Raw genomic sequence first — 576,716 nt, 5'->3', positions numbered from 1 at the left:
CTGCTTTTGTTTGTGTTTACTGTTTTTCTAACACAGTCTGTTAACTTGATCTTTATTCGCTGGCAAAGTTTTTTTTTTTCTTTTTTTTTCTTCCTCCCCCAGATCAGAAGGTTGCACTCCCTTGGTGACTAGTGATTAACCATTTCGGATTTGTGTTTATAGCGCAGGCAGCCTTGTCATCATCCTGTGCTCTCGCTGTCAAAGCCTTTGCTATCATTTGGTGTTTGTACTTTAGGGAGACTTGCGTCCCAAAAATCCTCTGGTTTTCTTGTTTACTCTCACATGACAAAAATAATGATCTGTTAGAAGACACACATGCATAAAGCAACATGTAGATATAGTACTCTGGTAATGATTTGCAATCCATATCTCCTAGTTATAGCAGCTTCACTGCTATTTTATCAAGAGTACTTTGAAACAACAGTATGTAGGCCTATCCATCTGCTGAATCACCAAATTAAGCAGCTGTTGAATTTACCAGTTAATTCTCTTGTTCTGCACACTTTCTTTTTCAGGTTAAATTCCATCCAAGATCCATTTCCTCATTCTGCAGCCTGAAAAAAATATTTTTTGCCAAAATAACTAAGGGGGGGGGGGGGGGTGAAGGAATGATTAATTGTGGGGATAGGAATGAGGGAGAACAGACTTTACTCAAACCGTACAGCAATTAAAGGTAATGCACATGCTTCCTTTAAACATCCAGTCTGATCTCCCACACCTCTTCTCTGGTGTTTATTGGAGTAGAGAATGAAGTTTCAAGAATGGGGAAAGGGGGAGGGGAGGGCAAACAAATGTAGGAAAGTTTCCTCTCAGTCACAGAAAACTGTAGGAAACTGCAAGAGAAATGCAAGGTGAAAAGCAGAAGATTTCATTCTAAGACTGAAGGGTCCTAAGAAAAGTTGCAAGCTTCAGGAGAAGTTAGAGATGTATTAATTTATAGGAAAACTATCTGAAACAGTGAGGAAAGCCATGGAAAATAAATTATTGGGTTTTATTTTTTCCAATGGTGAGAGGATCATCTGTTTGGGTGTTTTTGTTTGCTTGTATGGTTGGTTTTGTTGTTATTGTTGTTTGTTTCTTTTTGTCTAGGTATGTCTATTTCTTTATGCTACTAGGTATTATGTGCCGTGTTCTATATATATTGCTTTCTGTTACGCAGTGAATATAAAGAACACGTGGAACAGAAATCCTGTGTGTTATAAGAAATAAGGGCATCATTGGTCTTAGAGGCCTAAAACAGTTTTGAACTGCTTACCTGTGAAATATTAAATCACAGAATCACAGAATCAATAAGGTTGGAAAAGACCTCAAGGATCATCAAGTCCAACCTGTCACCCAAGATCTCATGACTACTAAACCATGGCACCAAGTGCCATGTCCAGTCCCCTCTTGAACACCTCCAGGGATGGTGACTCCACCACCTCCCTGGGCAGCACATTCCAATGGCTAACAACTCTGTCCATGAAGAATTTTTTCCTCACCTCAAGCCTAAATTTCCCCTGGCTCAGCTTGAGACTTTGTCTTCTTGTTCTGGTGCTGGTTGCCTGGGAGAAGAGACCAACCCCCTCCTGGCTACAACCTCCCTTCAGGTAGTTGTACAGCAATGAGGTCACCCCTGAGCCTTCTCTTCTCCAGGCTAAACAATTCCAATTAATAGGCAGATACCACAACCAGGAAATATTCCAAGAGACTCAGGGACTGAACAGTGGGACAGCTTAATGTGGAATCTTGTGTGCTACAGAACAGCTTTGGACTTGGAGGTATAGCTTCAGACATTATAGCCTCAGACTAAATCATGGGTGTGCAACCTGAACTAAGTAGTATCACTGGCAGCAAGACCACTCTCAGCAGTACTTAAAGATGGCATCACATTGTGTCCTGGCTGTTGTCGTGGAATTCACGTGAGAGTTGAACTACAGTTGACAGTGAGACGTACAGATAATGCCTGCAATTCACACACAGGTCAGCAGCTATGTGGATTAAGAGGCCCAGAAAGTAAGAGCACTGCAGAGTAATAGCTCATCCAACTTTTAGAGCTAACTTCAAACCTCTAAAAGATGGTCTAGCTCTTTGTGTTAGAGGATATAAAGAGATTGGTTCTGCTCAATACTTTTCTTCCAGATTGTGCAAACTCAGGTGCTAATATGGCTGCAATAGTTGCAACTGAACTGTATTTTCAAGAAGCTCTACAAGGTTTTTATTGGTAACCAAGGGACATTTAAACATTTGAGGGATAGATTTTAGGGTTTCTTTTTTTTTTTTTTTCTTTTTGTGTTCTCTTTGCGAAAGCAAAAGGATTTGGGGCGTTCTTTGATATTTGTCTAAGCTGAATTATTTTCTAAAATTTGCTCCTACACCAAAGTGTTAACTGTGTGTGAGATGGCTCATTTCTAGCAGCTTGACTTGAGTTGTGAACAGAACTTCTGCCCCCTGCTCTCTGCTTTGAACCTCAATTACACTAGTGGGCATGGGTTACAATATGAAGACCTGACATTATAGCTTTCTTTCTATGTAGCAAGATTATAAAGAAGTCCTGTGACTATGATAGAATACTGTTGTGAGGGAAAAAATATGTAAAAGGGATATGTAAAAAGGTTTTGTAGAAGAATTTACTGAAGTTTGAAAACAAAAGTTTTTGGTTTTGGTTTTTGTTTTGGTTTGGTTTGTTTTTTTCCCAGAAATTTTGATTAACTGATGTGAAATGGAACTTAGTACTATTTTTTGTGCTCTCTCAGGTTTTAAAGTGCATCACACATTTGTGGCAGAACCCGTAACTGAAACTCAAATTTCCTGGCATATTTAGGACCTAATTAGTGGCCTTGGTTTCAAGTGGATGCATGTGGGTAGATCAATACACATGTATTAATCTCTATAAAGCAAAACAGAACTGAGCTGAGTATTTACATTTGCAATTACAGGAACAGGTTCTAAATTAACTTTTATTTTCTCAAATATACAACAGCCACTGAGAACAGGAGAGGCAATGGAATGCAATTAACCTGTCATTGTGTTAATTATATATGGTGTAAGGTTGGTATAGTAACAACACCTCATCAGTTTTGTTTCAAACATAAGACTTTCAGGGAAGTGAGGATTTAGTAAATTTTAATTCTGTCACACATGCTGAGCCTAAGCTCAGTTGGAAGAACTTTATCCCTGAAATTTGTAGTCAAAGTTTAATCACTTGATTAACTTTCTGAAACTAGAGAATTGACCTCAAATCCTCGGTCTCAATGAGAACTTTGGAGTGGGTAAGATTCAGTAGAAAACATTTCTCTATCTGCAGAAAAGCCTTTCTTTACATTATTTAATGAAATTGGAAGAATGCAGTTAGCCTTCCATTATCAAGTCAAGCTACCCTGAAGTGTAAACTTCTTGGCTGGTGCTATGGAAGTTGCAGTCTACTTGCTATTTGACTTTTACAGTATTTATACTTTTTCTCAGTGTAAAAATATAATCACTTGTTTACCACTTAATGCTGCCTATATCAATTCATTTAAAGGGAGACAGCATATACAGTGCTGTTAGTCATTAGTTTCTTGTTGAGGCAGATAACGTTGTCACTAAGTTTTTTGTGGTGGGTTAGGATATCCATCTTGACTAAGCATTGGGACATTTTTGGTAAAAAAAGAGATAAAAACAATAAATAATCCACTATCAGAAAAAAATGTCTAAATATAATGATTTCAGCTCAGATTGTGTATTGTTGTTTCTCAGCTGAACTGGTTCTTAAGGGTCAGATTTATTCAGCTAGGGCTTTTTCAAACTTGATAGTGTGCCTTGGGATACTCATTCAGACTGAGATTTGCAGAGCAGACAGATGGATTTCATTTACCACTCTGGTAAATTGTTGTTACTTCAACATTGTTCCTTACAGAAAAGCAGAAGTGTAGCTTGACTAAGTTGTAAGTGTTTTGTAATAATTATCTAGATTTTCCCTATCCTTTAACCTTGTTTTGTTATTTTTTCCAGAATATTCCTGCTTTTGCCTCTTCTATCCAAAATGAAAATTTGTCCTTAAAAGTACTTATCTTACAATTGATTTTAAAGGTATTTATTTTCTCTTAGTTTATCTTCTTCCCCACCCCCTACAAAGCTTTCACTAAATCTTTCAGATTTGATGATATGTTACTGCTGAAAAGGGGAAAGGAATAGAAAGATTTTTTTTGCCTTTGTTTACTTGTTGTTCTTTGGAGTTACCCTGGCAGCTTTATCATATCATCCATTTCAATATAGTGTAACATTTGGGATTATCAAAAATTCCTAGCTGTTAGGTACTTGGATTCTACTTAATTACAGTGAGATTTGTATTCCTAAATCACTTAGTACGGATTGCCATATTCCCAAGTGTTAACCAAAAGCATTCAGCATACCTGAAGAGCATCTACTGGGCAAGAAATTGGACTTTTTCCAGCCAATTACCAAATGCTAATTAGAAGTTGAAGTAGGTCAAATGAGAACGAATAACTTCCCTTGCTTGTCTTTGCTCAAATCCTTTAGCAGGCTCCCAGGCAATGCTTGGGAGAGATCACAACTTTCATGGGCAGATGTTTTATGTGCCCTGGCTCACTTCACTATGACTCTTTTATACTGTGTGTTTCCTATCACTAGGGCTCATTTAATCTTTGTGTGATTGATAATTCTCCCTGAAGTCCCTTAACTCACACCTCTTTTTTGTAGTACTGGTAATTCTGTAAGATAAAGCACTCCTAAAACAAAACAAAAAAAAAAAAAAAAAAGAAAAATTGTGAGACTGGAACTGGTATCAGAAGCCAAATTCAGAGTCAGTATAAAAGACCAGGCAGATGGAGCACCTCTGCTACAAAGACAGGCTGAGGGAGCTGGGGTTGGACAGCCTGGAAAAGAGGAGGCTATGGGGAGACCTAATAGCAGCATTCCAGTACCTGATGGGGGCCTAAAACAAGGATGAAGAGAGACTGTTTGTAGTGATAGAATGGGGAACAATGGCTTCTAGCTAGAGAAGAGCAGATTTAGATTGGATGTTAGGAACAAGTTCTTTACCATGAGGGTAGTGGAAACCTGGAACAGGTTACCCAAGGAGGTGGCTGGGGACACATTCCTTGCGATATTCAAAATGAGGCTCAGCAGGACTCTGGGCAACCTGATCTAGTTGAGGATACCCCTGCTTACTGCAGAGGGGGTTGGGCTAGATGACCTTCAGAGGTCCCTTCCAACCCAGAGCATTCTATGGTTCTATGATGATGCAAATGTGGTAGTAAACTGGACAAGGAATATGCTTCCGTGGTTTGTGAGCCATGGATATTTTTGGTGAAAGCTTCTCAGTACATCCAGTGAATGATACTCAACAGTAAAATTTGGAGCATTTAATATCAAAGTTGATAAAGAATTTTATCAAATTCAAAACATTTTGATGTTTATCTTTGGTCTAGTGGTACAAAAAAAGTTTGAATTGCAGCTACCTATATTTAAGGAGTGAAAGAGTGCAGAAGATGCTGAGTTTCTTCAAAAAGAGATTTTTGAGAAGTTGCCTGAATGGTGTGATGAAAGAATTAGAGTACATTTTAAAGGTTTTGTCTACATTTCAGTTTGCAATTTTTATTTTTAGTGATACTAAAGTGGTTGCTATCTGCTAATTTCTACTTACATACTGCCCCTCCAATAAATTACACAATTTCTACAGTGTTTTCCCCCTTTTTATTTATGGTAACTATTTATGGTCCATGGAGAGGCCAAGACCTGTCCCTCCCAGAAAGAGCAGAGAAATGTGGATTCTTTCTTTCCTCTTCTGCTGCCCTTAAACCTTGACCTTACAGATTCTTTTGGGGCTTGTTTGGGATTGATGATTTCATTCAATCCAGCAGTTCTAACTAATGAATTTAAACTTGATTAAGTTTATAGAAATATTTGAAGAGAATGGTTTTGAAGAGAAAATGAAACAGCCACGAATACATCAGGCAGGTTTCAAAAATTAGATAATTTGGCTTTGATTTGTTTTGAAGAGAAAGAATGACATCTGCTAACTGCCTGAAGTTAGAAGGAAATTTCCCCTTGAGGCTTTATTATGTCTTCTGAAGCACCTCATACTGTCAGTGTCACAGATGGAGCATCCTGATAGACTACTTATGCTGTAACTTTTATATTTTATCTATAAAGTACAACTCTAAAGGAATCATGGCAGGAGAAACAAAGCACATCTTGAAATACAATGAGCTCATCAGTGAGTAAGGCTTTAATGAGATTATAAACATGCATAAATATCTACCTGAATAAGGTCCATAGTATGAAAAGTAATGCAAAAATACATATTGTTCAGACCCTTCCAGCACGGACAGTATGAAAATATGGGGGTTTTAGGGCTTTACATTTTATACTTTTCTTAACACTTTTGAAATATGTGTTTATTTTTGTTTGTTTTTAATTTGGACTCTTTTTAAAGGGTGGTATTTTGGACTGATTTCAAATCCCTGTAAAGTGGGTGGGGAAATCGTTCTTCCTGGAATGTCTGTCAGAAAAAAAGTTATAGCTTTTGCTTCTGGAAGTCTAAACCCAAGGACTGAAGCTTTCAGTCTTTTCTATGATGAAAGGCAAATGAGTCATTATTCTAATCATACATTTAAAATATCAATAGAAGTATCCAGTAAGTAGCAATAACATCTCTATATAATTTTCCTGTTATATTGATTGTATCTCATATAATAGCACATTACCTGATTGCTGTTGATTGACAAAATGAAATAATATTATATTTACTATTTTCCAGTGTTTGGTCTCATAATTTTTTAAGGTAAATGTGAGAGGCAGGAAAGTAATCGTTGCTGTATTTATATCAATTATTCTTTATTTTTATTATAAACATATTTTAAAAATATTCTTAAAATATGTGGAATAAGTGACCAGTGTATTATTGTGCACTCCAAATACAAGAAATGTTTTAGGCTTTAAAAAAAAAAAAAGGCAATTTTAACCACCTACAGTTCTACAGCTCTCTTATATTGCTGTATAGTTTAAATTTTCCTATGCCAGGAAACAAATATTAAGACTGATAACACAGCTGCTGTGTATATGTATAATCATTGACCCTGGTGACACTCTAGTTTTGCATTGATGATGTCAGATAGAAGGTCATTGTGCTAATTTCCTTCATGGACAAAGCATAAACTAACTCTGAGCTTTCTCAACTACTTTATTAGCAAGTTGATGTGCAGAAGAGTCTCTGTTCCCTTGATAGGTCAATTTTGCTGTTCTGCTAAACCTGTTTTATGTGCCAGCTCTGTCCTTACAGTCTGCAGATATTCTTATGTTACTCTCACCTCTATCACCTGAATGTCAACAGTCAAATTGCCAGAATAGCCTGTTGTCCAGGCATTGAACTCAAAATATTAAAATATTTTGTTGACTTTTTATATTTGGATTGTATTCAAATGTCTTTTGACCGGCAAAATGAAAATACATGACTAAGCAATAGTGAATTTATCTTGTGATTTCAGTGTTATGCACTCATCCTTGTCTGATGTATCAAAAGTCCTTTTGTGTACTGTGAATTATCATATTAATAACATTTCTCAGAGCAGAAAGCAGTGACTAGGTCTACACTGTCCTCTGAGCTGCATCTGAAGTTTCCCCTTCACAGTGTGCACTAAACCTGTTATTTCTGTCTCTTTTGCAAGCTCTTAGGGTATCTGTGGGCTGTTCCTGTCAGGAGTCACAGAATCACAGAAAGCATCTGGTTGGAAGAAACCTCACAGATCATCCAGTCAAATCTTTGACCCAGTTTAGAGTCAATCATACACTCCAAAGGCTTTCTCTGAAGGATGCTGGGCAGAGAGGAGGTGGGTGGGGTGACAATGGGCAGGGCTGTGCCTGGGAGGCACATCACCCCGATGTCACAATGCCATCACCTGGCAATGGCAACACAGCAGTGACAGTGCCCCAGGACAGTATAAAAGGGAGCATCCTCCTGTGTCTCCTGCCAGACATTGGCCTAGGAGCAGCCCAGAGACATCCCAGAGGAGGCCCTTGAGGAGCCAGTGGAAGTAGTTGGTGAGGGCAGAGGGAGGAAGGCCAGAAGCTAGACTAGTCTGCTGATGATGAGAAGAACCACCAGTTTCTGGAGGTGCTGAGGGAATCAGGATTGTTCAGCTTTGAGGAGCACTGCAGAGCATCCTTCGTGGAGCCAGTAGCTGTAACAAATGGGCTGCAGAGATGTTGCTAGGGTATCCAGTGCTTTGGAGCACCCATTGGCGTCCTGCAAGGCACAGGAAAAGATTCATGCCCCTGAAGTTGAGCAGGCCAGGGCTGTTTGACCACTCTTATAATCCCTGAGAGGGGTCCAGGTTGAGGGAGAGTAGGGCTTGGGTATCTCATGGGAGGCATGACCAGCCTGTGGGAGGAGGAACCAGGTCTTGCTCACATGCTCAGGGAGTAGCCGATCGCCACTGCTGGGGTCAGGAAGGAATTTTTCCCCCCGGGGTGGATTGGCACTGGTCCCCAGGGGTTTTTTGCCTTTCTCTGCAGCGCTGAGCATGAGCACTTGTCAAGTTTCCTCTGGTCACTTTTGGCTTGGTTACTGCCTGCTGCTCATGCACCACGAAGATGGCCTCTCATGCCCTGCAGCTGGGGGGGAGGAAGGCTTTTTTTTTCCCCAAGTGGGCTAGCAAATGCCTACAGGGTTTTTTTTTCCTTCCTCTGCTGCACTGAACATGGCCCCTTGCCAGGCCTCCTTTGGGCCATTTTGGCCAGGTGCCTGCTTTGTGATTCCATGAAAGTGACCCTTGTGCCCCACATCTGGGGGGAGGAAGCTTTCTAGAATCCCAGGTTGGGGAAGCTTTCTTGGGTTCCCCAGGAGCTGCTTCTTTTGCTCTGTAGCATTGAGCACAGCCCCTTGTCAGGCCTCCTCTGGTCCCTTTTGGCTCAGTTCTTGCTGCTGCTCATGTACCATGGAGATGACCTCTTGGGCTCCACATCTCAGGGAGAGGAAACTTCCTAGACTCCCAGGTCAAGGAAGCTTTCTTGGGTTCCTCAGGAGCTGCTTCTTTTCCTCTGTAGCATTGAGCACAGCCATTTGTCAGTGCTCCTTCGTGCCCTTTTGGCTTGGTTCTTGCTGCTACTGCTGATGCACCATAAAGATGGCCTCCCATGCCCCACATCTGCGAGGAGGAAACTTTCTAGACTCCCAGGACAGGGAAGCTTTTTTGCTTCCTTTCCTCTGTAGCACTGAGCACAGCCCTTTGTCAGGGCTTCTCTGCGCCCTTTTGGCTAGGTTCTTGCTGCTGCTCTTGCACCTCCAGGCACCACTTGAGCCCAGGCTCTCTCAGGCTCTCAAATTTTGGAAGGCAAAAATCTGCTGCTTGTCATCATTGCATGTCTTACCTTGGAAAATACCCCATGGTACCATAACCACCTCTTCTTTTGTGTGTGGCGGATACCAATTTTCATTCTTCAAGTTCTTACTCTTCAGGAAGCAGGGAGTTCTTGGCCTCTGTTTGTGCTGCTACTTTCTGTGGCTTTCCTTTGCCAGATTGTAAAGAATGTTTTTCCCAACTGAACTGAGAACACATCAGCCTGCTTCTGGCTACACAATGGGCTTTGTGTTAGTGAAAAGCAGCTCTGAAATAAGTTCAAGAAAACAAAAATAAAATCCTCTTTCCACTTGTAACCTTTGTGTTGTGTTTCCTTGAAAGAGCGTTTGAAGCTGAACACCTCCTGACATTTCAGGCAAATGGCAGTCTTATATTTGCCCAATTCATGGTGAGTACAGGGAGTGGAATGGAGTGAGGAACTCTGACACAGGTCCAAGGAGAGCAGCTCTCTGCAGTGTACGTCCCAGCCCCATCCAGGAGACAGAGGCAGGGTCCGGCACACCTACAACATCCTTCAGATGGGCACTGAAGGCCCCATGCTGATCTGAGAGGCTGCTCTCAGCCACTAAGACCTATAAGCGTGTCGGGACTTTGGCAAAAGTAGACCTTCTTTCTCATTGCTTTGGTGTCTGAACCAAAGCCAGATTTTTTAGAGTGAAGCAAAGGAACAATCTCTGATGGCTACATGGATTGCCTGATTGACAACACCTGAAGTTCAGGAGTGGCACTGTCCTACTGGTCTTGGGTGGACATGTCTAAGATGTTAATCATGATACATTACCTTAAGTGGCATGAGACTGACCTACTTGAGGATTTGTTATCTCTTAGCACCAATGCTGTCATAGCTGCTGACAACTAGAGTCCTTCAAAGCAGGAAGAGGATAGGTGGTGGTGTATTCTCACCGAGCACATGAAGATTCACATTTGCTTCCAGCATGCTCCAAAATAACCTGTTTTTGGCAACACTGTTGGTTTGCTGCAGGGGACATGCAGCTGAGAAGTGTTCTGCCAAGGGATGCCAGTGTGCTTATCAACAACAGTGGAATGGAAAATGTCTCTGACTGGCTAACTTGCTATATGAATCATATTAAGAGTTTCATTGTTTTGCCAGAGTATCTGCAGTTCTATTAGAGAGGTTTCTAATTCTCTTAAATTTGAATTAAACACCTAGAGGCTAACAAAATGAAACTTTCTTCATTACTTACAATACCATAATAGCACTTCTGGAGAAGATAGTTAAGGACAGACATTCACATCTGCACTTACATTCACACCGACACTTACACAGGTATATCAGATCTGTTGCATTTTGGGTTTGATTGCTTTCCCTTGGGAAGCTGGTCAGAGAAAGGTCTCCAAGGTATAAATTAAGATTGCAAATTTGACCTCAAGCTTTCAAAAGAAATTACTTCCAAGTTGTGTGGATATAGCTGCAAAAAAACCTCTCACTGTGTAAGTGTTCAGAGCGCAAATTGTGGTTTTGCAACAAATAAGCACATCTAGATTTAGACAAACTGCCTGGACTCAAACTCCCCCTTTAGAGTGGTGGGATTCATGCAGAAATGACCAATATGGCTGAGTTTGATTGTTTGATCTCACCAGAGAAAATGTTGTGCAACACACAAGCATGAGATGAGAGGAGTGTCTCAACTCTTAAAGCTGCAAGGAATAATTTATGAACTGAGATGTCCATTTCTCAAAGCATAAGGCTCAGTACACATTGTCTGAAAAGTTCTATAGTAAGAACAAAATACAACATTGTGAAACATAAAGAATTTTATCTACAACACCGTGGAAAGGTTCAGCTGTTGCAGATAAACATTGTGGCTTTTAATTGTCATTTACCTCAATATTCCCCCTAAAAGCAGCAAGCTAGAACACTACTTTTCACTGTTAATCCCATGTAAATACAACTGCAGAGCAATGGAGGTTAGAAGGGACCTCTCCAGGTCATGTGGTCCAAAGCACCAATAACACTACCACACAAGGGCCAACTCCAACATTAGGTACCACAAAAGTAAAAGCTACTTTTCAACTAAGGTCATTGTCAGTATATACAAAAGGAAGTAGATTGGTTGGCTTATTTGGAAACAGTTCCAAGGGAGAAAGTTTTGATTTAGTGCTTTAAATGACTTCACTCTAGCAAAGCTATGTAGTCAATATAGCTCTTTGAGATACTTTTTTTTCCAAGTCTTACTAAAGTAGCTGAATAATCACACACTAATTCAGTCATTTGTGATTTTATGATACACAATGCTTCATCTCACTGAAATTCCAGTATCCTTTCCTACCATGAAAATAGAAGCATCAAGAAAATCCCTTTGTAGAAGCAAAATGGCTTATATTGATGGACAGAAATTAAATTAGGGAAATTGCAATTTAATTGCAAAGTATTTCTGCTCTACAATGACAAATACATTCACCAGAGTAGATCAGATGTTCACAGGCTTGCAAATCATTAATTTCTATAAACCAAGTTTGCTATGCAGAACAGTCTATGTAAGGAGGAATAAATTGTTATTATATACTGGTGCTAATTCCTCTTAAGCCTTTACTGATGTTTACTGGCTCTGTTACTGTGATGCCACTGCATTAGCTCAAACAACCAGAGACCATGTCAGTAATGAAAAAGTAGAAAATAAAGACAACACTGATTTTGTACTTCAAATTTAACGTTTATAATTAAGAATTTCAGGAAGGACAGGTTCAGTGACCTATTTTCACATTAATTTGTTTCTTGTCTCTGAAGTACACAACAGAAAACAACCTGAGGTAACAGAGCTTCCTGTGCCACTTACCTTGACCTCACAGTCTGCACTTGGGGATCACCAAATCAGCATGTTTCAGACAAGCAACAGTCTGCATCCCATGCACTGTCAATTCTTTACCAAGTTACTTGTTTCTTAGAGGCATTTGTGCTGGCTCACCAACTAGAAGTGAGTAGCTGTGCCAAGGTACACACCAAGGTCTGAGTTAGCCTGAGGAAGTTTTGTGGTTAGTGGTAACACAAATAATCCAACCTGACTCAATCTAGGAATTAAAAAGAAAAGAAAAATCCCATTTGTTGTAAATTATGACAACACTTACTCAAGCTTCAGCCATTTTTGAAGATTTCCAGTGCTGCCACAGAAATTACAAGAACTTTAGAGAAGGCTGGACACACCTAGATCACATCAGAAGGCCAATTAGCACCACAAACAATGTGACATGAGCACTCAAGATAACAAGAGAGGCTGCAAACCTGTGAGACAACTGTTTAGATCTGGTGCCCTCACTCTTTGCTCCTAAGTGACCCCCTTATTTTCACCCCTTTTTTTACACTCTCCATTTTTAAGACTTTCCCATCAGCATAAGTTCATGCATTACTTGTTCTGCCACTGACTTGCTCTTGTCCTTAGGAATTAAAAAGAAAAGAAAAATCCCATCTGTTGTAAGTTATGACAACACTTACCCAAGCTTCAGCCATTTTGGAAGATTTCCACTGCTGCCACAGAAATTACAAGAACTTTGTAGATGTTGTGGCCAGAATCCCAAAGAACATTGTGCCCAGCTGGGATAGGGCTGTTGCTTAAATACTTTTTTATCTAATTTCCCCAAGTTGAGTGGTGTTAATGGTCATCTGTCTAGTGTATCTGCAGGCACTGAGGATCTCTTGGTATCATCTATGAGATGTGTGTGATCCACCATAGAGAATGCTGTAAAACCTTAGTGCTTCACAATGTGTTAGAGAAGGATAAGGAACCTTTCCTGTTGCAAGAGGATGGGTATTGAGGAGGAATCTCATCCAGTGACAGCCTTGGGCACTGCATTAATATGTATGGCTTCCTGCAGGAAGGAATAGCATAGTTTCTTAGGTAACAAGATGAGTGTCTCCTTGAGACTTTGAAATCCCAGTTGCAACCTTGAAAATTCCATTCCCATAAAGGATGTCTCATATTTCATCACCATCCCATTTCCTCCCTGCATACAGCAGAATTCTCCTTTTGTTATTTAACAGCGACTAGAAGGTTGGTTGTGTTGTCAAGATTATCTCAAATTTCTCAGGATTGCTTCATAAATTTCCTTAAGTGAAAAGAACTTGTTCTTTCTTCTGTGCTTCAACCAGGTAACTGCAATGGAAATCGTTTTGCTCCACTTAGGGTGCTAGCTGTCGTTTCTTCCCCTTCCTCATCACCCTTCTCCACTATTGCAGAAAAGGCAGTCTTCAACCTGCCATCTGTGTGCCTGTCTGTGATACTTGGCAGTAGCTTTTATGAGGCTTCCTTCATAAAGACTCATGCCGAGATGAAAACGCTGTTTTACAGCTCCCAAATACAAACTTACCTCCCTCTCCTGATATTTTTCATTAGCAGTCTTTCAGTCTTGGCTCTTAGTCTCTGAGAAGCAGTGCGAAAGCTGACTGCTTTGTAACCTTCTCCTGATTTACCACTTGTGACGATCATGGTGAGACCCAAAACATTCTTCTGGACAGACAATTTGTATGATCAGAAACTTTTTTCTTTCTTGATATTCCCAAGGAGACTGAAAAAAAAACATTACCTAGTGTTTTCTACCTGTAGTATCCAAAGTGAAATCAGTAAGTAATAATTAAATGTACATATATTTATAAGTAAAAATTACATTGATAGTAGGTATTTTCACTTATTTTTCTGAAACACAATAAGGTATTGTAAATTCAAAGTATCTTTAAAGATACTATGCTGTTGCCTATCTTATTGTGTCTGCTTTAATTTATAATAATAGTTAATAATAATAGCAGCATGTATGGTGGATTCTCTTATAGTTCCTTTGTTTAGGAGGAAATGTTCAGAAACAGGACTTTTGATTCATTATAATTCATTCCTTCACATTTTCAGAAGAAGGTTGCTTTAGTGTTTTAGATTCAAGAGAACATTGGTTTTCTTCATACCATTTCTGTAACGAAAGAAGAACTTGAGGAAGAAGAAAACTTTGCAGTGTTTACACTGAAGTTTTGCCGGCTAATTTTGCCTGAAGTCCTTCAAAACCTTGAGGGAAGAGCTAAATATGATGACTAAACAATCTATATAATGTCCAAAAAGCTTGAGAAAGTGTCACTTTCTAAACTTCGTATTTACCAGGACTGAAGGAAGGCAGAGAAATAATCCTTCTTGTTAGTGTAACTCTTACCTAATTAGCCAGTGAAAATTAAATGGTCCAGATAAACACAGATTAGCAAGGCCTAAAGTGTTTCCATATTACAGGAAGTGTATGCTCTAAAAACTTCAGAAGGCCAGGCTAAAGAAACCAATAGAAAATAAAAACAGAATTAAATTCAATAGTCTCAAAGCTTTGGCAGCCAATCCTGCTTTTTTGTTTGCCTTAGACTCTCATTCTTGCAGATATTAACACTTTGCTCTTCAGTACAAGACTAGGAATAGCATGAATAAAATGAATGAATGAAATTAAAATCTCTGGGGGTAAAATGTTGATTTCTGTGTATTACAGTCAATCATAGCATTGTTGCAATGCCTCTTTCTGTAAGCATCAGTAAGACCTACTTCTAAGGTGTGTATCCAAAGCTTTGCTACTATAGTTCATACATAGCACACCTTATCTTTCAGATCCTAGTGGTTTGGATTCAACAGGCAACAGCTGAGCTCCCATTTATCCAGACTTTCTCTATCTGATCCAAAAAGATAAGTGCAAAAGGGTTTCATGTAAGTGCACTGATATGGTGCAAATATTTGCCAGCTACTCCTCAACCCTAAGATCATTTGAACAAAGTGTGATCAATGGTTATGATAAGGAATGCAAAAAAAAATGCAAAACCACTGTTAACAAAATTCTTTACTTGTACATTCTTACAATGTGTTTAATGTTTTCTATTTAATTTTACTAAAAATAGCAGTGACCTTCAGTTGTATGCAATGGTGAAGCAAAATTGCTGTATTTCACAGTGCCTGTACCTTTCCGACAAACTAAACAAACAAATAAACTATTACTTATGTTGAAGTAACACTTATATTGGTGGCAGCCAAAGGTAAATGTAGTTTTATGTCAACTCTATGAAATCCCTTTCTGTGGGAACAGTAATGCACAATGGTATGTAATGGGAATTTCTTACAAATCCTTCCCTGCAGGGATTTACATTGTAAGTAGTTTCCAACATATAATATGACTTAATTGAAAGAGAGTCTCAGTCAGGGTTTTTTCTCATAGTTATACAATACCATTGTTCTATATGCTGTGCACAGTATTTTGTGTGTGTGTATCAAATCAGAAAATGAAGTTGGGTTTTGGTGTTTCTTTTTCATCTTTTTCTTTTCATCAAGAGTAAGTATGTTTTGTTACTTCATAATCACTAGTTTTCATACCAATAGTTTGTTTCCTGTAGTGTAGTGGGATTCTAATATAGAGACAGTTATAACATCAAAATCAGGCTGCCTGGAGAAAAGGAATGGACCATCACATAGGTAATTTTTAGTAAACTGTGAGTCAAGCTCATTTGTAATGCATTTATCTATGGCAGAAAATGATATTTAAAAGCAACTGAGCTAATAATTGTATTTATTAATTGGACTGAATTATATATATTGAGAGATGGTAAAGGTGCCTAGAAAACTGGGTAAAGCCAAATGAAAATTAGAACTACAAGGAAAAAGTAGGGAAGCTGGAAACCTTGTTTCCAAAGTTATTTCATTGGCCACAAAGATGAAAGTTTTGTATTGGTCTATCTAAGCAACATAATCTTGCACCTTTATTAACACATACTGAAAACTGAATTACTGATAGGTCACATGCCCATTTGGTTTGTCATAAGTAATTTCCCTTAACAGATTTTTTTCCTGTTGCTTAAACTCCAAGATAATGTGAAATTTGGTTAGCCTCTAAGCAGGAAGTGAATCTGAATAAGGCAGTCGACATTCATCTGAACACAAAATTCTGATACCCAAGCACTAGGAAGACATCCCTAGTAAGATGCAATGATCTGCAAGTGCTCAAATTTGGAGGACACACATTATAACTGACCTGCAGGAACATGACGTAGGCAGATGCTCCACAGCTATAGGCAAAACCACAGGTGTCATATATGACGTTTGCATTTGGCTTCAGCCGAGTCAATGCTTTCTCAACAGCTGAGTAAGGAGAGGTGATGTAGACCTGATTGCTATTTGGTGTGAGGCAGCTAAATGAGATGAGGTAGAAGAAGAGATGCAGAAGACCTGAGCAGAGATCTGAAGTTTTGATCTCAGCATTTTAATGCAACAATCGCTAACAACAAAAGGCCAGATCTTGCATTTTCACGAGGCTGGTCAATAAAAGGTGTAGGTAATAGTAAATGAAAGAAAATTCTCTGATGTCTGAGCAGTCTTTGCCTTCCTTTCTGGGCTACTTATAACCTTAGTGTTCAATCAAGAGTTTCATCTGATGTGGCAAATTGTTAGCTTTCTGCTAGATAGCCCAGTGTGATCCTCTGACACAGCTCTAATTGTGTGATGTGCAAAGTGAAGGATGGTAGATGAACATTACAAAGGTAAAACTGATTTTCTAGTTAAGTTTGCTAATAGTCACTATCAACATATACCTAATTTTAATATGTGCTCTAAAAATAAAATTAAAAAAATCAACCAAACCCTTATGAAACTGGAAAGGTGGCAGAAAAGAGTTATAGTTTATTTCAGGAATGGAAGTTTGTTCAGCGCTGCAGGGTAAAGAAATTCTATATGCATAGTTTATCTCTTTTATACTAATTGTGCTGTGTATTCTGTGATGCTGTCCATGTAGACTGCAGTTGTTTCCCCTGGTTCTAAGTTTTCTGGAATTTTTACTTTACTCAAAAGGACCTCAGGACAGAAAGGAAAGTTTGTATGTAAACACCAAGGGGACTTTCTTGACTTTTAGGGTGAGCTTTGTCATGTGGACAGAAATTGCTTGTTGAAGACTGAGTGGAGATGCCTATAATGGTATTGATGAGAGAACTTTGGAGTAAGAAACGTGCTTTTGATTTCTGCTTTGCAGACAACATGTCTGCATTCTAGATATGCAGTATAAATTGTATAAAAAATGGACTACTTATATTGAGTGATGCTGACATATATCATCCAACAATCAGAAAAGTCATGTGTTTTTCTTCCCAGGAAAAATGGCATTTACAAGCATATTGCTGATTTTCTGTTGCCTTTTTTGTTTATTTAAGAAAAAAAAATTATTCTGCACTTTTGTGGAAAAAAAAAAAAAGTACCAGAGGAAAGTTATATGCCTGGTATATTTATGACACCACTTGAAATCTCCTGAATAATAATTCCAGGAGAAATGCAAGGCTAACAGAGAGCTGATGGCTGCAATGTCTGCTCAGTCATTCCTCATTTACTTGACTTGCCTTCTGTAAAACTGTACCGTTTACCCTTAATAGCAAAGCTTCATCTTTTGCACTTTTTTTTTTTTTTCCCCATCAGTGTCTAGGCTGATACTGCTAACTTGTGCTGGACTGTCCAGGGAGGTGGTGGAGTTACTGTCCCTGGAAGTGTTTAAGGGAAGATTGGATGTGGGACTTAGTGACATGGTCTAGTCTGTGTGGTGGTGTCAGGTCATAGGCTGGACTTGATGATCTCAGAGGTCTATTCCAGCCCCAATAATTCTGTGTGATTCTGTGATTCTTAATGTCAGGAACAGCCAAATTATATGTGCAGAAGGCCTTTCCATTTCCCACCACTCACCCCCAGATTGCTGGTGGTTTAGGGCCAGGTTAATATGGTGCCATGCCAGGCAGTCAGCAAGAAAACAGTAGATAATGGAAACAACCTTGAATATACCCATACCTTTGGGATGTGCAGCACAGCCCAGCATGCAAGTCATCATATGGACCCAGCTTGTTAGTGCTGGCTCCCTTCCAAATTGATAGGAATGCAGGCTGGCTCCTTCTGGCTCAGTCCTCTCTTCCTCAGTGTTTTGGATCCAGAAGGGACTTATTAACTCAAGTGCATCACCTTACAGGGCCAGGTTTTGCCTGGGATTAAGTGGAGGCTAATAGGAACTCGAAGCTCCCTGGAGTCAGCTGAAGAGTTGCCACAAGCAGCTGCACTGCTGACCTGGCTCAGAAATCTGTACATGGTTCTGCTAAAGCATCCTGCATGAACAAACCACCAGGTCTAATACCTCAGCATCTGTGGTGCACTTTATCTACCCCCCAGATAAACTATTTATAGGTACGTCAGAGCTAAATGTGTTTGCAAAGAATTGATTCACAAATAACTGATCTCCGACTCTTCTGTGCCTTCCCCTTTCTCCCTGTTCGCAGCTTGCTGGTTCACTAAAAGGGCAGTGATGGTTGAGCTGACAGCAAGCATGTGCTGACTAGGAGGCTATTAACAAATTAGTTAATAGTTTTCTACAGGCCTGTCTCTAGTTGTGTGTGCTGTGTGTTGCTTAGTTGTGTTTGAAGCATTTTGAAAGCCTGAAATGTCTAAAATTCCTGTTTGAGCTAGATATTGTCACGAGCCGTCAGCTGAGCTGTGTGATCCAAACTATTTGAAAATCGGTAAAGTCTATTCCTGTGGGGTTTGCTAAATCTGTAATGGGTAAGAATTAAAATATTCACATATTTTTTCGGATACATTTTAGTAATTTAATTACTTCAGCATCTATGATTTAGAAATTGTTCATTTAGTTAAATGAACAATCTAGTTTGTCATTTTGGTAATCTGGTAAACTGTCATGTTTTGAAATCAAATTAGAGTGTCGACAGAGAAGAGCAAACAAGAGTATTATATTACTTTCTTCAGTAATGAATAAGTGACAAAACTAGATTCTTCCATTCCTTTAATGATTTGAACTCCTCCTGTCATGTCATCATAATATAATAAAATATATTATTATAAGCATATAAAACATATAGCATGTGTTGGAGAAGAATAAAAGTGCTTATAGTTATCTTTTAAAAATTACATCCTTTTTAAAACACCATGAAAATCAGCTGGAACTTACAAGTTAATAAGTACAAAGAAAAATTTGTACTCTCTTTCTCAATACTCTTCCAGACAGTTTTCCTTTTGCCATAGGGAACATCATCTATGAAAGTGATGTGCTCATCTTTTTCTGTTCTTTCTGTACTTTTCAGGGGTTCCATGAGAGACTGAACATGGAGTTGATCATAGCAGTTTACAGTATAACTATAGTTACAGTTATACCTATAGTTCATGTCGTCTTGCTGAATCTGCTTGTGGCCTGCGCTTTCACATTTGGATGATTTTTAAGCTTTTGTAATATTAGATATTTTATACCAAAGAATATATACAATCAAAATATAATAGATGTATTTTGTAAATTAATAATGCAGATTACCTTAACTATTCCAGTAGACTCTATATATCTATTTCCTCAAAAGACATTTAAATTTTCAAAAGCATGTCTAAAAAGTATATTGAAGGTACTGAGACATTATGTTACTTTGATGATTTGATTTGCTCTGTACAATTTCTGCTTCTAGACACAGCCACGAGTTTCTTAAAAAATATAATCAATTTCAGAGAAGATGGCAAAAAATGAAAGTCAAGATTTGAGTGGGTTTTTTTTTTAATGTTCGGTCACATTTGTTGTTTGTTTGTTTGTTTTTAAACTCCAGTACAATTCTCATTAGCAGACTTTCAAACTGTTTTCCTTTTTTTTTTTTTTTTTTTGTGGATCCTTTAACTTCTAGCTGTCATTAATCATGTTTTTGAATAGAGTGTTTTGAAAGGAAGGGAGGAAAATTCAATTATATTTTAAAATACGACTCATATCCTGGTAGTATATTTTTGGTGTTTTTTTTTTTTTAGTTATGTTTAATACCATCCCATGTTGCACATTTAATATAATGCCTGTTGCTGCTTCATTCTATTTTCCCGTTCTTCCATTTTTTATGTTCTAGTCTACTTCTGTGAACATAAATTTGTCTTTCTGCAAAGCGACTTCTGTCAAAACACTTTCTTCTAGCCCCTTATCTATAGTGAGATTCTATTAGAATCCAAGGGATTGCTCTTTTAAGAATCTCATTAAGGTCTGAATAAACAATATGAAATGAAAAATCCTTCCCCAAGGCACAAAGAATGTAGAGAGTCCTGCATTACAAAGCTAGCTAGGTGGGGTAATATTAGACAGGCGGTAATGAAAACATCAGAAAGATTTAATAGCTAAAAATGTGCAACAATTAAGGTCAAGAAAATTATTTTAAATATCAAATATAATTCACAGGTGAAAAAACATAAATACATAAAATCTTTCATCATAAGTCATTGATCAGAGCATTTCTTTTTCATGGACTTTGCATCGATCTATTGAAAAATCTTACAGTAAAGACCAGACTTTAATGATCCCCACCAAAAATATACCAAATGTTGGGTTTTAATAGCTTGTTACTAAAGAAAAGCAGGTCAAACAACAACAACTTTAAACTAAGCTTTAAAACACAGCATTGAAGCTCACATGCTATAAATACTTTCAAGAAATTTACTAGTACTCATTTTACTGCCTGAAACTTGGACATACTGTAAGAAAATATTGCCAGTCATTAATCTTTGGGTAACTTCTGTAAATATTAGTATTCAAACACATGAAGATCTTGAAACAGACTGGTCTATAATTTGGTGTTTTATAAAGTTTTATCTGTGGCCAGGGCTTGCTTACTTTATTTTTTTTCCTCTCAAAATTTGTATTGCTCAGCAGATTTTATAGTGGTTCAGCAGTTTGTTGCTGGACATCTCTCCTGAGAAGTGCTTGAAAGCTCGTATGCCTGAAAAGGAGAAGGAATTACAGAGATGCCTCAAGATGGTAAAAAAGAGTATTCTCAAGAAGAGGCTCTTTAAAAATTGTTGTATCCTCTTGGTGGAGAAACTTTCAGTTGTCAAGGTCTTGAGATTCATGTATTCCTCTGGGTGGCCAAAGGCTGGTACTCTTTGGAGCAGATAGACTTGTGGTTTGTGCAAATTTTTTTCTGTTTGTTTTTCATGGAAGGCTTAGTATTTTTCTTCTTGATGCAGACCTCATTACAACTATTCGTTGCCTCTGTCACCTCCATTTAGAATCTGCTCTTCTTTCTGTACTGCATATTTGCCATAAAGACCCTGAGGGAAAACAATCTAATTTAATAGAGACTGTCCCTGAATTAAAGCTTGTAGAAAAGGTAATTAATGTTAACAAAATCCATAGCTTGTAAATAAAGATATACAGTAACTTGCTTTTGTGTGGTTTGGACAGTTAGGATTTGAATTTTAGGGTGTATTGCTGTTTGTCTACTGCCTGACAGTAACGTTAGACTTGTTACTGACTACTTAGTTCGTCTCTCAGTTATATTTTTAAGAGAAAGTTTGTTTGTTTGTGCTTGGGCTGTAACAAAGCCAAGTTAAACTGTAATGTCTTGTTAGATGTAGATGTTATTATGAACACTTGATTAGGAACACACAAAGAAGAACAAATACAAAATTCTACTTATTCTGTTAAGTATATAGTTTTGTCATAAACCTGTTTCAGGAACATTACTCTGTATTTCATGGACTGTATAATACTGGACTGTTTGCATGGCATACAGAATATCTGGATTTTTCTTAACAAGACAGAAAGCCTGCGGTCTGTATCAACAGATCACCCCTGATTTAAACGGGTGAATTAAAAAAAATAAAACATGTAGAATGATCTGTCTCTTTAGGTATATTTTTATGCCTTATAATACAGTACAGTATCAATATATTTGATTTCCAGTTAGGATGAGATGTGCTTCGTGTTTAGATCAGTCTATAACATATATGTCTTTTTCATCATACTGTACTGTTTACTGTGTGAAGTTGAGTTGCATGAATTAAATGTAAAGTGGATCCAAGAGCATGCCAAACCAAACCTATTTGTGGCATCTGACTTCCTTTTGTAATTTGTGCTTGAATTTCTGTTCTAGAAAGATAGCAAAATAGGTTTAATTTGGTTGAACTATAGAAACATCTGAAACTGAACGGTACCACACATAGAATAACAGAGAAATATAGTTGTGTGTACTTGTGAGTGAGATTTGTGAGGCTACTATGTAAAGTTTTCTACACATTTTAAGGGCTTTTCCTGTGTTTGGGAGGAACCTAATTCTGATCCTAATTCTGGAGAAGACAAAACGAGAGCCTTGTTACTAAATAAACATTCACACTGATAATTAAGTGTAATGGGCAATGTGACACTATTGTGTTACACTGAGCCACCCTAGTCCTTTCTCAGTTTTGTTGGATATATTGAAAGAGGGTTCTTGAAGTCTCATGCCAATAACTGGCCTCCATTAACAGTACTTAATTTTCATCTTTTTTTTGACATACCAAGTGGTTTCTTCCTCCACTTTAATTTTTTATTTATTAATATTACCATATTGTGATTTTGGATATAACTTGAGTACCTCATCAATGTTTTGTTTTTAAAATTAAAACCTTAGTCAGACAAATCTCATTAGGCATTATCTACGTCATTAATTTATAAACAAAATACTGCCTGTATTAAAAATAATTTTTAGTTAATGTTTAGCATAACTAAAATTATTGATAACTGTTCTATTAGTCATTTCAAAACTCTTCCTCCTTGGAAAACTCAACAGCTGATGTGGCAGAACACTGTGTAAAGATGCAGTATCTATCAGATGTTACCGAGGATGCTACACAACAGTGACAAAAACATTTGTGAAAAAAACATCGTCTCTCTTTCTGCTCCAGCAAAGCAGGCAAATATCTGTGCACTCCTTTCAGTGTACTTATTTAGGTATGTGTGAGAGCACAGTGTTTTGCACATGGCTAAATAGGAATACATTTAGTATTCAGGCGAAACAGATGAATCTTGGACTGAAATTTAGTAGCAAACATTTTGATCGAGAAGTATGCACATGACAGGGAAAACAATCCTATTCTATAATCGTAGCTAAATAATTCACTCTGCAAAGTATAAATTCAGTTCAGATTGAAGCTAATAGATATGTAGTAAACCTTTTTTCTTACAGGCTGTAGTTCATTAGTAATATGTAAAATATTTCATATCCTGTCCTTTTTATGTAACCCCTTGAATTGTTCCAAATGTCTGTGTGTTCCTTTGATTAGACTCTGTTCGGTAGGTCATTGTCAAGTTGTTTTAAATGTCAGCACTGACTCCCATGGTCCAAGTGACATCTTCTGTCTCCCTTTCAGAGATAAAACATTGCTCCAGTCACTCGCTTGGAACCAGGAGATTGCCTGCTGCAAAAAACAGGGTATCAGCATTTATTAGTACGATGTTTCTCACATGTTTAAGACAAATGAAACATTTAAAAGGAATGGGGATGGTTTGTTTGGTTGTTTCCCTTTCTTCTAAGAGACAGGAGAGTGTTTTTCTCTTTGACCCACACATACATAGACACACAGAGGTATATGCACACAGAATGTGTAAGACTTAATATTTATAAATTGGGTTTTGTCTTTAGGTTTTATTGTTGCTGGATTTTACTCAGAAATATTAGGCATAACACTGTGAAGTTGGCCATGGTTTTGAAATTAATAGTGAGTAATTTTTGGGCAGGAAGCAAAGTGACTTTATTGCTTTAGTTACAGTGTAATGTTCATATTAAATACATTTATATTTTAAAATTCTGGTTTTAAGGAGATTTTAATAGAAGCTGGAGCTGATGAGGCAAAGCAATGCAAAAAGGCTGTTCCAGATGGCATATATCCAGAGGGAGACATTTATGTATTGATAACAGTGAAAATATATGAAAAAATAAATAAGTAACAAGTATGAGACTAGTGAAGAGAATCCAGGTAAGAATACTTCAGAACTCAATTTGTTGCTTTAAGGAAGGGAGAAGCAGTACTCTCTATATGCTATAATCTGATTGCAGGGAAAGATACTGAAAATGGTAAGTGCTTCAGTCAGGTGATAGAGGAATGCAAGAATGAGTCATCAGGGCAGTTAGAGATGAAAATGCAAAGCAATATGAGAATTTTGCAAACATTGGAGAAAAGTGAGAAGATTAATTTATAATGGAAGTTAGTCTTGAGGTGATAGATATGCAAAGGTAGTTTCTACGAATCAAAACCAGAAAGGACTACAATGTGTGAGGCTTTAGTTACTGTCATGGGTAATTTGGTAGACCACTGGCATAATGGTGATTCTTCCATATGTAGGAGGGTATTTTTCTTCTCCAAGAAAAGCAAAATGTTTACATTTGACTAACTGTATTTAAAATTAATTAAAAGAAATAAGGAAAATGCTATTTAGTGTTAAAAAACTTTCCCATTCCCTTGTAATGTTGTTTCAAGTGGCAACACCAGTTTTATGAATACCTTGTAACTAGCTCAGGCAAAGGTTATAGCTAAATACTGTGTCAAGGAAAGTAGGCTCTTTAGTTAAAAGCAAATAGCAGCTGCTACCTTAGATTGTAGAAGGGGAGTTGTCTTGCAAAATGCCTAATTATAGTGCTGTGTGTTTGCTCTCCCTTCAGCATGATGCAACTTCTGTTCAAACTCTTTACTCTGAAGTTTCTTTTCATTTTGTTATTTACTTTTTATACCAGTAATATTTGATATTTTGGTTTAGGACTTTTTTCCCTCTATCCTATAGAGAGTCTACAGTGTCATGCCATCGGCACAGTGCACCAAGGGGGACTTTATTTTTAGCCAGAAAAGCCTCTCTGGGAGTACTCCTGTGAGCATGGAGGGTTTCATAAATTGCAGATTAATTAAAAATACCCTGCTTGGGAATATAGATGCACTACCTTGTACTTTGCAATTTTCATCAGCCTCATCCTACCCAGCATTGCAGCACCCTCATGCTGACTCTGCTGACCAGAGTATTGGCCATTGTTGGGCCGACTGATTCTCCTTTGAAATTCAAAATTAGAGGTAGCACGGAATTTCTGTAACCATAGTTTGAAAGCAACAGATTAATTTTGTTCTGCAGTGGGAAGTAGGTTCACTTTGTAATGTTACAAATTTTCAAGAAAAAAATATCCTGAATTAAAGTAGGCTGATTATAACTTAGAGCTTAAAAAATGCAGAAAGAGTAACAATTTTGCTTTTCATGAAGTTAAAACAAGTCTACTTTTGTAAGGAAAATTATTATGAGATGGTAGAGACATGGTTCAGTGGCTGTATCATTGCCGTCTTATCAATTTTCTGAAAGTGGTATCCATCTGTCAACTGATTTATTTTCCCTTATTAAAATCACACATGATGTAAAAATGCACCAACATATATCTCAAATTTAGACCTTTAAAAACATTTCTAGTGTATTTGCTCTCTCTCTGCAGTTAGAAAATGTTATCTTTGTGTTACCTTAGTGTACTGTGTAGGATACATTATATAGTATATCAATATTTAAGCATATTTTGTTTATCTTAATGATAAACATGAAATGCAACAAAGTTTAGTTGCTGTAGTCTCTACAGAAAATGAATAATTTGAAAAACCCTTCTGAACAGTAGGGCAACAAGCTGACTTAATACTTGTGGGATTTTGAAATGAAATTTTTTGAAGGACATGAATAGAAGCAATGTGCCTGAGTGATGCTGCAGTTGACAACTCTATCTGCACTGGAGATGGCTAAGTTGCCCAGGGTGCGCTGTCCTCTCTGACTGAGCTGTCTGGACAGGAAATGGGGCTCTGCTCTGCTTGGGAGCTACTTCTGGAGCAGCCACAGTGAGCAGGTAGGGAAAGAAAAAAGTAGAATAATAAACAAAAGCAGCATGGAATATCTTAGATTTTTTTCTTCCCCTCCCCCCCCCTCCCCCCCCCTCTATGTTTTGTGATTGTTTACTTAAATAGAGCTGGTTTCTAGAGGATATCTTCATTATCAAGGTGTGTTGGATATGGCTTTCAGTTTACAGTAATAGAAGCTGCAGGGTCTAAATTATTATGCTTCATTGTCTGACAAAGATGATGCAACCCTCTGAAAAGAACTTGGTAATGTAGGCTTGTAATTTCAGATTTTCACACATTTTTCACTCTGTATTTTAGTAGAAATCTAATCTACCCACTCATTGCTTTAGGGTAATAGCTTGTAATACAGTATGGTGTCAAAAATGTCAGACTTAATGAAAAAAAGGGGGTAAATCATAAGTGTTCACTGAAATAACTTGTTTCAATATTTTTTTTTTCCACAAATCTGTGAATTCTCTGTGGTAGGCTTTGTGGAATACATATTCATTAAATCTGAAATAAACAGGGAAAACTGTACTGGCATGGAACTCTTCAATATCTAATGTATGTATTAAAACTATAAATCCATGAAATCCATATTTTTAAGAAATTATTAACATATAATCTAAAAGCAAAAATAGAGTTTTACACTATACATGTATCTATCTTGCTATAGCTTTTTGAGACCTCTACTTGAGCTTTTTTAAAATAAAAAACTGAAAACTTTTGCAATCTATTGGACAAAGTGGTCAAATTCTTTAATTTAAAATTTCTGTTCTGAAGTTAAAAGGAGAAAAGCAAATTCTACAGTATTCATGCTATCTAATTGCAACAAATAGTTTAATTACCTGACTCACTCATGTATGACAACCGCTGAAATCTCATAGGTAATTTGATAGTACATACAAGATGAAACACCTGCATGTCAATACTTTGGTCCATTTGCATAACTCCCTCAAACAGGGAGGCAATGGAAAATCTGCAACAATAATTTAACATATCTTTATGTGTTCACTGCAGCCCTTCCATCTCTTCCATTAGTATTTGTTTTGTTTTTCTCCTTCATGCTACAGCAGTAATGCTGATGATGCAACCCCAGATAGTCATTTCTATGTAATAGCTTTGGGCATGAAATGCTTGATTTGCATTCCTGAGCTGGCTTTGCTCCCCAGGTCTGCATGTGTGAAATGTGTAGTTTTCTTAAACTTTAAGGATGTTGGTAATGCCCAGAGTTAAAAAGGAATCAGTAGTGCAGACATAGTGGAATTGAAGGCAGGAGTAAGAAACTTTTTGCTCAAAAGAACAGATGCATTTGATACAGTTCTTGGATGTTTGCTTTAGTAAAAGGGCAAGAGCATAAAACAAGAAAAGAAACGGAATATTCTTAGTCTATCCTACCATATAAAAAGCCATTACAAAAACTGTACACAATAATAAAGAACACATTTTTCCTCTTGACAAAGACTGTCTGAACCCATGATATCTTTCTTCTTAGTTATTTGGGGAGTAAATGTAGGAGAAGGAAATGCAGAAGGAAAAAGGTAGAAGGAAAAATGGTTATATGCCAGTGTAGTTTAAGCCTATCTAGCCAGCAACAAAGCAACCATGCAGCTGCTTGCTCACTCCTACCCTCCTCCAGGGGGATGAGAGGATATAAAAAACAACCAACCAACAAACAAAACCCACAAACTCCCCCCCCCCCCCCAAAAAAAAAACCCAAAACAAAACGCTACAACAAAACCCCAAAACAAAACGCTACAACAACCAACCAAACAACCCCCCCCAAAAAAAAAACCCAAACCCCCAACAAAACAACAAAAGGCTTGAGGGCTGAGACCAAGGGCAGGGAAGGCTCACTCACCAGTGACGGGCATGAGCAAAAGACAGACTTGACTTAGAGAAACAAAATTGATTTAATTTAAATAAAACCACCACCAGTTTACCAATTGAAGTAAGACAGTGATAAATACAACCGGATCTTAAGTCCACCTTTCTCTCACCCTTCCCTTCTTTCCAGACCCAGCTCTGCTACCTTTTTCCTGCTAGTGGTGCATGGAGACAGGGAATAGGGTTTGTGGTCAGTCCATCCATGTTGTTTCTACTCCTATTTCCTAAATGAGGGGAATCTCACAGTCTTCTCCTGCTGCAATGTGGTGTTCCTCCCACAGAAAACAGTCTTCCATGAACTGCTCCTTCCAGTGTGGGACCCTTCCATGGGTTGTAGTCCTAATAAAGGAGTGCTCCAGCACAAGCTTCTCTCAATAGGGCCGAGTACAGGGACGCTATCACTTCCCCACTCCTGGTCACACCATTCCCGATACAGGCCAGGACGCTGTTGGCCTTCTTGGACACCTGAAAGGAATGCTGACTCATGTTCAGCTGACTAACAACCAACACCCCCAGATCCTTTTAGCCAGGCAACTTTCCAGCCACTCTGCCCCAGGCCTGTAGCACTGAATGGGGTTGTTTTGACCCAAGTGCAGGACCCAGCACTTGGCCTTGTTAAACACCATACAGTTGACCCCAGCCCATCAATCCAGCCTGTCCAGGTCTCTTTGCAAAGCCTTCCTACCCTCAAGCAGATCAACAATTCCACCCAGTTTAGTGTCATCTGCAAACTTACTGAGGCTGCACTTAATTCCTTTGTCCAGATCATTGATAAAGATATTAAAGAGAACTGGCCCCAATGCTGAGCCCTGTGGAATACCACTAGTGACTGGCCACCAACTGTGTTTAACTTCATCACCAGTCTTTGAGCCCAAATATCCAGCCAGCTCTTAACACAGCAAGTCATCCACCCATCAAATGTTAAGATGGAATTTTTGTGCTTTAACTATTTTGTTGTTCAGAAGAAATCTGAAATTAAGTTGGCAGGGGTACAAGTATTCAAAACCTGAGGTAATAACTGATTTTTCGTCCTTAAAAGAAAAAAAGAACACAACAGCAATAACAACAACAAAAACTCAAACCAAAAAACTCAAACAAAACCAACATGCAATCAACTAGAAGGAATCAAGAAAATTGGTATTATGTTTGTATACTAAATAAGTTTCCTTTAAAATGTGGAATCAAATGCAAATTGATGATGTGGTGTCCCCAAGGGATCAGTGTCGGGCCCCATCCTGTTTAATATCTTTATTGATGATCTGGATGAGGAGATAAAGTCTGCCATTAGTAAGTTTGCAGACAACACCAAGTTGGGAGCAGCTGTCAATCTGTTGGAGGGTAGGAGGACTTTGCAGAGGGACCTTGACAGGCTGGATAGATGGGCACAGTTCAACATGATGGCATTTAACAAGTCCAAGTGCTGGGTTCTGCGCTTTGGCCACAGCAACCCCATGCAGTGCTACAGGCTGGAGTCGGAATGTCTGGAGAGCAGTCAGGCAGAGAGGGATCTGGGGGTTGACAGCTGGCTGAACATGAGCCAGCAGTGTGCCCAGGTGGCCAAGAAGGCCAATGGCATCCTGGCCTGCATCAGAAATAGAGTGGTCAGCAAGAGCAGGGAAGTCATTGTTCCCCTATACTCAACATTGGTTAGACCACACCTTGAGTACTGTGTCCAGTTCCGGGCTCCTCAATTGAAGAAGGACATTGAAATATTTGAATGTGCCCAGAGAAAGACAGCAAGGCTGGTGAGAGGTCTCGAGCACAAGCCCTGTGAGGAGAGGTTGAGGCAGCTGGGGTTGTTTAGCCTGGAGGAGGCTCAGGGGAGATCTTATTGCTGAAAGGAGGTTGTAGCCAGGTGGGGGTTGGTCTCTTCTCCCAGGCAACCAGTGGCAGAACAAGAAGACACAGTCTCAAGCTGCACCAGGGAAGTTTAGGCTCAAGGTGAGAAGAAAGTTCTTCACAGAAAGAGTAAATGGTCATTGGAATGGGCTGCCCAGGGAGGCGGTGGAGTCACTGTCCCTGCAGGTGTTCAAAAAAGATTGGATGTGGCACTTGGAGCCATGGTTTAGTTGTCAGGAGGTGTTAGGTAATAGGTAATAGGTTTGACTTGATGATCTCTGAGGTCTTTTCCAACCTGATTGATGCTGTGATACTGTAATGCCGTTCTCTCATATTTCTGAAATGCCTCTTTGAATGGCATAGATGTTTTCTATTGATAATAATGTTAAAAATATATTTTAGAGTTAATTTCTTGCAGAGGGCTAGGGTTTGTTGTTAGATTTTAATTACAGTTTTTGGATGAAAAGGAGGGTTATTTTGCTTTCTAATGTATAAAATAAATATCCAAGGAGAATGTAGGCTCAGTTTTTAAAATTAAATTATATGAAATGGTTCAACTTTATATATAGTCATGTCTACAAGATGTCATTTAAGGCTACTTAGAATGCACTTTAGGAATACTAATGTACTACACAGAACTGCCTGATTTCAAACACAGTGGCTCCTAAATGCTGTGTTCTTTTCACTATGCACAGCGCATAAAATGCTGAATTTTAAAATTATAATGAATACATTTTGAGTATTAAATATACTCTTCTAGCATATTAATATTATGCTGTGGATATGTTCTGGAGGATAACAGTTAAATATTTGAATTTTTAATTTGGTTCAATGGTAATCACTGAGTGGAAGATTTTTGAGGCGAATATAAAATGTTGAGATGCCTTTGTGTATTCTGCGATGCTGGAGGCTTTGTCAGGGTATTCTCTTACACCAGCACTTCCTATCAGTTTCCTCCTGCAAATGTGTAGGCCTTTAGGACATCTTGTGATGGCAGAAGATAGTTTTAAAGATAGGCTGTCTGAGAGATGTTACATGAAACTTTGAGAAATGTTACCACTAATTAAATCAATAATTAAATCTAGTGTTTTTTTTTTTTTAATTAGTTTTCTCCTAATAATTTCCAGGATACTGCTCATTTACCAAATTAAAACAAAACAAACCAAACCCAAAACCAACCCAACACCCCCCCCAAAAAAAAAAAAAAAAACAAAACCACAAACCCAAACAAACCACAGACATACTCAGGTGCTTTTCACTTTCAAGGATAAATGGCTTTGTAACTTGTGGGATAAAGGCCAAAATTCCTTTCTCTTTCTCAAGTCATCACTTGTCTCATCTAGAAGAAAAAAAAGCTATCCTACCTGTGAAGAAACATAGTGCTAATCAGTAATTTCTCTGTTCCATTATAACCATTTCATATATTTTCTTAAATTGTGTTTAAATTTAATTTTTTGACTAGGCAAATATACATAGCTCTTAAAAACTTCTATTTTTAAAGTGCTTGGGGTTTTATTCTAGAACATATCTATATCTATATATCTATATCATATCTATATCTATCTATATCTATCTATATCTGTATCTATATCTATATATAAGGAGTCTTACTCTGTAACACATCTATGAACACAAATAGACAGAACTTCACTCAGAGGATGTTTTTTTTTCCCCCACCATATTTTGTATGGATTTTCATTCTCTGTGACCCATGCATACTGGTTAACAAGGATTTGGCTGAGATAAAAAAAATGAAAGGTATTAGAAGAATGTATACAGGACAAGGGTTATAGCGAAACCTCTTTAAACTTCTGAAGGATTAAGAATGAAGAAGAAATACAAATCCTAAGAAGATTTCATCCCAACTTTTCCTTTCTATGAGACCATTGTAGAAGAATTTCAAAGTGATGCTTCAGTCTTATGGCTGCCCTCTAATCTCCTAAACATTAATCTTGAACATTTATGTCTCTTTCTAAAATGAAGTATTGGTGCTATTTTGCTTAATAAAGAAATTGTTTGGATGTTTTCTTCTGGTTTTAGATAATTTAGAAATAGCATGTTCTAGCTCCTCTCTTCCTGTCCTTAAGTCTGCATAAAAATAAAAGCAGAGCAATTTTAAATTGAAAACTCTTGAACATGTTGGCTTTTTTTAATATTTATTTTCTCTGTCCAATCTACTATCCTTTTTCTCTTTTGTCTTTTCATTCTTTTCCTCTTTCATATCCTACAGGTCAAGGTACATTAGAATGTCTACTGTTTACTTGCTTAGAAGCATCACTGAGAAAATCCTGAATACTTGTTGAGTCAGATTAAAGATTGTTTTAGTGAGGCTACAGTAGCCTGAGGTCAGCTCCTGCCAATGAGATATATGGGGTAGCTCTTCTGAGTTGACTGCATACTCTCATTAAACCTGCTGTGCTGACACAGTGTCAGGGACAGAATCTAAATGTGGATGTGTGAGAGCCACCACAGCTGTTTTTTGTCTGAACATTCACAATTCAGCTAACCCCTGGGTTTCTCTCCTACACTCATGAAGAGTCTGGGCTGCATTCACAGAGCACTGCAGAGAAGGTGTGAGGCATTGCAGTTATTAGGCGAATAGTTCCTTGCTTGGGGTCCTGTACGGAAAAGCTTCACATTGTACACTTTCTTGTGTTAGCTAGCAGGTTTCTCTGTTCTTACATAATCAGAGTAATTAATCAGCTACCCACTTCAGAGTTTTAAGTATCTCTCCTGTGGTTTAGACATATTTAAAAAAATCAGAACTACCATAGGAACAAAGTGCCAAGAACAAATAAGTGTCACATCAGTAGTCATCATCATCATCATCATCATCATCTACAAATAAACAGTTTCAAAATTTTGTGAAAGCATTTTTGAGGGGGGTACTAAAGTCAATAGCATGTGACCGACGGTAAGAGATGACTCTAACAGAAGGACATAGAATTATACATCTCATTTTACCAGTAATAATATCTGTGAGAGAATTCATCCAAAATGTTGTATTCTATGTTTTGGATTCAGTCTGGAATAGCCATTTTGTAGAATTAGCATGGTGTACAGAGAATACAGTTACTTCAAAGAAAAGTCCCTTTTTAATAGCAGTCCTCAAAATCAAACTCAGTACTTGAACCACTTAAGTTTCAAACTACACTCACTCTCCCTCCCCTTCCCCCCCTGCAATTAATAGTTTTCTGGGGTTTTTGGTTGGGTTTATTTGGGAGGAGGGATGTGTGTTTGGATTTTTTTTTCTTTTTTGGAAGGGGGAGAGGAGGGGAGGCTTAGAGAGAAGTCTTGAATTGGCTTTGTGTAGGAAGGAAATTATAACCCTTGATATAGTTAAGCCAACTGTCTGTCTGGCATTCATACCAACGATTAACATTTCTATTTGCTACAAAATAATTGTGCTACTTGTAGTAAACAAAATTTTTGCTGGGTACATCTCCAAACTAAGTGCAATAGATATTATAGTGGAAAGCTGCATTTATTTTGCATTCCCAAATTTGACATGAGAAGTATTTATAATAGTTAAACATCAAAATGATTACTGAAGCTGCACGTTCTAATCTTGTTTTTCCCCATAGACTTGTATCAATAGAAAATCCCATGGATATCTATCAAAATAAAACTTTCAAGGACATAACTCATTATCAACCAAGAGTGTTTATAGCCTTTGGATAGTTTACAGTCATTTGGATCTGCAGTATTAATTCTGCATTACCCAACATCATACATATATTATTTAATATATACCAATCAGCTCTCAAAGAGAATTCTTTGTTCTCCCCAGCTTCTCATTTTCTCTGAAAATAAAGCTTTGCAGAGAAAGTCTTTGAGATAAAACAAAACAATTATTTAAGAAAACTGTTGCCAGGTAGGGTCAAAAATGTCTTCAGGCTAACAATATTGATTAGTGGTTTTAAAGTTTGATAGGGGATAGTTTAGCTTTTTTTTTTTCCCCTTCAGGATTTGAGAATTTTTTTGCAAAATGCTTCAGTTTAACATGACAGCCACATTATTAATTAAGATAAATTGGAAAGAGTGACTTCAACTGACTGCTAGATGCGTAATTTATTAATTTATATACAGTATAAATACTTCTGAGTTTATGCTGAAGGAATTAATAATCATAGGAACAATATCACTGAACTTTCATATCAAGGAGACATGGTAATACTTTATTACATTTGAATTAATGTGCAAATTTCACATCCTTATTCTGTTCTATGCTTATTACAAGTCAGAGAGAAAACTGATAGCATTACAGAATTAGAAGCAGGAGAGTACAAATCTGAAAAAAAATTACACACCATCTACAAAGATCACCTTTCAGTTTTTGGTTGTGGAATATGAGCAGTAGAAGGAAACCTAACATTATTATCTTTGGTTGGATGCCTGATGATTAAAAATGAAAAACAAAACAAAACCACCAAACCCAAATGTTCCATGAATGGGCAATATTTATACTTTTTTGAGCACCTACATCTCACATACTTTTCTGTGTATAGAGGAGGAAATTAATATTTTGACACACATGCTCAGTTGATAATGATAATGGGGAAAATTAGCATCATTTTTGTTATGTTTTGCATTCTCAGATATTCGACTCTGTAGTCGTTGAATATTCTAATGAATTCTAGTTGTTAATTTCTACTGTCCAGATTTCAATAAATGACTTTTACTTTGCCCATCTATTGATTACTTCTCCAGCTCGATCTTATGTAGATACAGAACATATTGAAGGCAGACATCACCTGGGCTTCTGTTCTGTATTTTGTTATGTTACTATTTTTCTCACCTTTGATGTCACACAACTTTTTACGTGCTGATTTTGTGTATTGTGCCTCTAGGCTTTCAAATATAGTCACGCTGGTGCTGCGTGATACACCCATGGCCACACGCTGTTCACTGAAGTCACTAATGACTACCAGAACATTCCTAAGAGTTATGAATTGTTAGTGATCAGAAAGAATTAAATACATAGTGGTATGCTGAAAGTCTGCTTTTCAAGGGTGATATGTGTATTATTTCTCCAACTGTTTTATGATGGATGGATGGATTTTGTATCAGGACTTCCATATCAAGTTCCTTAAATCCCCATTGTGAGGAATCTGTATGCAATCTTTATCATTGCAAAAGACTGAAAAATGCTCCCTTTGTCATCCTATCAGGTGGATTTTTCTTACTAAATACCCTTTCTGCTCTAGAATATGACTTTTACTTTTCTTCCTATTGTACTATGATTTTATTCTGCTTCCATACATAGTGATCTTTCTCTGTAGACCCAGTACTTGTATTCCAACCATGTTCAGTATTGTATTTTAGCTATCCTGCTTGTTTAGTATTAATGAAGTCCTTGCATGGAGTGTAATTACAACAGTTTTATGTGAAGTATGTGAGTCTTCAAGAACAGCAAATACAAATGTTTGTTACTTGTTCATATCTTAATTTTCCTCAGATTTACAGTATTATAACTTACACAGAAATCAAGAGTTCAAAAATTTTAAAGATAATTTTAAAAATACAAAGTTGTTAATAAAGAATAAGGTATGGGATTTTTTGTTGTTGTGGGATTTTTTTTTAGTTATTTGTTTCTTCGGTTGTTTTTTTTTTTCCCCTTTAAATTAATGTAAGTTTGAAGGGAAAAAAAGTCTATTAAAAAATTCTAAAAAATAATAGAAGTCTTTAGATGACACAAGAACAATTTTTTTTTTTAAAGTAAACTTAATTCCTGACACAAGTCCAAGTTCAGTCATGTCATGTTATGGAAAGAAAGAATAAAAACAATTTTATAACAGACTCCTGTAGATTTATATTATTATAAATTGCACACAGTGGGGAAAAAGCTAGTTACGTGAGCAAGAATTCAATGAATACAGTTTAATATTTTTCTCCCATTCTGTGCTTATGAACAAAACAAACAAAAGGTAAAAAAAAAAAAAAATCAAACCTCTGAGCAAAGCAAAATACTCCATGCATATCAACTGGCATGAATCATGCTGAACTAGGTAAGATGAGACTGAAAATTCAGGAACTCTGACTTCTACTCATATCTGACAATCTGCTTGTTTCACCTGATCCTCAGGTTCAAGGGTCTGTTACAAAAGCTCATATAAAGCCAAGAAAGAAGTAGAAGCATTGAGATGGCAGCAGTCAATTGCAGTCAGCCAAGTTAAGGAGCCAGGAGATGTGCACAGGATGATGTTGTTGCATGACTCACTCAATCCTAACTTTCTTAAATCATGAATGTCTATGGAATTAAAAAGAAAAAAACAACAAACAAAAGCATCTAATAGACCTTTCAACCCTCATCTAGTATCAACAATGCTTGACATTTTATGGTACTTCAACTCTTCCTATCTTCTTCTTATGATAGGTTCATTCTCCTTATTCTTTCTACTAATCATAGAATACCAGGCTAGAAGGGACATCAAGGATCACCCCGTCCAAACTTTCTTGGGAAAAGCACTGTCTAGACAAGATGGCCCAGCACCCTGTCCAGATGAATCATAAAACTGTCCAACGTTGGGGACCCCAGCACTTCCCTGGGGAGATTTTTCTAATGGCTGATTGTTCTCACTGTGAACAATTTTCCTGTAGTGTCCAACCAGAATCTCCGCAGGAATATCTTGTGCCTATTACCCTTCCTCTCTTCCATGTGATTCCTTTCAAAAAAGGAGTCTTCATCTTGCAGCCACCCTTTAAATACTGGAATGTGGCAATAAGGTCTTCTCTAAGCCTTCTTTACTCAAGGTTTTGCTCTTCACAGTCATTTGATCATCTTTGTGATTATGTTATTATTGTTGTGATAGTACTATTTTATAATGACAAAGGGGATGGTTTTATTTTTTGTTTAGATCCATAGTTTTGACTGAGTCTTCAGCAAAATGGTATAAAAACTTTCTGTTGGTTTATGTTGTATTAGAATTACTCATTTTGTTCTGCTGAATATATTGAAGCTGTGGCCATCAGATTTATATGAGATTATTGAAATAAAGTTTATAATTTCTAAATAAGAGCAAATGGAAAGGAAATTATTTTTATTTGTTGTCTGCAGTACCACTTTAGTCTTATATTTGAGAGCCTATATTTCTGAAGAACAAATATGTTAAAACTTCAAACTAAATGCCAAATGCCAAGAAAAATACCACTTGGGGAAAGAGCAAAAAAAAAATTTAAAGGACCTTCTAGATGCCTTCCGATAGGGATCCTACAAGAAGGCTGGAGAAGGACATTACATAAGGTGTGCAGCAATAAGATGAGGGGGAAAGGTTTTAAGATGAGGAAGAGTAGGTTTAGACTGGATCTTAGCAAGGAGTTCTTCAGTACAAGTGTTGTGAGACTCTGGAATAAGTTGCCCAGCGAGGTGGTGGATGCCTCCTCCCTGGGAATGTTCAAGGCCAGGTTGGATGAGGCCTTGGGCAGCTGAGACTAGTAGAGAAGCATCCCTGCCCATTGCAGGGAGGTTGGAGTAGATGACATCTAAGGTCCCTTCCAACCTAAGCCATTCTATGATTCTATGCTTATAAGAGCACTTTAAAAGAAAAATGAAAACAAAACACAAAGAAATATCACAAGTCTTCTCCATTTCTTAATAGAGAGATACAATGATAAAATATGTTCCTAAAATTTCTATAACACACAAGACAGTTTTTGTATTAAAATTTTTAGAATTATTTCATATTTTGGAGTTTATCTTTAATTCTTTTTTTCAGTTGTAAAGGATTTGAAATTATAGCCTAAACTTCTAATTCTTCTTCAATAAGTTCTGTATTACTTTTAGATAGGTAATCACAGGAGCAATTAAGGGTGTTGTGCTGAGGTTCCTTTATTGCAGATGCGAAGTTCTGATTGCTGTTTTGTAATTACTGCATAATTCTAACCACCCAGATAAGTTGTATGGTGTGCTTCAAAGAAGTGAAAACCCCTTTCAAGTTCAAATAAGTAATTAATAATTCAGATTGCTTTGTTATTTAGTCTCAGATCTATTCCTTGTTATGTTGCCTTTTTTGTGAAGCTAATGGAGAATTTGTCGTGTCATACAATTGGTTAAATTGTTACAGAAAATTGGATAACAGTGCTGATTAAAACATTGGAACTAGAATTCATTGAAATATGCAAAAAGCTTTAAATGATTACAGTGGCAATGCCAACTTCAGGATTTTTGTTTTTGAAGTCTTTCAAGTCTGACTTTGCAGAACAGATTGTGAATCCCTGGCCCATTACACACCTGCAGAGATTTTGGTGTTTTATTTCTCTTGGGTGAAACAGCAGAAGCCCAAACCATGTTAATCACTGTCAGAACCAGTTGTATAAAATGCCAAAATGCAATGAACCAGGAATTTTATAATAAATATGACAATACAGTTTCAAGTGTTCTTTTGTTAGGCTTGCAATTTGTTGTAATTTATCACTTATGACGGTACTGGAGGGGAAAAATATCTGGAACCTCCAAGTGATCTTTTCACTTGGAAGAAATAGTCCTGTATTTGTATACTGTTTTAAAGATGAAAGAGCAGAAAGAGAGGGGCTGCTGTGAGATGTACGACACGTGCATTTTAAGTATGTGCAATTAAACCACACTACAATTTGCTGTTAATATCTACTTTATTATACTTTATTCATGGAAACTACTTGAGACAAAATAGAATTAGTTACATCTTGTTTATAGGAAGGGGCCTATATTCTATTATCTTTCCACACAATATTCTTAGTTTTAGTGTATGAGAATACTGAACATGTATATTATAGAAATTACACTAATAAAAGTTGAAAAAATAAATACCTCTCAGCTAGGTAAACAAAATCTGCTGTGTTTTGTTGTTTCCATATTCATACTGCTCTCTATGAGTGATTTTTAATTTTTTTTAAATTTTTTTTACTCAAGTGTGATCTCTTTAGTTTTCAAGCAGATTTGCAGCACTTTTTGTTCAGATGTCTTTTCTGGAAAAGAAGCTGCTCTATTTCAGCTGCTTGTAGCAATGCTCTTCCAGAACAGTATTGCTTTTCCACTATATGGCCTTTTATGCAAGTACAGTTCTTATCCTCTAGATCAGTGAATTCCGAAGTTACTGCTTCACTTATCCAGGACTGACTGGTTCCTCTCAAGTAGATATAAATGAAAATACAGATACAGAATTCTAACAAAATTTAAAGATTCAGGTTCTGAACTTTAAGCTGCACATATTTACAGGTAATTAACTTTTAGCACAAGAGTAAGGTAGTTTACTCCACTGAAGCTATATCTGAAATTAAACACCTAAGTAATGCTTTGAAGAATTGAATTTCTAATCTACTTCTTCCCATGTCTTTGCCATTGTTTGTTTGCAACAGATTTCAGAGGTACCTTGTAGGCAGCTGTTGAAGGTTCTTGCTTTGTACCTACAGGAAATTTTCACTGCTTCAAGCATAGTGTTAGTGGAACTGCTGACCACAGAAAAATTGCCTCTGACTATGTCTTTGTTTGTTCTTCCTCCTGCTCTTGACAGTTTTTTCCATCACCTAGCTGTATTATATTCTGACAGAATCCTTCTGATGGTTAGACACTGAACCAGATTATTTGCAATTTAAATGCAAGGGTATAACAGTATTTCAAAGGTAGTTGTAGCTCCTGTTCTCAAAGAGGTGATCACTTATACGTTTTCTAAAATAATAATAATAATAAAAATCAGTTGAGAATATTGAAGGAATTATAATAGGGTACAAATATGCCTTAGAGTACACTTGATCTCCTTGGAAGGGGATCAGAAGAAGAAAAAAATCCTCAAATACAGCCCTAAAAGATATTATCAAGTTGGATCATTTTCTCGATATTTTTTTCTAGGATCCTCTTCCCAGTCTGTAGTACAACAGCTGATGTATTTCTCTGCAAGACCAATAAAAAGAGGTTTGGTATTTGTTCAAACTAACTACAATTTGTCAAACTGTTCATTTCCACACACAATATCCCAAACACAACTTTGAAATGGATATAGATGATTTCCTGCATCCTGAGATGACTGAGAAGAATATGGTCTCTTGGTAGGGTGGTAGAATAAGTGCCCATATCTATCATAATTCCCAGTGGATCTGTGTAGCAATATAGTAGGATGCATCACTCTTCAAAAACTCAGAAAAGTCTTTCATATGAAACCATAATATTATTGGCGGTACAGAATTTCTTGCAGGAAATCATCTGAAATCACTGATGACTATATCGGCAAGAGTATGCATTGTGAACTTTTCTGCCAAGTCCAAACTCTGAAATTTAAATCAATAAGCAATGTAGGTTGATCTTAGAAGCACCTTTTTAGCCTCAGTTGCTGTATTGGATATGTACAACTTCTAAAAGTATTTCTTTGTATTAGAATACTCCATTTGGATTACTTTCTAACAACCCTATTTTGTAATACAACAGAGTGACAAGAAATGTATGTCACACTCTGTTCTTGAGAAATTTTCTACTCATTAAAAGATAGCACTCCTGGACTTCAGTTTCCCAAACTTGTTTTCCAGAGTTTTGAATTTTTCTAATTTCTGAACTTCCTCAAGGGATAGAAGCAGATTCTTCTTGAGAAATTGGAGTTAAGTGCTTAACTTCTCTACCTCACATCCTAGAGGAACCAGTCTCTGTTCACTAAGGAAAGAACCACGAAAGGCCCACCATTGCTAAGGATCTGTCTCTCACTTTCAAGTAGAGGCACATTATTTTCATCCAGTTGACCCTTTCAGTCTGACCAAATATTATGGCTTTTGAATATCTTTGTGAGAGACAAGTACTCTCTAAGCCTATAAGTTATTACCAAATGTATCTGTATTTGCTCAAAACAAGCAACGTTTTGATTTTAGGAAGCTCTCACATACAAAAACATTTCCTCTACTCCTTTATCCTACAACAGTGAGACCTGCTCATCAAACCAGTGAAAGTAAATTGCTTCAGTGTTGCTTCACTGGAAATGTTCTGTCCTAACAGAATAATAAGGTTGTCCTTTCAATTATTACATGACTATATGTTTTAGTAGGGCAGCTTTTATGTGATTTCTTCTATAGCTCAAGATTTTTCTCTGAAGTAGATATCTGCTGAATGAACTCATATATATACTAAACCAATTTTTCAGGTAGTTAAAGCAGTTTCCACAAAGCAAACATTTCATTTATTTGTTTTTAAAGCTCCCAATAGGACTTGAAGTCTGAAAGGAAACAGAGCAAGGATAGGTAAAATAAATGTGAAACTTCTGCAGTAAATATGTTTTCATCTTATGTTGCAGATGAGCCTGGTCTCTTGATAATGAAGTCCTGCCATTTCTTCTCTTAACACCTCTGAAGACTTCCCATTCAGTAGCAATCTGTGATGCTGGTGAGACAGGGCATGCTTAATTTCGATACCAGTGTCAAGGCTGCTTTGTGTTCCCAGCTTGCCAATAGTATGTTGGTAACAAATAATTCCAAAGTGTAGATAAATTAAGCCTTTATGTATAAAAAGGTCACTTGTTTACAATACATTATATAAAAATAGAATTGATTTAATTTATTCTGAGTGAAATAAGGAATGAGTCACCCAACTGAAGATCAATTTGAATATATCCCTAATTGTATTAGCATTTTAAGAATTCCGACTATTTAATATGATATTAAAGTGATTATTAAAATACCATTTTTCATTTTAACCACATATCTTAACTACTGTTAATGTTCAGTTTTCTCATATGCACTTGAGTTTGGGGTTATATACCTAAAAGAGTATTACTGAGCCATGACAAAAGGACTCTGGTGCCCTTCACAGGCCACTCGCTTCTGATAGTCTCACTTTATCTTCAGTGCTTATGTACAAAGAAAGATCACATAAATGTGGTACTATTGACAGATGCTTTGGCTATTGTGAAGGAATGTTTGGGCCTAGGTTGGTACTGCAGCAGACAGGAGGGGAAGATTCCTATTTAATGAGGGCTGAGACGCATGACTCTCTTTACTTTTTCTGAGGTGATTATTTTACTTTGGCTTTCTTCTCACAAACCCAAATAACTTTACATACATGGCCTCACTTCTATAATTAATTACTACTTTTTGAACCAGCCTGTGCAACCTTTCTTCAGTAATAATGGTGGAGTGTCTGGTTATGCTAATCTTACATTGTTTTTCTTCTTTCAAGAGAGTTCATAACATGCAGAGTTGTAGCCCAGGGTTTGATACAGAGAGTGCCTTACTGGTTGCTGTCAAGCAAAGGCAAGGTGGGAGCATCTTGCCAAGATATAATCAAGGCACTAGGGTAACTGAAGTGAAAAAAAATGTAAGTAGAAAGCCTTTGAACTAATTGACCACAATATATTTAGGTTAGGTATGTATCATCTAGCATTATATGAGAGACTGGACTTCAGATGTGCTTACTTTTTGTCGCTGCTAATCCTTCACCACGCATTTGTTTTAATAAATACGTTCTTGGTGTAGATAAATTGCAAAACCTAACTATACATCTGCATAGACACTGGGGCACTGTTGGCAGCTCAAGTCTACCCAGTTTTGGTGTTTTTAAGGAATACTCGGCAGTGCATGGTAAGGATAATTTCATCTGGTTTTGGGTGAAAAAATGGAAACCATCATTACGGCTTCGTGATCAAGAAGAAACAGGAATGTATTAAATATACCCTCAAGACACTTTATAATTAGAAATAAAAAGTAAATAATAAAATTAAATAAATAAAAGGAGAAAAGAAGTGGTTAATGCAAAGCAAAACCAAACTTTGCCTGTCAGGTTCTGGGTAAAGCAAAAACTGAACAATATACATAGGTTATAAAATAGATGATATAAACAACTTACAACCTTGAGCTAAAAGTAGAGCAAGCAAAAATCCCTATTCTTTAGATATTAAGTGTTGAGTAGATAATATATTAAAGCTATCAATCAGGGATTTTTTTTTAATGTATTTTCTCCCTTACGCCCCCTTGACACTCTATAATAATGAACAACTTAGTTAATGAAGAAAGCATCTTGTATTTAAAGATCTACATATTAATGTGACCTTCCTTTGTTCATAGCTGTTAATATTTATTGCTTTTTCTTGTTGAGGTTTTATTTGGTGTTCTGTGACAAACAAGAGTATGATTAGTGAAGCTGTAAAGTTCTCATGGTGGCTGCCTGTGTTCCCAAGATAGCAGCATTATTGTCTGCAGAAGCAGTTAATGCTGTTTATCATTAGTGACAGAGCCTGGGAAGGACCTTCCATGGCTTTTATCTTTCACCTTGCCAACAGAAGTTGATGAGCTTTGTGATTTAAATGCATAGTTGATATTGTAATATTTATATTCATTTCACATAGACAAGTGCACAGGTAAACTAATCTTGTTGACTGAGATTAATTAAAACCATGTTACTTTAGAACTGGATGGGCTATGAATGGATATACTTGGGGAAAAATAGCTATCAGCACTCTGTTTACTTTATGATTAAACTAACATTTTCAGAATTTGTACAACAGAAGTGTAAGTTAGTATTTTATAACTGGTTTTCCACTTGATTATTTTAGCTGTAATTACAGTTAATTTTAAGGTTTCTTTAGGAAGTTTTGAGCTTAGATTATGCATCCATAATTTGGCATTAAAGAATTTAAACTACTTCTTGATTTTGAAAACAGAGAAAATGACTTGTAAAATTATGTGCTTTTGTATGTATGTGCCTTTTGTATGTATGTGTTTGTATATGTTTGTGCATCTCCTCCACTTCCATCTCCATACAGCATGTTTCAGCATTCATCTTGTCCAATATTTAACTGTTTAAATAAGCATAACTGGAACTGTCATGCCAAAGGCTCACCCCACAATTCTAATTATGGAAAGTGTTAAAATTTTGTGTGCCTCATATGTGAGTAACAAAAATATCAGTACATTTGTAGATATGTTCATGTAGACCTCTTAATCTTTTAGCTGTTTAAAAAATGCTTATTTTGAGAGCAGTCTTTCATGACCAGTGTCCAAAGGAGGGCCAGACTTTTCCCCCATGATCTTTTTTTAAATAGTGGGAAAATTAAGATACTTCTAAGGATATTTTCACTATAGTGAATGTCAAAAGAGAAAAGGTGGTATGGCTGAAATGAACTTACAGGAAATGTTCTGAGCTGAGCTCCTTATCAATAACTAAGAGCCATTGCCACACAACCTTTTTGAACTTAACGCTGTTAGAGGGAATAAGCTTATGACACTACAACTTAAACAGCAACGTGGGTACAAAACATATGGGACCTTTTATATCAGCTCAGAGATAAGTGCCCAGGTGTGAGATTCCCCTTTGTACAATGTATATTTTTATGATAATAGTTAGCTCTTATTTTTAGTTGAACTGAACTGTTTTAAATTATTGATGATTTACAAGTATTTGTAGTCTGCTAATTATAATGCACCAGAATATATTCTGTGTCCTTTTTCCTAATTATTTTAAACTGATTGCAGATATATTCTTTAACAAAGTAGGTAATGCATAGTTATCCATAAAATTTTTGTCTCTTGCTAGCTGTAGCTTCTTCAATGGTCAAGGGGAAAAGAATAGAAAAGATTAATGAGGGTGGAGGATTTTCTGGTGTATGAAGTGCACCTACATAACAATGAAGATCAATTTTAATGTTTCATGCATTATTACAATATTTCTAAGGGTAGAGGGGGAAAAAGACTTTAATTTCTTTGACTTTAATTTGTTTCTTAAAATGGAAAAGTTTAAGATTTATTTCTTAATGTACTTTAATGTTGTATGCCTTTCTAGTTGGATTTCTTCCACTGAGGGATCTCTGATATTTTTTCATCTGAATTTGGTTGAAGGGCAATCTTTAAAGACTGAATATAAATTCTCATAGCAGATCAGGTTAACTAGGCAAAATATAGTGAAATAGTATTGTAAAAGGAAGGTGTGGGATAAAATACACACACAAATATGCTTGCTTACATATTATTGCAGATGTTGTTTTATATTTGTTTGTTCTTATGAATGCAAGAGCACTTCAGTTTTAAAGGGTTAGGAGTTAACATTTTAACTGCTTGTTGTATGATGATTTTCATACACTAGAAATAAGGCTGAGTTATCTTCCATTACTGTGGTGTTTTCTTACATCAAATACCAGCTGCAGACACTTGACATCTGTGAACCATAATCTAATCTTTACTTAGACAACATAATTTTAATGTTTTTTGGGAAAAAAATGTTCTTTATTTTGCTCCCTGTGCTAACATTTTCAAATCTACACATTCTTTCAAGATTTACATTATTTCTAAAACTGGCTCTAAGAAAATAGAAGAGTATATTTCCAGAGGCTGATTTCCTCTAACAATGACACTTCTTGCACTCTTTTTGCAGTCAGTGGTTAGACAAAACTTTCTCCACTGAGTTACTCAGAATATCTGAGTTATGCCATCACATGGACATTGCTTGGGTTTTTTCTCTTTGATAAAGAGAGTTCAGGAAACCTGTCACTGCATACAAGACTCTCAGAATTGTTTGGGCTGGAAAAGGCCTTCAAGATCATCAAGTCTAACCATCAACTTAACACCACATGGGCATTAAACTGTGTCCCGAAGTGCCGTATCCACACGTTTCTTGAACTCATCCTGGGATGGTGACTCCACCACCTCCCTGGGCAGCCTATCCTAATTCTAATCTAAACCTCCCCTGGAACAATTTGAGAATATTTCCTCTTGTTCTATTACTTGACACTAGGGAGAAGAGACCAACACCTACTTCACTACAACTTCTTTCAGGTGGCTGTAGAGCGTGTGTCTCCTCTCAGTTTCCTCTTCTGTCTAAACAACCCCAGCTCCCTCAGCTGCTCCTCCTAAGACTTTCTCTTCAGGCCCTTCACCAGCTTTATTGCCTATCTCTGGTGGACACATTTCAGCAACTCAATGTCTTTCCTGTACTGAGGGACCCAAAAGGAACATGGTATTCAAGGTGCAGTCTTACCAGTGCATATGAAACTTAAGAAGAAGAGCAAAAGTAGGGAAAATTGCACTTATCGCCTTAAATATGTTGATACACTATGTAAAATCTGTTAAATTAGTAAAATGAGTAAATGAGTAAAACATAAAGAGTGCAGTTAGGGTAATAATATGCAATCTATCACTACAAATGAAATCAGAAAGAATAGAAACTTTATAATTCAAACTTTGAATGTTACCTGAAAGGTTATCATCAGATGGCCATTCTGTTTGAAGTAATACCAAACTCATCTGTACTGATTCACTAAATTGGGAAGAGAGTCTTACAGTATTTGCAGATGGGATCCTTTGTTTCAAACTGTATATGATGCAGGAGAAACAGAATATCAAAGGAAAGCCTATTTTTATTATCTTATCATTAATATAACATTGTCTTAGTTTCATATGCAAAGCAACCAAACATTGCTAATAAAAACTTTTAATATGAGCCATTTACAATCGGTTTGACTCGATCAGGTTTGCCTATAAAAAGTTCCAGTTTGATTGCATTTTGATTATTTCTATTTGATTTTTTTTTTTTTTAGCCAAGCTATCTTCTGCATTTCTTTCAATCTCTTTCTGGTGTTTTATGCAGTCTAATAAACCAAGTATAAACAGGTTAAGAAAATTTGATGCTCTTCTGCAGTTAAGATTTTTACTCTGAATTTTCTTCTGGCCAGAGGGTGAATGGGAAGTCTCAGGGAGATGCACTTAGCCTTTTGTTGGGTACTCCCACTCATAGACATGTACTGGCATGGATCTAATGCCTACAGCAGAAATTTCTTTCCAGGCTATTTTGTTACATAAAAAGGACAGTTTTGACTGAGATTGTTTTGTGCTTTGTTAATATAGAGAGGACTGAGGATTCCTAAAGGATAAGAATTAAAAGACTGTTGCATTCATTTCTTGAGCTTTGATGACTAGTGAATGAAAAAAAATTAGTTTTCAAGTTTAGAAAATGGTTGAAGTGACTGAGAATAAGCAAACTTAATAAATTTACTGCATAACTAATATATGTTTACTAACTCCATGGAAAAGATTCCCCTGATGTCTAAGTCATGTGTCTGTTTTCCCTAATAAGCTTTGCAAACAGGATGAGGTTATGAGAATATAATGGCTGTTATATGTTTTTTAACAATAATAATCATTTGGGTATGACAAGATATTTCAGTCTATGTAGAATTAAAAACCTCACTGATGTCCTTGGCAGTCTTTTGTAAGAACAGGCAACCTGAGGTGCTCCAACAGGAGAGGAAGGTTGTTTTTTCAGGACAATACTAAGACCTGATAAAATACCCATCCACAAGAAAAATTAGCATGCTCTTGTTTCAATTTCTCAAAAATCTTTTTTCATTAAGCAGAAGAGAAAAGGTTTGAACCCGTTTGTCACGCTACATTTATTCTTCAAAGATTTCAGGTACTCTACTATCCAGAGCACAGGCAAATCAAAGTAAGCATTTCTCTCAAGTCTCAAAAATCCTTTCCCTATTTGTAACCATTTGCTTTTTTCAGTAACAATGAACTGGATTAATAAGGGTAATTATTTAATAAACCATTTCCACAGTGTGTGTTGTATTTCACATCCACAACAATCTTTGTTTCTTTCACTGCTGCAGAGTAAGAAACCACATAAATTGCTACCGATGAAGCACAGAATAGGACTTCTAAACTTAGCTCATTCATATGACTGAAGGTTTTATGGAAAAAAGTTCATAATTTGGTTTTCAATTAGATCTCTTAAATCTTTTATATTCCATTACTATAATGTGAATTTAAGCTCTTCAATTATATAAGCTTTTTTGATTATGTTACCTTTACTCTACCTTAATAGACTTTATGTGGTAGCTGGGAGATTCTTAGATAACAATTAGTCTAGGTAACTTAATGGTAAGGGGAATTCATTAAGGTCAGTGCTAATACTGTATTAGTTATGCCTGAATTGAAGTGCATAAGGAAAACACTGAGTTAGATGAAATTTTAATCAGTCACTACCAGTAATTGATTATTATTGCATGCTTAATACCAGTAACAGGAAACAGCAGAAAACTCTGGTGTAAAATTATTTAATGTAAATTAATATTTCAGCAGGCTGCATTTGGCTATGGCTTATTTGTACAGACTATCTTTAAAAACAAGCAAACAAAAATAACCAATTCTTAAGGAACCAAGGAGAATGGAGAGAGTTGATCCATTAGCTTCTGGATAATACATTTATTTAACCATTTTTATACAATTAGAATTACAAACAATCTTTCAAAGAGAAACTTAAAAGTAGTGTCAAAATTACTCTTGGAAGTGAAAGAGGAAGTGATTGCCAATTGGAATGGGCTGCCCAGGGAGGTGGTGGAGTCACCAACCCTGGAGATATTCAAGAGAAGACTGGATGAGGCACTTGATGCCATGGTCTGGTTGATTGGATAGGGATGGGTGACAGGTTGGACTGGATGATCTCAGAGGTGTCTTCCAACCTGGTTGATTCTATGATTCTATGTAATGCTCTTAGGTGATTTTTAAGTTTTACTTATAATGGCCTTCCTTGTTTCTCAAAAAAAAAAAAAAAAAAAAAAAAAGAAAGAAAGACAACAATAAACCCCCAAACAAACAAAGAAAGTAAAAAAACAACACCAAGTGGCTTTATTTGAAAATATTTCTTCATCTGCTGAAAACTTTGGGAGTAAATTTTAGGATGAATGTAACCTTTCTGTTCTTATTAATTTACCTCTGTTTCGTGATGGTACTTTTAGTGCATTTTCTACTGAATGAGATATTATAAATTCCATGCTACTCTTCCTTAGTTTTATTGCGGAAGCCTCTATGGAAACCTGCAACCATCTAATCTAGAAGAGCTTGTACCCATTTTCATTTTTCACTTCAATTGGTCACCAACCCATTGTGGAATAGATGGAAAACTACTATGTCCTAATAAGCCAGTATTGATATAAATTATTTTCTACATAAAAGGCAGAATTTTCCTAGCAACAGAGAGTCAAGGACAGGTATTCTACAAGCTATTTGTGGGACTAGTGTCTAAGAAACTTAAACATTTCTTAGTTGATTTTATAATTTTTTCCACTCCTGTTTTCATAGGAGATAACTAAAGCACTTTTTATGGAATTGAGGAGAAAAAAGGAAAAGAATCATCATTCTTCAGATTTATTTTTCATATTCTTAAAGCACAAACGTGAGTGAAAAATAATATACCAATAAAAATACGTTATATATGTGAATGAGCAAAACAATTATTGTATTGTTGCCATTTATTGTAGGATGTATTCTCTTTAGAAGGACGTGTTCTTCCATGTTGAAACAATATCTTACATTTTTCTGGTTATTCTCCCCTGCATAATCTTGGAACAGTGCCAAAGTTCACTTTTCTGTTAAATATTTTGAACATTCTCATTTGTGCACAGGATAAGCAGAATGCCAATTAGAAAGAGTTCTTCACTGGGAGGTGTTGTTTTTTTTTTTTTTTTTAACTCTGTCTCATTTTAAACCTATAATTTTCAACGTAAATATTTTTGTTTAAAAAAATTTCTAAAACTGACAATCAACAACAGTCTGATTCTGATTAAAGAATACTCCTGGTCTTTATGACAGGGTTTTATTTCTTCTGTCTGTTTGAATAGTAGATATTAGCAGCAGAGAGCAATTGTAGATGCTGATTTTTGTTTATAAATGATTTACTTCAATAACAAGTACTTTTAAATTGAGTTACAGCTGAAAGAAAGTTTTATGGTAGCAGTGATTCAATTAAACAACTCTAGCTATACTCATATTTAATGTAGCTATTTATTTGACTTTATCACAAGTAAAAACTTTTCAGAACCAAATGAACCACTCGAAGATAAAAGCCAGCAGAATTGGGTGTAAGGTGAAAACTTCAAAATGATTGAAATATTCTCTTCTATATTTAGCATAACTCTTTTTAGGCATGAGACTATTTTGGGAGTGGCAATAATAGATACAGAGCCAAAGCTGACACATCAATTTATAATTTGGAACTGAAACAAATCTTCAGTAATGCACAGTTCTTCAAAAGTTGATACCAACACCTTGTACTGATGTTTTGTGCAAGTAATGATTATTCTGTCAGATTATAGAACAATATCAGTTGGACAGGACCTCAAGGAGTCTCCATTTTAACCTCCTGCTTAAGAAATGTCAGCTACACGGTCAGACTGGGTTGTTCAGGGCTTTCTTCAGTCGAGTCTTGAAAATCTCTGAGGCTGGAGGTTGCACAACCTCTCTGGGCAAGCTGCTGCTCTGCCTGACAGTCCTCATGAGGGATTTTAATTTTTTTTTTCTGATGGAATTTCTCTATTAAACTTATCCTTATGAAAACAACCCCCAAAACATAGGCATCTTATAAAAATCTCATGCTGGACATGTTTCTCTTTAATATAGAAGTGAAGAAAGCAGGGTTAAATTCTGGAATCTATGTTGTTTTATCATCCAGAGCTGTCTATGGTAACAACTTGCAGACTTTGGCTACAAATCACAGTATATCAGAGGCTGGAAGGGACCTCAAGAGATCATCAGGTCTAGCTCCCCTGCCAAAGTGGGATCACTTAGGGTAGTCCGCACAGGAATGCATTGTGGTGGGTTTTGAAAGTCTCCAGAGAAGGAGACTCCACAACCTCCCTGGGCAACCTGTTCCAGTGCTCTGTCACCCTCACTGAAAAGAAGTTTCTCCTCATGTTGAGGTGAAATCTTCTATGTTCCAATTTGAACCCATTGTTCCTTACCACTGTGAACCACTGAAAAGAGCCTGGCCCCCCTCCACTTGACACTCACCCCTCAGATGTTTATATACATTGATGAGATCCCCTCTCAGTCTTCTCTTCTCAAGGCTAGGTAGGCCCAGGGATCTCAGTCTCTCTTCATAGTGGAGATGCTCAAGTTCCCTAATCATCCTCATGGCTCTCCATTGGATTATCTCCAGCAGTTTTCTGTCTTTCTTGAACTGGGGAGCCCAGTTGTGTAGAAAAAGGAGTAGCTCCTACCTGCTATAATTTAATGTTTTCATGGAACAGTTTCTGGCAGTTTCTAGCATTGTTAGCAACAGTGGATTGCTTACTTGTTTGTTCAGTAATAAAGATTATATACTCTGTCATATTCAGCATTAAAAAAGCTTTCAAAAATAAATTAAAAGCTACGTTAAGCATACCAAATTTTGAAATGAATAGGCCTCTATCAGGTGAAATGTAAAGAAATTATGTTTGATTTTTTTAGAAAAACTAATTTTCTAGTTGAACATTATTATACATTGTTTTTAGACAAAGGTGATCTCAGAAACAAAACAAAACAAAAAAAAAAGCAAAAAAGTGATTAACTGCAAGCTGACAACTGTTATTTATGTGAAAATCATATTTGTATTTAAGAGTGGCATCATCTTTTATTATTCCTAGGAGAAGTGCTGCTTCAGCAGGACTAGGCAAATGAGAATTTCCACTACTCTGCAAATTACTGAATATATACTGTGGTGATTGTGGGTTTGTTTCTGCTTGCTCCAACTATTTAATTAAACAAATTTTGTATTTGGCACAGGATGAGATCCTGTACCCTGTCAGTTTCAGAACTCTAGGTAATGGATGGTAATTCCTAAAGCAATAGTAGCTTGCTTGCCTTTGATCCATAACCTTTGTTTCCCCAACTGCCATAATCCTTGCAACTTCAGACCTGTATTGACAACTCATCTCTTGCAATAAAATCAGTTTGCCTTTCCCTGTTCATCTGTAGGTCCTCATGACCATGTGAAAAAAAAGTTTAACAGATCTAATTTTTCCTTCTGCACTTAAATGCTTCTGAAGCTTTAGCTGAAAAAAAACCTCCTTGAAAGACAGTCTTACGTATTAGGAAGAAAATATATTTTTGAGAAAACATTTCTTTAAAAAGCAACTTCCAAAAACCAAGGAGACCCAAACTATTCTTGTATAGGCACCAACACCTTAGAGAGCTAACTTGCTCCACATAAAGACTAGAGAAATTGAAATCCAGGGATACGGAAGTATCTAGATATCTAATATAACTACAATTAATAAATCTCTCACCTAATGAAGTCTTTTTACAAAGCTTTTTAAATGCTCTTCTAGGTTATCTTGCCTCTTTTCTGAAAACTCACAAACATACCCTTGGAAAGGTCACTCTCTTTCCTTCACAGGGATTGGTGTACTTGAAGTTTTCCTGATCCTTATGCTTTCAACCTCACAAAACAGTTAACAGTTTAATGTATAGCTTAGGAAAATGGAGTTGTCTTTCAAGTCTATGCTTGTCAATTCTTTTCTAGAAAGAGGTGGTGATGTCTTCCTGAGCAGAATACATTCATTTTAAGAATTATAGGCATGTGGTGAGTGTTCCATGAGCTTTAGCAGCCGAACCTATAAACACCAAAAATGTTTGTGCCTCATCATAGTCCTATAGTTGTCTCGTAGACTACATTCATAAAATTGTTGCATTTTGGGATTCATAATGTTATTACATAGAATTTCCATATCCACTATGTTAGTATATAATATCACTTAAAGAATCCTGTTCTTAGTATCAATGAAGATGCTTTTAACATTTCTGCTAGAAATATGAAGGTAAACTAAATTATTAGAGTCCTTTGTTATAGGCAGTAGAGGCCTATCACAGGCTGGTATGGATGTGTCAAAGGGTAGTAGATGTCTGTACTTTAGACAGCTGAATTCCAGCTCTAGTGTGCTTCAGAGTGTTTATCAGCAATTAAGCTCGAGAGTGTTGCCTGTAAAGAGATATTTTTTCATGCCAATGTTTACAGCACAGCAAATCTGTCCCATTTTAATTCAGTGTCGTTACTCATTTGTAACAGCTGTATCAGGTTACTTGTGTAAATTTTCACCAAGCAAAAAGAGGTTGTCATGTTTATATAATCATAATAGCTTGTAAATGTGTGGGCTCAATTTTACAAATGCCTTATCAATTTTAAATATCACATTTGTTCTTTATAGAATAATGTAGTAATTTTGTTCTACCTTAATTAACTGTGTTTTTATCTGACTGTTAGGATTTAAAGCAAGAAGGAAAGACTTAGCTAAGCCTAGGCTTTATGAAAAGACATGTAGACTTAATAAATTCTAAGCTAAAATATTTGGAATTCTTTTGTGATAGGGACCACCTCTGACTGACTCAGTGATTTAATGGACAAATTACAGTAATCTAATCCTGGGGCAAAGAAGAGAACTTGCAGTGTCAGTTCATGTTGAAATGAACGTCAAAAGAAGTAATGGGAAGGTTTGTTTCATGATAGCTGTTTAGCACGGAACATAAGATTTTTCTAAGCATGTCTCATTGTATGAACCATGGTTGCTGAGTACACTTTCAGACTCTCTAAAAATAGTAGCAGCTATTGCTAAGTATACATCCAGAACTGGATCATAAAAACATTGAACCTGAAAAGCAGGTAGACTGTATTTCATGATTTCTTGTTTCTATGCCTCCAGAGTCCTTAAAAATAAAAACAGTGCAGAATTCTTAGATGAGTTGAAACTGATAGTGCTATCCATACTGATTTTTCTCCTGAAGCCTAGTTCATGTGAACTACAGAAGTTCAGAATGACCCTGCAGTTTTATGAGTTTAGAAATTTGTAAAATCACTGCAGAACGCTTTCATTTTAACTCAGAACTTCACATCAGTAATGTAAAGGTTCTTCGACTCTCAGGACATCAGAATTGAATTAAAGTTTTCATAGACTCATAGACTCAATAAGGTTGGAAAAGACCTCAGAGATCATCAAGTCCAACCTATCACCCAGCACCTCATGACTAACTCAACTATGGCTTCAAGTGCCACATTCAATCCTTTCCTGAACACCTCCAGGGACAGTGACTCCACCACCTCCCTGGGCAGCATTATCCAATGGCAGATCACTCTCTCTGTAAAGAACTTTCTCCTCACCTCGTGCCTAAACTTCCCCTGGTGCAGCTTGAGACTGTGTCCTCTTGTTCTGTTGCTGGTTGCCTGGGAGAGGAGACCAACCCCCACCTGTCTACAACCTCCTTTCAGGTAGTTGTAGAGAGCAATGAGGTCACCCCTGAGCCTCCTCTTCTCCAGCCTAAACAACCCCAGCTCCTTCAGCCTCTCCTCATAGGGTTTGTGTTCGAGGCCTCTCACCAGCCTCGTTGCCCTTCTCTGGGCACGTTCAAGTATCTCAATATCCTTCTTAAATTGAGGGCCCCAGAACTGGACACAGTACTCAAGGTGTGGCCTAACCAGAGCTGAGTACAGGGACAGAATGACTTTCCTGCTCCTGCTGGCCACACTATTTCTGATACAAGCCAGGATGCCATTGGCCTTCTTGGATCAGACTGTTGTTGCTTTTTGTCCTGCTTCATCACTGGTGGGACAGAGGTTACCATCATCCTTCTGTCATTAAAGCAGTGCTGATAAACAGGGTACTCTGCAAGCAGAGGTCTCCATTAGTCTCTAGGGACTGAGTTTGTGGGAAGGTTTCACTGGTAAAATTAACTGCATACATTAATATTCTCTTCATTTAACTTTTTTAGAAGGTGTGAAACTGAAACACTGAAATTCATTCGTTAGTGAAGCTAAATAGAAGAAATGAAGCATAAACTGGACCAGTTTCTGAATTTGAAAGAATTCAGAAACAGAAAAAACCAATATTATTTATTGTAACTAAGTACATTGTGTGTCTGCAATGATGTGAATGCACATTCACTTAAGATGATCATAACAAACATTGTTGCTTTTTAATTTTTTTAAAATTTTCTCTTTAGATTCGCTGTCACTGTGACATTTAGTAGCACAGGGAAGTTCAAATAAAGTTTAAAATCAAAGTTTCTGTAAATATATAAAGCTAGATACTAGAGGATTGCATGAAGGCATGTAACTCTTTCCTGTCTGGAGTTTGTTGCTCTCGTTGTGATTCTATGTGACTATAACATATGCCCCATTCAGGAGATTAAAAAAAAAAAAGTATGCCTTTATGTATATAAACAGAAGTTATCATTAGCATCACTGCCACCACAATTTACTTTGCCCTCTAATTGTTGGGCATGAAGGCTTGTTGTGTTACAAGAGGGAGTTCTGAGAGCAAGAGAGGATTATCATCTTTCTCACTGCTGCTGGTTGTGTGAAGCGTGCCACTCTCCCCTGTTCAAATAGCTTTGATTCCTTTTCCGATTTGGCATGCATCATCTTCAGGTTTCTCCTCTGTGCTGCAAGGTTGCTCTCATCCTACACAGTGGTCTTGAGTGGAAGCTGTGGCATGACCAACTTTTAATCCTGCAAGTTTATCTCCTCTCAGTTGCTGTAGTTTGAGTCTGAGCTGTCGCCAGGCTCTCTACATGCTACACTTGCAGCATTTCTGCCACTCTTTTTGCTTTGGCACACACCATGCCTGAGCCTCTTGGAAACAATACATTTGTGGACTTGGTTTTATGTTTTTAGTTTTTTTTTTGGGGGGGGGGGGCGGGGGAGGTGGGTTGATCAGTTGGTTTTGGTTTGGGTTTGGTTTGGTTGTTTTTTCCAAGAGCAGATGTGTAATTCTGTGCAACAATTGCACTTTAGGGATTTTACTTTCTTTGCTTTTCTGATAGTTTAGATGAGGACATTTTTGTGCTAGTGGTTCTTGCTGTGCTGAACCAGCAAGAAGCCAAAGGAAGGTAAGGTTTCATTTATGGAATTTGATTATTTCTGCAAAATTGTCATGCTTCTATTCAGAAATTCCACTTCAGTGACCAAAAATTTTTCTGACATGTCATTTTTAAGGAAATAGTGTTAGTATTCTCCTTATAATTGGTAATCTCTTCTTGTCTTTCTCAGAAATCTACTCTTAACAGATCATTTGAAGACACCTTTACATTATTCAGGTGCTGCTTTGAAACTGAGAGCAGGAAAACATTCAGATGTAGTTGCGATAGGAATTAATTTCATTTTGTCAGGAAAACAAACCTTTGAAAATAATACAGTACAAGAGGCATACTTATGAATTCACAAATTGATGAATTATTGATTATACTTATCAATGCAGAAAACAAATTAAAAGAAGGGGAAAAGATTAATGTAAATCTGTGTTCATTCAAAATACATTATAATTATGATATAAAAACAGAAAAGCTGAAGTATTTTAAAAGGCAAGACAGTCATATTGGTTCTGATCATCTTTTTTTTCAGTTAAGACAGCTGCTATACAGGAAAATGCATGTTTTTCTTGAAATGGTGTCTGGATATTGAATAGAAAGCAGTGGCTTAATGTCCATATACAAAATACAAGAATATGAGTGTACGAAGTTAAATAAAAGCAAGAAGGTGGTTATTTCTAAACAGGCAGGCGTGAGAACAAAATGTATTTGAAGCATTCGATCCCCAAAGAATTTGGGTATAAGAAGAGGCAGACTGTGAACATTTGAAAAGTGCACTCTGAAAGTGATTCAACTATTCAGTGCAATGTTATGATTCCTACTTGGGAGTAAAATAATTGCATGAGGAAACTATGCTAGTCCAAAGAAAAATAACCTGTTCTTATCTATTATTCAAAATAAAGTACCATCATCAACATTTTTAGGAATTTTTACTAACTTAATTGAGTATATCTGGCATAAACATGATTTATTTCTGTGCTGTCTGGAAATATGTTTAAAACACACCCTTTTTTTTAAAGATCTTTAAGTGCTTTTAACTTTGTCCATTTAGCTTCAATTGCTTTTTAAACAATCTCAAGTAAATTAATTTGAAAGCTTGTGGAAAAGAAAAAAAGCTTTTTAAATTTTGTTCTGTATTTCTTTAGTGCAATTCTATTTAAGCAGAAGTTGCTAGACCATATGACAGTTTAAAGGGTGTGCATATTATAGCTCTGCACACATCTGTCTGGCATAGACACACACCAAGTTATGTGTAAAATCCATCCCTAATTAGCAGTCTTAATATGTCTCTGAAGTATAAATGAATTATTAAATATTGGTTCAAGACTGATGAGAAATGACTGAAGAGAAAGAATTACTGCTTTAGCCATTATGGATAAAGATCAGAAAAAATTATGCTATGTTTAAAAATAAAGTATTTTTTTTTAAAAAGGAAAAGTATAGATCAGTTTGATTTGCTTGATTTCTGCCTACATTCTCCAAATGAATCATACTCCTCTGTTTTTTTCCTTTTTTTTATTTTTTTTAATAGTTCTTTGATAGTTCTGTCAGAAGACAGCAGTAAGACTGCAGAATTCTGAGTTAATCTTGTAGCAGTCAAACTCATTGGTACATATTTCCTCTTTATTAAACAAACTGGTGGCTTTTTCAGGTACAAAAATTTCATAATCTTTCAGGTACAAGTCATCATTTGGCCTCCAGTACCTTCCTTGTGCATTTTTGAGAGGAAAAAAACTACAAAAAACTCCAGAGCTTTGGATTTCATCTCTATGTTTGTTCTTTGTGCAAAGTTGTACTCCAGATTGTATGCTTACTTGGTCACAGAAGTATGTGTTTTTTTCAACAAAATGCTGAAGTCTCTGATATAAAATGGCTAGCATATTTTTATTAAATATTTGAAATGAAAATCCAGACTATGGTAGTGAAACAGTGCCAGAACAAATAGTGACTTCACACTTTAAGCCTGGTATCTCACCAGAGGTCCTTATAAGGACCAGATCTGTCTTAAAATACACATCATCTTTATACACACCGTCTTTGAAGTAATGCCTCCCGACATCTGTTCTTGTACTAGTAGCTTTGATCAAAATCTCTAAATCTTTTTGTCACCATATTGTGTGTGAAACAATCTATCTCAGTCCCTGGAGATGTGATCTTTGTGAAGAAACTGTTTCACCAGGAGTCAATTGAGTTGTAGATCTGTTTCAAATGGATGGTTGTCTAGGGCAAAGAAAAGAGTTCACCCTATAAAATGTATCCATGCTGAAAAATGTGTTGTGTAATATAAAAACACCTTAGGAGGCATAATTTCAGCATTGTTACAATTTCAGATAAAGGCTATTATTTTATTTTTTTTTTAAAAACTATAGGTGTAAGTGGCACCACATGTTTAGTATAGTACCCTTTTTCTTTCTAAACTTGCTTGATACTTAACAGTGGTTTAACACTTAATCATACCTTTAGTCTGAGTCTTTGTCCTATTTCTTACTACTGCTAACATATTATTGTCTTTAAGAGGAAGCACTGGAGACTGCACAGTTCCTCTAAAGTGATTATTATTTTTGTACATCATAAGAAATTCGGAGCCTTTTTTTCCCAAATCTTTTCTTTCACATATGGCTACTCTCTAAGACTGACCCAGAATGTTCTAAATAATTGAACAAAAATAACTTAAACTTATGGCTGAGGGAAAACATATGATTTCATTTTCATACCAACATAAAATTTGTAGCTGATGAAATTGGTAGCTAAATAGATCTTATTTTAAATAGAGTGTTTTAAATGAGAAAAACAAATAAGAAAATATAATTTCTGACTAATGCCAAGTTCTTTGGATGCTGGTTTCTTTGAACCTTGTAATAGTCTTGCTCCCACATTATCTGACCTTTATACTTTTATAAAAAGTAAAATGCATTTGAGATGCTTATTTCATTTTCTAATCCTACCATTACCTTGTTCCCTCTTTTCAGAGCATTTGCTCCCTCTTGACTCTGTGCCTCTGTACAAGCATGGGATTTGTGCATGTTATTTTTTTTTTTTAATCTCCTGCAGAGTCAGGTCATCTTCCATTGTGTGGATAACATCTATAGCCTTTAGAAAACATTTATTATTAATACTGTAGTTTCACACAGGACACTTGAAACTAATGAAACTAAAGCAGTCTTTTGTCCTCAAAATCAATATGTACCTCACTTCTTTTTTCTGTATGAGATGTCAGTCTCAAAAAAACCCTCCCAAAAATACCAAAGGAGGCAACCCCACACACACTTTCCGACTTTTTAATGCAAAAATTGAAACAGAAGTCAGCAAATTAGCCTGAAATTATTTTTCTTTCCCATCTTATCTGAAGAAAATGTTTTCTTAGCAAAACAAAATAGAAATGCATAAATGCATGGCAGCCATTTCTGTTTAAACTTACATGTAAACAATGTGTGAACGATGTTCACTGCATTAAATATAGATCAGCTTAGGATGATTGGAAATCATTGTTCTTGAAACTTGCAGAGTTTTTTTGCTTATTTAATCATGAGGATACTAGAATTTTTGAAGGGTGTCAATATAAATTGCAATTTTTTCATCTTGGGTTAAATGTTCTTAATTTGAAAGAAAAAATAATCCATTATAAAATACATTTTAACAACTCTTTAAAGGTACATGACACCTCTGAATAATAATGTAGAAAATGTAAATCACTTATTTCTGATCAGTTCTGTCATAATCAACATGAATCAGTAATAGTCATGAAATAGCACTTAAGCAGCAAAACTGTGAGTTAAGAACATTTTCTTTAATGCAAATGCACTATAGCTGTCAAAACAATCTTTGTGCTGAACTTAACTTTGTAAATTAGAACTTTTTTATTAGCCTTTTTTTAATTTTTTTTGTCCTTTTCCCCATTTTCCTTTCTAATAAATCTAGAAAGTAGGTTAAAAGTGATTTAGTTTGAGCTCTTATATTAGTTAAGGACTTTCAGTGCAATCTTTTTTTTTAAAGGTCATTCATTCTGGCAAACATTTACCTTTCATAAAATTGTAATAACTATTAAGTATACAGTCATATCATGATAGATATTTATTTAAAACATCAAATATTAACTAAATTTCAGGGTACTTTAGGGTCTTTTTGTAATTATATTTGTTTTTAGCTTTTTGCTTTCTATTAATACAAGTTGTATTACCCAGATGTTATTCTTTCCATCTGGCAGGAGATTATAGTTTTCTCTTAAATTCACAGAAAATAGTAAACATTATCAGCTAGAAACCCTTATATATTTTCTACTAGGAGTTCAAATGAATTGTTGTCATGAGGTTTTTCTACCCTTAAGTGAATAACTGGATGCTCTGACATTCAGAAGCTTTAACTGATATTGATACTGCACCAGCCTGTTTTGTCATCCCCTGACCTAATGTCTGGAAAGAAAATACAGGAGCACAGCAATGCAATTTTTTCCCCCAGTAGTGCAGCATAGTTGCTGTTATATCAACAGAGTTAAGTATTTTGTCAATCCTTAGCAAATGCATCTCTTAAAGACACATAGGCTGCTTGCTTTCCTGCTCCAGCCCACACAAGTAAAGTGCTACATCCTCTATGGACCAGCAATTTGCTAACCTCTGTTTACTTTCAGTAGGGAAATCAACTAACAGCTCTCCTGGAGCAATCTAATCACTTAACTTATTGATCTCTTCATTCACATCAGGAGTAAACTAGACCTGCAGCAACTTATGATCAGCTGTGAAATGGGGAAAAGAGTTTTGCTTGAGGAAATCCTTCCCTTTCTGTGCTTATTAGTTTATCTCTGGATTTCTTCAGCAGACCCTGCCTTTGCCTACAGCCACCTCTCAATTTAGGTCATTCAACTGAAAGTGTGCTTCTCCAAGAATTTGTGAATTACACTGGGAAAGAGAAAGCTATCATAAAAGAAAATACTCAAGAAAAATAAAGATATCTGAAATAAAAAGTAAGAAGAACAGGAAAAAAAAAAAGCCCTGTACATAGTTTCTGAACATATCCTATGATAATTTTATACAACAGTCACACTAAAAATGGTTAGAGTAATTTTGTGGCTCATGGATACTTTCCATTGGAAATAGTGTAATGAATATGAAAAGGTTTATGTGCCATAGCAGTACAAATTCTATCTGCAGTGGGAATTTATGATACAGCTGTTAAGCCTCAAACTTCCTTGAAAATTTCCCTCTGAAAAGAGGATTATTTTATGTGGTGTTAGTTATGTCATCCCAATACAAGCAATAATTTGGTAATTTAGTTTGTGTAGCCTTGCACAAAAGATTAAAAAATGTTTACAATACCATCATACTGCAGAATTTACGTTTTCTCAACCAGTTGTAAAGTTCCAGAAAGCAAAGTAATGACAAAGCAAAATAAGTTCTCCAATTATCTGCTTAGTTTCAGTGTAACAGTTTCAGTACTGTGGGACAAATCAGTTTTCTGCAAGAAAGAAGTTCTGATTTGAACCAGTGCTTAGTGTGATATTATGTTCAGACCATTGGTGTGAACAATGAGTAGGAACTCTGATAGAGCAGATTTTAAAGGTGCTAAGTTTGGACCTTTTTCAGGGATAAAAATCTGTTAAGTTTTGATTTCTTGGGGGCAAATCATCAGATGGCATGAAATCTTTGTTATTTTGAATTTGGTGGAGCTATAAGGATATATACCTGTTCAAGATCTTGTTTCCTTCTCTGTATTTTCACCAATAAACCTCTGCTAAAGAGGTGAGCAATTCCTTCTTACTCCTCTCTTGATTTGGATAAAATCTGGCACTTCAATGAATTTATTAGATTTTCAGTGTCCTTTGTGTGTGTATTACTGGATTAAATTTAACCTGAGATTAATATTGTCAAGCCAGTGTTGTCTGTTGTTAGACAACTGTTGAGAACTGAAAAGTCCTCATATAACCTCCAATTTAGGAAATAAGAAATAGTGTATAAAGAATTGGGTCAAAAATAAAGCCTGTTTTGACAACAAATTATTCCTAATTGCAAGACTGTTAGGAAAAAAATTCTCAATACTGCAAAATATATTGGCAGTTAAAAATACTGTAATGGGTCAAAATCAGACAACAAATTAACCTTTACAGTAGCAGAAGAAAAAAACATACATGGTATGTTTAAGTACAAAATAATCTGGTTTTAAGGCAGCAGATGATAAATGTTTATATAGTCCCCCAGAAGTGGGAAAAACATTGCAGAATTTCTTTTTGGCAACATCTATTTAATACAGTTGCTTAAAGTTAGATATCCAGTTCTATCTAAGACACCTTAATATACACAAGAGATCTGCAAAGGGTTGACAGACATGACATAAAACTGGTGGGAGGCCTGAGACTGGATTAACAGGTGGACAGCAGGTAAAATACACTCCAGTCTGTCATACAGCACAGGATCACTATGTTTGGCCAATAGAACCATGTTCTGAATAATTCAACAGCTGTGTCCTGGCTCCTTTTTTGGTTCATCACCATCATCATCATTTTCATCATCATCACCATCATCATCATCACCATCATCATCATCACCATCAATTTTTATAGATCTATTATTTTAATTATAAATTTTGAAGCTGAAAATCATCAAATGAGAAAGGAGCCTTTGTATAATTATCTGCTATATAATTCCCAGAATATTAAATAATGTCTTGTATATTTTTCATGAGTACTGTTTTCAATATGTCATTCTAACATTCACTATAAGGTAGTCCTACAGTTAGTTTTAAAATTTTTTTTATGTTTTTTCACTTCTCAGGAAACAGGGGTGTAGGCTGAGCTATTTTGACAAAGGAAAACAAAAAAATGGAAATCATTATATCAGGATAGAAAGGCATGTCAAGCAGTGTACCAAAACTGAACGAGCAGAGAGTATTGCTCTCTGGAATGGGGATGATTTATTTATTCATAAGATTCAGATCAGTCTTCAGATGTTCACTTCTGCTATCAGAGAGCAGTTCAAGAATGCAGAGGGACCTTGACCAGCTGCACAGATGGGCAGAGTCCAACAGGATGGCATTCAACAAATCCAAGTGCCGGGTGCTCCACTTTGGCCACAACAACCCCATGCAGAGCTACAGGCTGGGGACAGAGTGGCTGGAGAGCAGCCAGGCAGAAAGGGACCTGGGGGTACTGGTTGACAGGCGCCTGAACATGAGCCAGCAGTGTGCCCAGGTGGCCAAGACAGCCAATGGCATCCTGGCCTGCATCAGGAATAGTGTGGCCAGCAGGAGCAGGGAGGTCATTGTACCCCTGTACACAGCACTGGTTAGGCCACACCTTGAGTACTGTGTCCAGTTCTGGCCCCTCAGTTTAGGAAAGATGTTGAATTGCTGGAGCATGTCCAGAGAAGGGCAACGAGGCTGGTGAGAGGCCTTGAGCACAAGCCCTATGAGGAGAGGCTGAGGGAGTTGGGACTGTTTAGCCTGGAGAAGAAGAGGCTCAGGGGTGACCTCATTGCTGTCTACAACTACCTGAAGGGAGGTTGTAGCCAGGAGGGGGTTGGTCTCTTCTCCCAGGCAACCAACACCAGAACAAGAGGACACAGGCTCATGCTGCGCCAGGGGAGGTTTAGGCTGGAGGTGAGGAGAAAGTTCTTCACAGAGAGAGTGGTTGGCCATTGGAATTGGCTGCCCAGGGAGGTGGTGGAGTCACTGCCCCTGGAGGTGTTCAAGAGGGGATTGGACGTGGCACTAGGTGCCATGGTTTAGATAGTCATGAGGTTTAGGGTGACAGGTTGGACTCGATGATCCTTGAGGTCTCTTCCAGCCTTCTTGATTCTATGATTCTATGATTCTATGATTCTATGATTGCTGTCTACAACTACCTGAAGGGAGGTTGTATCCAGGAGGGGGTTGGTCTCTTCTCCCAGGTGACCAGCACCAGAACAAGAGGACAGAGTCTCAAGCTGTGCCAGGGGAAGTTTAGGCTCGAGGTGAGAAGAAAGTTCTTCTTGGAGAGAGTTGTTAGACGCTGAAATGTGCTGCCCAGGGAGGTGGTGGAGTCACCATCCCTGGAGGTGTTCAAGAAGGGATTGGAAGTGGCACTTGGTGACATGGTTTAGTAGTTATGAGGTCTTGAGTGACAGGTTGGACTTGATGATCCTTGATGTCTTTTCCAACCTTATTGATTCTGTGAATATCTCTGTGAAGATACAGCTTTTCAAAGAGTCATAAGCCACTTTACAAACTTGGGTTCTGCAGGCAATTTTTTTGTTGCCTAAATGATGATGTTGATTCATTAACAGTATGAAAACCAAACTATTGTTTTTTTTGCAAGTATGACATCCTCTGAGTAATATTTCTCTATTACCTAATGCTTTTGATGTCCTAGAAGCATTTAAAAATGTATTTGGCAGTTAAGATATATGAAAAGTATATATTTGTGCGAGAAGTGACACATCATCTGAATTAGCTCTAGTGAGGCAAGAGCAATAAGCAAAAACGTTGATAGGAGACTGTCAGAGCGCATGAACATTGGGCTATTGCAAAGGGAGGTACATGAATCATAGTTGTTCGATGACCTGTAATTGAATTTGGACGAGTATTTTGAAGGCTATCATATTCTAAATATCAAGTACTCTCTGTCTTCTGTAAGAGAAGTTCTACTACTAATCAGACATTCTTGCCTCAAAGCTTTGTAATGTGGTACCCCAACCCCCCCATTTACAGGTAATGTATTACTACTCTAAATCAGTTTTTCAGTTCCACAAAGCATAACATGTATGAAAATTTTGGCTTTTCCCCCCCTAAAACATTTTCTTCTTAGTCACTGTTCTCCTTCTTACAACAGTCATTTATGTCTCATGTAAAATTAAAATATTAAGCAACTTTACCCTTTATATTGTATTAAAATATTGATGAAATAGTATTCATTGGAAGTCTAATTTTTCTTCTTGTAATAGTTTTAAGTTTTCGTTTTAAATAGAATTTACTCTGTCCTCCCCTAGTATTTTATTATTTCCAGATGAGAGAAATAAGGCTTAAGTCTCATTTGAAGTAACACTACAGAGTACATGAATTATGACTCTTCTAATTTGTTTTAAAATGTAATGCTAAATGATCTCTCCATTTTCTTGGGTGTAAAGAAACCTATGAATTTGTGTATCTATGTGTAAATGTATGTCTCCATGTGAGTCACTGTGTACATGAATCATTTTGGGTACTCTCTTTGCCCTGATATCATCTGACAAATGATTCTTCATTCATCATGTGCACTCAAAGAAGGGAACTTAATTAACCAGATAACTATAGAGAGTAATTATAACAGAAAGCTATATTTTTTATTCTTTAATTACTGCTTTGCACCATTTACCACACCTCTAATAAGCATTTTTATTTTCTATTTTAATTTCAAATGTAATCTTTCTGCAGAAAGTTTTCAAACCATCTCATGTGTAGCCATTGATGCCCCCCTGTATTTTACTCCTTTTCTCCTTCCTGCCTGAACAGGGAGATTCCAAGAAAAAATTTCCCTTTTTATTTTCTTCTATGAAAGCCTTCACTCTGCTTCATGCCCAGTTGCAAATTTTAAAGTGTCTCTTGCAGATATTATATTGTACTTTGGTTTGATTTTATTTTTTTATATACCAGAATTGTTCCAGATTATTATAGAATAAATCTAATAAATTATCAATTCTGCGTATTGAAGTGGAAAACATTTGAGTGGAAAACATAATAGATTCCTCATGCAGAATGGAAACATGGAGAGAATAAATTATTGTTTCTGACACCTTCAAATATCTGTTTAGAAAGTTCAAGTCTAGAAGAGTGGTAGGTTGTCTGAGCATCAATCTCGGGAATCCACTGAGACACAGCAAAGAATGCAAACTCAAGGGAATGACAGAGCCTATCCATCCCTGAGTGACTAATATTTCAGAAATGAAGATTCTATCCCTGCTTGGCAACTTTAGTCAAACTAATGCAAATTGTCTATGAACAAAAGATTGTACATCTATGTAAAGGCTTAGGAAAATGTGCACCCCGCCTTTTATTTTTATTATATGGACTGTGCAGTCCACAGAGTAGGGAAAAAATCATTCTTAGTATTTCCTTAAAATGCCTTCAACTTTAATGTCTAACAAAAACTTTTTCTTATTTCTATAGAAATAATAAAGAAATTTATGAAAACCTTTCTGCTTGATAGCACTCTTCACAGAATCACTAGTTTTCAGGTTGTTCCATAGGGCCATTTCTTGGTATTTTTACCTTCTTTTCATAAACTGTTACTTTGATTCTTATATCATTTAAAAAGAATATATTCTTATCATCAATAACATACATATCAATACTCCCTCTGTCACTTTAGCCATAGAAGCATCTGTGCCAAAGATCTGTAGTCCAAAATCGAACAATTTTTTTCTGGCTTCAGGTGCATAAACACCTCAGGTACAGATATATAACTGTGGTGTGGAAATTTTGGAGAGCACCACAGAAATAATTTCATATGAATTATGCTCCAAAGAGGTTCCCTGGGCTTTACTGTTGTTTACAAAGTAAATTGTGTTCATAGCTAAAATAAACTATCAAAAGGATAAATATTTTGGGGGTGTAAGGGGCAGTTTTCAGAAAAAGACCATCTCAGACTGTAAGTCTAGTAAAGTCTATCTCTCTCCTCAGCCTGAAGAAAGGCTATTTTAATGACAGAAAGGAAACCATGTTCCATGTCTCTGTCAGCTGTGACAGAGGAGGGCTCAATGATGATTTGATGGGTCTTGGAGTAGCTGATGCATTAGATGCAGATCACTTTCCAGATCAGGCTTTGGAGTTCTCCAGAAGTAGGCAATGCTTTATGAAGGAGCCTTCATAGGTCAGAATTCAGGTCAAAACTAAATCAACCAGAATGACTTTTAAACCTTTGAAAGAAAAATACTATAGAGAACACTCCCAAGGGTGCTCAGAAATCTCAAGGGTGTGAGCTTCTTCTTGTCAAAGGCAATTCAAAATTATTCTGCTACTTAAGGAATTTGGAAAATGGATTTATTGGGGAAATTGAAAAGTAAGCATAACACTGTGTGTTAAACAGGGGGAAGGCTTTATCAACACCTTCAAAACTGAGGCAATATGTATAAGTTTCACCTGGGTAATTAATACAGATCATTTCTAACCATTATGGACAACTGAATTTAAGTGAGTGAATGAAGTGAATTTAAAATTGTCTCCAACAAAGCAAATGAAACAGTCTTTGAAGCCTAACCCTAGGCTTCAGATTGTTACAATGCTAAACAGAGATTCCAGCTGTGGGAAGCTTTCAGTGAATACATTTTCTTTAAACTGAGCTTCCAGAAAACTGGAGTGAGAATAGTTTCAATCATCAATTATTAGGACAAAATTATGACCTTTATTGCTTGTATGCATAGCATTGTTTTGTTAAAGTGAGCAGACTTGAAAGAAATTAGGTCATTTTGATACCAGCATTCCAGTAGTGGTGCAGACTGTCTTGCTGTGCATAGCAGTGAGCTGAAGAGGTTAACATGAAAAACAAATCACTGTGCTTTTCTGCAGTCTTCATTAATGATGTACTTCACCAGAGAAAGAAAAAGACAACAAATGGGAATGGAACCCGCTTTGCAGGCTGAATTGGTATTCTGCTGTGCACAGTTTGTTTTACTCGCTGGCAGCAAGATGACTTGTTTTTTCCAATTTTTGATGGTAAAGGGTCAGGAAACAGTATTAACTAAGGCAAGCAATTAGAAAGAATTAAATTGAAAACTTTTCTCTGCCCAGCAGAAGTCAACTTTGAAACCAACTTATATTGGTTAACAGTGATTTATCATTTCACCCTTAAGTGATTTTCTCCACTCTCCCACCCCCACAAAGATAAATCCAAATGAAAAAGATATAATTTAATCCTCAGAGTTCTTGCTTTTTATTAAGGTAGGAAGATATTTCTCAAAGCACATTTGGGAATCTTTCAGCTGCTGGTTTCATATGTGAAATAAGCCTAAGTTTTTAAGGAATGGTTTAGATAACCAGGAATGATGAAATCACAGAATCACAGAATGTTAGGGGTTAGAAGAGACCTCAAAAGATCATCTAGTCCAAGCAATCCAATCATAATTGTGTAATTGTTTAAAAAAAAAAAATAAAATTTGCTTGTCCACTTACTATAGGTTTTAGGGCTATTTTTCTATTTAGCAAACATATTAATGTGAAAACATTGATGTACTTCCAAAATTTATGGCTATTAATTAATGAATATGCTTTTTCCTCATTAGTTTTCCTGTATAATTGACCAGAAGTTGAATTGAATAGATGGTTTTATCAAAATTTGTTCAAGGAAACCTTTTTTCCTGTCTGCTACGTATAAGTCTATGTAAAATTATTTATACATTCTTTAGAAAATAAGATAGTAACTTGTTACCTTCTCTTTTATTCCTTTTTTTGGCACAGATCAGTCTTTAGGAAAAAAGAGAAACCATGAAGTGTTTTACTGACTCATTTATTTATCAATACATTGCTATAGATAATTAAAACTGACTTGCAATACGTATCACAACTCTGATACTGTAGTTATAATATGAAGGAAAGTGAAAACAAATTCCGGCTTGTATTGGTATAAAAAAGGATAATTCCTTTCCTCCGTTTCTTGTTTGTTTGTTTTGTGGTTTGGGGTTTGTTTTTTTTTTTTTTTTTTTTTTTTGTCTTTTTTTTTAATTGGCTTTTCTTTTTGGACAACTGCTATACACCACTCTATCTATTTAACCTAAATATATAATGATAGTCATACTATTTGTCACTTCTTAAAGCTCTTTATATAGTATTTCTTTTTTCATTATATTGTAGCTGCACATTGTAGTACCTGCAAATATTTACATATTTTCTTGCTTTTTAATCTAATGGTTTAAAATTAGACAACAATTTGCATTCTGAAAAATAGGAAGTATCCCTCTCAGTTAAGTAGCAGCAGTTGTTTGCCTTTAATTCGGTACACTTTTGTGTGCTCATAGAAACAAACTAAATCTTCCTTCATGGATGTCTTTTATGGCACTTGTATGAATGTGTGTGACACTGCACATAATAATACATTTCTATCCTTTTTTTTATTATTCATTTTTTAAATTATCTATTCTTTTGCCACATGAAAATGGAACTTGGTTTCTCTGACTCCTCTCTCTGCCTACCGATCTCCCTTCCTCAATGATGTAATTTTATACTTCAAGAATGTCAATGACAGTCTAGTTCTTTAACTCTAAATTAAAGCAAAAGAGCAAAAGTACTTGTTTATGTAAGTCATTACATAGAATTATCTCACAGTGTGGTTTTAGGGTAAATTCATTATTATTCATGAAATGTTTAGATACACTTAGGTAGGAGGAAATGCAAAATTCAAAAACAATGAGTTAGATATTTATTAGTAGTTTCTTACCTTGCAATTTCTTTCTGGATTTTTCTAAAGATAATATTTCAAAATACTAAATTCTAATATACTTATCATGGTAGGACAAAAAATAATTACAGATCTTCATTAGGCTTTATATGTCTTTTAAACTTTTTTTAAAGAAGTGTTTATTTATAGGACCATTTTTATATATTAGGTTTGTACAATGAATTACTTAAAATATCTTGGGAGTGAATGAAAGGGCATTCAACTGAAAATTAGTCAATTTTTGTGAGAAATAAGAGGAAATAGATCTCTTTTGGATCTCTTGGAGGGAAAAACAACAACCAAACAACCAACCTAACAAAACCCCCACTAGTTTCTCCTCTAAGTCTATTTTCATTTCTGTCATTTATGTCTTCTTTCTAGAGTTTTTGGCTTTTGGAGATTTTATTGTGGAGCTTTTTTTTCTCTCTCTTTTTTTTCTTTCTTTTTTTTTTTTTTTTAATTGCATCATGCAATTCTAATCTTTTGGGTTGTTTGAGTATCTTAACAGTGGTTAGTAGAGATGTTTCTGTTCCCTAATATAGAAAAATTAATTCCTTCTCCCACCTTTCCCCTGACACAACTATTTGACCTTTCTTTGAGAAAAAGTCTTGAAGTCAGAAATAACTAAGGACCTTCATCTTCTAACTTCTGTTTTATCAGAAGATATAAACTCTAACTGGTTTCAGATAAATACAGCATTTCAGGCAGCCCATGTCACCTCATGGGTAAGGTCTGTTGCACTACCTCATAGCAGACCTTAATGCTACTAATGAAAACGTGACTTGCTTTATTCAGTATTTATACTTTGCATTGATATTCAGTGTTACTTACTAAAGAGTTCCCAAGCACCCTATGGGCACAAATATATATAAGTAAATAGATAGAGGAATTCTAATTTGTTAACACAAAATTCCATTTAAATGATTTCCACTTGTTAAAATTAGAACCAGGTAGTAAAATAAATTCAGCAGAGTCCTTCTGGAGCATTGCACCTTGCAATTAAACTCTGAGATTTGTTGTAACTTGCAAATATAATTTATTTTCTTTTAGTTTCACATATTAAGGAGTTTCCTATTATATCACGCTTATTAATTAAGCCATTTGACACATTTCTAGTAACAAGCTACATATTTTAGCTAGATGTTACCTTCTCTGTGCATGCTTAAACAATTACCTCTGAATAGGAAAAGTTCAAAAGAGAATGCTGGACTCAAATTTCATAGATTTTCCTCTATTTCTCTTGAGACCCCTAATGACTGTTCTCGGATGCTTAATCCATTTTTCTTTTTCTGTGTTGCCCTATAAAAAAAATAATTAAAGTAACCTTGCACAGTCCATACAGACATGCAATTTAAACTTAGGATTATATTTTTCTTATCCAACATTTTTTACTTTAATAGAATTATCTGCTGAGTGCTTTCCTGAGAAAATTAAATTCTGGGAAGGCTTCCAGTTCTTGTCACCTTTTACTTGTGGTGGCTACCATTATTGAGAAGAAGATAACATTACTAACTTTGCGATGGTCTTGGCAAGCTTCCATTAGTTCTAATGTAGTCATGATATTCTTCTGGATACATAAGCTATTTTTCACTACTCAACTTTCTTTAGTCCTTCCCCTCCAGCTTTGTTCTCATTATTTCTTTCAATCTTTCTTTCACATTTCTGTCTTTCTAATTCTCCATTATCCTCCTTTTCTGTTTTTTATTTTACATTAGGCTGTATATTTCTAATCTACTGTGAACCTTAGCTCAAAGTATCACTCCATGGGAAGGGTATGGTAGGTTTTGATTGCCTACACAGTCCTTTGCATGCTCAGGAGGTATCTGAATTTCTGGACCATCAGGGGAATTCAGTAATGCTTTAAAGATCACTGTGTTTTGCCTTTTAAATTGAGAACACAGAAAAAGTTTATTTATTTTAATTGTATTTATTTTAATATAAGATAAAATTGAGAAGAAAGTCACAAATTTAGTCTCCATTTTTGTCACCTCTGTTTTAGTACACCTTTAAGTAATAACGGTGCAAATTATAGCTGTTACGATATTCAAGCTGATGACTATGTATATTAAACAGTTTCATTCAAAACGATCTCATAAAAAATCCTGCACATTAAAATTTACATGATTTATTTCAACAAACAGATTTACTCATTATGGAAGTAGATTATTTCTAGACTACATTATTTAAAGTTGTTAAGATACAAGAGATTTTTCATGTTTTCTTTGATATGCAAGTTTTCATTCATGAGTCATGGATGCAGATAAAATTAGCAAATTAAGTAATTTCTCAGCTATATATTCATTACAAACAATAATTCCTTCTTGTGGCTAGGCATTCTTGTTTTCCATAAGTTCTCATAGGAGAGCATCATAGAATCACAGGATTGTTTCTGTTGGAAAAGACATTTAAAATCCTTGAGTCAAACCATTATCTAACTCTACCAAGTGTGCTGCTAATCCATGTCCCTTAGCATTGCATCTGGGTCTTTTAAACAGCTCCAGGGATGGTGATTCAACCACCTCCCTGGGGCGCCTGTTCCAGTGTTCAGTAACCCTTTCAGTGAAGAAGTTTCTTCTAATATCCAGTCTAACCCTCTCCTGGTGCAACTTGAGGCTATTTCCCCTGATCATTTGTTACTAGGGAAAAGAGACCAACACCTGCTTCACTACAACCTTTCAGGTATCTGTAGAAAACAATGAGTTATCTCTCAGCCTCCTTTTCTCCAGTCTAAACAATCCATGTTCCCTCAGCTGCTCCTCATAACACTTGTTCTCTAGGCCCTTCACCAGCTTTGTTACCCATCTTTGGACCAGCTCAAGCACCTCAATGTCTTTCTTGTAGTGAGGGCTCCAAAACTGAACACAGTACTCAAGGTGTGGCCTCACTAGAGCTGAGTGTAGGGGGACAATCACCTCCCAACTCCTGCTGGCCACACTTCCTGATACAGGCCAGGATGCTATTGGCCTTCTTTACTATCTGAACACACTGATGGCTCATGTTCAGACAGCTGTCAGCCAACACTGCAGGTCCTTTTCTGATGGACAGGTTTTCAGCCATGCTCCCCCAAGCCTGCATCATTGCATGGGGTTTGTTGTGACCCAGATGCAGGACTTGGTCTTGTTAAATCTCATACAACTGGACTTAGCCCATCAATCCAGCCTGTCCAGATCTCTTTGCAGAGCCTTCCTACCCGCAAAGAAGATCAGCGCTCCCACCCAGCTCAGTGTCATCTGCAAACGTACTGAGGGTGCACTCAATCCCCTCATCCAGATTGTTGATAAAGATACAAAAAAGGACTGGCCTCTGTACTGAGCCTTGGGGAATGCCACTTGTGACTGGCAGTCAGCTGGTCTTAAGTCCATTCACGACCACTCTTGGGGCCTAGCCACCCAGCAAGTTTTTTACTCAGCAAAGTGTCCATGCATCCAAGCCATGAGCAGCCAGTATCTCCAGGAGGATGCTGTGGCAGATAGAATCAGATACTTCACTGAAGCCCAAGTAAACAATATCCACTGCCTTTTCCTCATCCACTGTATGAGTCACCTTGTCATAGAAGGAGATCAGGTTTGTCAGCCAGGACCTGTCCTTCATGCTGTCCTTCAGGCTGACTGGGCCTGATTACTTAAGTTGTCTTGCATGTGATGATAGAACACAGGATGATCTGCTCCATGACCTTCCTTGGCACTGAAACTCTGTCTCCTGTCAGCTACTTACTCTGTCTTATGAAACTACTTCTTTTTCACTCTTCACACTTGTCATTATATTGACTACTCTCTTAGTATTTATAGATGTCTTCATAGATCACCAGAATTGTTGCCCTAAGTGAAGCACGTCTCCATATAGAGGTGACAGGAAAAAAAAAAAAACAATAAAAAACCCAACCAAACACAAAAAATGCAGACCAGAAAAAAAAAAAAATGTTGCTCTTTTTGTTATGGAATACAGATCTGCCAAAATGAAATACAAATTATTTTCTAAACTTACAGTGTGCAAAGAATTTCCTGCAGATAATCTCAAATAAAGGTGATTCGTGGTTTTTTTGTTGTTGTTGTTACGCTCTTAGGAAAAAGCATTGCACAGGCATCCTTCTGGAAGGAAAAGTACAGTACTGTTTAATGAGACTTTTGAATACAGACAGAACATTAAAATAAAATAGAAAGGCTGTTAGCATTCCCTGTTTTGCTTAAGAGGTGGAATAATGTTACACTTCAAGCCATCATCAAATGCACATTTTCTGCTTGACAGCTGGAGATTGTATAGATCGGTGAGGTGCATTTGGGAATGGTTTGTCTGAAGGTAGTAGTCATATTTGTCACAGCCAAGGGAGGTTTATAACTGGAGAAGGAAGGGAATGAAGGACAGCATCAACAGCATGGTGAGCAGGCAGGTGGGGTAGATGGGGGGATTACTCAACAGCACAATGCAAGAGTGATTGCAAAGTAGGAGGAGAAGAAGGAATGCACTGGGGCTAGCAAAGGAAGTTAGAAGAGGAAGAAACAAATACCAGTGATGGTAAAATTCATACACCATGAAAAGCTGTTGCAAAAAGAGCAGATGAAAAGTGGATGCTATCACTGGAAGTTCTAAAATATTCAAATGACAAAATTTTCGGAGACATTTATAGTAACAAATGCAATGTTTTAACATTCTGGAATTAAATTACAGTCTTGTTTGTGGAACTTAATTATGTCATGTAATTTTGTTTTGGTTCAATGTTTCCATACACTTTCCAACAAGAATTGACTAGCAAAGAAGATAAAACTCTATCTGTACTTCAGCTGATTCTCTTGGAATTTAACTTATTTTCTCCTTCAGAGTCCACTGGGGTTCTCAGTAACCCTCATATTTGTAGACTTTTTTCCCGTTTAAGGGATATATAAGACTTTTTTGAGGAGAGTTATGGGAGAAGTGAAAGAGGTGATTGGGTACAATCAGCATGGCTTCACCAAGGGCAAATCCTGCCTGACTGTGATGGTTTGAAACTGTCTTTTTAATTTTTCCTTGCAAAGTTCAGAACAGAGAAAGTGAAAGAATGTAAATAAGTCACTATTGGGTGTAAGAAAGCAAAATAACGATTGTTCTAAACACTTCCATTGGATAGATAGAAATGTTTAAGAACTATTACCCAAAACAAAGTAGGCACTCTGCACATTCTGCGTTCGGCAGTGGGGGCAGTTGCTGGGCTGTCTGGCTGCTGTTTCTTCTTCTCTTCTGGCTGAAGATAACACGTACTGACCTTGGCAGCTAAGTTAACAACTTTCTGCTTAACTAACTCTGCTTCTCTGTCCAGGGGGGTCTGGGGGGGAAGCTCCTGGGAGAGAGAGGCCCCTTTGGGAGGGTCCCCTTGGGGGGAAGCAAAGGGAGATCGATTGTGCTCTTTCTGTTGATTGTATATATTTGTGAATGTGGTGAATTTTGTATATTTGTACATATTCATTGCATTTCATTGTAGATTTTAGACTCTGCTTGTAAATACAGCTTTTCATTTGCTTCCAGACTGGGCTAGCCTGGTTATTGTTGGTGGGGGGGGAATTTCAGCTCACACCGACACACTTTTTATTTTTGGCACTCCAACTCGGGGCTCGATTGCTTGTTTGATTTATTTCTGCTCAGATTAGGAAGCAAAATGAAGCTGTTTTGGATTCTGAGTCATTCTATTTCATCTATTATCGGTGCAATTGTCTACAGATGGGCCATTTCTTGCATGATAGACAAGATTGTGAGATATGTGGCATATAAGTCATTTCTTTGGGTTAAGAACAAGTTACTGAATGTTGGTGAATTCTGTTGTGGTCTTATTGGGCTAAGAAGCTATGGTAACTCAACTATGGATCTGCTAGCAGACACATATGAGTTTGTTACTCCTCTTACAACTACAGAGGGTCCTTGGAACCAGTGGTACACTAGATATCTTGTGCTTGCCTTAATTTTGTTGCTTCTTGGAATAATCATATGGCTACTGATAGCACTGTATCAAGAAAGACATAAGGCTACTTGCTCTTCCAACTCTGTTGTAAATGTGAAAACCAAGCCAGTAAATTTGGTGGCCACTGTAACCAGAAAGCGTAAAGGAGCTGCAGGAGGAGATGCAGATGCTGCAGGAGATGGTGCAGATGGAGATGAGGGTCCTTCTACTCAGGGTCCCTCTCTTAAGAAAGATCCTTCTGGTGAGGAAGAGAGGGTTAGCCTTAAAACTCTGGTAGACCTCTTGAGACCCCACATGGATGATGGAGATGTAGGTCAGGATGTAGACCCTGGTAGATTAGCAACTGCTGGTAGTGCCTCTGAACTCAAAGAAATTCAACGGAGGATTAAAATAGGATTATGGGGACAGCGACCTCAGGATGATGATGATGATGATGATGAGGATGACATACAGTCAGCTAATGCACCCAGACAGGAAATTAGACATGTGAGGAAGGATTACATCAGAGGAGATAATGAGCCAGTCCTGTCTTGGCTAGCCAGGTGTTTTGATATGGGAGCCCCAGCATTGGTGGTAGGCGACAAGTCGGCCTCTCAGTTGGGGATGCTCTCAAAGGATACAGGCATAGACAGGCACCTAGGCAAGTGCATTGGTAAAGTTTCTCTGTGGGCACGCCTCCTACTGGCAGTCTCGCTGAGGTACCCCAGCAGAGATGATTTACCATGGAACCCTAAGCCTTGGACCACAATAGCTGAGGGAATCAAGCGTCTGAGAGAGTTTGCTGTGAGAGAAGTAATGTATGGAGATCATAAGACCCTGAATCCTGATGAAATTCCTGTTGGAACAGGCCTTGCCAAAAAGCTCATTAAGCTTGCTCCTCCTAATTATGCTACTATTCTGGCAAGCAGGATTGTGGCAAGAAATTATGGTGGAGTGCCTCCTACTGTTGGCCATTTCACTGACCAAATGAGGCAGTTGGAGGATAGTCTTGCACGTACTTCTTTGGTTTCAGCCATTGAAACTCTGTCTGGAAAGATGGAGAATTGCATGAAAGAGCTGAAGGAGGAACTTAAAACCTCCATATCCAACTTGATGAAGGGGGATGATTCTAATTCCTCTTCCTCCAGATGGATACAAGTTTCAGGTGTTAGGAACAGACGTGCTCCAAGAAGGCCATTCCAGAATAGGTCAAACCAAAACAGACAGCAGAGGCAATCACGTGGCAGTTTCTGGATAACTCTGCGTGATCAGTTTGGTGAGAACATGAACAGATGGGATGGTCAACCAACTTCTGATCTTTTCAAGAGGTTACGGGAGCTGCAGAGGGGCAGATCCCGAGGTAGCAATACCAGGAGGGTAGCTGTCGCTTCCTCAGTTTCCCAGAACAACTCTGATAGCTCCAACAGTGATCCTAATTCTGATGCTGGACGTTGTGCCAGCTGTACATGTGGATGTAATCCCCACCATTAGGGGTGCCCTGCCTTCCGCCAGGGGGAGGTAAGGGATAATGGAGATAACAGAATCTATTGGGATGTGTACATCCAGTGGCCTGGCACTTCAAAATTTCAGAAGTACAGGGCCTTGGTTGACACAGGAGCTCAGTGCACCATCATACCATCAAATTATCAAGGGGGAGAATCTATAACTATTCAGGGAGTCACTGGTGGATCTCAAGAGTTGTTTAAGATAGAGGTTGATATAAGTTTAACTGGGAAGCAGTGGAAGAAACATACTATTGTAACAGGTCCTAATGCACCTTGTATTTTGGGAATTGACTTTCTGAGAGAAGGGCGTTTTAAAGACCCTAAGGGTTACAAATGGGCTTTTGGAATAGCAACTGTAGAAATTGATGGAGGAAAATTGAAGTTGTCCATTAGACCTGAGCTTTCAGATGAATCTGCAGTTGTGGGACAACATGAGATAGAGGATGTAAAGCTGCCGGTTGCTTCTCAAACTGTGCATCACAGACAATACAGAACCAACCGTGACTCTTTGGTGCCCATTCAAAACTTGATTCGTCAGTTGGAGAGTCAGAAGGTCATCAGCAAAACTCATTCACCTTTCAACAGTCCAATCTGGCCTGTGCGAAAGCAGAATGGAGAGTGGCGTCTGACAGTTGATTTCCGTGCCTTGAATGAAGTAACTCCACCCATGAGTGCAGCTGTGCCAGACATGATGGAACTCCAATATGAGCTGGAATCCAAGCAGGCCAAATGGTATGCTACCATAGACATTGCTAATGCTTTCTTCTCTATTCCCATAGCAGAGGAATGCAGGCCTCAGTTTGGTTTCACCTGGAGAGGCATTCAGTACACATTCAATCGTTTGCCCCAGGGGTGGATTCACAGTTCAACCATCTGCCATGCAGTGATCCATGATGCTTTGGAGAAAGGTGGAGCTCCAGAACACATTCAGTTCATCGATGACATCATCGTCTGGGGTGAGACTGCTGAAGAAGTCTTTGAGAATGGTAACAAAATCCTTGACATTTTCTTGCAAGCTGGTTTCGCTATCAAGCGAGACAAGGTGAAAGGACCTGCCAGAGAAATCCAGTTTCTGGGAGTGCGGTGGCAAGACGGTCGCCGTCACATCCCAATGGATGTGATAAACAGAGTCTCCACCATGGCAAATCCCATCAACAAGAAAGAAACTCTGCGTTTCTTAGGCATAGTGGGATTTTGGAGACTGCACATTCCTGGATACAGTCAGATTGTGAAACCTCTATATGATGTGACTCGAAAGAGAAACAGTTTCCAATGGGGTCCTGAGCAACAAGCAGCCTTTGACCAGATCAAGCGAGAGGTAGTCCAAGCGATGGGTCTGGGACCTGTCCGAACTGGTCCAGACATTAAGAACATTCTGTACACGGCCGCGAGTGACAATGGTCCAACCTGGTGCTTATGGCAAAGAGCTCCAGGGGAGACACGAGGACGTCCTCTTGGTTTCTGGGGTCGTGGCTACAGAGGCTCAGAGGCAAACTACACTCCAACAGAGAAAGAGATTTTAGCTGCTTATGAAGGAGTGAAAGCTGCTTCTGAAGTGATTGGAACTGAGTCACAACTTCTTCTAGCTCCTAGATTGCCAGTTCTGAATTGGATGTTCAAAGGCAAAGGTTCTTCACCACATCATGCAACATATGCTACCTGGTCTAAGTGGATGGCTCTGATAACACAGCGAGCTCGAATGGGAAATCTCGAAAGGCCTGGTTTGGTGGAGGTGATCACAAACTGGCCAGAAGGCACAAGCTGTGCTAAACCTCCAGAGGAGAGAGTAGCTCGTGCTGAGGAAGCTCCTCCTTACAGTGATCTGTCTGATGATGAAAAGAGATATGCTTTGTTCACAGACGGTTCCTGTCGTCTTGTTGGGAACAAGCGGAGGTGGAAATCTGCAGTGTGGAGCCCAACGCGCAGAGTTGCAGAAGCGAGAGATGGAGAAGGAGAATCCAGTCAATTCGCAGAGGTAAAAGCTGTGCAGCTAGCTCTTAACATAGCTGAACGTGAGAGATGGCCAAAGCTTTATCTCTACACTGACTCGTGGATGGTAGCCAATGCCTTGTGGGGTTGGCTGAAAGACTGGAAGAAGAATGGCTGGCAGAGGAAAGGAAAGCCAATCTGGGCTGCAGATCTGTGGCAAGACATTGCTGCTCGCATTGAGAGAATCCCAGTGAAAGTGAGACACATCGATGCTCACATTCCTAAGAGCAAAGCTAGTGAGGAACAACAACACAACCATCAGGCAGATCTAGCTGCAAGAGTTTCCCAGGTGGACACAAACTCTGGTCCTGATCCTGATCTTGACTGGAAACACCGAGGTGAGCTGTTCTTAGCTCGGTGGGCCCATGACTCGTCAGGACATCAAGGCAGAGATGCAACCTACCGATGGGCTCGTGACAGATCCATTGACATTTCCATGGATGCTATCACACAAGTCATCCATGACTGTGACATTTGTGCAGCTATTAAGCAGGCAAAGCGGATCAAGCCCTTGTGGTACGGTGACCGATGGTCCAAGTACAAGTATGGTGAAGCCTGGCAGATTGACTACATCACTCTACCTCGTTCTCGATCTGGTAAGCAGTATGTGCTGACTATGGTAGAGGCAAGCACTGGATGGCTGGAAACTTATCCAGTTCCTCATGCAACTGCACGTAACACCATTCTTGGCCTGGAGAGACAAATCCTGTGGAGACACGGAACTCCAGAGAGGATTGAGTCAGACAATGGAACTCATTTCAAGAACAATCTTGTAAAAAACTGGGCCAAAGAGCATGGCATCGAGTGGATATTCCACATTCCCTACTATGCACCAGCTGCAGGGAAGATCGAACGCTACAACGGTTTGCTGAAAACCACTCTCAAAGCCATGGGGGGTGGATCTTTGAAAAACTGGGAGAAACATTTAGCACAAGCAACCTGGTTGGTGAATAGTAGAGGTTCAGTGAATCGAGCTGGACCTGCCCAATGAGATTTGTTGCGAAAGGAGGAAGGTGATAGAGTTCCTGTTATCAGAGAAAAGAATCTGTTAGGCAAAACTGTTTGGGTATTTTCTCCTTCAGGAGAGGCCAAACCTGTCCGAGGGGTGGTTTCTGCTGAAGGTCCTGGTCACACCTATTGGGTGATGCAAGAAAATAGTGAAATTCAGTGTATTCCACAAAGAAATCTAACTTTGGCTGAGAGAGGTTAAATTCAGAGTGTTGCGCAGACACAGCATCGCGCCCAAGAGGAGAGTCCATGAGATCTACGGTGCACGAACCCTGAGAGCCCTGAGTCCCTGAGTCGCCTGAGAGTCCCTGTTCCTTCCTTTGCTCCATCTGCAAGGAAACAAGCTGTTTGCTGTTTTTCCTGTGATTTGACTCTTTTGAATCATCTACATCTGAAATAGCCGGAATGGACTATGGTCTTTATTCACCTATTGTTGTAGATATTATTTTAGATTAGATAAATGATAGTAGCAGCCAATGGAATTGTTTAGAAGGGGTGGACTGTGATGGTTTGAAACTGTCTTTTTAATTTTTCCTTGCAAAGTTCAGAACAGAGAAAGTGAAAGAATGTAAATAAGTCACTATTGGGTGTAAGAAAGCAAAATAACGATTGTTCTAAACACTTCCATTGGATAGATAGAAATGTTTAAGAACTATTACCCAAAACAAAGTAGGCACTCTGCACATTCTGTGTTCGGCAGTGGGGGCAGTTGCTGGGCTGTCTGGCTGCTGTTTCTTCTTCTCTTCTGGCTGAAGATAACACGTACTGACCTTGGCAGCTAAGTTAACAACTTTCTGCTTAACTAACTCTGCTTCTCTGTCCAGGGGGGTCTGGGGGGGAAGCTCCTGGGAGAGAGAGGCCCCTTTGGGAGGGTCCCCTTGGGGGGAAGCAAAGGGAGATCGATTGTGCTCTTTCTGTTGATTGTATATATTTGTGAATGTTGTGAATTTTGTATATTTGTACATATTCATTGCATTTCATTGTAGATTTTAGACTCTGCTTGTAAATACAGCTTTTCATTTGCTTCCAGACTGGGCTAGCCTGGTTATTGTTGGTGGGGGGGGAATTTCAGCTCACACCGACACACTGACCAACCAGGTGGCCTTATATGACAAGGTCACAATATCAATAGATGAAGGTCGAGCAACGGATGTCATTTACCTGGACCTGAGCAAAGCCTTTGACACTGTCCTGCACAACATCCTGGTCTCCAAGCTGGTACAGTCTGGGCTTGATGGATGGACACTAGGTGAATAAAGAATTGGCTTGATGGCCGCACCCATAAGGTGGCTGTGAATGGGTCCATGACCAAATGGAGGCCACTGACAAGCAGAGGCCAAGTGAAGGATCACTACTGGGACCAGTCTTGTTCAACATCTTTGTTGATGACATGGACAGTGGCACTGAGTGCACCCTCAGCAAGTTTGCTGACAACACCAAGCTGTATGTTGTGGCAGACATGGTGGAGGGAAGGGATGGAATCCAGAGGGACCTCAACAGTCTAGAGAGGTAGGCCATGGTAGCTCATGAGGTTCAACAAGACCAAACGCAAGGTCCTGCATCTGGGTCGGGCAATCCCAAGTACCGATATAGGCTGGGCAGCAACTGACTTGAGAGCAGCCCTGAAGAAAAGGACTTGGGGGTGCTGGTGGATGAGAAGCTCAACATGAACCACCAGTGTGCACTTGCAGCCCAGAAAGCCAATCACATCCTGGGCTGCATCAAGAGAAGCATAGCCAGCAGGTCGAGGGAGGTGATTCTCCCCCTCTACTCCTCTCTGGTGGGACCCCACCTGGAGTACTGTGTCAGGTTCTGGAGCCGTTATTACAGAAAGGATCTGGACATGATGGAATGTGTCCAGAGAAGGCCAGAGGGTGTTTAGACGGCTGGAGCACTTCTCCTATGAGGACAGACACAGAGAGTTGGGACTATTCAGTCTGGAGAAGAGAAGGCTCTGAGAAGACCTTATTTTAAGGGGGCCTACAAGAAAGCTGGGGAGGGACTTTTTAGGGTGTTAGGTAATGATAGGACTAGGGGGAATGGAACAAAATTAGAAGTGGGTAGATTAAGACTGGATGTTAGGAAGAAGTTCTTCACCGTGAGGGTAGTGAGACACTGGAACAGGTTGCCCAGGGAGGTGGTAGAAGCCCCATCCCTGGAGGTTTTTAAGGTCAGGCTTGACGGGGCTCTAGGCAACCTAGTGCAAGGTGTCCCTGCCCAAGGCAGAGGGGTTGGAACTAGATGATCCTTGAGTTCCCTTCCAACCCTAACAATTCTATGATTCTATGATTCTAGAATATTTCCAATTTATTATCCTCAGTCACACTCAGGTACAACTGTCTGAAATAATCAGTCTCTGATCTGATTCCCGCAATTTTTGTGTACAATAGTAAATTACCTGTAGATGCCTCTCTTTTAAAATGTCATATGAATAATGTTATTTGTGGCATGACAAAATAATAGGTTACAATGTATAAGTTAAAACAAAGTTTTGTCACAGATTAAAACTTGTGACTGACAGTATGGCAGAGTTGCCTTTTTTGCCCTTTTTGCATATAATATAGCTAAACTATGTTATGCAGTGTATCAGTGTGAGAGCTGAAATCCCCCCCACCCTGAAATCCCCCCCACCGACAACAATCAGGATAGCTCAGTCTGGAAAGCAAATGAAAGCTGTATTTACAAGCAAATCTACAATCTATGATGAAATGCAATGAATATGTACAAATATATTTTATTCACAACATTTACAAATATATACAATCAACAGAAAAGTACAACCAAGCTCCCTTTGCTTCCCCTGAGGGGACCTCCCAAGGAGCCTCCCCCCTAGACCCCACTAGCAGAAAGCAGAGAGTTAAAAAGCAGAGAGGCTGTTAACTTAGCTCACCAAAGTCAGTGTGTTATCTTCAGCCAGAAGAGAAGAAGGAGCAGCAGCCAGACAGCCCAGCAAGGAAGCTGAGAACCCAGACCCCGCCTGCCCCAACTTTGTTTTAAGTAGTGGTTCTTAAACATTTCTATCTATCCAATGGGAGTGTTTAGAACAATCATTATTTTGCTCTCTTACACCCAATAGTGGCTTATTTACATTCCTTAGCTTTCTCTGCTTGAACTTTGAGAAGAAAAATTAAAAAGACAGTTTTAAACCATCACATGCAGTTACTGACTTAGCAAATGGTATAAGATAAAGATCATCATAAATGCTTCTGCTTCTGCAAAACTTTAATGTTTGCACCCAATGCCAATTGTTTATAAATTCAGCAAAAATAATTTAATACATAATGAATTCACTATAATTAACTGGCTACTAGCCAATGATGAAAGCAAGAGATCGCATTGCTTACAATGTTTCAGTTTTATTTTATATGAGTTAATAACTTTAATGAACAAGTATTTTACACATCCATTTAAAACTCAAAATCCTTCTTTTATTTTTGTGCTTGGCAGCTTAATTAGGGATTCATAATGTTTCTTCCTTTCTTCAAGAAAGCAGCTGCTCTGCTGGTACTCTTTTCCATACACTTCCAAAATGTGGAATTTTTCAAGTCCCGTGTGTAACAGTTTTGATGTAATTGCATCCTTTACTGAACATGTACTCCCTTGAGAGTTAGCTTTATTTGGGACTTTAATTGGCATTAAAGGAACTGCATTAGTTAAATGGTCAAATGAATTGTCGCATACTCTTGATATAGTCTGTTTACTGGCACCAAAACCTGGTGCTGGCAAACAAGGTCCTGATGATAAAGCATGAAATAAGAAAGTATGGAAATATAATTATCCATTTGTGACTCTGAACTGGCTGTTGTTGCCAGTGAAGCAGGAGATCATTGCATGTACATTATCATTTGTCTTGGAGTGTTTTCTGGAAGTTACAGTCATGAAATTGCAAAAGTGCTTCAATGATCAAAGCTTTTTTAGCAGCAAAAATTAGATTTTGTTTACTGTTAGACACAATAAAGAACTGTTTTTACTGACTGAGAAACTGGGATATTTGTGAGCTCAAAATCATAGAATCGCAGAATTGTAGGGGTCAGAAGGGATCTCTGGAGACCATCTCTGGACACCTCTGCAGTCCATCCCTGCTGCTAACGCAGGTATGCCTAGAGTAGATTGCACAGGAACTCATCCAGGTGGGTTTTGAAAGTTTCCAGAAGAGACTCCCCAGCCTCTCTGGGAAGCCTGTTCCAGTGCTCCATCACCCTCAAAGTAAAGAAGTTTCTCCTTAAATTCAAGTGAAACCTCCTGTGTTCAAGGTTGTACCTGTTGCTCCATGTCCTATCACTGGCCACCACTGAGAAGAGCCAGCCCCATTCTCATGACCTACACTCTTTAGAAATTTATATGCATTTATAAGATCCCCTCTCAGTCTTTTCCAAGCTAAAAAGCACCCCCCACAGGCTTCTCTTTGTCCCCTAGTCATCCTTGTGGCCTTTTGCTGGACTCTTTCCATTAGTTCTATGTCATCTAACAATGGGTGGCATGAATATATACCTTGCAAGTAACTGTCATCTTCTGTATCAGCTATCACTGTCTGTTGCTTAAGTAGATGCTTCAGCAGCAGTGGTTTTTAATCTGCCTGTTACTCCTTGTGGCACTTTCTACAGCTACAGCAAGAACAAGCAGAATTGAATTGTTCCTTTGTTCTTCCTCTTGTTGTAGCCTCTAAATCAAATGTCTGGGGTAATGCCCGCTTGCTTTCCTTTGTTACTAAAGAATCTCTCCTGTGGGAGATCTTGTTTTGCTTATACAGTACCTTGTTAAGGCAAGCAATGTGCAAACTAAACCCCCTCCTACTTTTGTTTCAAACCTGAAAGTTACTAACAAGGTATTTCTCAGCAAGTCTTCTCATCCATACATGTTACTCAAGGACAAAATATTCTCTGGAGTATGCTTCCCATCATTTTGCATTTCTACAAAATTTCCTAAAAGGAAAATGAGACTTTATTACCAGGGAAAAAAAAACAACCCTTTAATGCAGCAACGTCTACAGGTGTTTGTTTTAATTACATGGTGTCATGGAAAAATGAGTAGTCCTAATGAAATGCAAGGATCCAAAACATGAAATCAGCCCCACATTAAATTTCAGTTATGCCAATTCTGTTTTCAGTACCTCTGTTAGAACCCTGGAATGAGTTTTCAGAAGTCCCAATCCAAGCAGGTTGCAGGATGCATAGGCATGATTGTGACAAAAGCCTTGTGACCTCTTCTGACAAACCCTTTGCAAATTCCCTATAAAGAAGTCCTACCATAGCCTAACTGGTCATGGAGATCTAACATTGATAGACCAAACGACAGACTACACTTATCAGTTCTGTTATCAAGAGATTGTTTTCCCAACACCCTTCTAAGTTCCTCCTGTTTCATCTAAATTAAAATAAATTAATTTCCTTAAATATTCAAGTAATCAGAATACCAGAATACTCTGGAAGTCTGAGCTTTTGCTTTACCTTCAGATTAATAAAAGAGCGACCTTGAAAGGAAATAAATCTGCCTAATCTTTCCTCAGTATTCCAGAAACATGTGAAGGAATAAAATGACTGTCACAGTTCCAAGATTCTACCAGAGATATTAAATGCACATATAAAACTGGAAAGAAGGTTTTGCTGCTTTGCTCTACTCTGCCTCCTTCTCTTTTTGAGAGAATAAGGGGACTGTTTTTAACCTTGTTCCACTCTGCAGAATGGTTCAATATTGAATCGTACTCATCATTTCAGTTCCTTTACTGTGATAATCTTGCCTATATAAAAGGAGGGTATTAAAAAAAAAAAACAAACCAACAATAGAAACAATAGTATTTACATGGTTTAAATATTAAGTTTTTACTCTGGTGTACATTTGAAATGATTAATGTTACTTACCTGTGGATCTCTGCATAATGGGATGAATACAGAATCAGTTAGGATGTGAATTTAAAGTGCAAGAGCTCATCTACTTTTACAAAGTAGATTAACCCAACCAGACAAGGTACTTCTGAGTCAGAGTAAGAGCTCTGAGTCATAAGCTCTACCAATTCCTGCTGGGCAGCAGCAGATCTGGTTGGTGTTCATCCTCCTTGTCTCTGCTGAAAAGCTTCTGCCTCAGGAGTGAGGAGCCACAGATGTATGCATTAACATAAACCAAAGGTCATTTCAGTTTATTTTAGTGTGTGAGATGACGAGCTATGGCACTTGAGAGAGCTGATTCACAGTCCCTGCTGCAGAATTTACCTGCAGCAACTGAAAAAAATTAAGTCCTGCAAACTGACAGTTTATTTCAAGTGTCAAACTGGGGAGTAGGAGGATGACAGTAACCTCTTCAGCTGCTGCAACTTGATCAACCAAGGATCATGAATGAGACCCACAGAGATGAGATTTAGCAAAGTGGGATTAATTTACATTCTTGGTTTTTCTGCCCTGAGTTCCTGTTTTACTTAAGTCTCCCGACAGTCTTAACACCATTGGGTTGACTTGGCCCAGCTCCATAGTACAGAGCCACTGCCTCAGGAGGCAGTAGCCTCCTCATGAAGTAAAATTTGTTAGCCTTTCACCCATGCCGCATCCCAGTCCATGGACACAGCTTGTACCAGCTTCAGTCAAAGGGGAGCAGGCACATAGTGTGATTTGGACGGTGTGTTGATTCCATAGTTTTGAATGCTCTAGGTTCTCATGGAGGAACGGTGGATGAAATGTGTAAAAGGTGGCTGTGTAATTAACTGACTAAAGAGCTACTTTATACTCTCAAAACTGAAGTGCTTCAAAAACGTACTTTGAGAATCCTGAAAAATTATTTTTTATCATACAACCAGTTAAGCCTACAAAGTGATTCACTTTTACGCTGTCCATGCATGCTGAAGTGTCTTTGCCTCAAAAATATTTATATGAGGAGAAAGCTTTGCTTTCTTTCTCACCATAAGCTTCACAATTAAGAGGGTTTTTGTTGTTGTTGGTTTTGTTTCATTGGTTTGTTTGTTTTCTTGTATTGCACAAAGAGAATATGAAGACTTACATGTGGTAAATTTCACATCATATGATTTTGAGTTTCTTTTCCATATCATGTGATTTATTTTATTTTATTTTACTTTTTATTTTATTTTATTTTATTTTATTTTATTTTATTTTATTTTATTTTATTTTATTTTATTTTATTTTTCTGCATGTTAGTAGCTGAATTCTTAACATGGCATTTAGGAAATGTCAAATATCTATTCTTAGTTTATAAGTCATTATTTAACAACTTCAAAGGTTTGATAACTACAAAGAAATTAAGTGGAAACACCTAGGTATTGATTTTGTCTTTTGCTTTGTATCTACACCATTAAATTCCACTGATATTGATGACTGCTGCATTTTTCAAAATACTGTGAGCTTTTAGTCTTAAAGGACAGCTTTATTTAATTTTCCACACCTTTTTTCCTTCTAAAATTTTTGTGTCACTTTACTATTACCACAGTCTTAAGAAGAACTGTTTGAAATTAAATCTATTGAAGTTTATCCTTTACTTATGTTCACACTGAAAGATAATGCTATGGTAATATGTCAGTGATCGATTTATGGGCACATGCTATCAATGGATTTCCAATATTAGATTGAGTTACCCATTGTGAAGACTAATAATCAGTTATAAAACTGATGACACAAAAATACGCTTTTACTTAATCAAAAATAATTAGAGCAATTTGTACATTGCTAGCTGGGAATAAATTTAGTTTCAAAATGAAGGAACTTGAAGAAATATCCCTTTCCTCTCAGTGGAAGTCAGGATGACCACTTGAAAATGGAAAACAGAGAACACTTCTATATTGCTGTACCCAGTTCTAAAAGGATGATTACCGAGTGCAAAATTCAGTACTTTTTTTTTTCACACAAAGCATCTGGAAAAATAGCTAGCCTCAGCTTGATGCTAATGCAATGTTCTCATTGGTATACAACATCTTGATTTTTAATCTTTGAAATCTGGGAGAAGTTTTAATCTTCCTTAACTTTGCTGGCAGTGTGTGACCTAACCCTGTTTTGTCCTGGTCTTCATGGAAGGGCAGTATATAAACGGACTAGGAAAAACAGAAGGTTCACTCCAGTCTCTATGGGAGATTAACCCTCAGCTGATGAAGAGTCAACAGAGCTGGCAAACAGTTTTAGCCTGAACCTTGGGGTAAGCCCTCAACAGTGTGGTTTAGTTTGAGTACTTTGATTCAACTGGTTTATACTTTTGCATAACTCTCCAAAGAATGTCTGCACTACAACATAAAAACATAAAACAGGCAAGGAACAATCCTAGGCCTTAGGGCTAATGGCACAAACAGGGCTATGTTTATAATAATGGTTCATAATAGTTCCCTCTGGGGCACACTGGCCAAGGCCACGTTTACAAGTCACTTTTCTCTGGGTCGTTTCCATCCCTTGAGTTCACAGGCATAACTTTTTGTCTTAAGTTCAAACTGCATAAATACTGGGGCTCTTTTGCACTGACTGACTTGTTATATGAACATGAAAGTACGTGTTGCTCTGTGCTGTGACTGGGATATGCCTGAGGAAGCAAAATGTGCCAAGATAGTATTGAAAGACTGTCTTGTGTGATGGGAGGCAGTTGTGTGTAATGCCATCTATACTGTGTCTTTTGCACAGATCTAGGAGTAAATTATCTCCAAAGATGGACAGAGGTTTTATTTTGGGAAGAGCTGATTTTTTCACTCCAAAAGAGTCTAGGATCAAAGTAACAAACAATGTAGATGATCAGGGATGATTCAGTGCTCAATGTCACTTCTAGACGTCTTCTATGTTCGGCATAGATGTATTGTTGGGGACATTTACAGGCAACTTTAATATGAAGGAACCCAAAGATTTGTACTGGTTTGAGGCCAGACAGATCCTCTCTTGCCCCGAGAGAGACAAAAGAATGACACTCACACAAACGGGTTGGAGAGTGATGGAAAGTTTAAATGGAAAAGCAATTGGTGAAGATACAAAACCACAAGCATAGCGCCAAAGATATCCCAAAGCGTACAGAGTCCCTTACACAACACCCAAAGGCCTTCCAACTCTTCCCTTCTCCCACCTGAGGGTATACCCAAAACCCCAGGGCTCTTTCTTCCCCCCACCACTGCTAGGCTGGTCTCAGGCTGGCCAGGTCTGGGACTGCCCCCCCCTCCCCTCCATTCTCCTCCTGGCATTAGGCCTAGACAGGCCTAAGAGGCCTTGAGATACTCCCCCACCATTACCTGATGGGGAAGCATCTCCCATGGGAGCAGGGAGGGAAGAAAGAGGAAGAGAATGACTTTGCAGATGGATTGATAGGGCACAGGATTTATGGGTAGCAATACACCGTTTCCTGTGTCCACCTGGTTGGGTTGGACACTCAGGACACCGGGAGGTGTAGACTATGTGGCAGTAACAGGAGGCACCCAGCCTGAACTGCCACAAGATTGCTGACAACTATTGATAAAACAGTTAAGACTAGCTTGAAAGTCTGGGAGCTGTGGTTGTCTTATTCCTTCAATTTTAGGGAAAACAAGAGAGAGTGTGTCACTAAACATGTGTCTTGTATAACACACGTTATTTCACAAACTTTGACCTTTATAAAACATGCAACCACACAACTTTCTCACTGAATTGTTCTCACAGTGTCTACCTTTAGAATGAGGAATATGTTGCAGACCAAGGAGTAAGCCCAGAGATTTCTTGTTCTGAGAAGGAAGGAGAGGTGTGAGATGCATGTTAAGATGAGCAAAAAGTAATATTTCTTCTTGGGGGAGGAGGGGGGAGAAGAAAAAAATACTAAGAGGTGGTATTTGCAGGTGGTATTCTAACTGCAAGTTCAAGAACTGTCTCCAGTTTTAATTTGTTTTGTTTAATTTCTCCAGCCCTGGAGATACTGTAAATCATCTTTCCCTAGTTTTGTAAATATAGACCTTCACTGCCTTTACCTTATAATTTTTCACATTTAATTTCATATCACCTGGAACATATTAGGAAAGCTAAGCCTTTACTTTGGAAAAGCAAGCTAGGATGAGAAGGAAAAAGGAACTTTTGAAACTCAGTTTGATCCAGTCAAAAAATTTAATTGAAGTTTTTGGTTCAGTTGCAGATAAAACAGTATTAAGTAGAGACCTTCTTAAAGCTGTAGCTTCGAAATTACTTCAAAGCTTCTTTTTGTTCAGGACTTAGTTGTTCCTTATGAATTTTATTGGTCTGGCTTTCTAGGTGGCAGAAATGGAACCACTGAGGAAACAGTGTAGAATGGTAGTGTAAAATATATTATAAATGACTGAATGATTTGTAAGAATTATTTTTGTAATAGCAATATATAAGTGCAATAGGTAACCACTGAATTTCAGCCAAGCAATGAATGTATTTGACCAGGATGTACAAGCTGTAAACAATGTAACCATTGCCACTGCTTTTGCTAAAGTTTCAGTGACAGGCTGAATAAATAAACAGGAAATGCATTTTTTAACCGTGCTTTACCTGTGATCCAGCCAAAGTGAAACAAAAGGAATGTAAGGAAGAATAGAATGTCTCTTAGCATATGCACTTGCATAATGAAGACACTTAAAAAAGAAGATCTGATTTGTACGTTTTTAAGAAAATGGATATCATATTCCAGTTCCTTGAACTTTTTTCAGAATAATCCATAAAAGCTTATTATATTTCATGGCAGAACTTTCTGGCAGCAAACTTGTATTGGTTATTGATGTGTTGAAAGAATTTTGAAATGTTTCTAGTAATTTAAGACATAGACATTTCCATGAGGATTTTATTAGATCAATTTGGGGGATACAAATAGTTTTAGATATAACTGAAGTGATTAACTTCTCTTTCAGATGTTTGTGGTTGATTTCTTAAAGCAGATATGAAATTGTGATAATAGTTAACAATGAAGTTACTGGCATTTGTGGCTATATAGAGAGTTATATAAAATGTTTTTTAAATTGAATCTTTAATTTTAGAGGAGAATCTGAGAGGTACAAAAGTATCACTTAAGCAAGAAATAGATTTAAGGACACAAAATTTCTAGAGATATAATTTGGGGGGGGTTGTTTATTATTTTAATTATTTTTCAATTTAATATTTTATAAGTTGACAAAATATACATTGGATATTGATGACAAAAAGTAAGATGTCACATCTTTCTCATGGCCTTTAAGAAAGTATCATTGTTCTGCATTCCAGACAGAAAGTTTAAGATGGTAAACAGAAAATTGAAACCTGCACCAGAAATCACTTAGAGTAACACAAGGATTTAGGTTGGAAAACACCTTTAAGATCATGAAGTCAAATCCTTAACCCAAATTATATTTTGTGTTTTCAGGTAGTTAATTTGAAACTAGCCTGTAAGAATCAAATTCTGTCTCATCCCAATTTAGAGATGTTGTCATACTGGTTGACAGATTAAGGGCTGGTTGTTTCAGGAAGCAGGTAGGAAGAGTTTAACACTAACTTTTTAGAGAAATGAGTTTAGAATAGCTCACAGTAGCTTGGCCAAATGGATAGGCAATTCTGTGTTCATCCGACCTGAGTTACTGCTTTCTGCTGACATCTTTAGCTCTTTCCTGTATCTCAGTATTGGGGAAATGCAGAATTTATTCACAAGCAATAAGTCACATGCAACTGGCTCTTTAAGCAAATTTCTTCCAGCATTTAGTTTTTAGGAACCTAGGGGACAGTTACAAATACATGGCTCACCATCAAGTCCACACATCACTTTGTAGACTACCTCATCCTCAGGAGCTTTTGCTGCTGTTTCGTCTCATCTTAGACCCAAAATCCAAATCTGCAACAGGACTTATTTCAGTTCCTTTAAAACCTGCAGCTTTGAACTTGTTTCTTTATCATAACATGTTACAAATAAGGGGAAAAAAAGAGAGAGAGAGAAGCTTTCTTCACCTTAAACAATTTTATTCTAAATGGATAACATTATTTTCTGCATATGAAGTCTGAAAAAGTAACAAATGTCACTGTGCTTTATTTTGGTATTATAAGAATTCATTTAAATGCCTTTAAGAATCACAAAGCCATTCAAAATATCAACCTCTATTTTAATTTTTATAGTCCTCATTCAGTTTTCTAGTAGAGAAGGCATCCAAGCATTATTACAGGAGAGTCAATAAATCCACGCTGGGAAGCTAAAGGGTCATTCAGTTTCAGAGTCAAGGGGTCTTGACAGCGAATGCCCTTCTGGGAGGTCCCACTTCACTAAACTGACAGAGCTGTAGCACAAATTTTTTTGCAGAACAATCATACAACAGAGAAAATGTCTCTCAAGTACCCTTTTAAGTACCCTTTTTCCAGTCATTTAAAGGTCAGAACTAACTGCTTTGGTTCTATTTTAATGCCCACAGGTGTGTTAAGTGTGTTAGGTTACAAAGTTAATGACTGATAAACTTGATTGTGCATGACAGAAGGAATACAGAGATTTCTCAATAAAGGTTTAGTTTGTTATCTCTATTGCTAGTTGCTATTTTAACTTCTAGTAATTACATGGCAGCAGTCCAAATTTACTAAAAGATGTGTGGAAGCAAAATAACTTCACACACTTAAGACTTGAATGTTGAAACAAGGTGGGGAGGAAGGATTAGAGAAAGAGATTCCATTTTCATTCTAGCTATGAATAGGTGTCATACACAGTTGCACAATATAGAAAGTTTTCTTCTGCTTCATCTGTACTTCTCCATTTTTTTCTCATGAATGGATTGCCACAGGGCCACTCTGCATGGTTTTCTTTTAAAGTTTTATTTTAAAGAAAAAAATCAAACCACAAATCTGTTTGGTTTAGAATCTGAGGAGAAAGGGGGAAAGTTGAGGGAGAGGAGAAAAGACTTGTGTGAAAATTAAGTGATTCCCAGCTCCTGACTGGCCCAATGAGGCTGTTGGGAGATCTGGGAATCTCACCTGGCATTCCTCCCTTATCTGTAAGTGTTTGCATTGTATTTGTTTGGAGCTTGGGAGCTGACAGTTTCTACTATTGGAAGGGAATGGGGGATTTTTTTAGGAGATGAAATTCCTCAGAGTCTGGATAGTCATAATGTCAATGAACCAGAGAGGAAAACTGTTAGGAATGGCCCACCACTATATTTAATTTTGACAGCTGAAGTACCTTGGGTCAGTTGTCTTAGCCCTGCAGTTTGGTGGGGAAAACAGAGTAAACAATAGGTGGAAAGTGGTCCCCACTTGAAGGTGGTAAATCTGCAAAATCTTTCTCTCTGGTTACAGTAGCTCTGTAGATCCAGTCAAGAAAGTTAAGGCCTCATTAAAATGCTCTCAACCACTGCTAGGCAGGAAGGATATGGAAAAATTCCACTAAATAAGCAAGAACAGCAGTTCACTTTTTAATCTGGATTATGATTGAAGACAAGGTAGCGTAAAACAAAAAAAAGGAAAAAAAGGGGGAGAAGATGCCTACTGAATAGATAAGAACAAGAGGGGAAAAGGACTTACTCTGTCAGGAAAAAACAGGAAGATAATCAGAAGGATTCAGTGAGCATAAAGGAAAGCCTAGCTGCTGTCAGGCAGGGAATCTGAGTCCTGCCCTCTGGTCTGTTTTTGTTGTTCTAAAAAAATATTTCTTTGGCCATTAAAAGTGGTTAGCTTTGTATTTTCCAGACTGCTACTGACACTAATTTGGGATCCCGCACACTGAATAAAGAAATGAATCCTTCTAGTAATTTTCCATTTGATTAATACTTCTTTTCAGATTCACAGACTTCTTTGTTTTCCCAAGATCTTAATTTGCTTGTATTTGAAAATGGACTGTTTTTTTTTCATCTTATTCTTTTGTTGATGTTGGTTGGACATTTGAGATTAGGAAATGGAAATAATAGGCACATTTTTCCTAGTTAGTGTATGGGTTTTTTCTTGCAATTCAATTTCATTGAGAACACTTGCTTAGAATAGTGACCATCTCTGGTGATCAGTAACTACAAGTGGTAACTGAACAAATTAAAATGGAGAAAATCAAAAGATTATAAAGATGTCGAAGTATTCTTATCATGGGAAATCTTTAAACAGCATAAAATAACTCACAAAGCAACAGCCAAAACCATCATAGTAAATTAAAACATACCATTAACGAGGAAGTATACCCCGGAGCTGTCTGTATGGAAGATCAAGACTCTCACCAGAGTAATACTAGCCACTTTTATTACACTTCACATATTTCAAGCATTCAGATGTGACAGCTAACTTGTTTTCACCACATTGTTTCTGAGTATATAAGAGATGCTTTTATCTTTATCTGTGAAGCATGAAAGCTGAGAGGGAATCCATATTTTTACAGCCACCGCTTACCAGATGTGAGAGGTTGAGATCAATAATGCTAGCCTTTAATACAAGTATACAGGTACATGTGATTCCTACTTTCTTTAATTTTTTTTATTTGATTTTTTATATTCTGAAAATTGTTCTTTGATTCTGCAAGAGAAGGGTGAGAAATACCACAGAAGAATGTATTTTCTTGCACCTCACTCAAATAGCCATAGAATATTGAACAAGTTCTGGTGATAGGAACATTAGAAATGTGTTAAGGTGATGGATGGGAATCACCTATGAAGCACAATACAATGACCCAGTATTATTATATTTACACATAAGTGAGATTTCAGTTTAAGATGTCAGTGTAAGTAGAATGATGTGAAAGTGGAAGATGAATTTCCGATGAAGGTAACAAAATTGGTCAAGACCATGAAATAATATAATTCTTTGTTACTTTATAGTATATATGTGTTAAAGAAATTTCTTCACCTTGAGTTTCTTGCAGCAGAGTCTCAGGCATTGAATCACTTCAAAATAATTTATTTAGATGGTACAGCTAAAAAAAACCTTAAGCTGGGTGTCTTCAGAGGGGTTCCCCCCTGGATTGCTTACCTGTGCCTGTTAAAGGCCTAACAATCTGATTCATACATCTATTCACAGAACTTGTAACCACTTACCCAGTCTGGTTCTGATGGTTACTTATTCTTATTGAGTGGCTCTACTTCTCCCCTACAAGGGTGTCTTCATTTTCTGCTGTCATTTTTCTTACTTTTCTGCTAGTGTAGTTTTTAAAATTATATTAACAGTAATGTGGAAGAATACAGATCTGTGTATCTAAACTGAGCCTCTATATGCTTTCTGTTCCATTCTGAACTAAGATAATGGGAAGGTTTCAGCATTTTAATTTTTTCCTTCTTCCTCCCTTATCTGTGAGTGTTTGCATTGTGTGTTACAGCATCTCTGTTTAGGAAAACACTATGCAGTTTTTATGGTCATGACACTTTTGTTTATGGATGATTCATTGTTGCCTTTTCTTGAAGAATATCTTCACATCTCTTATTTAGCTGTTCTGGCCATTCCACATTGCCTCTTTTAAAAAATTCTGACTTCTGAGGTAAGAGTTGTGATTTATGGATGCTGACCTCCCATTTTCAGTTTCAAGGACTGGAATGCTATCTAAAGCCACAGTGATTAATGGAGGCAAACAAGATTAGATAAGAATATATATTTTTTCAAGGGAACATAGGTTTGCTGGATAGCAGTGTGGGAATTAAAATCAACTACTGAACCACTGAATGTGTAAGTACAGCGTGAGCAAACCTCATCAGCATCAGAGGGAGCAATCTATGGCCATTCAGTTCTTGGCTTACGTCAAGACCGCCAACAAAGGTGATAATTGTGATGGGCTCCTTGATGAGAAGAACTGTCCACCAAAACAGATCAACAAGCAGCTGCTGCATAGGAGGGCATTTAGTTAACTAACACCTGTGGCCTCATTTAAATTACAATTAGCTGTTTTGTTGGGTAGTGTTTACTGATCCAAATAGATATCTTTCCTTTTTTCTACAAATGCTGAGAGATATAACTATCATGTAATTTTTTCCTGAAATTTGATTTTATCAATGCATGTTATTAATTTACTAAGTCTGCTTTTGAAGGATTAAGAAACTTTCTTCTCTGCATGCTGCATGTGGGTTTTTCAGCAGCATCTGTGCATAATGTGAATTGAGATATACATATATTATTAGCTTGTTTGAATCTTTTCTCTGACCATGAAGAGTTACCCTTTGTGACAGAATTTCAAAAGGTTACTACACTTAAAATCAAATAAATAAATATAATGAACTATGAGAAGGCTATATGTATTTTTCTCACTGCAACATCTATAAAAGAAAGGAGGAAAGAGGAAAGTAGTGTTTTATAGCCTGCAAAGGGTACCCTTTAAACATGGGCTGAAAACAAAGGTACAGAAGCTGAAATGTCCACAGTTGTGATACTGAATGTCAAACCAGTGGGCTTGAGAAACTGGATTGGGAGAGTTTTACAATTAATCCTGTTGATTTAGGAATACGTTTGTTTGGGATTGAGCTGTTGCTGGGGTTTTCTGTTGAGCATTTAGACATATGACAAGGTACAGAGGTTTTTATACCAAGCAAGCATCTCTCCAGGTGGTAAAATTTTCTCTTATCAGTGGAGAAACTTGGAAGGACTATACAACAGCCGCATTACCTGCTTGAATTGTTATCTGAAAGCAACAGCTAGTTTGAGATGAAGTCTGATTTCTTATATTTTCATGACCTTCTTAAATTAACTCAGAGACAGCTCAAACTTCCCACATAATTTATTGTGCATTCCTGTGTAAGGAGTGGTAGGCTATGTATGGGCTGAATTCAGTGGGGTGTTTGGGCTCCTAATGATATTAGTGGGCAAGGAGCTGCAAGGCATGTGTCTCCACCAGCACACGCTGAAGGACCTTCCACCTTTTCCTTGCACTGGAACCCCAGGCAGCAACACTTGCAGGACTTACCTAAAATGGGGAATAGGTTTCATGAGCTGTAAAAGAGAAGATTAAAAAAAAAAAAAAAGAAAAAGAAGAAGAAGAAGAAAGAAAAGGAAAAAAAAGAAAAAAAAAGAAATCTTGGTGGGTCAGTGATGTGGGAGTGACTGCCTCTTCTCAGGCAAGAGAAGCCACAGAGGTAGCACAGATGTCTTTTAATGCAAGGAAGATACAAAAGTAGGCTTTTAGTTTGAAACTCATTAAAGCAAAAACTCAGTGAGATTGCAGACACCTGCATTTTCTTAGGCTTTTGAAGGTCACTTCTGTCTTCCCTTTGTCATTTCTATTCTCTATGTTCCCTTGAAAGTTTTTATCTTTTCAATTTTTCAAAACAACTTAGAAGCTATGATTAGGGCTGCCTTGGTTTAGGTAACACATAGAATTATTAGTCCTCTATTTAAATGCATTTTTTGGTGGGACATACGCAGGTGTATTGTTTTGCTCTGACAAAGGTGCTGTTAGGTGTTCTTTTAAAGACAACCCATTGAATAAAATGGATGCAAATTCTTTTTGTGAAACTTTTTGAGCTTGCAGAAAGGTTTTTTTGGGTTTGTTTGTTTGTTTTTTTTTTTTTTTTTTGTTTTTGTTTTTGGTTTTATTTTTGTTTTTTTTTTATTTCCTGATTGCATCAAATGAAGCCTCTTCAAAAATCATATGTATGAGTGTCTGGGTGGGGGATATTGTTTCTCTTTTCTTTGGGTATGAAGAAAGAGAGAGAAATCAAAATAAACCACCTTTTTTAAATCGGATATTCTCACAGTAGAAATGAGATGGCCAGAAATACTCAGACAGGTTCCTGTTTTCATTTTATTGACTAACACATGGGTCACTGCTTATAAATTTGAACTTTTTTATCATTTGGAGAAAGCAGAGTAACACAACAGAGATAATCTTCAGATTGAATTATTTCTATATTAGAAGTCCTAATTTTAAAATGTAGCATTTGAACAAACTCTATTAGTCCAAATCGCTTAAACATGTGATGCATGAAAAGTTTGTTGGGCTTTTTGGTTCGGTTTGGTTTGTCTTTAAATAAACTTTTGTATTTTGAAATAAATACAGAAGAAGTTTTATGTTGCTTTTATCTTTGTGCTCTGTCTTTGGGAAAGACAGTAGAAAATAAACATGACAGTACATTAATTCATTGTTTCAATAAAAGATCAGATATATTCAAAATGCACATTTGTTTTCTTTCTTTGACTTTAGTGAGTGCAACAGGGGGAAAGACCAGCTTTCTGTTGTAAACGAGTGTTGCAAGCACATAATATACCCAGATCTCCAAACACATCAGTCGTGTGTCACTTGAAATGTGAATCGTGTCTCACATTGCACTTCCTTCCCCAGTGCTCATGAAACATTCATGCTGGATATATGCAGCACAAATGTGCCACATGGATAGATGTGACATGAAGCAACTGCACTAATCAAAACTTCAATATAAGGAGGCCCAAAGAGAAGCAGAATAGCCTCCATTTCCCCTTTGCAAATAAAGTTAGGGGGAAAAAAATGTCTGCAAAGCTTTTCTACTTACAGGCCCTTGTACACACATACATATAAATATAGGTTCCCAGAGGTACACATCCACACCTGTACTCTGTCTTCTGCCTGTCTGATCAGTTGAGTCAATGAAGAATGTCCAGTTATTATTTTCTTACCTTACTATAAGGGATTGACATGGCCTTCTGATCATGGAGGAACCTTGGTTGTTAGTGGTGAGTTTAGCTTCTTAAGCTCATATAGTAGTTGAATACAAGAGAATACCCATACCTTCTTCCCACTGATTAAATTACAACTCTCTTTTTCCTGTTCATCTAGTCAGTCCTGTTTATCTTCCTTGGAAGCTGAGAAGAGAAATGGGCCTGTTCTATGTTTTGTCATCACCCATAAATTCTGAGGATGGAGTAATAAATTTCAGTTTATAAGTAGACTGTGGAGTTTGCTTTTATTTAAAGTACTTTTATATAGCGTTATGCCTAGATGTCTGGTGCATTTGCATAATCTGAAAGAATTTCCAGACTTAAGGTCTGGTCAGGTTCCATACACATACCTCAGAGAGGCTTGACTCAAGCCAGAGAGATTGAAATCTTTGCAAGTGTTTTTCAGTTGTAAGTTTCTTTTGTACTTTACAAAGCCAGAAAATAAATCCTAACCGTGAAAGAGCACTATGAGTCATGGCATTTTATTATCTGTAGTACTGTTACCTTCCTTGAGTGTTTAAATGTTTTCACTATTTTTGTGGTGTAATTCAGCAACTAGAGCTCTGAGCTACTTCTGAAGTACTTGTAATTACTACATCCCATTTTATTCCTTTTTGTCACTAAAATAGTGAAATGCGTCTGTAAAGGTGGCAGCTGATAGGCACAAAACATGACTGTCTTAAAACAGATTTTGAAACCATTGCCTGGTGACCTTATAGAAAAGAAATATAACACTTTCTAAACAAAACTTTTATTGGTGGCATAGTTCCTCTGCCATTATTTACATCTTGCTTTCATTTCACCATCACTAAGGTCTCACACAGGAAGCCTTTTTCAGTGCTACTTTGGATAAAAAACTCTTAGGTGGTGCAAATTTAGAAAGAGACAAATTTAGAAGAACTTTGAGCCAGCAGAGATCTAGTTTAGCTCTCGTTAGAAGATACCAGCCATTGATTTCTTATCCTAGGCAATGCCAGCAGTATTTGAAATAGATGTTGGAGAAGAGGAAACAAGGAAAGAGCAGAGAGATTTGTGGTCAAGATTTATGGCACACATTTGTGGCCAAGATGGCCAGTGGCATCCTGGCTTGTATCAGAAATACGGTGGCTAGCAGGTCTAGGGATGTGGTTGTCCCCCTCCACATGGCATTGGTGAGGCTGCACCTCAAGTACTGAATTTGGTTTTGGGCCCCTCACTGCAAGAAGGTCATTTTGATGCTGTAACGTGTCCAAAGAAGTAGCAACCAAGCTGGTGAAGGTCTCCAAACACAAGTCTTATGAGGAACATCTGAGGGAACAGAGGTTGTTTTGTCTTCAGAAGAAAAGGCTGAGGGGAGACCTCAACACCCTCTACAACTACCTCAAAGGAGGTTGGAGCAAGGTGGAGGTCTGTCTCACATGCAGCAAGTGGCAAAAGGAAATGGCCTCAAGTTGTGCTGGGGAGGCTTAGGTTGGATATTAGGAAAATTTCTTCACAGAAAGGGTTATCAAGCATCAGAACAGGCTGCCCAGGGAACTGGTGAAGCCACCATCCCCGGAGGTGTTTAAAGACGTATGAATGTGGTGTTAGGAACATGGTTTAGTGGTAGTGGCTTAGCAGTAATGGTGGGATTGCACTAGGCAAGTGGTTGGACATGGTGATCTTAAAGGTCTCTTCCAACCTCAAAAGTTCTATGAATCTGTTCTATGATTCTATAACACATGGGGATATCAGCTGGTCAGCTCAGTCTTGGCGAAGGTGGAATCTCTATGGAGAAGATGTATAAGTCAGCATTGTTGTAAAGTATGCAGACATGAAGTTTTAACATTGGAACAGATGATCCTTGGGATCCCTTCCAACCTGCCATTCTGTGATTCTGTATGATGTTGTGCTGTGGGTGGCAGTGCTCAGCCAGTCCAATTCAGAGGAATCTATAGAGGCTGGGTTGATATGATGGTGACCAGCAGAATACATCAGTCAAGAAGGTGCCACAGGTTTTTTTTTTTCCTTTATTTGCATGTGGGTATGGAGAGAGGGAAATAAGCACACATGAAACCAGCAGATGTGCTGGGGATTTCACAGTGACTAGCTATTAGCAGGATTCTTTTGTTTCCCTTCTAAATTACATATGACCTTTCAGATACCAGATGACATGGAGGGTGATCTGAGGTTCCAACTGTTTAGTTGTCTGCTAGGTTTTGAGCACAGTATATAATCTAATCCTCAAACGCACATTTAATGAAAAAATGACAGATTTTTTTTCCCTGCAGCCATGAATAATGAAATAAGAAATAATAAAATACTTGCAAATTATTACTGTAACAACATAATATTTTTCCAAGAGAAAGGTGTTAGTATGACTTTTTCAGATTTATTTAATTAACCCATCCACCCAAGTTTTACTCCCACAGTGGACCAGCAAAAGAGATATTGGGTAATTTTGTACCATTGAATTCATACTCCTTAGTATGTGAAGAAAAGTTTTCTAAATGGTGAGTGCTTGTCAGTCTTTAACTGACTTAGAGAAGGTGTTACTTTTAAAATTACCATGTCATTTTAACAGTGACAGTAACCAAGGCAGTTACCAGCAGTTTTCTTCTGATTATGTTAAAATCTCATCTATTATTTAGTTTGAAACTGACAGCATACATTAAGTCTTAATGAAGGTTTTCAGTAATTTCAAAGACAAGATTTATCTTTGCAGATTTTGGGATGTTTCTGTCATTTATGAGCACTATGATTTAAACAAAGGTTAATCATTGGAGAATTTTCATACGAATTACATTCACTCAAAAATAATGAACTTCCAATTAAAAAAAGGGGAAAAAAAAAAGGAATTATTTGAAAATTAGTTTACATCTAGTCTGGTTTTAAAAGCAACCAGAATGGTGGTTTGGGGGTTATTATATTTTAGTTGCATGGTGTGGTTTTTTTTGCTTTGTTTTGTTTGTTTGTTTTAAGAGTGTACATTAGAATATCATTACATATATGAGAAAGTAAAAGAACATGAGGAAAAGTTGGAAGTCAGACTGGTTTATGGAAATGAATCTTGTTCATAGTCTTTTCATAGTACTCATTAAAATTGACTGAATTTAAATGACTCTGTCTCCTGAAGTAAGGAGAACTTCTAAATTCACACTTCTGAAACATAGCTCAGTGACAAGACAATTTCGATTTGATTTCTTAAGGTAACACTGTTTGTGTTTGCTTGGTTGGTTTATTGTTTTTAGTGAGATTTTTTGCTTTGATTTTGTTTTTTAAAGGAAGAGTTGTACAATTATTCAGTGTTTGTGTCTTTGTATGACTCTCTTCCTCTGAAAGCATTTGAAACTGTTGGCTAATTTCAGTCAAACTGGACACAAGGCTAGAGGTCTCCAACATAATTATGTTTCTTCTGATTTCATAAATACAGTTAAGAAAAAAAGGAATGAGCTTTGAACTATCATAGATTTGCATCAGGAACTTTTGTTCTTGTTTTTGAATGGCAATTTTAGGGAAGTGGGAAGTAATTATATAGGAAAAAGGAGGGGAAATGTGCAAGCATATGTAAATGTTATGGAAAATAATATGGATAAGTTGAAAACATAGATAGATAGATAGATAGATAGATAGATAGATAGATAGATAGATAGATAGATAGATAGATAGATATGTTTATATATATCAAATCATATATAAGCAGGGTTTAGGCTTCTTTCTTTCTTTCCACTGCATTTCTTTGTTTTAGCAGAAGGAAAGTAGTTGCAATAAAACAGCATTAGCTCATCTTATGAGAAAGATAAGAACAGAGATAGAGGATGACTTTATCAACTGTATTTCCAAACTAAGGCACTACTTGACTGAATAATAATTTCCATATCTGAATGTTGATATGTCTTTTAAAGCATCCCAGAATTCCATATTTTTTCTAATTGCATGCTTTGTATGATGACAAATGTATGATTTAGTCTTTAAAACAGAGCAAGAATTATGTTTCATATTTAAGTTTTGCTGTCATCTGAGGAAATCAGGAGTGCTAAGTGGTATGAATTTTCAAATATTTTTTAATGAATAAGCAATTTTAAGATTAGTGTCTCTCAAGAAGTAGAGACTGCATTTGTGCTCTGCTTACACATATATTTCTGATATTAACTCTTCTTTTGCAGAATAACACACAGCAAAATTTCAACCTTATAGATACTGATAAATAATCATCATTGACCCTGTATGCAAAGGTTAGGAGTGCTGTGCTATGATTAAAGTATGGCCACAGTGATCTTTTTTTTCTTTTTTCTTTTTTTTTTTTCTAAGGATATATGCATTTTGTTAGTTCAAAAGTAATGTATTGTTAATAATATATTTTTTTTTCATTTCCTGTCTCTTCAAGATCATTGTTATGGAAAGGTTTTTTTTATGGGTTTTTGTCTTTTGGGGTGTTTTTAATACTATTAGAAACAATTTTTTTTTCTTCTCTTGTCACAATTTCATGTCATTTTTACTATTATTTGATGAAAGAATCAACCATAAAATACCTGGAATATTTGATGTTTGAAAGGAAATAGTAGCAGCCAGGAGGAGCTGCAGCTTATGATGTGGACCAGAATGTCCACCCTGGTGAACTAAGGTTATTTACTATCCTGCTGCTAGTAGATATCTGGGACAGCAGATAATCTTGGTTAGATGTTCAGAAATATCTGTAAAATGCATGCAGAAACAATGAATTTCATCCATATGGTAAGAAAATACCTAGGGCAGATATTGCATTCATACATAGTAAAACTCAGAAGTTCTATATTTTATTTATTTTGTGAAATGAAAGAAATGTTCAATAACTGAGCTCTACAGTGAAATTTCTTTATGAAATGGCAGCCATCTTCCAGAGCAGTCTGGCTGCATTCCTGCTTACAGATACTGTATGCACCATGCTAAGGGTTGATGAAATGGCAGCTATCTTCTCCAAAGGCTTTCTGTGTCACCTGAGCTACTAGAAAAAATGGAGAGGACTTCATCTTCTGGTAGGGACCACCTAGGCTCTGACAAAATAGGTCATAAACAAGCAATTGCCTTCTTCAACTGTGGAGAAAAGAAAGACAAAATTCTGACTATAATAGGGGGAAAACATTAACTACAACATAATTTTCCCACGTCCCTTATTTTTTTTTCAAAGTCCAAATTATGCAGAGTGAGTGAAGAATGGAACAGTAGCAATTTGTTGGTGAAAGGAATCAGACAGAAATGAGCAGGTGCAGAAGTACAATTCTTACGAGACTCCGTTTTTAATTATTTTTAATTCATAAGCTAAGTGACAGATTTAGTTAAAATCCTGAGAAAATTCAACCTTTAATTAGAGTATGTCCTTTGAACAGGGAAGGTGATATGATGTATCCTTCAAATAAAACAAAGAGGATAATTCCTCTTTTTAATACAAGTATCTGAAGTCAATCTTAATAGAACGATTGTTTATATAATATGACATTAAAAGGAATGAAAATTAACATATGCCAAGGCTACTTCAAGGTTGCAAGGCAAGCACTTGCAGCCTAGGAAACGCTGTGATGAAGATTGTCTATGCAACACTGATTTGTCCTCTTCAGGCAGGTGCTCTAAGTCTTTAATTACCTGTTCATAAACCAGTATTACTGCACAACCTGAAACTTCTGCTGAGTACGGAATGAGCTGCTCTTCAGAATTTCCTTTCAACTTCACTGTTCCCATCACTTTGTGACTGACTGCATGTAATATTTACAGTGCACAGTCCAGTCCTCTCACACTGAATGCAGAATTAGTAATTCCCTCGTGTGCCTTTTCCAAGTATTTCAGCCGTTATATCTTATGACAAGATCCACAAAGGGACCCAGGTATTTTGCTATTTAGCATTGTAATACCTGAATTGTAGCTGTCGGGCTCTCGACTTAGCTTGCACAACCCGATGTTAAAATCCCTTTTCAGGGTTCAGGCGCCTGAGGGTATTGCTGCTACCGGCTTTTGTTCAGAACGGGGAATGCTTGGCTCCATTTAGATGATACGAATACTTGTAGTACTCAAGACATGTCAGCACAAGTCTAATTTGCTCTGCTATCTTTGGATATAGCTTCTGGTCCCCACAGCAGTTGGCAGGCAGTCCACCACTGCACAGGTGGACTTGTTTGCTTGTCAGGTCTGAACCCAGGTGCCTTCTACTGCTCCTGGCATGATGACAGTTAACACATCCAAGGGTTATTACCTAAAATCTTTCTTTATTTCTCCAGGATAGGAGGGAAATTCTGGCTTCTCTCCTGTTGGGATGGTAAAAACACTATCCTTTTGCTGATCTCTTACTCGAAGTCTCTTAGTTAGATACTCAGACTAAGGGACACCAAGGTTTACTTCTCACCACCTTTGGGTGAGTTTTCATATCCATATGTACCATCCTTTGGGGATGATCTTGTAACTACCGACTAGGTGACATCAAGGTTGGGACTCAGCCAACACTCCTGCCAGATGCCACCAGAGGCCACTGCCAAACCTGGACTGAGGTAGGAGTTACTTGCAGCTTGTGAAGGGGTAGGTGCAGCAAGTAGAAGCAGCAGTGGAGGAGCTGTGTGTGGCCACGGCAATTTGGGCTGGCAAGTATGGTCTATGGCAGGCTTGGGGTCAGGCCCCATGGTTGTAGGGTGTTATGAAAAAAGGCGTAATAATGCAAGAAATTAATAATAATATATTAATTATAAATCAATAATAATATATTAATTATTTATTAATTTATCTCTGCCTCCCACATCACTTGATAAAAAGAATACAAAGGTTATAAAGGTTCAGAAATTCAGTTGAGAATTCTCTTCACAATAGGAATGGTTACAAATAGTTTGAGAATAGTATTTGGAAAAGATAAATCCAAAAGCAGTAATTCCCCACTAACAAAAGGAAAGCACTTTCTGGAGACTTTAGGAATTTATCAGATACAAAGCTGTTTGCTGATTGTGGGAATTTCTCTTTTCATCTCATTTAATGGGAAAATCCTCCTGAACTGCTATGGCTGCTTTAATCCATGTTTGTGTGGGGCAAAGACCCGAGAGAAAAGAGCACCTAGCTCTGCAGGTCACCCATTTTAATCAAAGCCATGCTAATTTTGTCATACATTACAAAAAAGCATGTCCCAAAAGCCAAACAAAAGGCCAGGAACAGATAAGCATCAGTTCTCTGCCTAAATGTGCCCAGACTTGACCCAGCACAGGGTCTGTGCCTGGCAGGACATGTGACTTTGGGGTAAGGGCTCAAGTACCTCCACTAGCCACAACCCTGGGAGGGGGAAGTTTTATCTCCTGGCTTCTCTATCCCAACTTCTTCACTTTTCCCCATCCCACCTTTGCAGGAGGGGGGTGGGGAGGAGGGGAAGGGGTTTTGTATGTACTGCCACATAGGGTTAGAGGGAACCATTGTGTCCCAGCCTTAGGGCAAGGGGGCAGATCCCTCAGTGAGAATGACCCTGTCCCAGCACAGCCAGAAAGGTGAACCAGGCAAGCCTAGTCATAGTAGCCACATTTAGCCAAGGATCCTGGTCATCTGCTGTGGCTATTAGGGACCAGGAGGGCCCAGGCCAAGCTGGCATCCATCTCAGCAGGACTCACAGCCAGGCACCAGCAGGGTTGTGGCACAGCATAGGGACAGTTCAAGCAGGGATCCAAGGTGAGAGGCTGAGCAAGCTCCCAGGAATTTAGTAGCTCCCAAGGGATGGGGGGAGAGCTCAAGCTGAAGTTTCTTCTTATCTTCTATACAGTGACTGTCTTTGAGGTAAAAATCTGTGGTATGAGTTGTCCCAGGGTTCAGCTAGCCAAAGTTCTAGGAAGTGGGATGTGCTTGGAGTCCTGGCAGCCTGCTCTGTTCCCCCTGAAAAACTTCAAAGTGTCAAAAAAGGAAGGAGAGGAGAGTCAGGAGCACCTCAAGGCTTGCATGGAAGCAGCTTTCCTGTTACAAGAGAATTGTATCACAAAATACATGTCCATTTCTCTATCTAAGCCCTAATGATTTATAAACTGCTGATGAATTCAGCTTTAAAACACCTCTGTGACTGCAAGCCATATTGCTGTTATTCTTAAGTTGTATTGGGCAAAGTCAGGCATGATAATATAAGTCCAAAAATTTAAAAGCATCACCTGGGCCTTCCATTTGACATGCCTAGGGTATGTTTATGTGCTGATAACAGCATTCCCCATGTTTATGTCCCATACATCTCAAATTAATTACCCCCAAATAAGGAAAGGACAAATAGTAACCACGAGGAGGAATTTGATTTAACATTTTGTTATTACAGTGTATAGGTAGGATAGATTCTGCTGGTTTTAGCTGTAGGATTATTTTCTATGGTTATTATGTTCTTCCTCTTCTCTAGACAGCTATGAGCTATGTCTATGAGCTGTGAGCTCTCATGAGCTGTGTGGATGGAACAGGACCATTCTTTCTCAGGTGGCAGTCCAGCTGTAAACAGACAGGATCCAATGGTGGAAACAGAGGCTGTTTGGCTCATGGGAGAGCTGAACTGTGTTTGTACAAAGGAATGTAATGGTAATGTTTAAATTAATAACTTTATATTCTTTAAACATAGTTGGTTTTCATAACAGTAAGGAATGTCTCTAGTGTACAATATTAAGGACCTATAACTGTTTCAGCATTTGTATCTTTTTGTGCAACAGTGGTACAAATAGCTATATATACCTTGACGTATACATACAGAGGAAATATATAAAGGAAAAAAAGTTTCAAAGGGGCAGAAAGTGGATTTTATCTGTGGACTCACACATCATCAAGACTTATGCACCCAACCTGAATTTTATAGGCCAAAATCTTAACTGCTGAGACCTTCAGCTCTGTCAAGCAATGTCTGCAAAAGTCTGCAATGATGTAAAATTGAGGGTTTTCAGAGGGGTTAAAATGTTAATTGCATTACAATAAGAAAGGAGAGTGAGAGAATTGGGAATGCCCCAGGTATGTATAACAAGGAAGTAATGGGAATGACTGAAATGCATTAATATTAAACTTCACTACATAACTCATCCTTATTGGACACAGCTGTCGATAAAATATGCCCTTACTCTTGACAAGTAGCTGCTGTGTTTTGCTTGTAGATTAGCTTGCAGCACTGCTCTGTATTCTTTATCTTCATCACTGCACCGGTCCTTTAATTAGGCAGTGAAATCTTCTGCATAGTGATTAGGAAATCACAGTTAAGAAGGTGGTACAAAGAGAGGCTCTGGAAGCTGGTCAAAAATATCTTTCTGCTTTGGAAATTCCTCCATTTACTGTGGGAAGCAAATGGGTGTGGGATTCGGAAAGGCAGGAAAACTAACCTTAGCACAGCTGATGCAGAAAATTGTTAGCCTTTAGCATAAGAATGCTGTGCTTAAGAAAAATTGGTTGGCAAGTAGGTAGCTCTTGTTCCTTCTTGTCACCTCACAAGCAGAAATTATGCTGAGATTGCCTCTAGAAATTAAAGACATGTTCAACGGCTTCATGTTGATGAAGATTTTGGAATTCAAGATAAATTATCTGACATTCACTCCAAATGTGTTCAGAACTTTTAAGTAAATCTAGATTTGTTCTTCATAGTGCTGTTGTTTCTGATGAACTGTACCCCACTGTTGTTTTGTTTTGTTTGGTTTGGTTTGATTTGGTTTTGTTTGGTTTGTTTTGATTTGTTTTCAGGGTTTTTTTGTTTCTTTGTTTTTTTTTTTTTCATTTCAGGGGGTTGGTTTTTGTTTGTGTTTGGTGGGGATTTTTGGTTGGGTTTGGGGTTTTATTTGTTTGCTTGTTTTGTTTTGTTTTCTTCTGAAAACATGTGCTTCAGTTTCTGGCAATTGGCCTGCATTATTACATTTTTTAATTTTCCAACCTCAATCATTCACTGTTGCATCTGAAAGTGTATGCATATACAGAGAAGCAGCATTTAGAGAGAAGCTGTATTTAGTGGTTATAATGTTGTATTGAAATACTGGTCATTCAATCTGGAAACTGTTGTGTCTGCTGCCTTCAAAAAAGAGGGAAAAATTAAGCCTTCCTCACATGCTGCAGTATAGTGTGTGGTGCCTACATACACACTGAGTTAAAAACAGAGAGCAAGGTTGATTAGCTTCATCCTTCCTGCTGTCTGGAATGTGCTTGATGGCTCTATGAGAAGCAAAGACTTCCTAACCTTAATGTGTGGAGGCAGAAGATGGTGGAGTTCATCTGCTGAGGGGGAGGTTGATGTTCTTGCTGTAAATATTTGTGGAGAAAAGGAGGAAAACACTGGTTTTCAAAACATCTCCTATCTTGTTTTTCTTCATGTTTGTATATACATATATTCTTTGTAGTTGTGAGAAGTGTCTGTTTTACAAAGCAAAGTGGGCTTTTTGTGGAAAAAAAACAACCAACCACAAAACTTAATCTTTGTATAAGATTTTCAGTTGGACACGTAACAAAATATGCTGAACAAAGAGATTCTTTTGTGCATGTATGCATTATCCTCCATAATTGTAGCATGCTTTAATGAATGAAATGCCCAGAATCACTTGGGTCAAACTTCTCTTTTTTTTTTTTTTTTTTTTGGTGACTCTTTCCCCCTCTTCACAATAATCTATAAGAAATGGAAGACATTGTGAATATTGAACTGTAGGTTTATTTCTGTGAATCTGAGTAATATGCCACAACATCTTTACGCACAGCATGCATGGAATCGGTGCTTGGTGCTCATGATTGGAGGCTGTCTTTTTCAATCAGTGTAGCTAAGTAGTCTAGTGATGCTTCTGTTTTTTTGTTTTTGTTTTTTTTTTCTACTTGTAGGAATTTTTACTCATGTGAGGTGTCTTCTGTTACTAGTGAAAACCATTTGGAGATTTCTTCTTAGTGTGCAGATAGCTGCAGAGGTTGGAAGAGTCTTTACAGTTGTAATAATTAATACAGTCTTTATTTTTGCCTGCAAACTTCACATTGCTGTTGAGTTGGAGAGATTTTGGCTGTTTGGATTTTTTTATTTGTTTTTTTGTTTCTTTTTTTCGTGGTTTGTTTCTTCCTTTTTTTCTTTCTTTTTTTCTGCTTTCTTCTGTTATAATGCTATGACTGCAGGGGGATATAGTTTAAAAATAATAGGAACTTAGTCAATTTATATTGTAGCTTATTTCTTACTGCAGAGGCTGTTTATTGCAGAGAACATGTCACATGTGAGCTGCATTATTCATTCATAACTGGAAAAAACTTGCATAGTGTTTTAAAATTGATACCTTTACAAGGAGTTTTAAATGTTTTGTGTGCAAGATTGACTGTTTACTCATCTATTCTTTGTGTGTTTCTAAGAATGTGGTATGAGTTATTAGGACACATTTAGGATGTGAAAAATCTTGGTCTTTGAGAAATAGCTCTTCCTTTTTATGTAGTCACAAACCTCACTTTTAGCTTCACTATTCCTGCTGCACAGGGCATTTGTTCTTTGAGACATTGAATAAAGTACCAGGGAAATCACTGGAATGGGTGATCATAAGGGCCTCAGGATGGCATGAGATTATTTTGAACACTGGTCTCACTTTTTACCTATATTCTGTGCTGGTGTGTGTTAAATCACGAAATAGTAGATCTCAAGGCTAAAGTTCATGTCTAGGATTAGAGAATTCAAGGACTAAACATATCAGTGCTTTACCACATAAAGATGTTGTAATTTTCCTACACATTAAATGGAAGTTGGACAATACAGTGTGAAAATTCAAGGCAAACAACATGCTGAGCAATAGGAATAGGGGAGAGAAAGGAAGAGAATTTTTCAATGTTTTTCTTCTTTCTTGGCTTAAGTGTCAACTTGCAGACTGACAGTTCATTATCAAAGGCTGCTGTTTGGTTCAGGTATCTTGGTGACATGCTTAGGCAGAAGGACTGGACTGCTCTTGCAATGAGTGGAGCTAGGGCACAGTTCAACTTGCTTTGGAGTATCTGCACTGAGCTCCTGGACTCTGTGTTTTGGAAAAAAAACTAGCTTGGGTTTCATGCCATTGCTGCTGGAGTCAGTTGTTGCAGTCAGTGGTGTAAGGCCAGGCCAGGAATAACAACACAAAGGGTAAGGTAGAACTGCCTGGGGATGAGGGGACAAGGAGACATGGTGGGACAAAGGTTTATAGGAAGAGCTTTAAACTAGAGTCAAAGGGGGATGGGAACGTGAAGGGGGAGCAGGAAGAAATCAGGCTTGCTTGCAACAAGCAGTGAGTTGACTCACTGGGGTCTCCTGAGGCAGTAGAAACCAGCAAGGAAACTCCCATGAAATCCCTCAAGGGAATCAAGGGGAGCTCTCCAAAGAAAGTGATGCAGCCAATTGCCCAGCTGAAGTGCTTCTACATGAATGCACTCAGCATGGGCAGCAAACAGAAGCTGGAAGCTACTGTGCAGCTAGAAAACCACAACCTGATATCAATCATTGAGCCTTGCTAGGATCAATCCTATAATTGGAGTGGGGCTATTCATGGCTACAGACTGCTCAGAAGGGGAAGGTGAGGTAGGAAGGGTGAAGGCTAATATTACCCTCTATATCAGAAAATGGATAGAGTGTGAAGAACTGCAAAAACTGACATGAATAGATCAAAAGCTTATGGACAAGAATTAGAGACAAAGGCAATAAAGGGAACCTTGTGGCTGGCATCTACTACAGGCCACCTGATCAAAGGGAGCCCTCAAATGAAGCCCTCCTACTTCAGCTAGAGGAGGCTTCACACTCGCAGGCTCTTGTCCTGCTGGGAGTCTTCAACTGCCCTGACATCTAGTGAAAAAATAGCATGGGAAGCTGTAGGCAAGCAAGGAGAATCCTGCAGTGCCTTGATGATAACTTCTTGAGCCGGTTAATAGAAAACTCTACCCCATGGAATGCAATACTGGACCTGAAGTAAACTCATCAGTGATGTCAAGATTGGGAGCGGTCTCCCTAGACCTGTTAGACACACTTTTCTTGATGTGCCCCAGGATATTGTTGACCCTTTTGGCCACAAAGGGCACATTGTTGTTCCATGGATAACTTGCTGTCCACTAGAACTCCAAAGCCTTCCTCCATGGAGCTTCTTTCCAGCAGGACAACCCCTAGTCCATACTGATGTCTGGTGTTACTACTCTCCAGATTCAGGACTCTGCACTTGTCCTTATTGAACTTCATGAGGTTCACCTTCACCCAGCTCTCCAGCCTGTCCATCCTGGTTGGATATCAGCACAGACTTCCAGTGTGTCAGCCACCCTCCCAGTTTCATATCTTCAGTGAATTTGCTGAGGGTACACTCAATCCCCTCATCCAGGTCATTGATGAAGATATGGAACAAAACCCAACCCCATACTGACCCCTGGGGAGCATTACTGTCTTCAGGCTTCCAACTGGATTCTCTGCTGCTGATCACAATTCTCTGAACTCTGTTGTTGAGCCAGTTACTAATGCACCTCATGATTCAATCATCTAGCCACTATTCTTGAGTTTACCTACAAGGATGTTATGGGAGATGGTATCAAAAGCCTTGCTGTAGTCAAGATAGACGATACTCACTGCTTTCCCTTCATCTCTCGGTTTGGTCATGCCTTTATAGAAGACTGTCATGTACACTTGCAGTCCAGAAGGCAAATTGCATTCTGGGCTGCATCAAAAGAAGTGTGGCCAGCAGGTTGAGAGAGGTGATTCCGCCTCTCTATTCTCTGGTGAGACATCACTTGGAGTACTGTGTTCAGCTCTGGGGTCCCTAAAAAAAGAGACATAGATCTGCTGCAGAGGGTCCAGAGGAGGGCTGCAAAGAGGCTGGAGCACCTCTCCTATGAAGACAGGCTGAAAGAATTGTGACTGTTTAACCCAGAGAAAAGAAGACTCCTGGGAGACCTTACAGCTACATTTCAATATTTGACAGGGAGGCTGGGGAAGGACTCCTTACAAGGGTTTAGAGGAATAGGACAAGAGCCCATGGATTTAAACTGGAACACGGTAGATTAAGGTTGGACATAAGGAAGAAGTTCTTTACAATGAGAGCAGTGAAATACTGGAACAGGTTGCCCAGGGATGTGGTTGGGGCCCAAAAGATCAAACTCGATGTGGCCCTGGGCAGCCTAATTTAGTTGGGGGTATCCCTGCTTACTGCAAGGGGGTTGGACAGGATGACCTTTGAGGGTCCCTTCCAACACAATGCAATCTGTGAATCTGAGATAAGAGGAAAAAGGAGAGCTGAGGTGCTGCTACAAAACAGCTCATATTCTCCTATGTGTACAGGTCAAAGTCAGACTGAAGTTCTGTTCCTGTTCTGCCTCCTTTCTTTCAAATCCTACTCCTCACTTCAGAGGGTGGTTGAACATTTTTGCATTAAATATTTCATAATAAGAGTATTTGCAAGCAGGGTGTAGCTTCAAATGTGGAGTTTAACCTCTAGCTTCAGGCTAGGAAGTTGCAGTGAAGATGGGGTTAAGCTTTTCTATTCTCTGATCCCGTATACAGACCATTCTGCAGCAAATTTTATATGGGATGATAGAATCACTAAGGTTGGAAAAGATCTCCGAGATCATCAAGTCCAACCATCAACCTAACACCACCACGGCCACTAAACCATGTCCCAAAGTGCCATGTCTGCACACCTGTTGAACACCTCCAGGGACAGTGACTCCACTACTGCCCTGGGCAGCCCATTCCAATGTTTGACTCTGTTCCGTTGGCTTTGTACAGTAAAGGATGTGGCTAAATGACATGTTGGGAAGTCAAGCTGCCAAATGGGATTCTCACAGACCCCTTCACTGACACTTGCACCAGGTCAAAGTGAAATATCAAGGCTGTACTTAGCAGAACTGAGCCTCCAAACCCTCAACACCACAGAGAGGCATCTTCTCAAACTCTCCTGTCACCAGGCGATCCCTCTCCAGCATTCCACTATCACCTTGCTAAAATTTCTATCAGATCTATCTGCCTAAAAACAATCCTTCCTCCCATCCATAGGGAGGGGAGGACATGCTTCCCTAAAATCAGGCGCTTTCCAGCAAGTCCTGATGGCAAACAAGCCCCATCTATAGAGAAATGAGCAGCAGCATCACCATTTCTGCCCCAAAAACTTTGTCCTAAGCCAACAAGGCACCCTGGCAGCCAGGAGGGGCTGATGTGCCCATGGCTCCTTTGGGATACCCACTGACTACCAAGGAACCATATAGTGAGAAGGAGAAGAGAGAGTGCTTGCTGTTGTAACCTGCTGTGAATCCCAATTCCCAGTTCTGCTTCAATGAACATTTATGTTTACTTTGCATCATCTGTTTTTGAATAATGGCATCAACAAGCAGGATCCAGATCATAGGAACCTTTTCACTTTTTGTCCTTCTCACTGAGCAACAGAGACACCTATCTACATAATAAGTAGATTTTTGGAGTATCATTCAAGTCCTTAAGCTGTAGCTAAAATAGAAAAGAGGTTCACCTATAATAGCCCTTTATAAGATCCAGCATAGTGTGATGTTGATTTTAGTTTGGTCACCAGTGTGTCATTGCAAGTTTAACTAACTTTTCCAGCTTTTTAATTGTCATTTGCTACCTGCTAGATAAAACACACGGGAAAAGACACATGGCAAATTTCTCCAATCCTTTTTCCTTTTCTCCCTCTATCCTTTTCTTCTCTACTTTCTTTCTTTTTTCTTTTTTTTTTTTTTTTTCTGGGGTTGGTTGGGTTTGGGTTTAGTTTTTTTTCTTCCTAAATATAACTGTCTATGATTCCAGTGAAGGAAACTTGAAAGCTTACCATTTTTTCATTTCAAGCTCTTTAAGATAATTTGATTATTCTATCTTTAGAGTTTCAGTAGGTAAGTTGCATTTCATAGCAAGTACTCCTCATTACTCATTTTCCACAAAACATGTAATCTTTTGTTTAAAAATACTACTTGTAAAATATAGAATGATACATAGGTCCCAAGAGTTATGAAGAAAACATATTTAGGCTTCTGAATAGTGGCGATTTTAAGGTAACAAATTACATCCTCCAGAAACTGTTGATTTCTGGTATTAATGGCATTTACTTAACACAATGGGTTTTTTGCAAAACTTCAGAAACTTTTCAACAAAAGAAAAAACAGAAAACAAACAAAAAAAAAATTAGTGTTCAAGCCAGAGCTCACAGCGATTCCTTTGACTTTTTCTCTGAAGTTACCGAATAACTTATGACAAGTTTACCTTTCCTTTTTTTTAACCTCTTCACCAGGAATGTTAAACACCTGGAAAAGTGGAGTGTGTGCATGGAGGCATAAATAATTTTCTATTCATTAATTTACAATTTGAAAACATAAAATGTTAATGTAATGGCTTGGCCAAGAATTGATTCCTCTTGGTTATATTTTGAGTTGGTAGTTTCTTTTTCACAAAGAGGACAATCAGTACCATACATTCTCAAAACTCGATTGCATGTATGTAATCTGCTTCAGGCAGTTTTAAGCAAACAGGGCAGGCTAATTCTGCAGACACTTTATGATCATGCACAGAAGTATTTCCATTGGAATTATGCATTACTTGGATAATCTGAGACTGTATTTTTCCATGCCTGCTTTACTTTAGAGAACATTAGAAAACAAATAAGAGAATAATTCATGTCATTGTATGTTTCTTTGTTGCTTTAATTTCCCTTTGTGTCCTAGATTGAAAAGAAAAAGATAGTTTACCCTTGTACCAGTAATGGTAATATATATTAGCATAAAGGAAACTGAAAGGTTCAGCATTCCTGAAAATTATTCCCCATACTGTCTGTCATTGAATTAATGTATAAGCTGATTTTCTTAGACATAACATTCACACTCATATAAACTAAAAAATATTATAGGGCTGTTTTTTGGTTTGGGTTGGTTTTTTCCCACTTTTTCCTCCAACATGGTTCCATTTGAAGTATCTCCCACACGATGTGGGTTTAGTGGATGTGTGTGATGGGACTGAGATTGGAAGAGGCTGAACTTCTTATTTTCTTTTCTCAAGACACACACTATACCATTATTCCAAAACTGATCACAGTTCTAAACCAGCTTAATACAGTCTCTTCTTTTTTTTTTTTTTTTTTTTTTTTTTGTGACTCATTAAACTCTTGAAACTTCATTCCCTTCAATAGAATAAAATCACATTGTGACAATAAATCTTTCATGCAGAGGATTCAGCTATGTTCTCATTTGCAGCAGTATTTTGGTTTAACGTTTAAGCTTATTTTTGAACACACTATAAGAAACTCTAAAATAATTAGTGTATCTTAAATAATTTGCTTTGGCAAAGTTGAAATTCTCCCAATGACTGACAAATTATAGAAAAATAACTTCATTTACACTATTAAAATATTTAATTATAGCAGTTGGCTGCATTGCCAAGTTATAAAAAGGTGTGTGAAAACGTTCTTTGGATATGTGGCTGCTGGCATCTAAGACTGGAAAATGAATTTGTAACTCAGTGAATTAAGACTTTTTGCCTGAAGGCCCAGCTATTAGGTGCACTTTTCACATGCCTCTGGAGGTGAGTATACCATACCTGTCACTTAATCCTCGGCTGCTTTCTGTACTAGAGGCTGTAGTACAAAGTTTTGAGTTTGCTTTTTACAGTTTGTTTCCAATAGTTATTAATTGTCCAGCTTTTAAAACTTGATTTTAGTCATTTAAGTAGTATCATTATTAATCTTTCTTTCTGATGTGTCCTTATAAATTATACCCACCAGAAAAATGGCCATTTTCTTCAAAAAAAGAAGAAAAATTTTTTTTTTTAATGTGATGTGCCAGTCACTGCTGTTTTTCATAGCTATATAGTTCCTCTAGATAAAAGATCCACATGGAGTAGTCAGTCACTGGGCCAGAGTACATGGAGTTTCTAACGCTGCAGGATCCACTGAATGGCTTAACAGCTTCTGGAGAACACTTAGGGGCACTTTCAATAGGACCATTAAAAGAATTTTATGTTTAAAGCAAATTACACTCCACACTTGAGATTTTAACCCTGAGTTATTCCTGCACTTTGAACATAAGTGTGTTTTGAAAGCTTAAAGTTGGACAGCAGAGATTTTTCTGTATCAACGAAAAAGCATTGGCGAGAAAGCCAAGTGATTGGGGAAGAATTATTTTCAATAGATTGTGAGAAAGATGTAAAAATTAGGGTAAAAAAGAAAGGATGTGGAAAGAGAATGAATTATGCTACAGCTGTGCTTAGTCCTAGTTCTTACAGCATGGTAAAATGAACTGGCAGAACAAGACACTAAAATAGCTTCCTTGTGGATTTAACTCTCTGTCCTAAATCTGGAGGTGAAGATGTTACATAAATGAAAAGAACAGATAATTTATTTGTATATTCCTAGCAAAGTGGTTTTGACAATTAAGACTGGAACAAAGTACATCAGAAATTAAATATTCATGTACATTTAATGGCTTGGTCATTATTGTTAGAGAAATTATTTAACCCGTGGGACTTCAGATGCCTTGGTCATTTCCATTACTGGCAAACAGCAACTTCCACTGGCAGGATTTTTAGATGAGTAAAAACTTCTCTGTCCACTGAGACATAAAGATACAAACCTAAGTTCTTTCACTTTTTCCTCCCCTCCCCAAAGTACTGTTTTCCTATTAAACACTGCATAATGAACTAGGATATGTTTGTGAGCTACAATGAGCAGCAAAAGAAGGCTATACAGAAATACCTAAGCAATATTCAGTACTGGAAAAGGCATAGCTCTAGCAGTCAAAGTGGAGTATCATCCTCATGAGCCAGCCAGAAAGCCTGTATGCTTCCAACTCATAGGCAACAAAAAAGTAGATTTTCTTGAAAGCTTTTTGGGGATAGTTTAATAAGGTGTACCTGTTATTGTCTACTACAGACTAGTAAATCACACGAGAAACCATTTGTGGTTTGTTGGAGAAAGTAACAATGAGCTATGAGGAAGTAGCTCCATCTATGGCATACTGGAGTTTTTGTTCATTGAGTTACCATTTCTGAAACCTGGCAACTGTTATTATAACCTTAACTATTGCTAGCACCAGCAGTTTCACATCAATGTGAGGGCTAGAATAGAGAGATAAACAAGAGCCCAAACAAATGTTTGCTCCCAAGAGCTACCACATTTGTTAACAATTTTGCTTCACAAGCACATAAATCCAAATCAAATTACATGGTTGTGCAGATGTACTTTAAAAAGTGGTATTTAAATAAGATACCACATGCCTTGAGAAGAACAGATTATTAATACTGGAAAGAGTAGAAGATTCACTGTGCTGCTCTCCTTTCCCAGAAATAATTATACTTCTTTTTTAAAAAGTTTTATGATATACGATGATGGCATTATGTGGGAATACCAAGGGGATGGGGATGGGGATGCAGTGTTTAAACTGGAAACAAATATGAGTAACTATAAGCTATAGAAAGCACATTATTTTTTCACAAAGATGTAATTCTAAAATCTGAAGGAGAGGAAGGGAGAGGCAAGACTTTCAAGGGTCTAGGACAGTGAAAATGAAAAATCAGTTGCTAAACTAGGAAGAAAAAGGAAGTTATTGGTAAAGGCTGTATATCCAAACCTAGGAATTGTGGAAAAATGATAGAGGAAATGAGAACATAATCTTCAACCAGCAGCTAGCAAAGACAGTCCAGAACTTACTGAAATTTAAACTTATTAGGAGCAAAAGGAATCCTAATGACTTTTATTATAAATAGTAGCCTGTTAAGAAGGATGTGCAAAAGATGCAAGGACAGATAATGTATTTCTGTTTGAGGAAGTTAGAAAGGCAGACAGCTAATGCAGTTGCATTATGCAATGACAAAGTATTTTTTTTTTTTAATTCCAAAAGGAAAGATACTTATGACTATGTAAGTAAAAATGTACTGATTATTTGTTTAAAACTGTTGTAAGGTGAGGTAACGTTTGGTTATGCAGTTGTGTAGCAAATACTTCTTTTCTCTCCTTTTTTATTGTGCTGGTGATGCTTTGCTCTATGGATTCATTCTAAGAGGAACTTGTGGTCTCTGACTGGAAACAGACAGACAGCAATGTCACTCTTCTGTACACTCACTTCATCTGCCTCCATATAAGTTCATCCAATTTGTTGACTCACAGCCTGTGTCTGAAAGAACTCCCTATAATTGGCGATTAGCTTGCATCTATCAATCTTGTCGTTAGGAGGATTGACAGTTGAGACAGATGTCCGAGCTTATTCAATTAAAGCTCCAGTTGCATCCATTGCCAACCTTATGTCAGGTCAGTCTCTTCAAATGCAATTTGCAAAGCTTCAAGCAGGAGATTTTTCTATTCATTCTCAAATGTGTTCTCCAAAAATACTTCCTACAATTTTTTGTTATTTTTTCTGAGTGCAGTTGGAATCTAATTTTAACTTTGTCTTTGTTTTGTTATGTGGTAGCCTAAAGCATAGATTCATTTTATTTTTATAGCATGAACTCTTTTAAATGTGCCAGACTAATGCTTCATGATTCAGTAGTCAATATCCATAGATGGCATTTCCAAAGGTATTATTAGGTATGTGCAGGTAAACAATACCTTTTATTTATTTTTAAATTCAAATCCTTTATGTGAATCCCACAAAAGAGATTAGTTTCTCATTCAAATAAACGAGTCTCCAGCCAGATAAAATCTACTTGCAATGTGACTGTTAAGGTGGTGAATAAATGCCTTTTGTACATCAGAAGGATTTCATTAACAAGTCAGAAAGGGCATTCTGACTTGTTTCCAACTTGGTGCAAGTCTTTTTGATTCTCACTGATCAGCACAAAGACAAGCAAGAGGTTTTGCTTTGTAAAGTTTCAGAAAGACACAATAAAAAGGTGTGTGTGCATTTTTTTTTCAAGGGGAGGGATGAAACTAGTTTGATTTTGTCTCCTGAAAAAATACTGATTTATTTCAAACCCACTGGAATTCTTGTGCAAAGATTTCATTACAAGTGCCCTCACGAGCCTTCTACTAATGTCATTAGCCTTCTTTGTGAGCTAGAAAGAAGTTGTACCTGAAAAGAAGCTGGAAAGGATTAAAAATGCTTAAAATAGATACATAAATAGAGATTAGAACATCAATGATGCTTCTGTCTTTGTAGCACTGGAGCACTACCACCGGTGAAAGTAAAAGGTACAGCAAAATATTTCATAACTGAGGAAAGTGCTCGAACTGGTACCGGAACTAAGAATAGATATTCAGATAAGAATCAGTCTGGACAGTCTTGGATCACCATCTTTATTTTTGTTTTTTGTGTTCAATATAGTACTATCACATTGTTATATTTTCAGAAACTTCAAAACCATATTTGGATCAGTCTTGTCGTCCCTATTTTCTGCTATCCCTTTTTCATTCAAATGGTTTGCATATAAGTGGTAAGTCAGTATAGGTAAATTATTTGAACAACTTGAGTCCCTAAAGAGGGAGAAAGGAATTGAGACAGAGATTTAATTTAATTTTTATACTGATACTAGGTAGTTCAGTTGTATTTTGTGCAGCGTATCATTTGTAATGTAGATACTAGTGTTGTGTCTGTGTAGAATAATTGAAATGTTCAGTGTAAAATCCTCTCACAATATATTTCCTTGAAAATTTAGTTTAATTTTTGTGTTGATATTCTAGTTTGGGTTTATGCATATGCCTGCTTTTTCTGTTATGGGATACAAGTAATCTATTTATGGAGTCTCATTTTTTTCTCAGACTGAACTGGTGCTCTAATTGGTTCCATAGCTCATATCTAGCAACATCTTTCAAAACTGAAAAAGAAGTTATGGCTATGTTCTACAATATTGCATACTGGACTTTAATCAGATTTAATTTAAAATGTATTTGAAAATATGGTATGTGTAATGCCTTAGCCTATTTAACTTTTGAAGCGGTATGGTTAATAATGTCTGGAGGTGTTTGAAAAGAAAGAATTCCTTCCTTGTTTCTATCAGAGTTTTTTTCTCATGAGAAACATTTATTTTGTTCTTCACTTTCCAAATAACCTTGAAAATTTATAGGCTGAACAAGTGGGGCATACTTGCTGAGAGTTTTCAGGATCAGAAATTGAAAACCCTCCTTTTTATAGTATCCCAAGAGTTTATGCAGAAGTCTTATGTCTTCTTTTGTTCTAAGGCACACAAAGCCTTCTGGGTTTCTTTTAACAAAATAACGGTACCAGATTTTTTTGTCATTTTTTCCTTATGTGTGACCAAACCCTCAAAACAAATAGATATTTCTTAACATTAATTTTATGAAATACTGAGGCTTAGTTTACCTAGTTGTTTTGTACATGCCTGAATATATATGCAGTGTTTCTTACCTGAATTTGAGGGGTTAAGCTTTTGCTAATGGGATTGTCCATTTCCATGGGCATTGTTTATGGCAGGTGACAATTGGTTAGGGCCAGTGAAAAGATTAAAAAAGCTCATTGACATTTGAATAGGTCCACTTGGGCAGTATAGTGGATATATTAAAGAAGTTGGCTAAGACAGACAACCACTTTGCCAACTGGGCCAGTGACCAGTGAAGGATCACCTAGCATTTTGACAAAAGGCATTTTGACAAACCTGATTGCCAGGTTATTAGACAGTATACTGTACACTGACATTTTGGGGACGGCAGAATGCAAGATGCGTTTACAGGTGATAAGAGGGCCTCCTGCCTTAGAAAGGAAGCCAGGATCTCTACAGAGGAGGAGAGTGAATGTTCTCATCAATTTTGACCACATGTTCCATTCAAGAGTAATGAGTGATACCAAGGAAACACAGATGTAATACGATTTCACCGTATCTGTATATTAGGGCTACGTTAAATACAACTGAGATAGAGATTCAGAACATGACTCTCCTTTCAGCTGAAGCTTAGAAAAAGTAAACTGCAAACTTGGAGCTCTGATTTATGGTGGTCAGGTAGCCAGAGTTTGTAAGTAAATACAGAGTCAAAAAAAAGCAATTGCTTTTTTTTTTTTTTCTTCACTCTGATACAGTGAGGAAATGAAAACTCAATTCTTTGTGAAATCCTTTCCCAAGATAATTTCTTCCTAAAAGCTTTTCTAGAAAACCTAAAGTCAGAGACTGCATCTGATCTCTTTTCACAATGAAGAAGCTTAGCAATAAATGGATTCTGTCTGGGATGTAGGCATAGCAGCGCAACCAGATTTGATCACAGAAAAGCTTTACTAGAACTAATGTCAGGCAGAAACAGAATTAAGCTGCTTGTTTCAGCTCTGGAACAGAGTGTTCAGAAATGCAAGATTTAAGGCTTGTCAATTCCAAACCCAAGCTGAGCCACTTATTATCCAGTTACACTCAGGGCAGTCTAGCCTCAAAAGGTTTATTGGCATAGCACAGCAGCATGTTAATGCAGCTAGACTGCTTCCAGAACAGGACAAATAATTTCCCGCAGCACTGTATAGACTTGCTATTCTGGGACCTCTCTCTTCATCTTCCTTCCGTGCTTTAATTAGGTAGCTACTAATTCTTCTACATTCTTCATTCTGAAGACTGTGGCATGCTACTAATTCAATAATGCACACTACCCCTTTATAATGTTAAAAGTGCTTTGGTCAGCACTTTAAAATTTAAGTAGCTGAAGTTAGTCACTGTGATTAGAGACCTCACAATTTTAAATGGTTTGGTGTTTGTTCTGGTTGGGGCTGGGGAAAAGAATATGAGACACTAATCAGGTTTCATTTTAACAAACTGCAGGCAGTCAGTCTGTTGATAGACAGTTGACAGCATAAGGATTTCAGATTTTAGTTTAGTCCCTGTATTTCTTTATTTTTCTGCCTAAATTTTGTGTCAGTTATAAATGTGAACTATGATGTAATTCACTGAAGTATTGATGTTTTTCAGTGACAGTGACAAGTGTCAAGGACAGTGAAGTGTTTATATATATATATATCTTTTGAACACTGTCTGCTCTTGTAGAACAAGAGGACACTTTCATCATGTGAACTTGTGTTATAGTTGACACTATGTACAGCTAAAGTTCAAGAGGGGTTGGGTCACTGCTGACTGAATGGGTAATGGCCACATGATAAAGATAATATTCATTTATCTTCAAGAAATCATCAGCTTACCCATCAAGTATATTTTTAGTTTAAGTTGGGAGAAAACACATATATATAAAATAAAGCTGAATTTATTTTGTAAGCAAAATGAGTTTAACTTTCTCCCTTTCTCTTAACGCTGCCTTAAAGTGCCTCTAATATGTTACCATCAGTGAAATCTTTCATTGAAAAAACACGTGAATAGAAGATTGTATCTCTACATGAACCAAAAATTTATGATTGAAATGTATTTAGAAGGGCAGTATTGTATAAGGGGAACTGCAATTTTCCCTACTACACCTGGTACCTCTTGCTGTGTTGAAGTTTTGGTCCAAGAATTACACACAGACAGGTGCAGAATAGAAAACTGGAGAGCTTCCTCGAGAGTGATTGTAGGTCCTTAAACCAAAAGCAAGACAAGGAATCTCATGATTAATAGTTAGTACACAATAGTAGATACACACAATAGTAAATACACAATAGTTAATACACAATTTTCAGAAAGCTTGTATTGTGCATTATATTGTGTAGAAATAAATCTGTGATCACAGATGTTTCAAATTTGAAGAAGGTCCAGACTATGCTAAGATTTTTGTTGTTTTGTTTGTATGTTTATTTGGTTTGGTTTATTGTTTTGTTGTTGCGGTGGTGGTGGTTTTGTTGTTGGTTTTTTTTTTTTTTCTTCCCTATAGCAGAGAAGGCTTGACTCCCTCAGTTCTTTAGCTCTTCAAGTCACTGCACACTCACTTGTTCACTGTGTGCATGCTCCATACATAAAGTGGTTGCTGCCTCAGGCACTTAAACCCCTGCATAACAACTTGCCTTGAGTTAAAGTATTTGCGTGAGAAGATTGTGAGCTGAATGCAAATCTTGCTTTTTGGCTGAAGTAGTTAAGCAGTTTCCTGACACTCAGTTTACAGCCACAGGAGTGCTCATACTGATACATAGTAAATGGTGTTATGGGGGCAAGAAGAAACAGCAACAGCAACTCTTTTTGGAGTGTTAATTGGGGAAACATTACTAGGGCTAAAAATAGTAAAATATTTAGTATAGTAATTGGTCTACTGTTAATAGTCTTTTTTTTTTTTTTTTTTTTGCCTCCTCTTGAAAGGATTCTGAAAATATTCTTGTCTGGCAATCTGGTACTTGTGGTTATCCTTGAGTCTTTATTGTCTGCTGTCCAAACCAGTTCCACATCTGTCTAAGATGCCTTGCTGCTGCCTAATTACTGCACAGATCTGCTTATCCTCCTTCAGTGCCTCCATAAACCCAGGATGTTACCATAAGCTCTTGTTTTAACTTAATATATCCAGACCCTTTCTAAAACTCAAATTACCTTTGTTTCTGCTTCCTTTTCTCATCTGTCTCCTGAATCTCTCAGCCTGCCCTGAAACCCAGCTCCTCATTATGCAAGTTCACAGTGTTCTTTGCCTCAGTCTCTTACCTCAGCTAACAAGCTGGCATCCGTTTACTCCTCAGACACCTTCAGCTTCCATTTGCTACATGCAGCACAGCTTGAAGCAGTTTGGTTTGCTATAAATTGGAGTTTATGGTAATGCACAATATATTTGGAAATGTCATAATATTTAAATAACAAACTTCCAAAACAAAAAATACCATAAGCAGTGGTAACATGTTTTCTGTGTTTCGTCAGTCTTAACAACTTATATAGGTCCTTGTCTGTAATTGAAGTCTCTTTAGAAATTCAGAAACCTCTCCTAACTTCAGTGGGTCTTAGATCAAGCCATATGTTTTCAGACAGGCTGTGAGACCACCCACCATCATTCATCTTCATCTTCTGTTTATTGTGACTACTTCGAATTACATTTTTGCTGGTTTCTTCTCAGAACTTATTTTGCTTTTACAACAATCTTTTCAGAAAAAGTATTCACAAAGAAACAGGTGGTGATGTTATTTTCCGTGCTCTGAAAGGACAGCAGTTCTCAGTTTTGTAGCCATGTAAAAGCCTTTGTGGTATTCAGTGCATTTTGAAGGATGAATCAAACATCTAGGATAATCTGGTGGTAGGCCATGACGCATGGCCCAATACAAATCCAGACAGGCCTCAAGATGTCTAGACAGGTCCTTTATCTCCCCTCCTTCCTGCCACAACAACAGGGCAACATGGGAAAAGGAACAAAGGGCACAGGACCTTGCCTGTCTGGTAAACAAGATGCCCATCTGGGGTCAGAGCACGTAAGCTCCCCCAGATACGAGGTCCTGGCCTCTGCCTTTTATGGTCATAATCTGGCAGAACGCTTTCCATTGGGCAGCTACATGTTAGCTTTAGTGCCCCATTGGACCAAGTGACCTCTGGCATTTTGTATGTATGCAAGTGGCTAGGGAGCCTCGGGGCTCTTGCTCAGATCTGCCTCACTCAAATCTGCCTTGCTCAAGTCTTGCTCACATCTGCTGAAGCCTCGCCTCACTTCAAGCCTTGTCGTCTGGAGCGTCCTGCCTTGCTTTGAGTGCCTGGTCCAGAGCCCTGGGATAAAGCCTGAGCCTCGAACTGGATTACAAACCGACAGTTTCTGGAGCCTGTCAGCAGAGAGAGCGAGCTAGGGACCATCTCCAAATTCCCACTCTAATCCTCATGAGTAAGCCCTGGCCTGTTCATGTTTTCCTAAGGGTTACTGGTTGGCCTTTGGTTTATAAGTGGATGAAGCTGTTTGTGTCATAGCTTTTTCCAGTCTTTGAACTCTCTAAATTGTATCAAAATTGCCACAAGCATCCTGGAAGAATTCACAACTGAATAGAACCTGTAAATAATTCTATCAGTTTTGTACATAGTTTTGGGGTGGGGTTTTGGGAAAATAAAAATAACTATATTTTGTAATTCCCGCCTCATTAATTTAACCCAAAACCAATACAGATAAGGAACAATGGGTTCCAGCTAGAACACAGGAAGTTCCACCTCTACACAAGGAGACAATTCTTTATGGTGAGGTGACTGAGCACTGGAACAGGGTGCCCAGAGAGGTTGTGGAGTCTCCTTCTCTGGACTATCAAAACCCACCTAGATGTGTTTCTGTGTGGCCTGCCCTAGATAATCCTGTTTTAGCAGGGGGGTTGGACCTGATGATCTCTGGAGGTCAGACTTGATGATCTCTGGAAATCCCTTCCAACCCCTAACATTATGTGATTCTGTGATCAGAACACAGAGACAGTCCCTTTTTTATTAATCACTACATAAGCAATTATATGTTATGTCTACAAAATAGCTACATCTTGACAATTGATAGAAAGAGCAGGTAATGACACACCTTTCCCACTGACCACTAATCCATTCTCAGTAAAATAATCTTTAATGAGAATATTTGTTTTCAAGAACCAGTTAGTCTTCCATTTATCATTCTTTCAATTTCTATGTTGGGAGGACAAATCATAAAATAAGTGTTTACCATTGGATAAAACAACTTTTGGAGTACAGTATATTAATAGATGAGTGGGTAATTTCTGGCAATTTCTTTATCTCACGTTGCAATCAGAAAAATAAAGATCCTTCTGATCTTGAAATATAGTTCAATAAAAATGCTACTTCTGGAAGTCTGTTCTATAAGAAAAATCTAGAGAATGGAGATATTTGATCTCTTTTTTTTTTCTCATTAAATCACTTATCATGTTCATTCATACTAAATCAGCTATGTTGCAGGATTTCTTTCTGTTCCTGTTAACTGCCATTACACATCTGAGAGTGATATGCTTTGTAAGAATTAGGGCATACACTGCTTTTTATTCTTGCTTTCTTCTGAGGAGTGCATCTCTTAATAATAACTATCAAAGATGGAAAGACCTAATGCTCTTCTTGTCTTCTAGCTATACACTGATATACAAAAGCTTAAGATGACTATTTAGTTTTTATTTTATATATATATATATATTATTTTATATATATATGTGTGTTTTAAAAGTCACACCAAGGGCAGCTTAATAAGTAAAATGAACTTTAAGAAGAAAAATTAAGCAAAGGGCTTTTTTTTTAAAGAAAGTATTTAAAGCCAGCATAAAGTTAAGTATTAACTTCTGTGATAATGTTAAGTTCAAAACCTGCAGATTATACAAATATTTGTTTTGCACACATGTAAATGATGAGAGAAGTTGTAATAAATACCCCATGACATAAACAGCTTATTCAAGAGCAGTGTTTGTTAGTCTTGTAATAGCTCCTGCTTCTTCTTTCAAAGTGAGATTTAAGAGCAGAGTGAGTGCAAAGTGAGTACAACAAAGAACTATGCTTGCCAACCCAGAAGATGGGTTCATGTTAGTGTAAAGTAGGATTTTATGTTTGATTCTTGTAAAATTCTTGAAAGGGGAATTTTGAAAATCAGGGCTTATTCTGACTACTGTAACAATTACTAGACATGATATTAAATCCCAAGATATTCTCAATGACATGTTTCCTTCCTGTTTGCAGATCTTTTACTTTTTTATATGGGGCTTTTTAGTTGTTTCTGAAGACTACTGGAAGGAAACAGATGCATTTTAGTATAAACTTCAGCTCTGCTTATGAAGTTTGCTAAGCAAAATACATGGTGGGAGTTTTTTCATGGTCAGAAGTATTTATACAGACCTGAGCCTTCTGAACATTTCTAATCTGATGGCAAAATTACGCTGAAGTATTCTGCTGGTCTTCTGTCTGAGAATTTGCACAATAATTCCTCTGGATTACTATTTGTTTTTATTTCCATAGTTGTTATTGCATTAAGGTACTCCCAGTATTGGTTAAGTGATTATTCTACTTCTAAATGTTTAAGTCAAGTGTCTGCTGACAATTTAGGTGAAGAGAATAGAGAGGAAAACATAAACTACCTTGGAGTTCTATTTGATGTTGGTCTAATCACATGAATTGGTCATTGAAATTTGGTCACAAATTCTCTTTGACAGATGAAATAAATTTTATCTCAAAAATGTATGTACTACAGTGCTAGGTACCGATAATAGAATTGCAGTGAAGTCAGCACTGTGATGCTGCCTGCATTGTAGTGTCTCTTAATTCATTTTAACAAACACTTATGAAAGTATATGTCAAATAACACTTAATTGTAATACAAAATCTGACAACGACTAAGGGGCAGCATAATTGCTCCTTTATAATATATGACATAAATGGTGGGATCAGGAGAAATGTAAAAATTCCATTTTCTCCATATATCCTTTTGACACAAAAATTCACAGGAGTACCACTTAAGAAATTTGTGAATGGTAAAAAACATGGAGAATTAACTCAGCACTCCCTGAGCTCTGAGGTTTTTGCCATCTAGAAACACAATTATACTTACTATAGCATTTTGTTTCCTGTCCGTCTTTTGTCATGTCTGGAACAAGAATGAAGTAATCAGACTCATCAGTTAAAACTGATACAATCAACTCGATTTGCTGAAGTCAGTAGAACTGCTCAAAGAGTTACATTTAGATGTGTGATTATACACTTTTGAATACAGTGCATACCTGCCAAAGAAAGTAGAGAATTTAGTTCATAGAGTAGAAATCTGAGTACATATTTGCTTATTTTATACCACTTTGTATATGTAGGCAGATGGGTATGTTCACAACATTGCTTCATAAATGCATTATGTGTAGGAATAGGGGGGAATGTATCAGTGCTTTTTTATTAAATATATTGATATGTTAATATTTCATAAAACAGTATTTCTTAGAGAAAAAGGTTTTGGATTTTTTTTTTCAGTCCTCTGCTTCTAACCACTTAGTTACAGTTTTGAATATAATAATAAATTATCTTGTACTTATTTTTCTGAATATGGAAATATAATTTATAATCTTCTGCCAATTAGCTTTTCTCCTTAGTAGTATTTCTGAAGCATTCATTGCTGTTTTAAAATTCTATTAAGATAAGAAAATACAGACTGTTAGAATTTTTTGCTTAATTTTTCTTGAGGCTATCAGACAGTGCTTCTCCCAGCAGACAGGAAGAGAGAGAATGTAATTTGTACTTTCCAAAGCTTTTGATTTGAACTGATTGGTATATTCTTTCCAAAAAGCTGAGTAAGTTGTATTACAGTACAAACATGACCTTCAGGGAAAGGTTAGAGAGAACTTTAACAAACTACTTTCCCAACCACTTGAAAACAGTTAAGAAATGACTAGGCTCAGCTTCTCAGGTAAGTAGCCCTCATTAATTAGCTGTTGCTGACATACTCATTGTTATCCAACAGTTCTCAGTTGTTGATTTTAAATCTGGAACAAGCATATACAGTCAACTACTGAAACAAAGTGCCAGAATTAAGATGCTGCTAGTTGAGTTTTATAGCTAATGACGAGATCTCTGTCGCCACACTGATAGTTGCAAACGGTTTAATGTGATCCTTCATGAGGATTATAGTTATTACGGTCATGCAGTTTAAATATTTCTGGCATAATAGAATGATCTTGGTTCTTTTCACTTTTCACTTGAGGAGACATTGCTTTTCTCCCAAGGATCCAGTATGATAGACAAAACATCAGAAATAATTAAAACTACACAGGGCAGAATGCTAAGCAAGAATTCTGTCTATCTGGTATAAAAAATTCCTCCTAGAAATCTGAAAATAAGTGTTTTGCAGAATCACAGAATGCTAGAGGTTGGAAGGGACCTCCAGAGATCATCGAGTCCAACCCCTCCTGCCAAAAGGAGGATCGCCTAGAGCAGTCCACACAGGAATGCACCCAGGCGGTTTTTGAAAGCTTCCAGAGTAGGAGACTTCACAACCTCTCTGGGCAGCCCTTTCCAGTGCTCTGTCACCCTCACTGTAAAGAAGTTTCTCCTCATGTTGAGGTGAAACCTTCTAGGTTCAACTTTGTACCCCTTGTTCCTTGTCTTATTACTGTGCACCACCAAAAAGAGATTGGCCCCCTCCACTTGACATCCACCCCTCAGATATTTATAGACATTGATGAGATCCCCTCTCAGACTTTTCTAAAGACTAAACAGCCCCAGGTCTCTCATCTCTCCCTGCCTGTTCAGATCTCATTGGATGGCAGCATGGCCTAATGGGCAGTTGGCCACCCTCCCACATTTGTATGCAGCTTTCCAGTTGTATGCAGAATCCTTCTCATCAGTCTCAGTTTCATCAGTTTGATAGTGTTGTGCTTCTTTGGCACCTTGATTTATCATTTTATGGGAAAGAGGTCAAACATTTTATGGCTTCACATTGTTTAGGCTGTCTTTACAACTCCCTGAATAGAATGATTGTTTTGAGATAGGACTGCCTCCGCTTTAAAATCCAGCATCCTGAAATTTGTTATCATGGTCCTCAGGTCTCTTTGGCAATAAGAACTATTCTTGGCAATGCTGAAATATTGGCTTTTACAACAAAAATTAATGTTATTTGAAAACATAAACTGGGACTCTTCACAATTCTGACTTGTATGTACTGCAGCAGTTTTGCCTTTGTTAGAGTCTGGGCAAATTTTCATAACAGCCATACAAGCAATGACGTTTTTCCTAACACTAAATAGTTACAACATAGCAGACAGCAGATTTTCTATTCAGGATATGAAGAAATTAGAATAAGATATTGTTTTGAAGTGGAATATGAACACTCAGCTCTTTTTTGACTCTTTTGAAATCTTTCCCCAATATTGGTGGTTTTATTTCTTAGTGCTGCCTGTAGCTCAGGGTAGCTGTGACCTATTAAAAAACAACTAAATAAAAGCCTCTGCACTGAAAATGAGAGGCTCGGCCATTTTTAGATGGATATGCTGGGCTAAGGCCATTTACACTCAGACAGGTTCTGCTTTCATTTGCACCGCTGAACTTTTTCTTCATGTAGTGTGGCTCCAGGGAGGGAAGCATGCCACTCTGTTTGGTCATGAAGTGGGAAAGAGCTAAAACCAGAAGTATTGTGATTTACAGCCAAGGTTTTTAGAACATCTGCTTGTCTGGAAGATCTGTTTACTTCAAGCCTGGAATCACAAACTGGCAAACAGTGATCTAGCTATGGCGGTTGTGGTAGGAGAACATGGGCAGTGGAGGGGGAACACTTAGCGTGAAAGTTAGTCAAAGTACTGTTCATAAGTAATTTATACAATGTATATATCAGACATAAGCAGCTCTCTCTTTTTCTTTTTACACTTGTTGCATGTACAAAGGAGATGGTGGTGAAGATAATGGTGGAGAGTACTGACTGGCTGATGGTGCAGATCTGTCTCAGCTGGATTCTTCTCAACCAGACAAATTCTAACCTAAGGCCTGTTAGCTTTTGACACCTTTTAGCAGTCAGTGCTCCAGAAGAGGAAACTAAACATGTCAAAATATATCACCAAAAATATTAAGTCCTGCTGATACTTCCACGTAAAAGTTTGTCCCTCAAACTCTAAGTGCTGGATGGTGTATCTATATTGATTTGGAATTAATAGTAGCAATATGATCTTCATTCTTCAATGTGCAATTGCTTTAGAGTCTTCACTAGAAACCTTGTTTTTGTAACATTTCAGTCTTAATTAGAAATAACCCTATGTGGTATCTATGTAAAAAAAAAAAGGAGAAAGGACTAAGCATGATACCAAGGTTTTGATACCAGTTTCAAAAGTAATGTTTGCTTTAACCCTGAATCTCTCTTTACTTGAATCTTCTCAGTGACCAAATTTTAGAAACACTAAATCCAAGTGAAATGCTAAACAAATGTTCTTCATTCCATACACATGATAAAGTTTGAGTGTATGAGACTATTCTTTTTTTAAAAATTGATTTTCTCTCTTCCATGTGAGATAAATATACATGATGTTTAATAGTTGGAATGTTTTGCCAACTGCAATATTACTGACTAAGCTTCTTTCATTCCTAGACTTCCTAGGTGTAATATATACCATTTTTCTTTAAGACCTACAAAAGACCTATTAATAGTAGTCCTTCACCTAGAGCTATCAAGGCTCCTTCTCTTTTCCCCAGTATTAGGAAGAGTAGTCATTTATCTTCTGAATTTGAATCCCATTTTTCACGCTTGATGAAACCTTGCTTCAGGATAAGTCTTGAGGCATTTTGCTTTGTCTTTCATAAATGCACTGCTGTTAATAAAGCAATTGCACACAGATTACTTAGCATTAATAGCAATCTAGTATATGTATCTACTGGTAGGTTTAACTGATGTTACTTACAATTTTGCTTATCAGATCTAACTTTTCTCCCTCCCTTTTTGACAGCTGTGACTGAAGTGAAAATCGATTCTAGCTTTTTTTGATCACTTTGTCATTAGGCTTGTAATGCTATATTGAAAGCCACAGATAAAAGGTGCTGATGGACAAGGTGCAAGGATTAAAACTATGCCCTGTTTGTATTTGTGTGTGAGGCAATAGATCTAGAAGACTGAGTTCATTTTCTCCTTACTACTATTAAGGCTGGTCTGGAAGATGAAAATAGAACCTGCCTCTTTCCCAGTATTTTTTTCAGTGAATTTCCATCTGAGAGCTTGCTCGCTAGTGCCAAAACTGTATGCCCTATTTTTTTGTGAACAGAAAGATAACATTTATATCCACAGAATACAGTAAGAGAAATGGAAGATAAATATAGGAAGAGCACATGAAATTTTGCACCCAACATGAAGGTGAAGTGTCAAGCTTGCACAAAAAAAAAAATAGTTCAACTTTGACTGCAGAATATACAAAAATATTAAGTATTACTGACAGCCTAAGTAACAACTCCCACCTTCACCTACAAACAACCCTGAGCTAGTGTTGGTTTATTCTTCTGTTCGAAAATTTAAAATCTAGTTTGCATTGCCTTCAAGTAACTCTTTTGTCACTGCAGTGCTGGTTGCAGGATGTGGCTGAGTTCAGACCTTGAAAAGAAAACAAAATTGCTCAGTTAGACTCTCCAGAAGAGCTTCATTTGTAGTGAATTATACGGATCACTGGCTACTATTAGGAAAGGGAAGGAAGGAGGGATCACGCCTTCTGAAGAGGTCACATTAAACCAGCCAGAGAGGTTCATGGTGTCATAAACATTGCAGAATGGGGAAAAAAAAAAAAAAAGAAATACTTTTATAGCTGATAACTAAATTATCTGCCACTATCAGTTTGGAAGGGCTTTTAAACATGTCCAAAGTGTCTACCAAAATTTTCAGTTGGAGTGACAGCAGATTTTTAAGTAAGGATAAAAATGCAGCAGTCTTCCTGGAATAAGACTCTGACAGACTATGATGAATTACCTTATTACAGTTGTTCACATGACAAATGTACTTGATCAGTGTTTCTTCTTGGGAATAGCTGAGCTTATCCAGAGGCAAAAGTTGAAAGGAAATTAACTAGTAATCCTAAGTGGAATACATCAGAATTTCTAGAAAGAGAAGCTGAGAAAACTAATCAATTATGGTGTATGTCAATAATGTAACACTTCTCATGTCCCCTGTAGTATGACTTTTTCCTTTGTCTGTTTAATATTATTGATAGAAATTTCACATCCACATACTTTTATAATCTACTCAGTTAAAATGAAGAGGTCTACTTAAAGCAAAATGCTTTATAGATAGATTTAATTTTTTTCCATGTTGCAGGACCAGCCACAGAAGTAACTCAGAGTACTTACCTTGAGCACAGGCTGACAAGGAAATTGAGATGGGCCACATCTGCCTGTTAAGAAATTACACCTGATTTTGCTGCCAGCTTTCCGAGTGAATTTTGCAGCCTCCACAGTCCTGGTTACAAAGCCAGTTTGTGGCTATGTATTGGCTGCAAGTTCCCAGGTGCTAGCAAGAGAGCTGCAGGGCAGCATCTGTGAGGAGAGTCGATACAGCTGGCTGCAGCCAAGTTAGTGAAGGGCGTGGCTGAGCCCCAGAGCCACGATAGCAGCACCCCGGGGGAAAGCCTGTGTGGGAAGGGGCAAAATGGTGCACAGGTGCTGAAGGGGAAAGTGTGAAAAAGGTCCATGCAAGTGAGTCTCTAGAGGAAGGTGATCTAAGTGCCAGAGCAGGAATTCATTTCCAGCCCCTGGAGAGATCGTGGTGGACTAGGTATCCGCACTGCAGCTATGGAGGACACGACGCTGGATCAGGAGTAAAGTAGTAGCAGTAGGAGGCGGAACAGCAGAGGGAGCTGCTGCCATCCTCCCCTTGCTCCAGTACTCAGCTATGCGGGGAGGCAGAGGAACTGGTAACAAGGGAGCGTATGTGTTTCTGGTTTTGTATTTGTTTCTTCCCATCCAAATCTATTTTCCTAAAGTCAAACCTGTTTTGCTCATGGAAACAAAAAAGAGCAGTCTCATCTTACTATCTCCTCTGTGTTCTGTTGAGGAAGGAGAGTGAGGGTTGGATGAGTGTGTGGCAGCCAGCTAAGGTCAACCCACCACAGCATCTCTATGGGTTTTTTATTTGCTAGGGGTTTTTGTTTGGTTTGTTTGTTGGTTTTGTAGATTTGTTTGGTTGTTTTTGTCTTGATATAACATCTCAATTTACACCTATATCTAGCAGACATGTATTTCCTCTTACTTTTTTTTAAGCATTTGCAATTACAATACACTTACAGTGCAGTGTGGGATGCAGAATAATATATAGACTTTAGCTGGCATTTAACAAACAAACTTGTTTCACTTTCATAAAATACTAAAAGTGAGAGACAGTAATTATCACTTTGAATTTCTATATTGTTTCAAAAGAAACTCATGGCATAGGACCTAATGCATGATTATCTAAACAGTGTTATCAGAGCTGTCATAACCTCTAATTCTCTGATCTGCCCACTTTAGAATTAACAAATAAATTTTTGATTACTGATCTCTGTAAACATGTAAAGTAGGTTGTTACCCCAAATTTCAATTGGTAGTCTGCATCTGACCCTTCTGGCTTTGAAAGACAAAGCTACATGTCTATCTATCAAGACACCAAATCTCTGTAACAGAACAAGGGTGGAATTTGGATAGAGAAAAATGTTTTGGACAGAGTAGATGTTTTGGGTTGACTCAGTATTTTCTTTTAAAAAGCTGTCATATGCTTTTAAAATAGTCAGAACTGTGTTTTTAAAAATTTATTTATTTAGTCCTGAAGCAAAACATGTATTTTTTCTGATTTCTGCCAGCATTTTCTACAAGAATCACACAATCAGAAACACTAATTTTAGAGGTTGGAAGGGACCTCCAGAGATCATTTAGTCCAATCTCCCTGCCAAAGCAGGATCACCTAGGGTAGTCCACACAGGAATGCACCCAGGTGGGTTTTGAAAGTCTCCACGGAAGGAAACTCCACAACTCCCCTGGGCAGCCTGTTCCAGTGCTCTGTCACCCTCGCTGTAAAGAAGTTTCTCCTAATGTTGAGGTGAAACCTTCTAGGTTCAAGTTTGTATCCACTGTTCCTTGTCTTATTACTGAAGACCACAAAAGGAGATTGTCCCCCTCCACTTGACACCCACCCCTCAGATATTTATAGATATTGATGAGGTCCCTTCTCTGCCTTCTCAAGACTAAACAGCCCCAGATCTCTCAGTCTCTCTTCGTAGGGGAGATGCTCAAGTCCCCTAATCATCTTCGTGGTTCTCCGTTGGACCCTCTCCAGCAGATCCCTGTCTCTCTTGAATTGGGGAGCCCAACACTGGACACAGCATTCCAAGTGTGGTCTCACCAGGGCAGAGTAGAGGGTGAGAAGAACCTCCCCAAACCTGCTGGACCCCAGGATGCCATTAGCCCTCTTGGCCACAAGGGGAACTTGCAGTCCACTAGGATTCCAAGGTCTTTCTCCATGGAGCTACTCTCCAGCTGGGCAACCCCTAACCTGTACTGGTTGATTGTGGCCTAGTAATTTGGGAAGTACACTGATGATGTATTGCTCTAAGTAATGGAAATTAAGCTGAAGTCACTCTGTAAGTACAAACTGGTTTTGCGATGCATACATCAAAATTTTTGGATTTTTTTTTTTAATGTGTTTTTACTATTCTTCTGATGCAGTCATTGGAAAAGGTTTTCCAGTCAATACTGGGAATTAGGAACATTTTTTCTATGTTTCTTGTTATATGCAATTATTAGTTTATTTCAAGGCATGATTTGAAAATCAACCACACGTGCAAAAAAAGCTTATGCTGTTGTTTATCTTGGCTTTAGAGGACAGATGAGTATATTTGCATCCGAGCTTTTGAATCTTGTCAGAAAATCATTTTCTAAGGAATTAGTTCTGTCAGTGCATAGCTTTCAATTGTGAAAAATTGCTTGTGCTTTGTAGTACTATGTTCATGAAGTGCCCAGCGTACTTTAATCACCTTGATCACATTAAAATAATTGCAGTTAATGGAATATGTAGCCAGCTATTTTGGGAGTAACATTGCCAATATAACCACAATTTTACTCACTGTTTTATTTGAATTGTCCTGGTGTTTCTAGGGCTTAGAGAGCAGGAGGGGGACTGTATTTGGGTCAAAAGACATATTTTATTGTACTCATAAGTATATGTCCAGGCAAATATAATGTCTGAAAAAGTTAGCCCCTGGATGGATTTGCTGGAAATTCTTAGCTCAATCTCTTCAGTTTTTGTGTTCAAAGTGCAGTACATTAACTTAGCAGCTAGTGAAGCTGTGATAGAGGCAGCAATGCAGCTAGCATACTTGAGCCATATATTTTAAAAAGTTATAATCTGTATGTTTTACTAATCTACCTTAACTGGTGGAAGAATCTCTCCACAACAGTAAGGAACTCTGAAAGGACTTAAGTAGAACATGTTTACTAAAGCAGATGCATAAAGAAGATGGAACCCACTTTTTTGTTCTTTTCTTGCCTCCACTGCAGGAAGATGCAAGCTGGCTACATAGAACAGTTTCACCTGTTTCAGTGGTAATACAGCAGCAGAAGTTGGGCTGTATGCTCTTCCTGCCTCATGTAAATTTGCAGTGCAGCCTATACAATATAGATATTGTACTCTTTCTGATGGAAAAAAAAAAAAAACAACAAACTATATTTGCCTTGGTGGGAAACAAGACTGATTGGCACTCTTCTTCATAAACATACTCCTAAAAGCACACTGTGATAATTTTTTTTATCTACCCAATATATTTCATCTTGCTGCTTTTGCTCTTACTGTAACTAGCTTTGTGAACATTCTTATGTGGGAAATGAACAGCAACAGTAGGTATCATCTCTACCAATAACTTCCGTATTCATGGTAATTAAAAAAATATCTCTGAAAATGAAAGGATTCTGTAGTCTCTGTATCAGTCTCTGACTTCTGTTCTCATTTGATCAATGCATATCTCAAGCAACATTTGAAGTGGAAACCTGAATTGAAAGGTTGAGAAGGCAAGTGAGGGCTGCTGGAAGTAGTTGAAGACAAAGCTATTGGACCTGACAGAAACAGCTCTTTATCCTGGTTAGGACTGATTTTATATCTTAATTGAGTTCACATGATATTTGGATTGAAGAATTCTATCAGATACAATGAGAAAAAAAGAATAATCAGTATCCTCTGTGTTTCATATGCCTTTTTCCCTTGAGGGCATTTCTAATTTATACATTTTCTCCTTATTCCAGTTCTCAAATATTTTATTGCCTTGTTATGAGTCTTAACTTAATTTATTTCTTTATAAAATAACACAATTTTGAATTGCCAGTAAAGAGCATTGAAAACAAAATCCCACTCAAACTCTTACTATTTTAATTTTTTTACTGTGCTTTGTTGTGCAGAATTATCTATCTTGTTCTCATTTCAGATATTTAGCTTATTATAGTGCATAGCATAGATTTAGTCATATGGTACTTCTGATGAGATTTTGATGAAGCAGTTAAAAGAGTGGGTAAAACTGTAAATTAATTGAATGGAAAGACTTGGGTATAATACTTCCTTAGCTGTCATTTGCTTGTTTTGTTTTGCTTGTTTTGTTCTGCTTGTTTAGAGTCTTAGAATCAACAAGGTTGGAAAAGACCTCAGAGATCATCAAGTCCAACCCATCACCCAGCACCTCATGACTAACTAAACCATGGCTTCAAGTGCCGCATTCAATCCTTTTTTGAACACCTCCAGGGATGGTGACTCCACCACCTCCCTGGGCAGCATATTCCAGTGGCAGAATGTGAAGAACTTTCTGTGAAGAACTTTCTCCTCACCACGGGCCTAAACCTCCCCTGGCACAGCTTGAGACTGTGTCTTCTTTTTTTTGGTGCTGGTTGCCTGGGAGAAGAGACCAACCCCCACCTGTCTGCAACCTCCCTTAAGGTAGTTGTAGACAGCAATGAGGTCACCCCTGAGCCTCTTCTTCTCCAGGCTAAACAACCCCAGCTCCTTCAGCCTCTCCTCATAGGGCTTGTGCTTGAGACCTCTCACCAGCTTTGTTGCCCTTCTCTGGACACGTTCAAGTATCTTCTTCTTAAATTGAGGAGCCCAGAACTGGACACAGTACTCGAGGTGTGGCCTAACCAGTGCCGTGTACAGGGGCACAATGACCTCCCTGCTCCTGCTGGCCACACTATTTCTGATGCAGGCCAGGATGTCATTGGCCTTCTTGGCCACCTGGGCACACTGCTGGCTCATGTTCAGGCAGCTGTCAATCAGTACCCCCAGGTCCCTCTCTGTCTGGCTGCTCTCCAGCCACTCTGACCCCAGCCTGTAGCTCTGCATGGGGTTGTTGTAGCTGAAGTGCAGCACCCAGCACTTGGACTCGTTACCTGCCATTATATTGGACTCTGCCCATCTGTCCAGCTGGTCAAGGTCCCTCTGCAGAGCCCTTCTACCCTCTAACCGATCAACACCTGCTCCCAACTTGGTGTCATCTGCAAACTTACTGATCATGGATTCAATCCCCTCATCCAGATCATCAATAAAGATATTGAACAGGATGGGGCCCAGAACTGATCCCTGGGGGACACCACTAGTGACAGGCTGCCAGCTGGCAGTGGCACCATTCAGCACCACTCTCTGGACTCGGCCCTCCAGCCAGTGTCTAACCCAGCACAGAGTGCTGCTGTCCAAGCCACAGGCTGTTAGTTTGGCCAGGAGTTTGCTGTGGGGAACGGTGTCAAAAGCCTTGCTGAAGTCCAGGTAGACTACATCCACAGCCTGCCCCACATGCAGCAGGCTGGTCACCTGATCATAGAAGGAGATCAGGTTGGTGAGGCAGGACCTGCCCCTCCTAAATCCTTGTTGGCTGGGCCTGATCCCTTGGCCATCCTACAGGTGTGCTGTGATTGCCCTCAAGATGATCTGCTCCATAATCTTGCATGGCACTGAGGTCAGGCTGACAGACCTGGAGTTTCCAGGTTCCTCCATCTGGCCCTTCTTGTAAATGGGCATCACACTGGCCAACTTCCAGTCATCTGGGACCTCTCCAGTGAGCCAGAACTGGCGGAAAATGATGGAAAGCGGCTTGGCCAGCTCACCTGCCAAATCTCTCAGTACCCTTGGATGGAGCCCATCTGGTCCCATGCACTTGTTAGTATCCAAGTGGCTCAGCAAGTCCCTAACTACTTTCTCCTGGATTTCAGGGGGATTATACTGCTTCCTGACCCCATCTACCCATTCAAGAGGCCAGTTATCCTGCTTTTCAGCTCATAAACTTCAAAGTCAAACTCAAGGAGGGCTCATATGATACAAGCAGGCCTGATTAACTGGAGAAGTGTGAGCAAGTCTGGTATCTGTGCAGTCTGCATAACTGCAATGAAGATGTATTTTTTCTTTTTTTTTTTTTGGATTCTGTATTTGAACTCTAAGTATTGGTCTATAGTAAGAAATAAAGAAGGAGGTTGCTAACATTCACTATACATTTGCCAGTTTAAAAATCTTAAGGCACCTCTCTGAAGGGAAGGCATGAAGAGTAGCTTGTGATTTATAGTAGTTTGGCTCATCAGTAGTGATCACAAATAAAAATGTTCTATTTCATTACTGGAGATTATTTTATAATGGTATTTCCTAAATGGGTTTTAAGAACAACATATCTGTTTATTCAAGACTGATAATTCACACGGTATCATACCATGAGCACTGTCATTGATTGCTAACTGGTTGGGTATTTATTGAACTCGGTATATTTCTGGATGGTAGATCATAAAACTTTTAACATCCAGTTTATGTCTTAGTTGTAGAGCTCTGGTGTATTTAAATTGTATGGAAATTAACTCTAAACCCTTATAGAAATCTGCGGTGATGCTGTTTCCTCATCCTATTTCCTGTTTCATCCATCTACATTACACAGAATTTTTCCTCAGTCTAGTTTTCTTTGCACCTTTTCACTGTGTCAAATAGGAGTATAACAGTGCCATTTTGCTACTCCATACCAAAGAACTTTTCTTACTAATGATTACAACTCAAGTGCTTGTTATTCATCTATATCTGCTGCTCAGCTGAAAATACAGAGTATAATAATCTATTCTGTGTGTTGGGGTTGGGTTGTTTGTTTTGTTATTGTTGGGTCTTGCTTGTTTGTTCTTGTTTGGGGTTTTTTTGTTTGTTTGGTTGGTTTTTTTCCTTTCTAGAAAATGTGTCCTGGTTACTAAAATTTGTCATTGCTTTGATATTTCAGGTATAAGTAATATACCTCTATATACACTCCTAGAATCTATTTCTCTTTTTTAAACAGCACTTTGAACTTTCACTCACAATACAAAACAGACAGTGCTGATGGCCACAGTAATGATAGTCATTAATAAAATAATAGTATACAAATACATTTTAGATTCTACAGTTTGATAGGAAGAGTAGCAAATGAAAGGTAGAAGGGATCCAACAGAAAGAGTGTTCTTCTGCAGCTCCTGTATTTTTTTCTTAGACAAACAGTACGACCGCTGTTTGACTAGGGAAGATGCGTAGGACTGTGACAACACTCATAGTATCAGAACATTCATGTGGTCTTCCCCTCTCAGAACTTGCTCCCCTTTTTCTCTTGGTTTTCCAAATGAAATATCCTAATTGCTTTGTATTGACTGGGAACAATCCTGTATTAATATAGTAGCCCATTGGCAAGGTGGATGCAGGCTTATGAGGCAAGATGAGGTCAAGCTATCCTGCTTCTCAGCCTTGTGGCAGCAGCATTAGGCCCTAGGGTGGGAGTTGCAGTGGAGAGATTGTGTCCACACAACCTCTGAGCCATTGCCTCAGGCCTTAGGCATTTGCAGGGTGAGCACCAGCCAGTCAGAGATGCCAGGGCCTATGTGATCCAAAGTGCCAGGGCAAGCCTTAAAGCACGAACAGTGATTATGTGGACAAAGCTTTGCAAAATGTTCGGGTACAGAAACAAAGGCGATGAGAAAGAAGAACCCCTAGTCCCTGAATGGGAGGCTTAAATTTGTAGTTGTACCCTTCCACACCTGTGTTGTGTGGGAAAAGCATGGAAACTGGAGAAAGAGAAGTATGACCAGAAAATCATGAAATTGCTCACAACAGGGTATCAAGGCTCTGGGGATCTCTGATCTTCCTTTTCCCAGGATGATGGGGACTTGTCCCCTCTGTGGTAGTGAGGAGACATACCAAGTAGATGCTCTGGAAGTTGCTCTTAGAGACCCACGAGGGAGAACCCAAAAGTTTCAAGAAGAGAGAAACCGAAGAAGGTATCCAGAGCACCCAGTGATCCTGTCTCTGGGCTGTGCAAAGCAAACATAGCCAGAGTCTCAAGGTTGACCCACTTGCCTTTTCTGCCAAACTGTGCTATATCTCCTGTGGGACATGGATGCCATGTAATTTATAAAACTGCACATATCTGTGTTTAAAGTGTCTCTGTATCTGAGTCCATTTAATATCCACACTGTCAATGTGGTCTTAAACCATGACAGTGAATGTTTGAATAAAAGGTAGTAATAAATTTTCAGGGTTGTTAAGGGCAATTCTGTCATACACCATTGGACAAGGAAATATTAAAAGCCTTCAGACTAAGCAGCTGGTCAACAATGTGATAAATGGTAGCTTGTTAAGAAATACTGGATACCTTTATGTAGGCAGAGATGCTACAAAATATGGAGGTGAAAAGAACTGAAAATTTACCAGCAGCAAGGCGGTCACGGGTGGCCAGGATTTTATAGTGGAGTTAATTTCAGTGGAGAAGTAATGACAATGTAAATGAAATGAAAAATATTGAAGTATCTCTTTTAACAGACCACAGTAGACATGAAGGAAGAGAAATTGTAGTGGTGGCATCAGTAGGAAAAATAAGATCAGTGTAGAGTGAAGAGTATAAAAGCTACCTTTGAGTTTATATTTTTCAAGAAAGAAAGGTGTATGCTTTGTACAAGTGGTCTTACATAGGACAAAGTTTGAAAGGTAAGAACTTGAATCATGCTGACATTGATACAAACATGGATCTTGAATTTTTATTACAAGATTTGGCTTTTGACCTTACCTGGCTGAAAAGATACAGTTCATAGTTAACCAAGAAGAAGAAATGACAAGGTTGTGGTAGAAGGTGCTGTCAAGTCTCTTGGATTATATTAATAGTGTAGACCATTTTACAACTAAATAGTCTACCTGATTTGTTGGTTGTATGTAGGTTTTTTTCATCTTCAATTTGCAAAATGTAGGATTTGAGCAATCTTCTGAATTAATCTAAAACTACTATTTTCTTTTTCTCTTTTTTTGTGTGTGTTCTAGGTAAGAGAATATCAGGTTTCTCGCTACAATCAGACTACATCAAGGTAACAGATTTCAGGTGTCTGAAGCCTGTGATGGGGCTATAATTGTGTATGTATGTAACCATCAGATTCTCTCGCATATGAAAAATGTCTGAATCGGTAACAGATTTGTTTTTCCAAGGAAAATAAGACATTTTTAGCAAACCTTGAAAAATCTAATAGAAGGAATTATGTTCTATGCTACAGGCTCATTAGGCTATGATCTACTTCTCTTTGGTGAAAAATATTTGTGTTGTTACCATATTGGATGCATTTTGAATGTTTGCAAAGTAAGACTAAGGCAACTTTGTGTAGTGATTAAAGAAAAAAAAGTTTGCAAATAATGAAAAAGTGTGGAGTTGCATAAGTAGTTCAAAATATTAAAGTTTATTTTAAAGGATTCTGAAATACCAGTATGCCAGAAGGGTACATCATACCTGCTTCTCCTCGTGGATAATGTATGTAGGCCAACATTTTTTGAAACGTGGGATTGGCACAAGTTGCAATGCTGTGTGGGCTAATGTGCTAAAGCATTCAAAACATTTACAATTACCACAAGTTTTAACCTACTAAGACTCAAAAAAAAAAAAACAAAAACCAGGCCATGTTCAGATCCTTTCTTCTGTTCATTTGTGTTTTATGTGCTAAAACGTAGATTCATAGAATGGTTTGGGTAGGAAGGGACCTTGAAGATCATCTAGTTCCATCACCCCCACCATGGGAGGACACCTTCCACTAGACCAGATTGCTCAAGGCCACATCCAGATCTGGGGAGGAGGCATCCATGACCTTGCTGGGCAACCTCTTCCAGTTGCTTACTACCCTCACTGAAAATAATCTCTTGCTAATACCCAGTCTAAATCTACCATCCTCAAGCTTATTACCTTTATTCAACTCAGATTTTGTTTTGGTTTGGTTTGGTTATTTTTATTTGAATATAAGTTAATATTGACTATAGATTTTTATTTTATAAAAAAAGTAGTTTCCATTTTACATCCTTGGTGGTAGTCAAGATTTATGGATATGACTCCTGTAAGAGTCTTGTATTTTAAACAGAAAACTGAACCTCATTTACCAACATGATTACTGAAGTAAAATATGATGGATTCCTTGTGGTTAGGCAGTTAGTGGTAGTTTCAGCCAAAACTCAGTACCAGAATATCTGTCACCTACAGATCTCTAAGGTTTTCTGGGGAACTCTAATGAAAATTGATAGGTATGTTTCCCCTCACGAATATGTACTTTTCCAGTCTTTGATAACAGTATTTTTCAAACAAGAGTGTGTCATCTTGAAAACAATCAGAATCTTTATAGAAATTTTTCTTTCATTAATTGTATTCTATCTTTGAAATACAATTTTATAAAGAACGGTAGTGCTGGTGTATCTTTGATAATGTTGCATTCATGTTCCAGCAACTGAGATTTTTTTTGTTGCCAGTATCTGGACTGTTGGATGCAGGGATACATAAAATCCTACGGCTACACAAAGGCAAGTAAATAGCATAAATCCTTCACAGCTAGACAGAAGGCTGTGATGAATCGAAATAGCTTATTAAAGGTAGAGTTTGGCAACAGGTATAGAGATTTCAAGATATTTTAAAGTAGAAATCACCCAGAGTTCTTTCATGAATAACATTGCAATAGGTGTGTCTTTCCTTGTCCAGCTGCATTTTGGATGCCTTGTTATTGCCATTAGATGAGTGTAAGATTGATAGTTATTTGATATAGCAACAGCTGTTGTTCTGTGATGTACTTCCAGCAGATGCTTTTACTTCAAATGTAATGTGCGATTCGTTTTAATCTTGGAGCGTGTTACCTGTAGCAGATGAACGGTAGTAAAGTTGCAGTGAAAGTTTTGAAACCATGAATTGTGTATACCTGGTCAAATCGATAGCTGCAAATTATGCAGAGCATAATTAAGTTTAATAAGGATGGCAGTTGGAACAGTTTCTGATTTATTTTAGAAACTGACATACAGAATTCTTCTAACTGTAGGACAATTCATCCTTTTTCTGTCTTATTCTTTTTATTCCCCCCCGCCTTCCATCTCTCCCTGCCCATGGGAGCCATCCTTTTTTGTTCCTGGTGCATTAAGGAAGTTGCATGGGCATGCATCTTACAAGAACTGGAAGACTGTTCCCAAAGTTTGTCACTTTGGTTTTACCTGTAACACCTTATGAAGGGTTGTGATGAGAAAAATGGCCAGCAATGAAACCTGTAACTTAACTGACTTTGCTTGTATAGCATGCTGGGAAATCTTCTAGACAAAGGTAATTTTAGGGCAATCAGTGCTTCCTCCTTTATAGAAGTGCATGATAGTATTTCAAATAAATAAAATGGGGATGTCATCAAATATTTCTGTGGTCAAAGGAAAGCTTTTTGGTAAAAAAATGTTCCTTTTTCTACCATATTAAAATCATATTAAAATCAGATATTGTACAGGCATATTAAAATCAGATATTGTACAATGCTCTTAAATGTGTTTACACAGCAAGCGTTCCATATTTTTTAGTATTATTAAGGCAACTTCTAAGTACCATTACCTTCTTTCAAGGAGGGGCATTATATTACTTGAATGCAAATCCTAGTTTCTGTTACAAGCTGCTGCAATCAAGAGAGTCACACATAATAAAGCATCTGCTGAATGCTATAAAAAAAAAGCACCCTGAAGTCTCAAGTCAGTATGTTTGCAATACCTGATTTGGGAATTTTATCTTTCTTAGGGTTATGTTGAGAAGTATAAAAATTGTAGTATTTCTTTTACTGTGAAGGAGTGCAGTCCAGGCTTCATGTGGACATTTCTTTGGCAAATACTGAATCTGCTTCTCCATCAGGTACTGTGCATTTTAAGTAATCACGTCCTGCTTTTTGGGCTAAATAGTGGTCTGTAATACGCGTTGTCATGGTTTAACCCCAGACAGCAATAAAGCACCACACAAGCTGATCACTCACTCCCCGACAGTGCAATGGAGGGAGAGAATCTAAAAGGTAAAAGTGAAAAAACTCATGGGTTGAGATTAAGGCAGTTTAATAATGGAAAATATTAATAATCATAATAATAATAGCAATGAAAAGGAAATTAACAAGCAGAGAGAAATAAAACCCAAGAAAGACAAGCAATGAAAATGAAAACAGTTGCTCATCACCAACAGACTGATGTCCAGCCTGTCCTCACGCAGTGGTGCCCTCACCCCTCCAATCTACCCCTATCTTTATTGCTGAACATGAAATTGTATAGTACGGAATGTCCCCTTGTGGCCTGCTGTTCTATGTCCTCCTCTCCCCCCCCCCCCCCCAGCTTTTTCTGCATCTCCAACCTACTTGAATCTGTGCACGTACTGCTCAGCAATAATAAAAACATCCCTGTATTACCAACACAGTTTGCAGCACAAATCTGAAACACAGTCCCTTACCAGCTACTATGAGGAAACCACATCTACATTGAAAGAGATGTCATCGAAGGTCTGAAGAGATGTATTTCTTTGGTTCTGTTAGATTAATAGAGGTTTCTGAGCAGTTGATGAAATAGCTAATCATAAGCATATTAATGCAGTGTAGTGTTAGATAAAGATACATAATGCTTAACCACAACTACTCCACATAATTTGTGACAAAGGCTATTATATTCCATTAGCCATAATTTCCAAAGCGATTTTCCATCAGTTTTAAGTTGTTGGCAGTAGTGTGTGCTGTAAATTACTATGTGAATTCCAGAGGTTCTTGGTTTTTCATATCACTTTCATGTACAACAATGTTATAAGCAGCCTTTTTGTATATATCAGGTTACATTAGGACAAATTGGATTTTTTTTCTCTGTACCTGTTGTGAATGGAGGTATGGTCTCTGTGATAAAAATGGCTAGGCATAATGGGTAGTCCCTCATTTTGCCTCTTCATCTCTAATCTAGAAAAAAAAATAATTGAAAAGAAGATTTGACTTCACTGGTAAAATCAAATGCCTTCAATGAGCTTTCTTTCCAATGCGGGATTAAATTAAATTTAGGACTATAACTAGATTTATCATCTTAAAAGCATGCTGATTTTATACATCCCCCCACCCAAGTATATAATGCCTAATTGTCATGGTAGGGCCAAACAAGCTGAGCACAAACCCAGACAAACCCTGATGTCTAGACATGGTCCTGCTCTTCCCCGGCTCCTTCCTGCAGAAACTGGGGTAATGCTGGAAGAGGAACATAATAGAGGCCTCCTCTCCTTCCGGGATAAGAACACGTGTACTGGCCACTGCTACTCCCTGACCAGGCCTTTTTTTCTGCCTTTTATGGCCACAGCTTGGCAGAACCCCTTTGCATTGGGTAAGTATGTGCTGGCTTCAGTTGCCCTATTGGCCCAATTGAATCTCGGGCAAGATATATATGCAGGCTGATTTCTAGTCACTTTTGCCTTGTTGGTGTGGGGGGATTTCAGCTCACACTGATACACCTTGCTTGGACCTGCATTGCCTGCTTGGACCAACCTTGCTTGAAGATGCCTTGAGTTGCCTGGCCTCGAGTTGCCTGGTCCAGAGCCTGGGATAAAAGCCATGAGCTTAGGAGCTGGAGCCACACCTTGCTTCCCCTTGCAACTAGAATTTTGCCATGCCTCACTTTACCCGGGACAAAGCATGTGCCCATCACAAGAAGCGTCTGCTGAAGCCAGAGCAGCCCTGAGATCATGTGGCATTTCTGCTGGCAACCAGCCATGCTTGGCACGTGAGAGCACCCCAGAGCCTCAATGGCTAATACACAGCAGCAGCACTCCCCACTTGGGTGGAATCAGCTGTGAGTAATTAATTCATTGCCTCTTTGGCTTAATGATTCTTGTCAAATCTCCCTGCTGTGGTCAAGCACCATTTTGCTCCCAGGGATTCTCTCTTTCTTTATATTCCAGCCTGTTTGCTTAAATTGTTAAAATTGCTATATTTACCTAGATATTGTACATTCTCACTGTAAATATATATTCTAACCGTACATCAAACCTATTCAATATTTTTTGGCAATTTTGCATGTTAATAAAAGTTATTAATATTTTTATTAATATCCATTTGCCATATCTTAATTATAAATTCAATAAATTCCTTAACACTAATATAAACACTTGCATTAAATATGCACGTGGAATCATATAAAGATTGTGGAAAATTAGTTGTTTCAAAATTTAGCATTTTTGTATGACAGTTTGTGTGCATATTTCTTAGATTTATCTCCGGATTCAAAACTTGCCTACATAAGATGAGCAATTAAAAAGAGAGAAGAACAAAGGTCTAAATTGCCTATATCATGAACAATTATAAAAAACAATTGTATCTTTCAAAAGTGTATTTTGTAATTATTATGTGGTTTTAATAAATAATTACTCCTTCCCGTATGCAATATAGGATCTTCTGCTACTCTGATATAAATAATATTATTAGAATATGAAAGTGAAAATATTTAACCATTTTAACAAAAGTCTTATGCTTTACAGTTACTGTGCTGTGGCTTTATATGCTGTGACAGTAGGCCATCTGAAATAATTTGCATACACCTTGGACTGCTGCAAAGTAACTCAAAATCCCCCTTCAGACTTCCTCCAAAAGCAATGCCATGCTGCATTGCTCCTGACACATTATTATCTCATATTTTAGCGTATAATGACAGACCGTAAAATCTTAACACGTGTACCCACAAATCAATAGCAAGCTGAAGCAAAGCTTTTTTCTATAGTAATCAAATTGTTCAGTAGAAAAGCCAGCAGATAATAATTCAAGAAAAATATACTAATTTGCCAATCACACATTTTTTAGTAAAAATAAAGCTAGGAAACTGAATCAAAACTGTTTTTATATCAATCAAATGATAATTAATTTTAAGTTATTTGACACAAAACTTTCAGAATTAAGATTGTGTCAATGCCTTTAAAATAAATGTAAATATGTTGCTTTCCAGATCATAGGTTTTCAAACCAAAAAAGCAAGTTCTCATAGAACACAGTTAACTAATATTTCCTCATCTAAGTCATTCAACTTTTCATCACTTTTGTTTGACTACTTAAAAATTCCATTCCTTCACCCAGACTTAAAAGATACTCTTTCCTTTTTTTCTCTCTTTTTTTTTTTAAAATGCATGTACTTTGATAAAATTCAGTGTAGAAAAGAACAGTACTGTAGTGTGTTTAGTGCTCTTTCTATGTTAAACAGCAGGTCATTGTTAATACAGTCCTACACAGATGACACTAGTAATGAGGGCCTGGATCCCAGGCTGCTCAAGCAAAATGTGTAATATGATTGCATGTGATGGTGGTTGCTAACCCATGTTAAACCTGGTTAAAGATTATTTGAAAAGACATAATCACATTAACACTACAGATTTGTTTAACTGTGCGAATGTTTCCTTAATGCCAACCATGTAAGTTAATAAATACAACTTATTCATATGGATATTTTTTCTAAAAATCATGATACCCAAGTTCCCTACTCATTAGAAACAGAAAACGAAGCATCCCACAGAAATAATTCCTTAGTGAAGTTCTTTTGAAGTAGTAGAAGATAAAGTCTAGACTTGTTTAGTCCACTTACATATTTATTAAAAACCAAAGAGGCTTGTGTGGACATTGGCATTTATCGTTGCCTTCTGACCTGTTACTAAGTCATTGCCAAATGCCTAGGACTGTATAAAGGTACAGATGTGAGAATTTGAATAATAGAAGTATAATAGAAGTATAATAGAAGTATTCCCTATGTGTATGAAGGTTACAAAAAGACTCTAGTTACACAAATATTGTATTTTTTCTTTTAACTGTTCTGTGTTCAATTAACACTAACCCATCATCGGCTTGGGCCTTTTCATCTTGCTCTTGGATGTTTTTATGCCTTCTTATGAGACTTGCAGTGTAGGAGGACATAATGAATGAGTTTGATTTTTAACTGTGAACTTACATCTTTTTATAATGAATAAGACTTAAATATAAATACATCATAAACATCCATTCCCTCAAAGGAATTTGTTTTTTTTTTTACAAGTTCTTAATTGCTTACTCTTGGTAGCAGTAAGTGTTGATATAGTCATTTAGAGAATGCCAGGTTCAGTGAGGGTTTCATCATTATTTGGGATTTTCAGCTCTAGATCACTAAAATTAATTTGTTGATGGACACAAAAAATGTTTTAGCACTATTGTGTAAGCACGTTTATTTAAATAGCTAGTATTGTCTGTGTGGAAGATGAGTTGGGGAACAGAATGAGTAAGTCAATAAAATACTGTAAGAGACCCAATCTATAACTTTATAATTTTTATATTTCAGTATGTAAGTCTACATACCCAGAGCTTTTGTTCGAGGATATTTTTGCTATTTGTGTTGAATAATTGGCCAAATATTTCAGTTATTAACCAGAAATTTACCAGGCTTGAGGAAATTTACCAGGAAAATCAACCAGATATCATTGTACTGAAAAAAAAAATAATCTGGTAGTTGATTGCCATATTAACACTTGTAGTAGTAAAAGGAATTATTCCCTTCTCTCCTTCTCTTCTCCTTCTCTTCTCCTTCTCTTCTCCTTCTCTTCTCCTTCTCTTCTCCTTCTCTTCTCCTTCTCTTCTCCTTCTCTTCTCCTTCTCTTCTCCTTCTCTTCTCCTTCTCTTCTCCTTCTCTTCTCCCAAATATTGTTAATTTCTGTTTGTAAAGAATTCTTCCAAAAAGAGTTTAGTCTCAGTGTAATGTAAAATACCAAGGAGTTGGAATTTGGAAGGAACTCTGTTCCTTGAAAGGAAAACATGCAAATTAATAGCAAATGTTCCACATCATGGTGAGGAGAAAAACAAACAAACAAACAAAAACAACAACACAAAACCCAACCAACCAAAAAACCAACACAAAAGCCAACAAACAAAAAAAAATGCCGAACCCAAAACAAACAGCGTTAACTGTTCCATTGTCTATTTACCTTCCTTCCTTAAGTATTCAGCCACCAATAATTTAAGCTTACATTTTTATAGTAGACTTCTTGAATCACTAGAAATGATGAGGTAGAGATTTTAGAGAGGCCATACTACCTATTCCAGGTTTATCCATATTTAGTTTTTACGGCCGCATAGTAAAACCTCACATAGCAGTCACTAGCTACTCTGTCTGTAGATATATTATCTACATTTTATCTTTTTATATAACTCTACAACCTTCATTAATACCTCTGTTTTAGAGACAGTTCATAAAATTTTTTTCTTCTTTTTTACTTCTGTGACCCTCACTGCTCTTGCATGTTTCCTTAATTCTATCTTGTGTCCTTATTATTTTGCTGTGGTTCAATTTAGTAATAACGAGTGGAAGTGAAGTTTTTGGTAATGATAAAAACTGCCAGAGGCAGAAAGCTACTCACAATAAATGCAATTGCGTGTTCCATGATATCCTGAAAAAGTTGGAAGAGGGTTACTATATAGCTCTGTAACCAGAGATCCTTCTCTTTGTCATTACCTAGACTAGTTTGGGTATTTAGGTTTTTTTTTTTTAATATTATTTTAAAAAAAATTACTTTCTAGATAAGTAAAAATATCCATGCCATAAAACAAATTATTTCTTTCCTCTTGGGTGATGTATTAGATCCACATTTGTCCCCATGTGTGAAGTCTTTGTTTTTCCTCACATCTTTTAAGTCTCTTACTTCTAAGCATGTTTGCATAAGCACATACAGAATCCAAATAGCAGTAATTTGTGTAAAGAAAGTACATGAAAATACCTCAGATGTTCTGTTTAGATAGAATATCCATCTAAATGGATTTAGATGTAATACTCACTTTGGCAATGTGCCATGACTTTCAGACTTGACTATAAGAAGAATCAGCAATGGAAAAGAACCACAGTTGGAGAAGGCAAAGAAATACAGATTGTCTTTTTGTGCACACTGAATTTGGAAGGATATTTCATTCTGTTATTTTATTTGAAATGCAGAATGCTGCAAAAGAACATGTTTTGTTAACTGCTAGAATTACTAATGCAGGTTTTTACATAGCATCTTCTGTCTCTGTTCCATCCAGTGGTGGTCATTTCATACACTTAGATGCAGGGAAGTCTACTTGGAAATCTCCCACCCAGCCTGCTCGTCACCCATCACACTGCACCTTGCACTTCTGTCCTCAACAATCGCATAATTTCCCATTAATGTTAGTTGGCACAGCTTAAGTGAAGCTGGAAAGTGAGCGTGATGCCATCAGTGATGGCCAAACCATTCTTAGGAAGCAACTCTTTTTCAAGTGATCTGCATAAAAAATGGATACATTGCCTGTCTTATTGTTCTACACTCAGTGTTGCTGATATTTTAAGTTTTTCATTTAAAATTTAGTTGGTTATTATAAACTTCAGGTGATTGGTCAGTAGACAAAAATACAACTTCTTAATATATTGCTGTGAAAATGAAGTATGTGCAGGATTCTTCTGATGCATCTTCATTGTATTTTATTCAATAAACAGTGAGAAGCAATGGTTCCATGCTGTGGATCTATACAGCTTCAATGCTTGCTGGCAAGCTCTCTGCATCTGGTAGTGTTTCTTGGTTGACATTCTTATCTGTGATTTGTGTCTTATTAAAATAGTAAAGAACTACTAGATAAGTATATATTAAGACGAGAAACTGTAAAAGATTTAGGTAATTCGTGCTTGCAGATAGAGATCCTAGCTTACTTGGACATGCCATTGAGTATCTGGCACCAGCTGAAGTATTTCTTTTTTTTTTTCTTCCCCTCTGTAATAGGTTAATGCAAGGGCTAACCTGCCTGCTCACTCAACACAGAAATGAGGGAAAAGTAACATACAAAACCTTGGGGTTGAGATAAAGAGATAAGAGTTTATTGAATACATGAGATAACATAAATGCACAATTACCTTAGCTAATAATCTAATTAATAATACAATGCATGATTACCTTAGCTTAGCCTATTTACAGAAGTGCAGCAAAATACAGGGAAAAAAATCAGCATAAAAGAAAACCAGCAGCTACGCCACTCCCACTATCTCGCTGCCATCTCTGTGGAAAAGAGCCAAAACCCAAACACCTGGAACCCAGAAGCAGCAATCAGAACATGAAGCCTCCCATGTGACAATCTGAATTTCAAGTCCTGTAATACTTTCCTCCAGCCTGTACTTTCATTTTTTGAAGCTGGCATGACTGCAGCATGGTATGAATAGCAACAGCACAATCAACTCAATCTGAAGATAAAGCCTGGTGAAAAATCAAGTTTATTAAACTCCCTGAATAGATTGTTTTCTTGAAAAGAATAGAAATTGGGTTGTCTCTTGAATACAGTCATAGAAACATCTTGCACTTGTAGAAACAAGCTTTGCTTCAATCAGAGGTTTCACTGGAGTAAATTTTTTCCTTATTTAAAATAGTGAACACTTTAAGGGGTGGCAGATAATGTGGGCTTTTTGGTAAATATGTTTGTTTGGCTTCAGCAGAGTTCAACTATCTTGTCCTTGTGGTTTCCTGACTTGTTTAGTTATAGGTGTCACTTTCCATGTGTAATCTAAGGAACCCCTTTTTATTTTTGAAATACTGAAGAAATCGATTACTTGTGTACAGATCATTTAATGCATTGCAAATCTTAACTTGACAGCAGAACTTCAGTGTTTGACAGTGAAAATAATGTTTGTTCTTTGCTGGTTTTACTTCCAGTTTCTTTCTTTGGTTATGAAGTGTCCATATTCACACGCAGAGCTTGGAATTGAAAAAGTGGCAATGTATAAGAAGCTGGATCCTGCTCTCCTGCTCTGAAATGTGCATGCAAATTCAAGAACTCCTTTTTGCCCAACTGAATACTTTTTGTTTGTTTGTTTACAACATTCAGCTCTTACCCATTTAGTCATCTATTTCTGTGTTAAGGCTGGCACCAGGTGTTAATGATAAAAGCAGACTGAAAGGGAGCAATCGAAGAAACACTGATGCATGTAGCTCAAGCAGCAACTTTGTGCTCTGGAAAAATAGTGTGATTTTGTATTAGTAGATTTAACATAACTGTTCAGTAAAACAAAGTGACTCCTGTAGTGAAAAGTCCTGTAATGGAAATGAATGGTGTTTGTTCTTGAGGGCTCATTGTTTTTCATTGTCTAAACTACAATGAAAGTATTCAGGTTAGGTGGTACTTCTGAGCACCAGCCCTGTGCTTGTCTTGCTACTGTGGGAAAGAAGAGGAAGAAGGAAACATGGCTTTGCTTAATAAGGATGTTTACTGCATTTTCTCAGTGAGACTTTTCTGTTGAAGAAGTGTTGGAGGTTGAGCTCTTCAGACCTGTAGAGGTTATATATATAAATACATCCCCTGAGCTCCTCTTTAATTAATGGAAAAGAACTTTTCACAGTATTTTGGTTTGAGAATCTTCCCAAGAAGAGGTGACAGAAGCTGAGCTTTTTACCCAGATTACTGTGTTTTGTAATCTATCAAGCACAGATTCAGTGCCTCATCATTCTCCTTGCTGCATCTTTCTGACCCACAGGGTCTCCTTCAACCCTTATATGGGTCAATCAGTCATGGGATGGATTGCTGACTGCACTGCAGGAAGTTAAAATGTTTCCCAGAGTTCACTGGAGGATGAGTGAAAGGAGGCAAGGGAAGCCTAAGGTAACATACGTTAGTGCAGAATTTCACTCAAAGGGGTGTTTTAATTTAAATGCCTCTGTTAAGAGTTTAATAGAGTTGTAGCTTCTATCCCTGCTGTGCTGACATGTAACTATTTTTCTCCCACTGTTCTTAGTATTTACACTCATTTCTTTCCACCAAATGTAATTTTCATTAGGAGTAGTAAAGATACATTTTAGTTGCTGCATATCTCTTGCAGAAATTAAGATCATAATAGTAACTATTTTTGCTTTCAGAAACAAGTGTATGAAACAGTGAAGCTTAAAAATGAAAGAAATTTTAAGTCTTCAAGAACTCTGAGAGCAAGCAGGCTGAAAAGTTTTGAGTACTTATAGGAACTAGTCAAGTCAGAGGCAAGGAATAAATATTCCTCGTACCTCCTTGAAGATAGAACCAGTCATGCCTCACTGAAAAGAAATCTGACATGAAGCTGAGCTTCACTGTAGAAAAGAGAGCTGAAATAATAGACAGTGCAGAAAATGCAACTGTTAGGTAATAATGAGATTGTGTGAAAATGTAGAGGCAGATGTTGACAAAGGCATATGAATACTACAAAAGAAGTACAAAGTAGCTAGTAAAGAAGCTTGGCAAAGTATTGACTTAAACACATATAATATTACTGTAAGCAGGTTAAAAGAATTCTTCAAATTAATATTTCCTGATGGGTTCATGCTTTCTCAAGGCCAAATCTAAGATTCTTCTTGTATTCAGAAAAGAGTTTTTCATATGCTTCTGGTAAATAGAAATAATTTCTGTCACAGAAAAAAAAAAAAAAAAAGTGATTCTATCCTTAGCTTCCTCTCCAAGCAGAAACTGCCTGTAAAGCTTCAGGCATTAACTGACTGTCTGGCTCAAATGAATAGGCAAATTCCTTAATGCTAGTACTCTCAGTTAATGTTTTTAGATATTATTTTAACTGTTGAATAAGTTCATACACATGCTTGTGCTTATATATATTTATGGTTACACATACACCCATAACATACCCTATCTAACCTGACCTTGCACGCGTCCTCAACTGAAGCCATCACAACTTCTCTTGACAACCTGTTCCACTGCCTCACCCCCATCATAGTGAAGGATTTATTCCTAATGTCTAATCTAAATCTATCTTCTTCCAGTTTGAAGCCATTGCCCCTTGTCCCACTCCAGCTACCCTGTAGGCCACCTTTAAATACTGGAAAGCTGCTATAAGGTCTCCCTGCAGCCTTCTCTTCTCCAGGCTGAACAACCCCAATACCCTCAGCCCATCTTCATGGGAGAGGTGCTCCAGCCCTTTAATCATCTTCATGGCCCTCCTCTGTACCTGCTCCAACAGGTCAATGCCCTTGCCAAGGGTGCACTTGTTCCTGCTGTCCATGTCACTGACAAAGATATCCTATGAATCTATGAATTTTAATATGCTCAGGCTTGTATTAGAGGCTTTTAAGCAGCCTATTAGCATAGAGCACATGCACAAGGAGCAGTGCAACAAGGAGTTGCTACCAGAGGAAGTGAAGAAAATAGGGTAGACCTACATACAAGATGATGAAAGTCAAGGTTTCCTGCAGGTAGCCTGTGGCTGTAGGTGCTGCTTACTATTCCTCTGCCTAAACCTTACCTTTGAAAAGTATATATATTTTTAGATATTTCTGTAGTATTTGATAGTTCTTTACTCAACTTTTCTTTTTCTTAGGATAGAATTTTGACGTTTTGTTATTCACCTGTGTGAACTAAAATACTGTTAATTCTTGAATACCCTGTGCAGAGCCAAACTTTTTCTATAGCTCATCTCCAGCTGGCTAAAATGGCTGTGTTTATGTGAGTTCATACCATATGTTAGCGTTTTGATTCTGCAGCTTTACGGGGCATATTTAATAAGTTCTAGCTCTCCTTAGTTCATAAATAAAAGACTGTCCTTTCCTTTGTGGGCAAGATCACCAGTTACAAATTGCTTTATCTGAATCCTGTCATACCGGAAATCGATTGTAGGCAAATAGATATTCAGTTATTGACTAACCAAATCAGCTTCTTTTGTTTCGCTGTAATGTTCCATGATTAAATAGGAATTGATCTGTAGTCTTGAAGCTCCTACTGTTTAATATGTAAATGCTGTTTTCCTGTGGTATTTTCAATGCAGCCTAGGCAGCGTTTTATTGTTTGTTCTAATCAGTCCTGATAGCTCTGCTCATTTGCAGCTTTTTTCTTTCCTATATGGAGCTCCATATAGAATGTCACTCTTGCCTTGAATTTCAGTAAGGCTGTACTCCTGCAAAGAGGCCAAGAGGTAAGATCCTGTCCCCTCCAACAGGTTTGAATTGATCTCCATGGCATTTTATATTTGAATAGGGATCTGCCTAATTCCGTTTACAGGATCAAACCTACATCTTAACCTTGAAATATAATTTGAGTGTTGCAAGTAAATTTCTCTTTTCCATAAGGAGAGGTTGCCTTTGCAGCTGATATATAAGTAGCTCTGCAGGTCCCGCAACAAAATATTGCGGAGTGGTAGCTTACATGCTGTGATCCATAGAGAGGGCTAAGAATTGCCACTTCCTTAATCCCAACTGCTGTATAGATCAGATAAAGTTTCAGGGTTCTTAAAATCTGTCTGCGTGATGGGTGTCTTCATATGTGTGCTACACACATATGTTATACAATGTAAGAAACGAAGCTCGTGGTGTCCTCTGTTATTTGGAGTTCGTTTTGCATTTACAGATTCTTGCATTTTACGTGTGAATGATTCATTATACGCTGAAGAATAACTATCTTAATTTGATCGGTTTCTTACCTTATTTCAACCATCTGAAATGACATCTGCCATTCAATCTACATACAAAACTCATTAGAATAAAAGCTTTGGTTTTAAGTATGTAGATGGAAATGTTTGTTCTTGTGTCATGGAAACACAGAGTTCTATAAATTTTCTGGTGAGACAGAACTAGATTTTTTTTTTTTTTTAATAGAAGCTAACTACAAATTAAATATAGAATATCTTGAAAGTTTGGTAGACTTTTTTGGATATCTTGGTTGGGTTTTTTAATGGTATACTTTACTGTGTGCTTTTAGAATTTTTTTTTTTCTGAAGCCTGATGTCTAGTAAGAAGAAATAAATTCCTTCATGTCTTCATTACCTAATAAAGTAAAGTATTGTATCCTTATGTGCTCCATAGGGCATCCAATGGGTAACCTGTCAGTCCCATTACAACAAGGTGGCTTCTGCCAGAGGTCATTAGCCATCCCTCACACTTTACTGTAAAATGTCTATTTGAAACCTGTTGAATTTAGCTGCTTTTCTGTGAAAGAAGAGTATTTTAAAAGATCTAGTCTCAGTTTACCAGTGTCCTTTGAGACTGAACAGATTAACTATTCTATGCCAAAGCTCTGCTTACTATGATATAGATGATTACAGCCTTCCTAGGAATTTTGTGAAATATAGTGATTGTTAATGTTTTCAGTGTAGCTTGCTGCCTTCTATTGTGAGGGATGTACAATTCTAGAATAGTAGTATTATTATTGTGATTGGTCTTTAACTCCACTGGAGGCTTGAAAATATTGTATGTATGGTGTTAGGCCTCAATACTATCTCCTGCTGAAGACGTTTGCATCTCCAAATGTTTCCTGAGACTGGCAAAACACAATGTGAATTAGCATTTAAGCTTCACAGACACAGAAATAGTTTTCTGACCCCATATAAAACATAGGTGCTGACATAAACATTCCCAGATTTTTTGAGAAAGTGCCTTTTTGTTTGTTTCTTTTTGTTGGTTTGGTTTTGGGGGTTTTCATGTGGTTTTTTTTTGGTTGTTGTTTTGTTTTGTGTATTCTGGTTTTTATGTTACAATTTACTTCATATCACAGAAACTATACGACAGGTTAGAATGACCTTGAGTTCAAAAAAATGTAAGATTTTCATAGTTAAATATGCATTTGAAAAGATTTATTTCAAAGACTATTCCATATGAGAGTAATGTCTACCTAGATTAATAGTTTCATTATTAATGACTTTAGACTATATTATATAATTTAATTGATGTTTATAAATAGCTTCCTTCCCTGTGGTTATGAAATATAACATTTACCAAACTTCTTCTTTGATAGACTTTACATATGGCACATCATGATGATTAAAAGCCAGACGTCTTTTTCACAGCATGGCAAGAAATAGGATTTGATTTATCTTCGTTGCTTGCCTACCACTTGCTGTGACTGTACTTTTGAAATTTTAATATTCTCATTTCTTAAAAGAGGCTTGTTATGTAAAGTATTATGTAAATATACTTCATGCTTTGTTTTTGGCTTTCTGTGTAAAAAATAGCAATTTTAATGTGATAAGCAAATAAAGCAGGAAGGTGGGAATGAAGCCTTTGTACCCAAAGAGATTTTTGTCAAAAGAAGCAAATTTCTACTTCAGAATCTGAAAGAATTTAAGTGCAGTGTAATGTGAACAGTGTGTAGTGAGTTCCATTGATATGAACTGTTTAGCAGTTGATGAATGGCAGTGTGCCATTTCTAGATATCTGTTCCTAGCATTTTCTAGATGAGTGCAAGCACAACATGAGTTTCTAAGACAAACAACAAACCACAAGCCTGCTACATGTGTGCAGACACATCTCTCCTTCTGCCCTCCTTCCTCAGGCTCCCCTTTCAAATGACCTTTCCTGTAGTAAATAAAGGAAAGGTTCAGACCTCAGGCTAGTCAGGCTGTGATGTGATAATCTTTACCAACTGGAGATGCAACAGCATGTATTCAATACAAGAAATTACATTTTGAATGAGTAGGGATTGTTTATTCCCGTTGTATCTGCTGAGGCTTTAACGCTCTCCCTTTTAATGCTGGCCTTCACAACACAAGAGATTTGATCAAGGTGTTCTTCAAAATACTGTGCCATGCTGGGAAAGTCTAGTATAAACCTGTTGTCTGTCACCTTCTAATTCTTTTTAAGCAATTAAGCACCTGCTGATTTACTGAGGTTGCACTAGGATTCTTGCTTTGATTTTTCTCCATATTTTAGCCTACGGTTTTTGTGGGGTTTTTTACTTCCTTACTCCCCCACCCCCCTTCCGTTCAGTTCAACAAGGGAGACAAAACTAATTTGACTGTCTTCTTTTTCCCTCCTTGTGAGAAAACCAGTGCCTACTAAACGTATTTTTCTTACTAGAATGAAAATAAGGACCAAATTAAATTTACTCAGTGCTATGGTTTAGAAAACTGCATACAAAACTAAGAGCCAAATTCAAAGAGAATATTGTACAAAATCTACACACAACTGTGAGAATTAACTAACGCCTGTACAAAAGGTCTGAAACAGGAGGTGTACAGTAGGTAGTTCATATAAAATACAGCTAACCCATAGATTGGGATTGGTTTTTGTTCTGTTGGGTGGTGGGTTTTTTTAAAACACAGTTTCCTGTGTCAACAAGTCTACCTTCTAAAAAAATTGCAAGGCATTTAATGTGTAGAGAAGAAAGGAATAAGTATTCCAATGCCAAAAGAAGGTATATAGCACTCATGCAGTTCAAAGTAGTGAATGTGAAGAAATAATGTCCTCCCTACAAAACCAAATATTTCATACACTTACCAGTTTTCTTTGCCAGTTGTTAGAAATGAGGATGTGAAAATGAACAATTATCAGTTGTAAAAATCATTACAGAAGTGGAGCCCTGCTGGAGCTGTAAAGCTGGTTAAGACAGGGCTTTTCATGAAATGGTCTCAGGTCCTTCCCCATGAGATGCTTTACGTCCTTAAATCCTGTTGGATCTGAATGGTAAAAAGGATTAAATGTTCTGCAAGGCAGAGTAAATGACTTCCTGTCTCGGGAAGAATAAACTTATAAAACTACTGCAAAATGTATTTTTCTTGCTCTGTGCATTGTTATAAATGCTATTTGTTGTGGTAAACAATATATACAAATAAATTGTAACCACATCACCACGACTGAAACTTGTTTTGCTAGCTATAGAAGAAAAAATCCTGAGGATTAGGTAGGACTTCTTGGGATTTAGTTTATAAACTGTAAACTGTGGCAAATCTCCATTTAAATAATTCTGAACGAAAGCATGACACTCCTGAGTTTCAAATTCAGAAGTTTCTCCCTTGCTGGCAGGGTCTGCAATAGCGAACTCATGCTGTTTCAGAAAAAAAACCAACCCTGTTAAGCAACTGGCTTCTCCATGCTGAGTATAAAAGGCTTCCAGTTTCCAACATGGAGATTTCAGACACTCTGGATGTCTTCTTTCTTTATTGTTTCAATCACACAGTGGTACAGAAAGCAGTAATTAAGAAAATGTGAGGTGAACTGTTCAAATAATTAATCTAGTAAATAGAGTACAATTTGTTATTTGTCTTTAACACGCATTTTCTGGTCACATTGAATTCTTCATCAAGCTATTGTTTGTGTACTAGGAAATTATATGGCAGGTGTCATTTAAATAACTTTTTGTATCCAAAGGATACAGTATAAAAGAAACAAAGTAGTATAAATGAATTATAGCTGGTGTTCCATAGCCCTGAGATACTATGGTAACAAAGAAAAAAATAACATTTTTTCATCTCCACTGTAGTTTTATAAGATGATGCTGAGCTGTAGAACATTCAGTTTCTGTGCATGTAATTTTAAAAGTTGTTATATAATGCTAATATTTAAGCTGGGATAAATTTCTTTTTACTCAAAACATGTATTCACAATATTGCAGAGTTGTAGGGGTTGGAAGTGACCTCTAAAGTTTATCTAGTCTAACTCCATTGCTAGAGCAGGATCATCTACAGTAAATCACCCAGGAAATACATCCAGACAGGTTTTGAATGCCTTCAGAGATGGAGACTCCACAACCTGTTACAGTTCTCTGTCACCACCAAAGTGAAGATTTTTTTTCCTTATGTTTAAGTAGGACCTCCTGTGTTTCATTGCCCCTTGTTCTGTCACTGGATACTGAAAGGGGTCTGGTTCCATCCTCCTGACACTTGCCCTTTGGATATTTATAAGCATTAATTAATTTCAATTATTTTCTGTAGAAATGTAAAAAAAACAGTTTATTTTTTTCTTACAGAACGGAGTATAATTTGTATTTACCATTACTAAGAAATGCTGTAATTGTACTTGTGAAGATTAAGACACTGATGAAAAATGAAAGGCCTTTTCGTTGCATGTGCCAGGTATGGTGTAGACTACATAACTGTGCTCATGTTACTCCACTGCTGATCTCAGACATGCCCAGTTCTAATAGTGAATTTCTGTGCCTGGTCACCTGATCTTCCATTAACCAGAAATCGTTGCTGCAAGGTGTTTGATAATTTAGTGCTTTTGTACACAGGAAACAAGAAAGTATATATGTGGTGTCACGATGACAGGAAAAGTAACAAACAGATGGCTTCAGTTTATCCCTGCAGTGGGTATCCAATGAGCAGAAGTAAGTTACGTTTTGTATTGTCCTCATAAATTGTCCTCATAAATCTCTCTAACTGCACTTATTTAAGATGACACTTAGATTCATAACAGCAGCAAAATCCATATCAACAAAGATAAAAGAATTAACAAACAAACAAGGAAAAAAAACCAAAACCCAAATAACCAAACAGAAAACCCAGCAACTTTTGTGTCTGATTTTGAATTCCTTAAATGATTGTTTAATATGGGCAGTGTTTGTCAGAACATCTGTATGATTCCTTTAAAATTAAAAAGAATATGTCCTACCTTGGTCATAGTATAAATTCATGGTAGCTGTCAGCTCTCCTGACACTTGAATGTATTCCTCGAGGTGTAACAAAATGTTTTTCGTTTCATTGTTTTTCATTGAGTCTGAAGCATTGAGTGTTCTGACATTACAGATACTGGGTTTGATCTGAGATGCTTCGCTAAAATGAAACTAATTTAGCCTATGGCTCAGCTTCAAGGCTAATGCATGCCAAAGAGACTAATTCTCTAAGAAAATTTATAGCAGAGAGCTATACACAGAGCAATTAACCGTTTAGTGATTGGGGGTTGTCAAAACACTTCCTGTTCTCCGTTGCTTAAATACACTCGTAAGGCATGTAGAACTGCTAAAAAGATTGAGAGGACACATGAAATAGATTTAACCTGGTTTTGGAAGTATGTGAGATACTGTTATAGTTGCTAGCCGTTGTATCTAAATCAAGATTATATCTACCAATTTACTGTATCAGATTTGCAATGCAGTTTTTCAAGTTAATGTGGACCAAAAAAACCACAGCTTGTGTGCAAAGCAAGGAAATCTATTGTTAGTTTAACTGAAATCTTAACAGTCCAATCCAGTAGCTATTATTATTTGAGCTCTGCTTCATATATGGAAGAACAACAACATTACAGAGAATGTCTCTATAATAATACATTTCAAATTGTTACATAGCGTTCCCTTTTTGCTCTGACATTGGAGCACTTGTCTTGGAGCTTCTCTCTGAGGCCTTGACAGCTTCAGTTGTGCTCAAGCAGGAAAAAAAGTAAGAGTGGGTTGCAGTGACTCATCAGCATCCTCAGTCCTTTACCAGGAATATGCAACAATATTTCCTCCCACCTCTAGACTTCCTTTGAGGGTAACTTAATAGTGTGTTCTGATATGTTGTACACCTCGCTCTTCACTAGTTTACATTACAACCTAGATGGCATGTTTTACAAATGTTGGGTGTTCTTTTTTCTCTTAGGATACAGCTCCCAGAGTTGTATTTTTTAGTGGCCAGTAATTGACTACTGAAGATTTTTTTACAATCCAGGGTATTCCCTCTGTTCTTTGAAGGCATCTACTATAATTCTGTGCCTGCACTCCTTTATGTTGCATTTTTATGGGAGATTAATACATAGCTTGTTATATACAGAATAACAACTTTCTACTATTTTCCATTACACAAAACAGAACAAAAAAAAAAACCCACAAAATTCTTAAAATGATGGGATTTACATGGCACTGTTGTGTAAATCTAAGCCAAATCAGGTCAGGTAGAAGTTAGTTAATAATTAATTGATATTACACCTTATTATGGTAAAATAATGTTCCAGTCAAGGCTTAACCAAGTCTAAACAAAAGCTGACAAGTCGCTGTCTTGAGGCCTTACAGAGTTAGTGCGAAGTTTGTGATCTGTTACTAGCAGCAGCGATGACTTTATCGGGTTATAGAGCTTCGTAGCAGCTTAGTGACTTGAAACCAATCAATATTACTGTGTATATGATTTCATAATGAAATCACATAATTAGATTTTTTTTCCTTCTCTCTGTTTGCAAGTCTTGGTGGTTTTCTACATTTGGAATTACGGGTTATATTAGGATTTTCCCCATCCTATTCCAAAAACACTAGATAGGAAGACAACCCAGGAATATGTCTTCTATGATTTAAATAGATTGAAGGTAGGGTTAGTTTTGGTTAACCTTAAATTAATAGATTACCAGCTAAATCATAGTAGTTTTTCCTCTGTGGACCTGAAAGGAATAATTAGATATTTGAAATGGCCTTAACAGTGATTTCAGTTGCCTTAAGGTAACTGTCAGCTGGGCAAGAGCCATATTGTGATGCATTCCAGTACAGTATGGTGAGAAGAATTACAACATCTTGGAGAAGCGTGATGTACTTTAAAACACCTGTGAGGACTATGGCCTCAGGCTTAGTGCCTTGTATATGGTCAATATAAAAAAGTATGTGCTCCCTTAGGACAGGTTCATTATCTTCTTTTCACAGCTGCTTTGTAAATGTTGATCCAAGGGCTGAGCCAGTTGTCATTTCAACAGATTTACTGCAATTAATCTGTATGTTCTGAAGGTTTAATATTTGGTAAGTTACATTCTAGGTTTAGATTGATTATGTGCTTATGAGTAAAGAAGTTGCTGAATGGGAAAAATACTTGGGGAAATATCTTTTCTGTGTAATAGGCTGGAAATAAAAGATGACAAAGGGGAGAATTTAATGTAGAGGACTGCAAAAATAGAGGCCTATTAAAATAATGAGTCTAAAGAAAAAGTAGTAATATTTTACAGTACGATATACAGGTTCTGAATGGTGATTTGTTGGTAGTGCAGGAAATTGGTAAAATACAAAAAAAGAAAAAAATAAGTACTTCAGTTTATTCAAAGTGAAACTGTTACAAATTGCTGCTATAGAGTATTGTAGATGGCAAAAAAATGGATGCATTTAAAAAACAGAGGGGAAATTAAACCTATCATGGGTTTCTCAACACAAAAATGTGCCTTTTGTTCTGCATAATCCTTACACCTCAGACTATTTGAAAGCTACTGGAATATGTGTATTCTTGCAATCTGTCACACTGTATCTGCTTGCCACTTGTAACAAGACTTGACAGTTCTTGTTCACAGAGAGGAAAAATTGAGATGCACCCAGCTATTCTGAAAAGGACCTAGGTATCTGTCCATCAAGAACAGGAAAATATAGGCCTTAAGAGTCTCCTTTATTTCTTACACCATATTTACACTTTCTTTCTTGTTTTATTCTTTGTTTCTTAGCCCTTATTCCCTCTCCATAGAAGCCATCCTTACCATATGAGACATACCAGACTTACCACAAGTCTGTAACTTCAGCTTTATGAAATGTGGTTGTAAAGCTCCCTTCCTGTTCTACCTGCCTGTGTCCAAATGAGAGTCTCACTCATAACTGTATAAATGAGATCTATATTATTACAAATAACCTACTTAAAGTTATCTGTGATTTGTTTGAAAAGAAACAGCATGGCTTTCATTTAGAGAAAAGGAAAACAAACAAAAAACCAACAGCAACAACAAAACCAAACAGTAGGCCACTATTCCCTGAGGTACAAGAAGGAATCTCTCTTTTAGACTTTTAGTGTGTTTTCATAGGGGCTGGAAACTCTAAAAGTGGGATTTCAGTCTTTGGCACCTGTTGCAAGAGTAATGAATTGGGTTTCCATTTAATTTTAGAAATCATTGTCAAAGGTGAATGTTGGCTAGAGACATTCTTTTCTTAAGATAGAACACATCAATGCATGTGGGTTGAAACAATTTGTGCTATTCAAGTTTTATGCTGCAGCACTTGGAAGCAGGCACCAGTTTTATTTTCTATTTTGACATGGGCCACCTCCCTTTGGTAATTATTTGAATCTATCTATCAATGATATATATCAATGAAGTTGTTAAGTAATAATTATTCACATCTGTGTTTTTAATTTCAAGTTACTTGTTTTATAGGTACATAGTATTGATGTTTGTGCTGTATTAAACACAGAAGAATTAAAAGCATAAACTAGTCTTTGTTATTGTTTTAACTGTATAGGACAAGGATTTCACTGTCATTAGGAATAAATTTAATACGTTAGGAGTTAACTTGTCAGATGCATGTGCAGTGTATTATTTATGCTTATTAATTATACCAAAAATAGACCAAGTAGGAGCAACAGATACTGAATTAAGAATTTAGTTGAAAATATAAATAGGTGTGTATTTAGAAATGGATGCAGAGATTTTTTTGTGTTCAGCTTAGGCACAAAATTAGCCTAATTCAGCCCCTTCTACAGATAATGTGTGTGAATGATCAAGTGATCAGCTGGAAATGAAAATACAAATCCATTAAATAAAAGGCTTAGTTTCCTAGAGAATAAACTTCTTTAATTATTATTTCATTGCTGGTTGTCGTTCACAGCATGCACAGATAGGCATGGCTGCCAGTGCCTATGGCAGTGTGGAAAAAGTGAGAGGAAGGGTAAGATTTGGTGCATAGTTTTGCAAAGTGATTCTTAAATTTTTGGACTTCATGCAAAACTTGTAAAAAACTAAAGCATAAAAATAATGAAATGCTGTAGCTGTTGAAATGTTTGTATCAACCTTGACAAATAACTTACAGTCTTTTGTTTGTGGAATTATGCAATGTTAATTAAAAATGCTGGTTTAAGATATCTGTAACTAAAGGAAAGAACCTTTTCAAAATCAGGACTGTGTACTTACAGTTCATACTCAAATATGCTTGATCACCAGTCTCATAAGTTTCAGTGTGGAGTTGGAGCCATGTGGAAATTATTTGCATAAATCTGTGATATTTCTGTTCCCCATTACAGATCTAGGGGCTTGTTGGATCTGTTCTCTCATGCTATAGTGGGGCAGGTCTTAAAGAGCAATTGATTTGGGTAATTGGAATATCTCTTTTTTTTGTTGGTGGTGTTTGGGGTTTTTTGGGTTGTTCTTTTTTTTTGTTGTTATTATTGTTTGGGGGGGTTGTTTGTTTGTTTGTTTTTGAGGGGGTTGTCTGGTTAGTTTTTTTGTGTGTGTGCTCCCTTTTTTGCAAGGACAGAGATCTAGGAGCTCCTTGAGATGTGCTGCTACTGGGTGAAGTCACTGCTGGAGGTGTTAAGTATGTTTTTGTTGATCTTCATTGTTAAACATAATCTTTAATGATGGGGTTAGTATGTTGTTGATGCTTTTTTCTTTTTTAGTAACTCATGTCTAGTGACAAATGTAGCCATGATATCCCTTATATGGTGGATTCATGCATAATTCAGAATCAAGATATCTGCCACCCACTGGCTTATGCTATCCGCAGAACTCCTGAGGGAGATCCAATACTAAGCATAAAAGGAGAAAAAGTCTTAGTGAGCAACACAGTTTGGCAGTGCAGCTGAACATTTGCTGAAACTGGGGTTTCTCCACAGCCTGAAAAAAAAAAGTAAAATTTTGGACTTGACACTCAAGCATCTGCCTCAACCTACATATGGCTGTTCATTCTCTGGTTCCCAGAAGCTCGCTCTTTGCTTTTCTGCACAGCATCTAAGTTTGTAACTGAGTCCTTTTGCCTCATTTTTGCAGCCTTTGCCCTCTTACACATATTATTGCACATACAGTACTGCAGACATTACTTGTCATAAGATTTTCTTCTGACTATGCCTCACCCCTCTCTGCCCCTTCCATAGTCTAGGCTTTTTTTTTTCTCCATGGTATAATTTCACATGTGAGCACATCATCACAACTTCTGTACATCCTTCCTTTTCTCTTTTTATCTTCTCACTACTTATGTTTTTGCAGGCTAGAGTGAAACTTGAGATAATATCTACTACTTCCAAAAGGGCATTGGTGATGCATATCAGTTGCCAATATCTTCGAATCATAACTAATTGTAGCAAAAAGTACCTTGTATCATCTGTGCAAGCATACTTGTCTTTCCTTGTACTTCCTCATTTACTTGTCCTTGCTTCTTCATTCCCTATGCTTGTTCGTGACCAGTTGCTTTATTGCTGTTGCAACAGATTACAGTCCGCTCAGGTATAAACCTGCGTTTGTACATCTGTTAGCACAATAAGGATATAGACCTGATCAGAACTGTGTTCACATTACAGAAGGTAATCTGGTAAGTAATTATTTTAGGCCATTTTTCTCAGCAAGATTTTGAGTGAATAGATAAGTCAATTATTTTTGTTTCCCAAAATGTATTTTTCAGCTTCCGTACTCTTTAACTATATAAAGAAGAATAAAGCATTAGGGGAAGCCATGCAAAAAATGGTTATGTTTTGGAATTGCACTTGAAGATTTTGATAGTCACAGTAGACAGAAGAGTATTTGAATAGATCAGACCTCAGATGGCTGAAAAGAAAGCAAACCTTCCTCCCTTCCCTCCCAACCCCAAACAAACAAACAAAAAACAACACAAAAACAACCACAAAAAACCCTCACAAACATTTAACTTGCTTGTTATGCTAAAGAATTGATAGCCATGTTAAAGCAAAACTTAGCATTTATTTTTACTATGCAGCATCTAAAAAGGTATAGTGCTAAACACTGATATCTTTTTTTTTAAGAAACTTTTCAAATTTATTTTTTTTTAATAAAAGCCCAAGACCTACTCTCATCGAAATATTACTGATGGCTTGATCAATTGTTCACAGAAGTTTAGTTAATGTTTTTATTCACTGACTATCTGAAAATATTTGCTACAGTCCAATGCCCAGCTGCATACTAATGCAGCTCCAGACATAAGTGATAGGAGCTGAAAATTGAGTTACAATGAGTTACAATGAGTTAGATCAATTTAAAGAAAGTAATCTAATGTCCGGCAACGTAGAAGCATAAATTGACAGCTATCATTTTAGCTATAGGCCATTCATCTGCCTAACAACTAACTCCTGGAAAAATTCATTTTTGTTTCAGCTTACAGTTTTGATTACAGTGTTAAGTATTATGAGAGTGGAATACATTTCTTCAACTCTAATTTAGGAGAAGCACAGTGTAAAATAAGTCTCTGATAGACTGACAAGTCAAGTTTCCAAATAACATCTTTATGTGGAAGACATTAGACCTCTGCAATTCTAAGTAGCAAGACTCCTGTGTGTTTTGGAGTATTTTTCTGGTTTTCTGTGTGTGTATGTGTTGAGGGCTATTAAAAAAGAAAAAATGTTTTTAAACTGAGGCTGCTAGTTTTGACACTGAATTTAGGATTACACTACTCACTGTGTTCTCCATTAGGTTCCCATCCAAGCCTGTAAATGAAAGGTAATTTTTTACCTGTGAAATTGTCCAATGTTGTTTGTAGCCAAAAAGAACTTTTAAGACTTCAAAGTGGTGGTTAGGCCAAGAGTAAAAATCAAGCTGTGACATTCTGTATAATTGTGTTACTTGTCCAACATTATCCTATATGAATTGTGAGAGTTTAGGATCGCCATGATACTGTATGTGTGATATTTCTACGTTCTACTTATTTCTTGAAGGACTTTGAAGGACACATGGCATGTTCTACTGGCAGAACTTTACTTTGTAATAAAATCAATACAAAATATATAATAGTATCTTTGTTTTAAAAATGCAATATATAGTGTGCTTTTGTCTGTTCCCATGAGTCTTTAAAGTTTTTGTTTTGTGTTTTATTTAATATTACTTTTACACCTGGAATGTCAGGGACAGAAGCAGAATCACTTCTTAAAAAAAAAAAAAAAAAAATTGTTCTATGCTAAGGCTTTGCTGCAATGGTTGGGCAGATCTGTGCACCTTCACAGAACATATTAGGTGTTGAATATTAATATGAATTACAAATATGCCCAAAATGCAACTCACAACACAATGAACATAAATCAGCCTTCTCTAGTCCTTCATGTTTTATTAAAATCTTAGATAAAAGGACTTAATGAGTACTTTTTAAAAAATTATCAGTGTGCACTCTTAAAACCATGATGTTCTTTTACAGAGAATTTAGTACTAAACTGGCTTTCATCAAAATGGTGAGAAAAAGAAAAATCAATTATAGCAATCATGTTATCTTTAAAGTATGTCCAATAATGTCAACTAATGTATATAATTTGTTCTTGATGTTATTACTGTTTGAAAGTACTTTAATACACTCAAGCACAGGAAATACAAATTTTGTTTTGTACAGAAATTTTCAATTTATGGATACATAAGCATACTAAACTGGAATTACAGTTCTGTATAAGAATGTCTGGGTTTTCTTTCTTCCGGGGGAAAAAAAAAAAGTACCTTCCACTTTCTTTGCTTGATTCTGTTGTGGTGTGGTGGGTTGAAACTCCCCTCCCACATTAACGACTCCAGACTAGCTCAGTTCAGAAACAAATGAAGCTGTATTTACAGGCAAAACTACAATCTATGATGAAATGCAATGAATATGTACAAATATACACTATTCACAACATTTACAAATATGTACAATTAACAGAAAAACACAACAAAGCACCCTGGCCCCTTGTTTCTTTCCCCCCCGCCTTCTGCGGACTCCCCTGGCAGAAGGAAGAAAGACAAGAAGCAAAGAGATTGTTAGAAACTTAGCTCTTCAAGGTCAGTATGCCAGTATGTTATCTGCAGAAGAGAAACACAGAACTGCCCAGCAGAGAAACACCCAACAAAAAGACTGAGAGACTGCCTGTACTTTGTTTTGAGTACTGACTCTTAAACATTTCTCTCTCTCCAATGGAAGTGTTTAGAATAATCATTATTTCTCTTTCGTACACCCAATAGTGATTTATTTACATTCTTTTACCTTACTGCTCGAACGTTGTGAAGAAAAGTTAAAGGCAGAGCCTTAAAACTACCACAGATTCAAATGTCCTTAATTATTATAAACTGAGTTGATACAGTGGCCTTGATACCTATTTGTGCCCAGATATTTACAAATCAAGATAGTCATTGACATTTCCAGCCTTAAAAAATTGCTGCCATGTGTCAGTGTGAATAGATCCTGACCTAGTTTCTAAGAACATACTTAGTCCAATGAAGCAAGGTTTTTATTCATGAATACACTTCATCTCTGTTCAAGAAATATGCACAGGCTATTTGGTTGATACTACTAGCTTTCTTATCCTTGTGTAGTTTTATAAGATGGTGCTGACTGCATGAAGCATGTGAATCTTGGTGGGCAAGGAGGAAAACAAAATTGCAGTACATAGATGTCTTTTTTTGCTTTAATTAATTTCAAAGTATTTATTATTTTTCTTTATTTATGTTCTGCACCACAGATTACTTGTGAAATAAATCTATATTACATTTCCAGGCTGTAAAGCAATACAAACGTAATACAACAAGTCCATGGACAGAAGTTTATAATCTGTCTCACAATTATTTCTTTTACTTCACCGTACAGTATTGCTAACATTTTATCCTATTGTTGAAAGTAATGATAATTTTTAAAAATATATTTAAAAAGTCAATAGTAGTCTAGGTCAGGTAATGGAAAGCCCAGATTGTAAATGTTCCTGTGGTTTAATGTCTCTCACCCTTCAGCCCTTGGACTGGTAAAATCACAGGCAGAAATTTTTGTACACAGCTGTTCTCCAGGTTTGTGGTTTTCCTAGAATCATAGAAATATTTTATTCTCCTTTATGGCAGTGGCCAATCTAAGTTCTAAATGGGCTTTTGCCTCTCTAATTTTTTTCCTACAAGACTTAGCAATGTCCTTAAACTCATCCTGGGATACCTCCCCTTTTTTCCAAAGGTGATACACCCTCTTTTTTCCCCTTAATTCCTTTAGAAGCTCCTTGCTCATCCATTCCGGTTGTCTCCCTCATCGGCTCCTCTTCCGGCACATGGGCACAGCCTGTTCCTGTGCCTTCAAGAGTTCTTTCTTGAAGTAAGTCCAGCCTTCCTGGACCCCTTTGTTTTTATGGGCTGTTTCCTAAGGAACTTTCCGAGTTAGTTCCTTGAATAAGCCAAAGCCTGCCTTTTGGAAGTCCATGGTGGAGGTTTTGGTGCTGCCCCTCCTGGTTTCACCATATCATTAAGGCTGCAAAAGATCTTAAGATCATTGAGTCCAACCGTCACCCAACTACCACAATAACTAAACTATATTCCAAAGCACTACATCTACATGCTTCTTGAACACCTCCAGGGCCAAGTACCACAATTACTTCCCTACTCCTGCTGGACACACTGTTTTTGATGCAGGCCAGGATGCTGTTGGCTTTCTTGGCCACCTGGGTACACTGATGGATCATGTTCATTGAGCTCTCCATCAGCACTCCCAGATCCTTTCCCACCAGGCTGTTTTATAGCCACTCTTATTCATTTGTTTGTTTGTTTATCTATTTATTTACCAAGTTGGAAGGGACCTCAAGGATCATCTAGTTCAGCTTTCCAGGGTGAGAATATACTTTTAAATGAGGTGACCCCTGTCAAGCTGGGCCTTGAAACTGTCTAATGTAGGGGAATCGATCACCTGTCTTGGGAGTTTATTCCAATGTTTAATAGTTTGAATGGTGATTTTTTTTTTTCCCAGGCATCCAGTCAGAATCTCCCCAGTAGCAACTTGTACCCATTACCCCTTGTCTTTACCATGTGTCTCTGTGTAGTGTTGCAATAGTTTTGCACTACAGGATATACATTTCTCCACTTGGGATTCTTAGTATGGAATGTTCCCCTGACAATGAACTTTTTGTATTATTGTTGACAATGTTTTGAGGGTTTGGGGTTTGTTTTTTTTTGCTTTTCGTAAACATATATCTTTGCATGTCTTTTTGGTTTTTGTTATTGTTGTTTTGGTTTTTGTTATAATATCCCAATAGTTGGTGAGGTGAAACACCGATGATTCAGGCCTTAACAGATATTACAAGTAGTACTCTACTGGAGTAATTTAAATGGCTTCTCCAAATTCGAGGGTCATTTGGTCAAAGAGTAGGAAATAAAAAGGTTTGTAGTAGTTACACTTCAAACTGTGCAACCAGAATGGTGAAAATGTGGATTTCTATTGGTGATTGCCAGGTCTACATGTCTGTTTTATGTGGAGCATTCAAATAGTGGATGAATTGGTCATAGCAATGTTTGAATAGAAATAAGCAGTCATCACAGCTTGCAGAGCAAAGTCTGTTGAGGTTGCTGTGTAAGTAGTATCTTTATACTTTTACACTACAGACTGAACTCTTCCAAAGGTATGGGTAGGACACACCAAATTCATGAATCTCAGTAAGGTCTTCCTGTGAGCTAGATAATGAATTATTGGAAGTTTAAGGATATGTGTGGTCTTCCTCGAATTTGAGTCACCAAACTTGTGGAACATATGGAACAGGGAAAATGGATCACTTATAACTAGCTTTCTTACCATCAATATAGTCTCATGTAATTCTCTGCCCACGGTACCTTATTTCTGTGTTTCTGTATCTGCTGTCCAAGCACCGTGGAAAGGCAGAAGTGGACGTCCATTGCAGAGGATCAATTATATTAATTTAGTCAGAATTTAAGCAGATAGGATATATAATTTCTGATAATAGTGTTGTGGGCTTTTAAATATATTTTTGTTAGTTGTTTGGGGTGTTTTTTGGTTTTGTTTGTTGTGGTGGTTTTTTTTTCTGAGAGTATGAGGTGTATGAGCATTCCTGCAGAAAGCAAAACAAAATATGTGAAATATATGATTGGATAAAATAGAATTGTTCTTCTGTTTCCGTAGGCTTAATATTCTCTATAGTGTCTTTATTTTTAGTACCTGCAGTAAAATATATAATTAAACTGGAAGATGTTTACAATGTCTCATGTAGTGTACAGATGGTGTTCTTTACTCCTATCCGTATGTCTTGTCCTTTCAAGGACGTTCCTCTAGGTCTGTTGCCTCCATAGGAATCAATTCATTTTTGAAAAGAGGTGGTCTTTAAAATTTAATTTTATCAAAATAAACTAGATCTCATGAGTATAAAACTTTTGCCAGAAACTAATTTTCTTCATTTTTCATTCAAACCATTTTTCTTCATTTTCTAGCCAGATTGGTTTGCAAAGGCCAAAGAAATTATTGCTAACTATGTGATATGTAAGAGTTGGATGGAATTAGCATCCTTGTCTTGGCTGTGGGGTGTTTTGGCCTTAACCTTTCAATGAATTCTAAACAGAGGGACAAATATTTCCCCATAGTAGAAAATTAGCCTTAGGGAAAGTGAGGTGAGTTACTTACAGCCCATTACTGCACCATGGTTTTTGTGCATGTGTGGTTTAGCAAAGTTGATTTTGCTTTTTTTTTCTCTTTTATTATCCTGTGATGATGTGGTAATAAATTCTAATGGCTTGGGCCGCCAATATCCCAAGGCTATTCTCAACTGGTTTTAGGAGAATACAAATCTGTAGATTTTACTTCAGTTAAGTAAAGAAACAGAGGACATTACATGAGGAGCAGGCAACCTGTCTACTTTTATAGACAAATATTTAGTAGTTAAAGCTCTGTATGCCATAAAAGAAAGAATTTCTGAGCTGTATTCTGTTCAAAGAGGCAGAGAAGATCAAAAATGCATGACTTACTAAACAGTATTGCATCTTATCCATAATAATCTGAGTCTGCATGAGGTGCGCAGACATAGTAGCAAAATGGCCACAAGTATTACAGAAGACTTGCTGGGCTTGTGAGAGCTTTTTATTGTATTAACCAGTGACAAAATGCCAAACATGATAAACATTTGCCAAGGAAGGATCAACAAACCTATGATGTTGGGGTACTGAGGAAGAAGGATTCAAAATTTTACATCCTCTGAATGTTATACCTGCTGAAAGCATCACATGCCTGATAGCTCCACTAAAAGACCAAACATCATACATGGAAGAAATCTCTAAAGGCAGACTTATCCAAGCCAGCAAAATAAGGAAATAGGGCCAAATAAGTGCTGATTTTTTTTTTTTTTCACTTTTCAACTTGTGTCATGAATTCTCACCAATGACTTTGGTTTTGTTTTGTTTTTAATTATTAAATGTGTTTCTATTTCTAACAATGTCACTAGTGAAGAAAACAAAGTGCTGTCAGACTCTTTATTAGTACTGAACACATCTGTAACAATCAGTGTACTCTCAGTAAATTGTTTAGCATGTAGCTCTGTTTTCTGACCTTGTTGGATGTGCAGTTGCTGCTGAGGTAGGAATAGACACAGCACACTATATATTCTTTTGCCCTTCTGAATAATTTTTGATTAAGAAGAGTTTGTTAAATCAACTTAGCTTGTTATATGAATGACAATGAAGCCCTATTTGAAGAAAATTAGCCTCTTTATGCTGAAAGAAATTATGATATCAGAAGAAAAAATAAATCCACCAACTCTACCTGAATGCTTATGTTTGTGCATAACCAACAGCACTGCAAAGCTACTGAAAAATTGGTTTGCTGGAGAACAGAATTCTCCCACTATTGTTTTTTTCTATGCAGTAGGAATGTAGTTATTGAGATGTAAAAACACAAAGAATCCCAGCCAAACCAGCCAAATAGCACTCTCAAATCTATTCAGTTTCCTTCTTAGGGAACTGTTCTTAAAAAGCATGAGTTTCGTACTTAAAGATCACCAACTGCGATCTGATCAGGAACTCTTAAGGTTCACATCCTTCATGGCTGGAATAAGTGGATATGGATATGGATTTTTGCCATTGTCACTCTTCCACGTTTCACATCTTAAGAATGTATTTTTGGGTTGGTTTGTTTGTTTGTTTGTTTCCTCAACTCCAATAGCAGATTGTAGGATAGGGCTTAGTTTTTTTGTTTGTTTGTTTTCCAGTATAGTCTTTTCTATATTTCCATTATAGTCACAACTCACTAGAAAATTTTGTAACGCGCATGTTACACATTTGGTGTTTGTACCATATATGTACCATGTGGATGGGTTTGCGTTAACCAGATAATTGAAATTTTGTTTTGGAGAAAAAATCCACAGATGTTATTGGAATGAACAGTATATTGAAGGACAAGTCAAAGGCAGCACTGTGACTGAAAAGTGTCAGGCAATTTTCATTTGTATGTTTTAAATATGTCTCTGTTTTCAGGATGGATTATTATAGCTGATTCTATTACACATTGATGCCAAAATTTAATTACCACACCAGTGATGGTGTGCTGTATGAGAGTTTTTTATGTACTGAAGCAATAGCTACCCCCAGGAAGTCTTAGTGCACAGCACAGATCTGTACCTGACATGCCTTAGTTCAAAGAGGGATTAGGACCTGCTGCTGCTTCTGTTTCTTTATTTTCTTGGACCAACAATTAGTTTACTTCAAAACAATTCCCTCCTGAGAAACATTAACCAACACTGTTCTTACATTCAAGCTAGCTCTGTTTTGTACTCTTGGAAGAGTGGAAGGAAAGATGAAATGTGTCCTGCCTCCAGCTTTCCAGTTTCAACTGATAAAATAGAGATTATGTGCTCATTTCTCAGCAGGGTCCTACTCATTGGTCTCAAGAATGATTTTTGCTCTGTGGTAAAATACAAAGACTCACGTGAGACTACAGTTACTCATTGTATTTTCCTGTGAAAATTCTTGTGCCAAACTCAGGCTCTAAGTCGGGGAAGAGAACTTTTTGACATCTTACTGAGTTGTTTCTATGTTGATTAGCCTGTGTTTTCATTATCCAAAAGGTTCTTTGGAGTTGAGAATTATCTACAGACTTTTTTTTTTTCCCCATTCACTCTTACCTTCCCATGCAATCTGGATGGAGAGTGCTGGCTTTTTCCCAGACAACTGAGAATTAGCAAATGTGAAATTTAACCCTGCAGGAGGATGGTGTATTACTGCTAGAACTTCCTGTAAAGTTTTTAAAATGTTTTCCACCTTTACTCTCAAATACAGTGGCCAAATGATGTACACACGGTATGTCTATTATCTTTCTGCATCCTTCTGTCTGGTTGTTACAGCTCTTCCTGTAGTAGTTAACAAGTTTGCAAACTGAAGCAGTTAGTGGATAATACTTCTAGAAATGAAGGATTAGATACCTGTACCAGTAAGGCAAATCTAAGGAAAGTAAACAATGTAGAATAATTACTTTATTTCTATATGGAAAACTCAGAGACTCTACAGAATCAGTTTCTGGATTATCTTTTTTGTATCCAGATATTCTTGTTCCATGGTAAGAATGAAAGTGCAGATAATGAATGCTTCTGTATTTAGCTGTGCTTTTTGTCTAGATGAGCTTCATGACTGGATGCCAGTGCTTGTAATTTCTAGTTCTATTTTCAAGGTGATGCCTGAAACCTGTGAATTTTTAAGTAGTTCCTTGCTGTCAGAGATACTTCCTTTCTTTGTGTGACACCATAAAAACAGAGGTCAGGTGATGAGCTGAAAGTAACCATCTTTTCATGTATTGTATGAAAAAAGCAAAATGAAGATGGCATGATTGTCAACTCTGCCATATCTCTTCTGTATTTTGTCTGTCTAACTGCAAATTTGTTTTAACTTCAAACTTTAAGGGATCCCCAAAGATCATCTATTTCCAGCCCCCCTGCTGTGGGCAGGGACACCTTCTACTAGGCCAGGAGTCGTTCAAGGCCCCATTCAACCTGGATGGATCCATTCCAGGGCTGGAGCCTTCACAACTCTGGGCTACCTCTTCCAGTGCCTCACCACCCTCATGGGGAAGAATTTCTTCCTCATGTCTAATGTAAATCCATCTTCCTTCGCTTTGAAGCCATTACTGCTCGTTCTGTCACTACATATCTTTGTAAAAAATCCCTCTCCAGCTATTCTGTAGGCCCCCTTCAAGGCTGGAAGGCTGCTATAAATCTCCCTAGAGCTTTCTCTTCTCCAGGCTGAACAACCCCAATTCACTCAACCTGTCTTCACACACAAGGTCCTCCAGCCCTCTCATCTGTTTTGTTTGGTTGGTTTGTTTGCAGATTGTTTTGTGTGTGTGTTTTGTTTTTTCCTTGGGGAGGGGGGGTGTTTTGTTTTGTTTTTCAATACAAATTAGTTTAAGAGCAAGAAGCTTGTCACTGACCAAAAATTGATAATGGATCTGTAGAAAAATGGGAGCATTTTCTTAGGTTGTGACTGGCATTTTTAAAAACAGTCAGCTAAATCTGGAGGAGCTCTCAGAATTTAAGATATTCTGCAATTTCCTAAACCTTCACCCAGATGGATTTAAATAATTTGGGTTTTATACATGTTTCAATGCAAATTAGTTAGTACAACCCTTTTGTAGCTTGTCTGTTGTCCTACTTAGCAATTAAATTGTGCTGAATGTATTATGAGAAAAGTGCCTGAATAGAAATTAAAAATCTTTTTAATATAATCCAAGGTGAATTAGTTTTATTAACAAGTTCCTTTTGGATAATATCCTGGTTTAGTTTGGAAAAGTGGATCTTCCTTTGATGACCACAAAGCTGTTGTCTCCATTTTTCTAGTAGTGTGTACTTTTTTAGCTCTAATATACAGAGCACATGCTTTAAGTAAGGAGGTAGGAATCACAAAAATTTTCTCTAGCAGCATATAGGAAAGACCAAACTAAAAATATATGCACATTATTGCTGTGAAATCAAAGGTCATCTCTGTGTTACCAAGTAGTGTGGTATTAGAGGAAGGGAGCTGTAGATAGGAACAGCTGGTGCTGAGGACCCAACACCCATGCTGTGTGCCTTTTTGAAAGCTTGGTTTTGCTTTAGCTTTAGTCTTGTGGACTGAAGCACCTGGTGGAGGTTAGAGGGCACTAGAAGCATTCTTGGAGTACATCTAGTTTAGTTTCACCTCAAAGGAATCTTTTCTGTGCTTTTCAAGACTGCTACAAGATGCCAAAGCATTATAAGGGAGAGGGATCAGATTCATTGCTAAGAAAGTGCTGCTTGTCTGAACTAACATACTTGCCTAAGACCCACCCAGAGAGAGGTATGCATGAAATTTAATTCTACTCAGATACTGTATTCTAATAATGAATTACTTCTTGGAAACAGTTAAATATCTGAGCATTAATTTATACATCAGGTATGTTCCAGGAAAATGTCTGAAGGAAGTAATTTGCTATCTGGGGCATTTTCTCAGCTCATCTAGATAAATTAACAGTTCTATAAAAAATTGCATTGATCTTTTTCATGCTTTTAGTGAGCAGTTAGCAGGTGAATCTCAGAACAAAGGATGTAGGCCTGGCTTTGCCCAAATCAGCTGTGATCTCTTGTAGACTTGAAAGGGTTATCCTGAGTTTTGAAAGATGTTGCCCTTTCCCCATCTGCTGCTGTTTCTACTGCCAGAAAATGGTCTTGGTGGTTGCTGTTGGTTGGACCTATTTCAGATATTCTGGGAGCTTTACTTTCACAGTCGTGATAGAATTAGGGAACCACTCTTCCTGTCAGTTAAAATCTAAGGTTTATCCTTCCCCTTCCATTTCTAAGTTTAATAATTTGAATTTGCATACTCATTCTTTCTGCCATTTTCCATTTTGAGTTTTAGCGTTTCTATCACTCTTTCTTTCTCTTCCTCTTAACTTAAAATAATAAAAATATTTTGCTGTGGGGAATGTGTACAGTATTTTTTGGCTTGTTTATTTTGGAGACTTTTGTTGTGGGTTTTTGTTTTGGTTTTGTTTGCTTGTTTTTGTTTATTGTTTGGTTTGTTTTAGTTTGGGTTTTTAGTGTGTGTATTAGGTTTTTTTGGAGGGAGATGAAGAGGATGTTTGTGGGGGTTTTGTTTTGTGCTGTTTGCCACACCCAAATAAGCAACACATCTCAAATGCAGGGTAACTAGACGAGGCACTGTCCCTGCACTCTGTGTTAGTCTGCATAGTGCAAGAGTAGAGAGGTAGGGAAGGAGAGGCTTTTGGCTGCTTTCCCATTTCCTGTATTCTGCATCCACTTTGAACTACAGCAAGACTGGTGGACCATAGGAAGCAGAGAATGTGTGATAAGTCTCTCTCTAATTTCCCTATCCCAAAGACAGAAGCTGGGTTCAGGTACATATGACACAGGGATCAGTTTATATGAGATATTCCTCAGGGCCTCTCAAATACTTCCTTATTTCCTCAGGCCTCAATGTGATGGGAAACTATTTGTTCTGATTCTAAGACTTACTGACATGTGACCTGACAGTAGTGTGGGGCCAGGCTGCTCTTTTAGAGGAGATGATCCTGGAGAGAGTCTAAAATCAATCTTCTTTAGTGTGTCACCCTTAAGTATTTACGAAGAATCAGGTTTCTTCCAATTAGGTCTTCAAATACACTTCTCTCACACAAAATTCTTGTAAAACTTGGAATGAATAGAGTAGGCAGGCAATCTTCAGCCTGAGCATGCTTCAGGTAGGCATTATATTCACATTTTGGTTCCACAGACTGAAAGAATCTGCAAAAAGTCAGCTGGGTAGTAATACTAAACAGTGAAGCATACAAGCTCACTGATCTCCAGAGACAACTTGAATTCCAGAGGGAATACACCCATGTTAGCTGCATGACAGTGCCAGCAGGATCTCTGTCAGGAGAAAACTGGAACTTGCCAGATGTTTGTATCTGAAATACAGTCGAAGCCCATAAGACATCAGAATCATCATTGTATCAGAGTGAAGGCCATTTCAGCAGATAAAACCTGAATTTACCATAAAGGTAAGATGTATTCCAAGAAAGAATAAATAAGATAATGGGGGAATGTTGCATCTTTCCATTTTGTAATGAGAATGACAGTGAAAAGACCACATTGATAATGTGGAAATTAAATGGAGACTGATGCCAAAACCCTTTAATTGCATGTGCTCATTTTTACAAGTTAAAGGATTCCTGTGTCTTGTGGGAGAAATGGTGGTCTGTCTGAGAAGTTGGGTGTGTCAGCATAATGCTGTAGGGTGCTCAGCCTAAATGTGGGGCTGCAAAAATCCTCTGGGCATCTCCCTTTGCTTTTTCTTTTCTGAAGTCTCTTATTCTCTACCCCAGGATTCCCTTAGATGTCCTCAAATGTCTGTCGTAACTGACATTTTTTTGTGCTGTGTGCCTCCCAGAGTGCCTTTCAGAATGCCTGCTGAGTTTTTCTCCCCAAGAACCCCTTCCCACATGTCTCTGGCCACCATGGTGGCTGCTATCACTCACACACGCACGTGCTGGCATGCTGTGGGTAGCAGTTCTGGCTATGTCAGTGGGTTTGTCCTACCTGATTGTCCCGGCTGGGTACAACCAGCACAGAGCAACTCATGGCCTCCTCTCTCCTGGTGCACGGTTCAACTTGCCACCATGCAAACTCTGCTGGGTTTGCTCAGTTTACCTATGATCCCTTTTACTTAGAAAACATTTCCGTAAAATGCTTTCCAGAACAATAAATGTTCAATAACTTAACCCATCTAAAACAGACAGACTGAGGAATAGAGAAGAAAACAAACACAAAGTGAAGTAAGATTACCTGTCTGTAGTTGTGTTGGAGTTATAATCTGAACCAGACATAGACCCCAGACTCTCCAAGTCTAGCAGTGTTACTAGATCCTGATGCTTCTGCCTTTGATCACAGCAAGTTAGCATGGCTCAGCACAGCTGTTGACAGCATCACTAAAGGTCCCAACCTGTGAATTCTGATGGCTTTAGCAGTGATTATGTGAAATGCCACCATCTATTGCCAGCAGCTAGCTCTTTCCAAGGAGTTACTGCTTCAGGGAAGAACAATCACTAATAGTTTAATATAAAAAGAATGGTGGTTCGAAGAGCAGATTCACATCCACTCCTGCCTGCTCAGTTGTGACAGTCGTGGTCTTCCAGGATTTCTGCAAGATAACTGAGAGCAAAACCACTTTTAGTCACACAATTGAAATTCCTCAAATTCTATGTTAACCCCAGGAGCATTAATGGAAGACAAGAATATCTTTCAGTACGTTCATTGTGCATTAAAAAGTAATACTATTTGGTTTATTTTCATTTGTTTTAAACATCTGTGAATCTATAACACAGTTAGTGGATAGTAAAGTGCTACAAAAGCCCAAAATCCAGTTATCTAATCCCCGGTATGAAATTTACCTCCATTTAACGTAGAATTGGTGGCTGGTTTCCAACAGTAACTGATTTGTATATACCCATATATGTGAGATAAAAGCAGAAGAGGAAATAAAAGCTGTTTATTTAACATAATGTAACATAAGTTCCATGTATTAGACCCTTTTTTTAGAAATTACTAATAAAAATATGTAGGAAAAAATCAGCAAGCAAAATGAAGTACAGGCAGTAGGTGGTTTGGTATTGTGTATTGTCAATGTGGCAATATCTGCATTGCAAATGGAATTATGGTTGAAGCAAAGTGAAGTATTGATTACAATGCTACAGTGTAGTGGAAATTGATAGAATGTTTGGGTTTGGGTTTTTTGTTTTGTTTTGTTGAAAGAGTAGTATACTATCTCTATATGTATGTCTTCGGAAGTAAACCAACAAAGCTTAAAACTATTTTAAAATTCTTGAAAAGGGAGTGCTTTGAATTTATATGAATGTGCTGTTATCTGCTGTGACTGATACAGTGATTTTTTTTTTCACTATCCAGTATGTAACTTCAAGAGAGCTCTGCAGTAAGGCTTATTTTTGAATGCTCTGTGTTTGAAATGATTTTGTTTTCTGCTATTTGATTTAAAACAAGACTGAATCATCCATGACATTGCAATTAAATAATGAGATAGAAAATGAATGAAGGCAAAATGAGATAATCAACGTATACAAGCAGTTAATCATGCAGGCGCCTTATAAGCACTGACATGGATGATTTCTCATTTTTGATGGCCGTGGCTCATGAAGGAAGCTTTCCATTCTGAATAGGTCTAGACTTCAGAATGTTGGTTTGAGGTGAATTTCTTTGCAGCTGCTCCACCTGTCTGCCAGACACTGAGACTTTGAACACAACTGTAACACAGATTAAAAAATAATATTTAATTCCACAAAAGGATTTTGAAAATAAATTTGTAGTGTTTGTGAAGTCCTTACATACACCAATGGAACATAGGAGAAATGTTCACAGATGAAATAATTATTTTGTATACCAGATATTAGTGAGATACTGACGTATGTTATAAAGCATAGGACTGTACAGTGAACCCAAGGATGGAAATAAATTCATGGTGAACTCTTTCACTGTGATACAGAGGAGCCCCTATGGTGAAAGGTAATATATTTAATTAGAAATTGCATCATAACATGCAAGAACTGTATTTTTCATGCTGCTTTGAGTCTGTCCTGTCTTCCTTTTGGATATTTTTGCTTAGCATCATCTCTTTGCATGTTTTTTGTGGGTGCAATTTAATATTTATATAATGTTAGTGCCCATGGGCTTGATCATGATTAAAGACTTGTTGTACTAGCATGTGTATAAACACAGTTTCTCTACTGCTGTTAACTGTTTCTCGGCTAGAACTTCTAATACAGTGTCATCAAATTAAAACTCCAGGGGAAATATGTCATGTTACAACTGCTTCTAGATTAACAAAACTGCATTATGACTTTGAAGAGTACCATTTACATTCTTTGGAAGACACTTTGAATACAGAAAACAGAAACTTCCTTGAAGTTGAAAAAAAGCTGTAAGGACTGTTGAAAATGTAGGTGCTCATACCCCAAAAGAACAGAGTGAGCAGAGTGTCTTAGGGACAGTTATGCTGAATATCCTGTGTAAAATTTTTCCTTCCTATGAAACAGTTAACTGAGAGGTAATGGGCTGCAGCATATTTGAAGAAAATGGCAATGATTTTTCTCTCTGCTGCCTGGTACAGTGCAAAATCAATATAAAGAACATAGCACTGTGACTAGGGGGGAGGCAGGGGGAAGGAAGCTGTTGAGACTTACCCACATTCAGAAGAGATAGAATTCCGAACTTACTGAAAGCAATGTTTAGACCAGATCCCAGGCTGAAGTTTTTAGTACCGATTCTTTGATAATTTCTTTTCAGTGGTCAAAGAGGAGAAAGAAAAATAATACCAGGCTTCAAAGATTTAATTTATAAAGAAAGATTAAGATGCTTATTTTGACTGAAAAAGAAGAATATATTTTATGGTGATTTTAGTGAAACTTAGATATTTAGAGAGGGAATGGCTAGTGTTACATGAACTCTTTATTCTTGCAGGAAGAAAAGAGGGGGGGAAATCAAAGCAGATTAGGAAATATTGATAAAAGACAGCTCTAGTGAAACATTTTTACACATGCAGTAATAAATGTATGGGAAAAATTACTGCAGAGGTTATTGAAGCATGAAACATTGATGGGTTCTAAAGCTATGTAGTTTAGTTTCTGAGGATAAGAAGGTATGGAAATGAAATAGTTGAATAAAAGTGAGGAAGGCACAGAGAAGGTAGATAGGGTGCCAAGGTGGGGTTTTTTGCTTTTGTTTGTTTTTTTGCTTGGGGGTTTTATTTTTTTTTTTAGATGGAAATTTAAGCACTCATGTACAAGGAAAATGTATTTTAGTGCAGATTATTTTTATTTTTCTAAAACATCCTTAAGAAATTAAAGCCAGATTTGAACCTTTCATGTGTCATACACTTACTGAGGTACACTCTACACTCACATGTCCACCATGCTTTAATCACTAACTTCTGTTGGCTGTGCATATAGAAAAATCAAATTGCAGTGTTTAACATTTATAGCTTCTTACAATTTCAGTGAGAGCTTTTGTTGTATTTTCCTTTATTAGAATTATCAGTGATACAGATGTAACCAACTTAACAAGTGTTTTTCTGCTGGAGAAATGCATGTGGGGTGCCTCACACAGCATGCCCAGAACCTCTTGATTTCAACAATAAGCATATGTTGGCGTAGTCATTCTTTTCCATGTAATACAAGACAATTACTACTGGACGATGAACCATTACAATCTTCAGTTGTTGGTTTGGTTTGGTTTGGTTTGGTTTAATTTGGTTGGTTGGTTGTTTTGTTTGTTTGGTTTGGTTGTTTTTTTTTTTTTCCCTAGGAAAATGATCTTAAATACTTTATTATCTCTACTGTTGGTGGAAAAAAAAATCTGAATATTCATGTGTGTTGTCTGTTTGATGAAATGCATGCCTATTTGTCAGGTGTGACTTTCCTGCCTCATATCAGAATTGTAAATAAAGACACATACAAGAAAAGCTATGATGTTAGGTGTTTTATGATATTTTTCACAATCATATGATCTTTAACCACCTTACTTTTACTGTAAATTAAATTAGCTGATTCCTGACTGGAACAGAGGAGGCAGGGGATGGTGTGAGCTACCTGGTATTGTATCATAAACAGCTCTGCACCATATAGCAAGTCTAGTGTGTCTTGCCCAGCTGGCAAAATAAGCTAAGGAAAGGAAATGAGAGAGAGGGAAAGAAAAGGGAGCATAGAACCTTGCTGCTGTCCCAAATGAGTTGCTCTATCTTTGCCTTGTCCACCAAATAGCTGCAGTAAGCAAGCTTCCACAGTAAAAACCTGTGGAAGGATTGTACAATCCAAGTTGTACACAGTGGCAAAATACGCATAGTTTTGGCAGAAGACTTTCAACACTTCAGTTAAAGAAAGGAAGAAATTGAAAGTGACTTGTTGATATTTGTTTTTCTGGTTTGATTGTTTGCTTGCCTTTTTTTTTTTGGTTGGTTGGTTGGTTGTTTTTTTCCTTTGTGAAGCTGTTACCTGTAGTATTACAGGTGAAGAGGAGCAGTAGAAATTGTCTGATCTGAGACTAAAAAAAAAAAAAAAACCTACTGTCTGGAAGTTTCAAGTTATAGAATATAATGCATAGAAAAGCAAGCTTCCTTAGGTTTGCTATTTAAAAAAAAATACTTGTTATGAATGCTGAGTTTATGTTACCTTTGGATTTAAAAATCCTGATAGATGGGAAAATGCTTTCTTGGACACAATTATGTCGTTTTTAAGTACTGCTCTCCTCATTACTCTTTTTCTTGTATCAGAAAGATTTGTTAAATATATCAGAATATATTGTATATTTTTTTTGTCTTACATGTTTTACGTATTTCTGCCTCTTGCTTAAGGGGACATCATAAGTTGCTTAATTGTGTTAAAGCTTTTCCAGAGCAAGTTTCCATACCCAGATGCATTCATGAGACTTCAGTAGCCCAGGGCTATCATAACCTACTGTAGAAGTATGTGAGATAGTAAATAATTTATAAGTAATAACCCTTCTATTCAGACTTTTGAAAATGCAGAAGTGTTTAGCAGCATACTGGTTATAGCCACCTGCTCTTTTGATTTGGTAGCTCTTCTGAATTTGAGATTAAAAGGAAGAGAAGACAAGTTTCAAGGAAAGAGCAATTAGTAAGTGCATTTCTTATAAACTGAGCATCCCTGTTTCATGTAGGTTGTAGCATCCATTTTTGGTAGAGGCATCTAGTTCAGAAAAGGTTTTATTATGTATTTAAGTCAGTAAATGCAAATAATTTGTTTAAGTCAGCATCCAAATAAAGTGTTTACAATAACTTGAGAAATGCCGTGATTTTACAGCCTGTATGGTAAGGCTAGGTGGTATTGCAGAAGATACAGAGGAGAGCTTTAATTTCATTGTGGCTTCTTATAAAAGCTCTCCAATGAAACTCCTGCTTTTCTAAACTAATGTGTGCAATTCAGTCATATTCTGGGTTTTGTTCCTCTAATGCAGTTTGATGTTAAACCCAAAAAATTATGCAGGTGGTCAAGTACTGCCTACTTTATATACTGTCATAATCAAGGCTATGTGAAGAAAGCAAGCCACTCTTTAGTACTATTCCTTATTTCCTTCTGTATACCATGAGTATGCTAACTAATTGTCATGACCTGGTATCCCGAGCTAACCATGGCAGCTGGGGAGGTCGTGTTAACATTCAGAAGTTCCCTTGCAGTAAACCAACAGCTGATGAATTGTGTTTATTAGAGCCAAAGAAAACTCTTGATAATGGACCAGAACAGAGGGAAAATGGGAAGAAAAAGGAAGGGAAAAAAAGAGAGAGAAAGATTTAAGAAGTCAGAGAAAAAGAAAGATATCATCATTCTTTTGATTCAGTGACATTTTCCTAAGCATAGTCCAAGTCCTTCAATGGTGGGTGTACGTCCTGGCAGGTTCTTCTGTGGTAGATGCAAGATATGAACACTGGAAGTTGTTGTCCTTTTAATACCCTTTTGGTGGAAGGGGTGAGAGGGTGTGTCTCTCCAAATCACAAAGGGAGGTGTGCAGAGAGAGGTGTGCACAGACAGTTGCAGTGGTTTTAAGATAAGGAAAGACGGAATTCAGGCCTCCTCAGAAATTACCTGTTTTCATTGTTAAGCCATGCACATGAGTTGGCAGGGCTCACTGACAAGGCTTTAAAGTAGTTTTGAATGGGGACAAGGATCTAACTGACTTTGCCAGTGAGAAACCGAGGTTTTGGGGCAGTGTGTTGGCATCTTAGATAACCAGAAGCTCTACCACCCCTCAAGGCTGACAACTATATACTTGACTCCCTCCCTGAAATGTTTATACACCAATGCACACAGCATGGGCAATAAGCAGAAGGAGCTGAAGGCCATTGTGCAACAGGAAAACTATGATATAACAGTCATCACAGAAACCTGATGGGACAACTCCCACAATTGGAGTGCTGAAATCAATGGATACCAAATTTTCAGAAGGGATAGGCAAGGAAGAAGAGGTGATGGATTTGTCCTCTATGTTAGGGAGACATATGAAACCATACAAATTAATGAAGGTGATGATAAGGTTGAGTCCTTATGGGTAAGAATCAGGAGTAAGGCAGCAAGAGTGATATCATGTTATAGACCACCCAAATAGGATGAAGAAGTAAATGAAATCTTTTTATAAGCAGCTGAGAGATGTTTCACAATTGCTACCCCCTGTTCTCGTGGGAGACTTCAACTTTCCAGATGTCTGATGGAGGCACAGTACAGCAGGGAGAGAACAGTCCTGGAGCTTCCTGAAGTGTTTGAAGGTAACTTCCTGACACAACTGGTGAGGGAGCCAACCAGGGAAGGTGCCTTACTGAACCTGCTTCTTGTGAACAGGGAAGAACTTTTGGGGAAGTACAGGTTGGAGGCTGTCTAGGGCACAGCAATCATGAGATGACTGAGTTTTCAATTTTTGGGGAAACAAGGTGAGGGGTTAGTAAAACTTCTGCTTTGGATTTCTGGCTGGACAAACATTGGCCTGTTCAAGAGACTGATTGACAAAGTCCCTTGGGAAGCTGCCCTGAAGGATGTAGGAGTCCAGGAACAAAAGGGAAGTCTGAAAGGCACAGGAGCAGGCTGTTCCTGTGTGCTGAAAAATGAGTTGGTGGGGATGGCTTGGATGAGCATACACTCTGCTGGATAAAGCACTGGCCCAAAGCACAGGCCCAAAAAGTGGTGGTCAAACTCAAACATAAAAATTAAAAGCAATTATGAACAAAGGTTTTCAATTTAGACTTTTAATAAAACAGACTTACAATAGAAAGGTAAAATTGTTTAACTGAGTACAGCTGGGGATTTTAATAAAATCTGGTTATTTAAACCCCTTTAAATTTATGTTGCTATGTTCCCAGCTTTGTGAACCTTATCTCAAAATGTAATTATCTTCATAACTGCTATGAAATATTATGACAAGTTACAACACCAGATATGATGCAATACAATTTAGAGAAGGTTTTACGTTAACTAGTTGCGTTTAGTTACTTGCAAGTGCTACATAAATACAGTCCATTGAAAGTTTTATTTATTGCTACAACATATGTAGGTCTATTGCATGAAGAACCCTTAAATGTAAAGGAAAAAATCAAAATGCTTCAAAATATGCTGCATGCAAAGTTGTGTTTAAGGAACATACTGGAGTGGTGGTATTTATATGTGAAATATGTGAATTCATCAAGATATTTGGCAAAACAGGACATTTGAGTGCAAGATTTTAATCTTTAGGTGTTTCCTTGTTTATTTCACTTTCAGTCTGTAGTAACACTGATTTATCAACTTTGATTTGATTTGTTGTTTTTTTTTTTTTTCTTTGTAGACCAACATGTCTAACTGAAATCTCCTTTCATAATAATGGTGTTTTGTTATTTGGAATTTGCTGTCTATATGAATTGATCAAAATGGTGTTTCTGGACAGTAGAGCACGTTGGAAGTTCAGACCTTGTGGACCTTGTGGACAAACTCTGACCCTGCTGCCTGACCCATGTCTTTCATGTGCTTGTGTGAACAGGTCTTTATCTCTACAGGGAATTCTCATATTATAGCCACATTGTTTAGACTTTTGAAAGGTCTTTAAAATGTTTTCCTAGCTATTTAGATCTTCTGGAAATCACAATTTAGGCCATCATCTTTTAGTCACGGTGTTGAGACTTTACCTCTCACACATACAGCTAAGGTAATTCATCATCATGCTAAAGCAAGGGAATTTCAATCCATCACTGTTGGATCCTGATACAGGGCTGTAAGGGGGATAGAAGTCATCTTCCCAGTAGTAATCAAACAGCTGTGATACATGCCACTTTAAGCCTGCATCATCCTATAATAGATGTTTTTTTTTCCTACATGGGAGCTTGCTACAAAATCTTTTGATAGGTGGACTGTCTTGCAGAGGTGTGTGTGTGGGGTTTTGTTTATTTTGTTTGTTTGTTTATTTTTTTTTGTTTAGGTTTTTTTGTGGAGTTTGAGACTGTGAACTAATTATTGACAAATACTACATTATCAGTTCCAGCTGAAGATACAGACTAATAAGTGGAACGTTGGCACTAATCCTTATTTAATCAGCCTTGAAATGGTAATTTCAAATTGATGAGGGCATAGGGAATAGATTTTATATTTATAAAGTGCTACTAAAAATACCAGGAAGATAGGTATACAACTCAAGGATGAAATTAAAGTTCATTCCACATGTATGGTGAATGAAGCATGCTACCAAAAGCTGAGTTCTGAGTCATACTGGGATCAAAAAGTCCATGTTTAAAAAAAAAAATATCCCTTTCTGAGTGTTTGTGGCAGCACTATTAGTTATTTTTTGTTCTTTGGTTTTTTGTTACATTACTCAAGTAATTTAAAAAACTATTAAAACATGCTAAAGTATTAAGAAACTTTATTGAAAAAAAAAAAAACACCAACCAAACAACCAAAAAAAAAACCACACACACACAACTTTAGTAAGTTAAAGCTCCAGAACTCATGAAACTGAATTTAATTACCTGGTATGGTCTCAGTATTGGAAATAGTTTCCCAGTCCAGCTTACTGTATATTTAGAGAAACTAAAGATGATAGTTAACTCATTAGTTTCTGAGAGGTAACACACTGATTCCTATAATACATTTATTTATCAGGCTGTTTAAAAATGCGTTTATTTGTCAGGCTGTTTAAGAATGCAACTGATTACTATTTTTAAAATATGACAAAGTATTCATATAACAGTAGAAGTACTTCTGAACTACTTTCTGTGTTTCAGCATCCCTTTTGGAGCAGGGAAAAATTGCTTATCTATTCAGGTGGAGCAATACAAATAAGCCTTACTGAATACATTGGCCTGCAAACATCAGTCTCAATCTATTTTGAAACTTACAAACAAGCAGTGTGTTTTCATTGTTTTTTGAAGTTTCTTAATTTGAAGATTTGGAGATTGGAAGGCTTAGCTACATTTCAGTTAGTTAGCCATCTAGTACTGGAAAGTAGCTTTGTTGAAAACTGAGCTCAGAAATATGAACGGGCAACAAATTAAAGGATGCTCTTAAAATATTTGAGGTATGATAAGCTGCATCATCATACAGTCCTGAGCTGTTTGAAAACAAGTATTCATCTAGCTCAATCAGAAAACTTTCAGTCTGGGCTGACTTGCATTGGCAAGAACTGGACTGAATTCATCCAGTGCTGAAGCCTGTGCCACTTGAAGGAGACTGCTATTGGCACCTCAGTCACTTAAATTAATCTAGGCTAGGACAGCTTATTGCACTGTATCATTCTAAGACTCATTCTGAGGCAAGAATGAAGAATGCAGTATCTACAAATATCTCAGTAACTTTGTATACAGAGATAGATAAATGGGTAACAGGAATATCACGTTACTATGGACATTGTTTTTGCCTGTTCTATGACTTAATAGGATTCGGACTGAATCAAGAATAAATTAATTCAGCAGCAGTTCAAAACGTTTAAGTCAAACGATTTGAAACAGCAGTAAAATTGCTGAATTTGTTAATGAACTTAGCCACCTATTTTCATCTTTCAGTTCTTCCTCTAAACCAGCAAGCAGAGTTAGAGCACGTTATAAAGTTTCTTATAGTTGGTACAGTAAATCTGCTAGAGATCATTTTGCATTTTTCAGCTATATTTAAATGGAATTTTCTTACTTCAGTGAAACAGCCAGTAGATTTACTTGCATATACATTTTTTATCTAATCATAAATATTCTCATCAACCAGCAGTTCTGGAGTTAGCTTACAGACATGCTTACAAAAAAAACCCCAACCAAACAAAAAAACCAAACCAGGAATACTGTGAGATACTGAAAGTCTAGAGTAATTGATACATCACCTGGACAACTGATGATAAGTAGATACAGATAAATAGGTTATGCACTTTTGGAAAGAGTAGACTTTTGAAGTCATGCTATAAGCTTATGATGTACCTTTCTCCCTTTCTCTTTTGAAAGCTCCTCAAGCCAAACAAGCATCCATGTATGCATGCAACTACACAAAAAAGGCAGGTTTCTTTTTAAAAACTCTTGGGATACGTTGGATGTGACAACCTTTTTTGACAGTATCCTATTGTGAGAAAAATAGCTATATGCTGGCAGCAAATAATTATAAGACTCTTTTGATATTGTAACTCTATCTTTCGAAACTCTTGGAAGTATAGCCCTAATATAGCCATTTAGACCATTCACAGCTAATTTACTTTCTAGGATCTTCATCTGTCTTCTACCTCTGATGTCCTTTTGTAAGAGGTAACCCTAGGCACTGTGTAATGGACCCTGCTTAGAGTATTATCCTTATTTTGTAGAAAATAGTAAACTATACTTTGCAATTGGTCTATAATCTTTAAATTGAAAGTGATTCTATGTCATTACCAAATGCTAAATTTATCTAAATAGCTTATAGTAGCAGAGGGAGAGGGAAAAGAAGTGAGAATATGATAGATCAATCTTGTCCTTTATAGAATGTTGCTTTTTCAATACTGACTTTAGTAAAACATCAGAACAAAACAGGATGCAATAAACAGAATTTCAGTGCCACTGATGGCCATAAATTGTGGGCGTGTCTGTCCAGGCCAGAAAGGACAGGTGATACTTAGGGAATTCTGCTTATATTTTTAATGGAACCAGTTTCATTAGTCAAACAGAAAACACAGAAAAGAGCAAAGGGGAACTTCTTTGATCAGAATTGGATACACGACACTAGTAAGCTCTTCCCTTTGTTTCTTTCCCATGCTTCTGGGCAAAGCACAAAACCCTGCCTTACTTCTGTGACTAGCTCACCACAAGGTCTTTTGTTTGGCTTTGCAGTTACTTAATTCCCACGGAGACTATAACTGGTCAGCCACTGAACTCTCTTAGGTGAGCTTAGTTACTTTCTGTCAAGATGTGCTTAAATAGAGAAATCTCTCTGAAATAACCAAACAGTGGCAAATAATATCTCAAACTGCTTTTGAAAATATATTTTAGTACCTAGTGCAAAAAAAAAAAAAAAAAAAAAGATGGGAAATTAGTGGAAGATGATTTGCAAGAGCAGATTAAGCACTGGAAAAAGAGGTAAATTTTGCAAAATATACATGATATGGTGTAGAGCACTAAATCCAGCACTAACAAATAGAAACTATAAAACATCATTACTAACGGTGCAGTTAGATAATGCATACTTTCACGGTGAGAAAACTATTTATCCAGATCTCTTTCAAAATACAGACTTTCAAAACCTAGTCCAAAACATCAGCTAAAATTCTGAAGCACAGTGGTGACTGTAAGTTGACTGAGGACAACTAAGCCTTTACAATTTATTATGCAACTCTAATGATTTTTACTTGGTGAGATAAATTTTCATTAATATTTTTCATCATTTGTCATTTAAAATGTGGTATAATAACCACAATATAATAGTTTTGGCTTGATTACTTATTTTAAGCCAGAGGACCAGAATGTTAATGAATTATTTGTGGAAAATTGTGGTAAGTTACTTGAATTTGATGTGGTGGCTCATGAGTTTATAAGAACATTGTAGAGGTATGTTGAAAAAGCTTGAAGTCCCATGATGTTGAAAACAAGACAGATAGACTTTGTTACCTCAACAGAGGATGTTGGGGTTGTGACTGATGGATTCATAACACTCTTCAGTTCTAACTACTTGTATGCTAAAATGTTGATTAGAATTCAGGAAAGGGCAGTCTAACTTTTTACCAAAGGGAACATGCCAGAGCCTACAATAATTTGCTCATAGAAACACAGCCCTAGGCTTGGCCCTGGCCTTGCTTTACCATTTTTTTATTGTCAATAACATACAAGTAAAAACAGTTTTCCAAAGGTAGACAGCCAAAGGTCAATGGTCTTCAGATTACACTGTTGAGTTTGGTAATAGTTTTAAGATGAAATGTTGTGTTCTACTTTTTTTTTTGTAATATATTTGAGGTAATAACTCATCCACAGTAGCAAAAAAAAATGTTGGGCTTTTGTTTGAAAGAAAAGCATATACGTGAGGCTTTTGTCCTCTGTTATAAACCCTTCACACCAATCCAGACTATGAAGTCAATTGATCACTTTTTTTTAGCCAAGCACCAAAAAGCCACTGTCTCTCTAACAAAAGGATGGGAAAGCTTCCTCTAGAGGCTTTGAGTTACTCAGACTTGTCATTTATAAACATTAAGCCTTATTTAATGGGTCTACAAGTTCAAGCTTTTGAAAAAGCTTCCGAATTGCTACCCTGCCTAACTCATGAAAAGGCTTCTTATAATCTGGAACAGATAAGACAGCTTCAAGGAGTGTAGCACAGTGTCTGCTGGCAAGAGAAAGGGTTTTAGTCCAGATAATGTACTGTGCAGAAACTGCCAGAGATCTGGCTCACCCTCAATCAGGAAGTATCTTGATCAAGATAAAATCATGACAGTCAGTCTCTCAGCCTTCAAGGGGAAGGCTGCTGGCTATCTAACGTTGGCACTACAGATGTTTATAAGGACTAACTTCCAAGAGCTCAAATATTTCAGATTAGCTATAGTGTATTATTTGCTGCTGTTTTGCCTGTCATCACACTGCGGAAGTGAGGAATCAAATTAACTTAAAATTTCCATGTCTTTGCAATGTGTTAAGAGGACACACATAGACAAAAAAGGGAGAGGCTGGAGAGGTGGTTTACTAGGGGAAAATAAATCATATTGGTAGTATATTTAAATTATATTGATAGTAAATTATATTGGTAGTATATTTACAATGTTAAATGCAAATTCAGGGAAGTTAGTAATAGCTTTTTCTTCAGTGGGAATGCTTTCCTATTAACTGAGTTTGTTCTCCCTTTCTCTTGTTCTCCCTTTCTCTAATCTCTAATTTGGCTCAACTGTGAGGTTTTTTTAATTTTTTTTGAGAACTTCCCCATGACAAAGCTAAACAAAGAAGTTTTACAAAAATTAATGAGTCCTGCTTATCCATACTGAAGGTTGCTCGAATGTGTCCGGAGAAGGGCAACAAAGCTGCTGAGGGATCTGGAGGACAAACCCTATGAGGAAAGGCTAAGGGAGATGAGGTGGTTTAGCCTGGAGAAGAGGAGACTCAGGGGAGACCTTATTGTTGTCTACAACTACCTGAAGGGTGGTTGTAGCCAGGTGGGTATTGGTCTCTTCTCCCAGGCAACCAGCACCAGAACAAGAGGACACAGTCTCAAGCTGTGCAAAGGGAAATTTAGGCTTGATCTTAGAAAAAATTTCTTCATAGAAAGAGTGATTGCCTATTGGAATGGGCTGCCCAGGGTGGTGGTGGGATCAACATCCCTGGAGGTGTTTAAGAAAACACTGGTTGAGGCACTTAGTGCCATGATCTAGTTGATTAGATAGGGCTGCGTGATCGTTTGGACTTGATGATCTTGAGGTCTCTTCCAACTTGCTTGATTCTGTGATTCTGTAATTTGTATTTAGATGAAAATATCAGTAGAAAGCATGAGTGATAAATGAATTCACATTTCCTAAATGCACTCACTTTCAGCTCCTCTCTGATAAAGTTTGAATAACAGGTGAAATGTAAGTGCAGAGATGGCTTCTTAGAAGCAACATTCATTTCAGATGTCAGTGTAACTACTATTATAAAGCCTTCACTTTCATGTAAGGTATGAGTGTCTTTATCTGATACATTAGCTCTGTAGGTATAAAAATAACTGCCAGTAATTAGCGGGGGTGAAACTTGAGTGTTCTGGAAAATTAATTTGTTTTATATAAAAACTCCTGTTTCATACTGAAAGAGTTGGTTTCTATGCTGGTTCATGTGAGCATGTGTTCCTCTTGAAAAGGCTGAAGATAACAAGTTACTGAGAAAACACTTGGCTAATTGGTTGTGCTGGTGCTTAAGAAGTATACATCTTTTTCAGGAGCACCATCATAGTATCAAAATAACTAGATGAGTTGCAAATCCTGACTGACAATGATGTATTATTATAAAAATTATTTAAATATCACCTCATTTTTTCTAAGTCCAGTGTCCTGGGTTGAGTTAGAACTGAACTAATTCTATTCTGTGATTTTTACTTTTCAGCTCAGTCTCCTCTAAGTAACTCTACTTTCTGAAGTTAGTGGCATATTTTTTCAGAGTTTAATTCTAGAAGTCCTAACCTTCATTCTAGAAGTGCTAACCTTCAATGTCTCTAGTTACTCCCAAGGAATGGTGTCAGGAAGGCTCTTGCTTATTCCTGCTCCTACAGACACCAAGGTCACTGCTAAATCTTGCATACCATGTTGGGGTGTCATAAAGTAAAACGTTGCACCTGCAGGGAGAAGGATAGGATAGATAGCCCTAAACTGACCAACAAGGTATTCCTTTCAATATACTTCATATACAGTATAAAGCTGAGGGATCACAAGGATTAAGCTCTCTTCTCCAGTGGCTGGTGTCCAAGGAGGACTTTGTTCTGCATTCAGTCCCAATCTGTGCATTCCTGAATCCTATTCCAGAATCAAGCTCCTATATCTAGTTTCCATCCCCTGCTGAGTCCAGTCTGGGACTTTTCCAATGCCTCACCTGCACTGTCAGTAAGGAGAGTGACATGATTGCTGTAGTTGGGTTGGGTTCATTATTGGTTATGTAGATATCGGTATATATTAAATTATTTTCATTATTTATTACAGGCAGTTTTAGGTTGGTTGTTTTTTATTGGTTTTGTTTGATTTGTTGTTTTTTTTTGGTTGGTTGGTTGGTTTAGGATTTTTTTTCCTCTCTTATTCCCTTTCTTTTCCTCTTGGGGAAGGGAGAGATGTTAACAGAGAGCATCAGTACTTCTAGTACTAGTGGTTAGCCCAGCCCTAAACTTTAACATCCAAGTTGCTCAGTATATTGGAAACTGTCTCATAGATATTGGACAGGGAGAAAATGAGAAACAGAGGAGGAGGAAGATATCATGTTCACATGATCTGTAATGCCTTTGGAAAAATAATTTTAGATTATGGTATTTTGACTCCATTCTGACTACTACTCAGTTTATATTTCAGGAAATTAATATCCTTATTGTTAGATAATTTAGCACCAAAACTTCATACATGAGGCATCTTGTTAGCAGCAGCTTATCAGTAGCTTAATGCTGAGTTGCTTCTAACTGACTGTTACTCTTACCAGTACATGAAAATGTACATTATAGAAATTGTATTCAAAGAAAGGATAGCCACTTATAAAGTGTCTGTTTCAAATAACTTTATGTCTGTTCCTGTCTTCTTTTAAATAAATGTAAAAATGTATAGTTGTATCACTCCTTGGTATTCTTATTAAACTTTAAGTCACTGCTTTGAAGATCTGAAGAACTACCACTTGCATTTTCTTGACTAGTAGTTTTTGAAGTTAGTGAGTACCAGTAGTGTTGGCTGTATTGTTTGTGTATATATTAATTATGTCTGTATATAAGTTTTAGGAACTTCAAATTGTGGTGCTTGGGTGGGAAAAAAAACCCCTAACTCAACAACAAAAAAACAAGGCAAATCTGGGTGGGGGAGAGACGGGACTGTGTGAATCGAACCCCAACAAAACAAGCAAACAAACAAACAAACCAGACCCTTTATCTTGAGACAGTTCTTCCCAACATTATCATCAGAAAGATGGATCATACTGTGTTGGATTGTTAGGGCCTGTAGACTGTTCTGACTTCTGCTGAGACTCCAGTTCTAGGGGAAACACTGTGCTTGTATGTATGCGAGTACAGTCTTTCCTGAAATTGGATGTATGAAGGATGAACTTCATAGCAGAACAGCAAAAAAATAAGAGAAAACAGTATGTAGTTAACCAGAGGTACAAGAGGAAAAGAGGTACAAGAGGAAGAGACTTATTCTGAATACTGCAGCCAAGAAGGGTCCTCTTTCCCTTCTGTTCCCATGGAACCCCTTTTTTATCTTATTTCTGCCTCACACTTCCTGTTTATAGTTCTTAAGTTTCAGCATGAAAATCATAAAAAGGTGGGAAGTTGTGGCTGTAGAGTCTTGAAAAATAGATAGGAGAAAGAAACTCATTGAGTCAGAGTGAAATAAATTGCATCTCAAGGGGGGTGAGGCTTGCCACCAGCTTTGCTCTTGATTTTTAGAAGATACAATTACTTGGTGAATCTAATAATAGATTCATTATCTAAACCATAAAACTGACTGTTTAGTACATTTGGTAATGTTATATTAGAGATTGTGGTTGTTTTAGTGAGGCATCCGTTTCCTTTTCCCAAATTAAAAAAAAATAGGCAAATATTTATTTATTTATTTAGTTAGTTAGTTATTTTCAGACTAGTAAGATAAAACTATAACAGAATCCTCTGGGTTCAGACTTTCTTTCAGAGTCTCAACCATCAGCTTCTTAAGGTTGATTTCAGAAACATGCAAATGAGTTCTGTAATGGGAATGCATTAATAAAAAAGAGCATCGATATAACATATGTGCAGGTCATGACCGAAGGCCTTTGATATTCTCCTGCAATATAGCAGAAGTAAACGAGACACTATGTGCTGTTTTCAAATTAGGTAAATGTATATTTTAACAGCGTGGTTTGCAAAGATTACCAAAAATTGCTTAGGAAGAGATAAATTGCAAAGTAAAAATTTGTTTCAGTTTAGAATTTTGAAGGATACTGTTTTTAATGTAAGTTCAGATGTGATGGTTGTTTTTAGAGAACCCATTTTCTAATTTAGTAAGAAATGTATTGACTAGGACAAAGATACCCTGTATGAATAGATATTTACTGTTATATCCGTTTCATAATTAATAATTGAAAATAAATAATCTGTTGTTTTCTTGGTTGGTTGATTTTTGAAATGCTATTTAATATCACTTGCTTGTGATAATTTGCTGAAGTGTGCTCTGACTCTTCGATATAATAATTCTAAGAAAAGTCTTTTACTTATTTTTCTGTCTCTCTACTTGAGAGCAGGAGAGATTAGCTGGATGTGATAAACCAAAAACTTCTACAATCTGAATAGAAAGGTATATTAGTATTCTTCTCTACATTACATGTGGAGTTCTGCTTACAAATACAATAATGATAACATAAAGAAGGATGTAAAGAATATTTAAAATAGTTCTTGTTAAGACCAACACTAACATCAACATGAAAAAAAAACAAGAAAACAAAAAAAACCCTACCCCCACAACAGCAACAAAAATATAAACAGAAACAGAATTTGCAAGCAATTAGAACTGGAAACAAGCATTTAGTAAAATCTCACTGAATTTGAAAATACTTAATACTGAATGGTGATTTGTACCATTCCATTAACTACAAAATAAGCATAATTTAGACAATTGTTCCAGTAGATGAGTTGTATTTTGTGATTCATGATGTAAGCACTCAGCAGGCTAGTATCACTTTGAATCTTCTCTACCTTGAATCACCTTCACCAGGCAACCCTACTGTGACATTACTGACTTACTAATTTTCCTGACAGGGTATTTGAGAGGGCAGTGGAATTAGAAGGGTGCTAAAGAGGCAATATCCATGCACAGAGGTAGAGTTAGTGTTCTGTGCAATCTGTGCTCTGTAATAGCCCCTACATAAATTTTGTGTTGTTCAAATTAAAATAAAAACGTGAAAAGATTCTCTTGTAGTGGACGAATAGCTGAATATACTTCAACAGCAAAATAATTTTGAGAAGTTTTTAATAATATTTTAGAAGATCCTGACAATTTGTCTAGGCTCTTAGAAATTTTGAAAAGTGTAAAACCACTATTAAAACTACATTTGTTACTGAAAAGAAGTCTGGCAAGAGAAATAAGGCCTCGTATACAAACGCTAAGCTTGCTCTGGAAATACCAGCTTAGCAATAACCCATAATATAATTGTTTTTTCAACAAGGTCAAGGAAATTAAGCTGTTGAGTTATTAAAGTAGCACGCACTGGAGGTATAACAATTACAATAATCAATATTAATATGCTGGCTTACATCAAAACAAAAATGTGGAACATCTGAAAGTTTTTAATTTTGACACATCATTGCCTTTTCATCCTCCACTAAGTATTGCTTCCTGTTTTTCACAAATCATTTCACCTCTACATAATTTTGAAATTTATTATTCTTTCTTTAGAGTGAAGTTTAAAAAAACACCTTAGCCATCAGATATTCATAGAACTTCAAGTGTCAGTCATCTCCTCATGTGTATCAAATGCATTTTAAGCCCAAAAGACAGTTTTGAAGTTTAAGATTTAATCCTCCTTTGTTTTTGTTTTTCTGCCATAGTAATGTTGAGTGTAACTAAACACAATAAACAGAATTCAGATTTTTTTTATTGTTGGATTCATAACTTGCTTAAAAACCTCCAACAAAACTGTTGCAAGTAAAAACAGTTATTGGACAAGTAATAAGTTTTGACAAATTGCCAGTGTATCACAAATACAACAAATATTAAATACTAGCCTGGTTTACTTCTCAATTTCAGTATCGAAAAAATGGAAGAGAAACTTGTAAGGGATAAACACCAAACAAACAAACTACAATTGTTTTTAAGCTCTAAGCATGATCTAGTCCACTTTCTCCTGTTTCTCAGTTGCTCAAGTTTAAGACATTCTGGTGATGAGTATTGAGAAGCCTTGTTAGTGTTTTAGTAAGATTCATCTGCTTACTTGCCTTTTTACACTAGATGTGTGTGTGTATCTGAAAATAATCACAGCTGCAGCTTGCAAGAGATGGCAGTGGGACTAGGAAACACAGACAAACTTGCAAGCAGAAACAAAGGCAGATCAAAAAACAAAAAAGGCGAGTAGCTGAAGTGATCCATTTTAGAACCATCACATGTGCTTTAAATATCATCAGAAAAATTGAGACTTGTTAACAGTCTATGCCTGTATTTTATTTTATTTTATTTTATTTTATTTTATTTTATTTTATTTTATTTTATTTTATTTTATTTTATTTTTTTCCCAGACATGCTGCATGTATTTTTGGTGCTTTTTGTATTTTTTTTCTTTCTATTGTGGTTAGTTTAGGTTATAGTAAGGTTTTTATCAAATAAAATATTATTAGACAACAGTTATTTCTGAAGTGACAATGTTATTTGAAATATGAAATTTAAGTATATTTATTTAGCCTGATTATAAAATGGCTCTACAGCATACTGCCAGCAGGGAGACCAGCTGCCAGATGAATTATTTTTGTCTCTTTGCCTCTTATAGGGAAAGCAAAGTAAAACAGATCTATGACCAGTGTAAAAGTCTGAAAAGACTTAATCTCCAGGACAGTTCTTGTTCTTGAAAAGGCAGTCTCAAATTTAAGTGAGGATCTTGCAAAATGTGGGGTTTTCATGTAAATTTTACCAAATCAATTGTTTTCTTCAATTTGAGAATCCAACAGTATGGGAAGCAGTAGGAATGCAAGATAACCATTAAAACCAAAAAGGGTACTGTGTGTTTCTCTTGGAAAGCATTCCTCTTTCCTGGTGAAGATTAATTAAAAAAAAAAAAAAAACAACAAACTCGAGTTTATGCAGTTTCAAAATGATGAAGAAATAAACTATCCAGCCAGTGGCTGTCATGTAACAGTACCTTGTATACACAGTAAACACAAAAATATAACTAGAATTATTAAAATAGCATGAATGTGGTAGGAGAAGAACATAGAATTTTCCCTATGGCTATACATTTTGATCTGAAGAAGGCTGATTCAATTACATTTGCTCCTTTGTTAATGCTAGAGACTTTCAGTGCCTGCACCATGGAAAAATTATTTGCTTAAAGTCTGTGATTTAACATGATCTGGTTTGAAAGGATGTTTGTTTTTAAAGCAATCTTGGCAATACTATCTTCATAATTCCTGTCCTAGCTTGATCTTGAAAGACAAATCTTGGTGTCTAAGAATTTGTTTCTGGCCTCTAAGGGGAGCAAAAGAAAGTGGAAGGAAATGTCTTATTCTTGGATGTTTTACTTTTTCTTGTATGGAAAACACAAAGGCTACTTCTGAGATGCTAAATGAAAGCTATACCAGCTGTCAGATAGTACAAGTAGAAGTGCTTCCCTTGGGTGTTAGTCAGGAGTGATTCCACAAGCTTCCACAGGTTTCCTGTGAGGCTATGAGCACTGCCTGTCTTTTCAGTGTCACTGAGAATTTGTGAACTCATAGCTTCAAAAAGTATTTGTTCAAAAGGTTAAAGGTCTTCAAGATATTCAATGTCCAGAATTCCATGAGACCAGCAGTGTTAAAAGAATTGAAATAGCTGTCTGTAGTGTGTTTGGAGGGGAAGGAGTGGGGGGAGATTATTTATATTCTGTTTGAAAGCAGATGGCTCACGGGTCAGTACAAATATACCAACTAGGAGATCATCACCTGTCTTGCCATGGAATGTGTTATATCTCTTGTCTAGTGGGTGTTTCATGGAAGGAAGAGTTTTAGGCAGACCTTTAGGAAGACAAGTCATTTTGCTGTCCAAAGAAAACTTCTATAAAATTCTTAGTAAATAAGAGCACTCTGAAAAATGGCATTTGGGTGTTTCCTTTGTAGACTAGTAGAGTCACAATTTTAAGTTGGAAGTAACTTCCAGAGGTCATCTAGTTCAAGTGCCTGCTCCAAATGTCTGATTAATTCAGGTTGCTCAGGATCATTTTCAGTCATCTCAAACTCCTCCAAGGGCAGGGATCCCACAATCTCTCTGGATAACCTCTTCCAGTATTTAACCACAATCATGATTTAAACAAATAAATAAAAAAACCTAAAAACAACTAATCCTTTTTTTTCTAATAAGCAATTGTAATTTCACACATTTCAACTTCTCCATTGCTTCTTGGCCTTTCACTGTACTCCCCTGAAAAAATCTTGCTCATCTCTATCCTCTGAAAAAAATCTTGCTCATCTCTATCCTCTAATCATTGCTTTCCTAGGCTGAACAGGCCCAGCCCTCGAGTGCCTCCTTGCGTGTTTTGTTCTCCAGCCCCTTGAGTGAGCAAATCCACTCCAGTAAGTCAGTATCTTGCGCTGGGGAACCTGAAGCAGTATGCAGATGTGGCCTCATAGTGGTTGAAGGAAGGAGCGCAGGCTCACTTCTCTAGATCAGCAATTACTAATACAGCTCAGGCTTTGGCTGGCTGTGTTTGCTGCAGGGACACGCTGCTGACCCATGTTTGACTTGTCCACTTGGGACTCAGCCTCTTTTTTTTTTTTTCCTTCCCTTCTTTCAATCAGATGCTGTATGTTAGGGCACAATTTAACTGCAATAGGATTTCTCAAGACGAAAGAAAAAACCCAAAAACCTCCTCATGTCATTCTTACAAAAGAAGTACAAGAAATAATAACAAATGCTAGTCAGTTTTGGGGTTTTCCTGTTTAATTTGTTGAAAAAGAGCTTGGACAGATTGTCTAGTTCTTCATTTTAATTTTACACATCTGAGTTGTTTTAATTAGATTTCTGATAAATTTCATTCTATCAATTTATTGGTTAGCATACTTAGCATTCTAGGAACATCATCTGCAGAGAAACATCATCTCTGTGAGAGAAATGTGGGGGTTTATGTTCCTCCACCCCTATGTGGATTTAAGATCATTACAATATATTCTCTGTAGACCAAAGAAGCAGTAAATTACTTCTTAGTTCATGCTGGACAGTAGTTTGCTATTTAACCTCAAAAAAATGCATATTTTATTTGCTTAAGAGCATCAGAAAATACTTCCAGTGAAATCATATTCTGTGTCTAATTATTCTTTCTCATTATTTTACCTATTCATTAAAATCACCAGCTGAGTAGCTTCTTCAAATTACTTATGAATCTCTTTGGAAACCTCTTCTAACAGTAATACTTTACCTCATGCATATATGAAAACAGATGCTGACCAGAGAACAGCTTATGGCTGACAGAGTGTAAGCCTTATGTGAAACACCTGCCTCACCTTTTTCATATGCTGCAAACAAGGAGAGAAACAAGCACTCTCTGGAGCAATTGAAACACAAAAGGAATTCTGGTGTAGTTGCAATGTGGATAATTCAGTTTGGGAAAAAATGAAACTGCAAAATATGTAAGTAAAATAAACAAAATAACGTTTAATGTATTCTCCATCTGCATTTTCCACAGTAGTAACAAAGTTAGTTTACTGCATATTTCATTCCTGATATGTATAGTTAGAAGGCTAATTATCATTCATTTTCCTTACAACAAAGCTTACTGATACTTAAGTATAAATCTGTTGATACTACTTGAGGCTTTTTCCAAACCCTAAACTCTTCTTGAATCACAAAAATAAAGGGTTAGATGGGACTTCAGTGTTTACTTTTCTAAATCCCCCTGCATAGACACAGAACTCTTATACTAGTTTTCGAGAACATACAGTAAAAGAGATTCCACAGTGAGTTGAAAGAATTTCTTCTATGGCTTTAGTTCTTTTATAGAGGGATTTTCCTTTCTGTGCCTTCGTGATAGTCAGTGTGAATCTTTCCCTGCAAACTGAGTCCATCCAACAGAGGATAGGGAGAAGAACTGATCAGGTCTTCTCACAACCTTTTGTATATTGGGAACCTATGATCATTCTAGAAAGCAAGTATTTGCTGAGACACAAAAGAATAAATTGCCTTTAATGTTTCATTTTGACCTACATGAACTTCAGAAAGATTCTAACTGTATTTTGCATTGCTGTTTAGATAGTGTTATGTGTTTTTCAATGGATAACATGTGCCTCACATAGAAAGAGTAAATGTCTTCGCTGTGTTGGCCAAAAGCTGTCAAAATTAGAGTTTTGTACATTTCTTCCTGCATACGGTAGTAGACAGTTGGCAAGCCATGAATAAAGAATATTCAAAGTTCATTTTATCCTTGTTCCTCTACTTTGAGAATCCAGATCACTTCAGTAATCCTGTCTTGACTGCTTCTTGTTTGACTAAATGCTATTTCTCTTTCAGTATGCTTAATTCCAAATTTTTACTGCCAGATTAATTTACTGCATGTTTAGGCATGGACATGTATCCACACTTATTTTTTCTAACCTGCAAGTTGTGAAGTAACTTTCACCAATATTAATTGTTTTTGTTCTATTTGTCTTGATGATAGTAGCTTCAAAATATTCTGTCATTCTCTTGTCAGAAGAGAATACTTTATCAAACAATGGAGGCCCCATTTTTGCACTCTCTGTGAGAAGAATACATTCTCTGTTACAGTGGTTGTGGGAAACTTTACAAATGCTGACTCAAAGAGAGTAATTTCTGGAAAAAAAAAACAGCTCAGCATCTACCATTTCAGGCTATGAATGATGGGCATATTTAAGGAAGTAAAATTCATTTGCTCCATGGCACAACTGCCTTCGGACAATATACTCCAAACCATCTGTTATACAGTGTTCTGCACCATAGGTTAGCTGTGCCTGAGCATACACTTTCCAGGCTGTGTTTAAATATATGAATTTTGATAATTTTGAAGCCTTTAACTTGCCACATATATATATTTTATCCTTTATGGAAAACTTTATTTTTGAAGGAGCTTTTCTCACTTCCTTTAAAATGAATACAAACTCATTCTAATAATAATTTATAAAAACAAACCAAAACCAAAACAAACAAAAAATACAAACAAAACAACAACAAAAAATAGCAAAAAGCCTTTTTGAATAAAAATGAGCTGTTTCCTTTTTGTACTTTAAAGTTTGAAGTAGTAAATAATCACGTACAATTACAGTTAGGCAGGCTTACGTTTACACAGTTTATGACCTCAAAGCAGAATCTTGATATTTTAATATCTTTGTACTTTAATGCTAATAAATTTAACCTTTTTTTTTCATCAGAGGCTGACATTTTACTAGCAATATACTGGCTCATAATGTCTTAAAGAGATGTTGATAGTAACTGTAATGCAAATACACAGTCGATACACACTAAGTGTTTTTCACATGCAGAAAGGGAAAAACCTAAAATCCTTTTATATGAGATTCTGTAGATATTGTATACTGTAGTCTGCACCATGGCCTGTCACATGAGAAAGATGCTCAGGGGAGATTTCTTCTGTGCTGAATACTACACAAAGCCTTGGAGACCTGCAGATTCCTGCTGTTGCTTCTCCTTTATCCATTTTTTTTTCTAGAATATAGTGATCCTCTGACTAAAATTCCTAAGCTGTTTTAGGGCTAAGTTGCCAGCAAGCGTAAGGAAGAAGACAACCATGACTACGTAGAAGTTATTTGAAGAAAATTGAAAATGGCTCTTGGTAAACATATTTGTGATTGCCTGATATTGATAGCTTATTCTCTGCAAACACAAGTGATGTTCATCATCTAAATAGTTGAAATTAACTCCTCTGTAGCCATCTTATGAGGTGTATGTAAGCAATAAAGATGGTTCAAACTCATTTGACTCTCTGTTAGATCTTAGAATTGTTAGGATTGGAAGGGACCTCAAGGATCATCTAGTTGCAACACCCCTGCCATGGACAGGGACACCTCACATTAGATCAGGTTGCTCAAAGCCACATTCAGCCTTACTTTAAAAACCTCCAGGGATGGGGCCTCAACCACCTCCCTGGGCAACCAGTGTTGCTCCACCCTCCTGGTGAACCTAACATCCAAGCTGAATCTACCCGTTTCTAGTTTTATTCCATTCCCCCTAGTCCTATCACTACCTGATATCCTAAAAAGTCCCTCCCCAGCTTTCTTGTAGGCCCCCTTCAGATACTGGAAGGCCACAATAAGGTCTCCTAGGAGCCTTCTCTTCTCCAGACTGAACAGTCCCAACTCTCTCAGTCTGTCCTCATAGGAGAGGTGCTCCAGCCCTCTGATGATCCTCGTGTACCTTCTCTAGACACGCTCCAGCATGTCCAGATCCTTCTTGTAATAAAGGCTCCAGAACTGGACACAGTACTCCAGGTGGGGTCTCACCAGAGCAGAGCAGAAGGGGAGAATCACCTCCCTCAATCTGCTTCCTATGCTTCGCTTAATGCAGCCCAGGATCTGGTTGGCTTTCTGGGCTGCAAGTGCACACTCCTGGCTCATGTTGAGTTTCTCATCCACCAGCACCCTCAAGTCCACCCTAAAGCACCACCAGAAGCCTCAAGTCTTCAGGGCTGCTCTCAAGCCAGTCACTGCCCAGCCTATACTGGTGCTTGGGATTGCCCCGACCCAGATGCAGGACCTTGCATTTGGTCTTGTTGAACCTCATGAGGTTGTCATGGGCCCAGCTCTTCTGCCTGTCCAGGTCCCTCTGGATGGCATCCCTTCCCTCCAGCATGTCTGCTGCACCACACAGCTTGGTGTCATCAGCAGATATGCTGAGAGTGCACTCAATGCCACTGTCCATGTCACCGACAAAGGTGTTGAACAAGACTGGTCCCAGGACTGATCCCTGAGGGACTCCACTTGTCACTGGCCTCCACTTGGATATGGACCCATTAACAGCCACTCTTTGGGTGCAGCCATCAAGCCAGTTCTTTATCCACTGAATGGTCCATCCATCAAACCCAGACTTTACCAGCTTGGAGACCAGGATGTGGTGTGGGACAGTGTCAAAGGCTTTGCTCAGGTCCAGGTAAATGACATCAGTTGCTCGCCCCTCATCTATTAATGTTGTGACCTGTTCATAGAAGGCCACTAGGTTTGTCAGGCAGGATTTGCCCTTGGTGAAGCCATGCTTCTTATACCAAATCACCTCTTCGTTATTTTGCTGCCTCAGCAGTGCCTCCAGGAGGATGTGCTCCATGATCTTACTGGGGACAGAGGTGAGACTGACTGGCCTATATTTCCCTGGGTCATCCTTCTTTCCCTTTTTGAAAATGGAAGTTATGTTTCCCCTTTTCCAGTCAGTGGGGACTTCCCCAGACTGACATGACTTTTGGAATATAATAGAGAGGGGTTTAACAACCTCATCTGCCAGTTCCCTCAGCACGCATGAGTGTATCTCATCGGGTCCCATGGACTTGAACACTTTCAGGTTCTTCAGATGGTCACCAACCTGATCTTCACTCACAATGGGCAGTCCCTTCTTCCAGTCCCTGCCATTATCTTCCATTATTCTGGGAGTGCAGCTGGAACCCTTGCCAGTGAAGACTGAGATAAAGAAGTCATTGAGAACCTCAGCCTTCTCCATGTCACTTGTCACCAATTCACCTGTTTCCTTTCTGAGAGAGCCTACATTTTCCCTAGTCTTCTTTTAATCATTAATATACCTATAGAAATGTTTACTGTTCCTCTTGATCTCCCTGGCTAGATTGAATTCTAACTGAGCTTTAGCTTTTCTAACCAGGTCTCTTGCAGCTTCCTTATATGCCCCCATTCTAGCTGTCCTTTCTTCCACTCCTTGTAGAATTTCTTTTTGTGTGACAGCGTGTCCAGGAGCTCCTTGCTCATCCAGGCAGATCTCCTAGCATTCTTTCCTGCTTTCCTCTTTGTGGGGATACTTTGCTCCTGGGCATGGAGAAGGTGATCTTTGAACACAGACCAGCTGTCCTGGGCCCCTCTTCCCTCTAGGGCTTTGTTTCCCACGATGCTTTGGCCAACAGATCCCTGTCTGCACACCTAAAGTCCAGGGTTGTAAGCCTGGGATACATTCTTCTAGTTGCCCTGAGGATTTTAAACTATTGCTTCCTGGTCACTGCAGGCAAGCTTATCCCTGAGCCTCGCATGGGTCACCAGCCCTTCCCTATTGGTGAGAACAAGGTCCAGCATATAACCTTTTCTTGTTGGTTCCTCTACCATTTGGAGGAGGAAGTTGTCATCTGTGCATTCCAGGAACATCCTGGTATGCTGGTGCCTTGCTGTGTTGTCCCTCCAGCGGATGTCAGAATGGTTGAAATCCCCCACAAGGACCAGGGCTTGTGAATGCGAAGCATGTGGAGGGTCTCTCTGTTTGGTTCTGGTTGCTGGTCAGGTGGCCTGTAGCAGACCCCTACAGTATCATCACCTTCCCTTGTCTTCCCTTTAATCTTCACCCATATGCTCTCAACCAGCTCATCATCCCTCCGCAGGTGGAGTTCCACCTATTCCAGCTGGTCACTGATCTAGAGAGCAGCACCTCCTCCCCTCCTACCCTGCCTGTCCTTCCTAAAGAGCTTGTACCTGTCTATTCCTACATTACAGTTGTGGGAATCATCCCACCAAGTTTCAGTAATAGCCACTATGCCATTGCATTCCAGCAGCACAGTGGCCCTCAACTCGTCCTGTTTGTTGCCCAAGCTGTGTGTGTTTGCATAGAGGCACTTCAGCTGGGCTGGCCATGGCACCCTCTTAGGTGAATCCCCCTTGATTCCCTCGGGGTGTCCCAGTGCTTTGTCCTTGGCTTGCCTCAGGGCAACAAGTTGAGAGCCCTTGCTAGCACTCCATCCCTCTGCCTCTGGTGAGCTGCCCCATTGTTTGTCATAGGCAAGCATGAGATTAACAACCTCTTCCCCCTTCGAATCTAATTTAAAGCCCTATCAAGGAGCTCTGCCAACTTCTGCCCTAGGATCCTTTTCCCCCTCTGGGACAAGTTCATCCCATTGGTTGCTTGTAGCACTGGTGCCCTGTAAACTCATCTGTGATCATAAAATCCAAACCCCTGTCGATGACACCAATCCTGGAGCCAAGATTTGACCTATTGGCTCTTCCTAAATGTTCCCTTGTCCATCACTGATGTCAGAGGATGGAGAACAGAACTTGAGCTCCTGATCCCTTTAGCAGTTGGCCCAAGGTCCTGAAGTCTCTTTTAACTGATTGTGAGCCTCTCACTGCTGCATCATCACTACCCACCTGAAAAAAACAGAAGTGGGTAATAGTCTGAAGGACTCATAATGGAGGGAAGTTTACCTACAACATGCTTTACCTGGGCACCAGGGAGACAGCAGACATTTCTATGAAGTGGGTTTGGTCTGCATATTAGGCCCTCTGCACCCCTCAGCAGGGAGTCACCTACAACAATGACCCTTCGATTTTTCTTTTCAGCGTCAGTTTTTATGGCTGGCCTGAGGTGAGTCAGCCTTGGTGGCACTTCTGGCCAACATTAATTTAAGGACTTTTATCTCCAAATTCCACAGGTTATCAGCCTTGGTTTGGTTTGAGGGTTTTTTTCTGTGTTTGATTTTTGTTTGCTGTTTTTGTTTTTGTTTCTTCTCTGTTACGTGTTTTATAAACTTTATGTAATCCTTCTAATGTCCACCTGTTCACTGACGATTTTCTTTGCCCCAGGTAACTGAGAAGCTCTTTGACTATTTCAAAATCCATGTTCATTATTAAGCTGTGTTTTTATTTTCCTTATAGGGATTTTCTGTTTAGGAGGATACTGTAGTGAGGCAATATCACATGCATACATCCTGTGTAAAACAACTTGCTTTTTAAATTTTACTATGCACTTTTAAATAGTTTGCAATATTTAGAAACAACAGTATTGAAAAATGAATAGACTGACATCCTCAGCATTGCATTTCTTTCATTTGGTCAGTTTAAATCAAAATTTCACAGAGATTTGGAGGAGGGAGGGTTGGGATTTTTGTGTGTGTTTTGTTTTTTTGTTTGTTGGTGGGGTTGTTGTTGCGGTCTCTTTTTTTTCATTTTTTTCTGTTTTAATGTAATCTATTCCTCAGTTTTATTGAATGTAATATAAAGTGACACCTAATTCTACCATATTTGGCTAATATGTAACTCAGCTGTCACTCAGCAAGGTTTTTTAGGACGTTCAGCTGTCATGCGTAATTTATGGTACAGTTTTGTGGCATGAGAAAGGAAAATTTGAATCTGATTATATTCATTTTTCTTTCTCTGTGAACATCCTTTTAAGCACTCCTTTTAAGACAGGATTTCAATATACTTACTTTGATAAAATTAATGTTGGTTTTCTATAACAAAACCAAAGAGTCAAAAACTCAACTAAGATTCTAGCAAAAACACCCTCTTAGAAATGATATGCCTGTAACGTGGATGCTGTTAGCCATGTTTAATTTCTGTAATTCACTAAAGTTAAAACTATCTCTTTGGCAACTGTCTTATTAGATCTTCCCAAGCGTCCCTTCCAATACAGAGTACTCAATGTGTTGAGCTTAACAATATAATTTACAATCAAATTAAGTGAATTTCAGTGAAATAAATCAAATATGTCACCCATGAAGGGTAATTACCTTTAATTTTCCCAAGTCCTGCTCTGTCCTAGTTTTCTTTCTTTTCATTCTTGTGAAGTAACAGATGCTGTTTCTATATATGATACAGTAAACATTTCAATATTTTTTAAACATTTTGAAATTCTGGAGAACTGATAAGAGAACTTTTAAAATCACTTCTATTGTTATAAGGAGCCAACCAGTATTATTTTTAAACTGTTTTTTATTTCTCTAGAAAAATTTTCAGCACAAATAAGCCAACATCCCATGACAGTATATTCCAGGTTTTCTTAATACATCATTTATTTTTCATGATTTCAACAATTTAACAACCTCACAAACAATGTAGAATTACTGTGAGTGGGAAACCCTATATTTGGACGTCGTGGTTCAGCAGCTGACTTTCTTCTGGTTGCTGAAGTGCTGCCTAAAGGGCAACATGAGGTGGGAAAAGAAAGGTCTTGTTGCTTGTAAATCTAGTAAATTTTCTGTTAAACACATGACTATTAAACAATATTATCAAATATTATATTAAAATATATAACTTTTCATAAAATATATAAATATAGCATATTACATATATAAATAATTTGCATGTTATTAAATTATAAGTATTTAAATTCTTATATAATTATTACATAATTATAGAACACTATTTCATTAATAATATATTGCTTTAATAATGTGAAGTACTGATTAAATATTTTATCTATAATTAATGAATAATTATAGCACTGATAGTAAATAATATAAAATTTATAATATAGTATATTGCACAGTCTATAAATCACAAACATAAAACGTGTTATATACGATTAATAAGTAATGTTCATAGATTACAAACCTTTACTTTTTAATTTAAGTAATTCATGATTTCCTCATTCCTATAAGAAGTTTATTTTTGTCCTTCAAAAAATCTTCTAGATTTATGACTCACTCTAGATCTTGCAGATACATGAGAAACTTAACTTTGATTAACATTATTTGCAGCTTTTTTCTGCTTCTTGTTTTTTAGTAGAAGCTATGCATCCAGCTTTAATTGCTTTCCTGATGCTTTTTTCATAGCCATTTCATAGCACTTTCATTATGGCTGGGCTATTTGGAGATGAGCACAATTTTAAAATGGTATAATTTTCTCATAAAGCCTCAAAGCTGTAACAGCTCTTTCTGTTAATTTATCTAAAATCTATTAACACAAGCACTATACATGAGGTTATGCTGATGTTGAGGAACCATTTCTCCTTAGACACATCGTGCATTCTGAGCTACTTGGAAGAAGAAAAGCAACTTTGTCTTTAGGCTGCTGAATGATGAATTAAGAAACTTCATTTCACCTATCCTTCAAAAGATTTGTGATAAGCAAGACTAATTTTACTGAGATCTCACCATGTGCTATCTTCCTAGAATGGCAGTCAGTGCATGCATCTGAGTGACAGATGCTCACCTGATGCTCCACGTTTGCTCTGAAAGATGCTTGCTTCTTAATCAAGAAAAATACAAAACTGAGAAGAACTTAATGATAGCATCTCATTTTTAGAGAAAGGGAAGTATAACACAGAATGTCTTTGTGGTTTATAAACGTTTGCACTGGAAGTCCATGAAAGAACTTCCGTGTTGTTGTCGTTAGCTTTTTAAACGTTGTATTTACATCATTATCTGGTGAAAAGAATTCACTTTTTAAACCATTAATTGAGCATTGCTGTTTTGTGTTCCGTTTCTGGTCCCAAAAGTAAAGAGGAAAAATCATGGGGCATTCTTGACAGCACTGAAATACTGAGTTGTGGTATTTTGGTAAATTTTATGAAGGTACTTAAGTTTCTTTCTCTTCAAATTATAGATGTCTGTGGGATTTTTTTTTTAATTTATATCCAATGTTAAAGCAAGATTCCTGTTTGCATCTTTATTCATTTAGGGATTTTCGCTGGCTTTGGTTTTTTGTTTTTTTTTTTTTTTTTTTTTACTCTTCTCCATTTATGAGTAAGCCCTTTATGTGAATAATTATGTCCTAAGTGCTGGAAGAAGTACAACTTGGAATGATCTAGATTTATTTTCAGCCTCCTCCTAGGATACACTACAAGAAAGCTGGGGAGGGACTTTTTAGGATATCAGGTAGTGATAGGACTCGGGGGAATGGATAAAGCTGGAAGTGGGGAGATTCAGGCTGGAAGTGAGGAAGAAGTTCTTCCCCATGAGAGTGGTGAGAGCCTGGAATGGGTTGTCCAGGGAGGTGGTTGAGGCCCCATCCCTGGAGGTGTGTGTTTAAGGCCAGGCTGGATGAGGCTCTGGCCAGCCTGATCTAGTGTGAGGTGTCCCTGCCCATGGCAGGGGGGTTGGAACTAGATGATCCTTGTGGTCACTTCCAGCCCTGACTGATTCTATGATTCTATGAAAATATAATGAAGGGAATAGATGCTTAACTAAGAATGGTTTAAAAGCAGGGAAAAATATATAATTAAATAATCTGTATCTGTGGAATACATAGATATCAGTTATTACAATTTTATATATAGTAATTGTTTAGACTTCATCTTTGTGCATCAGTCATGCATCCAGAAATCTCCACTATTATTTTGCCATGTTACTTGTGTTCTTGGCTGATTGTAGACATGTCTGAAAAATCTTCATGTAGTCATCCCAGTATTTCGGTTTTGCCACAAAACATGCTGCCAGATGTGCTGTGCTTTATAGTTTGCAAGCATTGTATACACATTAATATGATTTTAAGATGCTTAGTCTTCCAAGTCTCTCTATTCCTCAGTGCAAGCCAATAAGAAATGGCAACAAAAAGTACCACAAAAGGAGACCACAAGGAATACTAGCCTAGCTTATCCTCCAGACAACTCATTACTTCTACCAGCTGCCTAGGTACTCCTTTCCTTTTTCATTGCAGTTTCTTGACCCTCAATATTTATACTTCCTTCTCAAATTTTCATCTTCACTGGTTCCCATCAATTCTGGCACACAAGAAAACACCAAGGTATTGTTTCTACCAAATGCGTCTTCAACTATGATTTGTTTCTGTGGGTTGACAAACTTGGGGCAGACAAAAGGGGACATAGGGATGATAGAACACATTCAAAACGATAGCCAGCATGTCTTCGTGGAGGCAGCCACTGACACTGATTTTCTAAAAAGGTTTTATTATTATAGCATGAAGAATTTTACAAAAGCAGCTGCTGAAATTTGTTATGATCATTGGCTACTTCTATTTCTTTGATCGGCTTAAGAGAAGAAAAAACTGAGCATAAGTGATGGACTACTACAACATGGAGAGTTATTTGTTTGTAACATTAGTTAAAAATGCAGAAAGCAAATATTTCTAATATAACATTTCTAATATTGTATTCCTATTAGTCCAAATCTGGAGTTCAGTGTTCCATTTCTGTGGGTTGATAGACTTGAAAAAGAGAAAATGGGGAGCATGGAGTTGGGCGCATTCAAAATAACAATGATTAGCTATTTAGTAAGCAGGCTAATACAAGCAAAAATATGTTTGTTGGGTTTGTTTGTTTGAATTTTTTATTGAGACGTTGTATATGTGGAAAATTTTAGCCTATTATGAAGAAGCAAAAGATAGTCACTGAATGTTAGAACTTTTCTCCCAACTCATTTGACAGAATAGAGTGTTCTCTTAAAGTTATCTCCACATTGCTTTAAAGCAGTAATCATTCCGGAAGTGAGTTAATGAAAAAGAAAGTAAATGTGTGCTTGGGAAAGGAAATGGCATCGGTTACTGAGACAGCCAAGATTAGACCCAAGACAATTCAGTAATGCTTCCCATATTTAAGGTGATCAGTATGTATGTCTGTATTTGGAAAACAATTTTCCATATAGCTCTTTCTGCAGTCGAAGAACAATTTTCTGCTCAAATAAGTATTATTTTTCCCTTGTGGAGCAACTTGTCACCGCAAACTAGATTCCCTAGTAGTTTTCTGTTATTCAACCTATGTATGTGGAAACCTAAGAGGAAGGAGTAGGACATGGTAAAACTGATCAAGGCATGGAGATCATACTTCTTTTTAATTCTGCAAAAAGTCTGTGTTTACAATTGCTAGATATTTATGTGATCACAAAGATAGACAAAATTTTCAAAGCACTCTCTCTCAGAAAAATTTCATGAGAGTTGATGAAAAACACAACTTAAAACAAAATGTGAATTTGCAATTTCCTAAAGTTATTCAAAATCCTGAATCTGCTTTCTCTTAGGGGAGTGTCCTAGCTGTCAAAGTATGCTAGGCTTGGGTGACCTCTCTGTTGTCTCTTAAAATGTTTACGTTCTTGTAGATATAAATCAATGAAGCAGAAATTGTTATAACTTCTAGTTCAATGTCACCAACTACAGAACTCTCTGGATGTATGTCTCAAAGGCTGTTTGCATATTGTGTATACAGCAGATTTCAACTCAGAATATCTTGCCACACATAATTAGGACAATTATTTTACTGTACTATGATTATACAGATTTTAATGTGTTTGTTAAGTGGAAAATAAAGACATGATATTTTTGTCAAGTTAAAATATTTGCAGTTTTCTGGGTAAAAACTTTTGATTAGTTGCTAATTATATGATCAAATTGTTTTGGCAGAAGACATCTTGCTAGATACCTGGAAGAATAACACAAATCTAAGCAAGCAATTTATACAGCTGCTATGAATTGGATGACTTACTATGTTACCAAGTCTGGTGAAAACTGAATTTGTAAAGGACATAAAGCCATATTTTAGGAGATCCTTAATTTGCTTTCTATATCACAGAATCATGTTCTGCCATATATATGGCTGGTAAAGAAGAACAGGAGGAAGTCTTATTGAAACTGGTTCACATGAAGAAAAAGTGTTTAAACTTTTCTTTCTAATTTCTAGCTAGAGTAAGCCTGTGATTTCTTGTTAGGTCATACGTAGAAGAAAAAATAAACAAAGCAAAACAAAAATTAATCCCAACCTAGCAGAACCAAGAATGTTAATTTACCTCTGTCCAAATGTTGCTCTAATTTGATAACTTGATGGTAAAACTTTGATTGTTATTGGATAAACAAAATATTTTTATTTTCTTAAGCTTTTTGTAACTCCTTGCCATGGCTTTTCCTGTAAGTGTCCAAACTGAAATATTCCAGAATTAATGTAAATGGTTTATATCAATTTCTTGTACTTCCCTTGGCTATATACTACCTATATATGTATCTATATATCTATATATATCTCTCTCTATATATATTGAACTAAAAGTCTTATATATTTTGGGTTAAGGCTGTGAACACAAAATAGGTTGCCAGCTAGATGTGAATTTGACAAAGTTTATTGGGAAGAAAGGTTTTCAATCTGTATAATTGAAAAAGTCACTCAAAGGATCTGCCAGTGCTTAATGGTAGAGTAACATGAAAAAGTATAGTATGCAGTGAAGAATTTGGTTTTAGTTTTTTTAATGCTGGTGAACTATTTAAAACATCAGAAACAGCCATCCCATAAATATATTGAAAAAGAAAAAAGTTCAGGAAAATTAACTGCCATTCCACCATGATTTTTCTTACCACAGGTGCATAAAAGTTAAATCTCTAGTAAACTTTTATTCACTACAGTTTGATTGCTAATGAACGGAGTAATAATTTGAAGGTAAGGGAATGATAGTAAGCTTCATTACTTCTAATTTTCCATTGAAATCTGATGTATGATTCATTGTGAAGGGTTTGAAGTTCACATCTTACCTTAGCATAATTTCTTTGTTCTTCACAAAGTAAGCTTGCCAACATATTTGTTCCTTACTTCATGTTATGATTTTTTTATTATTAAATTATAGCTATGAATCATGCCAGTGATTTGTTATGTGAACTGGCAGGGACAATTATTGGAGCAATGGCTAGAACAAAGACAGAGACAGAACTATTTTCCCCAACAAATAAATGGAATTTGCAATGAAAATGAGTTTCCCTAAGAAATTTGACCTGCGGCTTTCTGTTGTACACTGCCTCTCTGCAAGAAAAAAAGCTTAAACCCTATCTGTTACTGATTTGTCACCAGATTTTCTTTTTTCTTCTTTCTTTTTTTTTTCCTTCTTTTTTTCCTTTTCCTTTGTGTGGTTGTAAGTCCTTAGTTTTCATAGCACCATTTTGCAAAGAAGGAATAAAGTTGCAGTGATCAAATCATTGGACTGTTTTGAACCATTGCTCTTCATTTAAAGAAACTTGCAGTGAGTATTTGGCACACAATCACTTACTACTCAAACTGAATTGCAGAGTTGTTCTCCTCTTTCATGGGGAAGAGTGGTAGTATTATCATTTCCTCTGGAAAGAATATTTAGTTTTATTTTTCTTGATGTTTGAAAAATAGATGGCTAAAAGGATAACGACATCACTGTATGTTTCAAAGGCTTTGAAAACTCTGTGAGTGTGCCTTTCCATGTATAATGAATTTCATACTGAAATTTTACCCTTGTAAATATTATTTTATAAGTTATCCTTCAAGCACATACTTTAGTATATACTTTAACTAGACTTTCAGTCTTTTTAGTACTTTTAGTACTTTTTATACTTTTAAGTATTCTTTAAGAATAAACTTATATATTCATGGAGAAGCTGGATGCACATGGCTTGGATGGGTAGATGATTTGCTGGGTTAAAAACTGTCTTGATGGCTGGGCCCAAAGAGTGGTAGTGAATGCAGCTGGTAGCTGTTCATTAATGGTGTCCCTCAGGGTTCAATATTGGGGCTTAGTCTTGTTTAGTATATTTATCAATGATCTGGATGAGGGGATTGAGTGAACCCTCAGTAAGTTTGCAGATGACACTACACTGGGTGGAAGTGTTGATCTGCTCAAAGGTAGGAAGTCTGTACATAGGGATCTGGAAAGACTGGTTTAGTGGGCTGAGGTTAGTTGTATGAAGTTTAACAAGACTGAGTGCTGGGTCCTGCACTTAGGTCACAACAACCCCATGCAATGCTACAGGCTTGGAGGAGAGAGGCTAGAAACCTGACCAGCAGAAAAGCACCTTGGGGTGCTGGCTGACAGCTGGCTGAAGATGAGCCAGCAGTGTGCTCAGGTGCCCAAGGCCAACAGCATCCTGGCCTGCGTCAGGAATAGTGTGGCAAGCAGGAATAGGGATCATACTCCTATACTCCTCACCAGTGAGTACTGTATCCAGTTTTGGGCCCCTCACTACAAGAAGGACACTGAGTTGCTGGAGCATGCTAGAGAAGGGCAAAAATAGTTGGTGAGAGGACTAGAGAATAATTGCTATGAAAAGTAGCTGAAGGAACTGGCATTGTTTAGTCTGGAGAAGATGAGGCTGAGGAGAGGCATTGCTCTTTACAACTCCCTGAAAGGAGGTTGTAGTGAGTTGAGGGTTAGTCTCTTCTCCCTAGTGTCAAGTGATAGAAAGAGAGGAAGTTGCCTGAGATTGTGTTGGGGGAGGTTTAGACTGGATATCAGGAAAAATTTTTTACAGAAGGAGTGGTCAGGCTGCACTGGCAGGTGGTGGAGTCACCATCCCTTGAGGTGTCCAAAAAGCATGTAGGTACGGCACATGGGAGAAGGTTCGATGGCCATGGCCATGTTAATTTGATGTTTGGATCTGATGTTTGGGCTTGATCTCAGAGGTCTTTTCCAACTGAAACAATTCTATAACTCTATGATTCATCAGTAGAGCCATAACAAGTTGTGTTTAGAGGCACAGTGTTTTTTTGAAGAATATTGCTGGCAAAAATAAGCAGTAATCCCGCATGTGGTTTCCATTAAAATACCTAAGGCATTTTCTAACTATACTTTAGAGTTTTTGAAATAACTGTCAAAATCACAAATAACCAAGTTTAGACTGTTCTAGGTGATAACAGCAAAATTAGGGATTTCTCTGGAGTTAACAATATTGACCCAAAGTCCTTTAATAATGTGTTTTTGAGGATCCTTTGGAAAGGTCTGGTATTTGTATTGTGAATTGGAGATGGGAAACACATACTAGAGTATGAAGTATAAAAACACCTAGAACATTATACCAGAGGGAAAATGTTCTCCATCTAATTAATTTCATTTGCATTTGAAACTAGGTTGAAGGGTGATTGCACTGTTCAGCAGAGAGATAGCTACTGTTTGGCTTCAGAGTGTAATATGGGATATGTCAAATGTCACAACGTGTGCATATCCACGTTATAGAAGATTTCATAGTTACCTTCATTAAGATTTTTTTTTTCTCTCAAATTCTATTTCAGGATAATTAAGAATATATCTTATGCATTTTACAGGGGGAAAGTGAAGAAGAGGCAAATTGAGATGTGTTTGCCATGATTTCATAGCAATTGGTAAAAAGAACAGAGAGTTCCTTACCTCTTTACTGTGTCCAGTTCTGGGCTTCTCAGATTAAGAAGGACGTTGAGATACTTGAATGTGTCTAGAGAAAGGCAACGAGGATGGTGAGAGGTCTCAAGCACAAGCCCTATAAGGAGAGGCTGAAGGAGCTGGGGTTGTTTAGCCTGGAGAAGAGGAGGCTCAGGGGAGACTTTATTGCTCTCTACAACTACCTGAAAGGAGGTTGTAGACAGGTGGGAGTTGGTCTCTTCTTCCAGGCAACCAGCACCAGAAAAAGAGGACACAGTCTCAAGCTGTGCCAGGGGAAGTTTAGGCTCGAGGTGAGGAGAAAGTTCTTCACAGAAAGAGTGATCTGCCATTGGAATGTGCTGCCCAGGGAACTGGTGGAGTCACCATCCCTGGAGGTGTTCAAAAAAGAATTGGACATGGCACTTGAAGCCATGGTTTAGTTAGTCATGAGGTGCTGGGTGATAGGTTGGACTTGATGATCTCTGAGGTCTTTTCCAACCTTGTTGATTCTGTGATTTTATGATTCTTACATTTTAATTATTAATGAAACATAATAAATGCTGTACTTTTGAAGCTTCAGTTGTAAATCTGTATTTTATTTGTTTTCCAAAATGGATATGCTGATGATGAATTTGTAAAACTTTTGACAGTAGTGTCAGTTATGACTAATCAGTCATTCATGTAATGAAAGACTCTAAAGCAATGACGATACTGAAAATTTGAAAACTGTCACACCAAAAAATCGGTGATACTGTTAAACACAGTCTTTAGTATTCACTCTCCTCAGTCAAAACACTTCCTCTTGTAATGTTCCAGCATTCAGCTAGAAAACAGAATAGATAGATGGTAGCCTTTTTTAGTAAATTAAGTATAATTGTTGGTATGCCCTTTCCTTTTAGTCTGATTAAAGGCGGGTTATCTTGTCTTACTTTGCCCTTTCCCAATTCTCCCAAAGTTGAGATTATGCCTCAGTGATGGAGGTCTTGAGAATGAAACCAGAAAAGAAGGAAGCAAGCTGTACTCAGAATTTCACTTCACTAAACTTGCCCATCTCTTCTCTATAATGCCTCCCAAATGTTTTGAATTAATTCTCAGAGTTGCTTCATGCTTCTCTGCAGCTGCTTCCCTGCCTGTGCTCTCCCTAAATGCCAGGGTAAGTTTGGAATTGATGGGAGTCTGGATATGTGGTAGTTTGGCCCTGGCTGGGGGCCAGATGCCCACCAAAGCTGCTCTATCACCCCCCTTATTAGTTGAACAGGGGAGAGGGAAAATATAACAACAGGCTCATGACTCAAGATAGTTTTGTAAGGCAAAAGTGAAAGCAAATTCCATATAAGGAAGCAAGAGCAAACAAATTTATTATTTTCTACCTCCCATCAGCATACGATGTCAGTCCGCTCCCCTGGAAGCAGGGCTTCAATACACGTAGCAGTTGCTCTGGAGGACAAACACCATTAGCAAATGCCCCCACACTTCCTTCTTTCTCTTAGCCTTCGGATGTGAGCTGATGCAATATGGTATGGAATATTCCTTTGGTCGGTTTGGGTCAGCTGGCCTGGCCCTGTTCCCTCCCAACATCTTTCCCACTACGCACAGCCTTGGTGCTGTGGGAGCATTGCTCAGCAGTAGCCAAAACACTAGTGTGTTATCAACACCCTTCCAGCTATCACTACAAAACACAGCACCATGAAAGACGCTATGGGGAGAACTAACTCCATCTCAGCCAAACCCAATACAGGCCAACACAAGGAATATAATGTGAGGCTGGGGAACATGAGGATATGGAGTGAAAATCCGCGAGGATGGTGGATGACCTCAAGAATGTCAGTCTGGTGGCTGCAGTACTCAAGCATCAAATGTAAACCTAAAGAAATACAAGTAAGGGAGCAAGGACTATATTATGGGTAATAGCTTGGTGAAAAGGAAGGTGTGTGGCTAGGACAGTGCTGTGGGTTTGTAACACTAGAGTGTACAGAGTCCAGGAAGAGGCTGGACTTTGCTCAGGTGGGGCATATGTTGGCCTCCCACACTGACTGGAGAGATCCTTGTATTTGCCCATTCTGCCCATTCTTACCTTTCATATGAGGAAGACAGTGAGATGCAGCAGTGGCCCAGTCTAGGTAGGCTTAGTAAAGTAAGTTCCTACAAGAACTGTATTTCTACATAGCATTGTATTTCTTCAATGTACCAATCATACCCCTTTGTCTTTAATGTCAGTAATGCCACAGCCCCTATGAATGACTCACTTTAAGGGCCACATAGAATTCTACAGTTTTAATTCAGAACGCTGCCACAAAAATAAAAATTAAGATTGTTAAAAGCACTGAGATATATATATATATAGAGACATATAATGCACAATATCCCAGTTTCTTTACACCAGTGTCCTGATTTGCAAATGTGAGTAAAAGATTGACTTTACTTTTCCAGAGATGATTAGCTGCCAGCTCTAATCAAATTGACAAATAATTAGCAAATCAAAACTTGATTAGCTCTTTTCTTGATTTACTAAAATTACACTTTATGCAGTTTAAATGATGGGGGAGGGGAAATGTAGCTTCTCGACAGATAGCCTACTGTTCTGTGTTAGGGGAGCAAGGGAAAAGAATCATTGCTTATTGTACTTAGCTACTTCAGTACCTTAGCACAATTACTTCTGTGAAAGCGATTCTAGATACATAAAAACATCAACTGTTTTTATCTTTGAAACAAATGTGAACAGCTGTTGTGAGACTTCTTTGAAATGCATGACCCAGATGACCTGACTTTTCATTCCCAGGACACTTCAGTGATGTTAAATTGTTAAAATCTGACGGTTATGCATATGATTCTGAAGTAGCATGAGTTATCTAACAGATGCATCTGCTGTAAGAGACCAGGCAAGGTAGAAATGGGAGAGTGATCTTGACTGTGTTGGAGTTCAGTTTCCATCGCTGGCACCTACTGGCTGTGGGATGTTTGCTGTGGCTTAATTTCTCTAGTACTGAACATGTATCGTTTATTTTGTTCTTTTTTCTTACTGAACTCTGAGTTCCTAGGGAAAAAATAAATATAGCTGGAGTCTAAAATACTCTAATAGATGTACCTCAAGCTGCATAAATCGAATGCAAAATGTAAGATTTTTATCTGTACAAGGCCAAATATATATATATTTTTCCACTACACAGTTTGGTAGTCTTCCTTGAGATTAGATGTCTCTAATACTGTGTGTATTTACATTGCGACCAAGACACATTTTAGTGCACCTTGTATATTTGAGTCTTATTTGTTACAGAAGTAACTGCAATGGAGAGCTTCTCTGAATTAATTTAATGGCAGAATTAGCAGGCCAGCTATAATCCCATTGAAGTACTTTAAAAGCTGCACTTTTTGGAGGTAGCTTTATTAGGCAAGCAAGAGTTTTGGAACAAATTCAGAACAGAGTATGAGATTTTTTTTTTAATTTTTTTTTTTAACTGCTGTGCCAGTATCTTAAAAATAAAAAGTACACTTTAATTAAACAGAAGACTAGGGAGATAAGCCTGGTAATACTACAGGACAAAGTTCTGCTTTTAAATGCTAAGTATGAAACACTAATTAAAGAAAATTGAATCATCATTGTTTTTATACATCTAAAAGCCAAATGGATCCTTCACATAGACTTCATTTCAGAGTATATTCCAGCAAACTTAAAAAAAAATAAAAAAGAATGCTCTTTTCAATATATTTTTTCCTTTAGTTTTTAAGGCACTTTATTCTCAGACATGGGTTGTTTATATAGCAATATAATATATAGAGTATTTCTGGTTCAGGTTGCAAGATTGTGGTATGGCAGCTGACCTATTTCTCTTTCAGATTAAGTATTTAATTAATAAAAGTTTCTTTTCCCTAGGGGACATCAGTAACCTTAAACATAACTCTTGGGATCTCAAACTTGTAGGGACTATTAAATGAACTCTTGTATATTTTTAATCAAAGTTTTATTTACTTTTTGTTGAGGTCTCAGGAGCTACACCTTGTTTATCTTCCCAGATTTCTCTTCTCCTTCAGATTCAACCTACCTGCTTTTCCTACATGTACTGGTGAGGAAGCATTTCTCTCACGGGACAGCAGAGTGGTCCTACAATCAGTTTGCAGGAGTTGTCACATCATCACATAATGTCTTGTCAAGTGCAGCCACACCACACAATGAAGAACAGTTTATTCAAAGCAATCATTGTGTTTACCTTCAACTAAAATGTTGAGGAGGTAGATCTCAACAGGAACAGCAATTGCAAGAATCCTTGACAAGAAAAGATGATGTCTGCTAGCTCTATGATTGGGATTACACAATGTGTTCTAAGATACGGGAGGGCTTCAGCTGATCGCTGATATCCCATCCAATTCAGATGCCAGATAAGTAGAACTTGAAGCTGACAGAATTAATACATTTAGAAGGGGAAAAATAGACTTTATTTTTTTCAGATGAGGTTCTTACAGGACAAAAATATCTGTTCTGGGTTTTTTCTATGTAAAGGCAATGTATCTGTTGTATTGATGTCATGGCTGATTTTAGTTACAGAGAATGAAGTTTTCATTTAAGGGGTATGGAGATGGGTTTTAGCTTTCAAGTGTTGTAGTGGGATAGGCAGCATTTGATGAAAATGCATTTGTCAAAAAAATACACATTATTTAGACAGGAATGTGTAACTGAAACATTTTTTTTAAATTATGTTTGATATTTGGAGTGGTTTGGGTTGACTTTTCTATCTTCATTCACTTATATTTCAGACTGCTTACAGTTTTTACATTGTTTACATGCTTGCACTTAATATTGTTGCCAGATTTTTTTTTTAAATGTCAGATGTGTGAAAATGAAAACAAAAAAAAAGGATTTTTATAGGCAGCAGGTTTACAGGCAGTGATAAAGGTCTAAAAGAGTATTTTTGTCTCACAGGTATCTTAGCAGCTTAGTGTGGTCTGTTTATATCACAAAAAGTTGCAATCTTTGGAGCTGATTTTTGGGATTATCATTACATATAGGTTGTGTTTCTGAGCCATGACTGCATTTTCCCTTAAGTTTGTGCTGAATCTGTTTGGAACAGAGTTAACTTTTTTCATAGCAGCCCTTATGGGGCTGCGCTTTGTATTAGTGGCTAAACCTGTGTTAACAGACCAGCATTTGTGCACTTGCAACCCAGAAAGCCAATCACATTCTGGGCTGCGTCAAGAGAAGTATAGCCAGCAGGTTGAGGGAGGTGATTCTCCCCTTCTGCTCTGCTCTGGAGAGACACTCCGCCCCACCCACCTGGAGTACTGTGTCCAGTTCTGGGGCCCCTATTACAGGAAGGGGCTGGAGCGTGTCCAGAGAAGGGCCACGAGGATGATCAGAGGGATGGAGCACCTCTCCTATGAGGACAGAGAGAGTTGGGACTATTCAGTCTGGAGAAGAGAAGGATCTGAGGAGACCTTATTGCGGCCTACAAGTACCTTACAGGGGCCTACAAGAAACCTAGTGAGGGACTTTTTAGGGTGTCAGGTAATGATAGGACTAGGGGGAATGGAACAAAACTAGAAATGGGTAGATTCAGATTGGATGTTAGGAAGAAATTCTTCACCAGGAGGGTGGTGAGGCGCTGGAACAGGTTACCCAAGGAGGTGGTGTGGAAGCCTCATCCGTGGAGGTTTTTAAGGCCAGGCTGGATGTGGCTCTGAGCAACCTGATCCAGTGTGAGGTGTCCCTGTCCATGGCAGGGGGGTTGGAACTAGATGATCCTTGAGATCCCTATGATTCTATGATTCTATGATTTTGGCTGTTGCTGAGAAGTGCTTGCAGAGCTGAAAAGCCTTCTCTTTTCCACCCATACAGAGGCTGGTAGGCTGGCTGTGAGCAAGTGGTTGGGAGGGGTCAGCCAGCTGACCTCAACTGATTAAAGGGATATCCCATACTATGTGATGCTCAACTGTAAGAACTCAGGAAAAGGAGGAAGAGGTATTTGTGGTTTTTTCCCATTACATGTGCTGACACCATGCTTGCCTGGAAGAGCAGTGAATTCTGCTTTTTGTGCACACACAGCTTTTACTTTCCATACGAAACTGCCGTTATCTCAATTCACAAGTCTTCTCATCTTCCTTCTGTTTTCTGCTCTATTGAAGATCTTTTTCTCAACATTGGACTGCAGCTGTAGCTGTGGGCAGCATGAAGTTCTACTTGAAAAAAAGATCTGATCTATTCTTGCTGACCCAGTCAGGCAGCTATTGCTACAGTAGTGCCATGGCAAATCCTTTGTATCTTTTCCCTGGCTGTCCTTGTATTTCATTAGGAATTCATTGTGAAATATGATTACTCTCAGACAAACAAGCAAGGTTCTAGAAATGCCAAACTCTTATTTATAAGTTTTGCATTAAAATACTAAATGTTACTGACATTACAGTTTTCCAGTATTTATACCATTTGAGTAGGTAGGTAAAATTTAAAATATTCGAACCTTAGAATCATTGTGTCTCAACAGATGTGATGCTGCTTCATGCTGTGTGTTGCTGTAATTAAGAAGCATTCAGAAGTTGTTTTTCTTTCAGTGATTTCAGACATGTTATTACAATTCAAATTTTAGTTAAGATCATAACCTGTACTCCACTAGTACAATTAAGGTAATTGACAAAGGCAAAACTAGTTTGCAAAGTTAATTAGATTTCTCCATCTTGTCACTTTCAATTAAGCTTGTCAGTTCAATGTGTTTCTTCCTATTTAATTGTCATTATTTTTACACAATATACAGGTTGTAGTACTGTAGTATTCTGTCACATAAATAGTGGTTATTGAACTAATCATGAAGCTAAACTATTTGTTTTGCAAGTTTTGATTGTCCTCTTCTGTTTGATCTGCTGAGTCTTGTGATTAATATTTACTTTATGTAGCAGTTTTGATTTGTGCTTTAAAGAACATTAAGGGTTTTTATTGTGGCTTTTTTATCTGGAAACAAGAACCCTACTCTATTGCCAAAACAGACATAGTGCATTAAAACAACTGTAATTAGAGAAGATGAAATATTAAGAAACTACAAATCCTTTAAACTTTTTGAGAATTAGGGCAGAAACTGTTAAAGAACTGAACGTTAAAACTGACACTGTTAGAAAAACATTTATAGATTTGGTAGCACAGCAGTATTAAAAGTTGAGTTGTTGCCCTAGGGATCATGCAATTTGGTCAAACACTGTTCATGGGGAATTATGTTACAACTCAGGTTAAATAATTTGCCCCTTTCAAAATATATATTGGTTTGCCACACTGTCAATAAATTTATTCATTTCATTGTCATCTACGCGGAAGGAGAACAAATACAGCTAAAGTAAGACTAGATGCAAGGTCACAGCTGAAACAAAATGCTTGTTGAACATGTGCATGCAAATGTCTGTCCAGTCCCTGAAATCACAAGATACCAAACTCACTTGGTTCAGTTGCATACCTTTCAAGATGACAAGTAAAAAGTTCTGTTTCTCTTGAATATGACAACATTTATACATTTTAATGAAATTCACCATCTGTCAAGTTTGAGGACTGGAACAGCAACTCATATGGCTGTATTCTCCAATACACACACACCTCCTATATCTTATACCTTTATTTAGCTTCCCTACATGTTGTAGGGAAGCTCTACCTCCTCCATCTACTTTGATGCTTACCCTTCCATATGTGACCTTAACATACATGTCTTCATCAGAGAGGATCATTAAGTAATGTTGTGACTGTGGTTGTCCTGGCAGCACCACAGGCAAAGTGAACTGCCTGTTAGACTGCTGCTGCAAATATTGCCCTGTCATGTCTTCTTTCTTTCACAAGAGACTGTTTATTGTAATCCTTGTCATTGTGCAGGACATGGTGTCATTGTGCTGAGAATCTTGAGTTCTCAGAAATGGTATGTACTTTAAATGACCAAACAGAATTCACAGAGCAGCCAGATTGCTGGTACTTCCCTGACTAAACTATCTCAGCAGTGGAAGTACAATATCTTAGGCATCTTGGTTGAAGTCCAAATATGATCAAAGATCTTTCCATCATGATGCAAGCTTGAGATACCCCCTCTGCCCATGCACAGTGGAAGGTACTAGCTGACATCTGAGCAGTCACAGAATTCCTGTGCATCTGGAGAGGATATCAGCACTACCTGTTGAAGGTTGTAGCATTGGGATGAGATTAGCCCCCTGAAGAACATTTTGACACACTTGAGGAAAGCCTCCCTTGTTTGCAGCTAAAGTTAAACATCTGATACTACTGCCAGTGATACATCTGGTGATCTTGGTGGTTGTAAATCGCTGACCATGACTGTTTCATAAGTAACACAAAAATTCTCTGTGAAGAATCTGTGAAGCACTAGCTAAACTAGAATGAGTGAGAATGTTTTTGCTTGGGCTTTTATGCATCTGGCTTTCTACTGTTGCACTTGTAAGCAATTCCAGTCTATCTACCTAAAATTTTGCAGGTGAGTCTCATGCACATTGATCTAGGAGTCTGGACACAGAGAATTTAATAATCCTCTGGATAAAAGTCCCTTGACTTTGAAGTTATATGCCCATTCCAGTCTCTGAAGCCTAAAAATTTCCAAGTCCAATCTTATCCAATACAAAATTATTTGATACAATGCCGTATCCCGTGCCTTTGAGACCAATTCTATCTGCGTCTGAGAGGTGAAGTAAGAACATGTTGAGACACAAGATTTTGGGTTACACAGGCAATTTCAGCAAAACTTACTTGGAAACTAGATTTGTATTTCAGCTGTTGCTCAGCAAAATCTTGGGGTCTTGTTTGTTTCTTTACTCAGTAGAGGGGAAAAAAGATGAGAGAGACTGCAGAAGACTGTAGAAGGACCAATTGGTTTTACATCCCTATTTCCCTAGAAAAGACAGAAGAAAACAGAAAGCATGATAACTTCCCCCGCTGATGTATGCAGAGATTTTTCAGAGTGACAATGTTAGAATTTATGGTGATCTATTAGGCAATTGCCTTGCTTAATGATATGTTTCAAATATATCTTGACATGTCAGAAATGTTTAGCTTTCATCTTATATTTATTCAGCTTTATGAAGAACTGTGATCTTTTCATCATGAGAATGAGCTGTTTAAATTAAAAGGACAGTGGTTTTGGAAAGCAACATGGAAGGATATAGTCTGGGAGGTTTCTCATTTGAGGGGTTTTTTTTTGTTTGTTTGTTTGTCTGACAAAATGTTTGGCCTTCCATACCAGAAGTCTAACAGAGCCAATTCTCACAGAATTTAAGATACAAATAGGAAGAATTTGGGAACTTTTGAGATCTTTGCAGGCTTTCAAACTCATCTTAGACACCAAAGATAATTCAGAATTCAGCTGATCATGTAGGATGGGACATGTTTTTTAAATTGGAATTGTTTGTGAAATAAGACCTTAATCTGTTTTTTTGTGGGGTACACAAAGATGAGAGGGTGTGCCTCATTGAATTTATGCAAATAAACTTCTTTTCTGCAAATATTATTATTGGTTTTATCTACTCCAAAAGACTATATTTTTTAAAAGCTGAATGAATGATGTCATATATATGTGCTATTCAGATGGTTAGTTGTTTTCTTTTTAGTATTGATTAAATGATCAACAAATTGAAAACCATTATTTCTAAAGCAGTAACCATAAACATGGAGATGCAGAGATTCAGAGTTCTAAGTCTGGATGCTTGAACTATAACACTTGTAACCCACTGGTGGAATAGACTTTTGAGAGCACAATAAAAGCACTATTATGTGAGAGCAAAGGAGTGAACATGCATTTTGGGTGCTTCTGGATCTTGGAAAAGAGGCCGCTCAAAAGAATTTAAACAGGAAATTTCCCTTCTGTAACCTAGAGAAGTATATAAATCCATTTACCTCTCTTAGAAATGCTTATCAGTGTGTGATCCATTCAGTACTTTTCCTCAGAGTTCACCTGGCAGACACTGCTACTTTTTTATGAGTTGAGGGAAGGAACACCAACTTCTATACATTCCTCTAGTGGTTTAGTTTATTAGGGAAATGATGCATTTAACACCCCTACAAACAAATCAGTTGTGTCATGGGATATTAACTTTCTCTTGCCTGAATTAATGAAATCTGTTTGAGGATAATTTTTTTCCCAACCTCAAGTGCCTTAAATAGAAGGTTGTTTTCTGGCAGAAGGAAATGCAGTTCACAGACGCAATAAACTGCAAGGTCTAGTGACTGAACCACAAAATGTTAAAGCTGAAATGATGTTGCATGTTAATTCAGAATTCTCCTCTGTGGAGTAATTCCACAGCAATCAGGCAGCCATGTCAATATTTTGTTTCTCTGTGCAGCAGTTTGAGAAAAGCCTAACTTCAAAAGAGAAGGCCTGAGGGGAGAATCAGGCAGAAGAGGATAAAACCTGTCCATTTTTAGGAAGAACTAATGCAACATATCCAGAAAGCAAAGCCTAAATTTTGTTTTTAGCATTACATTCTATACCAGCCACTGTCCAGGGAACTTGTGTAACAGAGACTTGGCTACTTGCACTGCTCATTGACATTCTTTAGAGATACTCATGCTTGTAGGTCAAGTAAAAGGTCATTCAGCCAAAGCAGAAGAGAAGATGCTTGCCAGCCTCAGGTTAGTATTGCCTCTGGAGGTTTATATGTCAGCCACTTGGATTTCATTGCATACCTTTATTTAATACTAGAGCTACCACGTAGTCATTCAGAAAGGAATGAAAACCGGGCAATCTCTTCTTAACCAGAAACACACTAGGCATGTTATGTTTCTGATACATGCAATTGAGAAGATACCCAAATTTTTAACTGTATGAATCCTGTACATCTTTGTCTCTTTCTCAAGATCTAAACCAGAGATATTTGTTTAAATATCAGTCTGAAACTTGTTAACCAAGCTTCCTTGGAAAAAATACAATTTCCAAGCTGAATATAAAGTATGAGATGTCAGCAAAGTTACATTTTGGGTTTTTCATTTTATTGCTGCCATATTGTACAACACTAGTGGTAAACAGATCACCTGCCAGCAGAAATTTCCAAAAGACAGTTCATGTTTTCTTCCTCAGATGCTCAGTGTGGTGTTTCTGAGTCGGCCTCTACAGAAAGAGGTTCAGAGAGATTATTAGAAGAAGAGCTCGTTTTAACAATAACCAGTTTGGGTTCTATTCTCTGTAAAATAAAGCCTCCATCTCTTAGATTAAAAAAAATACTGCTTTTAAAACAGAAAACATGGCAGCAAAATGTTTTTAAGAACGAGGTTTTAACGGGCTTTTAAAAACTTATAAAAAAATTAAGAAATCTACTTAATACGTTGGACAATAGTATCAATTTCAACTGTTTTCATGAGCATCATTATTTATAGGTACTTTTAACAAACTGGGAAATGAATTTGAAAATCTGTGGTAGTGGTGCTATTATGAGTGAATTCAAGCTGACTTTTTTTCTTTAGTAATTTTAATGGCTCTGTAGATTGAGCCAATGGAGTAAAAAAGGGAACAGCAAAACAGAGGACACTTAATGGCTATATGTATTCTAGGATACCACTGTAAAGTTTAGGTTTTGGTGCTTCCACTACATAATGAAAATATTAGTATCAGTGGAAAGATTTCCCCCAAGTATTTCTGTAATATTTGCTGTCCATGGGAGGAGAGAAGTGGACTTTTACATAAAACAGGAAAAAGACTTCTAGCTGTAATTCCAGAACTGCTTACAGTGATGAAAATTAGTATCTTTCCTCTGTTTCTTTTCCAATGCTTTAAAGACCCTTAGGTAATCTCTATTTGTACCTGTTTGTACATGTCTGTATGTGTCTGTATCTTAGCTTTGTGATCATCATTTTCTTTTCTTCATTCAGAATTCAACACAATTAAAAAAAAAAACAGTTTATCTGATAACTACTGCTACCATATTGAAAAGCAAAACAGGAACCAAAATAAAGAAGTTTATGCTTCTGGGTTACATACAGAAGCCCCTCACCTCTGCTGCTCAGCATTCAAAAAACCCACCTCCAGTTTCATTTGTAAAAGAAAATTTTAAGGATCTTCTGCTACTATTCTCTTGATTATATGTAAGTGGGAAACAGACTCATAGAATCATAGAATCAGTCAGGTTGGAAAAGACTCTTGAAATCATCAGGTCCAACTATTAACCCAACTCTAGCAAGTTAACCACTAAACCATATCACTAAGCACCACATCTAAGCAACCTTGAAACACATCCAGGGATGGTGACTCAACCACCTCTCTGGCCATCCTGTTCCAATCCTTGAGTATTCTTTCAGTGTTTTTTTTTTTTCCTAATGTGTAGCCTAAAGCCACCCTGGTGCAGCTTCAAGATATTCCCTCTTGTTCTATCACTAATAACCTATGAGAAAAGACCAGCACCTACTCCTCTATATTGTCCTTTCAGGCAGTTGTAGGGGGTGATAAGGTCTCTCCTCAGCCTTCTCTTCCTCAAACTAAATGTTCCCAGATCCCTCAGCTGCTCTTCATAAGACTCGTTCTCTAGGCCCCTCACCAGCTTCTTTGCTCTTCTTCGCACCTGCTCCAGTGCCTCAATGTCTTTCTTGTGTTGAGGTGCCCAAAACTGAACATAGTACTCAGGGTGTGGCCTGCCAAGATGTCTTCTCCCCTGCTGAAAAATCTTTAGGCCTCTCATTTCAGATACACAGACCTTTGAGAATCAACTTTATTGTCCCTGTTAATGAATAATATCATTTCAGTATAGATGCACATTTTTCCCCCCTCCCTGTTCAACCCCTCCCTCTCTCCCTGACTGGTGGGAGAATGAAAAAAGGAAAGTGGAAAATTTTAGTTGAGTTACACAAAATTACTACTCTACTGCAAAGATACCAGATTAGACCGAAAGGGGAATGGAAAAAGAAAAACAAAAAGAAAAATAACTGACCTAAATCCATACAGGACAACCACAGTGCACAAAAATGAAACAGGAAAAAGTGCAAGCTCAGCCGCCCCACCCCCAGTGACTACTACAACATCTTGCGAGTGTTACAAATTTCGGCCAGCATTGCTCAGAATAGTGTTGGAGGATCAAACCATTACAGTTACGCACTTTTCTTGATGTAACAATCCGATTTATACTTGTTAAAGTACAAATAACATATATTTATGGTTCAATAAATAAGTGGATATAGATTCTATAGAAGATGGACTTCCCTCAGGTTTTCAAGTACTTGGATTGATTTCTGTTTTCCTTTATTCTTGTAATTATTTTCTAGTCTTTTATTTTCTGTGATGGAGTTATGTAAGGGAAGGGCAACTGATGACATCTTCCTGGACTTGTGTAAAGCATCTGGCCTTCCAGTATCTGAAGGGGGCCTACAAGAAAGCTGGGGAGGGACTTTTTAGGATATCAGGTAGTAATAGGACTAGGGGGAATGGATAAAGCTGGAAGTGGGGAGATTCAGACTGGAAGTGAGGAAGAAGTTCTTCACCATGAGAGTGGTGAGACCCTGGAATAGGTTGTTCAGGGAGGTGGTTGAGGCCCCATCCCTGGAGGTGTTTAAGGCCAGGCTGGATGAGGCTCTGGCCAGCCTGATCTAGTGTGAGGTGCCCCTGCCCATGGCAGGGGGTTGGAACTAGATGATCCTTGTGGTCACTTCCAGCCCTGACTGATTCTATGATTCTATGATTTGACCCTGTCCTGTATGATGGCCTGGTCACCAAGCTGGAAAAAGTATGAATTTGAGGGGTGGATTACTTACCGGATAAGGAATTGACTAGATGGCCACACTCACAGAGTTGTGGTCAGTGGCTGAATATTCAAATGGAGGCCAGTCACAAGTGGTGTCCCTCCAGGGTTGTTACTGAGACAAGTGTCGTTTAATGTTGTCATCGATATGGACAGTAGTATTGAGTGCACCCTCAAGCAAGTTTGAGGAAGACCCTAAGCTGTGTGGTCCATTTGACACTCTGGAGGGAAGGGATGCCATCCAGAGGGACTTGGACAGACTTGAGGGGTGGGCCTAAGCCAACCTTACAGAGTTCAACAACGTCAAGTGCAAGGTCCTACATCTGGGTCAGGGCAATCCCAAGCACAAATATAGGCTGGGCAAGGAGTGGCTCAAGAGCAGTCTTGAGGAGAAGAACTTGGGGGTGTCAGTTGATGAAAAACTCAACATGAGCCAGCAATGTTCTCTTGCAGTCCAGAAGGCCAACCACATCCTGGGCTTCACCAAAAGAAGTGTGACCAATAGGATGAGAGAGGTGATTTTCCCCCCCTCTACTCTGCTCTTGTAAGACGCTACCTGGAGTACTGTATCCAGTTCTGATGCCCCTAGCATAAGAAGGACACCGAACTGCTGGAGCAGGTCCAGAGGAAGGCCATGAAGATGATCAGAGGGATGGAGCACCCCTCCTATGGGGACAGGCTACAAGAGTTGGGAATGTTCAGCCTGGAGAAGAGAAAGCTTCAGAGGGACCTTATAGCAGCCTTTCAGTACCTGGAGGGGCCTACAAGAAAGCCAGAAAGGGACTTTTTACAAGGGCTTTCTGTGACAGGATGATAGGGAATGGATTGAATCTTGAGGATAGATTTAGACTGGATATTAGAAAGAAATTCTTTACAGTAACGGTGGTGAGACAGTGGAACAGGTTCCCCAGGGAGACTGTGGATGCTCCCTCCATGGAAGCATTCAAGACCAGGTTGAGCAATCTGGCCTGGTGGAAGGTGTCCCTGGCCATGTCAGGGTGTATTAGAGCTAGGCGATCTTTAAGGTCCAAACTATTCTATCAATCTATTAATAGTAGTGCTTGTTTTCTGTAGCTCCTCTGTTTAGTCATAGTCTTGCTATCGTATTTGTTGAATATTTATTTTGAACTGTTTCTCATCATAACTTTCATCATCATTAATACCACTGTATTAATACCACTGATTAATAAGAGCCTACTGTAATATTTTGACCTCTTATTAGTATTCTTACCATGCTAAATAAAAAAGTCTTTCTTCAATAATTGATAAGATAAAGAAATGTAATATTCTGGAACTATCTCCTTTTTCCTCATTTGGCTCCTTTTTAAAGATGCTGTGCAGCCATCTTCCTAAGCACAAAGCACATTCTTTGCCTAAGGCCAAAACAATTATCTGCCATCATAAAGAAGTTAAACCAGTGTGGACAAAGTGGGAAGGCTTGAAGTGCTAGTTACAAATTCTAGCAGCAAATCTGTGGAAAAGTGAAAAGAAACAGCAAGGGTACCTTTGGAAAGCAAAGCCATGTCCTCTTTGGTGTAGAAAACCAACACTGCACTGCAGAGTTAGGACAAGCTGAAAGGATAAGCATGCTGCAGGGACTCTGCATGTTTGTTGTGTTGTATGACTAAAGTAATTTGGCTAAAGATAGACATTTTCATACCTCTCCATGTAGTTAGACATATAAAAGGGTGTCATTGCCAATGGAAAAGTCTTTATGAATTATTATTTCAACAGTGGATTTTGAACTGAACTGTCATTTTCTGTTTTAAGCTTCTGTGTTATTTCTGTTTCTTTTTAGTTACCACATACGAAATAATGCCTATCATTAGTATTAGACATAGGCTTGTATCTTAATGAGCAGTACTTCATGAAGCAGAAAAGTCACTGAAAATACAGAATGTTATCAATATGACTGCATAATCTAAGTCCTTAAGAGACATTTGTGTTCTTGCACAACTTATCTGCTTTGCTTCAAGCCAAGTATAAGCATACCATAAACTTTCTTCTGTAATCTTTTTTTATTGTTTTTTTTTGGGGAAGGTTGTCTCTCAGATATCCATTAATTTTGGAATCGCATAGCTGATCTCCTGGATAAGCTACTTCTATATGGATGCTGATTGTCTAAATAATCAAGAGACCAGAATATAAAAGATACTATGAAGCAATTTTTTTTTGATAGATACTTCTTGTGTAAGCATACATATTAACTGTTGAGTATATTGTCAGCTAGACACAGATTAGAAACAAAAATGCTTAAGAAACATTTTGATACAGAATACGTTGATTTAAAAAACCCTCTTCCCTCTGTGGCCCTTCCTGTCTGCTCTTCCTCAGCTCTTTCTAGTCCAGAAGTAGCTAAGATTTTAATAAAGCTTTTCTTTTCTTAAAATGTGGTTCTGAAGTATAAATCATACTTCAACGGTTTCCTAGAGTAGCTGTATCTGTTATTGAGATTTTTAAAGGTGTAGACAGAGTGTTTTTCATTCTTTTATTGCATGATAAGGCCTTGTTGTCCTACTTGATCTGTAAACACAGAGGTGAAAGAAGGTCCAAGAATAGAAAAGCTAAATACAAAGAGAAAAAACAACCAGCAGCCAAACAAACCAGAATCAAACTGTATTGCTTTTAACTGGCTGTCCTCAGGAGGAGGGATGGGGGTGGGGTGGAGGTGGAACAAAGATGATGACTATCCCCACTGCAGTGGTTCAGTGGAAGCACCAGGGCCAGTACCATTTGGCAAGCTGGGAGTGCTAATGAGTTGTTTGATACCATACTGAGGTCATGCTCACTGCAAAATGAAACTATTGGCTGGAGCAAAGTTATCATGGGGCTTGAAGTTCAGACTGTAGCATGAGAATCTTCTTTCTTCTGTTTGCCAATTCTGGTTTCCAGTTTTGGGGTGTTGGTCTTTTCCACTGGGCTGGCTGTGGACTTGGGGAGTAGGGGGATCATTTTATCTCTGTCTTCTGCTATTGCTTTTGCTTTTACTATGCTTTTCTGTGAAACAGGCTAAAGTAATTGTACATCATATCACTTCACTAAACTCCTTGTCTCAATCCAGGTGTTGTGGTTTTTTTTTCGTTACTTTCCCTCCTGACTGTGTGGGGATGGTTTGCTCGTGAGAGCAGTTTACCTTAAACCACTGCACAGACAGAGAAAGAGAATGCATTAAAATGGTGCCATGACACTACCGTGGGCTAGAGTTTCAGTCTTATAACAGCCTTTGTTGTTTCACAAAGGGGCTGTTTCATGAACACTTAACACCTTAGGTTTGCCACCTTGTAGAATTGTCTTCTTTAAATGGGCTTTGGAGGCTTCTGGCCCGGGTTGAGAAGCAGAAATTGATATCTTAACATTGAGATAGAGAATGGGATATGCCAAGAGGGCTGTGGATATGATGAAAGCTTATGTTTATGCTATAAAGAGAATTATGCAAACGGCTTTTGAAAGGTGCTGATGGGGTGCAGCTGAGTTGCATAATTATACTGGGGTTCAGATTGAAAGGGATGAAAAAAAGTTAAGTTGTGCAACAGTGTTCTGTTTCCCTGAGGTGATTCAGATGGCTCAAACAGTAGCAGGCATTGCTAATGGGGTACTGCAGAGTGTTCATCTGTGCAGATAAACCTTTTCTTTGGTGCTGGACACATTTAGAATGGATTTGAGCAGTGCAAAACTGCACTTACTTACACCAAACAAGGAATGCTGCCGTGCTGTCTGAATGGTGAATGCTGTCAGAATGAGGGTTTTGACGAGAAGAGCTATATTTTAGAGATGTTCTGCAACAGACATCTGTAAGCCAACAAGGTGTAGGATTTAGCAGAAAGTGTAATTAGTATAGTGATTTAAGTCAAGTTTAGAAGGGTGAGGTTCAGATGGTTATTACTACAGACAGTAGTAATGAAAGATATTTTTAAAAGAAGAGAGGATGAGAGGGGTGAGAGAGTGCAGAATGAAGAGCTTCAGTTGAGCCACAATATATTTGAGGTGCATGTATGACATCCATAAGAAAAGCTCAGAGGAAGAGACTGAAAAGATTTAATTTGGGAAAGGTAGAAGAGAGCTTGAATGAGGAGGTAGATTGGTGATATAGAAGCTTAGAGATGTTATATGAATATATGGGTTTTTTTCAGTTTATGAATGGGATTATATGTTATGAGACAAGACCTATGTCAACTACAACAGTATTAAGGAATCTTGCAGAGAACTAGGGTAAAGAGACTGTGCTGAAGGTCACTGAAAGAAAAATTGTAGCACAGAAAGAAATGAAGCCATTAGAAAACAAGGACACAATAATTAAAAAACACAACAAAAAACAACTTGAAGTTAGATTAGCTGGGCTTCAAAAACTTGAAACAAAGGTGCATGTCTGGAATTAAAATGGGAAAGGGGAGGAGCTGGTTAAGTCAGTGCAATTCAGAATGCTTCGAAATTATTCTCTGAAAAGTCTGAAAGGACAAAAAGAAGTTTCAGAAAAGAGAACCAAAGGAGAGAGAGACAGAATACTTATTTTAGGGGTTTGGTTTTGTTTGGTTGTTTTTTAATGAAGACTGCAGATACAAAATATCCTTTTTTTCCAGAGAGAGAAATTAGAACTCTTTCATGGCCATATACATTCTTCAAAATAAGAACAAGATAAATGTGTAAGGAATGAAGGTCCTGTCAAGCAAGGCATTAAATTTTCTGTGGAACGAGGAGCTTCCTGCCTTTTTTTTTTTTTAATAATGCAAAAGTTTTTTTTAACATGTTGTAGAATGTAGTCACAAAACTGTTTTGGTTTTGTGGGATTTTTGTTTGTTTGTTTATTTGTGTGGGTTTTGTTGTTATTTGTTTGGGTTCGGTTTTGTTTTAACAAAAAGAATTATTCTGAATTTAAAATTTATATTTCTTTAATACATTTCTATAATTATTTTTATTAGCATCTTATTTTATATACAACTCTTCTAACTGCTGTAAAGAATTCTGCTCATATAAGGAAAAGATGTCTCTAAATAACTTGACTATGACTAAGAAATTTCTGTTTTCCTTTTGTGGTGTTTTAGCCAACCTCTTACATTCAATTTCACAAATCTTTGCCAATTCATGCATAAGTATGTACTATTGAGTAAAATTTGATCAAACTTAAAAAAAAAAAAAAAACAAAGAAGAAGATATTTTTCAGCTGTTGTTTATCTATTCACTTTTATCTGGACTTTGTCAGATAAAAAAAACTCAAATGATAATTGTCTGTAGAATATGTTTTACAAAGTGTTCCATGAAGGTCCAGCTGTGAATTTACCATCCATTATTCTGAAAGCTCTTAAAATCTGCTAACTGCTAGTCTTTACATTAGGTCAACATACAGAGATGTGGCATGCTGGGTGTCTAGAAAATATCACATTCAAAAGAGAAAGACTTCAGAAAAGAAGCAACGTTTCAGGTTTAAGACTTCCTCATAAATGTGAACGTTTCAGTATTGTCATCCAGAATTCTTCAGATATTAAAAAGTGAGATTTTTAGAAGACAAAACTGAAATAATGAATAACTGTGAAATGTCTGTAGTTCTTACCTGTCAGCAAAAGGTACTTTGAACTGTGACAGTGATTGAATTTTTAATATTCATTTAACTGAGTGGCTTGGGTTAATGTGTCCAAAATGCTTGTCAGAAAAGGCGACAAGTATCAAACCTGACTATGAGAAGTATTCCCCTATACTCCAAAACAAATGGCATTATGTAATCCCACTTCTTCTGAAAATCTTGCTTTTAGAATTGAGAATGCCTTTTAACATAAGATAACTGCCTCTGGGGTTTTTACCTGAGGTTTTGACAGCAGACAATGTTACATCAAAACTGCTGGACAGATTTGCTGGTGCCAAAATAATTGTTTGGCTTAGTATATTAACAGTATATGTTTGAAAGTTTTCAGTTGTTTCTATTAAATGGTTGAAACCTGTCTCTGGGACACTGTCCCTACTAAGAACCTTGCCCTCTCCCAAACACAGTGTTTTGCTTTCCAAATCTTTCTGCGGATCATCATTATCGTATTTTCAGGTCACCAGGATTCCTGTTTTTATAGTTGAGGGTTTTTCAATTTGTTCTTCTGTTTGCAAATTTTCGATCTGTGAACATGAAAATTACTACTTAATCTAATGCTGTCTTGGGGCAAGTCTAATTTTCTGATGATGTCCAATTCTTTCCTACTGGAGCTGGAAATGTCATTTTTTTCCTTCCAACAGTGAAAACCCCATTTTTTAAAATAAGTGCAATGTGATTAAAATATCTCATGACATTAATCTAAATGCTTTTTCCAGTTTCATTGCCTTAATACAGGTGGAAAAATATCACACACCCCACTGATGAATGCCAGTGGTTCCAAACCTGAGCGTGGCAGTACTGTTCTGTTAGGGAGTAGAGGCCTGAACCACTGTTGCAACTGCAGTGATTTGGGGTTTCATTGCACTGAAGAGGGAGCTTGAGTATTTGCCCAATGCCTTTGCCCATAGTTACATTTTCCTCTGTCAATAGGCAAAGAGGATCTACTCCAAAAAACATTTCTCCAACTCAGAGTAGAACAAAGAGAAAAGCTATGATTCATGCCTCTAGGGCTTCATTACAACGTATTTTACTCTGGAAGTGTTAGAAATAAATATTCCTTTTTCAGTTAATGAGAGTTCATACTGGCTACAGAAATGTTTAGATAATAAAAGTATTTACTCTGCAAGTCCTTATTTAGTTCTGAATATGAATTTTGAAGAATTTTGTTATAAACATAATGCTTCTGAGACACATCTGGTCAGGACCTAATATGCTGGCAACCATAGAACAAGCAGAAAAAAAAAAATATGCTACTTTGTATTTTATACTTGCTATCAGGAGTTAGTTTTCAGAAGAAAACAGGATATTAATACCCATACTAGGTTTTACAGCTTCCTTCTAGCTTCTGAAGTGTTTGTATATAGATGAGAGAAAGAGAGCAATATGTTTTCAGCAGTCAGCTTCCTATCACTCAAAAATGTATTTTTTCCTGAGGGTATCCTCAATCACTGTATTTTTTATAGAAAATTTGCCTTGGATGCCTGAACAAGAGTGTCAGGCTTACTCAGAAAAATCTGATTCCTGTTGATTTTGTTGTTGGAGAGAAAAGCAAACTTTTCTGTGGATGCTCTAACAAGTCTCCCTAATGTGTTTGAATTCAGAATTCTTACAGGTATTAGCAAAAAACTGTGCTATCATGAACTATTGTAGTATAGAGACTTTGGCTTAAGTCTTTGGTGAAGAAGGATTCTATTTCTTGAAATGTGATTCATTTTCCCGGTATCTACCATAGATGACAGTGCCAGTGCAAATTAAGAGTCTGAATTTTCTCAACTAGGATTCTGAGAATATCAGCGGTTAACTGTCTGTTTGTTTTGTCATTTTGATTTGTTTTTTTCTTTTCCCACAAAAAAATATTTAGACAGTTAATTTGTAAAAACGTTTAAAAAAAAAGTTACTTCTATGGTTGCTTGGGTCATGATGACAATGGTATAACAAGGAATATGTTTTAGAATGAAGTATCAAGTGACTTAACCTCCTAGATCTGTAGTCAGCTCACTACGGAAAAAATTGGATAATTCATAGAACACTATAATACCAAAATATTTGTTAAATCCTGCAGTTATCCTGTGCAAATATTTGTCAAAGATTTTGTAATAATATTAAAATCTGCTTTGAAACCAGGGTCTCCTTCAGGAAAAAAAAAACAATTATATACTATACTTAAGATCACTTGCCAGAAGCCATTTGGTATCACCTTTTGATTAACTATAAACCTGTAAGATATTTTACACACAGTGAAATTCTATGCAGGCTGTTCCAACTGCTGTCTTGTTGATGCTGTTAGTGTATAAGAAGTACAGGCAGGGAAGTCTTTCTTTTTCGTCTGACCTGGTACAAGAAGAAGAATCAATAAAAGCAAATTTTTTGGTGACCAGGAAGGTGAAAGACATCAGTTGCTTAAAGAGACATTAAGTCCTTCTTTGGTAGTTCTTATAAAAGCTTGGCTTAATGAAAAGTGTAAAGGGCTGCACAGCTAGGTGGTGCAGGAATACTGGTGTAGGCACAAGTAGATATTGAAGAAAATGTGGAAGAGCAAACTGGAACCTCTTAGGCAGGAGGTACTGGGAAGAATTGAGTAAGGAGCAAAATTATGTGACATCTTAAATAAAGAAAAAGTCAACTTAACTATGAGATTTAGATTAGAACTGATTTCATACACCTGGAAAGAGGCATTGCCCTTAAGAGAAAAAGAAGTTTCTACATATTAAGGTCTTTTGCAAGAAGTGTGTAGGTCCTACCATTGGAAAAAAAAATTCTTTCTGGTTTCCTCTTGTTGCTGAGTGGCAAAGCAAACAGTAGAATTTGTATTCAGAGCTCATCTGTCTATATGGATCAGACCGGTGGCTTTTCACTTAGCACAATGCACCAGCGTTGAAAAATGACAAATGTGGTCTTGGGCTCTCCTATCTGCCGTCTCTGAGACAACCTGAGAGTTTTGGGGTTGTTCAGCCTGGAGAAAAGGTGGCTTCAGGGAGACCTTATAGTGGCCTTCTAGTATTTGAAAGGGGCCCTACAGCATAGCTGTAGAGAGACTTTTTAAGAAATCATGTCGTTTCCTCTTTCAGAATTTTTGGAGTGCAGCTATAAGAGATTACTTACTATCTAAAGAAGAGACATCCTCTTATCATAGCTGGTTTCCATGGTAAATTTTAGCTAAAAAAATCTATTTTCAAGTTGCTAATTTACATGATGACATTTTATTATTAGACAAGTTTCACTGGTGCCTAGCTATTAAGGTCTTGATATTTTATCAGTTTAAGGTATCCGTAGTTTGTTTCACTCTTTTTGTGAGAGAAGATATTTAGTTTGAATATAGATAAGGTCTTTAACCACTTGTACTGAGACAGGATGTAGTCGAGTTAATTTTATTCATAGTGCTGGATAATAGATTTGTGGCTGAAACAGTATTGATAACACACCAGTGTGCTGGCTACTGCTGAGCAGTGCTTGCACAGCATCAAGGTGGCCTCCATTTTTCTCTCTGTCCTATGGATGAACAGCTGAACTGAAACTAAATTGACGAAACAGGTATTCCATACCATATAATGTTACATTCAGCAAGAAAACTAGGAAGGTGGGGGAGGAGCAGTTTTTTCTGAAGTATCCATTGCTCAGAGAATATCTTAGCATCGGTCTGCTGCTGTGAGATGGTCAATGATTGCCACTTACACCACTTGGGTTGATTTTTTTTGTTTGTTTTTGTTTTTTGCTTGGTTTTGATTTGCTTTGAGAGTTTGGGGGTTTGTTTGTTGTAATTTTTTGTCTTCCTGTTTTTTAAACTTTATCTCACATTTTCTTCTTGCTTTTGCCCTTCCTTTTGCCTCATCCCTTTGAGAGAATGAACTACTGGGAAGAGTAAGTAAGCTTATGGGAGCTCAGGTGCTGCTTGTAGTCAACTCACCACACTCATTTTTCAGACAGTAGGCATAAAAGCTGTTCAAGGTATCAGTACCTGGAAAATCTCTTCTTTTTTTTTTTTTTTTTGTTTTCCATTGAGAACAGTTGATCCTGCAATCATATTTAAGAACTAAGTGTATCTTTGGTTATTTGGTGGTGTCCTCCATCTTACTTGTTAGAGTGGCTAATACATTTGCTTTGCACTATGGCCATTTGTTTAAATAAATGTATGATTATACTGATTAATATCCTGCCTTTCATAAGGCCCATAACATTTCCTGTCTACATTCTCAATTTCCTTTTTTCACGAATGCAGAACAACTATTTTTTCATGTTTACACACTGAAAATCAGTTTGGAACAAACTACTGAAGTCACAAAACAAACTTTTTTAAAAAAAATCTTTCATTCCATTACTGCAAGATATTGAAATAAGGCCAAAATGTCATGTAAGAATCCAGACAGCTGCTTAAATCTGGGTGAAAGAACTCCCCCCAACTTTCCCCACTAATTTCATGGCGGAATCATCATTGGACACTCACAAACTCTGCAGCGGTGTAAATGCCAAGTGAAACTTAGTGCATATTTCAGCAGAGCAGAGCTAGACTGATTGATGTAAACTGGGTACATAGGTACTCATGTCCCATTTTGCTGTCTGTGACATTCTTCTCTGCGCACATCTGGCAAGACTTAATGTGAGAGCTACAAAATCTAATGTTCTTTCCGAGCCAACTTTCTAGCCATACTGCACAACAGACAGCTCTGAAATTTAGTATCAGAAACCACTGCAATCTAGCAAGAGAGGAAAACAACAAATCAATTTGAAATGCCTTTAGCAAAGAGTCTAAACTAAAGTGTTTACAACTTTATACATAAATTTGAATTTTCAGATCATCTGCTTGATATGATAGTTTATGACAGTTTCAGCAAAGAAAACATCCCTTGATCAATTTGTTGTTTTCTGTGGAGGATAAGCCTTTAATATTTTGATGTCTTTTCATGGACTGCCTCTGCTAAGGATTCAGCCCTGAATATTTTATATCTCATGCCCTCCTTTGTCCAAACATATAAATAAAGAGAGAGGTTTAGATGGTATCTGAAGTGTTTGGTGAATCCTTACAACTCTCAAGTTGTCTGTGGCTCCTTTTTTCTCAGCCAATCTTTTGGTCTTTGGTTTGCTTTTGTGGCACAGTGGGACAACTGCATCCCATGCCTTGTAGATGACAACAGTAAATAGCTTCCTGCTGAAGGGTATTGCTGCTGACTATTTATCCTATGTCAGATGTTGAGTCTGATACCTCTGGCACACGATGCTTTCAACATCTTCTCCTTTCTGGGCTCAGCTCCAGTGATGTTTAGCAACTTCTGCCAGTGATTTCTCAGTACAGCCCAGAAATTGTTTTGCGAAGGGGTCAGATTTTGCATGACAGCTCTTGCTCTTTCTCCTTTGGCTCAGTGCATGGGCTCAGTCAGTGTTAGCAATCTTTAAGAAGTTGTTTCTATAGCTCCTCCGATCATCACACAAGAAAGGGGCATGCATTTACTTCCCCACTGGAATTCTTCCATGATATTATCTTTGAAATCTCCTTCTCTCCGTCTCCATCTGGCTGTGGGCTACAACTTTTCTGACTAACATTGTACTTTGCTGATATTCCTGCTATGATTTTAAGGTTGATGGTTCTTATGCTACAGTGATATTTATTTCTTTCATCACATTGCTTCCTATAATATAACTCTTTTATAAAACACTTTTACGTTTTTCTGCTGAAAGTAGAACTCTGTGCTCTTTTCAGAAAACTATATATAATGAAATGATGGAATGTGGTAATTATTGTGATGATAGCTACTCAATTAATTATTTTTTTCTTTTATGAAAAGCTCTTGGTATTCTCCCCAGACTAAAAGATAATTTCATAAATATTGCTGACTATAGTTATTCCAAAGGTAATACATTTTCCCCTTTTTATTGAAAAAGAAATATATCCTTGTTTGCTCCCTTAAGAGTGGTGAATATGTACTCTATATCATACCATTTAAATGAAGTAAGAATTACCTGACTTTCTAGACCTACAGAGTCCCATGCTGGGTTTCTTTTTCTCAGTAGATAACCTCTTAGTGCCTTTGTGAGTGGCCCTTAATTTATGCCACTTACTTGTACCTGTCAATTGTTTCATAGATATTTGTCAATAGGATTGTGTGTGAATACAAACAATTGTACTATTTTCTTTAGATTAAAACAAGCTTTGATACTCTTTTTTGTTAACTATTATTTTGTTGTAGCCATCAAATTATTTATGATCTAGTTAACATTCAGCATGTCTTCTTATATTATCTTATATTAGTATTATCTTATAAGAGTAGTTGGCTAAGTGCAGATATTAAATGTAACTCTTCATAATATTAAAAGTAATTGTCATGGCATATAGGAATCATTTAGAGCTGTTTGTACATGAAGTAGTGGTTTTCATAAAAGTATATCATTAATAAATAATTGCATTAATTGCAAGTACACATGATAAAATATTAATCACGGGCAGTTATTACAGTATGTTGTGTTCATACAAGTGTCAGAAGTACATTACCAATGCTGATTAATCTGGGAAATAAATTAGTAGAAATACACAAATCTGAATGTCACTGTATGCAAGTTTTTGTGAGTATTTGGTTTAATCTTGCTGGCTAAGTGCTGCAGGCGAGGTGAGAAACATTTCCACCTGTAAAATTCTAGTGATATTTAGTTAATACTTTGGAGTTTTAGTCACTGGAGGCTCAGTGGATTTCATGTATGATCATCTGCTCTTCTTTACAAGGAAGAGGTTTCAGATGTCTCCATCTTGTATGCATTGCAAAGCAGTCATTGAAGAGGATGCTCTTTAACCAAATGCAAACTATTCAAGGTGGTGTTTTGATGGGTTTAGTTTCATAGATTTTTTTTCATTTATTTTATTTTCCCCCTTGTAGATGATTAAGATATAAATATCTATGAATATTTTTCAAAGTGCAACAATGTTTTTATAAGACCGTACAGATAGAGAGATCTCTAATTCTATGTCTTCCCCTCATTGCTACAGATAATATTGATAAATAGAGAACATTCTTCAACTTGCCACTACTACAGGAGGTACAGCCTCCTTCAGCTCATAGAATCATAAGATCATAGAATCAAAGAATGGTCTGGGTTGGAAGGGACCTCTGAAGGTCATCTAGTCCAACCCCCTCTGCAGTAAGCAGGGGCATCCTCAACTAGATCAGGCTGCCCAGAGCCCTGTCGAGCCTCACCTGGAGTATCTCCAGGGATGTGGCCACAACCACCTCCCTGGGCAACCTGTACAAGGTTCCACCATCCTCATAGTAAAGAACCTGTTCCTAACATCCAGTCCAAGTCTGCTCTTTTATAGTTTGAAGCCATTGCCCCTTGTCCTATCACCACAAGCCTTTGTAAACAGTCTCTCTCCATCCTTGTAGGCTCCTTTCAGGAACTGGAAGGCTGCTATTAGCTTCTAGCCGATCTGATTTTTCTCTGGCAGTAGTAAAGGAATAGCCCTTTGTCTCCTGTTCTAACCCTTTTATTCCCTGTGCATATCTGATGGACATATACAGACAGACTGACAACAGATTTGTTATCTACAGGACAACAGAGGAATTAAATAATACAGGTGGGAGTCTAAAGAGAAGTGAGTATACAACAGCAAATTGACAAACCCCTTACAAAGCAGTTGAAGGAAGAGGAGAACTGTTAAATCCTGGGCTTTGTTGCCTTACTTTTTTTTGGTAGAATGAATGTTTAAACTAAAAATCCATATAAAGTGCCACGTACTTCTAGAATGAGTAAAGTGGGTTTGTTTGGTTTTTATTGTTGTTGGGTTGGGGTTTGTTTTTGTTTGTTGTTGTTGGTTTTTTTCTTTGTTTTGGGTTTTGGTTTGGTTTGTTTTTTGTGTGTGTGTGTTTTCTTTGGTTTGGTTTTGGTGTAGTTTTGGTTTTGATTGTTTTCTATTACTGTATGTGCTACTTAGAAAAAGTCTTAAGGTTTATTCATGCATGTATTGATTTTTAACCTCCAGGCTAGCTATGAAATAAATAAAGCATGGCAAACAAAATCACAGAATCACAGAATGTTAGGGGCTGGAAGGGACTTCGGAAGATCATCTAGTCCAACACCCCTGCCAGAGCAGGATCACCTACACCAGGTCACACAGGAATGCATCCAGGCGGGTGGAAGGCATGGAGGCATGCCTAATTTAATAGTCCTTTATCCTGAGACTAGTGGCTTCTATCTAGTCCAAGAGTGCATCTGTGTAGACCTTTGCAAGGAGGTGTTACTTGCTCCCTGTGCCTCCTTACCAGACCCATAATATGCCATAATTGTCTGTTCATATGGTTTCCAGTCAGTATGTGAATATTCCTTAATGATTCCAAGTGATGAAAATATCTTTAATACATCAAAACAAATGTGTAAGTTTATCTCAGAAAAATCCCATTAATTTTAGTTTATCTGGAACAATGCCCTTTCCTCCTCCCTTTGCTTGTAAACTTTTCTGAAGGAATTTTTCTCTAAAATGAGTAAAGATGACAATAGAAAATGAAATTTGCATGGGATGAAAACTGTTCCCACTCTTCCCAAATCAGTAATTTCTAGCAACTGAAAAATTTTACTTAGAACACAGTCGTATAACTTTTTTCTTTTTTTTTTAAAAGAAATAATTTTCCTTATGTGGAGATATAAAAATAAGTTGTATGTTTAGAAAAAATTATAAAATTTAAATGGAGCTCACTGAAACAAAACACTTGTACTTTTCTTGAAATAATGTTTCTAAATGAGCAGAAAAAGAGACTATTTTTCCAGTTGTTTTTTCTTGCTGATGAATGCATCTTGGACATGTTGATGTAGTTGTGCTTCCAGTAGAAAACTGTACAAATCTACTATTTTGAAAAGAATAGCTTTTTAAATCACTCCTATAGGAATCTTTTTTTCTTTTTTTAATACAAGACAGAACAACCACAAAGGTAGAATATATCACTATTTCCTGAGTTTTCCCCAATTTCTACTCAACATTTGGAGGAGGAAAAAAGAAAGCTAAAAAAAAAAAATAAATGAATGAAGAGATGTCTAACAATTTCAGTAAGACAATGGCAGATTAGTGTCCAAGCTGAACTACTGTCTGTTACTTTTGATAATTTTGTAGTAGCAGCCTAAGTAACCAAATGCATGGTAGCTATGGTTGTTTTTAGACAGCAGCACACTGGTCAGGTGAAAACTGATTTTGAAAATAAGGAAAAAGAACATCCCTTAATGCTTGCATTCATTAGTTTTACAAAATTGCTCAGAAGTTTCAGGAATATCATGATCCTTGCTCTGTAAGTTACTTTCTATGATATGTCCAAACCACAACAGTAACACAGTGAAAGGTCATTTTTGAACAGATGATTGATATTTTTATGCTTTGATATTGTGCTCACTTCCTCTGATAAGAGTTCAAGACATGGTCAGGAAGCTAAGTGAGAACTGTATAAAGATTTATTTCATATTATATTGATTCCTGTTTTCTCTCCTCACCTTTGTTCTCCTAAGAAGAATAAAGACTAGACTTTAAGTCTTTCCTGAGTCAGTCTTACATATTTCAGTCATAGGTAGGGGGATAGTTTTTCAGGATGAAGGGACTTCCAGACATTGTTCACTTTAACCTGAGTCAATGATTCCATGGAGGATGTTTTCTCTCATTTCTTTTATCACTGTTAAATCTGAATACTATTGAGTCTGTTTTTCATTCTAACCCTTTTACCATTAGCCTCAGTCTAATTTAGCCCACTTATTTTATGTGTCCTTTTGTTTTTCCCTCTACCTTTATTCTTCTCATGTTTTGATTCCTAGCATTTCTTTGTTGTTATCCACATTTTTCATTATCCTAGGCATGCATTCAGCTCCTATGTTGTAAAGCCATATAACACATGAGCTAGGGGCTTATGTAACTCTGTTGCTGACTTGGTTCTCTTGCCCAGAAGCTTACAGTTCTCAGGACAAGGAATGTTTGTTCCAGTGTATGTATAATGCTTGATGCAGTGAGGTCTGTAACCATAGTAACACTTACCATCCACTGATCTGTTCATGGATGTGACCATCCAAATTCCAATGTACAGTCCAGTCATAAGTGTCTGCTCTAAAGGTAATTGAAAAGTTACAGCCCAGTTTTAACTGGACTGCACACATGCATACGTGCGTTTCGTACAATTAGATTTTCAGGAGTGCTAACACTAAGCAACAGATTTTTTTGTAAGTTGTTTCTTTCTTCTATAAATTGTTACTGAATGGTAGTCTTCAGAGTCTAAAAAATAACATCTTTAATGCAAAACCAAAATTTTGTGCACAGAAGTCACATATCCATAGGCACAAGTTTTAAGAGATTCCACAGTAAAAGGATAGAGGGAGAGACATGTTCCTCATGTTCCTCTAAAGGACAAGTCCCAAAGGAAGCCTAACCTTAAATGTCCTGGACTTCCTCTGCTTTTCCTCTAATTAAGACAGACACCTCTCTGAGGTGACCAAGTTTGAGTAGCATAATTGTGCAACATTCCCCTTTCCCCATCTTTCCATAGTGCTGGCCTAAAAGGGCGTAAATCCAGCACTTCACAACAGCCAGAGTTGCACTACATGGAGATGTGTAAGAAGCAGGAGAAGTATGAAGCAGAACCATGAAGGTACATCAGAATGTACTTAGAATTGGTCTGCCACCTGCTTTGTCACACACAGGGCAGAGCTTCCTCCCTGTGGTAGCACTGAGAGACGATCTTTACTCTCAACAGTGCAGTTCTTCAGTCTGTGAAGAAAACTCTAACCAGATTCATCTTCCATTTATTTCTAGGATCAGGAGACTTTTCTGTCAAGTTCCAATATATTAGAGGTGCTTAATCAATACCAGTGTTAAACTGCAACCCATAACTCTCCTTCTCTGGAGACTTTCAAAACCCAGCTGGATGCATTCCTGTGCAGACTACCCTAAGTGATCCTGCTTTGGCAGGGAGGTTGGACCCAATGATCTCCTGATGTCCTTTCCAGCCTCTGATATACTGTGATACTCCGATAACCATTTGCAGGGTTGTTTATTTTTGATTTTCTGACTTACTCATATAATGCCACTCATGTCTTAAGAGATTAAAAATGGAAAAAATACGTGTATAGATGGTTTTGATTAATAGGATCTTTAGTAGAAATGTAATAACTTCAAATGTAAAATATTGATCTTGTGTACTTGCTCTTTTTTTTCCTTTTTTTTTAGTTGCAATTATGTAGAAAGACAAAGGTAGTGTTAGCACCTGTAATGTAACCTGTGACATGATTCAATATACAGTTTGCAGCCCAGAAGGTCAATAACTAGAATGTTATTTGTTAGAGAGAGAACATTCATTCACGCCATGGTGAAAGGATGTGTTTTTAGACAGAACTAGAGCAAAACAGGAAGAATTCATGACATATTTGATACCCTGTAAGTTGCACTGGAAATCAAGTACATTGATGAATTTTAGAAAATATATTGACAGCAACACTGAAAAAAATAATAGTCTGTATAATACACAATGGAAGCATTTCATGATGAGCGTAATAACAGCCTATAAAATTGCTAATGAAAGGCACTGTTGAATGATGTTGTGTTCTGGACTTACCTACCTAGTTTTGGTCTGCAGTGAGAATGCTGATCTCTGTATGTATCTGAGACAGTGTGGAGTAATTTCTGTGATTAAAGTATGATATGTTTTACCATTAAAGCAGTGGAAGCAGGTAAACTTCTTTGGGGTTTACTTTGTTATTTACTACATCATGGATTATAACTTTTTTCAGGCCTCTGCTCTAGAGCTTTACTGGCTAAGTTTTCTTTCCAGAAAGCTCTTTCATTACCAAAATGCAAACTGGCTTGTTAGCATAGCTGCATATTTTTCTTCTGCATTAAAAAACAAACAAACAAATAAATCAGTTAGAATTACTAAAATAAAATTAAATAATCAGCTGGTATAACAGAATACACCGAGTTTATGAATTGCAGTCAGGTAAATGGAGTGAACAGATCTCTAAATTCAAGTATCTGTTGAAAACTGTCTTCTATAATCATGCCCCTGTTAGTAATTCTGAATCTCTCTTAAACCCAAATAAATAGAATGACTATTAATCTATTTTAACTAATTGTCACAGGAAGAAGCTGTTTATTTTTACTATGTGAACTCTGAATACAGATATTTCTATATTCAAAGAATACTTCTATTCAAAGAGTACAGAAACTGTGTGCAAACTAACTCAGTAAGGCTCATTATACTGATGTGGCTGGGGTGGAAACTCCTGAAAGCCTGGAGGCATGGGAAAACCTCAGGAACCTCAGTCTCTAGAAGCAAGGGAGCAGAACTGGAGAGATGTGGACATTCTACTGATCAGTCAGGACTAGGTTAGAGGTCTTTTATACCATCTGAAGACACACAAATCCCTGGGCACAGATGGGATGCATTCACTAGTGCTGAGAGAGCTGGCTGATACTGTTGCTGAACCTCTCTCCATCATCTTTGGAAAGTCATGGAGAACGGGAGAAGTGCCTGGTGACTGGAAGAAAGCAAACATCACTCCAGTCTTCAAAAAAGGCAAGAAGGAAGACCCAGGCAACTACACAGCCATCAGCCTCACCTCTATCTCTGGAAAGATGATGGAGCAGCTCATCCTGGAGGTCATCTCTAACCACATGGAAGACAAGAAGGTTATCAGGAGTAGCCAACATGGATTTAACAAGGGGAGATCCTGACTGACTAATCTGATATCCTTCTATGAAGTTATGACCAAGTGGGTAGATGAGGGAAGAGCAGTGGATGTCATATATCTTGACTTCAGTAAAGCTTTTGATACTGTCTCCCATAACATCCTCATAGAAAAGCTCAGGAGATGTGGCATAGATGGTTGGTCAGTGAGGTGGATTGAAAACTGTCTTGACAACAGAGTTAAGAGGGTCCTCATCAGTGGCACAGAGCCAGCTTGGAGGCCTGTGGCCAGTGGTGTCTCCCAGGGATCGATACTGGTTCCAGTTTTATTCAATATCTTTATCAATGACCTTGATGAGGGGATTGAGAATATCCTCAGCAAGTTTGCTGATGATACAAAACTGGGGGGGTTGGCTGACACCTGTCAGGCTGTGCAGCCATCCAACGTGACCTGGACAGGCTGGAGAGCTGGGTGCAGGCAAACCTCATGAAGTTTAATAAGGACCAGTGCAGGGTCTTGCATCTTGGGAGGAATAACAACAGGCACCAGTACAGGCTAGGGGCTGCCCTGCTGGAAAGCAGCTCCACAGAGAAAGACCTGGGAGTGCTGGTGGGCAGCAAGTTTTTCATGTAACAACAATGTGCCCTTGTGGCCACGAGAGCCAATGGTATCCTGGGATGTATCAAGAAAGGTGTGTCCAGCAGGACTAGGGAGGTTCTTCTACCTCTCTGCTCTGCCCTGGTGAGACCACATGTGGAATACTGTGTCCAGTTTTGGGCTCCCCAGTTCAAGAGAGACAGAGAACTGCTGGAGAGAATCCAATAGAGAGCCACGAGGATGATTAGGGGACTTGAACATCTCCCCTATGAAGAGAGACTGAGAGCCCTGGGTCTATTTAGTCTTGAGAAGAGAAGACTGAGGAGATCTCATCAATGTCTATAAATATCTGAGGGGTGAGTGTCAAGTGGAGGGGGGCAGGCTCTTTTTGATGGTTCTCAGTGATAAGACAAGGAACAGTGGGTTCAGACTTGAATATAGAAGATTTCACCTCAACATGAGGAGAAACTTCTTCACAGTGAGGGTGACAGAGCATTGGAACAGGCTGCCCAGGGGTGTTGTGGAATCTTCTTCTCTGGAGACTTTCAAAACCCACCTGGATGCATTCCTGTGTGGACTACCCTAAGTGATTCTACTTTGGGAGGGGGGTTGGAACTGATGATCTCTTGAGGTCCCTTCCAGCCTCTGATATACTGTGACACTGTGACTGTTTACAAGGCATGTAACAATAGGATAAGGGGCAATAGTTTTAAATTACAGAAGGGTAGATTTAGGTTGGACATTAGGAGGAAGTTCTTTATAACGAGAATAGTGAAGTAGTAGAACAGGTTGTCCAGAGAGCTGTTAGAGATCCCGTCTGTGGAGACATTCAGAGTCAAACTTGATGAAGCCTTGAGCAACCTGATCTAGATAAAGGATGTCCCTGCTCACTGCAGAGAAGGTGGGCAAGATGACCTTTGAGGGTCCTTTCCAATGCATTCTGTATTTCTATGATTCCATTTGCTTTTTTGTTTCAATTTATTTTCACACTGACAGACTGAGTAAACCCATGGATTTCTCTAGTCTCATATACTGTCCTTGGCAGTGTCAACTAGGTTAAGATTTGTGCCAGATGACAAAATGCACTTAGGAGCTTACATTTATGGGATGAAGAAAATATTATTAATAATAGTTTGTGCTGTACCTGGGGCAGAGGGATTCCTTTTCTATCCTGAAGCATGAGTTTTAATTACTCTCACATCGTTGTCTTTGCTTTCAAAGCTGCTAGTGTTGTTTATCATCAGAAGATTAACCAGTCCTTTTAAAAAGCAGCTTTGATTTTAAAGTCTCGATGAACTTTCACTGCAGTTAACCCCATAAATTAATTAAACACTGCCTTGAAAATGTAACTCCTTTTTAGAGCTGAAGGTTTAGTATCATTTCATAGAAGCAGATTTTTCACACTCAGGGAGTAAAGTTCAAAAAGAAATTGGATAGTTTTCACTATGCTTTTTATTATTTTATTATACTTTATCCCAGTATGTAAATTAATTGGCTGATTGCATATATTTGAAGTAGACTTCCTTCTCCCACATGTCCGTACACCCCATCCCCTTACCTTTTTTTTCACAATTGCAGTCCAAAATTTAATATGTAATAAGCCTATAAATACTATAGATCTGTCTTATTAAGCTCTGTTACTAATAGTACATTTATGATCTGTCTAAAGTCTGTTCTTCTAAAGCTAAAGTTTTGAAGCAAACTTCAGTCAAATTTAGCAAATTTGCTATCTTAAATATCTCATGTTTGCAGGTGCTGAAAGTTTCGAGTCGTATGATACTTTTGTGTGGGTGTTTGTGTTTGGTTTTTTTATTTGTTTTTCTGATGTTAGTATTATTTCTTTTTATGAGAGACGCTGTAGATTACATCTGATAGGAATAAGGTCTTCCTGACATTAACTGGAATGCATGTTTTAAAATGTTTTCAAACTAAAGGTGTGACGAGATGGCAGTATGACTTTTTATGAGAGTGATGTATAAAACAGTTATAGCTACATACAGTGAAGATGCATAGGTTGTAAGTAGATCCACAAAGAGAACTGTCTACTACACAACTGAATATAAAACACAGCAATGCAAAGAAATTAGTTTCAGCTGCGTCAGCTCCTTCATCTGACTCTCCACATAGTTGTAAATGGACTGATCTTGACATACAAATGGACAGTGGAGGGGGCCGTGCTGGTGCAGAAATATTTGAGAGATGGTAGGAGGTCAGGAACATTTACTCTAGATTTATAGCCACTTAATAAAAAATGTGATTAGGGTATAAATAAGTCTGTACATCTTTCTAAAATTTTAGAGTTCTAGTTTAAAAAGGATTAGTGTTAAAAAAATGTATTATGTCAAGAGTATTATCTAGTGGTATTTAATTCTCATTGTTACTATTGTAGTTTTGTATCCTTCATGCCTCCTCCAGTGTTCTGAACTTCATATTTTCAAACTACCTGGGATTGTTGTTAATATAGTTTTTCATGGGGTTTTGATGACTGTGCACTCATTAAGATTGAAGGGGACCTACACCTGTCTTACATATAATTATATATGTATAAAAGACCATGTATTCTCCATGGCAGATGGTTTACTCCTTTCAAAACTCTTAGACTACGAATAATTTTCTATACTTGAGTAAGGTATGCAGCTTTTAGAAACACAATTCACTGATAAAGCTGCATGCTACTTTTCACTATATTGTCACTGAATTCTAGGGTGAAAGTGTGAAATGGCATGTGGCAGTTTGAGGAATAAAGTCATGGCAATAACAGCCACTGATCACCTGCATGGAAGTTCCATTTTTGTTGAACTGATTCTCAACATACTATTGTGAACAACAAATCAGCCATGTATAATACCTGGCAAGAGCCAGACTCTTTTGGCTGCTTGCTCTGCTTCTTAAGATACATTATATTATTTTTTACTTTCTCGAATTAGTTCTATGATGTAGCTGTTTGCAGTGACAGAATTGGTAGTATGTTGAATCCGGGATTTTACTGTATGAGTTGTCACTTTTCTGGGTAGCAAGTCTTTGAAAAAATGTTTTTATTTGTTGTGAATATTCTCTCTGATAAAATGTCATGGCTAATTAATTTTATCAATGATTTATGTTGTACAATAATCCATCTTATTATTCATATAGTATATATAAACATATAACTACTGAAAATTGCTGTATTAGAGGATGCTGAAAAATGCAATTTCATATATCTCAGGTTGATATCAGATTATGCAGATCATTCTAGATATATTTCCTTTTTTTTCCATATATTTTTCCTAAATCACTATTTATATTTTTTTCCCTGTAATCTAATGGTATAATTATTGTTTGGTGTGCTGAACACTGCTGCCCTAGAAACAAGGGCTCTGTTTCTGCCTTTTATGGTTATAACCTGGCAGAATGCCTTTCCACTGGGCTGCTACACATCAGCTTCAGTTGCCCTATTGGCCCAATACATCTCAGGCAAGTTATATGTATACAGGTTGACTTGTAGTCGCCTTGCCTTGCTTTCAAGCTTTGCTTTCAAGCCTTGCTTTCAAGCCTGCTTGGACACATCTTGTATGAAGCTGCCTCGAGTTGCCTTGCCCTGACTCGAGCACCTGGTCCAGAGCCTGGGATAAAGCCACGAGCCCATACACAGCAAGCTGGAGAAGCCACAAGCCTAAAAGCCAGATCAGTCTAGCCTGCTTCCCCTTGCCATTAGAATCATGCTGGGCCTCAGTTTACCCAGGAACTAAGCAAGTGCCTGTTGTGAGAAGCATCGTAAACAGCCCACTGTCTGCTGAAGGCAGATCAGCCCTGGGATGGCGAGGCACTCTTCTTGCCGGCAGCCTGCCATGCCAGCACCGTACTAGAGTGCCCCAAAGCTTCATAGCTAACATAGCAGCATCAGCAGCATTCCCCACGTGGGTAGAGTGATCTGTGAGTAATTAATTCATTGCCTTTTGGGTTTAAGGGGTTTTACTGAGTCTCCCCCTGCTGTGATGGAGTGCTACCTGCTCCCAGGGACCTTCTCTTTCCATGTTATTTCTTCCCAGTTTGCATAGAATTGCTGTATTTTGCCCAAAGACTGTACATTCCTATTGTAAATATATATTCCAACTGTACAATGATCCTATTTAATGAGTTTTGGCAATTAATAAAGGGTTACTAGTATTTCCATTTATACCTGTTTGCCATATTGTTTATTAGTTAAGTGCAATTCCTTAATAGATATAATGAATTATGGAAGGCTATGCAATATTGCCTCTGTGCAAATGATACTTCCATTCCGAGTTCCTACATATTGAAATGCTGAATATAAAAATAATGAATAAAAAATACTTTTAGCCCTTTTGGGTTTTTATACATTATTTCAGAGCCCAGATATTTATTCTTGGGTTACTTTCCAGTTGATAGCTTCACACAGATCTGATACCAGCATTGAACTTCAGTGGCAATTTTTTTTGTCTTCATTCTTTTTCTTGTTGTTTCTTTATAGAGAATCTAATTTGAAATGACAGTTTTAAAAAAATGTTTAGCATGCAGTATTTGGTGGCTGGTGTTGCTTAGTAGACAAACTGCTGTCTGTTGAAGCTGTTCAGGTTTTCTTCTTGAATGTATTATGAATTGTAACTTACCAAAACAACATTAACCGAAGGAAATACTCTTTCTCCATGCATACTTCCGTTGTAAGTGAAAGTAGGACAGAGAAGAAAGATGGAATAAAATGAAATGGTGGTCTTGAAGTTTCAGAAACTGTACCATGATCCACCATCTTTTCAATAGTATTCCTTTCATCCTAGAGCTACTTTCATTTTTAATGGAAATAAGTACTGAATATATGAAAATATGAGACAACACAGCCTTGTTCTCCTTCCTTGAAAAAACCCACAAACAAGCAAACAAACCAACGCCCTCCCCAAGTGTAAAGTGTTCATTTTTGATGTCTGTAGAATAAGATATGGCACTATAGTATTTGCTTTGCATATTTATTTTTGTATGGAAAATTTGGTCATGCCTTGTACAAATTTCACCTTCATAATTATGTTAATAAAATGCACAATCATTCTAACTAAATCTTCATTCAGCCACTATTTTTGCTTTCCCAGTGGTACTGGCTTTAGTCATCTGATAGGTTCATTGTGCTTGTCCCATGCTGTAACAAAGGTAATGGAATTTAAGCATCACATAGCATGGGAATTATAAAAATAATGAGAAAATTTGCAGAAGATCTTACAAAATGTGAAAAAAAAACTATCAGAATGTAACATTAAAGCATTTTTTCATTTAAATAGTATCTTGGTGTTGTGCTTATTTTATTTTTCAAATAATGAAGGAATAAGAAAGTTATCTTTTGCTATGGTAAAGGCATAACCAAACATCTCCAAAATTCAAACAGGCAAAATAATGCTGTAGAAGTGATTTTTTTTTTTTTTACATTCTTGCAGCTCATCAATCCAAATTATTGTTTTCCTTTATTTAAATAATTTAACATACAGGTTCTTTGCCATCATTTAGTTGTAAATCTAATAATATGATTTGAGTTGCTCAATAATCTTCTGTCTCAAGCTTTCTTCATTTCTGATTCATTGTGTCTATTATTAAACCCAGCTGTTGATGTTTTGGAATGAACTGATTTCTGAATTAGCTCTGCATTGTGTACTATAATAACGCCACTTCTGAATTATCATGGGCTGCTCCCAATTTACTTTTAGATAATTAAGGGCTGTCTTTATTTCTATCCAAGTTGCCTCTTTTATTTCCCAGAACACAAGGATGTGATTTCATTCACGCTGCTCTAGGGGTCTGAAGTTGATAATCATTTTTCTACATCTGCCCTCATCAGTGTCATCTTCCAATATATGATGCTCCAGTGTTATTCCTTGGCTTTACTCATTAGCATTCACAGTGTTGGTGCTGCGTTGTGCCAGTCTGCCACAAGCCATCCCCTGTTATTTTCCTGAGAAGTCTGTACCTTCATGCAGTGGAGTAGCCTTGCTTTCTAGAGTACATTCCTCTTCTTTTTTATAGACTTTTATTCATGTATATAAATATCTGTATTCATTGTGTATGAATGAATGAATATAAACAGCATTGGGATAGTCATAGTGTATCTCGTGTAGTACATATACTAATTACTAAATTAAATTTAAGGACTTTAAGACCTCAATATAATATATTCTGGATAACTAATTCATGGAGTTCTGTTTCCAAGTAAACTGATTTTTATACTTTTTTCTTAATTTAAAAAAAGGTAACAACAAAACATACACACAAAACCCAAATCCCCAAATCTCCAAAACAAAAACAAACCCAACAAAAACCAACAACCACCTGACAAAAAAAAAAAAAAAACAAAAAAAAAAAAAAAACAAAAAACCCCAAAACAAAACACAAAACCCCAAACAAACCCAAAAAACCCAACACTGATGTACTTCAAATGAAAAAAACTGACCCACGACATGCTTCAATACAGGCTCATACATGATATATAATTCCCTTCTTTCACCAGCTCATGTCATTGCTAAAATCAATAAGAAAACTTCCTTTAAAAAAAAAAAAGGAAAAAATTAAGAATTTGTAGTAAGTCCTCAAGACAATTTAAAGAATTATCTTGTTTATCCTCACTGAAGATCATAAGAAAAAGACATTACAGGCTTTTTAAAAATTACTGTTAACCTCCATTTATGTGAGTTATATTTATTTCCCCTTGTCATGAAGGAGAAATTTTTATTTGAGCCTACTGCTTTTTTCTTGTGCCAAGGTGAAACTCCTGTGACCTCTTCCAGGTTTAATAATTGAGACCTTTATGGATTGGTTTCTTCCCTTTGTTATTGTTTGAGGTTTGCTTGTGGTACTTTTAAATGTACTAGTGAAACTGAGTAATGGATGTGGCAAAGAATGATCTTCACCTTACTAATAAGCAGAATTAATCAAATGGGGTGAGACTTTATTGTACGAGACATCTATTTGCTTAAAAATGTAGTAGCAAGTTCTTCCAGGTTAATGTAGCTCACAAAGCAATTACTTTTACCTGCTTGATTTCATGTAACTGTGTATGAGTAAGTGACAAAGTGTTAAGTTTCTTTTTACTTGATTACTATCTATGCAAGACTTTATTATTCCTCAAGAGGCAGCACTGTTAAGAGGCTGTGTAAAATTTTCAGACAAGTGCTGATATACTCTAACAAAAAAAAATGTGTCTTATTTATGATGTGTCAAATTACTGTTGTGAGAATAGACCTTTTAGGTTGCATTCAGCCTTTAATTTGACTGAATTTAAATAGCATGAAATGCCTTTTAATTGGAACTTGGCTTGCATATTATGCCTCTCATTTCAATGAAAAACATTCACATGCAAATACAATTTGTTTGGACTGAGTACAAATGCCACTATCATGACTGATGAAGGCTTTTGATCACACATCTACAAACTGAAACCTTAAAAAGGAAGAGGCTATTTGGACTGGCATCTGCAGTGCCATGAATTATTTAGTTACCATTATTCATAAATCTCTGAGGAGAAGGCTTATGAGGTTTTTAAGGAGTAGTCATGTTGCCAGATTCTATTTATGTTGGTACTGACTGCATGTGCAAACTTCTTCTAAACTGCAAGAGTTATACTGAATGTGAAAGTATGAACTTCTAAGGAATGGCACTGAAAGATTTCTCTGGTTTCCTAGGATAAGTGGGGATTTCTTTGTTGTCACTGTCTGCTTCAGCATGCTTCAAGAGGTAGGCTAGGAAGGGCATGTCAGTATAATTTGGTGAGCAACTCGGTTAGCTGCTAGGGACCTCATTGAATCTCACAGAACACATTTTCACAGCTGGAGTTTGTTCTGCTTCTCATTCACTGAACTACAAATCTCTTTTGGCTCTGCTCTGACACCAAACAATAATAGCAATGCCACCCTGCTTTTTTGTGTTCTTTTGCTCAGAATCCTTTATTGCACAATGTTTTTGCCACAAATGGGTGACATTTCAAAATGTTTCCTCTATTTCCAGCAATGATTGAAGCTAAACACCATATATAAACACTATTCTGCTGCAAAGGGAGCTTGTCTGCTTGCTTATCTTATTGTAATTGTGTAATAATGTTGTGTAGAAAATGCATATTGGTGCCCATGACAAGGAAGGAGTTAGAAATATCCAATAGTAATTTGCTTTGTTTATCTGCTTTGCAGGCTAGTTTAGTGGTTTTTAAGGTGAATACTGTGGCAACCTTGAGGCAGCATTAGAAGGAAGGAGCAGAGGCAAAGACCATCATAATGATAGCAAGGAAACAATTATAAATAAGATGTAAAAACTTTCATGTCATGTTGTTAAGTATTCACTTACAGTTCCTGTGGAGTCTTGATCTATCTCCTTGTGTACTACATCTCTTATCACTTTAGAAAAAATTCTTGATATTAAAATGCTGAAAATGCAGATGACTAGAGTTTTAAATTTTGACATTTATATAATAGTATGTCTCATACACATTTGGTTATCTGAGCTTTCTGCTCTGGATCTTTGAATTTAATATTTCTGCCTTCTTTTCAATTTAATATGTTTTTTGGTTGTTTTGGTTTGTTGTTTTTGGTTTTTTTTTTCATATTCTCCAGGTTTTCATCTTTTTTTACATCCCTGATTTTTAGCTTTTCTTGTTGACTTTGAAAAACTTCTGCCATTTCTTTTTTACTTATTATATTAACTTGCTACATTTAAAGAACTTGTGCTGTCTACAAGTGGCAATGCTTCAGTCTTTTCATTTTCATTCCAATGAAGCAGTAGAACTTGCAGAACATTGTTTTTCTCATTTCAATTATTTCTAGCAGTCACTCAGAAGCTCTGATTTGCTGTTGTCTCTACAGCAGACCATGTGCCATCACTAGTAGATCTTACCAGGTGCATATGCTGATTGTGTGTACACACCCTGGTAGAGGTGTTCTCTAGTATGTCCTTATTTTGACAAATAGATAGAACCGAGAAGTTCATGCAATGCATCTGGTGTATTTTGGAAGTATGTCTAACATAAAAGGCCCCAGTACAGAGCAAAGCTGTGACAAATTCATCAACTCCTGTCAGCAGTTTGTGGATGTTCTTGATAGACTGGCAAGCTGTGAGTCACCTCTTTTGAAACTAACTCAAATGGAATTCAAGCTAAATTCCCATAACATGCAACCCAGATTATGGGTTACAATAGTTTAAAGGTATTTCCCTTACAATCTCCACCCTTGTTCCCTTTGAGTCAGGTTATAGGGTTTAACATTGCAATGCATTTCTCCCCTTGTCTCTTTTCTGTCTTGGACTTACCACAGAATTATATATAATTATATATAATCTTTTTGGTTAGAAAAGACCTTAAGGTCATTAAGTCTAACCATTATCTAACTCTACCAAGTCTGGTGCTAAACCATATCTGCCAGCACCACATATCTGTGTCTTTTAAACACCTCCAGGAAAGGGAATTCTGCCACATCCCTGGGGAGCCTGTTCCAGTGTAAGAGAATCGCTTCAGTGATGAAATTTCTTCTAATATCCAACCTAACCCTCTCCTGGTTCTACTTAAGGCCATTTTCTTTCATCCTGGTACTTGGGCTTGCGCCCATCCTATCCACCCTATCCCAGCCAAACCTGAGTTGTTTCAGTGTGGTTAGTACTACTTTGGCCTAAGTTTTATTTTGTTCTTTAGGTGTCTTAATAAATCGCTGTGGTTGATTTGTTATTACATTTTCACCACTTTTATCATAAAGAGATGTTATATTTTTATACTTTGATTGCCTTATAGATATAGCTGACAGCAGCCTCACAATCACAGTCCCTGGTTTTCATGGGGGACACAAAACTGGGTGGAGTGCCTGACACACCAGAAGGTTGTGCTGCTATTCAGTGAGACTTGGACAGGCTGGAGAGTTGGGCAGGGAGAAATTTAATGAAATTCAACAAGGGCAAGTGTAGAGTCTTGCACTTGGGAAGGAACAACCCCATGTACCAGTATAGTCTGGGAAGTGACCTGTTGGAGAGCAGTGAAAGGGAAAAGGACCTGGGGGTCCCAGTGGATGGAATGTTGACTGTGAGCCAGCAATGTGCTCTTGTGGCCAAGAAGGCCAATGCCATTCTGGGGTGTATTAGAAGGGGTGTGGTTAGTAGGTCGAGAGAGATTCTCCTCCCCTTCTACTCTGCCCTGGTGAGGCTGCATCTGGAATATCGTGTCCAGTTCTGGGCTCCTCAGTTCAAGAAGGACAGGGAACTGCTTAAGAGACTCCAGCACAGAGCCGCAGAAAGGATTAGAGGAGTGGAACATCTCCCTTGCAAGGAGAGACTGAGGGAGCTGGGGCTCTTTAGTTTGAAAAAGAGGAGACTAAGGAGTGACCTCATTAATGTTTATAAATATGTAAAGGGTGAATGCCAAGAGGATGGAGTCAGACTCTTCTCAGTGCCCAATGACAGGACAAGGGGCAATGGGTGGAAGCTGAGGGATAGGAAGTTCCATGGGAACATGAGGAAAAACTTTTTCACTGTGAGGGTGATGGAACACTGGAACAGGCTGCCCAGGGGGGTTGTGGAGTCTGCCTCTCTGGCGATATTCAAGACGCTCCTGAATGCATTCCTGTCTGATCTGATATAGGTGATCCTGCTCTGGCAGAAGGGTTGGACTGGATGATCTTTCAGGGTCCCTTCCAACCCCTAACATTCTGTGATTCTGTGATAAGTTTAAAGAATTGTAATTTGCTTTGGTAAATAAGTAATTGCTGAGAAAAAAACATGCATTACCCTTCAGAAATGGATGTATGTTTTTACCATGTATATGAGTATGATCTGGTTGTAGTTAAAATTTATTTTGCCAAATAATTGCCACACATAAATACTATTTTAGGAGTATTACATATAGTCACTCAATTGTGAAGGTATTTTAATCTCTCTAAATGTCTCTCCATAAGTCTCGCTCTCTCTAAGGTCTCAAGAGAAATGGCTATAATGTATCAGGTTAAGACAAGGAGTAAAGCTTTCCATTGTGTTTCTTGACATGACAACTAGAGTGATTGCAAGTGGAGATGAACAAAATTCTGTGTAGAACTTCCAGTGGCTGAAAAGTCTAAAATCCCCTTTCTCCAACTGAAGAAGAACTTAGATTTAGAACATATTTACCTTCATTTAAAATTCTGCAAATCCTATCAATTGAGTTCTGCCCTTTAATTTATTATAGCATTTTTTTCCCATCAGTCTTGTCAGTTACTCAGATTCATCTTCTAACATTGGGGAATGTTTAAATTGATAATATTTAGAGAATTAAAAAATCTTCTTCTTCTCTTCAGGGTTGTAATTGTCTATTATTTAATATATGTGCTTGTTTCCATGTGATTTCATTGCTGTCCCAGTGTCCCTCAGTACATATATCAACCTTATTAAGAAAACATTTCATACAGATGATTTACTATGTATATGATGTAACATTTCTTATACAGAGATTTCATGGCTGTACTATTTAAAAACAAACAAACAACCCCCCCCAAAAAAAACCCTCCAAAACAAAAAAAACCCAACCCAACAAAAATGTAGGGGCAGTAACCATACAGTAAAAGCCATCTACGTTCTCAAAACCTTCTTAGAGTTTACAGTAGGTTAATTAGCTGTATGCAAAGTAACAAGAGCTGTAGTTGTTTGTCTGCCTATCTTGCTCCTGATTATATATTTTTTATTTTATTTTATTTTATTTTATTTATTTTATTTTATGCTGGTTATGTAAGGATTTATTTTCAAATGCAAAAACTCTTAAAGCTTTGTGGGTTATCAGTGCTTTGGACTGTGAATTATATATACTATATATATTATATATATATATATATATGTAAGTGTAGTAGACTCAGAAAATGTCTATTTTTAGTAGTGTAGGATAGCCTATACATTAAAAAAACATGAACAAAAACCTAGCATGAGACATGAGTGCCATAGGTTGCTCTTGGGTTCAGAAAACTGGACAAGGTATAGTTTGAGATGCTTTGCATTCTTTAGTCTGTAGATAGAAGAAACATAAGCTTGCTGCTTACAGCTGCTCATGCCCAATCACATTTACTTGATGACAGCCAGTTTGTGCCTGAGTAGTTTCCTAAGTGTATCCAAGTAGAATCTTTTACTTCCTACTGTTTCTAGAGAGCTGACATAAAGATGGAAGCTGGGTGATTAGGTGTGCATTCACATTTTGCATGATGAACAATTTTGATAGTTTGTCTGAAATGCCGAATGAATATCAAAGCTTTTCAAATACTTGGTTTAAGTTCTTAAATATCTGTAAAATAGATGTGAGAACTGAACACTTGTATCTCTGCCTAACATAACCACAACTGCAGCCTTGGGAAGTTCTTAGTTTTGTTACTTCGGATTTATTTTTATACATATTTCTTACAACATTCCATAAACTTGATAAAATGAAATGCAAGAATTATAGTCACTCTTCTTCACGAACTATTTTAATTTATTTGAAAGTGAAATTTGTGTGATGATTTATGGAAGCCCAGCTTATGATATAATTCCTTATTTGCAGTTTGTATTGCTTACAGAAGTTACATGTCCAGCTGTATTATAAGAGGCATACAGTTGTTATTTTGGCACAGGCAAATCGTGTTATCTGGATGCCTTTAAGAGGAGCCTTTAGGGCATGATTATACTCATCTCCTATTTTGACTGTGCAACTATGTACTGTATTATCTGTTTCTAGCTGCTAATGTGAATCAGCTACAGCTGGAATCCTCAACTCTAGTGATGTTTAGATTATAAGATGCTTCTGCTGATCTCCATCATGCCAGTTACAATGAAAATTGAGAACAAAATTACTATATTTATAGTCTACTTTTCAGAAAGAAAATGGAGTTGCATGTTCTTCAACATTTTGTGATTAGTATCGTGTAATAAAAGTCATTGCATGTGATAATATAGTCACAGTTTTAAAATATTTAATGTGTTTAGGAGCGTATTAGGAAGTTCAAAAGATTTTTACAGTCATTTTAGCTTTTCCATTCCAGTATAGGAATTGCTTCTTATTTTCTGGTTTCAGTAATTACTATTTTACAAATCTACGTTCTATTCGATTGGAAAGGAACGATTCCGAGCAGCAGAAAATATTCTGTCGTTACTTGGCATTGAATACTAGAGTGAAAAACAAAACACTGGAACCTGTGCTCCTTCATAACATTGTTGTTTTTTTTATGAAGGAAAATATATTTTAATAGAATTTATAGAGTAGCTGTGTGAGCTTTGAAAAACTTCTAACAAATACTGCTTTTTCTCAAAGTGCACAGTGAAAATACAGCAGCAGGGTTTTTTTTTGTCATTACTGTTGTCCAGCATATATGGTCAGTTTACAAATATTCTAGATGCAGTAGAAATGTAGTAGTGTTCTGTCATTTGAGTCTGTGCATCGGTTCATGTAGGTTATATCTGGCTCGCCTGCAGATTTTATAGTGTGTGTGGAGAAAGGACATTAGGTAAAATGGATTAGTTCTCTTGTGTTTAACAGGCTGCTTATTTATGGTTTTAGTTTGGTTTGGGGGTTTTTTGTTTTGTTTTGGGGGTTTGTATGGTTTTGTTTTGTTTTGTTTTCTGGTTGGATGATTGGTTGGTTTGGTTTTGGGTTTGTTTGTTTTGTTAATTATGGGCTGAATGTAGACACACTGAACACAACTGATGTCCTGTGTGACTTTGTTTGTCCTGGATTTGAACATGTGCTGCTGTCAAGAATTGTTATATTCTTCAACAGAGCACCAGATATACAAAAGCAACGTGTTACGGTATGTAGCTTTGAGATAGGCTTGTGCTTTGTAGATTAACAATCAAGTTAGCATTTATTCATGGAGTTGGAAGGGTATGTTAGTATTCAACATGAGCTTAATAAATGGGGGAAGTGGCTTTAAAGCTACCTTATCTTCTAAGAACACAGGTGAACTCCTATATATATTCAGAAAAGATAAAATAAATATGTGAAAACAAAATGGTCAATAGGTATGTGTGCAACAATATGGAGAGGAGGAATAAGGGATCATTATGGTCTTGAATACCATGGAATTCCATTCTCTTAGGGTCAGGTGCTATTTTGGAGAAGAGGGGGAAAAAAGACAATAAAGAGGAAGTTGGAAAACATATTAATAAAATGTAACAATGTGATTGCTTAGGCATAGAAGAGCAATAAAAAGTCTTCAGATTTGCAAATGATTATGTTTGAAGAAGTACATGGGCTTTTGTTATTTATATTTACAGAAGGCATGAGAAGCTTTAAGTAATTGGGCTTCATATCCTACATATTCTGGTTAGGTTATATCTCAGGAAAATAATTTGCTTTTGAGAGGACAATTGTCCATTAAAACAGATTACCTGGAGAGCGTTTGGAGTTTCTGTCATCAAAAGTTTTAACACTGTTAGGAAATCCGTTTTAAGATGTCCAAACATAATTCAGCTGTTCAAACCCAGAGGTTGCAACAGTTGACCTCTTCCTAAATCTTTCAAATTTGCATTTTCCCCCCCTTTTCAACTTTATTTTCAGGAATATATTTTATGTTCTAAGAGGAAAAATGTTGCAAATCACTATTAGAAGCATAATCCCTAGTATATTTCATATATACAATATGTATTATATTGTATAAAAATTTAATGTCATAGTTGTGATGAAAAAAATATAATTTTTTAATTGTCATTCCAAAATGGCATGTTTTTTTTTTTTTGCATAATGATTTGTTGTTTGTTTGTGGTTTTTTTTTTCTTAAACCCTGAGGGGAAAAAAATATTAACTTCTCAGAACCAAAAATGTTCTTATTTTTCAGAAGATGGTCCATGAGTTTAGTAAATGAAATATATTGTTTCTGATGGAAAGTACCTGACGTCATCTTAGGAAGTTCAGTTGTGGGTAGAATGATACAAATATAGAAGAGAGGATCACACATTTGAATCCCATATAATTACATATGAATGACTGCAGGAATCTTTAATGCTTACACGTGTCTAGGAATATATGCATTCTGATTATATCAGCAAATGCCACTAACTCATATTTTAGAAGTCTCTTTGAGAACTTACAAAAAAGAATTTTCACTGTACAATGGAATGGCATATCACTAAAGGCAATCAAATAGGAGATCCTGGCCTGCATCAAGAACAGTGTGGCCAGCAGGAATAGGGATCGTGCTCCTATACTCCTCACCAGTGAGTACTGTATCCAGTTTTGGGCCCCTCACTACAAGAAGGACACTGAGTCATTGTGCCCCTGTACTCAGCACTGGTTAGGCCACACCTCGAGTACTGTGTCCAGTTCTGGGCCTCTCAATTTAAGAAGGACATTGAGACACTTGAACATGTCCAGAGAAGAGCAATGAGGCTGGTGAGAGGCCTCGAACACAAACCCTATGAAGAGAGGCTGAAGGAGCTGGGATTGTTTAGCCTGGAGAAGAGGAGGCTCAGGGGTGACCTCATTGCTGTCTACAACTACCTGAAGGGAGGTTGTAGCCAGGAGAGGGTTGGTCTCTTCTTGCAGGCAACCAGCAGCAGAACAAGAGGACACAGTCTCAAGCTGTGCCAGGGGAGGTTTAGGCTCGAGGTGAGAAGAAAGTTCTTCACGGAGAGAGTTGTTAGTTGTTGGAATGTGCTGCCCAGGGAGGTGGTGGAGTCACCATCCCTGGAGGTGTTCAAAAGGGGAGCGGATGTGGCACTTGGTAACATGGTTTAGCGGTCATGAGGTCTTAGGTGACAGGTTGGACTTTGATGATCCTTGAGGTCTTTTCCAACCGTGTTGATTCTGTGATTCTGTAAAACCAGAATTAAACAAATTAGCCACAAGGATATATGTAATTTTTTAAAAAGTATCCTAATCTAAGCCAACTCCCAAGGTTCTATGTTTCTCTGTTAGATATTGGCCATGCCTCAAGACTAGAGGTAGCAATGTCTTCCTGAATGCAGGAGGTTAAAATTCTCAATAAGAATTTCAGGCAGTGGTTTCTTTCTCCACCAGTGGCTTTTGGAAAATGCTAGTGTTTAAAAGAAGGCTTTGAAACATGCTGCATTAGAGCACATTCTTTGTTTTGAATGGATCTCTTATTTGCATTACTCTCTGGAGAAAATGATCCTGCTAAGCCTTCTGTCACACAGAGGAGCTTTCCTAGTCAGAAAATCGGAATTGGCATTTATGTGACCTAAATGACCAGCAATAATCCATCAGTTTTTCTGAAGGGGAAAAATGCAGTTGTTGTCATCACTGGTTTTTTTTTATATTTTAACTGGAAAGATGCTTTTTATGTTGGGGATGTTGGGAAGGGTTGGTGTGTTGTGTGTTTTTTTTTTTTTTTTTAACATATACATCTTCTCTGATCCTTTTGAAGTTCCATGATCATGGGACTGTAGTGAAAATACAGACTAATAAATATGTCCATCCTATAAAATGTTGATTTCTTATTGAAGATAAGAGGACCTCAAGATTTGCTGGAACTGTAGGTTATTGTATTCAGGAGAAAATCAATGCAAGTGTGGCTTTCATCTTGTTTCTTTTCTGTATTTAGATATTGTACTGGGTTTTCCTCTTCCTGTAGTCTTAATACATGTAATAGGTGAAATGAGACCAAACATTGACCTCAAACCTTTCACTTTTTCTTTGTTTTTCTTCATTTTTTGACATAAAAGGGTAGGTAAACTGAACATCTGGGGGAAATACTTTTTCCCTTTCTTATTTTTATTGAGCTATTGAAGTAATTGGAGTGATGTATTTTTTTTCCAAAGACAAAAGCCCAAATTGAATACTAAATCATATATAAGAGGAAAATAAAATAAATGCTATATCAAGTCTGTCTAAAAATGTCTACAAAACTGAACAGCATAGAGACAGCTGAGCGTGGAGAAAATATTGAACAACATGTAGCCACCATTTGTCAAAGAATGTAATTTAACAATTGTTGGCATAGAGAAAGCAAGAAGTCAGAAAGATATATCACAGGAAAATAAAGCACAATACATTATTGATATTTGAGAGCAAGGGTATATTAGGGTTTTTGAAATTTGAATCCATCTTTTTACATTCAGGCCATGATTTTTAAAGACATTGTTTCAGCAGCACAGCTCAACAGAAATGCTTTTCTGATTTAAAAATTCCCTGAAAACCTCAGTTCTGTGAAAATCAACTACCAGAATTCAGGACATGGCACAGTTTTCCTCCCCTTTCCTGATTCCTCAAAGTGCACTCATGAGACCTCTGACTTTGACTTCTTCCTGTTCTGTGATCCCTTTAGTCCTGGACATTTCCCATGTAGCCAACTCTTTTCTTTTGCACATGCTGTGACCAGAAAAGACTTTAGAAAATAAAATATTGTTTAATTTTGATAGAGATAATAGGAAAGATTTTTTTTTCCCTCAATTTTACCTAGAAATCTAGAAGCTCTATCATTCCTTTCCACATGGATTTTGAGAATATGGTCTTCCCTCTTTGTCTGTCTTTCTTTTCTGATCTTTAAAAGCTTCCTCAGAAAGACAGGGCAGAGTAAGTAAAGAAAAATGCCCCTGTAAATGTGTTCTAATTTTTAAAGAAATCCCTGAACAGGGGAAAATACCAGGAGTCATTGCCTTCCTTATTTAGCCATTTCCTGGCTGGGTTGTTAGTTTAACCAAAATAGGGTAAGAGCCAGACAAATGCAGTAAATTCCAATTATCAGGTTACATTATACCCATCAATTATTACTGGCCAGTCCTAATCCATTTTAGTTGTACTAAAGAAGTTTCAAATCCATGTCCTATAAGTACACTATTTGAGGAGTATACTACTTTGAGACTCATTGCCTTGAAGAGCTTAATCAGCAAACAAGGAAGTCTAGATGGGGAAAAAGACAATGTCATATGTGAAATGCAGAGAAATCATCTGACTTGCTGAAGACATAAAATGAGTGTAGATTCTTTGACTGTGGTGGTGTTTGTTGAATCCCACAGTCTTCTTGCACTGACTTCAGTGGCATAAAAAGCTGAATTATCCCATATTTGGTGGTCTAACCAAGATATGAGCCTCACTGCTAAATTTCAGTCTTTGTGATTGTGTCGGTGTGAGCTGAAATTCCCCCCCCCACCAACAATAACCAGGCTAGCTCAGTCTGGAAGCAAATGAAAAGCTGTATTTACAAGCAGAGTCTAAAATCTACAATGAAATGCAATGAATATGTACAAATATACAAAATTCACAACATTCACAAATATATACAATCAACAGAAAAAGCACAATCGATCTCCCTTTGCTTCCCCCCAAGGGGACCCTCCCAAAGGGGCCTCTCTCTCTCTCAGGAGCTTCCCCCCCCAGACCCCCCTGGACAGAGAAGCAGAGTTAGTTAAGCAGAAAGTTGTTAACTTAGCTGCCAAGGTCAGTGTGTTATCTTCAGCCAGAAGAGAAGAAGAAACAGCAGCCAGACAGCCCAGCAACTGCCCCCACTGCCGAACGCAGAATGTGCCGAAGTGCCTACTTTGTTTTGGGTAATAGTTCTTAAACATTTCTATCTATCCAATGGAAGTGTTTAGAACAATCGTTATTTTGCTTTCTTACACCCAATAGTGACTTATTTACATTCTTTCACTTTCTCTGTTCTGAATTTTGCAAGGAAAAATTAAAAAGACAGTTTCAAACCATCACAGTCCACCCCTTCTAAACAATTCCATTGGCTGCTACTATCATTTATCTAATCTAAAATAATATCTACAACAATAGGTGAATAAAGACCATAGTCCATTCCGGCTATTTCAGATGTAGATGATTCAAAAGAGTCAAATCACAGGAAAAACAGCAAACAGCTTGTTTCCTTGCAGATGGAGCGAAGAAAGGAACAGGGACTCTCAGGTGACTCAGGGCTCTCAGGGTTCGTGCACCGTAGATCGCATGAACTCTCCTCTTGGGCGCGATGCTGTATCTGCGCAACACTCTGAATTTAACCTCTCTCAGCCAAAGTTAGATTTCTTTGTAGAATACACTGAATTTCACCATTTTCTTGCATCACCCAATAGGTGTGACCAGGACCTTCAGCAGAAACCACCCCTCGGACAGGTTTGGCCTCTCCTGAAGGAGAAAATACCCAAACAGTTTTGCCTAACAGATTCTTTTCTCTGATAACAGGAACTCTATCACCTTCTTCCTTTCGCAACAAATCTGATTGGGCAGGTCCAGCTCGATTCACTGAACCTCTACTATTCACCAACCAGGTTGCTTGTGCTAAATGTTTCTCCCAGGTTTTCAAAGATCCACCCCCCATGGCTTTGAGAGTGGTTTTCAGCAAACCGTTGTAGCGTTCGATCTTCCCTGCAGCTGGTGCATAGTAGGGAATGTGGAATATCCACTCGATGCCGTGCCTTTGGCCCAGTTTTTTACAAGATTGTTCTTGAAATGAGTTCCATTGTCCGACTCAATCCTCTCTGGAGTTCCATGTCTCCACAGGATTTGTCTCTCCAGGCCAAGAATGGTGTTACGTGCAGTTGCATGAGGAACTGGATAAGTTTCCAGCCATCCAGTGCTTGCTTCTACCATAGTCAGCACATACTGCTTACCAGATGGAGAACGAGGTAGAGTGATGTAGTCAATCTGCCAGGCTTCACCATACTTGTACTTGGACCATCGGTCACCGTACCACAAGGGCTTGATCCGCTTTGCCTGCTTAATAGCAGCACAAATGTCACAGTCATGGATGACTTGTGTGATAGCATCCATGGAAATGTCAATGGATCTGTCACGAGCCCATCGGTAGGTTGCATCTCTGCCTTGATGTCCTGACGAGTCATGGGCCCACCGGGCTAAGAACAGCTCACCTCGGTGTTTCCAGTCAAGATCAGGATCAGGATCAGAGTTTGTGTCCACCTGGGAAACTCTTGCAGCTAGATCTGCCTGATGGTTGTGTTGTTGTTCCTCTGTAGCTTTGCTCTTAGGAATGTGAGCATCGATGTGTCTCACTTTCACTGGGATTCTCTCAACACGAGCAGCAATGTCTTGCCACAGATCTGCAGCCCAGATTGGCTTTCCTTTCCTCTGCCAGCCATTCTTCTTCCAGTCTTTCAGCCAACCGCACAAGGCATTGGCTACCATCCACGAGTCGGTGTAGAGATAAAGCTTTGGCCATCTCTCACGTTCAGCTATGTTAAGAGCTAGCTGGACAGCTTTTATCTCTGCAAATTGACTGGATTCTCCTTCTCCATCTCTCGCTTCTGCAACTCTGCGCATTGGGCTCCACACTGCAGATTTCCATCTCCGCTTGTTCCCAACAAGACGACAGGAACCGTCTGTGAACAAAGCATATCTCTTTTCATCATCAGACAGATCACTGTAAGGAGGAGCTTCCTCAGCACGAGCTACTCTCTCCTCTGGAGGTTTAGCACAACTTGTGCCTTCTGGCCAGTTTGTGATCACCTCCACCAAACCAGGCCTTTCGAGATTTCCCATTCGAGCTCTCTGTGTTATCAGAGCCATCCACTTAGACCAGGTAGCATCTGTTGCATGATGTGGTGAAGAACCTTTGCCTTTGAACATCCAATTCAGAACTGGCAATCTAGGAGCTAGAAGAAGTTGTGACTCAGTTCCAATCACTTCAGAAGCAGCTTTCACTCCTTCATAAGCAGCTAAAATCTCTTTCTCTGTTGGGGCCTCTGAGCCTCTGTAGCCACGACCCCAGAAACCAAGAGGACGTCCTCGTGTCTCCCCTGGAGCTCTTTGCCATAAGCACCAGGTTGGACCATTGTCACTCGCGGCCGTGTACAGAATGTTCTTAATGTCTGGACCAGTTCGGACAGGTCCCAGACCCATCGCTTGGACTACCTCTCGCTTGATCTGGTCAAAGGCTGCTTGTTGCTCAGGACCCCATTGGAAACTGTTTCTCTTTCGAGTCACATCATATAGAGGTTTCACAATCTGACTGTATCCAGGAATGTGCAGTCTCCAAAATCCCACTATGCCTAAGAAACGCAGAGTTTCTTTCTTATTGATGGGATTTGCCATGGTGGAGACTCTGTTTATCACATCCATTGGGATGTGACGGCGACCATCTTGCCACCGCACTCCCAGAAACTGGATTTCTCTGGCAGGTCCTTTCACCTTGTCTCGCTTGATAGCGAAACCAGCTTGCAAGAGAATGTCAATGATTTTATTACCTTTCTCGAAGACTTCTTCAGCAGTCTCACCCCAGACGATGATGTCATCGATGAACTGAATGTGTTCTGGAGCTCCACCTTTCTTCAAAGCATCATGGATCACTGCATGGCAGATGGTTGAACTGTGAATCCACCCCTGGGGCAAACGATTGAATGTGTACTGAATGCCTCTCCAGGTGAAAGCAAACTGAGGCCTGCATTCCTCTGCTATGGGAATAGAGAAGAAAGCATTAGCAATGTCTATGGTAGCATACCATTTGGCCTGCTTGGATTCCAGCTCATATTGGAGTTCCATCATGTCTGGTACAGCTGCACTCATGGGTGGAGTTACTTCATTCAAGGCACGGAAATCAACTGTCAGACGCCACTCTCCATTCTGCTTTCACACAGGCCAGATTGGACTGTTGAAAGGTGAATGAGTTTTGCTGATGACCTTCTGACTCTCCAACTGACGAATCAAGTTTTGAATGGGCACCAAAGAGTCACGGTTGGTTCTGTATTGTCTGTAATGCACAGTTTGAGAAGCAACCGGCAGCTTTACATCCTCTATCTCATGTTGTCCCACAACTGCAGATTCATCTGAAAGCTCAGGTCTAATGGACAACTTCAATTTCCCTCCATCAATTTCTACAGTTGCTATTCCAAAAGCCCATTTGTAACCCTTAGGGTCTTTAAAACACCCTTCTCTCAGAAAGTCAATTCCCAAAATACAAGGTGCATTAGGACCAGTTACAATAGTATGTTTCTTCCACTGCTTCCCAGTTAAACTTATATCAACCTCTATCTTAAACAATTCTTGAGATCCACCAGTGACTCCCTGAATAGTTATAGATCCTCCCCCTTGATAATTTGATGGTATTATGGTGCACTGAGCTCCTGTGTCAACCAAGGCCCTGTACTTCTGAAATTTTGAAGTGCCAGGCCACTGGACGTACAAATCCCAATAGATTCTGTTATCTCCATTATCCCTTACCTCCCCCTGGCGGAAGGCAGGGCACCCCTAATGGTGGGGATTACCTCCACATGTACAGCTGGCACAACGTCCAGCACCAGAATTAGGATCACTGTTGGAGCTATCAGAGTTGTTCTGGGAAACTGAGGAAGCGACAGCTACCCTCCTGGTATTGCTACCTCGGGATCTGCCCCTCTGCAGCTCCCGTAACCTCTTGAAAAGATCAGAAGTTGGTTGACCATCCCATCTGTTCATGTTCTCACCAAACTGATCACGCAGAGTTATCCAGATACTGCCACGTGATTGCCTCTGCTGTCTGTTTTGGTTTGGCCTGTTTTGGAATGGCCTCCTTGGAGCACGTCTGTTTCTGACAGCTGAAACTTGTATCCATCTGGAGGAAGAGGAATCAGAATCATCCCCCTTCATCAAGTTGGATATGGAGGTTTTAAGTTCCTCCTTCAGCTCTTTCATGCAATTCTTCATTTCTCCAGACAAAGTTTCAATGGCTGAAACCAAAGAAGTACATGCGAGACTATCCTCCAACTGCCTCATTTGGTCAGTGAAATGGCCAACAGTGGGAGGCACTCCACCATAATTTCTTGCCACAATCCTGCTTGCCAGAATAGTAGCATAATTAGGAGGAGCAAGCTTAATGAGCTTTTTGGCAAGGCCTGTTCCAACAGGAATTTCATCAGGATTCAGAGTCTTATGATCTCCATACATTATTTCTCTCACAGCAAACTCTCTCAGATGCTTGATTCCCTCAGCTATTGTGGTCCAAGGCTTAGGGTTCCATGGTAAATCATCTCTGCTGGGGTACCTCAGCGAGACTGCCAGTAGGAGGCGTGCCCACAGAGAAACTTTACCAATGCACTTGCCTAGGTGCCTGTCTATGCCTGTATCCTTTGAGAGCATCCCCAACTGAGAGGCCGACTTGTCACCTACCACCAATGCTGGGGCTCCCATATCAAAACACCTGGCTAGCCAAGACAGGACTGGCTCATTATCTCCTCTGATGTAATCCTTCCTCACATGTCTAATTTCCTGTCTGGGTGCATTAGCTGACTGTATGTCATCCTCATCCTCATCATCATCATCATCCTGAGGTTGCTGTCCCCATAATCCTGTTGTAATCCTCCGTTGAATTTCCTTGAGTTCAGAGGCTCTGCCAGCAGTTGATAATCTACCAGGGTCTACATCCTGACCTACATCTCCATCATCCATGTGGGGTCTCAAGAGGTCTACCAGAGTTTTAAGGCTAACCCTCTCTTCCTCATCAGAAGGATCTTTCTTAACAGAGGGACCCTGAGTAGAAGGACCCTCATCTCCATCTGCACCATCTCCTGCAGCATCTGCATCTCCTTTACGCTTTCTGGTTACAGTTGCCACCAAATTTACTGGCTTGGTTTTCACATTCAGAGCAGAGTTGGAAGAGCAAGTAGCCTTATGTCTTTCTTGACACAGTGCTATCAGTAGCCATATGATTATTCCAAGAAGCAACAAAATTAAGGCAAGCACAAGATATCTAGGGTACCACTGGTTCCAAGGACCCTCTGTAGTTGTAAGAGGAGTAACAAACTCATATGTGTCTGCTAGCAGATCCATAGTTGAGTTACCATAGCTTCTTAGCCCAATAAGACCACAACAGAATTCACCAACATTCAGTAGCTTATTCTTAACCCAAAGAAACGACTTATATGCCACATATCTCACAATCTTGTCTATCATGCAAGAACAGGCCCATCTGTAGACAATTGCACCGATAATAGATGAAATAAAATTACTCAAAATCCAAAACAGATTCATTTTGCTTCCTAATCTGAGCAGAAATAAATCAAACAAGCAATCGAGCCCCGAGTTGGAGCGCCAAAACTAAAAAGTGTGTCGGTGTGAGCTGAAATTCCCCCCCCACCAACAATAACCAGGCTAGCTCAGTCTGGAAGCAAATGAAAAGCTGTATTTACAAGCAGAGTCTAAAATCTACAATGAAATGCAATGAATATGTACAAATATACAAAATTCACAACATTCACAAATATATACAATCAACAGAAAAAGCACAATCGATCTCCCTTTGCTTCCCCCCAAGGGGACCCTCCCAAAGGGGCCTCTCTCTCTCTCAGGAGCTTCCCCCCCGGACCCCCCTGGACAGAGAAGCAGAGTTAGTTAAGCAGAAAGTTGTTAACTTAGCTGCCAAGGTCAGTGTGTTATCTTCAGCCAGAAGAGAAGAAGAAACAGCAGCCAGACAGCCCAGCAACTGCCCCCACTGCCGAACGCAGAATGTGCCGAATGCCTACTTTGTTTTGGGTAATAGTTCTTAAACATTTCTATCTATCCAATGGAAGTGTTTAGAACAATCGTTATTTTGCTTTCTTACACCCAATAGTGACTTATTTACATTCTTTCACTTTCTCTGTTCTGAACTTTGCAAGGAAAAATTAAAAAGACAGTTTCAAACCATCACAGTGATGCTCACCTGAAACATTTGTCTGTGTTTGTCTCCCCCTATGTCTTTTCATGTAGTAATAATAAGAAGAGGTGGATAAAAATTTCAAACATATTGGATATAAGCTGAAAGTTGTCTTCTCTTTACACAGAGTGAGAAGGAAAGTAAAGAGAAAGGACAGAAAACCTTTTTCACCTTTGGAAAAAGAAGTACAGACCTCAATGATAAGAATTAAAGGGAATTGTTCCATATGCCTGGTATAAAAGAGGTGGTTTATGGATGGAAACAGATCTGTCTAGTTTCCTTCAGTAGTCAGGCTTATGTTTTGAAATACCATTTTCATCTAATTTGGCTGCTGTGCAGTTTGAACTTTATGAATTGACTTGTAATTGGACCATGCTGTCAGTGGAGAAACTTACAAGTATGAACATGACATTTTTAAGAAGGTTACTGTCATCTAGTCCTCTATTAGTGAATTTTCAGTGAGTTATAATTGGTCTAACAAGCTTAGTAACCTGTCCTACTTCCAATTATAATGTACAACCTCATTTATATCTTTTCTCTATTTACTGATATATGATAGGTAATAATTATCTAGTGCTCATGCTTCAAAATAAAGCTGTCTAATCACAGAATGGTTGGATTCTTTTGATATGCATACATATCTACATACATGTAACTATAGACATAGATTAATATACATGTACATAGGTGTCCATACGCATGGATTCTATAATTTACGTATGCAGATATGTGTCTATATATATTTATTCTGCATTTATTCTTCCAGACCTTTGTTAAGTTTAAATGAGTATTCTCCCTCAAAGTACTAATGTGTTCATGTGGATGTAATTCTCAGGATAGAAAAAGAAGGGGAAGCATAAGCAAATGAACAGGTTGATGAACTCCTTGCATTCATTAACAGCTTATATTTGCATGAAGGAGAAACTGTTCACATACTATAAAATTAGAATAGCACCATTAACTTTGTTTACTACATGAGCAGTTTTTAACACATTTAAGATTTACTGGCTGTTTTGCAGGTGAATATGTCTTGTTAAGCAGCCTTATGGATACAGTTCTGTGGAATCATCTGCATTTGTTGCACCTCCCCAAAGCAGAGCTGTTCTGTGGAGTAATGCTGATTTCAGATATCAGGGGACTTCTTTTTTAATTTTGTTTTCATTGCCATGAGAATGATGACAATGCAGAATTGTACATCTGGAAGTAGAGAAGAGATAAAAAAAATTAAAAAAGGAAAGAAAATAGCTAGAGAATTACCATTTTTTTATGCATTTACAGATTTACAAGTTGGGGTTTTTTCAACAATTTCTTCATTCACACTTTCTTTACTCATATTAGCAAAAACTTATTGGTGACACACCATATCGGTTAGGAAAAACAAACCCAAAAAGAAGTAGGAAGAAAAAGCAACCAAACACAGGGATTTGATCTTTCTCTTTTTTTAACTCTGTTTTGGTCACTAGTGTAGGTGCCTTTGAATTGTTAACATAGTTCTGCAAGAAGGTACCTTTTTTCTTGAAGATGCTCTTGAATTAATGCCTTTTCAGAGTGCACTTGAGAGTTTAAAGAGTTGAAGGTAGTATTTTCTCCAAGTTCTCATTATTCATGACCCTCAGGAAACAGAAAATAATGTTGATGTTGGTGGTAGAGCAGGTGTTGTTTTTCTGACCCAATTGTTCCTTTAGAACTAATAGCATGAAACTGTTTCTTCAGGAGACTCAAGGAAAGCTGTAGAGTCTGTCCCTTGTTTGCTCCTTTGAGTTTGAAAACTGTTCACTCTTTGTTAAATTATTGCTCTTTTTGCTTCTCATGCTCCATTAGGATGCAAGAATAATCTGAAGATAAAGACTTCAAAGAAAAGTGATGATCATGCAACATAGATTATAAACAATTAGAGTCCCTGCAGTTTAACTGATGGTTGTTTGCCTCAGCTTCACAAGAGAATGGTAGTTCAGGAAGTAGGAGCAATGGAATGACATAAATTTAGGTATTTCAGATGGACTTTTGGCAAAGCAAATTGTGCTGTAATTTTTAGAATTCACAAATCTGTGTGCATATGTTCTCACTTATTTGTGATTAATGATCCATGATTTTTCTTCACTCCTTGCCATGCTTTTGGAGTGCGTTTTGTGATATATTTTCTCAATTCTCAACACAAGTCTTTTGACAGAATCATAGATCTGATCTATCTCATACTACTGCAGTGTTTCAAATAAATAGGTCAAATAATCCTAGAAATGGTGTTTGTTATCTTTGAATCGATAGTGATAAAGTTTCTCTGTATTCCTACTTGCTCAAACTTCTGTCTAATCTATCTTTGTTCTCTTCTTCTTGTGCAATCTTTTCCTTGCTTCCAGTGGCTGCTACAAAGAACAAAGGTAGAGGTGAGTTGCTGCCTGCACGCTTCAACTTGCATTGCATGTTCTGCAATTTACACATTTTCACACAAGTTTTTTTCTGCTTCTCTAAACCAATAAAGATACTTTTAAATCTGATGGTATAATAGAGTCAGTTTTCACAATTCTGTAATTGCCCCTGTGTACAGACTATTTTAATTGTTGATCAGTCATCTCTACTCATACTGTGTTTTGTTCCTTGTTTTAATTTAGTACGTTTTTAAGGAAGAAAATAATAAATAAACCCAAATGCATTTTGGTTAGATTTCTGAGGTGCATGGTAGTGATGTTGGGATATCGATGGCATTTTAAGCAAAATTAAGGTATTACATAAAACGCTCATAAATATGTAAATGTAATTTATATTTTTATATCTAGATATAGTCATAAATTTCTGAACAGGGAACAATGAACATAAGTGTCTCCTATGAATCCTCTAGCCTTTCACACTAGTATAAAATGATCATCACTGTTTCTGAGGCATACTATAATCTCTACAGCGATTTATGACTTAGGAGCAGCAAGGTGATTGTCACAAATCAGTGTGACAAAGAAGTTAACCTTTCAGAACTAATCATGTAAGGTCAGTTGTACCTTGAACCATTTCCTGAATTTCATCAAAGCAGTGATGTAGCAAATGTAGCCTGAAAGGTGTATTTTTACTTACATATACATATAAATGTATGCATATGTGCATAGATGCATACGTATGTGTGTGTGTAAACAAATATTTTCATATAAAATATATATTTTCATAAAAATATATATTTTGCTAAATTTATTTAATTTTTCTGGTAGATGAGTTGTTTGATAACTGAACTCCAGATTTTAAGGTGACTATTTATGCTTGGTGACATGTAGTTCAGATGTTAAGAACTCTCATATTCACTATTTTTGTTGATTTCAGTTACATACATTGTCTATCTTGAAGATATAGAACAATAATAGTAATAAGAAAAACCACAACTGATTGATAGCATTTATGTATTAGAATAATTCATTGAATACTTGAAATACAGGGTTTTTTAAAACTCTTTTTTAAAATTCTTGCATGGCTTTTTGTAAATATTTTTTCCCTCAAACTTTGCATGAATTGAATGTCACGAATGAGGGGAGTGGATAAAGTCAAATTAACATATTTGTCTATGTATGCTATGAAGTGAAGTTTGCTTTATTCTTTTCTGCACTATGATGTACTTGGTTGTGATGCCATGTAACAGTGGTAAAGAGTTTAAAACATTCATAATCAACAAGAAAATCCAAACAGACCTAGAACACATATACAGAAGCAAACTTCCAGTGCAGATTAGCATAATCTCATCAATATTCAGGGATTATTTCATGTACACAATTCAAACAGAAACTGCCCTGCAGGCACACGAATTATAAAACGAGTCAGAATTACTCATGGGCCCCACTCATCTGTGAAAATTAATGCACCCTTATATCAGAAGTGCACATGCACAGTGAATAAACACTGTGAAGCTGAAGCTATGTATAGTAAACTGAATTTGACACTGTGATAAGAGAAAATCTCATGATCTGTAGCTATGCATTATCTTTGGAGTCCTCAGTTGCACAGTGCTTTCAAGAAGTCACCAGTTTTTCTTTTGGTGCTGACCAGCCCTGTGATGAAGGTACCTAATATCCACAAGGAATTCAGCCCTGCAATAGTTTTGTCTTCAGCTATAGTATAGGATCCATTGTGTAATCTCTTGTGGTGGAAGACATAAAGGATGTGATGTCTTCCTGCTTTACACATTGCTCTGTATAAGCAGTAAAAAAGGATCTGTTTCTGCTTTTAAAGCATAACACTTAATTGGCAAACTGTTGTCTGACATTGGAAACAGCAACTTGCAACTGAGAGAATGCTTTGCTGCCAGAGGAGTTTTCCTTTGGGCGTTTATCTCCCTGAAATCCAGCACTCTTCCCTCTATGCACCTATTTATGGCCATTCATCTTTCCTTTATGAAAGTTTGGATTTTCTGCTGCCATTCTCAGCAAGGTGAAGTTGATGCCTGCCTTGAGATCTGAGGGTTCTAGAGCATGTTAATAGGTGACAATATTGTTGCAGATGTCTTCTGGAAGGAACAAAGGTTTCCAGGCTCAGCGCTTTAATCAGAGATGAGTAAATTTTCAGTCAGCAGGTGAAAGAGAGAAGCTAAGTGTCTTCATTCAAATGTAGTTAAGGGAGTTCAGCTTCCATATTTTCACTTCTCTGAAACACTCTTGTCAGGTGCCCCACTGTCCTCATGCAGTTAGACACTTGACTTTATAACCCTTCCAAATTTAAATTGCCATTTCTGATAGTATTTTTGGTTCTGGAAATGGTGTGGATGAATGACAACTTCCTATTTAAAAAAAAAAAAAAGAAAAAAAAAAGAAAGATCATAAGGGCCAGCTGCTGTTGCAGAAAGAGAAAGCAAGTCCGCCAAAAGGATGTCTTACTGACTTCTGAGGCATGCAGATTAGAAATGGTAAAATTACCAGAAAGAATCCCAAATCCCACAAAGAGACTATTTGCAGAGGGGAAGATGTAACTGCCTTAACATTGCAGGATTTATTCTATCCAATCTACATAAAAATGTAGTAGCTTGGTAGCTATTTCTATGGTACTCCTTTCCCTCATTTTAGCTGTGTATGCTCTATTTTTAATTTTCTCAAGGAGAAATAACATTCTTATCATAGTCTTCTACCCACTTGGTCTATATATACACAATGGTATATTCTCTTTCCAAAGCTGTTGTAAAAGCTGTACGTCGCTGGGTTCAAGGGATAGGCCTATTGATGGAGGACGCCTTCAAACTTTTCTCTAACTTAATATGCTTTTAAGTACTGTAAATGCCTTTATTTCTCTTTCACTTACCTTGTAATTTTGACATTAACAGCACTATTTTCTGTAGCCCATTGAATATCCATGAGATTTTTGAGATGCATCTTTTCCTGGATTTGTACTGTGTCCGCGTCTTAAAGAAATTGCACTTATTCTTGTTCTCCATGAAAAAGAACTTTTTTTTTTTTCTTTCAATCATCTCATCTGAAAATGCAGATGTATGTTTTTTTTTAACTTTGCTTTTAAAAGAAGAGGATAATTTTCCTTCAGAAACATAAGATTAAATTTAGCTTTAACAGTGCTTCTTTTTGCACATAGCTCAATCTCTAACATCATCATAGTACTTGATACAGTGTCTAAATGCATCTTATCCAAGAGACAAAGATTACTCTGGACTTTATTCACTTGATTTACTTTGTTTGTTCTCATTATGTCAATGAAATTGGTATCAGCTTATTTGAGGTTTAAGTCAGGAGGGATTGTGTGAAGAGTGTTGTACAAATATACTCTGTTACTGCCTACAATGGCTTATGTTATCTTTTAGTTAGAAATAAATTTGTTTCTCAAGACTTCACTAGATCTTCACTGATAGTCATGTTCTACCCATTCTTACAGCATATAATAACATTTACTGCATTGCTCTACACAGGTATTTGTCATCTTGGTAAATCATAGGTTTAATTCATCCCATTGTTTTGGCTGAAAAACATAAAAACAAGAATAAATTTTATTGACCAGAGTTCCTTGTACAGAAGAGCTACAGTTTAGATAGTTTCTTCAGTACATGTAATTATCATAGAATCATAGAATTGCTTTGTTTGGAGAAGACCTCTAAGATCATCAAGTTTAACCATCAACCTAAGACCACCATGGCCATTAACTATATCCTGATGTGCCATGTCCACCCATTTTTTTTAACACCTCCAGGGACGGAAACTTCACCATTCCCTGGGCAGCCTGTTCCAATACTTGACCACTCTTTCAGTAAATATTTTTTTTTCCTAATATCCAATCTAAACCTCCTCTGGCACAATATCAGGCCATTTCCTCTCGTTCCACCACCTGACACTAGGGAGAAGAGATCGACCTCCACCTCACTACAACCTCTTTGTAGAGAACAATCAGGTCTTTGCTCAGCCTCCTCCTCTCCATACAATCCCAGCTGTCTCAGCTACTTGTCAGAAGACTACTTTTCAGACATTTCACCAGCTGTGCCACTCCTCTCTGGACCTGCACCACAGCTTAATGTCCCTCCTACAGTGAAGGGGCCCAAAACTGAACCCAGTATTCAAGGTGTAGATTCACCAGTGCTGAGCACAAGGCCATGACTACCTCCCTACTCCCACTGGCCACACTATTTCTGATACAGGCCAGGATGCTGCTGACCTTCTCAGCCACCTGAGCGCACTGCTGGCTCATAGATCCCATACAGTTGTGAAGTTAAATGTGTGTATTTGAACACACAGATGGGCCAGAAGGTAGGTGGAAGAGATTACTCTGTACAATATCCCAACATATTTCTAATTCAGGGTAAGAGAGCTAATGGGATCCTGGGATGTATCAAGAAAGGTGTGTCCAGCAGGTCAAGGGAAGTTCTTCTTCCTCTCTACTCTGCCCTGGTGAGACCACACCTGGAATACTGTGTCCAGTTTTGCTCTCCCCAGTTCAAGAGAGACAGAGACCTGCTGGAGATAATCCAATGGAGAGCCACGAGAATGATTAGGGGACTTGAACATCTCCCCTATGAAGAGAGACTGAGACCCTGGGGCTGTTTAGTCTGGAGAAGAGAAGACTGAGAGGGGATCTGATCAATGTCTATAAATATCTGAGGGGTGGGTGTCAGGAGGAGGGGGCCAGGCTCTTTTCAGTGGTACACAGTGACAGGACAAGGAACAAGGGGTTCAAACTAGAACACAGAAGATTTCACCTCAACGTGAGGAGAAACTTCTTCACAGTGAGGGTGACAGAGCCCTGGAACAGGCTCCCTAGGGGGATTGTGGAGTTTCCTTCTCTAGAGACTTTCAAAACCCACCTGGATGCATTCCTGTGTGGACTATCCTAGGTGATCCTGCTTTGGCAGGGGGGTTGGACCTGATGATCTCTTGAGGTCCCTTCCAACCTCTGATATACTGTGATAGTGTGATACTGTGTGAAAATTGTCCTGATATCAAGCAAGTAACAGAGCAGCTATCCATGTTAGGAATAGGGTGAAAGAAATGTACATAAAGAAGACTGAAATACTGTTATTTATCTTATTTGTATGATCTTCAGAAAGTTATGAGCTATTATTAACATTATTCAGATATTAGCTCCATTGTCCCAGAGTTTTCTGTATTTAAGGATTAAAAAAGGGTATCATCTGCATAAAGATGACACACTGCAACAACATAATGACAAAAACTAAAAACTAGTGGAAGTGTACATTTGTTGAAAGAGTGAATCCAATATAGAGCCTAGGGAAACTCCATAACTCACAATAGTTTGAAAGAGCACTTATTTATGGTTACAAGCTTCTACCACTGAGACACAGAAATGAAAACCTGACAGATTTCACCTTTAATACAAGGTAATTAAAAAAACTTGTCAGGGCTGTTCTAGTAGCATAGCATGTCTGAAGCCTGACTCGATTTTTTCATGTATTCTAGTGCTACTGAGCTAAAGGAGCTCTTCTTTGTAAAGTGTTTTCATGATATTTTTATTTAAAAGACAGTTTCACCTTATAGAGGTAGAATTTTCACATGTTACTTTAAGGTAGCAAAAGCACCTTTTATATTTATAAATGATTGTACTTTGTTAGGGGAACCAAAAATGATAATGAAGCCCTGAAACTATTCCTTTAATGTCTCTGCAGTATTCCTTCCCCTGTAGTTTATCACTGTTTCTATTACATAACCTCAGAGGTCCAGTGCTCTTCCCTGATGTTTAAATCATATTCAATGTCCAAACCTGAGCGACATGAAAGGTCTAGATTTCATTCCTAGGTCTGCAATGGTTTCCCTCTGTGATTTCTCGTGGCACTTAAGGTCACAGATTTTTTTCATATTGAGTAGATCTGATGGGGAGGAAAGTGATGATGAAGAACAAAAGTTGGTGTTTGTGAAGACAGTGCAAGGAGAAAAAAAAAAAAAAAGACCAAATTAAGAGTGCAGAAGTTCTGTGAAGGCATACATGAGAGATATTGTTCCTCCTTTTGCTGTTGACATTTTAATAGGTGTATTTGGGAAATTAATTTAGATAGGCAATTGCTACTGTGTTTCTTCAATTCTTGTTCTATTTTGTCGAAAAAAAAGGATTTTTCTTTGTAATAGTTAGTCTTTAAATATAAAAATGTCTGTAAAAATCCTCCTAACTGCAAAAGTTCACATTAGATCAAGTTAATGGGTTATTTCACAGTATCAGTTTTCCATCAGATAGCATAAATCATTGTAGTTAATTAGACACTCAAAAATCATATATATCTACTTTAGTATAATGCATATGCCATTTGTCAAAAGACATATGAAAGACAGAACAGTTGCCTGAGTTCACATGGATCTTTTTGAAGATTAAAGAAATTTGTTGCTATGTTTTTTCTCCTTATAAATTCCAGATGATCCTCAGATGGAGAAAGCTATAATCATTATGATAAAGTTTCTTAATGAAGTTGTTGACTGCTCTTTACCCTTTGCAATTATATTTGGAAATACTTGGCCCTATCATCTGTAAGATCTTTCTAATATCGAGACTGTTGAGACATCCACATAATGTTGCGTGTATGTGGTCCAAATGCTCACCATTATAGTTCCAGCCAGAATTCTTTTGCCATTCAAGGTCCCAAGTTCTGCTATGTGCAAAGGAGACTGTGAAAACATGAATCAGAATTTCCATTCCTAGACTGAGGGACTATGTTAGCAGTGCTGAAAACAGTAGTTATATAAAGCTATATGTCACAGAATCATTATGGCTGAGTAAGATTGCTGACTCCAACCATTGTCTAAATCTACCAAGGCCACTACTACACTGTGTCCTTCAGCATCATATCTAGGTGACTTTAAAATGCATCTAGTGATGGGGATTCAACCACTTTCATGGGCAGCCTGTTCCAGTCTTGATAACCCTTTTGGTATCTAAGTTTTTCTTAATGTGTAACCTAAATCTCCCCTGGCATAACTTGATGCCATTTCCTCTTGTCCTATCACTTGTTATTAGGGAGAAGAGACCAACACCCACCTCTGTACAACCTTCTTTCAAGTAGTTGTAGAGAGCGATAAGATCTTTCCTCAGCCTCCTTCAGACTAAACAACCCCAGCTCCTTCAGCAGCTCTTCAGAAGACTTATTCTCAAGACTCTTCACCAGGTTCTTTGCCCTTCTCTGGATCTGCTCCAGCACCGCAATGTCTCTCTTTTACTGTGTGACCAAACCTGAACATAGATAACAGTGTGAGAGCTGAAATCCCCCCACACCGACAATAACCAGGCTAGCTCAGGCTGGAAGCAAATGAAAAGCTGTATTCACAAGCAAATCTACAATCTATGATGAAATGCAGTTAATATGTACAAATATACACAATTCACAACATCTACAAATATATACAATCAACAGAAAAGCACAACCAAGCTTCCTTTGCTTCCCAAGGGGCCTCCTCCCCAGACCCTCCTGGCAGAAGGCAGAGAGTTAAGAAGCAGAGAGGCTGTTAGACTTAGCTTGCCAAGGTCAGTGTGTTATCTGCAGCCAGAAAAGAAGAAGCAGCAGCCAGAGAGCCCAGCAAGTTGTGAACTCAGACTCTGACTGCCCCGACTTTGTTTTGAGTAGTGGTTCTTAAACATTTCTATCTATCCAATGGAAGTGTTTAGAACAATCATTATTTTGCTTTCTTATACCTAATAGTGACTTATTTACATTGCTTAGCTTTCTCTGCTTGAACTTAGAGAAGAAAAATTAAAAAGACAGCTTTTAAACCATCACAACATAGTACTCAAGGTATAGCCTCACCAGTGGGACAAATCACCTCTCTAGTCCTGCTGACCACACTATTCCTGATGCAGGCCAGGATACTGTTGGCCACCCAGCCACACTGGTAGCTTATGTTCAGATGGGTGTCGATCAACACCCCCATATCCTTTTCTGCTAAGCAGCTTTCCAACTACTCAACCTCAAGCCTGTAGCATTGTGTGGTGTTGTTGCAGCCCAAGTGCAAGATTCAGCACTGTTGAAGCCTGTATGATTGGTCTCAGCTCATCAATCAAGCCTGTCTGGGTCCCTCTGAAAAGCCTTTGCACCTTCCAGCATATCAACACTCCCACCTAACTTGGTGTCTGAGGGTGCTCGCAATCTCTTCATCAAGATCATTGGTAAGGATACTAAATAGGAGTGGCCTCAGCACTGAGCCCTGGGGAACACCACTGCTGTCAACTGGATTTGACTCCATTTACCAGCACTATCTGGGCCTGGTCATCTATCCAGTGTACATCCATCCAGGTCTAATGCAGACTTTTTTTTTCATGAGGATGCTGTGGAGAACAGTGTTATGGTGTGTCCAGGTAAACAACATCCACAGCCTTTCCCTCATGCACCAAGTGAATCACCTTATCATGGAAGGAGACGAAGTTTGTTAAGCAGGACCTGCCCTTCATGTACCCATGTTGACTGGGCCTGATCATCCTGTAAATGGTGTGTTATAGCATTCAAGATGATTTGTTCCATGACCTTTACTGGCACTGATGTCAGACTGATGGATCTGTAATGTCCTGGATCCTCCTTCTTTCCCTTCTTGTAGATTGAGTGTCACAGCTGCTAATTTCCAGTCCTTTGGGACCTCCCAAATTAGTCAGCACTGCCAACTCTTTCCGCGCTCTTGGGTGTTACCCATCTGGCCCCATAGATTTGTGTATGCTCAGGTGGTTCAGCAGGTGATTCACTATTTCCTCTTGGATTATGGAGGACTCCTTCTGTTCCCCATCCCTGTCTTCCATCTGGGGGGTCTGGCTACCCAGCAAGCAACTAGTCCTGCCATTAAAATCTGAAGTGAAGAAGACATTAAGCACCTTAGTCTTTTCTTCCTCCCTAGTCACTATATGTTTCCCTCTGCATCCAATAAAGGATGAAGATTCTCTCTAGTCCTCATTTTGTTATTCATGTATTCATATAAGTATTTTTAATTGTCTTTTTACAACAATGACTAGAATGAGTTCTAGCTGGGCTTTTGCCCTTCTGATTTTCTCCCCACATAGCTTCACTGTATCTTCATAGTCCTCCTGAGTGTCTCATTCCCTTTTCCAAAGTACATAAATTCTCCTTTTGTTCCTGAATTCCAGCCAAAGCCAGCCAGGCCAATCTTCTTCCCTGCTGCTCTGTCTTTCAGCACATAGAATCATCTACATTGGAAAGGACCTCAGAGATCATCTACTCAAACCTCCCTGCCCTGGTGGGAAGTTCATGGGATGGCCTGTTCAAGATTAGCTTCTTGAAGACTGCCCAGCCTTCCTCAACACCTTTGTCCTTCAGGACAGCGTCCCAAAGGACACTGACAATCAGTCTCCTGAACAGGCCAAAGTCTGCCCTACAGAAGTCCAAGGTGGCAGTTCTGCTAACCCACCCCCTCCTTACTTCTCCGGGAATCCAAAACTATTATTTCATGATCTCTAAGCCAAAGACATCCTCCAACTGTTACATCTACAAATCCTTCCCTATTAACAAGCAGCAGGTCCAAGAGAGCACCATCTCTGCATCAGGAAGTTATTTTTCACACACTCCAAGAACCTCCATTACTATTTCCAGCACATATCTGGGAAGTCAAAATCCTCTTTACTGTCCTTAATATTTTCTTTTGCTATGAGAGACTGGGGGATATTGGTTGATAATCATCTAAACAGGAGTCAGCAGTGTACCCAGGTGTCCGAGAAAGCCAGTGGCATCCTGGCTTGTATCATAAACATGGTGGCCATCAGGCACAGGGAGGTGATTATCCCCTGTACTCAGTACTGATGAGGCCACATCTCAAGTACTGTGTTCACTTCTAGGCCCCTCACTACAAGAAGGACATTGAGGTGCTGGAGTGTGTCCAGAGAAGGGCAATGAGGCTCCTGAAAGGCCTGGAACACGTGACCTACGAGGAGCAATTGAGGGAGCTGGGGCTGTTCGTTCTGGAGGAGACTGAGGGGAGATGTCATTGCTGTCTACAACTACCTGAAGAAAGACTGGAGTGAGGAGGGGGCCATCCTCTTTTCCTTTTCCAAGTGACAGGACTAGAGCAAATGGTTTCAAGCTGTGCCAGGGGAGGTTTAGGATGGATGTTAGGAAATATTTCTTCACTGAAAGGGTTATCAAACATTGGAATTGGCTGTCCAGGGCAATGGTGGATTCACTGTCTCTGGAGGTGTTTAACCAGTGTGTGGACCTGGTACTTAGAGACAAGGTTTATTGTTGACACTGAAGTGCCTCGTCAAAGGTTGGACTGGATGATCTTTGAGGTCCCTTCCAACCCCATGCACTCTGTGGTAACATAACGTGCTCATTAAAATTGTACGTCACCATGGAATAAAACAGATCTAACAACACAGAAATAACAACGGAAAAGCATGAAGGTTCACTTGAAAAGAGAGTAGTCGGGGCTGGCTATGGCTGTTGACATGCCCTTTTGGTTTGAGAGACATCTACACTGAGGCAACATGTCAGTAATTTATTGACTAGTTACCAGTGTAGAAAAGTTTGGGATGAATTATGGTAATACTTGGTTTCATTTCTGTGAAGTGCAACAGTTATGGGAGAGGTACTTTAGGGAAGATGTTCCTTTTTCAGGTGGACCCAGATATCATAGAATAAAGCATTCTGTCAGTTCTTATTACTCAACTTTTAGATAGTGATATAGTTTATGATCAAATTTATAAGCTGGAAATCTGATAAAATATGAATATGATTTATTAGATATCAAAAATTATTTTTCCAAGCTAATTTGATCCAGGTTCATTTGCCTGGTCGATGATAGGTTGATTACACATAATAGAACGTTAATGAACAATGGAATAACAGTCTAGTCTAGAAAATCAGAAACTTGGAATACAGAGGAACAAACTGGAAATTCTTATAACGTGAGAACAAACAGCTATGCCACCTCGGGGGGCAGGACAGACCCTCCCAGCCTCACTGTGGAGTTAAGCCACAGAGAAACAGTCTGTGAACTTGAGAAATAACCAAGTAAATTAGTTTCAGTTACTCATGAACCGCTGAGTCATCAAAACTTTGCCAACTGGAGAGATACACGGAGCTGCAATTTGTAATCCAAAGGACAGGGATAATCCAAAACCAAATCCCAAACGGGAAAAAGTGAGGGAGAGAAAGAGAGCACGCTGCTGTGGTGTGGCCCAGGACTCAACATGCTGCTACTAGGACAACAGCAGGTAATCACCCTGGAGACAGGGATGAAGTGGGTGCTTGTTGCCGCCTTGAACCCCATTAACGAACAGGGGGTAGGCTGTCGAATCATCCCCTGTAAATTCCCCTTTTGAAAGCTGAACGGCCCAATGCCAGATTACCTTTTTAAATGTCGCCAACCAGTTCAAAGTGCTGTATGGCGGGCAAGCTGTACACGCCTTCTCGACTAGCCTCTGACACGTGCAGTTGTCTGTGTGAAACGGGGTCCAGCTTCCATCCCCCCCAGGCAGCCTCAACAGCACCTGCCTATTGGCTCCTCTACCTCAAACCTGGACCTTGCAACAGGGGGAGGGAGGAGAGAGGGCAGTGGCCAAACAGTTTAGCTGGTTCATTAATGCCTCTTCCAGGATGGATAGGCAACTCTTCCCTCCACAATGGTTAATATGAATTCTGGGGTTTTTTGTTGTTTTTGTTTTTTTTTTTTCAACTTGTCTGTCCTCATTTGGTTGTTAAGTACTTGAGACCAGACTGTAAAAAAGCAGTGTGTTAGGAGATCTTGCAATACTTGAATAGAACTCTGCTGGAAATTTAGTTGCTTTATTTGCTATCTGAATGGATGCACTCTTGTAAATCTGTTTGTGATATTGAGCATGAGCCCTTATGGCTATCTGCACAGAATTTCCATAAGCAGTGCATTACATTTTTGGTGTGAAAGTATTGTAAACATGAGAGACAGACACAGAGTGTTGTGTGCTGACCCAGTGAATTCAGTTTTCAGATTCCAGTCAGACAAAGCACTTATTCCAAGTCTGAATTTTAACTTGTGTACAATCCAAAGGATAGAGTGAGTACCCAAGATGTGTTCACCATAATTTGTATATTCTGTGGGATTTCTGGGCAGGTTTTTCTCATATTAGGTATTTGGATGGAGCTGCTCCTATAAAGCCGGTTGTTGACTTCTCTTTGTCCCAAATACCTAAATTCCTCAGCTTCTGTTAAGACAAAAATTCTGATAAAAATTTGACAATAATACCTAAAAGCTAGAGAAAAGATGCAGCTGATGTGCAAGTTACAGCAAACCCACAATCACTGATGTTAATTCTCTGCCTATAGCTATAAATGTTTTTTAAAACCTAAGCTTTTCATTCAGGCTTGGCTTTTTTTTCCAGTATGCTTTTATAACGAAATGAAGTGGAGAGAGTGCTTTATAAATAAAAGATTTTTTTCTTTAATGCTCTTTTGAAAAACAGCACTTGCAGTGATTCTCCACATTATCTCAGTTCTCAAAGCTTGCTCCTTAAATTTCTGTGAGATCAGATCTTCAGAGGATCTGTTTTACTTTGGTGGACAGTGGTCAGTAAAACACATGGTGTTTGAATAACTGAGGATTCACTGTCTCTACTAATGTTTTGTGCTTTATATTAATACTAGCTTGGTTTCTTGGTTCAGGTGTGGGAACAGAAGAAAGGAAGTTAAGACTATTCCATGTGTACTACCATTGTTCTATAAAGGATCTCTAGAAGTTCTTTCTAAGTAAAAGAAGCAGACCTCTATTTGACTTTTTGACAGTAATTGCAATTTTCAGCAGAAACCTATGCCATCTATGTTTTGGAACCCATTGCTGGCTCTCAAAAAGCTAAAGAGATGAACAAGTGTGTTCCTGTTTTTCACATATTGCTGAAGCTGATAGTATGTCAGCAGCAGTACTCCAGCAAAGACAGAATTTTAGGATTTTCTTTTCAGGATCCTGAATCTATGAGATCATGTCTATAAGCTAAATAACTGCAATGTTTGGTGTTTTTTTTATTTTTATTTTTGTTCATGATAAACACTTACAATGACAATATTTCTAAAACTGATAAAACATTTAGCAATAAAGAACAAAAAACCCCAACCCCAATGTAAATGTAGGATCTTTCATTTGTTATATCAGTGTTCTTTTCAGGGACTCTCTGAAGAGCTAATAACAAATTAAAAGTCATGATTCCAACCTAACAACCTTATGTTTATTATGATAAAAATCTTTAAAATGCTGTAACTTGACAAACACTCTTTGAAAGGAAATGAGCAAGAGAATTAATAAGTTCCAAATAAAGTTAACTGAATCCGTCAGAAGGGAGGGAAATATTGGGAGGAAGGTGGTGGAAAAGAGACATGCATGAGAGTTACAAATGCAGTGGCCCTTGCAGCAGTCAGCAGTAGAGGTTCAACGTAGACTTGGCAGGTCTCCATGTGTCTTACAGCTGCTATTAGAACTCATTGTCAGTTTGCCAAATGCTGACTTTCCTAACTGTCCTGGCTTATATTATATGAGCAAAGATAAGACTACAGACCCATGATTTATGTCAGAACTTGTGCATGATACAACACATCCAACTAGTGTCCTGCAGTCTCACTTTTCATTTGTTAATTTGCTGAGAGTACTGCAAGCCTTCTTATTCGTTTGGGAGGTATGGCTTTTCCATTCACATGGTTTTCTAATAATCATTGTCATTTCTGTATGCATAAATGATAAATGTTATGTGTGCTGCATCAGGAGATGTACTTAAAGGGTTTATTGTACATAATCATAAGTTTCTCCAGGTAGGAATTTTTCCTTTTCCTGCCATACTTAGTAGATTAAAGATGACTGTCATTTGTAGTCCCTTTGTTGTTTTTTGTTTTTTTTTTTTGTTTGGTTTTTTTTTTTTTTAGTTTCCTTCAGAGATATTTGTTTTGATTTGTTTTGGGGAATAGTATTTATTGTGTTTATCTTTCCCTGATTTCTAAAAATGTAAAGCGTATCAGCTAATTCTTCCCAAGTAGCAGCTCAGAAATGAAAGGAGAGTATCAATCCTTGCATTGATGTCCATTTGCATGTTAGGAATTTACAAGTGTATAAAAATAATGAGCTAATAAGTCAACATTCTTTTCAGATAATGTTGTGTACAGAAATAAATAGGATGAATAGGCTTTTCTCCCATAGTTGGGCTTCTCTTACAGAATTTAATTTTTGTAATTATCATAATGGACTGCCTATCCCACTTCAACAATAAATGTTCCCCAGGAGGCAAAGTAGTAAAATAAATGCTTTGCCAAAGCAGACATAATAAAATTCCTCTGATCTTTGGCTTTTTTCTCTCTCCAGAAGCTCAGGACAAAAAAATGGGCATTTAGGACTGTTGAGAGGTTACACATTTCTGGTTTCTGGGACAGCAGCTAGGAAGCAAGTTCCAGTGTCAGGGAAACACACTCCATATGCACTCTGCCAACATTTGCCTTCCACGTACTTTCAGACAGCTTCCATTCCTTCTATTCTCTGTGTTTGCATGGAATTGTATTGCACAGTTGTATCCACCTTGCCTGCCAACCAATACAGAATCTTTCCCTGGTCATTCCCTCTTGCTTGTTTTTTTTGTTTGTTTGTTTGTTTGTGAGTTTTGTTTTGCTTTGTGGTTTTTTGTTGGTTTTGGTTTTGCCACTTCTCCTTTATCCCAGTAACACAGGAGGCAGGTGTTTTTTAATCTTCTATTATTCCTTCTCCTACATTTAGCTGCTATTTTCATTTGATCTATATATCTTTCAAAATATAAGCAGTCTTTGTGTAGGCTAGTGACAATTAGTTTAATAACTTTACCTTTTTTAAAACTAAATTTTACTTTCCTTAGTGCTTCTATGAGGAACAAAGCATTATTTCCCATGGTAATTCCTTAAAATAAGATGTCATAGCAGAGATTTCAGCTGTAAACTTTTCAGTCTTATTTGAGGAATGTTAGGTGTTTTCCAAAGGACATGAATTTGATTGACTTTTTGAGGTACACTCTTCTACCTGTTAGTCTTCATTTTAATAGCAAATTGTGCATATTGTTCAGGAACATGGGCAGCTATAAGAGACACTCTTGATCATCAAGTCCAGTCTCTGTTTATGGGCATCACATATATGCATTCTTCTAAAAGCTGAGGACTTTAGTTGTTTAGTTGGTCGTTTGGGTTGTACTTTTATTTTTATTTTTTGTTTTGGTTTGTTTTCCTCCTTAGCAGGTTTTCTAATAAGGGAAACTGTGAACCCTTCCGTTGCAATTGTCATGTGTGTTCTAATTTCTAAAAGCAGCTATTCATATATCTTTTTCTTATGTCAAGATTATCTTTAACTGTAAATTGATCATATTGTTCCTCCTCATTATTTATCTCTGCGAGTAATGCACAGATAACTATAATGTCTTATCTTAGGCTTTATTTTGGTAGACAGCCAAATATTTTTCAGTCTTTTTCAAAGATAGTCTGGGCTACATTTTAGTTTTCAGTGTCTTGGTGTGAACAGGCTGCTGTTGGATGAAGTGTGTAAAATGGTCTGCAGTATTTTACCTGTGGTTCACCCTGTCTTTTCTATGAAACATTCCTACACCTACCAGAAATACTTCACCTGGCTTTCCTTATGACTACTCTCTTTGAAGCTGTTTCATATGAACTATGATTCACAGTCATGCAGTGATAAACTAGAAAATATACCTTCTTCCTGCTTGGTTGTTCTCAGCTGATGAAATTCTAGTGTATTCACTACAATTCACTTCAATTATTAATCCCCAAGTACATGACTTTTTTCATTTCAGTTACTGAAGTGCTAATGGTTGTCCAGCACTTTCTATGAGATATACCTGTCTGTTAATAAAATTATTATTTATATAAAGAAGAAAGAGTGTAGAGGAATCCTTGGGGAAAAAAAAAACAAACAAAAACAAACAAACAAACAAACAAACAAACAAAAAAAAAAAACCAAACCAGAAACATCAATGACTTCCTTCTGGTCTATTCCACCTTTCAGCTCCAGCTTGATGCCATCTGCCATAAGAAAGTTCTTCAAGTTTCCCACATTTCCCATGCTGGTCTCTTCTGCCTAATTTGCATACTGTGTTTATGGGATCTCTTTCTAACACATTTAAGTAAGGATTAAGCCACTTTATATTATCTGCCTGCTATCAGATTACGTTTGTTTACTTTGTATTAATTTGCTTGTTTTATTTGACTGTTCCAGAGTTTCTGATATCTTCTTTCATCTCTTCCTAGTCATTTCCAGGGAATAAATTCACTTCCCAATCTACAAAAAGCACTCAATAGTGGATTTTTAACTAGGTTTTTAATTCAAGACAACTAATATTTAGCAAGTGTAATGCTGTTCAGTGGTGATAATCTAGCAATCAGCTGGATTAAAAAAAATACAAATTATGTGTAGCCTAAATTACATTTATACTTCACATAACATAATTTTCCTGATAGGTGGGTTTTGCTTGTTTTTTGTTTGTTTGTTTGGGTTTTGGTGGTGGTGTTTTTTGTTTGTTTGTTTTATTGTTTTGTTTTGTATTTTTCTGCTTAGACTGTCTTTAAGATGCCTTCCCCATGCATAAAAGAGACCAGAAGAAAAAGCTATTGGCATATCTTTTAGGTAGTTTCAAGCTAGAATGCCAAAGTCCTCTTTGATTTCTTCTAATAAAAATTGTTTGCTTAGATTTGATACTGGCACAGAACGTAGCACCGATAAGGCTACTGAGAATATCCTTCTTCCTGCTTCTGAAAGTCTGTTCGCTTCCACTAATATGCATCATCAGGCTTCATTAACAAAAATTATGAAACCTTATATATCACATAATGAGAGAGGTTAAATGCAATTTTTGCCCAGATTCGTTAGTGCTTGTTCTTTTCCTTGTTTGGTTTGGGTTTGGGTTTTTGTGTGTGTGTATGTTGAGTACAATACCTACAGAGTGAAACTGTCAGTAAAGAGGCTTTCTTTAGGAACATTCTTATCACCACTCTTGGTTTTAGCGGGTCTCCTGAGCATCCTATTACTAAGAGGTCTTGCCGTTATTAGCACCACGTGCTTTCTGAGAATTACCTCATTGCAGCAAAACTTGTGTTCAGATGGGTTTCTGTAGAATTGTCAGAAAATTCTGTCTACTACACAATCAAATCTAGTTCTAAGGAACTAGAATAATTCCCAGTAAAGTCCCATTTACCATTTTTTTCAAAATTAATTTGGCCCAAACAAAAGTATTTTCTGATATCCAATTACTAATAGGGCCCAGCTAGTTTCACATTTATTTCTCCCTTTCATGAAAAAATAAAACTCGTGTGGTATTCTAACCATGATTGCTCTTTGTTCTTACTTCTCTTCCACTTGAAACAGAAGGCACTCCTCTACAGTTCCTGCAGATTTCTGTCCATATACCTTGCATTAATATGCAAATAACTTGCTTGTTTCATATCTTTTCACTAGTTGAATTAGGCACATCTTTCCACCAGCATCTCATGCATGCAAATGCTCTTCATACCCACCTTTAGGACTGTTTCTTTCATCTTTACAGACTTTCTGTGATAAATATTAATTTACTGTGGCATCCTTACTGCCTTCCTTCTATTTATATTTGGAGATTACACAAAAACTCCCAATCTTCCATCATAGTCTAAATGCTTCCTGGTGAGCAGTTCAGCCTGAATAATAGAAATCTGTTTTGAGACGTCAAAAACATTGTGTTTCTAATGAAAGCATTCAAAACTTTATTTTAATTTATTTACTCCCAAAGGCATTTACTGATCTTGTTTCTCCCCTGAATTTCTTTTACAAAGAACAAGAAGAGTTAGGACCTAGATTTGTTAATCTTTGGGTGTCATTTTGGTTTTGGTTTGGAATTTGATTTTGTTTGTTGTTTCAGGTTTGTTTGGGTTTTTCTCTTTTTCTCTTTTATTGTCATTGTTATATTTAACACTGTGTTAATTTCTACCAACAGTATGCAAATATAAAACTACTCAAAGAGTAAATGTAAAAAAAAGGCCCAAGAAAACAATCTGTCAGTTTCATAGGAACATGCCACTGGTTCCTTCTGTAGTAGTGCAAGAATACTGTCCTGATAGAGCATAGAGTTCATGTGCTTTTGATATAATTCGCCAAAAAATTATAGGGGAGCATTCTGAATTGTTTCTTAGCAATTGTATTCATTTATGAATTGCTAGCACTTTCCCTGTGAACAGGATTTAATCTCTCAGGTGAAATGAGTTAAGCAGAGGATGAAACTGTCCAAAAAAGGATCATACTGTTGCAAATCTTCACTGTCTGTAAGGTCTCCAAATAATTTGGTATATTAGTCATGTTGATGTGTTAAAAATAGTAAGGCTGTATTTTTGTGGATGAGTAAGCGTTCAAACAGCTCTTTCAGATCTAGGTGACTTCCTAGCACCCTGGATGAAATTCAGTGATTTGTGCATCCTCATGTCTTTTCTCATTTTATCCAATACTACAGGAAGAAAGGACACCTAACTGGAACAAGGAGCAGAGTATTGTGTTACAGTAGGAAGGAAGTGACCTGTGGTAGTGATGAGAGAATACCTTGTAGGGAGAGCTTTTCAAATCCTGTCTTCAACACATCAAAATAGCATTTCTTCAGCCTTAGGGTCCTGATGCTGGGCATATCCAGTCAGCAGATCATGCTTAACATTCTGCACAGACAACAAAGTCCCAGAAAAGGTCTTTGCTCTAAGTCTTTACAGGAAGCTACATAACCCAGGAGGGAAGGCATACAGCTTATGTGAAGGCTATGGATTCTAAGGAAGATCTGGACTACAGAGCCTGGTGCCATTCGTATGACAATGGTGCAGGAATAGGGCAAATTTAGAAAGTAGATAGGGTCAGTGTCAGACATGATAGATTGGATTAACTGCAGTTTAAGTCTTCAGTGGGTTGATTGAAGCAGGCTGATGGAGATGAAGGTAGCAATGCTATAAAATATTTGTTAGGGAACTGACAGGTGACAGGATTTAGGATTTGGGCTTTTGGGAGACTTGAGGATTCATGGGAAGGAGTGAAAAGTTTGAAAACTAATTTTTGTAGTGTGGAATGTTGACCATAACGTGTTTATATATATATATGGTAAACCTAGGGGAGATGTATCTTTTTCCCCATTGTTTAATACTGTCAGGAGGGAAACTGAAAAGCTTTCCAATACTTTATTATTAATAAGTAGAAAGTGTAATAAATCAGAAGAGTTGTTTATCTCTGATATGAGTATTATTACACTACAGCAACATAAACCAAGGTCCATAAAAAGAGAAGACAGTTTGATTTTAACTACAGGAGACTGCATTTAACGTGAGGTTGTCAGTGTTTATGTCAAAGGTATGTATACTTTCCAGTTATCAGCTCCAGACTTCTTCTGCTCTGTTTTCTGTAATGTGCTGCAGTTGTCTACACTGTGCAAAGAATTTCATTTAAAGAAAGTTTTAGCAGCTTTATCATGTAAATAAGTGAAGCATTGGGCTTGTATGGATGATATATATGTGAAACTTGATTTTGTAAACATTGACTTATGTGTTAAGCCTGTAATTTTCCTGAAGTGAGTCCACCTTTGTATTTAAAGTTTGGGGTAAAGACAATGTAAATATCTGAAATATATTGGTTAATGTGCCACATCTCTGAGACGTAAATAGCTTCCTTTATTCTAAGCCAACTTTTGTACTGGTGAATCTCTCAGCACCTTTGGGTCATAGGTTTTCTTGCACATTGCTTCCAGTGTTTTGGAAAATGCTGGGGAATTTATCTGCATGAAAGAAAAAGGTAGAGGCCTTGGAAGCTTGAGGGAGATTGATTGTTTCCGTTTGAAATAAAGCCAGGACAATTTGGGTAAAACAACAGAATGATTTTGAAATGCCTCATAATAATTAGCATGGTGACCTATTGTTGGATTACTGATAGAGGCTCAAAAAGCAGCTTGAGTACCTCTGAATTCGCACCAAAATTCACACAAGATTATCTGAACTTACTTGGTATTTGGTACAAAGAAGTGTCATGGTCAGAAGAGGTGCTTTACAAATCGCCATGCAATGAAAGAGTTTATTGTAGTTATTTTAAGGTGGTGTTTTTGCTTGTTTTTTATGTGTGGGTTTTTTTTTTTTCCTTAGCTCGCTAGAGAAAATGATCTCATACATTTGGGTGTATATCAGTACCCTATCAGACATCAGTAGCAGAATTCATCAGTCTTTTACTCCCTCCAGTGACCCCCAAGTGTTTGCTCTTTTTAGCCCAAGGTTGTGGCATCTGTTTACTGCAACAAACAGTGAGCCTCAGGAAATTATGTTGCATTACAGTTTCTTGTCAGAACTGGTGATGTTAGTGACAATTGCAATCCATGTCATCTAATAGGTAGCATTATAGCTTAGTTGTCAGATAAATACAATGTCCTGAGAAGACTTCACTTGAGTGAAGCACTCAAACCAGGCCTTTAAACTGCACTCTTTTTAATTACCTTCTTTTCTTCATTGGTCTCTCCTGTGATAAAGGAATTTATGAAATATCTTTCAAGTGTCTTTTCCAGTTTATCCCACTAGTTTCTGTCACAGTTGGAGGCTTCTGTTCTAATTTTACAGTTAACCATTTATCTGATTTTCTCTCAGTGTCTTAGAATTTCTCTAGTGTGATGCTTCTTTTCTAATTTCTCATGTTTCTTCATAGAAAAACAGATTCTTTATCTTCCTGTTTTCCATGAGACGTGTAGAATTGTGGTATAATTTATCTCTCAGTATTTTTTTCTTGCAATCTCCTTGCTATGTTGAGAAGAATCAGATTTGTCCTATACCTTAAAAAATGATGGATCCTTAAACATTTTAAAATGGTTATTCTCTGCTGAGATATTTTGTCTACTTGAATCTCTTTTATCTCTTTTTTTCTGCATTCAGAATACATGGGTATCTGAGAAGAACATAAATAAAAAAAGAGAAAAGAAACAAAACCCTTCAGTTTTCACCATGAGCCTTTCATCTGATCTTAAAGGATTTTTATTACTATTTGTTTAGCATGTGTAACAAGTTTCTTTTATTATGTGTGGACATTAATGTAACATGAAAGGTATTAAGGTAAATGTGAATCAGATGATGTGTCATGGAAAAAAAGCGTTATGGACACCTTAAGTGCTGTTTTATCTTTTGTTTTTAACTTACTATGGGAATGTCAGTCAGTCACTAGCTCTGAAGAGACATTATTTCACAAGTATTTGCATTTTAATGTACAGATATCCTGGAGAAGAAATAATGTAGAATGCACTATGGAACTGGGCAGTTAGGTCTTACGGGTGCTAGACTAATGACTCAAAACACCTTCCTCCTTTCTAGCTGATCACCACTATACTGCAATTAGGGTTGAAAGTAAAATGCTGAGAGTTGCAATGGGTTTGTACTGCAGAAGACATGTGCAAGAAAATTAAATTGTTCGAACAAAGTCAGGCCCTGTATTCATCTTGATATTAATTTTCACCCCATATTAATTAATTCTGATCAAAGTATTAAAAGATATCCTACACATCGATATAATATACTTCTTATTTTGGGGAGACAGATCAGTATTGTAAAGTCTGGAGTAAAAATAAAAATTCTAAATACACAGATTTCCCAAAGCCTTTCCACTCCATTAAAATTCCACTGTTTGAAACTCCACAGATGTGATAAAGGGAGGCTGCTCACAAGCTGAGCCAGCTGAAACCCTTGAACTGCTTGGCCAAGGGAGTACTGAAGCCCCACGTCTCCTTGACCAAAGAGCTTCATGCTGCTTTGGTGTATTTTCCTCTTGAATCTTATTTCACAGTCTCCTTGAAAGGTGAGATAAGAGCTGGGCTTGCTTGAGTCAAAGCTGGGAAGAGGTTTTGTTTTTAGCAAAGCAGAGCCCTTGAACACTTCAACAGTAACACTCTTGACATGAAGCATTAAAATTCCCGGTATGATCTTTGCATCTGCTGGGCCAATGTCAAAGCATATTTCTTTGAGCGGCTGTTGGCTTAATTTCTTTAGCCTTTTGGGTTGAGGTGAAGGTATCTGTTTCTAGAAGGTTAGTAGTTCAGCCCTGGAACATAGATCAGCATTAAGAGAATTTACAAGAGGTATTTTAAAGATGTCCCTGCATTTTCATGAGCAGTATCCTAGTAATACAGAAGCCAAGTGCATGTGAGTGTGTGGATCTTGTTCACTTGCTTGTAAGCACTCTGTTTAGTGCTGCTGGAGGTAAGGTTGGGGTTGTCCAAGCCCCTTCCCTCAATTTTGGTCAAAGACTGTGTGCCAGTGTTCACTTCTGTACACTGGGATTGGGAACTGAAAGCTGTTACAGAAAACAAGGCAAAACAGAGTTTGATATACTAGGGGCCTGAATAAAGAGTTTTGGAAGGAAGAAACTCGAGATATCTCTGAAATAAATGGTAGAGGATTTTGAATTAAACACTAGCATAGATTTTACAAACCATTTAAACTAAACTATATTTCTACTGCTCACATCTTTCATCCTCCACACATATTTGAATTTCCAACTCTTTCCTGGGAGGCCATATCCTGACCTCCCACCAGGCCCAGGGTGGAAGGTTGGTTTTGTTTTTTTCCACATTTTCAGTGTTCTTCTGTCACATCTGTCATTCAAGTATTAAGGCCTAGCAGCTACAGAGGTCTCTGTAATGGTACTTGCTGGGCTGTTCATTGCAAATTGTCTTACAACACATTGTTTCCCTGATTCTCTGTGCTTTGTTCCTTTGAGTGCGTGATGTGAGCTTCTATTAGAAAAAAATTGTGTATCCTGTGGGAGCATAATGGAAAAACACAAAATGCCAGTCAATCTGTAAAATTTAAAGCCATGCTTTAAAATGTGTTTGGAAGAGGTGTAGTTTCTTAGAAGAGGAATGCTGTGCTGGAGCAAAAGATCTGGGCTAGCATCAGGAGGATGCCAATGAAAGGACAGACAAGGCTTTCTCAGCTAGTGTCACATATGATTGGAATAAGCCATTTAATCTTAAAACCCACTGAGCTTTGTGTTTCACCCATTGCTATTCACTTATGTACAGTATGGTAATGTATTCATTATGCTTTGTGTTGCTGTTGAATGTATTACAATGTGAAGTAGCATGAAAGTTCACTAAAATGCTAGTTTTGCTTTTTCTCTAAATCGGTGTGAAATGAAGCAAAATTTTTCTGATCCTGAACTCCATGAGCTGTCCTCCAAAATACACAGATGCTGCCCTCACAAAATCACAGAATCACAGAATCAACCAGGTTGGAAAAGACCTCAGAGATCATCAAGTCCAACCTATTACCTAACACTACCTGACAACAAAACCATGGCTTCAAGTGCCACATCCACCTCAAGGGACGGTGACTCCATCACTTCCCTGGGCAGCCCATCCCACTGGCCAATTACTCTTTCTGTGAAGAACTTTCTCCTCACCTCAAGCCTAAACTTCCCTGGCACAGCTTGAGACTGTGTCCTCTTGTTCTGTTACTGGTTGCCTGGGAGAAGAGACCAACCCCCACCTGTCTACAACCTCCTTTCAAGTAGTTGTAGAGAGCAATAAGGTCTCCCTTGAGCCTCCTCTTCTCCAGGCTAAACAACCCCAGCTGCCTCAACCTCTCCACATAGGGCTTGTGCTCGAGACCTCTCACCAGCCTTGTTGCCCTTCTCTGGAAGGGGCCCAGAACTGGACACAGTTACTCAAGGTGTGGCCTAACCAGTGCTGAGTACAGGGGTACAATGACTTCCCTGTTCCTGCTGGCCACACTATTCCTGATGCAGGCCAGGATGCCATTGGCCATCTTGGCCACCTGGGCACACTGCTGGCTCATGTTCAGCCTACTGTCAACCAGCACCCCCAGGTCCCTTTGTGCCTGGCTGCTCTCCAGCTACTCTGTCTCCAGCCTGTAGGGCTTCATGAAGTTGTTGTGGCCAATGTGTAGAACCCAGCAATTAGATGTGTTAAATCTCATTTCATTAGACTCTGCCCATCTGTCCAGCCTGTCAAGGTCCCTCTGCAGAGCCTTCCTACCTTCTAACAGATCAACATCTGCTCCCAACTTGGTGTCATCTGCAAACTTACTAATGGTGGACTCTATCTCCACATCCAGATCATCAATAAAGATATTAAACAGGATGGGGCCCAACACTGATCCCTGGGGGACACCACTAGTGACTGACTGCCAGCTGGATGCGGCACCATTCACCACCACTCTCTGGGCCCAACCCTCCAGCCAGTTCTTGACCCAGCACAGAGTGCTGCTGTCCAAGCTGTGGGCTGCCAGTTTGGCCAGGAGTTTGCTATGGGGGTCAGTGTCACAGGCCTTGCTGAAGTCCAGGTAGACTACATCCACAGCCTTCCCCAGGTGGGTCACCTGATTATAAAAGGAGATCAGGTTGGTCAGGCAGGACCTGCCCTTCCTAAATCCATGCTGACTGGGCCTGATCCCTTGAGCATCCTGTAGGTTCTGTGTGATTTCACTCAAGATGATCTTCCCTGGCACTGAGGTCAGGCTGACAGGTCTGTGATTCCCTGGCTCCTCCTTCCAGCCCTTCTTGTGGATGGGCATCACATTACCCAGTTTCCAGTCATCTGGGACCTCTCCTGTGAGCCAGGACTGGTGGTAAATGGTGGACAGTGGCTTGGCCAGCTCATCTGCCAGCTCTCTCAGCACCATAGGATGGATCCCATCCGGTCCCATAGACTTGTGATGATCCAAGTGACTCAGCAAGTCTCTGGATTACAGGGGAACTAAACTGCTGCCTGACTCCATCTACTGGTTCAGGAGGCCAGTTATCCTGAAGCCCTCCTATCTTATTCTTGAAAATTGAGGCAAGGAAGGTACCTTATGTACCTCTAGAGTCATTCTTGGTCAGAAAAAGAGACTACCCAGCTGAGAGAGGCTTAGGCAGCTCTGGAAGTCTAGAAAATTGATCAAATCAGAAGCTGTAGAGAAACAGCACCTCAAACTTCATTTCCTATTTCTATCAAAAGGTAATCACGGTGTTTTCTAGTGGGGATTTACATCTATTTTTCTAAGACTAAAGGGCAAAAATGGCATTTGGATTCCAGAAGAGATGTCATTTAGCTGTGTCAAAGAAAGTACTGGGGACTCTAATGACCTAGTTTCCTGTTAAATCTCTAGGACATTGCTGAAGTTAGGAGCATAGGGAAAAATGTTTTATCTTCAAAGACTTCAAGATGAGTTTTATAACTTCCTTAAAGAGTAAAAAATGAATCCTCTCTGCTGAAATTAGACAGATAAAGTTTTAGCCCAAAATGTATTTTTTTCCCTGAAGAACTGAAAATTAAACCACTCGCTTTACGTGAGAGATTTGAAGAAATGCAGTGCACTAAACCACTATCTTTCATGCTAAAAGACAGAGGAAGAAAATTATGTATTTTAACTTCCATATATGTATAAATAAATAGTTTGAATTCTGCAAACAACACAAGGACTAAAAATGTTTTCATATTTTATTTGGAATCAGAACCACTTTAGGTATTTGGGGGGAAATTGCATTAATAGCACTTTATATTTTCCTGCTGTACTATATTAAGACAAGATGCATAGGAAAGTATATTTGCCCATATTTTTAGTTGATTCTGATAGCTTGCCTACAAATTTTTATCATTCTGTTTTAGTAAACAGAATCCATGTTGGCGGCTCAAAGGCCCTGTGAAATAATGTCGGGGGGGTGGGAAGGCAAGAAAAGAAAACCTACTAAAAGAACTCCTGTTGTCCTTGCAGAACTAGGTCCTAAATCATTATAATCTGTTTGTGGAGCTATAACTGCCCTTAGCACAAACTGGGAGTTCATCTTTGCAGGACCAGGACTGACATCCATGTGTGGCCTATCTGCATATATCCCAGGTAAACAAGCAGGTGCATAACAACATGGTGCATTCTATGATTCTGTAATGACTGTATGGGTAGGGGTTTCAGGCTAACCTTTTGTTACCATTCTTCTGGAACAAGCCAAATTACTACTTCTTTGCCCTTCACACGCTTTTTCCACAGCAGACTTCTGTCTTCTTACGTGCTCCAGATTTGGATGGGAAAGCCTGCACTTGCCCTTCTGCTTTGGTGTTGATTCTGTGTGCTAAAAATTCCTGCACACATGCCAACGCATGGAGTTCAGTGAAACTAGTAGAAAGGAATATTGACTCAGGTCTCAAATCAGAACTAGTACAGCTAGGGCATAGCTATGCTCTGAAGCAATCTAGGTATATTGATAGAAGCATAACAGATGGTTTCTGATGCCAGAGACTCAAGAGGGGGGAAGCAGTGATTCACTGAACCTTATTGGGCCATGCAGAAATTCCTCGCACTTCACCTAGTACTTTAAATTCTGAGTCTCAAATATAAATGAACCTATTTTGAAATCATCCTTGTTTTGGAAGAAGCAAAACGTTTATAGAAAATTAACTGTTCGTGATGGAGGAAATACTCAAATTGAAATACGTGCTGGCTGATATGTTCTCAAATGCTATTTTGTGGAATTTGGTGCATGACTCCAACTAGTGCTTCCAAATTTTATGCAGCTGCATCACTTGAAGAAGGGAGACATTACAAGGAGAGGATGAGAATAAAATAAAAAAACAAATAAGGGAAGAGAGGATGGAGAAAACAGTAACTTTATCTGACATTTTTCAATATATCCATTTTTTTGTTAGTGCCAATTATTTTTAACAAAATGTTGGACCTGAGCAAAAGGAAAAAAAGTAATATTTTTGTCCCCTGCTTATTGAGTTCGTGTACATGAACTCTAGCACCTTAGCATAGTTGTGGTGTTGGAGCTCTCTGCATAATTCATCATAAAAGAACATGAGGCATTCAGCAGTCAGTGCTCATTCAGAGATGTTCTGCATTACTAGCAGCACTAGTAAATATGCCTGACCCATACATAATTTATGGTTTTCAGCAGTGGTAGTTTTATGCTTCATAATAGGCTGGCTTTGATCCTTTAAAATTTGTTTGTTAAACTTAAAGGTGGAATACAAAACAAAGACTTTAGAATCTCTTTCCTGCATAGCTTGTTTCAACAGTCTTCATTTTCACATCCTGTTAGCAAGGTTGAAATTGATTCTGACCCACTTTTGGGGAAATGGGCCTTCCTATAATGGATTTTGTGTGTAAGACTTTTTATTAGCCAATTCCCCCCATACCCAACTTGAAGTAGAATGAGAATTGGTTTAGAAACCTATTTTATAATTCTGTGTACAGAATTTATTATTATTTCTTGTGACCTGTAGGACGAAGATGTAGATAGACTTTGTGTTCTGTGAATCCCTCCTTTAATGCTGTGATGCAGTGAGAGACCTTGTATGGAATTAAATGAATAGGCTGGAACTCATTCAAATGTGCTGATTTAGTTTTGTGGGAAAGTTCCATATTAGAATAATCCATATTAGACAAAAATAGATCCCATCTTTCAAAATCAGTAAAATATCAAAGCAAAAAATTTAAAAGTCAGACTAAAGTGTTTCTGTTTGAGAAAACTTAGATGTTTTGTCATGTATCCTCTCCATAATTCTTTTTAGCATTCTTTATACAATATATGTCTTTAAACATTATCAAATGTAAAACACAGTGTTGTGAAACAAAATAATAATCTAAAATGCATTTCTAAATGAAAATTCACAATGTTCCTTTCTGATGTATCAAAGACTGTAATGTTATTTCTTCTAAACAGAATGTCATCAGAATTACTGCATTTTTATGAAATATTTCAATGCTGACCCATCACCATGTTCTGATGGAATTTGTTCTTTCACCTTTCCCCCTGTTGATCCATTTTTCTCTGTACTGTTTCTTTTCGTTCCCTCATTTTTCAGTTATTACTATACTTCAACCTATTATCATTCTTTGTTTTTAAAAGCCTTATTCACACTCAAGGTACTTCACCATGAAATTCTAGAACTGACTAGTGGTTTTCAGTTTTTCAGCAAATTGGAAACTAGCTCTCTTTTATACACGTCAATTTAGATGAGTTAAAAATCACTTGTTGTTGTTTAGACATCTTGGCATAATCTTATTTTTTCACTCAAGTTTCCTGGTGTTTCAGTCATCTGCAGGTTGTCTGCCTAAAGCAATTATTTAAATAATATTTCTGTCTTCAGTCCAATTCAGTTGTTCCTTTTTTCCTGCCCATTATAGCAGCCTTCTGACTCTTGCTGCACCAGATTCAATTTCTGTAGTGTCGTCTGACAAGACATAATATCATTTCAGTCTGTTCTTCATTTCTGCTACTGCACTTTTTCTAAATGTTGGGGGGGAGGGCTATGTAATGTGGTCTTCTGTATATTTCAATAATAATAATAATAGTAATAATAATAGAAGCCTACATATACACCATAAATGCAAGATATAGAATGGCATAAAATACCTTTTTCTTCCCCATCTCTTTGACTTCTCTTCTATAGTCATTAATCTGTGGATGATCACACACCAGCAAAGGTTTTTTCTGCCTTATTAGCAGTGTGGTTACTTAGAGAATAGATACTGCTTTTCTATCTCATCTTTGACAGCACAACCATGCTGTATGAGTGCTAGAAAAATTATCAATCTACTTATTGCCTCCATTTGGTAATATATTTGGTACTGTTGAGTCATATGAGAATATGAGGCAGAACAAAGAAAAAGGTTGCTTTCCTGGCTAACTTTCCTGGATGGCAGAAATAGATAATGTTACTCGGAGTAGTGAGAAGAGAGGAAGAGTCTTAGCTTCTCATTGTAACTGTTTTACCATAGCTCTTACGATGTTGTGGTATCTTTCATTAGATATCTAGTTTTCTGTGATTTGGGAACGAAAATTTGAGTTAATCTATCTTTTGCCATAATAGGTGTATTGGCATTTACTCATAGTGGACATTTTTTCCTACAGTGTTTTAGGCAACAAAGAAAGAAATACTCTACCCCACACACCTCTGCTTAAGCAAGAGATAATGCAACTCAGTGTTTCTCGAAGGTCAGACCACACATCTCACTTCTGAGCCAGGAAGGGGCCAAGACAAACCTACCATTCATGCACAGTATGCATGTTCAGGACCTGTTTACAAGCAGTATATAAAGCATGTTCCAGAAGCCTTGCACTAGCTGTATGTGAACAGAGCAAGTCTTTTGCACAGAGTTGGATGGCTTTCTGCAAGCACTGGCTTTGCTCTACATTTTGTTCTCATCTCTTGGAACAGAGCTCTCCATTAACCGGGGAATTACACACCTGACCTCAGTGCCAGGCAAGGTTATGGAAGAGGTCATCTTGAGTGCAATCACACAGAACCTACAGGATGGTCAAGGGATCAGACCCAGTCAGCATGGATTTAGGAGGGGCAGGTCCTGCCTGACCAACCTGATCTGCTTTTATAATCAGGTGACCCACCTGGTGGATGTGGGGAAGGCTGTGGATGTAGTCCACCTGGACTTCATCAACGCCTTTGACACTGTCTGCCACAACAAGCTCCTGGCAAAGCTGTCAGCTTGTGGCTTGGACAGATTCACTCTGAAATGGGCCAAGAATTGGTTGGAGGGCTGGGCCCAGAGAGTGGTGGTGAATGGTGCCACTGCCAGTTGGAGGCCAGTCACTAGTGGAGTCCCTGAGGGATCAGTGCTGGGCCTGATCCTGTTTAATATCTTTATTGATGATCTGGATGAGGGGATTGAGTCCATCATCAGTAAGTTTGCAGATGATACCAAGTTAGGAGCAGGTGTCGATCTGTTGGAGTGTAGGAAGGTTCTGCAGAGGGACCTTGTCAGGCTGGATGGGTGGGCAGAGGCCAATGGGATGAGATTTAACAAGGCTAAGTGCAGGGTTCTACACTTTGGCCACAATAACCTCATGCAGCACTACAGCCTGGGGACAGAGTAGCTGGAGAGCAGCCAGGCAGAAAGGGATCTGGGAGTGCTGGTTGATAGTAGACTGAACATGAGCCAGCAGTGTGCCCAGGCGGCCAGGAGTGCCAATGGCATCCTGGCCTGTATCAGGAATAGTGTAGCCAGCAGGACAAGGGAGGTTATTCTTCCCCTGTACTCAGCACTGGTCAGGCCACACCTTGAGTACTGCATCCAGTTTTGGGCCCCTCAGTTCAAGAGAGATGTTGAGGAACTGGAATGTGTGCAGAGAAGGGGAATGAAGCTCATCAGGGGCCTGGAACACAAATCCTATGAAGAGAGGCTGAGGGAGCTGGGGTTGTTTAGCCTGGAGAAGAGGAGGCTCAGGGGTGACCTCATTGCTGTCTACAACTACCTGAAGGGAGGTTGTAGCCAGGTGGGGATTAGCCTCCTCTCCCAGGCAACCAGCAGCAGAACGAGGGGACACAGTCTCAAGTGGTGCCAGGGGAGGTATAGCCTGGATATGGAGGAATTTCTTCACAGAGAGAGTGATTGCCCATTGGAATGGGCTGTCCAAGGAGGTGGTGGAGTCGCTGTCCCTTGAGAAGTTCAAGAAAAGACTGAATGAGGCACTTAGGACCATGGTCTAGTTGATTGGATAGAGCTGGGTGATAGGTTGGACTGGATGATCTCTGAGGTCTCTTCTAACCGGGTTGATTCTATGATTCTATGACTCTATGATTCTATGACTCTATGTACCAACAAATGTTGGCATTGCTGGGGGTTGGGGGGCAGCAAGAGGGATTGTTGATTCAGTTGATCTTTTTTTAACTTTCTTTCTTCCCTGGGATCTTGTCATACTGTGTGCAAAGCCTGAAGGAACAGTATCTGTAACAGCAGTAGTTAGAGCAGTCAATAGCAACTGAATTTGCTGTACCAGTTCTCAAATATAGACCAGTATAGAGCTTTTATGCTTTTCCTGCAACAGCTTAATGGGTTAGGTGTGACTTTTGGAACCAAAGAACTGGAGTGAAGCAGAAATAAAAAACTGAAAATATTTATTCATATTGCAAATCATAATTTTTCACTTATTTATGTATTTATTTGTTATTTTCATCCTCTCTTAGAGCAGGTTCATTTATTTTAAACAATTTTTTCTTGATAGTGTATTTGGATGGAGCTGTTCTGTCCATTGTAAAGATTAGATTTTTATGGACCTGTTCAGGTTTATAACAGCTGTATATGAGTGGTTCTTGCTGAAAACATAATCAGGATCTGCTTTTGTTTTATTTATTTTTCCCCTGCCACCCCATAGCAAAGCCATTAAAAGCTATTTTTTTTTTTTACACAAGGAATTGAGGATCTGTATATACTCATAGAAAGGAAAATTTCCCTGCATGGGTAATGAGATTCACTAACTAGAGCAAATTTATTTTTTCAAAATAATTGCCCAGAAGCAGTATTTTGGTGGAACAGGCAATGTAACAACAACTTGTTTGGAGACTGTAACAACTGCATTGTTTTGTTCTGCTCAAAGCATAGGGCAGAATTATGTTTAAGTAAAAGCCAATCAATTATTCTTGGTCTTTGAAACTTGCAAATTTTCCTTGTGAAATGTTATTGTAAGTTGTTTCAGTGAGCAAGTTTAGTGCAATTTAAAGAAAGAGGGCTCTCTGGTTGGGTTTTGAGTAGTCTTTTATTATCATACTGCATTGTTATTCCGCATGTACTTACTGCACACATCTGTTCTCATTTAAGTTTCTCTTGTACACAGCAAAACACGAGAGTGCAATTTGTTACCAGTTTTCTCTCATATGTGTTAATACCAGAGTCTCCACAGTCTTCATGATCTTGGTTGCACTGATTCAGCTGATTGCCAGTCAGCCTTGTTGAAACCAAATAATTTCGTAGATTCCATTGAAGGTCTAGCCAGACTGAGAGTTGAAGCAGTGCAGCAGCACACAGAACAAAGTAGGCAGAAGTTGGTAAGGGAAATAAACACCTAGAGAAAAGCAGCAGAGATCTTGTAGAGTCTGCTGACAATGACAGTAAGGTAGATTTATTGATCCAGGTCTGTGGTACATGAGAAGGATGATTGACAAAAGACTTCAAGGCAATTACACTGATGGCAGAAAGTATAACTTGTAAATGGAAGAATATCTAAATTAGACATGATTTAATTATAGATCAAATTAAATGAAAAGATTAAATCCTCTTTTCTGCCCCTGATTATTTCATAAGTGGATTATTTTATGGCAGGCTACACTTGTCCTGACTTTTACTTCATTTCGGCATTACTGTCTTGATAAATCCATTTTCATCCCTGTATGTTATTCTGGGAGAACCAAAGAATGTAGAGCCCAAAGAACCCTGTAAGCAAGATTTATAAGTGCATGTAATAGATTGTGATTCTGTAGTGTCCAGGAGAACTCTCTCAACCTTTTTATACAATGCATGATGCTAAAAAGATGCCATGATAAAAAGATGTCTTCTTTGCTAGCGTTCTTGCTCTTCCTTTGATTCTCAGTATTGAGCAGAAAGAGCAACATCCAAAAGTGAGTAAAACTGCTTGTAATATCAAGAGGTACAAGGCTATGGAAAAGCTAGTTTCTCACTAATCTCAGTAATCTCTACCCCACAGCTACCTGACTCAAAGGGCAGATGTGAGAGATACACATTGGTGATAGAATTTAGCTTACCTGAATCATTTAGTTCATATTATTTAATGGCTTTGATTCTGCAAAGGAAGCTCAAAAAGGCTAATACTGATGTGTTCACTGCAAATTAGCCTATAGTATAGATATAAGTGTGCTTGCTCTAGGTCAGAAATAGAGAAACGGTGTAATTGAGCTCTTGTAGGACTTGATACTGCAGCAGTTAGTTACTTACAGTCTGTTCTGAAGAGAAGCACTGAGCACTGGATTACAGACTGAAAATAATAATATTAAAAAATAGCGTGACAGATGCATTGAGGCTGAGTACTGACTGAGAAAATATTCGAATCATGGACAATATCACCTTTTCTGTTGTTTCATGTGCTCTCTGCTCAGAGACAGATAACTTTGTTCACTCATGTATGACTTCATCACAGAAGATTCCCATTACATCATCATCATCCCTTCCCAAATGAAACAATTTTCAAATCTTTATATTCTTAGCTAACTGTTTGAGATCAAAACACAGTTACTCTGTAATGGATGCAGTCAAATAAGCCTGTGCAGCAAAAATTGACATGTGCAAGTATAAAATTTGCACTAGTGCTGTCAGTAAAACACAGTAAAATGGTTTTCTAAGCACCTACTTGTTTGATTTGTCAGTGTGCCTAAACAAGTGCATGGTCTCGAGAATGTAGAAATCTTGATACTCAAAGGCACTTGGTGAGGGAGATCAGTTCTCTTGTATAGTCTTTCAGGCAAGGATTCTGACTGCCACATCAACAAATGCCAAGAAAGAGGTTCTCTGTGCAAATAAATTAGAAAACCCCAAAACATTAGTTACATGTAAGCAAGCAACTGACTTATAAATACTCATGTTGCATTTTATACTGTTTAGATTTAAAGAAAACCAAAACAACACCACCACAAAGACTAGCTAGAGAAAATTGACTTACCTTCTTCAGATATAAAATATATTATGATTGAAAGTTGCTAAAATGATTACATTCATTCTGGAGACCTAAATCTAAGAGTCAATTTTGTGGAATACATTTTAAAAACTTACATTAAAAATCAAAAGTTCTAAAACTCATAATTAACTTACATTACTACACCTTGCAACACATTAATTCATTTCGTACCTGAGAAACACTCTTCTGCCCAGAAAAAAAGTCCACTTGTCTCAATATGCACAACAGATGTAGGTCACTGTGTCTACTCATCCCCTCCCTGGGTACACAAATGTGGTATTTGGCATTTGTATTTCCATAGTGGGGAGATATATTTACCTGGTTAGGCTAATAGTGGTAACTGCCAGGTTTGGGGTTTGGCTTGTGGGTTGGCGGGGGGGTGTTGTTTGGTGTTGGTTTTTTTGGCTGGTTGATTGATTTTGTCTTGTTTATTTGTTTCTGTTTTTAATTCTGGATAACAAAGATGTTGAAGCAGTTTTGTGAATTTTGGCAGATATCTTCCTCTGCCGTGTAATAAACTTCTTACTAAGTGGGACATTTTTCTTTTCCTAGTGTGTAGGCAAGTCCCTACATTTTCGAAAATAAATTTGCAGTATATTTCAAAGCACTTTCATTCACTCTTGTTCTGCTTGCCCTTTCTTCTTGTGACTAAAACCCATCAACACTCAATACTGATGTAGTTAACAAATACTGAGTAGAAAGAACTGCAAGAAGAATCACATCAATGTTTCATATGATTGTGCAGCTCACAAATTCCTGGGCTGCTAACCTGACAGCTATACAGTAATGAATGAAATTGAGAAATTCTTCTTTTCTTTGGATTTCCTAATTGCATAACAACATTTCTGTTAGTTTTTCAAATGTTTCATCCTTTAGGGTGATTAAGGAAATGGCACACCTGTGGTTGCCCCATATGTTCCTTTCAAGAATATTGCTGCTTTTTACACCATAAACCACAAAGGAGGCTGCTTATCCTCACTTGATGAATTAGGTTTTTTTCTTCCTGGCTCTCATTGAAATACACCTTACTAAACCTGGAGTTTCATTTTGTATGGGCATGTGAGTATTGCACTAATTCAGGTGATAATCACGTGTGGATATGTCATCTGAGTTTTTCATGCCCAGATTAAAGCTTGTCTCAAAGATACTTGTCATTCAGGAAGCAAATCTTCAGTTGTGCTACACTTTCTTTCCTAATGTATCATCACTCCACAGCCACTTCCCTTACTGGACTTTAAAAGGCTCCTTCCTTTTGGTCATGAGAAAATAATGTTGTAACTTAATCCTGAAAAATAAACTGTATTTGCATCAATGTATTATGTGACATGCAAGAAGTAAGGTAATGCTAATGTAACGAGCGATGGAATTTTTGGCTATCCTGCAAGTCTGATGCAAGAAAACATTTTCTCAATTATGTGCCTGTTGTTCTCTCTTTTCTAGAAGAAATTCATTCAAGTCAACATTTTTTTAGGTACCCAATAACCTTTAGAATAATTCAGTAAATTATGAAATAAAAGGCTTCAACCGAAATATTCCTACAGCCAAGTAGGAAACCTAATCACCCATTACTGACATGGATTCACTGATCTAGAAAATTACTTTAATGCACATATCAATATACTTGCAGATTTCTTACATTTCAGCAGATTAAAAAAACAGAAAAACAAAAACCAAAAAAACAAACAAACAAAAAAGCCCCAACTAAAACCTATCAAAAAAACCCTGTTATTGCAGAGAGCATTTGTTTCATGTTATAAAATTCACTAGTATTTTTTCTATAGTGGAGCAATTATACAGCTATTGTAGCTTCTTGGGTTTGCCTTTTTATTAATTAAAAATAATATATATATTTTTTAGGTAGAGATTAGGTGTAAAAATACGAGCGTTTCTTGGCAAAATACCAAAGTAAACAGTGAATCTACTTGTGTATCCTGAGGGATCCTTTGTGCAAGAGGACATACCAAGATGTGATTTTAAGGAAGACAGAAAATTGTTTTGTTGCATTGACATTCCTGTTGTTGAGGAGTTGGAATTACTTCCTGAGAAGTGTGCAATTTTTCTTAATGAAAACACTTGATGAATAAAGTTATTCTGTTGATCTATTGACCTACATACAATACGCTTTTTTAGTTAAAAAGAGACAAAAATTTCAGTTCAGGTGACATGGAAGTTATGGTAGAATTTTACTGCCTCTTGCAGAAATTAAGAAGTCAGTTCCAAATTCCTTGTTCTGCCATTGGCTTCACACAGGTACTCCTGTTCTGTCCCTTTTTATGCTTTCTGAGGAGCGGGAATTTAACTGACTCATGAAAGCAGATTAACAAATGCATGTATCTAAAAATACTTCTCATGAATGCAAAAAGTATAGAAACTTGGAAAATGTTTTTTCTGATGATTCCTTTTGTCATACCAGCTCATTACCTTTGAAAACAGTAAGAATTTCAGTAAGTAAGTAAGAATTTCAGACAAGGAATGATATTTGTGTTGAAGCTTTTTATTCATAGATCACTGCAAATGACAGACCCCATGTTAAACTCCCACAAATAAAAGGGATCCAATAAAAAAAAAGTCTAGCATGAAAACTTAGAGGTTTAGAGTAAGAGATTGTTCCTTACATCTAATGTGAAAGTGAGGTCAAGTAATAAAATTTAAAAAAAATAATTTTTGAGGGCAGCTGGAAAACTCAGTCATATCATTACCTTTAAATTAAGCTATTTTAAATTAAATTTTTAAACAATTCATTTTTTTTTGGTACCTAAATCCCCTTAACAGTTTCCTTGACACAATCTGTGTAATCTGTTAGGGACACAACGCTAAATACAACTTCCATTTAGGCACTTACAAACTTGTATTGGCCTTGGAAAAAACAAGTCTAACATACGAATGTATCTTTCTAATTTACACCTGTATATTAATCTGAGGTTCAGTAGCAACAACAGGGAAAGTCTAAAGATATATTTAAGAAAAGAAACAAGCAAAATTTAATCTTTGGCTAAAGGTGAAGTGTGGTATTTGTAAATAACACTCTTAGACAGGACATCAGTAAACAGCACCATGCTTAGTGAAGACACAGCAGCTTTTCCTGTCTCTGTTGCTACATGGCACACATCCAGATATCTGCTGTACTAACATTTGCTCCTGGGAGGAGATGAAAAAAAAGGGTCCATAAGGTTTCCATTGGCCTAGACAACTGAAACATCTGCTAGATTCATGAGCAGCTTGCTGTCCTAAATCAGCAGGGAGAACTGATGCAGATCAGCACTGCCGTATCAATAGATATTTCATAGACTGTAGGGAGGAAAAAAGTAAATCAGCAGACTAAGTGATTTTATTTCAAAGTACACCAAAATCTTGTGTAATTTTATATAAAGTGATATCTAAATTGCATAAAATTAGGGCCACATCTGATTTGCATGTAACGCTCACTAGAGAACAGTCACGTTCAATCCTAATCTTTTAATATCTGCTAATAGGAGCAAGATACCTAGTTTCCAAATTAAATTTGATAAAAATGAGTCACCTGAGAAGATACTCTCTTTACTTAGAAATTTGCACCAGAACTCTCCTTTGTCTTTCTGAAATACAAGTAGTGTGAAGATTGTTGTTGAAGGGAATTGGCTGGTCTTTGTCAGGACAGAGAAAAAGAGGAAGTTTTGAAACCAGAAAAGTAGAGGACAGAGGAGAATATATATCCTTGTTTGGTGTAAACTGCCTTTTGATCTCTTCAGTATAAGCCTGGCTTCTGGTGCCTAGTTTTGTTGTTTATACTTTGGTGCCATTTAGGCTTGAAAGGACTGCTAGAACCACGTACAGTGGTGCTTTTCTGGACCAAACTCCTGATGTTATTTTATTGTGTAAACAGAAAAGGCGAGGAAGGGGGGCGGGAATCGAATGTTAAGTTGATTTTCAAACTTGTTTCATACTGGAACATTCATTAGCTTTATCCAAGCGGAGTTTCAAAGATCTCCTCTGTACTAGAAAGAGAGACAAACAAAGAAGGTGACTATTAACATGGTGATGAAATCCCCAGTAAAGAAAACTGTGATCACAAGTGCAAAAACTTTTATTAATTGTTCAGGCATTTGCTCTGTGATAATCTGAACTACTTTCTTCAGAGAGTGTTCCCTGGCTGGGATGTACCTTTGTATTGTTCAAGACAAAGTTATTGAGTGCATTATCTCAGAGCAGAGTGATCACAAATTGATAGCTCTCAGATGTTGCAGAAGTAAAGGTGGGGATCATCAGAACTGCCACCTAGTCTTCCAGCAGGAGAATGGTGAACAGAGTCCCTTTGGAAGCAGTCCTGAAGGGCCAAGGAGTCTAGGAAGGCTGGGCATTCTTCAAGAAGGAAATTTTAAAGGCACAGGAACAGGCCGTCCCCATGTGCTGAAAGATGAATCAAGAGGGAAGAAGGCCAGCCTGGCTGAGTAGAGAGGCTTGTTTGCAGCTTGGGGAGAAAAGGAGGGTTGATGGTTGTTGGAAGAAGGGGCATGCCACTCAGATGGGCTGCAAAGTTTTTATGAGGCTATGCAAGGAGAAAATTAGAAAGGGCAAAGCCCAACTTGAAATTAGTTCAGCTTCAACTATTAAAAAGAATAGGAAATCTTTCTACAAATATAGCAGCAACAAAAGGAGGCCTAGGGAGAATCTCTATCCTTTTTTGGGTGCAGGGGGGAACACTTGAGTCAAGGATCAGGAAAACACTGAGGTACTCAGTATATTCTTTGTCTAAGTTTTCAGTAGTAGTACCAGTTTTTCACTGGATACACAGTCACCTGAGTTGGAAGATAGGGATGAGGAGCAGAATGAAGCCCCAGTAATCCAAGAAGAGATGGTTGTCAAACTGCTGACCCCACTTAAGATGTATGCAAGTCTATGGGACCAGATGTCATACACCCAAGGGTACTGAGAGAACTGGCAAAAGTGTTCACCAAGCCATTTTCACAGAATCACAGAATGCATCGAGTTGGAAGGGACCCTTAAATGTCATTAAAATATATATCTACAGACCCATGTTGATCTCATTTTAAGTAATTCTTGGTTTCATATTTAAGTAAAAAAGAACTTATTTTAATTGTGTACTTTAATGAGTAGGCACAATTTGCATTTTTTTCAGATAAATACGTAAGTCTGTGGATACTTCTAAGCATTTCTAGATATGTTGAACATACAGAACTGGAAAGAAACATCTTTCACACAAACTATTCATTCAGGCTTTATGACCATATCTCCAAAGCATAACCATGCTGTGCCAGGCCAGAGTACACCAAAACACTTGCAGTTGTTTTTTTTTCTTTGTTTTGTTTTTTTTTTTTTTGGGGGGGGGGGGGGTGTTATTTGTTTGATTTTATTATTACTATTACTTTATTTATTTTGGTGGTGGTGGTTAGTTGTGGCTTTTTTGAACTTGCTGAATTGCAGTGGACTTTAAGAGGGTAACTGGCTGTGTCATGGCATCATAGTGCCAAACATCTGTGGCCTTCAATGACAACACATTGAGACAGGATGGAAAATGTGTGAAAATTGTGTGCTTTAGATTGCATTTCATTGCAATCAGTTTTAGAACTATTTTAAGTACTTGCTAATGGATCATTTGTATTAATATTTTGTATTCAAATTACACTGACAGTATATTCTAAATTCTATTTTATCATGGCATTGCATGATAGTTGTTTGATGTGATATACAAAGAACTCACAACATAAGTCAGATGGCATGCATAGCAGCACACTTTACACCTGTAGTTTTCCTGTGGTTCTGTTGCACATTAGGTGTTAAAACTTTCAGCATGCATACTGCAAAATCGTGGTTCAGGGATAAGATGCTGAGTATGGACAACCCTGAGTTTGTCACAGCCTTCATAGGAAAATCAGTAACATTAAGTTCATCTTGTCCTTTTATAGCCATTTCAGTAAAAGGTTTAGAGTCCTGTGCAAATAACTAGAGCTGGATCTTTTGCTTGAAACAGCTGATTGTTCCTTTTGCCTGACTCTTATTTTATGGGTACTTTCCACAGTGAAAGTAAAGAATATCCAAACCAGAGTATTTTATATGTGTAACTGATTATTTACTATAGGTAAGCAATTAATCAGAAGACAGAAAGCAATGTTCAGGCAGAGTGCTGCCTCCAAATTGTATGTTGCAGTGTGATGGCCAATTTTTGAGGTCCACAGATCACAGCATTAAGATAGGAATCTGGGGAATTAATCATATTAATTACTCATTATTCTGAACTGAAATGCAGAACTGTGGCATAGCAAATACAAGCAGTACAGACTTTCTGGCTACTGTTTTATCAGTGTTATATTGATTTGGGGAAGGCCTACCTTGGGCAAGATAAGAACTTTCCTCTATTCTCTGAAAAGGTAACTTTTTTTTTTTAGATGGTCTAATATTGGTTGCATTTCATGTATATGTCTACTGGAAATGTTTTATATAAGTTAAATTTCTTGTCTGTGTTGCTGTCATTGCTCACTGTAGAAACATCATCATTAGCTTATGATCTTACCATGTTTATTCTCTACATTTCCAAATATATGAATTTCACTATATCCTTAAACTCCCCAAATATTATTCTGTTTAAAATTTGGAGCCCTATCTTCAGTTTTGTCACTCAGTCACTTTTGTCCTAAACCTGCCTCTAAGCAGTAGAACACATGCATGTAAAGACAAAGTCAATGCCCTGATCTATACTCCCTGTGTGTGCACCTCTAACAACCCTGTGTAGCGTGGCTGTTGGTCAGTTCTTAAAAGTCTGGTAAGTCACATGTTTATGGCTCTTTAATTTTTTTTTTTTTTTAAATTACACTTCTGGAACTTCATAACTTCATTTTATTTGTTATTCAGAGGAGAAGATTGAACAGAGAAATAATAAATTGTAACATAAAGTACTTTTAGTAGGGCAAAGGGCCAGGTACAGAACTAATGTCAGGTCGGCGCTGCCTGTTACTGACATAAACCAATGGAGGTTCTAGACTGACTTCTGTGAGAGGAGGTCTGCCTTACTTAATTTGGTTGTGTTACCTGCAAGAAATATCAGTTTGATGAGAAGAAAGCATGACATATTCTAACTTCGTAACAAGATGTAGATTTGAGAGGGGTTTGTGTGTATGTATAGTTGTCTCCACTACAGCTTTATCTATTTCTTACATTATCCTATTATCTGGCTTCTGTGTAATTCTTTTGTGCATTTTCTCCTTGGAGCACTGTTATAAAGTAGGAAAATGCTGTTATTCTCATTTTACAGATTAGGAATGGAAATGTGGTGACAATGAGGCTTAGATCCTCAAAGAAATGAAAGTGCCCAATTCTTTATTCTTCATGTTCAAATTTAGTACCTTCCTTCTTTTTTAGAGAGAAAGGCCTTTTGACGTTTGTGGAAGCACAAAGAATTGAGCATAGCACTTGAAAGCAAAAAGTGATGCAGAGCTCTAAAGCATATTTGCAGTTATGAGAATGAGCAAATTCAGCAGTCTGCTATCACAGTTGTGGGAAGATGAAGCTCACTCTAATTATTTCTGGGTTTGAAACTTCTATCAGGAATTTAGAATTGTGGAGAGGAGTGCCTTTTTCCCCTTTCAGAATAAGTAACATCTCTGGATACTCTTCTTCATTCACAAGCAAATAATACCATGGTAGTCTGAAAAGAGTCAAAAATAGTCATTTTGGTAAGGTTTCTAGAAACTAGCACTGTTTGCACTTACTTTTTATTCCATTGTCTCTCATACTTTTTCCTGTTTATCTTTGTGGAATAATTGTACTTCAATACATAATTTTCTCAAATTTGTTTCTGCAATCTGTTTCACTGAAATAGAGATTGAATCAATTTTATCTTGAGTTAGCTACCATTGTAAGAACATATGTCTGAAACACAGGGACTGAAGGAAGGAACAAAGGCTTCCTACTTCTCTATTATTGCTCTCTAACATAAATTCTGTAGTCTGGAATCAGCAGCTGTACCAGCATGCTCTTGTCCTTTGGATTATTTTAGTAATTACTTAAACATTTTTATAAGCCCAGTGACCTTGAAGGCACAGTTTGGGAGTAACAGTTATTTCTCCTCAGTTTCCTAAAACTTTATCATTCTATAAGTTTCTGCAGTATTCTTATTAAATCAAATTTTCTCTCCAAGCGGTTTTGTTACTGGAGCATGTAATAGTTGCCAGAGCACACTTTTCTTTTTCTTCTTTGCTTTGTTTTGTTTTTTTTTTTTTTAAACAATATTTCTTCAGTAAGTGAACAATTTACAGGATGTTTTCTCTGGAGTGTATGCTATCCAGATATGAGACTAGATTATTATCATTTCAAACAAGAAGTTAGGGAAGACCAGTTGACCCAGTGTATCAAATTGTTCTCAGAGAAAATTATCTTTCATTAAAAATGCTGTATGAAAACAGTTTATGATGCAGGCTACAGATGTTGTCTTTTAAACTAAAGCAAAGTAAGCAGTTATGTATCAAAAGTCAAATTGTCTTATTTGATCTGTAGTCAATATTTTACCACATTCTTAAGATTGTTCTTGGAGAAGTAATAAAGTAATAGAGCTAGCAACATCTGTATTTTCCTCCTTCAAAATTTCCAGGTCTTTCTGTATGGTATCTGTGCTGAAAAAATAGAGAAGTAGATTCATTCCATTTAGAAGGTTAGAAGAACTTGCACATTAATACAGATGTCAGTTTATGCCAACTTTAATGTAATTAATCACAAAATTTCTCAGAATCAGAGAATGTTAGGGGTTGGAAGGGACCTGCAGACATCAACTCCAGCTCCCCTGCCAAAACAGGATCACTTACAACAGGACATACAGAAATGCATCCAGATGGGTTTTGAAACATCCAAAGAAGGAGACTCTGCAACCTCTCTGGGCAGCCTGTTCCAGTGCTTGGAGGAGGTGTGATTGATTATTAACCAGGTCTCTTGGTCCCCCTTACCTTCTAGAGCCCTAGCCCATGGGACACTTTTAGGTAGTTCTTTGAATAGGACAAAGTTAGCCCTCTTCAAGTCCAGGGTCTAAGTTTTACTTTTTGCCCTGCTTCTTTCCCTAACAATACCATACTCTATCATTTTGTGATACAGCCAAAGCTGCCTCCTACCTTAACATCCTTAACCAGACCTTTGCTTGTTAATATGAGGTCCAGCATCACACCTCTCCTCGTTGGTTCTTCAACCACTTGCATCCCAAAGTTGTCATCTCTGCATTGCAGAACTTTCCAGTCTGAGTACGCCTGGCCATGTGATCTTTCCAACTGATACCAGGGTGACTGAAGTCATCCATGAGCACCAGTGTACATGATCTTGAGGATACTTCCAGCTATTCACAGTATCATTTTTTCTTTAAATTAGATAAAGACAAGCTAATAACATTTTGTCTCCTTGGAGAGACGTTTGCCTTATTTCATATATAAATTAAGAGAGAAAGCCAGGAAACTGATTCAGAATATTTAGATGTTTCATTATACAGGCTTTTGTTTCTAATGTCTTTGTTCCTTTGCTAAGAAAGGAGGCCAAAATTAATGTATTCTCCCTACAGATACAAGCTACTATTAGAATTAGCAAGTTGCTTTTCTTGTCACCCAAATATCTACCCTGTTGAGGTTTTTTTGTTGTGGTGGTGGTGGCGGCAGTGTTTGTTTGTTTGTTTTGTTTTGTTTTGGGTTTTGTTGTTGCTGTTGTTGTTTTATTGGGATTTGTTTGTTTGTGTTGTTTTTTTTTTTTTTAGAACCTAGTCTTATTAACATCAATATTAAAACACCTGATTCATTTGAAAAAAAAAAAATTGCTCAAGATTTATTTTCTTTATTTCCTCTCATACAATTTTGCATTTTTTGTGGTCTCTGGTGTTGGCTGACATCATGCTATGAAGGTATCAAATAAAAGCCCCATAGCTTTGTGTATCTATGCAAGACTGAAAAGAACGAATAGAAATGTATGGTTTATTCTTTCCCTCACATGATGATAAACTTCATTTACCTCATAGGGATGCTGGGCAGACTGGCAGGAGAAGGTAGAGCAAAAGACTGTTAAGTCACTGCTGTCACATCTTGTTCAGTTCCTCCTGGGGACAGTCCTTGCTTTCCACACCTATTTCTTTTTATGGATTTTGACATGAGTAGGCAAAGCTTGTTGCACTGATACTGTGAAATTCTGTTTCCTGTAAAAACAGATCTCTGCAGGAAAAAAAAGGTAGAGAGGACTATGGTTTTTTTCAGTGCTTACACCCACCAGGTCACCTTTACATTTAGCCTGGTAAACTGATCAGAATGTGTAACATAAGCATCATATGGAAATGTTGAAATTATTACAGAGCTTTCATTTTAATTGCAAAAAGTAAAATACCCAAGCATAAATAAACATGAGATGAACTCATGAAGTGAATGTTTTCAAAATGGACCAAATAATGATAATTACTCTGCAAAGTCTTGTCACATACTGAGATAAAAATCAGGTTTAGAGTCTGTAAGAGCATTTAAGCCATGATTTCTGGATTTAAGAAAAAAAAAAAACAAACAACCAAAGAAACAAAAAACTTTTCTTGACTGAAAACATCTTGTGGCTCCTGTTACAACCCTGTCAGTTCTATTGGAAAGCAGAACTGGTCCTCAACAAACCATCATGAAAATAACCTGTGATAGAATGTCCTTAACTATAGCTCCATCTAGTCAAAATAGTTGAAATTATTTTGCTAACAAAGCTTCCTAAAGTGAGCAGAGGAACTGAGGTACAGCCTAGTGACAGAGATATCTAGATGCCACCTTCTTTTTACAATAGCATCATTGCTTATTGTAGTTTATCTTCTTATAACCTTGTAGTGTTTTTCAATGAATCTTTTTGCTTTCTCTTAGATACAAGGGAACTGTAATGCGGGCCATCATTAGTTTTTTATTTCTCTTTTCATTCTCTATTTATTAGTTGTAATTGTTTAATGCAAGAGCTAAACTATCCCCAGCCCCGTTTCTTCTCTCCTTAATAGGAGACAAGAAAAGGAGGAAGAAAAAGGCAGAGGAAGAGTTTTCAGTTGATTTACACAGAATAATTTACTCCCCTGCTACAAAGATATCAGATTACACCAATATGTATAGAGAACAGAAGGAAAAGGGAAAGGAATATATGTCCAAATCCCATAGCAGGCAAAACTGCAGCCCCCCTCTCAAGGACCAGAAAAGCCAGAGGGTGACCAGTCTCCCTTTTCCAGGGATGCAATGCCATACAGCCATAAAGGCAGCAGTCAGAAATTCATTATTTTGATACTGAGGAATATACATCCATATTAAAAATATATATTTATATTTATATATATTTATATTTATATAGTGTGGTTCAATCCACTACATTAGTATTCTCCAGGCAGACAGAAAGATTTTTTGACTTGCCTGAAGATTTGGTCACGGAGCAGAACATAATTGTATATACTGTAGTGGATATGTGTGTGTTTGATTGACCTACCTGCTGGCGTAGAGCGTCATTGCCAACTATTTCTTTTGAAGCTGGATGGGTAGTGTCATGGGCTGAGCTGAATCTGCTGATGAATATTCAATACCATGGTTGCATCATGACAGCTTTAAAATGAAAGTGCTGGCTGGAGCCAGCATGGGGTCTTGAAAGTATCCTGAGAGGCTTCCAGTTCCAGTTACTTCTTCTGGTTTCTGAGTTTGGGGTGATGGTCTTCTCGTTGGATTGTCTGTGGGTTTGGGGTGGGGGGAACCATTTTATTGCTGACTTCTGCTGTTGCTTCTGCTTTTGCTAGGGTTATTGTACTGACGTACAGAGTCTCATTAAGCTCCTTACCTCAACTCACAGTTTTTTTGTGTTACTTTACCTCCTGACTGTGTGGGGTGGCCTCACTTGGATGGCAGTCTGTGAAACTAAGACAGGTAGCAATCATGTAATAAAGTAACAAACATTTTCATCCACAAACTCAAATAAAAACATCTCTGTCTCAAGCCCCTAGTCCTGATACATACATTTCTCTGTCCCATATCAGCAGCAGTGAGAAAAAGTGAACACACACACACACACACACACACACACACACACACACATATATATAAGTATCCATTTGAATACAATTTCTTTTTTTTATAAGTTGAATAAGCAGCATTTTTTCCTTTTCACAGATTTGTTAGCAAAGCATAGATTAAATGGATTGTCTGAGTTCATGTGAGAAGTCATTGGTGGATTTAGGAATGTTTTTCAAAATCCCAGATTTCGAAATCTGAGATTTTACTTGGTTTCAAGGAATTGTGTCTGACTACCATCACTACCTTAACAGAAACTTTTATCATGTTCAACTTGAAAACAAAATTTAATTAGGAATTATTTTATATTTACTATGTTTTTTTAAAATATATTTATAAATGAATAAATTAAAACTTTGATGTTTTCATGATTTCCTAAATTGCAGTTGTGGCTGGAAAAACATAACTACAATCTTCAAATTCTTTTTGATTGCTGTAAGGCCTTTGACTTTAAATAGCATGACATCTTGGGTAATAACCAAAACTTATTCAAAACTAGCCTTTCAAGCATTAAGCAGATTAGAACTGTTTGAAAAATAAGGTGAAATTGTAATGATAGATAAGAACTCACCATTAAACAGTCATGTTTCTGTGCATTTGTTTGCACAGGAGAAAGCAGTCAATACTGTACTATTTAGATGTTTTTAAAAGCTGATTTTTGGAAACATCCTCAGAAACACATTTGTTGCCAGTGGTGTTTGCAGGCGCCACAAAGGCTGTGGATACATGAAATAATGAAGAGCACAGGTCACTGGGCTCAGAGAAAGAGACATTTCAGTGCAATGGAGCAATGGAACATAAGGACATACATCTAAGAGCTACAGGGGAAGAACTGGAATGAGATATTGTCTTTGGAGCAGTGTCTGAGAAAAAGCACTAGCATCACGACAGACTGTCAGTCAAACTTGGGTCCTTATCTGACCCTGTGGCCCAGGGTATGCTGGTAGAAAAGTGGCATAATGTATCTTGTAGCTTCTGCAGTGGAGTTTCTAGCTTGAAGGAGGCACAGAGAAGAGCCACAGAGTAATTAAAGGATTAAAAAAATACAGTCATAGGAGTGCAATTTGTTTAGATTATCATAGAGAAGGTTAATGGGTGATGTGATCAGAGTTTCTAAGTGCCTACAAAAAGAAGAGAAATTTGATAATAGAGGGCTCTTCAGAGCAGAGAAAAAGCTATAACAAGAGCCAGTAGCCTGAGAACACCTTGTTTACATCGCAGGGTTCTTCATCCCACTTGCCATTTGCATGGGCTGGCAGCTTTGCTGGCATGCTTTCTGGGCACATGCTATCTATCTATTTAACAGAAATGAGACCTCTCCCACAAAATGCTGTTAGTCACCACAGGAACCAGATCTAATCTTTAGTGGCATAAACCCACTTCTTTGACACAGCACTGTTTAAAGGTATGATGTTGATGCTTTCTATAATGTTCAGCTATCTGATACAGGTTTTTGCAACCTTCTCCAGCCCTTCTAACCCCAAAGTTAACCTACTTAAATAACCCAAGTTACATGCTGATGATACAAAGGATAAAGTACATCTCATAAATGTTTCTTTGTCTTAATTTTCCCATCACTTACTAATAATTTTGGAGTTCATTAGGAGGTATGTAAGATCCAGTCTTTTGGCCTTGCCTGCTTTTTCTATACCTTTCTCCACTCCAAGCTTCCTGTGAAGATATGTGTACCTCCAGGACATGTGCACATTCAGGACAGCCAGCAGGGCTTTACTAGGGGCAGGTCCTGCCTGACTACCGTTGTGGCCTTCTATGATAGAGTGACTATGTCACTAGATAAGGGATGACATACGGATGTGATCTATCTGGACTTCTGTAAGGCCTTTGACACAGACCCCCCACAACATCCTGCTTGCCAAATTGGAGTGATATAGATTTGATGGGTGGACTGTTCAGTGGATAAGGAATTGGCTGGATGGTGGTACTCAATGGCTTGAAGTCCAGATGGAGAACAGTGGCAAGTGGTGTCTCGCAGGGGTCCGTACTGGGACCTGTGCTGTTCAATATTTTTATCAATTACTTAGACAGTTAGATTGAATGCACCATCAGCAATTTTGCAGATGACACTAGGCTGAGTGGTGCTGTCAAAACACCAGAGGAACACAACGTCATCCAGAGGGACCTAGACAAGCTGGAAAGGTGGGCCCAGGTGAACCTCATGAGGTTCAATAAGAGCTAGTTCAGGGTTCTGCACCTGGGCCAGAACAATCCTCACTATCAATACAGACTGGGGGATGAGGTGATAGAAAACAGCCCTGTGGAAAAGCACTTGGTGGTGTTGATGGATGAGAAGCTGGACATGAGCAGACAGTGTGCACTTGCAGCTCAGAAGGCAAATCACATCCTGGGCTGCATCAAAAAATGCACTGCCAGCAGATCCAGAGACCCACTTTACCCCAGTCTAGTGCGACCTCACCTGGAATAGTGTGTAAAGGTCTGTATCCCTCAATATAGGAAGGACATGGACCTGATGGAGCTGGCCCAAAGGAGGGCCACAAAAATGATCAGGGGCTTGTAGCACCTCTGCTATGAGGACATGCTGAGGGAGCTGGGTTTGTTCAGCCTGGAGAAGAGGAAGCTCTGGGGAGACCTAATAGCATCCTTCCAGTACCTGAAAGGGGCCTACAAGAAGGATGAGGAGAGTCTGTTTAACAAAGGCCTTCAGTGACAGAATGAGGGGCAATGGCTTTAAGCTGAAGAAGAGCAGATTTAGATTGGATGTTAAGAACAAGTTCTTTACTATGAAGGTAGTGGAATACTGGAACAGATTGCCCAGGGAGGTGGTTGAGGCCCCTTCCCTGGAGAGATTCAAGGGGAGGCTTGACGAGTCCCTGGGCAGCCTGATCTAGTTGTGGATGTCCCTGCTGACTGTGGGGAGGTCAGACTAGATGACCTTTGGAGGTGCCTTCTGGCCTGGAGCATTCTATGATTCTGCAGATCCGCACATCTTCTCTGTTGGTAAGGCATATAATGAATGCTTTAAGTTTCACTTTCATATGCTGGGTTATTTCATGCTTTCAAAGCACCAGCATGCAGGAGAGCGGCCAGAGAAAAGAAAGTCCTTCTGATCTTTTTCAGATCATGACATCTATAGTTTCCATTTAAACTGTTCATCGGAGAAGTTTACTTACTAACCACTCTTCTGGTCAAAGAAGTCTGTGACTTGAAAATTGTTAGCAAGCGATAGACTGCATATATCCTGACGCCTTCATGATAAGAGCTATAATATGAGAAAGAGAATATAGGGTAACTCTGGGGAGAGCTCCCAAATAACATGAATTAGATGCTAAATCATTACAGCAGTTCTTTATTAAACTATTTTCCATTCCTAGTCTTTAATGTAAATGACAGATTTCACTATGCTAATCTCTGGCGCTAGGTTCTGTTTACTGCTTCTTGTGTACAAAAAAATGGAATCCTACATAGCTTTTTATTCACAACTCATATTTGGAAGGTTATTTCTTTGGTAAGATGCTGTAATTTAGTGGAAGTAATAACAGGCTGTGTGCATTTTTCTGGATTTTTAAAATTCTAATTTAAGCGATAACCAATTTACGCAGTATCTTGAGGTTCCTTGACACATTGGAATTGAAAGAGGAGAAATGGAACGAAATGACAAATCTTTTCTGTGTTCTTTATTTTTCGATCCTTGTTTATGACTTTGCACTCATCAAGTATTTCTCAACGTGTGGTTTTCAAGAAGCAGGGTTTGATTAATGAAGTGTCAGTACAGAGGATGTCACAAGAATTTTGTCATTTATTGTTTGCAGCATTTAAATTAGCCATGGTGTTTTCAATATTCCTTAATTTTTATTCTTCTGTTGTCCTGTTGATGATAAATATTTTTATAATAAATATCAGTACATAGCAAACTTTTATCTTTAGATAATTGCAGGACGTTAGTATTTATACAGAAATTATGCCAGTTATTCAAATTTGTCTTCTGATGGAAATCTTTTGATTATTTAGTTTAAGCCAAGACTAAGGAGAGTATTAGACTAACTATGCTAACAGTTTCAGTGATGCTTATGTACCAGGCATAAGACCATCAGAATTATTTTACATAGGGAAATGAACAGCTACCAAAACCTGGCTAGAATTGTATTTTTGGCAGTGTCAACAGATCAATTAGAACTTCGGTAGTTAATCTTTTATTTAGTAATCCCTTACTCTAGTTGTCTGAAAACCTGTATTTTAGTGTCAAGGGTTAAGGCTGAGCCAGCCACTAAATCAGTGATAGATGCTCTCTGTTGACCCATCTCCCTTCCCAAAATGGAAGAGAAAGGGGAAAAGGGAGAGACATTTACAGATTGAAGAAAGAAAACTAAGAGAGCTTTAATTAAAATAATGCACAATACAATTAAATATACACAAACCCAGTATGTACCCCAAACCCCCTGATGCCAATTACTTTGCCATCACCACTGGTACTATTGGGCAGGCATTTTTGAAGTCCCAAACTGTACTCAGTGGCAGACAGAAACCAGATTCAGGAGCTGGATTCTTGAACTGGATTCAGAAACTAATGGATCAGGATGGAAAGCAGAACAGACAGAGTCCTCCTCAGAACCTGGCCACTGAAAAGAGCTTGACCCTTGTCATCCCTCAGCATTATACTGAACATGAACTACATGGAATGGAATTCCTTGATGGTCAGTCTGTGGTCATTTGTCCTGTCTGCCCCTCCCTGCAGGTTCAGTCTCTTAGTTTGTTCACACCCAACATGCTGCATGAGATTTTTCGGTGACCTTGGTCTGCACACCAATCCCAATCCTTGGTAATAACTGTAAACATAGAGCCTTATTACTTCTAGATGCAGACACTGTCTGCAAAAATATGCTTTCAGAAAGTGCACTTACGTAGAGAAGACGAAGCTGAAAAATAAAATCAGTGAACAGAGAATTGGTTCTGTTCTGACTGAAACCAGGACAACTAGATATGCTCTATCTAGTTATGTCTCCCATACCATCCTTGTGAGTAAACTCAGGAAGCGTGGGATAGAAGAACAGACAGAGAGATGGATTAGGAGCTGGTTACGAAGAGTCCAAAGAGCGGTGGTCAAAGGTGCCAAGTCCAGATGGAGACCTGTAACCTAGGGGAGTCCTCCAGGGATCAGTGCTGGGTCCAGTCCTGTTCAACATCTTCATCAATGACATTGATGAGGGGCCAGAGTCTCTGCTCAGCAAATTTGCTGATGATACCAAGCTGGGAGGGTTGGCTGATACAGCTGAAGGCTGTGCGGCCATTCAGTGTGACTTAGACGGACTGGAGAGCTGGGCACAGAGGAACCAAATGAGGTTCAACAAGGATGAGTGCAGAGTCCTGCACCTGGGGAGGAATAATAAACTGCACCAGTACAGGTTAGGAGGTGACCTGCTGGAAAGCAGCCCTGTAGAGAAGAACCAGGGAGTCCTGGTGGTTAATAAGTTAGCCATGGGACAGCAATGTGCCCTTGTGGCCAAGAAGGCCAATGGTATCCTGGGGTGCATTAAGAGGAGTGTGTCCAGCAGATCGAGGGAGGTTCTCTGCTGCCCTGGTGAGACCTCACCTGGAGTATTGCATCCAGGTTTGGGCTACCCAGTTCAAGAGTTACAGGGATCTGCTGGAGAGAGTCTAATAGAGAGCTATGAGGATGATTAAGGGACTGGAGCATGTGCCTTATGAGGAGAGGCTGAGAACCCTGGGGCTTTCTAGTCTAGAAAACAGAAGACTGAGGGGGGATTTGATAAGTGTTTATAAATATCTGAGGGCTGGGGGTCAAACAGGAAGGGACAGCCTCTTCTCCATTGCACCCTGTGATAGGACAAGGGGTGATGGATATAAACTACAACATAGTAGGTTCCACCTCAACATGAAGGGGGAATTTCTTCAGTGTGAGGGTCACAGAGCACTGGAACAGGGTCCCCAGAGAGGTTGTGGAGTCCCCCTCTCTGAAGACTTCAATACCAATCTCGATGTGTTCCTGTGGGACCTGTGCTAGATTCTACGGTCCTGCTCTGGCAGGGGGTTGGACTCAGTGATCTTCGGTGGTCCCTTCCAACTCCTCACATCCTGTGATCCTGTGATCCTGTAATACTCTATATTATCATACTTTCTGTATAGAAGTCATGACTCAGTTTAACTTACCTGGGAACAACTTCAATAAGAACCACTAAAATAGGATTTTTCTGTGAATGTTTTATGCTGGATTTGTGATTCAGTATTGGTACAATTAGTGGACGTTGTATATATAACTTTCTTGATGTACTTATGTCATGTCTATGAGCTTGTTCATTCCTGTAGGACTGTAAAGAGATTTTTCACTTCTGATGAAGCCCACTTGAATGTCATGACAAACTATTTATGGTAGCAGCATTACCTCCCCTTGAGTGGTTCTTGTATCAAAAGAAACTGTATAAAAAGAAGAGATAAAAGAAGCATACATTTGATTTCCACTATTGGATTGTCATTCTTTCACATTCTATTCTTGGATTCCTCAGAATATCTCCCAGATAATTATGTATTTTGCTTATAATTGAAGAACTTTTCTTTCCTCACTCATGTTAAAAATTACTTCCATGCTCTTAGTGTGCTAGCTTGCTGGAATTCTGTGTTGTGCTGTTTGGCAAGGGGTGTGTCATTCTCACAATACATAAACACTTTAGTCTAGGCCATTGAAAATGCTAGTGATTCAAGAACCTGGGTGGTATTGCCTCTGTATTGTGTAGAGGTCTTTGGAAGTCTTCCCACTGACTTTTCAGAAAGCATTTAATGTGATTCATAATGTTCTGTAATAGAATCGCATATGTGAAAGAGACCTACTGCATCATCACTTTCATTTTCATGTGAGTGTAGGTTATATTCTTTCAACATAGGATGCATTGAATATTAGATTCACACTGCATTTGCTCTCTAACAACTTTCCAAACCTGGCAGGAAAAACATCATACTGAGAGTTCTTTAAAAAGCACACAAAGAAACAAGGAGTAAAGGCTGCCCCATCCCCCTGTTTTAAAAATATTATGCAGATTTTTTACGCTTTCAGTGATATTTTCAATAGCCATTTAGCTACATTGTAGTGCTGAGACGTGTGTGTGTATGTATGTAGCTCATGAGCCCTTATGCAGAGGCATATCCTTGATGTATGGGTATGTCTGAGGAGATAAAGTCGCAGAGTATTTCTTTGAAACTAATTAGTATGACTTACAGGGGTGGGGGTGAATCTTTATTTCTTAATTAATCTAGCTGTTTCTTGGATACAGAGACTATAGTACGAATATATATTTTTTTTTTAATTTATTGTACTACCTTACTTTGGTGAGAATAGATCATGCTGAATTCAGGCACTGTCATCTATGTAAAGCTGCTGCAATAAATTAATTTCTACCATTTATATGTTTACTTTTTTTTTTTTATTATTTTAATCTTGCTCTCTTCCCTTCTCCTTCCCTCCTCTCCCTCCTCAGGCAGCCAAGGGCAGTTTCCACTTACACAGAACGTCACGGTCGTTGAAGGAGGAACAGCAAATTTGACCTGCAGGGTCGATCAAAATGATAACACCTCCCTCCAGTGGTCAAATCCAGCTCAACAGACACTGTACTTCGATGACAAGAAAGGTAAATAATTTTGTTAACTCATCATTGTGCATTGTTTTTATTAAGAAAGAAATAGAATATATGTTTTCAGAAATAATTATTATAGAATCTGGTTTGGGTTTGGTTTTTGGTTTTTTTTTTTTTTTTTTTTTTTTTTTTGTTTGGGGCTTTTTTTTGAGGGAAGTTCACTGAAGCACTTTCTTGCATATAAAATTTTGTTTATTAGTAAAGGGAAAAAATATTTAGAGTATAATTTGGAAAACATTGCTGCAAAATATCTCAGAAGAGCTTTTATGGGTGGTTAGAGGCTGGCAATGGAAGAAGTAGTCCATAAACCTTGTGACTTGCTTTTATTGGCCTGTATGTGTGTGTGTATGTTTATGTAATCCCAATATTCACTTCAGTTGTATTGCAGTTTGGTTCCAGTGCAATATGCAGTCCCTATGGTCGATGCTCTTAACAGATAATAAAAATGCTTAGGTTTAGTGCCCTGAATTTTCTAATTATACCATGAACTTTTAAAAATTATTTTATTTTTTTTAATTATTATATTTTATTTTTATTTTACTTAATGTAGAGATTTAAAAAGACAGGAAAATGTCAATTCTATAAAAAATGAAGGGTGTTATCACTGCAGTAGGATATCTTTCTAAGACATTTATCTTAATCTGAAATGACAAAGCGTTGCATTTTATATATTAGAATGTTAATGTAAAGATTTCATTAGATTCTGTAAAGAATTTAAAATCCAAGTTAGGAAAAATAAATTCTTCACTTAGCTTCAAAAGTGTGAAAGGTTTGGTATTGATTTCTGTGGTGCAGAAGTTTAACAGTACTTCATACTTAATTTTGCTGCTTGAATTTATGCTGAAAGGTGCTGAATACTCTAGAACATATTTTAAGAAGTGGAGTTATTCCTCTGCTTAAAATTAAAGAAGTGCTGTCCAAGTGCTTTGCAAGAATGATTACAAGACTTTAAAATACCTCGTGGGACTGAAAATGCTTTGTGGGTTGGTGCACTTATATAAAAGTAGAGTCTAAAGGCTGTCATTTTATACCTGCAGAAACTGCAATCAAAATATGTTTTTTGCTATTAATATAATAGCTGAATAGAATCTCTTGATGGTGTTGAAGTGGTTCCTTTCTCTTTTATCTAATTTCCTGTAGCGTGTAATCATTTGATTTGCAATTTCTTTGAAATTATAAGTACCTTTTGAATGTAAGATTGAAGATGAGAGGCTTATAAGGTGCAAACTTTTGATCTGTGAGTCTAGTCCTGTAGCCTTTACTCATATGGAGTCCTTCATTTTACTTATAATTGTTAGTGACTTGGGATAGGTAAATAATGTCCCCAAAACTAAGAGCAGAGAGAACTTGTCTGTTGATAGAGCACATCAATCCTCACAATATCTATTTCTGTGATAAAATAAGTGACATTTTAAAGGATGCTGAGAAGGATGTGGGATGCCTGCAAATAGCTTAATTTGTAACCATTTTGATATGAATTGGATTTTCTGTGTACTTTAGCTAAATCTGTACTTTTACAGCAAATAATTGAAATTTGTATTACTTTTTAATATAATGAACTGAAGCAACCAAATTTGAACGGCATGCAGCATAGTAAGTACTTAGAAGCAATTTATATTCCCCACAGGAAATGTGAGGAGCTGAAGTGTGTGGATTTAGAGGACTTTGCTCTTTTTTTGAACTTCTAGCTTATCCCAAGACTTTGAGGAATACTTGCTGATTCGTTTACACAGGGATTACTGTGCATCTATTTGACAGGAAAATGTCTTGATCTTGTCAAGAAAAACTTTCGGTCCTTCACTTCCTTTGGTCTTTCTTACATTGTCAATGTTTTGCATTCTGCGTAACGTTGCCAGACTTGCATATACCAAGAGGAATGAGCAGTGCATCCAAGCCCTATATGGAAAATACACTTCTGTTTCTGAAAAAGAAGTTACAGCTTTCACTGGCATTTTTTTCTGTGTGTACATGTATGCATTCTTATAACTAAGAAGGAAATTTCCTTTACAGCCAGGCATACAATTTGGCTATAAAAAGTAGTTTTCTGCTTGATCCACTCATTGCATTTAATTTATTGAGAGCAGTGTCTCAGCCAGAGTACTTTCAAACCTGTCTCATAATATTAGCCAAAACCAGCCTTCAGATCTTACATCTCCCTTCAGCTCCATTAAAACTGCTGTTCAATAGTCGTATTTCTCAAACTCTGAAAATTCATCCAAACTGTTGAGTAGGTGCAGGATACACAGTGGTGTAGGGCTAAGTTCTGTGTGGGAACTTTGAAGAGGAGCACCAGCTATGGCCTTTATGTCCTTCAGAGCTGAGTAACTGGATGTTACCATGTTAAGAACTAAATCAAATTTGCATGCCTGTCAGCATATGGCAGAGCAGGTGCCAAAAATAGAACAAATTGTCAACATAGTGAAAAGCCTTCCACCTCTAGACAGTCCTTGGTGGGATCCCTTTCATGTTCACACTTCTTCCTCAAGCAGATTTGTTCCCCTGTCTTGCAAAACCATTTTCTGACCAAATAGAACTTTCCATAGACCAGGAAAAAAAGAATCATTTGGAAGGACTATCTGCTTCCCAGTCCTGTGCCTTTCACGCAGGGGTTCATTATTAATCACTACTTTATACAGAATTGATGACGTGTTATGAGAAGCATGTTCATGTCATTTTGCTTCTTCTGAATTGTGATGCAATCACTGTTAGGAGTCGTATTCTTCCTTTCTGTGTTTAAGATATTCTAAATAAGTATGGAATTGCAATAAACCAAGTACATTGATACCAAAGCTGCATTGTTATTCTTCTGATTCTTTTCACATACTGATGGCCATATGTTTTGAAATACAGATTTTGCTCAGTTAGGAGGATGTTGTGGCTGGTAGAGAACACTTCCGCTCCCATGGTCCCAGCAATTTAATATATATTTAATATTTATGAAGAAGTTGAGGTCTATTTTTAACTTGAGACATTCTTGGCACCTAGCCTATACAGTGTTATGATGATATAGATAGAAAATTAGTAGAATTTTGTTTCAGAAAGGGCAATGCTGTAAATTTTAGTATGAAACCACAGTTCAGAGGTCATTTCCAGGTCTTCATCATTTGCAGTAGCTGATATGGGCTTTTTTTGTAAATGTAGGCCTAAAATATATTTGACTCATTGTGGTGATGGGAACAGAGGAGGAAAAAAAAAATGTGTTTTCCTATGGGAAAATAAGTTACAGCTTTATTTTATTAGCAAAGCAAGGCAAAACAGCTGCTTCTCTCTGACTCTTATTTTGACATTTTAAACATATTAAAGCTGGAACTAACTTTATCTTCATTATTTCCTTAACACACAGTAGCTAAAATATTTGAAAATACAACTATTTAATCTTGTGGATTTGGTCTCTTTGAAGACCTGTCTCCTTCAGCATGCTGTCTCTCTGTTGTCCTTTCTGGTATTTTTTTTTTCTCCCATGATTCCTCTAGCTTGTAGCTTCCAGAACATTATGTATCAATTTTATTTTTAACTCCTACCCTTTCATTTGAAGCATATTTTTTTTTACCTGACAGTAAAAAACAAATAGTCTAGTTGCATAAATGCTGTATAAATGGTCTTAAATTTTAATTGGTTTAGAAACCTTACCAAGATCCCCCTCAGTTTACCACCACCCCAGACAAAATTTTAAAGATTCTGTCTATCTGGAAAACATGAATTTACATCCCACCCTGAGCAAGTTCAGATTCTTTGGGAACAAATGCAAATTGCACGCTGCACATGAAACAACTTTTTTCCCTACACAGTTTCCAATTAAAAAAAATAATTGCCATAGAAACCTCCATATCACTTTATACACCCAAGTACCTATAATACTACAGCTGCCTTTGGAAGAAGCACACTGGCAATAATGTAGAACTGGCAGATATGATTTAAATTAATGTGGGTTATTTTGGTTTATCTTCACTGGTGGTACTTCTTGAGTATTTTGAATGGGCAATAAGCACAGAAAGACACAAACATGAATTCAGATGAATAGCAAAAAGGGTGTAGCATGGAAACACAGAGATGTTTGATAAAGATTGAAAAGAACCTTGCTATAGCAGCTCTCTTAAATTACCTTGTGGTAGGGAATATAGACACACATGGTGCAGGATATTGAGATGTAAAGGCAATGTGTATAACTGAACTGAACAATGGCTGTTGATGCAAAAGGTGTTTAATCCCATCAATATAAACATGTGAAATAGGACTACAAAAAGTCAGAGAAATGTACCTGATATCTATCTATCTATATCTATTTCTAGATATAAATATTTATGCTTGGTAGTTTTGCTCAGCACAAGTGTAAAATACCTGCTCTTCGCCTTAACAGGGAAGTTTTCAGGTCTGTTGGTAGTAAAACAAGTGCTGTGTTGACATTGATCAAGATAAGTTTGCCACCAACTGACATGCCAGATTTTGACGCGACATATGGCTGATGCTAATCATAGATGAGTACATGTCCCTTGTGCTTTCATCTAGTAGTAGCACTTTCATGTCTTACTAAAAACTTAGAAAGTATATTCTAAGCTCAGGATTATTCATCCCTTAGCAGCAGAATGTTTCTTTAGATGACCTTTGATTTTTTTACATGTAAGAGTACTTGGCATTTATGTAACTTCCTATCATCTTGAAAGCTTTCAAAGATACAGGTGTACTCAGCAAAGGTTATGAGAGGGCATTGTACTTGCAAAGCTCCTGAGAGCTTCCCTGATAGGCACCATGCCTCAGGTGACCTTGTGGAAACATCTTTGTGTATAGCAGATGTCCATAAGTTTCTGCCATTGCTCCCTCTTGGAGGTGGCACTATAACATAAGAACTTGTGTGTAAGTTTAGAGACAGGACATGTCTCTAATCAAATTGTGCCTTTTGACATACCTTGCTATACTATCAGCACTATGAAAACAATTGCTAACCTTTTTCTTTATAGATATAAAAATATTTAGGGAGAGACTCTGAATCTCACAGTGCATAAGGTGTGAGATTTTAATTACAGTGTCACGCGCGTCAGTTTAGGTTTCATTAGTGCAGAGAACTTGGATTCTTACTGTAACACTGTCTAAACAGTGATAGAATTGTCATACAAAAGGCTGGCACTTTCAGGCATGAAAATGCTGTCTCCCTAATGTTGTAGGCATCCAATCCCTTCCTATACTATTTAGCTCCGTTTGCCCTTTGACTTGTTTTGTGTAAACCAGACTCCAGTTACTGAATGTAAGTATAACCACACCTTACACCGTTCTGTGGTGATCCAGCCTCAGAGATCCTAATCTACATAAACAAGCAGAGATATTTGAAAGTATTAAATATCATTTGTGAATATTTCTGATTGGAGGGGATTGTGAGCTCCCTTCCTGTAGGCTTTAATGATTCTATAAGCAGTTTAATTTAAGACAAACAGTCCTCAGACAGAAGGAATAGGCTTGTAAAAAATGAAAGTCAGAAAATAGTGTTTTGTTTTTGGGATGGAAATGTAAGTAGGAAATACATGCTTCAGATTAGTTATGCAGACAGGGAGGCAGACAGGCTGCATTGTTGGGAGGATTGAGAGCGTTATTTACATAATGTGAAATAGAGTAGCAATGATGAATGGATTTATCCCTCCACATTCACATGCACTGTTTCTTATTACATAATTGAATGGAGATGGTATCAAACAGTAGATGATGAACAAGTTAAGTCCATCCTAGAGCGCACTTCTAAATTAAAGATTAACTCTTACTTGTAATTTAATAGTCCCTTTCAATGAACCAATGCCATGTAGTAAAACTGTAAGGTAGCCTGAAAATGGGAAAAATGCAAAAAATACATTGAAGTATGACTTTACAGCTGGAAAAGTTGGAGGGAAGGTACAGAGAGTGACAGGATTTTTTTTTCTTTTTCCCTAAACTGAGTAGCAATGGTTTGTAAATGCCTGATAACATTTAAGAGATTTCTGGAATTTAAATTAAAAAATTGTGTGAGACAGAAATCTAGTTTTCACAGAGAGCTTACTGTGAAGATCTTTTAGAACAGCTCTTCCAAATCTGTAGTTTAAGTTTAACTTTTTATGTTGATTAGATCTGTTAATTTCACAGTTATACTACACATCTAACCTAGGTTAAGTTTTTCAGCTGAGATTTTCTTGCTAATGGGTTCTTATGCTCACTCACTCCCCTGTGGTGGGGTGGGGAAGTAGTCTGCTACCAGCAGACTAATGTGTAGCCAGTCTCTGAGCAATCCTGACCTAAGGAAAACAATTGGATTTCATTGCAGAGCACAGAACCCTTTGATCACTTGGGTTCAGCTGACTCAAATATGGCCCTGCCCAGCCTTTTGGCCACTCCCAGCCCAATCTCTGGGCATGCAGAGTGAGACTCAGGCAAGGCCTTGACGTTGCAAGCACTGCTTAACAATAGCCAATGCACTGTTATCCATGCTGTTTTAGTCATGGATCCAAAACGCAGCACCATACAGGCTGCTATAAAAAAAATTAATTCCAATCCAGTCCTCTGAGTCATGGGTAGGAAATGAGCTTAAATGAGTTTGCATAGTACTTCCTTAGTGCTTGGAGGGCAAGTTATTTTAGAGCTTTTGAGATCAGGAAGTGTCTCACTTGATCGTTAGAAACCAAGGTTTCAAAATGAAAGCCAGAATGCTTGTGTTCATGCATCTTCAAAGAAAGAGAATGTGATAAAAGAGAGCAGGAGTCTGTTAAAATATCTTGACAGTTATTGTCTGTATGAATATGAAAATTACATTTAAAAATGTATTACAATGCATTAGAGTATTATTTCATTGCAATAAATTAGTAGTAACTACTCCCACTTACAGCATTTATTTTTCATTTCTTAGCAATATTAAGGGAGTAAATGAGCGTATTGTAAAGATGGTTAAAAAGTGTAGGAGTATGCATTATATTGTGCTGAAATGTGGGTACATGCAGAAATTACGTTTGCCAGCACTCAAGCTAAATGGAGAATGGAGGTGATACCTTGTAATGTGATGAACTGAAGCAGTAGTTGTGATGACACTGCTAAGATTACTCTGTTATGAAATTTCATGATACTCAGGTTGGCAGGTTTTGTTTGTTTGTTTGTTTTAAATGTAAAAAGAAATCTTCTAAGGAGTCAGAATTATTTGGGGCAGGGGGTGGAAATGAGGTTCAAAAAAAGGTGGAAAGGGAAATTTCATGTGCCTGGTCTCTCTACAATAGTTGTTTGTGTGAATGAGCAAAACTTTTTGGGGTTTCTAAAGAAAATGGACCTATTACATTAAATTCTGAACCCATTGTTTTCATTCAGACAACTCTTTGAGCAAATGATAGCAAGGAACAATTCGAGTGCAGAGAAGGGTAAGTGGGAGAATATACTCACCATAATAGGCAGCGGGTCCAGGAGCAATAGAGCTCAAGATTATAGATCATAAGGAACATAAAGGTAGGCAGAAAGAGACATTTTGATTTTAATCAGGAACATGGTGAACAGTGTTCCTTAGGGAAAGTAAAGGTTATTTATTCTTTGAAGAAACCAGGTAACAGACAAGAGAGCTTACTCTTGTGTCATAGTGTATTCTGTACAGTAGCGTCACAGGGATAAGAAAATTACCAGATGAACCTGAGCATTTTGTTATGTAAGTGATTTTTGGATCCAAGATAACTTAACTTTAGAGAACGGAAAGATATTTTCAGGGCTGGTGGAAGTTATGTTTCTGAAAGGAAAAAAACAGAAGTGAAAAAAGTTGAAGTGAAAAACATATAGAAATGGAGTATCAGACTATAAAGAAATAGAAAATACTTTTGGATAAAAACATAAAAAATATTTATATTTGCAAGGGAAAGACAATCATGAAACATTCACATATTCCCAGGACAAAAAGTGTGGTACACTGAATACAGCAATGGCATGGCTTTTCATCTGAATGACAAAGCTAAGAAACCAGAAACCCCTGAAAACAAGACACAATGCTGTGAGCTAGCACTTAAGCTAGCTGATAACGTTGCTGGCAGATCTGTCTAGCTTCCACAAAGTTTCTCCAAGCAAGTTAGGCCAGCTGAAAAAAGACCCTTTTTAGTATGCTTTATAATAAACATGGCTGTTTAACACCTTTAAAATCTAAGGTTATGCAGCACACTGGATAGTGGTACAGGAAACAATCAATCAAAAGCTGAGTTTGAAACAGAAAATGAAATTGAATGCAATATAATCACAGCAGCCCTAGACTAACAGCAGGTGGTATAGTTACTGCCATTCCAGCTGCTTTTAGAAGGGTTAACACGGAGATTAGCTATCAGTCAGCAAATGCTAGAGGAATAAAAACACAGCAGGTCAAGGAGAAATATAGTCCAGAAGAGTGATTTAACAACATATTTTCAGAGAATTACCCAACTGGATGGAAAACAGCTCCAGAGGGCATGACTGAAGGACAGTGACTACTGTTGTAGGAGAACAGTAAAGGAATAGGAAAAGCCTCTCTTGTCAGCGTGATACACAATTCTTAGTTTGGACTAACCAGAGCTGAGACAACTGGATTCCAAACCTGCCCCAGAAGCCAGTTTGATAGTATAGTGGTATCTGTGTACTTCACCCTCCACTTTCTGAAATTACAGCTTCTTTGGGAAGATTGTTCAGTGAAATATGTTAGAGAAGTCTCAAAGCTACCTGTGAGCCAAAATGGCAAATTCCCACAGGTCTTAAGAGTTTACTGGCTAGGGGAGATAAATTCTCTCTGAGTTAGTGGTAACTGGCATACAGTGAGTGTAAATGTCTTTGCAGCATGCATTCCTTCACTTCTGTTTTGACACTTAGCAAGGCTGAAGACAGCTTGGGCCTTTTGTCACTGGTAGTATTTCTCTAACCTAAAAATGAAGAAGATACTGCTAAAGGCTCATTTTAACCCACTCTGTGTACCACAGGAAGATTTAATGGTAAAAGACTGAATTTCACAATGTTTAAAGGCTGTAAGCAACGTAGAATACCGTTTTTCTTTTTAAAATATTAATCTTAGAAAAAATTCATCTTTATTGACTGACACCATGTGATATAAAAGGAATGAAATAAGAAATCCTAATTTTGTTTTGGATCAAGAGCTGCTTGTAGAAAAAGGCAAAACAAAATATTAAACCAAACAAATTATTAAAAATTTGTGTAATATATACACAGACACAAATGTATAAAAGATGCTTAATAAATCTAATGGAAATTGTTAATACCTCTCATATATTATGGTCACACGTTATCATGTGAATCTAAATCCTACTGTACCACAAAAAAAATAAAATAGCTTCTTTAAATTTACTTTGGCCTTGGAAACAAATTAAAGACAAATTTTGCCAAAACTAACATCAGATTCTATAAAGTCAAAATAAAAGCTAGATGGTTACTTTATAGGAGGATCACAGTATTATGGTCAGGCAAGCTGCGGATTTTAATAGATCCAGAGATTTAAATACAGGCAGTAAATGTGCACTTTCATATGCCTGGACATAAAAATATGACTATTTTCAGTTTTTGAGGTAGAAGTGAAGACTCTGCCATTATTCGAAGTGCTCATCTTTCCACTCCCTTTCTGGTAGCAACTTGTTTAAGGAGTCTTCCTTCATGATTTTTTCAGCACAGAAAGTGTAACAAATCATCATGTCCTGGATCTTTAAGGATCTGTGTGCAGAAAAGTAATTGCTGATGAGCTGCTGATATGGGGTGAAAATCCTCAATAACTCAGGGAGAGAATGTGCGATGTTCTGCTGTGAGCCAAAGAAAATAACTTTAAATTGAACAGAAACAAGAACTGAATCAGCCTGAATGAGATTACTTTCAGAGGTATGTACTCTGGGTGAAAGGAGCTTGAGGAAAAACAAAACCGAAAAGGCAATTGTGCAAATGGAGAAGAAAACAACAACAACAAAACCGCAAAAATCCAAACCAGTAGGACAGAGAGTTCGAGGCATATTAACAGATGTTAGAAAAATAATAATTGTAAACCCACACCTATGATAATTAATCTACAGTAACTGACTGACAATTACTTTAATCAATATATTAACTGACAAATATTAATAAGTTTTTGGAGTGCTGCTTAAAGATATAAAATAGTTGCAAGATAGAGAATAAAAATAAAGCTTCTGATATTTAAAATAATACCAAGATGTAACTTTAAGTGTATGGGCTGCAACGGAAGTATTTTTTTGAAAGAAAAAGACAGATGGGAATTTCCATCATGGAGTTTGCAAAGGAAGAGTAACACTTTTTGTATGTGGCAGCTGTATTAAGACTGGGGTTGAGTCCCAGATTCCTTCCACTTTGATGAGATATGGACAAACTGTTGGAACAACTGTTATCTTTTCCTTCCTTGAACTTCAGCTTGGCTTTTGAAGCAAAGCCCCACTGATCCGTCTGGTCAACATTTTACATGTAACCTGTCATGACCTTTAAGTATTTTATTTCTATCTATAGCTTTATTGTCCAGTAGCAGCCTAAGAGAATAATAACATGCAACTGCACTGACAGCTCAAATGCATGTTTAATGGAATAAACCCCAACTTAAATAGAAGTTAGAGGGAAAAACTGCAATGGCATTTCACTAGATCATTTTTCTCATATGGATTATCTGGTTGCAGTTGAGTTTACACAAATGAACAAAGGTTTGATTTATAAAATGTGCATTGCAATGTACAGTCTTACCATAAGTGTACTTATTTTTCTTCATAGAAGACATACTTTCCCTTCTGAAATTCTTCAGACTATTTTTAGTCTATTTTTCAGCCTATATGTACAACAGGTGTCATCTGTATTTTTCCCATCTTGAATGAAATCATGATGTGTCTCTGCAAATCCCATCATTTCTATTTTAATATCATGGTTGTGCTGCTTACTAATACAGAGGAAAAAACCTGCCTGAATTGAACCGTGCTGAATGAACATGCCAAAATTGATTGAACTTCTGTGAAGCTATAGTACTTATGGGTATTACACCATCCTAGTACTTACAATACTTGTAAATTATATACATAAGTGCTGACAACTTATATCTGCCTTATTTAAAAGAAGAAAAAAATCCAATGCATGGCAATTTATTGCATATGATTGTGGGGACAGAATAGTATCCTAAAATCCTTAGTTGCAGGTAAAACAAGTTGTATCAGATTCTAAAACAGCAGAAAATGTACAGATTCCTTGTTTATACTAGAATGAAGCAATTTTGGGTTTGCTTACTGTTTGAGCAATTGAGTCGTAAGCAAACTTAAAATTGTTATTCTATTAAAAATATACATGAATAATTCAGTCTCTTAATTGTCAAAGGTTGCTAAGAAGGATCACAAAACAGTTGCATTCCATTTCTTTTAGCAGCATGATAGAAAGCCTTTGTATACCAATTAATGCAATGATTATCTGAAAATGAGGGATAGGGTCTGAGAAGTAAAGAATTGCCTCTGTTGAGCTGAACCATGGGGAATTTCTGGAAGATTTACAGTTGTATTGGCTCATTGCTTAATCAGATGGCAGAAAGATGTTCTCAGTATGCATTCCTTTCTTTAATGAAAGAGGTGATTAACCCATGCCAAACACTATCTTCAAAGACTTTTTTCTCCAAATACCTAGCAAAATTTGATTTAGTCCCTATTTTGGTGCTCTACAGATGCAGAGTATGTTCTGCTGATGTAACAATGAAACTGTACAAGAGACATATTTGATAATTTTTGAGTTATGTAGAATTAGTGATTATCATAGTCCTATATTTTGTGAAAAACAGAAGAGGTATAAAGACAGTATAAGGATTCTGACAGCTAAGGTCTTGGCAAGTCTAGTAGCAACACTTTCAATGCTTCTGTCTCCAGTTGCCTGTCTGCCACGCTGCCAGATGCTAGTTAAAGGCACTTTGAAAGCAGCAGCAGAAGGGAATTTGCTCTTTGCCCATACAGGAAAATTTGCAGCTGCTTTCCTTCTGATTCTGTTCCTTTGTTCTGATTCTGTTATGGGAGTAGTAATTGCTAGTGCTGGAAATAGAGTCCAAGGCAGCTTCTTAAACCACCATTGCTAATTCCGTCAAAGCACTTACTCCACAACTGGTCTGCCTGGGGAACTTGCCTGACAGTTCTGATCCACTGGAAAAGCAAAAAATGTCAGCCTAAAAAGTCAGACTTGTTTCTGCATTAGTCAGAGCTTTCTTAGCAACTGACTCACAAATACAGAATTTTCTTCCTATGCAGATAAGCCAGGATTGTGAATAGGTATTTTTTCAGACCTGTGGTCGGCTTCAGTTTTCCCTTATTAACATTTTAAAAATTCGCTTATCATTTTCTCTCACAATGCACAGCACTTTGATGCTGCCTGGCCAATTTTTTTTAATTTTTTTTTGCATTTCATATGGCTCTTTTCATGCAGATGGACATGTTAGCACAGAGCTAGGGGTGAGCCATGGAAGGGAGGGCTTATACCTTCTTTTTTGCAGCATGCAATCTCACACTGAAATTGTTCTTGCACTTAACTGGAAGGATTGCCATAGAGCTGGGGCAAGTAGGAGCCCTGAAACCATGCAACCTGCTGTTCTTTTTAGTCAGGAGGCTGAGTGCAATCTGCGGTGTTCTTGTTAGAATACTCCTATCAGCCTCTGTTCAGTGCCACTTATCAAGACATTTGAGAAACTGCATGGGTTCCAGTTTCTTGTAGCTGCCAAGGATTGCCCCTATACATTTTGCAAGTAAATTTGTTGCTCACCAGTCATAATACAAATTGTGTTATGAAAACAGAGTATCAAGGCTTTGGATGAATGACGCTTCAGATCTTTCACTCTGATTTGACATCTTTAAAATACTGAAAAGGGAACACCTTAAAATGAGGAACAGAAAAAATTTGAAAAAAGAAGCAGCAGGCTACTGCACCCTCACCTTCTATTACAAGAATCCATAGTCGTCAAGACATCTTGCCTTTCAAGCATAGCTGTGCATTCATGATCTGCAGGGTCTTTAATGAAGCTATTGAGCATTAATAAGGAAAACTTAATTTCATTTAAAGCTATCCTACTTTACCATTTAACTGGAGTGAAAATTAGGTTTGCTATTTTGAAGGAAACCACAATTTTAATATTCTTTTCAAAATGAATCTTCAATTGTTGAACTTTATTGGAGGTGGACAAATTGCCTGACAAACAAAAAAACTTCTTTTAAGAAAATTGAATAAAATGTTTATTTCAGTTCAGCTTTGTATATATAAAATGAAAACTTGTTCTGAAGTGAAAATACTCAACGTCCACCTTATCACATCAATAAACTCTTCTTTTAAAATAGGATGTAGAAAATGAGGCATTACTGCATCAGTTAATGAATGTATTTTTCATTGAAAAGTTTTCATTTGTCAACAGGATTTTTTGCTAGTTTTGGTTAGAAGACATCAGCCTACCTGCCTAGATTACCAATAAGGCATCATTAATTTTTTTATTTGTTTTTTTTTCTATTCACTTACTTCAAATTGAAAACTAAATTTAATATAAGGTTTATAACCTTGCTTCACACACTTATGACAGATGTATGGGTATGTTGGAGCAGTTGAAGGGTCCATGTCACAGATCAGATTTGTGTAAGAATTGACCTGAAACTCTGAATTTCAGTCCCTTGGGGAACAGGAGCAAGACAGTAACCTTACCACCACAGAGCAAAATGCCTGCAGAATGACCCGTGTCTAAGAATGGCTCTCCCTCAAAAGCATTACCTTACTCTCACAGACAGGCAGATGAAGCTGCTGGGTTTGAGAGCTGCAAGCTTGGTTCCCTGTTCCATCACAGATCTGTTGAGAGCTAGGACTCACCTATGAAAGCCTGTCTGCAGACAGTGAAAAGATAGCATTACAAGGTATTGTGTTGCTAAATAGCATTACTTTGTGTTGTGAAAAGGTCTGACAATAGTATAGCTGGATCATTTCAGATTCCTTTTGAGTCATTTTCTGATTAATTTCCTAGTAGAAACAGAAGCAGAAAGGATGGCTGCTGCTTCTTCACTGGGGCATCCTAAGGATTTTTCTGCTTAGAAAGAAAGCAGGGATTAAAAAAAGGTGCAGTTTACAAATTCTTTCCTTGCTCACTAAAAATTAGGACCTTGGTCACATCTGTGCTCTAAAAGATGAGAGTAAAAAAATCAAGGCATATCTTTGTTTTGATTCCCTATTCTTTTATCAAAATTTTCTACTCCTAAGTCCCGAGGAAGTTAAAACTATGTGTAAAACACATTGCAGTTTTGTGTAAAATAGCTCACTTTTTGTAACGGTAGATTTTCAAAATCCAGCATGGTTTGAATATTTGAGCTACCAAGGAGGTACATGCTTTTACCCATTTATAGATGAAAGTGTACTGAGCAGAAAGATATATTTTACCCAGTCTTGCAAACTATGTCCTTGCTTCATTACTCACATTATTCTCTGCCTGACTGTATTCCAGTTAAGATGATGTAAGAAGAGTTCATTCCAAACATATTTCTTTCTGTTCTATCTCTGCTACTCTAGCCAGAGTTCATCACCACAAGATGATGCAGTGTCACATCAACACACAATGCTGAGGCTCCCAATGGCAGTCATAAACACTTTCCTATCACGTTATGTTTGAAACACTTCGAGAGCCTATAGAGGAATTCAGAAAAGCTAATGCAGCTCAGGTCAGCTTCTGCTATTTCCCAGATTTTTAAGCCTGGATGAGCTTGGACTCATCCTCCAGATCGATGTGTCCTAAAGTGTATATCATTTCTTTTTCAGAAATGAGAGGATTTACTGTCCAAAAACTGTCAGGCTTTCTGCTGAAGAATTTAAAAGGTGCAGTTCATCTGTGTTTAACAAAATGTGCTGGCAATGATGTTGTGGATTTGTAATGAAATAAGTTAAGGTGTCTCTATACAGTCTATCAGTGTATTGCAGCTTCCAGAGAGGACAGTTTTCACATTGGTCAGTAATAAACCCATTTCAAGGAAAAAAATCACTTCCCTATTAATATAGATTATTTTTCTCAGGCTGTGACAGAATCTTCCTCATTCTCCTAATACAGTCAAGTAGCCTACATCTGTGTTTATGTTCTTAGACATGTGGGGAGAATAACAAAGGAAAAGAGTAAAGGGCAGTGATGTGAAAATGTCCTTACACATTTTAGTGCTTTGTAACAATTTTTAAGAAATATATTCAGACAAACTTATTTTTTGCAAGTTCCTTTTCTTCTTCTAACTTGAAATAATAAACAGATTTTTTTTATGTCAAACTGATCAAGGCAGTGTAATCAGAATAGTCCTTCAAGATGTAATAGAGGCAATAAGGATTAATTTCTTGTTTTAAAATGTGGAAATTACTCTTCTTGTCTGAGAACAGTATGTCACCCAACCATCCCCCTATTACTACTGTTTGACTTATGATAAAAAGTGCCTTGAATCTCACTATACAGGCATGACATGAAGGAGATCTATTAGTAAAGATTTAATAGGCCTGGAATAGAGGGTAATAGATATTGAATTGATGTAATTTGTGTGGTACTGGTGACAGTATAGTCTGAGAATCTTCAAAGGTTTTCCCTTCTGAAGTGGTTTAAAATGAGCAGGTATTTTCAAGTCATATTCCTGCAAGATGTGTACTATTGGTGAGATTTTCTTCAGACTAGTTCTGGAATTTTGTGAAAGTCTGTATTTAATCAGAAATGTTGGAAGGAAATTTTTTAGCCATCATTTCTAGTGAATGACAGAATGTATGATTGTATAATTGGCTAACTCACATTCTTTTCTTCAAAGTACCACCTCATTAAGTTTTGACTTTGTTGTCCATTTCCAAACTATTTGAAAGAAAATGTGAGTATCAAATATGTATAAATTTGTGGGTATTAGGAATAGGGAAAAAAAGTCATCTAAAGGCAGGTACAATTTTTTTTGTTCTCCGCTTAAAGAGGCAGATACTGACCAAGTAGTTGATGCTGGAGAATGAGGCAGCTGGTCAGGTCATGCAGAGCTCCAGACAAGGAGGCTAAGTCCTATTTGTTTCTTATCTAGCAGGAAAGGACAGAGAAGGAAACTAAACATTTTTGTAAGAGGGGCAAATTACTATTGTATAAACAGCATGAATATAACTTCTTCGAAGTTCAGGTTTCAGTAGGTCTTTGCTGAGCAACTAATTAACAATAACTAGCAGTTTAAAAACTTTCTGTGTGCTCAAGAAATAAAATTATAACAGGTTGAATTCCAGTCTTGATCCTAAAGATAAATACATATTGATGTATTTTGTTTGTAACAGGCCAAATCATGACACGGCCTAGCAAATACAAGTCTTTCCACTTCAGTAGCATTATCTTGCTTATGTAAAGAGCTAATTTATCTTCACAATTCTAGGTGTACTGAAATTCCACACTAGGCTGCAGAAGTCCATCACACACAAACATGAAAATGCTCTTTTAACTGGAATACATGCAGGTGCTCACTGCACGTCAGAGCTTATTCCCAAGGTAAAAAGAAGTTTAAAATCTTAACTGACTGTAAAGAAAATACAGTTAAGATGAATAAAATTTTTATTCAGAAATTTTAAGTGATTTCTGATAAAAATTATTCATTAAGTATCCGTTTTAATAATGTGTGTCAGTGTGAGCTGAAATTCCCCCCCCACCAACAATAACCAGGCTAGCTCAGTCTGGAAGCAAATGAAAAGCTGTATTTACAAGCAGAGTCTAAAATCTACAATGAAATGCAATGAATATGTACAAATATACAAAATTCACAACATTCACAAATATATACAATCAACAGAAAAAGCACAACTGATCTCCCTTTGCTTCCCCCCCAAGGGGACCCTCCCAAAGGGGCCTCTCTCTCTCCCAGGAGCTTCCCCCCCAGACCCCCCTGGACAGAGAAGCAGAGTTAGTTAAGCAGAAAGTTGTTAACTTAGCTGCCAAGGTCAGTGTGTTATCTTCAGCCAGAAGAGAAGAAGAAACAGCAGCCAGACAGCCCAGCAACTGCCCCCACTGCCGAACGCAGAATGTGCCGAATGCCTACTTTGTTTTGGGTAATAGTTCTTAAACATTTCTATCTATCCAATGGAAGTGTTTAGAACAATCGTTATTTTGCTTTCTTACACCCAATAGTGACTTATTTACATTCTTTCACTTTCTCTGTTCTGAACTTTGCAAGGAAAAATTAAAAAGACAGTTTCAAACCATCACATAATGTAAACAGTCTCTGCAAATAAAATAGGTATTTTGACAAGGTAAGGGTGAGCACATTTTATAGAAAAAGTAGAGCTGAAAGAGTGTGTGAGTAATGAGGATCTGTCCCACTGCTAAAAATCCCTTGGGGGTAAAAAATGCACTGAAGAAGGAAATCAACACTATTAACCAGACTAACTTACTATTTTATGCTTAAAAACAATGCCAGATTTATGTAAAATAGAGTAATGTGAGATGGAAATCTTTCTTAGGCATGTCAGTAATACCAGATTGCAGCTCTTTGGAATTGAATAATGGGCTTCACCAGTGATTTTTTGATTTACTGTACACCAGTCAGGTGGGGTATTTTATTAGAAAAGGAATCAGAACATAAAAGCTTCGAAAAGAATCATAGGAAAGTGTGCTTCTTTGATAAGGAGATTGTCTTTGTGAGATTAAAATTACAACAACAACAACAAAAATCTGATCGGGATGTATGCCGTGTTTGACCATGGTATCACATTTTATAAGGTAGACTTTTATTTGTGCATGAGTGGAAGCCTTGTGAAGGTGGTTTAGTAGGATGATGATCATGCTCAATATTGACTGGGAAGAATTCCTCAAAATGGGTTTAAAATGCACTTGCAGAATAAAGGGTCTGGAAGTTGAGTGTTTTGGATGAGACTCAACTTCAAATCTGACGGTCATCTTCCTACAGGAGTTACAAGATGGATTTTTAGTTAAACATTGAGCTTTTAGCATACTTTAGAAACAAAATGTATGTCTGTGTTCATTTTCATTGTGAACATCTATTTTTGTCTGAATTATTTTTATAAATCTGACATCCTGATATAGAAGATGTACAACTACATAGGGGAAATACACCTTATGCTCACTGCAGACTTACTGTTTACAACCAACATTTTCTATAAGTGTGGTGAGTTGAAATTACCCACCAACATAAAATTGCTAGACCAGCTCAGTTGGAAAGCAAATGAAGCTATATTTATAAGCACAACTACAATCTAAAATATGGAATGCAATGAATATGTACAAAATATACAATACTTATATATATACAATGTATAAACAGCACAAGAATCCCCCTGGACAAAACCAGGGGGCTACTAATAGCTTCCGCCCTCCCCACTCCCTTCCATCCCTCTGTACATGGGACAAGAGAAAGAGTAGAGAGTTGCTGTTGGTACTTAGCCACAACAAAGCAATGTAGCCAAGGTCAGCAAAGCCAGCAGAAGCCAGAGCTAGTATCTACTAGAGCAAAGGAGTCAAAAAGAGAGTGAGTTTGTATAAACTAACTTTGTCAGATATCTATCCAATAGGATTATTTAGAATTTATCATTATTTTCTCTTTTACATCCAATAGTGATTTATTTACATTCTATCACTTTCTGTTCAAGATCTGTGGAAAATTTTCCAGGCACAGCCTAAAACTGCTGTAATAAGAAAAGAATTTCTGGCAGTTGGCCATACTTTAACTGGTGCTTAACACCAGGAATTGAGTTTGCATCCTAATCCTAAGACAAATGGGATCCTAGATGTTCATTACTTGCCCAAGGCACTGAGGCAATGAATTTCAAAGTCAGGATGAAAACACCAGGAGCCTCTGGCTTGTAAGTACCCTGTTAGACAAGGTACTCTCCTAAATGTCAAATATTAGTTTATAGAAGTAACAGATATAACGACAATAGTGCCTTGTTTATGATTGATGAGTCATATTTGTTCATATGCGAGACCTAGGAATTACTTATAAAGTTTCTGTATTAAGATGCTTTTTTTCACAGGCAGTTTAACACAGCATGCCAGTCCTTTTGTCTTTTGAGGTAATGACTTGAATCTTATTCTGTAAGTGTCACCCGGAGAATAATTATCTTTGCGTTGCTATTCAAAAACAGAGTTTGGTTGATTTCTTTTAACTTGACAGCCATGTTTCTTTGGTTCAATAAATGTTATCAGGCATTCTTTGGCTGTTTCTACTGCATCAACTTTAATTAGTTTTTGATTGCTGTTAATTTCACAGTTTTTTCTCCTGATAAATTGCATGAAAAATGGTTTAGTTTTTTGTTGCATCAAGTTTAATTAGTTTTGTGCTTTGCTTACTCTATTTTGCTTTCTCTTTTTAAAGAAGCTCCCCCACAGCTTTTTCCTCAACCTCTGAGTTACTGATACTGATGTTGATGATTATAGGAGATTATAGAACCTCTGATCATTGAATTTGTCTCTCTCCAAAACTGTGAGAGTGTCTTTGTCTCACCAGGGTACACTAGCAAATGTGGTGAATGACAGAAAGATCACCAATGGATTTGCATAGTGGTGCAATTTACAGTGCATTTTTACAATACATTAGTAGCAGCATTCTTCAGTTCTGATCTAAACAAAGACGTGCTGCAAACTTTAAATGAAGTGTTTCTTCTATTCAACTCAGAATAAAAGCAATGTCATCAAAATGACATTGGTAGAGTAACTTGCGAGTGAACTCTTATCTAACTTGTGAAAGTCATAGGCCCACTCCATTATTTTGTAAATATAATCAGGTGGTTTTGGAGGGCTACATTTTGTGGGGAAGAGTGATATGAAACTTTGCAAGAACCACAAATCCCAACTCTATTAATCTAGTCCTAAGTAATGTAGTTTCAAATGCATAGGCTTGGAATTAGACCCATGGCATTCTCTAGCCTTCCTGACTCATGACTTTATAGGTAAAGATTTGTTCTTTCCAAACTCCATTTAAGCTATTTTATGGCGGAAAGGTCTTTTTTAATCTTAATATGGCATCATCTTGAAGTCTCTGTACTCCTTCTTAATCTCTTCACTTTCACATGGTTTCACTGAAGTTTTCTGTAAGATTCAAGATTTTGAGTAATTAGTATCATAAAGGTCCTCAAAAAACATCAAGAGGAGAGACTTCAGTATGCTGCTTCTCTCTGAAAAAGAAGGTGAAGGTTTCAAAGAGTTGAAGGAGGCAGAAGCCATACCTGGGAAAAGAACTGAGGAATGAAGTAGGAACATAGATGGCTTCAAAGGATATCAGAAGAATATCTAAACACTACAGGACAGGAAAAGATATTGTCATAATTCATTAGAAGTCATTCTGCTACTCAAACCTAAAGATACCCTGTGAGGAGAAACTGTCTAAGGAGAAAATGGTAATTATAGAAAAATAATTTTATCTGAAGACACTGGGTTAGGATTTGTGAAATGTGTTTTTAATTTGCCTTTCACTCACAGACATCTTCTGTAACTTTTAGTAAATAAGATGGAGTATAATTTTCAAAAATACTTGGGTACTGAGTGAGGAGAGACATCTAAGTTCAATGTTAAAGAAATTATTAAGGAAGATCATAAAATATCATCTAATAAACGTTAGAAGTCTAGAATTGGATAGGGGCACACCATTTTTACTGGAAAGCTCACAAGATAGTTAGATTTCTGTTTCTAGTCATTCCTTGAGCTACCTCAGCTGGAGCCCTAACAGAATCCAAAGCAAGTTTTAAGTTTTCTGAGTAACCACTCTCATTCATAAAGGAACAAGATCCTTGCAAGAGATACTCCTGTCTCAACTTTTGTTGTTGTTTGTTTTAATGGAGGCTATGATGGCTTGTGTCGTGGTCTCCACAGATAGTTCCAAGCAAAGACATTTCCAAGTGAAGACTTTTCCAAGTGAAGACCTTTTATTTTGTTACACAGTCAAGATACATATTTTTCTAATGCAATGTTGTCATATCCTAATTGGCTACTTTTCTACTGACATGCGTTTAAGCAAAGCATACAATAGGTTAATATTAGCAAACAAGCTTTTTAACATATCCAACCAAATCCTGCCTAGTCTCTCTTTTAGTTACTGATAAGGTGTATTTTTCTAACTCAAAGACACAACATAGCCTTCTCAAACTCATTCAAAGGTAGCTCTCCTCCTACAGGAGGCAATAACAGTATTTAGCCATATTTTTGTAACATTCCCCTTGTTCAACCTTTAAATCAGCATTCAAAAAAACCCAAAATCTTGCCTCAGTGACTTAATATTCAGTGCCATCTTCAGTCTGAAAGACTTCATGTACATTTTGAATTTCTCAGATAAGATGCCTGACCATCAGGTAAATGCTTGCGAGGGCTTTATGACTTCTTTAAGAAAAAGTGTATTGTCTGTTTTCAGTAACAAGTGCTCTTGCATTTGTCCCTCATAAAATTGTGGTCCAGAGAGAATAAATTATCAGAGTTTTTCATAAGCTTTTGTGTTTTCAGCATGTTGGTGGAGATTAGACAGCCTTTTAGGAACCTTTACCACTTAGGATGTTTAGGGAGACAGTCTTCAGGTGAGGTTTCCATTTTGGCAAATAAACATTTTTGGAAACATGGTTGTCAGCCTTTCTCAGCTTCTATACACTGCCTATGCCCTGAAGCATCTAAGTTTTCACTTCTCCTGTCTCTTCTTTGTCTTACATTATTATTACACCTTTGAGGGCAAAGTGTTTTCCTCTTTGTTAGTGTACAGTGACTCTAAAGTATGTGCTTTAAGACATTTGTATAACATCCAAAGCAAGTAGTAAATGTTATTTTCCTAGCAATGGGCTTTGAGGCCGCTTTGCATTATTCAAGTTGAACATGTACAGTATATTGGGTTACCTATAGCAAATTTAATAATACTGGTTGCTTCCCTATCAAGGTTCTTTCAGTTTCTGCAGCTAGAATGAGGGAAGATACATTCTTTATCCCACATATAAGACTTTACAAGTATTTTCTTACCCTTCTGTATTTATTTCCATCATAGTCTTTCCCTCAGCAACACTGCATATAATTATTACCAATGTTTCAGATTGCTGCCTGATTCTGAACAAAGTCTACCTTTTCCTAAGACTCAATTTTAAAAATGTAGAGCACTATTATGGAAGTCCTATGTTACCATAAAATTCAATTAGCTTCTTGCAGCTTCTAGAGTCCAGGAGCATTTTGTAACTAGCATCTGTGTTCAAAATGAATTAATTGTTCATGCTAGCTTTCAGTATGTCTAGCTATACTCCTATGAATCAAGTGAGGAAGTAATCAGACATGTGGGTGTGACCTCCACGGTGTTTGATAGCAGCATCAGTTCTTCCAAAGTTAGCTGACATGTAACTGTAGGAAAAAATGGCAATAAATTTGTAACTAACTGTATAAATAAAAAAGATCATTATATACTCTGTTTCAAGTTCCTCCACAGAATTCTAATTCCAAGTTGCTAATGTCACACAGGCATTGCTTAATGCTGGTTTCTTGATCACAGCCTTTTTGAAATGTGATCCCTTTCCTCAGCACGATTTCCAGGCTCAGTCATGGCACTTTTCACTTACTTTCTACTTTTTTCCTCCTTCCTTGTTAAATAGCTTCATTGGGCCAGTGACCAAACACATCATGCTTTATCCTTTTCTCAGAGACATTTTGGCTGACTCTTTGACAAACCCTCTTCTGTTAATAGAATCAAGTAAATATTTTGTAACAATTTTAATGCAGCATTTTGATAAAATGCAGTGCTGTGAGTTTGCAATGTATGTTAAAGGTCACAGCTGCTTGCATATCAGAGATATTTCATTTACGTACATATTGTATAATGTATACATGTGTATACATATTGTATCTCCCTTCAAAAGGCACAAGATTTGACCACAAGAAAATACTTTCCCAAGGCAAAAAGAAACTTGAACGTCACATAACTAGGAAACTAGTTATTGGGCAAACAACCTTTTGATGGAAACAAATCAAGCAGTAGTTAAATGCCCCAGGTGTGTATTTTATAACTGAAAACTATTATTTATGGTGTTTTCTCAAAAAACCACATAGGGTAAAAGTTGAAAGCTAGTGAGCTAGGGAGGTTTCTTTCTTATATTACTTGAAAGTGGTACATGCAGAAACAAAATTCTTTCATCTTGTGTTTTACTTTGAGAAAATATATTTAGGGGCTTAGAAACAATTGGTTCAAGAGCACAGGTAGTTGTCTTCAGCTTATGTCAAAGCAGCTCAGTGCAGTATAGATAAGATAGGAAATGAAATCTAGTGTGTTCCACATATTTGGCAGCCACCCAGACATCTGGTGTGTCTAGATTGTGGTGTACCTACTTAGTCTCCAGTTGGTGTCCTTGTTAGCATCCCCAACTACCTAAGACATGGGAGTGTTCATAAAATCTAAGGCAATCCCATAGCCCTGCCTAACCTCTTACAACCATACACTGGTATGGAGTGAGTAGTGCCTGTGCTGAGAGGCAGAGTGACAGCAAGCTGCTGCTTACTTTGTTCTCTAGGATCTATCCAAGGTTTTATGGTTGGAGGCAGTTATGTTGAAGATTAAATAAAACCAATACATCACAGACCTTAATAATTGCAGTAAGTATAAAAAAAAAAAAAAAGTAGGTAGAATCTGAAGCATTGCATGACGTTTGATGGCAGCACAAGCCCTATGAGGAGAGGCTGATGGAGCTGGAGAAGAGGAGGCTCATGGGAGACATTATTTCCCTCTACAACTACCTAAAAGGAGGTTGTTCAGAGGTGGGGGTTGGTCTCTTTTCCCAGGCAACCAGCACCAGAACAAGAGGACCCAGTCTCAAGCTGCACCAGAGGAAGTTTAGGCTCAAGGTGAGGAAAAAGTTCTCCACAGAAAGAGTGATCTGCCATTGGAATGTGCTGCCCAGGGAGGTGGTGGAGTCACCGTCCCTGGAGGTGTTCAAAAAAGGATTGGACGTGGCACTCGAAGCCACTGTTTAGTTAGTCATGAGGTGCTGGGTGATAGGTTGGACTTGATGATCTCTGAGGTCTTTTCCAACCTTGTTGATTCTGTGATTCTATAACTCTATGTTAGAGAAACATCCTCTTCAGCATCCATGCAGCTGTGGTTTCTCTGTCAGTCACAGTATTAGGTGGATGAGGTTGGACATAGTTAGCCTGGTTTGACATGTCTTTCATCCCACTATTGTTAATTGGTTAAAATTATAGAATCCAGCAATATATTAGATCTAGAAAGAATCAGACTATCTTGTACGACAGGTGATGCAGAATTATAAGAACTGAAACACTAAACTATATAGCAACCTAAGAATTGTTTTAAAACAGTGTGGATACGTTTTTTTTTGTTCCTTTGGTATCCAGTACAATTAAAACATTGCTCAGCTAAAACTAAATAAAATAGCATTACTCAAAACCACTTCAAACAATGATCACTGAAATACAAATCCACAACCTAAAACCTTAGATTTATGATTCTTTTAATTCTAAGCTTTCCATGTTGTCTGGCCAACATACTCAAATCCAGGTGGAGAGTGAGTAATGCTTACTATATAATTTCTAATGTGATTTTGAAAGAACTTTTGCGTAGTTGATTTTCTAGATTTTTTCCAGAATGTTTTTGAGATAGGTAATAACTTGAGATAAGAAACACTCAAGGAAACTGTAAGTACAGTGGCAAAAGTATTTTCACAAGCAAATATGTGCTTATTTTCCTGAAGGCTCTTTCTGTGGGTTATAGTGGCATATTTTTTTACTTTGACCAGTCATAATATGTGGATTCCACTTCTAAGCTTTGCCATTACACACATTTCTTGTACAAACAGGATCAAAAAGGTTTTCTTGTGTTTTAACTGTTATGGAAAGTTTGGTCTTTTTTATTACTTTCACTGTTGACTTTTGATGTGTTCTTGTCTCTGCAAAAAGTGCTGAAAGAGCTGTTGTCATCCATTCTTTGATATATTTTGGCTGGACAGGTCCTTGAGGGTCAAATGATAGCTCGTTCAGCCAAAACTGTGGTAGCAGCAATTGCCAGCCTCAGGCCAGTTTAGATTTTCAGGGATGCAATCTGTGTTTACTTGTAAAAGTTCTTAAACTTTTACCAAACATCAATGCTGCACTTCTGCTCCTTGTTTAAAAAAAAAAAAATTCCAGTGGTATTCTTCCTTTAAACTATGGTAGCTGCAATCTGTGTGCTCAGGGATATAGACTGTATAGTAAATGGGTAAATCCTCGTTCTCCATGGTGTTTCATGGATATTTGATATGCTTTAATGTAGCATAGTCAGGAACTGATTCATAGAATCATCATAGAATTAGTCAGGGTTGGAAGGGACCACAAGGATCATCTAGTTCCAACCCCCCTGCCACGGGCAGGGACACCTCACACTAGATCAGGCTGGCCAGAGCCTCATCCAGCCTGGCCTTAAACACCTCCAGGGATGGGGCCTCAACCACCTCCCTGGGCAACCCGTTCCAGGCTCTCACCACTCTCATGGTGAAGAACTTCTTCCTCACGTCCAGTCTGAATCTCCCCACTTCCAGTTTTGTTCCATTTCCCTTAGTCCTATCACTACCTGACACCCTAAAAAGTCCCTCCTCAACTTCCTTATAGGCCCCCTTCAGATACTGGAAGGCCACAATAAGGTCACCTCGAAGCCTTCTCCTCTCCAGAGTGAACAGCCCCAACTCTTTCAGTCTGTCCTCATAGGAGAGGTGTTCCAGCCCTCTGATCATCCTCGTGGCCCTTCTCTGGACATATTCCAACATGTCCATATCCCTCTTGTAATAGGGGCTCCAGAACTGGACACAGTACTCCAAGTGGGATCAACCTCAGTGACTTCCAATGTACCAGGGTTCTGTGCCAACATAAACACCTGGTATTTTCAGCTGCTGTTTGTAGGATTCATTAATGGAATTCTAGGAAGTTCATAGGACATGACTGACACTTTAGTAAGCTCAAACATGTGTTGCTTGTTCCCTTCTTAGGTTCATCTTGTTTTTCATCTCATAAGAAATTATGCAGATTTTAATTTTAATAGGAGTTTGAATAAGAGAAATGAGATTTCTGTACATACAGCAGCCAGAAACAGGAAGGGGCAGCTTTCATAGTTAAGTTTGCTGCGTCAATGTGAATGACAAGAGCGCTGTCTGACATTGAAAAGTATGCTAAGTCTCATTGAAAAAGTAATGAAGTAGAGAAGGCTTTTTTTAAAAGTTCTCATCTTCAACAATTTCAATATTTGCTCCTTCTACTAAGTGTCAGTGTGGCCTAGATTAATTTTTTCTGCTACTATTATTTCCAATGAATTAGGTCTTTCAAAGAGGATTATGGTCTTGGTTTTGGCTTGAAGAGTATCATGGGATGGCTGGAGATGCTAGAATGCAGCATTCATTAATTAATCCTCAGCATCTTCTACTACTACAAAAAAAATTATTGAACTTCTGATAAACCTACTTATTTCATTGTTGGTCCTTTCCTGTTTCTATTTGTATGTTTGTTTCATTGACTGTTATTTTATGTGCTGCCACAATGAAAAATACCATTACTGATAACAGTAACTGTTATCTAGTTTTAACTAGAAACTGTTAAAAGGATAAATGTCCTCCCAGCTGCTGCTGTAAGTAGATTGTGTTAAACTCCACTAGTGAAAGCTGCAAGTAACAAGGGTTTCTGTCTCTAGAAGTGGTAATTGTGGGAAGTGTTTCTTTCCTAAGTGGTTTAGAGAGGCTTACCTGTCTTTTTAACTCAGCTTTACAATATTCTTAAGCTGATTGACAGTAACATTTGATTACCTTTAAATGTGTGATAATGAAAATTTCATGTAGGTTCATGCCTTGGGCTACATTTTAAATATCTACATTATTATTGTACTTGCAGTGTACACTACTGCATGGTAGCAGTGTTCAGAATTTGTTTTCTCTACTGATCTTCTTGATGACATTTTTCATTCTACCAAATCTTCTTAATAATAGAAGGATATCACATAACAGTTTGTTCTTTCACATGGTAGATGGTTAACTGTCTGAAATTTGGAAGTTGATTGGAATTGACAAGTCAGAGTATTGCTCAAGTTTTACACCGCACTGCAGGGCCCAGGGCAAATTTCCTCAGAGTTCACAAAGTATTTCATTGCAAGCTTTTCCTCTCCTGCCATGGAAACCAGTTATCTGAATGTGATACCCCTTATTGCCTTATGTTTCATTGCTGTTTTAAAGTTCCTGTGATTTACAACAGCAGCTGTTAAGTGAACCATATGGGTCATATTAGATTTTATCCTTAAATCGTGTTATTTTAAAATATATACTATTCAATCATTTATTGCATAGTGTATTCATTTCATTTACTTAAATAATGTCAAGCTTTTTAATGTATTTTACAAAATCAAGAGTTTATATTTGTACAAAAGGAAGAACCCTATGTGACCCCATGGGTACTCAAAAATTTTATGGTTAAATTCACAGAATGTGAATTTACAGATTCACAGAATGTTAGGGGTTGGAAGGGACCTCCATAAATTATCTAATCTACCCCCTCTGCCAAAGTGGAATCACCTGAGGCAGGTCTCACAGGAACACATCCAGGTGTGTTTTGAAAGTCTCCTGAGAAGGAGACTCCACAACCTCTCTGGGCAGCCTGTTCAAGTGCTCCATCACCCTCACTATAAAGAAGTGCTTCCTCATATGCCCCAAACTTAATCAGATTACATAAGCATAACCTAGTCCTGAGAATTTAGTTTATAAAATCCTGGCCCATTTTCAGTTACAGTTCTTGAACTCTGCATTTCCTCTATTGTCAGTTCAAATATGGACAGAATATACTAAAGTTTATGTTTATGCACTTTTCCTTCTGAACTCATTCACATTTTCTACCAACAGTTTAGAGATAATAAGGCTTTTCTTGTCTAGCAAATGAATCACTGTTGTAATATTCCAATAATTCAGATAAACAGAGTAATATTTTAGAGTCATTAATACTTTAAGTGCATAAAAGCTTTATAATTATATGTACCATTTTATTTTCCTATGGTATGAGTTTCCTTCTTCTTTGTTACTAAAGCAGATAGAACAAAGTAATATAAATCACAACAGCTATTTGAGAATTTTACTATTCAAATTTGAAATTGTTTTTATAATATCGCTTAGCTTTCCTGAATATTTACAGTTTGCTCCACTTTTTTGAAGTTATTTTGTCATAAATCTGGTGCCTGTTGTCACTTTCGAGATTAATATGCAGTAAGAGTAGGCAAATCTATGCTATAACCATGTAAGACTATTGCCCTGGGGTGGTGAAGGGTTTTTTGACTCAGTTGTCATCTTGGATATGGTGTTTTCTAAAACTTTCATACTTCAAAATGATGTGCCCATTTTCATGTTCTTATGATGATAACAAGATATCATCCATATGAGTAAATGTTTGCTTGATGTGCCTAGGAAGACTGACACATCTGACTTGTACCTTATCCTCTACCATTAAATAGCTGTTAAAACATCTGCTTCCTGAGATTAAAAATGAAGAATATTCCATATGCTTTTCCAAAGCTTCATTCTTTCGATTGGCTCTAATGTACCTCAGTTGAAATCAGTATCCCTTGAAGAGTTCAGGAACAATGACTTTAGTTTTTGTAAGGACTCTAAACATTTTTATTTATGTGTTGATAAAACCTGCGTTACTCATTATGACTTTAAAAAGTAGCAGCCATTGTGTAAATGGAAACTTTTGCTTCTAAATACAGATTTTAAAGTCATATTTTATATTTGTTCCTCCTCTTATTTTAGCACTCTGCACCTGTACAAGTTTATTCTTTGTACAGAAATGAAATGTACTTCTGAGTATCCAAAATTAGATAGAGTTACATTAAAAAAAAAATCCAGTTAGACTATACATTGATTCAGGAATTCTGCCTTTTTAATAAATACTCAAACATTCCAATATTTCAAATGCAAAAAGAGCTCCCCTTTCTCCTTTCAAATACAGCTCTGCAATTATCATAACCATTTTGTCTACTTCTTTAGAAAGTCTCCAAAGTGCTAATAAACAGGAAAGTGAAGAGTTATAAGTAAACTATCATTGCCAAAATCATAGAATAGCAGGTTGGAAAGGACCTGAAGGATCATCTTTTCTAGCCTTTCTTGACAAAAGCATGGTCTAGGCATGATGGCCCAGCACCCTGTCCTGCTGGATCTTAAAAGTGTCTAATGTTAGGGAATCAACTACTCCCCTTGTGAGATTATTCCAAAGACTGATTGTTCTTGTGAAACAATGAGCTGCTGAATTATATTTTTCCAGGTACAAGAACTTATACTTGTCTGTGTTGAATTCCATTAGGTTCTTGTTAGCCCATTCTTCCAACCTATCCAGATTTTCCTCTAGTGGTGGCTCTCCCATCTGAAATGTCCACTTCCCACCTCAGTTTGGTGTCATCAGCAAACTTCACCAGGATGCATATGAATCTCATCATGCAGATCACTTTTGAAGACTGTGTCGGTGTGAGCTGAAATTCCCCCCCCACCAACAATAACCAGGCTAGCCCAGTCTGGAAGCAAATGAAGGCTGTATTTACAAGCAGATGAAATGCAATGAATATGTACAAATATACAAAATTCACAACACTTACAAATATATACAATCAACAGAAAAGCACAACCAAGCTCCCTTTGCTTCCCCCCAAGGGGACCCTCCCAAAGGGGCCTCCCTTTCCCAGGAGTTTCCCCCCCAGGCCCCCCTGGACAGAGAAGCAGAGTTAGTTAAGCAGAAAGTTGTTAACTTAGCTGCCAAGGTCAGTGTGTGTTATCTTCAGCCAGAAGAGAAGAAGAAACAGCAGCCAGACAGCCCAGCAGCTGCCCCCACTGCCGAACGCAGAATGTGCAGAGTGCCCACTTTGTTTTGGGTAATAGTTCTTAAACATTTCTATCTATCCAATGGAAGTGTTTAGAACAATCGTTATTTTGCTTTCTTACACCCAATAGTGACTTATTTACATTCTTTCACTTTCTCTGTTCTGAACTTTGCAAGGAAAAATTAAAAAGACAGTTTCAAACCATCACAGAAGACATTGAATATCATTAGGCCCAATATCAGTCCCTGAGGGACCCCATTTGTGACACCGGCTCATGTGGCACCACATCCTTTGCAAACAAGCTCCATTGAGGTGTGTTTCTGAAAGTCAGCAGTTTCAGTCAAATGTAAGAGCACCTGCAGAAATAGAAGGCAGGCATTTTCCTTTCATTTTTTCTGTTCTGCACTGAGCAGTCTCCAGCTCAAGCATTTCTGCTTATCCAAACCTTGCGTGTATCAACTGTCTGCACCCCAGGCAGCTTGGAACTGTGTGGCTCAAAACTGTCTCTTATCTCCGCTCTGAAGATTAGCGAAGAGCCAAAGAGATCCCTGAACAGTTATGTGCAGTTTTGGCAATATATTCTTCCCTTGGGGTATGAGGCAGCATAGTATGTGCTCTGGTAGTCTAGATTAGGATTTTCTAAATAAACCAACTCAAATTTATTCCAAATAAGCGTGATACCAGTGCCTCTTTAAACTGCTGAAATGTGTTTCAAATATTTGAAGCATAATTTTAGAACAGCTGGCATCAGTAAGAAGATCTGAAAAATTCAGCGTTGCACAAGAATAATTAATAGGCATGCCTTTATATAGTTTCTCCTCAATCTCTTTGAACTGTAATATTCAAGAACAAAAGGTTTCTAGCCTCCTTCATTCAATGAGCAGGTGCAGCTGCTGTGAAAGTATCCAAGTACTCCTTAGATCATACAGCAGTTACCTCAGTTCTGCCTGCCTGGAGCTACAAAAACAGGAGATACACCTTTAGGCCTGTTCCAAAGAACAGCTAAGGCACTTCACAGCAGTAGTTAAACTAAGCAAGATATTAAGGATTTACTGAATGCCACGCATGTAAAATGCCATTACCATCACTTCTCACATTCCGCTGGGAAATAAAGATATATTGATTTATAGGTATGTTGAATGAGAATGGGGCTCTGTATGAGAGAGCACCTGAGATAGAAAGTGTTGCCACAGAGAAGTAAGCCATTAAAAGGCAGCCATCTGAAATCGTAATTGATAAATAGCTTAGCTAGTGAGCTTTCCTAATCTGTGAAACAAAGCAGTATAAAAAAGCACATGCCTTTTATTTATTTTAAAGACAAGCTGCAGTAGTTATTTTATTTTTCATAAACTCTAAGGAGAAAATGATGGGTGCATATACTCACAGTTTGTCACAGTTGTTAATAGCAAAAGTAACAACCAAGATATTTCTAAATACATAAAAGTCGTATGCCCATAATTCATAATTCTCAGCGCAGTGAAATAGTGTAGTTATACAGCTTGTGGGAGAAAATGGGAGCAAGTCTTCCAAAGATTGTGCATCATTGGTGTGTTATGCATCCCTGGGCCTTGACCCATACTTAGGAAAAGGTTTTGAGAAAAGGACCAAACATCCAGATTGCTTACCAAAGGGCAGCTATGAAACTGTGACCTTCTTCATCCCAGCCATTGTGGTCTTCCCCAGCAAATAAACTGTTCATTTAGAGTATTTGTACAAAAGAGGATTTCTGATATAGAAGCTGTATTTAGAGGAAACCAAAAGTATTCATTCTTTCTTTTCAAACCTTATTGAGCACTTCATACAACAGAATGAGGACAAGCTAACGTATGCATCAAACATTACCTCTGTTTGAATTCTCCCATCTGCTTGATACATAATATTTACCATTAGATAAACCATTAGGGAAAGTGTTGAATGTATCAAGATGAACTTTTCATCTTCTTCTTTCATTTGCAATGTAAAGCATGAATGCTCGATGCCCAAGTGTGTCATTCGACAATTTTTGCTGACATAGCACAAATCAAGGCTGTTACTTCACAAAAGGATTTTAGAGGACAGCAATTTATTCAGTGTTCAGCGATTCCAGTGTTTTCTTTAACCACATCTGAGACTGCCCTTCATTCCTGCATTTGTGTAGTAAGTGCTTGTAATAGCCCATTCCAGAGTCTGATGCAGGGTACTGTGGCCATGTTCTGTATGACCAGAGGCAGCTATTTGTTTCATTTGTAAGAATGACTAAGTCTTGATTCTCAACACCTTTCTCTCATGGGTTATACCATTAGTTTGGTGATGTCTTACTTTAAGAGCCTTAGGCATGAGGAATATGTGTAGTATATTGAATAATTTTCTTTGGTGATCCTAGGCAAACTGTGGCATAAGCTCAGGCTAGACAAAGGCAAAAATATTTTATCACACAAGCTTGGTGAGACTTTAGTCTTTTCCCACACAAATGTAACATTTTAATATTCAGATAAAAGATAATGAATCTCTTTCTTCACTTCAGGTTACCTCCTTTCTGGGTTGAGATTATTCATTTTTTGGATGTAGTTTTCTAGTATTTTCTTCAGTTTAATTTTGAAAGTTATCACAAAGCAGCATCTGCCATTTTTGAACAGAGCCTATTCTGTTATCAAACTCAAATTTATTATATATATTTTTAGGAAAACTTCTATTCTTACTTAGGATAAAGGTGTAGTTCATCCAAGAAAATGGTCCTCATTTTTGCTGTGGTTAGCTAAAACAAAGAACTGACATATAGATGCAGATATAGCTACAGTGGGAGAGGTACTATCAGCTGGTCATTTCATGCAATCTTAGTGCCATCGGCCAAAAAGACATCCATTATCACATGTAATGCTTTATATCTTGTGGTCTTAGGAAAACAGACCAAAGGATGAGCTGAAAATGCATCACTTTGCCAGAGGCTTCTTAATCCTTACACGACTGTGGATACAAGAAGATATTTTAAGGGAATGAATATGAATCAAGTGTTTATTTTTACTCTAATAGAGGAAGTCTAATTTATTTCTGATTAAATTGTGCCTGATTGAGTCAATGAGAACAATCTGATATGATTGGTGCAGAACACTTCAAAGACAGTGTGTTATGATGCAAGATTTTATTTTCATGTAGTAAATACATTCCAGTAAATTGAAGGTCTCATTTTTTTTAATAAGAGTTGTGTAAATATATTAAAAAAAAAAATCAAAAATGCTGGGAGTTATTTATGGCTTTGTTACAGAGAATGCTTTTTGTCTTGTTTTTAATGTACTAAAACTTCATGAACAAAACAATTTGACAGAACATACTGTTGGCATGACATGATATAATTGCATAACAATCACGGAACAAGAAGAACTAATTAAATTACTAGAATAAGTATTACCAGAAATAGGAAACTTGTCACTTTTCGTAATATTTGAAGGGTAACTTAAAAAAGACTGGGAAATTAAAAAAAAGTTAAAGAGAGAACTGGGACTTTAACTCCCAGAGTTATTTTGCACTCTAATGGAACTATGCTTTTGTTACATTTTGTTACATTAACAAAACAATTATCAGAAAAAAAACAGGTAATAGTTGAGAACACATAGTCAAAATATGAAAGTAAATGGTTCTGTAAACTGATTAATCAACTTTTTTTTCATTATTTGCTAGATTAAATTTGTATTCTAGAATTGTACCTCTAAGATGTTCTTATTAAAAAAGCAGAAATTAAAAAAGCAGAACAAAACCCCTGCTTCTTATATATATACATAAGAAATCAAAGCCAGACATATATGAATTATCTGCCACTATCCTCTTTACATGTCTACATGAGATCAGTTCTATCTACACAAATGTTGTGGGTGTACAAATTGGACAACTCGTACAGAAAGGGAATTGGAGGGGGAAGGAAGGGGATGAGAAAAACAGGAAGGAGGAAAACAGAAGCAAGAAAAGGTTCATTAACATACCTGCCACACAACGATATACTTCTGTTCTAGCTGCCAAATATGTCATTGTTGGCTTTTGCAAAATCTGAAAGCAAAGTGGTTTTAGGAAGGAAGTTTTTAAAGTAATAGTATCTTAAGCTCATAAAATGAGAAACTCGGCTAACTAGTAGTAGTTACATGCTCTTAACATGGAGCAGGAGCTGGGCTATCTTCCCTTCCTGGGCCCATCTCTGTGTTCACATCTGTCCTGGGTTAACAGAGCCCACTCTCACAGGTAAGCCCCCTGCCCTACACACAGACAGGAGGGAAAGTAGCACAAAAAACATATCCTGGGTTGAGGTAAGTTTAATGAGATCATATTCCATACAATTACTTTAATAAAAGCAAAAATAGCAGCAGAACCCAGAGATAAAACAGTTGTCCCAACCCAAACACTCAGCAGCTGGTACAGCAGAAAAAGCCAGTGTCCCAAACTCTGACACCAGAATCAGTAACTGGAAACAGGAATCCCCTTATGTTGCAATCTGAACTTCAAACCCAAGGACAGTTTGCTCCAACCAATACTTTAATTTTTGAAGCTAACATAACAGCAGTGTGATTTTAAATACACATCATCAGATTCAACTCAATCCATGACAACATCTCATGCAGGCAGTGTGGCTCTGAATCCATTGCTCCATAACCTTCCTATGTCATGCAAGAAGAAATTTGCATTAACACCTGAAAGCATGCACTTCAAATTCCAGCTGGTTAGTTGTTAAAAAGTTCTTCTATTAATTTGTATTTTCCATTTAAGTATTGAAATAAAGGGAAAAAAATAAACATCTGGAAGCATGAGAAGAGACATGGGGAGCTGAGGAATGACAGGCTATGTATTCTTCAAATGTGTTTAATATTTAATGCAAGTGCCTCAAAAAACATATGGAAAAATGTTCTACTTAGTTGCCTTCATGTTATCTTACCTCTTCATGTTCCTGTCACTCTAGTGTGTTCAAATAGCAATTTGTAATTTATTTAGGAGAGTATGTAAGCCATGGACATCATGGTGTTGGGTACAACAGTACACACAAGTTTACAAACCTTGTAGTGATTAGTAAAAAGAAAAGGCTAATGAAATAATACTCGATATAATTAGATACTGGAAGCTGCACAACTGAGTAATTACCTTGTTACTAAAGGAAAAAAAAAAAAAAGGAACTGAACCCAGATTAGGGCTGATTCCTTCCCCCTCTAAATTCAGACAGCCTCTTTAGAATGCATGGTAGCTTCGTTTCTACTGTGTACTTTGTGCACGATAACAATACAAGAACATGAAAAAAGATAACGGGAAAACAAAATTAATAAAAGAGTTAGAATATAATGAAAAGGCAGCATAAACACCAGACTAGTAAAACTCTGTAAAATAAAGTGCATTTAGTAAATACAGTGATGTAAAGAAAGGAGAATGAAAACATGACAGTAAAATAATATGTGTAAAGGAATCATGAAACAAGAGAAATAATCATTAAATTTTTAAAGCTTGATTTATCAAATCTGAAATGATGTACGAGGCACAAAAAGCAAACTAAAAGCAGCATCACCATTATTCAAGGAGCAAGTAGCTTGAAAGCATTTGAGGAGCATAAATTCAATTGTAATAGAATAGGGCTACAGTAAGATTATTGATGAAGGATTTTATGTCAGTATTTTCCTGTTCAATTAAAGTAATATAGTTTACTATGCCTCTGAGATGTGCTCTGAAGAACAGTTTTGGCAAAATCGTTGTTACCAACACTTAACGTGAACTATGGTAATCGTTATACTAACTTCAAGAAAACGAGTTGTTTTAAGTACACCTCTAAGTACCTGAGAGTTTTTAATGTATTTATATACCCATCTGAGAGACTACATGTCTACCATAAATTAGTGTTTAGAAAATAATCTCATATTTTACTGTCAGTTTTCTCTCCTAAGCATGCACTGTCTTCCTCAGCGGGCCCGCAAGTTTGCTTCGCACAGGTATCTTAGATACAAACTACGTAGATCTTGCAAATTCTCTTTGTCCATCAGTTAACCTAATTGCAACTCATTAATACAGTTTCCTTATCCTAGACTCAGTAAAAATGATGCAGCCATAGCAGTATGTTTTTTCATCTCCTTTCAGCTCAAGGAGAACCCAGTCGTGGCAGTTAAGTGAAGGCTTCCCAGTCATTTCTAAGCAAACGGCTACATGGCCTATCTCCGCTTCTCTGTAAGCTAGGCTGCCTTAGATAAGAAAGGGGAAAATCACGCACAAATCTACATGCCATGTTGCTGATATGACCAACGAGTCCTATGAGTCCTTGAGAATATGGTTGCTGAAATACCATGTTCTCCTCTTTGGTGCAGAAAGCTAGTGAAGGTGTCTGTCTGAGTCAAACTGTGATGCATTTGGACCAAAGGCAGGAATTGACTTGTAATTGATTGGAGCAGGACTCCTTGATGATTAAGATGCTTCTCAGTGTGAATAATAGTGACAGATGCTGTCTCAACAGAAAAATGTTCTTCTACCTGATCTAACAGTGCAAAGTAAAAAGACATCTGTGAAAACAACACTAAGTCTAGACTTGTTGCAGTAGGTAGCTTACAGAAGTTTTGTAAAACACTACCATGTGTGAGGTATGGTATAGCAGTAATCAGCTCTGTCTGCTCATATCAGGGCAATAGGAGACCTGTAGTCTCTTTCACAGAATGGTTTACTTCCCCTTTTGAAGAGTAATTAAGTTTATCTGTGATGTATATTCTCTGTGCCAAACAATCTTTTATGCTGCAATGATTCTGGTAGTCTGATTAGCAAAAACAACCTTGCAATGAAACACAGAAAATGGGTTTTGTTTTATTTTTTTGCTTATGGAGCTAAGAGACACTTATTTTTCTATATTATAAAAATTTATTTGAAGAACTACAACTCCCAATATGATTTCCAAAGATAATGAGCATAGGAAAACTACTTAAATGTAGAATAAATATTGCAATAGAAGAATGATACAGACTGATCAAATATTTAGGCAATCAATGGTCCTGTAAGTCATTACTGTGAATTCTGATGCACTCTTGCTAGTCCTGCTGGACGAATTGTTATTATCCACTTTGTAATGGCATAGTACAATATCTGAAGGATAATAGGTTTCCTTAATGTGAAGTTTATACCTTATGAATTACAAGAATAAAACAATTCTCTTTTTTTTTTTGCCCTGCCTCTCCCTCACCACCCCCTTTCCCTCTCCCTCCCTCCCCCCTGCCCCCCCAGCAATTAATGTGCCAGTAAAATCAGGTTCAACTCAGTAGATAGGAAAAACTTGGAAATTTCCCACAATGTCACTGTTTGTGTGTTAGGGAAACAAAAACCTGGCAAGAAATCATGCAAAATATCTTTATCTTAGGCAGACGTAGAACTGAGACACACAGCCAAATAAAGTACAGTGCAAAAATGCCAGCATAGGTCTCTGGAGTGTTATAGCCACATCACTGTGGTCACATTATTGCTGGTGAGCAGCTAATGCAGCCAGACTGATTTAAGATACCTCTGCACTCTGCCATTAGTTACATACTAGGTCTGATATTCCTGTTGTGGTACTCCATTGTCCACTGCAGAATTACCTTTTGTGGTGACTGTACTGCTATTCCTTATTATAATGCATGCTTTGTGATGCTTTGCTTGTAGCCTATTCAAAAGATCATTAATTCAAGCAGTGACTAACAAGAAGTACATTTGTACATTTTCATTGTTTATTATAGCCTGTTTCCACTTAACTTCTTGATACAGCTTCGTTTACCTTCCATTTTAATCCATCTTCATCCAACAGCTTTCAACTATCTTCAGTGGCATTCCCCATTTGCAGTGGGTGTCCTCCTTGTATATGTATAGGGGTTCATGAGATGGTACATGGTTTGGACAGATAACAAAGAAAGTCCACAGTAATGAACTTCTTCTCAGGTGATGTCCTTCAGAGTCACCATCTTGTCATCATATAGAGGATTTCACATTCCAAGTATGCTCAAACAAAGAAATAAACTCATGTTCTGGGACTGTGTGTACATCAGATGTTGCTGCTATAGCTGAGGAGCAAGGAATGGCTGTTTCACTGTGTATAGCCTGGTTGCTCATGTTCACCAACCATGCAAATCTGGGACATTTGCAGTATATACCTATATATTGGCATAGACCATTGAAAAATGGAATATGGGTGTCTAGATTTTCCTCAAGGAACTCTTAGCTGTGGAAACTATCACCTTTTTTTTATTAGGAAAAGTACAGACCTGATAATCCTTAAAATATGCTAGAATATATTTGGTCTTCTATCTTTGTGTTTTGACCTGTGAGAAAATAAGATGCAGAGGCTTTAGATTAATACAATGCTATGATATTGGATATTTTGTTGTTGTTGTTATACATAGAATGTATATATTATAATAATTAATAATAATAATAATTTAAAGTCTGGTATTGTTAAATATTTGATTTAAAATATAGGAAGTGTGGGAGGTTGACCTTGGCTGGATGCCGGATGCCCACCAAAGCTGCTGTATCGCTCTTCCTACTCAGTTGCACAGGGGAAAGAAAATGTAACAAAGGGCTCATTGGTCAAATTAAGAACAAGGAGATGACTCAACAGTTACCATCACAGGCAAAACAAACTAATGTTGGGGAAATTAGTTTAATTTATTACTAATCTAATCAATGTAGGATTCCTCCCATGGGAGACAGTCTTCCACAAAATTCTCCAACATGAGTCCTTCACACAGGATGCAGTTCTTTGTTAACTAGTCCATTGTAGGTCCTTTCCATAGGGTGCAGTCCTTTGTGAAAAGACTGCTCCAGTGTGGGTGCCCCATGGGGCCACAAGTCCTGCTAGAAAACCTGCTTCAGTGTGGGCTCCTCTCTCCTCAGGGCCACGTGTCCTGTCAGGAGTCTGTTTGAGTGCAGGCTTCTCACGGGGTCACATCTTCCTTTGCGCCTTCTGTGGTGTGGTCCTCCATGGGCTGCAAGTGGCTATCTGCCCACCATTAACCTCCATGAACCAGCCTCACCATGGTCTTCTCCATGGGCTGCAGGGGAAGCTGCTCTGGTGCCTGGAGCACCTTCTCTGCCTCCTGTGTCACTGACCTTGATGTCTGCAGAGCTGTTTAATATTCTGACTACTCAGTATTGCTTCTCTCAGTGTTAGTTTCTGGATGAGAGGAAATATATTATCATATGTATTTACTTTTAGAAAAGAAAATACCTCCTGGAAGTCTTGTGGATATACCTTACTAGTACAGGTCTAAGCAGCCCCTCTAGTGAAAGGAATGAACTACAAGATAGTGTGGTTCTGTAGGGTTCCTTCTTAAATTATATGAGGTTCTTGAGTAATAAAGAAGAACAATTTGAGGGTTACTGGCATTACATTCTCACATGCATGCACACACATTTATTTAGTGGAAGATTTTGAAAATACTATCAGCTCCTGTGTTTTTAATAGCACAGGTGTCCCAACTGAATTATTCTGAATAACTCTGAAAGATACTTGTTTCATTTAGAGTATTTTCTACCAACTGTTCCTTACAAATTAGCTGGGCAAATAACCAAATAAGTCACTTGTTTTCAGCAAACCTTGATTATGTAAACTGTCCTCTTTGTGGTTTTACCTGCCTTACAAGATCTATGTGCTAAAATTAAATGGTTCTGCTTCAGTGTTGTGCTCTATAGAGACTTGCATCATTTTCCATTTTTAGTAGTTAGGAGCTGATGTAGCACAATGCATTTAGGCTTTTATTTCTGAGACACTACAACTCAGAAATATTTGGTAATATTCCATTGTTCACCATGGTAGTACCTTAGGGCTATATGAAGCTTAGTTTTGTTTTCAACTAAGTTGGACACTTGTCCAGAAGATGATACTGTTAATAAGTTACTAGCACATTGACATATCACTGATTATAACTGCTAATCATTAAAACAAACAAACAAACACAAAAACAATGGTAGCTTCAAAAAAGTCAAATCAAAAGTTTGTGAAAGATACCAAAGTAATGCAGAAAAAAAGGCAATAACCAGTAAGCCACCCCTAAAACCATCAATACCTTTTTCAGAGTGTAAACTGTATGCCTAGGACTGTGCCCATGTCCATTCTGTCAATCACCTACCTCCTTTTATTAGTCTTAGATAGAAGATAAACAAGAAGACTGACAGCTTTGTGTCCTTTGGCATTTTTGTGCCACCATCACAGAGTTAGAGGGTATTATGTCATCACTCAAGCCTGTCAGGTTTAGTTTAGTCTGCAGTTTATCTTAACGATTGTTTTCCTCATTTTTTTCCTCTAAATTGGTACACATACCCTTTATAGATTGTATATTGTTCATGTTACCAGAATCAAATTTTCAGATGAGAGATTTCTTTCACCTCAACTATGGAAATGTCAAATTTTTCCCTATTCACCAAAACAGAAATTAGAAAAATAAGCATCTTCCTCACTCAGACAGTTCTGGTTTGTACAGAATTTTTTATACCTCGTACAATCAAACAGCAATAGCATGGCAAGTAATGAGAACTTTGAGGTTTTTTTACAAAAACTTTTATTAGGTAAGTTCGTTGTGTATGACTCTCTTGTTGAATCTGTATAGATTTTGGTACTGTGCATTGATAACTAGTGCCCAGTACGTAACTTTAGTTATATAATGTATTATATGATTAAATTATAATAAGTCTTACCTTTTATTTGGCTAAAAACAGTCAAGTAGGTATGGTGGGTGGTGGAAGAGTCAGTGCTTGTTTTATGGTCATTTGTAACACATGATCACAACTGGTGTTCCCCAGGGCTCAGTTTTGGGGCCAGTCCTGTTTAGCATCTTTACCAGTCATGTGGATGAGGGATTAAGTTCACCCTCAGTAAGTTTGCAGATAACACCAAGCTGGGTGGAAATGTTGATCTGCTTGAGGGTAGGGTGGCTCTGCAGAGGGATCTACACAGACTCGACTGATGGGCCAAGATCAATTGTATGAGTTTCAATAAGGGCAAATGCTGGGTCCTGAACTTTGGCCACAACAACTCCCAACCCTGTGCAATGCTACAGGCTTGCGGAAAAGTACCTGGAAAGCTGTTCAGCAGAGAGGGACCTGGGTGTGTTTGATAGCTGTCTGAACATGAGCCAGCAGTGTGCTCAGGTGGCCAAGAAAGCCAACAGCATCCTGGCCTGTATTAAGAAAAGTGTGGCTAGCAGGACCGGGAAAGTGATTTTACCCCTGTGAAGGTGTGTAAGGCTACACCTTGAATAGTTTGGATCCATCACTACAAGAAGGACATTTAGTTGCTGGAATGTGTCCAAACAAAACCGGTAGCACCAAAACTGGTGAAGAGCCTAAAGCGTGTGTCTTATGAGGAGTAGCTGAAGGAATTGTAGTTCTCTACAAAAACCTGAAAGGAGATTGTGGTGAGGTGGCTGTTGGTCTGTTTAACCATGTAAGAAATGATAGGTTGAGAGGAAATGGCCTCAAGTTGCACCAATGGATGCTTAGGTTGGACTGAAAGCCTTATCAAGTATTGGAACCACTTGCCCGGGGCAGTCCCCATCCCTGGAGGTATTGAAGAGTTGTGTAGATACAGTGATTAAGGATATGGTTTAATCAAGGACTTTTTAGTTTTGGGTTAATGACTGAGCACAATAATCTTAAAGGTCTTTTACAGTCTAGGCAATTCTATGTTTCTGTGGTCGGTTAATGAAAACTACAAGTTTTCTTCACTGGGGAAACAATAGATTGGCTGCACAAAAGGGCACATGTACCTATAGGAAGTGTCTGCCTCAAATTACATGTTCAAGCTCTCTGAGAAATGTCTGAAATGAGCAAGCTAAGAGTGAGGTCCTCCAAAGGCAGCAAGCTGAAACAGAAGATATGTAAGCTAAACACAGGAAATCCTAATGAGGGAGAATAGAGCCTGAACTAGCAGTTCCAGCCCAAAGGACATACTTACTGCTTCTTGGGATTCTCTACCTCTCTTTAAAAGATGGTATTTAAACCAGGTCAGATCACCCTCAGGCTGAAACAAAGACACAGATAGAAGAACATAGAAGAGACTGTTTGGTCTAGCCAGTAGCCAAGTACTTAGAGCAGTTACTGCTAGCGGGATGGGTAAGGAAAGGACAAGTTTTTTTTTAACTGCCATAGTTTCTAATACAAGCTACTAATAAGACTTTTGGTCTACTTACCTCAGACAATGTCTTAATCATCTGTTTCTTAATGGGCTTTGCTCAAACCTTCACTTCCTGAAGCCGTTTCACTGTAAATATGAATACTTGCAATTTTGCAGTAGGGAGCAGAAAAAGGATGAGCTAGCAGGTAGGAAATATGGGAAAACAATGTTCAAGTCTTTGCTTCAATTAATGTATATTTATATTTAAATGTATGTAGTATGTATTCATACGAAGTAGGACAGTATCAAAGGAGATATTTAATGGCAGATGACCAAAAGTCCAGAGGTGATGGAATGCAGATGGTCAAGTGAGTTGGAAATTCTGGGATGTGCTCCCTGTAATCAGGACTCGCTAACCAGAAGTTTAGAGGTGACAGTAAATGGGCAGATTTTGGAGAATAGTGTGCCTGCACCTCTTGTGCAAAAGGAGAGCCAGCAAGTAATTCTGAGGGTTTCTGGTGGGTGAGCTCCTGGGTAGTAAGAGGAGGATCATCTTGTTTCTTAATTGCCCTGTTGCAGACACAGGATATACCCCTGCACCCCCTGTACAGTTAAGTGTCCCGGAAGGATTCAGGCAGTTTCCCCTAGGTACTTGTACATCCTTAGAGTCCTAAGCTCAGCAATTCATCTAGGTCCCTGTCATTGCATACCTGAAGGATCTCAGTGGTGCCCAGAGGCTTTACATAGGCACAGGGATTCATGTTTGTAATGTTTTCTGGTTTTGTGTTTTAAGTTCACTCCCAACTAAAGCTAAGTACTGTTCCTTCATAAATTGGCAGAAATATGAAAGACCAAATAACAGTGCAGAGTGCCAGTGAGTTTCATGGGTATTTTTGACGTGTCTGTCTCAGCTGGCAAATTTATTCTAGTAGAGATCACCTTACAAGAGGACACTCGATTTACGTTATCTGATTTGTTCCATAATGGGGGAGATCAGAGTTGAGTTTTTGATTTCATTTTCACAGGGAACAATATATCTTTAATTTTAAAATGGATGATCAGCAGCTACATTCATAGAATAATTCAGAACATCACTTTGGCTACCACCATTCACATAGCAAAGTGATGTAATCATTTTTCCCTTCCTACTTTGTCTGTCATTGTCTGTAATGTTTCATCTAGGCTCATCTGCAGATGTCTGTCTTGGATCTAGATACAGAAACACCAAGGCCAAATCTCTAAGCGGTTCCACAGTCTTTTCCCACCCTTCCTTTTTTCTTTGAATTTAAGCAGTCTCCAAGGACCTTTATCCTCTGAAGTGCTATTGGGGAAAACAGAATGCTTTTTTCCACCTTTTTAGCTTTAATCCACTTAATGTTTCTTTGTCTGTTAGTAGAATTAGGAAGACAGACTTGCATATGAGGATTTTGTTCTGGTTTTGTCCCCTGGAGATCACTGTGGTTTCCGAAAACGCTAGTTATTGATATAAGGCTCATTATCTAGACTTTGCACAGAATCACAGAATGGTCTGGGTTGGTAGGGACCTCCAAAGGTCATCTAGTCCAACCCCCTCTGCAGTAAGCAGAGGCATCCTCAACTAGATCAGGCTGTCCAGAACCCTGTCAAGCCTCACGTTGAATATGTCCAGGGATGGGGCCCCAGCCACCTCCTCAGGCAACCTGTTCCAGTGTTCCACTACCCTCATAGTAAAGAACTTGTTCCTAACATCCAATCTAAATCTACTCTTCTCTAGTTTGAAGCCACTGCCCCTCATCCTATCACTACCGGCCTTTGTAAACAGTCCTCTCAATCCTTCTTGTAGACCCCTTTCAAGTACTGGAAGGTCACTATAAGGTCTCCCCATAGCCTTCTCTTTTCCAGGCTGAACAACCCCAGCTCCCTCAGCCTGTCCTTATAGCAGAGATGCTCCAAACCTCCCTTTTTATGGCCCTCCTCTGGACCCACTCCATCAGGTCCATGTCTTTCCTGTATTGAGGGCTCCAGACGTGGACACAGTATTCCAGGTGTGATCTCACCAGAGAAGAGCAGAGTGGCAGAATCACCTCACTTGATCTGTTAGCAATGCATCTTTTGATGAAGTCCAGGATGTGATTTGCCTTCTGGGCAGCAAACTCACACTGTCTGCTCATGTCCAGCTTCTCATCCATCAGCACTCCCAAGTCCTTTTCCACAAGGGTGTTTTCTATCACCTCATCCCCTAGTCTTTATTGAAAGTGAGGATTGTTCTGGCCCAGGTGTAGCCTGTACTTGCTCTTGTTGAACCTTATGGTGTTCCTTGAACAAATCAGATAACGTAAATCAAGTGTCCTCTTGTAAGGTGATCTCTACTAGAATAAATGTTGAACCTTATTGTTACCAACCTCGCAGATGGAGCGAAGGAAGGAACAGGGACTCTCAGGTGACTCAGGGCTCTCAGGGTTCGTGCACCGTAGATCGCATGAACTCTCCTCTTGGGCGCGATGCTGTATCTGCGCAACACTCTGAATTTAACCTCTCACAGCCAAAGTTAGATTTCTTTGTGGAATACACTGAATTTCACCATTTTCTTGCATCACCCAATAGGTGTGACCAGGACCTTCAGCAGAAACCACCCCTCGGACAGGTTTGGCCTCTCCTGAAGGAGAAAATACCCAAACAGTTTTGCCTAACAGATTCTTTTCTCTGATAACAGGAACTCTATCACCTTCTTCCTTTCGCAACAAATCTGATTGGGCAGGTCCAGCTCGATTCACTGAACCTCTACTATTCACCAACCAGGTTGCTTGTGCTAAATGTTTCTCCCAGTTTTTCAAAGATCCACCCCCCATGGCTTTGAGAGTGGTTTTCAGCAAACCGTTGTAGCGTTCGATCTTCCCTGCAGCTGGTGCATAGTAGGGAATGTGGAATATCCACTCGATGCCGTGCTCTTTGGCCCAGTTTTTTACAAGATTGTTCTTGAAATGAGTTCCGTTGTCTGACTCAATCCTCTCTGGAGTTCCGTGTCTCCACAGGATTTGTCTCTCCAGGCCAAGAATGGTGTTACGTGCAGTTGCATGAGGAACTGGATAAGTTTCCAGCCATCCAGTACTCGCCTCTACCATAGTCAGCACATACTGCTTACCAGATGGAGAACGAGGTAGAGTGATGTAGTCAATCTGCCAGGCTTCACCATACTTGTACTTGGACCATCGGTCACCGTACCACAAGGGCTTGATCCGCTTTGCCTGCTTAATAGCAGCACAAATGTCACAGTCATGGATGACTTGTGTGATAGCATCCATGGAAATGTCAATGGATCTGTCACGAGTCCATCGGTAGGTTGCATCTCTGCCTTGATGTCCTGACGAGTCATGGGCCCACCGAGCTAAGAACAGCTCACCTCGGTGTTTCCAGTCAAGATCAGGATCAGGATCAGAGTTTGTGTCCACCTGGGAAACTCTTGCAGCTAGATCTGCCTGATGGTTGTGTTGTTGTTCCTCTGTAGCTTTGCTCTTAGGAATGTGAGCATCAATGTGTCTCACTTTCACTGGGATTCTCTCAATGCGAGCAGCAATGTCTTGCCACAGATCTGCAGCCCAGATTGGCTTTCCTTTCCTCTGCCAGCCATTCTTCTTCCAGTCTTTCAGCCAACCCCACAAGGCATTGGCTACCATCCACGAGTCGGTGTAGAGATAAAGCTTTGGCCATCTCTCACGTTCAGCTACGTTAAGAGCTAGCTGGACAGCTTTTACCTCTGCGAATTGACTGGATTCTCCTTCTCCATCTCTCGCTTCTGCAACCCTGCGCGTTGGACTCCACACTGCAGATTTCCATCTCCGCTTGTTCCCAACAAGACGACAGGAACCGTCTGTGAACAAAGCATATCTCTTTTCATCATCAGACAGATCACTGTAAGGAGGAGCTTCCTCAGCACGAGCTACTCTCTCCTCTGGAGGTTTAGCACAGCTTGTGCCTTCTGGCCAGTTTGTGATCACCTCCACCAAACCAGGCCTTTCGAGATTTCCCATTCGAGCTCTCTGTGTTATCACAGCCATCCACTTAGACCAGGTAGCATCTGTTGCATGATGTGGTGAAGAACCTTTGCCTTTGAACATCCAATTCAGAACTGGCAATCTAGGAGCTAGAAGAAGTTGTGACTCAGTTCCGATGACTTCAGAAGCAGCTTTCACTCCTTCATAAGCAGCTAAAATCTCTTTCTCTGTTGGAGTGTAGTTTGCCTCTGAGCCTCTGTAGCCACAACCCCAGAAACCAAGAGGACGTCCTCGTGTCTCCCCTGGAGCTCTTTGCCATAAGCACCAGGTTGGACCATTGTCACTCGCGGCCATGTACAGAATGTTCTTAATGTCTGGACCGGTTCGGACAGGTCCCAGACCCATCGCTTGGACTACCTCTCGCTTGATCTGGTCAAAGGCTGCTTGTTGCTCAGGACCCCATTGGAAACTGTTTCTCTTTCGAGTCACATCATAGAGAGGTTTCACAATCTGACTGTATCCAGGAATGTGCAGTCTCCAAAATCCCACTATGCCTAAGAAACGCAGAGTTTCTTTCTTGTTGATGGGATTTGCCATGGTGGAGACTCTGTTTATCACATCCATTGGGATGTGACGGCGACCGTCTTGCCACCGCACTCCCAGAAACTGGATTTCTCTGGCAGGTCCTTTCACCTTGTCTCGCTTGATAGCGAAACCAGCTTGCAAGAGAATGTCAATGATTTTATTACCTTTCTCAAAGACTTCTTCAGCAGTTTCACCCCAGACGATGATGTCATCGATGAACTGAATGTGTTCTGGAGCTCCACCTTTCTCCAAAGCATCATGGATCACTGCATGGCAGATGGTTGAACTGTGAATCCACCCCTGGGGCAAACGATTGAATGTGTACTGAATGCCTCTCCAGGTGAAAGCAAACTGAGGCCTGCATTCCTCTGCTATGGGAATAGAGAAGAAAGCATTAGCAATGTCTATGGTAGCATACCATTTGGCCTGCTTGGATTCCAGCTCATATTGGAGTTCCATCATGTCTGGTACAGCTGCACTCATGGGTGGAGTTACTTCATTCAAGGCACGGAAATCAACTGTCAGACGCCACTCTCCATTCTGCTTTCACACAGGCCAGATTGGACTGTTGAAAGGTGAATGAGTTTTGCTGATGACCTTCTGACTCTCCAACTGACGAATCAAGTTTTGAATGGGCACCAAAGAGTCACGGTTGGTTCTGTATTGTCTGTGATGCACAGTTTGAGAAGCAACCGGCAGCTTTACATCCTCTATCTCATGTTGTCCCACAACTGCAGATTCATCTGAAAGCTCAGGTCTAATGGACAACTTCAATTTTCCTCCATCAATTTCTACAGTTGCTATTCCAAAAGCCCATTTGTAACCCTTAGGGTCTTTAAAACGCCCTTCTCTCAGAAAGTCAATTCCCAAAATACAAGGTGCATTAGGACCTGTTACAATAGTATGTTTCTTCCACTGCTTCCCAGTTAAACTTATATCAACCTCTATCTTAAACAACTCTTGAGATCCACCAGTGACTCCCTGAATAGTTATAGATTCTTCCCCTTGATAATTTGATGGTATGATGGTGCACTGAGCTCCTGTGTCAACCAAGGCCCTGTACTTCTGAAATTTTGAAGTGCCAGGCCACTGGATGTACACATCCCAATAGATTCTGTTATCTCCATTATCCCTTACCTCCCCCTGGCGGAAGGCAGGGCACCCCTAATGGTGGGGATTACATCCACATGTACAGCTGGCACAACGTCCAGCACCAGAATTAGGATCACTGTTGGAGCTATCAGAGTTGTTCTGGGAAACTGAGGAAGCGACAGCTACCCTCCTGGTATTGCTACCTCGGGATCTGCCCCTCTGCAGCTCCCGTAACCTCTTGAAAAGATCAGAAGTTGGTTGACCATCCCATCTGTTCATGTTCTCACCAAACTGATCACGCAGAGTTATCCAGATACTGCCACGTGATTGCCTCTGCTGTCTGTTTTGGTTTGGCCTGTTTTGGAATGGCCTCCTTGGAGCACGTCTGTTCCTAACAGCTGAAACTTGTATCCATCTGGAGGAAGAGGAATCAGAATCATCCCCCTTCATCAAGTTGGATATGGAGGTTTTAAGTTCCTCCTTCAGCTCTTTCATGCAATTCTCCATCTTTCCAGACAGAGTTTCAATGGCTGAAACCAAAGAAGTACGTGCAAGACTATCCTCCAACTGCCTCATTTGGTCAGTGAAATGGCCAACAGTAGGAGGTGCTCCACCATAATTTCTTGCCACAATCCTGCTTGCCAGAATAGTAGCATAATTAGGAGGAGCAAGCTTAATGAGCTTTTTGGCAAGGCCTGTTCCAACAGGAATTTCATCAGGATTCAGAGTCTTATGATCTCCATACATTACTTCTCTCACAGCAAACTCTCTCAGACGCTTGATTCCCTCAGCTATTGTGGTCCAAGGCTTAGGGTTCCATGGTAAATCATCTCTGCTGGGGTACCTCAGCGAGACTGCCAGTAGGAGGCATGCCCACAGAGAAACTTTACCAATGCACTTGCCTAGATGCCTGTCTATGCCTGTATCCTTTGAGAGCATCCCCAACTGAGAGGCCGACTTGTCGCCTACCACCAATGCTGGGGCTCCCATATCAAAACACCTGGCTAGCCAAGACAGGACTGGCTCATTATCTCCTCTGATGTAATCCTTCCTCACATGTCTAATTTCCTGTCTGGGTGCATTAGCTAACTGTATGTCATCCTCATCATCATCATCATCATCATCATCCTGAGGTGCTGTCCCCATAATCCTATTTTATCTTTGAGTTCAGAGGCACTACCAGCAGTTGCTAATCTACTAGGGTCTACATTCTGACCTACATTTCCATCATCCATGTGGGGTCTCAAGAGGTCTACCAGAGTTTTAAGGCTAACCCTCTCTTCCTCATCAGAAGGATCTTTCTTAAGAGAGGGACCCTGAGTAGAAGGACCCTCATCTCCATCTGCACCATCTCCTGCAGCATCTGCATCTCCTTTACGCTTTCTGGTTACAGTGGCCACCAAATTTACTGGCTTGGTTTTCACATTCACAGCAGAGTTGGAAGAGCAAGTAGCCTTATGTCTTTCTTGACACAGTGCTATCAGTAGCCATATGATTATTCCAAGAAGCAACAAAATTAAGATTAAGGCTAGTACAAGATATCTAGGGTACCACTGGTTACAAAGACCCTCTGTAGTTGTAAGAGGAGTAACAAACTCATATGTGTCTGCTAGCAGATCCATAGTTGAGTTACCATAGCTTCTTAGCCCAATAAGACCATAACAGAATTCACCAACATTCAGTAACTTGTTCTTAACCCAAAGAAACGACTTATATGCCACATATCTCACAATCTTGTCTATCATGCAGGAAACAGCCCTTCTGTAGACAATCACACTGATAACAGAGGAAATAAAATTACTCAAAATCCAAAACAGCTTCATTTTGCTTCCTAATCTGAGCAGAAATAAATCACAAGCAATCGAGCCCCGAGTTGGAGCGCCAAAAATAAAAAGTGTGTCGGTGTGAGCTGAAATTCCCCCCCCACCAACAATAACCAGGCTAGCTCAGTCTGGAAGCAACTGAAAAGCTGTATTTACAAGCAGAGTCTAAAATCTACAGTGAAATGCAATGAATATGTACAAATATACAAAATTCACAACATTCACAAATATATACAATCAACAGAAAAAGCACAATCGATCTCCCTTTGCTTCCCCCCAAGGGGACCCTCCCAAAGGGGCCTCCCTCTCCCAGGAGCTTTCCCCCCCAGACCCCCCTGGACAGAGAAGCAGAGTTTGTTAAGCAGAAAGTTGTTAACTTAGCTGCCAAGGTCAGTACGTGTTATCTTCAGCCAGAAGAGAAGAAGAAACAGCAGCCAGACAGCCCAGCAACTGCCCCCACTGCCGAACGCAGAATGTGCCGAATGCCTACTTTGTTTTGGGTAATAGTTCTTAAACATTTCTATCTATCCAATGGAAGTGTTTAGAACAATCGTTATTTTGCTTTCTTACACCCAATAGTGACTTATTTACATTCTTTCACTTTCTCTGTTTTGAACTTTGCAAGGAAAAATTAAAAAGACAGTTTCAAACCACCACAGAGGTTCACCTAGGCCCACCTCTCCAGCTTGTCTGGGTCCCTGTAGGAATTTCCCTATGATCTCCTACAGCTGAGTTAATGTTAATCCATATAGCTCTGATTACCCTTCTATGTCTGGTTATAAAGTGAAATCTGCCAGTATTCTCAAATTGGGAGAAAGTATTAGCTCTAAACATTTTTCTCTAAAATTGTTGTTGTGGGGTTGAATTGGCATTATAATTGAGGGTTAATAAGTGCTGTCTGATTTGATTATTTTTTTCCTGCTCTCAGAACAGACCTCTTGGAAATAAAACAGTCCTGTCACAGCCACTGTTCTGAGGACAGCTGATGGACGTGTACAGAGTGCATGATTCCTTAGCTGACTAATTGCACCCTGAAAAAAACAAAACAATAACATTCCATATGTGCCAAGAACAATGTCCTCATGTTGCCACCCTTTGATTGGAACATGCTGCAGGAGCCACCTCCTTGACATGCTGGCACCTCTTACTGGGAAAAGATTTTAGTTTTCATATGTGGTTGGGTTTTAGTGGTTAAGTGATTGATAACAAAGAGTATAAGTGTAGATGAATCAAAAGGGCCAAATCCCAAGAAAAATAGCAAACAGCTTGTTTCCTCACAGATGGAGTGAAGAGAGGAACAGGGACTCTCAGGTGACTCAGGGCTCTCAGGGTCGTGGGTTTGAGCCCCACGTTGGGCGCCAAAAATAAAAAAATGTGTCAGTGTGAGCTGAAATTCCCCCCACACCAACAATAACCAGGCTAGCTCAGTCTGGAAGCAAATGAAAGCTGTATTTACAAGCAGATCTACAATCTATGATGAAATGCAATGAATATGTACAAATATACAAAATTCACAACATTTACAAATATATACAATCAACAGAAAAGCACAACCAAGCTCCCTTTGCTTCCCCCCAAAAGGGGATCTCCCAAGGGGCCTCTCTCCCAGAGGCCTCCCCCCCAGATCCCCCTGGAAGAAAGCAGTGTTAGCTAAAGCAGAAGATTTGTTAATTTAGCTCGCCAAGGTCAGTGTGCTATCTTCAGCCAGAAGAGAACAAGAAACAGCAGCCAAACAGCCCAGCAAGTTGCCCCAACTGCAGACTGCAGACTCCCCGCTTTGTTTTGAGTAGTAGTTCTTAAACATTTCTATCTATCCAATGGAAGTGTTTAGAACAATCATTATTTTGCTTTCTTACACCCAATAGTGACTTATTTACACTCTTTCGCTTTCTCTGCTTGAACTTTGAGAAGAAAAATTAAAGAGACGGTTTCAAACCATCACAATAAAGAACAGCCACTCTGAGCTATAAGGTGGCTTGTGGGGTTTAGGGCTGATAGGGATTTCTGCTTCTGTTAGCTATTTCATCTGTTAAGCATTTTGGTTTAGGGGTGCTGCTAGTGATATGCTCAGCACTTCTGATTCTGTTAGCTGCTGTTTCTCTTAAGGGCTTCCATGACTTTGTCTGTTAAGGACACTCTGAGGCTCTGTAATGCTGGGGATTCTACAACATCAATAAAGGACTTCTGAGAAAACTTCTGAGATTCTCTGCTCCCTGCATTTCTGGAATCTTGTTGCTATATGGCAATGGGGTTCATGCACCATTTGTCACCTCATTGGTCCTGAATCAGGGACAAAAACACAGTCCAGTACGATTCTTGTCTATCAAGCATAGATGGCACAAAAGCATATTCAATGTCTCATCATTTTCAAGTACTTTACAACTGCATCTTTAATAATTGCATTAAAGAACTCTTTTTTTGCCACTAAAAATCTTCTTAAACAGACATTTTTGGCTTAAGCTGAATCCTGGGATTGCTGGTCTGAAGAGGAAGCATCTTAAATTTCTAGCTATCAGCAACACCTTTTCTTAATGACAAAATGAATCCTAGGCACAGTGGTAATATATTGATCTTTTCAGTACCCTGAGGACCTATTTAGCCAGTTTCCTCAGCTGCAAGCTGCAAGTGTCCAACAAGAACATGGTACTGGGCTGTGTGAGAACTCATCTGCAAGCACCCACCGTGAATGTCTGTCAGGCTTCCTTCTCTCCATATCCTCTCTTTCTGTCATTCTAATCACTGAGGCAGGACAAATAATATATATTGAAAGATAAGCATATATTGAGTATACTGAAGGCTGTTATAAGGGAAAGAAAATGAATATAATATTTAATTTAGTAAGTTTTGGTTGAAGACTTTGAAACACCCTGACTAAAAAAGGAGAAGAGGAAAGCAACGAAAATGGAAAACAGAAGAAAAAAGATAGTGGTAGTGTTAAGACACTGCATAGTAGAGGAAGTGAACATTTTCCATAACTATTGAGTCTACCAGGACTGGGTAAGATGGCAAAAGAGATTCAGGTTTATAGAACACAGGCTTATTTTTCTAAATAGTTTTTTTAAATGGAGGTCTTAAATTTTGTTCCTGAAGAAGTGGAAAAAGTAGTTGAAGCTAGGTAAAAGGGAGTTAACTGCATCAGCTCTGAAATTAAGTGCGACAAGGAGTATTCAAGGGCACCAGGTAATTAAAAATAGGCTATTCTAACTTAGATACCAAAAACATTCACATATCCAGTTTTGCAAGTTGTTACTACAGCACTTTCTATTACATGTGATGTTGTGAACATGTTGTCATCCAAAGGAGTGGTTAAGGTCCTTTGACTGGCACTTTGTCAACAGTCCCAAGGAGTACAGTAACATTCCCTATCCTGAAGGCTGTATACCTCCATTGCTTGAGCAATGTCTCAGCCAGCTTGTGAAGCAGTACTGGAAGTTTCTGTTGATACATTATATACAGTTCAGTGGTGCACAGTAAATTCAGAAATTCTTCTTTGACTATATCTCAAATACGTAATTTACAGTCTATTAAAAATGTTCACAAAAAGCAGTCAACATTGGAACAACTTGCAGTTTTTGAATATTCAATGCATTCTTTCATGTGAAAATCACAGTATACAAATCTATCCTTCAAAAATAATAAACTGAAGAGAGGGTAGTTATAGTGGTTTCTTACTTGTAGTGCTTTCTTAGTGAGTCTTCAGACTATACCAGTTAAGAAAAGTGCAGTATGAGAACCAATAATTTAAATAATCTGTTGCAGGTATGAAAGATATGATAGCATTCTCTATCTGTACAGTTATAAATGGTAGTTACTTTGTATATTTGCTTTCCAAATTAGTGTCTTCAATCTCTTACCTACTGGTACAATTTGAACTGCAGAAAGAAACCACGAGACTATTTTTCCCCAACTCTTAAAAAAGAAACGTCCATAACAAATGTTTAAATCAAAAAGCCAAGATGCGTTCGATTGTTTTTTATCTTTTCATATATATTAAACACAGACAAGTTTCTTTTGATATACTCCAGTATATCTGGTGTGTGTGAATGGCCCCAGAAATGTCAGATATTGGTGATAAATGCTACCAAAGGTAGCACGATTCCACATATCTATTACTGTCAGTACCTACTGTTTGATAAAAAATGCATTTATTCATAGCAGAGTTTTCATTCAGTGCAGCTATCAGTACTTAGTATGCCATTGTATGTCAAATATTTGATTTATTTTTCCAAATCATATTTCATTGTACTTGGTGAATATGTCTGACCGCCACTCTGGACTCCAAATATTGTATTGCTTGAATTATGAAATCACCATGATCTTGGAATATAGCTGCACAGGAACTGTGTTTGCACAAACTAGATGTAGCTTAGAAAAGCTATTTTTTTCTATTTCTCCTTTTTGTTGTTGTTTTTCTTTTTCTTTTATTTGACTATAAAGGGGAGAGACAAGTAGCCTCTTCTGAGGGACTTGAATCCAAAGCATCCATGAGGGAGAAAATCATATAGAAAAACCAAAAGATTAATATATTTTTTTAATATACTCTTTGTGAATATCCACCAAAGGGTGTTTTGATGGTGTTCCAGGATTGATCACATCCCTGAATTTTGTGAAACACAGATTCTTTACCCTGAAAACATCCAGAATCACAAGATGACAGAATGTTTCACATCAGAAAGGACCTCTGGAGATTGCCTAATCCAACTTTCTTACTCTGTGTTCAGTTAGAGTAGATTCCTCAGCAAATTAGAGGTCTAGAAAGTTCTGCCCCTGTTTTTTTTTTTTTGTTTGAATTTGGATTAAGTTCATGATTTTCTTTTTCTTCATGCTAAGCAACCCCAAGTCTCTTAGCCTTTCCTTGACTGAGAGATGCTTCAATCCCTTAATTATCTTTTTTCCATTACCATGTCTCTCTAACAATTTCCTTCACTAAGACAAATCCCACAAAAGAAGAAGCATCTGTGTAGTTGTGGTTCCAAAGTGGATTATCCTCTGGTGGGCTATATGGGAGACATCATAAAACTTAAAGAGCTCTATCATAAAAGATGTTAAAACCACCAAAGAGCTTTCTGAGAATCCTCTCTGAAATTGCACTAGATTCATCTCGGATCTCTCTTGATTCTTTTTTCCATATTTCAGTTCCCTCAGTACTGAGATCTGCAAGTCATCACTAACACCATTAATGTCTTCAGTATTGACATATTCATTAGTATTTGACTCTATCTTGGTACCAGAATCAATTGCTAGATTGATTGCAGATACATTCATCAATCACTGCTGATGTCTTTGCTGTTTTGTTCAGGTTCTGTAATATTTTGCAGGTAATGATCTGTTCTTATTTGGCTTCAGGAGGAACCTTGCTCCACTGACTGCAGCAGGAGTTTAGGGAGTTTGACTTCTTAGTGTGCAAGTTAATGTTCTACTGCATGTGCAGCCATCTTCTACCGGAAGAATGATGTCGATTTATGTATCTGCATGAATGATAAGAAGTGCAAAGAGAACACAAGCATCTTATAGCAGAGGCCTTCTCTTAGATCATCAATAAGCAAGAAAAATCTCTTCAAATTCTGCTGCGATAACGTTTCAACAGTACTGCACTGTATAGATGAAGCAGTACCACAAACATGACTCTACCATGAGTATTACTCATTCATGCCACCAGAAATATTTTTCAGTGTGATGGGAACATTAAGTTTAGGTAATGAATGGTAACACCACCATTTACAAGATTAGAGAAATCCAGGTAAAATTCAGTTCTGCGACTTTCTTTAGACATGATTAACTGTAGCAGATTAGAGGAGAAACTGGATTTCTGGCAGTGTCAAGAGTGTATAATTTCACCAGGTGGTTCTGTGTTCTCTATGCTTTAGGTTTCCTTGCATCCAATGCTGACTAAAGTCAATGCATGAGGTTCATGAGCAGTAACTGTAAAGGGCAATCTCTTGAAGAGAAAGAGAGTACAATATAATGGATGTTCTTCAAAATATGTAGGCTGTCTTGGAAGAGCTTTGTGCTGTTTGGGTAGACAATTTCTAATACCTAAACAAGCTGAACTCTGCCTTGGTTCAATCATTTAAGCACTGTTAGCATAGTGATTACTATCAACATCAGCAGCATGAGGAGAAATCGTTTGGTCTAGTCTTCAGAGAAGAGCAAACTAGGAAATCTCTGTACCTGTGGCTTGGTTTGCAAAAGGATTTTTATTTTTTATCCCTTCTACTTCAACAAGGTCATTATCTAATACTTCTCACTTACAATGAACTCTCATTTATCTTGAAACATACAATTTTGTGGTTTCAGTATTAGCCTCAAAATTATAAAACAAAATTATTTTTCTAAGCTCTATTAATATTTTATTAGGTAGGTGTGGACTGTTACTACGGCTCTCCATTGTATTATTTTCATTTTCATACTTATGCAGTAGTATTCCATTTCTAGATCTTCAGAAATTACCTTCCCAACTGAGAGCCTGTTTCTATTTGTAATTTACAATGTACGGCACAGTATGGTGTACACAGTTTTGGAATATTGTAGAATTACTTCTTTCCTTTTACCATAATTGCCAGGTTCAGTACAACCCAAAATAGGATTCATATTTTTAGAGTGGTGCTGCATTTGAACATATAGTTAAATAATTTCCTCTGTAATCCTCTGGGCTTCTTTCCTGCATTACTGCTTTCAAAATTTCAGTCTCCAGCTTGGTATATAAGATTTACAATTATTGTTATCTATTGAATCTAATTTATTTTTGTCCTGCCTGTCTTTAACCTTGACAGGTAATTTTAGAATTTTAATTTTTTTCAGCTGCATATTCGAGAAGTATGATTTTTAGAGATTTTCTAGGATAGCGTTCTGTGGCAAATGCCCAGTTGCATTAGTATGATAGGAAATCTTGTAATTCCCCATTGTAGAAGGAACCAGATGAGCAGACCTTGTAAGACAATGTTTCATCCAGACTAATGTGCCTTTTTTTTTTCCTGAGGTACAGTTAAACATTAGTCCAACACAATAAAACAACAAAGCATCTTCATAGTTTAAAGACTGTATGTTTTGGAAGGATTTGAAACTTATATTTCTTATGTGAAAGTGAGGCAGCCCTCAGAGCTTCTCAGATAATAATGTCTTTAAGTTTCTCAAAAGTCAAGCAGAATGGAAGTGCAGTGCCTCTTCAGTACCAGAAAAAAGAACTGTATGTGTCCTAGAAGTCTTCTCTTGTTGCGCATTGCTATGTTTCTTGAGTAATCTGTAATGGAGAGAAACTGAAGATAATACAGAAAATGGTTGTGAGAGAAAAATGCTCAGTGCAGAAAATCTGGCATGCATGAAAGTTTTATGGTATTTATTCTATTCATGAAAGGCAAATAATCATCATGGCCTTCTTTTGTCAGTTGACAACAGCCGGAGAAACCTCACTTAGCAGATGTATTCAAGATTGTAGGTTGTTGTGAGTCACCTTAAACTGCTTTACTTTTATCTAGACTGCAGGAAATGGAGAATTTTTGTCATTTTACTGAAAAAAATTACCTCGCTCTTCATCTTTTCTTTATAGACATCTAAGGGTGTTCTTTAAATACAGCTTGCCCTGAAAAATAATAAGTAATGTTGTATGGACACGTTCCAGGTCCCCAGTACTGTTAGTGAGACTGTCAGCTCATCTTCTAATGAAGGGAGTACTTATTATATTACTTATCCAACATGCAATAAATCTGAAAAATATAAAAAGGAGAAAGCAGTTTGCTCTTGAATATTTTTCTCTAAATAAGCTAATCAAATATTTCAGCAGTATTTCTCAGCTGAAAACAGCCTAGTCTTTTATTGCTAGATTGCAAGACAGAGCATAAAGTACAAGATGACCAGATGATTAGAGGCAAAAGAAGTAGATCCCTATTGACCCTGCTGTTTCTTCCTTTTCACTGCCAAGTACTTTAGAACGCTTCAAAGAGAAATAGAAATGCACTGGAATGAAAGCAAAACTAATCTCCAAGGATTTGTTATTTTGTTCTTACCTTTCAAAAGCCATACTTAGCACCTTCTATGAAACTCAGTGATGCCTTGAATTTATTCAGTAAGTACATGAATGAGTTGGAGAATTCAGTGAAGTTGAAATACCCACAGCATTTGAATGACACAAAAGCGTGAAAGATGTTCTTTGGAATATGGTTTTGAACTCATCTGTGTTACTAATCACTTTCCTAATAGGGAAAAACATCATCATACATCTGCAAATTGGCCAGAATACTGTTCCACAGCCACTTAGCCAAAGAATCTCTCCATATTATTGTGACCTTTAGTTTTTGTTATTTCTGCTGATTTTACTTAAAAATGATGTTAACATGAAAGGACTCCAATAGTATATACTTCAGCCAATCTAATAGGTTGTGTACCGACTTCTATCGTGTTACCAGATGTTTTCCTCTCTACATTAGCATTAGCATTAGCATTAGCTGTGAAAGTAAACTCAATTTTAGTATTTCTATCGCAGTGGTGAAATCTGTCTTGACTTTAGATTGATTAAGATACCATCTATCTTCCTGATAGATGGACTTTCTATCTTTCTGACAGATTTGGACTCTGTTAGAATTATGACCAGCTAGTAAGAAGAACAAAAATGAGAGTTTCATGGACTCATTTCCAGTGAGAGGTAAAAGTGGCCTCACCACATACAGAAACAGAAATAGAAAATATGTGATTACTAAATATTCATGATGCCTCCCTATTCTTGGATCCTAGCTTGCATGAAAGTTACCAAATTGCATTGACCAGCAGGGAACAAGGAAGGATTTTTTTTTTTTTCCATATGCAAGTAATTAAGAAGTTTTAAAATATTAGGAGTTCAGGTATTGTATGAGTACTTACTAGACAGATTAGACATCAATAGAATAAGTATGTATCAGTTGGAAATGGGCAACAGACTAACGAATACATGGTATTTTTAAAGGAAATTGAAATATTTTGAAAAGAAGTGTGAAGGTTTAGAAGACAGCAATACTAATAGTAATAATAATGATGATAATTATTATTGTTGTTGTTATAGTTTTCTATTTTCTCTTTTTCTGTATCTTTTTTTTTCTTTTCTTGCTGGTGGTGGTCTGTGGCCTAACAGATTTTGATGCACAACTGCAAGCAGGTGCTGTATATCATCTCTGTAGACATCTTGGTATATTGAGGTTATTAGGAACAAAGCAAAAGGCCCTCTGAAATATAGCCCAGTATATCCAGAAATATAATATAAATCTCTTGAAATGTATTTCAGATTTGATGATGGTACTACATTCAGTAAGCCAGGATCTGAAAATCAGAGGGATTGTTTCAGTTTCATAACTATTATATTTCTGGGAGTTTAGCCCAACCAACACACTATCAGAAAACTTTCTGGTTCCAACTAACGGTTACATTATTCCCACGACAGAGGGAACAGCTCTAACATAAAAAAGAAAATTTTCTTGATTGATCCTGGGATGGCATCATATGTCAAGTTAGTATACTCAAAACATCTGCAAATTACTCTGGAGGATTTGGGATCCTTGTTGTTTCATGCCCATTATTTAAATATATGACTCAAAATACTAATAGGTCTTTTTAGAGAAATAGAATAGAGATGCTACTCTGTGGCTACTGCATGTACAGGTCCACCTGCCTTTTTTGCCCAGTGTGAAATGTGGATTTTTTTTTTCCATGCCAGTGTAAATTTCTGAGTTTCTTTTTGATATAGTTCCTATTTCAAGGCTTCATTACATGACTCTGTATGATCATTGTGTTATTTGCCGTACAGCTTTTCGTAATTGTGAACAAGGAGAACAGTTTATTTCAGTTGTCACCAGTCTCAACAACTGCTAATTAATGCAGCTGAATTTTTTACTTATAATAGCCTACACTATGCAAATTATCAAGGGTTGCTTGTTTCTGTGTCAGAAAACATTCTGAAAGAAAATCTTTTTCCATGGGAAATAGAATGTCAGCTAAAATAAATAAAGTGTGTCTGCCTAGGAACAAGTATTTTATGCATAATTATTTCATAATGTGCAAATTAACTACATCACATGTGCCTGGAAATTACAGAAAACTGAAATATGTACTTAGGGCATATTGGAATTTATTATGCAATTATGTTTATTTTTTCAACTTGTGCTTTTGTATAAGTGCTTGCAACATAAGAGTCCAGGAAGGAGACATCAGTGGTGATATTCTTTGGAACCTTTTTGGCATAGATGTATTTCCCAGAAGTCAAATATATATTCTGCTTGTTTACTTTTCCTAGCATATCTGTATCATGCAAAAAAATGAGTATGCAAACTATTGCTAAGGTAATAATACAGGTTAAAATTCTCAAGAAGAGGCCAAAAAGGTATGTTTGGCTTCCAACACAGCAAAATGGAAAAAAGAGTGAGCTTCCAGGAAAAGTCCTGAACAAGCAGGCAGAGGCAGGAGCTAGGGTAAGAAACCATACAAGTCAAGTGACGATAGAGCTTGTAGAGTTTTTAAGGACAAACCTTGCTTATCTGTGATCATCAGGGCTGTCTAGTCACTACCACGATACAACTAATAAATAGGATTCAGAAACTACTGTGATACATGAATATATCTCTTAGTATAACCTTAAAAAGTGGTGGAATAAATTCTGCCACCTGAGCACAACACAGCAGCTGTATTTTAATATGAGACACTTAAAAAAGAAGCTTGGTGTTTCCTGTTAACTCTTGTGGGGATCCAGAAGTATTTACTACTGTTTGTATTGAAGAATATGTGTACATTTTAGTATATAAGAAACCCAGTTTTTAATGCATACCATACTCCACAGATTCAATAATAATGTCCCCATATGAGTTCTACTCTTTTGGTTTCAGCTGCTAATTGAATAGAAGAGAAAATTTTGTATTTCACTTTATGGTATTCTATTTAAACTACTATGATAGAACCCCAAGTTGTGCTAAAATTTCCCTATTGGAGCAATTCTCATTTTGAAGAAAGAGAAACCAACAAGCTTACATAAATCTTTTGAAAGCTCATGTTCTTTAAATATACAAAAAATAATAAACTAGATGATATTGCTCTTTAAGTAAGTAGGTCAGGTCTGCTCAGGTCTGCTGAGTGATTTAATACGGAGTATTGTAAAGAAATGTCCTTCCCATGAACTAGCTCCTTGAGGAGAATGTCTTCTCCTTCCAGCCTTTACTTGTGAGTTGATACCTTTCAGTAATTGGGGTCTGTTCAAGCACCACAGGTTTCTTTCCTCCATTAACCAGGCTCACACACTGCCCCATGCAAGATGCCTGCTCCACTTAGCATCCATGTCTCAAGATTGCTAGCTGACTGGAAGCACTCCCTGGCTTCTCTGGTGATATTGACTGTTCATTTGATGCCTGAGGGAATAGTCACCCTCTCCCAGATGGTTTCCCCTGCCCCAGGAGGTGGGAGCAAGGACTAAACAGTTAGGCAGCCACCTTTTCGCTGATCCAACTTCACCCTTTTATGAAAAGATACCTAATGCAGAAAATGGAAACAAACCAGCTCTGCATCCATCACAGCTATCAATTTTATAAGAGGAATTGTTGTCTTTCTAAAGAGATATAGATAAGGACATAGACACAGATGCAGGAAGAATCTTTGAAAAGAAGATTATAAAAAAGACTCCACATGGGCACTAGCCTTGTCTGAGCAACAGCAGTTGGGTTTTCTCATTGGTTTGCTCTCAAACCTGTGCAGACAAGAAAGCTTACAGATACTTAGGTTTGAAATTGATGACCCAGATAATTAATTTCATTTAGATTTAGCACTGATAAAGATGCTTCCCTCAAACAGCTTTCCTGCAAATGTGTATCATGTTGGTGTTATTTCCAGCATTTTCTACAAAGGGTCTGTGTTGGTATTTCCGTTATAAAACTCTTTCATTTAGTTCTTTCAATAAAAATTTACTCCAGGCTGAAACATGGAACATCTGATCTCAGGTCTTGATCAGTGGTTGTTTTTACCAGTTTTCCAGAAAATTGTCTGAACTGAGGTTTCTGTGTTGTACAAAGGTTAAAAAAGATGTGGAGGGGAAGAGATGAGGGAAGAGAACTGTAAGAATGCAGTTGATGCAGGTGGTTTATAGTTCAATTTTTTCTACCAGTAGGATCGAAATAGAGTACTAGTGGCATAACCTGTGCTCTAGTGGAATTCACTACAGTCCTTTTTAGCATGTAAAATTTTGCATGTTGCCTCATCTATAATAAAAAATTTCAACAGCTACATCAATCTTTATCATGGGACAGGAGGAAATGATAATTATAGCAAAATAAAACATGATGTAATATAATATGCTGCATTATTTTAAAAACAATTTCAGTTTACAAGGAGACAAAAATCACCACTTTCAAATTATGAGGTATGCATTCATGTTATGGGGTGCCAAGAATTTTTTTTGGCTTTTGGTGGCTTTTGTGGTTTTTTTTGTTGGTGTGTGTTTCCTATGCTGTTCCCCAAATTATATATAGAGATGTGGTGATAATCAAGACATTTGGAAGCACTGAGTAATTTTGAATATTTTTTTTTATTCTTTAAAATCTGCAATGTGAAATGAGCTACCATTTTTATGTTTGCTCAGTTTTCATCTTACTGTAATTAAAAAGCCAAGAAAACTCTCCACCTACTTCCTCAAAGCATCCTCAGCATCCTCACTATGATGCGGACTTTTGACTGGTAAAGCCACAGTCATCAGCTTTGCCTACTATTCTGGGTTGGTAGCAGTTTGCTTCTATGTACTTATTGGTTTCTTGAGCTTCTTTTTCTTGGCTCCAATGTCACCATATTGGTATACATGTTGCTTTTCATTTTGTGGCTTTTGCTTTGCTTCCTTGTTTGCTTTAACGTTACATCTGTTTTCCATCATTATATGCATTTAATATTATATTCTACTTAATTAGTTATTTCTTGCTGTGGCTGGCCAGAAGATGTCTCAGTTATCTTTGGTATATATCCATTACACGCAACCTCAGTCACTTTGGTGTACGTTGGAGCAGTTAATGGAATGCTTGTGTTAGGTTTACCTAAGCTGCCACCTTTGAGTTGTCAGACCCTGCAGAGAATAAGTCAAGCTTTAGCTGGCCAACCCTGAAATAACCAGTAAATACAGCTTGAGATCTCTGTAAAGAAACCTGAATGGTATCCTTAGAAAACAAATTCAAGTGACATTTTTGCTTAATCTTCATTGTAGTTGCTTATTTTTTTGTAAGTCTTCCTGTATTGACAACACTTGGAGAGCCTTAGAAAATGGGGCAGAAACATCTATATGCAGTAGCAAAGCTTTGGTTTTATCACTGGAAGACATACATTTAGGAGAATCAAATGGTAACAGACTTTGGGGACTTTAGAATGAGGTGGGTGAGGATGGCATTAGGCACTTGAACATCTCCATTCCCAGAAAGGTAACAGAGCAACCTATCCTCAGTGCTGTCCTTAGGCATATCAAGGACATGAGGGTCATTAGGAGCAGTCAATATGTTTTACAAAAGGGAAGTCATGTTTGACCAACCTGATGGTCTTTTATGAGGACATACCCAGATGATAGTGGAGCAGTGGATGTGGTTTATATTGATTTCAGTAAAAATTTGACACCATCTCCCACAGCATCCTTGAAGCTAATCTGAGGCAGTGTGGTCTGGATGATCAGGTAGTGAGGTGGATTGTGAATTGGTTGAAGGAAAGAAGTCAGAGAGTTGTGGTCAGTGGGACAGAGTCTAGTTAGAGGCCTGTATCCAGTGGAGTCCCTCTATAGCACTACTATTCCATATATTCATTGACAGCCTGGATGAGGGAACAGAGAGCACTGTCAAAAAGTTTTCTGATGACACAAAACTGGGTGGAGTGGCTGACACACCTGAAGACTGTGCTGCCATTCAGGAAAAATTTAATGAAGCTCAACAAGGGCAAGTTTAGAGTCTTGCACCTTGGAAAGAACATGTACCAATATAGGTTGGAGACTGACCTGTTGGAGAGCAGTGAAGAGGAAAAGGACCTGGGGGTCCTAGTGGATTGAAGGTTGACCATGAGCGAGCAGTGTGCTCTTGTGGCCAAGAAGTCCAAAACCATTCGGGGCTGTATTAGAAGGGGTGTGGTTAGTAGCTCAAGAGAGTTTCTTCTCACCCTCTACAGTGGTGAGGCTGCATCTGGAATATTGTGCCCAGTTCTTAGCCCCTCAGTTCAAGAGGGAAAGGGAGCTCCTAGAAAAAGTCCAGCACAGAGCCACAAAAATGATTAAAGGAGTGGAACATCTTCCTTCCTCTCTCAGAGGAGAGACTGAGGGAGATGGGGCCATTTAGCTTGGAGAGGAGGAGATTGAGGGGTGACCTCATTAATGTTTATAAATGTGTAAAAGGTGAGTGCCAAGAGGATGGAGCCAGGCTGTTCTCGGTGATGCCCAATGACAGGACAAGGGGCAGTAGGTGGAAGTTGAGGCATGGGAAGTTCCATGTGAATATGAGGAAGAATTTTTTCCCCATGAGGGTGACAAATCTTTGGAACAGGCTGCTCAAAGAGGTTGTGGAGTCTCCCGTTCTGGTGATATTCAAGACCCATCCGGATGCATTCCAGTGTGATCTGATATAGGTGATCCTGCTCTGGCAGGAAAGTTGGACTAGATGATCTTTCAAGGTACCTTCCAGCCCCTAACATTCTGTGATTCTGTGATCTTGGTTCTTCTCACAAATCAAAGTTTTTGCTCAATATCAAACCATCTCCCAGTAATTATAATAGTCCCATTTTACTTTCAGAGGCTTGCTATAAAAATAGACTCCCTGAAGATTCAAATACTGTCAGGTCAAAGATTTTAATCTAGAGATATACAGCAAAATATTCTGACTTACAGAGGCTTTATTGTTAACTTAGAATTAAATTGTTTACTTACTTATGATACCTGTATTTCTATGTTGTGGAAAGACTTGATTAATATCAGTAGATTCCCAAAACAATTTTACTGCAGAGAAATTGAGTGTTTGGGAATGTTTTTAATAGAAATGGTTAAACAAAATACAGGCTTTTTTCCTTGTTGTTTTTTTTTTTTTTGGGGGGGTGGTTTTTTGTTTGTTTGTTTGTTTGTTTCAATATTAGCTAAAGTGACATTTTTAATTTAATTAAATCTACCCACCCCTCTTTCCTGAGTGGTTTCATGCAAACGAAATTTTGTCATAAAGGATTTTTTGATAGAAGATCAGATTTTTAGTCATAATTGAAAGAGTAAAGCCACTATGGTTAACTTCCTCAAATCTCTAAGTGTATTTTATATGAATGTGGAAGTATCGCTTTCAATATTTTCATAAGAAAAAATACCTATACAGCATTAAAGAAATCTGATATTTCAGTTCAATATGAGCAGTAATGGATGTGAGAAAGATCTGTAGGCAAGTTATGCAATGGTAAGCCTCTCAGCAGAAAATATATTTTGTTAGTAAATGAAACAAGATTCTCAATATTTAGTCACATTTATATTATTTTAAGCATTGAACAAAACTGTTAGGGGCAGAAATCAAAGTCAATGGGATTTTTTTCAAAGGAAGATCAAAGATAACTCAAGTGCCTTTATCTCTAGGATTGTATACTTTACAAGTCACTCAGTACACTATTTGGAAACTTGCTGAACTCTTCGACGCTATTCTACAAAGAAAACAAACGAGTGCTCATGAAGACAAAAGTGCCTATATCCCTGTATTCTAGGGTGTGATTTCACCAGGCTACTTCATAGAGCCTCCTGTATAACCTACCATGCTTTGTTAATATGTTGCTTCTTATCTTATAACACAAATTTTTGTTTTTCAGCTCTGAGGGACAACAGAATTGAGCTGGTCCGAGCTTCATGGCATGAACTGAGTATCAGTGTCAGTGATGTGTCTCTGTCGGATGAAGGGCAGTACACCTGCTCTTTATTTACTATGCCTGTCAAAACTTCCAAGGCTTTTCTTACTGTTCTCGGTGAGTATAAATGGCTGAGCATAAAGAAACAAATGTTAAACTTCTCAGGCTTTGGCAAATTATGGTAAGAATGAACTTTTCTAAAGCTTGGCAGAAGATACATGTAAATGTCTGATCTTGTTTCCCTGAAGTTTATTGATTCATATTGCTGTGCTGAAAAGTAACATGCCTCTTACTATTTGCACTGTGGCAGGATAATGAGGTAGGGAGCACACCAATACCACAGTATGAGTGCTCCACGGAATGAACATAACCTCTACATCCCAGATACCAGACGTGCAAAGAAGATACATGTGTTCATCTCCTGGCAATGTGTGGCATAGAGCAAAGGGGAGAAAATAAAAAAGCATGAAATCAAAACAGGCTTTAGAGCTTTATCATTTGTCCTTAGCTGTGCATTTTCATGTCTCATTCACAGATTTTTTTGTCTACAAAGTGCTTATTTTCACTGAGTTTGCCTCTTCTTTTGTGCTTTATCCTCTAAATGCTCTGCTGTTTTCCCCAAAGGTTATAGATCGACATAGAGCAGTAACAGATTGAGAGATGCCCTGGAAATAAAGTTTCTGATCAAAGCTTTATATGATTCTATGAATGGCAGTAGCCCAATCAGCCAAAATTGCTATCATGCATTGAAACACACCTGCATACATAAGAGCTTGCATGATTTTTAGAGACTGATTTTCATTATTCTCTCCTTTTACTGTCCCTGAACTTGACTCTTTCTTTCTTTTTGTTTTATTTTTATATGTATACCAGCAGACAGTTGAATTTAATAGAACTAATGTAAGATGTTCTCTGCACCAGTAATATTCACATTAATTCAGCCAGGGAATTAAGTTTGTGCATAGGATAAGTCCCTGTGAGACTCTTATACAAAAATGTTCACAAGTTTGTCGTTAAGGACACAGAAATACTGCCTCAAAGAAGAATATTCTGGAATAACAACTACCTCTGTAGAGAGGCATCTCATGATCTAAACAATAGATAAGTAGACCAATTCAACCTTTTAAATGGCAGAAAGATACAGTAAGAGGTTACAAATACAACAACAACAACAACAAAACAATAAAAAAAATCTAGCCCATATCTATTAAGCAAAGTAATTGGACCTGTCACAGTTTTACCTTCATTTCTGGGGGGATGCTTTAATGACATCTTCCCAACCTCAGCTGCATAGCTTCCAAGATAGAAAGCTGCAAGACAGATAAAAAGACAGATGCCTGTCTTATTTAATTTAATATTTGTAATTTTCTATCTCAAAGAAACATTTTGAACTCTTGGAACACTTTGTATCTGTGAAGAGTATATTTTCCATTGAAATGTATTACATCTTTTAATCAGATAAACTATCCTTTTATGTACTAATAATCTCTTTATTGACTGCTGTGTTATGGATTAGAAGATTTAAGTGTCAAGGTATTATAGCAGACACCATTTTCTGTCCTGAAAGAGAGAGGTAGATTTATTACAGAAATGTACTCTGCATTAGATGCTGCTGTTTGGGTTTTATGTACATAATCTGTCATTTTGGAAAAGAGATGTAAACAAACCAAACTCTGAAATACAGGACATGGGATCAATTACTGTGACTGATCCCTTTATCTAGTCGCAAATACCAATATGTCAAAGCATTGCAGATTCAAGTTTTAACAACAACATTTGCAGAGATTTTAAAATTGTGGTCATCAACATCAATTTAAAATAAGTTAATCTTCTGTTTTCAGAAGTCAGATGGATTTATATATGTAGTGATCAATTTTCCACCAATTCTCTCTCTTTTTTTTTTTTAATCTTCCACAGTTCATTGAAAAACAACTATTTGAAATGTATAATAATGATCGTATGACCTCCTCCACAGAACTTGGATTCAGCTGAGAAATTCTTCATAGCCAGTGGAATTGTGAATATACCTATTGATTTTTTTGTTGTTGTTATGAATACTCTGAAGACAAGGGAACTCCTGTAATTATGTTCATCTTCCCTTTTCCATGGATTTTGTATTAAATTCTTCATAATTCATGCTTAAACATCTGTTCTGAACTTCAATCAGTTCAGCTTTTTTCTCCTGGTTACATTCTTTTCTCACAGCTGTACTTCAAATATACTTTGATGTCCTATTTGCTCTGCAGACCTGTTTAAACCTCATGATAGCAAGTCAGAGAAGACCTGAACACAGAATATATTTTTATAAAAGATAGTTTTAGAAATGCAATTTGCTTCCCTTAGAAGAGTATGTAATTTCTGTTTTCTTCAATTCTTTAGAATCAAATACAGTTCGGATTGACAGTGTGTTTGCAATAGGAAACAGGATTTGCTGACAAGGCAGGGAACTAATTACTCTGCTTCCAGAATTCAGAGCACATGAAGAAGTGAATTTTAAGTTGGTCATATATTCATGGCAGCAGCTGACACTATCAGAGATATTTTTCTTATTTGCTTCTTAGGTGTTCCTGAGAAGCCACAAATTACTGGATTTACCTCACCAGTTATGGAAGGAGAGAGGATGCAGCTAACTTGCAAGACGTCTGGTAGTAAACCAGCAGCTGATATCAGATGGTTCAAGAATGACAAGGAAGTTAAAGGTATTTAAAAGGGCTTTGATGTAATTTGGTCCAATTGTCAGACATACATTATTTAGAATTATATGTTTATATTTGTAAAGTTTCTGATATGCAATTGTTAAATGAATCAGTGATAGCAGGTAGATAAGGAATTGGTTCTAAGTTACTGGTGTGGTCATATAACCATTTATTTTTTCTCTTCAAATGGTAAAAGCTGATGTTTTGAATTGCTCTCACATCTGTTCAGCATAATAAACTCAACTGTGATACTTCTTAGAGAAATGTTTTATGGATTATTTTTATCATAGACATGCCACATGCCAGATAGTTTACATTTTCCTTTCTAATATGATATATGTCTGATTTGGTCAGTTGCCACTTTTATGTTACAGTCCTCTAAATAAAGTGACCAGATGAGTCAGAACTGTCTGGAGGAGAGAGGAAATTGCTTTTCCTGTAGGGGTTTTGATCTGATGAAAAAGAGTCAGGATGCAGCAATGGAGGGAATGTCAGCTGGGAAACTGGGAATGCGCAGCTGGGGCAAGGATCGTGATAGTCTGCAGTGAGAAGCAGAGAGAACTTCACCAGGACTTGGGGGCATTGGACAAAGTCTGCTGTGACTGCAACATCTTCAGGTGTCTAAACACAAAGCTGAAAGCAAGGATTTGCCTTTGAGGATGTAGTGATATAGGAAAGAGTTTCATCTAAAAGTCATTTATTTGTTTTCTGTCTTCTTCTTTACTTTGTATGTTCTTTATTTAAAACTTAATTTTCTACTCCATATTCTCATAAATCCTGGGATAGTTTAAAATCCATTTGGGTAGATGGGTGGAGAGAGTGCCTTATTCTTAAGGTCCCTTCCAGCCTGATATTCTGTGATGGTGATTCTCTAACAGAAGGCTTAGTCACATCTACCACAGCCACTTAAAGAGCTTGTCATAGAGCAGATGTATAAAAATTGCTAAGATATTTGTATGTATTCATGTCACCTCTATGCATTCTGCTATAAGACTAAATAATACAAAAAAAATATTCAAAAATTATTTGAAAAACCTCAACTTTTGTCTGCTTTGTCTTATATTTGTCTGACATTGTGATTTTATTAGTTCAATAAACTGCCTCAAGCAAAGTTACAACATTAATTGAAGAATCTATTAATCTTCCTTTATTATTACCTACCATAGTTCAATGTACACAACCAGAGCTGTGATATAAAATGGGCAAATAAAGGTGACTGCAGTCGATTGTCCAAGTAACCCAGTCCATTCTGGAAGCATCTTTAGATTTTGAATGAAAATCATAATAGTGATGGAGGGTAGAGGAATTTTATGCTGGAATCATTTTAAATGTGCTTGAGTGCTTGTAGTACAGATAGATAATGAGGAAACAGAGAACCTTAGATGCATAGATTCATAGATGCATCCAGAAAGCATGGCAAGATAAATATATATATCCCAAATATGTAAAGATTAAAAATCACTCTAACAAGTGTCAATACTTGAGGAGAACCACTGCTGTAGTTGGACTAACAGCAAAGCAACACATCTGAAAAGTTGTTAAGCTTTAAATTATAATTTAAAATCTGATTTAATAACTTTGCCTTCCTTTTAGCTGACATAATTAAAGCAAAGCAAGCAATTTAGTGATTTGACCCTCCGATTAATTTGGTCTTCTTAACAGTTCCAACAGGGATGCGGGGGTTTTTTTGTGTTTTAGGAAAAGGGTAGGGAAGGAAGAAAGAAGATGTGTAAAAAAGAAAAAGAAAAAAAATAATAAAAAAACCCAAACAAGCAAACAAACAGAAATGAGAGGAAAGTACTGAGCACATTCATTTCAGTTTAGTTTTCTAGGTCTTCTGAAGAGCACATTGCCATTTCACAAAGGTTAGGAATAAAATAACCTAACCAGTTTGCAGTGGCATCAGCAGAAGTTACATTAGCTTTGTGCACTATAAAAGGTGAAATGATAAATCTGAGAAAATAGATATGAAATTATATGCTAATGCAGCTGACATTAAAGGTTAGGAGTTCGTCTGTCTAGCACCAGTAAATCCAATTGTGTTATAGTGTATTATACATGGTGCAAAAGAATATAAATGATGCATGGAGTTCAGAGTTTCACCAAAGGGGAAAAAGCTATTCTAAAATTGTAGCTCCATTGCTATTATTCAAAAAAGGAATAATGATCTGGTAAAGGAATACTGTTTGATAAAGTGCTAGTAATGAGAGAGACAGAATGTGAAACACTGAGTACCATCCCTTTTCCTTTAGTGTTCTTTCACTCACATATTAGCCAAATTAATAAAGCAATCTGCAGTTTAGCATTCTGGTGACATTTCTGGAGGATGATTAAAAGCAAAAATATTGGAGGAAATAAATACATAATCTGTGAAAAAAAATCTCTATTTCTTCAACAAAATTTGTTACATAAATTTCAAAAATATTAAGTAAAATTTTAAAGTTTCAGGAATATTTTTAATTGTATTTTCTTTTGTTTTCCCCTAGTAAAATTTGCATTAACAATAAACCATAACCCTTAACTTTGCTGCAACAGATTAGAAAGTTTTTAATTAGTTTATATACTTTCGGTATCCACAAAAAATTTAGAGAGGCACTGAATATTTTGTCTTGAAAAAACCTATCAAACAAAGATGATTTTTTTTTTTTTTTAGATTACAAAGCCATTTCATGTCAGACCTTGATTTTAAATGTAAACAAAAATATATGCCATGTAAAACCCAGCAAATCTATTTGTAAGATGAATGCTTCTATATGGTTGTTACCAGTATGTGCTTTTATAGATAGCTAACAATAAACAATATTGTTATGATTTTCAGCATGAAACATCTATGCTTATGAGACATAAACTAGTATTAGTTAATAAAACATATCTCTATGTACACCTATCAGACAGAGCCATAGACATGGGGCCAGAGTTGACCCTTAGGCTTCATAATGACCCAATCTCTGAAAGCTTAGATCGGAATCCTAAAGTTCTTCTCCAGTTCAGTTTTGAAATATCTCCAAGGACAGAGATTCCATAGTCTCCTTGGGCTAGATGTTTCAGTATTTGAAGGTTCTTAATAGTGGAAAATTTTCATTATTGCATGAAAATGTATCTATTTTATATTACATATAATACGAATTGCCTTGATATAGCTCATGTTCATTGCCCCTCACCTTTGCTGTGTGCCTCTGAGAGGAATCTGCCTTTTTCTTCCCTATGTGCAACAGATACTTGAAAGCAGCAGTCTGATCTGGTTTTAGTCTTCCCCAGGCTGAGCAAAACCAACTGTGTTAGGTACTGCTACAAGCTGTCCTGATACATTATATGTTCCTGACACTGACCATCCTTATGGCTTTTGGCAAAACCTACTGGGATTTGTTGATATCCTTCTTGTACCAGAAAGCCCAAAACTGGGCATAGTGCTCTAGATACAACCATGCAAGTGCTAAACAGCAGAATAACTTCTATTGACTTACTTGGTATGCTACTGTTGATGCAGAGCAGTAATTTTTCAGCTTTCAATGCTATAAGGGCACACTGTTCTCTAATGTTCAATCTGTCTTCGAGACCACAACTTTCTCCTCTACAAAGCTACTTGTTATCTAGTCATGCCTTAGGCTGTTTCATTACAGTGCTTTCCAGACAAACTGCCTCTGTAATGCTCCTTTGGGTTTTTTACCTTCTTTCAAGGGCATATTTAGCAGAGAAAGAGGAGTAGCAAGAAAATAAATGAAATAATAGATTACAATAGGCAAATTTAAAAATTCTCTAAAATCCCTAGGTAAATATTCTCAAGGCTAGCAGTTAGTAACATACCTGGTAGCTGATCTCCATTGCACTTAATCCATGTGGGTTTATAGTCAGTTAGTATATATTACAATCATGCCCTCATTTTGCTATGAAGAAATATCTGAGAAGATACAGCTGATAATGTGAACAACTAAGTATTTCTGTTGATGAGGATGTCAACAGTTTAGAGAATAGTATCACTGTCCTTTCTACAGAGGTAATTAAGAGATGAACTCTTCTAAACAATAGATGTCTAGAGAAAGGCTTTTAAATAGATTAGGAAATTAACTGCTTTTGTTTTTCTAAAGGATTAAGCACCCACAATCTCTCACTAAAATTAAAGTTGTTGATGTTTTCAGGAGCTGTCTGTCCTCCACCTGAAGTCAATAAGCAACAGGATGCATACATTATTTATAAGCAGAAAGCTATCTATATAAGCACTTATTATTAAATTTGGAAACCTAGTTCTGGGAACAAAACCTCATGTGTTTGCTTTAAATATTAGTGAAGACATTTGCTGTTTGATTATAATAACTTTGCTTTAGCCCTGGTCAATATTTCTCTCACCTACTGATCCCTAAATATCAATAATCGCCATGGCAGAAATTAAAATGTCTTAAAGCTTAGCAACCAACAGGCAGAAAAATGCCTGTATGCAAGAAATAATTATTTCCTAGGGGAAAATGGAAATTGTATAACTACATGGTTTAATCTTCTATCTGGAGACAATGAAAAGGAGCACCTTTCCAATTTCAGAGATATTTTAAATCTAAAAAGATATAGCTTAAGCCATTTAGGATTTGCTTTCTAAAATTGATATTTCATGGAAATTGTATTTAGGTCGTCTTCTTATCTAATGGGATTTAATATCATTTGTAAAACTGGAACCCCTCACTTTTTTTTTAGGACACAGAGGACATATTCAGTCTCAGTGTAATTTAATATATATGTTTATGTATTTATAAATATCTTCTAAAGCTTTCATTATAACAAATCGATATAACAAGTTTCCTATTTTGGTGAAATAAATTAAAATCAATAAGTATTATAAGTAGTTGGGACCCAAATAAAGCCATTCTAAAGTAAGACAATCTCATGCTGCAGTTTATACATTAAAACTTTTCCAAAAAATGGTCAGTATTATGGATCTTCAGTTTTTCTCTCATATGCATGTCCTACAACAAAACTTTCTGAACTTTAGCCTCTAACCTTGAGCTGAGTTTGAATGCTCTTAAGCATAGCTATAGGCTCCCTGCATTCCAGTATCTGGTCTGAAAACTGTCAAACCTATTTTTAACTGAATTTGCACAAAAGCAGTAGGTCAATTTAACATGATATGAAGCAGTGAATGGAAGGTCTCTTTGAATTTTATTTCCAGTATTCTTGAGATTTGTCTGTAGATTCCAGTAAATACTATAGCATGCTCCCTTTAGAGTTGTTGAACACCATTGACATCTATGCTGTGGTTTAGTTTAATTCACAAATTAACATAATTGTAGCAAATCAATGGAATAAGCAATGAATAAAGCCCAGGACAAATGTGACTACATGCATGAAACCCTTAATTCATACGGCTTCAATAATATCCCTGCATGGGATTTCTGTGAAAGTTTCTAAGCATGGACTTAGAAAATTTAATGTTTAGTGACACTGTGAATACAGAAGGGAAGGGAGGATAGGAGGAGATGACATTGTTTCTAATAAACTGCAGGGAAAGTTCATATCAAATTTCAACCTAAACATATAAGAGATAATGATGAAAGGAATTTTTGTCTGAGTGCAGTATCATGTAACCAATTTTTTTCTTTCAGTATATATCTAGTGTTCTGACAATAGGAGTAAATTGAGAAATAACTACAGGCTAATTAGATTTGTTTTAAAGAGACCAATACCCATATGAAAGCTGTGTTTTTTTCAACAAGTGTGATAGGTATTTTAGGTGTCTAATGCTGGAATACTGATCCTAAAAATATTGGAGAGAAAAATGTTTTTTCTTTCTTCCAGATGTTAAATATTCGAAAGAAGAAGATGCAAATCGTAAAACGTTCACAGTCAGCAGCACGCTGGATTTCCTAGCAGATCGCAATGATGATGGTGCAGTTGTAAGTTGCAGAGTAGATCATGAGTCCCTAAACTCTACACCTCAGATAGCAATGCAGGTTCTAGAAATCCACTGTAAGTAATGCATATTACATACGCTTACTTTTATAGTTTTTTTGTTTGTTGTTTTGTGTTGTGTTGTTTTGTGTTGTTTTGTTACGGTTGCAGAGTTTCCGTTGTGTGAAAATTATAAAAATCTGTGGTATTTTGTGGATAGGTAACATCTCTCTTTTAGCCAGTTTGTATAGTTTGTATTTGGTTAGTTCATTGGGGGAATTTTATTGGGGTTTTCTTTTGTTAGTTTTTTGTTTGTTTGTTTGTTTGTTTCTGTCTACAGGACTAACTAAAAAGTTTAACAAGAGCTTTACTAGTGAAAACACTATGGAACTGAGTTCTTCTCTGTTAGAGAGGAAAAGGAGTTGTCTTTTTTGTTTATCATTGTAGCAATGTGAAAGAGTTCTTAAACTCATGGTCATAGTGCTTCACAATTTTCCTTGAAAGTTTCCTAGACACTTGAAACAAAGGTTTGAAAAAGCAATTTCTAGCATACTTCCTCAATAACTTTGAATCCTGCTAAGGAAACTGTTGTAATGCTGTTCATAACACAAATCCAGGAGGAAAAGCCCCTTAGAATTTATATATAGGCCTTGTCTACACAGGATGTTACTTTAAATAATTCAAACTTCAGGGGGGTTTGTATCTCTATATATTGGCTTATTTACTTTAAAACAAGATTTCTGAAACTTGATGTTTTCCACAAAGTTGAATGAACCTGCCTATGTATCTATGTGCCCTATTCTGAAGTCATGTTGTCCTCTGAGTCAATTCTTTTCCACTTGTAAACTGAGAGACGCTCAGGAGAACACATTTTTCACCATCACATGACATTTTCCTTTTCACTTGTACTAGACCCACCATTCTTCAGGGTACAGCTGTCTGGATTTCTGCAGAATACCTGTACTTTTGATCTAGCCAAAAAAAGGCCATTTTCAAAAAAGCATTTTCAAAACATTGTCAGACCAGGTGAAGGGGAGAGACCTTTCATTACTCTGTTTCTAGAGTAGGTGCAATCAGCCTGTTGTAAAGTGGACAAGCGACCAGCTTAAAAGCAGACAAGCTTACAGTAACTGCAGCTAGTTTCCAAAATACCATGTCAAGGACTGCTGGCATATATAACTTGGTTCTGACTGAGAATATTTCTATAAGCATCTAATGCTTGTAGAACATTTAAAACACAGTAATGGCAAAAGCACTCCCATGCATAGAAGCTGACAGCATTTCTAAAAAAAGACATCTAAAAAAAAGTCTGAAAATAAGGAGGATGTGGATTAGCATTCACAAGTGGTATGTACTGAAAATAACTGTTTTCTGAAACATTCTACTCATCAATTTACTGAGAGAGATCAAAGCAAGTGGCTATTGAACACCTGTCTCCTCAACATATTCAAATGCCATCTGTAGTAGAGACATGAATCCTTAACATCTGTGTATCCTTTAATTCTAAATCCCACAACCATCAACCACTAAGCTGGCCCATGCCTTCACTTCCAAATTGCTTGCTCTGCCTTCAGTGCTCTGCTTAAGATGCTGGCACTTACAGAGATGAACCAAATTGAATGAAATAGGAGATACAGAAATAGGATAGTTGTAAGAGGTTTAAACTGAGTCAGACTGGATGCAATGTAATAGGACTCAAGGTAAAGGCAGGATTCTAGTTTGTTTGGGCATCATAAGACTGCAATGCAAATAAGTCTTTCTGTGGCCTCATGTATAAAGCTTCTTCAATAATTATCGCTCCTTCCAATTTGCAGCCTAGGTAACAAGATGCTACCTTGCTAAATAGTAGTGGAGTGCATCTTCCTGTATGTTTGTTTCTTCATGTTTTGAACAAATCCATTCTCTCTCTTCTGTGGGTTCACGGAAGTTCTTTAAGAACAAACTGCACTGAGTGTTTACAGTTACTAATATGCTTTATGTTATTGACCCCTTTAGACTGGCAATTTATCAAAAGCCACAATGCTCTATCATTCCTGCTTGCTCCATTAATTTTCCACAAATCAGTTTAACACTCTCTGTCCTTAATGTAGAGCCATTATATGTGGAAAGTGAGAAATGCACCAAAAGAAGCTCAAGTTTAGAAGAGAGAGTGAAAATGCCATTTAAAGTCATAGATAAATCAGTTTTATTATAGGGGAAAAAGAGACTAAGAGCAGGTTACTATTGCCCTTTTCCTTACCACCTTCATCTCTGTGGTCAACATACTCAGAAGTTTAATGCAGGGCAAGTTTCTAAAGGAAATTTTATTAAAACAGAAGGAGATTCAAGAAACTTATGATGTGGTTCAGCAGAGTGCCTTGAAGTAAAAAATGAGGAGAAAGATGATTTCCTAAAGCAATCCCAAAGGCTCTGAATGGAGTACATTGCACTGGAACTAGGCCCCTTGATTTTATTCTCCTGGTATTGTTCACAATCATTGTGGGTACTGCTTCGATCACTGGAAGGTACTGATTTCTTTCCATCAATCCATAAGACTTCAAACATATAAGAATCATCCTGTTTGTATGAAAGAGGCATGCTCACAGGACCCAATGTGAGCTAACCCAATATATCCTCAATGCCACCTGACAGCAGTTCAAAAATAGTGCTGACAAAACAAGTGAGCTATGGGACCCCAGGACAAAAGTCAGGAGAATTTGTTAATCTGACATCCTGTAGGGCACTTGCTCTGAATGTTCCCAAGGGTATCTCAGATGAACAGAGAGTTATGGGAGAATGTTAAGCAGGTACCTCAAAATGGTCAGACAGAACAGATGAGCAGAAATATGGCAAAGAACAGATACAAAATGATTAGGCATCACCATCTAGAACTGGCCTTGGTATTTAAACACCTTCCTAAAATAGGAAGAATTTCATCTGTGGTGCACGGATACTTCTTACAAATTGTCTGTGTATCATTGCAGGTTAGAAAAAAAAGGACAATGACAAATAGCCATTTCTGTCCTGTCTAATTATGCTTGAAAGTTAAAAATTTTCTGTTTCAACCAACTAGCCCCTGACAGTGGACAAAATATTTGTGGCTTCATCAAAACAAAGCGAGCAAAGAAAATAACAACAACAGAAGAGCAGGAATTACAGGACTGTTTGCACCTGGTGGTTGATAGGTGGAGTAAAAGGAAAGCAATGCAATAGTTGGAATGACAGGTTTTTATTTGTGCCTAGTGAACAACAGAATAAAATTAAATCTGTCCTAGATTATGAGACTATATGAAATAGATATTCATAATGAGTCCATGGAGAGATGTAGATAGAGGTGATTACGAAGCCACACAGCTGCTTTTATCATCAGTTTTAATAGGAAGTAAACTTAAAATGAAAGCCAGTAATGCCATCAGTAGTGATATCAATATGGAATACACTTCATTCCCTCTTCTTCCACAGACACAAGTCTTAGTTTTATTAGTGTTATAGAGCAAGCAAATCAGCTTTCCCCAGTAGTATTACAATACATGAAATGAAGATGAGGACTAAAGTTTAAAGATAAAAATGTTTTATATAGAAAGATATTGGATAATAGGGAACATCTCTTTATGGAAAGAGCAGCCAGGCATTGGAATAGGTTACCCAGGGAGGTGGTGGAGTCGCTGTCCCTGGAGGCATTCAAGAAATGTGTAGATGTGGCACTTTGGGACACGGTTTAATGGCCATGATGGTGCTAGGTCAAAGGTTGGACGCAATGATCTTTCCAACCAAAACAATTCTGTGATTCCATGATCCTCTATATATGTGTCAGTAATAGAAATAATGTCTGAGTCCTTCTTGCTGCTCTTTTCTTTTTAAGTGTTAGGTAATGGTTAGTAGATCTTTACCTGTATCATTTATATCTTGACCAAAAGAAGGAAATCTTGAAAAAGGCAGTCACCAGTACTTGTTTTCACAGATCACAGAATCACAGAATCAACCAGGTTGGAAAAGACCTCAGAGAACATCAAGTCCAACCTGTTACCTAATATCTAACACCACCTGACAACTAAACCATAGCTCCAAGTGCCACATCCAATCCTTTTTTGAACACCTCCAGGGATGGTGACTCCACCACCTCCCTGGGCAGCTGATTCCACTGGCCACTCTTTCTGTGAAGAACTTTCTCCTCAGCTCAAGCCTAAACTTACCCTGGCGCAGCTTGAGACTGTGTCCTCTTGTTCTGTTACTGGTTGCCTGGGAGAAGAGACCAATCCCTACCTGTCTACAACCTTCTTTCTGGTAGTTGTAGAGAGCAGCAAGGTGTTGCTTGAGCCTCCTCTTCTCCAGGCTAAACAACCCCAGCTCCCTTAACTTCTCCTCACAGGGCTTGTGCTCCAGACCTCTCACCAGCTTTGTTGCCCTTCTCTGGACATGTTCAAGTATCTCAATGTCCTTCTTAAATTGAGGGGCCCGGAACTGGACACAGTACTCAAGGTGTGGCCTAACCAGTGCTGAGTACAGGGGCAGAATGACTTCCCTGCTCCTGCTGGCCACACTATTCTTGATGCAGGCCAGGATGCCATTGGCCTTCTTGGCCACCTGGGCACACTGCTGGCTCATGTTCAGCCTGCTGTCAACCAGTACCCCAAGGTCTCTTTCTGCCTGGCTGCTCTCCAGCCACTCTGTCTCCAGCTTGTAGGGCTGCATGGGGGTTGTGGCACCAGTCACCACCACTCTCTGGGCTTGGCCCTCCAGCCAGTTCTTAACCAGAGTGCTCCTGTCCAAGCCATGGGCTGACAGCTCAGCCAGGAGTTTGCTGTGGGGGACGGTGTCAAAGGGTTTGCTGAAGTCCAGGTAGACTACATCTACAGCCTTCCCCACATCCACCAGGGGGGTCATCTGGTCATAAAAGGAGATCAGGTTGGTCAGCCAGGACCTGCCCCTCCTAAATCTGTGTTGTCTAGGTCTGATCCCTTGGCCAACCTGCAGGTGCACTATGATATCCCTCAAGATGGTCTGCTCCGTAATCTTGCCTGGCACTGAGGTCAGGCTGACAGGCCTGGAGTTTCCAGGATCCTCCATCTGGCCCTTCTTGTGGATGGGCATCATATTGGCCAACTTGCAGTCATCTGGGACCTCTCCAGTGAGCCAGGACTGGTGATAAATGATGGACAGTGGCTTGGCCAGCTCACCTGCCAGCTCTCTCAGTACCCTAGGATGGATCCCAGGTCTTTCCAGGTTAATTTTGCAGACTTCAAATATAGAAATTGCAGGGTTGTTCCTGGGCTAAGCATACTGTACCCCACCCCAGCCTGTGGGATAATTAGCTCGTCCAGTCTTTAAGCTTTATTTTTCACTAATTTCTGGTATGTCTCACTTGTGTTTAATCCTGTTCATCTGTATGTCATGCTCTGTGCACTTCCGGGCAGCCCAATTGCCTGTCTTTCTGCTTTGCAGAAAGGTTTGGCTGTAATTTAGTTTCTGCTTGGCCAGCAGAGGTTTGTGGTATCATGACACTGCTTGCTGAGTTTATTTTCCCTCTGACCCTTGCTGTCAACAGTAAACCTAAAATAGACTTGTATCCCCTGTGGCTTTACTCTGAAGTTTGCTTGTCAGCCTAGCTGCCACTGATTATTAGGATGTTCTTCTTGTAAGTGATAAATACAAATCTCAAAGGGATATTCTGTTTCATTGTTTACTACTGGATTCAAGCTAAACTAAGAATGGATTCTTTGTTCCTGCATTAAAGAATCACAGGTGCAGGACTGCAATTTTTAAAGCTTCTCAGTGTGATATTTATGAGATTGTATACTGTTAAGTTCTCATGAATACTCCTGAAAAGACATTTTAAGAGCAAATACAACTTCTGGTCCACATCTAGGAAATGAGTGGCTTCTGCTCATCCTTCCTCAATGTCTCTGTGTTATGGGGTAGGTGTTGTTTCCCAGAAGCAGCATCTTCAATTTCTTCCAGGTCTTATCTGAGCAGAAGCCAGCCAACATGTTGCTTCCCAGTGAACAGAGTGCCATAAAATTACCCAGTGGTAATTACCTTACCTCAGTGCAGATTCTCTGAGTATAGTAAATTACCCAGCAGACCTCAGTAAAAATTAATTGTGTAAGTCTGCCCTAGAGGCTGCTTTTGAAGCTTAAAAGTGAAATCAAATCATTTGAACTTCAAACCTAATCATCGTGATTCTAAAATGGCAGCTGTGTTGTGATCCGTGCTAACAGACTCAGTGAGATTTTGCTCAAAAGCTGACCACACTCCCAAATGACAGCACTAATAAGCTAAATATGTGTTATGTAAAGAAGTGTCCAGAGAGGCAATTTTGAGTAAATTCTCTATTGGCAGCCACAGATGTGCAGTGAATTTTCGGTCTGACAAGTCTATAGACATCAGCTAACTTGCTTCTACAGGTTATTCCAACAACAGGCTCTTTCTTCATTTGTGGGTAGATTCTTTAGCAATCTATGTCTGAATCTGACTTTAAAATTAGGCAGCTATTCCAAGAGAATGTTGGAATTATTGTCTGGGAAATAAACTTATTGATTTTGAATTAAGTAAACAAAATGCCTCAAACACAACAGAGTACAGATAAGCAAATCAGCAATGCACTTGTGCAGCCATGTAGAAAGTGTGTCTGTATGTCTAACAACAGTGTACTGCTGTGATTTCTGATGTATTAACAAATGAACATTTCTCTCAGTATGAGTTTAGCATCTGCTGGTGTAAGGCAGAGTCAGGGTACCAAAGAGGTGCACGATGCTCACCAAGAGTTTAACCCATTATTTTTCCTTGGCTGTTTTCAAGTTTTTGTTGGAGCACAGTTTCCACAACTACATATTCTGCAAACAAATAAATGAAAATATGTGACACAAATCACACACTCCCATGAATATTAGTAATAATATCCACAACATATATATATATATATATAGTCTGTGAATATATGAAAATACAGGATATTAAATACAGTATATCTTTATGATATACGTTCACAAGGTACTATGTGAAATACGGCACTATTACAAAAAGACAAGAAAAGGGTCACTCATAGTTGACTGTTAGACCCTTTGTCTATGAAGAATGCCTAAAAACTTCCAGTTGCACACCAGAAGTGTATTTAGAGGGGAAAAAAAAACCCATTGTCTTCCTTAAATCTTAAATGTTTGATTCTAATGAATTAAATGCAGTCTAAATATGTTAAGTGGCTGTTCAAGGTGACTTCCTCTACCAAAGCCTTGCTGTGTTTTTGTAGCTCAGAAAGGGCGGGTGTATACCCATGCAGAAGCGCACAGCTGTGATAAAGTATGAAGGGGGATGGACAGTTTCTCCTGTTGCCTACATATAGTCATTCAGTACTGTAAATGGTAAAATGTGTGTCACACATTAATTTTCTTTCAACTGTGTGGCTGTTGAAAAATAAATGTCTTTCTGAAGCCGTTCAACTACGATGTAAGATATTACTTTCCTTTTAGCATATTGCTTGATTTTATTTAAATCATTTTCACCAGCTTTGCACTTAAAGGTTTTGGGGTTTATTTGGTTGGTTTGGTTTGGGTTGGGTTTTGTTTTATTGTTTTTCACTTGAGATATGTCTCCCACAATTCCCCAGGAGTTAAGCAGTACCCATAGATTACGAACAGAGGCACGTTTACCTTTTTCTGGAAGTATCTTGCACTTGTTAAGCAGAAAACATGGGGGTTTTAAGTAAAGAAAATGCAAGAGTTAGGAGAAATTTCCTCCACTGATGGTGATCTTTTTCAGTTTCTGATAAATCAACCACATGATTGGTCATTCTCATTTGGTTATGACCATGTCTTTGTTATGCCGTGTGACACACTTAAAGACACACTGGCTAAAAGTAAAATCTGGGAATATTTGGCATGATTACACTGCCTCAGTCTTTGCAGTCTGGCAAGAGGTACACCCCCAGAGTAAGGAAATGGTTTGCTAACTAGCATAGCGAGGTGTCACAGCTTCCTAATCTTTCATTTATTTTTCAGCAGGGCCCCAAAATGCTGAGCCAGCTCAAATAGACTCCTGTTTAGCCAGGAGTGAAAACAGGTGGAGTCTTTGTAAGAACTGAAATTTGTTTTAGCTTTGCCATGGGAGAAAAATGTTTGTCCAACTCTATCTTTAGCTGATAAACTTAAGTACACAATTCTCCTGTAATTTCTGATACAGTGATTTTCCATGGGCATAATACTCAAGAGCCCACTTCAGATTTGCACATCCAGGGCTTTACAGTTCTCTGCCCCAGACTGGCATGATTTGATTTCTTGTCCTGCACCTGGGAAGCAATAATAAACTGCACCATTACAGGTTAGGAGATGATCTGCTAGAGAGCAGCCCCATGGAGACGTAAGAGTCCTGGTGGACAGCAAGTTATCCATGGGACAGCAATGTGCCCTTGTAGCCAAGAGGGCCAATGGTATCCTGGGGTGCATTAAGAAGAGTGTGTCCAGCAGATCAATGGAGGTTCTCCTCCCCCTCTTACTCTGCCCTAGTGAGGCCCCACCTGGAATACTGCATCCAGTTCTGGGCTCCCCACTTCAAGAGGGACAGGGATCTGCTGGAGAGAGTTCAATGGAGAGCTATGAGGATGAATAAGGGACTAGAGTATGTGCCTTATGAGGAGAGGCTGAGAGCCCTGGGGTTTTTAGTCTGGAGAGGAGAAGACTGAGAGGGAATCTAATAAATGTATATAAATATACGAGGGCTGGGTGTCAAGAAGGAAGGGACAGCGTCTTCCCCCTTGGCCTTGTGATAGGTCAGGGGGCCATGGACATAAACTACAACACAGGAAGTTCCACCTCAACATGAGGAAGAACCATTTTACTGTAAGTGTCACAGAGCACTGGAACACGCTCCCCAGAGAGGTTGTGGAGTCTCCTTCTCTGGAGACTTTCAAGACCCATCTGGATCTATTCCTATGCAACCTATGCTAGATTGGATGGTCCTGCTCTGGTAGGGGAGTTGGACCCCAAGATCTCCAGAGGTCCCTTCCAACCCCTAACATTCTGTGATCCTGTGATCATAGAACAATTTGAGTGTTTGGGAACTGTAATGCTTCAGAGAACTCTGGAACTTGTGGAAGTTGCCCACTACCTCAAGCTTAAGCCTTCTTGCAAGTGTAACATGATGGCACAGGTGCCATCTCTGCCATGTCCCATCTTATCGCATACTGTTCATAACAAATGGCAAAAAGTTCCTTTTGAGGAAACAGGATTGTTTTGTTCCAAAATGAGATACTACTAATGCTCTCAGCTTTCCACTCTGTATCCTTTAAAGTAGGGACATTTCCATATTTACCAATGTAAAAATATTGGTAACAAGAATGCAAATTAAAAGATACAGCTTCAGTACATGTACAACTTTTTGTATTGCATGAAAAGTAAATAACAAGTTATTCTATTTAATTATTTAGCTCAAAAACTATGTAAACATTGTGTTAAGTAAAATCATCTTGTTTAAGCTTTTCATAATAGTGAATGCTTGAAATAAATGAAAGAAAAAAGATAGCTACTGTAAACAGTAAAGAATGTTTGGGAACATGAAAGTTCAGTGCCACAATTTGCATGTTTAAATGAGATCAATTAGGTTAATGATGGATGAAAATAAGAAATCCATGATTTAAATGCAAAATAATTCAAAAACTTGTAGGTCCATTTAATGCCAAACTTTAATCTTTCAAAGGGGATATCTAGTTCAAAGGGTTAATGTACAATCCTGACCTTTCCCATCTGGAGGCTTATGTTCAAATAGGGTTTATTTAGTGAAATATAATCACATATAATTTATTTCTCTCTAAAATGTTTTGCAGGAAGGTCCTCTGAGTCACGTTTCTGTTCTTCATAGAAACTTTAAAGTATGGTGTGGGCAGGTTAATGCATTTACATGTTGTGTGTTTAACAGAGGGCTCAAGAAGATTTCAGAGGAAGTTTGGAAAATAGCATTTAATAACAATAATAATGATCAGGAAATAAATGTAAAATAAATATAATTTCATTTCAGAGGAGTAAGCCTTTAGGCCTAGGAAAGAGACAACCTGTGGTGAAAGAACTGGAAAGACAGAGGGCATGGCTATACTGGGAAAGAGAGCACAGTCAGGTTACCCCTTAGCCTGTTCTAAACACGTTTGAACTGCGCAGTGCTTTGGAGATGCTAGCTTTGGTTGCTGTGGTGATGTTTCCAAACTAATGAGTACTGGTGGGCTAACAACATGTTTCTTTCTGGTGAGGAGGCTGAGCTCACTGTAGGCTTTTCAGGTCACATAGTTAATTTGGTCACAACTGGCAATGTACCATTATCATCAGTTGAAATCCCCACAGTGAGTCACTCAAGCCACTAGAGGATATTTTTAGGTGGATGTAAGAAAGAGAACAAGTTAGTTCATCTACCTGAACAAAACAAAACAACACAACAACAAAACAAACAAGCCAACCAAAAAAAAAAAAAAACCAAAGAAACCCAAAACCACAGCAGAAAATTAATGTACTGGTGTAAAAAAGATAGTGCAGGTGTTTTCCTGTAACGATAAACCTGTCTGTACATGAGGTAGCTTCTGAAAATAGGGATCTATTACAGACAGCCCATCAGCCATATCCCCAGGACTGACTGACTGATTTTTGCAGCTCCTAGTCTAAGTAAAATCAGTTACTATAAAAGGAATTAAAAAAATAATTTCTCTGCATTCTATTTGATAAAACAAACACCTACATGTATATATTATGAATATATTAAATTACCTATGTTAGAGATATTTAGGGGAAGCTTAAATTTACAGAAAATGTAGAAGAGACTTTTAAAATACACTTGTTACTTTATGTTGGGTAGCACTAAGAGGACTATAAAGACTTTGTGGATGATTAACGGTCCAGTGTCTGAGAAGTTCCACATCAGGTCTTAAGTGGAGCAAGAATTTTTTCAGGTGCATGACTGAGATCCATTAAGCTCCATGCTGCTGCAGAAGTATGCTTAAAATATCTTTTTAATTTTTTTCTTAGCCTAGACTTGGTGTTATTTCAAACGAGATCATCTTAGAACAAGACTGAAAACTGAAGCATCTGAATAGCTCACATCCATGTTACAATTGTAGTCACCTTCAGCTAGTCAGTCTAATGACAGAAGGACAGAGCTGTTCCAGGTCTTCCCTGAAGAGCAGTTTGGGAAGCTGTTTATCACCAAAATGGAATACCAGCAAGCATGTGAGACAGTTTGAAGGAAAACATATATATAGATTGTTAGTAGGACCTCCAAGGAATTTAAGCTTGCACTTCATGACAGCATGGCATATATTTGTAAGAAACAAGTCATATTTTCATGCACTACTACAACTTATTTATATAGAGATTAAACTTCTATAGTGTCCAATATCTGATATGAATGTCAGAGAAAAGCTTGAAGGGTATGCTGAGTATCCAGAGCTCTTATTTAGCTATATTCAATATTATTTAGGTCAGATATAATAGAAAACTGATGGCCTTAAGCAAAATAAAGTGAGGATGCAGAATATAAAGTTACATTGAAAGGTCATGCACTGACTCAGAGGCATTTGTTGATAACATACATGATTTAGGCAGAAGACCTTTTTCCTCTTCCTTTTTTTTTTTACTCCTTTTAGCTGACATAACGAAAAATATGTAAGTAAATTGGAGCAAGGCAACAGAGATATTAAAAGGAACAGGTTTACATAAGTGCAGAGACTGGCAAAACGGAGATTGTTTAGTCTGAAGAGTGGCATGACAAAAATAATTAAAGACAACAAAATTGTAAAACTAAGCTTCATTGCTTGCATTCACAGAAGAAAACAAACCAGGGTTACTAGAGAAAATACTATTTCTACCACACCATTCAAAAAGGGCAAGAAGGAAGAGCTGGCTAACTACAGACCAGTCAGCCTCACCTCCATCCCTGGAAAGGTGTTGAAGGAGCTCATTCTGTAGGCCATGTGTAATCACATGAAAGGAAAAATGGTTATCAAGAGTAGGCAGCACAGATTCACTAATGGGAAATCTTGCTTGACTAATCTGATAGCCTTCTATGAAGGCACAGCCAAACAGATAAATGAAGGGAGAGCAGTGGATATCATCTGTCTTGATTTCAGCAATGTTTTTGATACCATCTCCGCCATAACATTCTCGTAGATACACTCAAGAAAAGTGGGTTAGATGATTGAACCATGAGGTGCATTGGTAACTGGCACAACAACAGGGTTCAGAGGGTTGTGATCAGCAGCACAGGGTCCAGATGGAAGTCTGTGGTCAGTGGTGTTCCCCAGGGTTCAGTACTGGGTCCAGTTTTGTTCGATATCTTCATCAATGACCTGGATGAGGGGATTGAGTGTACCCTCATCAAATTCACTCATGATACAAAACTGGAATGATCTGCTGATACACTGGGGTGCTGTGCTGCCATTCAATGAGATTTGTACAGGCTGGAGAGCTACCAAAGGCAAACCTCAGGAAGTTCAATAAGGATAAGTGCAGAGTGCTGCATCTGCAGAGGAATAACACCAGGCACCAGTACAGACTAGGGGTTGACCTGATGAAAAGAAGATTCACGGAGAAAGACCTTGGAGTCCTAGTGGACAGCAAATTATCCACGGGACAGCAATGTGCCCTTGTGGCCAAGAGGACCAATGACATCCTGGGGTGCATCAAGAAAAGTGTGTTCAGCAGTCTAGGGAGATTGTCCACCCCCTCTACTCTACCCTGGTGAGACCACACCTGGAATACCGTATCCAGTTTTGGGCTCTCCAACTCAGGAGAGAATCCAGCAGAGAGCTACAAGTATGATTGCAGGACTTGAACATCTCTCGCATGAAGACAGACTGAGACACCTGTGTCTATTTGGTCTTGAGAAGAGAAGGCTGAGAGGGGATCTTATCACTGTCTATAAATATCTGAGGGGTGGGCATCAAGATGAAGGGGCCAGTCTCTTTTTGGTGGTGCTCAGTGATAGGACAAGGAACAGCAGGTATAAGCTGAAACACAGGAGGTTCCACGTCAACACAAGGAGGCACTTCTTTACAGTGAGGGTGATGGAGCACTGGAGTGGGCTACCTGGAAAGGCTGTAGAGTTTCCTTCTCTGGAGATATTCAAACCCCACCTGGATGTGTTCCTCTGTTGCCTTTCCTTAGGTGATCCTGCTTTGGTGGGGGAATTGGACTTGACAAATCTCTAGAGATCTCTTCCAATCCTTAATATTCTGTGATTCTGTGATGCATATATGGGACTTAATGAATAACTATGAAACCAGTGACTTATTCTGCAAAAGCATGTAAAGGGGAATAGCTTTATCTGGTGCTATCTTCATAAAATGGCACACATTTAGAACTGTAGTGTCAGTGCCACTCTATCACTTAAATCAGTATATCCAACAACACACTCACATTTATCATTGCCAATTTTAATACCAAACACAAAGTAGGCAAGAGTGAGGTCAGTTAACACAGTACATGACAAAAGTAGGATCAGGCTTTAACAAATTTCAGATAGAGGAGAGTGGAGCTGTGGAGCTTTGGTAGTATACCCCCATGTTCCCAAAACCCCAAGCCACACATTACATACCATCACATTTCAATGACTTCTTACTTTTATCAGTTGTGGAGAAGTGGTACGGTATGATTGACAGGTGAGATGTTGAAACAGCTACTATGAATAATTTTACCAAAGCCCCAGATAATCAGCATTCTCGAGATTAGTAACCTAAAGTGTTTCCTGCAAGGTTAGCACCTGAATTCAGACACTCATGAATTATGAGTGTCAGGAGGGAATATTTCACTGATCAATCTTTTTTTCCCCACATTGGTATTTAACTTGAAGTTTGCATTCAACAGAGTGTTTGTGCACTCACTTGGTACAAACCACTAATACTTTTCTCTTCAACCATTTTAAACTAAATTAAAAGAGATGGGATAAAGGGTGACAAAACAGTCATCAAAGAATCTCAAATAACAAAGAGACCATATGCTCTTTCTGTACCTGCTTGACTGCAAAGTAGTTTTCAAAGGAGCATAAAAAGAAGATGGAATATCCATGTGGAAATGGTACTAACTATTCATTTTTATCAAAGCTAAGTATTAAAAAAAAATATGCATAAAAATCTTAAATTTATAAAATTGTTGAATACATTTTCTGAAATTAAATATCATTGCCATGACACAATCATTTGATCTAGCCTGTCTCAACCACAATTGCCAATAATAAAATAATTTGTCAGATACACAATACTGAGGCTTTTTCTCAGCTGTTTAAATTTGAGCAATGAGTCACTTGTTATATTCTGAAGCAGAGCATCAAACTTACTGCATCTCCCAGGGTAATTTGATGAAATTTATCAGTGCAGACTTTCTGTGTAAGTGCTAATTCAAAGCAGTAGGGCATAGGCAGAAGCTACGCTACTTATCATTTATAAAAGAAGCCAAATGTGGGGGAATGCTGATTCACAGCTGTAGGATGCACACAGCTGGTAAGTGTAAAAGCTATTAGAAATGGTGAGCACTTTCACAGAGCTGATTAGAGTACTCCTCTCTCTTCTTTCAGATCTCATTTGAGATATCTAATTTGTATACATGCTAGAGTGGTTTGACCTTGGAATTTCCTTAAAAAGTTTTTTTGATGGGTTTTTTTTTTTTTTGGGGTTGGTTTTTTTTTATTTTAGAAATAGGAGTAAAATTGTGTAAGAATACAGAATTTTCAAAGGCTTATGAAAATTAAGATCTTCTCATGGTCTCTAAAAAAAAAAAAAGAAAGAAAGGAAAGGGGGAAAAGATAGCTTTAACTGTCCTATGCTTACTTCAGTGCTAATTAATCTGGAAAGTCGATACATCATCATTTTCCAAGGTATCTGCTTATTTTGTCTTTGCATCTGGAAATGATGGAAAGATTCCAAGGAAATAAGGGAGAAAAGGTATGATGAAAAATGTAGAAGGCTGTGACATAAACAGATTTCACTAACACAATTAAAAAAAAAATAAAACAGATAAAACTAGGTAGAAAATAAATGAATTAGTCTCTCAGGAAATGTTTGAGAAATCTTATCACCTGCAATCATTTATTACCAGGTAGCAATAATCTTTTATTATCAGACTGTTAGATTTTTACAACATTTTTTAAATGATAGCAGCAGACCTGTTGTTGTTCACTACCACAATAAAATATCAGAGAAATTTATGGAAGCTTTTCAATAGTCAGAAGGTTTGTGGTCATAAAAAATCCCTATCAATTAAAGACATGCTGTTGGTACCTCATAATTTTTGCTAAACCTGTAAGAAGGAAAATGTATTGTCATGAGTCAGTCATACTAGTTTGGACTCTGGTATAAAAGAGAAATGGGGTGTTCAGTGTGCAAGAAATTCAACAGCAAGGTAAATAAATTAATTTAAAAAGGCACAGTAAACCTATGTATTATAGATCCATGCAGGACATGCTGCTTCACACAGTTAAATGATTATGTCAGATCTTAGAGCAGTCTGGGAATAGTCAGTTGGCAACAGCAGGAGGGTGTGGGGGATAATACATTTCTAACCATTTTGGTGACAAAGGAAAATTTGTGGCAGTTGCTGGCTATGCAGACAGTTTTAAACAATAATTATCAGTGAGAGAAACCTACATATTCATCTGAGAAGGACAGTAATATTATGATCCATTGTTCTTGACACTCTTGTTAGAAATAACACATCAGGGTATGGCAACAGGATAGTGCAGTGAGCCTCACCAATCAGCCAAAGCAGAATTTGATATATTGCAACAAGGCACAACATGCTTGCTGAGAAGATGAAACTGCTCACATTATTCCTAGAAATCCCAACAAAACTTCCTCTAGAGAAGGAGAGAAACCTCATTCCAGTGCTTCTGCCAATTGATCTGGCAGCCATGACATGGATGTTATACCATGTCATACCATGGATGTTAAGCCTGGGGCTTTTGATTTGTGAGCTGCCTGGAGCTTGAGTGAGTGTTTCTTAAACTGGTGAGTAGTTACTAAGATGTGTTGCTTAGGGTCCATGAAGATAAAACCTGACATTCATGAGAAGCTCATTCACGGTGGGAAGAACTGTTCCCTTATACAAGCATAGCTCTCTTCCTGAATGGATCCAATTGCAAAATTCATACTATTGCATCCAATACAGAATTACATTGTTAAACAGAGCCTTTTCTTACTGGCAGGACTTTTAAGGCCTTTAAAATAGTCATGTATAAAAGAATACTTCTCATCAAAAGAGGTAATTAAAAACGTCTAATGATCCTCCCAAAAATGTAAGGATGGCAGTAACAAGGATATTTTTAGAAGGAGGGGTTTGAATCACATTTGTAGCACATCCTGATGTATTGTGATCACTTGCTTCCTGTAACAAACCCAGCAAGTAAAACCTCTCTGTATTGTTGTCTTTCCTATTACTGCTAACATCATTTGCACTCAAACAGTAAGTCCAATGAGGATCACAGACTTCATTACAACAAACTCAGCTTTTTCCTGCAGATGGAGATGTGTTCATAACAAACTACAGAGAAAGAATCACCTTCAAAGAAAACAGGCATCAGAATCAAAATATTCCAGTGGAGGCCTAGGGTCAAATGATGTTAATGAGCTGCTTTCAGTTATTTGGAACATGGTTAGGGACAAGATTGTGTTTATCCTGATTTTGAAATAGATACCTAACAGTTTGGTTTCAGGGAAAGTAATCAAACGGGAGAGTGTTGTTTTGAAGATTTAGTAATGTTTGTTGTAATATTGTTTTATAGAGTTGTAAATTTGATTTGCAACAGATGGGCATTTGAACAGCTGTGCCTCCCTTGCTACCGTTTTCACTAAGTCTAGCTCTTTTGGTACCAGTTTGAACTTGGAAGACTATGTGGGATATTGTGAAAAATAAATTAAAAAAAAATAGTATCCTTCTTGTTTTGAGAAAGATTTAGACAGCATCTATCACACTTATGTGTGTCATGTAGAGAGGAACAAGCCTCACCAGTGGATTTTACTTTCTGAACCCTAAAGACTCATAAACCAAAATAATTCAAGAGATTAATCTTTCTCTATACATCTTATATACATTGTTATTGTCACCAAATGGAACATTTTTTCTGTGCCAGCTCTGTTAATATCCTAAAGACCAGAAAAAATACATTCTCCGATGAAGGGACAACAGTGGAAGCCAAGAGAAATGTTATTTCTACTTGACCCTACCACATGTTTCTGTAAGATTGTGAACCAAGATCCAAAACTGCAAGGTGTAACCAATAGTACTTTATGTACCAACTCATACTTCTGTGGTGAAAAAAAAAATTAAAACAGGTTGTATTTATTATTGGGGTGCTCTGATCATGACAAAAATCTGGTAGTCAGGTACAAAGAGAAGATCCAAACAACTTGCAAAATCACTGGATAGCATGTGAAACCATGCATGGATAATACTACAAGAGACTCTCATTGAAATCTTGTAGAATCCACAGCTGTTTCTAGACCATTTTAGTCTGAGGTGTTACAAGCTTCATGCAGTAAATGCTTTTTAAAAACCCAAAGACTTGAAGAGGCATTGCATTTCATATGGAATAATACTGTGCAAACATAAAAGCCCTAACTGAATGTATCTCCAATAGAAGTTTGGAAAAGGTCATCTTAAATTTAGGCTGATAGTAGAAAAATATCTAATGTCTGCTTCTGGCACTGCCGTTACATTTAGATATTTTGAATTTTTTTTAAATGCTTACAATTTTTTAAACATTAAAAATGTTGCCATCTTTGACAAGTAAGGAGTATAGTCTGAAAGCACCAGCTCAAATGCCTTTGAAAACACTTCAGTAATTTTTTAACACGTAAAGCCCAGAAATGAATGTACCAAAGACATTTGATGTTAGGCATTGGCAGAACATTTAATTAAACATCCTAGGAAATGTGCAGGGAAGTTTTATGCTTTGTTTTGTTGTTTATGAATATCCTAATATGACTTTAAAAAACTTTTTGAAAAGTAAGGCGAATAGTATATTCCATGTTATGATGGCACTGAACATAAACAGTGACAATTCACACAGTACTGAGTTATGTGTGGTATTCTAATTCATAATGTGGAAGAGGTCAAGAATTTTCTAATACTTTTGCTGTTTTAGTGTGTCAGAAATCGTGATTTATCTGAACGAGGGCATAGATAGGAAAAAAAGCTTTTTCAAATTCAAATGAAATCTTAGTTGAAAACCTGAGTGGAACGGAAACTTTAGAGTACCTGGTAGATAATGTATTGCATGGAAAGTCAGCCACAAGTCCTTGCACTCTTTGAGTCAGGCCAGACCTATAATCCACAGATTATGAAGTGTCGAGTGTTCTAATCACTGAGTTACTGTTTAAAAAGTTATTTTGCTGGATCTGATCTACTTTGTCTGAATACTTTAGCTACACAGGCTCTAATAACTCATCTAAAGAACTAGGTTTGGTGGGCTGTTTACCTCATCTCACAGAAATCAAATTATCTCTAAGTGAGGGAGTATAGAAAAGGCTTCCTAAGACTGGGGAGGTATAGCAGGTCTCTATTATATATAATGCTGAAGTACAGGATCCTTCTTCAGGAATTAATAACACTATCTCTGAAAGTGGAAAGAAGAAGGTCCTGTTCCATCCTGTTCCTTTCCACTTTCTGAAATTTAGCTACATTGGAAGATATATATGGGGTGCTGAATTTAAATTTCTTTGTAAATAGCTTTTTTTTTTTTTAGTATCTATAATCCAGTAGAGGACTTTAAAATTAGAAGCCCTGAATTGGATCTCTAGAACTGGTACAATATTCCTTTGTAAGTTTCTGCAGAACAGAGCCACTAAAACTTTTTTTGTTAATCTTCTTTTCACTGGAAGCCAAATCGAAGCTAAGATTCGAGCAACAGAGAGATTTACCTTTGAACAAAATGCACAGAGAAGGCTATGATTCTATGAAAGACTGATGCATGCATCTTTGAATAGGTGCATTTTCAGCACTATCTGAATTCTAATGACTCTAAGATCACAAATATTTCTACTCCTGAAGAGTCTACTACTTCCAATAGTCAATTTCTTAAAAGTTTAAACAAAATATATGTACTCCACCCACCCTAACATCTGCCCAAGAAAAGAAAGGGTCATATTTTCTTTTTCTAGGATTGTAATTACATTAATTGAAAAGGATTACAATAGGGAGAGATGATTTGATAAGCATGATGCTATCATAATCATCGTAATGCCACCCTTTTCTCTCACAAAACTGTTTTTCTTCTAAACTCTGGTTATTCCCACATACCTTTTGCTGATTAATGCCCTAGGATGTGTAAGGGTCATACTTTGATTTCGTAACTCAACCAGAAGCTGGAAGTTCCATGAAATGGTATCTACAGAAGCTCTGATAATCCAGACTACAGGACTGAAAAGACCAAGAACTTGTGAAGCTACATAAGGGAAAAAAGGCCAAATTATTTTTTCTATCTTGGCAGCCAGAAACTAGTAGACTAAGAGCTAGTAGAGATCAATTTTCTGATTCTGTTGGTGACATGCTTTACAATCTTAAACAAATTTGTCTACTTTTGTGAATTTAGTTTCTACTTTTAGACTGTGTTGGACACTTTTACACTGTCAAGGATTTACACGTATAGTTTAACATAATTTATCATGTGGGAATTTTCCAGTGCTTTCCATTTGATTATTGGATATAAAAAAATACATGTGAAAAAATTTAATTCTGCATGTAAACTGATATTGTCTTGGCAATAAAATAATAAAAGCTTTCTTACTTCAAGCAACATAAAAACAGCAAGTACACAATAAAACAAAACAAGCACATATACAAACAAACAAAAAAAAAACCCAAAAAACCAAAACACAAACCCCAAACCTTTTAGCATTGAAGATTTGATTAACAGCAAGGTTCTGGTAATTGATAATAACCACTTTTATTTTTAAATACCTTCAAATAAATTAAATCAATCAGCAAAGCACTTCCACAAGTTATTAACATTGCCATTAGCTGATAAGTTGTACCACAAAAATCATGTACAGAAATGTTTAATTTCTTCCTCTAACAGTGTGAGAGCTGAAATCCCCCTCCCACACCGATAGTAACCAGGCTAGCTCAGTCTGGAAGCAAATGAAAGCTGTATTTACAAGCAAAACTAAAATCTATGATGAAATACAATGAATATGTATAAATATACACTATTCACAACACTTACAAATATGTACAATCAACAGAAAAACACCAACAACTAAGCCCCCTGGCTTCTTCCTCCCCTTGAGGGGGCTGTGCTTCTTTCCCAAGGGGCCTTTCCCCAAGGCACCTCTCCCCCCCACCCCCAGCCAGAAGGACTCACCCCAGACTCCCCTGGCAGAAAGCAGAGTCAAGAAGCAGAGAGGCTGTTAGGCTTAGCTTGTCAAGGTCAGTGTGCAGGTGTATTATCTTCAGCCAGAAAAGGAAGAGGCAGGCAGACAGAAGCTGAGCAAGCTGAGACTGTCTTTGTTTTGAGTAGTGGTTCTTAAATATTTTTATCTCTCCAATGGAAGTGTTTAGAATAATCATTATTTTGCTTTCTTACACCCAATAGTGATTTATTTACATTCTTTCAATTTCTCTGCTCGAACTTTGTGAAGAAAAATTAAACAGACAGTCTTAAAACCATCACACTTCCATGAGTCTTAAAACCATCACACTTCCATGTTCATTCAATGATTTTGCATGTTGATGAATAAAGGTTATACTGACTTATCAAAAATAGTTAAATCTTCCCCAAACTTTGAAATGGCATTCCTGGTTGTGGTGGTTTGAGCTCTGACTGGAGTTCAGGAGCTCAAATGATAACAGATTGTGATTCCTCTTCCGCCCCTCTCCCTTTCTCCCAGCAAGGTGGAGAGAGACGAAAAAGAAAAAAAAAAAAAAAAGGGGGGGTAGGGGAGAGGGGAAATAAGTTCGTGAAAGAAATAGCCTGAAATCAATTTGGAAGTAGAAGAAGTAGATTTTCTTTTTTTTCCAAAAAGAAAAAAATTATATATAGCAGTAACAGGGAGGGTTCACAGAGGTGAGGGATGAGGGTAAATGGGAAAATATACAAAACCAAGCCTGGATGGCCTTGTATTCCCCTGGATGCCAGTGGATTCAGTTGGAAGAAAGTAGGCCCCAGCCACATGGTCAGTGCAGGAGGCAGTGGCAGCAGCGGTGTTCTTTTGAGCAGACGAGGCAGGAAAGAGAGCGAGCAGCGAGGTGTCCGCCCTTTTTATAGGCGTGCTGGACAGGAAGGGGGAGTGGAATAGGCCATTTTCGAGTCAGGGGACCCCCCTTCTCCCAGCAGGGGAGGAGCCAAGTCCCCGCCAGCTTAAGTTTCTTTTGGCCACCTGGGGGCTGGGTTCTTTCAGCCCCATCCAGGATGGGTGTAACCCAGCACACTGGTCTTGTGTGATGAGATGTACTGAAATTCTAGAAAGGTGGATGAACCAGAACCACTCAGTGGAACTTTTGCCTTTGGTCTGCTGAAACAGGAAAAGATATATTAAAAAAAACAAACAAACAAACAAAAAAAAACCCAAAACATGCCATAGTTTTTATCTGTAACTGCTGCTAAGCTATTATTTCCAGCAAAAAGGCAGATTTTTTTCCTATGTGTCCAAGTACATGTTTAAGTCCTAGTTCAGATAGGTGCTAGCAATTAATTGCAGCTCATAAGTACCTGATTACCCAAGCTAAAGACTGGAGAGCCGAACAGCTTTCATAGTGTTGGAGATGCATGTAAATAAATAAGTCACTGGGTATTAAAACCCATATGCATTACTGTGCAGTCTTGCTGTATTACCTACACTCGCATACTCCACTGTTTTTTTTTCCTTTGTTTTTGTTTTTGTTTTTTGGTTTTTTTTTGTTCCAATCTCATTTTCACTTTGCTTAGCCCTTATGGAATATTTGTCTTCTCCATAATGTCTTTAGAACTCAGGGTAAACATATATATGTAGGAAATTTTAGATAGATGCATATGTAGAAATTTTAGTAATTTGTTGCTCACAAGAATTCTGCTTGAGATACTGATCTACAGTATTTTATTATCATGAAATTACTGGAACACATCCTAAAAAATGCACTAATTATTAAAGTTCTGGTAAATTCAAATTATGTAAATTAGAGGAGGAGCAACAAAAGGTCTGACCTATGCTAAAACCCTTGATCCTACTCATTTTGTTTTGGTTGTAAAAGTGCAGATATTTTGGACATATCTACATTACTTATAACAGGCTAATCATCATATCAGAAACCCTCTATTACTGTATTATTGTTCTTGGCTTATTTTTTTTAATTTTTTTTTTAGACTTTATTTTCTCTTTGTGATGATGTTGTTTGCTGATATTGGAGATTAGGTGACGTTCCAGTTGTTATGATTAATACTTCTAAATGTGACAGGTTAAAGCTCACAATATTATCTCACCAAAGATAGCATTTTGTAAGAGCATTTTGTGGTCTGGAAAAATGTCAGTCAGCAGAGTTTTATCTTCTTTTTAAAAATATATTTAGGTTAGCTTTGATGAAATTATTCTAAATATTTCTCTCTATTTTAAAAATTGATGTGGATGTGAAAGTGGAGGAAAAAGTGGAGATCTTAAAAGTTTTTTCCCTTCGAAGTCTCCCTCTCTTTTCTGTCATGAAAATATATTGGCAACAATAACACTGAGAGTGAAACATCCAAAATGGAATATCAACTAGGTTTTGAAAAAGACAATTAATGAAATACAAAAACTGTAAATTGTAAGCTTCCCTTAAAACTACATATTAAGTTAATCCCTGTGTTTCCTGTTAAAAAAAAAAAAACACATAAAAAACACCAAGTTATTACTGTATGAGTCAATTAGTAGACAAAACCACAGGGGAATATATTTCCTACACTACTTCAAAGTTCATTAGAGAGTGAAACATAAAACCTTTCTTATGCTATGTTAGTAAGCGCTGTCTAAAAATGCATGGAGAACAGAGGACTGTGTGGGGCATTAAATAAAGTAGGAACTGAAACTTCAAGTTGGGGAAAACAGCACTGCATTGATCCAGGCAAATAAAAACTTGTCTAAAGTCCCCTCTTCTATTTTATATGGGTTATTTTCAGTAATGTGTAAAATGCTGATAATTTCTTAAATATTTAAGCCAGTAGTGCTAGTTAGATGAGTCTTTAATTTCTTTCTTCACCTGTGGCTATCATGATTACTTCTATCAAAGTTTAGCTCTTTTTCATACTTCTCTGGAAACCCCTTGATCTCATTGCATTAGTCATCTCCCTCCCTTGGTTAAATTCTTCATGTATTCCTATCTGATACTAATTTGTTCCTCTGGTTCAATGTATAGTCAAGAGAGTAATTTATTCATCTTCAGTAGCACCACTGGAATCACAGAAGTACTTGGTGTCCTGATTTATTAAGGCACTTGAGGTCAGTGCCTTAAGCATGTGCTAAAAATGAAGCAAATAGCAGCACGACCTCCAAAGGATTAGTCACCTGCATAATGGTTTGCAGGGTCCTTAAAAAGATGAACTTACAGAACAGATTTGCTGCTGGTGTAAGGTTAGTGCAGCTGTACTGAAAGCTAAATGATGCTGACAGTGCTTTCAGTGGAATTATGACAAGTCTACATGAAGCCTTCCCCTTTCCTTGTCTTGTGCCATGCTGATACATTATGATATGCCAAAAATAAAAAACCAAGCTAGAAAAATGCTTCTGACATTTTTAATTGTTCATATGCCATTTAGTGTTCAACAGGGCTATTAGCATCTCAATAAGAAATTATATTGTTACAGCAGATTATTTTTTTCCATGTGATTTTGTAGGGTCATATTGTCACGCTCTTGATAATAGGGTATCTGTGGTGTCACGGCTACCTCACTGCTAATGAAAATAGGAATTCCAAATTGGATGAGACACAACTTAGCTATCCTAGATTTGCAGGTTAAATTATTTTTTGTTGCCATAGATGAAGACATGTGTTCTGTATTAGGAAACTGCAGAGGAAAAAGAGAATATATATTTTCACATCAAGTTTGAAAATTTTCCTTGCTATGCCTACGATCCCTTTTTTCCTTTTCCTAAGGAGAAAAAAAAAAGTTTTGTATAGAAATGCTTCTCTCTTGATGATCTTTTTTTTTTTTTTGAATTATAAGAGGTACTCCTCTAACTCATGCAAAATATTTTGATTATGAGAATATATCCTTGCAAGCCTGGCAATTTTTTTGTAAAAGATCTACCGCAAACATTTTATTCTGAATGAATTCACCATAGCTACGTTGTGTATCCTTTTGCAGTTAAAAGTGTAAAGTTAACTCCAATGCATAGGAACAATTTTTGTTGTTGCTTTTGTTTTTTGTAGATTACAGACTTTCATATAGGGTTTTCTTTTGCAGATATTTAAAATATTCTATTTGCAAATTTTGGTTAAAAAGGAAAAAAAAGTTCTGATTTACAGGCAGCGTTATTCCATTTCAGAAATAATACCCTGTAAAATGCCTGCAACGAGGTGTTTTATCTGAAAGCCCATTGTAGCTTTCTTATTATGAGTTTCAAGTTTCTGCAACAATAGAAATGTTCTTACTCAAATGTATATTATTGCATTAATTCCTCAAGTAGTAGCATTTCATCATATAAACCTATCAGTAGATACAATTGTAGAGTATTTGTTATTCACCCTCAATATTTTTATTTTGTTGTTAGATATCAGACTTTGGAATAATTGTATAGCAGTATTTGCATCGAATATAGGAAGAGAAAAGCTATTTCCTCTGAGTATATGTCTGCTTTCTGTCTGTGTTTCCTTGGGGTATAAAAAGTTACTGGTTTACATCTATTGGACGTTTTTATTGCCTTCCTGAAGACAACGAAAATTGCACAAGGCTCATATAAAAGCATCTTCAAGTGTAAATTAAATCTATGGTATACTCTTTTGTAAGTAAAGAGGAATATCTTCTTAGATAATAAATCTTTTTCGTGTATACCAACAAGATGTCTATTTCTTTTCTTCATAGATACACCTTTAGTTAAAATCATTTCTTCCAATTCATGGCCTGAAGAAGGACAATCTATAGTTTTGACTTGTGAATCCAAAGGAAAACCAATGTAAGTGATTTAACAAGTAATATGTTTTTGTTATTTTCTTTATTCTGCTGTGATTGCAATCTTCAGCTGCAAGAATCCACTGGCTTTGTCTTGTCCTGGGGTGTAAAGTAATCTCTGGTATAGAAAACTCCTTGAAGCTTGTCTTCATTAAGTGTTCATAAAGGATTGGTCTTTTACTTAGTCATCTATTTTCATTTTCAGGAAGAATTCCAGCTGTGAAATTTTTATTTATTTTTTCAGTCATGTATATCAACCTGAAAAGAGTGCAGGCTTAATCAGTCACTGTTTACATCACTGAACTGATGATAGAAGAGAAAATGTCTTGCGAAAATCTTCCTACATCAGCTAGCCTCAGAGAAAATACATTGAACTTTTGAGATACTTTGGGTGTCATTTACAGGGAATTTGAAGTTATGTGCAGGTTTGCTGCCTGTTTCTACTGGAGCCTGGAAAGATGTAGCCTGCTTTAAGAATATAAATTGTTTTACTTGGAAATTAACATCTCTATCATCAATATTTTATAAAGGCAGATCTGCAAAGATTAATTCTTGCATAGAAGCTGCTGTTTAAATGGGCTTCACTCTTTAAAACAGTATCTTCTCAGATGAGATGTTATATATTTACCCATGAAGATACATAAACAATACAAAGATACAAATCAGGTTTCTTTAAAATTTACCTGCTGTTCGAAAGATTAATCTGTAGTGTTACAAGTAGTGATTATACACAGCTTTGGAATGGTCTTGAAAATGATAATAAAAATAATACTTTGGTTCTGGAAAAGGTGAAAATTACGTGCCAATCTTAAGGGCTGAATTTCTCCCTGGTGTACTTTCATGACTTTATGGAATTGCTTAATGTGGGCACCTGAAGTCAGATTTAGGTCAAGTCAATCATATAAGTTGAAAATTTCTATTTTTAAAAACTCTTCTGAGTTTAGTCTGGCATCATTTAAACTCCACATACACTTTTCTTCTTTATATTATGTGCCTCATTAATTTTAGAGTAACTCTCCTCCATCCGAATCTTTAGTGGGCTGAGCAACTCAGAATTTAGATCACGCTTGAGACCAGAATACTGGAAGTCCATCCAATTAGTCTTACCTGGTGTTCAATGCAATTGGTCTTCTGTGTACCTATGCACTTCTGAAGTAATAGATGCTTCTGAGATACATGCCTCTGTAGGAAGTATCTATTTATGTAGTAGCATTTGAGCATTGCCCTAAGGTATCAGGAGGTACCTACCTATTTCCCCATCATTTTCAAATTCAGAAGAACACATCCAAGTGCTTAATTTTAGGAAAGCGATCAGCCCTGATTGCCCCAAGTGCACTGCTGGCTGAGTGATATTTGGGATTGTCCTTGTCTCAGTGACTTAACAGGTGACAGCTATAAGCTAAGTGCTCTGTTTGGCATGCAGACTTTAGGCATTCCAAACCCAGATGCTTGATTTTCGCTGTTCATCTAGCATTCATTGTAGGGATAGAGTAGAAGTAAGGCAGTATTTATGTATTTTTATATCTTTAATAACCTGTTGTTTTTTGACAAAGACAGTTTGACCCTTCACATTTGGAATCTTTAAATAATAAGAGAGTTTGGAGGTTATTTCTTCTTTTTGCTCTTTTTAGTTTTGTGAGACAGACAAATAGATAATTTAACATATGTAATTGGTATGTGAGGAAGAAGGAGGAATGGGTGTCTAATATCAAGTAGGGTTTCTGGTCCTTCAGTGATTCCGGTTCCACTTGAGTGTTACAACAAGAAGGCATGGTGCTTTTCAGTTCCTGGGTATGTGGGAATAATTTCAACTGATTTGTAAATGCCTACTGTGCAGATGTTTCATCTGAGATGATCACTTGGGCTTCCATTTGTGTTCAGTGGAGGGATTTAGCACTATTAGGACATGACTGGTCTGCTCTACCTTAGACAATATAGAAGAAAGAGCCAAACTGGATCATATATCACCTACTTTTGACTAACTACATGGAGTTTAGACAGTTAATTTAGTCAGATACCTACCTCTATATTTTGAAATGTCAAACCCACAAATATATATATATATATGTATGTATAAATATTTATATAAAATTTTAGATCTATGTTCAACTTTGGTCAGATGCATCTTTCTCAGTTTACAGATTATAACCACATTTCCACAATCTTCATTGAAAATGGGAAAACCCCTTTTTTTTCCACTTAGAAAACATATTAGATTCTGCTAAAAAAAGAAAAGATACAATTAATCCTCTCACATATTGGATTTTAATCTAGAGCCCTGAAATTTTTAGTCATTTCTGAATGAAGTAGAAGACTTCATAAAAGTGGTGTGTTTTACCTTGGCATACATAATATTTTCTATTTGGTACATGTAATATTGTTGCTTGATCTTACTATGACACTAGTTAAAATATAATGATTTAAAAGGATCTTCAGTTGAAGTATTTCCTGATTCATTTATTTATTTATTTTTAAAAATAGAACTTGGCTGCATCCTTAATGGATTCAAATGCAAACCTCACATGTGGTTTAGAAAGGGCAGCCAAATAAAACCTCCACACCAGAGAATTATCAAAGCAGGACACCTGTATGTGGTAGCCTTCAGGGCACAAATATTTTGCCAATAAATGCACCTCTAATCGTCATGCCACCAGAACTGCCAACATCCGGCTGCTTGATATTGCTTCATTAGGTTAATGTTTCACTGTGCACAGCCAGTAATAAATAGGCATCCTCCTGGGAGCAGTGTGCAATTGCTTAGAATGAGAAACTCTAATGTTGTGCTCCCAACCTACATTATGATTACCTTCTGGCTTGTTGAGAAAGAGAAACTGGAGAGTCCACAGAGCCCAAATATGTCAGTGTCACAAGTTAAGTGATGAACTGCAGGCTTTATGGAGAGCTCGGAGCCAACCATGATCCTTCGTAGCCATTTGCACACCATGCATTAATTTCTATACACTGTCAACTTTATAGCACAGTTACAACAGTCTCTCCTGTTTCCCGTAGGCAGCAGTGAATCAGACCAGTAAATGAACACTTATAGGTACATTTCTCTTGTATCCTGGAGCAGCATTCACAGCCTTCACTTGAGATGAAAATGGAGAAAAAATGAAACCAGGCTGTGGCTGTGGTGATATTCATGATGCTGATAGTTGATGCACAATGACTTTCACAAAAGGGATAAGCAGAATGAGGCTAAAGCTAGAAAGTACTTTTACCATCTCACATCTCATCACCAAACACCTCCTTGCAAGGATTCCCTTCTTCAGACCATATGCATCACAGATACCCAGATACTGTGTTTCAGATCTACAAAACAGTTCTGAGGAAAAGCCCTGCCTAGCCTACTGCCCTGTAGCAGTGAGCGGGAGGCAAGCCTTGCTTTGACCAACACTTCTTGGAAATCAGCTGCCCTCTGCATCTCCTGCTGAAGTAGCATCCTCCAGAAACAGAGAGATGAGGAACAACTGTTTACTATGTATTAGAATTGGAGAACTAAGGCCTTGATAAGGTTTCATAGTTTAGGGTAAAGATTTCTCTTGCCCAAATCTTATAGGCGTAACTTTGGACAAGAGAAAAAATTACTTTGGATGCTTGGATGTGTTGATTGTCATCATAATGTGTCAGATGGGCTGGAATTATTCCAGATTCTGAGGTTTCTAGCTGGTATGAATGGGTTCATGTCACCTCACGTTTGTGGTCTTGGTGCAGGACACCTATGTTGGAGCAGGAATCCTGAAACTGGGTAAGGGATTGAAGAGAAGCTGTGGAATGGAAGAGGAGGTGGAGGGAAAGATGGAAATGTAGGTGAGCCCTTCAGTGGCGGAGAATACTGAAAGGAACAGGAAAGCATACCTGATTAACATGTGCCTCAGAGTCTGGTTCCATCAGTGGAATTTTGGTTTCTTTGGTCATGGTTTACCCAGCACCAGGCCTCCTGGCAATAGATGGACACCATCTGTTTCAAACAGGAAAAAGGATTTTCATCCATGACTTGGCAGGACTCATTTAGAGGCCTTTAAGTTAAGTTTAAAGGGGGAAGAGGATAAGACCAGAGTCACTAAAGATGAGCCTGGGGATGACATACCAGTGTTGGGGGTGAAATCGATAGCCTAGCTCAAGTGCATCTACACCAATGCTCACAGCATGAGCAACAAACAGAAGGAGCTGGAAGCCACTGTGCAGCACAATAGCTATGATTTAGTTACCATTACAGAACATGGTGGAATGATTCTCATGGTGTTGGAGTTGCTCTTTACATGAGAGAGCAGCTGGAATATATTGAGTTTTGTCTAGGGGAAGAAGAACAAGTTGAAAGTGTGTGGGTAAGAATTAAAGGACAGGCTAATATGGGTGACATTGTAGTGGGTATTTAATAGTCTACCTAATCAGGAAGAAGAAGTTGATGAGGCTTTTTACAGACAGCTTAAAGTAGCCTGACCATTCCATGCCCTGATTATCATGGGGAACTTCAGCCACCCTTATATTTGCTGGAAAGACAACACAGCAAGGCACAAGCAGGAGGTTCCTGCAGTGCATTGATATTAACTTTTTCATACAGGTGGTGGAGGACCCTACAAGGAGAGGTGCACTGCTGGAACAAAGAAGGTCTGGTAGGGAATGTGAAGGTTGAAGGCAGGCTTGGCTACAGTGACCATGAGACAGTGGAGTTCAGCATCATGCAAGAAAGTAGCAGGGTAGTAAGTAGGACTGCAACCCTGGACTTCAGGAGGGTCAACTTTGACCTCTTCAGAGACATACTTGGAGGAATCCCATGGGTTAGGGATCTAGAAGGTAGGGGGGCCAAAAAGAAGTGGTTAATATTCAAGCACCACCTTCTTCAAGCACTCATCAGTGCACTTTCATGAGTAAGAAATCAAACAAGGGAAGGAAGAGGCCTGCATGGATGAACAAGGAGCTTCTGGAAAAAAGAATTTCACAGTATTTGCCCTTGGTGAAGCCATGCTGACTGTACCAAATCACCTCTTCACTATTCTTCTGTCTCAGTAGTGCCTTCAGGAGGACCTGCTCTATGATAATATCAATAATATTGATGTCCACTTTTTTTTGTTTTCAATTTCAAATAAAAAAAGCATTTACCCATTTAGCTGCATCACATAGGGAAACACAGCCTGTAGCTGACATCACAATTCAATAGAAGTCCTCTTTGGGAGATGTTATTGTATAAGTTCAAATGAAATCAAAGCTAATATTTTCAGTCCTTAGTGCTATTTTGTCTTTTGCAGTATTTTTGGCTGGATCCCTGGACTGCTGTTAGGCTATAACATTTTAGTGAATGAGCTTGCCTCACGACAGTGGCTTTTTTTGTTTTTGTTTTTTTTATCGTACTGTAGTTTTACCTAGTCTTTGCTTATTTTCCAAAGAAAGAAATGTAATTAAGCTTCAGAAATCATAGGCATACTTTTAAAGCAATACCTAGACTTTCCTGAAGTCATATTGGCTGACAGTGTTTTGAATATTTTAAAATAAAGACAGCTGTAAAACATAATCATTTACAGTCATCTGTGTTTACAAAGATTTTTAAAGCCAATGTTTTTTTATTGCAAGTTGTAGATTCTACACACTCTTGTGTCTTAATCTAGTGACTCAACACTGACCCAAAAATGAACTCAAAAACTACCTCATAATGAAAGAAAGATTCATCACTTAATATTCTTAGCGCTCTCACCAAAACATGCATGAAAGATGAAGGTTCCTTTTAAGGCAGTATCATTTCAGCAGAAAGAATGTCAAAATATAACAGAATAACTAGGGCACAGGAAACAAAGAGAGAGTTGGCTGTCTCCTGTGTGCTTTAGAGAAACGTCTTTCCATACTGTGAGGCTCAGGGGAATCATAGTATATTCAGTTGACTAACATGAAGTGAGTATTTGGCCTTGTTTGAAATAAATAAGAAAGATTTTTATTTCAGAATACTCATATGTGTCCTTGATTAGAATCACATTATTTGTAAGGTCATGAAAAAAAATAGAGAGAAAAGCACAATCACTGATAAACACTAATATTATATGTACTTAATAATATAAAGTAAAATATTCTACTATCAGAAAAAAATTAATAAGGGCCCAATAAATATTCAAGCTTGCACTATAAAGATATTGTCAATTATGTATATGATATTGCCATGGAAAGATCTCTTTTTTTACAGTATCTCTTTAAAGAAGACTCCCTTGAGTGAGACAAACGTTTTGCAAAAGCTAATGGAAACAAATCCTAAAGATAAAAGTGAAATATACAGCACTATTGTGTCAGTGATGCTAACAAGTGCAAGTGAGCTTGAAGTTCAGATTGCAGCATGAGAGGCTTCCTGTTTGCGTTTGCTGCTTCCACTTTCCAGTTTGGGATGTTGATATTTTCAGCTGGGCTGCCCGCTGGTCACAGGGTGGGGAAGTTGTTCTCTTGCTGGTTTCTGCTTCTGCTTTTGCTATGCTTTTCTGCAAAACAAGCTGAGATAATTTTGCATCCTATCATCTCATTAAACCCCTTATCTCAACCTGGGGTGGGTTTCTTTCTGTTATTTCCCCTCCTGTCTGTGTGTGGGGGGGACTTGCTTGTGAGAGCAGGCTGTCTTAAACTAGGACAGTCTATTTTGGTGCCCAATGTGGGGCATGAAAAGGGTTGAGATAACAAGTGAGATAAAGATTCAGTTAAGAGTTGTTAAAATAATTTTGTATACAGGGTTTTTTTCCACAGTATGTTTAACATGTTGATGCATTTGCTGTCTGAGGGCATCTGGGGCTGATGTACTGGGGCCCAGCTATAGTTCCATTACATAAAATCTTACACACTTGTATTTGATGTGCTTTTTCTGGTGGTGTTTATCATGTCAGGGGCATGGATTAATGCTATCATGTGGCTGGCATGTTATCATATGGTTATTCCACTAGTCACTTGGTTTATCACAGTACATTAGAGGTTGGAAGGGACCTCCAGAGATCATTGGGTCCAACCCCCCTGCCAAAGCAGGATCACCTAGGGTAGTCTGCACAGGAATGCATCCAGACAGGTTTTGAATGTCTTCAGAGAAGGAGACTGCACAACCTCTCTGGGCAGCCTGTTGCAGTGCTCCATCACCCTCACTGTAAAGAAGTTTCTCCTCATGTTGAAGTGAAATCTTCTATGTTTGAGCTTGTACCCATTGTTTTTTGTCTTATTATTGTGCACCACCAAAAAGAGACTGGCCCCCTCCACTTGATACCCACCCCTCAGATGTTTATACACACTGATGAGATCCCTCTCAATCTCTTCTTCTCAAGACTAAACAGCCCCAGATGTAATCTCACCCAATTGATGGTCCAGGTTTTGTCCAGAGTCATACAGGTCTTTCCCAAGAATACCACCTGGAGATATGTCCCAAGGCTGCATAATTACGAATAGCAGGGTGTGTGGGAGGATATGGGCAAATGCCTAGGACAGTGATCACCTCTGATTTCTTGGAAATTCACCCCTGAACAAGTGCAAAATTCTGACAAACTGGTAAAATGTTTGGAAAAATTCTGTTGTCAGCCCAAAGTCCCTGAGTGGCAGAAATCACTGTGATGTGCTGGAGCTTGGCCCAACCCTTCTCATCACTGTTTGGTGTGCTCAAGGGCAAGAGAAGGTCTCTGGACCTACAAATAGACTGGCAGGAACTGCGGCTACTCAGACCCCAACAGCAGGCATGGCAGCTGCATCAGAGAACCAATCTGTGCCAGTATCAGTCACCCCTGCATGGAAAAAGGAACATACAAGGAAAGCACTTCATCTTGCAAAGGATGAGAACTAATTCAGGTCATTGTGGGAACAAGGGAAATAGCCAGAGGTGGTCACTCATCTTTAGCCCTGGCCTTGAAAGATGGCCAAGGACAAATGGTGGATGAAATTACTAGCAAGCTTTGACAATACAAGGAAGGCCTCTCTTCCTCTGTACAACATTGTGTTTCAGCTGTGGAGGAACTGTCCTGCGAGGTCCACAAACTCAGTAAGAACATGTCCTATTCCCATCTGTACAGTCCCATGTTTCTTCTATTAGAAGCAGGCATTTCTCTGTCCAAGAGAGAGAATCTGAGAGGTACACACTCACTTCTGACCTAGCTGCACGAGTCTGTGAATGACAAGGAAATTCTTCCCAGAAGAATGCTGCCCCAGTTTCCAGTGGAAAATCATTGACATTTACATTGTTTATCATCCTCTTGAAGGAACTTCCAGAGCATTTCCACAAGATTCAAGTGATTCTGGTCAGAATTAGAGTGACCCTGCCTCCAACAAGTTGGAGGAGAGGGACAATTTGGTCTACTGGACTGTGTGAATCTGTTTGGCAAGTTGAACCCACAAGGGTATAAAGCCTTAGTAATAAAGGCTCACAGTGTACTCTAATGCCATCAGACAAAGAGGGGTGGAACCTATCTATATTTCTGGTGTGATATGGGGATCCAAACAGCTGGATGAGCTGTAAGATGAGCATCAAAATGCAAGCCACTTTTCCTTCACTTGGAGAGTTAGAAGAAGTCAGTGGAATTGACTGCCCAAGGACTGGAAACACAGCCCCATCATTTGGATTGATTATGGATTGCTCCAGACTGTACTGGAACAGTCATGATGTTGGTGGTGTTGAATCTGCTGGTGAGTATTTGATACTCTGATGGCATCATGCTAGCTTTAAAACAAAAGTGCTGGCTGGAGCAAAGTATCATGGAACATGAAGTTCAGATTATAACATGAGAGGTTTCCTGTTTCCAATTGCTGCTTCTAGTTTCCACTTCAGGGGTACTGATCTTTTTTGCTGGGCTGGATATGGGCTGGGTGTGGGCTGGGAGACTCACTTTATTGCTGCCTTCTGCTGTTGCTTCTGCTTTGGCTGTGCTTTTCTGTGAAACAGGCTAAGGTAACTGTACATTGTTTCATTTCATTAAATCCTCCTTATCTCAATCTGAGGGTGGGTGGGTTTTGTGTTACTTTCCCTTCTGTGTATGTGGGGCTTGCTCATGAGATAGGGTTGTCTTAAACCAGGACAAGTCACCTGACAGCATCCGAACCTGGACTTATACTGGTTCATATTTAGCCTACTGTCATCCAGGACCCCCAGGTGCTTCTCAGTTTAGATGTAGAGTTTGCATCTGTCCTTCCTGAATTTCTCATCCTCCCATGGTGGGTGTATTGGCCCGCTCCTTCAGCCTTTGGAGGACTCTCTGAAGGCCTTCTCCTCAAGAATACTCAGTACAGCCAAAATCTGGTGTAAGGAAACATATTAATGAGCAGACTTTCCACTGCCACAGACAGGTCTTTCATATTAAACAGTTAAACAGGACCCAGGACAGACTCCCTAAGAAGTTTGCTTGTAACCAGCCACCAGGTAGAATGTCTCTTCAATTCAGCAAACGGTCCAGCCAATTTTTCATTCATTGCGTAGTGCATGCATCCAGGGCAAGAGTAACATGCCAGCTTAGACACGAAAAGTTCCACTGAAGACAGTGACCAAAGACTTGCTGAAGTCAAGGAAGACGACATATACTGTCTTCTTGATCTACACATCCTGTGACTTCTTCAGACTTTTCAAATATTTGGTAGTTAGACAATTATAGAAACATTTATTTTGTTTCATTTTCCCACAGGCTCAAAGGATAAAATGTATTACAAAGGAAACAGTAGAGTATCTCTTCCTTCCTCTGAATAGTTAACTTAGTTTGAACTAATTCAAAGTGGAAAGACCTCTGAACCTAAGAAGGGTATTTTGATAAATGCTAGAAAGGAGACATTTGGATTTACTGATTTTCATTATATGATGGGAAACATCTTAATACTTTGCTTCTGTAGAACTGTGGCATTATGGACTGGATATAGCCTTTGAAGAGGATTCCTGACTTCTTCAATGGAATAGTAATTATTAATAGTAGCTATGAATGATCTGTATAACACAGATCTTATTTGATGCATGCCCTCAGAACAAAGAATTACAGTAATTTCTTTAGAGGTGTTTCATCCTCCTAGTATCTGAGAACCTGGCAAATATTTAAATGTGGGGTTTTTTATCCCACCTGTGGACAATCAGGATATTCACTTGCCTGAGATTTACATCTGGGAAGCAGAACAAACATTATAAGATCAAAATTGATAAATAGATCATCTATGTTTTACGTCTAACATTGAGCACAGCCCAAGTTTTCCAAGAGTATGTGGCATCGTGCTCAGAAGGTAGCTCATCATTGGTTTGAATCATTACGGTGAGTTCTTTATACATCTATAAATCTATGCTTAAGAGTCTGAAATGAGAAACTAGTGGAGAAAATTGCAGAAACCTACTTGACATTCAGCTGTTAACATTTTGGTGTAAGGTCTTTGTCAATATTGCTTTGAAACTACTTCATAATGGCAGGTTTAAATTATGAGTCATTAGTCTGGTGGCCAGCTTTCTGTCCATGCACAATTGTTTCTTTCCTATTTAGATATGATACACTTCCCAGCTTCTCTAGCAGGTGGGATGAAAATTCATGTAAAAAATCATCTCATTTGCTGCATTTCTTCACTGCAGAATACTCTCTGAATTGGTCCATGAATAACTAGCAGCCTGGAAAGGAATGCCAGTATCAACTTTGCCTTTATGAATTATCATAATGAATCTGGAAAAGCATACATGTTTCTGTGCTTAGCCTTGCAGAATGATCCATAGCCCAAGCTGGATTCTCAGGCACTATCAATAAATATTAATGATTTGAAAAATTGGATCAATTTGTCCATCTCTAGGATGAAACCTTATTCTAGCAAAATCTGAATCTGGTATCAAAGTATTTCTCCTTTAAGCTTCATACATATTTGTTCATAAGAAATCCTGAACTGTAAGAGTCTATTTCTAGGTTTCTCTGGAAAGGACCTCCTAGCTGAAAGGAAAGGAGGAAAGTTAGATACTGGAGTTCTGCTGTTTTATGTTTAGAACTGGACAATTTTTATCTTAACTAAAAGGTGGGTGGCTTTAAATTTTGTTGCAATTGCTTTGCGTTTAGCAAACTGGGAGTCTCCCTGGCATCCTTCACTTTGATCCCAGAAAACAGCATTGACCTCTAATACCTCTCAGTAGGTGAAATATCTTTTCAGAGCCTTTTTGGTTGGTTGGTTGGTTGGTTTGTTTATTTAATCCAATCTAGGTCTTCTGAGTATTCTGAATTTATAGTTAGGATTACAGGGGCAAGTCACACACAACTTTGGGTAAGATACCGTAAATGTATTCTTTAACAAACGCTTACACATATAGGTCAAAGTATTTTATCTGTGGGTGTAGACTTGGACAAAGATTAGAACTCTTCCTTACAGTTCTCAGCCTGTGTTCCTTCTCTCTCTCAAAATAGCTTGGTCTCTTCTATTCCTGCCATTTGTCTCACTTTCTGTTCATTTCAAGTTGTCTGTCTTTAAATTTGGCTTGTTCAGCAATTAAAGACAGTAGGTATCTCTGTCCTGTCTTTTCTGCCTTGTACTAGTTTCTTGAAATGTTACTTGTCTTTTTTTTTAACAATGTTTTGTTTTGGGTTTTTTTCAGTCTTTGTATCTTTATCTTAATTAGGCCTTCTCTAGATTATTTTGCAGTTGGGATAATGTGAACTTCCACTTCTCCAAGAGGAACTGATTATATTTGAGCAATGATTGTTAATTCAAAACCAGTCTACTATTAAGCTGATCTGATGGGACACATATAAATGATGGAATATAACCCATGTTGGCTGATGCTAATCACTCAATATCCCTACCACAGTTATTGTCAACCACACAGAAATGTGTTACCAAGCATACTTGCAAGTTAACCATCCAGATTCCCCACCCATGTAGGCAGCAGTATATATATGAGAAAACTTTGTCAGTATTAAACACTAGGTTTCCAGCTTTCGGTCAGGAAGGTAAAGAGAAAATATTTCATGTGCAACACCGACAGATCACATAGCACGTGACAAGTTTTGGAGATTGGAATATATATAACTGTCAGTAACTGTGAACCTTTTCAAAATCCACATTCTATGCCCAGTTTATTTTTTTTTTAACAATTCTAGTTAATAGATACTGATGTCAGCCCAAATCTCTGCTGAAGAAAACTTGGCAACATTTGCCAGTACTTTGCTATTGTTGCTGTAATTACTTTCTTTGGATACTTGACCAGTTTCTAAATTATTGTTATTTTGAAGGACTTAATCCTAATGCTATCTCCTGCCGTAATCTAATAGGCATCTGTTGGGTGCTCTGTTAGATGAGTGCTCATTTTCAGTAAAACGTTCTAAAATCTTATGAAGGCTATTATATGAATTGCAGGAAAAAAATTGCCTAGTGAAACTTTCCAGATGGGTAGTATGTCTTTGCAAAAAATAAAGGCAGTTATTTTAAAGAATTGTGTAAATATTCATCTTGTAACCTTCTACATGAGTATTTCATTGGTGTTACACCTCCACTGTGGAATTATGCTATGATGTAGCATTTTTGCTGTGATATGGCATTTATAGTTAATAGATTAAATTTCAGTTTGTGTTAAACTGTTTGGGAGGTTGTATCTTCTGCTCACAACTGGGACCTTCTATGCTTTTTTTTATCCCCCGGTGTTTTGCAGGGGGTAGGGAAATCAGAGTTACAAAAAGCGTGACACAAAAAGAAGCAGGTGGGAGCGTTAGTGCCTATCTGAAAATTACACTTTACAATAAAGCCTCCTGCCATGCTTAAGAACTTCCTCTTTATTGTTCTATAAGATAATCGCATTGCCTAATATGCTCAATTCAATAATTGCTTTTCCTCTTTTTTAAGTGTCCCTTTTCTGCAGTGTTTACACATAGAACAGTGCAGAAAGTACAGAGTGAAAAAAAACCCTGAATCCAGCATTTTCAGTGCTCATTAAATCCATTTAGCACGTGTATATCTTTGAAAATAATTTCTTTCCTTGCTGTCAGATGGGAACACATTCTGAAATAAAAATGGTCCAAAACATGAAGTAAGATATAAAATTGAAATACAGCATAGGTAATTCTAATTGAGTATTGGTTTGGAAGTTAAAACATGAGAAAAATAGTTTTGGGGGAGGATACATTTTCAGTCTTTTAGATACTTCTATTTATATGGATATGGGCTTAACTACACTTACAGATAAAATAGTAGGAGTCTTTAGTGAACCATTAGCAGCAGAACACAAGAAGATGTGTTAGTATAACTCCTGCAGTGCGAATCATGGTCATCATGTATTTGCTCTGTGTCATGGAAAACACCAGCTCATTGCATGTCTGCACCTTTTAACCCCATGTTTATAACAACAGAGTACCCTGAAAACATGTACATGCCGTAAGGTAGCAGGATAAACACCATCCTTCTAAAGGAAAAGAAGTGTGAATTTAAAGAACAGTGTAGGAAGGGCACCTTAAAATCAAATTAGGAGATTTTGTGTTTCTTTTTTATTTTCTTCTTTGTATTTGGTATCCGTTCATTCAGAAACTCACATCTCCTGTTCTGATGATGCAACCTCTCTCCATGAAGTTGGACACTGATTTTGGAATTGCTACTTCCCCTATCGAGAATAGTTTGTATTGTTCCTTTCTCCAGTTACTTTACGTTTCTCAGTTTGTTATTTTCAATACAAAAACTACTTGTATTTTTCATTCTTCCCTAGCTTTCTGGGACTACGTTAGATATTCATTTTCTCAAATTAACACTCAAAACAGGAAGGAGCAAGTTTCTGTGACTTAGTCTATTAAACATCAATTGTGTACATTTACTATGATCTCAACTTCTTGGTGTGAACTCAAGCTCAGAGTGTAACCTTTTTCTTAAAATCACTGAATTGCTATAGAAATATAGGTATTGGCCTGTTCACCAGTCATTGCAAAGTTGAGACTCATGTATGATTAATGTGCAAATGAGGTACAGAAAACAAACACTGGAAGAAAGGGCTTAATTGACAAACTCAAATGTAACCGTCTGCCTCATCATCCCTCTCCAGAATTAAAAATGCTGACTCAGTGTGAATATTTTAAAAGAGGACATGAATGGAGTGAGTATGGGAGGATAACAATAGAGTCTGGTCTGTCAGCAGCCTTTCAGAATGGCTCTTTTTATATGAGAGAAGCAGAGCATGGTCATTTTGAAGCAAACACTGAAGCCAGACCCTTCACTGTTCCTACTTCATACTGCAGTAGTACTCATACTGCACTTGTTACCAGAGACACCCATGCCTGCTTTCATAGTTTTCCACAACTGTACTAGCAGTTTTCCTTGCCTCACAAAACTGAGACTTACAGTCCCTCTTGGTAGCAGGTTCTCTTTGCTACAGGATAACCCAAGCTAATTGTTTTGAAAGGAGATGTAGTTGTTCCATTGCACAGCAAAGAGATTTTGCTCCATCACTGAGTGAGTCCTGTTCACAAACCCATTGATTTTCCCAGTGTTATATGCACATATTTTCGGTCTTTTTTTTCATTGTTGTTAGAAGAAGCTCTTTGCTTTCCTTTCCCTAGAGTCATTGCTGAGCAAAACCACTTGAAAGAGTTGTTCTCAACTGCTCTGAGAGAATACTATTCTGACATATGCCTAATGGGTGGCATAGTTTGTATTATATGGCATTCGTATAGATGGAAGCATCTATCTTTCCACACAAAAAAACTTTGTGGCATTAGCCCAGTCTGTTAAGCCACCTGCTCAGGACTGGCAAACTAAGGTTGGAAAAACATCCCCCAAAAACCTATATAAAGTGTGAAAATGTAAGCTTAGCTCTATCTTTTAGGTGTGTAAGCATAGCCTCAGAACAAAGGGAGATGACAAGGTAAGTGGGATTGTGTTTCTGACAAGCATGGCAAAAAAAAGGGTAAGACAATGAAGAAATAAACATGATTTATTAGTAGTATGAATTGCAAATTATTCATTCTTTGGTTCACATAGTTTTTGTCTTTCTATTGCAAGGAAAATCTCAGTGATTTCTCAGACCTAACTTTGGCTAGTTAAAATGAAAATACCAAATTCAAATTTTAGTATTTGAAATACAACTGGAAACCATTTCCAAAACTTATAAACCTGAGGAAAGACTGAATCAAGTGATCTGTGGTCTTGCATAGGGCAGCAGGAATGTGGCCTACAAGAGTGCAGAACCACACAGAGAATGGCCAAAAAACTGCTAGAGGTGGTTATCTGATTTGTCCCTCATTTAACCTGCTATAAGCATTTGAGGGGCAGAACAGCTATGCCAGGGCTCTTAATGATGGGCAACCCAGTCAGGGAATGCTCTGACTGGGAGATAGTGATTAGTCTACTGGGTTTTGATTGGTTGGGCTCTGAATACAAAATCTCATCATAGATGTATATGCTGAGCTGCATGCATACCCATTTTTGTGCACTATGCAGAAGAGGCTTGAGGGAACAGTCTTGTACAAAGGAAGGTTATTCACTATCAAAATAATGCAAACGAGTAGTGTTTATACACTAGAAAACATTAAAAATGACTACTACTTAGTAAAGGACCCTGTAACTTTTTCCTGTGCATTTTATTCCTTAGGCAGATTGAGAGCTGGCATATACCCATCTGTGGCAGGTTGACCATGGCTGGTAATCAGATGCCCACCTGGTGTCTTTCTCACTCATCCTCCTCAACAGGACATGTATCATAGTAAGGGCAGGAAGGTGGCTCACCAGTCACCTGCAAAACAAACTCAGATTGGACATAATTAATTTACTGACAGTTGAAATAGAGTTGGATGGTGAGAAACAAAGACAAAAACTGAAAACACCTTCCCCCCCACCCCACACCTTTCTTCCAGGCTCACCTTTGCTCCTTCATTTGCAGATCCTCTATTTGCCCCTTCCAGGGCATGAGGAACAGTGCTGGTAGTGAGTCCATAACAACTTCTGTCTGCTGCTCCTTCCTCTCCTCACACTGCTCCAGTGTGCTTTCTTCTAGAGGAATCCCTGCTCTGCTTCATCAAGCACCTCTCCTTCTCACACCCTTCTTTGGGGCTCACAGGGCTCTTTCTCTCCTCAGCACCTGTGCACCATTTTGCTCTTCCTCCCACAGGCTTTTAATCAGGTGCTGCCATCATGGCTGTGGGTCTCAGCTGTGCCCTGCAATGGGTCTGCTGGAACTTTATGTAAGTTGGCTATGTTCAGCACAGGGCAGCTACACCCTTTCCTCACAGAGCCCAAACTGCAGCTGCCTGCCAGCACCTGGGCATCAGGAACCAGTACAGCCTCTCAGTGAGCTTGGGAATGTGCAGCTAGGCCCTTGCTGAGAACTGCTGCACAGGCGTGTGCGTGCACAAAGATTCCTGCAATGAACTTGATGGTATGGGTCCACCTAAAACACGTCAGGTTTCTATAGATGTATACATGTTTTGTTGGTGACATTGCTTTGCTTCGTTACTGCCTAGAAGCACATATTCATCACTTTTAAGATGAAACTATAAATAGTTTAAGAAGGATTAAAAAGTGGTAGTAGAGTGGATCATGATATCCCCATGGTAGGAGCAAGAGATTCAGCTACACATGCTTGGGTGAGCTGACAGGGTGTGGGGCAGTATGGCACCTCAGAGGATAGTAGGAGAGAGACAAGTTGGAGACAGATCAGTGTTTCTAATTATTATCTCTATTTAATTGTGATTTAGGGGAAATTTTTACTTTCTATTGTTCTTAAGTATCACTAGCCTATGTTCTTACATGATACATATAATTTCTAGAATGTTCAGAGTGCAGTAAGTTTGTCTTGAGGAGTGACAGTCTGAGGGAGCTCTTGACACTGTCTCTGATCAGCTCATTCTTTAAAATGTATTTACCTGAAGTTTCCACCCAGAGGCAAAAACCAAAGTCTAGACAATTATATGGTAATCAACATCAAAAAGGGGAACTACATAAAAAAACTAAGAACCTTGTTAAAGAGAAGCTAAAAAAGGCAGCTAAGAGAATTAAATCTTTCCAGGCAGCCTGAGGACTATGCTAGAAAAATAATACAAAAACTCAAATAGCATGTAGAACCACAAGGTCAATGTATATCACCTGGCAAAAACACTTGAGAAGGAGAAATTGGTGAGGCTAAACAGAATAGAGAGCAAAGTAATAAAAACGGGGAAACCATAATTTGAAAAGCTGAAATTGTTTTCCAAAAGGAAAGAGAAGTTTGGAGAACAACTAGCAGAAGGAATTGAAAATAATAGTTAATCTTTCTTGAAATGTATCAGAAAATGTGCCAGTACGTTTCTAGGATCAACTGAGGATCAAGGTGTAAGGGGAAGCCAGATGGATTTGCTACATCCATATTTACTGTGGAAGAAAATGGATGCATTACAGACTGATTCTCTTTTTTTTCTGAGGTGCTCGCCAACAGGGTTTTCTTCAATGGAGTGCAGGAGCAGCTTGTGGAATGAACAGGCAATATTAGCAGTAACAAACCAGCAGCACCCGGTGGTTTCACCCCAGCACTTGAAGGGAAGTCAAAGATGAAATTGATTATGAACAGTGACAGTCAACTTCATGCTTACTTGGGACAACAGAGTTTCAGGGGAGATCCCAAAATGTGCAAGGCTGTAGAAGTGACATCTGGGCTTCGCAAATAATAAAAACTACGAAAAAGACTAGAATTAGCAGACATCTGAATAAACCCAAAGTTTCTGGGAAGAGTTGATTTTCTAGAAGGAAAAGCCAATCTTACAAACCTATTTGAGTTTCTTGAAGGGCACAGAAAATATGCCTTGTGGTGGCCTATTTGATAAAGAGGGGAAATATTATAGATGTTTCTAAAACTGTAAATAGCAAAGAGATAGTTGTTAGGGATTGCTGGATCATTCTCTTTTCAAATAGAAATGTTTAAGGGTGAATTAAGCTAGTGAAAACCAGTTCTATCACAGAGCAAAGAGGTAAATTTTGGGAACTTATGAGGTGATACGACACACAGTAAAAATCTCTGGTCATTCGAGGGAAAACTGCATAAGTTTATAGAAAGAAAAATCCTTAAGGTTTACAGAATATTTTTTAAATGTGCTTGGTGTCAAGTTCCTGAGATAGTTTTAGGTCAGAGGAGTGCTTGGGGAGGCAAGACCTTTGCTTGGCCCATTTCCTAACATTTGCTTACCCCTAGTGTTGGAGGTAAAGCACTAAACTGACTGAATTTTTAGTCTGATCCACTACAGCTGTCTCTGAGTTGTTAAACGTTGGACATAGACTGTTGTGTGCTAGGACTACATGCTAATGAAGCTGTATCCTGTTGAGAGCTTGAGAATATTTCCTTTACAGTGCTAAAATTAGACCCATGAAGGTACTAATGAATAATTTTCTGTGTGACAGAAGTTTGTGTGAACTAAAGCATTCCCCTCTGTCTGGAAATAATGATACATTTGGGAGATGAAAAGCAAACTCCTGTAAATAAACAATGTTTGTCTCTTTTTACCTTTTATTCTATTACTGTTTTATAAGTTTTTTTTGGTATTAAAAAAAAGCCAAACAACAAAAATCGAGATAGATCATGGTATAGTACTTAACTCTGAAATATAAATAATTTTAAGTTGCCAGTTATTGCAATTAAGATTTCATTATATTATTGTGAAAGCATGAATTGTTTTATTGTTTATTATGATCTAATACAATGTGTTTCAGCTTTTTTTGACACAGATAAAAAAAACTTAACTGAGGTACACAAATTTTATGGCATATTTCCATTCATTTGGTGTTGCTATAACTGTGATAAATATCAACAAAATATTTGATAACTTGTTGAGAAGAACCCCTGATTCAACTAAAGATCTTAGAAATGTTGTTGTTATGGCTCATTATTAAAGGTATCTTATCTGTTGAAAAAAAGATATTCTGCTACATCTCACAAACTTCATGAATTTCTTACATGCATTGAAAGTCAGGAAGTATATACCTTGGTTAAAGAGGGTTGGTACTGGAGACTTTACATAGTCCTTGCTTGTCATGCAAGTTGCAGCATTAGTACTTTTGTCAGCTCCCTGTGTGTTGTCACTTCACCTCAAGTGAATGAAGGAATTACAGTTTAATGAAGCTTCTCCTTGACTGCTCCTTACATCAGCAGCAAATTAGATTAAACAAGTAATATTTGGACAAGCAAGTAACTGAATGAGATTTTCAACTGTTTACTTAATGGGAAAAGTGGAAGTGAATCAGCCTCTCTTGATTTTCCTCTTTCATTCTTGTGCCAGCAAGCATCTGACCTTAGCTCAAAAAAATGCAGCTGGTGTTTCTTAGATGGGATTTCTCAGTTTATTGTAATAACAGAGACAGAGTGTTATGAGTGTTGGGACACAGCTCTCTCTGAAAACAGTGCAAGTTAGGTATGTGAATGCCACCAGCGTCTTAGCCCGGAATATCTAAGCAGTCAAAAATCCTGACTTATCAAAGAAAAAAAAAGATCTCATAATAATCTTTGTTTATTGATACCTTGATATACCCTTTGGGCGTTAGCTGGCAGTGGGGATATTACCAACAAATATAGTGTTGATTAAAGAAAAAGAGAAAAGGGAATTGACAATGCAGTGTGACAGTAACCTCCTGTTTTCACTTTCACACAGTCTCCACCATTATCTCTATGTGGCACTTCATCATAGCCTATGTAAGACAAGTTAGTTTCAGCAAATTTACTTTCCTTAATATGAAAATGTAAAACATTTAAAATAAGTGGTGGTGCTATTTTTCTGTTACTTCTGATAAACCATTATTCTCCCCTGCTCTTGTTGCTCGGCTAGGGATGCAGTGGGCTTGTAAACTTGTATGAAGAAGCACAGTGTTATAAATGGATCTGAAGATGTGCCAGTTGAGAAGATATTATTTTCCTCTGTTCTATAAAATGCATAGTAACTAAGGTGTGCAGATCCTATCATTCTGCTTTGCTGCTGCTTTCCTATTCCCAGCAGTACTTCATTAACATTAGGAGCATAGTTCCCTGTTAATCCCAGTAATTTTCAGCCGCTATTCTGATGCATTCACTTGAACACCGTATTATCTTCCTACTGCTGACATTTGCATGTCTTTGAAATACATTATTTTTTCAGATATTGTCCATCTAATCCACTGCAGTTTCTATCATCCTTTTTTCTTATAGTCATGCTTTACTTACATCTGATGAAAAAGAATAATCTACTAATTTCTCAATAGCTCTTAAAGGTTAAGAAGGAATCAACAAGGTGTAAACAGCGGTATAAGAAGCCCAAGGATTTAGCAGTTTGAATGCAGACTACATAATTAGAAACCTATAGAACTGGAATTATTGTGAAACCAAGTCATTCAGAATTCTGTTTAATGATTTTTCATGTGAGTGAAATTCTTACATGCTATTTTTTGCCTCAGTTGTACACAGAAAAGAAAAAAGCCCTTGGAACAGAAATCAAATATTTAAGCAAGGTGTGGTAATTATTCTTTATATTCACTTATCTGTATATAGTTTCTCCTCTCCTTCCCTCCTGCTCTTATCTGACAGTGTACATCTTAGCTTATGGGTCTGAAAGGAAAGGGATTTGTCTTTCCTGTTTGCACATCAATATATGGCAGCGATCCCAGGCAGAACAGAGGAAGGGCATGTATTACCAAGGTGTTCCAGTACTGATGAAAAGTAATGCCAGCTCTGGAATTTAAAAGGAGCTTTTAGGGTAGCAACTCCGTCTCTGCTTCATCTTTTACCTATTCCTCTGTCTGGAATAATGATACTGTTGCCCTGGGTGGACTTCTTCCCCTCTCTGAGTTTACCTGACCATCAGACTGAAGCTTGGGCTGTGCTGACTTCTAGTTCTGCAGAAAACGCAGAAGCTTCACCAAGTCTGCCTCCCCCCTCTGCCTGCAGCTGTAAGGCAGATGCACATTATGAAAAACATCTCTTCCTCTTCCCTTTCTTGCACAATCTCCTAAAAGCAAGGCTGTTACTTGCCCTTAATTATCGCTATGTCATTAGGGATATCTTACCCACTGCCTCTGAGAGCTGTTAAACGACTGCATGGCAGATAACACATTGTACATCCACTTGAACAGCTCATTGTTGTGCAATCTGTCCATATCAGGCTTTCAATACTACACTTCTGATACAAAAGCAGCATCTTTGCTACTTTATAGAAATTGGAAAACACATTATCTAATCTGTGGTCAATTCCAGGCTGACCTGAAGATATTCCCTGCCAAGTATTACCTAGTATTTGTCCTTGAGCTAGTGTGAGCTGATAGTGGCAGTCACTTCTGCAAGGCTTCCACTCCCCAGAAAGTGAGGCAGGATTTATGACACAGGATTTTTTTAATGTGCCTTTTTTTTTTTTTTTCTCTCCTGGTGCTGTACTGGCTTACACCTCTCCTTCTGCCTTTCTAGCCTCAGGAATCTTTTTGAAATTGATGTTATGCTTCTGTGGAGGATCTTTTTTTTTCCCCAGTTAAAATTTAAAGGAAATATAAATTATTTATAAACTGGCAACACAAAATGAAGAGTACAGACATACATACCATTGTTTTCTACAGAAAGGAGATTGTAAAATGCACTTTTTATGAAAGCTGCTCCTAAACTGTAGAGGTTATAATGTTTTCTCTGAATTTAAGGTGTTTTGACTTTAAAATACATATAAAAAAAAGCATGCCCAGTACAGAAACATCTGAAAGACTTGAGAAAGTGTAAAGGAGGAGAAATGTCCAATCTGTTGTTTGGGAAGTTGGTTAGATTCAGAGAAAGCAGAAAACTGGAGGGAAAATGAAATGAGACACTGTTACAGTTTGAAGACACTGTTACAGTTTGAAGGGGGAACTTTAGCCTGGATCCTGATTGCAAAGACTGAAAGTAAAATACATTGGATGTAAAAGGAAAATAATTATAAGGTCTATATAATTCATTGGCTTGCTAATGGGAATATAGAGCAGAGGCATAAACAGTTCTTTCTCCCTTTTCTTCTTCTGTCGCTTCTGCTTGCAACTTTCCTCTCTGTCTCCCCTGTGGCCTTCCGGTACCAGAAAGTGAGGTTATACAATGGAAACTATATAGACCAGGTAGCAGAAGGCACTTACTGTTCTCTGCTATGAAAGCCCTTTAAAATTTGCACATCTGCAGTGGTCCCACTTTCTGACTGAGGAAGTATCAGAGGCAGATGCCCGAGAAAAACATTGGAGAAAATCAACAGCCCCTTAGAAAAGATGAGCATTTTTAAGAATAATTCGTATCAAGAAGGTGTACAGGATTCTTGTTTGATTGTGAACATTTATATATATACAAGATGAATGCACAGCTCCAGTGCAAGAGAAACACAGATCTGCAATAAAATTTTTTCCCCACATTTTTTCTTTTTATCTCACCCCCCCACCTCCCCCCAAGACTGGCCTAAAAAGACTGCTGGCAATGTCCCATCAATGTGTGAATAAAAGCTGCTGCAGAATAGAGACTTGCAGCCTGCTCCTAAACTTTGTGTACATATGGGATGCATACATTTTAGCCCATTGTTTTGATTGGGGTTAAATTAACGAGACAGGAATTATAAAAACATGGTTATCTTTATTTTCCAAAAAACCCTGCCCCAAAATTATGTACAATACTGATTTAAATTATTTATAAATTCTTATTCGGTTGCGAATTCTACAAGGATGCTTATGGGTAAGTTTAGTACAATTTGGAGAATTCAGAAAATGGAAAAGGCTAAGCCACAAATAGCTTCACCCCACTTACAAAATCCGAGGCAAGCCAGGACCTTAGGGAAAGCATGAGAATGCCGGTTTTACTCACGAGTCTGGAGCAGGAATTTGGAGACAAACCCTAGGTCTCTTTTCCACGGCAGGTTCAGAACTGCAGGTTTTATAATCCGATTTGTGGAACCCCAGGGCAGGCAGGCCCGGGGAGAAGGCAGGCGCGGGGAGCAGGCAGGCCCGGGGAGCAGGCAGGCCCGGGGAGAAGGCAGGCCCGGGGAGAAGGCAGGCCCGAGTGCTCATTCCTCCAATTTCACTACGAATCCAGAGCAGAGCAAAACCAAAATGAGAGCCAAAATGAACGGGCCCCGAAAAGTGAGCCCGGGCCGCTTCCTGGTCACTCTGTTTAAGGCTTTTCCAGACAATGTGTCCAGGGCCAGTATGTACTGGGCGCGAAGTACCCCGTTAATCCAGTTCCGAATCCCAGCGGGCTCCCCCCATGGACTGTGGGGACCTCCGACCTGGCAGGCAGAATGGGCGCCTATTACCTGTCGCCAGAGGGAAAAGAAGGCAATTTCGCGCCTTTGTCTTCCCCTAATCAAACCTCCGCTGATGGAGGTGGGGGAAGGGGGTTTGGATCCCCCCCCCACCCCCCACCCCCCCCTAACATCCATGTAATGCAAAGTGCAGCCGCCTCTGTGGTATTTAGCCGCTCAGAAAGAATGCAGTTTTGGATTTAAGAGCAGGGCCTAGTAAGTGTAATGAAAACTGTGGTCCGTTTTGAATATGAAAGTGAAAAAAAGAAAAAGACAATGAGATGTTAGTTTCTTTTAAAAAAATTAGAAAGGGTGTGGCTAATGGGTCGAGAGAGGTTCTCCTTCCCCTCTACTCTGTCCTGGTGGGGCTGCGTCTGGAATATTGTGTCCAGTTCTGGGCCCCTCAGTTCAAGAAGGACAGCGCAGAGCCACAAAGATGATTAGGGGAGTGAGTGAGCTGGGACACTTTAACTTGGAGGAGGCTGAGGGGTGACCTCATTAATGTCGATAAATATGTAAAGGGTGAGTATCAAGAGGATGGAGTCAGGTTCTGCTCGGTGATGCCCAATGACAAAACAAGGGGCAGTGGGTGGAAGTTGAGGTATAGGAAGTTCCATGTAAACATGAAATAAAAATGTCACTGTGAGGGTGACGGAATACTGGAATAGGCTGCCCAGAGGGGTTGTGGATTCTCCCTCTCTGGAGATTTTCATGACCAGCTTGGATGCATTCCTGCATGACTTGGTATAGGTGATCCTGCTCTGACAGGGGGGTTGGACTAGATGATCTTTTAAGCTCCCTTCCAGCCCCTGGCATTCTGTAATTAGCCACTTAATATGATGAAGAAATTCCATTAGAGGAATTAGCAAATTAGTTGGATACTAATAATAACAACATTAAGACACTTTACGAGTCCTCTGAAGAGTTCAGATTAAAAAAAAATCCACAAAAAAACTCCAAACCCACCAACAAAAAAACCAAACAAAAAACCCTGAAAATAATTTTGTTTAAAACCAATAGAGAAAATGTTAGACTGCAATGAAGAAATGAGGTATTTCTGAGGTCTTATAATGAAACTCAATCATGAGAATATTTTTCATCAAAAGAATAAAAAGAGAAGTGTTTTTAAATTCTTTTTTTATATACAAATTGTGTAACTAGAATATCTTAGAAGAATATTACTTGGATTTATTTTCTTGGTTTAAAGCACAAACTTTGAAATGTTGTCTGTAGTCATTCAGAAATTTCGTTTTACCAAAATAAGACTGGCAATTGGTAAGCAATTAAACAGTCTTAAAACATCTATAAAAACTGAAATACATTTTGAGAGTTAAAAATATGTTGCTACAGCATATCCTGAAACACAGATGTCTGAACCGACACTAGGTTGAAGAGATTGGATGTTTAGAATACTTCAAGGATTATAGTTCTCTAGAACTTGCTGTTAGAATATATGGTTTATGTATTGAAATTATATAAAGTATTGCAGTTTTCATTACTACAAAAATGGTAGCTGAAGCAGGCAACTATCATACAAACCGAGACTTTTGTTATCAGTAAAACTGATCCTCAAAGTGGGTTTAAATATAATCCTGCATGTGGTCTAACGTAAAGTATGTTGAGTGAACACTTAATGTTCCTTTTAAAAGAATAAAAAAATAGCCATACTCAATCTTTACTCATTTCAGTCAGTACTCTCTCAAGTCATTATGGTAGTATAGTGTAATTCACTGATGACTGAACAAAATAGCAGTGTTCATCTGAATCAGAAAGGGCTTCACTCCAGAACATATACCAGATTTGGATGGCTGGGATTTTAATGCATTTCATATTTTAATGTATAGTCTGAGCTGTTGTGGCTCTTCTGTGAGATGCCCTATGATAGGACAAGAGGCAATGGGTACAAGCTGGAGCATAGAAGGTTCCATGTTAACATAAGGAGATTTTTCTTTTTTCTGTGGAAAACACTGGTACAGGCTGCCCAGAGAAGTTGTGGAGTCTGCTTCTCTGGAGACATCCAAAACCCACCTGTACACGTTCCTGTGTGACCTACTCTAGGTGATCCTGCTCTGGCAGGGGAGTTGAACTAGATGATCTGTCAAGGTCCCTTCCAACCCCTCATGTTCTGTGATTCTGTGACTGTGTTTCTTTGAAGCTCTTGTCTCAGAAAATAAAACATACTATATGGTGCAATACCTTTTGAAGTTTCTCAATATAGATTATTCAAAGGAAAACATTTTGCAGAAATGATCGTTACTGAAAGACAGAAAAGCAGAAAATAGAAAGATTACTTAAAAACACAGGCTGAATAATTTTAGATAGTCAACATGAACTGAAAACCTCAAGTGTCGGTCCTGAGCTACACATTGGCACACACTTAAGACCTTTTGTCAATAGTTTAGGAGTTTATGGTTAATTTCCATTGAAGAGTTATCAGGCTCTTTAAAAAATAAAATCTGAATTTGTTCACTCTACAGGAGATCAATGTGGTTTGTAGAGGCTGTGAACTTTGCAAAAAGGTTTCTACTTCTCATGTAAATTGAATATAATAGGGTTTCTCATGTTAATCAGAAAAAAACACAAGCTTTTCAATTTATAGGCTACCATTCAGAAAATAAATTGGCATACAGATTTGAAGTTATTAATATCAACTACAAAAGCTGACTTTATGAGCATCTCTGCAAACCTTCCATTATTAGAGCAAGTTTTAACTGCCTGTCACAACAGAAAACTAGATCAGAATTTGCTGGTAATTCTGCTATTAGTGTTGGCCTAAGTAATAGGGGGCTGTAAGGGAAGACAGAACTCTGCAGCCAGAACTATCTTCTCCCTTCCTCATTTGGCAGTCAAACCTAACCTCACATTGTGTAGCCTCTAATAGGAGAAGAAGGAAGCAGGGCAAAAAGGAAATTATTGGTAAAGTTGAGAACTACAAAATAGTCTATATTTCTCTTCCATATCAAGAGGACAATTTTGCTTAGGATTACTTTTATTTTTTCTAGTTTATTATGATAATTTAGAAGAACTTTTAACAGTGACCGTCTTCAGAACTTAATGAAAAAAATGTTAGGCAAAATATTTTGTCTGCATTCTTTAAAGACAAGGGGCATTTGTGAGAGGTTAGCGTGTTATTTCTGTGACATGCAATGGCAGTTTCACTGCAAGATGAATTTAATATCTCTAAGACTAAAATGAGATTACTTCTAACAAGGAAGAGCATATAAAATGTTCAGATAAAAGCCTTAAATTAAATGAAAAGTATTAGAAACAGCACTACCTAAACTGGCAAAATAAAATGTGTAACCTGAATGATTAGAGAATGGAATAGGTTGCCCAGGGAGGTGGTGAGGTTGGCATCTCCAGAGATGTTCAAGAAATGTGAGGACATTACACTTCTTGTCTTGTTTTAATGGCCATACTGGGCTTGGGTTGGATGATCTTAGAGGTCTTTTCCAGCCAAAAAAATTGCACAATTCTGTGATTATAGTATTTTCTTAGAAATGTTCATAACAAGAACAGTTTATAAGAAGATGCATTTTTAGGTAAGTGTTTTTCTGACTCTGAGCAGTAAAAGGCACTTGGGGTTACAAATGGCGTTAGCAACCAACTGATTAGAGTTTGGTTTCTGCATTTATTCTAAGTCGGTTGTTTGCATGGTCTGGTATGGGGTAATGGGTTCCTCTGTATTCCTCTGTTAAGAAAATCTGCTGACTTGACCTCAATTTTGATATGTTGCAGAATATCACACCACATACTTTCCTGACCTTGGTTTGTCAGTTGTACTTCAGATTTGTGGGTTCTCTAACTTTGTGTTTCCTTTAAAGCTGAAGTGTTGGCAGTGCTGGCACAACCAAACTAATCCTGACAAAACACTGCTGCTCCAACGCGCACAGTGACTATTGATAATGAATTATCATGCTCTGAACTACTTTTTACACTTCTAATGTGGATCATGGGGAGAGAGTGGATCACCCACAGCAGTGAGCACATCAGTTAGGTGTCCTCTTTTTCATCTTATATTAAACTTTCCTTGGGGAGGATGGTACTTTGTGAGCAACCTCAGGGTATGCCTCCACAGCCACCTTCATGTGCAGTGGATTTCAAGTTTATATAAATGAAATTCTAGACTACATCCCTATGGCATCTCCCTCACAGATTTGGTTTCTTTTCTGAAACAAGCCTTTTTTGTCCCTCTCTAGCCTCCTTGCAAGAGTAAAATACAAGGGATGATTCTGATGCAATTCAGAATGTGGGAAAGGCTGTTGATGTAGTCTACCTAGACTTCAGCAAGGCCTTTGACACCGTTCCCCACAGCAAACTCCTGGCCAAGCTGGCAGCCTGTGGCTTGGACAGGAGCACTCTGTGCTGAGTTAGGAACTGGCTGGAGGGCCGAGCCCAGAGAGTGGTGGTGAATGGTGCCACATCCAGCTGGCAGCCTGTCACTAGTGGTGTCCCCCAGGGATCAGTTCTGGGCCCCATCCTGTTCAATATCTTTATCGATGATCTGGATGAGAGGATTGAGTCCATCACCAGTAAATTTGCAGATGACACCAAGTTGGGAGCAGGTGTTGATCGGTTAGAGGGTAGAAGGGCTCTGCAGAGGGACCTTGACCAGCTGGACAGATGGGCAGAGTCCAACATGATGGCATTAACAAGTCCAAGTGCGGGTTCTACACTTTGGCCACAACAACCCCATGCAGAGCTACAGGCTGGGGTCGGAGTAGCTGGAGAGAGCCAGACAGAGAGGGACCTGGGGGTACTGATTGACAGCAGCTGGACATGAGCCAGCAGTGTGCCCAGGTGGCCAAGAAGGCCAATGGCATCCTGGCCTGCATCAAGAATAGTGTGGCCAGCAGGAACAGGAAAGTTATGGTGCCCCTGTACTCAGCACTGGTTAGGCCACACCTTGAGTACTGTGTCCAGTTCTGGGCCCCTCAATTTAAGAAGGGCATTGAGATACTTGAACATGTCCAGAGAAGGGCAACGAGGCTGGTGAGAGGCCTCGAACACAAACCCTACAAGGAGAGGCTGAAGGAGCTGGGGTTGTTTAGCCTGGAGAAGAGGAGGCACAGGGGTGACCTCATTGCTGTCTACAACTACCTGAAGGGAGGTTGTAGCCAGGAGGGGGTTGGTCTCTTCTCCCAGGCAATCAGCATCAGAACAAGAGGACAGAGTCTCAAGCTGTGCCAGGGAAGTTTAGGCTGCAGGTGAGCAGAAAGTTCTTCATGGAGAGAGTTGTTAGCCATTGGAATGTGCTGCCCAGGGAGGTGGTGGAGTCACTGGCCCTGGAGGTGTTCAAGAAGGGATTGGAAGTGGCACTTGGTGACATGGTTTAGTAGTTATGAGGTCTTGGGTGACAGGTTGGACTTGATGATCCTTGAGGTCTTTTCCAACCTTATTGATTCTGTGATAATATGTCTTCAGATTTCTCATAAGATCTGCTGCTGATCTCTCTCTTGACTATAAGAAAGCCAATCTCAGAAACATTATTCATAGCAGGATTTTTTTGTACTTCTTTAGAAAGATTGTGAATAATGCTGGAATTAGGTAAGAAATTTTTTATATATATATATGTATATATGTATGAATTAGGCAGTTTTTAGGATATTCATTTGATACTGCCTTGCCTTCTTGAAAATGACTAACATAAAATATTTAAGGGGGGAAGGGGGAGCACAAGGAATGCACAAAAAGTAAAGTTAAAAATTATGGGTAAATATTTTTAAAGAAGTTAACAGTATAATGGGTTGGTGATCAACTGGACAAAAGCCTTCTGGACAGAGGCCACCAACATTACACAGGTGTGTTAAGGGCTGCAAGGCTTAGGTGAAAGGGCATCCTGGACTCTAAAGACATTAAAATATAAAGGTTATTAGCCTGATGAAAGGGAGGTACAGAAGGAAAAAGAATTATGGAGGAAAGAGAACAGTCAAGTTATTGCAGGCAAAGGTGGATATTAACTGACCTGAAGGGAACCTTACATTTAATTCTGAGGTAACATTAGAGTATAGATAGGGAAATATGAATAGGAAAAAGTACTCTTTTACCCCTTAGCAATTTAGACTTTTTATCTTTAGTTAAAAGAATAAATACCTTTGCTTTGAAAAGACTCTTCTTGAGTTACTTTAATCAGTTGCTGTCACAGACTGCTGGAGGGATAAGGACTTTCAGCTGCAAATTTAGTCTATTATATCCTCATGGTTATCAGCTGTAATCCAGTAAGACAATCTGAAAATGAGGGGACTTCGTGATTTATCCAAAAGAAGATAGAGGCAGGGAGGCCTGTCACCCAAGTGCAATTGTGATGGACAAAAGGAAGACTTTATCCCTATCCAGGGCAGAAAGTATTTTTATTTTTGTTTTGCTTGGTTTGTTTTCTTCCTTTTTCAGCTTTTTTTTTTCCCTCCTGTAAATGATGAATGCTAACAACATTTGAGATATTTGAGATTCCTGTCACTTAAGTAATTTTTTCAAGTGTGTAATGCACTACAAATGTCTTCAGCATTTCTTCCTCCTGTCCTTATAGCTGTGAATTTCTGTCAAAATTTTAATATAAAAAGTGGAAATCTAGATTTAATATATTTAACATATGTTGATAATTTAATTCTTAACCATTCAATAACCAATGGTATAGGACATTATAAATATTCTTAGGCTATGCAATGTCTGCTGAGATGAGTTTCATAAAAAGCTACTTAGGATCTTCTTGACTAATTCTTTTGGGGAGAAAATCACTCTATGAAGGTTACTCAAGATTTGCAGAACTACAAAACAGCAGAGTTTTTATCTCATAATATAAAATCCATCTCTCCAAGCATTTTGTGAAAGGCTAGTGACTGTGGATATTGATGTTTTTAGATAGATAAAATACTCCCAAACCAGCTGATCCAAATATGACTTGTCAGACTAAGACTTTAAATAAACAAGAGGTTCCCTCAGGATTTAAACTTTCAGATGGATGAATAACTGACAGAGTAAAAATCCAGATCCTGAATACAGAGAAACTGTAAGTTTCAAATTAATGAAGTGATCTTTTCCTTAGATGACTTTTAATGTTGCACCAGAATTTCAACCAAAAATGCTCCACTAAATGTAGAGATACCTTTTGTATTACTCATTTGAACATATCCACTGGATTAAGTTTTTTGGGCTTTCAGAGATTATAAGTATGCCCATGTTTGGAGTAAAAGATGTGGTTCAATAAGGCCATACTTCAAATAATGTATTTATGTGTCTTGTTAGTGTTCTACCAATCCTTCTGCCATCTTATTTTTTATCCACATTGGCTGCAAATTTTTAATGGGATGCTTGGATGCCCAGATGGATGATAAGATTCTCAGTAAGGCTAAGTATGTAAAATAACGGCAGTGGGTTTTGTTGTTGTTTTGGGGGTTTCTTTGAGTATGATATTACAGAAATTATAAGGTTTACTTGTGCTAGTATTATGGGCCAGTAAGTTATCTGAGTGTTGTTTATTAATGTCTCGGCAAAAAAAAAAAAAAAACAAACATTTTTTTACATGCTCTTTCTGTACACTGAAATCAGAAAAAGACAACAAAACTTATTAGAGCCAGGAGCTTTCAGGTGAGAATGGATTGCATTGCTTGAAACACCTGTTCTTTCTGGAAAAAAAAAAACACAACTCAAAATCCAGACAAAGAAAAGTAAAGTGAATTTAATAGATCTATGTATCATTTTTAAATGAAGACTAAGTTGAGATAAATATAATGGTTAGATATAAAGATATCATTAGAAGGGAGGATTATAGGAAAGCAATGAAACATCCTAGTCTGGTTAAGGATGAGAAGGGCATGGAAAAATAACAAAATTGTTTTAAAATACTATGGCATAACTTTAAAAGCCTAGATTATAAAAAATATAACTGTGGACTTAAATATTTATTGATGACTTTCCTGTTAAATAAACATTTGTTGAAAAGATAAGTCTGTACTTAAGTGTTCTATCAAATCTATGTTTTTTAAAACTTTGTATTTTGTTTATACCAAAAAACAGACCCCTTTTTACAAATCAGTTACTGAAAGCTCCAGGGACTCTCTACTAGGACTAAACATAAATTATACCAAAATCTGAGCCTATTTAGCAGTTCTTAAAGAATATTGAATTCAAATTTAATTTTGGGGAGCTAGGAGAAGCCATTGGAATTTTAGTATGCTTGTGATTAGTATCTCTGACTTCTTTCAATTTAACCCAGTCCTGATAGTGCCACAGTAGGCAGTGGCACTCAGAGCCAAATCAGTGAAAGTAATACATACTAGCCAAACCAATAGGATGGGCTGTCACAGTTGAGCTGTTGTCTTTTAAAGTATTTCTTCAGTACAGCATGCTTAATTTTTGGTTTGCTTTGTTTTGTCTTAAAATGTATCATATTTGGAGCAAATTAGAATAGGTAAGATAGAAAAAGAGCTATGATTTGGGAAAGAAAACAGCACCTTGGTACTTCAGCTCTGCTACCTCCCTCAACCCAATGAAGTGTCTCAGTGGGTAGCACATCTCACTTCAACTTATCCACATGTATAATGGCTTCAACTTGTCTCTGTTTCCATCTGATACAGAAGTGGGGGAAAGCAACACACACAAACAACTCTGGGTTGAGATAAAGAGTTGAGATAAAGAGCTTTAATGAGAAAAAAAATGAAATAGTACAATGCACTATAACCTTAGTCTATTTGCAGAAAAAGCTCAGCAAAATGCAGAAAGCAACAGCAGAAGCTAGTGAGCTAAATTCTCCACCCCTCTCCATACCACCATCATTATAGCAGAGAAAACAAACTCTCCCAAACCTGGAAAATGAGAACAGCATCTGGAACAGGAAGCCTCTCATGCTACGCTCTGAACTTCAAGCCCCATAATACTTTGCTTCAGCCAGCACTTTCATTTTGAAGCTGGCATGATGTGAGCATGGTACGACCAGGGATATAGAAAAGCATCTACGATCCAAGTTGGAGGAAAAAAAGAGAGGATAGACCTGTTCTTTGAGTGACTGTATTGATGCTAGTAGGTCGTATGCTCCTATTAGGACGGAGCAGGTCAGCGAGCTTGTTTGTGCCATGAAATGTGTGATGATGCAATTGCATTAGGGCCACAGTGCTCATTCTGACCTCATAGCAGTTGTGCCCCAAGAAAGACATTTGCAGGACTGTCTGAGACTGTTTGAGGATTAACCTGATAAGTATGATTCAACTTGAAGTAAGCACAAATGCAAGATACCCTTGTTTCAGTCTACACAGTAATAGATAACAATATGGTAATTCTGTAGTATGTGAAGAAAAGCTGAATTTCTGCAATACTGTAGATTTATTAAATGGAGACAAACGTGCAATATTAGGAGTGTACATATCAAATTTGCCGTATTTCAGAGCATCACACCTAAATATGCCAAACATGAGGCAGAACCTTTCCAAAATGTTGGGTAAGACAAAGAACCTCTGTTTGGGTCTGCACCCATGAATGTGTTTCAATAGGACAATCTATGGGGAATTCATACTTCATGCTGTGCTGTGATGTCACAGAAAGAAAGCTTTTCTGTGTCCCAGCTGTATTTGTGCTTTGAACAGTAAAGGTACTAAGGCAATTCATGGAATCACAGAATCAATAAGGTTGGAAAAGACCTCAAGGATCATCAAGTCCAACCTGTCACCCAAGACCTCATGACCACTAAACCATGTCACCAAGTGCCATGTCCAGCCCCCTCTTGAACACCTCCAGGGATCGTGACTCCACCACCTCCCTGGGCAGCACATTCCAATGGCTAACAACTCTCTCCGTGAAGAACTTTCTGCTCACCTTGAGCCTAAACCTCCCCTGGCACAGCTTGAGACTTTGTCCTCTTGTTCTGGTGCTGGTTGCCTGGGAAGAGAGACCAACCCCCTCCTGGCTACAACCTCCCTTCAGGCAGTTGTAGACAGCAATGAGGTCACCCCTGAGCCTCCTCTTCTCCAGGCTAAACAACCCCAGCTCCTTCAACCTCTCCTTGTAGGGTTTGTGTTCAAGACCTCTCCCCAGCCTCGTTGCCCTTCTCTGGACATGTTCAAGTGTCTCAATGTCCTTCCTAAATTGTATTTAGATACCAGTCCCAGTCCCTGAAATTGCATTTAGGAAGAGCATTAAGACATACTTAGGGTAATATATAAAGAAGGCCCATTACACTGACAGTTCTTAATCCTTGGTTTAAAATTATCTGAATCTTTATTCCCTGAGTATATGATTTTCTTAAAAAATCATAACTTTCGAAATTAGCTTGTCTAGATAATCAGTTAAACAACAATTTAACAAGGTGTCATCCAAATATTATTTAATATGTGTACAAATCTCAGTTCTCTTCCAAAAGAAACAATTTATCATCTATTTATCATCTTCTCACCTTAAAAAAGTAATATAAATTATGCAGCAGTAAATACATTTCAGAAAAATTCACTTTATGTGGTTTGCCTAACTGAAAATCATGTCACCACAGTCATTAGGACTATGTGCATGAGGCTGCATTTTGGAAAATGTCTCTCCTTAGGTATTTAGGTTTAAATTTTATTAATACTTATTATGATTACTTGCTTAAATTATTGAAATTAAGTATTTCCTTGAGTAAGTCTAAGGACTAATTTGGGATCTGCTGATTTTGTAACAGCTTTTTATATTTTGTATTGTTACTTACTCTTACAACTACATAGTTCAGAAGAAAAATATAATGTAACATTGTCCTACCAAATAAATGTGCAAATCTGGAACTGCTTCTGACTGAAATTATTTAAATAATGCACCCAAAAGAAAGGGATTAATATTTGGGCTGCAGTGTACAAAGCTACCAGATACAAACAATGTAGGAATGAATCCCCAGATTGTGTATGTCTTGCTCTAGTGACCAGTATCTAAAGACCTGAGGTGCTCTGTCTGTGAGATAGGATTGAATGAGCCAATTTTCCAGTTTTGGTGATTTCCTTCATGCAAATTTGAAAGTAGATTTTGTTATGTTTAAGTAACGACTTCATACCAATAATAAATACATACTGTTGCCTGTCAGGCAAATCTTATGAACTGTGAAGCTTCTTGAGACTATTTAGGAAAGTGTTAGGTATCACTTGCCCGAGGGAAGGTATATGTGAATCAGCAAGACAGCTGGTTCCCTTCTCTGTGGTGCCCCTAACTTGCCTAGGGGCAGTTATTGCTGTCAGAGCTTTGCCTTTGTCCTATTTGATACACAAAGAAGAATGACCATTTCCTTCACAAAAGTCAAATCTTACACTGCTTCTGATATTTGTAGCAAGCAATCATTTGAGGGAAGGATGCAGAAAGGGTGGGAAAAGGGATGGACTGTGACAGAGTTCAGCAATAGAAACAAAATTAGATTTTTAAGATGTGCTACTTTGAGACCGATTTGCCTAAGTCAGGAAAAAACATTCAGTGCAAAAAGTGCACTTGTGAATGTCCTAAATAATTTTAGAATCCAATTACAGTTCAGTTACATATATCTCAGCTTGCTTGCATGGTTTCTGATGCTTGTCAACCACTCAGGACCATATTGCTTATCACACAAATAGAAATCTGTTTTGACTTAGCTTGCCAAGCATCTTACCAAACTGTAGGCCCTGAAACCTCTCAAAAACTGTTTGTTTGGGTTTTTTTAATGTAGGAAAGATCTTGGTCTGTCACACTGCCATTCTGTTTCCTTTTTGGTATGTCTTCTTTTCCCTGCTTGTTCTTTCACTTTCTTTAGTTTTCCCATCTGGGATTGTGAGGTGGAAAAATTGACAATTATGAAGCAAATCAGATGATCATTGAATATTCTTTCATGGCAGGTTACTATTCATAAGTTTCTGATGATACTGTTTCTGATGCATGTGTTGCTGTATGGGCTTCATGTATCTGATTAAAGGCATTGCTTTGGATCTAACAGGCCAGAACCAGTATTGTGGACAAAGGATGGTGGAGAACTGCCAGATCCAGAGAGAATGGTTGTCAACGGCAGGGTCCTAAGCATCAGTTTCCTAAATAAAACGGACAATGGCACATACCGATGTGAAGCAAAAAATCCTATTGGCCGAAACAGCACAGAATATGTCCTGATAGTACATGGTGAGTGTGTTCTTGTTAGCTTTTCAGTGCATGTTAGGCATTTGTAGCATTTGAACAAAATACAGTCAGTTGCTTATGATCATTACCAAAAGAAGAGCACGAAAAAAATGAAAATACAATTGCACTTCTATCGATGCTATCACACAGTTGTGGGGAGTGTGTTTACTTTCTTTTATGACATGCCTGTCTTCATACAGTTTAAGAAAAACATATTCACTTACGTTGTAGTATGTTGATACTGTTTTATAAGTCCTTACCTCAGGCACATGGTGTTCAGATACTTTCTTTAACACAAATTATAGTCGCTACTGAGAAAATGCAGCTTCTGTAAATCAGCTGATCACCATCTGGTTTATCATTAGTTAATCCTCAAAAATATGACATATCCTAAAGTCATGATACTTCTAATAAAATCTTTTCCTAATAAAACTGGGAGATTAATGTTAAATTACAGTTGGTTTTCCTTAACAAGGCAACAATATGTCACAGGAGAAAAATAGCTGCCTTTTACATTGGTCATGAAATAGATTGATATAACTCAAGTATAGGAGAAACTGTAATGCAAAGTTAGCATTTCCCTTCAATACAGTCTTGTAATATGGATCTAGCAGTTTGAAAACATAATGTTCTCTGACCACAAATATCTATATGAAAATTCCTGGGAGGCTGAGGTCTGTGGTTTGAATTCTAACCTAAGTGAATATAAAGGCAAATGCTCCAGTGTAATTCATGATGGTATTTTATTTTTTCTCTAGTTTTTTTTTTAAAACTACAACTTCTTATAATTGTAACAAAATAATGCAACAATCTAATAGAAATTATCTTATGTAAATAGACATGGAAACTATATATATTTTATTTGCTCTTGATGAATTCAGATGTAATAAATGTGTTTATTTGGTGTTTGGAAGGTCTCAAAACCAATTTTTGATAAAGGTTTAACCTGCCTTTAGGTACTTGGCAGAAAACTTCTAATAAGTGCTACTTTTAACTTTCAGTAATGATCTATTTTTTTGGCACTGTTGATGAAATGTCATTTACCAAAAGAACCCCATAGTTTATTTTTCATTTTTCTTAAAGTTCACTGTTAGTTTATGTGGGATTAGTGGCAGAAGTAAAGAGGAGGTCTTTGAATGAGGAACACAGATCCTGTACTGCTGCGTGAGTATTTCTGTAGTAAAGACAAACAGAAGAACTAAACCCTCTAACCTCTACTTACATTGATAACTACAAAAAATAAAAAAAAAAAGGAAAATGTGTTTTACATCCCAGAAGTGGTTCTATATTGGTTGTGGGCTGCAGGCACAAAGTGAACTGCTTTTGATGAGGCAATGGCTTCTGCACTAACCAAATATTGAAACTTCTGTTGTTTGTGGGGTTTGACCAATTTATTTGTGTGTTTATTTCTGAAAACGTGGTCTTTTATAGTGGTAGACTTTTCTGTTGGTGGTGACATTGCAATATACCTCTATCAAAGAACGCTTCACAATCTCGTATGTGTGTTTCACATAGTGGCATAGCCCCTGTTGATCTGGTTATCTTGCAACAACTTTATGGCAGTCTGTAAAATCATTCATTATCAGGAAGGCATTCTGTTATGTTTGGCAGTACATTAGGCATGTTATCAGGTTTAGCTTGCACATTCTTGACCTTTTCTGAGTACCAGAGTTTTTCAAACTGCATTTCTGTAATTCCAGTGTTAGAACTAGAAGGTAAATGTCAGGTGCTTTCAAGGTTTCTGAAACAATGCTAGCAGTGACAGGCTGTAATGATGTTTAGTGCTAAACAATTTACTGCATTTCAGACTTTTTAAGTATAGAAGAGACGGGCACTATTATTGTATCAAGTGTAGTACAATCAGTTGTATAGATCAATTAAAGTGGTGTCTTACCCCTTATTTAGCTCACTAGACACAAATGTCTCCAGTGAAACATAATTATCCCCAAATTACACAATATTCTCCCTTTCTCTGGGGGCTAAAAAAAACTACTTTTTATCATTTTATGGGATGCATTCTTCCATTTAATAGAAGATGCATTTTTTTCTAAATATCTTTTCAAAATATATGTTTACATGGGACCATGCTTTCTGGTTCCTTCCCCTGTGCTTAATGTGTCCATTTAAGTTTTTTGTCCTGCTCCTTTGTTAGAGCTGATTTCTCATAGAAGTATGCCTTCTCATCACGACTCCAAGGTTTCTTATACAAGTAATAAGGAGAGGTACATTCACAAAAATGTGGGGGTGAAGAGGAGAGGAAGCTGCATAAGAAGAGAATTTGTTCACAAGAGATTATTTTAAATTGCAGGTCAGGGAAGTAGGGTGTGGGACAAGTAACCTACCAATGTGTAAGGAGTAAGTGCCCAAGTGCTGGTAGCTGCAGCCTTAGTGGAGCCTCTGGAAGTCCAGCTCCACAGCTTTTAGACAACTAGTAATAATCTCTGTCCAGAGGAGCTGCAGTAATGGAGATTCTGTTTTTCCAAGCAAGTTTGTGTGAAAATACAGAGGACATCAATGGAAGGTATTCTCTGCAAGGGCATGGGAGTGTGACCTAGTTCACAATGTTTCTCATCTATGCTGTCATTTCCTGGACACTTTTTTTTTTTTTTCCTTTTTTCACCTGTTCTTCAACATGTTTTCTGTTTTGTTTTATGAAGGTTGTAAAATTTCATCTGGCTTCTATTCTTATTTTCCTCAATGAAATCCCTCTTAGTGGGACTCAATTTACTAATTTTCTCTGTTTCTGAAGCTATCTTCCTAACCCAGATGAGATTTAGGCAGCTGTAGTATAGAGAGAAGCTAACCTAAAAATAGAAAGTATGGTTTATCATAATTAGAGATTAAAGGTAATCAAAATGTTTATACATATTAATTATAAAAACCCAGCAAAGAGTGTCTTATGGTTTTAACTGGACCAACTTAGACAAAATTAAACAGAAAAGTAGTGTTTTTCCACTGTAAATAATAATCATAGAATCATAGAATTGTTAGGGTTGGAAGGGACCTCAAGGATCATCTAGTTCCAACCCCCCTGCCATGGGCAGGGACACCTCACACTAGATCAGGCTGGCCAGAGCCTCATCCAGCCTGGCCTTAAACACCTTCAGGGATGGGGCTTCTACTACCTCGCTGAGCAACCTGTTCCAGGGTCTCACCACACTCGTGGGGAAGAATTTCCTCCTAACAACCAGTCTGAATCTCCCATTTCTATTTCTGTTCCGTTCCCCCTAGTCCTATCACTACCTGACACCTTGTAGGTGTCAGGTTTCTTGTAGGCCCCCTTCAGATACTGGAAGGCCACAATAAGGTCTCCTCGGCCCCTTCTCTTCTCCAGACTGAACAGCCCCAACTCTCTCAGTCTGTCCTCATAGGAGAGGTGCTCCAGCCCTCTGATCATCCTGGTGGCCCTTCTCTGGACATGTTCCAGCATGCCAGATCCTTCTTGTAATAGGGGCTCCAGAACTGGACGCAATACTCCAGGTGGGGTCTCACCAGAGCAGAGTAGAAGGGGAGAATGACCTCCCTCGACCTGCTGGCTATGCTTCTCTTGATGCAGCCCAGGATGTGATTGGCTTTCTTGGCTGCAACTGCACACTGGTGGCTCATGTTGAGCTTCTCATCAACCAGCACCCCCAAATCCTTTTCTTCAGGGCTGCTCTTCAGCTAGTCACTGCCCAGCCTGTATTTGTGCTTGGGATCGCCTTGACCCAGATGCAGGACCTTATTAAACCTCATGAGGTTGGCTTGTGCCTACCTCTCCAGCCTGTCCAGGTCCCTCTGGATGGCATCCCTTCCCTCCAGTGTGTCTGCTGCACCACACAGCTTGTTGTTGTCAGTGAACTTGCTGAGAGTGCACTCAATGCCACCGTCCAACAAAGATGTTAAACAAGACTGCTCCCAGTAATGATCCCTGAGGGACTCCGCTTGTCACTGGCCTCCACTTGGACATGAACTCATTGACAGCCACTCTTTGGGTGCAGCCATCAAACCACTTAATGGTCCATGCACCAAACCCACACTTTACCAGCTTGGAGACCACGATATCGTCAGGACAGTGTCAAAGGCTTCGCTCAGATCCAGGTAAATGACATCAGTTGCTCAGCCTTCATCTATTAATGTTGTGACCTTGTCATAGAAGGCCAGGTTGGTCAGGCAGGATTTGCCCTTGGTGAAGCTATGCCTATTGTACCAAATCACCTCTTCATTATTCTTCTGCCTCAGCAGTGCCTCCAGGAGTATCTGCTCCATGATCTTACTGGGGGCAGAGGTGAGACTGACTGGCCTGTAGTTCCCTGGGTCATCCTTCTTACCCTTTTTGAAAATGGAAGTTATGTTTCCCCTTTTCCAGTCAGTGGGGACCTCCCCAGACTGCCAGGACTTTTGGAATATAATAGAGAGTGGTTTAACAACCTCATCTGCCAGTTCCCTCAGCACGCATGAGTGTATCTCATCAGCTCCCATGGACTTGAACACTTTCAGGTTCTTCAGATGGTCACCAACCTGATCTTCACTCACAATGGGCAGTTCCTTCTTCCAGTCCCTGCCATTATCTTCCATTATTCTGGGAGTGCAGCTGGAACCCTTGCCAGTGAAGACTGAGATAAAGAAGTCATTGAGAACCTCAGCCTTTTCCATGCCACTTGTCACCAATTCACCTGTTTCCTTTCTGAGGGAGCCTACATCTTCCCTGGTCTTCTTTAAATCATTAATATACCTATAGAAATGTTTACTGTTCCCCTTGATCTCCCTGGCTAGATTGAATTCTAACTGAGCTTTAGCTTTTCTAACCAGGTCTCTTGCAGCTTCCTTATATTCCCCCCATTCTAGCTGTCCTTTCTTCCACTCCTTGTAGTTTCTTTTTGTGTGACAGGAGCTCCTTGCTCATCCAGGCAGGTCTCCTAGCATTCTTTCCTGCTTTCCTCTTTGTGGGGATACTTTGCTCCTGGGCACAGAGAAGGTGATCTTTGAACACAGACCAGCTGTCCTAGGCCCTCTTCCCTCTAGGGCTTTGTCCCACAATACTTTGGCCAACAGATCCCTGAAGCGATCAAAGTCTGCATGCCTAAATTCCAGGGTTGTAAGCTTGGATTACATCCTCCTAGTTGGCCGAGGATCTTAAATTCTATTGCTTCCTGGTCACTGCAGCCAAGGTTATCCCTGACCCTTACTAACAAGGTCCAGCATATCACCTTTTCTTCTGGTTCCTCTACCATTTGGAGGAGGAAGTTGTCATCTATGCATTCCAGGAGCGTCCTGGAATGCTGGTACCTAGCTGTGTTGTCCCTCCGGCAGATGTGAGGGTGGTTGAAATCCTCCACAAGGACCAGGGCCTGTGATCGTGAAGCCACTTTTATTTGCCTGTGGAGGGTCTCATCTGCTTGGTTCTGCTGGTCAGTGGTCTGTAGCAGGCCCCTACAGTATCATCACCTTCCCCTGTATTCCCTTTAATCTTCACCCATATGCTCTCAGCAAGCTCATCATCCCTCCGATGGTGGAGTTCCACTGATTCCAGCTGGTCACTGATATAGAGAGCAACATCTCTTCCCCTCCTACTCTGTCTGTCCTAAAGAGCTTGTACCTGTCTATCCCTGCATTCCAGTCATGGTAATCATCCCACCAAGTTTCAGTAATAGCCACTATGTCATTGCATTCCATCAGCACAGTGGCCCTTAACTCTTCCTGTTTGTTGCCCAAGCTGTGTGTGTTTGCATAGAGGCACTTCAGCTGGGCTGGCTGTGTCACCTTCTTAGGTGAATCCCCCTTGATTCCCTTGGGGTGTCCCAGTGTTTCATCCTTGGCTTGCCTCAGGACAACAAGTTGAGAGCCCTTGCTAGCACTCCATCCCTCTGCCGTGCTGCCCCAATGTTTGTCACAGGCAAGCATGAGATTAGTAACCCCTTCCCCCTTCAAATCTAGTTTAAAGCCCTATCAATGAACCCTGCCAACTTCTGCCCTAGAATTCCTTTCCCTCTCTGAGACAGGTGCATCCCAACAGTTGCTTGCAGCTCTGGTGCCCTGTAAACTCATCTGTGATCATAAAATCCAAACCCCTGTCAATGACACCAGTCCCAGAGCCATGAATTGACCTGTTGGCTCTTCCTAAATATTCCGTCATCCATCGCTGATGTCAGAGAGATGGAGGAGAACATAACTTGAGCTCCTGATCCCTTTAGCAGTTGGCCCAAGGTCCTGAAGTCTCTTTTAATTGATTGTGAGCCTCTCATTGCTGTATCATCACTATCTACCTGGGTAATAGTCTGAAGGACTCACAAGGGTGGGAAGTTTACCTATGACATCCTTTACCCAGGCACCAGGGAGACAGCAGACCTTTTTATGAAGTGGGTTTGGTCTGCATATCAGGCCCTCTGCTCCCCTCAGCAGGGAGTCACCTACAGCAATAACCCTTTGATTTTTCTTTTCAGGGTCAGATTTTATGGCTGGCCTGAGGTGAGTTGGCCTTGGTGGCACTTCTGGCCTTTGTGGCACTTTTGGCCTTCGTGAGCCCTCGATCTTGCTCACAACCAGTTCCTCCTGCAGAGCCTCATATCTGTTCTGCAAGGGTACTGTAGGTGCTGCGCTTCTTAAAGGAGCACGTTTGCTCCATTGGTATTGTTTGTTTCATCAGGTAGCGACTTGTTCCCGTTGACCCTGCACATGTGAGTTACTACAGGAAGGGTGGGGGGGGCTTGCTGATGAGAGTTGCTGCTCCACTGAGAGTTAAATCCTGGTTTTGTAAAGATCAGTTTGTGAAAGTTATCAGTTTCCCTCTCACTCTTCCTGATGCTTCTCAACCTACTCACCTCTTCCCTGAGCTCTATCACTTCATCCTGGAGCTGTGCCATCCAACTGAGCAGGTCAAAAACCTGCTCAAACTGCACATACCCATAGTCAGTGTTGCCCCCTGTTGCATGTGAAAGGCTGTGACATTCCTCACAACCTGTGGCCTGGATGCCAATATCCATTTTGATTATGTGCAGAGAGCACAGTCTTCCTCCTCTGAGTAGCCACCATCATTCCTTCAGTAAAACTGAAGCACCTTGTGTCCTGCCCACGTGCCCTGCTCATGCCAACTACTGAGCTGACTCAAATGGAGCCCCTGGGCACACTCAGTCTCTATTTGCTCTCCCTGTGCCTGTTAGACTGCCTGTAGCAATGGCCACTTGCTCCCAGCTGTCTGACCATGCACCCTCCCTCTTGCACCCCACTTGCTGGGTTCCAACAAACAGGAAGACTGTTGCTTCACAGTCCACAGTATGAGAGCTTCTTCTGGTTTTGCCAGGTTTAAATCACCCCCGGCTTCTCCTGGAATGCCCCCAGCCACGCTGCCCTCTCAGGCACCCTTGCGAGATCATGAGTCATGTTGGGTCGCCTCTCCCTGCCCCACTTCTCTCTCAGTCTTCCTGTCTCTGGGAGTCCCCCCTTCCCCTCCAAAGACCATGGCACAGCATGGAGCTAGCCAGTGCCAATGCAGTTAGCTTTCCTTTTTGCCCTATTAAACTGCTTCTATTTTGACCCACAGGCCTCGTTTTATTTTTCCTCTCCCCTGTCCATCTAAGAAGAGGAGTGATAGAGCAGCTTTGTTGGCCCCCACCCAGGGCCAAGCTACCAGAAGTACTGTCAAGGACACACTTCATGAAGCAGGAAGATGGGCATAAAGGGTTTATATGGGCAGCAGTACAAAGGCAAAACATAGTTTGCTCAAATATTTGTCTCATGCAATTACAAAGACACAGGCTTTAATGCCTCTAGTTGTTGTCATTTCTGTATACTAATTGATGAGCTTAGTGCTTTAGAAGTGCACATTCTGGCTAGATATATAACGTCCTTGTTTTGGTAACGAGCCCCAGGCAATTTTCACTCTCTTCCAATTTATTAAGAGTTTTTATTTACCTTTGTCCAAATGATAGTCACTAATAAACTGCCAAACGTGCAGTGCTCAGCTGAAAACCATGGCTTCCACTTGCAAAGCTTAGCTAATAACTGCATTGATTTAGCTGGATTTGAGAAAAGAGTTGGTCCCTCATAATCAAACTGAAGCCACAGCTGTTAAGTATGTAGCAGTGGTTCATAACTTCTGGATGTTGGATGAAGACTTAGTTCAACATCACCCTGAGTGTGTGACAGACATCCATGTCATTGGAAATCTGAGTGGAAACAGAAACATTTGATAATTTGCAGACCTATTTAAGATAAAGTACCTTGGTGAAATATCCTGATTTGCCAGTCTAAAGGCACACATTCAAGTAATTGAAATATTCAGAGCTGTGAAGTGTCATATACTAATTATCTATCAAAGCAATATGGAAATTAACATGAATCAGCAGCTGTGGATGGTCAAGACAATTCTTACTGCTACAATTATACATACAGCATAAAGCAACCAAGCCAGTAACTCAGTATCTGGAGAATAAAAAGTGGTGTTACATATTCCTTTGACTTGAGCCTCTCAATTATGTTGTTGCCTTTTCTTTTCCTCTCTTGAGCACGCTATTTTTTTTTTTTTTTCAAATAAAAGGCAACTGAAAACCAAGTTACATCCTCGTTAATAGTTTGGAATGCATGTTCAAACAGAACATCTTCTACAATGTTTAAGCCCAAAGGTCTTTCCTTTGGACTATATTTATCTTTCACTTCCTTGTCCAGTCTCATTTCAAAACATTTATCATCTTGGGTTTCACAATAACCTGTGGCAACAAGTTTTTGCATTGAATTATTTGGTTTGAGGGAAAAGCATTCTCTTTTGTTTGTATAATCCTGCTGTTTGATCTCTTCATTTTCCAAATTTTCCATCTATTTGGCCCCTTCTAGTGTTTTTGCTGTAAGTATGCAGTTAAAATCACTTTTGTTTTCTTGCTGCTTCACTTCAATAGAGTCTTGAGTATTTCCATCTCACTCTCAATTTCTCACGAATTGTGATCTCAGAGCCTGCATTTCCTTAATTCCTGTCCCTTGTATCCACTCTCCTTCAGTCATGCTTTCTTTTTCACCTTTTTTTCATGTTTGGTCTAGTAGTAAATCTCTGTAATTGACTGTTCTCCTTATCTCGAACAGCTCTATGCCAAATTTGCACCAAACACCTTGTTTCCTGCATCCAAATATCGTGTTCTGTGACCACCAGAACCAGACCATTCCAGTACCATGCATTTGTAGTTCTATACAGATTTCTTCTGAAATTAGTAGAAAATGCATGGAACTCAAAACACACCTGAAATGAAACAAACTCCATTGCTTCTATCTAGGGGTAATTTAGATTCCTTTATCTCGGTCTGTTCGTTTGGTCTTTATTACATTTTTTATCATGTTTAATTTCTGTTGTGATGTTCTCATAGGGGTCCCTCTCCTTCCTTTATATTTGTAACTCACTTGTTCACATCTCTCACTCTACTATTCTACTCAAGTTTTACTTTCGTAAATTGAAATAAAAGAGGAGGTCAGATTTGTTTGTTTGTTTTCTTTGATTAATGAGCTTATCAGATAGGTAATAGATCTCTTGATTTGCAAATATTTTCACTACATGCCTCTGATAATTATTAGGGCACCTTGTCCTCATAAACATATATAAAAAACATATAAAAATATGCACTGAAGGGACAAGAGGGAGGTGGGAAAGAAAGGAGCAGCATCCACATGGAGCAGCATGCTCCTCAGTAATCTAGCTGCCCTCTCTAATGTTAAATGTTAATGTTAAAATGTTAAAACCCTAAAAACTGAGGTAGCTGAACAGTTTCTAAAGTTTCCTACCTTCTAGTTCCTGAGCTGAAATGAAATTACAGATGCATCTTAGAAAAAAGACTTTCTTTTCCTATGGGAAAATCCTACCCTTTAAGTGAACAAAGCTTGGGCTTTGCAAAAAGAGAACTGAGCAAACCCGTGAGGGTGTGGAACAATAATAACATGTACAGCTTCAACAGAGGGTATTTTTAGTGAAAAAAAAAAACCTGCCCTTGTAGCAATGAAGGCATATGAAGAGTATGAGGATCAGAAGACTGCTTAGGACTTCATTTGAAAATCTCTGCATGTCAATACCTATGCGTTTTAGTTTTGAGATTTAATTTTTTATAACTATCTAAATAAATAATAATAAAAAAGCCTCAGTTTTGAGTCCATAAAACAGAGGTGAAATGTCTCTCCTATTCCCATCTTAGGAAAAGTAAAAATAATATTAAAAAATACAGAAGATGACTCACAGACAGAGGAGCCTAAGCTTTCAGTTGGAAAATAAATAAAAGAATGCTCTTTTTTTTGTTCTTCTTATCCCCTTTACTGTTATGCACATGTCGTGGCAGGGCCAAACGGGCCCAGGACAAACCCAGACAGGTCCTGGAATGTCTAGACATGGTCCCCCTCTCCCCGCCTCCCTCCTGCAGGAGTTGGGTAATGTGGGAAAAGGGACAAAAGGACAGGCCAAAACATGTCTGGTAAACAAGTCTCTTTTTGGAGTAGGAGCATGCGTACTGGCCACTGCTTCTCTCAGCCCAGGCCTATGTTTCTGCCTTTTATGGCCACAGCCTGGCAGAGTCCCTTTTAATTGGGTAACTATTTGCTGGCTTCAGTTCCCCTGTTGGCCCAATTGAATCTCGGGCAAGTGATAAATACAGGTCGATTTGTATTCGCCACGCCTTGCCTTCTTGGACCTGCCTTGCTTTAATTTGCTTTGCCTGGGCTACCTTGCCTCGAGTTGCCTGGTCCAAGACCTGGGATAGAAGCCACAAGCCCTACTCACTGCAAGTCAAGAAGCCACAAGCCCTACTCACTGCAAGTCAAGAAGCCACAAAGCCTTAAGATCCAAGCCTCACCTCCCTTTGCAACTACAAGTCATGCCGTTCCTCAGTTTACCCAGGACGATGCAAGAGCCCTTAGCGAAAACATGTCATGAACCAGTCCACCGTCCTGCTGTGAAGCCAGACCAGAGCACCCCCCTATTTGTGGTGGAACTCTTCATGAGTAATTAATTCATTGCCTCCTTGGCTTAACGGTTCTTGTTGAGGCTCCCCACCATGGTCGAGCATCGTTTTGCACTGGGGGATTCTCTCCTGTTACTTTTTGGTTATTTTTTGTTATGATGTTATTCCCTGGTTTTCCTTCCAGTTTGCTTAAAATTGTTAAAATTGTTATATTGCCTAAATATTGTATATTCCCACTGTAAATATATATTCCAGCCACACATCGAACCTACTTCATAAGTTTTTGAATTTTTCATATTAATAAAACTATATTAATATTTTTATTAATATTCATATTTACCATATGATTAATTTTCATAAATTCTATAATAGCATACACAGACACACACACACACACGAACCAAACAAATAAAAACAGCAACAAACAACAACAACAAAAAATCCAACCCAAAATTAAGAAACCCTAAAGAAAGAAGCAGAGGCCTAGTAACTTATCCAGGAGGAGATACAGGTTTTATTTGTGTTTTTTTCTTTCACCTTCATATCTTTTGAAATCCGCAGCTGCTAGATGGTTTTCTTGCCAAAGCTGAGGTGTGGGGGAATGACATTTCATTGTGACAGGCCTAAGAAAGTGACATATTATAAACCTCTGTTAAAGGTAGCATTATAAACATACAGAATTTTGGATGTCTTTAATAACACATAACACCTGAAAATATTTAATTTTATATGTACATGTATAACTGGCTGATGCGATAGTGCTTGATTTGGATTCCCGATGTGATTTATGAAAAGGAAAAGATTGCATTTTAGTTTTGAATTGATGATGTTTTGTCTCCATACTCAATAACTGAATAAACTTAATATTTTGGATGCTTACACATAGGTAGAGTACCTACAATAAAGTATTTCTTGAAGTGGATATACTAGATACATTGCTGTTACTTTTTTGTACTGTTGAGTTCCTTATCACTAATTTGATATAGTAGTACAGCTTGCTCTTTAGTTTTTCTGGCCTTCAAGCTCTGCTATTGCTTCTGTTGCTAACATTCTTGAACTTTACATCAATCATGCTTGTTTGTTTGAGGGGTAAGTATGTAAAATTACTGTGTCTATGAATAACATACGCAATCTTCATGAACAAAATGTAACTGCTGGCAGAATAATTTCACTTGAGACTGATGACAAAGTTGTAGCATATCAGTTGCTACGATCTGCTGTTTTGATCTAGCTCATTTATTATTCACAAAATTCAAAACATAAAGAAATTACAGAAGTGACTTTCCTGCACCATTAGGTGCTATGTGTATTGTAGATGTTTGTGTCCTATCTCTCTTTCCCATATGGTGCTTCTATCACTTGCCTTTTTCTTGAGAATAGGTTGTTCAGTTTTGTGAAAATTCAAGAAAGGTAAATTATAGGTTAGAGAGTGATATTGCTTAAAACGTCAAATGATGGAGGCTAGCCTGGTGATACATCAGTACCATGTATTGTTCCATCTGAGATTACAAACCTTGGGAAGGTAGCACAAATCATTGGTTCTGTGCAAACAGAGATAGATATAAGTGCTTTGAGAAGATTGCAAACAGCACCCTGAGTCTGTGAGAAGTAGAGAAAGTTTCTGTAAAAATTAGGCATCTTTCTTGCAGTGTTGCTGTGTCCAAGGCCTCTCTGATCACATGTGAAGATGAGTGTAGAGGCTCAGAGAAACAGACACATAGAATTTGCTCATCTCAAACCATTCACATTCTTGCATCCATAATTTGATTATAGTAATTATTAGGTCTGGCTTTTTTTTCTGGTTAATGACTTCAGAACTTTTTTTGGAGTTTATCATAGCCTTCATTTTTATGTTGTATGCAGGAAATACATTCAACAAAATATTTGTTCCAGTATTCTATTAGTATTTTACTTACAGCAAATAAGATTCCACCACCTTGTTTTCAGTATCCTTCCAATGAATAACCAGATAAAACTGATAAAAAATTCAAATTTCATTGAACATACTTTAAAAATCTTCATAACATCTTTCTTCAAAACATAGGTTTATTCTAAATTTGTGATAAGACTCAAAGCATCTGTAGCCCCTTCTCCAAAAGGTAAATTTATAAGCTGTAATCCCAAACAATGTGATTTTTCTTTGGGTCTTCCTGCTTGAATTCTTGACTCAAAACAGCAAAATTCTGTTTGCTTTGTTATTAAATTCTACTTTTTTTTTTATTACTAGACCATATCTTCCTCTGTCTTGCTATACCTTTTACTGTGAATGATTTTCTCTCTGATTTGGAATGGTTTAGGAGCTTTAAAGAAAGCTCATTGCATTGATCTTTCTGTATGACTGCCATGGAAAGGGCAACAGACAACAAAAACTAACCAGGAGGACAGTAAGGTTGAATCTCAAAACCATTCACAAGTTACCATTGCTAGCAAGTGTGAGTTATCACTGTACCAAGGCTGACAAAGTTGGTTTGAATGGCCAATGCCATATGAAGATCTCCAACAACTCACTCACTTCTTTCACAAAGTTATGGTTTCCTCACTAGCACTCAGAAAGCTGTAACTCCTTTTGAATAATCTTCTTAGCAGTTATCAGTGAACAGGTCTTCATGTATCTGCAATGATTGATTGAATTCATGTTATTGTATAAGGGGATTTGTCATTTGTGAGAAGAGTAGTTTAAACAAATTTCAGTCAGTATTAGTTTTCTTTTGTTAGAACGCCTGAAGAGAGAAGAATTAAAGGTTTTAATTTTTTTCCTTTATTTTTTTAATGTACTTTATACAGACATGCATTTCCTTTATTTTTCCTTCACTGGCATCCACACAGCTTGTTTACTCCCCATATATGCATTTGAAGAAAACTTAGGTTTGCATGGTAACTTCATACCCAAAGAGAGTGCGAAATTACTCATTTAATCCTCATGGCAAGCAAATCAAAAAATGGACCAAGGGAAAGGAGGAAGGACAGAAAAGTGTTTGGCAGGGTAAAGCTTTGGGAATACGTCAAGTGTTTTGTTCTTTAGATATTGCTGTTAGTCATTGCATCAGTGAATTTGTTTTTTCCTCTATGGTTTCTGTTTTGTTTAATTTTTTCCACAGGTTTCCTAATCCTTGGTTGGTAGGAGGCAGGGAGTAGTTGAGGGAGGCTGACATATTGAAGTGTTAGTTTGCTGCTTGATTGAGGAAAGCTCTGGATGGCTTTCATCATTCACAAGCAGGAACTGAAATCTCATTGCACTGCTTTATATATAATTTTGTTTATAATAAATTAGCAGTTATGACCAAGCATTCTTTATAACAAATAGTGCACTATTCCATTGGTGAATTGTCCTATTTGATGGCTTTAGTACTTAAGGTACCAAAAGTCTGCCTGCCTGAAGGGAAGTTGGGAAGTTTTAATAAAATCAAATTGACTATATTGCATATGTCCCATCATTCACAGTACTGTGTTAAACAAAGCCAAAGCTATGGAGGGAATTCAGCTACATGTATAGAACCCATTTGAGATTAAAAAAGAAAAAGAGCATAAACAATTGGCAGCTGGAAAGATAGGGTCTTCTTTTCTCAGGTAATGTACTATAGTGACTAGAATGTGTATTAGTTAAAGACAGTCCACAGAAATGCAATAAAGGATGTTTTATGTTGCAAAGATGCCATTGACTCACCCACGATCGTTTTCAATAGGATACAGCAATCCCACCACAATAAAGCATTTCAGATTAGGATCAGAATCATAGAATCATAGCATCAGTCAGGGTTGGAAGGGGCCACAAGGATCATCCAGTTCCAACCCCTCTGCCATGGGCAGGGACACCTCACACTAGATCAGGCTGGCCAGAGCCTCATCCAGCCTGGCCTTAAACACCTCCAGGGATGGGGCCTCAACCACCTCCCTGGACAACCCATTCCAGGCTCTCACCACTCTCATGGTGAAGAACTTCTTCCTCACATCCAACCTGAATCTCCCCACTTCCAGCTTCATTCCATTCCCTCTAGTCCTGTCACTACCTGATATCCTAAAAAGTCCCTCCCCAGCTTTCTTGTAGGCCCCCTTCAGATACTGGAAGGCCATAATAAGGTCACCTCGGAGCCTTCTTTTCTCCAGACTGAACAGCCCCAATCTTTCAGTCTAGTCTTTCAGATTAGTGTTCAACCCCTCTGATTTAATTTTGAAATAATGTAATTTAAAATAAGTAACATTCTCTATTATTTCTTCTTGATAACCTTGAAATTCTTGCAGTGAGTTTTGAGCTGTTTAAGAAGTTTCAGTGATTTGTTCTGAATTTCTTAGAGAAATGAAAGTACCAACCTTAATAACATAGAGATCAGCCATCTATTTACCTTCATTTAGTTTCAATATTTGTTTCCTTAACAGGGAGATTTTAGAAAATTCTTCTTGGCCTATTTCTTGTTCCTAGTACAGTTCTTGCTGATCTTTTTGAGATTTTTTGCATGGAAAGAGTCAAATGTCATTCTGAGAAATCTGTCATCTTTGTTCAAAGCTGCTGGTGTCCGAATTTGTCTTGTACATTAATTTTGTTTAAAGGTCCAGCTGCTGGAACTTTATTTCATTTAATTTAGAATATTGGCTTGGAGAAAAAAGGAACTATGGCTTGTCTGTTTATTTAAAAAGAATAAAAATTAACATCTGAGCTTTAATGTGGGTTTTTAAGCAGTGGCAATGGACCTAGAACACCGTATTGATAATGATAGAATGCTGCACTTCTGGGGCAAATCATGCAGACTTCATTCACAGAAGATGTTTGGTGGCTCTTGTGGTAACATTTGGTCTTGTATGCAGTGAAATTGACACTGCAGGTACAAGGACAACTGCTTTTTTAAATACAATTTTTAAGAGTTTGGGGGGTTTTGTGATTGTTTTGTTTGACTTTTTTTTTTTTTTTTTTTTTTTGGTATGGAATTAAAATGGGACTCAGGAGATCTGTATGAACTCCTGTCAGGCTCAGAAGTATGTAAAATACAAGACACATATCACAGAATTAACCAGGTTGGAAATAGACCTTTGCAATCATCAAGTCCAACCTATCACTCAACACCATCTAATCAACTAAACCATGGCACCAAGTGCCTCATCCAGTCTTCTTTTAAACACTTCCAGGGACAGTGACTCCACCAACTCCCTGGGCAGCCCATTCCAATGGGCAATCACTCCTTCTGTGAAGAATTTCTTCTTAACATCCAGTCTAAACTTTCCTTGGTGCAACTTGAGACTGTATCTTCTCTTTCTGTCACTGGTTGCCTGGGAGAAGAGACCAACTGCCACCTGGCAACAACCTTCTTTCAGGTAGTTGCAGAGAGCCATAAGGTCTCCCCTGAGCCTCCTCTTCTCCAGGCTAAACAACCCCAGCTCCCTCAACTGCTTCTCATAGGGCTTGTGCTCCAGACCCCTCACCAGCTTTGTTGCCCTTCTCTGGACACGTGCAAGCAATTCAACTCTTTCTTGGATTGAGGAGCCCAGAACTGGACACAGTACTCAAGGTGTGTTCTAACCAGTGCGGAGTACAGAGGCAGAATGACTTCCCTGCTCCTGCTAGTCACACCATTCCTGATCCAGGCCAGGATGCCATTGGCCTTCTTGGCCACCTGGGCACACTGCTGGCTCATGTTCAGCCTGCTGTCAACCAGTACCCCCAGGGCCCTTTCTGCCTGGCTGCTCTCCAGCCACTCTGTCCCCAGCCTGTAGCTCTGCATGAGGTTGTTGTGGCCAAAGTGTGGAACCCAGCACTTAGACTTGTTAAATCTCATGCCACTGGACTCTGCCCATTTATACAGCCTGTCAAGGTCCCTCTCAGCATCCTCCTACCCTCTAACAGATTGACACTTGCTACCTCCTTTTCTATAACATTTTGTTATGGAAATGTATTGTCTGAATAATGATCTTCCACAACCTTAAGGCAGAGACCCATTCTTTATTGCATACACATTTGTGAACATGAAGTTGTGTACAACATCAACACACGTATAGATACCCTTTTTAATAAGTAAATCTATTGGGTATTGAGGCTGCAGTCTCAAATATTTTTCTAAAACTTTACCTTTTTATTTAACATATTGAATTTCAGTTTGCAAAAGGCAAGTTGCATAAGCGATTTTCTCTGTAGTATTTGTAAATGCTTTCATTAGAAAGATGAGCTTTTATATAAAATAGAATGACTCCTTAAAATGATGGACTTTATTAATAGTACTACTTTTAAAAGGGAAGGGATTTTTCTTTCTTTTTTTTTTTAATAGGCAAAATATAGGGTAACTTTGGGAAAAAATAGGTTTTACAATATATTTTTGCCCTACTCTGAAGTACATATTGTGTGCATTTAACTCTGGAACACAGAAGATTAATCTTTCTGTTAATTACTTGTTAGCATTTGTCCTTATAGCTGTATCTTGCACTAATAGCCATTAATAAACTAAAACTTGGAATGCTCAGAAAGACATTCTTCACTATTAAAAAATTTGTCTACTTAAGATTTCATTTTCCTTGTACTAAGATAATCTTTAAAATCTATCAGGCCAAGTTATCATCTTATCAAATTTATTGATTTATGTGTTCTGTCTATCACCTGTTTTTAGCACAATTAGAAATTATGGAATGCATTGCAACCTCTTTGTTTATTACAGTACAAGCATGACAATTCATGTAATCTTCCCCAACAAAACTGAACAGCAATAAGTAAATGTATTGTGAGATACTACATTGTGCCACCTTTCACCTTCACTGAGAGGAAGAACAGTGAACTTTTTAAATGACTAGACTGGTGACAAACAGTGAGTCTGATGGACAATGAAATGGGAGCGTGTTCCTGCATTCATTGCAAACTTCTCTTTCTGTTTCAAGGGAACTGCAGCTAGAGTGCTTTTACTGATCACAAATTCAGTGGAGTGGTGTGGGGAGCAAAATGATCCCTTAAGTAAGCACTGAGGGATTCAAAAGTCAAACCCTACATTTTGAAAGTTATCAGCCTTTAGTGCAATAACTAAATGTTCACGTTAGATTTTTTCCTGTGAAAAATGACTTTTGTGTGTGTGTTTACTGCTGCTCTCTTAATTTTAGCATATCTTCTTGAGCATTATAAAACACATAGACCCAGTACCCACTAAATCCCAAATTCTGTTCTGCATAAAGACAGTAGTTAAATTGGAAGGCAGGAGGTTGCCTCTGTTCAGCATGCTCTGCTTGTTAGAGTCCACATGGAAGGTGGTAAAGGTGGATTGCCTGACAAGGGCTCTGCTGCACTGCATGAAAGCTGGCCTGAGCCTGGGCAGCTGCATCGGGCATAGGGAGGGGAAGTGACAGAGTTGGTCGCTTCTCTCAGCCCTGAGAACTTGTCCTGCTTACTGAATGAAGGCACTTCTTTTGTCTCCTGCCTAAGAGCCACAGCTCCTTGTTTTCTGACAACTTGCACAACTGTCCCAAGCCTGGCCTTACTGGTGGAAAATCAGCCTTTCACAGCTATTGTCCTTTGAGTCTTGCTCTTGCTCTAGCACACAAAATAAATGGTATTCAGTAGAGGAGTTGTTTCAAAACAGTTAGGGCATTTAACTTTTTTTTTTTTCATATTTCCTTGTCAAATGAGATGGTATAATAATTTGCTAATGCACCTTTGGTTTTTTCATATTTATCAAAGTGTTTATTTTGTCATAAGCAGCACTGGTCAAAGCATGTGTTGTAAATGTCATAATGTAATCTCAGGTCTTCATTTTAAAGGAGGAACTTTTAAGTGATTTGGGCTGATACCAAACTGCCAATATTAAGTACTAATATTGAAATGCACTTTGCTCTTTAAAGATATATTCTTAACTTTCTAGAGATAGAATTTAGGCCACAGATGTGTAGATACCAATTTTTTGCTTGGTTCTTTGAAAACGGGAGATATTGTTGTTTTTTTTTCTGTAATTTTGAAATACTTTGACCTTCTTCATTTGCTATTGAAAAATACTGTTTTCAAAATAGAAACAAACAAACAAAACCAAAACCCGATACTAAACTATTAAACTTTCTGTAGGAAGAGAGAACTATTATTCTTCCCAGTTCTTCACTTAAGAATAAGTAGCAAATCCTGGTATCTCTTAACATGACTGACTTTTCCTTTTGACCTAAAGATGCAACTGAAATATGTTTAACCAAACTTGTAATGAGCTGTCCCACATCTTCTAGCATTTAATATAGTCTACTGGCCCATGAAACACCTCAGCATTGTGGGACTATGTGAATTTTTTTTTTCTTTCTAGGCTGCCTAGCTATTTTAGCCCAGCTGTATATCTTACATTATGATCTCATCACCAGAGGTCTCTAATGTTTTTAACAAGGGTTATAGATGTCCATGAAGCTTTTGTTAAAAGTGTTTGGATATTTTTTTCATGTAATCTGATTTGATGGCAAAAATGTCAAGCACATAATTACCATTTCAGAGTTTTACAAATCTGAATCAATTAGCAAAAAGAACCCCTTGACCTCATGTCCATGAGTCTTCATGATCATTCTGTCTAAGTGCTAAGGAGCTATTGGCACATGATATTCAAGCTGAACCATCCTTTTGTTCAATTCCTTTTTCTCTGAGCAAGGCTAAATGCAGCTCCCTTTGAATTTAAAACCTTGCTAAATTATTTAATACTACATACCACAGACTGATTAAATTTTGCAGAGTGGTGAGATTGTTTCCCAGGTAGGTCATCACTCAGTTCAGTTTACTACTGAAAATTTCTTTCATTCACAGTCAAAATACAGCAAGGGCCATCCATCATTATCACTTGGTCCTTTAATTTTTCTGTCAGCTTTTGGCAAGCTTAAAACAAAAGCCTTTACATTTTTATCAACTGCAGCTATTGTCTGAGTTGTGCTCAGTCATTTCAGAATATCTGTTGTGTTTTTACCAAACAAGTCAAGTATTTTCAATAGGTCATATCTATCTTTCACATAAGCCTGCTAAACCAAACAGAGCCATTTCTCATTTTTTTGGGAATAGAAAGTCAAAATGCTTTGGGCCAAATCAGCAGTGAGAGTAAATTGTCCAGGCTCTCTGCACTTAAATAGATGAATGCCTTTTGACTTAGTAAGAAGAATGCAAGATCCATTTAAGAAAGAAGGAGAGGCAAACAGCAAATTTTGATCAGCCAGGGCTTGACATTTTTTTGAGCCAATCTTGTACAATGGTATTCTGCCACTCACAAACGGACTACATCTGTGCCTTTGCTGAAGAGCAGCCTCCAGACCAAGCCAAGAGTTGTATGTTCCTCCTTTTTCCACTGTCCACTCATAACCAGCAATCAGATTATCTGCTCTCTGCCTTCATTTTACTAATGCTTTTGTATCTTGATGACATGCTGACAGACAGCAGTGACCATAAAGAATGGCTTTCTATAACCTTCCCTATACTTTTCTCTGCATCTGCTGAGCTGTGACATTACATAGGACCTCATTGAAAAGAGAGTTCTGGGCTGAACATTTACAGCTCAGCTCAAACCCCTGCTGTGCCACTAAAGAAGGATTGGATACTGTCCTTTCACTGAAAATCTAATTCAGGTCTTGCTTGTATAACCTGTGTGAACCCACATGAAAAAGAGGTGGAACTAGAATCAGTAACTCTTCTTATCATGAAATTTAACTCCTTTTCTGTTTCCAGCAATTTTATGGAACCAATTAGTTCTCTGTGAACTGTTTGCATTATAGAGGTAGCAAGGTGATTAAACAAATGCGAACTGAATTTTTGACTGAATATCTGTCTGTCAACAAACATTCATTCTAGGAGTGGGTGAGGTATCAAAATTAATGGTGATAATCGTTGCTTGACTTCTAGATCTCTGAACATGGTTTTTCTATCATCTTTGGATGCCCATCTGCAAAATATACCTATTTTCTGCTTCACAGGAGGCTAAGGATTGATGCCACAGTATTATTGAAATAGTGATCTGGTGCATTGATTTGTGTATGGATACTTGAATTAAAAATTTCCAACTTACAAGGTCTCTTGGTCATAATGATCCCCAATATTTAAGGATGTGAGAGTTACAAACAAAATAACTCTGTTTTCAGATGGAAATTGTGTACCACTAGATTCAGAAATTGCAAGGCCAGAACACAGAATTAAGTTTCACCCCAACATGGGTTGTTTGGGCAGAAATCTGTAAATCTGGTCTGTTAAGATCCTTCTTAAGAGACACCTCTAAAGAACAAATCTAGTCCTTTTGATAGCATGTTTCTGAGAAGCTGCCAACAAAGAGCTCTGGGTAGTGTAATGTGTGCCTCACCAGTAGTATAAGATAGGAGTGCCCTTCAGTGAAAATAGTAATCAAAAAGTCCTACAGGACTAGAAACAGGTCAAATTGTAATTCCCTTTTCTGGCATGCAAATGAAAGAGCACACTCTCTTCATATTCCTTAAACAGAAGCCTGCACTGTTGAGTATCAGTTAATACTTGTAGTCAGTCTGATTTTGGGAACTAGTAAAAGGCTCTTACCTCCTACACCTACAATACATGGTAAGAGGGACACTGCACATTACTTCTCTTTTTTTTTTTTTTTTTTCCTGAAGGGCATATTCTGCATTCTCTTATGCAAAAACAATTTCAAGGCAAATAAAGTTTTTGCAAGAATCCATGCATCTTGGAAGAACTGATAAGAAGCTTTTCTGTCAGATTCAATAGGACTGCAGGACCCCATACACATAAGTTTCTTGACTGTGGGGCTCAAGTGCTTTTCAGAATGCTAATCTATGTCTGGATTTGAGCAGTCCAAAACAGGGGTTAAGGAAGAAAATTGTTAAAGAGTTCCAAAATGTGTTGTCTGGGGAGCTGTGAGCTATTCTCTTACTTTACATATACATTCCTGTCGCACGCTCTAATATCATAGAATCGTGAAATGGCCTAGATTGGAAGGGACCTTAGAAATCATCTATTCCAGTCTCCCCCACATGGGCAGTGCTGCCTTTCAACTAGACTCAGCTGCTAAAGGTCTCATCCAACCTGACCTTAAACACCCCCCAGGGAGAAGGCTTGCACAACCACCTGGACAGCCTATTCCAGAATCCCACCAGCCTCATACTGAAGAATTCTTCCTAAGATCCAGTCTGAACCTACACTCCCTCATCTTAAACCCATTCCTTCTTGTCTAGACACCCTTATGAAAAGTTCCTCTCCAACCTTCCTGTAGAATCCCTTTGGGTATAGGAAGGCAGCCACAAGATCTGGGAGACTTCTCTTGTCTAGGCTGAACAACCCCAGCTCCCTCAGCCTATCCTCATAGCAGAGGTGTTCCAGCCCTTGGATTATCTTTGTGTCCCTCCTCTGGACTCGCTCCAACAGCTCTGTGTCCTTCTTATGATGGGGACACCAGAACTGTATGCTGTATTTGAGGTGCGGTCTCACAAGAGTAGAGTAATTTGGAAGAATCACCTCTCTTGACCTGCTGGCCACACTCTTCTTGATGCAGCCCAGGATATGATTTGCCTTCTGGGCTGCATGAGTGCACTGCCAGCTCATTTTGATCTTCTCATCAATCAATACACCCAAGTCTCTATCTTCAGAGCTACTCTCAACCCACTCTGTACCCAGGCTATATTTGTGCCTGGGATTGGCCTGACCCAGATGTAGGACCTTGCACATTGAGTTGTTGAACCTCGTGCAGTTGTCACTGGCCCGTTTCTCAAGCCTGTCAAGACCCTTCTGGATGGCATTCCTTCCCTCAAGTGAGTCCACTGCAACACAGCTTGGTGTTGTCAGCAAATTTGCTCAGGATGCATTCAATGCCACTGATGTCCATTATCACTGATTCCATTCCATTCCATTATCATTATCACTGATGCCATGATATCGTTAAAGAAGCTATTCTACTGAATGGAACCTCAGACCTAAGCAAGTTTGAGCCAGCTGTTTCTAGGGTCCAGAGCAGATTTAGATTTCATTGCTTGGGCAATGCAGTACTCCTTAGACTGCTGATTCCTGGTTGCTATCTTGTACTGTAGTTGTTCAGAGCAAGTAATTGTAAAGCTGTGAGCAAAGCAGAACAACTGCAGTCATTTGCATGGTGAATTTCACCTTCCTTTGCTAGGAAAGGAACACAGCCAATGCTATTACTTGTATTATCTTTCTATTGAGAACATATGTTTTTCTTAGCAGCTTCTGACAGACTGCCATTTTGATGTTTGGCATCAGAGTTTGTGAATTAGGTCAGGAAGCCAATTTCAGCAGAAGTTTTCATTATTATTGATTTGATCAGAAATGATGAATCTATATTTAAAAAAATTGATATATCTTAGTTCATGTTAACTAGTCTAAGTAGCCTTTCTTTTAAAATAAGAAATCTTATTGCAAATCAGTCACTTACTGGAAATATGTCACTTATTTGAAATATGTAAGCAGTGAACTTATAAATTCACCTGTGATTCAAGGTCCTATGTGGTAAAATAGGAAGGCAGTGTGGTTGCAGAATGGAAAGCACTGTAACAAAACTATAACTGTATTTGTGAGTTGCAGTTAACTTCCCATTGCATAGTCCTAAGTAAATGGCATATTTCAGAGAGATAATTAATGGAACTCTAAATCACACTAATTAGGTTTTATGTACAAGACTGATTTGTAAAAACAAAGCTAATAAACAAAGCTTTGCTCTCCTTATGAAGCAGGTGGGGGTTTTCTGTTTGATTTTAGCAGATACTTACCAGGGAATTGCATAGATCAGTACATGTGACATATCTTTTTAACACGTTAATTTATTTCTAATGCTTATTGTACTTTGGTTCTGTTTAATTACTCCCACTCAGGTAATGTTGCTATTTTCCCTGGCGATTAATGTGGCTACACTGTGGGTTGGTTTGGGTTTTGGTTTTGGTTTTTTTTAAGTATGTTTTAGCTTTTCTGTTTTATGGATATTTTGTTCAGAGAAACAGATTAAATACGAGCGTATAACAGAGGAAAGAGAGATCTCACGCCCTTTTCTGTGGCTTTTAAAGTGGAAAATCCCACAAATACAGAAACCAGAGATTCTGCTGGTTTTCTCAAATTCCTCAAAACTGGAGGAATACAGAATATTGTAGAAGACTCAGATGTTAACTGATGAGGAGACATTTAAAGTGGCAAAATAATCTATCATCCAGTATAAAAGTAAAATGAGCATGCTCATTTGGAGTCTTAAGAGAGTAATTATGCAATGCTGAACTCTAGGACCCCTGTCTGAAATGTATTTGCTAGAGCCCAATATCGTTAAGCTCTGAGCTACTTCACCTTTCGGTGATTTCAGTCAGCATTCATGGTACTCAGAGACCAATTGAATTTCTTTCCACAGCAAGGGAACACAGATCATGGGTCAGATTTTTCACTCTTTTGTTGCATCGACCAGCACCTTTCAGAAATATTTTCATTGGAATTAGTGTGGCATGGACTATTTGCCATCAACTGCTGAGAGGCTAGTCCTTTCCTTTTAAACCTGCAGTATAAATAATCTGAAAAATGTCAGATACTTTATATGTCTTCATGGAAGTGCTTTTGTCTAGTTTTCTTCAGGACTTTTGTTTGTTCTTTAAAGCCTCCTATCACCTTATAAGCAAAATGATACTGTTTTTTATTGCTTTTGGCAGTGCAATCAAAGTGTTTTCTATCTGTACATCTGGTTATGTTCTTCTCTGTAGCAGAGCATTTTGCAACAGACTTTGCTGATTCCTCTGCAGTGAAACAATGCCACACCTAAGCCTAGCATACCTCCATTTACTTGATAAAAAGCTGAAGAGCTTTGCAGGATGCAATTTTTCTCACTTGTATATACAGTATTTTCAATAGCAATGTTGTTAGAATTTCTGATTTTGGATCCTAAACTGGTTTAGAGAAATGCTGATGTGTATATTAACAATCAATTTTAAGTGTTAAGGATGACTGAAAAATAACTATGACTGCTCATTAGGGTAAAGATTTTGAAATGTACTCTGCTCTGGATCTTAGCAGACAACTGTGTCTTAAACAAATGTGTGGGAAGAAGAAAAGCAGTCCGGGAAAAGCAGCTCTTATAGTTAGTAGCATTTTCTCCCCTTTTCCCTTCCATTGAGTCTGTCTCAAAGTGGGTGTTTTAACATACAAGCCATTTCTCGTTAACATGTGTGTGTTTATTTTAGCATGATGGTGTTGTTTTTTCATCTCCCACTCTGACACAGCATGTTTCATCTGTATATGATTTCTACTATATGAGGCATTTAAAATGGCTCAGTGAAGAAATGGATTCTTGTCACTTAAACAGTCACTCTCCAGATCTGTGGATACTCAGTCATTTTAACAGTGTTTTAAATTCTGTGTGCTTGAATATTGACTATAAAAATTGAGAGTGATACGATGTCAAGAATTTAAAGGTACTCTGTTGTACCAGTAATAATTTATGTTAATCATGTTTTAATTTAGTCATTTTTGACATACTTGTATTTACAAATTAAACCACTATTATGGTTCTCCTTTGTTTGCATGATATGATTTTATTTTATATTTTTTTTCCACTCACCAGATGTTTTCAACACTTTGCTTCCCACTACTGTCATCCCCTCCCTTACCACTGCAACAGTCCCAACCACTGTAGCCTTAACAACCAGCACAACCACATCGGCAACAGCCATCAGCACCAGAGGTACAGTATGCTTCTTTGTTATGGCCTGAAAACCACATTATAAATAGGAAATTACAGGTTTGATTTTTAAGAAGGATAGAAATTTCTGAAGAGAGGATTCAAACACTTAAGTTCAATATATATTTTTAATAGAATAATCCACAGGATGGTGCACGGTTAAGAAAGATTTCCTATGACCTTGAATATTTTCATTGCTCTAGTAGTGTGCATGTGAACTTTGACAGGATGCTTAAATTATTTGTATACATTTGCATTTAATTTTTTAAGGTTGGTAAATTAACTTTAATGTAGAATGCAAGCAAGCTATTTTTAAATAAACATGACCTTTTACGTCTGGTTATTTTGGGTGCTAATATTTAAAACAAGATAGGTGTCTCAGCACGGGAATTACTGCTGATGCAATGTTGCTTGATAACAAAGTGGCATCACATTTCATCGTGCTTGTTAGTCATCTACAATTTAAGGTATTCCTACCTTAAGGGTGCCTTTATTTTGCTTATACTAGAACAAATGATCTGAAATTTATCTTTCCTCTCTCCACCCCCAATCCTGTTTGGATTTTGCCTGTTATAGCTTTTAAAAAGTTTCTAATAATGCTTTGCTTTATTATAAGGAAAATATAAAGCTTAGTTTTACTGTTGTATTCAGTGACTGATCAGATAACTGTTCAATAGTGAAGATGTGTGTGTAAGGCTTTGTAGATTATCATCCTCTGGGTCGCTAGTAATCTCTCAAAGTGAGTGAAGTGGCAGGAAGTTCCTGTGTGGTCTGCTGAAGGCTGTCATTGTGCAAGGAGAGGGGAGATAATACTCACTTGCCCCACTGAAAGTAGTCACATCTATCTATAATTATCCCAGGAAAATTAAGACAGAGTTATGAAATGTTTTTTATTTCTGGAAACACTGTGACAAGTCAGCTGTAGCAACCTGACTAACTTGCAGGAATAAGCTGAGCTAAATGCAAGTCCATTGTATATAAAATTTGTGATAGTGTCAGATCACCTGTCTTCTTCCTTTATAGGGCACTCTATATTGTGACCTTCATCTAATAAACTGACATCAAACCTAACATTACATTTTTAAGATTTAATACTACTTATAGTGTGAACAAAAGTATCGTTTTAGTGCAGAAGAGTGTTGTAGTAGTCCTTTCCCCTTATAATAAAAATAAATAAAACTAAAATAAAAATTAAAAATAAAATAAAAATAAATTAAAAAAGAAAAATAAAAATATAGATTGTGGAAAACAGACCAGAGCTTGATGTGCCATGCTGGTACTTACTGTCCTTAATGAGTAGTTTTCTTCTCCTTGTTATGACTAGATATGTTGTGATTATAAATTTCTCGTGCTGATGTTGCTAAGGCATTGTCTACCTTCTAAGTTTTATTTAGGACCTCCTTTTCCTTTACTCTGATGTGTTCTTTTCCACCTTTTGTGTACCTGGCATCAAGAGAAAGACCTGGAAAAGCAGAGCCCTCCTCTAAGCCTCAGCTCTAACACTTATGACAATGCATGGTATTTGATGCTACAGTAACAAAGATATAGTGTTTTAAGAGGAAGTAAAAGAAAGAAATGTGGGTGAAGATGATAAATTACTAAAACATGAGCACTCCATTTTCCCAGAAAAAGAAGTTATTGTAACAAAATGACTTGGAAGAAGGGAGCACTGTAACTGAAGGAACTGATAGATATGGTCTCTTGGGCAGATAATGTAAGAGAAAAAGGACTGTGGGAAGGCTGTTTCTTAAAAAGCTTGTGTTGAAATGAAAATGCAAAGGGAAAATAGGACACATGAAATAAACTAATGAAGTTGTCTACCTAACAATTTAAGAAATCAAAACCCACAGAAATGAGAAAGCAAGAGATTACTGTAAGCATAAATCATAGAATGTATCAGTCTGGAAGAAAAAGGAAACCAGGCATAAAATCTGACACAACCAGAAAAAAAAGTAATTGCAACAAGCAACGTGTGAGAAATTTAACAAAACAGAAGGATTTAGAAGTGGATTAGATGAAAGACAAAAATAAAGAATGTAATTATGCTATTCATGAATTATGAAATAACTGGTATTTTAGCCATCAGTGTATGACAACTGGAATGCTGTTGCTAATAAGGGTGTCACACTGAAAGATGACCAGAAATAGAGAAAGATCAAAGACCATGAACAGGAAGTTAAAGATAGCCCCTCCAAGAAGGCCAAAGACAACAGTTTGATTGGTTTTGCTTTAGAGAAAAAAAAGAAAAAAGTACAGTCATTATGATTCTGAAGTTATTTTCCAAGTTGAATGGGGTAAACTAATCCACTGAATTAGTGGCAAAAGCATTTAGTGGGGAAACTTTCTAAATTCATGGAAATTAGTGATGCAGTGTAGCTATCGAAGTGCTACAACGTTCTTCATCCTTGCTTTCTTTGAAAATACTTGATTCCTGTGACAGAGGGAATATACTCTCCTAAGGTGTCTTCCTCTCCTTTCCTCAACCCATAAACAAATAATGTTCACAAACTTAAAAAAGCTGTTGTGAAGACAGAGTTTTGCCATTCTGAAATACTAAACTGAATCTTATCTAGATTTTCATACCACCTACACATCAGAAGTACAAACAGTGTAAGAGCCATTTTGGAGAGATTTTCAATAGTATCTAAACATATTTCCCTTTGACACTTCTGCTTTTTGTTCCAGTAAGACTATTGGCATAAAGCAGTATATACAGACATAAAGTTGTGAAGCTCTTCATATATTTTCAACATTCAAACAATTTTTTGTTGTGTTTTGGCTTTAAGGTACATTGGAAGTAATATTTCTCTGTATCTTACTTTATTGGATCTAGTCTGATCATGCCTTAAAGAAACAGAAGATTGTCCCAGACCATAAGGTAGTACATATTAATTAATAATAGCTTTGAACTGGATTTCCAATAGCTGACATAATGGTCTTGCTGGACTCATTTCATTAATTCTATTGTAAAATTATGGCTTGATGCTTGTGACTCACCTCAGGTAAATTGTACAAGACATTCCTCTATTTTGCATGACTTTTATGTAGTCCACCTTGAGAACACACTATTCCACATCCAGGCACAGGAGATGTCTTTACAGGAATGTGATACAGGGTATAAAGAGCCCAGAGACTCTGTAAATCTAGGTCATTTTACATTGTGATGAGTCTACTTTGTCATTGCCAAAAGCCTGAATAAATGGGAGAAAAAAAATGTTTCAAACCCATCATCACTTAATTCTGGAACTGTGAGACCCATATTGGTCTTAATTTGCATGACATTTAGTAAACAACATGAAAAAAAGCTACTGATCCAGTTGGATGACAGTGTGATAACTCATAAACATCCTGTTTAGTCAAACTTCTCACTTTCCCAGACAAACGTATGCTTGCTTTTGTGCACAGTCCTTCAGGAATTAATTATTCTTTTACTGGTACATTACCTACTAACTCAAAGAATCTAAACACAATTTGATGCCAGTGAAGAGTATTGCCCTTTATATATTTATCAATGCTATCTTAAAGCCTAATAGCTATAATAAAGAATGTATGACAAAATGAGAATAAATTATATGTGAAGAAACAATTCTAGAGGACTACGGAAAGAATGATTATACACTGTATGAGTACTTTCCTTTCTATGAGTTTTATGTAATACTATTTGTGAAAGTTGTTCATGGATCCCTGCTAGTGTTCTGTTTTGTAAGAGAAGAGACAAAAGAGGATTGTGGATTTGTCCCCAGTAGAGAAATTCTTTGCTATCATAAAGTTAATTTAGATGGTTCTGTGCCAATCCTTCAGTCATATAGGTAGAGAGGGAGTGCGATGAAGTCTGGAAGAAGCCACCTCAAGTCGGAATAGCTCTGTGTTTCTCCAGAAGAAAAGCTTGTGCACACAAATGTACATAAAACATGCCCACAGGCTGGCATTTTGTTCATCACACACACATTTTTTTCTTCTTTCTGTCAAGAAGAAAAAATCAAAGAGGTTTGGACTGATATTATTGAAGACTGAAATCTCACCACCACCCCAAACAGGTACAGAATTAACATTGCAAGAACATCCCAAACTGAAAAGGTAGATCCACTGTGTTCATTGCACGTATCAGGGTGATTCAGTCTCAGCTGACTCACTTGTATAATGACTGTGCCAGAATGTTCAAAGCTTTATTTAGCAATGCCTAAAAACATCTCCAAAAGTCATTGCATTTAGCAAAGACGTGATGCTGCTCCCAGGCAGCTGCACTGTGAAGTTCAAGTGTTTATTTAATAGTCAGGGTGACAATGTATATATACATTTATATATGAATAAAGTCCCTGTTTTATTATAATCCAATTTGCTTTTATTAGTTTTGGCTTTGGTAAAAAAAGAAAAATTTCTTAAAGGAGATCTGTGGAGCTAAGTTTAGAAGAAGCATTTATAGTGAGTTAGGAAGGGTTTGAGGATGTGATCATTTTGAAAACTATCGTGATTTTAATTTGAGAATATTTCTATTTAATCATATAAATATCAAACATCCTAGCTAGAAAAAACAACTGCATTACTTTTCTTTTCTCCATTTTTTACCTTGAAGCCTATATGAAATAAAACAAAACAAACAAACAAACAAAAAAAAAAAACCTGAGCTGTTTAGCTAAACTGTTTACTTACAGACAGTTGACAGGCAGAAACTACGTGGGCAGGACTTGTAGTCCTCAGGGTTTTTGTATCCAGACAATTTCAAGTATTAGATTTCATTTTCCTTTCACATAATCTGATTAGTATAACTTGACACTTTGAGATATTGACAGAGAAAGAATCAACAAAGCAAGGAAAAGGTACAGAATATGTGATGGACAGGGGAGGTAAGGGTAGACTTATAGCTTAAATATAGTTGTGTATACTTACTTGCATTCAACTCTGATAATAAAGAAAATGGCATTGTCTAGTGTTAAAAACAGGGGGTTTATGATAGCATCTTAAAAGCTATTTGTTTTACATGTTACTTCATAGCTGTAGTAGTAACATAAAATCTAATTTGTGTCTGGTTTTACTCAGATGAGTACCTTGTCACTCATAGGGGCTAAATAGAGACCAGGAAGAGAAATGGTGCCCAGATTCCCAAGGTCTGCTACTAGATAACAAGTGCAGAGGAGATGCAGACATGTCATACTGCCTGCCTCCTTTTTCATGTGCTCTCTGCTACCAACAGCTCTGACACTGGAAGAAAAACTCCACAGCTGTGTTTCTGTATGGCTTCAGCTCATCATCAGGCATGTGGCTCATTGGGCCAAATGCTAGGCTTCTGTGCAATTGGGAGGATTAACCAAAGCAGAGGTTCAATGTACCCAGAAAGCAATACTGCAAGATTTGGGAGTTGTTGTTTGATAACAATTTACTTTTTTACATCAAAATATACCTCTCATGGTGACATTCAAACGTAAAGTTTATGCGAATACGAACAAATTAGAACAGAGAGTTTTTTAAAAAAAATATTAGGCAGTCTTGTGCTTCTTTATTCACTTGTGGTACTTGAAGGACTCACAAGAACTATGCCATGAACAGTGGAATCCAGAATAGTTTTGCCCAACATAAGTGAGGAAGGTGAACTGCTCTTAATTCTGTCTGTTTCTTTGTAGATTCCTCAGTGTGTCTTCTGACTCATTCACTATATACAGCTCATTTGGTCTCACTTGCTTGACATTTGCTAGAGTTTCTGGAAGAGAAAAAAAATAGGATTAGAATAGACTGAAAATAAAAATAAAACTCTGTACTGTTGATGTTTAGATCTCTTTCTTCAAAAAAATTGTTCTTCAGATGTGTGCCTACCCAGTCCGTATATGTCTGTGTTTTCTCTGGCTCTTACTGTGTTCAACAGCACTTGGAGTTTCTAAAGTACCATAACTATATTTTCAAGAGGCTTAGTGGTCCACAGTGCTCTTTTTAGGGGAAACACTGTATTTATTCCATTCCCTAAGCAACATTTAATTAGGGTTTCATCCCACTAGTCAGGCTTGGTGGTGCAATTAATGCTTCAAATTCTCAAAGCTCACAAAATTAAGATCAACAGAGGAGACTGTAGCATCTGTTCTAACTCAAAGAACTCTTTGTTTTTCAGGTCTGATAGATAAACAGCCAGGAAAAGCCTTCTTACAGTATCATGAAAGTGACTTTCAAAAACATTAATGCAGTTGATCATGTACACAGATTTGTTTAAAAAAAATATATAAAATTTAAATTGGGAGACCTCAGATGTTCCTCTTATACTTCTAGTCTCATAGTATAAGGCATCCCAATAGAAGCCAACAAAAAAAAAACCCAAGAACATAACAAATAAACAAGCAAACAAACAAATGAAAAGCTAACAAACTTCAAATCCAAAACTCAAGCACTTTCTTCTTTACTGGCTAAATTTCTGCAGATTTCTAAGTATATCCACAAAGAATCAGAATCGTACAGACAATATTCACTCACATGTGTGGTGATCATAGACATGTAAGAGCCAAGCAAAAGGCTGTGTAAGCACAGTATGAAAACAATCTACATTTTTTTTTAAATAAAGTCTAGGAAATTTTAATATTGTTGTGTCCACAGAAGATATCTTCCTGTCAGTCAGAGGAAACATGACAACAGGGCAGTAAGTAGCACCAGATTGCAGTTATGAAAGGAAATACTTTTTCATGCAGTGTGAATCTAAATGTAAAACTTCATTATCACTACATACTAAAAAAATTGACATAACTTGATGTTTATACTGTGAGCAGACCAACATCAAAACCAAGTGCTCCTGTGTGGAATTCCTAACTTTCAAATACTTTTAAAAGGTGCTTTATAGCTGCAATATCAATCCCAGAATAATTCTCAAGACATCATGGGAAGCAGGCTGGCCGGAAACAAAAATCCTTGCAACATTTCCCACACTGTGCTAGTTACCTCAATTGCTGTCAAATGTCCTTGAACTTTTCCATTTTTATCTTTTATGCAAGCTAAACCAAAGAAATATGCAATTTAGAAAACTGCAATCCTCTCTGCTTTACAGCTATTACGATGTAAGATGAAGACTGTCGTCATTATTATGTGTTATTTGGTCATATTATTCATGAAATTAGCTGTTGCATTTTGGAACAAATATAGATTTCATACTCTGAGTCGTTTGCCATGTAAATGAACATCATAAATGAGAGACAGATTACAACACATGCTGAATACATGAAAAGAAAGAAATATCATAATACCATGTATTAGGAGCCTTCTTTTTATGTCTGTAACAAATATTTCTAGTGCTAACAAATCCATCCAGCTGTCAGCTTGCAGTAATGAAGTATGCAACTTAAAAAGTACACAGTGATTTCCAGCCTTGATGGATTATCACTTAACCCAAAATGCAATGCTGAACAGGTAAGTATCACAATTGGTTGATGGTCTGATAAAGATTCCATTATACAGCTGAGCTCCAGAGAGGCTTCAGCAGTGTGTCAGGAATTCAGACATTCCTAACCTGAGCTCTGATCACACTGGGCTTTTTTTTCAACTGCTTATAAATTATGCAGTCTAACAGAATCCATTGTAAGCTAGCAGTATGAGAGATTTTCCAAATTAAGAGTCCCTTCTGCTGGAAGCATGCTGAGTGCCTGCAAAGAAAGTCCTTTGATCTGAATTCATCCTGACACTTTGCCTCAGGTGCCACAGGCTGTAAGGTCTTAGCACTCTTTCCTTCTGACCATCCTCCACATGTAACAGGCAAGGAAACACAGACCTTTCAAAAAAAAAAATACATAAGGACTGAAGTCATCAGTATCACCACCTCTATGTAAAACAGAACATAAAAATCAATGTGTACTGAAGAATCTGTCTAACCATACTGACCATTTTCATCTGACCTCTGGTTGAGTGGTGTCCTCAGTCATAACATTTCCTAAATTTTAGTAATGTGTAGTAATTTTGAACTTTCAGATGTAAACAAGACTTGAAACCTGTATTATTTGTACTAACTTCATGCTCCAGTCATGCTTAATGATTAAAAAAAAAAAACATACCTGTTACTTTAAAAGCCAGAGTGGCACTGATTTCACGGGACTTTTGAGCTCAAGTACTTGCAGCTCTACAAACAGTGTAGCTTGCAAACTGAATAAATGAGTTTATCTCATGTAGCTGCCAGGTAGTTTTGAGGTTTGAATGAATCTGGATTTCCCAGTCCTAAGAGTGACAGACTATTTTTAATGTATTACCAGTGTTGCCTGCAGTGCCCCATAAGCTTGAGAATGACCTGTAATTATGTGAAGAATTTCCTTTGCAGGAGAACAGGCTGTAATACTCTTTCTTCTGTGAGATGACTTACATATACATAAGCTCATTAATTTGCAGTGGAACTGTATGTAGTTTAGTATGTTATTTGTAGATAACGTCTGTGATCTGCTAAATCCAGAGAGAGACCCACTGGGTAAGTTAGCCTAAATGCTTATGTAGATTCGTCTCTTAGAGCTATAGTGAGGAATAGAAACCTTCATTTTATTAAACAGCATCTGCCAGAACATGTGTACACTTAATTTAGACCCTAAGGAAATGGAGAATTCACAATTTCCCTTGGTGTTTCTCTTGACACACTCTATTCTCATTGTTACAAACTTGAGCCTTGCTTCTCAGTTAAATTTCTCTGAGGTTGAAAGCCACACACTGCTTTGTGTTAGACCAGTAAAAACACTTTTCATTCCATCTGTGTTTTCTTCTCAAAAGTGAGTATTTATTGTAAAGAAGACACTGCAAATATGCTTCCAAATTTATTGTTGGCCTTCATTTGAAAGAATTGAATCTATGCTCTTTAGGATCTTATTAAGATTGATTTGGTTTGTTTAAGGGTGCTGTCAAGCATATCTTCAATGGTGAGTTTTAAGGGAGATAGAATGCATTCTTATAACAAGGAGAAAGTTTAGGCAAATACTTCCTGTTGAATAGGTTTTATTGTTGATATATTTATATCAAATAACAAGGCTAAGGTAGTTTTATTTTACTTACAGAGATATTGTGTTATTTAAAGATAGTGCTCACAAAAAAACAAAATCCCCCCCCGATAATTCTGCTTAAGGCAGATTTTAGCAAGTTCTGTGCTGTCAGGATGCTGGTGATGTGCTTCATTGTCAAGAGCAGAAGTGCAACAACAATTGCTGCAGTTAACGGCAAGAGCAACTAAAGCAACTGTTCCAGTTTTTAACACATCGGATGTTAAAAAAAAAGACCGAAACAGTGCTGACAAGGTATAAAACTGAGGAAAGGAAGGAAAGAGATACAATAATGCTTATAGTTTAAAATTTACTGCTAATACAAAATGTATGTCTTTCTCACTAACCAGTGAACTATAGTCATCAACTATGCCTTTGAAGCTGAAAAGATTACTCTCTTGGTTTCTGTGGCACTCCACTTGAAACACAGTTAATAACTTCCAGTGTCAGCCTCATGAAATACAGAATTGATACTAATTATATTAAGATTTTTGGTTGAAAGATGACCTTGCTAAAACTTGAAGCTACAGCATTCCCCCAGAACAATAAAATAAAAGCAAAATCTACAAAGGATTCTGGAGATGACTTAATCTCCATTAATTTTCATGTGTGAGGTTATTCAGATACTGAATACAAAAAAGGGTATTCTTAAGGTAGTATTTTAGCATTTTTCAGAGTGTTGAAATCAATTGCCTATCAATCCCTCTTTTTTGCTGCATTAATGATTTGAGGTGTCCATTTACTCACGAGAATATGCCATGGAGAAAACTCGATGTGGTGCTTGGAGAGGCTGGCTTGTGTGATTGCTTCATAGGAGTAGCTCTTTCAGAAACCAACAGAAACATCACTACAGCTTAGTACTTTGCCTGGGTCTTCTCTCAAACCCATGTAGGGCCCCTGTAGGAGACATCATACTTTATGTGGGTTATTTTCAGAGCACAGTGTATACAATGACAAATGAGCTGAGTAACAGCATGACATGGCTGTTTTCTAGAGAAGAACGATTAGCATATGCCTTGCAAATCTCAGCACACCATAGCAAAATGCTGAAGGTGCAGGGCTTGTTGTGGTAGCTGTTCATGTCCTGAATGCACTGTGCTTCTGACAGTGGTGCTAAAATGTGTTTCCCTGTTACAACTAAGGGGAGAGGGACTAGAAATGCAAACAGAGAATTGCTGTAGTTCTGTTACAACTCTAAACCAAAAATCCTTAAAGATTAATAGTTTGCTGCAGTTGGGCTGTCACATTGGGAGCAAAAAAAAAAAGCAAAGTCCTCAAAGCTTTAGTAAAAATTGAAATACTAGTGAAAAAAATTGAATACTAGTGTTTTGAAAGATTGGCTTAAAACACACCTTAGAGGAAAGAAGTGGAAGAGAAGTCTGGTTTGTAGTGTACAGTGCCTTAAACGCTGTACCTAATCACAGCTGGGTTCTTTTTTTTCTATTTGTCATAAAAATTGAGAGAAAGAGAATTACAAACTCATCTATTCTGAGAAATACAGTGTGGAAAGCCTTATTCAATAACACTTGACTCACTGTTTGGCTGAGTGTAAAAGACTGAATGGGAAAGTACAAATGGAAATGACTGAAAAAATGAAATTCAGAATCTACACAAGGAAGTTCTTTTCACTCTGAGAGAAATACAATTTTTCAATAGCCAACTGAGCCAAGTTTGGAATTGGAGGCACTGGGGTCATTAAAGTAGGGAGACACTATTCTGGAGGAGCTGTGTTAACCAAGATGACTTGCAATGGGCTGAATGGCCTTTTCCTTTTCCCCAAATTTATGTTCTTTTTAAGAAACTTTGATTACAAGTCATCCTGCTGTGATTTAGATAGCATGAATTTAAAAAGGAATGTATCAAATCCTTTCAATCAAGATGCTTGGGATACTTTCCAGTCTGAATTCTTACAAGCCTGTAATAGAAAGCCATCAGCCAAGGAAAAAAAAAATACCAGGAGTAGCAATTTACGTTAATATACAATTTCTTTTTCCAGCATAAAGGATAAGAGACAAGGATCCTGGACAACAATACCAGAGTATAAATCTTTATGGGAATAGGTTATGTGTAGTCAAAAAAAAAAAAAAAAAGGACAATTTAAGGAAGTCATTCTTTTTATTTTATATACTTCTTTTCTAGTGGATAACAAGTCTCTACTATTTAGGCATTAGGTAATGAACTTCATTCAGCTCCTTACAGAAAAGAGGCAACTTTCATTTTAAAGCCCTTTTGGTCTTTGCCATTGACTTTGGACCAGGTTTGTGGATGTACTTGACAGAAACTTGCTTTTATGACTTTGTTAGAAAATGGAAGCATGATAGGAGGCTAATATGTAAAGTATTAACAATTAACTTTTTTTTTTTTTGGGTGTACTTTTTCAGTGAAGGCCAAAGAGGAACATTTTTAATGTGTAGGTTTGAGCTTGACTCAATTACTGTCTCCATTGCAGGAATTCCCTCTGTTCCCGGGCTGATTTGCACTCTTGGGCACACTTTGAGATTGTATGTCACAATTACTGGCACCATTCCTGAGCTTGTTTATCCCTTACAATGCAGTATTGTTAGTGTGGATGCTGGGTTGCTATTGTAGAGGGGTGTACATATGTCATGTGTTGGGTTTTTTGGTTAGACATATTGTGTGTATTACAAAACTCACACTAGGTTATTTAAGATTTTAAAGATGGCTTAATTCAAGACCCTATCCCTCCAGTTCATCTCTGAAGCATCTGTTCCCAATGTTTCTGGATTTAGTAATGCTAAGAAGAAATTAGTCTTTTTTTACAATCACATTGGCTCTCCTCCACCACAAGACCATGTGCCAAGTAATTTGTGAGTCCCTATGGGACTTTTTTGTTGTCATTATTATCATAAGTCCCTGTGTTATAGCAGTGACTGTAGGTACATGTGATAATTGGTTTTGTGACTGCAACGTCCTTTTTTGTTTTTTTTTTTTACTTTCTGGTGCTTTTAAGTAGTATTCACTAACTCTTATTGAACAATTTCTGTGGGAAAATTTACTGCCAATTGCTACTATGACACTCAGAGATTTTAGTTTCTGTTTCCCATGCAGAATGTACTTCTTTGTGTTTATTCTAAAGTGAAGTATAGGATTTTTACAAATTTTAAATCCTTCTCAACCAAGTCCAGGAATAATTCATGCACAGGAAAAATTCACACTGGTTTGTGATTTCCTTCAGCACCATATTAAAATATAAGGGTTGCATGAACTGTGAAACATCTTGCTCTTGGTATATTTGGAGTGTTATGCAGAAGTTAAGAACATCAGGAATATCCAAGGACAGAAAACTTTTTTGTCTGTTTTTATAGGCAATGCTTGCATGTGCTTGTGTATAATAACAGAATAAAGTTCATAGTGAGAAGAACATGTGGATTGGTCTAAACCACATTTTCTAATGTGTCTGTTTTATAAAAAGTGATGAACTGTTAATCTCTTCTGAAGGCAGAACACAATGAGCATATTCTAGGGCTGTTAATGCTACTCAAATACTTTCAGGATTTTTTTTTTAATTGTCAAAAACACATCTGAGTTGCCACATGTTGTGCTCTACTAACCCTGCTTATGCTGTCCCAATTCCTATCTGAACAACTTTTAAAATCCTAACATATTAAACCATTTTATGAAAAAATCTCTGAACCTACGGTGGATGTATCACAGCATTTGAGCATTTCTGCACTTAAGCACAGGCCTAAATCAAGCAACACTACGGACTTGGGGCAGAGTGGCTGGAAAGTTGCCCAGCAGAAAAGGATCTAGGGGTGCTGGTTGACATCCATCTGAACATGAGCCAGCAGTGTGCCCAGGTGGTCAATAAGACCAAAGGCATCCTACCCTGTATCAGGAATAGTGTGGCCAGCAGGAGTAGGGAAGTCATCATGACCCTGTACCCGACACTGATGAGGTCACACCTTGAATTCTGAGTTCGGTTCTGTGGCCCTTACTACAGGAAGGCCGTTTAGGTGCTGGAGCATGTCCAGAGAAAGGCAACAAAGCTGATGAGGGGTACAGAGAGTAAGTCTATGAGAAGCAGCTGAGGGAACTGAGATTGTTTAGTCTGGAGAAGACGAGGCTGAGGGAAGACCTCATTGCTCTCTACAGCTACCTGAAAGGAGGTTGTAGTGAGGTAGGTGTTGGTCTCTTCTCCCTAGTATCAGTGGTAGAATGAAAGGAAATGGCCTGAAATTGCACCAGGGAAGGTTTAGATTCAATATTAGGAATAATTTCTTTACTGAAAGGGTAGTTAGGCATTGGAATAGGTTGGCCAGGAAGGTAGTGGAGTCACCATCCCTGGAGGTGTTAAAAAAATGTGTAGACGTGGCAATTCATGATATGGTTTAATGTCCATGGTGTTGTTATGTTGATGGTTGGACTCAGTGATCTTAGAAGTCTTTCTAAAGCTGTAAAAATTCTTCGACTATGATTTTTACCTTAATGTAAATGAAAATTAAACATGCTCAATAGCTAGCATGTGCTTCAAAAAAAGATCATATTACAGCATGTCTTCTAATATCATTCCCTTGGGGTTCATCTGTTATGGTTTTGTAGGACTGCATGTCTTAAACCCTTTTCTCTTTTTTGACTTGATGGCTATAGAATGGTGCTGCTAATTCTTCATGCATTCACAAACTTCAGTGGAGAACCTAGAGTAAAATTTTAATGACTGTTTAAAATCACAGGTGTCTAAAATTGAATGGGCCTGTCATTGACCAAACATGTTTGAGGAAAGCAGTAAGAAAAACAGAACTGGAGAAATGAAAGACAATGAGAAGCTTCATATTCGTGAAAATCCTCTGTGCATATTTACCTTTCCAAATTCCCTACTGTTGTCTATTTCATTCTTTTATTTCTCTACCATAGTTTCTGTTATTATCACACATTTTTTATTTATGCCACTATTAATACTGACTATCTGATTTTAAAAATGTGTACTTTGGAAACTATTTTGGATATGTCTATACTTAAATACATTCATTCAGACTCTTAGAATCCACATTTGTTCATCAAATTGAGGATTGACTGAGGATTCTGAGTTTGTTTAGTCTGGGGGAAAGGAGGCTGAGAGTGACCTCATTGCTCTCTACAGCTTCCTGAGGAGAAGAAGTGGGGAGGGAGGTGCTGATCTTATCCAGTGACAGGACATGTGGGAATGGTTCAAAGCTACACCAAGTGAGGTTCAAACTGGACATAAGGAAACATTTCTTTACTGAGAGAGTGTTCCTACACTAGAACAGGCTTCCTATCAGAAAGGTGGGTGATACCCCAACTCTGTTAGAGAGGTTTTGCACATTGCCCTTGGTAATATACTTTAACTGTTTGTCAGTCCTGAAGCAGTCAGGCAGTTGGACTAAATGATCATTGTAAGTCCCTTCCAACTTGACTATTCTGTTCTCTTCTATTTTAATCTATACTATTCATTCTTAAGATTTATGATAGCCACAGCAGATTCCTGATGTTGCACTAGAACTCACAAATCTCCAGCTGACCTAGGTTCCTGAAATTGTCTAAGTTTTACATTTAATATTACACATGAAAATCTATGCCATCTTTCTTTTCAAATAAACTGTAATCAAAGTATTCAATTTATGAGAGAATACAATATAATTTTTAAAAAGCCACAGAGGCTTTTAGAAGTGTTACAGTCATAGGTTTCTCCATCTGGTGTTGAATTCTTTCATTATTTGGCTATTGAATGCTTTTTAAAACTATTTTAATTCTCTTTTAAGGGTTGAAAGATGATAATTTGTACTGTGCTCTAAAGACAAGTTTGAAACAGAGCAGTTGGAAAAGAGCAGTTATTTTAGCCACATTGCAGTATTAATAGTATGCTTAAAGGGAAGTCTTCTGAAAATGGAAGAAATGAAAAAGGCATTCAAATGTTCTCAGAGTCTTGGTCAGTTTAGACTTCAAAATACCAGCTTTATTAGTCCTGAACATTGACTAAAATCTTGCTTCTAACCTCAGATCTTCATCCAAAAAACCTATTTTTTTTTTCATCAGTGAGTGTAGTAAATCTGTGTGAATTTTCCAAGATGACTATCAGGAGAAAGAATGCTAATTTTTTTTCTGTTAAAAAAAAACCCAACAAACTGTTTGTTATTTAATTTTTAATTAATTGACCTTTTTCATTAAAATTTATTCTTTCCATGAACATCTTATATTTTAAGATCTCAGTTTTGTCTGATATTTAATAAGCACTAATTATTGTCTTTGCATTGCCTATATCTTAGTGAAAGAAAAATACAGATAAAACCAAAGAAATAAAATACATAGCACTGGAAAACGTGGCAATTGGTTCCACAAAATACCTGATGACCACTAACAGTTACAGGAATATGAACTAATCCTGAATGCATTCCATAGCTATTCTTCCAGCAATCAAAACAAAAATGATGTATCAGCAGCAGAGCTGTGCTGCATTGGAAGCACTACTTACATACATAGTAGGGAGAAAGTGTTAGAAAGAATGGGACTTGCAAACTAGCAGTTTGTTATTCAGTCTGAACTTTACAGATGGTATTTTTTTTTTTGTCAGACCTGTACTGCAATCCTGAGAAGTTGTTATCAGTTTTACAAGACATTAAACATACTTCATAATTGCATGCTAATTGAATTAGTTTGTGATTACATAATCACACAGTAGGTTGCAAAACCATTAGCTGTTTCCTAGGTACCTTCTTATGAGCTGCAATTTCTTGTTTTCTAGACAAATGCCATAAATCAGACTGTAGATACCAGTCCAGTCCTGCAGAAGTTTACCTGCATACTTTGTGTGGTATGGAAATCCCATGGAAATCAGGGAAGCAACATATCTATAAGTCAAATTCATGTGTGTCCTTGGGAGATTAGGACTATGTTTAACATTAGGGATAATTTCCCACTATTTAAGATTTGTTTAAGAAAGTTTATTTGGAAAGTTGTGTAACAGGCACTGTGACATAATCATGCCCAATTATTCCATTAGTTTGATTTTTTTTTGCCATGTATTTGTTGCATACTGAGACAAGGAGAACAAAAATGAGGAGTTTGGTACATTCCTTTTTCTTGGCACTCAGTCTGTTCTATTATAGATAAATAATTTTCAAGATAAGGTTAAGGCATTTATATTGTAATGCACTTATCAAGCATTTACTTGCTTTGCTCATTTTATATAACACTTCACAACTTTGATAAGGTGTGAATATTAAGATAAGACCCAATTTCTGTCTGAAGTGTCCACAGAACCTGCTTCAAAGAAAGAAAAAATAATGGGACTTCCATTTTTCACTTGTTTTCGAAATATATATCTGAACATCTGTATTAGGAGAGTTGATAATGCTAAATATTACTGCTACTAGACAGCAATAGTACATCTGTACTTTTATGACATAAATTTAAAATAAATTAAAACTAGGTACTCATATGCTGAACAGTCCCCCTCCCCATTTCACAGATCCTCAAAAATATATTATTAGCTTGCAATTTACATAACCTTTGAAATAATTTTCAGTGTAAGAGTATTTCTAGAAGTCTACCTAAGATTATGCATTTTTTTCACACACTGAGGAGATAATTCTTCTCTACTCCTCCTGCCCAGTAGTGCTATTTTCGCAAAACCTCTTGTAAAATAACTTTAGATATCTCAAGACTGTGTGTCTTCTATTTGTCACTTGAAATGATATTAACTATTTCACTACCACGAAACAAGTCGTGGGGCCCTACTGTGTCATTGACACAGTCATTTGATGCTGTAGTGCTCTTGCTCTTAGCTAGGGAGAGAAAGGACAACTGCCAAGGAGAGAGTGAAGGAAGAGTTGGATTACACTGTGCAGGGAGAGGCCATGACAGTTATAGGCATGTGACATTTAACTAACTTAAACATTTTGTAGCATGGATGAAACATTGATGTATTGGTTCCAGGGGAAAAAAAAAAAATCATCTGTAAACACTGGAACAGTGAACGTGAAGTCTGAATAAGCTGCTGATAATACTTTGCAAAGAGATGGCAGATAGTTCTTTGAAAACAAGTAGGTGTTCAGTGATGATACAGAAAGGCAGATAAAATTGTGGCACCAGCAGGAGATGAGTAGAAGCCCAAATAGAAATCATTGCAATTTCATTGTATAAATCTATGCTGTACCTTAAACGGTGCGCCTTAAATAATGCACCTTATGGTGTGCCTTACGTGCTTAATATTGCACCTCTGAATCAGAAATACTGTATGAAGTTCTGGTTATCCAGCATCAAAGAGATATAATAGAAATGAGAAAAAAAAATGTGAGAAGGATGGCTGCTGTTTGAAAATGGTGTCTGTGCTTAGAGAGATTAAACAGACTAGCACTTTTCAGCTTGGAAAAGAGATAGCTGAAAAGAGAGGTGGTAGCAGTTAAATTAAATTAGAAATAACATGAAAAAGTGAGTGATGTGAATACAGTCACCAATGCAGAAAGTTTCTAGACTCTGGAGCCAGAAAATGGGTGAGTGAACAAGGGGAACTTTACATATTCTATTTTTCATCTGGCTGTAAAGGAAATTGGGCTAGGTGGCATTTTTTCAGTCTAGTACATCCATTCCAGTGGTCTAAGAGTTTTCTGCACAGGAAAAATAATGCAAATCCCGTATTGATCATAATTTAAATGAATAAAACGATAGCATCCTCAAGCCATATCTTCAACTGTTATTTTAAACTGTAAAATAAATCAAAATGCATCTTTATAACTGTTAGGTTATTGACTAAGATAAGCTACAAGGCTATGTTTGTTGCAATGTCAAGAAAAGTAACTGACTTAGGCAAAAATAGAAAAATCACAAGATGACTAAATCATAACCATAATATTACCCTCCCTTAATCCAGTTTAAACTAATTCTTCTAACAATATAATTTACTATTAAAAACTTATTGATGTGCAAACAATGTAAGCATGCTGCTCAGAATTTACTTACCACAGGAAATTTCAATAAAAATCATTCAGTACAAATATTAAGAAATCACATTAAGTGATTACACATCAACATTTTCAAGAACTACTGTATCCCTGATTTTCTTATGAACTGCCCAATCAGAAATTTGTGTTGACATAATTATTTTTGAAGCGGCCTCCCATCATTTTTGGCACAGAGAAACAAAGCCTGCTGAACAAACTTCTTTATGCATCATGCAGGCATTTTTATGGTTCTGCCCAATGTAGCTCTAGGTGTACCCAGAAGATGTTTCTGTGGTATAAGTACATACTTTTTTTGGAACTCATGTTCTCCTATTGTCTTTTTAGAGAAAACAGTAGCTACAGTTTCAGTAGGAGTGTGTCTTACTATAAACTAGTAAAGGTAGATTGTTTAAGTAGTGTGTAATGTTTTGAAAGGTTATTTTTAAAAAGTTACATTTTTCTATCAGTGTAGAATTTAAAATACAAGTCCAAGTCTGGAGGCTTGTGAAAACCAGAAAACACAGGAAAGTTTTGTTACTGAATATCATTTTTAAAGGTTCCATGATGTATCTTAATTACGCCTCTACCCTGAAAACATGAAAGTGAATGGGCAACTTGTTTGCATATACTTATAACAGTAAAGTATTTTGTGCTTTCCTGAAAGATGCTTTTTGAATAAAGTGTATTTTTTTTTACTGTTACAGATTTTTAAAGTTTTCCCCCTAAATATCAGGTTTTACTTGTACACAAAGCCAAATAATCTAATGATCCTGAAGGAGATAGAGATGCTTCAAAGCACAGTTTAATTCCCCATTTTTGCTATAAATAATAGTGATGTAACACATCTTAACAATATGCATTACAGATTTAGACTGTGTTACCAAGTCCCACAGTTTCAATGAGATTATAAAATCATAAAATCCAAGTTTATGGGTTTTCCTCCTTCCTGATAATGGCAAGTATAAATTACAAATGAAAAAGGCATCTACTCATACTACTTGTAAAATTTATCAGATAAAAAAATGATAGCATAACACAGATAATGCTCATCAGATGTGACTCTTACTGTTGTAAAGGAAAACATAATGTTTCTCCATGGCTAGCTACTGTGCAAGTTCAGTAGTAAAAATTACTGTAGAAGTAATTGTCATTCACACAAGCATGAACGTACAAGTCTCAAATACCATGTGTGTGTAAAGAAATATTTTATGGATGGCTTAAAGTTGTAATAGCAGTAATGGTTCTACAATTAAGCAAAATAGTAGGGGAAACCAAAAGGCCATATGTTACAGTAAGGGTAGAAGTAGGTAGCATATGGCATGTAGAGGAGTAATACAAGTTTAGATTTTATAGCCACAGATGAAAAGAACAAAAATTACAAGATGATTAAATCACGACTCTAATAATGCCCTACCTTAGTCCAGTTTGATTAAACTAAGCCTTCTACTGGACTAATTAGCTGTTAAAACCTTACTGATGTACAAACCATGTAGATATGCTACTATCCATATCAGAGTTCATTTGCCACCACAAATATAAGTAAAACCTTTGTTACAATTCTTAGGAAATTAGAGTGAGTTGGTGATCATTATGCAAATATAAATTTGTGTCTAGTGCCAATGAGGGCAAATTTATATGAGCATGAAGAACATTTTGAATAATTTATGCATATGCATTCTCTTTCCCACTAAAAATCCCTGTGTTTTTATATTCAGAAGGTAGAAAATTCATGAGATCTTATATAGCAAATTAAAGAAAATAATTAATAGGAGAGGGATGGGATTTGAGTTTGTTCCTGTGTGGGGTTTTGGGCGGTTTTTTGTAATGTTGTTTTCTTTCTTTCTTTCTTTCTTTCTTTCTTTCTTTCTTTCTTTCTTTCTTTCTTTCTTTCTTTCTTTCTTCTTTCTTTCTTTCTTTCTTTCTTTCTTTCTTTCTTTCTTTCTTTCTTTCTTCTTTCTTTCTTTCTTTCTTTCTTTCTTTCTTTCTTCTTTCTTTCTTTCTTTCTTTCTTTCTTTCTTTCTTTTTCTTCTTTCTTTCTTTCTTTCTTTCTTTCTTTCTTTCTTTCTTTCTTTCTTTCTTTCTTTCTTTCTTTCTTTCTTTCTTTTTCTTTCTTTCTTTCTTTCTTTCTTTCTTTCTTTCTTTCTTTCTTTCTTTCTTTCTTTCTTTCTTTCTTTCTTTCTTTCTTTCTTTCTTTCTTTCTTTCTTTCTTTCTTTCTTTCTTTCTTTCTTTCTTTCTTTCTTTCTTTTCCTTTGGGAAAAAGAGATACGTGATTAGATTTTTCATTGGCCTTTTTTCTCCTGGTGATACTTGATGAAATTTCAGGTGAATTTTCATGTTTAGGAGCAACGTGGGAAGATGATGCAGCAAAGGTGATGCTGTTCAGACCTGAGATGCAGCAGCAGAGCTCTTATAGCTTATTGTCTTGAAAGAGTAAGCACTGAAAAATGGCACCCAGCTGATGCTGTGTTCCAGTTCTTTCCACATAGAACATGGAGTGACATGTTGCTCTTTAGGTTCCAAGCCATACCCTCACTGTAGACCAGCAATGAAACTGCCACAGTTCATGTCACTAGCATGCCTTTTTCTACTGCAGCATCCTTACAGCTAAACTGAGGCAGTGTGGTCTGGATGATCAGGTAGTGAGATGGATTGTGAACTGGTTGAAGGAAAGAAGTTAGAGAGTTGTGGTCAACAGGATGGAATCTAGTTGGATGCCTGTGTCTAGTGGATCCCTCAGGGGTCTGTATTGGGGCCAGTACTATTCAATATGTTAATCAACAACCTGAATGAGGGAACAGAGTGCACTACCAGCAAGTTTGCTGATGACACAAAACTGAGTGGAGTGGCTGACACACAGGAAGGTTGTGCTGCCATTCAACAAGACTTAGACAGGCTGGAGAGCTGGTCAGGGACAAATTCAACAAGGGCAAGTGTAGAGTCTTGCACCCTGGAAAGAACAACCCCATGTATCAGTATAGGTTGGGGACTGACCTGTTGGAGAACGGTGAAGGGGGAAAGGACCTGGGGGTCCTAGTGGGTGGAAGTTTGACCATGAGCCAGCAATGTGCTCTTGTGGCCAAGAAGGCCAATGCCATTCTCGGCTGTATTGGAAGGGGTGTGGTCAGTAGGTCGAGAGAGGTTCTCCTTCCCCTCTACTCTGCCCTAGTGAGGCTGCATCTGGAATATTGTGTCCAGTTCTGGGCCCCTCAGCTCAAGGACAGGGAACGGCTTGAAAGACTCCAGCACAGAGACACAGAAATGATTAAAGGAGTGGAACATCTTCCTTATCAGGAGTGACTGAGAGAGTTGGGGCTCTTTAATTTGGAGGAGACTAAGGAATGACCTCATTAATGTTTATAAATATGTAAAGGGTGAGTGCCAAGAGGATGGAGCCAAGCTGTTCTTGGTGATGCCCAATGACAGGACAAGTGGCAATGGGTGGAAATTGAGGTACAGGAAGTTGCCTGGAAACATGAGGAAAAAAATTTTCCCTGTGAGGGTGATAGAACATTGGAACAGGCTGCCCAGAGGGGTTCTGGAATCTCCCTCTCTGGAGGTATTCAAAACCCACCTGGATGCATTCCTGTGTGATCTGCTGACGGTGATCCTGCTCTGGTGGAGGGGTTGGACTAGATGATCTTTCAAGGTCCCTTCTAGCCATTAACATTATGCAATTTTTCAATTTCCACTTTTACTGAAATGCTGGGTGTGAAGATATAGCTCCTAAAAGAATACATATCCTGGTCAGTCCACCCCACTTCCTGCCTAAGCAAGAGAAACCTCGTTACTTCGCAGACAGTCATAAATCAGAAAAAGTGACTTAGCTCTGAAAATTGAAAAGTGTCTGGATTTCATTGTTGTGTGTCAGTACTCACCCATTTATCAGTGAGGGAAGGATCACTGGAAACATCCTCAAGAGGCATCAACAGGTAAAAGTTAATGATCTGTGTAGATATTTTCATCCAAATGATCATGTTTTACATTCCCTGAACAAGCTTCTTGCTACTTACACATCACATACACTGTTGAGTAACAGTAACTCCGTGAGTCTAACCTTGTTACTCCATGTGTGAAACATTGTGCACATTACATTAAATACATGAATGTTCAGGTTTAGATCGTTGCAAGAAGTTAGGGTGAGTGGGTGAAGAAGGTATAGAGGCCCATCTGGTAAGTATGTCCTAATTATATCCTCTTTTGCTAAAGAAAAAAAATTAAATGATACCACAGCTTAATACAGTGTCATATATGACAGTAGTTGTATATAAGAAGGTTGAACTATGTTAAAGAATATATAGTGAATATATAGCAGCACATCTGTTTCACTGGATGATGCAAAGACTGCTCCTGTACATATGTTCAGGCAATCAAACTGAGCATATACTCCAAATGCATATTTTGTTTGCAGTAGGGATGTTAAGTTTCATTTCAGCAGTCTCTTGCCTGCTTTAGGCAAATATTGGAATCCTGGCTTCATCCCAGCAACTTGAAAAGAATCTGATGCTTATACAAATATACATAATGGCAGTCTTAATTATTAGAAATTATGTTATTTTTCCTTTTCTTCAGTAATGTTTCATAATGAATCCAAATGAGCTAGATGGTTCTCTAGTAGTTTGAATACTAATTAAATGGAGACCTTCAGCAGTTTGTGACCACTTCTAATTTCTATTTGTTTATATTTCTGTTTGTCAATGAGGCTTGTGTTGTGGAAAACCCAGCATAGAGGAATCTTAATTCTTTTTTTTTTTAATAACAAATCAAGCTTCCAAAACTGCAGTAAACTCTTCCTGCTCAGACATCAATGCAACTCAGAGTATGCCAACAGGGTTTTCATCTCCCTGAAGTAGGGATTCAGAATATTAAGCAGTTCAGAATAGGATTTGCAAGGATTTTACCTGCCTAGTTGCCCGATCATTTTCTCACTTTTTTTTCTTTTCAGTTTTGCTTCACTGGATAGAAAATTAGATTCTCTGCAAACAAAAAGAATTTAGCAACAAAAAAGCAAACAACTAATTGGGGAAAGAAAGGGGGAAAAGGGGGAGAAACATCATAAAGTATGTATTGTTTGACCATCTGTTTTTTCCTTACCATGCAACAGTGAAGAAAGCATTATCTAGTATTGTCACTTGAAATCTGGTTTTGCTGGTTGAATTTTCCTGCTGACTTGAGAGGGGCTGTGATTCACTATTTATAGCTATTCCCTTCCTCATTCTTCAAAAAGGGGATGTAATTTCATGTATCAGCATCTGCTTTTTCATGACATTAAATACATAGTAATGCACACAAAATATGAAGCAGAACCTACGAGCTTGGTTGTACCATTGCTGTTATGACTGATGAACAGGGCAAAGTTCAGAACTGGTTCCCTACTAGGAGGAAGCAGCTATTTAAGTGTGTGGAAGGGACCCAACAGTTCTGTGCACCAGTGAGCTTCATTTTGCACACCAAGGAAACAGAAGCATTTACTAAAGCTCAGTCATTCCTGTAGTGGTGTTCACATAGAAAATGAAAGATACACAGACATATAGAAGCATGTATTTTATTTCTGTGTTGGTATGCTTCTGGTTTCCAGTGCCATCAGGGTAGAAATTATCAACAGTGGAGTCCAGGGAAAGATGTATCTTATTCCTTGTCTTTATTTAAAGAATTCTGTGCAGTTTCTTTTAAACAGTTTGTAAACAGATAGTATTTGGAGAAAGCAAGCACAAGACCAGTTTATAACACTAATTCTTATTTCCCTGAATGTCAGAGAGAACTGTATGTGGAAAAAACCCTGATATTCCTACTCCTGCTACTAATAATAGCAGCAATAACTAAGAGAAGGGCATACTCATTTTAATTCATTCTTCTTTTAAGAAAACTCTAAAAGTATGCTTTTTCATTCCCCACCCCTATTGCATAAAAGAGAACAAATGTATGCAGTACTTCTTGGTCTTGGTTAGTTTTATCCACAGGCACAGTAACTCTGCTGAATTTTAGAGCATTCTGTCATGGAGTAAGTACCACAAATCAGAGATCCTGGCTGCATCTCTTATGATTCAACATTGTTTATGAACATAAGTGAATGAAATGGAAAACTGTAATGTGTTCATACATCAGATTCTTTTCTGCCTCCCCCAGCCTCTTCTGTTTCTTTAAAATCTCTTGAAATATTTTATATTCTTGTGTCAAAGATGTTAGTAAGCACATAATGCTGTAAAGAAAAGCATGGCTTTCTTTTTTAAAAATTTCTGCAACTAGAGTGAGATCTCTGTTGTTACAATTGATTTTCAAGTTTGTTTAAAATGTTTTATGAGGTGTAACCTACTGAAATGAGTCATCTATGTTTTAGAATAAAAGATTCCTGTACAGTTTAGGTGCAAAAACCACTGTTAAAATGTTAACATTGGAATAAGTCTCTCTAGCATATCTAAAGGGAAGTTTGATCTTTTTATTTGAAAGAACAGTTCAACTCACCATCAATTACACTCAGAGCTCATTATGTTTGTGCTAATTATCAATCCTTTTATGTCTTAGGCCTTTCTTGTAGCTCTTTGGAAGAATGTTTTGTTTTTGATGTCCAGCTGCTTGTTTCACACAGGTTCTACCTCAAAAAGGAAGATCTGATACCAAAATGATGTTGTCAGCTATGAATAGCAATCACAGCCATCATTTTTTATGTTTCCCAAAAGGCACATATGAGACATTTCAAAGTGTTGCATTGGAGTGTTTCACAACGTTCAGTTGGTTCTCTTTATTTTGATATGTCACGGATCCCATACACATTGTTGCTTCTTCAGGTCAATACTCTGAAGTTTTTATGCTGTGTGGTATTTTACTCTTCAAGTAATCCTATCCGTGTTGCTGTTGGCATGTGAAAATGTGGAATAATTTGAATTCTGAGAACTAGGAGTTAAAGAGAGAGGCTCTCTCTAGCACTTCCTTTAGTATTTGTTTCTTTGTGTGAGTCACTGGACTAAACAAATTTATTTTTTAAAATATTTTCCTTCACATGTCAGCATTTTAAATAATTTTTGAAATAGCCAATAATAAAGCTTGTCTGATCTCTTAAAAAAAAAAATCACCAACCCATAAAAAGCATTATGCCAAAATACACAATTTGAAATTATAAATAATCCTGAAGATCTAGTTGGCCTCTGGGGATGTACCAGCTCAAGGGTTCTTCTTTCCTGTCAGGCTGCAGATACTTCCATGAGTTTGTTCTCTACTCTGAAATAATATGGCAGAATTCCATTGAAGAGTATAAATTTGGTTCAGAAGACTTCTGACAATACTGTGTTAAAATGCATGCAGAAATAACAACATAAATATGTACATGAGAAAAGTATTTGTTCAGAATGATTTGTATTAAGCAGAAACACATTGTCAACCATACTGCACACAAAGAAAGTTCCAAAACTAGTCTGCATTGGCTGAGAAACAACTCTGTTAGCCAACAAACCTTAGTAGTAGGTTTTTATTAGTTTAAAATATATATGTGCTTAGAATGTGCATTGAGTCATATGAGAGAAGGACTGCATCCTTAGATACTGAAGTAAAGCAAGCGTGCTAAACTGTTCATGGTTAAGCCTCTAACAAGGGACTCAGTCAAGAGGATATTTATTTAAAGAGTTGACTGTTGTAGCTCTTCATAGACTTAACAGAAAACTAAAGCATTTGTTTTGCTTGGCCAAGGTTTGTTTCCAGCATATTTCAGCAAAGGGCAAGTCGATTTCTTTTCCCTTCATATGTTCTGTGACATGACAGACATCTTTTCTGGAAAAAAAAAAAGTCTTACAGTAATTTATTTGATTATCACCAGGCAGGAAAATACAACTCAAAAACCTGATCTTTGAAAGAACAAATTTCAGCAACACTAGACAATGTGATATATATTTAACTGTGCTTCTTAGGTTCTACAAATTTTCTTTTAATAGCCAGAAAATAAACTCTGTCAATAAAAAAGCAGTGCTTAGAAGAAAACTTTTCAAGAACCCTCTTTGTTCCCATAAAAATGTTAACAGTATAGAAAATGAGTCAATGAACTATAAATTCCTGTCAGAAGATGTCAAAATGGACTTGTTTAAACCAAATAGTCATAAATGTAAATGAGTAATGTACCCTATTAACTAAATGCTTAATATACATTATGGTCTAATCAGCTGCTGTGTCAGAAGTATGCATCTCTGAAGAGAAACAGGATGCAGAGAGAGAGAAATAGGTTTTAACTGCGTGTCTGTATTCTATTGAACATACAGTGAGGAATCAAACTACTCATTACAGAAAGTAGCAAAACGTATTAGTGACACCATGTCCTGTATATAGGATGCATTCAAATACAGCATTCCAATTCATTCATAGATGAAGTGCCACTGAAGAACTAGCCAGTAGAAAGTAACTTATATGACATCAGAAATGCTGGAACATTTTGATCATGCTCAAGGGCAAATTACACCGTTGCTAGTCAGCATACACTTGCTCATGCATGAAAGGAAGATGAGACAAGAGATGTGGCACTGCATGCATCTTCTGAGTTATTTGCCCAGGAGGGACACCTAGTCAAGAGAGAATGAGGCCACAGAGGAGGCAATCTGATACTCAGTGCATGATGTTATGCAGTCACATATAGGAGGTCAGTGCTGAATTAGGTATTTTAAGCTGTTTTGCAGAATCACAGAATGTTAGGTGTTGGAAGGGACCTCCATAGATCGAGTCCAACAATCCCACCAAAGCAGGATCACCAAAGGTCAGGCTGCACCCTCAGATATTTATAGACATTGATAAGATCCCTTTTCAGCCTTCTCTTCTCAAGACTAAAGAGCCTCAGTTTTCTCAGTCTTTCTTCATAGGAAAGATGTTCAGCTACTGCAATCATTCTTGTAGCTCTCTATTGGACTCTCTCCAGGAGATCCCTGTCTCTCCTGAATTGAGAGCCCAAAACAGGATGTTTTATTCCAGGTGTGGTCTCACCAAGGCAGAGCTAGGGGGGGTACAGTAACTCGTGTGTTCGCTCTACCTATGCTTCAAGCCAGGTCCATTCAAAAGTGGTCTTTTCTTAAATGAAAATCACAAAACCTACCTCTCAGCTAACATGACTGTTTGCTTCTGAGACTTCATTCAACTGGAGCAGGCTGCCATGGGGGATGGTGGAGTCTCCTTCTCTAGACATATTCAAAACCCACCTGGATGTGTTGCTGTGTGATCTACTCTAAGTGATCCTGCTCTGGCAGGGGGTTTGGTCTAGACGATCTTTTGAGGTCCCTTCCAACTCCTAACATTGTGATTGATTTCTGTTTCACTATGGGAAGGTGATCGTGGCTATGGCATGGATGTTTTGCCCTTTTTCAGGTGTATCAGAATTGTATTTATTTTAGTATTCCCCACTAATGTCCACACCCTTAGTGAGACGTGATGTTTCTGCTCCTCTTCCTATCGCATCTTGAATAATGGCTAGTACAGTTTGGTGTGAATTCAGTGTTTTCAAGTGTGGATTTTACGTTCTTGAGGTAAAGCAAAAAATTTGGGCCCTCAAGCAACTTAAGGCTAGAGACACCTACTTTGTGGATTTAAAACAACTTTATGGGGCAGGCAGGTACACAGATGGTCAGTTCAGCCAAAACAGTGATGCCTCTAGGCATGCACAGTACATCATATTAGTTATTCAAGGATGTGTTCATCAGGGACACATTTGTCTCACTGTCCTTTAAGTGGCTTAAGTTGTGCTTAACGGACTTCATGACCGTGCATTTGGTCCTCATCTTGAGTACACAACAACACTGAACAGAAAAGGTCTCATGGAACCTACTTTGGTGGCAAGGAAGACTTTGTAATTTCCAAAGCAATAGCAGGAAGTAGCAACAGCACGGTAGCAAGACAGTAACAGGATTTGTGCAGGTGCTTGTGGTACTGAAGAAGTTGTTTTAAGTTACAGTTTGCTGAAGTTGCATGAGCATTTTAGTGAAGAAGTAACAGAGAAGGATGGTGCTAGAGGTGTGGAAGACAGGAGAACCAGAAAAACGTGTGGAAGTGTGCTCCTAAATATAGTTGGGGTATCGTATCATTAGCAGAGTTTCTGAGAAATTTTCCTCTCCTTGAAGTTAAATTAACAAAGAGGAAGGGACTGGAGGAGGAAGGATGAAAAGAGAGATGGCAAATGCACCCCAGAATGTTATCCCATAGAATTTGAGGCGGGGGGGAGGGGATTTCAGATCAGAATTTTTGCAACAGAATTTTGTCTCCCTGGGTTTGTGGTGGTTTAGACCATATATATAGTTGTCAGATGAGGACTTCCATGTGATGGTCCCATCAGAGTTCCTGCTGAGTTTGGGACCTCCAGTGTACTTTGAAAGATGCATGCTCACTGTTATTACATGGAGATAAGCTGCAGTATATTTTTATCTATGAAATGTTTTGTGCATTGAATACAAAGTCTGACAGGCAGAGAGACAATTTCTGTGGTAGCTGGTTCTTACCTCCTGCTATTATAGAGAAAAACACCATCCAGAGTTTTACTTGCATGACAATTTCTCTAGTGAGTAAAGAGATACAAGAGATTTAAAATGAGTTGACCTTGCTATAAATAAACCTATCTGTACCTTAGAAAAAACAGAATTACACTAGTTTTGTCAAGCTGGCCATAAAACTGAAAACTTCAGACTGACAATACTGCAGTTGTTACAGAATGCTGAAATGTCAGCTCATTTCTTTTCAAATCTAAGCTCTCAGTAGCTGTAAACATAATTTGATGGGAAGTCCATTGGAACAATTTGCTGATCTTTGACGTTGTTATGTATAATGTTTTGTAAAATATTATCTGAAATAATCTAGTATGGATTTTTTTTTTCCAGAATGATTGTTGAGACTGGTTTTGAGATAAAGAAAGCAATTTGTTTCAAGAAAAAAAAGAAATATTAGAGGAAGACAAGATCCTTTATATCACATAGAATTTTCCTCTGCCAGGATACAGCTGCTTTATGCAGTATAATTTCTAAGCTTTTAGGTGAACTCCTGCTCCCTGATTCAACTGTGTTCATTACTAGAAGGTAGGAGAAAAGTAATTGGAGAGTGTTGAATTCTTAATGGTATGGATATAACAGTGATGGCAACAATGTAAGACAAAACAGAAAAAACATCCAAAAGCAATAGTAGGATCTTAGCATCCACCTCCTGGATGGTGGTTATTATTAAATCTGTTCATTTTAAGATGCCAAAATCTGGAAAGCCTCTTTATCTATTTTTTTTTCCATTTATTCTTCATTTTGGTGGCTTATGACCTGTTTTGTAGAACTGTAGTAAAACATAACTTGTAAGGGACTTCTAATCCAAGTGTATCTTAGAGCAGGGTCACTATACATCAGGTTGCACTGGGCCTTGTTCAGGAGAGTTTTACATACGTCCAAGGACAAACCCACAACATCTCTGGGCAACTTGTCCCAGTGTTTGGCCATACTTGTGTTGAAAAGTTTTCTTAATAGCTGGTTTGAATGTCCATTGTTTCAGCTTGTGTCCCTTGCCTCTCATCTCTGTGCATCTCTAGTAAATGTCCAGCTGGATCATCTCTTCTCCTTCCCATACAATAGCTGAAGATGGCTATAATGTTTTCTCATTTAATTCTCTCAAGACTGAAAAAATTGTAATTCCTTCAGCATCTTCTCATATATTGCCTGTTCCACACCTAACTGCCTTATTGATCATTAGTGTCTATGGGTGCAGGCAGCCACTAACTAGCTGACTCCTGCAGGCCAAGAATTTGCTGCTGTCTTTTATTTCTATGTATTCTTTGCCAGGATTGTGATGATTAACATATATGAAATACATCATATTATGGCTTATAGTTGCAGAACCATGGTAACTTTTGCAGTAACTTATTTTACTGCACCATACAGATTTATCCACTTTTACCCCATGGCAGCAATGAAAGACAGAAATGTCCCATGAAATATCTAACATGTTCATGTGCTTGAACTAAATTATTAAGAGAAAGCACTGTACATGTATATGCATTATTTTAACACAGTAACAGTTTATGAGTCTTTTGTTATGATGGTTGTGATTGCTGTTGTTCAGTTGTCAAGAAGGTGGTTGGTTTACCTTGTACTGTTGTTCACTGAAGCCTTGACAGCTAGATGCAGGTGTTTGCTTACTTTAGGTAATTTTAAAGTTCCAAACTGTATTATTTCATTTGTTTAACGTACAGATAAATAATGAACTAACCTTTAAATGCTCTGCTGAGGTTTTAGGAAGTTAGTGTAACTTACTGAGTTTTAATAATAAATTTACAAGTTCAATTGTAATGCATAAATCATTAGCATTTATGAGAAAGTATATGGTACTGGGATGAAAAAGAACTGAGACCAGGAGACTATAGCTGATCAATTTTTAAACATTAATTCTATGCTACCTTTTTGTATCAGCTGATACAGATTTTCAATGATTCTATTATTAAAATGAAACCATTTTTCCTGTTAAATTCAAGGTTATTTATGAATGAAAAAGTAGATATCAACCTGTTTACCAGTGTTTGACAACATCCTCAATATCACTCTATTTCCATATTCTGGAAGTAGATGAGTTTCTGCCTTATTTCCATATTTCAGTTTGTTTCTATCTTCATCAATTACCTAGTGTGAATGACTTTCAGTAGTAATGTAGCCATGTAAGGCTGTCTTGTTAAGTCTCACCTCTTGGAAATTAAGGCATAGAGCTATTAATTTCTTCATTATGCAAACGTTATAATAGATGCTCTGTTTCCTTTTATCCAAAGAACAAAAAAGATATCCAACAAAAGAACCCAGAAAAGTCCACGTCAAGTGTTTTTAAATTCTGTTCCATAAAATATTGTTTTTAAGGACAGGTGAAGTACCTGCCTGACCCATGGTACCTCAAAATGATTCACTGTTCTATTAGTCATTCTCTAAGTCATGATCATTTATTGTTCATGAGTCTCAATTTATTCTAAGAGAACTAAGGGACCGATAAACACTTCACCAAAGTGCATACCCAGGTATTTGTTGCATAGCAAGGGTTTAAACCTGATTTTCCATGTGTATTCCTAGGATAACTAACCTTTTTTCCAGGAGATGTAATCTAACCTTCCTCTCAAGGGAGGTCATGAGCATGGTGTTCTGGAGGGACACCTTGCCAGCCTCTAGGCCTTATGAATTGCTGTGAGCAGAATAAGGTATTGCTTAGGCAGAGCAAATATACATTTTTGTGATTTTACTGGACTGCAAGGTGTGGAAAAAACCTTTCCACCTTAAGTGCTGAATTAGATTTTGCAGGAACAGGCCACATGCTGGCTCCTTGGTCCAAGTGACAAGAGCAGTGCTTTGATGAGAGGTTGCTACCAGCAAGGGGGACTGTCTGATTATGCGCTGCCCAGCACCATGGGCTTGCTGCTGCTTCTGGCACAAGACACAGACATGCTGGTGTCAGAGAGAAGGTATCACAGTGGGCTCTTGATTTCATGAATCTCACTTCTGCTGGAGGAGGAGCAGCTTGCTAAAGCTTTCCAGAAGGCAAGGAAGCCTAAAAATACTGCTTCTCATAGCCAAAGGAATCCTAATTCCTTCTGTGTCTTCTTTGGTAGCCAGTCACGTAAATTAAAGCTTGAATCTAACATTCCAGGTTAAGTGCTTTTATAAGCACTGAATCTTGGTTTAAGTCCCATTTTTTGCATGCTTACTTGTTTTACTGAATGAAGGGCTGTAACATCAGAAAGCTTGAAATATCCATATTCATATATTGAACTTTTCAGAAGGAGTCACTTGTTTTCAGCTGTGTCGTATTGGCTAGCTTCATGTTGAGAATGATATCATTATAAATGTTAGTGAGATACTGATAACTAAAATATTGCTAACAAAAACTTCTCAGTTGAACAGAATGGTCAGAATCACTTTTTGGAGTGTGTCATTAATCAGTTTAAGAACAGAGAATACTTCAGAGAGAAAGGTCATGTCCCTTACAAAGCTATAACATAAATAGCACAGACTTATTAGAAAGGAAGGGAAGAGGGAAAGAGATAAAGAGAAGTTGCTCAGCAGTGACATTAGTAAGAGTCCTATTTGTTCCATCTTTATTTGGAACATTGGTTTTGGTTTCACATTTTATGTTCCTGTTTTCCTAAAGAGAAGACTAAGTTTTTAGAGGTCTTTTAAGAGGAAATGTCATTAATGAACCACTTCAGTTAAGTAAGAGTGAATGCCAAGTGTTGTAGGCTAATGAGACAATTTAGAGTGAAGGTATTATATGGAAAAATCTCATGCTGTTAAAACAGAATAAGAACTGAGTAGGGAAAGGAAAGTTCCATGTTGGAGTGATTAAACAGGAGATAAGCAGAATATTTCTAGAGCAAAAAATACCATGAGATGTTTTCTAGGCTCTTGAATGCTCCAAAGAACTTGTTCCAGACCAATGGCTATAACAAAAGCTATTATAACCACTACAATATAAAGATGCTGTCCACTTCAGAGCTGTAGAGCAACAAGGGCTTTCCACTGGGGATTAACATGAATGTAAAGGGCCAGAGTGTCTTGGTACATCCTCTGGGCAGAATGCACATTCAACAACAGTAGAAATGTGATATGATACAGCAGAAACATCCATAGTTTGTCTAGGAGAGGAGATTTGTCTTTTTTTTTTTTAATATGCACACATATTTTTCAATTTTGAATTAATTTTGTTGTTAATCTATGAGTTGTAAACCTCAAGAAGCTATAAATCATGAGAAAGAGCAGCCATTCTAACCACTGTTAGTTACTATGTGAATATCCCACAGACATTGTTCCCCAGCCTTTCTTTCTTATCATAAGTTTTTCAAAAGACCTTCAGTAAAGTAGTAGATTTTGACTCTCCACATATTGCAGTGACCACTCCAAGAAAAGTTTTAAAGTAAATGGAGAAATGGAAGCATAGTTTTCTAATTTTCCCTTGAATTTTTTCTTGTTTCTTTTGTTCCTTTTTTTTTTTTTTTTTTTGAGGGGGGGGCAGGAGTAGCTGGTTGATATTTTTCTTTAATGAAGGACTCTGAATCTCCAAATTTCTCTTCAGAGAAAAGCCTGCATTTTTTCATGAAATAGAATATAATTTGAAACTACTGACATATTTTGCCAGACTTTTCTGAGTTTTAAAATTCTCCTCAAGGACTGTTCCAGCACACCACTTACACTTATTTCCCCAGCATTAGACTTTTTACAGCTTTCCAGCACCAGGAACACACTCAGCTACTATTAAATAAGGTTTGCCATCTTCAAATAGTGTGAATACAATTGGCATTTAGTAAAATAAACATGGCTCCATTATTTCTTAATGCCTTGCTTAACAACTTCAAGATTAGACTGTGTCTCCCTTCCTCCCAATAGGCATCACTTAAACATTGAGTAATATTTCTGTTTGCTGTAGTCAAGTAATCCCAAAGGTAAGTAATTTACCGGATGGCATTAGGGACTGTTACAAGAGACATATTGTAATATGTCACTGAAAATCAGCCTGCCTCTGCACGTTTGATCAAAAGCCAGATGGAAGCTTTTATCACATTTATTTAATCTGAAATATACATAGTAATTACACCGGACCTCTGATTTTTTCAGTCCTCATTGCTGTCTCAAGAGAAGGTAAGAAATGAATCTATCAATTGCAAACCGGTGTGGATGTGACCCCCCTGGCAGAAGCCAGATGTATTGCAGCCAGCGGTGCTAACAATACCCATCATGAGTGTTGCTGGAAATCAATGTATGCTACTCAGTTGAAAAAAAAAATAGGCCCATAAACCAAAAACTCTGTAGCTTTATTTTTTTAATGAATATAAAAATCCTTTAGGAAAGCACAGATCAACCTTATTGTTAGCAAATCCATTACCAATCAGTGTCATTAAAAGAAAGCAGTCTCTTACTAATAACTGGATGGTAATTGACACATCTTAAGACAATGAGGATGAAAGGACAGATGAAATATTCCTTAGGTATCCAGCAGAAGTCTGACAATTACTGTCCCTTGTTCTTGTGGGGGACTTTAATTTACTTGCCATATGCTCAAAATACAGCACAGCATAGAAGGAGCAGTAACAGAGGCTCCTGGAGCGTGTGGAGTGACACTGCTGGTGACAGCACCAAGTACGGAGGGTCTGCTGCTGGACCTGCTGCTTGAGAACAGAGAAGGACTGGTGGGTGATGGAACAATGGGGATTGTCTTGGGCATAGCAATCACAATACTATACAGTTCTCAGCTGCTGGAGAAGTAGAGGAGGAGCAGCAGAACTGCCACCTGGGACTTCTGGTGGGCAGACTATGGCCTGTTTCAGAGACTGGTTAACAGAGTCCCTTGTGAGGCAGTCCTGAGGAGCTAAAGAGTCCAGGAAGGCTGGATGCTGTTCAAGAAGAAAGCCTTAAAGGCACAGGAAGAGGTTATCCTCATGTGTGAAAGATGAGTCAGCAGGGAGTAAGGCTGGTCTGGCTGAATAGAAGTATTTGGTTGCAGCTTAGGGAGAAAAGGAGACTCTGTGGTCATTGGAAGAAGGGGCAGGCCACTAAGGTTGTCATGAGGCTACGCAGATCCAAAACCCAACTGGAAGTTAATTCAACTTCAGCTGTTAAAAAGAACAGGAAGTCCTTCTACAAATATATTACCAACAATACAATGAGAAAAGTGAATCTTTGTCATTTGTTGGATGCAGGGGGAAACATAGTGGTAAAGGCTGAAGTACTCAATACATTATTTACCTTAGCCTTTAGTTGTAGGTCCACCTGTTCCCTGGATACCCAGCCCTCTGAGCTGGAAGACAGGGATGAGGAGCAGAATGAAGCCCCCATAATCCACGAGGTGATGGTAAGCAACCTAATGCACCACTTAGACATACACATGTCTGTGTGGCTGGATGGCATGCACCCGAGGTTACTGAGGTAGCTGGCAGAAGTGCTCACCTGGCCATTTTCCATCATTTACCATCAGTCCTAGCTAACCGGAGGGGTCCCAGATGACTGGAGATTAGCAAATGTGACACCAATCTACAAGAAGGGCTGGAAAGAGGACCCAGGAAACTACAGACCTGTCTGTCTGACCTCAGTGCTGGGGAAGGTTAGCAAGCAGATCATCCTGAATACCATTATGCATCATGTGCCAGGGCAACATGGTGATCAGGCCCAGTCAGCATGGGTTTATGGGTCCTGCTTGACAAACCTGATCTCCCACGGCAAAGTGATTCATGGATCAGGGGAATGCTGTGGATGTATTTATCTGGAATTTATGAGGGTATTTGACGCTGTTTCCCACAACATCTTCCTGGAGAAACTGGCTGCTCATGGCTTAGATAGGTGGATGTTTTGCTGGGTTAAAAATGGTCTGGGTGACTGGGCCCAGAGAGTGGTGGTGAATGGAGTTAAATCCAGTTGGCAGCAAGTCACAAGTGGTGTTCCCCAGGGCTCAATTTTGGGGCAACAGTTGTTTAGTATCTTTATCAATGACCTGGATTAGGGATTGAATGAACCCTCAGGAAATCTACAGGTGACACCAAATCGTGTGGAAGTGTTGATCTGCTTCAGGGTAGGAAGGCTTTGCAGAGGGATATGGACAGGCTGGATAGATGGGCCAAGGTCAGTCATATGAGGTTTAACAAAGATGAGTTCCAGATCCTGCACTTAGATCACAACAACCCCGTGCAATGGTATAGGCTTAGGGTAGAGTGGATAGAAAGTTATCCAGCAGAAAAGGACCTGGGTGTGCTGTCTGACAGCCATCTGAACATGAGCAAGCAGTGTGCCCAAGAAGGCCAACAGCATCTTGGTGAGTATGAGGAATGGTATAGCCATCAGAAGAGGGAAATTATAGTGCCCCTGTACTTGACACTGGTGAGGCCACATCTCAAATACTGTGTTCAGTTTTCAACCCCTCATGACAAGAAGGACATTTAGGTGCTGGAAAATGTCCAGAGAAGGGTAACAAAGCTGGTGAAGGGCCTAAAGAATGGGTCTTATGAGGAGCAGCTGAGGGAAATGGGATCATTTAGTCTGTCAATGAGGAGGCTGAGGAGAGACCTCATTGTTCTCTACAGCTACCTGAAAGGAGGTTGTGGTGAGGTGGATGTTGGTATCTTCTCCACAGTGTCAAGTGATTGAACAAGAAGAAACGTTCTCATATTTTTCCCAGGGGAGGTTTAGATTGAATATTAGAAAAAAATTGGTCGAACATTGGAACAAGTTGGCAAGGGAAGTGGTAGAGTCACCATCCCTGGAGGTGTTCCAAAAATGTGTAGATATCAGGACACAATTTAACATCCATGAAGTTGTTATGTCAAGGGTTGACTCAATGATCTCAAAAGTGTTTTCCAACTGAAACAATTCTATGATTCTATGACCAGAAAACAACAGTGTCTTAATATTCCCAGAGGATAATTTGGTTAAGATACTGAATTGTAGGAAGATAGCAAAACTTTGAACAACTTTTGAGAAGGCTATGTTTTGTCTTTGAGTTGGAAAGAATGTAAATACCTTGTAACTGAAGAGAAAGACTAGGCAAAGTTGACTGGATATGTTGAGAAGCTTGTTTGTCAGTATTAACCTAGTGTATGCTTTGCTTGGACCCATGTCAGTGAAAGGATAGCCAATTGGGATGTGACAGCTCTGTATGAGAAAAGTATGCAAATTGACTGTGTAACAGAGTAGTAGGCTTTGGCTTATGCTTAAGCTCTTGCTTTTGCTTTTGCTTAGTGCTTTGCTTAGTTGGTTAGGCAATAAATGCTTTTGCCTTTCACAATAAGAGTCTTCTCGTCTTGGCCTCTCCTGGAAACACCATAACACACAGCCTATGAGAAGAACACCACTGCTACAATTACACTGAATTCCATCAAGCATGTCATTATTAAACAGGGAAAGTATTGTTTCTGTTAGTACAGAGTTGGCATAAAGAATGGATAGCATTCAGTTAATGCACAGGCAAAAATTCAAATGAAGGTATGTTTATTGCTTGTATGGAAACTGCACTAATGGGTACTGCCATTCTCCCAAAGAATTTAGATTTTTAGAAAACAAGATTTTATGCTCTAAATAAAAGAGCTATAAAAAGTGCCTCACATGTTAACTGAGCTGCTCATCTTCCTATTGGTAACTTTTCAGTTACTCTGCATTGCAACAGACTGTCTCTGATGATGTTTCTCACATCTGTTTCTGAAGTGAGCTGGGTCAGTCAACAGCCTCTTTTGGATCAGTTGCTCTAGCTGCAAGTATGCCTAGCTAATCTTCTAGAGATACATTGATAGATAAGATACGCTGTTAACTGCCATAGAGGAAATTCTTTTACAATTACTCATACTGAGTAGTCCCACGATAGATTAAATTGCTGTTCAGCATGAAGAAGGTGTCAAATTCTGGCTGTAAGTGGCTGGTTTACAGGGCTTTTTAAAAATGTCATTATAGGCTTGTAATTATTCTAATCTGATTTGGTAAGAAAAAATTAGTATGACAACCATAAAACATTCATTTGAACAATAGGTTTTCTTCCACCGCAGAGTAAGTTTTAATTAGAGCTGTTCTTCAATTAAATTAAAGCTGCCCTTCCTGATTTTAAAACTCTTGTGAACATATTTGGTACATGGTACTTTGTGGAGCTGTGAATCTGTTCATGTCTCTCTTACGCTTTTACAGCCATGCATGTTCTTGGCTAACTTTGTCTGTGACTCTTGCTTTATTGGTGAGAAAGCCTTCTCCTGCTTAGCTCCTGCCATTGGAAAAGCTTTGTCTCTACCTCCATACTTCAATGAACCTCTCCACTTGTTTCTCAACATTCAGTTTCTCAGCTGAAAGCATGTCTTTCTTGCACTGCTTATTTGAGTTAGTATTTATTATGAGTTCTGTTGTGGTAATAATTAGCTCTGAGAAGCAATCTGTGAGGGAGTTTGTATAACAGCATAAAAACAAAGTGATGAAAGTGACTATGGAAACATTTATGCTGCTTTCTAGTAGGCTTGGGAATTCCTTAAGGTTAGCAGAATAACTTTCTTAAATCCTCTGAGTTCTTTTAGCAATCTTACCATAGTTCATGACGTGTAGTTTATGTAATAATGTGTTGCTTTTTTGAGGTATGTGAAAGATAAGACTGCCAGAGACCATCTGATTGCTTGCCCACAGGCCCTAAGTCAGCATTCAGCAACAGATACCTACACTTGAAAACTGTACTGAGCTTGTGTTCCATGTACCCTTTCCACACAGTCATGTTCGTATTCTAGCAAACTGAAGTCTGTAGAAGTGTCCAAAAGCCGTAACTGTAAAGTACTACAAGGAATGGAGCAGAAGAGTACATTGGCATTTCCACTCTCTGTGCTACTTAGATAATGTTTTTTTTTTATTTCTATAGACGATTAATTTCTGAAGATGGGAAAAGGAGTGGTGTGTAGACACACAGACTCCTACCCTAGCCTGTCCTTTTAGGAAAACCAAGAGCAGGGATCCTCCTGTATTTATTGATGGAAAGTCATAGAATCATAGAACAGCTTATGTTGTAAGGAACCTCAGAGATCATCTACTACAACTCCCCCTGCCATGGGCAGGGACACCTCTCAACTAGACTTGGTTGCCCAAGGCTCCAATCTGGCCTTAAACACCTCCAGGAAAGGGGCATCCACAACCACTCTGGACAGCCTATTCCAGAGTCTCACCACCCTCGTACTGAAGAACTTCCTAAGAATTAGTCTAAACCTACTCTTCCCTCAGCTTAAAACCATTCCCCCTAGTCCTGTCTCTAGACACCCTTATGAAAAATCCCTCTCCAGCCTTCCTTCAGGTGTTAGAAGGCAGTGATAAGGTCCTCCCAGAGTATTCTCCTCCCCAGGCTGAACAACCCCAGCTCTGTCAGCCTATCCTCACAGCAGAGGCGCTCCAGCCCTTCAGTCAACCTTATGGTCCTCCTCTGGACTTGCTCCAACTATTCTAGGTCCTTCAGAAGTCCTTCTTCACAAAAGACAAAAATTAAAGTGCTGGAAACAGAGTTAAGACATCACCTTCTTGTTGCTGCACCCTACAGCCAACTCACTTGGTGAGAGAAACTTAACAGCGAATTTCTACAGTTATCTGTGCCAACTACCTCTTTCCCTACAAACTCCTTTTTCAATAGCCACAAGTAACCCACTTTCAGCTGGGCAGGCTGAAAGTATTTCTTCAGACCCTGAAGTGACTTAATTATCCTTGACAGAAAATAGAATGAAGGCAAAAATTTGTGGATTTTAGTTCTTTTTTTTTTGCCTAAGACAAAGATTGAATCAATTAATGAGTTTATTGAGAGAGAAAAATATAATGTTGTCAATAAGAAAAGTCTCTATGTGCTCTAATTAGAGGAACTGTTTCCTTCTGGAAACTGGAGCTTTTAAAGCAGCATTAAGGGAAAAAAAAGTAGAATAAAACCCAACAACTGTGCCAATGACACAAGACACAAAATCTGGAACTAAGGCTCTAAGGACCCTGAAGAATATTGTTAAACTATTAATCTTAACATTGTAGGTATACAGCTCTCTTGTCAGTATTGCAGAAGAAAAAAACCCCACAAACTAAAAAGTTTGCTTTTATTTACCTTTGACAAGGGCTGCCTACTTGCAAACACACATCAGAAGATATTTGGGGTTTTCCTTCCGCTCAAAAGAAATGTTAGAATCACAAGAACAGTATGAACTCATCAAAATCCTTTTTATCCTTCTGGGATGTGGGCTCTTCTTGATAGGAACATATATATAATTCAGTACTGAAAAAAAAAACATAGAGGCAAAGTGGGCCAAATGTGCTACTGCAGTAAGATGGGAAGAAAAGGCTATCAATTCCTTTGAAGTTTTGCAAGTAATTTTTTTTTTCTGCCCATCTTCTCTGTGGTTGATGATGTTACTATTAAAATAATAGTTTATATGTGCTATATTTTAGTACTGTTTTGTTCTTCTTTGGTTCTGGCACTGAAGAAAGAAAGAAGCTCACCACATATTTTAAATTCAGAATTGGTTAATAACAAAACACATTTTCAACAAATTTCACAACCAGCCCCTTTGGGCAGCTGCCCTTTGCAATTTAAATGAAAGTGCAGAAGCTTTCTTTTCTCCCTAAAAATACTTTCACAAGTTTCCTATGCACGTATTTTAGTAGTTAGCACTAAATGGGATTAAAAGTACCTGTTTCATCACTTCAGGCCAGCGAGGGAAATTGGACTCTAGGGTGCCCAAATTAAGATTCTATAATGGATAAATCCTACTTACCAGCATTTATCACAGACAGCTCTACTGCCAGTTTTCGTAAAGCAAATACCTTATTAACTATCACTTCAGTCCTACCTCCTATCCATAATGGAAGTAAATTACTATTTTACTCTTTTTTCCCTATTGATGTTAGACAAATCATTGAGGTTTGGCTTTTTTATTGTTGCGGTGAGTGTTGTTTGTTTGGGTTTGTTTTCATTCGGGTTTTTGGTTTGGGGTTTTTTTGTTTGTTTTTTTTCAGTTGGTTTGGGGTTTGGTTTTTTTTTTTTTGTTGTTGTTGTTTTTTTGTTTTGTTGGGTTTTTTTTGTTTTGTGTCTTATTTTCTTTACAAAGTGTACGTTTTGGGGACAGTTAAAAAATATATAGACCCTATGGCTAAATCTGGCAAATTATATTAGCCTATATGCATTTTATTTCATAAGCTGCAGAAAGAAATCTCCAATGAGATTGTGCCTCATGGTTGGCTGCCTTTGTAACTGAATTATACAAATACTGCAGTGTGAGCTGACCCACGATGAGACAAGAAGGAAAACAAGAAGACTAAGTACTAGGGGGAGGGGAAAAAGATGAGGTGGGAAGGGCTCAGAAATTAAAAATGCCACCTAACCATGTGAAAATCTTCAAACATGATCTGTGCCGTATTGGACACCAACATAATCACAATAGAAAGAATGCTCTAATGAGAAATTGATTCTTGGGTACGGATTTTGAATGAAGCTTTTGTTTCCGTTCAGGTTTTTTGAAAGGCATCCTTCCTATAGGTTCTGTAATATCTAGTAAGGTCTGAGCCCCTGAAGCAACCTGTCCTTTCAGGTTCATTATAGAAAAACAATAATTATGGTATCTTTATTTTCTCTTAAAACTCATTATAATGGGTCCATGGCTCTTAAGTAATTTAGACAGAGTGAAAAAGCATGATCACACAAGCTGTTTCTCCTTATGAAATTAAACTGAAATGCAAAGAAATGTTAATGGGTCATAAATCTAACTTAACTTATATTCACTGGTGGACTTTACAAAACCCAGACCTACTTGCTTCCAATAGGTTTTGCAGTTTGATGTTCTCTGTCTAAGGCATTTAAAAGTAGGGCAGGTTTAGATGTCTTATGATTTGAGGTTCCTTACTACATTCACTATCTCCCACAATGCATTTTTTTCCCTGATCTCATCTGCTACAATTGAGCAGCCTTTCAAATATGGCAGAAAAAAATATTTAATCTCTGGCTTCCCTTGTCTAAAATACACATTGCTTTACTGATCTGATTTTAAGTCATGCCCTTCAAATAATTGCTTTTTCAAAAGAGTGAAGAATTGGCAGGTTGTTCTGGTGGTGATAACAAGTCTGTGCATATGGTGAAAGAAACAGGAGTCGCTTGAAGAGATTTTTCTGCCACATAAATTGTAACATGGAGCTATGACCCAGGATGCCTTGCTGGAGTGGTTCAACTCTGCCTCAGAAATTGATTATTCATGAAATCAGTAACAGTAACTGCAGGCTGTGGTTTCAGTACTTCTCTGAGAAATGGGACATCACTTTTCTATTCCAAGTCTTAAGGAACTGTATTTTTTGAATAATACAACTGCTTACTACGTCTTCATTTTGTGAATGCTATTTAAGGTCCACAGCAAATTAAGACTTTTAGTTCATTTTTTTTCTTTTAGAAGAAACGGCCAAACCAAATTATTATTTTGGATGCCTCAAACCTGGGCAACTTTTTAAAGCCTCAGCATCTGAGCCAAAAATACATGTTAATAAAGTTCTGCAATAAAGGGAGTTTGTTGATCATATATCCCCCAAAATATGTTATTTCAGCATTCACAAATGTGCTTGTTCTCCCTTTGCTGAGGAAAGGGTCATCTGGCCCTTTATCAGTGTTATCTGATCTGCAGTCTCCTCAGTTAAGTCAACTCTACAGAAATAAGAGGGAAACTTATGCAGGAAGTAAATGAAATTAGATTAATAATTAACATGTACTGCATGCAAAAGTATGAAAAAACTCTCCCAAAATTTCTCCGCTTAACTAATGTGTGAATTCATGCAAAAATGTTTTGCACTGAAACTTTGTCATTAGGTCATAAGCCCCATATATCTACATATTTAATAGGTTTAAGATTTTTCTAATGTGTTAAAATTCTTAAATAATTATATATTTTATTCTCAGTAATTTTTAGTGTGTTATTTCGATAGGTGTGTGAACAAACAGTAGTGTGCAAATGCCAGGAACTGAAAATGAATGCAACCTCACAGCATCTGCAATCAGTGTATTGAAGAGGCTTCCTAAATTTAGGAAAAATACAAATAGAAGAGCTTTGTGTCGTTATCTTGCTATAAGATTCCCTTAGTCACATCAAAGGATGAAATAAAAAGATCTGATCTTTGAAGAATATCTGATTACAAAATTTTGATTTCACTCTTTTAGGCCATGACTACCATATCTGCCTGTACTCATGCAGTTAAAAAAGGGCCTATATTTAAAACAAGAGCAGAGTAGTTTTTGTGGTGGAAACATATGGATTTTAAGTATTTATTGCACAGTTGCATACTTAAGATTTCATCTTCTGGAGTTATGTGTGTGGAAGGTGTGGTAGTTTTAGGCTATGCCTTTAAAATTTTTCACAGATCTTGAGCAGAAAGTAGTAAAAATGTAAATAAATCACTATTGTGTGTAAAAAGGAAAATAATGATTATTCTAAACAATTCCATTGGGGGAATATTTCCCATAAGATTTGGTTCCCAAAACATTTTTCTCTCTTCTTGCTTCTTCACTGGGGAGATTCTAACAGGCTTTGCTGACCTTGGCAGCATTGTTTTGTCTGGTATTAACCTTCTCTGCTTCTCTCTTTTCCCTTGGTACAGGATGTCAGGGGCAGGCAGGGAGAGGGAAGCTGTTACAGCTTCTTCCCTGGTCTTTTGACCAGGGAGGGGTCCTTGTGCTATTTTTTACAATTAATTAATTGTAAATACTGTATATTTCTACATATTCATTGCGTTCCATTGTAGATTGGCTTGTGAATACAGCTTCATTTGCTTCCAAACTGAGCTAGTCTGGAGAAGTTAATGTTGGCGGGGGTGGGGAATTTCCAACCCACCACAGCAGAGTAGGATTTACCTGGTAAAGCCTATAACACTGACAATGAGAGTCTAAAAGTAATGCCATTCTGTATTTTGGAAAGCAAACTGTGGAGTGGTTGGTGGCCAAATATATGCTTAATACTTTCCAGAGCTTTGGTGGGAGTTGCTAATACCAATGCCCGGGACACTTGCATAATTATATGTTCACTGTATAGATATCTAAAATACAAAATGACATAGTTTTCAAACCTTTGTATTTCTGTCTTTCAGATAGTGTTCAGGCACATTTTGGCATAGTAATTATTTATATCATGATAGATAGCCCCAGGTCTATAATTCACTCATGGGGCTTAGGTCATCTCATGAAAGGCAAAAGTATAGTGCATTACTCTATGCATAATGTACAGCATATTTATGTTTAATGCCAACATTATTTTTCTATGAGGAGAATATTTCTATGAGGTGCACTTCCCATTCTGAATATTGTTTATGTTTTACAGATTTTCATTTTGAAGTGAAAGAATGCTTTTTTTTTCCCCTGAGAAAATGTTAGCCACTTCTGAGGATTTTTCTTTCTTTTTCTTTCTTTCTTTCTTTCTTTCTTTCTTTCTTTCTTTCTTTCTTTCTTTCTTTCTTTCTTTCTTTCTTTCTTTCTTTCTTTCTTTCTTTCTTTCTTTCTTTCTTTCTTTCTTTCTTTCTTCTTTCTTTCTTTCTTTCTTTCTTTCTTTCTTTCTTTCTTTCTTTCTTTCTTTCTCTTTCTTTCTTCTTTCTTTCTTTCTTTCTTTCTTTCTTTCTTTCTTTCTTTCTTTTCTTTCTTTCTTTCTTTCTTTCTTTCTTCCTTTCTTTCTTTCTTTCTTTCTTTCTTTCTTTCTTTCTTTCTTTCTTTCTTTCTTTCTTTCTTTCTTTCTTTCTTTCTTTCTTTCTTTCTTTCTTTCTTTCTTTCTTTCTTTCTTCTTTCTTTCTTTCTTTCTTTCTTTCTTTCTTTCTTTCTTTCTTTCTTTCTTTCTTTCTTTCTTTCTTTCTTTCTTTCTTTCTTTCTTTCTTTCTTTCTTTCTTTCTTTTCTTTCTTTCTTCTTTCTTTCTTTCTTTCTTTCTTTTCTTTCTTTCTTTCTTTCTTTCTTTCTTTCTTTCTTTTCTTTCTTTCTTTCTCTTCTTTCTTTCTTTCTTCCTTTCTTTCTTTCTTCCTTTCTTTCTTTCTTTCTTTCTTTCTTTCTTTCTTTCTTTCTTTCTTTCTTTCTTTTCTTTCTTTCTTTCTTTCTTTCTTTCTTTCTTTCTTTCTTTCTTTTTTCTTTCTTTCTTTCTTTCTTTCTTTCTTTCTTTTCTTTCTTCTTTCTTTCTTTCTTTCTTTCTTTCTTTCTTTCTTTCTTTCTTTCTTTCTTTCTTTCTTTCTTTCTTTCTTTCTTTCTTTCTTTCTTTCTTTCTTTCTTTCTTTCTTTCTTTCTTCTTTCTTTCTTTCTTTTCTTTCTTTCTTTCTTTCTTTCTTTCTTTCTTTCTTTCTTTCTTTCTTTCTTTCTTTCTTTCTTTCTTTCTTTCTTTCTTTCTTTCTTTCTTTCTTTCTTTCTTTCTTTCTTTCTCTTTCTTTCTCTCTTTTTTCTTTCCCTTCCCTTCCCTTCCCTTCCCTTCCCTTCCCTTCCCTTCCCTTCCCTTCCCTTCCCTTCCCTTCCCTTCCCTTCCCTTCCCTTCCCTTCCCTTCCCTTCCCTTCCCTTCCCTTCCCTTCCTTCTCTTGCTTTCTCACCTTCATTTTCTTGTATTTTAACTATTGTTCACTGGTATTATAATGGTAATAGGTCATGGACAAGCTTTTCCGTGGTCAAACATGTCTAGCAATACTTACAAATATAAACTGCCTTTGATACCAAGGTTAAGGGATTATAGCAGAAATACAACACTACCTTTTCATTGCAATGAATATCTAAATTAAGCTAAACTTTAAAATTTCAATCTATAGCAGTAGTAGAATCTCATTTATAGGTGGGAACCTTATATTTATGCTGGCTTTAGGTCACTTCATGTAACCACACAAGGTATGGCAGAAGAGGAGCAATTAACTATATATATAAAGATGAAAACACAGAAGCATATCCATCTCAGTGTATTGTGTGCATTTTTATCTATAATTATTAAAGCTCACAGAGGAGATACATTGTAAATCTGGGTATTGAGCTAAGGCTGTACGCTTCCAATAGACTTTTCAAAAAATGCCTTCAGACAAAGTATTCCACTGACCTTTCTCTGGATTATACTGTGCATCAGGTAGGATATCATCCCGTAAAACATTTCCTTTCATCCTTTAATTTTACTTCTACTACACTAGCCAGTGTTGGCTTTCAGTGGGAAAAATTGTTCATGCTGCTTCTGGGCTGGTGTTGCAGAAGAGCATCTCCTGCAGGTCGCACACAGCGCTTGGGGATGTTATGTTGATGCCCCTTAGTGTGTAAATGAGCACTATCTATGTTTTGCCACAGGGAGGAGGTTTACAGCTACACTGCTACAGGCACCATAAAAAGAGAAGGCCAGTACTTACTGTTTGCTATCACGTCCATAGAAGTGCTGTGGACAGCTTCCCTAACTTCCTCTTATCAGCCAGAAAAGAAAGATGTGGGAGCTCAGAAAGTCATCGTATAGTAACAAAGCCACGTCTGATGGGTTCAGTGACTGTTAAGTGGTCACAACACTCCCTGTTCCAGCAAACTCAAAAGTGTTGTTTTAGTGTACCTAAGTTTACAAAAGGAGAGGAAAACGTGATTCTTTTGTATTATCTGTATAACTTCCTATTTAGGTACACCTGTGCATATGTAGATATATCTGTACATCTTACCATTATACGATGATCCTGGTCAGCAGAATGTTATTATGCATCATGTAATCACACTTCTTTGGCATTATCAGAGGTCTGACTGTTATCTTTACAGACCTAACCTCTTTTCTGTGCAAATATTTTTCCTACTTTTTCCTTTTGCCAAATAAAGAAGTCATTTGCAAACTATTTGTAGAATATAAACAGCTTCCACAAAGGAACTCCTCTTGAAACAGGGAGAGTAGACTGATTGCAACAGACAGTACATGATAATAGTATTTTCAAAGAATTACTATTACTTCATAGCAGAGACATTTTTCATTAAAACGTAAATCATACCATGATCTTTAGATTGATTTCTACCCTTTTTTGCATATATTTCAAGTGAGCTAACAGTCACAGGTTTCTCATTCATTGTTCGAAAGCTCCAAAGAATTACTCATCCCTCAGGAGTGCTATTTCCCATGATTACCTCTTTGCAACTCCTATGAAGGCAACAGAATAGGCAAATGACCTGCACAGAAAGCTCAGGTCTGGCAGTGTTCCTAGCACTCTGCACAGTTAGAAAAATGCACCTGTTAATGCACTGTTATGTGTATTATAGCTTGCTCACGTTGGGTGTTAATCATTGTAAATTCACAAACTGACGCTTGAGACTGAATGATGATTTTTCAGGTTGCCTGATAGCTTTATCTGAGCAAATTCATGCAGACTCAGCCTTGTGCAGAGGAACTTAGCATAGCTGCACTTTATCTGCCTTTTTATTTCTGGTGCAATAGGATAGGAATGAGAGGAAGAGAATATATAAGGGTTCCCCACTGAGAATCAGTTCTATAAATTATGTATTATGCAGACACTATTTCGCTGATGCTATCTGATCCCCAATACTCAGTTCCTTGTTTTTCCTTCTATAAATAGCTATGGCCAGGTTTTCAGTTGTAAAATAACGAGGACGAAACCAGAAACCTTTCCCATTTAATAACCTCTGCCAAAGAAGAATAAAGTAATATTTTTCATAACTGTGATGTCCTCAGGGCTTTAACAATCTGGGAATACAAGCAGAACTATGTTCTTGATAAGATACTGGTAGTAAAAGTAGGAATAACCATGCTGAATGTTAAAGAGGGAAATGCCCTATTTTCAGAATGATGGTATAAAACTTGGTATTGTGAATTTTCCTGGGGTTTATTTTGTTTTGGTTTTGTTTGGTTTTGTTTGCCTCTGTAGGACTACTTTTGCTTTTTCTTTCTCCCTCTAGATCCAAATGGTTTTGCTGGACAGACTGGACCTGACCATGCTCTTATAGGAGGAATAGTGGCTGTAGTTGTCTTTGTAACACTATGTTCTATAATTCTCCTTGGTCGATACCTGGCAAGACATAAAGGTAGGACAGATTTAGTCAATGTTCAGTGACTTTTAGAAGCAAGGCATGATTTGACCTGGGAGTGCTATTCCCTTTCACCTTACCCACCTGCTAAATGATTTGGACAAGAAAGCTCACAGTCCAGTTGCAAGTGAAGTCCCTGTGAGTATTAACCAGTTTCTGGTGGACTGGATGAGGCAATGGACATCTAGTGACATGTTCCAAGCCATCTCATAAATCAGTGATTTAGAGAGACTAAGAGGTAATATTGCCTCTTGGTCTTGGCCATTAGCTCTAGAGACTTGATTACATGATCTCATAGTTTTAACTAGTATCAATTCAGCAGAATATATATAGAAGGAGTGAAGAAGATTTTTAATTTAATAAAAAGTGCTAATACTTTAAGTTTGCATCAAGTTTTACTTCAGAGACTTCACCTTAAGAATTCCACTGCCTTCATTTTCAGTCCCCATCCCCCCACCATTTAAGATTACAGGGCTGGAGTGACACTGATTAAGCTTCTTTATGATCCTTTTTAGACATAGTTAATCTAAAAATCATCTCTTGAGATTTAACCTTTGAACACAGACCTGTTGTTTAAATTCAGTTTATTCGCACCCCCTCCAAAGGCAAAAAAAAAAAAAAAAAAAAAGTGAAGAGAGGATTAGTCTTAGTATGGACTCATTAAGTTTCATTTCAATTGAGATAAACATATGGCTAGCAGACATAAGCTGATAAAAACATATTTTTAATTTGTTGGACTGTGTGGGGAAAACCAGTATTTTTTTTAATGAGCCAGTGAAAGTTTGTCTTTGTTGTTTTACTTTCCCAAATGATCAGTTATGCATCTTATGCCAATGTAAATAATGCTTTTCAGAAAGGGAAATTTGGCTGTTATACACAATTATTTTTATTCATATTCTTAGCATAATGTAAGTGGGTTCAGTTAATAAAAATACCTCAATTTTCTAATTCTTGGAAGTGACTATAATAAAATTATACATACAATCAAATAAAAAGTAGAAATCCAAAACCAATCTGCAGTCTTTAAAAGAAAAAGCATTTATGATTATCTGTATCTTCAAAGTTGATTTGTTTTTATGGGTATTTGTTCCATTAGATTTTATCAGTTATTATTAATTGCAAACTGTATTGCATATTAGTACAATTAGATAAAGTAGTTTTTATTAAAATATTTTCTTCATGTATTGTGGATATATTGGAATTTATGTATGTGCATCATCAGTATCAATACTATAAATAGTTCTTGGACAAATTAGAAAGTCGCATATACCTGTATGATGTATGCCATGACTGTGTAAAAATATTTGTCCATTCATTAAGCAGTTTGAGCATTATTAGAAATGCAATTTCTCTAATGTAGTGTAAAGCTTGAAAAACCCTAATTATTTTTTTTTTCTGTGCTGATTCCTCTAGGAACATATTTAACAAACGAAGCAAAAGGAGCTGAAGATGCACCTGATGCCGACACAGCCATTATCAATGCAGAAGGCAGTCAAGTCAATGCAGAGGAGAAAAAAGAGTATTTCATTTAGATGCAGAGCTAGAATCGTGGAGTTTTACTTATCAGGCTGACTGCTGGAGAAAACTGGCTATCATTTCTCAGAATTCATTTCTGCCATCTGCTGTCTTTATTAACTCTCATACCTGCTATAAGTAGCCAGTTTATGCCAACAATCAGCTGTTGATATCATCATTCTATAATTACCGTATCATGCGTAAAGCAGGACATTTCTTATTGCCTAAAACTCATATCCACTGCTCTCTTAACATACAGTGCTTGAATATACAGCCTTAATAATGTTAATCATCCTCTTAATCCAAGTTTTCTACATTTTTAAATGTTATGCGGCTTTCTTCTTTTTCAGTTTTCTTTTATCATGTCTCTACTAGTGTGTCACAGAACAATGTTCATAACAAATAGTATTAGCTAAGGATCTAATTTACTTACATAAAATATTAAGTCTAAGACTAGAGGTTTACAAAGAAAGTTTTATGTCTATCTGTAATTCAAAAAGCATCTTGTTTTTGAAAAATATGCCCTAGAAAGCAAACTGAAATCTGCTTAGTATAGTTTCTCGTATGCTTGGATTTGGTGGGAAAATAATATCAGTCCACTGATTTTTTTGTTTTGTTTTGCTTTTTTTTGTTATGTTTTACATGGTACCTTGACAAGAGTGTCATGTTTCAGTGGTAAAAACGTGCTGAATAGCTATACAGATTCTGCAAAGTGAGATAGTAGTGCTTTGTTTGAAACAAATTTGTCCTGCCCTTTTACTGCTTTCGGGGATTGCAAAGATTAGAGAACTTTCAGAGTAATTTCTGGTTTTATAATTTATTTGCTTCACATGAACTCACCTGCCTACTCAGATTTGAAGTGTACATGGGGCACAACTGCAAGACATTTTAGTATCTGTATATAGTGCATATAATAAATTCAATTAAACATTATTTGATACATATTTAACTTTTTTGGCAGTAGCTAAGTCAGTACAAGTAAGCATTTTCTAATGTCCATTATATCCCTTTCTATATATGACTCAAATCAATATTCTGAGTAGGTAACATGTATTAGTACTTTTTGTCTGTATGTCCTAGCACTGTTCAGCAGCAAACTTTTCTAGTTCTTGTTATTTTTTTCTTTGTTATAAAATGGAAGCACAATGTTATATGGAAAGGTAGTTTTAAGCTAACAACCAGTGCACAGCCTCAGGTTTTAAATTACAACCACATTTGAGTACTATCCTTAAAAAATACTATTGAGTTGCTAAAATTCTTGATTTTTAATTTGGCAGTTCCAGAGCTGCTTCTCTATGTTGGTTTGCCAAAAAAAAAAAAAAAAAAAAAAAAAAAAAAAAAAAAAAAAGGGAAGAAAAAAAAAGAAAAAATAGAAGTGTTACAACAAAAGATATATGTTTTGTGTATACTGTAAATGGACTAATTCTTTATATTAAATTCCTGTCTATGCATTTTGTGAGGTACAAACTTATGTCACCGTGAATGATAGAGAATTCCTGCCATGCTTTTAGCTCCACAGTGAAAGTCTCTGGATTATTTCTGACTTTTTTTTTTTTTTTTGTGTAATTGACAGCTGAAAAATCACATGCTCTTAAATATGACAACAAAACACTGTAAGCCCATCGGCTTATTTCCTCTTCCAATGAAATAAAAAGGTTGCCGTAACAGCTCTTGGAAATGATTCTACACTGGAGGACTCAAGATAGTCTAGCTGGAGCTTGTCTTGCTCCTAGGTTTTGCACCTTTGACAAAAGAGTATTTCTCTCTGGTTCCTGTACTTGTGAAGCCTAAAAGCATAATGGTCTGCTGTAAAGGACTTTCTCCTGGGATTTTATTTTTATGTGGGGAAGGGAGAGTTTGGAATATGACATCATGTAGTATGGTAAAATGGAAGATAAAGGTGCTGTGTCAGATTATTTATCAGAGGAGTATAAACCTTTTAAGGACAATATTCTAATATTTTAATTGTTTTTGTTGAAGCATTTATCTTGTTAATTTCTAAGAAAGAAGGGTGACGTCAATCAAAGCAGCACTTTTTCTCAAAATATACAGACATTAATAATATGATGTGGTTGAGTGTTAACATAATAAATCATATACAGTATGACATTTTAAAGAAATAAGTCTGCATTGATGTGATTGCATGCTTGTTTTTACAGTTCAGTCCATGCCCATCTGTGGAAAAATGCAATAATATGTTAATATAATATGGTAGTTTGAGAGAACCAGGTAGGTGCTACTAGACACATTGAAAACTAGTATAGGTTTACAAAGATATTCATGTCTTTCAAAACATACACATATAAAAGGCTGGCAAAGGAAGTCCTTCAGTTTAATACCAAAAAAATATATGGATTCTTGTCACAACAGTGAGTTATGTTAGCTACAGTACAGTATCACATATGAAAAGATTTTATTTCAGCTCAACTAAACATTTAAGCACATGCTCAGCTTCAGAAGTTCCATTGGACTGTAAGGCACTATTCACATGCTTAAAAATAAGTGCTTCCCTGGATGAGGGCCTTATTTGCTCGAGTGGAATTCCCCACCAGCAGGTATTTACACGTTTTTTTCCATTCTTCCTGACTCCAGCTTGCTTGAACAACAGGCTTGCTACTTGAACCATTACCCAACTAAGGTCAAGTGGGACCTTCAAAAGCAAGATTGCCCTTGGGTGACCATTTCAAACCATTTTTTCCAGTGGCATAGAAACAGCACTTAAACTTGGGAAAAAGAGTTATAAATTGTATTGTTAAAATAGGTTATTTCACTTGGTTTCAATTACAACTTCTTGTATGTCCTAATTTTTAACACATTTGATCATCCGTTATCTTGCACCTGGTTATGTCCCTTGCATCTGCAAAGCAGGTGTGAAAAACCAAGCATTCTACCTGGATTGCACTTTGCAGGCCTGTCTGGACCTCACTGGTTTAAATTATTATACTAGGTATAAAGAGAAATCCCTCTTTTTTTGTAAGCAGAACCATGGCTCAACACCAAGGACATTCAGTAAGCTAAAAGCCAGTTGTCTGTTCCCTTTGTCCAAGATCTCACTTTGAAATAAGGCTTTTATTACTGTGTGAGGTATCCAGCAAATGTGTAAAGTGGAGGATGTGAATGGGAACAACCATTGCTAAAATGTATGTGACATCCTTTCCCACATGCACTTGCAGAGTAGTTTTCTCAAGATCACGTAGCTAGTATCTGCCAGTGTATTGTTTACGGTGTCTATTGCTGATTATTTTAAAACTTTTTGATGTAGATTTTTTCTTTAAATGCTTTGAGAACATTCTCATGATTTGAACAAGGAAGCAGTGCATCAGAAGACAAGGGGTGCATCCTCCCACTCTTTTAGTGTCATCTGACCACCAAGAGACAGTTTAAAGAATCTTATGTTTAACTTGAGGCTCATAATTTAAGCTAGAACACTTAAAAAATTCCCATATTACTTAAGGATGGTTCGTCTTGCACTCTAGACTCCCTCTCTAAAGGAATACATGAAGAAAACCAACTCTTCTAAATAAGACATGAAAGTTAACATCCTGTGTGTTTTCATTGCAGTATAATATATATATCTGTAACTATTTCAGTGAAAAGAAAGGAGAGAATCATCTGTAATTATGTAATTCATGATTGTAACAGCACTGAAGTTACCATGTACGCACATGTACAGTAGCTATTTCAACCGTTACAGTGTGGTTACATGTAATTCCCTGTAACATAGCAGTTATAGTGTAATTTAGTGCCACTTATTGTAAAGTGTTACCAAAAAGAAAATGGAGTTCTTACCTTTACAATTTTATTAAAATTAAAGGTAAGTTTATTAAATTGGCACCATAAATCTGATATTGCATTTCTTAATTAAGGAGGTGATTTAAAACTCCATGTTCACACTACAGCTTCCCCCACTGCTTACCCAGCCTCCTCCAAGTGTCTAATCTCTTCACGCCTAGGAACTGGTAATCTGTAATGAACATACCAAAAATCCAGCTACTTCAATTTCAATTGAATAAGCTGTCTAATAGAGAAAAGCAAACAAAAATAAGGAGTAATGCTTTTTATTAAGTGGCACAAAGTACACACTAAAAACTATGCAAAAATATAGGTAAATACAGTGTACTTACATGTAAGTATCTTGTACTTGCTGTGTATGGATATTGGAAAACCTTGTAATTATAATATGCATTTTGATTATCTCAAGCCGGGGGATGACCTCTAACAGTCACAAGAGAAAACTGGAAGGTAGATATACAAGCAGTGGATATCCTAATGCAATATGTGTAATTCCTCTACTTGCAATGACAACTAATTTATAAAAATGCTTATACCACTCCTCATTCTCACTAGCTTTGCTTTCCATTTCTTTGAGGCCCATTAAATATCACTGAAACACCTTTAGGCAAAGTAAGGCACTGACTGTGCTAATGGCTTTGCTGCCAGCACTCTGTATGTCTGGCAACACTGTTCTGTAATCTATTTCTGGCTCAACAGCACAAGTTTCCTCTTTTTTTGTGTCCTCAAGGGAGCCTAGTATGTTAAGATGCTGAAATATGCTGCCATATGCCCTGGTATTTTTAGCATGAACAGCAGAGAAAGAGAGAGACAGCTGCATTCTTCTGACCCCTGTTTTGCTGAATCACCTCACCTGGAATTTCCACTACTTGCTCGTAAACACCAGGTAATCTTAAATTGTAAGTACAAAATGCTTCCATCAAAGTACAGAGGATGCCTTTAATGATAAATCTAACATTTTGTAAACGTGAAGTTTTGTATTACTGATCTTTTCACTTCTCATCACATTTCATCATACCCTTCCAGAAAGAATGCACTGAAAGACAGATAACATAGAATAGCAAAATAAGAAAAGAGTATTTTAAGCCTTTTTGTGGTTGTCATTGCTATAATTCTGCTTTGTGTCCTGTGTGGAAGGCAAATAGATGGATTTAGCAACTGCCATTTACATCATTCCACACTATACTACTTGTAGAATATGACATCTACCTCTTAGTCTGAATACTAGCTATGAGATATTTGTATACATTTTAAATACTACTGAATCTTTGGTGTAGTCTCAAAATGAGGTCACTGGTTTTTTTATTTGTTTTTGTTGTTGTTTTGTTGGGGTTTTTTTCTGTCAAAAATAGAAAAGTAATTATTACCTTTGTTCATAATTCTTGCCCTGTTCTTTAGTAGTTTTGAGATAGTTTGAGCTTTTAACAGGGCATACAGACACAGCCTCAGCTGGTATAAATCAGCTTCACTCTGTTGCCTTAAATGTGGGCCAATTTACACTGGCTGGGGATTCATCCCAAACAGCTTAAGAATAAACTGCTATAACACACCAATATTTAGTCAGCACTAGATGATGATTTGCAATCCAACTGCAACACAATTCTTTCCATTGAGGCATGCAGGTTTGAAGACAAACTTTTAAAAGCACATGCAAGCTTTTGAATTAAATATGCAATACCAATACTGTTGAGATATTCTAATATGTCTCATACTTATTTAAACATAATATTGCCAGGGCATGTTTACATTAAAAACACTTAATGCGTAGGGGACAGGGAAAGACTGTTGGAAACAGTAAGAGAAAATTTAATGGATAGAGCAGCCTCTGATGTCAGCTGAGCAGAGTAGAAATGCTTATGAAGAGTAGGGCTTGTTACATGTTTTTTCAGAGTCAACCTAGTACCTCTAAAACAATTGGGAGTTGTCTACTTGGCATTAGCAGAATCTAGTACAGTTCCTTCTTGCTATCGATGAATCTAACCCAGACTCTGCACTTGTTTTAACTCAGGAGGAAATAAGGATACAAACATGGTTTAACAGCACACTTCTGTATTGCTCCACATCCTCAGGATGCTTCAACCTTTGTGTGTTTCCAACATACAACATAAGGGAATTCTTCCAACATACAGGAATCATCTTGTTGCCAAGCCATGATCATGTTCTTCAGCAATGTTTAATGTACTCACAACCAGACAGAAGTTGTTGTGGAGCAAATATGATGACTCTATAGCAGTAGGGCCTTCCAGGGTCTCTCAGTAGATGACAAAAAAAAATCTTTATAGCTTTTGTGTTTACTGTAGATCTGTCCTCCATGTTTTGTGTCTTAAGTCATTTTTCATCTGTTGGGCTAAAAGCAGTGGTCTTATTGGAAAGGAGGTAGAAAAAAAAAATCTATCCTCTATAATGTTTCCATCCTCTAAGCTACTACTAAAGAAAACTTTGAAGATTTTCATTTCTTCTTTATTTTTTCCTAAGATTTCATGTGCAAAGTCAGACCTGCTGGGGTCAACACTTTAGCACTTTCCCTGTGTTCGGGGTCAAGCCAGCAGTGTGTGAGCTCTGATCTCACATTTCAGCACAAACTACAGACAGCCTTACCCTGCCCTTATGCATAGTGCTGAAAATCACTGATGCTATTTTCTTCCAAACATGCACATTTTCTTAGTCTTACTCTGTAATGAAAACATTGAAGCATTTTCAAAATAGGTTCAAAAGGAGGCGTTTTAAAGTAATAACTTGTAAAGAAAATGGTAATGATGATCATCAACTATTTATGTTATCAAGAGAAGGAAAATCTGGATGAATTCTTTATCACTTCCTCTTTCTCTCCTTTCTATGCATATTGATTAATGTTAGTAAATATGCAGTTGCACATGTTGTCCTTTTTTTAAGTGGAAGCAGATTTGCTTATCCCTGTGTATGGCTTCCATAGAAATGTGCAAATATGACCTGCAATCATCTGCTTCTGCATAACTAGTGAGCCAAGAGTGAATCTGTGGATTACTGGATTAATATCTGTCCTGCTTCCATAAAAGCTGGGTACAATATGCCTATTGATTTCAAAAGAATGAGGTCAAGTCCTTAAAGCATGTTTGGGTTTCTATTTAACTCTTTTCCAATATAATTACAAAGCAATCTTTGTGCATCCTTTACCGTTAGACTAGATAAATTGTAACAATCAAAACCCTTCAGTTCATCAGGAAGTTTCCTAGAATAAATAAGGGATAATTGGTGAAACAACTATAACAACTTCATCTGTTCATAGTAAGTGTAAGTGTCTTCTCCTAGAAAGTCTAGTGTACTTTGCTCTTACACTGTTTATGGCCTTGAAAAGGATAGAGTTGAATGGTTTAGAAATACAACCACTAACCTGTAAACAAAATCTGTGGGAATTAAACATATTGCACTGATGATGAGACACGTTTACTTCATTTAATTTCCTCATGAATAACTTTACACAGACAAAATGCATATTGTAATGTTAGGTACATGACACTTGCATGTTGCTATGCCTATATACTTACAAAGTATTCAATGTGTACTTAGTGGCGCTTAAAAAATGTCATGTACAATTCTTCTGAACATTCTTACAGGGTTCCCATTTGCACTTCATCTTTCAGAAAAGTCTTGTCAGAAAATTGTCTGATGAATATTATTGAAAAAAATAAAATTTTGATTTTAGTTATCTGTTGGACATTTCTGAATTGTCTATTCATTTAATATATTTCTTGGTGCTTGCCAGTTTGGCAGTGGAGTTAATTTAGACCAGTGGCTGTATATATAGACTGTTCACAGATCAGATTTTGCTGTCCCTAGGAAAATTGTTACAATCATATACTTACCTAGATATTAACTCCGAGATTTTAAACAGTTATCCAAGAAAGTAATCTGTGACAGACTGGTATTTTACAGATAATTGTAAAATTCTATTATTTTATTTGATGTTTACGCACTACTTACTGTGTGTTGCTTTATAGTTTCTTCTGACTGACAAAGTAACAACTTTGGATGCTCTCCTAACTGTAGGAGAAATTAATCCCTATGAAGAGGTTAAGCGCTAAAAAAGCATTTAAGCTTGTGGGATTTAAATGATGGCTTAGCCCTCCTGAAGTAGGTAGAGAATTCAGGAAAGGTTCTCTATACCATTTACCATGTGGGAGTGGATGTTATAAAGGACAAGAAGGCCACTGCTCTCAAAGGGAGAGAGACAAATGTTGTAAGGAAGTAGAAATTCTGAAAGGGTTCATGTTTATGGAAAAGAAACAAGTCTTAGATGTACAGAGAGACACTAAGAGAGTTTAGTACCACCTTGCAGAGGATATCCCAGTGCTGTTGCATGTCTCTGATGGCAGAGCATTCTTATGACCTAAACTAAGCACACATTTGACATTGGATTCAGCAGATTTGTTCTTATTTTTTATTACTTCTTTTCAATAAAGCAAAATGTATCCCCTTAAGCTTTTTTTTTTTTTTAATGTGTAATAATATACTTTTTAAATACAGCAACAATGCAGATTTCTTCAAAGTCATATGCCCATGATTTAGGGCAAAACGTGCTGGAAATCTACAGTGTACCCAAGGAAAATGACATACCCCAGCACAAATGACACAATCCACAACTGGATTTATAGTTTTCTGCATTCAAGCTGTAATTCTGAATACTGTCCCATTTTCCTTCATCAGATAAAATTTTCCTCAAGGATAACTGCACTTTGCTCTGTGTCTTTCCCTGTCTGAGAGCAGATTATTACAATGATCACCCTAACCTGGTACCCTCAAAACATGCCTCTTTTCTTTTTTTTCCTTTTCTTTTTTTTTTCTTCTTTTTTAAATAAGGAATCTCTTTTATCAACAGCCAACAAAATACCTGCCCTTCTCCTGACTTTCTGTTTTAATAAAAGACTAGTTCCTTTTTGTCTGTGTTTTTGGTTTAATTTGGTTTGGACTGGTTTGGTTTAAAGTTGGGGATTTTGCTAAAGGAACACTGTAAGACATAAAAAAATTATTTCTTTTAAACTGCAAAGGCTGCTTGAGATTTCGTTGAATGCTGAGAATACTTTTGTTGAATATAGAGTGTCTGTACCAGACTGTTACAGCGTTATACACTGATGTGAAAGACAGTCTACTTACCCCTTTAAATAAGCCCCAGGTGCCAATAGGAAGATAAACACACCTTTTCAAAAGTAGTATTATAGACCAACACGCAGCCAGGCTCTGCTGGAAAGTGTAAGGTAAAGGTAAGTGCAATTAGTAAAATTCAGAGATAATAAAGTGGGGATAATGAAGGTGATTCCTTGCTTGACAAAAGAGTCATAGTACATTGCCTTCTGGCTCTGCTTGAAGCACTTGGCAACATCCTGAGCTATGGGAGGGCACTTTTGATTAGCTCTGGGCTACTTACTTAACCTGGCTCTTGCTCCTGCTGAGTTCATAGCAATAGCTTTTCTGCTTGCTCCAGGCTAAGAGGCTAGGGCTGTATTGATTCTGCAAGCTGAAAAGAAGACAGAGGGAGTTTTTAAGCAAGCCGGAAAGATTTTTAGAAAGAGGCCTTTTCTTTATTCTGTGCAGCTTACAGGAAATTACCACTAATGTCAACTAGTAAGGACAGTAACCATCCCTGCTTGGTGTATTGTGGGGGCGTACATCCTTCAAGTTGTGCCAGCTGGCTGGATGGAAGAGGGAGGGAGCACAGAGAGGATGCAAAGCTGTGCATGTGGCAGGAGATTGAAACACACATTTGTCCATCTCTAGGTGTAAGGCTAATGGGGAGCCTGTTATTCTTTAGTCTTTACTCCTAGAGTTTTAGCTAAAAAGGGTGCAAAAAGAAACTGGTCCAATCAGCAAAATCACAGAGCTACTGTACAATGAGAAACTTTCTCCAAAATGACACTTTGCCGACACCTGGCGAACGTGCAGTTCTTCCCATTTCAAGGGCTTGGAGTTGATGGAACTTAGGTGGGAATTTATAAGATACAAAGAAAGAAAGAAGAAACAAGCAGACCTTGGATCTTGACAGATGGAAGTTGGATAGAACGTAAAAGTACTTGTAATGGAAAAAAAAATACCTTTTGCTAGGGATTTTAGTTCTGTATCAGAGCATTAGGCAATTCTGTATCAGAGCATTAGGCAGTTCTGTGTCAGATCAAAGAATATATTTCCTAAAATTCTGTCATGTTTCCTGGTGCATTTTCAGTCTTTGTGGAGTATCTAATGTTATCAGAGACAAAAGTGCATATATCATGATGTGATCCAGTTAAAGCACATCATTATATTGGACTCACTAATGTAGCATGAGATTACCCTCCAGAACAGCAGTAAGCAACATGACATAAGAGTTGTCATATATATTTTCTCATCCACTCCCTGTGGAGGAATGTGTGTGCAATGAAGCATCACAGTTTTTTTATTTATTATTTTAAAATTTATTTATCTGTTTTCATATTTCCCCTACGCTCATGTAAAAAGTTTAGATTATGAAAATACTTTGTACTTAGAGAAGAAACCAATATAGCTTGTAACAGTCCCTTCTTCCTGTGAGATTCAAAGCTCCCATTTTAGACAATTCTCCCTGTAAAACCTTCAGTGTGATGAAGGAATAAAATTCTTGAATGTGGTATACATTTATGAGCTCTGGGGAGCCTTTCGAGTACACTTAAATCTGGTTTTTAAAATAAAGTCAAAAAACTTGGAATAAATTCAGAAAAATTGCAAGAATCCAGAGTAGGCTGTAGGAAGCAGGCTGAACTCGCTTGTTACTGCTTGTCCCTTGGGAGGCTGTTCTTAAGGGTAAAGTAGTCCAGAAAGGCTGGATGTACTTCATGAAGGAAACTTTAAAGGCTCAGGAGCAGGCTGTGGCCGTGTGCCAAAAGACAAGTCACCAGGGAATAAGACCAGCCTGGCTGAATGGAAAGCTTTGGCTGGAACTCAGGAAGAAAGGAAGAGTGTATGGTCTTTGTAAGAGGAGGCAGGCCTCTCATGACAACAAAGATGTGGTGAGGTTATACAGGAAGAAAATTAGGAGGGCCAAAGCCCTATTAGAACTCAACCTAGCTATTGCTGTTAAAGACCACAAAAACTGTTTCTATAAATACATTAATGACAAAAGGAGGATTAGGGAGAATCTTCATTTTTACTGGATGCAGGGGGTACCATAGTGACAAAGGATGAGGAAAAGGCTGAGGTACTTAATGCCACCTTAGTCTCAGTCTTTAGCAGTAGAACTAGTTGTTCCCTAGTCACCCAGCCCCCTGAGCTGGAAGACAAGGAGGGAGGGCAGAATGAGAACTTCACAATCCAAGAGGAGATGGTCAGTGACCTGCTACACCACTTAAACACACACAAGTCTATGGGGCTGGATGGGTTGCACCCAAGGGTACTGAGCCTCCTTTTACCATTTACCAGGAGTTCTGGCTGGCTGGGGAGGTTCCAATGGACTGGAGGGTAACAAATGTGACTCCTATCTATAAGAAAGGACAAAGGAAGGATCCAGGGAATTACAGGCCTGTCAGTCTAACAAATGTGACTCCTATCTATAAGAAAGGACAAAGGAAGGATCCAGGGAATTACAGGCCTGTCAGTCTGACCTCAGTGCCACAAAAGGTCATGGAGAAGATCATCTTGAATGCCATTATGTACCATATACAGGACAACCAGGTGATCAGGCCCAGTCAGCATGGGTTTATGAAGGGCAGGTCCTGTCTGACGAACCTGATCTCCTTCTATGACAAGATGCTCCACCTAGTGGTTGAGGGTAATGATGTGGATGTTGTTTACCTGGACTTCCATAAGGCCTTTGACACAGTTTCTCATGGCATTCTCATAAGAAAACTTGTTGCTTATGGCTTAGGTGGGCACACACACTGCTGGCCAGGCCCTGAGAGTAGTGGTCAATGGAGTTAAACCCACCTGGTGGTCAGTCACAAGTGGTGTTCCCCATGGCTTGGTGTTGGGACTAGTCCTGTTCAATTTCTTTATCAATGACTGGGATAAGGGGATCGAATGCACCCTCAGTAAGTTGCCGATGACACCAAATTAGATCTGCATGAGTGCAGAGAGACTCTGCAGAGGGACCTGGATAGTTTGGACTGATGGGCTGAGGTCAACTGTATGAGCTTCACCAAGGCCAAGTGCTGGGGCCTGCACTTGGGCCACAGCAACCCCATGCAACACCACAAGCTTGGGGAAGAATGGCTAGAGAGCTGTGTAGTGGAAAAGGACCTGGGAGTACTGATTGATAAGAGGATGAATATGGGTCAGCAGTGTGCCCAAGTGGCCAAGAAGGCCAACTGCATCCTGGCCTGTATTAGAAACAATGTGGCCAGCAGGACCAGGGAGGTGGTTGTCCCTCTGTACTCAGTGTTTGCAAGGCCACACCTCAAGTACTGTATTCAGTTTTGGGCACTGCAGTACAGGAAACACATTGAGGACTGGAGCGGGTACAAGGAAGGGCTACTAAACTGGTGAGGGGCCTGGAGAACAAGTCCTATGAGAAGTGGCTGAGGGAACTGTGGCTATTTAGTCTACCAAAAAAAAGAGGCTGAGGGGAGACCTTATTGCTCACTACAACTACCCGAAAGGAGGTTGTAGAGAGGTAGGCACTGGTCTTTTCTCACAAGTAACTAATGACAGAACAAGAGGAAATGGCCTCAAGCTGCGCCAGGAGGGCTTTGGACTGAACATTAGGAAAAAAAAATCATGGAAAGGGTTGTCAGGCACTGGAACAGGCTACCCAGGGAGGTGATTGAATTGCCATCCCTGGACATGTTTGAAAGCCATGTGGATCTGTTGCTTGGGGACATGGTCTAGTGACAGACTTGGTGGAGTAGGCGAAATGGCTGGATTTGATGACCTTGGAGGTCTTTTTTGGCCTGGATGATTCTATGATTCTGTGATAATATGCATCCAAGTTTTGCACAATGTTGAGGGTGCATGAGGATTCTTTATGACCAGCTATATTGCACGATGGTAGTTCACAGGAGAGATGACAAAGATGAATTGTTGCCACCGCCTTCAAATTCATTTATTGCCTAAATATGGTTAAAAACAATGATATTGGCTGCTGCTGTAGGAAAGAGTAATTTTGCTACTCCTGTTGGGAGGGTAGCAATGCCACTGTGTCAGGTTGGGGCCTGGTTTTGATGTTCCTGTATTAGTTTTGGGTTAAATTAATGAGGCAGGAATTACAAAATATAGTTATTTTTATTTTCCCAAAAAACCCACCCCAAAACTATGTACAAAACTGACAGAACTGTTTACAGGTCCTATTCGGTCGTGAATTCTTCCAGGATGCTTGTGGCAATTTTGATACAATTTAGAGAGTTCAGAGACTGGAAAAAGCTATGACACAAATAGCTTCATCCACTTACAAACCAAAGGCCAACCAATAACCCTTAGGAAAACATGAACAGGCCAGGGCTTACTCATGACGATTAGAGTGGGAATTTGGAGATGGTCCCTAGCTTGCTCTCTCTGCTGACAGGCTCCAGAAACTGTCGGTTTGTAATCCAGTTCGAGGCTCAGGATTTATCCCAGGGCTCTGGACCAGGCACTCAAAGCAAGGCAGGACGCTCCAGACGACAAGGCTTGAAGTGAGACGAGGCTTCAGCAGATGTGAGCAAGGCTTGAGCAAGGCAGACTTGAGTGAGGCAGATCTGAGCAGGAGCCGATCTGAGTGAGGGGATCTGAGCAAGATGGATCTGAGCAAGAGCCATCTGAGCAAAAGCCGATTTGAGCAGCAGCCCTTAGGCTCCCTAGCCACTTGCATATATACAAAATGCCAGAGGTCACTTGGTGCAATGGGGCACTAAAGCTAACATGTAGCCACCCAATGGAAAGCATTCTGCTAGGCTATGACCATAAAAGGCAGAGGCCAGGACCTCGTATCTGGGGGAGCTTACCTGCTCTGACCCCAGATGGGCATCTTGTTTACCAGACAAGGCAAGGTCCTGTCCCCTTTGTTCCTTTTCCCGTGTTGCCCTGTTGTTGTGGCAGGAAGGAGGGGGGAGGAAGGACCTGTCTAGACATCTTGAGGCCTGTCTGGATTTGTACTGGGCCATGTGTCATGGCCTACCACCACAGTTCCCCAGAGGCAGACTGTTATTTACATGGACACAATTAAGATTGGTGCTCTCTTCATGCAGCTAGCACTTCAGTGCATCTGACCAGTCAGCCTCCTGTCTGCATGGGGTAGCTGAAGCTGATGTAGGAGAGGATTAAATCTGTGGGACTGGAGAGCTGCATGATGGAGGTGTGGTTTCCTGTAACTATTCCTTTGGTGCCTCATGGCAGAAAACCCAATGTCAGTACCTTCCTCTTTTTCAGCAACTCCTGTGCAGCACACGAAAACCTCTCTGCGATCTATATGCTTTCACAGAGTAGAAGAGAAGAGGGTCACAGGTCGTTACAGAAAGTTTCATTTACATATTATATGTTTCTCCTCTCTCAGGTGGTTTAAGCCTGTTTACGTGAATGCAGAGCCGCCTTCGTTTCTGTATGAAATTAGCAGTAGGCTATAATTTAGGATTTTCATTTTTCAGGTTGTATTAGCTCATAAACACATAAGCACAGACACAGAAACATACATACACACAAGCAAAACACTTCCTTTGTGTATTTTTCTGTTCCTTCTTCTTACCCCAGTAGATATGTTCTACTTGCTCTAGCACTGTGAGCTCATAATGTGGTATCTACCATAGTCTTTCAGGACTTACTCTTTTTCATGTTTGTTTTATACTGTACAGTGAGCATTGATGCCTTGGGTGGCACAGGTAAACTAACTCTGGGTGTTCTCATTAATAAGCAACTTTGGTTAAAGGTTTTTCACCAGGAAGCGTACTCAGGTTTTCTAAACAAGGCCTCTCTAAAGAGGGGTAGGGGGTGGACAAACATTTTTGATTTTCCCACTGTACTCAGTACAGAGAGTCAGCACTGGTCATTGAAGCTGCTGATCACTGCACCCAGGATGGGAAGGAAGCTGTTGGTTGGGTTGCCACATTTTGTCTCTGCTGCAGCTTGGCAGAGTGTGAGTGACAGCAGCAGCACCAGGTCAGGCCATTTTTTGACCACCAAATCACATAATTTTCTCTACCAACATCATTCTTTATTTCCTTCAGTGGGTAGGGAAATAGCACTGCTTGTTTCAATGCCCCTGGGGCCCTGAATCTATGCTTTTGTCTAGGAAATGAATCATGATCTTCCCGCCTTGGCTGCAGGGCAAAACCAGACAATATAGTATTTCCCTTTACTCCACAAAGCTAGCAAGTGACTGCTCCTATAAGAATCTGGGAATAGGAGGAAGAGAATTACATAGACTAAGTGAGGTGGAGAAGAGCAAGAAATACCATAAAAATGAGAAAAGGAAAAGTATTGGCAGGAGCAAATGCTGCAATGCCTTGCCCAGCACCCTGAGTCTCACAATTAAAACATGAACGTGAAGTTCACAATTAAAACGTGAACATGAAGTACACAAAGAAAGGCAACATAGCAAAATATCCAGGTAAAGCTACAAAAAAAAAATGTTCAGGACACAAGGAGGGAATGAAAGAAATTTCAAAGCAAAGGCAGAGAGAGGAAAAGAAAGGCCTTTGAAAGAAGATGATGGCAGACTGACAGAGTGTCACTTCGCACTACTGATATGCCTTAAAGTCCCCAGAGCTGGAACTGAGGAGGCATCACATCATGTTCCCGACAGAAAGGACTTCCACTGTCACTCACAGTCAGCCTTTGAACTGATCAAAGGGCACTGCTAAAAACACACACTGAACTCAGGAGTCCAAGAGAGAGCAGGTCGTCTACAGGCAGCACCTTTAGCATAAAATACGTAGTAGAAAATAAAGCAGAAGGCAATTGCTTGAGGTGTCTATAGCTGCAAGAGACTCCCTTTCTGCAACGAATGGGAAATAATGACACTGTCTAATGCATTCCCCGTTCTTTTGGGGTAAAAGTACATTAGCAGCTTCAATAGGAACAAACATATTTGATACAATATTTACATCTGCATAACTCCCCACCCCAACCGTACAGGAGGCATAAGGAACTTGACAGCAATTGCTTCAGGCCAATGCTCTGCTTCAGCTATCACAAGAAAATGGCAAGTGCAGTCATAGCCTTTGTCAGCAGCTGCCACCCACTTACTCAGGAGCTTGCCAGAAAGACAGACTGTTACTCTCTGACAATGGCAGAGGCATTCTCCTGCCTTTGTAGCTAAAAGGAACTCTACATCCCCTCTTAAATCCCTGCTTAAAGAGGCTAAATCTTGGTGCAGTATTAACATGCTCAAGAGACAAAACTTGGGAATCTCTCACCTTCTTGGAAACCTCAGGCAGGAATTTTCTTCCCAGAAATAATCTCCCTTATGACAAGGCGATGAAATTTGTTACAATTAACTAAAAGAAAGGAGTGAAGACAATTTTCAGAGTTTCATGAGCCACAAAGTTCATTGTACTAGTCCTGAAATTCTCTTGCAAATGGAAATTAAGCATTCTGTAGAAACTGGGATGGTTATATAAAAAGATAAAGGAAAGCCCTTGCTGCCCTATATCCTTAACGATTGACCTAATTTATGGTTTGTTTCAGTTTTTGGAATAACCAACAATGATTTGGCAGACACTGCATATGTATGAAGCAAGGTGAAACAAAGAGACACAGAAATAAGACTGAGTTATACTAAAGCTAGGTCAGTTTTAAATCAGTCCAACTCCTAACTCCTTAGATTTATGTGAGTTTACTCCTGATTCATCTGTATATAAGAATAGAAACATCCAGCCCTTTGCAGTGTCATCCTGGGACAAAGAATGAAGAAAGGTTTCCTTCATTTTTTTCATTCTTTTTTCTTCCCCCCACCCCTTGAATGACCTTTTATGCCAAAGTTCTTTTTAGGCAGCATCAAAGATGTCCAAAACAAAACAAACAAAAAAACCCCACCAAAACAAAACATAAAGTGTTGCAGTCTTGCTAAGTTTACTCCACACCTTATCTAGTCTCAGAATGTATAGCTAATGTATAGAAGTTGGGAGTGGGAGGATACTGGGAAAGATGAGTGTCTGGCACAGTCATCAGCTGTGAATTGTCCGTTTCAAGTTGGAAAATGTGCAATTACAGCTGAAAAAAGCCCTGAACCTGAAAATAATGGACTGGGTATTTGCTTGTTTGTTTGTGTTCTCTGAAGGCCTATATATTTACTGGAAGTCATGGGAAAGCTGGCATTTTTTCTTGTGATGGGCTACAAGAAGGTTTGGCAAGTATGGCAGAGGAAAACCATTCCTAAGAAGTGGTAATGTGACTAAATTGTGGGCCTGCAGGGAAAGGTCTGGAAATTAAATGTTCTCATAAAATTCACTGGACACAGCTGCTTTCAGTAGCTGTGCTAAGTTCCAATAAATGCAAATGACTAGTTTCTAAAGAACACAGAGCCTGGTAGAGTGTGACTAACCCACATCCCCTCCCTCCTTGCTGGCCAAACAACCACTCTAATGCTCAGTTTGCTATGAAAAACGAGCTCCTTTGCTGGAACAGAGCTGGCATCAAGAACCAGCTAAATCTTTAACAATGGGGCTGATCTAACAGCTTGATCTGGCTGGTACAGGATTATGGCAGCATTTCTGTACTGGAGAACCAGGCTTTAAACTGAGAGCAAAGTCTCTCTGTAAGCCTCTGGTGCAAAAGGTTCCTTTAACAAATCATGTCACACCAGGAGATTTTCCCTTTCTCATAAACTGTTAAATAATACTGATAAAAGTATTTTTACCATTAAAAAAAACCTTCTTGTGGTCATTCTTAGCTTCTTGATATTCCCTGCTCTTTCCTAAATTTATTTGTAACAGGTAACATTCTTTAAGAAAGATCTGATATTAAAATATCCAAGAAAACTGATAAGAAAGAGTGGTTTAAATGATACGCAAAGTTTTGCTTTGGTTTTTTTTGTGGTTTTTTTTGTTGTTGTTGTTGTTCCTGTTTTAAACATAAATACAAGCTGAAAGTGCCTGCATTTCTTATTGCTTTCTACTGTAAAGAATTTGAAAGTCTATTCACGTAGACTAAATGCATATTGCAAAAAATCATCTCTGATGGGATTTGAGCTGTGATGAATGAGGCCAAGGATTACGTCACTTACTAATATGCCTGTGCCTCTTGTTAATGAAAAATCCCATAGCTGTATGACTAGAGAATATAGGTATATCACAGAATCACAGAATTGTTAGGGTTGGAAGGGACCCAGAGGATCATCTAGTTCCATCACCCCTGCCATGGGCAGGGGTACCCTCCACTAGATCAGGTTGCCAAGAGACACATCCAGCCTGGCCTTAAAAACATCCAGGGAAAGGGCTTGCACCACCTCCCTGGGCAACCTGTTCCAGTGTCTCACCACACTCATGGTGAAGAACTTTTTTCTAATGTTCAATCTAAATCTACCCTCCTTTAGCTTGGATCCATTCCCTCTAATCCTATCACTACCTGCCTGTATCTGAACACAGTACTCCAGGTGGGCTCTCACCAGAGCGGAGTAGAAGGGGAGAATCACCTCCCTTGACCTGCTGGCTATTCTTCTCTTGATGCAGCCCAGGATCTGGTTGGCTTTCTGGGCTGCAAGTGCACATTGACAGCTCATGTTGAGCTTCTCATCCACCAGCACCTCCAAGTCCTTTTCTTCAGGGTTGCCCTCAAGCCAGTCACTGCCCAGCCTGTATCGGAGCCTGGGATTACCCTGACCCAGATTCAGGACCTTGTATTTGGTCTTGCTGAACCTCATGAGCATGGCTTTTGCCCACCTCTCCAGCCTGTCAAGGTCCCTCTGGATGGGATCCCTTCCCTCCAGCGTGTCTGCTGCACCACACAGCTTGGTGTCATTATCAAACTTGCTGAGGGTGCACTCAATGCCACTGTCCGTGTCACTAATGAATCAGATCTGTATCTGATCTGATCTCGAATCTTATTTTAGAAATATATACTGATATTGCTAAATGTATTTATTCAAATCCCTAGGCATCTTTGAAAACATCCACTCTGTGTGCAAATACATTTTGTTGCCACATGTTGGGTGGGGGGAAGTTATTTTAGGGAGTGTTTTCTTCCCATTTAACTGGTAAAAGTCAGTATCAGGATACGTAGGTTTTACTGTTTTGTGGGGCTTTTGAATGAATCCGATATCTGTTCCATGTTTTCCATCTGTGAAATGGAGGTCATGCTTAAGGCACTTTTAAAAAGTACTTTAAAGCCTGTAATCTAAAAAAGTAGCCTTTGCTTCTGGTGTTACTCTGACAACTATTATAAATCCCATTAATTTTGCACTTGTTTTAGGTGGTATCAGGAAAGCAAATGTCTGACAAACACTCATGTAGAAAGAAACTGATTTAGAAGGATCTACTGAATTTGCTAACAATCCCAATTCAGATATCTGACAGACCTAGAACTGCAGTTCCCAGTCTGGAAATAATCAAGTATCTCTCAATCTTGACACTGGAAGAAGCATGTCCTCTACAGGACAACTTGTCTCCTGCTGAAATGTCTACTGCATCTTCAGCAATGTAAAGCAAAACAACTTTGGAAACAGATGGGCTCTGTGACAGTCAGATATGTCAATATCTTGACTCAGGAGAACAGGAGGTTATAATTAAAGTTTTTCTTTAGCACAGGAGTTTTAATAGCATAGATATTGTCCTTGGTATTTGTTTCAGATAGAAATCAATAACTTACAGGGAACTGACAGTAGTGTCAGATATTGAAGTGCTGAAAAGTACTGGAGACTTCCCTGTAACTTTTACTGCTTTTATAAAAGGTTAGATACTCTGGGTAGAGCATAATGCAACCCTCTTTGTCCAGGCAAAAACGATAAATGAATGTGTGAATTAATAACAGTATTAATGATTTTAAGACATTGACTGGTACTAATGTACAACCTGGTTGCATACAGTATAAGTTCCTGTACAGACCAGTTTCTCTGTTTTTTCACTGTAGCTGTTCCTTGCTTTATTTAGAAATAGAAAATTATTTTTCCACCGAATCACCCAGGTTGGAAGAGACCTCCAAGATCATGAAGTCCAACTGATCAGCCAACCCTAACTAATCCACTAGACTATGGCACTTAGTGCCTCATCCAGCCTTTTCTTAAACACCTCCAGGGACGTCGACACCACCAGCCCCCTGGGTAGCCCATTTGTGTCTCTGGTATGGACTAAACAGTAAGTATTACTAGAAGACACAGGAATATAACAATACATCTTTCTTGGAGCTTCTGCTGAGTTAGAAACCTTGCAGCAACACTCTATCAGATTTTTATACTTTAAAACTAGTGCTTCAACTTGTATGGTTAGTTCAAGAGATTGCAAATGCAAAGTTTACAGAAGTGTATAACAGTGATACATTTGCCAGTAACAAAGTAGCCCAAGTGAGTTGTAAAGCTGACATTGACGTACATAATTCTTAGCACATTTCAAACTGTCTCCTTCAGGCTATGATTAATTTCATTAGACACTCTTAAAGTCAAGAAAAAAGGGAAGAATAATAAAGTATCTTGTCAATCACAAATTCTAGAAAGACAAAGAACAACAACAAAATTTCAGATTAAGTAATCTTTCCATACTGTGGACCTGATTCTCATCTCACTGCACTCATGACCCATATTTCTAAGTGGATGAAGATTTAATTTTAACACCAATCACTGAAATTACAGACTGATGTATTTATCTCAAAAAAAAAAAAAATCTCCTTCAAATGAAGACCATAAGAATGTGGGTTAAATTTACCTGTTCCCAAATAATATCATAAAAATGGTGAAATGATATGCATATAGTAAAATGCCACTACATAGTTCATATGAAAAACTACGTATATTGTGCAGTAAAGAGTATTTATGCCATAAGTGAAAGATTAAAACAGTAATTTAAAGCTGGAATTCTGCATTGTTATGGTCAAATTACGAAGCAAATTGATGCATTCATCACAAAGACAGATGTTATCTGTGAAGGCAACTTCCAGCCTAAGTACCTAACAATAGAAAATATCATTAGTTCTTTTCCAACCTGAATGATTGTATGATTAAGATGCCTCCTTTGGCTAATGACAATGTGGCTTTTGTTAATCTTTGATGTCTAACAATTCCCCACCCATCCCCCTATGGTTCCATCACTGATTTGAATTCCTAAAAGGAGCTTGATCTACTGATAGCACTGTTACATTTTAAAGAGGAGGAACTTACACTTTGGACACTACTTCTCTTCTCTGAGAGCACTCAGTCCTCCCTTCCCTCCACTAAGACTTTGCTCATCACTTTCTCTAAGCTGACTGGCTTCTTTGATAAAGAACCTTTACCTATCCCTTTGCCTGGTGCCTGGTACCTGACTATCGTTGGCCTCAGTTGTTGATCTTTTCACTGACTCTTGCAATTACAGGAGAGCAGGTGTGGAAGTAGTGGGAAAGGGGCAGAGAAGTAGTTGTTTATTTCTTACCTCTGCCCACAACCCTCTCCTCTTCAAATGCTTTCCACAACACAAAGAGCCTGACCTTCTGTGCCTTTTTTGCTTTTACATCATTACTGGATCTTTGTGATTTGGGTATTTCTCTTTTGCTTTCAGTTTGTTTTTATTCTCAGACTTCTTGACTAATGGGCTTTTGCCCCCCTTCTAGCTCTTTGTGATAGCACATCTGCAGGCTGACCAGCATGGTGAAGAGTACAAACGACTTCCACATTATCTCAGATACTGCTGCTCTTATTTTCACAAGAGGCCTATGATAAAGGGTGGGCAGTGGTTTAATGTCACAGAGAAGAATTTGAACACAAAGAGGTGGACTGGTAAGGGGTTTTAGAGATTAAAGTTATGTGTTTTGATACACGACCTTTAGTGCCTACCTGTCAGAGCAGAGTCCAGAGCTCTGTGTTAAATCTGTGTGGGTTGATACAGGTGCCTGTGACACAGATCCTCAGCCTTAGCCCACCAAAAACAGATGCATTTAATATTGCTGTGGAGTGTTAGACAGTAGGAGACGCTTACAAAAAGGATAGGTCTGAACTGTCACTCTTCTCTGGAACTTTGCCAAATTAGCTGAGCCTATAGTAAATAAGCCATTCATTTGGGCTCACTAATAAAAACTTGGAACTTTTTACCTGAACCTTTTCCAGAAATCAGGTCAAACTGAAGATTTACCTGGAAGGGTGATGGGGTTGTACGATCCCTGTGTTAGCATTTACAATTCTGGCATGAGCGTTCTCCTGTAAAATGATCTGGCTGCAGAGATACCCACAATTCCTTCAGGGATTGTTTGTCACCACTGCCAACTTCTGGAAGAATAAATTTACACCTTTACTGGTCCAATGATGATGGGAATCATTCTTGAAATGAACAGCTAGAGACCCAACCTATTGTTCTGCAAAGTCAAATCACCTGACAAAGGAGGAGCAAAACACTTCTCCACAGCGCTGCTTTTGGTTTAGATGTGTGTGGTTTAGCAGCTGCATGGATGCTGAAAGAATTGAACTTGCATTATCCTAAGTGTGTAGACCTTCTCCCAGAGCTGAAGCAAAATGAGATCTCTTCCACAGAAAATGACTTCTTTATCCATTTAGGCTTAGGTAAGATGTGAAGGCACTGATGGTGCTATTTCATATATGATTTTTGAGACAAAAAGAGATGTCACTGGTTCTCCAGTGGTGGGTACTAGGTCCAGCCCTATTCAATATATTCATCCGTGATCTGGATGAAGGGACAGCGTGTACCCTCTGCCAGTTTGGTGATGAATTAAAAACTGGGATGAGTGGCTGACATGCAGAAGACTGTGCTGCCATCCAGCATGACCTAGACAGGCTAGAGAGCTGGGTAAGGAAAAATCGAATGAAATTCAGTAAGGACAAGTGTAAAGTCCTGCACCTGTGGAAGAACAACCCCATGTATCAGTACAGGTTGGGGGCTGATCTGTTAGAGAGTAGCCATGGGGAAAAAGACCTGGTGGGCAACAGGATGCCCATGAGTCAGCAATGTGCCATTGCGTCCAAGAAAGCCAATGTCATCCTGGGGTGTATTAGAAGGGGTGTGGCTAGTAGGTTGAGGGAGGTTCTTCTCCCCTTCTACTCTGCCCTGAAGAGGCCACATCTGGAATACTGTGCCCAGTTCTGGGCTCCCTGGCTAAAGAAGGAGAGGGATTTGATGGAGACGGCACAAAAAAAAAAGGCTCTGAAGACAATTAGGGGACTAGCACTTGTAGAATCATTAAGGTTGGAAAAGACCTTTAAGATCATCAACTCCAACTGTAACCAAAATACCATGACCACTAAACTATATCCTGAAGCACCACATCTACATGCTTCTTAAACACCTCCAGGGACGGCAACTCCACCACACCCATGGGCAGCCTGTTCCAACACCTCACCACTCTCTCACTAAAGAAGGTTTCCTAATGCCCAATCTAAACCTCCCCTGGCACGACTTAAACTGGTTTCCTCCCATCATATTGCTAGGTAGGATGCTATTCCCCCTGGAGAAGGGACCAACACCAGCCTCACTACAACCTACTTTCAGGTAACTGTAGAGAATAACAGGATCTCCCCGTAGCCTTCTCTTCTCCCCAGCTCCCTTAGCTGCTCCTCATATGACATGCCCCCCAAACCCCTCACCAGCCTTCTTGCTCTTCTCTTGACACTCTCAAACACCTCAATGTCTTTCCTATACTATGGTGCCCAGAAAATGAAGACACTACTCAAGCTATGGCCTCTCCATGGCTGGGTACAGGGGAACATCACTTCCCTACTCATGCTGGACACACTAGTTTTGATACAGGCCAGGATGTCATTGGCTTTCATGGCCACCTGGGCACTGCTGGCTCATGGTCAGCCAGCTGTCCACCAGCACACCTAAATTCTTTTCCGCTTGGTGCTGCTCACTTAGCAGTTACCACCAGTAGCAGCATCAACCAGATCAGGAAAGGGGCTATACTTTACACAACCATTTTCACCTGCATTCAAGCCTTTCTCATCACAGTAGATCCTTTTCAGTCATCCGTGGATGATGTCACGTGGGTAACATCACAAGCTAATATGTGTAGTCATTCTTCTAATTTCTGTGTAGGCTTGTAGTGCATTGGAAAAGTAAAAGCTAATAGAAATTCTAGAGCAGGCAATGCGAACTGGGCTTTTTGCCACTTTCTCCCTATAGCTCCTCTGATGCCTCTCACTTCTGCTTTGAAATAACCCCTGCTACTCCCATCATAAAAATCTTGATCAGAGTCTGTCAGTCATGATTTCAATGTGCCAGATGTGATATTATGTTATGCCAAATGTGGCCTGAACTAAGTGCTTGTGTGACTCGCTATCAAACCATTTTCTTCTGTGAGCCAAACAAGATTTAATAAAAAACAAAACAAAACCAAACCCCAACATACAAAAAAGCATAACAAAAAAAAAAAAAAAGTGGGGGTGGGGATGTAATTTTAGACATAACTGTTTTTTATGTTGGTTGGGTCTGTTGGCTTAACTCCCTGTTGAAAAGCAGCGTATTTACTAGTCTTTGTTTTTACACAAGTGAACAGTGACTGGCCTCAAATAATATGGGTGGAAAATAGCTTGAAAAGATGATTTTTTTTTGTTGTAAAAAAGCATGGATTTTTTGGGGTTGTCTGGAGCAATTTCACAGAAACAAGAGCAGATTAAAGGAGGTAATGACATGTTTGTAATTTCATTCCTAAGGCTCACAGTGTCCTTGCCTCTGTCTAGTTTTCAGCCCAGAGATAAATCAAGGTCTTCAATTTCCAAATCTGTCATGGAAGCCTCACAAATAAAAATGCTGACAAAAAATATCTGCTTTTAAATGGCTACTTGCAAGCACTGACAACTAGCAGTCTATACATCTTTTACCTTACAAGGAAAAGAAGCAGTGTGTATTGCCAGGAAAAATGAACAAGAGAAAGGCAGTGCTCCTGAAGTTAAAGTAATAGAAAAAGCATGACAACAATAAACCATTTACAGTCATGTTTTGAATGCTAGATGAAAATAGATTTCAGGTGGTGTATTAACAAAGCTTCACAACTGACTGCTGTGGGGAAAAAAATGGATGTGGAGCAGAGACCATGTGGACAAGCAAAATTCCTTCCCACCCCCAACTGCTGTGGCTGCTCCACATGGGCTCTGCTGTGCCTGCAGAGAGAGCTTGTGCGTGACTGAGGAGGAGTGGGAAACAGACACCATGAAAACCAGCACAGATTATGCTGGTTAATGCTGAATAATTTGCTGTATCTGCTAGCTGCAGGCTCTAGCTTTTGCAGGATATGAATTCCAATTAAAAAGGAGAGCTGGAGCAGCTGATAGTAATGGGTAAACTTTAGCACCTTCTTTGCTAAAACTAGGGATGACAGAGCTTTATCTGGCAGCACTGTAGAGTCCCTGAACTCCCAGAGACCCTGGCCATGGCCCTGTGTGGTGTCACCCAATAGGACAGTATCAGGCAGTCATTCTTGTAGTCTCCTCGGCCTGCAGGATTCGATTTTATAGGAAGATTATAGAGCCATATCATGTTCTTGAATTCCTCCTACAGACTTGCTGCCATTAGAGGCAGAATAGTGTGAGAAAGGACACCCACACTATGGACAGGTTACCTGGCTTCATGAAAAATTTGACCTGCTTAATCCTACAGCTGGAAAGATAACTCAGCATGCAGACTGTGTAGGGCTCTGGCCTGAGTGCAAGATCTGAACTAATGTTCAAAATGAATGCACTGACCCATCCACAAGCTCTTCCCAGGAGAACTCTTGCACTTTAATTCCTGCTAACATGTGTGCTTCTGTGTACTTAGTGCCTTCCAGTCAGCTTGTCTCCTTAAGACTGCTGCCTGAGGAATCCTGAAAAGAGATGGCCAGCAGTTCCTGGACCCAGTGAATGAGCAGCACATGCTCTAGGCATTTGAAATGCCATATGTACATTTATTCCGTGCACAAGCACATCAACCTTAGAGCAGCCCTAGGATTTGCCTGTACACATGCTATGGCAGGATCTGCAAAGGCTGCAATTTCTGTTCTAGGAGGAGCCTTGCTCATATCCTACCTACACAGGAGACAAATAGCCAGGGCCTGCCTGGATCTGATTTTTAAGACAGAGAACATGTCAAAGGAAACATGCATCTAGTGTAGTCTCCAGAGGAGAAAGGATAGGCTATAAAAGATGGAGGACTGTGTTGTCTAACTAAAATAGGGATTATTTAAATGCTAGAAAACTGCCTGTGGGACAAAATATCTTTCTAGAACAGGAAACTTGTACACATAGTGCTGCCTTCTATTGATGGTTGTATAAAACCTGCTCAAGACTATGATTTTCTTCATCATTTCAGTCTTTGTCAGCTGTTTGGATTCAAAAACAATCTGGATAAGGTGAATACTTGTTTTGTTCTTCACAGCTTATGCTTCAAGGTCAGGCAAGCTCTGTGAGCCTCACCCTTCTAATTTTACTTCTGGTTTTATCACAGTTGTAAAAGAGAGAGTTAGGAAAAGTTTTTACTTAAAGTAGAGGATCTGCCACCTAAAAGCCATTGAGAGAGAAGGCTCAGTATATAGCTATCACTGAGTTTTTATTTCAGGGAAAATTTTACTAAAAAAGAATACTTTAATCTGTAGATCTAGAAAGTAATCTGTGAATAAGGGCAAAAAAGGTTAGTATTTTTAGGACATATTATATGTTCAAAGGGCTGTGCACAGTGCTAATGCACAGCCATTAACAAATTGATCTCCAGCCCCTGTGCACAGTTAAGTAAAAATTTTCACAGATGGGAAGACTGAGACAAAAAGTCTTGCCTGAGGCTGCCAGGTGACAAAACTGGCTTCAGAAGTCACCATCTTTTGTCTCCCTGTGTCATTCCTCCAGACAAGACTGTCAATCAGCAAAAAATGAGCTGAAGACACAAGAATTTAAAAAATTACCATGAAATAAATATAAGAGTTAAAGCAAAAATTCCAAACAGTTCCCCTGCATTTTGAGTGCTGGGGTCTGCAGAGCGCAAAGTCACTGGTATTTTGGTAAAACTAACACTAAAGGCATGAAATTTTATTATCAATATCAGATCATCGCCCATCTTGGTAATCACCGGACTGTGTGTTTGATAAAAGAACGTTTGAGAACTGCTAGGCTGTTATTATATGTAATTGCTCTTTACAATGACTGGATATCTCTAGTGAAAATGAATCGGTGATCTCCACTGTAGCAGAATCTATTAAATAATTGGAGAGCATGGCTAGTATCTTTGATGTTGAAAGGAAGAAATTCAATAAGCAGTCTCATCAGGCTTTCTAACACAGCAGAAAGAAAGGGCTGCAGGCAGGAACATACCGACACTACAGGTCAGCGAAGGTTTATGGATTTGTGTGCCTTAGAAAAGAGGCAGAACCTAGCTGTACAGGACTGTTGAACCATTAGATACCTCAGGAGGTGTCAAGAGTATTGTTGTGTAGCCTTCTAAAAAATATAAATGGTAGGGCCAGACATCAAATATTTCTCCCTTGCCTAGATTTTATGAGAATATTGTGTGTCCTGAGGACATGTCAGAACTGTGCTTCAGCGGTTTTGCTACTTGACACTGGCACATTATCCTTAAAAGATTCATTTTCACATTTATTAACCCATTTCTAGCTCACACTCTCACATCTTTCCATCAAAGAAGTGCCTGTTTATCTTTGAATTAATAGCTTGTGTCTATAGAGTGGGGTCCATTACAAAAAAAGCATTCAGTTTCCTCTGCTAGGTGGAAGACAGCGGGCAGGTACTTAGTACATTGCCCTGGGAACAGAGTGCTTGGCTGAAGAAAGCACCAAAAAAAAAATTAAAATTCTTATTCTCTTTTAACAAGAGATACGCTAGGACTTTTAATGTGACCATGGGACTAGCTTTTACTGGCTCCTCTGAAAAATCTGTGCACAATACACCTCATGATGCACTCTTTATCTGGAAGGCTGAAGAAAGAAAAGGGATCAAGGGGCTTTGGGGATCAAATTACATCTCCTAATGTTGAGAGCAAAATTTGTGCTGGCATCAGGCTATAGGAAGGGTATTTGAAGAAACAGTGGAGAAGATCATACAATCATAGAATCATAGAATCAGTCAGGGTTGGAAGGGACCACAAGGATCATCTAGTTCCAACCCCCTGCCATGGGCAGGGACACCTCACACTAGATCAGGCTGGCCAGAGCCTCATCCAGCCTGGCCTTAAACACCTCCAGGGATGGGGCCCCAACCACCTCCCCGGACAACCCATTCCAGGCTCTCACCACTCTCATGGTGGAGAACTTCTTCCTCACGTCCAGCCTGAATCTCCCCACTTCCAGCTTTATTCCATTCCCCTAGTCCTGTCACTACCTGATATCCTAAAAAGTCCCTCCCCAGCTTTCTTGTAGGCCCCCTTCAGATACTGGAAGGCCACAATAAGGTCACCTCGGAGCCTTCTCTTCTCCAGACTGAACAGCCCCAACTCTTTCAGTCTGTCCTCATAGGAGAGGTGCTCCAGCCCTCTGATTGTCCTGGTGGCCCTCCTCTGGACACGTTCCAGCATGTCCATATCCCTCTTGTAATAGGGGCTCCAGAACTGGACACAGTACTCCAGGTGGGGTCTCACCAGAGCTGAGTAGAGGGGGAGAATCACCTCCCTTGACCTGCTGGCCACACTTCTCTTGATGCAGCCCAGGCTCTGGTTGGCTTTCTGGGCTGCAAGTGCACATTGACAGCTCATGTTGAGCTTCTCATCCACCAGCACCCCCAAGTCCCTCTCCTCATGGCTGCTCTCCAGCCAGTCACTGCCCAGCCTGTATTTGTGCTTGGGATTGCCTTGACCCAGATGTAGGACCCTGCACTTGGTCTTGTTGAACCTCTTGAGGTTGGCTTGTGCCCACCTCCCCAACCTGTCAAGGTCCCCCTGGATGCCATCCCTTCCCTCCAGTGTGTCTGCTGCACCACACAGCTTGGTGTCATCAGCAAACTTGCTGAGGGTGCACTCAATGCCTCTGTCCATGTCACCGACAAAGATGTTGAACAAGACTGGTCCCAGGACTGATCCCTGAGGGACTCCACTTGTCACTGGCCTCCACTGGGACCTGGAGCCATTGACAGCCACTCTTTGGGTGCGGCCATCAAGCCAGTTCTTTATCCATCTCGTGGTCCACCCATGAAACCCATGTGTCACCAGTTTGGAGACCAGGATGTGGTGTGGGACAGTGTCGAAGATCAGGTTAGTGATTTCCTCTGTAAAAATGTATAGTAAAAGAGGGAAAAGCACTCCACCTGCAGAGTTAGTTACTGCTTTTGCAGTGTACTGGGACAGTTGGTATATGATGCTGGGACAGTGTAACAGTTGACTACCCCACAACTCTATGGTGGCCAGTTCTTGTTTGACACCTCATTTATTTCACCAGCCTTGAGATAGCCAGATTGAAGGGAACTGGTCAGGAGAAAGTGTGAACACTCTGCCCATGGTGACTTCTCAATTTCTAGGGCAGAAAAACAGTCTTGTCTGTGATTCTGACCAGTGTTCAGAGTGAGTAGCAAAGCAGTGAGAAAGATGATTGTTGCCAGGATATGTGTGCAAGAGAGTGGCACACTGGATAAGCAGGAAGGATCTTGATCTCATTCTCTATGAATCTCTATCAGTCCCGAATCTGTGTGGCACCGGCTTGTGTGCAAGCGAAAAAACAGGTTCACACCAGTGTCTTCACAAACAGACATCCAAGTCCTTCTGACCTGCAGGCTATTTGTGAAGCTACTGTGTTCTTTTTCTTGATAAGGCACTCAAAAATCCTCTGGACTGTGTTGTGTAATACACAGGTCTATTGTACAATGTTTACAGCACGTCTCAAAGAGTCCACATTACTATTGCTGTATATCAGTCCGCCTTACACCCATTAGCTGTTTGTTTCAAAAGTCATAAATACAGAGCTAAATTTAAGTGTAAGTTTTGCAGTTGTAAGGTTTTAATTAGCAATTGTATTCGAAAGATTCTCACCCTTAGTGAGATACATATGTATAATATGATGATCTAAGCACTTCAAGGAGCATATGAATATGAAACATCTTTGTGTTTTGTTTTGTTTTATGTAAAACAGGAGGGGAAAGACTAAAAGAGAGATAGATTTATAGTAAGTAACTTACTGCTTTTTCAGAAGTCTGAAATGAAGTTGGATTGCTGTGAAATCATTTCTCTCATAAAACTTCCTCTTCCTTGTCCACCTTTTTCAAGCTTTAGCAAATTAAATGGCAAAGTCATACACAGATCAAAGAGAATGTTAAACCATAACTTTCCTGACTTACATTCTCTTGTAGGATCAGTAACTTTTCATCTCAAATGTAGCCTCTTGATTAGCATTTTTTTCTTAGCTCTCTGCTGTGCTACAGTATGTCTATTAAAATTACTTTGCAGATTTATAACTCTCCAGTACCATGAGGAACTGGAGCCTCCATGTTGTAGAAAGGAAGCTTTACTTGGAGTACATGATTAAAGAGGACAGAAGAGTACAGGCAGGCAAGCTATTCTCAAGAGCATGCTGCGCTTCAAATATTGATCCATGTTTTAGACATTTCGTGTAGTATCACTTACAGGTGTTGGGTTCTGAAGGAAAGTAATAACAAGTTGTTTTTTTTTATTTTTGGACCAGCTTCCAAGATACCCCAATATTTTTGTAATTGAGGTTTACTGGTGCATGCTTATCCTCAACAGGGCAGATAATCTATGTTAGAACTTGGCAGTGGATAGATTTGGGATTCAGAACTTGCAGTTCTTGAAGGCTGAAGCTTTAAATCTCTTCCCCTGTGAGGGAGAGTATGAGGTGAACACAGCTGGAAATCAGAGTGTGTATGTTCTATTTGTTTGACAGTGGGCTTTGTTGCTCTGAGGTGACCATCCTAGCTGTTATGCACAGCATTCCAGCTACTCTCCAAATTGCATGTCCCAATTATGTCTTCTTTTCTTTTTTCCTTTTTTATTTCTGTTGCATCTGCTATGGCTTTTTTCCCTTTTCTTTTCTTTTCTTTTTTTCCTTTCATTACCTTTGTGTCTTTACCATAGAATCATAGAATACTTTGATTTGGAAGGGACCCTTAAATGTCACCTAGTCCACATCCCCCTGCAGTAAGCAGGGGCATCTTCAACTAAATCAGATTGCTCAGGGCCCCATCCATCTAGTCCTTGAATATTTCCAGGGAGGGGACATTCACCGCTTCTCTGGGCTACCTGTGCCAATATTTCACTACACTCGTAAAATAAAACTTCTTGCTTGTATCTAACCTAAATCTGCCCTATTTTCTTTTAAATCATAGAATCATTGAATCAGTGAGGGTTGGAAGGGACCACAAGGATCATCTAGTTCCAACCCCCTGCCATGGGCAGGGACACCTCACACTAGATCAGGCTGGCCAGAGCCTCATCCAGCCTGGCCTTAAACACCTCCAGGGATGGGGCCCCAACCACCTCCCCGGACAACCCATTCCAGGCTCTCACCACTCTCATGGTGGAGAACTTCTTCCTCACGTCCAGCCTGAATCTCCCCACTTCCAGCTTTATTCCATTCCCCTTAGTCCTGTCACTACCTGATATCCTAAAAAGTCGCTCCCCGGCTTTCTTGTAGGCCCCCTTCAGATACTGGAAGGCCACAATAAGGTCACCTCGGAGCCTTCTCTTCTCCAGACTGAACAGCCCCAACTCTTTCAGTCTGTCCTCATAGGAGAGGTGCTCCAGCCCTCTGATTGTCCTGGTGGTCCTTCTCTGGACATGTTCCAGCATGTCCATATCCCTCTTGTAACAGAGGCTCCAGAACTGGACACAGTACTCCAGGTGGGGTCTCACCAGAGCTGAGTAGAGGGGGAGAATCACCTCCCTTGACCTGCTGGCCACACTTCTCTTGATGCAGCCCAGGCTCTGGTTGGCTTTCTGGGCTGCAAGTGCACACTGACAGCTCATGTTGAGCTTCTCATCCACCAGCACCCCCAATCCCTCTCCTCAAGGCTGCTTTCCAGCCAGTCACTGCCCAGCCTATATTTGTGCTTGGGATTGCCTCAACCCAGATGTAGGACCCTGCACTTGGTCTTGTTGAACCTCATGAGATTGGCTTGTGCCCACCTCTCCAACCTGTCAAGGTCCCTCTGGATGCCATCCCTTCCCTCCAGTGTGTCTGCTGCACCACACAGCTTGGTGTCATCAGCAAACTTGCTGAGGGTGCACTCAATGCCTTACCTCCTTTTCTTATCACAACAGACCATTCCAAAAAAGCTGCTCCTCTTTTTCTTATAGGCCCCTTTTAGGTACTGAAAGGCTGGAATAAGGTCTCCCCAGAGACTCCTCCAGGTTGAACAACCTCGGCTCTCTCAACCTTCCTTCATCCAAAAAGGTGTTCCAACTCTCTCATCATTCTTGTAGTGCCAATCCAGCAGGTCCCTTTCTTTCTTGTGCTTAGGATTCCAGAGCTGGAAACAGGACACAGTACTGCAGGTGGAGTCTCACCAGAGCAGAGTAGAGGGGTAGAACCATCTCCCTCAATCTGCTGGCCACATTTCTTTTGATGCAGCACAAGATGTGGTTTGCCTTCAGGACTGCAAGCACAAATTGCTGGCTCATGTCCTGGTTTTCATCCACCAATACTCCCAGATTCTCCTCCACAGTAGTTGCTCTCAATCCCTTCATCCTCTAGCCTTTTGCATCAGCAAACTTGCTGAGGGTGTACTTGATCCCATTGTCTGTGTCATTGATGAAGATATTGCAAAGCACTGCTCCCAGTACAGACCCCTGAAGGATACTGTTTGTCACCAGTCTCCTTCTGTACTTTGACCCATGGAGCACTACCCTTCTAGATGGTGACCATCCAACCAATTTATTACCGATGAAGCAGTCCACCCATCAAATCCCTATCTCTCTGATTTAGAGGGAAAGACCTTGTTGGTAGCTGAATCAAAGATTTGATGGCATCCATAGCTTTTTCCTTGTCCACTGATGTAGTCATTCTATTGTAGAAGACACTAGCTTGGTGAAGCAGGACTTGCCTTGGAAAAGCCATCACTGCTGTCTTGAATCACCTCCCTGTCCTCCCTGTACCTTAGCATGGAATCTAGGAGGATCTGCTCCATCATTAACAGCATCTTGGCCTGTATGAAAAATAGTGTGTCCAGCAAGAGTAGGGAAGTGATTGTGACCCTGTACTCAGCACTGGTGAGACCACACCACAAATATTGTGTTCACAGTTGTATAAGAGAGACATTCTGCTGCTGCAGCAGGTCCAGAGAAGGACAACAAAGCTGGTGATGTGTCTGGAGAACAAATATTATGAGGAGCAGCTGAGGGAACTGGATTCTTCTAGTCTGGAGAAGAAGAGGCTGAAGGGAGACTTCATTGCTCTTGTAGAGTGAATACCTGGAAAGAGATCGTAGTGAGGCTGGTGTTGTTCTCTTCTCTCAAGTAACTAACAATAAGACAAGAGGATATGGTCCCAAGCTGCACCAGGGAAGGTTTAGATTGGGTACTGGAAAACGTTTCTTCACAGAAAGAGGAGCCAGATGTTGGAACAAGCTGCCTAGGGAAGTGGTGGAATCACCATTCCTGGAGGTGTTTAAAAAATGTGTAGACATGACACTTCAGGATATGGTTTAGTGGTCATGATATGTTGGGTTGATGGTTAGAATCGATTATCTTAGAGGCCTTTTCTGTCTGTAATCATTCTATGATTCTACCTTCCTAGCTGTGGAAGATAAATCAATAGTCCCCATGGTCCTGCTTTCTACTCTTTTTAAAAATAGATGAAATGTTTCCCTTTTCCAGTTACCAAGGATGTTACCTAACTCATGACTTTTCAAGTATCATGGAGATTGGCTTGGCAACTGCAACAACCAATTCCAAGCTGGCCCAGCAAAATTAACGTTGGGGGGGAATTTTCAACCCACCACACCTCAGGACTCTGGTATGCATCTTGTCAGGTCCCATAGACTTCTACCTGTTCAAGTTCCTTAGGTGGTCATGAACCTGATCTCTTATAGCGGAAGGGACTTTGTCCCTTGGTCCCTGTCTTGTGGTCCATCTGCCCAAGAGTTGAGGGGAAGAGAGGTTGCCAGTGAAGGCTGTGGGGAAACAAAGTTGCTGAGTACTTCAGTCTTCTCCTCATGTGTTGTTACCAGCTTGTCAGTATTACTCATTCAAGGCATACAAATCAGACAGAATCAGAGAAAAGGAGTGGCTGGAAGAGACCTCTGGACATCATCTATTCCAACCCCTGTGTTAGAGTATGTTCACCTAGAGCAGGTTGCATAGGATTGTGTCAAGGTGGGTTTTGAATATCTCCAGAGAAGGAGACCTCACAACATTTCTGAGAAGCCTGTGTGCTCTGTACACTTTCTCTGACCTCCATTTTCTGTCTGACATACCTCTAGAAGCCCTTCTTATGATTCTTTGCATCCCTTGTCAAGTTCAGATCCAGATCTGTCTTGGCCTTCTTGACCCTGCTCCTACACAACTGGGCAGAATCCCTATACTCTTCCCAGGATACTTGCCCCTGTTTTCACTGCCTGCACATTTCTTTCTTACCCTTTAATTTTATCAGCAGGTCTGGAGTCATCCATGCAGGTTATTACCTTCCTTGCCTTATTTCTTACACCTGGGGACACAGAGCTCTTATGCCCTGTGCAAAGCATCCTCAAAGATCTGACAGCTCTGCTTTTTCTCCTTTTACTTAAAAGATAACTTTTAGTTTTTAATTTGTACTTAGCTTTCTGTTTTTCCTTTAATGCCAAACAATACTTTCTTCTGAATTCCTATTTATAAAAAAATATAAATCAGATATTGGTTCCCATTTTCCTTGTGCCACCTCAGTGTCATTTAATGTTCATATCTATTCTGCCTGGAGTCCTCCTGGAATGAGACCCCAGCTCCCAGCAGCACTCATGTGAGGGCTTGAATTCCTCTTCCCTGCAAGTTCCTGCAAAAGGCACCCAGTTAAGGTCAGGACAAAGGAAAAGGAGCCTCACTCATGCACCACAGAGCTCTGCAGTTCTTCCACCAGGATATGTTAGGAGCCATGTGGCTATTGCCAGTTACAACAAGCCCGAACCTCTCCATACTGTAATAATAAGAACACTGCAGTGTGATTAAAAGCTGCTTTTGCTGGTTCCTGTGGCTATTTTGCTACAAAAGCAAATCAAGGCCCTTGTGATACCCTGGCTTATAGAAACAATAAGGCACTGTAACATGTCATTTCCATCCCTGAAATAGAAAATCACTAAGCAAAAATGACTTGAGTAGTTTCTTATAGCTACCTTCCCTAAACATCTATGCCTTCTGAGTTTCAGAAATGCTTTTTTATCTCATCAAGGTTTAAAATTTGCTCATTTTATGTTTATGAAGGCCTTCTGTATTAAAAAAAAAAAGTGTCGATTAGAAAGCTTACTGGTATGTACTGATACTTCAAAAGCGGTAGAGAAAGGTGTATGTTTCAGAGAGTCAGGACACCTGGGGTGAGTTTTGTTTAATATTTTGACAGGGAGAAGTTCCATATAATTAGCACCAAAGAAACGTTTTCCTTTATTCATTAAAAAGCTTAATGTATTATTGCATTAAACATTGGGATCTTTTTTTAATGCTTGTCTGAAGACACCCATTTTATATTTGGTCTTGAATGTGTAGTCCTTGCCACACTCTGCTGTTGCAAATTTAGTATGTGCCCCACATTTATCACAGAGCGTCTTGTTTTCCACAGTCTCAGTTCACTTGCCACGATTATAGTCTTTGCTTTTGGGATTTCATTAATACAGGTTTTTTTTTTTTAATTCATTGTATAATTTTAAGGACATTATCTTATATGTGATATTTATAATTAAAAGTCACTGGATTTTTTTTTTAATGTTAGCTTACAAAAATTGAAGCAAGTTAAAACAGATTCATAACTCTCTCAAGGTAGCTTTCTGAAAATGAGCAACACAAGCTGACCTTGATCTCCTTTCCAAATGTCATGTAACCAATCTTATGCCACTAATGTCCACTAGACTGGAAAACATGGAGCAGGAGTACTATGTGCTTTCTTAGCTCATGGGTAGTGTCATCTCAGCTGTTTTTCTAGCTGCCTTAAAGTAGTCTCATAGTCCCTACAAATTAACTGGTCAGAGTGAGAAAGAGTTTGGCCCTTTGAATGAGTCAAGATAGGAAAGTAGAGAGGCCATTTTAAGCCCCAAGAAATTTAGAATCTGATTTTAGAAGAATATGACACACAGAGTAAGAATAAAACTGTAAGACAGGGTTTGATACTGACAACATTTAAAGCACTACTGTCAATCTTAGTGAAATGTAGGTTATATGGAGGGATTTGAAGAAAGAGAATGAGTGCTTTACTGACAAGAGAAGGATTTTTAAGTATGAGAACATAGCTTTGAAGAGGATAGCAAGTTTAGAGATGGAATAGACAGAAAAAAGGAAGACGTATTATGCTGATGCTAATATCTGTACTGTTTAAAAAATGATGAGCCTAATGACATATTTGCAAATCCTTTTGAAAAGGATTGCAGAGAAACCTAACAATGCATTTTTCATGGTTAGCAGTTCCTAGATCCTACTCTCTGCCCCTGAGTTTCCTTTAATTAGTTACAGAATTAGCAATTGCCCTGAATGCATTTGGAGTTTAAATAACAGGTTTGCATTATTTTATCTTTTTTAAAAGGGAAGGAATAAGGGGGGAAAAAATTAAAAGCATCTTGGAAATAATTTTAGGTGGGTATTTTCAAACAAGTTAAACACAGGACTGTACAAAAGGGGCAATCTTCCTCATCCACTTATTATTTTATATATATTATATGTATTACATATTATTACCATATTTACTTCTTTTACTACTTACATTTAAATTCTCTCAGGATGGGCCTATAAATTAACTAAAAAGATAGAAAATTGCATTTTTGTAATATTCATGTATCTGAATACCGGGCAGCTCTTTACTTGCTGCCTTATCTAAAAAGTCTCTTCTTCAGTTGCACTTACTTGTGTTTACAGTGAGTGTAACAGTGTGAGAGCTGAAATCCCCATCCCATACCGACAATAACCAGGCTGGCTCAGTCTGGAAGCAAATGAAAGCTGTATTTACAAGCAAATCTACAATCTACGACAAAATGCAACGACTATGTACAAATATACACTATTCACAACATTTACAAATATGTACAATCAACAGAAAAGCACAACCAAGCCCCCTTTTCTTCCCCCAAGGGGCATTTCCCCAAGGGGCCTCCCCCCCAGCCAGAAGGAATCCCCCCAGGCCCCCCTGGCAGAAGGCAGAGAGTCAAGAAACAGGGAGGCTGTTAGACTTAGCTTGTCAAGGTCAGTGTGTTATCTTCAGCCAGAAAAGAAGGAACAGCAAACAGAAGCCGAGCAAGTTCATGAGGTTGTCATGGACCCACCTCTCCAGCCTGTCAAGGTCCCTCTGGATGCCATCCCTTCCCTCCAGCATGTCTGCTGCACCACACAGCTTGGTGTCGTCAGCAAACCTACTGAGGGTGCACTCAATGCCACTGTCCATGGCACCGACAAAGATGTTGAACAAGACTGGTTCCAATACTGATCCCTGAGGGACTCCCCTTGTCACTGACCTCCATTTGGACATGGACCCATTGACAGCCACTCTTTGGGTGTGGCCATCAAGCCAGTTCTTTATCTACTGAATAGTCCATCCATCAAAACCAGATTTTACCAGCTTGGAGACCAGGATATCGTGTGGGAGGGTGTTGAAGGCTTTACTCAGGTCCAGATAAATGATATCAGTAATGTATTCCCTATCAGAAATATAATGCTAGCCCTCTTTCCTTTCGTTCAGGGAAAAACTTTTGCTGCTGGCTTGTCTCCTCCAGACCAAGTTTTATACATTTTGGTACTTATTCATGCTATAAAACCTTAATGAAATGTTTTCAGTTGGTGGACATCTCTGAAAGCTGAGAGTGAGCTAAAAGGGAGTAAGAGACACATGTAAACTGCTAGAATTTAGGATTCGTTGTCCCCTTGATGATTTCTATCTGTGTGTCAGAGCTCTTTCTGTAAGCCTGCTGTTTCTGGCAGACTGACGTAATGAAAGGTGAGGCAAAGCTTTGCTGCTCAAGTTGAATGTGTGTTTCTGTTGTGTGCTTTTAAGACAATCATTGTTATCTTAATGGTATATAACAACCAGAACTATTTTCAGTTGTTCAGCTGTTCCTGATCTTGGTTAGAGGACTGGAGAGTAAGCCCAGGCAGCAGTAAACCTCCAAGGAATACAAATAACTTAATCAAGGCTGTTTCCTGCTGCTAAGTGTAGTGGCTAGTGCAGAACAAAGGGCTGGCACTGAAGCCTCTCCTTCCTCCCAGTCAGTTGTTCTTTTCGGGGAAAATGGGATGCAAACATGGAACAATGAGAGAGTCTGTTTATTTCACAGGGATACAAAAATTCATCAATTGATAGCTCCATCAAGCCAAAAAGTGTGAGTCCAGCTTATTTTGAAGACCCAAATTTCATGGGGTTGTAAACAAGGAACATTTTGCAGCTTTCCTACAGTGATTTCTGTTAACATGTCTCGCTGATTGCTCTGATTTAATAGCTACCTGCTACTAATCCTCCTGTGCACAGGCATGTGAATGCTGTTTACATTCAGTCTTCAGCTGCTGTTCTTTGTAAATTTCTCCTTGCAATTTGATGCTAAAAAGATCAGTCTGTTGTCATTCATTTCTATATATAAGCCTAGAGCTTTTAGGTATGAGTGAAACTACTCTAGGCAGAAGTAAGCTTGAAGATCATCTGAAAGTTTTTAAGCAGGCATATTCTCTTGCTTCCTACATCAAGACAGATCTAACAGCACAGGAAAGGAAAAAAAATTATGTGTAAAACTTCCCAGTATTTTTGACCTTAGAAAAGAAAGCAGGTCAACTAATTGTGGTGGGTCTGTGAAAAGAAATTAAGGGCAGAGCCTTAAAACCACCACACTAATATAATTCAACATTTTTTTAATGCATGCATGGCAATCTAACTACCTGAACAAACACATTGGAAACCTTTTATAGAAATCCACAGAATCATTATTATTATTATTTATTACTATTGCTATTGTTACTATTACTACTACTGTTATTTGCTAATTAACATTTTACTGGGTTTGAGTTGCATGCTTTGAATTGTTTTTCTTTGCTAGTCCTAAGCAGCTGTTTAGATACTTTGTCTCAGTTTTGCCCTTGAACATGAGGGATAGTCTACTCAGACTTTTAAACTAAAAAAAAACTTTGTTGGTAAGGAATTTTTTATGTTGTTCACGTTTATCAGTTGCTCCTTTGTAGCAAGCGTATACACTTCCCTCTATCTGGCATTTCTAATCTGTAAATTTTCCCCTTTCCATTCTCTTTTTTACCTCAAATTAATTTCATTCTTGAGACTAAGTTCTTTTGGCTACGCTGACTGAGCCAGCAGTTTCCTCCTAATAATTTGGCCTACTTACTGAATTAATCTTCAGTTTCTCTGGAAGGGGTGCCATCTCCCAGCAATGACTTGAATTTCCAATTCTTTTATTTGTTTTTTTCTTTTTTTTCTCACATGGAAACTGAGGGCTAAGTCAAAGATGTAATTGATATACCTGAAAATTAATCATATTTTCTTCTCCTCAGGTCTGAATTTCTAGTGTAGAGAGACCTCTGTGGTACATGCCTGAATAGAAGAATGGGAAGCATTGCCTTATTTCAAGTCAGGTGCCCAGAGCCAGCTGTAGATCTTAGAGCCACGTAAAAGTGGCATGCAGGACATGCAACTGCTTTTT

General features: G+C 38.0%; 1 protein-coding gene across 1 annotated transcript; it reads left to right on the top strand.

Moving 5' to 3' along the window:
• Nucleotides 1-275,541: 275,541 nt before the first annotated feature.
• CADM2 (cell adhesion molecule 2) lies at nucleotides 275,542-537,207 on the top strand. Its single transcript, XM_054392117.1, has 11 exons — nucleotides 275,542-275,552; nucleotides 275,698-275,816; nucleotides 328,723-328,872; nucleotides 393,947-394,099; nucleotides 396,544-396,681; nucleotides 402,460-402,630; nucleotides 427,516-427,606; nucleotides 462,637-462,815; nucleotides 488,209-488,328; nucleotides 535,547-535,672; nucleotides 537,089-537,207. Exons 1-11 carry the CDS (start codon nucleotides 275,542-275,544, stop codon nucleotides 537,205-537,207), a joined length of 1,377 nt encoding a protein of 458 aa, XP_054248092.1.
• The last annotated feature ends 39,509 nt before the right edge of the window (nucleotides 537,208-576,716 follow it).

The sequence above is a fragment of the Indicator indicator genome, chromosome 1, assembly GCF_027791375.1.
Source record: "Indicator indicator isolate 239-I01 chromosome 1, UM_Iind_1.1, whole genome shotgun sequence".
NCBI classification, from domain to species: domain Eukaryota; kingdom Metazoa; phylum Chordata; class Aves; order Piciformes; family Indicatoridae; genus Indicator; species Indicator indicator.
The sequence above is the reverse complement of the archived record's forward strand: the minus strand, read 5'-3'. Positions and strand labels throughout refer to the sequence as shown.

What these genes read in the sequence shown, in the direction of transcription:
- CADM2 (XM_054392117.1), top strand. An exon ending in GTACTTCGATGACAAGAAAG is followed by an intron (nt 328,873 to 393,946) that starts GTAAATAATTTT and finishes TTTGTTTTTCAG; the next exon opens with CTCTGAGGGACAACAGAATT. An exon ending in GGCTTTTCTTACTGTTCTCG is followed by an intron (nt 394,100 to 396,543) that starts GTGAGTATAAAT and finishes TTTGCTTCTTAG; the next exon opens with GTGTTCCTGAGAAGCCACAA.